Here is a 534,855-nt window from a genome sequence, read left to right as displayed (position 1 = left end):
GTGGGGCAGATGTGGACATTCCTGCAGTCTGCCCTGCTGTGGGAGAGCTGCATCCGGACCTGTTGCGGGAGGGTTGGCCTCCTGCTGAATTCACGGGGCATGGAACGCTAGTCTCCCTGGTTGCCACCAGGATTGCTTGGAGGGGAAGGGACCCCGCGGAGCAGGGCTGAGTGTGCCCCTGAGGAGGCTCCTGGGACCTTTGTACGTTGCTCCCTGGGGCTACTCGAGACTGGTAATCACATGATGGCTTTTGGTCTGTTCTGTTTACAGCCGCTGACCAGGATGACGGGTGATGATCCCGCCTGCGGGGAACTCCCTTGAAGGTCGAGGGCTCCCCCCAGGATTCAGGTATGTCAGTTTGAGCTGGGGCCTGGTTCAGCTGGGTGCGTAGAGGTCTTGGGTGCACATGACTTGAGGAGCTCCTGCCTGCTGTTTTTGTGACCCCTGGTGGCCCCATCCCTATCTCCTGGAATGGTACAGGCCTGACCTGGGTGTCCTGCAGCCCTGAGTCCTCAGGCTGGGCCATGGCCCTTAGTGGAGGTGGACCACCGCATCTGATACTACTGGTGCACATACATACTTCTATAAGCTTGGACACTAACAAGACTGCCCCAGTGCCAATTCAACTGTGCCCGCCAAGTGCATATCTTTTAATGTGAAGAAACCCCCAAAGGCTTGTTCTGCAGTGACCCTCTCTCTTTTGAGTCTGCCTGGTGTGGCTTTAAATTGCTGTACATTTTGACTGTTTCCACTAGTCCGTGGGCCCCTGCCACCTGCCTGCGGCTAAAAAACAACAATTGGTATGAGTACCTACACCGGTCACCGGGCCCCTAAGGCATGGAGGACCCCAGAGGCAGTTCTTTTGAACACTGCTGTATGTCCATGGGGCCAACAGCATGTCTGTTGCGGCTGACTAAGTCACCCCTTGAAGCCACCTTGGGCACTTTCCTCCCTGACCTCTCCCATCCTTATTGATTCCCGTCATCTGCTTAATATATTACATATGGCCGGAGGGGAGTAGGGTGTGACTGGCTATGCAACCTGAATGAATGAATGAAATACTTGTAAAGCGCCTGGTTACCCAAAGGCATTCCAGTGCTTAGAACACTAAATCAGAATCATAACATATCATATCTGGGGAAAGGAAAGGTTTTCAGCTGTTTGCGAAAACACTGGTGGTTAGATTGGGAACGAATATGAAGGGGAAGACGATTCCACAGTTTGTCAGCAGAATATGAGAACAAACGGTCTCCACTTCTTGTGCGTTCTACTCTTGGAACTATAAGAAGGTGTTTACCCTCTGATCTTAGGACTCTTTTGGGGTGGCAGGGGAGGTGTCGTGTCGTTATGCCTGACTGTCCAGTGAGACAGGTCAGGAAATGAGGAGGAGGAAAGAAGGACAGGAAAAGGAGGAGCATTTAGGTTGTGAGCCAGTAACTTCCTGGCAGGGAATAAAGAAGGTTGCCCCTGTCAGAGCTCCGTGTCCTGTGATCATTTGGGCGGGTAAAGGTGTGACAATGGCGACGAGGGTGGGATGAGCCAAACCCCACACACAACGTCACGCAGCCCAGCCGAGTACTGGCCCCAACGATCAGCCAGCAGCTTCGGAAAGAGCGTGCAGAAGAGCGACGCCTGCGGCGGATCCTGGCTCACGGACGAGCGGAGCAAGCAAGAGCACGCGAGGGCGTACCTGCGTGATAGTGCCTAGCTGCGGAGAAGTGGAGAGCCTGCCAAGCGGCGCTGAGGTGCGCTAGTACCTGCCCCTCCGAGGCCTGTGGACCGCAAGAAGTGGAGAGCCCAGTCGAGCGGCGCCGAGGTGAGCGCGATGTCCCTGCACCCCTTCGAGGCTTGAAGACGGCGAGGGTGAGTCCCCAGCACACGCGACCGCTAGACAAGCCAGAGCGGGTCCACACGTGCGCCTGAGACTGCCGAGAGCCAGGGAACATGGCGGCCATGTTGAAGTCAGGCGCCGGCCCTCAATAGACCCACGCGTCTCACACGGCGGCCATTTTAAAGTCAGGCAAGCCCTCAATAGACTCACGCGTCCCACACGGCGGCCATTTTAAAGTCAGGCAAGTGACCCGAGCACCTAAAAAGGCGGGAACAAAGCCAAATACATCACGCAGGAGCAGCAGAAGACAATTATAAGCTGAAACACTCACAAGCACTACTAAAGAGTACCAGAACAATCAAATACTGCTGACAATAAGTGCAAATACCTACTATACAGAACCACCATGTCTGATACCGATGCCCAAAGTACGTCCTCGACCGGAGGTGCACCCACGCAACCCACCACAACGGCGGTGCCTCAAGTAGCGTCCATAGGAGCACCTTTCATGCGACAACCACAGCCGCTGGTGCTGACGCCTGGCAACACCATGGGCCCTGCATGGAAAACCTGGAGCGAGGACTTTGAAGATTACATGGAAGGGTCTCTTGTACAAGACTCTAAGCGCAAGCTGGTTGCGTTACGAAATCTTGCTGGCCAAGAAATAGCACAAATAATCAAAGAAATGCCCAACGTTGCCACAGCCACTTATGACGAAGTGAAGGCTGCCCTTGATCGGCGATTCCTGCACAAGCGCAATGTCGATTACGAACGCTATGTGTTCAACCTAGCGTCTCAGGAGAAAGGAGAGTGCATGGGTGATTTCATCACACGCATCAAAAGGATGACGCGTCACTGTGACTTCGAAAACTTCAAGACGGAAGACGCATTCCGGCTCCGAATCATCGATGGTTGCCGCTCAGAATCGCTACGAAGACGCCTCCTAAAGAAGTCCTACACACTAGAACAAATCGAAGAACTTACAAGGATTAACGACCAAGCAGAAGACCATGCTAAGAGGATGGAAACACACAAGCCTGAACACAAAGACAAAGACCACAAAGAGCAGGTTTTCCGAATACAGTCGCGCACAAACATCCGCCCAGGGTCGAGTGCGCATAGGACAAGCAAGCATCACCGCAGCTCTCGGAAATCACCACCCCGCCGAGACTCACGACATACCAAACACACCAAACCTGCACCTGCCTGTTATCGATGCGGTCAAGACTACCCCCACTCAGGGCAGTGTCCGGCCATCGGCCAACGATGCCACCGATGCGGAAAAGACAATCACTTTGAGATAGCCTGCCAGGCCAGACAATCTGCCCGAAGGTCACCCACTCCACGATCTGACACCCGGCACCATGCCCGTGCTGTAACGAGAAGAGAGAGCCACTCGTCAGACTCCTCAGGTTCTAGTACCCGCTCGACATATTCCCACCAACGACACAGCCGATCCACAAGTGCGCCTCGTTCTCGTCATCACTCCACGAGGTCACGGGCTCACCGCTTTGTGGAAATAAGGGTGGCACTACCAACCAGAATATAAGATCCTTAAGTGTTGCCCGGCGGTGTCGCCTCTTGAACCCACAAAGAAATTAAAGTATTGAAGAGGCAGGCGCTGGAGACTGGAAGGCAGGAAACAAGGTTTTTATTCTCTCCGGAGGAGAACACAACAAAACGGGCAGAGGGTATCGTTCTGAGGTGCTCTAACTGCATCCCTGAGGCCTGGCCTCTTATACACAAGTTTATCTCTTTATTACATGTAACACATTCTCGTCGATACTTTGATGTACGGAAAGACATCCTCAGAATCCCCCCTTCCCAGCCCGTTCCCACGCAAGGTTACAGTGGAAGTCCCCGCCCCGTTCACAACAGGTGATGATCATCGCGCAGCTGGATATTCCGCCGACTCACGGAGTGTGTGGGGTTCGATCGGATCTCGTAGGGCGGGGGCTTTGATCAACCCGGGGATCCCTTGCTGGGGGGGAAACTTTCTATTGTACGGGGAGGGGCAAGGAACAGTATCGGCAGAGCTGGGTGTCGGCCTGGGAACGAGGAAGACGAACGGGCACACGGGGAAAAGGGGGTTTGCATCAAAGGGCCGGGGATCATAAATGGGAAGAAGGGAGGTGTCGCGCTGGGAACAGGACGAGGGCCTGGGGCAGAGCAGCGCTGAAGAGGGGTTTTATGATTCGCGGCAGGTGCAGGCAGGGGGGTTGTCAGTATGCGGGGGATGCCGGCGAAGCTAGGAGGGGGAGAGCGGCGCACTGGCTCTCGGCGGGAGCAGGGAAGCCATGGTGTTCAAAATGGCGGCTGTTTTACGCGCACAAAAAGGTTAAGGAGAGCAAGAGGGCGCCGATAATGTTGACGGTCTCAGTCCAGCTTTCAACAGTCCCCCCTTTTCAACATATCTAGCCACCTTGCTTTACTCAATGTCAATTTTCATCAAATTTCTAACTTCGGTATCATACAATGCTCTCATATGTTCGCTTCCAATGTCCACAGTTTTGGGAAAAATGCAACTCGCACATAAAGAACACATAGGTGGCAGACATTGAATTCCTAAGCATAGGCCACATATTACAACTACGGGAATCATGATAATGGTGAGCAGTCTCCAGCCCCAGCTTTTGATGGTGTCCCAGAACCAACCACCAAGCGACCATTCTTCTTGCTCTTAGTGAACTTCCGAAGAGAGTCTGTGAAGATGTTCGATGGCTTTGTACACTGAGGGTGAGTTGTCCGGTATGTATGTGCAACAGCTGGACCCAATTATGCGGCATGCTCCTCCGCGGTCCGCCAGAACCACATCTAGAACGAGGCGGTTCTGAAGAGCCACCAAACGGACCGCTTGGAGCTCGGCAGTGTTGTTGGCAAAGATGCCCGCTGTGATGTTCATGGTCGTCTCGACTGCCTGAGTCAAATGTCGGATGGCACGGCTGTTTGCCATCGGGCCCCAGAGGGGGACGAGTCCTTTCATAGCATCGAGGAACTGCGCCCCTGTCGAGTCGGCTTGTTCAAGGTCTTTGGCTCGTTTTTGCCTGTGGTGGTTCGCTGGGGCTACATAAGTCGGAGGAAGGACGAAGGAGATGTAGCAAGTGCCCCCCCAGCCTTTGGGGAGCCAGGTGTAGGCCTTCGTGCCGCAGATGAAATACATGTTTGGGGATGACACAAAGGAAGGTGGATCCGCGGAATCCAATGTTCTGGTAAAGCGGCAAGCGCTGCGGCCCACCAGCTGTGTCCCAAGTCCTTCTACACACATGTGGCCTGTGACGTTGATGACCGACAGGGCCACAGTCAAGGTGGCAGCCGTTCGTTTCCGCAAGTAGGAGAAGGTGGGTCTGGTTGGATTGTTGAACACCTGCATTTCGATTCGTTCTTTAGCCGGGATGTCCATTTGGATCGAGTCGCTGGGGGTCAGCGGGCAGAAGTGTGTCTTTGTCTTGTTTCGCCCGGCCCCGTGAGAAGAATGCGCTGCAGTTCTGCTGGAGGTGGCATTGCCCGTATAGCTTTCTTGCAGGAGGATCAGCCAAGCAAGGCAGGAGCCATGGACAGAGAAGGGTGAAGGGATGAATGGTATTGAGTGTCCAGTGGCATGGGGTAGCAACCCACAGATCCAGCAGTTGGTGGTATTGGTGGCAAGATTGTGCTGGTGAAGTAGCTGCACGAAAGAGTTGTTCCAAAACTCCTTTCGCCTCTCTCTTAGTTGAGGAGAGAGCGAAATTAGATAATGGTCCTTCATGGTGGTAGGCTGAGCAGTGGTTAGGAATGTTTCGTGAGCAGGTGCATGTTCTTCCAAAATCCAGAGCGTGGTCATGAGGAGAAAGCAGAGGAGGATTACGATGAAGAGCGCAATTGTCTTTGAGCTATGGAGTCTGTCTGTTCTCGGATTTCTGTAGTGGGTATTTCCTGCTGTCTCCGTCGGCTTCTTATTTGGCGCTTCCATCATCTTCTTATCTGGCGCTTCCATCATCTTCGTCTTCAAGGTGCTCGGTAGTGGGCAGGACCACAGACTTAGTTTTAGCTTCTCTCCAGGTAACCCTTGGTAGTTTGGGTCACCGTTCTGAGATCCTTTAACCTAGTCCGTGGCCTACTTAGCCGAAGCTCCCTCCTTTCGACGCAGGAAATACCCTTCTCGAGATGGCACAGTGGGGTCAGGGTGTTTTGAAAGTTCAAGTGTCTCAGTATCAGGATAGCAGTTCAACGATGGTCGGTCCTGGTTCAGGAGCTCTTCTTGGGTGTTGACTGTGTCTGTCGAGGCCAGGGCTGGAGAGACCTTTTTGCAGTGATGAGCGTGCAGCCAGTGTTTCTTCCCCTCCACTCGAAGTGCGGTCCGAGTGGTGATCAGCACTTGCCAGGGGCCCGTCCACCGGGGTTCCAAACTCTTCGATCGCTGGAAATTTCGGATCAGCACGAAGTCCCCCGGCTGGATGGCGTGACCCGGACCCCTGGAAGCATCGGGGATGGCCTGCTGCACCTGCTGATGAAGGACAGACAAAGTTTCAGTCAATTTGTACAGATAATCAGACATTAGGACGTCCGGAACGTCATGAATGGAAGTTGGTTTCGGGGCAGACCAGACGCTCATGGGTCGACCGAAGACGACTTCATAAGGAGTTAAGTGATGTCGGGTGGGGGTAGAGCGCATCGATAGCAATGCCAGTGGGAGGGCGTCTGGCCATTTCAGGCCCGTGGTAGCCACTATTTTGGCTAGTTTAAGTTTTAGTGTGGCATTGTGTCGTTCGACAAGCCCAGCAGATTGAGGGTGGAAGACTGCGTGGAATTTCTGTTTAATACCCAGCCCATTTAGGATGAGCTGGATAACTTTGGCTACGAAGTGGGGGCCATTATCACTCCATAAAACACGACAGAGGCCATAACGGGGGAAAAACTCCTTTAACAGAACCTTTGCAGTGGCCATAGCGGTGTTGTCACGGGTTGGATATGCTTCCACCCACTTGCTAAATGCGCACACCACAACAAGTACATATTTTAGGCCTTGGCATCTGTCTAGCTGGATGTAGTCCATCTGCAGGACTTCAAATGGGTGGTTTGGGACCCCAAATCCCCCCCGGGGTACTACAGTTCCTTTCCCGGGGTTGTGTTGCAGGCATATTAAGCATTGTTGGACCAGGCGTTTGGCGGAATCTGGGATCTTGTCATTGTGCCAAACCCTGGAGACAAGTTCGATCATGGGGGCTGATCCTATGTGGGCAGGGGAGTGTGCCATGGTTAATATGGGAATCAAGTATGAATCAGGTAACAACCATCTGTTCGTGTCCTTTGTCCGCCAGCAGCCTTCATCGTCTTTCAATCCCACCCGTGTCCATTCAGTCAATTCGTGGTGTGTGCTAGCCGTTTGTATGTCTCTAATTGTGTCCTTGGCGTCAGTCCAGTTTTCTGCTTGTGACCTGGTCACGTACATACGTGTTGTCGTTCTATTTTCAGCTGTCGTTCGGGCGGTGATGTCGGCTAGTGCATTTCCCTGTCCAATAATGTCTGTCACCTTCTTGTGTGCCTGGCATTTGATAACGGCGAGCTTGTTGGGGAGGAGGACAGCTTCGATTAAGGCGGAGACTAAATCCCCGTGCAAAATGGGTGTGCCGTGTGAGGTCAAGAATCCTCTCTCCCTCCAGAGGAGCCCGAAATGGTGAACCACCCCGAAGGCATACTGGCTGTCGGTGTAAATGTTCGCTGTGGTTCCTGTTGCCAGGATGCAGGCTCGCGTTAAGGCAATCAGTTCCGCTGCCTGGGCAGATCGCTGGGTGATGCGGGCTGTTTCTACTACAGTTCGAGCCGTGGTGACTGCATAGGCAGCGGAAGTGGTACCATCGGGGAGTTTGATGCAAGAACCGTCCACCCACAGCTCCCCGTCGGGGTTAGGGAAAGCCGTGTCTCTGAGATCGACCCTACTCCTGGTCTGTTCGTCCGTAAGAGTCACGCAGTCATGTACGGGGTGCACATTGGGATCGTTCTCTGGCAAGGGTAACAGAGTTGCTGGGTTCAGTGTGGTGCATCTTTTCAGGGTGATATGGGGGGCAAGCAAGGTCAGTTCGTATCCAGTCAGTCGTGCACTCGTCAGATGTTGCGTCTTGGTTTGGCTCAGGAGGGTGTCGACTGCATGGGGTACCAGTACCGTGAGGGAATTCGAGAGTACAATCCCCTCACTTTGTCGGATAGAGATTGCAGCAGCAGCTACAGCTCGAAGGCAGGCAGGCAAGGCTCTGGCGACAGAGTCAAGAGTGGCAGAGAAGTAAGCGCACGGTCGTTGCCTAGGGCCGATGGCCTGGGTCAGGACAGATAAAGCGCACCCCTCCCTTTCGTGAGTGTAAAGGGAGAAGGGCTTTTTGTAATCAGGGGTACCTAGGACAGGGGCTGAGCAAAGGGCATCTCGCAGTTCTGTGAAGGAAGTTTGACACTCAGGGGTCCAAGGGAGTGGGAAAGGGACGTCTTTGTTTAGCAGAGAAAGCAGTGGTTTTACAACGAGGCTAAAGTTTGGTAACCATTGTCGGCAGAAGGAGGTGAGGCCTAATAGGGAGCGAACCTGCTTCTGGGTCTTAGGGACAGGGGTATCTAGAATGGTTTGGATTCGATCAGGGGTGAGTCTTCTTCCATCTTTGGACAAAAGGTGGCCTAGGTAAGTGACCTGGGGTAGGCAGAATTGCAACTTCTTCTTGGAGACCTTGTGGCCATTTTCCGCGAGGAAGTGCAAGAGTTGAATGGTGGCGGTAACCGCTAGAGGGGTGGTGTCGGCTGCCAAAAGGATGTCATCGACATATTGTACCAACACCACTCCGTCGGGTAACTGGACTTGGTCTAGTTGTCTTTTGAGGGCCTGGCTGTAAATGCTAGGGCTTTCCGTGTAGCCTTGCTCGGCAAAACCTATATGAGCGGGCTTTTAGGGTAAAGCCGAAGAGATATCGGCTGTCTGGGTGGATGGGGATGGAGAAGAATGCGTTCTTGAGGTCGATGACGGAGAAGGTGGTGGCAGTGGATGGAATCAAAGTCAGGATGGTGGTGATGTCTGAGACCACAGGGTACTGGGGTACCACCACTTTGTTGATCTCTCGGAGGTCGATGATAAAACGGTATGCTTTCTCATCTCCCTCTCCCTGCTTCTTGATAATGGGCAAGATAGGGCTGTTGCAAACGTTGCTAACCACTTCCTCTACCACTCCTGCGTCAATCAGTGACTGGATAATCATTACCAATGCCTTCTCGCCCTCTGGCGATATCCGATATTGTGGGAGTTTTGGGAGTGTTGCGTCTGGTCGGACAGTAATGTGCACTGGGTCAATTAACATACGCACCTACGTCCGAATCCGCTTTGGCCCACAGATACGGAGGTAGAGTGTCAAGCGGGGACGCGTCAACGTCGGTGATGGAAAACATGTGTCGGGGAGAGCAATGTCTAAGCAAAACGGGGTTGTCGTAAAGAAACACTCGAACTCCATCTTGGGAACACCTGATCGTCGCTCGGAAGTGTTTCAGTAAGTCAAGTCCCATAATGGCGTCAGGGCTATTGGAGGAAAGCAAGAACGTGGTGTCGGTGGTGTTGTTTTCTACGTCAAAGAGAATCGGGGCAGACAAAGGGTTGGTGGAGGGCGTTCCATCGAAACCTGTCGATGTTATGAGTGAGCCAGACAAGGGTGCCCTTGGAATCAGTCGTTTAGATAACGCACTACGTGTTGCGCCAGTGTCTACCAGAAATGGAGACTTGGTACCCAGGACCTTAGCAGTGACATAAGGGCCCTGCTGGTCAACATAGAGCTCGACTGGATCCCTCCCTCGCCCTTGGCTGTCCTATGCAAAGGTGTGAGTGTCGTCATAGTCAGATTGTTGATATTGGTTCTGCCTGGGTCGATCGAATGTATTTGGTCTGCTTGATCTGTCATTAGTCGCGTCATTTGGGGGCCCTCGTTGTTGTCCCTTAGGTCTCGGTCCGTTTGCTACATCCCTGGGGTCTTTGTTTCTGATCATTTCCAGAAGAACTGGGCACTGGGATTTCCAATGGCCAGTCCCTTTGCAGAAAGCGCACTGGTTTTCTCTAAGGTCTGTGCGTCCACTGTAGGAAGTCAGAGTGCGGTCCTGGGGAAATGTAGTCTTAGGGACGTTTGTCTGGTAGTTTCCCCGGTATTGGTCTCGTCCTACAGTCACCCCTTGCAGTTTGGCAATCATCACCCTCTCTTTTAAGTCCTTCTTCTTTTTCTCTGTCGCCCTATCGTTTTCATTTTTCTGATGCTCATAATATTGGGCCATTTGGAGAATCGCGGTAGGTTTGGAGGCTGCCCAACTACTCTCGCTGGCCTGTAGTTTCTGGGAGATTTCCGATGATAGGCCCTTAACATAATTCTGGACAAACAGATGGTGCCCGGTTGCAGTGGTCATGTCCTGGCCGCTGTAATCGGAGAACACCGTTTCAAACCGGGAGAAGTATTCCGATACATCCTCCTGGGGTTTTTGGCGACAGGCTGTTACTATCGACCAGTCCACTTTCTTTTCTGGGATTAGGGTTTTTAATTTCTCTACGATTTTATCTGGGAGGTCTAGAATGGATTTCAAAGGTTTTTGTCCTGGTCCCCGTTGTTTATCCAGGTCATCGAGTTGTGACCAGGTATGTCCAAACAGCTCAAGGTGGTCGACTTTCCGGATTTGCTTCCACACATCAGCTGGTAGACATAACCCGAAGAACAAGTCGATGTCAGCCAGGGTCATAATCGTTGAGCCCAGGGCTGTACCCAATTCAGTATAGAAGGCAGTGGGGTTTTTACGTAGGCCGGGTAGAGATTTCCGGAATGTCAGTATCTCTTGCCGGTCCCATGGCTGGTAGACCCAGTTGTACACTACCCTTCCCTTCGCATCTTGGTTGTCTGCATCATCGTGAGTCCCTGTACCCCGAGGAGGAACCCAGTAAGGGGCAGCCTCTCGTATCGGCATCATGGTGTTAGATTGCTCGGTTGGTGGTTCGGTCACTACAGAGGCTGCGGATTTAGTTCCCGGCTTTCGTTCAGTGAGGTGGCGGAAAACCTCAAGCGTACGCGTAAGGAGGTCCGACACATCACACTCGCCCTCATCCCCGATATCGACCTTCCGGTACAGAGTCCTTAGGCTCTCGGGACCTTTGTCTCGATATCGGTCCTCGTATGCATTCAAGACATGATAACACAGTCGTACGGTAAAATGTCGTCTGTGACTCCCTGTATACGAGCTGAACACATCCGTGATGTACTCTTCATCCTCCTTCCTTTCTACCAGTGTCCTTGCTATTTTGTCGATCCCCGCTCGCTCATCTTTGTCTAGTCTGTTTGTTCTTGCAGGGCCAGCCCCTCGAGCCTCATGGTCGTCTAACGTTGTTGTGGATGCGGGTTTTAATACAAGGGGTTCGGCTGGCACAGGGGCCATTGGGGCCGACGCTGTGGCGGTACCTTCGTTTGTACCTGGGGGTGGCGCGTGCTGCGCCAAGGGTTGAGAAGGGGCATATGGAGGGGGCATGTAGATGATAGGAGGACCTAACAGCAGGTCCTCATTGGCTCGTTGTTTTGAGGGTAAATCAGGGTAGAGCATGGAGGGGGTTCTAACCGGACACTGGCTTGGCGTTTCCATTTCTAGTTTCTGCTTAGCTTTCTCTCTTTCCTTTATCTCTTTTTCTAGTTTCTGGGCAGCTAGGTGGGCTGCTTTTCGCAGCTCTTTTTCCAACCTACTCTCAGTTTTCTTTTTACGTTGTTCAGTTTCTTTTCGCCACATGCCGAAGCTGTCAAGCATAGTGGGTGTTGTCTTGTTTTTACCCAGGGCAGTTTCTAGCGTTTTTATTTTATCATCATCGAAGGATCCTATCAGGGGCCACTGACTTTCTTGACCCTTTTTCGTATATTTATGCCATAGTTTACTATAGGCTATAGCGGTCAATCCATGCTTCATGAACATGTCCTTATTAGGGGTGCCTTCCAGTGGGGCTGGATGGTCCATCTCTAATAAGCGGTCCGGGCTAAACAGGCTACTAATCAGTGGGGAGAAGACAGACATGACGGCTCGTAACGAGGGACTAAAAAGTCAGCACTGCCTATCTTATCACTAGGTGCAAAGACTGGACAGAATATTTCTATTCTACGTTGTTTGCAGGCAGTGAATACCTCATGGATCAAAATAACAAAAGACCAATAAATAACAATGGGGAGAATGAGTAGGTCCGCAAAGATCTGTGTTACCTACCCTTTTCACTGTCTGCAAAAAGGGTGGTCTCTTCCCTGTTTGCAGACAGGGAATCTCCAGGAAACAATAGTTTTGCGAACAACAGTTCAGTTTCAAGTGATTATTGAGTGGGGGAGAAAAATGAGCACGGCTGCTGCCCTACCTATCCTCCACTGCTTGCAAAGAGAGAGCCCGTTGTTTCTCCGTTTGCAGACAGTGAATCTCCAAATAAATAAAAAGAGCAATACTAGTATTTTTTAAACAATCAAGCAATCAAGCAATCATTTCGCAACTTGTCGTGATTACACGACCTTACCCGGACCGCATGGACAGTTTCTTGTCTTCCGAATCCAGCGCCCGATCGTCCTCTCTTCTCCGTTATCCTCGCGGCACTCCTTATGGTTCCCAGTCAGGACCGTAGATCACTCGAGAGAGGTCTGTTCGGAACCAGTGAAGTTCGGATGATCGGCTGTCAGACGAGGGTCTATCGGACAGACGCGTTCCCGATCGTTGCAGTCGTTCACTTTGTCGTCAGGACCTCTCCCACTGGATCCATGGGTCGCTGATGGGCCCCACGCTTGGGACGCCAATTGTGGAAATAAGGGTGGCACTACCAACCAGAATATAAGATCCTTAAGTGTTGCCCGGCGGTGTCGCCTCTTGAACCCACAAAGAAATTAAAGTATTGAAGAGGCAGGCGCTGGAGACTGGAAGGCAGGAAACAAGGTTTTTATTCTCTCCGGAGGAGAACACAACAAAACGGGCAGAGGGTATCGTTCTGAGGTGCTCTAACTACATCCCTGAGGCCTGGCCTCTTATACACAAGTTTATCTCTTTATTACATGTAACACATTCTCGTCGATACTTTGATGTACGGAAAGACATCCTCAGAATCCCCCCTTCCCAGCCCGTTCCCACGCAAGGTTACAGTGGAAGTCCCCGCCCCGTTCACAACAGGTGATGATCATCGCGCAGCTGGATATTCCGCCGACTCACGGAGTGTGTGGGGTTCGATCGGATCTCGTAGGGCGGGGGCTTTGATCAACCCGGGGATCCCTTGCTGGGGGGGAAACTTTCTATTGTACGGGGAGGGGCAAGGAACAGTATCGGCAGAGCTGGGTGTCGGCCTGGGAACGAGGAAGACGAACGGGCACACGGGGAAAAGGGGGTTTGCATCAAAGGGCCGGGGATCATAAATGGGAAGAAGGGAGGTGTCGCGCTGGGAACAGGACGAGGGCCTGGGGCAGAGCAGCGCTGAAGAGGGGTTTTATGATTCGCGGCAGGTGCAGGCAGGGGGGTTGTCAGTATGCGGGGGATGCCGGCGAAGCTAGGAGGGGGAGAGCGGCGCACTGGCTCTCGGCGGGAGCAGGGAAGCCATGGTGTTCAAAATGGCGGCTGTTTTACGCGCACAAAAAGGTTAAGGAGAGCAAGAGGGCGCCGATAATGTTGACGGTCTCAGTCCAGCTTTCAACAGCTCTTCATCCAACAGCTCATCGGCACTCACCACAGTGTCACAACACAGTGACGAATATGTCTGTAGAGTGTTTGACTCATCAACAACAATGCAGGACAGTGACGAATACATATGCATGGTGGCTGACCCAGATCGGCTCAAACGATATCCAAAACTAGACATCCTGATAGGAGACCATCCAGCGAAATTTGTCTTGGACTCAGGTGCTTCGTTGAATTATATATGCGCGCTAGAATACCAGAAGATGAAGAACCATTTCAAAGTAAAGCTCCACATCAACGAAAACATCACACCTGTTGCCCAGCATCACAGGAAGGTGCCCTTCCACCTGCAACAAGCCGTTGATGACGAGCTACAAGACCTTTTACAATCAGACATCATAGAACGCACGTCTGGACCCACCCCTTGGGTATCACCGGTCGTGGTGGTCCCGAACAAAGGACAAGACAACAAAGTCCGGCTATGCGTGGACATGAGAGCGCCCAACACCGCCATCGAACGGGAGCGACACCCAGGGCCTCATATCAGTGATATGATCACGAAACTGAATGGTGCTACCATTTTCTCCAAACTTGACCTGAACAAAGGTTACCACCAACTGGAGCTCCATGAACAATCGCGCTATATCACGACATTTACCACGCATCAAGGCTTATTCCGATACAAGCGCCTGAACTTCAGCATTTCATCAGCCGCCGAAATCTTCCAGGAAACGATCCGAAAGGTCATACAAGGGATCCCGAACTCCTTCAACTACAGCGACGACCTGCTGGTCTTCGGCAAAGATCAAGTTGAACATGACACCGCGCTGGATAGAGTGTGCCACGCGCTACTGCAGGCAAACCTGACACTGAATGCCCAGAAGTGCGAATTCCACAAAAGCACCCTCAAATTCTATGGCCATACCTTTTCAAGTGAAGGCATGACACCAGACCCCGACAAGGTAGCCGCACTTGCTGACACTCCGACACCCAATGATGTAAGTGACCTCCGCTCCTTCCTGGGAATGGCGAGCTACTGCGCGCGATACATCCGCGACTACGCTACCATCAGCTACCCGCTCCGAGAACTGACACGTCAAGGACAACCCTTTGAGTGGGCACGAGCGTGTGCCAAAGCCTTCACAGAAATAAAACAAGCTGTTGGGTCTGCCACTAACCTAGCATACTTTGACACAAACAAAAGGACAGAGATCACTGTTGACGCCAGTCCGGTGGGTCTGGGGGCCATTCTCGCCCAATACCGTGAACATTCTGATCAACGGCACATCATCGCCTATGCGAGTCGCAGCCTCACGGACACGGAAAGAGCATACTCCCAACCGGAGAAGGAAAGCTTGGCTGTGGTGTGGGCGTGCGAACACTTTCACTTGTTTGTATATGGAAAACATTTTACCATCATTACTGATCATCAAGCCCTCCTCACAATCTTTGGCAATCCCAACGCTAAGATGCCACCCCGCATCGAACGATGGGGTCTGAGACTCCAAGACTATGTGTACACGATCGTTCACAAACCAGGAAAAGCTGAAAACCCTGCGGACTATATGTCCCGCCACCCGTTGCCGAGTGCCACGAAAACTGTATCTCTTGCAGACGATTACATCCATTTCGTCATTGATGCAGCGTGTCCTCCTGCAGTTCCCCTGGAAACCATCCAAAATGCATCTGCTTCTGACCCGCTGATTCAAACTGTCATGTCCCACGTGCGCAACAACTCCTGGCGCAACGCACTGAACACCGCGCCTGGATCGGATCCTCCCCTGCACGACCTCACAGCGTTCCACCGTGTTCGTGAGGAATTGTCCATCAGTGACAACGGCCTTCTCTTGCGAGGGGGAAGGATCGTGATTCCTCACAACCTGCGCCAAGGCATCATTAATCTAGCCCACGAAGGACACAGAGGCCTGAACGCCACAAAGAAGACTTTGAGAGAACGAGTCTGGTTCCCCTCTCTCGACTCCATGGTAGAGACAACTCTAAAAGACTGCATGACGTGCCAACTAGTGAGTCGTGAAGAATCACCAGCACCTCTTCAAATGTCCGAACTGCCAGATGAGGTGTGGAAGCAAGTAGCGGTCGACTTCTTTGGACCGCTCCAGTCTGGACAATACATCATGGTTGTCATGGATGAATATTCAAGATTTCCCTTCGCGCACATGATAGCATCCACCAGAGCAACTGCTGTCATTCCCGTACTGGACGACATCTTTGCAGCATGGGGTGTCCCCGCAAGAGTCAAGTCCGACAACGGGCCTCCGTTCAATGGCCATGAGTTCGCGGATTTTGCGAAGCATCTCGACTTCAAACATCACAAAATAACTCCACTGTGGCCGCAAGCCAATGGCATGGTAGAGAGATTTATGGGTACATTAAAGAAAGCCATCCAACAAGCAGAGATAACACGCCGCGATGTCCAACAAACTTTGAACGAAGTACTAAGGGCCTACCGGACCACTCCCCACAACACCACGAATCAGTGCCCAGCCACAATAATGTTGGGAAGGACACCGAGAACAAGAGTGCCCATGGTAAACGCCACGCCTCAATCAAGGACCGTCACTGTGGACCACGAAACACTAGTCGACATTGACAAGGAAAGGAAACAGAAAATGAAGATCTATGCAGACAGTCGCCGGCACGCCAAAGAAGCTGACATCCGCGAAGGCGACTGGGTCATAGTGAGAGGAGACCGGCGAACGAAAGCAGACAGCCGATACCTGAACCTTCCCTTACAAGTCCACAAGAGGAAAGGAACCATGATTACAGCCAAAGCTGATCACAAGCAAATAACGAGAAATATATCTCACTTCAAAAGACACTATCCAGTGAACAGACATGAATCATCCTCAGGCCACACATCCAGTGACTCTACCAGTCAGAACGACAACGCCGAGATCCACCATTATCAACAGCCGCGAATGGCTAATAGTCCTGAGCGACGCCGACACACGCCAGAGAGAGAGACTCGCCCCAAACGCCTGGTGAGGAAACCACGGCGACTCGTCGAAGAAATGTAGCACCACTTCTTTGAACAAAAGGGGGAGATGTCGTGTCGTTATGCCTGACTGTCCAGTGAGACAGGTCAGGCAATGAGGAGGAGGAAAGAAGGACAGGAAAAGGAGGAGCATTTAGGTTGTGAGCCAGTAACTTCCTGGCAGGGAATAAAGAAGGTTGCCCCTGTCAGAGCTCCGTGTCCTGTGATCATTTGGGCGGGTAAAGGTGTGACAGGAGGGTCATAGCATGAACCAACCTAGATCCCTTTCCTTCCAGTGACGTATGTGCGATACACATAGCCTTAAATTGAATCCTTTCATGGATGGGAAGCCAATGAAGTGAGGCCAAAGCGGGTTTAGCTGAAGAGCATTTGAGAACATTTAAAAGAAGCCGTGCTGCACAGTTTTAAACAATTTACAGTATTTTAGTGGTGGATGCAGTAGCTCCAAAATAAATCGTATTTGCATAGTCCAACCTAGATAGGATCAATGCTTGTATTACATCACAGCAAAGCAAAGCAACTGGCACTCCCTGGGGCTTTGGTGCCACTCACTGTGGGTTTCCAGTCACGTTCCTGATGGCCCCCAACTTCCTCACCTGGTGCCTCACCATTGGGAATGCACTGGCCAGTGGTGCTGTGTCCTGAGGCCTAGCTGCTCATGCTGCTGCGTAAGCGGCAAATGGGCTGGGCCACTCTGAATATACATTCTTACTTTATGCAGCAGTGCGGAAAGACAAGCCCACTCGTCAGGCTGCCTCCCAAATTAGAATGGACCATTGTCCATGGAAGGGGATCTGGCCACAATCCTCCAAGCCATCCATACCTTCCAATCAGCAGTGGAAACGAAGTTTGGCGAACTCTGCAACAAGCTCTGCGCAACACCACAAGTAGGCTTAACAAAGCAGAGTCACTTGTCCACACTGGAAGATGACATTACAGATCTGTAACAATGGTCACCCGCCTCTTCTCATACATAGACAACCTAAGCTTAGTGGGAATACACAAGGGTGCGGAGCCACATCGAGAAGCATAATTCATTGGAGATTGGATAAAGTCATAGATGAAGCCGACCAACTATGCCCCTGGTTCGCCGTCTAAATGGTGCATAGGGCCCTGACACCTAAGCCACCTTCAGGAGGTCTGCACAGGCCCATGATTGCTCGCATCTTGAACTTCAAAGATAGAGATTTTATCTTGAGAGAGGCCCGATCCCACCACGACCTCAGATGCCATGATGCAAAGGTTCTCATCTTTTCAGACTAGAGAGGTACAACTGCAGCGCCTCTATTTTGCGGCAGTCAAACAGAAACTTCAAGTGCTCAACCTCTCCTACAGACTGTTGTTCCCAGTCCACCTCAGAGTAACAAATGCAGGCAAAATCCATTTCTTGCGATAATCTGGAGGTGGCTTGGACATGGCTCCCTCAAGAGCGACCTCTCCGCAGGCCGGGAAGCTTTACTTCATCCTACCCCCCTCCAGCTAACTCTGCCTTAGAGAGTTCCCTAGGCCGAAGCAAGTTGATGTTGCCCCAAGAAAGAATATTTATCCCACCCCCCTCCTGCTTACTGGGTGGCAGACCCTGACCTGTCCCGGAGCCCCACACTGTGACCTGCCTCCTCTCTCTGGGGTCGTGATGATGACTAGGGACTACACTTTGCAACTTACTGTGTGCTACATTTTCTGAAGGATGCATTTGATCCTATTTTACTCCACTACTGGTTACACATTGTTTTGTGCTTTTGTTCTTAATTTGTGGGCAATAGATGCTTTGGGGTGGAAGTATGGGATTGAGGGGTTGTTGGGGGTAGAGATTGAATATTGTTAAGTGTCCTGTTTTCTTTGTGTTTTCTTGTTTGTTTCTGTATATACGTTTGTTCTACACCACACGTAGATGGGCAATTATGTGGCAACTCCTACAACTAACCCTGGGTACATTGTCACTCTTCACACATCCTGGGTGAATGCTATGGCAGACCTTATACATAAGGGTCAGTTGCCCCCTGCTCCCTTTGTCCCTATGAAATTATACATTCCTTGATGTTATTGTTAATTCCATGCAAGTGCTGTCCTGGAACAGGGCTGCAGCACCTGGTGAAATGCACTGAGGTCCTGAGATATACACACTGATTTCTCCCTGCTGCCCTGATGTGACAGGAGACTCATCTGCTGGGGAACCACTGTCCGTTTCTCATGCACCAGGCATATGACAGGGTCTTCCACTCTGGCTACGCCTGCAGCTCCTGGGGAGTGGCGATCCTACTTTGTCGCTCCTTCCCCATGACTGTTATACAAGAAATGAGGGAACCCCTGGGCTGCTTCCTTGACTTACTGGTATGGTTGAAGGACAAGCCATTAACCTTATTTGTGCCTATGCACCCCTTGCTGCCTTAGGTGGCCTACTCAGAGACGTCTCTATGATGTTACGGGGCCTTCCTGAGGGGCTGACGGTGATAGGAGACAAATTCAATGCAGACCCGGCTCCGGACCTGAATGCCACGGGTGCTTCGACCACCTTGCGTCGGACTGGTGCTCGGCGCATCTCGAACTGGACCTCCACTCTCGTCTCTGTGATGTGTGGAGGGTATGCAACCCTCAATGACGTCAATACACCCATACCTCCGCCGTGCACCATACCTATTCGCGCATAGACCTTATATTTACGCCTGCTTCAGACTGTCAAGAGGTGTCTGAGGTACAGATCATTTCACATGGTATATCTGATCACACACCTCTTTTCCTCTGGTTTGGATCATCTACAGTCATTCCTAGCCCCACGAGGCATCTTAATACTTGGTATCTCCAAGACGAGTCCTAATACACAGGCTCTGGACGACGAAGTCAAAGCCTATTTTCAGACCAATGAGGGCACAGTCCGTTCAATAGGCACATTATGGGCAGTCAGCAAAGCCACTATTGAGGGTTAAGGCAGGGGCTGAATCAGAAAGAAGGAGGGAGCTCGCTCCCAGCACTTCACTCAGCTGGAGGCTCATTCCCTTCGGCTAGAACAATATCTCACCTCTGGCTTCTGATTTCCAAAGCGATATATCCCAGCAACTAGGTCTGGTGCGTGAGGAGATCTGCCTCTTGTTGCTTGAGGCTGCAAAGCAGCTGTGGTGAGGCTCGCCAGCCAGGGTTTATGGATTGGGAGAAAAGAATGGCAAGTTACTGTACTGTCTGGCCTCCCACCCACTAGAGGGATCACTGACATAATATCGATAACAATAATATAGAATTACACAAATATCGAAGGTAAAATATCGAATACAAAAATATCAACTTCCTATCTATAAACAGGTAAGTACAAAAATATAGAATAACAAATATCGTTTAAAAAAATACAGTTAGTCAAAATATCGAATTTTTTAAATATCTTAAAAATAATTTAAAATTAATAAAATATTAAACATGATTAACTAAAATATACTTAAAAATACTTAAATAACCTTATAATTATTAACTAATTAATTTAGGTTATAAAAAATACAATTTTATTTTTTAAAACATATATATATATATATATATATATATATGCAGACAGAACACGACAACTGCAATCTGGAGCCCCAGAAACAGAAGGCGACACGAGTCCCAAAGTCTAGGCAAGTTCTTATTTATTTAGGCAAAGGCAGCAAACAAGACTGTATATATATATATTAACATAATATTAAGAAAAAAATATACAATATCTTTACCGTAGGATAGCGTAGGGGTAAAAATTACTATTCCCACTCCAGAGAGTGCAACAGTAGGGAAAGCGTTGGATAGCGTAGGGGTAAAAATTACTATTCCCACTCCAGTGAGTGCAACAGTAGGGAAAGCGTTGGATAGCGTAGGGGCAAACATTACTATTACCAATCCAGTGAGTGCAACAGTAGGGAAAGCATTGGATAGCGTAGGGGTAAAAATTACTATTCTCACTCCAGAGACTGCAACAGTAGGGAAAGCATTGGATAGCATAGGGGTAAAAATTACTATTCCCACTCCAGTGAGTGCAACAGTAGGGAAAGCGTTGGATAGCGTAGGGGTAAAAATTACTATTCCCATTCCAGTGAGTGCAACAGTAGGGAAAGCGTTGGATAGCGTAGGGGCAAACATTACTATTACCACTCCAGTGAGTGCAACAGTAGGGAAAGCATTGGATAGCGTAGGGGTAAAAATTACTATTCCCACTCCAGAGAGTGCAACAGTAGGGAAAGCGTTGGATAGCGTAGAGGTAAAAATTACTATTCCCACTCCAGTGAGTGCAACAGTAGGGAAAGTAAATAATTCATATATTAAAAAATATATATATTAATACCAATTACAAATTAATTAAAAATAATTAAAAATGTAATAAAATTTAATATAATAATTAATCAATTAACAATACAAATAAAAATTAATTATTAAAATGATTACCTAATAATACAAATGAATTACCAATTACCAATTAATTAATTAGCAATTTGAAAAATATTTAACAATTAATGCAAAATAAATAACAATAAATAAATTAAAACATTTAATCAATTATAATTAAATTACTTCCCACCCTATTCCCCTATGAACCCTATTCCCCTATAAACCCACAACCCGCTACAGAATTAAATTACGCAAAAAGTAAATACCATAAAATTCATTACTTAAAATAAATTATAAAATAAATATACACTTTTCACACATATACTAACATAAAAAACACTTAAAAAAATTAGAAATTATTAAAAAATCAATACATTTAATATCTCTATTATATACTTCGATATTTTGACTTTCTATATTTATGTAAATCGATATTAACTTACTTACCTCAAATTCGATATTTTTGTTGTCTATATTCTGTCCATTCGATATTTTGTCCATTCTATATTTTAACTTTGCTATTACTGCAATTCTATATTTTTGACTCGATATTTTGACTGTATACCCCACTAGAGAATAGGATAATACCAGAAATCATAGATAAACATGGTTGCACCCATCACACTCTTCGAGGTATTGCAACCTACATGGCAACCTCTCTTCCTGCAAGAGGTGCCCCTTCCTCTATTGTCCCACTCTGAGATCCATTTGTTGGAGCAACCGTTGTCAGTTGAAAAGGTGGGAGCAGCCATGTCGGCCACATCCTCTGGGAAGACACCCGGACCAAACAGGTTTCCCAGAGAATATTATACTGTTGCAGGGATTCTGCACAAACACAGAACTATGCACAGGAATATGGGACCTTGGTGTATAGGGACTGCGTCTTCCTATCACCTTAGTACCTACAAACCCAGGACCCACTAGCTACAGTGCCTTACTTGCTCTCCTACTCACTCACAGAGAAACAAATGATAAGACACCACAGAACACAACACTCCCAGATCTCTCAGGAATCGCGGAAACAAGACACACCCTTTCGCCCACTCTCCACAGTAAGATCTGACAGAGACACGAAACAGTACAAAACATTTATTTTAACTAATGTGCCTTAAAAATCAGAATACAAGCCACAACAAGCAAATGCATAGTACAAATATAGTCAGCATAGCAGCTAGTTCATATATAATGAAGGGAGATGTCATCATAGAAAGAGAATGGAGAAAAGACTATGGGGCAGATTTACAAGCCCCTTGCGCCACTTTTGCGTCATTTTTCCCATGTTAAAAATGATGCAAAAGTGGCGCAGGGGGCTTGCAAATCTGCCCCATAGTGCCTAACCTCCCTCCCCTTGCTAAGAAGAAGTATTATAATATACTAGAAGATCTCTGGGCTTTGTCAGCAGACCCCATACCTTAGCCTATAGATGGTAGATCTACACCATAGGTGCTGTCTCGCTCTTCTCCCTGGAAAGGTCCCTTTTCAAGTGTGTTCTACCTATTTGTGTACCCCACTAAAAAACCCAAGTACGCTGTCCAAACAACAGCTGCATCGTTATGTTTTGTCTGAAGGCTAAGGTCTGGCCAGAACAAAGTAACAAAGGACATTGTTGTTTGACCTTGCACATAATGTTCAGTCAAAATCCCAGGAACATGCAGAGTGAACACAGCGATGAGTTCTCATGTGAAAGCATTCATGGCAATATTTACAAAAATAAAGATGTGTAGTAACATGCGCAAAAGCAGCAGGTAAGCTGCGATGTGCTCATGCTAACTTAGTGAAAAACAACAATGTCCCTATGGGCCATGTGACAATACCACATTCAGGGACACCTTGACACCCCAGCTCCTTGCTCTCTATGAAGAGGAGTCAAAGGCTGGGCCTTCCCACCTGAAACAGATATGGCCACCATTATGGTCATCACAAAGACACAACTCCCCTCGACCTTGATCCCCGACTACAGTCTGATCTCCCTCCTCAATGGTTAGGTCAAGATCGATGCCATGATGCTAGCCATCCAACTAAGGCAAGTTCTCTGCACCCTCATACACCCCGACCAATTAGGTTTTATGGCAACCAGGAGTGTGAGGCACTGGCTCTGGCATCTCCATGTTTCCCTGGCCCACTGTCACCTGCTTCTACCCTGTTTAGACTTGCTTCTTATTGACTTTGAGAAGGTCTTTGATATGTGGACTGCAGCTTTCTGGAATATGTGCTCTTGAGGGAGGTCTTTGGACCCTGCTTTTGAGAGCTCGTCTGTATGCTCCACTCTAACCCCACCACATGGGTTCAGCTCAAAAGTGTGCTCTCTTATGCTTTCTCTCTTTTCCTCTGCGCCCTGGTGATTGGGCCGCTTGCACGTCTCCTATGCTGTGACGTGGTGGGAAGGGGGTCACAAAAACCGAATCCGAATCACATGCAACACCGATGATGTCCTTCTCTTCCTTGAGGACCCTGTGGTGAGTAGCCCCCGGTGCCTTCAGATCTTTTGGCTCTTCGGGGAAGCTCCAAGCTTACAGTGAACCCTGCTAAATCAGTTTTAGTGCCCCAGGCCCTGAGTCGGGCTTGTATAGCCCGGCAGACTGACATCCCTGTGCGCCGTCTTAGCATCCGCTATCTGGGTAAGACTCCACCCTGAAATCACTTGGTCTCCTAATCTTTAACCCTGATGCAAAAAGCCAAAAAGGATCTAAATAAACGTCAATACCCCCGGTTGAACGTGATGGGCAGAATCACCCTCTACAAAACAATGATACTGCCAAGGTTCATCTATCTTTTTCAGAATCTTACGTTATGTTATGTTATGTTATGTTATGTTATGTTATGTTATTTAGGCTTTTAAATCACACAGTTACCCAAGGGTGTCCGGTGTTGAGCACTGTCCCACTAACGTCCATCTGCAGCTGAGCTTATTCTGTGATCAACCACGTTTTCAGCCCCTTCCTAAATGACAGGAGTTCCTTAGATGAAATGGAAGCTTGTTCCAGGCATTCGTGGCACCAACAATAAAACTCCTGCCCCCCCAATTGACAATACTCTTGCCTTGTCAATGGTTCTGCAAATGAGACAGACTGGCATCGTCGTTCCTCTGACATAATTCTAGTCCTTGCCTAGCCCTTATCCACTGCCATTGCACTCCCTATGATGGAGGACTGGGGATGTTCAGCCTTTATCTCTACTAACTCGCATCCCAACTCCTGGTGATCAATGACTGGTTAAGTGGAGGATGTTTTGACCCTGAGTACCAGCGGGAACTAACATCTCTGGGGTTTCCTCGAGTGATAGCCATGCTGGACGGTTCCTCGGTCCCTGCCACCATTCCGGTGGTGCCCCGGGTGTTTTCTCTCGCCTGGAGGGCTGCACTACAACATACTAAATGGGGCACTAAAATCACACTCCAGAAGCCTTCATGGCATGGCACATGGCTGCAAGAGGTGGATGCTCTGGAAGGCTTTGGGAGATGGGACCTCAATGGTGTAACGCAAATCAGCAACATATGATCTGGGTCCCACATACGCTTCTTCCAGGATCTTCAAGAAACCTATGCACTCACGGAATTCAACCCTCTAGAGGGCAAACACCTCATGGGCGCGTTGGGAAACGGAGGTATATGACAGATCTACTGTACTTTAATCATCAGTGACCCTGCTACACTGGACCACCTTAGGACACATTAGGAGGGATGGCTGGTCCCCATGAAGATGACAACTGGGGCAATGCTATGTTGGCCCCTTTAATCCAGGTTATGCCTGACCCAGACCTACTATCTCGGCTGTGCCTACTTCACCCCAGCTAGGTAACACCAAGGAGGACTTCTCCCTGACCCAACCTGCCCCCGCTGCCCTAGCATCCTTGCTAACTTCTACCACATGGTATGGACGTGTCTGGTGATTCAAAGATACTGGACTGCTGTTACGAGGGAATCTTCAGATGTGTTGGGCTAGGAGGAACAATTCTTCCCCTTTCTCAGCTGTTGGGGATCACGGAGGGATACAGGGGTAAGGAGTGGACTGGTGTGCACAGCAGGAGAGACCTGTATATGAGACCAGAGGCTGCCCATCAAAGCATGAAAGCATATAGGGGAAATGGTTGGGTCAACTTGGATGAACCTCTGATCGCAATGTGTCTTCTGCTTTTGCATCCTGACTGCTATTTGGCAATTTGCCTCATTCTGCTGTGTAATTTTGTGCACTTGTAATGTGATCTGTATGTGCACCCTCTTCTGCCATCTTAGTGGTTTACATTATTGGTGATAAAATCCAATATAATTGATTATTAAAAGAAAATAGACATATTCCTAAGATAAACTACGACTTTTCAGCTTAATATGTACACACACACACACACACACACACAACCATGCACACATACTAACCAATACCTGACGCTTATCCTGCATGATTTTCAAAGGCTCCATACACCATAACAGTGCTTGGAGGTACCACTGATAGTAGCGTGGTGCCATATAACTTCCAATTACAAGGTGAAGAGGCTGAAGGATATGATGAATGTGATCAAATATTGATTTATTGTCATGGACAAAGAAGCGGTCTCTTACTGTCAGCAAATTTGAACGTCATATCAAAGAAAATATTTTGGATACCCAGACAGAGAGAACTTACTGAAATGAATACGAAGTCTTAATCATGGGAAAAGTAACAGATGATGGGTGACATGAACTGAAGTAGTGAAGAGTAGTTACTGACTTATTATTTTATTTTATTCATAAAGTTTTATATAGCGCAAACTTGACCCAAGACTGTATAAGACCACTTTACATTTAGAATTGTTGGGTTACAAGTTATATCAGATAGAAGTGCATAGTAAGGTACAGTGCACATAAACAATGTTTCAATAATTCGAAGGAGGGAGGGGAGGAAGGAGTTATAGCGAGGAGACGAGGAAGAACAATGCCCAATGCCCGGTTGGGTAGGTGACCGTCAAGGGGGAAACCAGGGCCCATCTCCTCATTAGCTGTCAAGCAGCTCCCCCGGTCATCAACCATGTTGCTCAGGTCTCAGCGTTCAGGAAAAAACAGTTTTAGTGTATTCGATTTGCGAAGGTTTTAGAGCGATATCTAGACCCGGAGTTATCAGAGCGCAAAACCAGGGGAACGTTTCATTAGAAGGTACATCAAAAGGATTATAAAGCACTGGCTCTACCCTTAGGTATCAGGGTGCTAGAACAGAGGAAACATTGCGTTATAAATAGCAACCGTTAAAATAGTGTAGTAAGGTAAAGTAAAACAAACAATGAGGTTGAGAGAATTTACAGGAAAGGAAGGGAGGAAGGAGCCGTAGCAGGAGACTGTGTCCAATGCCCGGCGAAGTAGGTGACGGTCGAGGGGGAAACCAGGGCCAATCTCCTCATTAGTTGTCTAGCAACTCCATCGGGCATCAGCCATGTTGCTCAGGTCTCAACGTTTGAGGAAAAAAGTTTAGAGTAGAAACATAGGCTACGAGGATAGAAGTAAAAGAAGAAGGTGGGGGGAGGGCGCAGGCACAAGCCAGAGAGGGCGCTGGGGCTACCATGTCGGCTGATGCAAAATGAAGGAAAAACCAGCTTTCCTGTAGTTGTGTTAATTTTTCCCTCGGATGTCGGCGGGTGGATTTTGACTCAGACTACCACTTGCAGCGGGCCTCTCATGTTTCCTGATCATGTGCACACCCCTTGTGCCCCCCAGGGCGCTTCTGTGAATCTCAGCACCGCCAACAGCCCCTAGGCCCGTGCAACCCAGGCCCTGGAAGGCGTGGAGAAGCTCAGGGACCAGCCATTTAATTCCTGCATTAGAGCAAGAAGGCAAGAGGGGGAGCCATGGACCGAAAAGAAATGTAGAGGTCCTCTTGAGGTCAGGCATAGTACTGGAAGGGTTGAGAAATCAAAAGTCAAACAGGGAGGTAGAGGTCATCATTGTCAGCCATGTTGGGGTCAGGCATCTTGGGACTCCTTTCCTGACCTATTGGTAGTGCTGGGGGCTGCTTTGAAATGCACCAGGCAGGGCAAAGGGGTCAGGCCCCTACCGCCTCCCGTCCGCCGCCGCGCTTTGAGGTCAGTTCTGCTTTTTGCGCCATCAGTATGTGTCTTGTCCTTCCTTAGGCGCCATTTATGTTGTGTACAAGTAGCAGTGCTGGGGAGGGCCGCTTGAAACGTACACATGCAGTTCTGAATTCTGTCTGTGAGTAGTCATTACCCAGAGTTAAATGTGGGATAAAATCTCACTATATATGATTCACCCATTAGCACTGAATTACTGAGCATAAGCAATATAGGTAGCAATGTCTTTAAATGATCAGTTCAGGCATGAAATGCCATACTTTCCTCCTCGTAGTATAGGAGTATAATCCAAATGCAAACCTTATATGGGAGCAAATGTAGAATTAATGTGGATATAACTAAGCACTTGTAGCTTTATAGAATTCTAGGTTTACATATAGCTATTCTGCACATATGCCATAGATAAGGTCAAGGCCCATCCAGCTGCCAAGGTAGGGAATTTAAATTAGAAGAACACAAATAGGAAAAATGGCAGACTAGAAAGGCTGCACCTCAATCATAGTTTGTATACTATATAATGTCCTGTGCTCAATTCTTCCGGCACCTGCCACTGTTTAGTACCACTGTCCAGCAGATCAGAGATTATAACAGATAGGAAGGTGCACCCGAAAAAAGTCACGCTCCAATATATATTCAAAATGTATCCTTCATTATATTCCTTCAATACAAAGAGGTTAAAATCCAGCCAACGTGTTTTGTTCCAAACAACATACAGTAAACAACATAAAAGAATATAATAAACGTATAATATATAGACATACAAACTACAACCATTATTCTAATAACACATACAAAATGTAAATAAATTGCACATGACATACAAAACTTTGGTTCTATGAGCAGAGATCCTATAATACAGCCACCTCAAGTGACATAACCTGGCACATACATAAATAATATACCAACACTTATTTAAAGGCAAATGACCTCAATCACAAAACTTTGTATGTGACAGCACCATGACTAAATATCACGATAAACAATCCATAGTTAGAACAGATAGGCGAATGGAAGATTTGACCACAACAGACATGGACCTCAAAGAAATATACCTGAACCAAATAAATATCCATGACCGACTACAAACGGATACAGGACACACAAACAAAATATAAACAAATGTAGTATTATGACCCTAAACATTATATGATGATTAGTTCACCAAAAATGATTGTTTCTTTTTATATACAATTATACCTGTATTATTTTAAAATTTCCTGTATCAAGTGTTTTATCAAATATTTTTGTTTTTATCAGGAGTATACAGTGCCCAAGTTCATGTTTTTATACTTCTTGATGATTCTCTCACCTTAGAATGGTATCAGGCGAGTATTTTCTTACATCATATAACATGACCGCCCATCCACAAAATATAAACTGAAAGTCCTCCACATTGAATCATCAGTCAATTGGTAGCTTTTAGTTAGTACCAGGGAAGTTCATAGAACACTATGGGGCATATTACCAACAACTAGCGATAATTATCGCTATGTTGGCTTAGCGGCAATATTTTTATCGCCGAGCTGCGGCGATTTTTATCGCTTAGGAACCTTGCTATTATCAAGGTATATCTCTTAAGCGATAAAAATCGGCCGAAATGCATGAATATCGCTGAAAAGTCAGCAATATACATGCATTACCGAGCTAATGCTCTTAGCCATGTTATCCACCTACCATTGGATAACATGGCTAAGAACTGCTCAGGGGCAGGTGTTAGCTTTTGGAGATATTCGCGCTTAGCGCGAATATCTCAAAAAGTTGGTAATAGGAGATAGCGATGTTAACGACTGTTTCCAGTCGCTAACATCTTGGCACGCCCACTTTGCATGTCATTAGTGATAAATTTCACTGACATGCAAAGCGGGGCCCAAGATGGTCGCTATCTCCTACTAGCTGTCGCTAACTGGTGTTACCGACTGCTAGGTAATAGGGAGATAATTTTATCTCCGCTTTCTTGGCTTTTAAAGCCAAAAAAGTGGAGATAAACCCCCTTGATAATATGCCCCATATTTGTTACCTGTATAGATAATGTGATATAATAAATTTCTATTGCATTTCATTAACCATTCTTTAAAAAAGGGATTCCACACCGCTAAAATGTGCCCTCATACGAAGTACTAAGGCCGCCATCCCATCGGAAAAAGGGACCGACCGCCATAAGGGCAGGGGTCCTGATGGTGGCATTAGGATGCGCCCGCCACAGTGGCGGGCGCATCCTGTATTTTTACCATTGCGGCGGGCGGTGCTGAAAGCGCCGTCCGCCGCAATGGTAAAAATGCACGTTGTGCATTTCAAAGCACAACATGACAGGCACCGCACGGTGCCTGCCATGTTGCACTTTGAAATGCAGGGGGGTACCATAGGTATGGTACCCCCCATCCCCATGTGCACCCCCCACCCCCGGAGTCCCTGGGGGCCCGCAACGGGCCCCCATAGGGATTCTTCGCATGCCTTTCCGTGACGGCATTGCCGCCACGGAAAGGCATTCACATTCGCCCATCATAATATGGCTGGCGGTGTCTCATAGACACCGCCACCATATTATACCTTTTCCGCCCCGGTCTGAAAAAGCAACGGACGGTCTTACCATCCGCCGAGGTCCCCCTCCGCCATCCTAGTATGGTTTTCAGAGCAGGGATGGCGGGCGGATAGCCCCCGCCAGGTCAGCTGTGGCTACCGCCAGCCTGGCGGGGGCGATCCGCCCGCCATCCTAATGGGCCCCTAAGTCCCCCTTCTTACAGGGGCTATGGTATCCATTCATGTACCTCACAATGCTCATAAATGTTTATGGAAAGTATCAACTGTTTACACCACTAAGAAGCCACATCATCCTTTGGTGTACCAAGGGTCACCTTACAATCCCTCAGCCGCCCATGCACCATAAATCAAGAAGGAGAGAGCCTGCAATGATTTCCATTGTCAAGAGTCATGTCCATACAATGACACAACAAGTTTGTCAAAAACAAAGTTGACCAGCACAAACGGCTGGTCTCCCAGTTTTCATATTTGTGGATTATTTTTAATTCTTCTAACTCCTGGAGTCATTTGTTTATTAGGAGCCAAATACTCAGACAGTCTGTGGGTGCTTTGTTTAACTTATCCTCTGTGATTGGCAGTAAGCCGCTTGCTCCACTACTAGAAATGTATAATAGGCAATGTATGCCAGTTGCACTATATGGCACTAGAGTCTGAGGATATGCAAATTAGTGACTTGTTTAGTTGGAAGAGAGTCATTGTGGTGACGGGAAACATGGCGGCCGTGAGGTAAATGGTCGCGGACCGCCGGAGAGGAGATGTTGCCATAGACTTAGTGCCCCCCTCCTGCCCCCGCCTCTCACCCCTCCAACTAAAAAGTACCTGTTTTTGAAGTTTTGGAGCTGCTGTGTCCGTGTTTCTGTGCCTCGCGAAGGGGGAGAGAAGCCGTGAAAGACGAGAAGCCGAGGACCGAAGGGTATGGTGGAGCTTCCGGGTATTGCAGGACAGGCGGAACGGAGCGTGCTGAGGACGAAGTTGTGCGAGGCTGGAGCGGCAGTACGGAGGTTGAGAGGGGCACGTGTACAGTGCAGGAGAGGAAATACAAGTCTGAATGCTGCGCTTGACTCATACTGCTATTATTGGAATACCGGCTCCTTAAGGATAAGGGATTTCGTAGAGAACTGTGGCCAGCGCTGGAAGAGGGACGGGGTAAGTGGAGTCCCACCCTTCATGGAGAAGGTGATTCTGCTCCCACCTGAAGGTAAGAACCGGGGGAGGCCTCCGGTGGCGCGTTCTGAGTCAATTACGAGGTATACCCTCCGTACCCGCGCCCCTGGAGCTGTGGACAGCCTTAAAGGCGTAAATTTAAGTTTCACTACTACTCCTAGCACCGCAGAAGAGCACATTCCTGTTAGTAAACCCTTCACTAAAACAATAAAAGTTGGGAAAGGAAAAAAGAACGCGGGAAAGAGCGAGAGGGGTGGGGAATAAAAAAGTTTCACCCCCCTTAATGAAGATAACCCCCTCTTTAAAAGCGTATTACAGGGTGTTGTCGCAGGATATGGTGTCTCAGGGTTCTCGACAGAATGGGCAGAGTGGGGAGAACGCAGTGGACATGGCGAGCTCTGGTAAATCCCTGAAGGGTGGAGAGATACAATGAAATAAAGAAGCACAAGATTGGGGTACCATCGCATCGCACTTCCAAATCGTAACTCACAACAGGTTTGAAGCCCTACAAGGGAAGGACCCTGGAGAAGGAGATCAGCTATGCCGAGTAGGAGAGGTTGAGCTGAAAGTAGACCCAGGGATTTCATCACAGACAGGCACAGTGGAGCCACAGATATTTCTCCCAGAAAACTCAGGGGGAACATTTACTTCAAATCTTAATGGAAATGAAAAAGGAGTTGAGAGGGCGTTTTGAGGTGTCTAAAGTGAATCAGGCCGACATACAGGCATCATGTTCAGCACTTGCCCAAAAACTGGATGATGTGGATCTTCGTACAGGTAATTTGGAAGAATAAATTGGTGCCTTGAAGAGTGAGGCGCTAAAGAATACCAAGGGAGTAGAAGCCCTGACAAAAGAGAATACGAGCCTCAGGGACGACCTGGAGAGATTAGAAAATCACTCCCGTAAAAATAATTTGAGGATCCTGAATATACCGGAGGCAGTTGAAGACCCAAACCTTAAAGAATATATGATAAAGATGTTATCTGATACAGTCTTGAAGGGCAGATCGAATATAGACCTAAATAAAGAAATACAAAGGGTTCACAGAGACCCCTTTAAGAGAAATCCTCTGCTCCTTAAGCCAAGGAAGATCCTCATAAATTTCCTCTCCTATACGGTTAAAGAGGCTATCTTGACTTCTGCATTAAAAAATGTCCCATATGTATATCGAGATACTCAGTTCACCATCAGATCAGACATATGCCATACTACTGCCCAGAGACAGTGGGAGCTGGGGAACAGAATAGGGGAACTGAATAAACTAGGAGCCAAAGCTCAGCTAAAATTCCCGGCCACATTGAAGGTAATGTGGAATAATCAAATGAGCAATATATGAACAGTAGAGGAAGCAGATAGACTAATAAACACCATTAGGGGAGGAGAGTCATCAAAATAATAAGCCTGTCAATCTTATGGGTCTCATTGGATGAGACGTAGATATGTATAAAATATCACAGCAGAGAATGAAAAGGTCAAGAAGAGAGCAGATTAGATTTTGTAAGTGAGTTTCATAGTACACATGCACAAAAAACACACTCAAATATGAGAGAATATAATTAACACGCACATTTTGGGGGTTGGAGGGTGGGGGGTAGGGAGGAGGCACAATGTATTTTATTTCTTTTGACTGAGCGTCTCCCTCCGTCGGTTCGAATGAAGGGCTCTAAGCCTAGAAGTATGGGGAGGGTTCCCAGGGGGGGAGCAAGGTTGCACGGGGTGGGTTGCAGTGGGATAAAATAAATAATAAGTCCTCATTAGACAGATTAGAGATAATATATAGCCTATATGGGTCCAACTGGTTGCCGAGAAATAAAAAAAAACTTTTTTTATAACAGGCACTGTTATGAAGAATAATGGTTAGAGGAGATCAGGAAATAAAAATTATAACACGGAATGTGAACGGACTAAGATCAAAAAGAAGACAACGGAGAGTAATGGGCCACTTAGAAGCCTCAAAAGCTCAAATAAGTATTATACAGGAAACACACATAACAGCAGATGAGAGTAGAGGGGAGTTTTCTAAATGTAATTGGATAGGAAGTTATATAACATCTAATCAACCTGACTATACAAAGGGTGTCGCTATATTAGCAAGGAAGGGATGGATGGGTGGAGTTAAAAGCCTCAAGTACGGACGATTCAGGGAGATGGGTAATGGCAACGCTCGATTGTTCAGGCATAGCGTTTATATGTGTTGGTTTTTATGGTCTAATTTTGGACGACCCCCAATATTTAGTGGATTTGCATATGAGGTTAGCTGACAAATCATTGCCTATAGTGATAGGAGGAGATCTTAATACATTGTTGAATTACAACTCAGCTCCAATAAGTATTATTTGGGACGCCTACAAGGCATATCTCTGGGGGACATTGCAAAACCAGGCTGCATATAAAAACAAAGAAGAACGAGTAGAAATACAAGAATTGGAAAAGGAAATAGAGTCCCTGGAAAGGATAGTGCAGCAGGATGCATTTTTAGATGATGAGATAGTAAAAAAGAACAGATGAAGCTTGAATAAGCTATAGGTTGAAATTAGAGACTAAGAGTAGGGAAAGGTGGAAGGCAAGTTGTAAGCAACACTTTGAATATGGGGAAAAAGCGGGGGCCCTTTTAGCCTGGAAGGCAAGGTCAGAAAGAGAAATAAATCAAATTAGAGAGTTGGTTATAACTTCTGAGGGGGAAATATCCAATAATTAGGAGCTAATGCAGGAAAGAATGTTAACATTAAGGGTCCGTAGGTCGCACGCTACTCCACCATTCCAGCGTGTATACCCCAAGACCATCATGGTTAATGCAGTTTTCTTAAAAGCGGGTGCGCTTTTCAAAAGAATCAAAGTTTAATTGCAAGGTTGCAGGCCAACTCTGGACACCGGTGTTTCAGGATTATTGTCCATCATCAGCAGAGTGTAGGGCGGTTTTCAGGGGTTGCTGTGCAGGCTGCCAAAGTGTTCTCAGGTATGGTACCTCTCCAGGCGCGTAGGGCATTACCTCAGCTCGTCAGCTGAAAGGCTCAAGGGAGCCGTGTTAAATAAAGGGTCCGAAGGTCGCACGCTACTCCACCATTCCAGCGTGTATACCCCAAGAGCATCATGGTTAATGCAGTTTTCTTAAAAGCGGGTGCGCTTTTCAAAAGAATCCAAGTGTAATTGCAAGGTTGCAGGCCAACTCTGGACACCGGTGTTTCAGGATTATTGTCCATCATCAGCAGAGTGTAGGGCGGTTTTCAGGGGTTGCTGTGCAGGCTGCCAAAGTGTTCTCAGGTATGGTACCTCTCCAGGCGCGTAGGGCGTTACCTCAGCTCGTCAGCTGAAAGGCTCAAGGGAGCCGTGTTAAATAAAGGGTCCGTAGGTCGCACGCTACTCCACCATTCCAGCGTGTATACCCCAAGAGCATCATGGTTAATACAGTTTTCTTAAAAGCGGGTGAGCTTTTCAAAAGAATCAAAGTGTAATTGCAAGGTTGCAGGCCATCTCTGGACACCGGTGTTTCAGGATTATTGTCCATCATCAGCAGAGTGTAGGGCGGTTTTCAGGGGTTGCTGTGCAGGCTGCCAAAGTGTTCTCAGGTATGGTACCTCTCCAGGCGCGTAGGGCGTTACCTCAGCTCGTCAGCTGAAAGGCTCAAGGGAGCCGTGTTAAATAAAGGGTCCGTAGGTTGCACGCTACTCCACCATTCCAGCGTGTATACCCCAGGAGCATCATGGTTAATGCAGTTTTCTTAAAAGCGGGTGCGCTTTTCAAAAGAATCAATGTGTAATTGCAAGGTTGCAGGCCAACTCTGGACACCGGTGTTTCAGGATTATTGTCCATCATCAGCATAGTGTAGGGCGGTTTTCAGGGGTTGCTTTGCAGGCTGCCAAAGTGTTCTCAGGTATGGTACCTCTCCAGGCACGTAGGGCGTTACCTCAGCTCGTCAGCTGAAAGGCTCAAGGGAGCCGTGTTAAATAAAGGGTCCGAAGGTCGCACGCTACTCCACCATTCCAGCGTGTATACCCCAAGAGCATCATGGTTAATGCAGTTTTCTTAAAAGCGGGTGCGCTTTTCAAAAGAATCAAAGTGTAATTGCAAGGTTGCAGGCCAACTCTGGACACCGGTGTTTCAGGATTATTGTCCATCATCAGCAGAGTGTAGGGCGGTTTTCAGGGGTTGCTGTGCAGGCTGCCAAAGTGTTCTCAGGTATGGTACCTCTCCAGGCACGTAGGGCGTTACCTCAGCTCGTCAGCTGAAAGGCTCAAGGGAGCCGTGTTAAATAAAGGGTCCTTAGGTCGCACGCTACTCCACCATTCCAGCGTGTATACCCCAAGAGCATCATGGTTAATGCAGTTTTCTTAAAAGCGGGTGCACTTTTCAAAAGAATCAAAGTGTAATTGCAAGGTTGCAGGCCAACTCTGGACACCGGTGTTTCAGGATTATTGTCCATCATCAGCAGAGTGTAGGGCGGTTTTCAGGGGTTGCTGTGCAGGCTGCCAAAGTGTTCTCAGGTATGGTACCTCTCCAGGCGCGTAGGGCGTTACCTCAGCTCGTCAGCTGAAAGGCTCAAGGGAGCCGTGTTAAATAAAGGGTCCGTAGGTCGCACGCTACTCCACTATTCCAGCGTGTATACCCCAAGAGCATCATGGTTAATGCAGTTTTCTTAAAAGCGGGTGCGCTTTTCAAAAGAATCAAAGTGTAATTGCAAGGTTGCAGGCCAACTCTGGACACCGGTGTTTCAGGATTATTGTCCATCATCAGCAGAGTGTAGGGCGGTTTTCAGGGGTTGCTGTGCAGGCTGCCAAAGTGTTCTCAGGTATGGTACCTCTCCAGGCGCGTAGGGCGTTACCTCAGCTCGTCAGCTGAAAGGCTCAAGGGAGCCGTGTTAAATAAAGGGTCCGTAGGTCGCACGCTACTCCACTATTCCAGCGTGTATACCCCAAGAGCATCATGGTTAATGCAGTTTTCTTAAAAGCGGGTGCCCTTTTCAAAAGAATCAAAGTGTAATTGCAAGGTTGCAGGCCCACTCTGGACACCGGTGTTTCAGGATTATTGTCCATCATCAGCAGAGTGTAGGGCGGTTTTCAGGGGTTGCTGTGCAGGCTGCCAAAGTGTTCTCAGGTATGGTACCTCTCCAGGCGCGTAGGGCGTTACCTCAGCTCGTCAGCTGAAAGGCTCAAGGGAGCCGTGTTAAATAAAGGGTCCGTAGGTCGCACGCTACTCCACCATTCCAGCGTGTATACCCCAAGAGCATCATGATTAATGCAGTTTTCTTAAAAGCGGGTGCGCTTTTCAAAAGAATCAAAGTGTAATTGCAAGGTTGCAGGCCAACTCTGGACACCGGTGTTTCAGGATTATTGTCCATCATCAGCAGAGTGTAGGGCGGTTTTCAGGGGTTGCTGTGCAGGCTGCCAAAGTGTTCTCAGGTATGGTACCTCTCCAGGCGCGTAGGGCGTTACCTCAGCTCGTCAGCTGAAAGGCTCAAGGGAGCCGTGTTAAATAAAGGGTCCGTAGGTCGCACGCTACTCCACCATTCCAGCGTGTATACCCCAAGAGCATCATGGTTAATGCAGTTTTCTTAAAAGCGGGTGCGCTTTTCAAAAGAATCAAAGTGTAATTGCAAGGTTGCAGGCCAACTCTGGACACCGGTGTTTCAGGATTATTGTCCATCATCAGCAGAGTGTAGGGCGGTTTTCAGGGGTTGCTGTGCAGGCTGCCAAAGTGTTCTCAGGTATGGTACCTCTCCAGGCGCGTAGGGCGTTACCTCAGCTCGTCAGCTGAAAGGCTCAAGGGAGCCGGGTTAAATAAAGGGTCCGTAGGTCGCACGCTACTCCACCATTCCAGCGTGTATACCCCAAGAGCATCATGGTTAATTCAGTTTTCTTAAAAGCGGGTGCGCTTTTCAAAAGAATCAAAGTGTAATTGCAAGGTTGCAGGCCAACTCTGGACATCGGTGTTTCAGGATTATTGTCCATTATCAGCAGAGAGTAGGGCGGTTTTCAGGGGTTGCTGTGCAGGCTGCCAAAGTGTTCTCAGGTATGGTACCTCTCCAGGCGCGTTGGGCGTTACCTCAGCTCGTCAGCTGAAAGGCTCAAGGGAGCCGTGTTAAATAATGGGTCCGTAGGTCGCACGCTACTCCACCATTCCAGCGTGTATACCCCAAGAGCATCATGGTTAATGCAGTTTTCTTAAAAGCGGGTGCGCTTTTCAAAAGAATCAAAGTGTAATTGCAAGGTTGCAGGCCAACTCTGGACACCGGTGTTTCAGGATTATTGTCCATCATCAGCAGAGTGTAGGGCGGTTTTCAGGGTTGCCGTGCAGGCTGCCAAAGTGTTCTCAGGTATGGTACCTCTCCAGGCGCGTAGGGCGTTACCTCAGCTCGTCAGCTGAAAGGCTCAAGGGAGCCGTGTTAAATAAAGGGTCCGTAGGTCGCACGCTACTCCACCATTCCAGCGTGTATACCCCAAGAGCATCATGGTTAATGCAGTTTTCTTAAAAGCAGGTGCGCTTTTCAAAAGAATCAAAGTGTAATTGCAAGGTTGCAGGCCAACTCTGGACACCGGTGTTTCAGGATTATTGTCCATCATCAGCAGAGTGTAGGGCGGTTTTCAGGGGTTGCTGTGCAGGCTGCCAAAGTGTTCTCAGGTATGGTACCTCTCCAGGCGCGTAGGGCGTTACCTCAGCTCGTCAGCTGAAAGGCTCAAGGGAGCCGTGTTAAATAAAGAGTCCGTAGGTCGCACGCTACTCCACCATTCCAGCGTGTATACCCCAAGAGCATCATGGTTAATGCAGTTTTCTTAAAAGCGGGTGCGCTTTTCAAAAGAATCAAAGTATAATTGCAAGGTTGCAGGCTAACTCTGGACACCGGTGTTTCAGGATTATTGTCCATCATCAGCAGAGTGTAGGGTGGTTTTCAGGGGTTGCTGTGCAGGCTGCCAAAGTGTTCTCAGGTATGGTACCTCTCCAGGCGCGTAGGGCGTTACCTCAGCTTGTCAGCTGAAAGGCTCAAGGGAGCCGTGTTAAATAAAGGGTCCGTAGGTCGCACGCTACTCCACCATTCCAGCGTGTATACCCAAGAGCATCATGGTTAATGCAGTTTTCTTAAAAGCGGGTGTGCTTTTCAAAAGAATCAAAGTGTAATTGCAAGGTTGCAGGCAAACTCTGGACACCGGTGTTTCAGGATTATTGTCCATCATCAGCAGAGTGTAGGGCGGTTTTCAGGGCTTGCTGTGCAGGCTGCCAAAGTGTTCTCAGGTATGGTACCTCTCCAGGCGCGTAGGGCGTTACCTCAGCTCGTCAGCTGAAAGGCTCAAGGGAGCCGTGTTAAATAAAGGGTCCGTAGGTCGCACGCTACTCCACCATTCCAGCGTGTATACCCCAAGAGCATCATGGTTAATGCAGTTTTCTTAAAAGCGGGTGCACTTTTCAAAAGAATCAAAGTGTAATTGCAAGGTTGCAGGCCAACTCTGGAAACCGGTGTTTCAGGATTATTGTCCATCATCAGCAGAGTGTAGGGCGGTTATCAGGGGTTGCTGTGCAGGCTGCCAAAGTGTTCTCCGGTATGGTACCTCTCCAGGCGCGTAGGGCGTTTCCTCAGCTCGTCAGCTGAAAGGCTCAAGGGAGCCGTGTTAAATAAAGGGTCCGTAGGTCACACGCTACTCCACCATTCCAGCGTGTATACCCCAAGAGCATCATGGTTAATGCAGTTTTCTTAAAAGCGGGTGCGCTTTTCAAAAGAATCAAAGTGTAATTGCAAGGTTGCAGGCCAACTCTGGACACCGGTGTTTCAGGATTATTGTCCATCATCAGCAGAGTGTAGGGCGGTTTTCAGGGGTTGCTGTGCAGGCTGCCAAAGTGTTCTCAGGTATGGTACCTCTCCAGGCGCGTAGGGCGTTACCTCAGCTCGTCAGCTGAAAGGCTCAAGGGAGCCGTGTTAAATAAAGGGTCCGTAGGTCGCACGCTACTCCACCATTCCAGCGTGTATACCCCAAGAGCATCATGGTTAATGCAGTTTTCTTAAAAGCGGGTGCGCTTTTCAAAAGAATCAAAGTATAATTGCAAGGTTGCAGGCTAACTCTGGACACCGGTGTTTCAGGATTATTGTCCATCATCAGCAGAGTGTAGGGTCGTTTTCAGGGGTTGCTGTGCAGGCTGCCAAAGTGTTCTCAGGTATGGTACCTCTCCAGGCGCGTAGGGCGTTACCTCAGCTTGTCAGCTGAAAGGCTCAAGGGAGCCGTGTTAAATAAAGGGTCCGTAGGTCGCACGCTACTCCACCATTCCAGCGTGTATACCCAAGAGCATCATGGTTAATGCAGTTTTCTTAAAAGCGGGTGTGCTTTTCAAAAGAATCAAAGTGTAATTGCAAGGTTGCAGGCAAACTCTGGACACCGGTGTTTCAGGATTATTGTCCATCATCAGCAGAGTGTAGGGCGGTTTTCAGGGCTTGCTGTGCAGGCTGCCAAAGTGTTCTCAGGTATGGTACCTCTCCAGGCGCGTAGGGCGTTACCTCAGCTCGTCAGCTGAAAGGCTCAAGGGAGCCGTGTTAAATAAAGGGTCCGTAGGTCGCACGCTACTCCACCATTCCAGCGTGTATACCCCAAGAGCATCATGGTTAATGCAGTTTTCTTAAAAGCGGGTGCGCTTTTCAAAAGAATCAAAGTGTAATTGCAAGGTTGCAGGCCAACTCTGGAAACCGGTGTTTCAGGATTATTGTCCATCATCAGCAGAGTGTAGGGCGGTTATCAGGGGTTGCTGTGCAGGCTGCCAAAGTGTTCTCCGGTATGGTACCTCTCCAGGCGCGTAGGGCGTTTCCTCAGCTCGTCAGCTGAAAGGCTCAAGGGAGCCGTGTTAAATAAAGGGTCCGTAGGTCACACGCTACTCCACCATTCCAGCGTGTATACCCCAAGAGCATCATGGTTAATGCAGTTTTCTTAAAAGCGGGTGCGCTTTTCAAAAGAATCAAAGTGTAATTGCAAGGTTGCAGGCCAACTCTGGACACCGGTGTTTCAGGATTATTGTCCATCATCAGCAGAGTGTAGGGCAGTTTTCAGGGGTTGCTGTGCAGGCTGCCAAAGTGTTCTCAGGTATGGTACCTCTCCAGGCGCGTAGGGCGTTACCTCAGCTCGTCAGCTGAAAGGCTCAAGGGAGCCGTGTTAAATAAAGGGTCCGTAGGTCGCACGCTACTCCACCATTCCAGCGTGTATACCCCAAGAGCATCATGGTTAATGCAGTTTTCTTAAAAGCGGGTGCTCTTTTCAAAAGAAACAAAGTGTAATGGCAAGGTTGCAGGCCAACTCTGGACACCGGTGTTTCAGGATTATTGTCCATCATCAGCAGAGTGTAGGGCGGTTTTCAGGGGTTGCTGTGCAGGCTGCCAAAGTGTTCTCAGGTATGGTACCTCTCCAGGCGCGTAGGGCGTTACCTCAGCTCGTCAGCTGAAAGGCTCAAGGGAGCCGTGTTAAATAAAGGGTCCGTAGGTCGCACGCTACTCCACCATTCCAGCGTGTATACCCCAAGAGCATCATGGTTAATGCAGTTTTCTTAAAAGCGGGTGCGCTTTTCAAAAGAATCAAAGTGTAATTAAAGGTTGCAGGTCAACTCTGGACACCGGTGTTTCAGGATTATTGTCCATCATCAGCAGAGTGTGACGAGCTGAGGTAACGCCCTACGCGCCTGGAGAGGTACCATACCTGAGAACACTTTGGCAGCCTGCACAGCAACCCCTGAAAACCGCCCTACACTCTGCTGATGATGGACAATAATCCTGAAACACCGGTGTCCAGAGTTGGCCTGCAACCTTGCAATTACACTTTGATTCTTTTGAAAAGCGCACCCGCTTTTAAGAAAACTGCATTAACCATGATGCTCTTGGGTTATACACGCTGGAATGGTGGAGTAGCGTGCGACCTACGGACCCTTTATTTAACACGGCTCCCTTGAGCCTTTCAGCTGACGAGCTGAGGTAACGCCCTACGCGTCTGGAGAGGTACCATACCTGAGAACACTTTGGCAGCCTGCACAGCAACCCCTGAAAACCACCCTACACTCTGCTGATGATGGACAATAATCCTGAAACACCGGTGTCCAGAGTTGGCCTGCAACCTTGCAATTACACTTTGATTCTTTTGAAAAGCGCACCCGCTTTTAAGAAAACTGCATTAACCATGATGCTCTTGGGGTATACACGCTGGAATGGTGGAGTAGCGTGCGACCTACGGACCCTTTATTTAACACGGCTCCCTTGAGCCTTTAAGCTCACGAGCTGAGGTAACGCCCTACGCGCCTGGAGAGGTACCATACCTGAGAACACTTTGGCAGCCTGCATAGCAACCCCTGAAAAAACTCCCTACACTCTGCTGATGATGGACAATAATCCTGAAACACCGGTGTCCAGAGTTGGCCTGCAACCTTGCAATCACACTTTGATTCTTTTGAAAAGCGCACCCGCTTTTAAGAAAACTGCATTAACCATGATGCTCTTGGAGTATACACGCTGGAATGGTGGAGTAGCGTGCGACTTACGGACCCTTTATTTAACACGGCTCCCTTGAGACTTTCAGCTGACGAGCTGAGGTAACGCCCTACGCGCCTGGAGAGGTACCATACATGAGAACACTTTGGCAGCCTGCACAGCAACCCCTGAAAACCGCCCTACACTCTGCTGATGATGGACAATAATCCTGAAACACCGGTGTCCAGAGTTGGCCTGCAACCTTGCAATTACACTTTGATTCTTTTGAAAAGCGCACCCGCTTTTAAGAAAACTGCATTAACCATGATGCTCTTGGGGTATACACGCTGGAATGGTGGAGTAGCGTGCGACCTACGGCTCTTTATTTAACACGGCTCCCTTGAGCCTTTCAGCTGACGAGCTAAGGTAACGCCCTACGCGCCTGGAGAGGTACCATACCTGAGAACACTTTGGCAGCCTGCACAGCAACCCCTGAAAACCGCCCTACACTCTGCTGATGATGGACAATAATCCTGAAACACCGGTGTCCAGAGTTGGCCTGCAACCTTGCAATTACACTTTGATTCTTTTGAAAAGCGCACCCACTTTTAAGAAAACTGCATTAACCATGATGCTCTTGGGGTATACACGCTGGAATGGTGGAGTAGCGTGCGACCTACGGACCCTTTAAGAATGTTAACATTGTTTGCAGAACTCTATTCTGAGCCAGGAAGACCAGATTCGGAGGCTTTAAAGAGCTGGTTGAGGAACATCGGGCTGCTAGCTTTGACAGCAGAAGGGAGGAACGGGTTGGATTCCCCGTTCTCTGAGGTAGAAATAAGAGATCAAATAAAGCATATGAAGAACGGAAAAGCGGCAGGCACGGATTCAGTCCCGGCTGAGGTCTATAAGGTACTAATAGAAGAGATAGTCACAGAATTGATGCTTTTTTTAAACACTATATATAGGGAGGGGGAAAAAATACCAAATTCTTGGAATGAGGCTATTATTATGCTAATCTTAAAACCTGCTAAGGACCCGAAAAACCCTGATTCGTATTGCCCAATATCTTTATTAAATGTGGATTTGAAAATATATACAGGGATACTGGCAAGGTGATTAGCAAATGTGGCACCACAACTGATACACCCTGACCAGAAGGGTTTTGACCCTAAGAGACAGATACAAGATCTGACTCTTACATTAATTGGAACAATAGACTTTGCGGTCAAAAGATCAATTCCTTTGGCGGCGATCACAATAGATGCCGCCAAATCCTTTGATCAGGTTCGCTGGTCATTTCTGTGGGCCGCGTTGGATACAATGGGTTTTATTTCCAACTTTATTGGTGCAGTACAGAAACTATACGAACAGCCCACGGCGAAAATCCTGCTGAATGGGGTATTAACAAGAGGATTTGAAATTAGGAGGGGGACGAGACAGGGTTGCCCCCTGTTCCCCCTTCTTGTTGATATATATATGGAACCTCTGGCACATAAATTAAGGTTGGACGATAAGATCATTCCCATATACCAACTCCCGACCCACAGTAAAATAGCATTGCATGCGGATGACCTGGTAGTATATACATCAGACCCAACACGAACACTGGCAAGATTAGAACAACTGACTGCAGAATTTGGCTTACTCTCAGGGTATCAAGTAAACCTAGAAAAAACTGAAGTAATGTGTTGGAATATGGATGGATGGGGGGCAGAGTTTCCTCAGAGATAACATATTTAGGGATATTAATTGTACAGAAGATTGAAGAGATCCCCCAGGTTAATCCAAAGTGAGGTATTAAGGGAATAAACAGGGATTTGACCAGATGGAAAAATCTACCACTTACTATATATGGTAGGGTTAATTTGATTAAAATGTCAGTTCTGCCAAAATTAACCTACCTTTTTAATGTTATTCCACTTACCTTCCCAAAAAATGAAATTACAAAAATCCAAGGGAAGATCTCTAGATTCATATGGGCTGCACAGGGAATACGGTTGTCCTGGAAAAAACTTAGAAGATCTCTATAAAAAGGGGGATTGGCACTACCAGATATCAGGTTATTTTGTATGGCGTTTCAATGGAAGAACTTTCGGATGTTGACCGGAGAACCTGAGACTACCACGTGGGGCTTCATCTTGAGCGAAATGACCAAAGAAACGGGGGGAGCTTTTCTATATAAATTTGGAGCACAGAAATAAAAAAAAAAAGTAAGACTGAAAGTATTGAGAACTGCTTTAAGTCTATGGGTGGCAATAAAACGAACCCTCAAGATAGGGTACTTCTCAGAATTTGCCCCCATATTGGCACTCCCTGGGGACACCGGAATGTCTTAAGGATGCTCTGAGTCTACCTCTACAACAAGCAGGAGTGGAAAAATGGGGCGACAACATCAGAACACACAATGGTCCCATGGGAAGTCCTAAATATTAGGACAGGTAATAGGCTCTTGAGATTTAAGTATTTACAGTTTACTTCATGGACTATGATCACAGGGCAGGAAATTGGAGGTAATTGGGAATTCAGGATGTTAAATCAGGACCCTGTACAGAAATCAAAAGAAGTAGCAACGTGGTACAGAACCTTTCTGGAGGCAGAGGAGGAAAAAGCTCAAGATCCATCGGAGGTTTGGACTGAGGTGTTGCAGGAAGGATGGAAGGATATGTGGGCCACTTCAGTTAAATTCTTATATGACATGGTAACTCCAGTAAATCTTAAAAGACACCATTTCTTTGTCATAGGATATAATGGAGGAGTGTGGCTCAATGGTTAGAGCGGCAGACCCTGATGCAGAGTTCTGGCCAGGGGACCAGGGTTCGAGTCCCGCCTCGGCGGGATCTCGGGCACAATTTCCTCGGACCTGTTAATTCTAGCCTAGGTGTCTATTCTAATCACGGGCCCCATGCTGCAACTCTGGGCAATAGCTTGCTTAGCCTCCACACCGGCCCCAACAGCGCTAAGGAAGCCTGGCTTCACCCTGGGGGTGCCCAGGAGTGGACACTTCACAGGGAAAGCCAGGAGGGGTTCCACAGCGGTATGAGTATCAGCGCCAGGAAGCCGAATAGGCGACACCGCAAGGTGCCCGTCTGGTGACAGTGCGCTCTATAAATACCATGACATTTACATAAGGACACAGCATAGACTGTCAACATTTGTACAACAGCCGGTGCCAAGGTGTAAAAGGTGCAACCACCTGAAGGCGAATGATATACATGTCTTTTTTACATGCCCAGGGATAAAGGGCTATTGGAACGCAGTGGAAAAAGATATAAGTGACATTTTGGGGGTAGATATAATCTTTACTGAAATACTGGTTCTCCTAGGAATAGATTTCGCAACTCAACAGGGGCTAAGATCTAAACAGAGGGGGTTATTGTTTTATTTAATCCTCTGGGAAGAAGGGAAATTTGTAAATTATGGCTAGATCCTCAAACCCCTAAAGTAATCGCCTGGATGAATGCGGTTAAATGGTCATGCAGTCTGGATATTAAAAGTGGAAGGCAGAGCCCGGCAGAAGTGTGGGCCCCCTTCCTGAACTGGCTGAACTGAAATGGTAATCCAGTTCGGAACCATGTCAATGATTACATCAACCCATGGATTGGGGGGGTAAGCGGAGTATCCCTTTTTCCTCCGTGTCCTATTAAGAAGGACAATGTGGTGCCGTGGAAGGTACTGGTGGCAACTGCTTGGACCCTAGAAGGATTAAGGGTTCCTCGGTTTCTGAATTGGCCCAGTGTGCAGTAACCATGGTGTAATGAGGACAAACAAAAAAAATAAGGAAGAGAGTCATTGTCTCTGTTGTCTTTTGAGCATTCCTCCCTCTTGCTCTAGTTTTATTTGTCATGAGGAGCTACACCTTCCTTTTCTAGATGATCTAGGGCCAGATGTAGGTATCCAAATACCGGTCGGTAACGGTCGAAAATACCGATTTTCGGCCGTTACCGACCGGTATTTGGATACTGAGATGTAGGGCATGAAAAAATACAGATTCGGTATATTTACCGAATCGGTAATTTAACCGAATTGGTAAATTTACTGCATCGATAAATTTACCGATTCGGGAAATTTACCGATTTGGTAAAATTACAGAATCTGTATTTTGAAATGTAGGTAGCACTATAAACAGTGCTACAGGGCTTTAAGGATTCGTTAGTTACCACCAACTATTAGTTGGTGGTAAATAACGAATTCCTATGTAAATGCCAATATGTGCATTTACACCTGTGCCATGTGGCACACATACATGCCCTAAGGGCATGTATGTATGCCACATGGCACAGGTGTAAATGCACATATTGGCATTTACATAGGAATTCGTTATTTACCACCAACTAATAGTATGTATGCCACATGGCACACAATCACTAATCAGGGGTGCAACAGGGTGTCAAAGTGACACCCTGCCACCCTTGACTATTTCACAATTTTACCAAGTCGGTATTTACCGATTCAGTAATTGACAAATGAATGGCAATTACCGAATCAGTAAATACCGATTCGGTAATTACCGAATCTTAATGATTCGGTAAAAAATACCGAATAATTACCTACATAGGTTTTGCCGATTCTAAAATACCGAATCGGTAAAATTCGGTATTTTAGAATCGGTAAAACCTTTTTACCTACATCTAGCCCCTAATGATCAAACTTGCTCTGCGTTTACGTTGGCTTTCTGGTTGGTCTACCTTTAATCAACTTGTTATTAGTGATTGTCTAAGTTGTGAAAAGTTTATTATAGTTCCTTGACTGTCACATCTTAGAAAGCCTTGGAGATCCTACGGATATATAATCTGTTTGCAATTTGGAAGCTGGACAGATTGAATGTCAAGCACCTGTTCTTAAGTAAAAGATACATGGCTAGGGAATACAAATTACTGCTTAAAACCCTATGTTAGGAGAAATGCTGCTTTACAGACAAGTTTGGGAGTTGAACCTTTTATATTAAAAGTAGTTGGGCATTGTGATAGAACACTTTTAACTAGTTTCCATACATTCTCAAATATGCTTTCTCTTGGGCTAATATGGCCGCTGTGAAATATGTGTCTGTTGTGGTGATGGTCACTCTGACCAGATACTTCTGTATTTTGTTTTCTTTTATACATTTTACTGTATTTATTCTAAATGTTTTGTTAATTCCTCTGCTGAAAAGTGTAAAGAGGTGAATGGTTATCCAGGAAAGACGAATCTCAGGCGTAGGTGATAATCCAAATGAGTATTTAATCCAAGTTAATACAGCATTACACGGGAGCGCCACCAGCTCTCAATAAGTATAACAGTTGAATGAATCTTACAACAACAGTAAAGCAAAGGAGGAGTTAAACTGAAATAGCACCCTCGAGAGATGCACCTTCAAACATAAACATGTTTGAAGGAACACTCTCTCTCGAGGATGTGGGAGATGGAACGTGGAAGGTTTAGAACACATTACCTACCAAAGCACTAAGCATTATTGGAAACAGAAGAAAGACAATACCTTACATCATCTCCCTTCTTTCAATAAACAAAAATGCAAAACAAAAACAAAAAACGAAAACTAAGACATATAAAAATCCTTAAACCTTGTGGGAATGGAACAATTACGATTTGGCCTAACAGGTTCATATATTTCACTTGAAGTAGAAGACATTTGAGAAGACATTGGTGAAGATTGTAAAACCATACCTGCAGATGAAGTGGAAGGTACAACAGAAAAACAAGCATTGTTATGAAGATAATCAGAGGGAGTACCTAAGGGAAAATGTGAACATTCAACATCATTGGAATCAGTTTTATATACAGGAATTCTTTTAGCCTGATCACTGGAAACTTTCACAAGAGCTCTTTTACTCCACCACCCCTTTTCCTCAAGAAAAACTGACCCCTTTGAAGTTTTTACAATCTGAAAAGAAGAAGAAAATTTTGACATTCCTTTTTTACATTTCTTCGGGTTCCTAAACAAAACCCAATCACCCACCTGAAAATCTTTCATAACAAAATGGGAAGAAGCATCAGAGTACTTCTTTTGCAAAGTTTGCTTTTAATAACCTTCTCCTTAAAAATACTCTTATCGTGGCAGGAAACACAAAAAGAAGTGTCCTTCCTTAAATCCTTCAACCAATTTGGACAAATCACACCATTCGGATTTCTTTTCTTCAATAGTCTGAACGGAGAAATCCCAGTTGTCGAATGTGGAGTGAATAAATAAGACCAAATTTTCTTCTTCAAAAAATCTTTAACTGGGAAATTACTAGCAAGAGCTGTTTGCACACCCTCTTTTAAAAATCTATTAAATCTTTCAATTAGACCATTAGCAGCAGGGGAATAAAGTGCTACCTTTAAATGTTTAATGTCATGTGCATTACAATATTCTTGCATAGCCAGGGAACAAAAATGTGAACCATTATCTGTCACAATTTCTTTTGGATAACCCTCTGTATAAAAACTCTTTCTAAAAATTTGATAACAGAAGACAAAGATGGAGATTCACAAAAATCTATTTCCACCCACTTGGAATGGTAATCAATTAAAGCTATTATAAAGCGATCACTGGCTGGCAATAAATCAAAAGGACCAGAAAAGTCCAGGGCAATTTTAAACCATGCCTCATCTGGAGTAGACACAGGATGAAGAGGCAATTTACTGACTCTCCAGTGTTTATCCGATAAGAGACAAGAATCACATTTATCTATAAATAAGGCAACATCCTTGTCTAATGCAGGCCACCAGAAAAACTCTTTACGTTTTCTGGAAGTGCTTCCAATGCCTAAATGCCCCTCATGCGCACATTCCACCAACTTCATACGTGTAGAAAAAGGTGGAATGCATTGATCTCCACGCATCAAAATCCCATTTACAATCGAAAGATCTTCAGAAACCTGAGCAAATGATTTAAGGGAAGCGGGTAAAGAACGTTCCCTTGGCCAACCATTAATAACCATGTTCTTCACAGCCTGTAAAACTTTGTCATCACTGTAGGCCTTGAACCATAAATCCTGAGTTAAAAATGGAAAAACCTCGCTTGAATCAGAAATAGATGCTACTACACATTCCACATCACTAAATTTCGTTTCTACATAATCCTCCTGGAGCGGAAGTCTTGAGAGACAATCCGCTCTGACATTGAGACCACCAGACAAATGACGAATTGTAAAATTAAATTCATGTAACCTAGAAAGTAAACGCACTAAACGTGCTGAAGCCTTCCCAGTACTATTACCATTCAATAAATTGAGTAACGGTTTGTGGTCACTTAGTAACACAAAGTGTGTGCCCCAAATAAAACTTTTAAACTTCTCTACAGCCCACGAACAAGCCAATGCTTCCCTCTCAATTGTCGAATAATTCCTCTCTGCTGTGGACAAAGACCTTGAAGCAAAACCTACTGTACGCTCAAGAGAACCTGTGTGTTGACATAAAACTGCGCCTAGACCTAACTGGCTGGCATCAACTGAAATCGTACACCAAATTCCTGGGGTCAAAGATGACAAAGCTGGAGAATTTAAGATTGCTTCCTTAATTGTAACAAATGACTTATTTACACTATCAGACCACTCAAACTTAATATTCTTCTAAAGCAGATCCCGTAGAGGTTGAACAACCTGTGAGTAACTTGAAACAAATCTAGAGTAATACTCTGTTATGCCAAGAAACGACCTCAAAGAATCCTTGTTATCAGGAGCTGGGACATCTGAAATGGCCTTTGTGAGCGAGAATTTTGGTTTTATGCCCTCTGAACTAATGCAGTGACCTAGGTAATCGACTTCTGATTTTAAAAATGTACATTTATCCCTTCCTAAAGTAATGCCAACATTCTTGAAACATAACAGCACCTCCTTTAAAGTGCTAACATGGTCCTCAATACTTTTAGAAAAAATAAGAACGTCGTCCTGATATGCCTGAACATTTTAAATTTTGCCTAGCAAAGAATCCATAAACTTTTGAAAGACGCTAGCGGCTGAAGCCCGGCCAAAGGGCAATCTCAAATACTTATAAGCACCAAACGGTGTAATAAATGTGGTCAAATCAGTCGACTTTGAGGATAAAGGGATTTGATGGTAAGTACTGCGCAAGTCTAAAAGCGTAAAAAACGTACATCCTTCAATACCAGTAAGGAGATCCTGAATTCTAGGAATGGGATGACAATCAATCAATATATTTTTGTTTAAAGACCGAAGGTCTGCACACAAACGGATACTAGAATCCTTTTTACGAACAATAACAATTGGACTGACCCATTGCGATGAGTTTGTAGGCTCAATAATTTTGTCAGTAACCATGTCATCTAATATTTTTTTTAAATCATCCCTAACACTGAGGGGAGTTGCCCTAAGTTTGTGCACAACTGGAATTGCACCAGGTTTCAACTTAATAAGATGTTCAAATTTTTCAACTTTACCCACATTTGAATTAAACACTTCTGGAAATTGTTTTATAATATCATTAATAAAGGACTCATTAATTCCCTCCACCAGAGAAATTTCAACATCATTCAATTGAACTGGATTCTTAGACCCAGGGACAAGTTTTAAGCTCATCTTAGCTAAATCCTGCCAACCAACTATACTTTTTCCTTTAATGGCTACATAAACTTTAGTGTAAGTTTTCCTACCCAAACATGTTATCTCAGACATGAAGAAACCAAGCATATCAATATCCTTGTCTCCGTATGCTTTTGGTATAATGTCAACTTTACATAAAACAGTTGAAGGAGCCCATAACTTGTTAAAAATGACATCAGAAACAATTGTGACCGGTGCACCAGAATCAGCCATCATGTCAAGCGAGTGTTTACCAATAAGCACCTGACAAGTAGGATCAGGAACACGTTCACCATCAATTAAATGTCCACATGAGTCAAACGCCAACATTTCTTTGACCTCACTTGACATTGTTGGTAATTCTATAGTATTGATGTTTAAACGTTGCATATCAGACTCTAATGGAACAACATCAAAACCTGATAAACCATCAAACTGATCAGGTTCATGTGTTTCAACAGTTCTAACATGCACAGTACGTCTAGCTTTACATACACTATTAAAATGACCAAACTTATGACAGTTTGTACACTTCTTACCAAGAGCATTACATATTGGACTATTGCTAAGATGTGTTCTTGAACCGCACCTGAAACAAAATGTGTTAGATCGAGCTTGTTGATGTTTGCTAAGTTTGTTTTTAACTGCCAAAGCATTAATTGATAAATCATTTTGAACAAAATTAACAGGCACACTGTTTTCAGCCAAAATACTTTTCGAAGAAACTATACTTCTTTCAATGCTCTTAGCCATATCTATCACTTCAGCCAACGTGGGATCCATACAACTCAAAATCCTTTCTTGAATCTTTTTATGGCAACAACCATAAACGAATTGATCTCTGATGTAAATGTCTAAATCAGCTCCAAAGTTGCACTCAGCTGACATGTTCCTTAACACAGAAATGAAGTCTTCAACACTTTCCTCCATGTTTTGCTTTCTTTTCCTAAAATAATAGCGCTCCAAAATAACATTTGGCTGTACCAAAAATTTTATGTTTAGTCTATGAACTGCATCCCTGTAAATATTCCATCCATCACCTCTTCCTGGAGGTGGAACCGCAGGAGGTAAGTTATCAAAGATTTCTCTTCGAGCTCTCCCCAAATGACTGTAAAGAATGGCTAATTTTCTTTTAGCCTTGTATTCTTCGGCATCTATTGCTACTAAATAATTTTCGAAACTTCTAAACCATATTTTCCAAGGTTCAACTGGTTTTCCATTAACCGGTAAAAATTTATTCAAAATAATCACTTGTTGATTATTTTCCATGTTTAAATACTTCCTTGCAGTTAATATTAATTATGCTGAAGTACCTTCAAAGTATTTAAATTAGACTTGTGCTCTTCCGGTCTTTAAATGATACAAATTTCAGTCTTTTTTTTTATAAACAAAGAAGTAATCCCAATGTGCTAATAAAATATAATATTTTCGAGAAATGTCAATAAAATGCACATACCATTTCCATGAGGATTTCCTTTTGAAATTAAACACTTGCGCGAGGGTTTTGAAAAGAGAAATTCATGCGCGTAGTGTTTACTTTAAGAAATAGGCTTCAGAAATGAAATACCGCCGTTGCGCGATGACGTCATCGCGGTCTCCTCTCGCGTGATTTGAGCTCCGTCTAAAATCCCAGATTTACACAAAAATCCATGAAATGATGAAATCACCTCCTTCAAGAGCCGTTCAAAAAGGTAAGTGAGGAAACACGCGTTTCTTTTAAGATTAGGCACAGTGGAACAAATACATTCTTGGGGTTTTATCGTTACCAGGTAAAATAACGATCCAAGAAATTAGTAAAAATGCCGAAAATGGATAAATTTTCCCAAATCCTGTCGCCAAATGTAAAGAGGTGAATGGTTATCCAGGAAAGACGAATCTCAGGCGTAGGTGATAATCCAAATGAGTATTCAATCCAAATTAATACAGCATTACACGGGAGCGCCACCGGCTCTCAATAAGTATAACAGTTGAATGAATCTTACAACAACAGTAAAGCAAAGGAGGAGTTAAACTGAAAGAGCACCCTCGAGAGATGCACCTTCAAACATAAACATGTTTGAAGGAACACTCTCTCGAGGATGTGGGAGATGGAACGTGGAAGGTTTAGAACACATTACCTACCAAAGCACTAAGCATTAATGGAAACAGAAGAAAGACAATACCTTACAAAAAGGTATAATTTTTATCTAATGAAGACCCCCTTTGTGCCTTTTATATTGCAAAATGGGGATGATGTTTGCTTTGTATTGTGCTTCTTTTTCAAATCTAACATAAAATGCAGGGAGACAATGCTTTTTTAAATGTATGTTATTGTAATATCTTGTACTTTTATGATTATGTATTGCCTCCTACTACTACTAAATGTAATAACCCGAATGTAACTATGACATATTTTTCATAGGGTCACTTGCTCTATATTTAGATTAGTAGGAATTAAATACAGATTAAAAAAAGTTTTGAAAGTACGAAGCTCACCTTACTGAAACATTTCCAGGTAGCATATTTCCATCTATGGAATTCTTTCTGGAGAGCACATCTAAGAAGAAATGCCATTATTCTTTCTGACTTAGATGGAGTCAGAAAAATCATTTTGAAAAACCGCAGTCTATTCTCCATGAACACATATGCACATAAGAATGTAACTACATCACAATATGTACAACATTAGTAACATAACAAGTAGATTGTGCAGACTCCCATCTTCCTCTTTTGTTCGCTGCTCTGACACAGCTAAGTATACTTCTTCATTCCTAGTATTACTTCGTTGTTTATATTGATCTATTATACCATATTGTATAATATTTTACATTTATTGAATTTATATTACTAAGTATTAGAGAACTGTATAACCATTACTGCTATGATCTTTGTATATTCAAACTAACCTTTCTGTTACAGCTCAGCTCGCCGCCTTCCTTGTCCAATTTATGGCGGGGAATGGCTTTATTTTGCCTTCCGATCACTCTCCGTAATTTGGAAAGTAATTAAACACTCCGTAGGTAGGGAATTAAGCACTCCGGGTGCGCGTTATGCCCTAAACACGCCTCGAGGCTCTTTCCCCTGTTTATCTACTCCTCGGAAGCAGCACAGCGCATTTCATAAAAACAGAAATAATACTAATAAAAAGAAGGGGAAGTTTACAACCGGAGCCTGCCTACATTCAATCTGCTTCCCCTAGCAACCTGCAAGGAGATGCGAGGATGCGCTCCTTCATGCGATCAGGAAATCGCGTTGCTCCACTCTGGGTCGACGTCGGGTCACCATGATTACGCTACCTCTTCTCGAGCGTGTAACGGTGCCTGACGGAGCCGGAGCCTCTCTCCCTTAATAGTGATTAAGAAATAACAACATTTTACAAGATCCCCACCTGGTGGCCTTTTTTCACGCTGCAGTCTGCCTACATCTTCTAGAAAACAAGGAATCTACCTTTATCAGGTCTGATATTGTTTCTTGGAGTGCCTCATCTTCACAACTATGAGTAAGCCTTATCAAGGTTCATTATTTATTAATTCACATATTACCTTGACTACATTGATTTTTTCAATGGATCCCGATGCAAATACCCCACTTCAGCCCCCTAAGGAGCTTTTGGGGGATAACTTGAAAAGGCTGATTGGCCAAGAGGTCAAATCTTCTGTCAGGGAAGCAGTTGATGCTGCTCTACTTAAGAGGAAGAAGATCTCCCCTCCCGAAGAAATCTACTTTTCACTTTCGGATGGGGACTCCCTCTCTACCAGTGGACCTAAAATAAGGGTACAGTACCCCAGAAAAGAAGAAACACCTGAAGGAGGCATTCACCCATGCATTAGAGATCGGTAGCCTTTGCGCTACAAGAGATGTTGGTGCTCGTAGCAGCACAATAGAGAGATCCCAGTTCCCTGAGCAGAGAGAAGAGGTGCACAAAGCGGCATTATAGATGGTATCCTATACGGTACAAATGATTTAAGTGATGATTCCTTACAATTTTTTCATGACCATGAGGAGGACGAGTTCATCTTTGATCCCCAAGATAGTGATACCCCATAGGACCTTGAAGAGGACTTAGATCATCCTTCAACCTCATCATTTACAGTTAAAGACCCCCTCGGTGGGGAGATGTTCAATCCCACTACCATTTGTCACCCTCGCAGCACCGAATGGTGGCCAATGGACCATGTGGGTAAATATTTATCCCAGTGGGTCAGGAAGCCCCTGGACAGAGACACACACAATTTAGTGCGTAATGAGTGCCCTCGCCCCTCTTCGGAGGACAAGATATGAAATACCCCCAACCATGACCCTGAATTGATCACCTTCCTTTTTAAATCAGGGAGGGACCCAAGAAAAGGAATTGAAAAATGCCTGAAGCTAACGCCATCCTAATCACCGAATGAAGGAATGCAGTCCTCCTCAGAATGAACCCCAAACTCGCGGACCTATCCGCTACAGAGGACACGTGCGACGCCAAAGGCCTGTTGTTAGGTGATAACTTTGTAAAATCCTTGGGAAAATACGTGTCCAACTTCAACACCTTCAGTAAGGCACAATCTAAGATGCAAAGAGTTTTTGGGGGACAACCACTTTTTGGAAGGGCTGACAGGAGGGGACAACCTATCAGCCGTGGTTACTTCAGGTCCCAATTTTATCCACAAGAGGGAAGAGACACACGTCCTTATAGAGGCTCCCGCTCAAACTTCTAACCCAGAGAGGAATGGCTCAAGAGCCCGTGGTGGCAGATCAAGGCTCCCCAACCAATCATTCCAAGGTAAGTCCGAAACCCTCCTTTCCCTCCAAGGTGGCAGGAAGACTGAAGCATTTTACAAACAATTGGTTACATATCACTCAAGACCTGTGGGTCTTAGAAACTGTAGCGGGTTTCAAGATAGACTTTTGGGAAGAACCGTCCCAAGAAAAGATCCCAAACGAGATTACTCTAGACAAAGAGAACTCAAAACTAATAGAACTGGATATCTCCCAAATGTTAGAAAAAGGAGCCATTATAAAAATTCCCCTTTCAGAATTCTCAAAGAGTTTCCTAAGTACTATTTTCCTAGTTAAAAAGAAAGACAAGGGTTGGCGACCCGTCATAAATCTCAGATATTTAAACAAATTTGTAACATACAGACACTTCAAGATGGAGGGTATCCATCTTTTGAGGGACATCTTGCAAACCAGGGATTGACTGGTAAAATTGGATCTGAAAGATGCCTATTTTACCATACCCATGGACGAGGGTTGCCGCAAGTACCTTCGTTTTACTTGGAATAGGAACTCTTTACCAGTTACAGTGTCTTCCCTTCAGCCTGTCATCAGCCCCTTGGTGCTTCACCAAGGTCCTACGTCCAGTAGTCAGCTATCTCAGAGAGAGAGGGATTTGTCTAATAATTTACCTAGACGATATCCTCATCATGTCTCAAGACAAGTTAGAAACTATGAAACATTTAGAAATGACCATGGACCTTCTTCGAGACTTGGGCTTCATCAAAAACATGGAGAAATCTATTTTGACCCCGTCACAAGAACTAGAATTCCTTGGTTTTCAAGTAAACACTATTCTGTCCAACCTAATCCTTCCCCATAAGAAGATTACCAAAATGAAAAAAACATGTTTCTCTTATCCTTTCCAAAGAATGTATCCGTCTAAAAGATCTGGCCAGAGTTTTAGTTTCTCCTCTCCTCCTCCATTCAGGCCATTTCACCAGGTCCTCTTCATTACAGGGGTCTGCAAAGATGAAAAGCACTGGGCCTGAGGAAAGGCCTCTGGTGCGAAGACTCTCTACCTCTTTCGGAAGGCACTTGAGAGGATCTTCATTGGTGGTTGAAAAACCTCCAAGCCATGAACGAGAAAGCTATTTTTGGGAATGTTCCAGATTTTACTTTAGAATCAGATGCGAGCAACCACGGCTGGGGTGCTCGCCTAAACAATTTAGGGACCGGGGGGAGGTGTCCTTAGAAGAACAATCCTTCACATAAATGCGCTGGAGATGCTAGCTGCTTTGAATGCGATTATGAGCTTCAAAGAGCTTTTAAAGAACTCAAATACCCTCATCCGTTTGGACAACTTCTCAGCTGCCTCTTATATAAATCGCCTTGGGGGCGCGAGATCCAAAAATTTCTCTGATATTGCCAAGCGTATATAGTATTTTTGTTGGAACCAAAAGATCACCCTCAGAGCAGAATTCATCCCGGGAACACAGAATTCGAGGGCAGACTGGAATTCACGTTTCCTCCACGATTACAGTGACTAGAAATTGAATCCCGAGACCTTTTCTCTGATCCAAGAGCTTTGGGGCCCAATCCAATTAGACCTGTTTGTTAGCAGATTAACTCACCAAGCCCAGAGATACTTCAGTGGGAGACCAGACCGGAATGCGTCAGGAGTATACACCTTTCTCCAGTCTTGGGAAGCGATCAAGGCTTACGCCTTTCCCCCCTTCTCAACGATTCAGAGATTATTGTGGAAGGTGAGAGTCGAGTCCTGCTCCATCATTCTGGTAACTCCGTTTTGGAAATCCCAGGTTTGGTTTCCTGGAGCAATGGAGTTAACAGTGAACTTTCCACGACTGATCCCATTATCCTTAGGCCTACTTCAGAGTCCGGATGGAGACGAACACCCTTTGGTCATAGAAGGGAGGAGGAACTTTCTTGTTTGGTGGATATCAGGGATTCCGGCAGATATTCTGACCTTTCGGGAGAAGCTAAGAGCCTATTAGAAGATTCATTGGCACCAGGAACCAGGAAAAGATACAAGGGTGTTTGGAGAAAATGGTCTTGTTGGTGCCTGGAAAGTGATTTAGATCCAGTTCAGTGTCCTCTACAACAGGTAGCTAATTATCTTGCTCATCTCTTTGAATCAGGTCTTTCTTTTAGAACCATCAACTGCTACAGATCAGCAATTTCTTCGGGCCATGCTCTGAATATTAACCTTGCTATTGGCAGCAACCCCCTAATCAAAAGAGTTATGAAGGGTATTAGGTTAAGGAGACCTCCCAGGGCTCGCTACGAATCCCTTTGGGATGTTAACCTTCTCTTTAATCTCTTCATCTCTTGGCCAGTCAACGATTCACTCTCCCTTAAAAGAATCTCCATGAAACTGGTGACTCTTCTGTGTCTGATCTCCTTTAGAAGGGTGTCCGACATTAAACCTTAGAACTTTCGCATACATTTTACTCCTCTGAAGGTGTTCACCTCGATATTTGGAAAAGAACTAAAACAATGTCAGAGTCTATCTTCTACCCTTTCTTCCATGAATGTGAAAAACTGTGTTTTGTGAATTGTATGAAGTGTTATGAAAATAAGATTTCAACCTTTAGATGCGTTGGTTGTGATCAGCTTCTCTTATCATATGTTACACCCTTTAGGCCTGTTTCCTCAGCCACCTTAGCCAGATGGATCCGTTTGATTATGCATGAGGCTGGAGTGGATCTCTCTAGATTTGAAGCTCACTCTTCTAAGGGTGCAATGGCTAGCAACGTTTTTTGGGCAGGAGGTTCTCTGCCTGAAATACTTAAAGCAGCAGATCCGTCTAACGCAAGTACTTTCTCTAAGTTTTACTTGAGACCAATAGAACATGTCAACAGTGTAACTCTACATGGTTTTACATATGCATAACGGTAGCCTCCGGTCTTGTAATGAAATGACGATTCTCCAAATATTATGCAGAGAGAATCTTGATTTCATTTAAGACATACGGAGGCTAACATTATCCCACCCTCCTCTCCCAGAGAGGTTTGGGTTCAATACTGTTTATGTTTAATAAGCTGATATTGTACATTATTGCTTTCATCTTTTCAGCTTTTGGCTGTCTCTATACCTTTCACTATCAGTGTTCTATGATATATTCTCAGATAACAATGTTAAGGACTAACTGGATTTACTGGAACATCACGTTGTACCCCTGGGCCATCGCAGCCCACAAGGAAGATGGGAGTCTGCACAGTCTACTTGTTATGTTACAAATGTTCTATTTATTGTGATGTAGTTACATTCTTTAAAGGGCTGCATGTTTGGGCAGAAAATAAAAGTATTTGCATAATGTTAGCCTCCGTATGTCTTAAATGAAATCAAGATTCTCTCTGCATAATATTTGGAGAATCGTTATTGTCCATGAACACATATGCACGTAAGAAAAGATATTGCATTGTTAAATGTTCTGCTTCAAATCACCTTTGAGTGCCCTTGGATAATCAGGAACTTTGGGCCCCACTCCTTACTAATGTTTTAATGTTTTAGCACAGGGAGGTGTATTACCCTCTTGGAAAAAGACAGTCATAATACCTATTTTTAAAAAGGGGACAAGGCTAATCCAAAAAACTACAGACCGATCTTTTTATTGGATGGCCAAATTAATGGGCCGCCTACTTTTAAATAGATTGGAGGAATGGGCCACTGAAAGGAATATTATAATCCCCTCGCAATATGGCTTTAGAAAAGGAAAAGGGACAATCAATCAGTGTTTTAATTTAAATTTGATTATTGCAAAATACACAGTGGCTAAGGTCAGCCACTTGTACTTGGCCTTTATGGACCTGTCGGCCGCATTCAATTGTGTAGTCCATTCCAAGCTGTGGAGAATTATGGAAGAAATGGGAGCGGACATTACCATTATGAATTTTATCCATGGGTTGTATGCTGAGAGGACAAGTGTATGAGTCATTTTAACATCACCCGTGGAGTGAGACAGGGATGCGTTTTCGCCCTTTTTTTATTTGCCCTATATACTAATGCTATAGAGCAGGCATGGAGGGATCTACTAACGACGTTCCCTCTGTTAATTCCTCTCCTATTTCCATCCTGCTCTATGCAGACAATGCAGTGCTGCTGGCACGTACAAGGAATGCACTCCAAAGACTCATAGGGGAGTACACACATTTTATGGGGAACCTTGCCCTGAAAGTTAATGAATGAAAGTCCTTTGTTCTTGTGGCAGGTAAAAAGCTTAAGAAATATTCTAAAATGCAGTTAGAAGGGGGTACACTTGAGGTTGTGAAAGCTTTTTTTTAAACTTTATTTTCTGGTTTTTATACAGAGACAAAGCAGCAGTGATACAATGCAGTCTGTATGAACAGCAATGATGAAGAGTCGAGGCAGATCAAGCATAACACATGTACATATTATAACAGCAGTAGCAATGCAGTGTAGTCCAGCAGTAAAGGTATACAATATACACAAACGCACCATAACACAATAGTTAAAGAATGAAGATGAAGCACCAAAACTCCAAAGAGAGGGACCGTGCCAACCAACCGGAAGTATAGGATTACCATGAGTACCCCAAATGGAGACCTCCACTCATATATAGAAAGAGCCTCAACCCACCCCCTCAGGGGTAATGCCAGCCACCACTTGTGAATCTTGTGTCGTCCTACACCGGGCTATGTATTCTTTGTATGGACCCCAGATGTCCACTGGCCTGGATGAACTGGGAAGCAAAGTACAGAATTCCTCACAGTTGACATTACAAAAAGCCAAGCTTCTGAGCCAGGCTTGAAGAGTGGGGGTACGCCTACTACCCCATAATAATGCAATCTCGCGTTCAGCCAAAAGGAACCCCAGGGTGGCCAGTTTACGAACCTTCCGAGGGAAGTTAACAACATAACCCAGTAGTGCAATCTCTGGAGTGGGCAAAAGCTGCATGGACAATATGTCCCCTAACGTAGAGTGAACACTCGTCCAGTACTGATGAATTTGAGGACACGTCCAGGCAAGGTGGGCAAAGTCTGCAAAGGGTGATAAGCATTTTTGACAGTGGTGTGGTCTGGAATTGTCTATTCTATGGGAGTGGGCGGGAGTAAAGTACATCGTGCGGAGAAACTTAAAATGGAGTCAATTGTGTCTGCTATTCAAAGAGATTTCACAGATGGCCCTGCAGCACTGCTCCCATTGATTGTCAGAGATAGGCTTGCCCAAGTCAACCTCCCAGGCCGCCCGCACAGGTTGTGAAAGCTTTTAACTACCAGGGGGTCACATTTGATAGGGAGGGTAACTGGCAAAACATGGTGGCCAATACAGGGCTGCAAATAGAAAAGGCCATTGGAGGGCTCTTTAGTTTTGTAAAAAAACTTGGTTCAAAACCAATTGACACTATAAAAAATATCTATCGGGCAAAGGTAGTGTCAGTTGCAACGTATGGGGCAGCTATATGGGGTTTGACTGACAAATCGAGACGCCAAATTTTAGAGGACGTTTTTTCGAGGATGTTAGGTTCTCTTCTGCAAACCTGTTCCTCTTATAATTGTCACTGCGAATTTAACCTCCCCTACATCACGGATCAGATCTGCATTGTACCAATTTTATTGTGGCATTCAATCTGGAAAATGGAAACACTCAATTTACCTAGGGATATTGTAAAAGACTGCCTGAAATTAGACGGGGCACCTAAAATATGTTGGTTAAAGTATACGGAGTCCAATTCATATCTGATTGGAGTGATTCATTGTTCATCTTTTGTACGATTTTAATATCTTTGTATGTGTCTTGGTATTTTTTAATGATTTAAGAATGTAATTGATTGATTGTTCTAGAATACTTTTTATGCCATATGTAGTGGTGAAATAAAGTTAATATGATTGACTGACTATTACCTGCCATTCAAGCCATTCTTATAGCTTTGGGGGGCTGAAATCGACTGAATTGTCACACTTGTAGGAGTGTAATAGTTATTGGTTGTGTTGTTACTATCCTTGGCAGCATAACAGGGGCAATATGTGGTTCAAGCTGCAGTAGCCTCCAGAGGAGGGCCCTCAACACGTTTTTGTTTACAAATTAAGCACTGACTCCAACCCTAGCGTCCATTAAACTAGGTATCCTCCCACCTGACATAAAAAAAGGGTTTGAACAAAGACAAATACAATTCTATGGGACATTTTGGTTGCAGTCAGCCTCAAAGCCACCCTCTCGGAATGGAAAGACTTATCCAAACTCTCCTTCTACTCCTGGTGAGAATAGGTTCAATTCACCAGAGGTGCAAGTAACTCGCAAAATACACACCTTAATACTCCACCAATGAAAAGTGGAAGAATCTGGCTCAAAATAAATACTTTTGTATCAAACAAGTCCCTACAGTTACACCATTGATCACCCCCATTCATCACTCCCTCCACTCCACCTCTGCATCCCCCACCCCTACCCAACTGCTCCTCCCCATACTTTCCCTCCACTATTACTCTTACTGCCCTCTCCTGTCCTTTCTTCCCCCCTCTCTTTCCTCTTCTATTCTTTCATCTTTCTTTCTCTTTCGCTCAACACCCATCTGCACACAATGGTACCAAACTTATCTCCTTCATTAAGCAATTTCACCCCCTCATCATACTAACACTAGAGAACTCTTCCTTATTATCACTTTTACAAATGGTTATACGTACATATCCATCTCTATAATTGCATAAAAGTCACGGACTATGAGATATACTGAGGTTGTCCACATAGCTTGTCGGAACCATCCAACCACGGGTTTGCTTTAGCTGTACTCTATCAGCTGTATTTTCTTATTTGTATAAAAACCTAATAAAAACTGTCTGAAATTAAAAAAATACATATGTACATATAAAATGCTTTAAGTGGGTTGAAAAAGTGGGGTGGTCTTTAAAAACTAATTGCCAATAAAGTGTCATTAGGAAACCTTTCAAAGAAGTGTGGCCTATAAGATTAAGAGTGTTCCTTAAAACGTATGATCTAGAATCATATGCTTGAAACTGACCAGTTTTGGGGTGCCTCTCTGTAATTTGTTTGTTACTGCATCCAGATGTACAGCATGAAAAACACATTCACCAAAAACAAGCCAGATCTATTGACTTTGGTAGTGCTTTTTAGCAGTATAAGACAAAGGAATACCAAAAATTAGATTGTGGAAAATTAAACTTTTAAAGTTTTAATTTTGAATAAATGATACTAAATTAAACATTACTAAGATCTGTGAAATGGGGGAATCATTTGAGTATCTCAAGTACTCCTGTTCTCCTCTTCACACCATTTGTTTCAACATCTCTCTGTATTACACACTTTAAAAAAAATATATTTATTGACATTTATATCCTAATAAATATTTCAGTTCATGCTGAGTTCGTTTCTTATTCTCATTTTCAACATGTGAGATCCTTAGTTGTAGCGTTATTTAAATTAACTTGATTATATTCATATTTAGTTCTGTGCAGTCTCACTTTATTGTTTTACAAATTATTGCTACTATGCGCTTTTCATATTTGTTCATTAACATTGGCATTATTCAAGCACCTAAGCAATCTAAGAAAAACTGTATTTATCTTTCAGTGGTCAAGAATTACAATGGATTGATTAAATGACTAGTACTCAATTGTCTGTCTTGAGTCTGAGTTTGTAAAGCTGATTCTTATAGCGTCTCAGATTGATGAGGGGGCAGGTAAGATGGGGATACCAAGGGATATCAGCCTATCTCTAGTAAGTGAGATTCCTAAGTTAAGAATCACCCTGATATTCTTCTTGTCTTTGGGGGTGGACTGAGGAGAATGAATGCAGATCCCATATCTGTTCTGCATATAGCTCTTACTAGAGGTTTCAAGCCTATCCTTCAAGATTGTGAAGTTCTATTGTTGTGCACACCTACCTGGGTCAATCTGTGGGAGTGTGGAATTTTTCTGTTAGAAACGTGCGCCTCTTTTCTTCCCACATTTTTCAGAAATGACTCCATCTGCATATCTCACACATCATTCTCTTCATTACTGTATTTATACTCTGCCTTTCTGTAATTCATTGTCTCACCTCATCTTCACCAGTCTCTCTTTTACACACCCGCTCTCTCCATTTACTTTAACTTTTGCAATGTCAATATTTCAACAGTTGGGTATACTTCCTTCACATAAAATTATCATTACATTTGGCATATGTGTGACCATCGCTCTGTAGAGAGGCCAAGAAGTGGATGAACATGGCATCAGGACTCCCTTTCACCCAGGGTCAGGCACAGTGACAAACTCACAATGTATTCTGCTTCAACTCTATATATTTTGATGCTGCACAATTTCCTATACCTACAGGCTGTGATGTAGTCATCAAACAGATTGTGCCACTGGTGTTATAGACCTTTCGATATCGAACAGAATGTTTATTCCTGGAGCTAACATCAGTACAGCAAGTCAAATTACAGTGAACCCATGTAGCTCCATAAGAACAAAATAAAGGATGGTTTCAAAGCCATGAAGGTTTATTATCAGATTAGTCACAGTTTTAGACTCTATTAATTTAGTAATTCAATGAATCAAGGAAGTATAGAATGCAATATTGTTAATCTATCCCCCAATATATATTAGATAGATTACTTAGCAAATCATAATACCATGCAAAAGGCAGAACAAAGAAAGTATTGGTTCCATAAAGAACTTCTCTAAATTAGATGAAGCATCACAAGATGGGACGGGTAGGCGTTGAAGACAACATAGAAATAGGTGAAATCAGTAGCATTGAGAAAGGTCTTCCCTCAGCGAAGTCAGGAGAGGATCACCCTAACTCTTCTAAGACACAGATAGAATTACATTGGATTCTCCATCAGAACTTCTTCCTACCTACTCCTGACATGTGGACCAATCAGGTTAAGCCATCTTCCTGGAACAAGTAAGCTTGACTTGTTTTTATCACTGAACAAAGGCATACACAGCTGCATGGCCTCCAATGATTTACCGGTCAGGACTGCATGGTATAGAAGGATCTTTGCAAAAAGAACGGTTAATCGACAGAATGCAGAACAATGTCATACATTCACCCAGTAGAGAGATCCGGGCCTAAATCCATCGTTTTTTTGCTCTCCATGCCATTCCAGTTTGGACCCAAGAAGGATCTTTCTCATCCCCAAGCATGGTAGGAATCACAACAAACGGCCAACTAGCCCTATGTGATCTAACATTTCTAAACGCAAACAATGAGCTACTCTTCTAACTAGCGTAGGTTATCTAGAACCTGAAATGAGAAGGCAAATGTAAAAGCACATTTCGAAATGAACATCATGTTCAACAGAGAGAGATCTTTGAGCAGATGCAGTCTAATAGCATCTAGGTCAACTTTAAGGAAGCACATTTAGACAAACTCAAGTATACTATGAGCTAATATTTATACATTGAGTACACAAAGTGTGGCTTGTTTATACGCATATGGCCACGGATTAACAGACAAATTAACATATGATTAGTAAAGTTTTAAGCATAAAAGTTTACATTGAACTACTCTCAATGGCTCCATGTCACAAACACCTACCCAAAATCTGAACTCACACCTCAATTCACATTATTCACTATGCAAGAGTCATATGTTGCATGGATAATCTACAAAAAACAAAAAAGCAAACACTCTAAGAGAATTGTTACTAAAGTGAAACGTGAAGTGTAAACAGGGACTGCACCAATAACATGGATTACATTAAGGGTATTTACAGTCACTTTTGAAACAACGACGTTCTTCTACCTGTAATGATAAAAATATGAAAATAAGGCCTGGTATGAAGCAGTTTCAAAGTCTGATTCTGTCAATATTTTCACATAAATTAGGCATGTGGGGTCGCTTAATCCATAAGGGATGAAATGGCCCACTGGTTGGCCTCTACCGAAGGCCTGTCCACCTGCCTATCCAACCCAGCCTAAACTATAAAGGTTTGAATTAAGAGGCATCCAGTTTTTTATACGATCAAGTTCTTTGTTATATCCTCAGGAGAGGGCTTCATTTTATGCTACCTGCATTTGAAGCTATTCTGGGACATCTGAAGTGACAGAGATATTTGAGCCATTGTCACTCAGTTCATTGTTTATTTGGCAAGTGTTTAGGAGTCTAATTTGCTCTTTATGTTTGAACTAGCAGCCCGTCCCGACCTTGTCCGGGAGCATTCAGGCTTCCCCTACCCCCGCCTGCCCCGACATTGCCCAGCAGCCCGTGCCCCCGCCCGCCCCGTCCCCCGCCTGCCCCGACCCCCGGCTGCCCAAGTGTAAGGTGCGTTCACCGGTCTTCGTGGTGGGGTCTACTACCAAGTAGATTCTGACAGTGAATGGGAAGACAGATGAGGTGGTGATTGTTATGCCCTCGAGACTCTGACTTTCGCCTCTGTGCTCCATAAAGACACACATGCATTTATTCATTATTAAAGCGTGTTGCAGTAACCCCAAACGGTAGCAGGAGTATCTGTGCATCCCAACATCTCGTCCCCCGCCTTCATTATTAAAGCGTTTTGCAGTAACCCCAAATGGTAGCAGGAGTATCTGTGCTCAGCCGATCCCCGTCCCCCGCCTGGCCCGACACCCGCCTGCCCCGACATTGTCCCCGGAGGCTTACCTGATCCGCCGCTCCTCAGTTTACCGCTCCTCGCCTCTCTCCTCCTCACCGCGGCCCGACACCCGCCTGCCCGGACATTGTTCCCGGAGGCTTACCTGATCCGCCGCTCCTCAGTTTACCGTTCCTCGCCTCTCTGCTCCTCACCGCCTGTCCGCCGCCGCTCCTCCGCCGCGCCATGTCCGCCTCTCCGCTGCTTGCACCGCCGCTGGCCTGTCCGCTGCTCCTCCGGTCACCGCTCCTCCCCCGCGCCATGTCCACCGCTCATCGGACGCCGCTCCTCCCAGTGCTCCTGACGTGAGCACACACGTCGCGGCCGGCGCTACTTTGAAGGGACTACTTTTTTTTAATATAAATTTTCCAAATTACGTTTATTTTTTTAATTTATATAGCCTATCAGCCTGATTCATCAACGGGCCGTTTTGCGAGCCCCTAATAGCGATTCATAGCGAATCGCTATTGAGGACTCGCAAAACGGTATTCATGTAGGAATTGCTAAATAAATAGCAATTCCTACACATTCCTTATTTGCGAGTAACAATTTGCTACTCGCAAATAAGGAATAACTCCCCATTCATTCCTATGGGCCAAAAGGCCCATAGGAATGAATGGGGGATATCCCTTATTTGCGAGTAGCAATTTGCTACTCGCAAATAAGATAGCGATTTTAAGGGTGCCAGGGGTGTCCAAAGGACACCCTGTAGCACCCCTTAAATGCACATTTGAACAGGTGTTGCGCACACACATGTCCAAAGGACATGTGTGTGTGTAACATGCGAAAGAAAAAAATGCACTAAAGTGCTTTTTACACTATTTTCGCAATTTACCACCAAGTCAGACTTGGTGGTAAATTGAGACCAAATATTGTGATTTCGCTATTTCTAATTGGTTGATGAATTGCATTTAAGGAATCTCTATTAGAGATTCCTTAAATCCAATTCCTCGCAAATATGCGATTTCGGTAATAGTGATTTTTGCATTTGGGATGATGAGTCCCAAATGCAAAAATCGCACTCGCAAAGGGCCAGATTCTCAGAATCTGGCCCTTTGCGAGCGCAAATCAGCTTGATGAATCAGGCTGTATGTCCTTCTGCTTGCCCTGACGTTTTCAAACATGTATTGGGTGTTTGGTTTGGTGGTGTACTTTTCGAGTTTACCTGGCTCAAAGGACACAGTTCTATCTTTATAATAGTAGTATAGATATAGGATGAAATTGTGTTGGATCAACAGTTAACACACCTGGAAGAGTGCAGAGTATTTTCTGAAAACACACACACTGACAAGAATGTCCTATAATTGAGGGTTTGTTCCAGTGGCGGCTGCTGTCAGCGAAAAGTGGTAAGCAGCGTGGGGGACAAGAACAAAAAATAAATAAAAGATAACTTACCTGCAGCCAGGCCCGGACTGGCCGTTGTGGGCACCGGGCAATCCCCCGGTCGGCCGCAAGGGTGGGGGCCGGTTTTGGGCTCTGGGGGCCGTTTTTGTTGCAGAGCCGTTTTTGCAGCATAGCTGCAAAATCGGCCCTGTAACAAAATCGGCTGAAAAGCGGCCCTGGAAAAGCGCTCGCCCCCCTCCCGCTCAGGGGGCGGGGGGGCCGGCCGAGCACTTTGCCAGGGCCGGTTTTGGTTCCCAGTCCGGCCCTGCCTGCAGCCTGCCGCTTCACCGCCTTGGTGCTCTTCTGCTCCACTGCTGCTGGTGCACATGCTCCCAGACTCCCCTAAGCCAATCCAGACACTGTTCTCATGCTTGTAATACCATTACCCAGCATGAGAGAAGTGCCGGGATTGGTCTGAGCGGGCTCATTTTGACATCCCCTAGAGGGACAGGGAGCCTGTGCCTGCTGTTCTCCACTCAACTATGCTACACACCTGGGGTTGGAGAAATCTAAGTGCACATGTCGGTTTGCCCATCCTAAGACAGCCGGCCAAACTGACCCTTGCAGTGCCCACCACTCCTCCTTCATGCTTGCTGCGGTGGTCAAAATGACCCCGCCCTGATGCTCGCCTCCATGATGAAAAAGAAAATGAAAATAAAATTGTTTTATTATCATTTTGTTTTTCGTGTTTCCATCTGCTGGCTCCTGGCAGTGGGGCGACCCTCCTCTGCTCTAACCAGGGCCGGACTGGGAACCAAATCTGGCCCTGGCAAAGTCCTCGGCCGGCCCCCCTCCGGGGGGGGGGGGGGGGGGGGGGGGATGCCGCCGAGCTCTTTGCCAGGGCTGGTTTCCGGACGATTTTGTTACATGGCCGATTTGGCAGCTATGCTGCAACAACAGCCCTGTAACAAAAAGTCTCGATCCGGCCCTCACCCGTGCGGCGCACCGGGGGATTGCCCGGTGCCTGCTACGGCCAGTCCGGGCCTGGCTCTAACGGAGGAGCCAACTCTGCTTGGTTCCAAGTGGTACAGCAGGGAGCAGCTAAAAATATATTTTTGCATGTCAAATATTTTTATTAAGAGTAGTCCAAATTCCATTTTTGGTGCTGTGTGTCAGCTCGTACAGTGTCCAATATTTCAGTGTTTTGAATTAATGATGGTGGAAATGTGCCCAACTGCAGTGAACATATAAGCCCATATCACAGAAAGTGAGCACTGGGTATGTTTATTTAAGAACAGTCTCTGCCATAGTGTTTGGACTGACAAGTGCCTGGAATGAAGCTTTACAGGAATGTGCTGCTTTTAGATAGAAATGTAGCAGCATTTGTTAACTTTTCTAAATAAAAACACATAACCTTATAATATAACAAAAGGAAAATAGCAACGTAACTAACACAACACAACAAAATAAAAAAACTCATATATCTGCCTTCATAACACTGTGACAAAAGCACTCAGACATACAGTTGGGGCAAGGTGAATGAGAGTGGTTCAAGAATACGGTGAAGGGGCTCTTGAGCACTCTTAGGGGCCGAGAAGTACACCACGAGAGACACTGACACGGGAAAGAGCACTGTGAGAGACACTGGGACAGGATAAAGCTCTTAGAGAACTATGAGGGACACTGTGACAGAAAAAAAACCTATGCGCGCTACTGGGACAGGAGAGATCACTATGAGAGACACAGTGACAGAAAAGAGCACTGTGAGTGACAGGAATGGGCATTGGGGGAGACACCGGGACAGGATAAAGCACTATGAGTGACACTGTGACAGAAAAGAGCACTGTGAGCGATACTGACAGGAAAGAGCAATGTGAGGGACACTGAGACAGGATAGAGCAATGTGAGAGTCACTGTGAAATGAAACAACATTGTGAGAGACACTGAGACAGGAAAACGCTTAATGAGAGACACTGGGACAGGACTGAGCTCTGTGAGTGATACTGGGACAGGATAGAACACTGTGATGGACACCGGAACAGGATTGAACACTGTGAGGGACACTGGGATGGGATCAAACATTGTGAGAGATACTGGGACAGGAAATAGCTCTGCAAGAGTAACTGGAACAGGATATAGCACAATCAGAGACACTGTCACAGGAAAGAGCACAGTGAGAGACACTGGTACAGGAAAGAGCACAGTGAGGGACACTGGTACAGGAAAGAGTAATGCGAGAGACACTGGGGCAGGAAAGAGCACCGTGTAAGATACCGTGAAATGAAGAGCACCGTGAGAGAGACCAGGACAGGATAGAGCACTGTGAGAGACACTGGGACGAGATCAAACACTGTGAGAGACACTGGGACAGGACTGAGCACTGTGAGATACACTGGGACAGGTTAGAGTAATGTGAGAGATACTGGGACTGTGTAGAGCACAGTGAAAGACACTGGTACAGGAAAGAGTAATGTGAGAGACACTGGGGCAGGAAAGAGCACCATGAGAGACACCGTGACAGAAAGAGCACTGTGGAGACACTGGAACAGGTTAGAGTACTGTGAGAGATACTAGGACTGTATAGAGCACTTTGAGAGGCACTGGGACAGGTAAGAGTACTGTGAGAGACACTGGGGCAAGAAAGAGCCTTGTGAGCGACACTGGGACAGGATAAAGCTCTGAGAGCACTGTAGAGACAGGATAGAGCACTATGAGAGACACTGGAATGAGATCAAACACTGTGAAAGACACTGGGACAGGAAAGAGGACTGCAAGAGTAACTGAAACAAGATATAGCACCGTCAGAGAAAATGTTACGGGAAAGAGCACCATGAGAGACACTGTGACACGAAGAGCACTGTTAGAGATACTGGGACAGGATTGAGCACTGTGAGTGACACTGGGACAGAAACGAGTAATGTGAGAGACACTGGGGTAGGAAAGAGCCCCGTGAGAGACACTGTGACATGAAGAGCACTGTGGAGACACTGGGACAGGAGAGAGCACTGTTAGAGACACTGTGACAGGAAAGAGCACTGTGGGAGATACTGGAACAGGTTAGAGCACCGTCAGAGACACTGTCACAGGAAAGAGCACCGTGAGAGACACTGGTACAGGAAAGAGTAATGTGAGAGACACTGGGGCAGGAAAGAGCACCGTGTGAGATACCGTGACACGAAGATCACTGTGAGAGATACTGGGACAGGTTAGAGTACAGTGAGAGATACTGGGACGCTTTGCTGAACTTGAATTCAATCGTCTGGGACTGACCTGCATTTTAACTTACTTCTCGTGGAACCCGCTCCGCGGGTCCCGCATCGTTTGGGATACTTTGTTGCAGCCGCCTGAAGGTTTGAGAAGGGAACGCCGAGGACAGTTTCTTCACGGGGCTGCGAGCGAGTGCGTGTGCTCAACTTGGACTGCATTTCCCAGGAGCGCCCGCCTGCCCTGATTAGTAACACCTGGGCCGCTCTCCCCGAACCCTCCTACCCTTCCACCGAGCACTTAAATTCATTACCCTTTGTGAAGGCGAGTGGGACGCTTTGCTGAACTTGAATTCAATCGTCTGGGACTGACCTGCATTTTAACTTACTTCTCGCGGAACCCGCTCCGCGGGTCCCGCATCGTTTGGGATACTTTGTTGCAGCCGCCTGAAGGTTTGAGAAGGGAACGCCGAGGACAGTTTCTTCACGGGGCTGCGAGCGAGTGCGTGTGCTCAACTGGGACTGCATTTCCCAGGAGCGCCCGCCTGCCCTGATTAGTAACACCTGGGCCGCTCTCCCCGAACCCTTCTACCCTTCCACCGAGCACTTAAATTCATTACCCTTTGTGAAGGCGAGTGGGACGCTTTGCTGAACTTGAATTCAATCGTCTGGGACTGACCTGCATTTTAACTTACTTCTCGCGGAACCCGCTCCGCGGGTCCCGCATCGTTTGGGATACTTTGTTGCAGCCGCCTGAAGGTTTGAGAAGGGAACGCCGAGGACAGTTTCTTCACGGGGCTGCGAGCGAGTGCGTGTGCTCAACTGGGACTGCATTTCCCAGGAGCGCCCGCCTGCCCTGATTAGTAACACCTGGGCCGCTCTCCCCGAACCCTCCTACCCCTCCCACCTCTTGTGTGCATAAGCTATATAGGTCATTAGCACTCCCGCAGCGCGGGAGAAGCCCGGGTCAAGGGCGGGGCCGTCTGCGGCCGATTGAGGCCGGGCAGGGCTATTCCCTTTTCGTTTTATTTAAAAAAAAAATTTTATGGCTGGTTTTTGAGGTCGCTATTCGATTTGTAAAGTATTCCGTAGTGATTGTGGTATTACTGTGATATTTTAATTATTTATGGTATTATTCAGTATTTGTTTATAATCTAATTGCCCCCACGATTTTATTATGCCCCTTCGTTCTGGCAAAGTCAGGCAAGTGCAGATGTCTACTTCCAATGGGGTCTTCACTGGAACGATAGATCAATTTTTCCAGCGCACTACTCGTGTACTGGAGAATGAAATCGCCCTGGTAGAAAAGCGCCTATCATTGGATTTGGTGACTGGTATGCGCTCTTCACTAGGACCGCTCCGTAATGTCCGTTCCCCGGTCCCATTGACTGAGCAGACAGATACTGTTCTGATCGATAATGATGCTACTTCGATTCCTGTTAACCAGGATGTAGTATTGGTGGAAGATAATGGTGACTCAGATTCTGATTCTGACGATATGTTGGAAGGTAGCTCCATTACACATTCTCCTGTGAATAAGGATAGCAACTTTGTAAAGCTGCCCTCTATTAATATACTTGGTCCTGCTAATAATTCTCACCCCATGTCTTTGGAGAACCCGCCCGCTTGTAAAACGAGCAAAAGGAAAAGAGAGGATTCAATCCATAGTGAGGGTAATCAGCTAACGGCAAGTCCAACTTCTGCCGTTACCTCCCAGCCCATTATGTCATCTAGGTTCTTGGAACCCTCAGGGACTACCAATGCTATAGATGGCGGAATAGATGTCACTTTACTGGGGAAAATTGAGCTCTTGATCAAATCGCTTTTATTACCTATTTTTGAAAGAACAAGGCTCTTGAACGATAAAATGGACCTAATGGAAACATTAATTAAAGAAAATATGTCCATATCTCACAACCTTTTACAACGTACAGTCCTGGTGGCGCCACAAGTAATCCCCCCTGAGCAATTGAGGGACACAAGTGAAGGGGATATAAGAAAACTGTCCGGGCCGCCAAACGTTCCATGTGCTGCCGATCAGGCAACTACCTCTGGACGTACTCAGGTCCCCGTAGCAAACAGAAATAGTAAAATCGCCACTGCTAATAATATCCATCCCATCCCTAGCAATATACCTAAAACCCCCAGGCCTGTGCCTAAAACTAACCCAGCTAAAAGAAACCCTCCCATGGTTAACAAAAAACGTAATGTGAACCTCCCACCGGAATCACTACCCTATACTGTCATTTTAACTGGTGTGGTCCCTTTGGAAGTGGGCAAACAGGAATCTTATAATGAATTACGTAATAAAGTTAACTATTGGCTAAATAAGAATCGACCCCTCCCACCGCCCTCGAAGGCAGTTATACTCAACGTTAGAAGAGTAGAGTGGGTAGGATATAGTAAAAAAGATTTAGAGGGTGACTGCATAGTCATTAGCTTTAGAGAACCCTGGGTTGCTGAACATATTTGTAGAGAGCCTAGATTTGGCAGAATTGGTGATGTACAGACCCTCTCACTAAAATATTTCTACCCAAAAATTAATACTTTTCAGAGCTACAATCATCTCTCAGGTGGTAATAGTCCAAGAGAACGATCTTTTCCTGATGTGTCCATCCATCCTTTGTTTCGGCCACAACTCTCAAATCGATTTGCTCCACTTAGTTGGTTGGATGGAGTAGATTGACATGATAGTGGCATAATGGTTCATGGCCAGGGAAACTTAGGTTTGACAAATGTTATCATACCCCCACATCCTAACTGTATTCGGGAACCAGTGGATGTAGTTATCTCCCGAGGAACTGATGTAGTAGAAATCTTGGACGACCCCTTGAGTAATAATCCTCCTGCTGATTTGGTGGTGGTAGATCACACAGAGAGCTTGTGTTCTACTCTGGTCTGCGAAGGTGCAGTTGAACTATTAGACCCACCAAACCTATCATTGTGTGAACCCCTATGTGAGCCTGTAAATTGTTTAAAGGTATTATCATGGAATATTGCAGGGCTTAGGGGTAAACTGGCTGAGAGTGATTGGGGGGTCTTTGTTGAGCAATACGATGTTATTGTCTTCCAAGAATCTTGGTCAACGGATGCACTTTTTAGGCTGGGCTATTTGAATTTTTTTAAACCAGCTCACAAAGGTCCAAGGGGACGCCCATCTGGGGGGCTTGTAATTTGGGTACGCCAATCGTTAAATGTCAGGGTGTATGAGTTACCAACATTGAATGATGATCTCTTGGGCCTGAAATTGACTAGGGCTCAAACTCGGGATTTATTCATGATCAATGTATATGCAAGGGGAAGACCTGGGGGAAAATGTCCTGAAGTGATGAAAGATCTCGAACTCTTGTTAAATGACATTGGTATTGACAACTGTGTAATGTTAATGGGCGACTTGAATTGTACATTTGAGCCCATATTGACTATGGATGATGGTTGCTATGAGGAAGCAGACCAGCTTTGGAACATTCCCAGTCTAACTATACCACCAATCATTAAAGCAACAGAGGCAGTACTACAATGGCTTGGGCTATGTCTGGAGTGGAACCTGAGGGCAGCCAATGGGAGGTCCAAGTCAGATCTTGCAGGAAACCCCACTTTTGATAATGGCTATAGCAACAGCCGCATTGATTACTGTTTATTTAAAATAGAGTACTGGAACCTCTTGGTAGACATGGAAGTAATTACACGATCCGAAAGTGACCATAACCCTTTGTCAATTACACTAAAAATGGAAATGGGTATAGATAAAAATTACAATGTTGATATCTACACATCAGCAAGAGTAGTTCTTACTAATGATTCTCGCAGGGTTCGCTGGGATAAGGTTATGGAAGACCCGAGTGTCTTGACCAAGATTTCCCAAGATGTCTTATTGGCTACAGAGAAGCTGAAGCTAATACTGGCAAATAAGGGCACTCTTGACCAGGTAGGTTCAATACATGAATCATTATTTACCTCACTGAAAACCCACTTTACGCATAAAGGGGGCCGAAATTCAAATAACAAAGGTAATTTGGGTGCAAAATGGTATGATGCAAGCTGCAGGAAGGCACATAGTCGCCTTATATCTGTTATTAAAACTAGGGATACTCAGGAAATCAAAATAGCGAGGGCAAAGTATAGAAAAACCCTGAAACAAGCCAAAATTGTATGGGATGACAATCGTTGGCAGGACCTCTATGAGGCCAGCTTATTAGGGAACCAACTGAAGTTCTGGCAGGTAGTGAAATGGGGAGGTTGCAGCGATCTGCAAACCCCGACCAACCATGTCTCGGCGGAAACGTGGGTTGAGTTTTTCTCTGCTCAGTTTTGTGGCAAGCAAATAAGTGGTAATTCTAGCGAAGAGGGTATGCTGACTCTTTCAGAGTCGTCGAATTGTCAGATTGTGGTTTTTAGTGAACGTGAGACGGAGATTGCGTTACAATTAGCTAAAAATGGCAAAGCACCCGGTATGGACCGTGTTCCAGCAGATCTTTTCAAATATGATATGGGAAATTGGGTTCCATATATCACCGCCCTGGCCAATGCCATTGCTAAGGGCGCAGAAATTCCGGACTCTTGGAGAGGGGCGGAGATCCTTCCGGTGCATAAAAAAGGGGATAAGTCTAGTGCGGCGAACTATCGCCCCATTAGCCTTATCGACGCACTCCAAAAAGTAATGGCCAGATTGTTGTTAGGCACAATACAGACATGGGCGAGGGAAGAAAACATCTTGTCCCCACTACAGGCAGGCTTTAGAGCCAATACAAGTACTATCGACCAGGTAGTCAGATTCACCATGATCTACTGGAAGATAGTCCATCTAGGGGGAGGATCATTATACGCTGCGTTCGTAGACCTAAAATCTGCGTTCGACCTGGTCCCCAGAGACAAGATGTGGTTGGCACTAAGAAAAATGGGAATGCCTCTGGATTTATTAGACTTAACTATTAGGTTACATAATCACAATTTTGCGAGAGTAAGATGGGGTTCTCAAAACCAGGTAACCGACTCATTCCCTGTTACGCGGGGAGTTAGACAAGGGTGTGTCTTGGCACCATCCCTTTTTCTTCTTTTTATTAATCAGGTAGTGCAGTTCCTTTCGTCTGTTCCAACTGATGCCCCTGTATTGGGAGGGACTAAATTCCCACTCTTAATATTTGCCGACGACACCCTGATTCTGGCTAAAACCCAGGTAGGGTTGCAAATGGCCATTAATAAATTCACTGAGTTTTGTAATCTAAATGACCTGGAGATTAACGTCTCGAAAACCAAGTTTATGGTTTTTTCAAAATGTAAACCACATAGGGGTCATGTTACCATGAATGAAGTGGCACTGGAGCAAGTATGGGTAATGACCTACCTAGGTGTATCTATTGACTATAGACTGCGGTGGAGAGAACAGATTGAGGCCTTGTGCCTCAAATTAGCTAGGTTATCTGGGTGTCTCGTAAAGGAACAGCGTTGCTCCCTCACGAAACGTGTACTCCCTGCCATAAAAATTTATAAAGCTAAAATTAGTTCAGCCATTCTTTATGGTTCTGATCTATGGGGTCATGTGGATCTCGCACCACTGGACAAAATTCAGAACAAATTTTTGCGTAGCTTGGTAGGTTTACCGCTCTCAACCCCCACAATTCCCCTAATGTTGGATATGGGCTGCCAATCACTCAAAAATCAAGCTCTATTTAGAATGGTTGCTTTATGGAGAAGAATTTGGTCTACCCCAGAACTGATAATGTTTGCTAATGAGCTTCGGGAGATTCAATTGTCTTTTGGTTCAGGGTATATACCCTGGTTCAAAACCATTAAAGCTACCCTCTTTAAAATGGGTCTACCTTTACACTGGTCAGATCCAGGCAACCAAACCTTTCCCTCAAAGAATGATTTTAAAAAATTGTTTCGGACAGTTGTTAAAGATGATATGGTTTTACTTTCAGCTGGTTCTTCACTTACTAGTTCCTTCTTGCTTTATAAAGTTATTTCCCAACTCGAGACATATTGGGATAACATCACCAAAGGCCTAGATAGAAAACTCTATCATCAATTTAGAGTAGGCACCTTACCAATAAGGGAATTTACTAACAAATGGCAGAATAGTTTGAAAATGCATTGTCCCTTTTGTTTAGGACTTAATGAAACTGAGAGTCATTTCCTATTCGAATGTCCTGCTTATCATGCACCCCGCCTGAAGTGGCTTAAACCAGTCTGTCGGCGAACTAATGTACGGGTGTGTAAAGTAGCAATACACATCCTAAAAACAAATACAGCTGAGTGGGTGTCTATTGGTATGGCGAAATATCTTGGATGGGCCTGGGTCATTCGAGCAAGGTATATCAAAGGAGTGAACGAGTAGCGTCCATCATTAAATTAACGAGTTTATCTTGAAATTGACTGAATACGAACTGGGACATAATGACTGTTATATTTGTTGGTTTAGTCATTGTGTAATTTGTTAATTGTTCTTGATATTGTTAGTATAGTCTCTGCTGATAAACTGTCTACAAAAATGTACTTTGTGGTTATTAACAATTATTAAGGATTTTCATTATATGTTTTAAGTAAATTTTGAATAATATATATATTTTTTTTTTCTTCAATTGTTGTTGAAATGCTTTTGTGTATGCGATGTCTTTTATGAAGGAAATCTTCGAAATAAAGACTATAAAAACTGAAAACTGATACTGGGACTGTATAGAGCACTGTGAGAGACACTGGGGCAGGAAAGAGCACCATGAGGCCTAGTTGGTAAATACTTCGGCCTCCTTGAAATGCTAAGGAAATTTCTTCCTCTGCTTTCTCAGGCCCATAGAAAAATCACCGTGCAGGCATTAATTGGCTCTCGTTTGGACTATGCCAACGTGCTCTATCTCGGACTCCCTGAGTATCTTCTATCACGTTTGCAAATAGTCCAAAATTCGGCCGCGCGAGCCATTTTTGGCTTTCATCAGAGAGCCAGTGCAAAAGTCCTTTTGAAAACTCTACACTGGCTTCCAATTCGAAAACGTATTGTTTTCAAGGCGCTCACTTTGGCCTTTAACCGCATCGATGCTCGCAGATTTACAACCATGCGCTGGGATTTTCAAAAACCCATTATTCATGACGAGCTGGGCTCGTCATGAGCGTGTGAGCAGGCTACTGCATGACGAGCCCAGCTCGTCATGAGCGTGGAAAGGGTTAAGGCTCTCCATGACACTGGCGCCAAATATATCAGAAAACGGCTGGCTTTCTACCAGCCATCGAGATCGCTCAGGTCAGCCTCGCTGGCCTTGGCTTCTGTCCCTGGTATAAGGCATACCCGCATGGGAGGCCGCTCTTTTAGACGCTTGGCACCTCAGTTGTGGAATACTTTACCGGTCTCTCTGAGAAAGATTGTCAACCTGTTAGCCTTTAGAAAAGATCTTAAGTCCTGGCTTTTTGTTCAGTAGTGTGTGGCATCTTTTGCCTGCTCTTGGTCTGCATTGGGTTCGAAGCGCCGGGACACTCTTTGGAGTAGCTGAGCGCTATACAAAACACGTTATAACATAACGTAACATAACATGAGAGACACTGTGACACGAAAAGCACTGTGAGAGATACTGGGACAGGTTAGAGTACTGGGACAGGATAGAGCACTGTGAGGGACACCAGGACAGGATAGAGCACTGTGAGAGACACTGGGACGGGATCAAACACTGTGAGAGACACTGGGACAGGAAAGAGCACTGCGAGAGTAACGGGAACAGGATATAGCACTGTCAGAGACACAGTCAGGGGAAATAGCACAGTGAGAGACACTGGTACAGGAAAGAGCACATGTGAGATACCGTGCCACGAAGAGCACTGTGAGAGATACTGGGACAAGTTAGAGTACGGTGAGAGGTACTGGGACTGTATAGAGCACTGTGAGAGACACTGGTACAGGAAAGAGTAATGTGAGAGACACTGTAACAGGAAGAGCACTGTGGAGACACTGGGACAGGAGAGAGCACTGTTAGAGGCACTGTGACAGTAAAGAGCACTGTGGGAGATACTGGAACAGGTTAGAGCACTGTGAGCGACACTTGGGCAGAATAAAGCTCTTAGATCACTGTGGAGACAAGATAGATCACTATGAGAGACACTGAGATAGAAAAGAGCACGGTGATCGATACTGGGACAGGACTGAGCACTGTGAGTGATACTGGGACAGGACAGAGCACTGTGAGGGACACCAGGACAGGATAGGGCACTGTGAGAGACACTGGGACGGGATCAAACACTGTGAGAGACACTGTGACAGGAAAGAGCACTGCAAGAGTAACTGGAACAGGATATAGCACTGTCAGAGACACAGTCAGGGGAAATAGCACCGTGAGAGACACTGGTACAGGAAAGAGTAATGCGAGAGACACTGGGGCAGGAAAGAGCACCGTGTGAGATACTGGGACAGGAAAGAGCACTGCGAGAGTAACGGGAACAGGATATAGCACTGTCAGAGACACAGTCAGGGGAAATAGCACAGTGAGAGACACTGGTACAGGAAAGAGCACATGTGAGATACCGTGCCACGAAGAGCACTGTGAGAGATACTGGGACAAGTTAGAGTACGGTGAGAGGTACTGGGACTGTATAGAGCACTGTGAGAGACACTGGTACAGGAAAGAGTAATGTGAGAGACACTGTAACAGGAAGAGCACTGTGGAGACACTGGGACAGGAGAGAGCACTGTGAGCGACACATGGGCAGTATAAAGCTCTTAGATCACTGTGGAGACAGGATAGATCACTATGAGAGACACTGAGATAGAAAAGAGCACGGTGATCGATACTGGGACAGGACTGAGCACTGTGAGGGACACTAGAATGGGATCAAACAATGTGAGAGACACTGTGACAGGAAAGAGCACTACAAGAGTAACTGGAACAGGATATAGCACCGTCAGAGACACTGTCACAGGAAAGAGTAATGTGAGAGACACTGGGGCAGGAAAGAGCCCCGTGAGAGACACCGTGACATGAAGAGCACTGTGGAGACACTGGGACAGGAGAGAGCACTGTTAGAGACATTGTGACAGGAAAAAGCACTGTGAGAGATACTGGAACAGGGTGAATGTTGGTGTCAGTTTTCAGTTCAAATGTGCACTTGGCTCAGGCGATCTGAAATTTTGATTCTGTCTCCTTCATCCTTGCCATGATTAGGCAGGACGAAGCCGACTGTTCTCAGTCATCTACTCACTTACACTATTTTCTACTCATGTCACAAAGAATTACCCTGACTTCAGTCTACATATTAAACAAATCATTGTACCCCTGGCACTTGGAGTATGGCATACTATGAAAATTCCACTCTGCTGGCAATAGAGCCAGGCGTATGGAGAAGTTCTCTGCAGTGGGGCCACTGCTGAGAGTGTTAGGCATGAGGTGACTGATGCAGAAGAGGGAGGTGTGCGACAAGGTACAGAGGATAGCTATGTCCCCAAGAAGAACTTGACAGCTCTTAAAGCTGCATGCATAGTGTTGGAAAAATATGGGCTAGTATGTGTGGAAGACAAGGCAGGACAGGACATTAGATACCTCTCAGTAGGGCTTTTGTATTGTTTTCACCTCTGGGGAGGGGGTCATGCTTATGCTTTTATCAGTTTACTTTTCTGTTCATGAACAGTACTCAAGGCTACACTCTGGTTATCACGAATCAGGAAGCCTAGGATGAGGCAAGATTGTGAAGAGAGGGCTATTTTTCGGGGAAAGCATCCTGTCTCTGTGATTGCCAAAAGGACGTGTGTGACTTTCATGACACATTTGAATGTTATTAGTGGATTGAGTTGGTGTATAGAGAACTTCTGCATAATTTGAGCCGGTGTTTGCGGGTGGGGCCCTTAGAAATTAATTTTAAGGTCAAAATCTAATCGAGAAACATATTGGGGGCATGCTGTAATCTTACCTAGAAATGCATTCTGTCCATGGCTTACCCTTGTTTTTGACTTTTGTCACTCACATTTGCTGGCTTTCTATTCACTGGCTTAATTTGTTTTAGGCGGTCCAGTTCGTGTACGTTCCTCTAGTGGAGCATAGCCTGTTTGCCTGCTTCTATTCTTCCCCAACTACTTGCTTTTTGGGAACTCTTTTTCTTTTTCGCCAAGTACTCTATGAGAGTGCATGTTTTACAGTAGTGTTTCCTTCTGTGCTGGTCTTCCACTGCCCCCTCCCCTCCTCTCAGTATTCCTCTCCATTTGTGGCTTCTGTTTACCTAAAATGTGGCATTGTTTCTACGAGCTTTTACCCTACCGATATAATTACTTCCAACTGCTTATTATTCATGGCTTCTGTAACACGCTCTGTAGATTCTGCGGTCACTTTTACCAGTAACTGTTTTTATGCTCAGTTTCTAAGGGACATTTTTATTCTTGAAAGTTGTGTTTTGTTTAGCTTGCTATCCAGCTTTGACTGCTATTTTCGAAGGAGCCGGTTGTCAAAGAACTTGCTCCTAAAACGCCTCGTTTTACTGCTTACCACAACATGCCTTTCACTGAGATGCCAGGAATAGTTATTTTGTTTTTGCAACAGCTAAGATTTATAGGCCGTTTGGCCCATGACGTCAGCATAGTGTTATCTTAATAGCATGCCAGCAAATTATCACAGGCCCATTTCCTGCGTGTCCAGTGGCCTGGACATACAGCAAAATAAATAAATTGTCCAAATATTTTCTGTATCTACTTCTGTCTGCTTTGAAAGTTCTTAACACTGATAATGAAATTTGTTCTAAAAACCTGCATACTTTGTGCCAAACATCCCAGGCCGCTCTAAGAGGCTTAAATCGTTTTTTTGTTTTTTTTAGTAACTGCCCTCTAACTGCCTTTATAAAACTCCTGGGGCCTCATTTATGAGGCCTTGCGTCAGTTTTGCGCTTCCAATGCGTCACTTTTTGTGACGCATCGGCGGCGTAAAACATGCCTCCTGTTGCGCACTATTTACAAAGTGACGCATCTAAGCAGATGCGTCACTTTGTAAACCCCTGCGCTACATTATACCTGCGTCAGGTATATTGTATGCAGAGGGGGCGTTCCCCCGCAAAAAGCCTCGTAATAGTGACGCAGTGAAATCTATGAGATTTCACTGCGTCACTTTTAGGATGCTGTTGTGTCAAAATCTTGCGCCTGCCTCACAGCAGGCGTAAGACTGACGCAAGCCCTTTCACATGGGGCTTTCCCCATGTGAAAGGACGCATTGCTGGAGTTGCGTCACTTTTGTGACACACCCCAGCAATGCGTGACTTTTGCGCTTACAGATACGTCAGAAATACTGACGTATCTGTAACTTCTTGCGACATGATGCGTCATACTGTAAATATGACGCATCAATCATGTCGCAAGGAGTGTGCACTGAGAAGTGACGCATCGCTGCTTTCACGCAGCGATGCGTCATTTCTCATAAATGAGGCCCCTGGTGCTGCACCCCATATAGCCAGCTCATAGATTAAAGGGGGAGTTTCACTTTCCGGACCTCTCAAATCTGTCTCATCCTCAGTATTGGATTTGAACAATACACCATATGTTGTAATGTTATAGCCCAATAATAATAAAGTATGTTGGGGACCACCAGCCCCCCCCCCCCCAATCTTGAGAAAGAGTCAAAAATGTCAGAACTACCTAGGTACTTACTCTTATGACGTTGACTCTTATTTCCGGCTACCCTTTATGATCGAATAGGAAAACTCTGGGAACAGGAAGGAACTACCAGGATAGGTGATGTTATTGATATGAACGGAATCATTTCTTTTGTAGAGCTTCAGGAGTGGTAAAGCCTTGACGATAGATCATTTTTTAAGTTTCTCCAAAATAGGGAGACGATTAGACTTTTTTTATCTCAAATTCTTAGCACAGGTCTGATTCCGCTGCTAGAAACCATGCTGTATAAACAACCACGAGCAAAGGATATATATTCCATTTTAATAAATGCCAATCCAGATGACCTAGTAAAGACCGAGACCGTATGGGCAGGCAAGCTAGGAAACCAGGATGTGGACCAAGAAAGTGTTTCTTTCTTCTAACTTAAATGCCCAACACTTCAAAACGGTGTATAATCTATACTTTACCCTGGCTTAATTGTTTGCTTGGGGGAAAAGGGAAAATGATCACTGCCCAAGATGTGGTCAAGGCTCTGCTGATTTGGTCCATATGTTCTGGGACTGTAAGAAACTGGGGGGCATATTACCAAGCTATAGCAATAATTATCGCTAAGCTTGGTTAGCGGGCATTTAAATATTGCCGCGCTCCGACGATTTTGATCGCTTAGGAGCCTTGATATTATCAAGGTTCATCTCCTAAGCGATAAAAATCGGCCGAAATGCATAAATATCGCTGAAAAGTAAGCGATATTCATGCATTAGCTAGCAAATGCTCTTAGCCATGTTATCCACCTACCATTGGATAACATGGCTAAGAATTGCTCTGGGCAGGCGTTAGCTTTTGGAGATAATTGCGCTTAGCGCGATTATTTCCAAAAGTTGGTAATAGGGGATAGCGATGTTAGCGACTGGTTCCAGTCGCTAACATCTTGGCACGCCCACTCTGCATGTCATAAGCGATAATCATTGCTGACATGCAGAGTGGGCCCCTAAATGCCCGCTATCGCCTATTAGCTGTCGCTAACTGGTGTTAGCGACAGCTAGGTAATAGGGCGATAAAATTATCGCCGCTTTAGCGGGAAAAATTCCCGCTAAAGCGGCGATAATGACTGGACAGCCTCGCCACCGAAGACACACTGAAGACAATGAAGTCAATCCACTCAGGGGCCCCCACGGACCCCTGCCCCCACCACATCTTCAACAGAGCCCCGACACTATCGCACCCATGCTCCGCCACACCATCAACCGCTCCCTGGCAACCGCCTCGTTCCCCGACGACTGGAAACACGCCGAGGTCAACCCCCTCCTAAAGAAACCCTCAGCGGACCCCACCGACCTCAAAAACTACAGACCCATCTCCCTGCTCCCTTTCCCAGTGAAAGTCATCGAGAAAGCCATCAACAGCCAACTCGCCACATTCATTGAAGAACACAACATCCTCGACTCCTCCCAATCCAGCTTCAGAAAAAAACACAGTACGGAAACCGCCCTCCTCGCCGCAACAGACGACATCCGCACCCTACTGGACAAAGGAGAAACAGTAGCCCTCATCCTCCTAGACCTATCAGCGGCATTCGACACAGTCTCCCACCGCACCCTAATACGCAGACTCTACGACGCAGGAATCCAGGACAAGGCCCTCGACTGGATCTGCTCCTTCCTCTCCGGCAGGATGCTATGGGTCAGACTCCCCCCGTTCCTCTCAGACCCAACACCTACCACCTGCGGAGTCCCCCAGGGCTCCTCCCTCAGCCCGACGCTCTTCAACGTCTACATGGCTCCACTTGCCCCCATCGTCAGAACCTACGGACTCAACATCGTGTCATACGCAGACGACACCCAGCACATCCTCTCCCTATCCAACGAGCCCAACACCGCCAGACGCAACTTTAGAGAAGGCATGGAAGCCGTCGCCAAATGGATGAAAAACAGCTGCCTACAACTCAACACCAACAAAACAGAAGTACTCATCATGGGCCCAAACCCCGACGCCTGGAGCGACACCTGGTGGCCCACCGCCCTCGGAAACCCGCCAACCCCCACAGACCACGCACGCAACCTGGGAATCATCCTGGACTCCGAGCTCAAAATGACCGCCAGATCAACTCTGTCTTATCTTCCTGCTTCCACACCCTCCGCCTCCTTCGTAAGACCTTCAAATGGATCCCCCTCGAACACTGAAAGACAGTCACTCACGCCCTGGTAACCAGCAGACTCGACTACGGCAACGCACTCTACGCCGGAATAAACAAAAACCTAATCCGCAAGCTACAGAACATCCAGAACGCCGCCGCAAGACTGGTCCTCAACCTGCCAAAACACTGCCACATCTCCCAGCACCTGCGCACACTCCACTGGCTCCCCGTCGAGGCGAGAATCACCTTTAAGATGCTCACCCACGCACACAAGGCCCTCCACGGCACCGGACCAGCATACCTGAACAGCCGGCTCAAATTCCACGCACCCCAAAGGACCCTACGATCAGCCCAGCTCTCCTACGCCATGGTCCCCCGCACCAGAAAGACCAGATCGGGAGGCCGCTCCTTCTCCTTCCTCGCGGCCAAAGCATGGAACGCCCTTCCGCTCCACCTCAGACAGACAACATCGCTCCCCATCTTCGCAAGAAACCTCAAAACCTGGCTCTTCGACAGACCCCCTCCTTGATGGAATGGAACCTGCACCCCCCCACCCCTAGCGCCTTGAGACCCTTACGGGTGAGTAGTTGCGCTTTAACAAACTCCTGATTGATTGATTGATTGATTGATTGGTAATATGCCCCTAAATCTGCTGAAAAAGGGAATTGAAACCTTCGTGTGTAAAATATTGAATCAGAATATGTTTATTTCACCAACTATGATGTTACTAGGATGTGATAAGAATGCACAACTAGGTCCTACACAGGTATATTTCTGCTTCATGCTAACCGCAGTAGTCCGTTTATTGATTGCAATGAAATGGAAGGATGCTGACCCCCCAACGTATCAAGCTTGGTATGCCAGATTGTTCCATATATACAACTTAGAGACAGCATTGTGTAAATGTAAAGGCCGGAGGGCTAGGAGAAGGGGTAGGCAAATATGGGGCCCTCTGATGGATCTGACTGATTAGGTAGAGAATACTTTCTCTTTTTCTTTACCAATGGTTAATGTACCCATTTGTTAATGTTATTTGTTTTGTTATTGTTTATCTCAGCCAAGCGCGTATGTTGATGCACTCCAGCTACGGGGCAAAAAGGTCGCCTATCTTCTCTTTTTCTTACTTTTTTTGGGATATACATGTATACGTAGCTCTGGAAGGATGGATGTAAGAGCTCTCTCATTTGATCTTTTTTCCCTTTTATTTTTTGTTGCTCTTTAAGATTGTTCTCTACAATTGCCTATACATATACACTTCTTTTTATTTTGGTTGGTTTATGTAATTACTGTTTTTTGTGTATGGTTCTTTTTTGCTTTTTTCTGGGTCAAAATTAAAAAAAAAAGATAATGAAATTTGTTTGTCTAACACAAATGTAAGCCCCTGGACATGCATGTTTATTTGGCAAATCTCCCAATACTGTGCAGTGATTAAAAGTTCACTATAGTACCTTTCTGTTGGGTGCTTACCTACTGTGGAGCAAACTCTCATTTGTTCTCTTGGGACGTGCTTTCCACTATGCACAATACTTTAAAACAATCTGGATAAATCAGTTAGATTAATGTATTGCTTAGCAATCAGTATGCTGATCCTTGCCCTTCCGCATGTTATACAATAATGGCATAAACACATATTATTTCCTTTTCATAATTCTAGCTTCTTTCCCAATGCACACAGCATTGCATGTGTGCTTTAATGTAATAAAAACACACATCTGTCTTTCCTAGTTGGCTTTGGACCACTCATGTAAGAGGGACCATGTATGAGTTTTTGGTTCTAAACTTCTTCTTAAGAAACCACACTTAATTGGTTTCTTAGGAACCCTAATTAAAATAGTAAATGTTGCTGCCTGCTCGTGATGGAGCCTACAGTAAACTGCATCTCCAGTGTCACATCTGCCTCTTGTCTCTGTGCCTATTTTTTTTTTTTTTTTAAATGGCCCTTTTTGGCACAGATTTGCAGCCTTGATAAGATTTTGTAGTCATGGTCACAAAACACTGTAAGTTCAAAATAATTTTTTCCCTGGCTGTTTTTGGTGAATAAATGCATACTCTGTTAATAACACTAATTAAGTGAGAGCTTTATCTTACAATTGCTATATTGCATATGAAAGTGCTGTAGCAATTGCTTCATTTGTTGATATGTATTTATTTTTCATATTTTATTTTTAGTAAACTGAACTCTCTCCAAACTTGTTTTCCGCTTCAACCAGAGCCTCAAACGACGGCGGGCCGTGGCGGGTTAGCGAAACCCATTAAATCCAAGTTCTATTATTTCCATATACAAAACACAACAGTCCATGGCGCCCACTTGCTTCAAGCTGATTTATTCAGCAAATGCTCCCATATATCTATATATATATATATATATATATGTTCACTGAAAAAACCATAGGTTTGACACCAGTTATAGTTAGCTGGAAGTTTTACTCGCATAAAACCATTGAAATTCCCACGTTATAGTTAGTTGGACTCACTATAACTTGCGCGTGCAATGCACTGCTGATTACGTCACATATTACATCACTCATGACATGGTCAGTGACATCACTCATGACATCACTGATGACACCATCCAGTGAATGTGTGTCTATCCGAGAAATAAATATGTGGTATATATGTATATGTAAAAGTTGATGGAAGAATAAATTAGTGTTTAGATGTTTTTGTTTTTTTAATTGATTGGTTAACTGGCTTAATAAGTGTATCTTAGGCAATACATATATTAGTGAGTAATGTTTAAATATTTAAATATAAGGATTAGTGTTTCACTTTCTGTATAAGTGGCTGCATGGGTTGGTGAGTAGCTACATGTGTATGTATATGGGTTATTAGATGTTTGATTTAGTATCAGTATGAGTGTTTGTATGGTTTGGTGGGGGTATTACTTAGCACATAGATGCATGAATAACTGACTCTCTGTATGTGTTTTGAAGACAGCATATGTGCAGGACTGTATGGGTGGATGACTGTGTATATGTGTGTGTTACTGACTGAATGACTGTCTCACTAGTGTCTTTATCAGTAACTACATATGTTTTAATGTAGTATATGTGAATATTGATGTATATAAGTGAGTATATGTGAGAGTAAGGGATTGTAAGAGTTCCTGTTTAAATAAGTATGTGTTTCTATAAGTGATTGTTTAAGAGAGTAAGTATGTGTAAGGTTCTTTAGAAGTAAGGTGGTAGTGTGTGTATAGCTGTATATGCACATAAATGGATGTTCAATAGTTTATTTGCATGTGTGAGTATGTGTGAGAGTATCTTTTGGATGACTGTCGGTGTGTAACAGGATGTATATGTGTATCATTATATTTTATGAGTGAGTATACGTATGAGTGATTATATAGAACTCTTGGTGAATGAGTGGATGTGTATATAGATGGTGGAATTATTGAATTGGTTGTTGTAACTGGTATGGGTATCTCCATTTTTTTTTAAATTTTAGTTTCTATTTTTGAATATGTGTTTCAAGGGTTACATTACAGTAAAAGGTGGTCTGTCACTGTGTCACAAGGATGGTGTCATCAGTGATGTCATGAGTGATGTCACTGACCATGTCATGAGTGATGTAATATGTGACGTCATCAGCAGTGCATTGCACGCGCAAGTTATAGTGAGTCGAACTAACTATAACGTGGGAATTTCAATGGTTTTATGCGAGTAAAACTTCCAGCTAACTATAACAGGTGTCAAACCTATGGTTTTTTCAGTGAATTTAATAGGTTTTTTAAATGCTAATTCCTAACTATAACTGGTGTGAAACCTATGGTTTTTTCAGTGAATTTCATAGGTTTATTAATAGCAAATCTCTATAGGTATGAAATGTAATATTTTTTATAACGAATTTTATATTGTATAATTATGTAATATTTTTTTATTTTTTTGCCCCGGAGCGCTCACGGGGCGTGTACCAATGCGCTCACCGGTAAGCGTAGTGCAACGGCGCGCCTCGGGGCGCGTACCGGTGAGCGTCCCATTAGCGCTATTCCCGCGAACGAAAACACCATCGTGACGTATCGCGTAGCCGCGTGATGCGTCATATGACGCACAGCGTAAGAGCATGCGAGCGCATACGATTGCGAAACGTCCTGACGCGCTTATGCAACGCGCCTCAGGGCACGCCCCGGGGCGCGTAGCGTAAGCGCGTCGGGTCATGTGACCTGAAAATAACACTTTTTATTGGTTCACAACACTTTTGGTTTCCAAATGATGAAAGCCCTGATCATGTGACTTGAAAATAACACTTTTCATTAGTTCACAACACTTTTGGTTTCCAAATGATGAAAGCCCTGGTCATGTGACTTGAAAATAACACTTTTCATTGGTTCACAACACTTTTGGTTTCCAAATGATGAAAGCCCTGGTCATGTGACTTGAAAATAACACTTTTCATTGGTTCAGAACAGTTTTGTTTTCCAAAAGATGAAAGCCCCCACCTTTTTTCCTTATTCTGACTTTGTCCTTTGACTGAGAAAGACCTGTTTGGAGATCTGTCTCTAATATTTTCTACTTTAAAATGGCTACAGTAGCAGCAGCAGCTGGAGCATCTGCCCCACCACCACCACCACCACCACCATCAAAAAGACCACCAGAAGATTACATTGGTGGTCAAGAAGAAGAGGAGGAGGATGATGAAGAGGAGGGACAGACAAGGCATTTCCTGCCTGAAGATAATCAGCCTTACAAACCAAAAGAGCACTTCGTATGGCAGTTCTACAAAATCCCAAGGGGTTTAAAAAAAGTCAACGCTGCGAAGGTGACTTGTCTGATTTGTGATGCTGAGCTGTCCAGGGGGAACCCTAACAACAAATATTCCTTTGGGAATCATACCATGATTCGGCACATGATCCGTTGGCACCCAATCAACTATTCTGCTGCAGAGGTAAGGGACCTCTGCAGTAAGCTACCCCCATCAACATCTAGACCCTCAACATCGAAAGAACCAACTCCATCGGGTTCAGAGGCAACAGAGACAATGCCTATCATACAATCAAAATTTAACGATTTTAAAATCATGTGCAAATATTGTGGAAAGTTACTTTGCTATGGTGAGCAAAGTATAAAACTTATCATCTGTGCTGGGGATAACCATAAGTGCCCGAAAAAACCCTAATTTTTTCTGTTTTTTTTTGCTCCAGTTGAGCCATTTACAATTCCCTGTTTTTTGTTTCTCCCCATAAAAACTACAAAAAAATATAAAACTGTTCAGAAAACCCCAAAAAGTAAAAAAATTTCAAAAAAAATATAAAACAACAAAAAGAATAAAAAAACTGTTCTTTTTAGAACTATCTTTAATTTATAAAAATAAACCTATATTTTTAAAGAATCTCTGTCAATCTTTTTTCTGCAGGGTACGCGTACCGGTACGTGCACCGGGGCGCGCAACCAAAAAAAATAATAAAAAATAAATAAAGAAAGAGTGAGCATGAGGGAAGAACACAGAGAGAGTAATGTTAATAGAAAAAGAGCTAGAGGGAGCAACACAGATTACATAGTAAAAACAGAGAAGGTGTAATAGGGTGTAAGTGAGAAAAGGAAAATGAATAAGGGAGCGAAAGAAGGGAAGAGAGAAAAAGAAGACTAAAGTAGAGGTACTGGTAGAATGTGAGTGGGTGTTGAAAGTAAAAGGAAGGACAGTAAAGAATGGGGAATGAGGGGTAGTGACGGAACCGGAATAAATGAACAATGGTGAGGGAGGGTGAGAAAAGAGCAGTGAGTGTAAGTAAAGAGGGGTGAAAGAGGGTGGATAAAAGTGAATAAGGTTAAGACATGGGGAGTGACAGAGAGAAAAGAGAGAGAGAGTAAAGGAAGGAGTGACTGAAAGAGTCTGAGTGAAACAGGAAAGAAAGGTAAGTAAGGCAGTGTGGGTGACTTATAGGGAGTCAGTGAGTGTAGGTGTGGGTGTGGGTTTGTAAGGTGTATGTGTGGGTGTGGGTGTGTGGGGTGTTTGGGTGTGGGTGGAGGTGTGGGTATGTGAGGTGTGTGTAGGTGTGTGTGTGGGGTGTGTGCATGTGGATGTGTGTGGGATGTACTTATAGGTACCTTTTCTCAGCTACCCTACCTCTGAACACTCAAAATAATTATTTTACATTAACTTTTTCACTATTTTTCACCAAAGTACGCTCCCCGGTACACTCCCCGGTGCGCGTACCGGGCACTCCCCCCGCGAAAATCGAATTTTTTAAAATTATTTTTTGCCCCGCGGGGCCCTTTTATGGCCCCCACATCAAACCTAGGGGGTCAGGAGGGATCTACCCTGCCCCCTTATGGTCATTTCCCCCTTTGTTTTTGCCACCTCTTGTGTCTTGATCCTACCGAGACACAAGATGGCGGCCGCTCCAGACTGTTTCGAATGTTGACAGACACCCGAGAGCCAATCAGCTTTCCGCGCGCGAACTCGCGTTACGCGCCGGGTGCGCTCCCCGGTATGCGTACCGGGGCGCCCTTACAGATATATATATTTTTTTGAACCTAAATTACTCAAAATCCACTGGAGCACATATCTTGAGACATAGCAAAGGCACATTGGGCTACCAGTCCCTACAATTTTGCCAAGTTTCGTGGGAATCCATTCAGCCGTTCGGGCTAAAAGTGAGTCCAACCGCCCTATGGAAATTAACATGGGGAAAACACGTTTTGGGACCCCCTTTTATCTCGGCCCCCGCTTGACGAATCCCCCTCAAACTTTCAGGGAAGAAGCGGAGCGCCGCGAGGCAAATTTGAGGAAAATTACAGGCAGATCCCTCAATCTGCGCCAAAGTTATTCCCAATAGAATGTTGCGGATTCCCTATGGAAAACAATCCTAACTATAACTACCTACTGGCGACCGCCAGTAGGTAATATATATATACATATATATATCATATAGTTAGGATCAACGTTTCCCATAGATGAAACATTTTTTGTCTTGCTAATAACTTCTGTGCAGTTTGGTAAATCTTCACAAAAGATTAGAAACCAGTACCCAAATTAGTTCAGCTGCTCTCTGGAAAGTTTCAGGGTGATTTGGCAAGAGGGGGCCAAGAAAAAGGGAGGTCCCAAAATGCTTTTTCCCCATTCAATGTCTATGGGGATTTCGCTTTTTTTAATGTAACTACAGCCTGAACCGCTAAATGGATTTACACCAAATTTGGCAGAAAGCGTTCTCTTGGTCCAAAAAGATCTCATCTCTTTTTCTATTTTAATGGCAATCGGTTCAGTAGTTTGGCAGTTATTAAAGAAAGAAATGTATAGATATCTAAGGATGCTGATCCTCCACATTTCAGAACCGAAAGCCAATTGGGAAACAACTCAAACACCCCCCCCGTCGCACACGGCCAAAGGATGTGTGAAGCATGGGGCTGGGTGCCTGGGGGTGGGCTTGCCGCCAGGACCTCTGGCCAACCTACGCCGTGCTGGACCAAACACAGTGCATGGCAGTGGCTCAATTAACGTACAGTAATTATATATATCTTTACATTAAAAAAACAGAGAAATTGCCTGAAAAAAACAAGGGTTACAGGGACACTATATGTAGGTTTACCTTTTACCACCACAAAACCATGCAAATTCAGCAGTTATAGTTATACTTATCGAATTAATCTATAACATGTACGTTAAGTAACTTTAGGCCACAAGTTTTAGTGTCTTAATATAAGAATCACTATAATTATAACTATAATTGCCAAATTTGTCTGGTTAGGTATGAGTAAAATGTGAATTTAACTATAATGTTCCTGTAATCTTTGTTTTTTTCAGGGAATATTACATATACATATATATTTTCGAAGAAAACGTTTTTCAGAAAACTTGCTCCTATAACGCCTTGTTTTACTGCTTGCCCCAACATGCCATTCACTGAGATGCCAGGAATAGTCATTTTGTTTTTACCATGACTCAGAGTTTGCATAGGTAGAGTGTTGTTTCTTTTGCTAATAATTTTAGTGCCCTTTAAGGAATCGTCACACAACATTAAAAAAAATAATCCTGGAAAGTTTCAGGGTGAGCTGAGAGAAAGGGGTCCTTTTTTGTAATTTGGTGTACATCGTTCACCTGTTTTTTGGGAAATGAAGGTTTAAAAAATACCATTATCTAGTGCCACAGGACTCCTGCTGAAAAAAATAGAGAAAAAAAAAGAATTTTGACTGAGTGGTCTCGCAAGATTTTGTGGGACAGAGCCATGTGATTGGTTACAACATGAAGAAGTCCCCCAGAACTGAAAAGTAAAATACAAAATGAAATACTAGGCAGTGGAGGGATACCCAGAACCCCTAGCCTTTGTGGCGTGTCAGAGAGGGACCTTCATGTGACAGAATGAAAAAATAGTTGGGGGTATATTGAGGTCCCCCCATGTCATCCAGAGAGTTTTTGCAGGAGTGCGAGTGTGTGTTGTTGGATGACCACTTGTGGGGGTGTCTACCGCCCATGAGCTGGTTGCCCATTTCTGGGTCATTGGGCTCAGGAATTGGCTGCAGATGCGCGGTCATAAGTAGTGCACTGTTAAGATGCGCTGCTTATGACTGCACGTATTACAGCACTGATGGGCCGGGGAGCGTGTTGTAAGACATCACGGCAAAATAATATCTAAAGACAAACACGCTCCCTTCCATGAGCATAGACGAGCCCACCATTCGATAATCTGGCAAAAGGGTCTTGGTCACATGGTACATAATACAAGGTCAGCTGCTTCTGCTTTTAAAACATGAAAATAATACATAGACAGTGAGAGAGGACTCCGTTAACTTAATCACATAAAACCAAAGTGGTGATAACTGTACTTAATGATATAGGGCCACATGTATCAAAACTGGAAATTGCGATTACCGAATCGTGATTTTCGGAGAATCGCAATTAGGTGATCGCAATTTCCAATGTATGAAACTCCAAGAGATTCATATTCTGATTCCTAGGGGGTCGCAAATCCACCTACCTAATTAATATTAATGAGGTATATCGCAATTTTCAACCCCCTAGGAATCGCTAAATTCACGGGGATGGTGGCCTGCTGGGGTCAGCAGACCACCATGTCCGTGATTTCTTTTAAATAAAGCAGTCTATTGTTTTTTTTAAATGCAGCTCATTTTTCTTAAAGGACAACAGGTTGCGTTTAAAAAAAAAAAAGAAAAGTTTTCTTTTCATAAAAAATGTTTTTACAACCATTCCCAAAGGGGAAGGGGTCAGTGGGGACACCTTCTCATTTGCGAATGCGTTACCACCTTCTTGAAGTAGGTGGTAAAAAGCAAATGTTTTGTGACCGCATTCACGGTCGCAAAACATTCATACATACCATTCAGATTCGCTATTTGGAAGGGACGCCCTAAACACGCCCCTTCCAAATACCGAATCGCAAACCTATTTTGCGATTCGGTAACAGGTTACCTAATCGCAAAATGGGTTTTGATACATGTAAGGAGCCTTTTTTGCATTTGCAAACAGACTGTTTGCGAACGCAAATTTGGTTGATACATTTGGCCTATAGTTCTTATGAGAAATGAGGAAGACGTTTAATGCTTGTAACATCAGTGTCCCGAATAGTTCTCATAATAAAGGATTATATGCAGATTACTGGTCAAATTATTTCCAAGTACCACAAGGTTTTCAAACCACTTCCATACGGTGACTACATTGACCAGAATTCCTCACTCATTTGCAGGTCCATCACTCACAGTATTGTCATTCTACTCGATTTTAAATATCTCATCAGAGTTGTTTCAAACAGAGAATCACCTTATAGCCTCTAGAAATAAGTTTCATGTTGTACTTGGAGATCCAAGTGTTCTATGTAACTGATAATAAATGAAACATTGACTTTGTAAAACAGACCTCTGCTGAATATTTTGCACTTCAGCCAACCAATTCGGCAACATGCTGGGGTTATCTTCCCCTGCAAACCCTGGCTGCATACCAGCCTCCGAAATTCAATAAATCCTGGGTGATGTCACCCTTCACCGGTAACTTTGTCTTGATTTAGTCCTTTCAAATAGAATGATGCAGTTGGCGGGCAGTCTCATACATAATGCTTCACATTGCATGTGGCATCCATAAGAAGGCCCTTCCTTATAGGCCGGGGCTTGTGTTGCGCGACGTCACAGTAACATATATCCACAGACAAACACTCTCACTCTGAGAGCTCTTCAACCAGGAAGTGTTTGCAGCCATCTTGAGACTCCTGAAAAAACGTTAAAAAAAGAAAAGGGGGCAGGGTAGGAATACCCTGCCCCCCTAGCCTGGAACCCCGTAAGGGCTAAAAATCGTTTTTTTAAATTTCTGAAGCAAAATAGTGACAGTCACAAATTTGCCGCAAGAATTGAAAACAAAATTAAGTGACCCAGGTTCCAGGGGCATTCATTAATTAACCAAAAAAGAGTTTGTGGGAGAAAGTTGATAAGTATTACACTCTGGGGTGAGCGGACTTACTTCAAAGGACGGTTGGACTTTTACATTATCTAAAACCAGGTGCATATAAATGCGTTGCAAAACAGTCACTCATGAAAACCAATTAAAGTGCATGTGAGCTAAGGAGAGTCTGTAGCACTTTAAAACTTCATTTTACAGCCCTGGGAGAATGGGGTCAGTAATTCTGGGAAAAGAAAGGAACCCTGTGCTACCATGTGTGACAATAGGACTATGTGTAAACAAAGAGAGGAACCAAAAAAGGGCAATTTTTAACGGGGTCCAGTGTATAAGCCCCTAACGTCTCAAGACAAGAAAAAGTACACAGTTCCCCAGGGAATTATAAAAATGAACCAAGCAAAGGGAAGTGAAAAGGGCAGAAGGGGGAGTGCCCCTTTCGGAACTAAAACCCTCACACACCCAGCGAGCTAGGTGTCATGCTTCATCATCTGGGTTCTGCTCCTCATCAGACTGGCGCTGCAATGTCTGACGGGCACCCGCGAAGGGGCTCTTTATCGGAGATCTTTTGTTCCAGCCATTTGTTGTATGCGGGTATGAGGGCACTAATATTGGTGTAGACGTGAGAAGTGTGTGCAAAAGTAAAAAAGGTTAGGTAATCCACAATCAAACTTTAATAGTGTGGTTGCCTGCCTTAGTAAAAACAGTGAAGGAGGGATATCCACTGGAGTTATGATCCAGTCCCGTATCCACTACCTATGTAAATGGTCGACATGTTTCATGCTACCTAAAGCAATTCATCAGGACCTAAGTGTCGTTCTACACTGAGGAAAGGGCTATACTACCTTCCTTGGGATAATGCGAGGCAGGCCAGCCGGTCCTGCTCCGGAGGTGAAACCTAGAGGGGGAAACAAAGAACATAAGGAAACATGATATCTCTGATCCCTCTGAAGGATATACACGTGCTTGGACAAAAGAAACCCTTTAAAAACACCGGACCCAATGGGGGTGGTACTTATTCAAGGGACTCGGTGTGATAAAAGCCACAACTATGTGGAAGGTAAAATATCAAATAAAGAGATAATGACAACCAGGTGCATGCACTCCCACGCATGCCAAGGTGAAATCATGAGGCAGGCAATGCTTACCCAGTAGGGTTGGCTACTCGCTTCAACAGTCTGTCCCGTGTATAGGCACCGATAGTAAAGGTACCTTACAGGAGAAAAACAGGACATTATCAGAGTAATCGAGTTGGTGGAATAATTGCAGCTGATGGTCCACTGCGGGTGGAAAAAAGAGAGGACCACCGTGGTGTGCACACATGGCGCTAGCACGGTGAGCCTCTGGTCACACAATGAACAGCAAGCCCGGTTAACAACGTACTCCACATGTCAAATGCCCAAATGTATCAACGGGAGCCGCCATGCGTGTTGTCAAATCCCTATGATCAAAAGGGCATGGCATTGACCCTGTCAAGTATGCTGTCGGCAAAAAATTCGTAGTTGTCCATCAGGTCACGGCAGGCAGCCGTGTACACACACACTTGCACATCCCCATTATGCGACACCCGCTGAAATGCATGAACGCTGCACACAATGTACACAAAATGGGGAAAACCACCGCGATCCAACAGTAGTGGCAACGGAGCGCGGTGGAGTACAAGGGATCAGCGTGCTTACCTTAATGCTTCCTAGCACAGGGCCGTAGTCACCTACCCACACGAGGAGTCCTGCGGGAGACTCAAGGCAGACTGGAGCGGCGAGGAAGCGGTGTTTCTCTGAATATAACAGGAAGCCTCAATGTCTCCCACACCACTGTCACGTGAAGTAGGACTATGCCACAGGCTGTGCTGTGTCCCAGGGCTTTACATCAGCCTCTGCAGTAGGATTCCCAGGCCCAATCTGTGCACCCCTTTCACCCTCCCAGCCACTATGGCCCTTCTCAGTGTGACTGGGAGTGCATGGGCTTTGATTAGCAGGCGTCACTCAGAGAAATAAAGGCCTGAAGCAAGCCGAGGTGTGCCCTCCAAACCGCAAACCTGCTTCCGAACAAACATATGCATAATGTGCCCCTGAAGAAGGGCTGGGTCTGAGATTACCTTAGAATTTTTCTTGTAGGTCCAGACATATGTAAACAGAGTGTGCTCTGCATATTAATGTAATGGAGTTAAGTTAGAGCTTTCTCAAGGTGCTGTGCATGAAAGCAAGAACTCCATTACACCTTACACGTAGAAGAGAGACCGATTACAAGTGGAAAAGGTGTGCAGTGGGCATGCATTTCAGGGTCTTCGAACACAGACTGTGAGCTTAGCATATTTAGGTGTTGAAATTTGTACCCCACAAGTAGCTTTTTTAACAGACATATAAATGACTAATTGGCATTCAGAATTGGTCATTCGGATATGTAGGATAGGGACATTATAATCTTCGTTGTAGTATAAAGAGCATTAATACCACTGGTGCAATTATTAAATCCATTTGCACATTTAACACTGAGCTCATTGTTTATGTGCATTATCGTATTATCATCAGGCATTAGTATAGACAAATGTATACCGGATAAAAGACAGCCCATTTTCCAGAAACTCACTTCTCTAACCTTTATTATAGATACGCAACTACTGCAATCACACAAACACATCATACACACATACGCACAAAGCTTGCATTTGGACATATTTTCAACTACGTTCCTTTAAAATGTGCCTAGCTCTCAAAAGAGCAGCTACTGGAGGTTATTCGAGATGTCATCAGTGATGTCACGAGTGATGTCACTGACAATGTCATGACTGATGTAATATATGAGGTTATAAGCAGTGCATTGCAGGAGCATAAGTTATAGTTAGCTCAGCTAACTTTAACTGCTGAATGTCACTGGTTTGTTACGAGTGAAATCTGAGCCTAACTATAAAGTCCCTGTAACCTTTATCTTTTTCAGTGAATATATGTGGTATACCCTGCACCATTCTCCCAGGCAGGAAACACGACTTTGCTCCTGCCTGGGCAGAGCAAAGAATAGAGTTGCTCCCTCCCCAGTTGGGAGCAAGAGAAAGGCTATTGCTCCCGCTAACCCAACTGGTTGCTGGCTGGGGACCTGGCTTGGACTATGGGGGCATTGGGCTTGACCTGAAGCCAGCCCGACTTATCAACATGTTGTGGGCACCCCGAGTGGGCAAAGGGCAAAAACAGTTAAAGAATATTGCCGGCTCATGCCAGCAGGGAGCCACAAGTGCTGAAGGGGCTACTAGAGCTTTGGGGCTCAGCCCGCAGCCCTCAACATTAAAAATAAAAAGGCAACCAAAAACAAATAACAAAATAAAAAACAATACGTAATGAATAATAATAAATGAATGGCAGGAGCAACTCATTTAATATTTACTGCTCAATACAAGGAGCTCCCAATAATGCCATGTGAGGGCTTTTTGGCTATATTGTTGGATCCCTATAATGCCCCAAAATGGGAAGAGGCCCCTTCAAGCACAGTTTTAATGTTGTGGGGGCCCGCTGGGAGTGCAGTATCCTCCCAGCAACATAAAAAAACAGTAAGTCTCCTGGGTCATTGAAAGCACTCCCAGCTGAAACTGTATGCCCTTCAGCAGCAGTGTGGGGACCTCTTGTGGATGGTTCTCTGGGTTGCACATTGTGCCCTGAAAAATGTTAAAAGAAAGACTCAAAGACGTTGATTATTTTGTGAGCTGCATATTGTGGCCTTACCATTAACAAAGAGGCATTTGAAGGCAGCCTATTGTCTACCATTGACTAGCTTACCCATTGCTCTCACTTACCCGCTTCTTACTGCATTTTTTGTCAATCTTGTATTTATCACTCCCACGGAGGTCAGCCTCTTTAGCCTTGTCTTTGTTTGGCTGGTTTCTGTGCTTCTTCTTCTTGCTTTTATGAAAGTATTTTTTTCTTTTTCAATAAACACTCCATGAGAATGCATGGCTTTTTCAGCTGTCTCCCTCATATTCTTTTATACCCACTCTCACTCTGAGCCCATGTGCTGCTCTAACCACACCCACACTTGTGTTGTTCTCTCTGTCTCACCTGTCTGCTTTCTACCTCAGCACACCATGTTGCTCCCTTTCACATCTGCTTCTAGCTCCGCACACTTCATGTTATTCTCTTAAGTCTGTGTTCTCACCCTTTTGTTGATTCTCTCACCCGCCATTTGGCTTCACCCTCCACCCACTCCAGCAACCTGCTCATCCATTACTTTATTTTCTTTAAGTGCTTTCAATCTCCGTTTTAAAATAGTACTTTTGCGCTTCTTTTTTTATTTACTAATCCATTTTGGATCTGGTGAAAAGGTGTTGAACAAATGCACCTGCCTACAAAATGACAGAAAGGTCACTCCCGCATATCTTTTTTTTGTAGCCATGGTGCACAGCAGTTGCGGTGCTGTACTGCATGGCTAAAAGATTAGCAAAGCCAATATGTCTTCTTGGGTACTGGCACTTATTCATCATCCGACAATGACCAGAACAAGAGATAAAAAGAAACAGAAGAGAGAAAGAAGTAAGAGGTGAAAGCTGGGAAAAGAGTGTCAAAGCAGGAAAATAGAGATACAATGATTCTCCAAGAATGAAATAAGGAGGCAGGGAGTCAATGGTGGTGGATGAAAGAAGCATAATGTGGAAATAAGACAGAACAACCTTGGTATCTGGCGACCCCGGAAGTCCTGGCGGTGGGCTTTTGAACAAAGATTATGTCCCTGGCAATTATGGTTTTAAAAATGAAGTACTGCCTAGAGCCATAAAGGTAAATATATTATGATCAGAAGGATAAGCATTATCAGAGGGGGTCCTTAATTGCTCATTTGATACTATGCTACAGACACAGGAACACAGCTTCATTCCAAAAGCAATAACACTAAGAATGGAAAGAGCTCTGTAGATGCTGGTGCGCAGTTCTGAGAGGAGGCTATTCCTAGCGGTGCACAGACATAATATCGACTCCAAAATATCGTTTGGACAGAATATCGAGTTTTAAATATCGTTTGGACAAAATATCGACAGGACAGAATATCGACAGTCAAAATATCGTTTTTAAGGTAAGTGAAGTAATATCGACTGTAAATAATATAGAAAGTGAAAATATCCAAGTATATAATCTAGATAGTAAAAAATATCGTTTTTTAAATAATATTTAATTATTTATAGTGTTTTTATGTTATAATATGTGTGAAAAGTGTCATTTTATGTTATAATTATTTTTAATATAATGCTTTTTTTTAAATTATTGTGTAATTTTATTCTGTAGCGGGTTGTGGGTTTATAGGGGAATAGGGTGGGAAGTAATTTAATTATAATTAATTAAATATGTAAATTTATTAATTGGTAGTAATAATTAATTATTTGGTAATTAAATAATATTTGTTAATTATTTAAAATTTAATTGATAATTAATTTAATTTAATTGATTAATTGCTAATTATGTAAATTAACATAATTTATTTCCTGTAGCGGGTTGTGTGTTTATAGGGGAATAGGGTGGGAAGTAATTTAATTATAATTAATTAAATATGTAAATTTAATAATTGGTAGTAATATTTAATTAATTGTTAATTAAAAAGTATTTGTTAATTAATTAAAATGTAATTGGTAATTAATTTAATTTAATTGATTAATTGCTAATTATGTTAAATTAAAGGGGTATTTTTAGGGTTCAGGGTCAGTTTTTGGTTTTTGGGTGAAGGGGTATTTTTAGGGTTCAGGGTCAGATTTTAGTTTTTGGGTAAAGGGGTATTTTTTGGGTTCAGGGTCAGTTTTTAGTTTTTGGGTAAAGGGGTATTTTTAGGGTTCAGGGTCAGTTTTTAGTTTTTGGGTAAAGGGGTATTTTTAGGGTTCAGGGTCAGTTTTTAGTTTTTGGGTAAAGGGGTATTTTTAGGGTTCAGGGTCAGTTTTGGGTTTTTGGGTAAAGGGGTATTTTTAGGGTTCAGGGTCAGTTTTTAGTTTTTGGGTAAAGGGGTATTTTTAGGGTTTAGGGTCAGTTTTGGGTTTTTGGGTAAAGGGTTTTTTTAGGGTTCAGGGTCAGTTTTGGGTTTTTGGGTCAGTTTTGGGTTTTTGGGGTACAGGGGTACAGTGTAAAAATAAAGTAAAATTAAATTTACATTAATTTAATTTAATGAAATTAAATTAAATTAAATTATATTACATTAATTTTAAATAATTTAAATTATAAAAATTATTATATACTTACCAATACTTACGTTGTAATGGTAGTGCGTTGTAAAAGTTGCGTTGTAACGTCATATATCCACTGTTGCACTCTTTGGAGTGGGAATAGTAATTTTAACCCCTACGCTATCCAACGCTTTCCCTACTGTTGCACCCACTGGAGTGGGAATAGTAATTTTTACTCTTTTGTATTTGTACGTTAATAATATTGGCTATTATTTAATAAAATTTTGTTACTATATATATATATGTTTTAAGAAATATGATTAAAAAAATATTATGTTTTTACTTTCATTAATTATTTAATTATTAAAAGTTATTTTAAGTATTGTTAAGTATATTTTAGTAATTAATTTTTTATATTAATGTAATTAAACATTGTTTTTATTAAAGTCGATATTTTTTACAACTATATTTTTGTAAACGATATTTTTAACTCGATATTTTTGTACTTACCTGTTTGTAGATAGAAACTCGATATTTTTAACTCGATATTTTGTCAACGATATTTTTGTTGGTCGATATTCTGTCCCTCGATATTATTTCAGTGATCCATTCCTAGCCTAATGACAATGTTACCAAGTTAGAGAGGGCCATCCAACTATAAGTAGATCATGACTCAAACTTCTTAGAATGAGTATATTGTCAGTTAAAGAGAGTTTTGTGAGTTGAAAGATGAGTACAGGTTCGAGGGTATGGATCTTGAAGCGCATAATTGCTATGAAGGACCTAAGGGGGCCAGCTTGGAGAATGAAGGCTCGGTTCGACTTTATGGGACTATAGTCTGGTCAGGAAAGTACAGAGGAAAGAGTGGGATTCACAGAGACTTATTCGATGATGGTGCCTAGAAGCATGAGTGGGAAGATTGTCTAGTTATAGGACAGCTGAAAGTTGGGAATCCTGTATTGACAGACTACTACTGAACACAGAGATTCAACATGGAGTTATAATGGCTGAAGTAGAAACGAAGGAACACCATATGTAATTTGTATTTAAAATATTCGATAAAATTGTTATTTGGCCTTCAAGTGTATTGTAAGGTTTTCCTTACAAAGACCAGAGTGATGGTACTCACTGATTGGAATCCTCTGTGGAAGTAATGCTCTTACAAAAGGGTTGCACTTGCAGGACTAAAAACTAGCATGTTGATACTAAACCATAGTTAGATGCTCCAACCTTGGCTGGCAACATAGTGCAGTGAGCCTTTTTGAAAATGTGAACTTCATATTTGCCAAACAGAAAATAGAGACTCACAGGGTGAAGCTCCAGGAAAATATAAAACAAGCATTTACAAAGCCAGCAGGTTCTCACTTTCATGTGCTAACCTGTCCACACATAGGCATGCAAAAATGTACGCACACCAAGACACACAGAGGGCTGGTCTCACGGCTGGGTCGCCGTACAAACTATGCACACCAAGTAGAACATGGCTCTATAGGTGGTGGCCATATTCACTTTTTTAATATACGCAACCAGCATAAAAGAACAAGAATAAAGTTATCTGTTCGTGCTGTATGCGTGGGTTTATGTTGTATGTTATATGTTGTGTGACATCACTTTATGGGTTACTTGTATTGTTTCCACTGCACTTATCACTGACAACACAGTCGTTTTCACTTGGACACTTTTCTTTAAGCTCAATGGCACCAATGATGATAACAGGGCCGTCCTGGTGAGTACCTACCAGGGGTCCCATTGGTGGTGCGCCCGTGAGGTGCTATCTTGTTTTTGCACATTTGTTTCTAACCACATGTTGGTGTGGGTTTCTCCTCTGTCTAGATAAGGGGACGGGCATTTTAAAGGTGGGCTACTGACTGGCGTATACCTACCCTACATTCATAAGGATTGGGTGGTTGTTTGTAATGGATTACGACATGTGATACCCCAGCTCGATTGAAATTGAATGCCCTAGACCTAGGTCATTATTGTAGTTGTGATGCAAAAATGTACACCAACTGTCCTATGTCTCTGTGAAAATTTCCTCTGTCAGTGTCTAACATCTTTGTGCACTGTTTCTTTTTTTCCCAAGGCAGTTGTTTTGAATGACTCCAGCCCTTCAGGGTTAAGAAATAAAAAAGAACAGCAACACATGTTTAGGCAGTAAATTCAAGCACAGAAATCGGCGCCAAAGGAGTGCTACCATCATCATATATTTTCTCATCCAATTATATATGTTCATTTATTCAGTTGTCAGTTTCAAATGTAAATGCACTATTGTTAATGTTATATTTGCAGCATGCTAATTCAGCTTGTTTGAATAAACATTCATGCTTTTTTCTGCGTACGGTTTTGAATTGCCTTTCCACTGAATGATTTTAAATGGAAACAAGGTGTCATAGAAATTGATAGCTTTACTTATGACTTATTGTGTTTAAACCATAACCAAGGTTTCACAGAATGAAAGTAAGTAAAAGATTAGAAGGGATTTACTAATAATTGATTATTTCGAAAACGTCTGAAAATGTTCAGAAAGAAAATATAAACTAGAACATATAGAGAGGAACTTCGTACCAGGAATTCAAGACTACGGGTCAAACAGAGCTGCTCTCATTCTTCCAGAAGACCACAGTGAAGGCACACCAGCCTTCACTCAGCTTACCTGCTGATTTTCAGATGGAGATACAGCTGTTGTTTCTTTGCAGGTCATCAGTTCTGTTGTTCAGAAAAGGTATGCAGCTGTGAACCATCTATGAAACTTGGAGTAGGCCTCTTTTAGTGCTACATTTAGCCTAGTTAGCAGAGGGGAAATCGGGGGTGGGGGGGGGGGATATTGATGTAACAAAGCTTTATGATGCCATCATAATGTTACTGTGAGAAATGTGGTTCTTGGGTGGGGGTAAGGGTGAGACCTTCTCAAGCAACAGCCACAGTCCTTGTCAGGGTGAACCACAAAAAGTGACTAAATTAGCCTGTGCTTAACCCTCTGGTAGCTCGGCATAAAGGCAGTCTGGCTTCACCTAGAGGCAATGTGTAGAGTGTTTATGCTGAACACAAACACTAATAAAGTAAAAACACAACGCAAGAAAAATTCTAAAACAATTTAGAAAAATAAAGTACAATTTAATACATTATTTGACACCACAAACACAAATCTCCAATCAGTAGAACTGGAGATATGCCATTTCAGAGTTACAGGAAGCATAGCGCCTAAAAGGATATAGAGGCACTCGCGGTTAACTAGTCATGCGAGATCGGGTGAAAGTCACAAGTTCAGGTTGACCACGATGGAGCACGGGTCGAATACAAGGCCCAGGTTAGTCCTGCTGAAAAAGTTACCTGCTCAAGTCCAGCGCGCTGAGTCTAGTACATGGTGAAGCAGGCAGTAGGGAGCAGGGAGAGCGGCGTAGATAGTCGCTGCTGTAGCATGAAGATCCTGTTGGGCATCAAGAATGGTCGTTGCTGAAGCTATGTGTTGATGCTGTAGTGTGAAGTGTAGACCTCACTTTGCCGGTTGTCGCTGGTGGTCAGGGCTTTGCTTGGCTGCAACACCTTCAGTTAAACTGGTCCGATCACGGGCCCAAATAGGCCAGTTTGCGTTCGTGAAGAACCCAAAACATGAGGATTTCTCTTTTTATGCCAGGAGTAACTCAACTGATGCCACACCAAGGATCCAGGACCTGGGAGGCATCACTAGGGTATCAGGAACTCACTCCTGCAGAGGCCAGCAGGCCTCAGGCAGGTCCAGTTGCAGGATCAGGCAGGTCCAGGGAAGCAGTTAACTGGGCAGTTGCAGAGAGGCCTCTGGAGCTCGCTATGTCTCTGGAGTTCAGAATAGGAGGTCAGCTAACTAGCCCTTGGAATGACTCTGGTATTCTGGAACGTAGGGAGCAGGTACAGTTTTCCTTCTTAGATAGCAGGGCATGCCTCAAGTAGAAGGGCTTTCCTTTTCAGTGAAGTCTACAGGTCAGAAGTGTACTGAAGAGTAAGTCTGAGGGTTCTAGTTTTATACCTGGTGCTAGCTTTGAAGTAGAAGAAACTTCTGGAGTTTTCTCCACAGAAGGAATTTTCTTCCTCCATGGCCTAGTCCCAGGATGGCTTGGGGTAACAATAGGATAGTGTGAAGTTCTTTGTGTTTGTGCTGGGGCAATGCCTTTAAAGTGCAAGTGTTATAGGTGACAAGTCCGTCCCTCCAATCAAGTTGGGATGGCCCATCCTGCCAACACATAGACGCTCGTTAATTGTTTATTTTTCTCCTTAAACTCAAGCATAAGCATCGTACAGTAGAGGCCAAAATAATAACATAAATGGGGAAACTAAAAAAGTGATAACAGGAGGAAATTGAGATAGATTCTGAAATTACCACCATCCATAATAAGAAAACCATAAGTCAACCCATAAAATGTGACTTGAAAAAAAAATCCTTGATGTAAAAATAAGAGAACAGCAAGGAGTCTGCAATATAATGAAATTTCAACAGACATCTTTTAGAACACATGCAACAATCAGAAACATCTTTGTGATTACTTTAAGGGATATTCAAGATATTACATAGATCTAACATCTGCTTTTGATAGGGTTGAAAAAGCTTTAGTATAAGTAATGTCCAGGGGGATTTACTCAATATTGCTTGGTACTGTTTTTGTGCCTGCTAAAGGAAGAATTGTAAACCCCCAATCAACCCCGTGCAGAAAGATTTGGGCTTGTTCTTGTGTGGGTGAACACCCCAATGCCTGTGCCGCCCTTCCAACCTTTCTTTTTTAGACCATTTCCATGGTGTCTACTGGGCATTCTACCCACTAAGGGAAGATTAGGGGGAACTACCAATCGGGGCAAACTATCGGTCCTCTTTAGGGAGAAAAAAATACTCTATGCCCCTTATGGTATTAGGGCATTGCCCCATGTCAGGAACTCCTCAAATATTTTCTTTTGGAACCATTTTGAAATCCTGGGTGTCTAGTGGGCCTTCTGCCTTGCCCCCACCACCAACAGGGGTACAAATTGGGATGAACACCTGGGGGCAGCAAATCCTGTTCTTTTGGTGCAAGACTGTGGCCAAATGCCAGGGTGGGAAACCCTCTTCCCTTTTTCATGCCCCACTGTAAACTTCCTGGTACTAGTGGTCTTTCTAATACCACCAGGAAAGGGGGGCAGAATATTGGTGAACCCTCAATCAGGGCAAACATCATATATGGCCCCTGGAGGGTCAGCAGAAAGGCTCCATTCCCAATCTGGGGTGGGGGCATGGCTATTTGTATTTTCACCATTTACAAATCCCTGGTATATAGTGGACTTTCTGCACCAGGGAATATATTTTATTTGGGACCGCTTTTGAGGTAGGGTATGGCCTGGCTCCATTGTGGGCCACCCACTTCCTTCTAAAAAATGTGTCCTACAATAACGTGTTGTCTAGCGGCTTTGCAGCCCCCACCCCGGAGGACAGAGTGCTGACTTAGTGTGGTGATGCCAATATTATGGTTTAAAAGCACCTGCTGCTGTGCCCCTGGTCCCCAGTAAATTTCAGCCAACAATAAAATGGCAAAATAACTGCATTGATTAATGTACTTCCTATAGAGAGAGAGAGAGAGAGAGAGAGAGAGAGAGATCGGAGATTTGTATAATGGAATTTTTTACTCATGGTAAGGTAGAGTAGAGGGTTAATATGCCTGTTGCAAAGAACGTGTAGATCACAAAGTGCATATAATGTAATGTAAATAGGTCAGTGGGTTACTACTTTTGTCAGAGAGACCTTATTGTTGCTCGCTCTTTATGAGTTAAAATCCTATTGTAGAACAGTGAGCAAGTAACTGTTATCATGGAGCTACATGAAAACTGCAAGGTGCAGGCTAGACCAATATAACCCCCCCTCCCCCTCCCCCAGATTTGCTTTATCCTAATGTTGCAGAATAGGTTAATTGGGGTAGAAATCAATTCTTATTATTAAAGAGAACCCCCCAACCCTGGTGTTAGGTGTTACATTCTCTGTTTCTGCCTCTCCTGACCAAGCACTCCTGAACTATCCTACCTACCATGACCTGTGAATCCTATTCCTTCTTGTCCTCTGTCTTATGTAACATTTCCTATACACTGATTTACAAATGTATGATTGATTGTCTCTGTGTAATCTGTGTGATATTAAGTGTTGTGTTACATTACACTGGTATGTGTGGTGCTATGAAACGAATTTAATGCATCTGGGAGAGAGTGGATATGTTAATTGGTCTTCTGGACATGTCTAGAAATGAGGTATAATGTGCCAATTGGGAATGTGTCTCTGCTTGGTATTTCTTTTTCTCATGTGTGTAAACAATAACAATTATAAAAACATTTTTTTTAAATGAGAGAGAGTGGTTATGGATGCTTGAGGGGCACTGTGAAAGGATGGTTAGGAAGGAATCCGTAGCGGAGGTGGTCACTGGGGGGCGCCACCAAGCATTGTCACACTGGGCACCACCAGCGCTAAAGCCGACCCCGCTGCAAACCCTCTTCTGTTATTTAGGGGACTGTTTGAAAGCGTCAGTTATTCATATCCTAATGAAAATGCATGCAAACTCTTAAGTACATAGCACGTTTCGTTTGATGTATCCTTATATATTTCTTCTTTACACTTACTATAAGTATTCTTAAGCAGGATATACAATGTGGTCATAGTGCAGACAACACAGTGTTCAAGTAGAAACACATATAAACAATGTGAAATTAAACAAGGACACTGTATAAAACTCTGTAGTTGTCATATCACTGTCAGAAACTCAACATAGGGTTTGTATTTTGTCATGTACAATATCTCATATGTAATTTTAATACAACGATCAGACCGGGGAGGGGTTTCAATGTTTGGAACTGTGATTACTGTTCAGGTCTCATCAGGACCAAAGTCATCTGATTATCATATCACACAGAGCATGTGGGAGACTCCATCCATTCATTTGTATAGGCTCCTAAACATGTCTTGAATGGTAAGAAATGTATTTGTATGTCAAGATTGGAGAAATTGCAGCATGTCTCAATGAATAATTGAATGAATATTTGGATGGTAAACAACCTTTACAACGAAACTTTTACAACGCACTACCATTACAACGCGGTCATTACAACGCAAACCATTACAACGCATTGCGCTGGGGGGCGCTCTAGGATAGGGAATAAGTTTAATTTACTATCCAACACCTTCCCTAGTGTCCACGGGGACTGGAGTTGGAATAGTAAATTAAACTAATCACTATCCAACACCCAAAAGCACTATGCATTGTAATGGATTGCGATGTAAAAACCGCGTTGTAAAGGCAGGCGTTGGAATAGCCTGCGTTGTAACGTCATACATCCTATTTGGATGGATGAGGAGTGGGTGGAGGAATTAATTCAAGAATGGATGATAATGAATAAATACTTAGCTACTTGGAGCAAACTTCCTCACTGCACTGTCCAAAGGTGTGTGTTCTTTTTTTCATTTTACCTTCTGAATTAATATACCACCCTTCCCAAGCTCTAAAACCACCAATCCTTGTGAAATATGCCTAGCTTGGATGTATTTTCTGAGCCACACAATAGCAGACCCCTCACCTCCTTCCCAATAAAGTCCTGAAAGTCAGTGCTGCTCGTGACGACCCTTCAGGAGTCAGAAACCAAACACATTCAAAAACAATTCGTTTTTAACCAAGCAGAATTTGACTGGCATGCTTTAAATCCATTTGTTTCTCCTTGTTTGTTTGTAAAACGCTGAAGCACTTCAGGCAAGAAATGCTGCAGGTGCCCAGCAACAAAACTGGCCCTCACCAGCACTACAATCAGCACCACTCTTCTAGCTCACTGGGAACACAGTTGGGAGGTTTGATGTTAATGGCATTGGATGAGAATGAGAGGCAATTCCAAATGTACACATTTTTAGGTCTAAGCCTACCTTAAGGCAACTTCTGTCTGTCCAGCTTGAGCTCCTCCCTCCCAAGAGCATCCCTTGTTTACGGTATCCTTCTGAGTACTTGTTTTCTGTAACCAGACCTTTAAATATTGTGGCATTTGCTGTGCATTGAAAGACAGAGGTCAAATGCCAGGCTCTGTCTTCTGAGTGAGCTTGGTGTTTATTTTTCTTTCTCTGATTTTAAAGTGGGATAATCAATCTACCATGCTCCACTCCAATCTACCTCAATCTATCCCACTCCAGTCTACCCCAATCCACTCCAATCTACCCCACTGCACTTCATTACAATCTACTCCACTCCAATCTACCCACTCCACTCCACCCAATCTGCCCTATGCCATTTCAATCTATCCCACTCTAATCAATCTACCCAACTATATTCAATCTACCTCAATGTACCCAACCCTTAAATCTACCCTACTCCACTCCAGTGCAATCTAAACCATTCTACCCCAATCTACCCATAGCCACCCCTTTCCAATCCACCCCAATTGACCCCAACCCTCTCCACCCCAACCCACCCCACTCCAATCTACCCCACCTCAGTCCACCCCAATCTACCCCATCCCACCACAATCTACTGCACCCCACTACAATCTACCACACTCCACTTCAATATACCTCACTTCACTCTATCCCAATCTACTCTACTCAACCCAATCTACCACACTCCACTCCAATCTACCCCACTCCACTTCAATATAACCCCAAATACCCCACGCCACTCTACCCCAATCTACCACACTCCTCTCAAATCTAGCCCACTCTGCTAAAATCTGCCACACTCCAGTCCACTGTAGTCTAGCCCACTGTACTCTAGTCTACCCCACTGCACACCAATCAACCCCAGTCAAACCCACTGTACCCCAATCTACCCCCTGCACTCAACTCCTGCCCACCCCAATCTGCTACAGTCCAATCTACCCTACTCCATTGCAATTTACCCCACTCCAATCTGTTCCACTCCACTCCAATCTACCCTACTTTAACCCACTCCAACCTACCTCAATCTACTCCACTCCAATCTACCACAATCTACTTCACTCCAATCTACCAGTCTACTCCACTCCAATCTATCCCACTTCAATCCACCCTACTCCAGTCTACCCCAATCTACCACACTCCACTCTACCCCAATCTAACCCACTCTACTTCACTCCAATCTACCCCACTCCAATCTACCACACTCCACTAAAATCTACCCACACCACTCTAGTCTAACCAACTCCACCCACATCCACTCCGACCCACTCCAATCTGCCCCACTCCACTTCACCCCAATCTACCCAACTCCAGTCTTCTCCACTCCAATCTACCCCACTACATCCTACCCACTCCATTCCAATTTACCCCACTTCAAACCACCCACTCCAATCTATCCCACTCCACTCTGTCCCACCCCACACCACCATATTCTTCCCTGTTCCATCTGCCTCCAATCTGCCCCACTCCAATCAACCTCACTCCGCTCAACTCTACCCCAATCTACCCCACTCTACTCTACCACAATCTACCCCACTCCAATCCAATCTACCCCAAACTACCCCACTCCAACCTAGCCCAATCTAGCCCACTTCAACATACCCCACTCCAATCTACACCACTCAACTCTAATCTACCCCACTACCCCAATCTACCCCACTCTGCTCTTCAACAATCTACCCGACTCCACTCCAATCTCCACTCCAATCTAACCAACCAACACTCCTACCTACCTCACTCCAATCTAACTCACCAATCTTCTCCACTCTACTCTTCTCCTATCTACTCCACTTCACCCCAATCTACCCCACTCTACTTCACTCAAATCTACCTCATTTCAATCTACCCCACTCCTTCCCAATCTACCCCACTCCACCTCACCCCAGACTTCCCCACCTGAATACATTCCAATCTACTCTACTCCAGTCTTCCCCAATCTCCCCCACTCCACTCCACCCCACTTTACCCACTCCAATCTACACCACTCCATTCAAATCTACCTCATTCCAATCTACCCCACTCCAATCTACCCCATCCCACTCTAACCCCCTCTAGTCCACTCTACCCCACCTCACTCCACCATAATCTACCCTACTTCACCATAATCTACCCTACTCTACCATAATCTACCCAAATCTACCCCACTCAGCTCTACCACAATCGATCCCACTCCACCCTACCAAAATCTGCACCACACCACTCTGCCACGATCTACCCCACTACAATTCACTCTACCCCAAACTACCCTACTCCATTCTATCCCACTTCAATCTACCCCACTGTACTCCAATCTATACCACTCCACTCCAGTCTACCCCACTCCAAGCTACCCAACTCCACCCACTTCACTCTTCAACAATATACCCCACTCCGCTCCAATTTGCACTCCAATTTATTCAACTCCATTCCAATCTACCCTACTACACTCTATCCCAAAGTAACCCACTCCAATCCACCCAATATGCCACACTCTAATCTACCCACTCCAGTCTCCCACACTCCACTCCAATCTAGCCCACCCCACTCCAATCCAATCTGCACCAATCTAACCCATGCAACTCTAATATACTCCACTCCTCTACAGTTTAACCTAATCCACCTCAATCTACCTCACCCCAATCTACCCCACTCTAAATTAGTCCAATCTCCTCCACTAAAAGCTACCCCACTGCACTCCAATCCACTACACTCCACTCTTCCCCAATCTACCCCACTCCAATCTTCTCCAATCTACCCCACTCCGCTTCACCCCAATCTATCCCACTCTACTTCACTCCAATCTACCCCACTCCAATCTACAACACACCACACTACTCCAATCTACCCACCCCACTCCCCTCCTCTCTACCCTAGTCTACTCTACGCCAATCCACTCCAACACAATCTCCCTCAGTCCACTCCACAACAATCCACTCCACACCACTCTACCACAATCTACCCAACTCTCCTCCAATCTAGCCCACCCCACTCCAATCCAATCTACACCATTCTACCCCATGCAACTCTAATATACTCCACTCCTCTACAGTTTAACCTAATCCACCTCAATCTACCTCAAGTTAATCTACCCCACTCCAATCTACCCCATTCTACCTCACTCCACTCTAATCTAATCCACTCAGTCCCAATCTTCCCCACTCTACTCCACTACAATCTATCCCAATTTACCCCACTAAAGTCTACCTCACTCTACTCCTAACTACCACACTACAATCTACCCCATTCAACTCGGCTCTACTCCCATTCTACTCTACTACAATGTACCCCAGTCCACTCTATCTCAATCGACCTCACTCCAATCTACCCCACACCACTAACTTTTAGCCCTACTGAACAGCAGCCACACTGGTGATAAACATGGCTAAAACACTCTGCCAAAGACTATGGGGTCCATTAGGATATCAGGCGGATTGCCTCCGCCAGGGTGGCGGTGGCAACCGCCACCCTGGCGGAGGCAATCCGCCCGACAACCACTCTCATTGTCCCCTCCGCCAGATTAGGATGGCGGAGGGGACAGTGGCGGACGGAAAGATCATCCGCCGCTTTACCGCCGCGTTCCAATGGACACCGCCAGCCATATTACGATGGCAAAATGTGTGGGCCTTTCCGCGGCGGAAATGCCGCCACGGAAAGGCAGGCGGTGATTGCTGCGGGGGCCCCCTGCAGGGCCCCCGGGTTGGTGCCACTGTCGGGGGGCACATGGGGGGTACCTATGGTACCCTCCCCACACATTTACATATGCAAAGCGGCAGGCACCACGCGGTGCCTGCCGCTTTGCATGTGTGAATGCGTCAACTTATGTTTTACATTGTGGCGGGCGGTGCAGAGAGCACCACCCGCCACAATGTAAAACATATAGGATGTGCCCGCCACTGTGGTGGGCACATCCTAATACCCCCAACGGGACCCCCGACCTTATGGCGGGCGTTCCCGATCTCTGCCCGCCATCCTAATGGACCCCTATGGCTCTCCCATATGCGAGTCCTATTTGCTTTGCCAATGCTAGATAGATAGGTTGTTGAATCCATTATCAGTTGGGGAGGAGGGGGGGATTTGTGTGATTGGAGATACAGCTTTGCACTCTGACATCCTGGGGATATATGTGATATTGCAGACCTGTTTCATTCCAGTGAAGAATGGTCATATAATTACGCACCGTTCATGGCAAATATTTAGCACATGTAAAGGAAAATAATGCGACTGGCCAGCGAACGTCTGTTAGTAGTGGATATTTCTTTGCAGTGTTATTGACGCAAAATATTTCCTTGCATTCCAAAATGGATGCAAACAATCAGTTTGCTCTTCCGTTAAATGTCACTCATGCATTTCAAATAATTGCTCATAATTTCACATAATTTTCCCAAAACTTTGGATAATTACTCAAAAGCGAATTAATAAAATTCCGCAAACCCCTAGTTTTTATTAGGTGAGAAATTGTTTTGCTGTTTGAAGCCTATTCCTGCAAATGATGTGAAAACTTTGAGATTCCTTTTGAGCTCTGTGCCACTTGTCTAAATCTGTTTCGATTTATCTTGAAGGATAACTCTGCTTCATGAGTCCGGAGTTTTACTGTTAATGAAAGTGAAACCAGTGTTCTATAGTTTCTCAGAAGTGTGGGTAAACTAAGTACAGCTTTTCCTCTAAAAGTATTTACGATTAAAATAAAAAATAAACAAAAACTAACGTCATGAAGTTGCTCTAGCTTTCCATTTCTACAAACTGAAATATAACTGCAGTTCTGGTAAGACAATCAACCAGCGTCATTCTCATGAGAATCATGGGCGAAGAAAAGACTCCCTGGAATGCCTTTTAAAATATCCTTCTATGTGCAATATGTTTTTCCTTGAAAAGAAAAGCAGAACAAGAAAAGATATTTTGAAATTGCCTTAAAGCATTGATGGCAGTGTGGGAAAGTGAAGATATGGGTATTCTAAAGTTAAGGGCAAAATTTTTCTTAACTAACCACACATATTAGGGAAATGAAAATAGGGTATAGATAGGTAAACGAACCTATACAAATGCAAAAACAAAACTGCTTTTGTGTAATCACTCCAAACATTTATAGCAAAGCTGGAAGTTGTGACTACTTGCTAAAGGCTATATAATGACAAAAGTTACAAGTAGAGACTTTAAGTTATCTCATTATGTGTCTTCTTTTTAATCTATGGTACACAATACAGTGACAATTGGACAAAGTTGTAGGAAGCTGGCTCTGTATATACTATACCAAAATGAGGTATAGTGTGCACAGAGTCCAGTGGAATCCCAAAGGTAGGCAGAGGTAAAGTTAGATAGCACCTCACTCTCTATTTGGTAGTGAGGTCGAGCAGTAGGGCAGTATCAGAGGACAGTGTTAAGCATTTGTTGTACACACTAAGGGGCAGATGTATCAACCGTTTTGCGACTCGCAAATGGTCATTTTGCATGATTTTGAATGTATCAAAAATTCGCAAATTAAGAAATCGCAAAGATTTGCGATTCCTTAATTTGCCATAGCATTTAAGGAATCGCAAATTTTGCGATTCCTTAAATGCTATGTATGAAGCATTTTTCTTTTGCGAATTTTGGTTAAGGAATCGCAAATTACCACCAACTTGTAGTTGATAGTAATTTGCGAAGTCCTCAACAAATGCACAATTTTGCATTTTTTAAGGTGGCATGTGACGCGCACACATGCCCATGGGGCATGTATGTGCGCCATATGCACACATATGTACATTTCCGGGGTGCAGCAGGGTGTCTTTCAGACACCCCTGCACCCTTGAAATAATTCTCAAATTGCGATTAGCAAATTGCGAATTCGCAATTTGAGAATTAGTTTAAAATCATTCCTATGGGCCTCCTGGCCCATAGGAATGCATGGGAAATTTTTCCTTATTTGCGAATTCGCAAAATGCGATTTCGCAAATAAGGAAGTGTAAGGAATCGCAAAAAAATAGCGATTTTTTCATACATTCCATTTTGCTATTTCTAAATAGCGATTCCTTAAAAATCGCTATTTAGGAATCGCAAAATGGAATCTTGATACATCTGCCCCTAAGTCATCAAATGAATTCACACACTCAAAGACAACTTCAGACCATTTGTTTTTGTATGAAAATATTCTTTTAGTTATTTTATTTTCCAAAACCAAGCAAGCCTTGCACAGGTAAGAAATAAATACTTTACAGTAGTAATGCAGTTTGTAAACAGTTTGAATTGAAAGTGTACATGCACTTTGTTTTGACTTACAGTATGGTTTCAGAGAAATGCAATACTTTGTAAATACAGTACATAGACTTGAATGGGCTTTTCAGTAAAATTACCGGTAAGTTACTTTTGAGATTACTTTTCTTACTCAGAGTAGTATACCTGGAAACTACTCTGGGACATTTCCTGTAAACAGGTAAGTAAAATCGTTTATGTTAGTGCAATTTTAAAGAATTTCTTAAGGTATTCAAACCCCACACTAAGAAACTTTTCCAAGAAAACCAGTCATGTTATCCTATGGAGGAAAATAGTGTTATCGGTTTTGAGGTAAGTATTTGGTATTGGGAGTTGAGGTTCTGGGGGTAGACTCAGAGGTACCCCATGGTCAAGGGTGCACTATAGTTACACCATCAGCGGCACTAGGGCAGCCGGGTGCAAAGTGTTGAGGCCCAATGTTATCCAGTGGGGAATAGGGGGATTACGGTTGGTGGCTGCTGGCAAGCAAGCCACTTGGTTGTGGGATCAAAGCTCCTGGAATTTAGCTCAGGGCAAATGGGGAAACAAAGTAGCACCAAAGGTGCATCCTCAACGGCACTAGGGCGGCCGGGTACAGGATGCTATTTCGACGTCGGGCGCCCTGTTGTTTTTAAAGGAAAACCTCCTGTTTGAAAAGGCACTGCAGGCTTGGGGTCAAAGGTCTTCTGGGTGCGACCACCTCTTCGAGAGGTAAGTTGGGAAGTTAGGGGTTGGTTAGGCCCCGCGATTTGGGCACCCAAGGCTGTGGGGCATCGGGTGCAGGGGTGCCTGCACCCATCCTCCAACCACGACCAGCTCCTGGTTGGGGGGACCTTTTGGAATTAGGCTGCAGGTGTCGGCTTGAGGCTTGAGGCAGGTCAGGGGTCGCCGGATCTCGGGTCAGGATCGCCAAGGTGACCTCCTCGTGGTGTTTGTCCACTCGAGCTTGGGCTTTGGACGGCGGGTACAGAGTGGGCGGATTCGCTGTGTCCAGCCGGAGCCAGAGGTTGCAGATGAACAAATCTGGTGTTCACGGGAGACAAAGTCTTTGGGGTTGGAGGCAGGCAAGTCCTCCAGGGTTTTCGAGGTTGCTGGCTGCAGGACACACCTGGATTTCATAGGAGCAGGTTCGAGGTGGAGACAGGCCGGTAGGGCTGGGGCCAAAACAGTGGGTATCTTCCTCTTGATAGCAGATGCACGGCTGTACGGTACTTCTTCTTCTCCTTGTAGTTTCTTCTTGTCTGAGGAAGCAAGGATCAGGGGAGCCCTTAAATACTTGATTTAGGGGTGTTACTGGTGGGCAAAATGCAGGGACCAACGGGTCCCTTCCCTGTGGTCGGTACACCCTCTATTATGCCATCCTCCAGTGGGAGGGGGGCATGAGCCTGTCCCTGGTTGGCTGAGTCCCCCATCTGCGAGATGGCGGGGACTGAGAGTTGTGCTTCACCTCACCTCCCCCACAAAGGGGGGGGGGAGTTGGCAGAGGTGGGCACACCTCGCTACCTCACTTGTTTTTCCAGCCGACTCTCCTGCCCAAAGTGGGGGTCAGAACCAGTGGGGACCAGTTGCTGAAAGCAGCAACTGGCCTGGTGAAGCTCACAAAGGCAGCAAGCCTTTGAAGCTTTCCCTTCATGAACCCTGCCCATTCTGGGGGAGGAGGCTTGGCACCTCGTCCCAGGCTGTGCATTGTTTCAGAGAGCAGCAGGCTCTCGACCCAGGGGTCCAGAAACATGTCTGGTGGTGGCAGCTGAAAGCAGCCACGCACCCTGGACACTAGTGGTAGGTAAGGTTTCAGGAGGCATCTCCAAGATGCCCTTTGTGTGCATTTTTCATTAAGACTTCTCAGTTTTTGGTGTAGCCATTATGGTGCTGTGGAATTCGTAATGACAAACTCCCAGCACCATATATTCTTAATGGCAGTACTACACTTACAATGTCTAAGAATGGCCTTAGACAATGTAGGGGTACAGTGCTCATGCACCTGTACCATCACCACTGGTATAGTGAACCAAGCTAGAGGGGTGACTGATCTATGTCAGGGTAGTGGGTTGGAGGCACAGCACACAGAGATCTGTGCCATGTCAACTCTTCACTTTGTTCTGTACCAAAACATGCAACCTGCAAAGGCAGTGTGTAAGTGTAAGGGTACAGGACCTCTAAGGGTGGCAAAATAAGTGCTGCAGCCCTTAGAGGCCTTCCCAGGTCACAGTGCCCAGGGTACCTGTGGTACCATTTACCAGGGGCTGACCTGTGGCCAGAGATGCCAATTGGGTTTAGGCTTCAATGCAGTTTTAGGGAAAGCACATAGGCCCTGGGTACCTGGTTAGAAGGAGCCTAGGGCACACTCAGTCAAATCACATCAGCAATTCAGCAAAAAAGTGCGGGCAAACATGCAGAAAGAGGGCACTTTCTCACACAACCCCCTCCCTCCCAAACGAAAGAGGATTACTCTAACCTTTCCCTAGAGAGTCTTCATTTTCTAAGTGGAAGAACCTGTAAAGTCCATCTGCATTGGCATGGGCAGTCCCAGGTCTGTGTTCCACTACAAAGTCCATTCCCTGTAGGTGACATAAGGACAGTATTAAAGTTACCCCACTGGAGGAGGGTAGTAACGCCAATATTAAAATCATGATCTTTCGATTGGACCTCCTATCACAATTTAGTTGGAAAGGGGCCTTAGTCTATCGGCCCCCTGGCCCCTTAGCCGATTTCTCACTCCAACTTACTGAATTAATAGCTCCTCATGTGATCTCAGCAACACATTTTTACTGCTGGGAGACTTCAACTTCCACAGTGAATGTAGCTCCAACACCGACGCACAGACACTCCTAGCAGACCTCACTCTCCTGGGCTTACATAAGCTCAATGAAGGCCCTACCCACTTAGCAGGCCACACACTGGATATAATTTTCTCTAAATCCACCGGCATTCTGTGTGAACCCCCCAAACCTTTGATGTGGTCAGACCATGCACTAATTGAATTCTCAATCCAGTGTCCAAGAGAGACCCCATTCACCCTGTCTGCATACAGACAATGAAAGAAAATTACACCAGAGTGCTTCCAAGCCTCCTTCCTGAAACCTTGGAACGCCGCACCTGTCAATATAGAGGAGGCTCTTGCTAAATACATCTATGCCATCAAGTGTGCCTTAGACCAGCATGCACCTTGGAAATCTCTCCCTAACGCCCCTAAGTGCCCTCAGACTGTTTGGTTTTCCCCTCAGCTGTGCACTGAAAAACAATTATGCAGAAAACTTGAAAGACACTGGCATTACTCTCTTGATGAGGGGGACAAAGACAGATGCAAAGCCGCCCTGTCTGACTATTACATAAACATCAAAGCCACTAGGAAAGCCCATATTGTGTCTCAATTAGCCCAGGCGGACAACACCCCCAAAGCCCTTTATCGAATACTCCAGTCAATTTAATTCAATTCAATATCTTTATTCGAGTACAGATATATATCCATAAAAGTACAGACAGGCAACAACATATACAATAAGAATTAACCAGTAACAGAGGGTACATTAAAAAATCCAATTAAAACTGGTCCTCCAACAATTAATCAAAGTGTTAATTAAGCAAAAAGTTAAAATTAGTGGTTAAAAAAGTAGAGTGACTCCAGTCTTTGATCAACCTCTCAGCATGTGATAAATTAGAGGCCCCATCACAGTCACTTTGCAATGACATTGCACAATATTTCTTCCATTAAACTAGAGATTATATACAACAAAATCATCTTATCTGGGAGCCAGACTCCAGACACCATGACCGATGACCTGCCAGCACAGGCAAAAGTCCAACTGCTAGCGATTTTTCCCTTGGTCACCCACGAAGATGTCAAAGCACTGATATGCATCGTAAAATCAGGCTCTCCTTCAGATCTCATTCTGGCCAAAGTCGCAGCCTCCTTGCACGATCAACTATCCCCTTCCATAGAATTCCTCCTCAATCTCTGAAAGAGAGTCATGTCCCTCTGGAATGGAAAGCCACTCAGGTTATGCCCATTCGCAAGAACTCCAAGGCCCCTACGACCGAACTCTCCAATCTCCGCCCCATCTCGCTCCTCCCTCTCCTGAGCAAATTACTAGAGAAACACATCAACAAACATCTATCCAACCATGTGGAACTCATTGGAAGTCTTGACTCTTCTCAGTCCGGTTTCAGGCGCAAACACAGCACCGAATCAGCCCTGCTCGCGGTCACAGATAACATCAGGATGAACCTTGACAGGGGTCAATCGATGATTCTGGTGCTGTTGGACCTCTCTGCCGTATTCGACATGGTCTTACATGAGATATTGCTCAGGAGATTGGAGGAGATAGGACTAAGAGGCTCCGCCCTCCTATGGATGTCGAGCTTTCTCTCCTCCAGGACCCTGCCCGTAATCTTGGTCCTTATCGCACGGCGCCTGTGAAGCTGACTATAAGGGAGTGCCACAGGGATCATGCCTGAGCCCTACCCTGTTTAATATCTATGTAGCTCCCTTGGCCAACCTTCTCAGAACTTGCGGTTTTATTACCATCTCCTACGCAGATGAGACACAGCTGTTATTTCCCTTCAATAAACTCACCTCTTCAATACAGGTGACCTTGTTTTCGGGTATGAAGGCTATCTCCAACTGGATGAGAGGTAATTTCCTTCAATTTAATGTGGGAAAGACTGAAATCATGCTCTTCAGAGACGCACCATTACTCTGGACACCCGATTGGTGGCCTGTGGACCTAGGCACTCCCCCCATCCCTAAATCCACTGTAAAGAACATAGGCATTCGCTTGGACCAGGCGCTCACCCTGAAAGAGCACGTCACTCAGACAGCTGGTTCCTGCTTCCATATGCTGGGCCTTTTACGACAAGTATTTCCCCTGCTCCCCAACTCCACCCGGAAGACCCTGACACAGGCACTGATACTGAGCCGCCTGGACTACTGCAACGGCCTCCTGGCCTCAGCCAATGACTCCTCACTGTGTAGATTGCTGGTAGTCCAGAATACGGCGGCACAGCTGGTACTAAATGCCCCCCTCCCGGACTGCCTCTCGCCCTCTCCTCCTTCAGCTGCACTGGCTCCCGATACGTGAGCAGGTTAAATTTAAGGTATGCTGCATGGTCCATAAGCAGTTATAAAGGAAATCTACAAGGAATTTACTTCAAAATTTCTAACTCAACTAAATATTCTGAGTGAAATCAACGAGTTAGTCCTAGGATCAAACTCAAATGTGTCCACAGGACAACCACAACAAATGTTGAAAGAAAATCATATAAGGCACTCGGACAATCCTTGTTTGTATTGAAAAAACTGTATTTTGAATTTTAATATGTTGAAACAAATTGATGGGGAGATATTTCAACAGAAAAATAAATCAAATGCAATAGGTCATGAACAGATGTTGGAATCAATTAAACAAAACAGTTCATAACAGTCATCAGCTCCTAAAATGAGGAAAAGCAACTATACACATAAGTGAATAAGTTACTAAAAGAAAAATACGTTTCTTAAGGAGATGATGTAGCGGTCGACGTTTCGGTCTTGACTGCATACGTCTATAAGACCATCCTCAGGACATTTGTTTTATTGCAGGAAAAGCCCCATTTCTATATATGGTCGCTACAACTGAGACCAAAGAATCCAGATGATTGGCTTAGTCAGTCAAAGAATTCACGACTGGTGAAAGTTTAAAATGTTCACCGGAATCACAATAATGCACGGTAACCTGGATGAATGACGACTGTCTGATAATACACGAATTTCCAACGGGCAAAAAGTGGCGGGGTCCGAACCGAGTAGGACAGGTTCCTGATCGGTTCGGACCCCGCCACAGATCAAAAATATAACATAGGGTGCCACATTAATATGAAATAAAAATGTGAAAAGAACCTATAACAATATGATAACGATATGATCTGTTTTTTGTAGCACAAGCATCTTAATTGATCACCAGCACTACATGTGTTTAGCACTCATACTGAGGACCAATTGTATCAATTTTATGTAAATGTCCACGTTTTTTTGTGATATATAGATTGTATGTACTTTTCTGTTATTGATAAATTTTATCAATTCCGTTGTTTTCTATGTATTTTGAATGTCCATATGTCACTATTTTATCATCACTGTATGCATCTACGGATTTAATTGTTGTTTAAGGGATAACCATGTACATTTTCCTGATTCTTCATCTTAACATTTTCTTACCTTTCTTCTCTGACACACATTTGGTGCATGTCACCTTTTCATCATTTTTTTTTTTTTATAGGTTATTTTCACATTTTTATTTCATATTAATGTGGCACCCTATGTTATATTTTTGATCTGCGCGTTTTTCATTAGTTATAACCTTTTTTCCGGTCTGTTTTGCACCAACCATCACCTTATTGACTTGCAGTTTACTTCATCATCCTCCTAAGCAGCTCCCTTAGGTCCGCCGCGCATTTGGTTCTTTCCGCATACGCGGTTTCTTTCTCTTTTGCATCCCAGTATCTTTTTCCCATTTAGAATTTTTTTCCCTCTGTGTACACACCATTCCAAGATGGCGCTGCCTCATTTTTGGCACTAGTCCTATTTCCATCTCCAAACACCATTCCAAGATGGCGTTGCCTCATTTTTGGCACTGGTCCTATTTCCATCTCCAAACACCGTGTGGAACGCTGGTTAAGTATTGTGGAAGGTGGAAACCAGCAGCGTTTCTCTTTCAGAAGACCCCCAGACTGTTGTTTCTTCTCGCGGTTAGAACCGGTAAGTTTACTGGCCCCCTAGTAAACCCTCCTTTGAAACCATAGCCCGCCATTAAAGCCTTCGAGTACTGAAGGCCTAATAATTACTATTATTTCCTTTTTTTAGGGAGTCTGATTTCAACAAAAGACTTTGAATCAAAGTGGTGACTGTTCGTGTTTTTCTCACTTGGTGAGTGTTTTATTTTGACCCTAGTAGTAACCATTGGTTATTAATCTTGCAATACAGCTTTAGTTTTATGGTGATCCATATATTTCATGCCCCCCACAGCATCACCTGAAAATTGCCGGTATCCGTTATAGATTTTGAAGACTCCACTGTCTACCTTATCCGAGGTTATTCAGGAGTGTAGCCATTAGATAACATTGAAGGTGTGCAGTAGTGTTGAGCCACTACATTTCACTGGTTTCCTTTATTGAATGGTATCCCCATTTGTGTTACAGAAGGCCTCCCCACAGGACAGACAGGTATTTTTATAGTACAGGGGTCTCTTTACAGTTATTATAAGGTTTACTTCCACACCCGTTGTTTTCTCCAAACCACATACTTTAGGTGAAGGGTTCTATCCAAATTTTTTTTTCACGTGTTCCTTTACTATCATTATTTTTATTATCATTACGTTTTTGGATATGTGGAGTATATTGGTTCCTTCTATATGTTCTATACATGGCTGTTTTATAATATTGGTAATTTCTGATCACAATAACATCATTTAACCACGGACATTTATGTACTTACGTGCAACTTTCTGCTGTTTTTTCCTCTCGCTGCGTATTCACGCAATTATGTTAAGTGATATATGCTCATTGTTTTCTTTGTAGATTGGCCCCTGAAGAAGGGACTCTCAGGTCCCGAAATGCATCGGGCCCACGTTAAAAAATGTTTTTTCGTAAACAATTGATTATCTGTCTCTTTGTAAATGTTCTCAAGATACATGTATAAGGAATTCATGCTTTTGATTTCTATGTGAATGCAACTAAAAAATGATATGAATATAAAAAATAAAAAAATAAAAAATATATAAATTTGGGGATTTCAACAATTACCTGTAAAGGTTTACATTTACAAGTATATTTGCTATTCTTGTGATTCATTTTTAATATAGGGTTGTTAAATTGTATTCAATGACCTAGAGGGTCACTTTGTGACCATTTGTGGATAGTGCGCAGTGTTGCGACCGTCTTGGAAGCATTTTTCCACTTTTGTCTATTGACCCCTGTTAGACAGCGAGAGTTACACTGCTGCACCAATTGTGTTAAGATTGTTTACTTGTTATCAATATTTGATTACCTTTGAGTACCTTTAATTGGTGTGCGCTTCCAACCCCACTTCTTTTCCATGGACTCAGCCATTCTGGACCTTGGGCCAAGCACATAGACCACAATATCTTGTGTGGGTTCTTGGAGAGGCTTCTCCCAAACCTCTTTTACAAAATCATATTCTCTTCTGTTGCACCTCTCTGTAAGCAAAAAGCAGGCATGGTAAGAGGACATCCCATCTCCTTTTGAGTTTTTAAAGGAGCCCCATAATCATGCCTTTCAATGTCTTGTTGAATCTCTCAACAAGGCCATTGGTTTGGCGGTGATAGAGTGTAGTAAACTTGTAATGCACTCCACACTCTTTCCAAATGTGTTTTAGGTAAGCAGACATGAAGTTGGGACCTCTGTCTGGAACCACCTCCTTAGGAAACCCTACCCTGGTGAAGACACCAGTGAGGGCCTTGGCTACTGCAGGAGCTGTAGTAGCCCTAAGGGGAATTGCCTTAGGGTACCTAGTGGCGTGATCCACTACTAGTCAAGTCAAGTCAAAGTCCACTTTATTTGATTATTTTAAAATCATAAAAGTATGCTATTCAATCACAGGATAAAATCAAAAGTACAAAAATACATTAAAATTATTTTACAAAAATTTACATTTCATATATGCAAAACACAGTGGTGTTCCATTGATTATTATACAATATAGCTTGCAAATTATACAAGATCGACACTGATTCAATACATGTTTTAAAAGCTACAAATTTAGCGTCATGTATAATCTCAATTAATTGGTGGGAATAATTTCAATTTGGGATATTAGATATTCCGAGGATGTTTGCCCCAATGATCTTAGTTTCTTGTTACGGATAGATGCTACTAAGAAGTTTACTACCCCAAACATGACAGCGGAGGATTCCATTAATTGGAGATAGAGTAATGCAGGTTTAACCTGCAGGAACCCCTATGTTTTAATAATGGGGTGATAAACTTTTTCCTGCCTCCCATATAAAATGGGCAGAAGAACACAAAGTGCATCGTATCCTGATATGAATGATCGTCACATTTGCAAGGAGCAGCATCCTCTGGTTTACACCACTCGCTAAAAGATCCCAATAGTAAATGCGACTGATTAAAACGGAATTTAGTAAGCAACCACCGGTGGAAGGGTTTAGTGACAATTGACAGATATGGTTGAGAAGGCATAGATAGTAACAACATGCAATGGGCCCTCACAGTTGGTTTAGTTATTTCTGTAGCTTCACGATCCGTTTCTCTTGATCTTATAAAGTTTATTTTTACCCAGTTGATATCAGCTTTTGTTAGACCTTCTGGGTTAGTATAAATCTCTGGACGCCCTAGGATAATAGATGTAGATTTAATGAAGGACAGCCATTGAATTTCCGTTACTTTATCGAGTAGCATACAGTCCCTGATGATCTTATGGTTCAGTGTGAGATTGGGGTTCAGCCAGGTTCTGATCCATAGTAGGATAGGGGCCATGTTTAATAGGTCTGTAATATATCCCATCCCAAGCTCCAAGTGTACTGCATATGTGGCAGTTTATTGAGGGAGCCCTAATAGGACGCGCAGGAATTTATTTTCTTCTCTCTGGATGAGAGTTGTATCTTTATATCCCCTTATTGCTGCCCCATATCTTGCAATGGCCAGAGTTTTAGCTTTATTGATGGACAATATTGTCTCAGCTGGTTTGCCACCCAGTCTCTTCGCAAAACCTAAAATAGCAGCCGAAGATCTTTTTACGGCAGCTACTTTATTCAGGATTTGGGGGGCCCATGAGCCTACATCGTCAAACACGGCCCCAAGGTATGTGAAGACTTTTACTTTAGATATTACTGAGTGGTTGCATGAAACAGTTTTAAAACACTTCCTCTTGTTCCCCAATGACATAACATGCGGCTTCTCAGTAGTAATGACTAGGTCCAGTTTTTTCATAAACTCCCCAAAGGAGTTAAGAAGACGTTGTAACGCATTTGGCGTCCTAGCCAATAGCACTGTATCGTCCGCGTATAGGAGTACAGGGATGGACGTTCCTCCCATACGCGGAATATCAGTTGTTGTTTTTCTCAAAACATCTTCCAGGGAGTTTATGTATAATGTAAATAGCATTGGAGCCAGGATACACCCCCCCGCCCGATTTAAACCCAGCTGTGCACCTTCCCTCTTGTGACATCCTGATAGACGCAGACAGGTCTCTATGCAATTCTGCCAAAAAATTTACCAAGGCCTGGTCAAGACCTAGCTCCAGTAACATCATCCACAGCTTTGACCTATTAACTAGGTCAAAAGCTGTGGATAGGTCCATGAATGCCAAAAAGATTGAGCCCTTAGCCGCAACCGTATATTTGTTAATTATAAGATGTAAATTTAGGCACTGATCTTCTGTGCCTCTCCCGGCTCTAAAGCCATATTGGGCATTGCTTAAGATGGAGTTTTCTGTGGCCCAGGCTGTTATCCTGGCTAAAATTACTTTCCCCAGAATTTTTACTGAGGAATCAATCGAAGATATTGGCCGGTAGCATCTTGGATCCCCCCTTTGGCCCTTTTGGAAAACTGGAATTATGATAGAGCGGGACCAAGAGGTGGGGAAGGTGACAGGGGTGGAGCAGGCTGCTATATTGAAAACATTTGTAAGAATTATAGACCAAAAAAACGGATTTGCCTTATACATGTCAGATGGTACCCCATCCGGGCCCGGGGCTTTTTGTCCAGCCGTATCTACTATTGCTTTATGGACTTCTTTTATAGTAAAGCTCGGGGAAAACCTCATTGACTCTCTAGCATGTGGCACGCAAATATCGAGCTCTAGGTTGCTTCCATAGATATTCTCAAAATGGTTTAGCCATTCCCTTTCTGTGATATTGACTTCTAGTGGGGCATTATCTTCACCGCTGAACAAAGGGGAATTAATAATTGACCAAAATTTGGAGCTATTCTTCAAGGTGGCTTTCTCATGTAATGAGTCCCAGGCCTCTTTCTTAATTTCATTTTTACGTGTTTGGAGGGTGGTTTTATATTTCTTCCTTATACGAGCTACTTCAATCTTATCTCTAGGTTTCTTATTAAGTGCTCTTAGAAGCTCACTGTGAGTTTTTGTGCAGGTATGGTCAAACCATCCGTGCACCATTTTTTTGTTATGTTGTACCTTCACTGTGAGATCCCTTGACACCTGTTGACAGATTACTTAGTTTGAGGATATAACATCCCCTCCATATCTAAGCGGGTCGCTGCAGGTGTTGAGTTCTTTCTGGACCTTAGATTTGATTGTATTAAAGAAGTCCTCAGGGGTGATTTTATTCCATTTCAATCTCCTGCCCTGGTCCTGTGTTACAACCTCTACAACAGCTTCTGGGAACTCGATTTTGTTAAAGCAAACTAAATTATTTTCGAGTTCCAGCACCACTGGATTATGATCACTAAAAGTGGATTGGATAGCATTATAAAATATAACGGAACTTAACAAGCCAGGAGATAAGAACATGTAATCTATGATAGTTTCGCTATCCCTGGCACTATAGGTGGGAATCCGATCCTTCTTATCAGCAAACCCTGGCTCAAACAAATCTATGTCTGAGAGCAGATCTTCCAGGGCAGCTCCCTTATCGCTATGTTCAAAATGCTGATAGGATGAATGAACCGGGTGATTATAATCTCTGTATTGGCAGTTTGAGTCACATAAATAAATATTTAAAATCACCCATCAAAATAACATAGAAAAAAGTGGTTTGAGCTTCCTTATAAGTAGTTAAAAAGTTAGCTAATGATTTGAGGTGCTCATTTGGGCGCACTCCCTGCGTTGCATTATAAAAATTAATATATAAGATTTTATGGTTATTTGGCAGGGTAACTTCGAGTACTAAGTAATTAGGAGAAGTGGAGTTAAGCACCTTCACTATGCCCTGAATATTAACCGAAATTAAAAACATAAGTCCTCCTCTATTTCTTACTGACGTGGACATAAGGGCAGCTACAGAATATGAAGTGAACCCATCCACCCAAAAATTGCAGTCCCTATCCCAAGTCTCTTGGATTGCCACGACATCATATTGCCTCACGAGTTCTATCCATGCTTCATCATCCCTCTTGGAGCGTAAACCAGCGATGTTCCAGCTCAACAATTTTACATGTTTCCCCCTCCCTTCTAGATTTATTGGATTACATTTGGGTTGGTATAATGGACTATCTTGGGTCAGTCAATCAATATCACCCAGGTGTGATAAGGGTGAAAACCTATTTGACAGTGCCAATCCCACCCTAGTCTCTGCCGTAATATGATTTTGTGGTTTGGGTAATAATCCCGATTTTTTAGTAGCCCAACTAGTTAGGCAAACCGGGTGTCTTGGTGGATGTCTGGCTGGTGCTGGAGGGCAGCTCAACCCTATATATCTCCTGGGTGGCTGTGGCCGAGAGTAAAAAAAGCCTAATGGTAAGGCTCGTATCTCGTCCTCCTTGTCATTCGTTTCCGTAGCATTCCAGAATAAACGAGACACCTCATAAGGTCTGTTGAAATTCACAATGAGGCAGTCTCCCTTTAGGGTTTTTTTTGTCTCCCCCAGCCATCCTACTCGTCTTCCCATGTTTTCACTAGCCGAGAGATTTTTCCCCCCTGTGCAGTTCTCATCACACCATGTCTTGATGTTAGCTAACAGAGATTCCTGAGTCTCAATCTCCCCAGGTTTCAGAGGGGGCACATTAACTAGTATGGCTACATACGGAGTGGCCTCCGGGGGAAGATTGATAATGTGTTTGCGGTCCATACCCCTGCCCTTATTTTGAGCCCTCACTGTTGTAAAAGTGTCTTGGGGGGGGGAACTATGATGAACTATACTCGTCACCTGGCTCATAGGGCCCTTGTCCAAGTTTGTAGGTGCTAGACCACTATGCAGCATCGGTGAAGAGGGAGAGATCAGGGGAATAGATGGTAAACTTTCTCCTGACACCACCGAGGGGAGTAGTAGCTGGGCTCGTGTTTTGTTTGTCAAGTGGGCCTTAGGTAAGGGAGGGAAGCAATCTTTAGAGGCTATAAAAGCATTTATGCGCTCACATTTGTTCAGGATTTCTGTTACACATTCCTTTAAGGTCTCTATAATGTCACTTGATATCTGGGTCAGAGTCGTTTTCAGTTTCTCTGTGAGTATACTCTCCACCATGTCTCTCATAGAGCTTTTAAAAAGTCTAGAAACAGAATATCCTTTTTTCTGCCTTTTAAGCTGTCTCGTGCCACGTTTCTTAACTGCTTTTATGAGCACCCCTGGAGGATCTTGTTCTGTTGGAATATTGGCAGGAAGTTCGTCCTCGGGGCATACAATACTGGTCACGGGTAAGATAGTTTTACTGGGGTTAATAAGGATCTTAGGCTCCAGTGGGATCTGTCTGTCACTCAAAGGAGACCCCGATATTTCTCCAGAGGAATCATCCAAGCCCAGTTCCCGTTCAGTAATGGCAATTTCTTTGTTTAGCTTACCCACGGCGGAATTAAGGTAGGACAAAATGTTAGCTGAAGTAGAGGAATGTCGTGGGACTTTAGCTTTAACACCTCCTCCATTAGTGGAGGTTTGTAGTTTGCGCTTACCCATGGTAGAAGGAACTTCGCAGAGGGGTGGCCCGTCCCGTCCCTTGTCGTCCCCGGACGGCCACAGACGGCCCGCCCTCTGCCCGGGCTCCGCCCGGCGCCGCACACGCGCGTCCGCGACGCGGAGGGAACAAGCGATCTTTGAGCGCCTCCGGGCGCGCTCCACCAGGAAGTGGGCAGTTCAAGCCGCTATGCCCGCTGGGAGCTGTAGTCTTCCCCTGCTGCGGCCGTGCGATGTTACGAGCAACGGCGGCGGGGAAGAACAAACAGCGTCAGGGCCCCAGCGGTGATGTTGCCGGCAGTGTTTCAGGTGAGTCTCTCCTCCCTGGTGGTATGCACGATGTCCCCGCTCCACCGAGGGAGCAAGCGATCTTTGAGCGCCTCCGGGCGCACTCCACCAGGAAGTGGGCGGTTCAAGCCGCTATGCCCGCTGGGAGCTGTAGTCTTCCCCCGCTGCGGCCGTGCGATGTCATGAGCAATGGCGGCGGGGAAGAAGAAACAGCGTCAGGGCCCCAGCGGTGATGTTGCCGGCAGTGTTTCAGGTGAGTCTGGCTTCCCTGGCCGTATGCACGATGTCCCCGCCCCACCGAGGGAGCAAGCGATCTTTGAGCGCCTCCGGGCGCGCTCCACCAGGAAGTGGGCGGTTCAAGCCGCTTTGCCCGCTGGGAGCTGTAGTCTTCCCCCGCTGCGGCCGTGCGATGTTACGAGCAACGGCGGCGGGGAAGAACAAACAGCATCAGGGCCCCAGCGGTGATGTTGCCGGCAGTGTTTCAGGTGAGTCTGGCCTCCCTGGCCGTATGCACAATGTCCCCCTACTACTAGAATGAATTTGTTCCCTGAGGCTGTGGGAGGTTCAAGTGGACCCATTATGTCCACACCTACCCTTTCAAAGGGAACCCCCAACACAGGTAGTGGTATCAGGGGGGCCTTTGAAGGGCCTCCAGTCTTGCCACTGGCCTGACAGGTGACAAAGGAGCTGAAAAACTCCTTCACTTTTTGGAGCATCCGGCCAGTAAAAGTTGCTAACTAGCCTTTCCCAAGTCTTGGTTTGGCCCAGATGTCTAGCTAGGGGGGGTGTCATGAGCTAAAATTAGGAGAAACTCCCTATACTTCTGAGGCACTACCACTCTCCTAGTGTCTCACGGTTTGGGGTTTCTGGACTCAGTGTACAGTATTCCCTCTTCCTAAAATATTCTGTGGGTACCACTGACATCTCCCTTTTCCTGTGCAGCAGCTTGCTACCTCAGGCTTTCAAGAGTTGGACAGTCCTGCTGTCCAAGGCACATCTCTTCCCTAGAGGGTCTCCCTGGGCCCAAGAGTTCAACCTAGTAAGGGTCAAGCTCCATGGGCTCAGTTCTCTCTGGGGTGACCAAGTCCTCTCCCTGAGGAAAGGGGTCCTGATCCTATTGCTGTAACCAAAGTTGGTTCCCTAGTCTTCTTTCCTTTTCTCTTGGAAGGTTGGGCCATACTTTTCAGACTCCAACACTTCTTTTTCACAGTGTTTTCTGCTCTGTGCTCCTGTTTTTACAAACACCAATTCAGGCATATCCAGCACTGCTGCATGGGCTTTTAGTTCAACCTCAGCCCAGGCTGAGGTATCCAGGTCTTTGCCAAGCAGACAAGCAGCTGGTAGCTTTGGAGAGACCACCACCTGTTTCATGCAAGTAACCCCCAATCTAATGTCACCATAGCCATTGCATGGTTAGTGGTAACACTGTCAGAATTGGTGACTGGCTAAGTTCTCCCAATCAAGTATTGCTCAGCAGAAACCAGTGTGTCTCTCACCATAGTGACACTGGCACCTGTATCCCTCAGAGCTTCTATCCTAGTTCCATTAATCCAAGTGTATTGTAAGTACTTTTTTAAGTTGAGTGGCCACACAGCTACAGTGGCAAACTCAACTTCCCCTTCTGAAACTAGAACTGCTTCAGTGTGCAGCCCGATTTGCTCTTGGCACACTGTTGATCCCACCTGGAGACTTGCTACCCCAGGAGTAACTGTTGTAGGACTGGGGGGTCATCATCATCTCCAGTTAAGTTTCCCAACATCTCACAGTTATTACACCAGGCCTTTAAAGGATCAAAGTTCTTTCCTGTGTTCCTAATATTGGACTGGGAAGAGTTTTGGGTTCCACCACCCCCTGTGCATTAGTGCAATTACTTAAAATGTGTTCTTTCATAAACAGATTGTAGGTCCATTGAATCATGCACATTGTGTCCAGTTAACCAACGATCTAGTGTTTTAACTGAGTAGTCTACAAAGTCAAACCAGGATTGGCTTTGGGTTTTGTGAGTCCCACTGAATCTAATTCTATATTCCTCAGTTGTGAGTCCAAATCCCTTAATCAAAGTTCTCTTCATGATGTCATAGGACCCAGCATCTGCCACAGAAAGGGTCATGAGTCTTTCTCTGCAGTTATTGGAGAACAGTTCCCAAAGGAGGGCCCCCCAATGTGACTTCTTTACTTTTCTCATTTCACAAGCCCTCTCAAAGGTGGTGAACCATTTTGTGATATCATCACTCTCTTCATATTTAGGGACAATCCCTTTGGGGATTTTAGGATCATAAGATTGCTCTTTATACTTATTAATTAAACTGCTGCCACCATGGATGGGTGCCAGGCCCATCTCTCATCTCTCTCTCGTTCTAAAGCCAGCAACCTGGTCTCTAGATCCAGTCTTTTGGTCAGCCTTGCTAAAAGGCTGTCCTCCTCATTGAGGCTTTCTTCAATGTCCTCAGTGGTTCCTTATCCACCTGTGTGGGATCTAGGTACTGAAAGGCTGATTCTTGGAGGCAGGGCCACTGGGGCCCTTTTCTCCCTAAGAAGTGGGGGAGGTTGCTCTACCTGGTCATCCTCCTCCTCTTCTTCCTCATCTGTCTGGTCTTCACCAGTTTCAGATGAGTGGTCATTAGCATACCCAGCCAATAGCTCATGGAGCTTTTGTTTGGTGGGATGAGACACCATGGGTATGTTTTTAATTTTGCATAGGGACCTTACATCCTTGAAAGACAAGTGAAGGTAGGGGTGAGGTCCAACCAAGGCCCTAACAAGACTTTTAGTAATTTTGCACACAAAAAATTGGCAATTTGAAAAGTCAGAATTCTAAAGACAATTTAAGAGTTCTGTTGTGTGACCAGGTGGTAACCAAGTAGTCTAACAAATGCAAAGTTGTATATCCCACCGCTGATCCACCAATGTAGGAAGCTGGCTCTGTATATACTGTACCAAAAAGATGTGTAGTGTACACACAGTCCAGTGGAACCCCAAAGGTTGGCAGAGGTAAAGTTAGATAGCACCTCACTCTCTATTTGTGGTAGTGTGGTCGAGCAGTAAGGCAGTTTCAGAGGACAGTGTTAAGCATTTGTTGTACACACTCAGTTAGCAAATGAATTCACACACTCAAAGACTGAACTTCAGACCAATAGTTTTTGTATGAAAATATTCTTTTAGTTATTTTATTTTCTAGAACCAAGCAAGCATGGCACAGGTAAGCAATACATACTTTACAGTAGTAATACAGTTTGTAAACAGTTTGAATTGAAAATGTATATGCACTCTGTGGTTTAAGAGAAATGCAATACTTTGTAAATACAGTACATATACTTGAATGGACTTTTCAGTAAAATTACAGGTAAATTAATTTTGAGATTACTTTTCTTACTCAGAGTCGTGTACCTGGATACTACTCTGGGACATTTCCTGTAAACAGGTAAGTAACATCGTTTTTGTTAGATAGTACAATTTTAAATGACTTCTTAAGGTTTTCAAACTCCACACTTAGAAACTTTTCCAAGAAAAACAGTCAATGTTATCCTTCGGAGGAAAATAGTGTTATCGGTTTCTGGAAAAGTAGACAGCAGGGTTCTGATCCTTCTCTGGACAATGCACAATGGTATACTGGTAATCTTGTAACTGTGCTGCCCATTGTTTAATGTGGGGATGCATTTTAGCCTTTGGATTATCAAGAGTAGTCAGTAAAGCGTGATGATCAGTTACCAGTGTAAAAGCTTTTATATACAAAAATACATGGAAATGTTCACAAGCCCATACCATGGCTAAACTTGCTTGTCCTGGTTGTGAGTAAGTACATTCTGTTTGGGACAAACTTCTTCTTGCGTATGCCACAATATTTCCTCTAGCATTCAGGTGTCCGCTGTGCTGTGCAAGGATAGCACCTAACCCAACTGGGCTAGTGGCAACAACTTCTGTATGAAGCTTTGGATTGATGTATTCCATTACTGTAGTGTTCTCATTGGCTTGTTTGATTCTTTTAAAACTTTCCTCACGTTCAGGTGCCCAATGAAATGAAACATACTTTTTCTTCAAGTCTCACAATGGAACCCTTACAGAGGCAAAGTCTTTTATGCATCTGGAACAGTAAATGGCCATGCCAAGGAATGAACGCCTCATATAAACATCTTGTGGGGGATCAACATGTGACAGCATTTGTACTTTAGCAGGAACTGGTGTCATACCCGCAACAGAAAAGATATGAATAAAGAACTTTAGCTTGGTCTTATGAAACTCACACTTGTCTGCATTCAAAGTCATACATGCTTCGGCAAGTAAACAAAATACTTGTGAAAGAGCTTCATCATGGTCTTTTTGTGTACCTCCGAAAACAAATATGTCATCTCTGTAATTGAAAGCATTCATGACCGGCTGTATGATACAACAAATGATGTCTTGAAACAGTTCTGCAGCAGATGATGCACCAAAACACAGTCTTTTGTATCAAAACAGACCAACATCTGTTGAAAACGTTGTACGGTACCTGCAATTTTCTTTGAATTCCAATTGATGATAACCTTTATTAAAATCAAGAAGAGAGAGAAGAACTTTGCACCATTTAGTTGAGTTATCATGTCAGCAATGTGTGGACTTGGATGTTGTTCTCGTTCGATTGACTTGTTTGCCTGACACATGTCAGAGCATACGAGTGCAGCTCCTTCACTGTCCTTTTTAGGCACTACTACTATGGGAGAAACCCATGGCATTGCACCAGTAGAGCCCTCAATATTATCATGCTTAAGTAATGATTCGTCTTCTTGCAGATAAAAAGCAATTTGTCTATGACTCTGAGCAACAGGATGGATATCCTCATTAAATATGTAACTTTACTTTCATAGTCTTAAGCTTTCCCAAACCATGAAATAATGAAGAGAACTGATTTACTATTTCGTGGGCATTCATGTTGTATTTCACTGAAATCAGTCCCATATCTGCGGCTGTGCTGTACCTGAGTAGACAGGCACTTAATGCTCTACCTTGAAGCACATGGATACATGCTTGCACCTTCGTTTTCTTATGTTTCATTGTTGCTACAAATGAACCTTGATTTTTTAAGGACATTGATGCAGCCCGTGTATACACTTTGGTTTTTAATGGCTTAAGTTGCGGCAATGGAGATAAATAGTTGTATTTCTCCTCAGGCATAATGTTTATTGATGCACCACTGTTGATAATGAAAGGTATTGAACAACCCATTTACTTTCAGTGTGATCTTTGGACAATGTTTGAATGAATTTGGTGTTTTTGCATGTCCATCTTTCTTTGACTGATATTTTTCTTCACAAGTGGCCAAACAAACATGCTCATGCCTTTTTGATGTAAACATTGACAAGGCACAATCATTTTCTACACTTTCACTTGATATCAGCAGCGGTGCGTCCATTGGGGCGTAGGGGCGTAGCCCCACTAAGCTGCTCTGGACGCACCTAAACATTTTTTGTGAATTGCCTGCAAACAAACAATATTATAAAGTTCGCAGCGCAGCGCTTCAATCCGGGATACACCCGATTGAATCCGGAGACAGCGGAGAGTGCGCATGGGCAGGGGGTGGGGCTGTGAGAGTCTTCAGGCCAGCAGCAGCAGTACTGCGCATGAGGATTCCAGGCTTGCACCTGGCCTGAGCATGCGCGCTGCTAACCTGACAGTAGAGGGTCCAAGGGGGTGCTGCTTTTACAGCCCCGGGGTTTCAAAGGCAGCCCAGGGCGAGCAGCAGCGTGCCCCCCTAGCCGCCAGGATTGGCTGGTCCCACCGTGGCAATCCATTAATATGTAAATTGATGCAATTATTCCTTTCATCTATTTAAAATAAATATACACATCTAAGGATCAACTACCTTAGTGTGGTACTCTGCTCTAAATAAAAAAGAAGCAGATGTTAAATCAGTAACTGGGTCCTTCTCTTCTTTCCGCAGGTGGGTGGTGGCACACTGCCTCACTGCACTGCATATGGCCAATCACTGTGACATCAGCATGTGAAGTCATGCAGTGATTGGCCATTCGATTCGGGACGTGCGCCATGACGTTTGTTTGTGTACTGTGGGCCATGGCCGTCATTTGTGTAGCGTCTCAGGAGCGGCATGAATTTATACTTAACCACAGGTGCGTGATTCGTTGGTGAAAGCTTTGGGGTGAAGATGTGGTAGCATAATTAACAGTTGTAGAGAATAAAGGGGAGGTGTGGAGCAGAAAAACAACTTCTAAAAGGCGGTTTCCTGGGTGGCGGTTTTGCAGGATGCTTTACATTGCATTATGAGGTGGGCGAAGCAGCTGTGAGTGGGGGCGGGGGTTAAAAAGAGTTGGCAAAGTTGGCATTTTAGCCACCAGAAAGTTAAAGAGTTAGATTTTAAAGAATTTGGATTAACTTTATAGATGCAGGGAATGGGGAGGTGAGATGCACTTAGCTGTTTTTTTTTGGGGTGGTCTTTAAGGGAATGAAGTAGGGTAGGTTGCAGATTACAGTAATGGATAGTGAGGCATTCATGTAATGAGTATGGCTATGCGCCAGGGTTTGACTGGTTGTCATGTGGACCTGTTTCATCATAGCAGCCTTTTTGCACGCACATGTTATTCGCTGGACAGAGCAGTATTTCGGAGTGCACCATCCCGCCAAATCATGCGGAAACATGCTCAATGTAAAATAAGACCCTGTGAACTTGGGCAAATCGCGTCATCTGGCTGTGCCTAAAAGCAAAGAAGTGTAATGCAATCTGGTTCTGTTGTGAAGCATTCCAGGGCCCTGTGGCCTGATATGTGCTATCATTTTTTTTTCAAAAACAAAAAAGATTACCCGCGATTAGAGGTAGCAATGGCAGTGCCAGAGATACCGAAGTGCAAGACAGTAGCGACTGCTACCTGTGGCTATCCCTAATTGCCTTTAATGGCAATCTACCCACAAGTTCAGTGGTGGTGGGTGTCGGTCGAAGGTCCCAGCTTCCTAACCTCTTCCATTTCTCGGGGTGCTGGCAGCATTTTCAGCCTGCAGAACCGCGTGGTGCCACCCACCCAGGCAGCACTGAAGTCACTGCTGAAAACAGCACTGGAGTTGTTTTCAAATAGGACTCAAACAAAGCATACAAAATGTCAAATAGAAGGTGGGTCCTGCATGAGTCACACTCTTTCGTAAAAGTTTCCAGGTTATCAGGCTGCTCTGCGTCGTCTCTGTATAGTAGAACATAAGACGTCCGATTCCTTGAAACAAATATAATATTCTTTCCATTAATTAGTCCTGTCACGTAAGACTCGAATGAGGCATTGTTTTGTTAATTTTTGTCTTTCTGTCTTTAACACTGTGCTTTCATATGTACGCTAGGCTTTACTTCAGATATACGGACCTAAACAGAATTTGCAGGAAAATATCAGGCTTGGCTATCCTTTCGGGAGGGCCTCGTTTGTGGGCCAAGTCAGCTTTTTAAATAGGTTTTGTGCCTTTGAGACAGGAGGTCCTGTGGACTGAGGAAGTGTCCTGCTCACGAGACAGCACACTGAATGTCTGTGCATAGTTGGCCGCAGTGTGCCTAGCATGGTTGTGCTTGAGCATATGATGGTTACTCCTCGGCAGTAGAGGCTTGAACCTTCTCATAGCAATGTTGAGAACGGCAAGTAAAGTTTATGTCTGGTCCAATGATGGTGGAGCCTGTGTTATGATGGTCATGGCTAGGCGTGTAATGATTGAGCCTGCCTCATCCTCACTGGGTCTGGGCTTTTGATGTTTCATCCTGGATATAAGAGTTTAAGCAAGGCTTAGGATGGTTGCAACTGGGTGTATAATGATTGAGCCGTCCTATAGGATGGTTAAGTCTGAGCATGTGATGTCACTTCCTCCACACCTTGCACTTTGGAATCTCATTGTCCAAGACAGACCTCTATGCAGTTATGCTCAAACCTCTGAAAGGAAGATGAGCGATTGTCCAGCCCAACCTGTCTCAGCCACCCCAGCCCCACCCTTCTGTTCCAGTCCAACACTCTTATTACCTGTTTTTTGCGCAAAGATCTTTATTGCACTTTTTAACTCCGGCATGTGACTGGGGTCATTACCCACCGCAAATGCATTCCGCATCTTGCCACTGTGCCAGCGACTGTCAGTCAAAAATATGAACCTGCTGAAGTTGCTCATTCTGATTTTTAGAGCAATTTATAAGACTCTCTCCTTCAAACTTCATCTAGAGAATCTCTAACCTAAGCTTTTCCCTGTCAACCATAACCTCATGCTCATACTCAAACCACCATGTGCTTCCTCTCGCTTTTTTTCCTTCACCCAACTGGACATGTCACACTGGAAAATACTCCCCCTTCACCTACTCACACCTTTCCCCATACCAGTATTTAAGTCGATATTCACCTCAAAACCCATCCCATTTAGCTTCAAGGTGTATCCCGGATTGAAGCGCTGCGCTGCGGCGCTTTATAATATTGTTTGCAGGCAATTAACAAAAAATGTTTAGGTGCGTCCAGGGCAGCTTAGTGGGGCTACGGCGCTAGGCCCCTACGCCCCAATGGACGCACCGCTGCTGGCGGCAAGCCAAGGACTGGTCGGTGCCCGATCGTGCAGCCTGCTTCTTTCTGTTGCGGAGGTTCTTAAGGTGCCAGTGTATTAACTTAAGGTAGGATTAATTTAATTTCCAAAATGTCTGTAGTGTTCCCTGTGTTAATTAATGTAGTTTCCGAAATGTCTGTAGTGTTCCCTGTGAATGTGTCCTGTTGAAAACCATGCTGAGCAAATTCATTCATGCGTTCCATTTGAAACGGGTCTGTGTATGTTGACCAACACAAACATCCTTGTGCATGTAGTGTGAGTACATGACAAACGCCTGTAGGTAAACTATGTTCAAGAGGGCATACAAACTCAACAGCACCTTGTACATTCAGCATTTAGTCTAGTCTTCATTATGACACAGATGAGGCTAATTAATATTTTGTTAAAAGTGCATTAAGGTCTAATTAGCAGGTGCAGGTCGCTTGTGGGCATGGGCTGGGCAGGCCAGCATATGAGGGCGGACGGAGCAGAGTCCGAGTGAAGGAGTGGGGAGGCCGCGGAGGGGCCCTGACTTAATCTTTGACTTTGATTTTGAACATTATGTCGAATAGTAGGTGCAGCCAGGTCGCTTCTGGGCATGGGCAGGGCAGGCATATGAGGGCGGACGGAGCAGAGTCCGAGACGAGTGAAGGATGGGGGAGGCCATGGAGGGGCCCTGCCTTAATCTTTGAGTTTGATTTTGAACATGATGTCTGGACTGGTACAGATCATATAAAGGCAGGCTTCACACACTGCTGTTCCTGCGGTCCCTCTCAATTTTCCTCCCTGCCTTGTTTGTTTGTGGAAGGATGTGGGCCTGAGAGGAGTGGTCATGCCCTTAATGTCCTCTGAAGCTGCTCCCATATCCCCCTCGCTTTCTTAATGAACGTCATATCTGTTCCCATAGATAAAGCTAGAAATAATTAGCACTTAACAAGCTGTGCCAGAGTCTGTGGGATGCTGCATTCTCCCCCGATATTTATGGTAATGATTTTTAATGCATGGCCACGAACAGAACACATTAATTTGCAAAACGAATGTAGATAACTCCCAAAAATAAACTGCATTGCCAGGAAATCCCTTCATGATACCTGCTTAGCAGTCTGTCCCCCTGGCTCTGTCGCTGCGGTTGTTGGTGTTATTATATTAATAATTCTGCTTTTACATTTACCCACTGCATATGCTAATAGGCCTTTTCCATGTGGCATAAGAAGCTAGTAGCTTCTTATGCCACATGGAAAAAAGCTAGTGTGTCAAAGATTGGTGGCTTGAGGTTTACCGTCCGAATCACGAGATGCCCTTGGAGTTTTAGAACGCAGCCCTGGATCACGGTTTTATGGTCGCTGTATTCAGTCTGTACAGTTCTAGAGGTCTTTGAGGCCTGCTTTAACTCTTCCCATCGAGTGAGAACATACAACAGGATGTCCCTTTGTTTGCCTTTTATTTTCCTTTTCAGCGAATTCTCTTGCCATTACTTAGCTTTCTTGGTGTTTTTTTCTGCTATTTCCATGAAAGTCTTATAGTCTGAATTCAGCACCTGAGCATATTAGGACGGAATGTATGAAGCTCTGTGGTTATACTGAATAAGCAGCTACCTATGTTATGCCATCTATTAATGTAATAACTGCACTTTCACAATTGCTTTATTAACCTTCCTGCTTTCTCAAATTTGCTTGAAAATGCACGATTTTTCTTCTTCTTTTTCAAAATTTTCTAGGGGGGGGTAATCCCCCCAAACCCCCCTTTTGGGGTTCGGTCTCGCTCGCTACGCTCGCTCGCTACGGTGCTGTATGCAAATCACTTTGCGCCCCACCGCTTTCAAATGTCACCCACTGCTACTGCTGATACAGAAAAACTGTTTGACGATGATTTAAAAGATGGTCGACTTCATTTGGTATTGAATTTTCTTAACTGATGTCGCCAATTGGCCTTTTGGGTGTGCATCGAATGTTGCTTCTGGAACCTTCTGAATGACATTTTGTCTGTGCGCCGTGACGCAGTTACTTTTTCCTTTGCTTTGCAAACCATCACAAAATGGTTCTCCTTCCTACAGTTTTTACATATCTATCCGTTTTGCTGGCTATGTAGGAGACTGCAAGTACCCGACTCCCAAGACACCAGGAGACACCGACATCCTTGTGGTGGCAGTACTTTCATCCCGCTATAAAGTGCTGCACTGATTCCCATGGCATGGGATACCTTTTTGCTGGCTGTGTTAGGGACTGCAAATCCCAGGCTTCTTTGTACCATGAGGCGCAAACATCCTTGCATTTTCATTGTGCTATAAAGTGTAGCTATATTTCCCTGTAACGCCCAGGAACACATCCTGGCAAAGCCCTGCCCAAGGTCAGGCCCATCCTGAGCCCATCAGGGATTGACAGAGGCTGAGCTGGGCCACTCCTCTATTGTCCATCAACCGATTCCAGGCATGGGTAAGCGCAACTCCACCTGTAATCCTGAACATGATAAATAAAAGGCCCCACGTAATTGCGCATCAGTCCTTTCTCATCTCACATCTGCTGTGGGAGCCTTGTCTGAGGAAATCCAAAATGCAGAGTAGAAGCTGGGACTGGGGACAGGAAGGGCCATTAGTGGAAGCCAAACAACATGATGGTCAGTGAGTCCTCACCAAGCACATTATCTATAGTGGAAGACAACCACATGGTGAACTTTTCATCTCCAGACAGGGCAGCACCAGCTAAAAAATGTAAGAAATGGGCTTCTAAAAGAGCATCTTATTCAGGGGACCAGGTTGTGCAAACAATTAAGGGCAAGATGTACAAAGTATTTATGCATGTGTAAACGGGTTTGTGACCCCTTTGCGCATTCAAAAATACCTAAGGGCCATGTACAAACCCTAACTAGCGATTTGCTAATTAGGATTTGTGAATCGCTATTAGGAAGGGGTGTTTCAAGGTTGTCCCATCCTAATAGCGAGTCTGGTCCCAGGGACCACTTCCTGCCCTGAAAAAATGAAACAAAAACATTTTATTAAACAAAAAATTGCATCCTAGATTGTCTTGGTATGCCGAATGGGAGGTTGTTGATTGGGGCCGATTTTAATTCCATTGTCTCTGACTCCCTGGACCACTGGTCCCAGAGGGACTTGCCACCCTTCCACAAGCAGATCCATAGTTTTCTGGGCGCGATGGGTCTCGTGGGTGTTTGGAGGCACCTGCATCCCGGTGAGCTCAAGTACACCTATTTTTCTGGACCTCACCATAGTATGTCCCGCATAGACTACGTGTTGACACTAACACACCAACTTCACACCATCAAAGACATACAACATTTGGCTAGGGGATCTTTGACCACTCACCTGTTCAGTGTAGTTTGGAAGAGGGCGAACCCACAATTGGCCAGTGGCGCCGATTGACTCCTGGTATCTCACAACCCCCACTATCAGGGATAAGGTCTTGAGCGAGTCAGATCTTTATTTTCAGGAAAACTCAATATCGGTTAGCTCATCCAACGTACTCTGGGAGGCTTACAAGGCTGTCATTCGGGGGGTTGTGTTAGGTCAAGTTGCTGGACAGCGTAGAGAGAGAGAAGGAGACAAGGTGCGCTTAGAGGGAGAAATTCGACATTTAGAGAATGCAGTTCGTATACAAGACTCGGAGGAGATGCGTCAGAAGCTCCGTATCAAAACAAAAGAGTTCTCTGACCTGGCAACGGAAGCAGCCAATATACATTACAGGGCCAGGCTCAGCAGGCTCTATGACGTGGGCGATAAGGCAGGCAAGTTACTGGCCTGGTTGGATCGCAGGGATAGGGCGCAGCGTGTTGTGGTTAAGATTGCAACCGACTAACAGCCTTGCATTACTGCACCACATGACATTACAGACGCATTTGGCCGGTACTACCAATCACTCTTTACTTCCCACACGACACACATGGAGGAGGAGGCTTCCTCTCTCCTACGCGATATTAAGCTGCTGATAGAGCGCGCAGGGACCAACTAGCTCAAATTTACCACACTCACCTTGGGCCCATATAACATTCACACTTTGAACTAGCAGTTCTGCCTAACCAATAACTAATTTTGTCACCCTATCAGTTTGCCCAGATGTCCATTTAGGACTTATACTTGTAAACCATGTCTTACCAATCCTTGTCATTTATTCATAATTCCTGTGAATCAGAGGGAGTGAGCATAAACAGGCAATATTTAACCACATTTACTTTTCTTATAATAACCACAGACTCGGGGAAAGTTTTAAAACCTTTATCCATGAGAGATTTTCTGAGTCAAAATGAAAAGGGCCATAATCTCGTGACCATAAATTTTACAAAGAGGAATATAACCAGTAGGACATAAAGTTTGAAAGAAATCACAGTAACTCATTTAGACATTGGTACCTGGGAAGGGTGAGATAGGGAAATAGCACAAGGACATACCACATAGATTATTTTTACCTAGAATGGTGCAATGACCAATCCTGGCCACGAACTGGGGTAAAAATATGACCAGGACCAGGCTCCCGACTAATCAGGTGCCCCCGGTACAAGACAGGTGCAGATCAGGAAAGGTGACCTCAGGTAAGTGCAACGCCTGCGTCACACCCCTCTCTTTAAGAAAGCCAATTAGTACCCCGATTGGGTAATCGATTCTTCTGAAAGAGTGCTCAGTCAGCACCTCTGCTCTCGATTGCCTATTGAGTGCATTGGGTCAGTGACAGGTCAGCTATTCGGACAAGTCGGACAATTTCTCTATCTGAGCCTACCTTAGTTATACCATTTCGAGGGCAATGTACCACCCCTAAATGTTGCAAATCTATGTGTTCCCCTTCAGTGATTGGTTGGAAAGACGCGGAGAGGTCATCACACCATATTAAGATGATATAATTTCAATTTGAATCATATTGATTGAATCCCACCCACAATTTACTTTTCCATGATTTTATTCCGCCCAACAATATTGGTACACATTTTGAATACATTGTATTTGGTAGCTTCCTTTCTAGAGGTCAGATGATCAGGTTCCCAGGTACATCGTGGGTAAGAAGTGGGCTGGCGGGAGTTCAATGCCTGTGCTTCAGCAAATTCAGAGTCAGAGTGCGCATGTGCAGAATCATCCAAGATGAAAGATGTGTCAATGGTCAGCCCAAAGTACGAGCTAGTAGCATAGTCAAAAAGAAACATATTAGAATATAGAAATAAATGAATGCACTGTATACCACTTATCTCTACTCTATTCCCATTACTTTATTTTAACTTGTGCATAATGATTAAGCAGAATGAACAAGTTTAGTACAAGCTGCAGCACAAGCATTAGCATGTGAAATTTAAAGCAGCCATTTCTGGCACTAGTGCGCAGAAGCAAAGATTTTCCACCAAGACGAGAGATACGTCATGCCACGTAGATGTGACAGACGCATGTGCAGAAGGTTTCCCGCGTTTTTGGCTGCCATTTTAATGCATTAGAGTTACTGTTAGTAAAAGCACATAGGCAAGCTTACCCTAGATACTAGAAATGTCGTGTAATGCAAATATTAGTAAACAAAATATGTTGGTTAATATATTACAAGTTATTTAGAGAGGGCTGAATACAAGCAAGTTTCGGAACATATGAAACCTTGCTCTATCAATCCCCTCTTTGATGATATTTTATATCATCGCTAATTAAAGAACCAGATGGCAACATCAACATTCTCCCAGTTCAATCTCTTCAATTACTTTGGGAGTGTTCTTTTTACCATTATTGTGATAAACTTCATTCTCTTATATATGTCTCCCTTTAACTCTTCCATTTGAATTTCATCAAGTTTGCGGTTCTTTGTTTTTTCATTAATAGTGTACCTTTTTCTATTTCTGCAGCATTTGCACCAAATCATTATCACTATTAATATTACTGATACTCCCATTATTGGCATCAGTACTTTACCTACAATACTTCTACCTACATTAGATATCCAAGTACCAATAGAAGAGACACCATCAGTAAGTCTCTTCCATGCACTATCAACTTCCAGTGGTTTCAGTTCTTCTTCCAAATGAGTAATGTTCCTTACATACCTTCCGATTTCAACGCTTTTATCAGGTTTGTAAGTGCAACAATATTGCGCTTTCAACATTCTACAGACTCCACCCTCTTTTGCTAATAATATGTCATGAGCAAGTCGATTTTGTAAAACCATTGATCTGATCGCAACCAATTCCGCATTGATCAATAAAAATCCTCCAGCAGTGTCAGTTGATAAGCGATCCACCACTGTAGACAATTTGCAAAATATTTGAGTATTTAGAACCACTCCCACTGAAGGTATCAATGCACTAAATATATCACCTACAATTTCTGCAAAACTAGCTCTTTTATAACGTGTTAGTTCATTTTCGTGTTCATTGTTTCCAGTGATTCTTTTTACATGGTATACTTTTGGGAATACTATTCCAAAATAGCAACTCCCATACCAATGATCAGGCAGCTTAAAGTAAGTTTTATTCCCACAGATATAATAAACTCCAGGAAATACTGGATCATTTCCCTCTTTTAGTTCCCAACCCCCAATTATGAGGAAATTGTGTTCACATTCACTGGAACCAATGCATACATTGTTATATTCAGTTTTCTTTCTATGGAGACAGATTTTCCCCATCTTTTCAAAGTCCAAAGACATAGCAGCATGAGGTTTGCGAGTTGCCATAAATTCCTCCCTTTCGGCCCATTTGGGTCTCTGGGGTTTCGTTACAGTGGCTTTTCTATGCAAATCCTGTCTCCATTTCTCTACTAAATTTAAAAATCCCTTTTCTTCTTAATGTAAGCTAAATGTTAGATTGTTTTTGTGTGCATTAGCTATATTTATTTATATCATTGTTAGGAAAAATTCACCAACGATTTGGGCATCTTTAGCACTAAGGACGGGATTCATTCTTCTACGTATAGGAATCTCAGGAAAAATAACATCTATGTTAGAATAATAATACTGCAAACTTCCAGTTTTATTAAAGAAACTAGTTAATATGCTACAGGAAATTCCATAAGTCAGGGGTAAATGATGGCAGGTAACACCTTCAGCTACAGAAGTAGGCAATTTCATACAAACATAACAATCTCAAATTTGCATAGTCTCTACATAATGTACTAATAGACTAGCAAATACATTCATTTCAGTTTCATTTCTATTTCTAATGTGATGTAATTCTATCTCATCTGGTGCTTCTAAATCTATTCTATCTTGTTTGTGGTGCGCTATCTTTCCGTGTATACTAGTGTCATTTTGCTTAGCAGCCATCAAGTACGGTATTGCTATCTTCAGTCCTAGCCATACTATAAGTACTATCAATACACTACATATGCATATCCTACATCATGTCTTTATACGACTTAATTTCGAGTTTCCAGTTACTCTTTTATCAGCCATTTTTGTCTAAGGAGGCTTAACCTGTCTTTGAGAATTTTCATAGAATATTCCTGTGTTTTATCTCAAGTTGGCCTCACTTCTTCAATATCTTGATCAGCAATCAATTATTCATCATTGTCATCACTTATTTCTAGATTTTCAAAATCTTCAAGGATGATGTATGTCCATTCAGGGCCTTCGAATTTATTGTTCAGCTTTTTCAGGCATGGACTTCTCCTTCTTTGATTGCTGGTGGATGGTTCAGTTTGACTTGTCACTTTGTTCACCTGTTCAGGTTCTTCATCTATTGTCACTAGGCGATATTTCAGTCTTTTAACAAAACCAGGCTATTTATCACCTTTCCTGAGTCTTTTGGCTGGCACTGTTCTTTCTGATTCTTCAAGTGTTCTTTTGTTTTCTTTAAGTTGTGGCACAACTTGATTTTCATCCACTTCAGGTTTCCTCTCTAACTCACTTACCCCAGGGCTTATTGCAGTTGACTCTTCTGCCTGTACTGATCCTTCTATCCTAAACTGACCTGATTCAGGATATGACTGTGTTGGGCCTGGAATTTCTTCTTCGTTCTGAATATTCTTTTGACTAATCATGTCTGATCCTGCACAGGTCATGCAGATTCTTGATTGTCTTCCACCTGTGCATTTTGACTAGTACCTATCTGTCCCTGTCTATCTAAGCATGTTTGGCTTCTTGTTCTCACTCAGATTTCAGGTATGTCAACCACTGGGATCCATTCATCCTGACTGGTGCTCGGTTACTCTTCGTCAACTACTTCAGGATCAACTTCTTGAGACCCTTCAGCTGTACAACCTTCAGCCTCAACTTTGTCAGGTTCTGGTATCCGCTTGGTATGGCTTGCATGGATCCAGTTTGGGATTTCCTTGCACTTTACAGCTGTGGTGGTAACCAATATCACTTGCTCTGGCTTTTCCCACCTTGGTGCTAGGCAAGATTCCCGAGGATGATACTTTATCACAACCCAATCTCCAGGGTTCAAGTCATGTGCTGGAGTTGAATGTCTGGCTTCTGCGTCTTCCCCAACCTGGTGAGAGATAGAACGCACTTGGTCAGCCAACTCTTTGCAGTACTCCAACACTAAATCATCAGATATAGTTAACAGCGGATGTCCTGGCACACATGCTTGCCTCATTGCCCTTCCCATGAGTATCTCATGTGGAACTCAAGCCTTTTTTCTAGTCTGGAATGCTTCTGAGTCCCATTAGAACAAGAGGTAAAGCACAGGCCATTCCAAATGGGTAGATTCACACACCTTTCCCAATCTTGCCTTAATTGTGCTATTCAATTGTTCTACCACTCCAGAAGCCTCTGGGCAATATGCAAAGTGCAGTTTTTGCTCAAATTTGAATGCTTCACAAATTAGGCTGATAATTTCATTATTAAAGTGCCTTCCTCGGTCTGACTCAATCGTTACTGGAAAACCGAACCTTGGGATGAGATCCCGCAAGAAAAGTTTCGCTACTGTTATGCTATCGTTCCTGCGAGTAGGGTATGCTTCTACCCATTTTGAAAATAGGCAGACAATGACCAAAATATACTTCAATCCTCGACAAGCAGGTAACTGAATGACATCAATTTGTAGTCTAATGAAAGGGTCTTCTGCTTTCCCAATTTTCCCAGGGCACACTACAGTTTTCTTACCAGGATTTAATTGTTGACATGTAAGGCATCTCTGGCAAAGACTCTCTGCTATGTTCCTGAACTTCGCAGTGAACCAGTCATCTGTTATATCACCATAAACAACCTCACCAGTGCATCTCTCCGTATGTGTGTGTCCCTATGGTACATTCTGGCCATTGGTGCAAGCATACAGTCAGGTAACACTGGTCTCCCATCTAGGTAGACTATTATGCCATTTTCAGGTCTCACTCAACACCCTATTTTCTGCCAGTCTTCTTTTTCTTTGGGCTCTGCCTCACCTTGTAAATCTCTCACTTACTCCCATGTATTCACAGCACACAAAAGCATAAGTTGGCAGCTGTTTCAACATGCTTCAAGTTTCTTGTTTATTGCCATTTTATACTTGCCACAATGTTGAGCCACTATTCAGCATAATGATTACCGGCTGTCACTCTGTCAGTTCCAGATTGGCGAGCAGCACATTTGACCAAGGCCAATTCTTTAGGTAATTGAATTGCTTCAAGTAATTCCTTCACATATTGTCTATTTTTGACAGGAGTTCCTGAAGAAGTCATGAACTCCCTTTGCATCCAGAGCTGTCCAAAGTCGTGCACAACCCCGTAACCATACCGGCTAACAGTGTAAATGGTTACTCTCCAATTTCTCCCAATTTTGCATGCTTTAATTAAAGCAATCAATTCGGCTACTTGTGCAGACTTGACTCCTGGTAAATAGGATGCTTCAACTATGTTTGATAGAGTGCATACAGCAAAAGCAGCGCTTAGTCCTCCTTCCTCATGGAGCATACAAAAGCCATCTACAAACAACTCATGGTCTGGGTCTTTTAAAGGTTCTTCCTGTATGTCTGCTCGAGGTTTAGTACTGAATTCAGTTAAGTCGATACAATCATGTTTGACTTCCTCTCTAACTTCTTCAAAGTGAGAATTGGGCAACAAGGTTGCTGGGTTTAGAATAGTGCATCTCACTATTGTCACATTCTCTAAGTGAAGGATAATTCTTTCATACTTGGTCATCCGACTAGGTGTTAGGTGCTGAGTGCCTATTCTGGTTAACAGAATCACGACTCTAATGTGGAACATACACTGCTACAGGATTTCCCATGACAATAGATTCACTTTGCTCAAGACTCATGCATGTTGCAGCTACTGCTTTCAGATAACCTGGCAGTGCAGCTGCCACTGGGTCCAATGTTGCAGAAAAATATGCCACAAGTCGTCCCATTAAACCATGGGTCTGGGTTAGAACTGAAAGTGCACAATTATCTCTCGTGTCACAAAATAGTGCAAACTCTTTTGAATAGTCAGGCATCCCTAATGCTGGAGCTTCACATAAACTGTTACGCAATTTTAAAAAGGCAGTCATGCTTTCATCATCCAACTCGACCTGATCTTTTGCTCATTTCTTTGTCATTTGAATCATTGGCTTTGCAAGTACTGCAAATCCCACAATCCACTGCCTGCAGTAACCTACAACTCCGAGAAACATTCTGATTTCTTTCTGAGTTTGGGGTAATTTCATGTTCTGAATTATTTTGATTAGTTCAGATGTCACTCTCCTGACCCCTCTTTCTATCTGGTGTCCCAGATACTTTACTGAGGTGGTACAGTATTGCAATTTCTCTGGAGATACCTTATGTCCACCTTTTGCTAAATGGTTCAGCAATGCAATAGAATCAATCACACAGTCATTTCTTGTTCTCGATGCCAACAATAGGTCATCGATATACTGCACCGAACAGATTTTCCGGGCAGCACCAGTGATTCAAGGCACTTTTTCAGGATTCTGATTAAAGATGGATGGACTTTCCGTGTACCCCTGAGGGACACGATTCCAAACGTAAACATGGTCGTCAAATTTGAACGAAAATAAAAATTTTATTTTCTGGATGCAGTGGGTTGGAAAAGAAAGCATGGCATAAATCAATTACAGTGAACCATCCTGCTCCCCATGGTATTTGAAACAGAATCACAGCTGGATTTGGTACTACTGGGCAACATGGGATGACAATTTTTTTAATTTTTCGGCGGTCTTGGACCACCCTGTACTTCCCGTTTAGTTTCTTTATGCCAATTATAGGTGAATTACATGGACTGCTCATTATTTCTCCCAAAATGCCTTGTTCAACCAAACACCCTATTTCTAGTGCAACTCCTGCTTTTATTTCGGGACTCATTTTGTACTGTCAAATGTTTGGTTAAACTGCACCTTCTTTCACTGTCACTTTTATGGGATCGACATTTGCCATTAGGCCTACCTCCTTCCCAGTAAAATCCCACACATCAGGATCTACAAAAGTCTTTAGTTCTCCTGGTAAATCTTCTGAAGACATCTTTTTTAACTTCTGTTTCTTGTCTTGCTAGCATAATTTTATACACTCCGTCTTCATCTGGAGTTTGAATTTCAACTGAGAAAAATAAGGGTTAGACTGGGGGTCTAGGGGTAATATTTATCGACCATGGCACCTCCGTACCCCGGATATATGACAACAACAAATATAGGAGGTGTCCGGTCAAGAGGAAAAATGTGCGTGTCCTATCCTGAAGACCGATAAAATGCAGGCCATCAAGCAGCAACAAAGGCAACACTTGACTGAGAAATTCCCATTAGGCCACCCTTGCGGCGGAGCATCATCATGTGGGATTCATATGGTATATCCACAGATCGCCCCACTCATCAAAATTGATGGTGCGAAACTGGATGCCAAAGATGAACTCTAGCCCAATTGTATCTTAATGGTACTGATGGGGTGCAGTGTTATAGTGTAAACAGGTGAGTGAGAATAAAAATGACTGCTAGGACAAAAATTATGTTTAATCCGTATTGTCTTAGCGCCAAGATTTAAAAAAAACCTGAACGACTAAACCATGGCGATGTGCACATCGCCATGGTTTAGTCATACTTTCAGACTATCAGGCGTTTTTCCAACAAAAAGGTAGCATCATTTCCCTCCACTTTCCCTTCAATGTAAGGACCCGACAGATCTACCGGTAAGGATGCGCCAAGTACACAATCCTCCCCCCCCCTCTCAGGCACTGTCAATCTTCTCCAAATTCAAAAAATGCATCCTGCAAAAGAAACTGTGGTGTTACTGTATTTTTCTTACCACTTTCCTCCAGAAATCCGGTGTCCACACTGTATTTTGGTTGACTCACAAAATCTGGCATAGAGGCTTGAGGCAATTGATTCTGTATTACCTGTTGCGGCTGTCTCATTGACACCTCATTCTGCGTCTGTGGATTTACATTTTGAGTTTAGACATTATTATTCTGTATTAATTTACACTCATTTCTCCAATGCCTTAATTTTCCGCACCCATGACAAGGAAACTTTTTCTTTGCCTCTTCTTTACTAATTTTCCCTCTGGGTTTGCCCCCACTTCCTCCACTTTGGTGTTCTCCTCTTTTCTGATTATTTGCCTGCTGACTTAAATGCAGTTCCTGTTGCTCTGCCATTTTAACTTGAGCCCACATTACTTTTTCTTCTAATTTCATTTGTTTATTGTCAATTTCATCCTCACAGTATTTTGCATACTTGAGAATTTCATCGACTGGCTTTGCTTGCCAACACAATTTATTCTCCCTAATCGTTTGGGAAATTTCAGATTTTAGTCCAGACACAAAACGATAAATAAAATGTGTCATGTCCTTATTAGCAATGTTTTGTAAACCACTGTACTGTTTAAATACCTGCAAGAGGCGTTCATAATATGCACGTACAGATTTATCTTTATTTTGGGTAGTTCTGTCTATTTTAGTCCAATCAGTTTCTTTAGGAGGAATCTTTCCCTTCAAGTAAGTTATCACCTGATTATATTTCTTCATCACCTCCCCAGAAAGAGCTCCTGTCTTTTGGGCTCTAGGGTATTCCTCACTATGCCAGTCTACAGTGATCTTGCACTCAGACCACAAATCAGCTGGAACAACAACGTCAAATAAACCATCTAAATCCTTTAGCAATACTTTCGACACTTTCGCAAACCTTTCGACTTGTCGATACCATTCTACAGGTTTTTCTCTAAGCTATGGGAAATCATTAGTAAATGATAAAATATCCTGGCAGGACCATGGGACATGTACATAACCTCCTCCGGGCACTTCTCCCATCGGACACAACCTTTTGACATTTTCTGCTTCTTTTAATAAGTATTCAGAAGACGTTTTATTTGCCTGTGCGTCTTCCCTTTTCTTTGACCATCTAACTTTCCATTTTTGGAAATCTTCCCATTTTTGCAACAATTACAACAATTCCTTGATCTGCAATTTACGACCTGGCACATTCATGTCTTCCAAATCTTTGTCAGAAAATTCAGCTCTATATGGTTTCTGCAATACTTTTGATTTACCAATGTCAATTCCCTTTTCCAAAGCCAAATTCATTAGTTTTTCATGATATATTTTTGTAATACTTCTGCATATAAACAACAATTCATCTTCATCAAATGAGTTCAGTCTGTCAGTTTGAATATGTCCAATATCTTTGTCTGCGATTTAGGCTTCTCTATATTTCGAGTCCATCTATCTAATTCTTCTGGACTTACTACAGTTGCATGCCTCGTTCCTGAGGATGTTTCAATCTGTACCTCTTTTGAACATGGGGGTGTAACTTTCCTGATTGAGTCACTTACTGGTTCTTGTATAGGTAAATCCATTAAGGAAATTACCGACTAGCATTCACTTGCTTGATCATCAACTATTAGGGTTTCTTTTCTTGCCTGAACTATGGGTGTAGCCAGAGCGGGAGTTTTAGGATTAACTGGCTTATCTCCCTACAAAGGAACTATGGAACCTATTGTTGCAGGTATTGTCAGGGCTTCAGGACTTGTATTTAATTGGGAAATTTTCTGAATTAATTCACTATACTGTTTATTTAATGCTTCCTTATCTCTCTCTTGAAGTCCCTTTTCTAATGAGGTATAATTTGCGGAACTAAAGGTGGTTGTAAAAACGGAGCACTACGTGTAACTCTCTGAGTTTCTTCTTGATAAGGTAGTGGATTTTTCATTAACAAGTCATCTAATACCTCATCATCCGAATCCCCACTAGTCATTACATTTTTCATTTTACCTGTATTTTTACTTCCTGATGAGTTCTCTGTGGTAAAAACAGGATATTATCCTTCCACTAGCATGGACTGTCTCCACCTTTTCATTTGCTTATCTCGTGTTTCTTTTGGGAATCTGGGATAAAACTTACTCCAATTATTGTCACTTCTGGACCTGTCTCGCTCAAACGCCTTTGTCTCCCACTCTTCTAGAGCTTCATATTGCGTCTGGGATCTAACTTATTCATACGATTTCTTAAGTTGTACAATATTCTACCATTAAAGGTATCATGTTCCGGAAATGCCAAAATACCGTCTTCCTTGATGTACTCTATCCAATTTTCTAACCCCACACATGTGTGATAGCCTCTTTCTACCATCATGTATGACGTGGGCGTATTTGGTGGTGGAATAATAATCCCTTCTCCAGTTTTAATAACTTGATCTTTTTGAAAATAATTCTTTATTCTCTCAAAAAGCGTCATCTTTCTTTTTTCTCTGTACATGATATAAGGTCTTCCTCTAATTTGTTGTTCTCTTGCAAATCCTAAATATTTCCTATCAGGACGGTTTCCTATAACTGCTGGATCTAAATTCCACATATCCCGCTATTTAAATTTTGTACGAAATGTCAATGAATTTAATTAACTCAGTTCTCCAATACCAGCGCGTTTCCTAATTTTAACGACCAATGAGGTTTAGACTTACAAGCAGCATTAACCAATAATTGCACAGCTTTTCTGTGACGTGAATCTCACTCCCTGCACTCACGCCTCCTTTACAATTTTCTCACGGCTACACACCCGCTGTTTTTACGAATCCCAGCGCGGCTCTCTGTGACGTTAGTGCAGCACCTGGGACTGACTCCCTCCTTTGCAAGGTAATACGACAATTCAATTTATTTCAAATTCAATTATACATTTCATTAGTTGACAACATGAAAACATTTGCTACTGTGCCTGATTGACTAAAAAGGAAAGATAATTTTCTTTCACAACGAGTAAACCTAATTCTGCCTACTCTTCAGACACTGCGAGTAAAAAAAAAAACTTTCCGTTTTACTCTTCACTTAAGCAAAAAGACCTGCCACTCCTTTAGAATTACCCTTTCTAGGTGATATGAGACCAAACCAGCGAACTTCTTTGCTATCAATCACTCTAACAATTATACTTAGGAAAAAATAAATCCTAACTAGTGCTTCAAGTTTCACCTAACTTTACGCACCAATCCCTCAAGGCAAGTAATCACACTGCAGTGTGGCTTCTATTTACCACCCGCTTCCTTTATCCCGGGATATTCCAGAAAACATTTAACAACACACAAAGAATTTTGAGTTAATACATAAATCAACAAACAACCAATACTCAGTAATTAATAATCAAAACAACTAACTACCCTATTATTAGCTAATCCCTAACCATACTACTGCTACCAAGAAAAGTATACTGATAGAGTGTGCAGGGCCCAACTAGCTCAAATTTACCATTCTCACCATGGGCCCATATAACATTCACACTTTGAACTAGCAGTTCGTCCTAACCAATAACTAATTTTGTCACCCTATCAGTTTGCCCTGAGGTCCGTTTAGGACTTATACCTGTAAACCAGGACTTACCAATCCTCGTCACCTATTTATAAATCCTGTGAATCAGAGGGAGTTAGCATAAACAGGCAATATTTAACCACATTTACTTTTCTTATAATAACCATAGACTCTGGGAAAGTTTTAAAACCTTTATCTATGAGAGATTTTCTGAGTCAAAATGAAAAGGGCCACAATCTCGTGACCATACATTTTACAAACAGGAATATAACCAGTAGGACATAAAGTTTGAAAGAAATCACAGTAACTCCTTTAGACATTGATAGTGTACCTGGGAAAGGTGAGAAAGGGAAATAGCACAAGGACATACCACATAGATTATATTTACCTATAATGGTGCAATGACCAATCCTGGCCATGGGCTGGGGCACAAATATGGACCAGGACCAGACTCCCGACTAATCAGTTGCCCACGGGACAAGACAGGTGCAGATCAGGACAGGTGACCTCAGCTAAGTGCAACACCAGCGTCACACCCCTCTCTCTAGGAAAGCCAATTAGTACCCCGATTGGGTAATCGATTCTTCTGACAGTGCTCCGCCAGCACCTCTGCTCTCGATCGCATATTGAGTGCATTGGGTCAGTGACAGGTCAGCTATTCAGACAAGACGGACAATTTCTCTATCTGAGCCCACCTTAGTTATACCATTTCGAGGGCAATGTACCACCCCTAAATGTTGCAAATCTATGTGTTCCCCTTCAGTGATTGGTTGGAAAGATGAGGAGAAGTCATCACACCATACTAAGATGATGTAATTTCAATTCGAATCATATTGATTGAATCCCCACCCACAATTTACTTTCCCATGATTTTATTCCGCCCAACAATATTGATACACATTTTGAATACATTGTATTTGGTAGCTTCCTTTCTAGAGGTCAGATGATCAGGTTCCCAGGCACGTCGTGCAGAATTGTCCAAGATGGAAGATGTGTTAATGGTCAGGCCCAAAGTACGAGCTAGTAGCAAAGTCAAAAAGAAACATTAGAATACAGAAATAAATGAATGCACTGTATACCACTTATCTCTACTCTATACCCATTACTTTATTTTAACTTGTGCATTAATGATGAAGCAGAACAAACAAGTTTAGTACCAGATGCAGCATAAGCATTAGCATGTGAAATTTAAAGCAGCCATTTCTAGCACTAGTGTGCAGAAGCAAAGATTTCCCACCAAGCAGAGAGATACGTCACGCCACGTAGATGTGACAGACACATGTGCAGAAGGTTTCCCGTGTTTTTCGACGGCCATTTTAATGCATTGGAGTTACTGTTAGTAAAAGCACATAGGCAAGCTTCCCCTAGATACTAGAAATGTCGTGTAATGCAAATATTAGTAAACAAAACATGTTGGTTAATATATTACAAGTTATTTAGAGAGGGCTGAATACAAGTAAGTTACAGAATATGTGAAACCTTGCTCCATCAATGCCATTCCTCACTGAGGAAGAGTGCTCCGACCTTGATCTCGATATCACAGTGGCTGAAGTTGAGAAAGCCGTACATGATTTGCACGGGGGGAAGCGTCGGCCCAATGGGATCTCTAAGAATTATTCAAACTTACGGCAAGCACGACTGCACCCTTTCTCACTGATATGTACTGAGAAAGTAAGAAGGGAGGCCTCCTTCCTGAGGATCAAAGACTGGCTAACATTGTTGTCATTCCTAAAGTGGGCAAACCTGCTAACCAGTGTTAGTATTATGTTGTGTGTCGATTTAGGTTTTCGATTTACGCCCTTATATAGGCACAATTCGCATTGCCCTTATATAGGCATAGAAATCCTACCCTTATTTAGGCATTATCCATGCTAACCAAATACAGGCATGGCCACCTATATCCGTCCATCCACGTCACAACGAGTTCTTTGAAGATCAGACTCTTAAGCCTTTAGGACTTCCCCTTGCTTGGATTAGTGATTTATCCAAGAACTCCTTTATTATGCATGAACATCTATTCCTTAGGGGTTCATTCAATACGTTCCTCTGCCCGACTTTTACGTCAATACTGGCATTCCTAAACACCTTCAAGGTATAAATATACCTTCACTTGCCATAGGAAACCACGTTCGACTGCATACTTGCACAGCACAGCTCGCCAAGGCAAGTCCGGAAGGAAGTCGAGTCACCGCCTGATACACTGACCAGACACTGCATCCTCCTTGTAGAGAATCCAGCTCCAGTGTTTCTGACTCCACTTGCGGGGTGTTAGAGATCGAGACCCGGAAAGAGATTCCAACCTCTCTCTTTCTAAGGTATGGAGCAGACTAGAACCTAGAGGGACTTTTGGCAAATCTTGGCAACATCAATCTAAACTATAGCCCACCTAGACTATAGGAAAAACAGCACCAACTTCTTACCTCGTACTACACTTAGGTTAGGTACACTGGGGTAGAACTAGCTAGAAGCACCAAATGAGTATTCACATTTTAGCCTGTTTTATATATGTATGTATTTTTATGAATATATGTCATAGCTACAAACTATGCTATTGCTGTATTATTACTGCTAACGCTGTACATATAATGCTTTGCATTCTGTCTTGCGATTGTAGCAGTTCATATGTCTTGCACGAGAATAGACTGTTCAATAAACCCTTTTTATTACAACGCCCGTCCACATATTTCTGTGTAAACTCTGTAGAAACTAAGCATGCACGATTGCCTGAGTGAAACTGTTATCTATTGTTTCCATGATTCTGAGACTGTTCCGATTCTAAGGGAAACAAAGTTGTCATGTTTATGCAGTTGTCAGAAACTAATCCCTTCTTGTTTATTCGAGAAGTTTCTACTGACCTCTGAGTTAGCTGGCACACACAAGTAATTAAGTTTAATGTACTTGATAGAGGCATACTGACCTCAATCCTATGCCAAAACTATAGTGTATATTATTTCAATTCGCAGAGCCTATCAGGGATATAGGAACTACACTACACTTATAGGCCAGTTTCATTGCTCAATTGTGAAGCCAAAATCCTCGCGAAGGTCCATGCCACAAGTTTGCTCCGGGCTCTCACCCACCTGGTGCACCCAGACCAGTCAGGGTTTATGCCTGTGAGAAACACCTCCCTCAACCTGTGCAGGCCCCACGGAGTACTGTGCTGGGTGGATACAATCGGAGAGGATGCTGTTGTGGATCCCTGGATGGTGCATCAGCATTCAACACCATAGAATGGCCCTACATTTACTTGGAAGTTTCAAAGGGTACTCAATCAATTGGTCTAAATCAGTGCTCTTTGCCCCATATGGACAGCGGCCTTTGCTTCCTCTGGGTTGCCAATTGACGGAGGCTGCTGACGGCTTCAAATACCTGGGGATCTGGGTTTCTAAAGATTTATCTAGCGTTCATGTTAATAACTTCCTACCGCCGCTAATGCATCCTAAATCTGATGTCCAACACCAGAAGTTGCTCCCGTTCACTCTTCTGGGACGCGCGGCCCTATTTAAGATGATGACCCTTCCCAGACTTTTATATGCGCTGCAAAACACCCAACTCCCAGTCGCCGCTTTGTATTTCAAAGAACTTGATGGCACTGTTCGAGATCTGCTGTGGTAGGGCAAATTGCCCCGTATCGCTACACACAAACTTACGTTAGGATGGTTTGACGGGGGCATCGGGCTCCCGGACATTAAGAGGTATTACTGGGCCTAGCAGCTCGCAGCAATCAACCAATGCATTTACAGACCGTAAGACAACCCGGCCTTTCAGATCAACAGGTGGCTCCTTCCGGGGGGTAGTTTCGAGGGCGCGTTACATACACGATCTTTGAAGCCTGCCTTTTCCGGCCCGACCGAGCATGCTGTGCAAGTGTGGACAGAGGCGAATAAGAGCTTGGGCTGAGAGGGTAAGCTCACAGAAGCCAGGCCACTCTGGCACTGTAAACAGTTGGGCAGACTATTTTGCTCAAAGTGCTTTGATAAATGGGACCTTATTGGTATCTCCAAGGTGGGGGACCTAAGGAAATCGGGCGAAGTGGCTCCTTTTCCCCGACTACAGCAGGATTATGAACTGGCCAAACCAAAATATTTTCGATATCTTCAAATCAGGATTGCCCTTCTCGCAGGTCTACCTAGGGGTGGCGTCCTCCACACTTGAAGATAGGATCCTAGACGGCGACCTACCCAAAAAGCCATATCCCTTATCTACAAAAAGCTTATTAACAATATGGCATATCTAAAGAACCTTGGGGGGTCCCAAAAGTTCAACTCTTGAAAGAATCCTATAATGAATAGCCTTAGCAGCTCAGAGTACCAAAAATAGATAAATGTACACTACTCCACAGTATTAATCACATCATGAAAAAAGATTAAAAAAACAAGATACAGTATTAAAATTCAGCAATTTATTACAGATTATTAAAATTGATAAACAAAACATCAATGTAGTGCCAAGTTTTAAAATAACATCATAAGTTAAAAACCATTTAGTACAATGAAATGTGCAAAAAGCAGGGTTGTTACAGTTGTCAGACAACTGTAACAACCCTGCTTTTTGCACATTTCATTGATGTTTTGTTTATCAATTTTAATAATCTGTAATAAATTGCTGAATTTTAATACTGTATCTTGTTTTTTTAATCTTTTTTCATGGTGTGATTAATACTGTGGAGTAGTGTACATTTATCTATTTTTGGTACTCTGAGCTGCTAAGGCTATTCATTATAGGATTCTTTCAAGAGTTGAACTTTTGGGACCCCCCAAGGTTCTTTATCTCTACTCTCCTTGTCCCGAATTGTATATTCTAGGAGACCTCCCTTTCCTGTTTTACCTATATGGCATATCCCCTGACCCATTGAGAAGTAAATGGGATCACGATGTCGCAAGCTTAGATAACGAGGAGTGGCAGGTGGCGGTGGCCTCCCCTCGTGAAGTGGCCATTTCCTCCTGGCTCTGACTGGTCCAGCAAAAGCTGCTTCATAGATCATACCTGTCAGGGCCCTTGCTAGTCCATAAGGGTTACACTCAAGATAGCGGCTGTGTGTAACAATGTGGGCAAGAGGGGACCTGATTCATGTTCTCTGCGAGTGTGCAGCAATCCAGGGGTATTGGGAAAGGGGGGTCCGTAGGATGGAGGAGGCACTGGGGCAACAGATTCAATGTAACAGTAAACTGGCATTGTTGAATATTTGGAGACCTACAGACTTGAACACCAAGGAGAGACTATGGGTTACACTGGGTCTCACGATTGCTAAAAGTAATATTGCATGGTTGTGGAGAGCTCAGAGCCCACTGAAGATTGTTGATTGGGCCAATGATATGGACTGGTGCATGGTAACGGAAAAGTCTATTTATGAATCCAGGTATGCCCGAAAAAATGGATGCAAATATGGGGGCCGTGGAATATATACAGGGGGGAAATTTACGAACCACCCAGAGTCAGAGACGATGTCACTGCAGGGATTTGAAAGTGCGTTTTAAATGCTATCAACCTTATGTTATGATGTATACACTCTGAGGTGCAATTTCTTGAATGACCACAGCTGGTCATCTGCCCACTACTGCATTATACATGTAACATGTCGTATTTATCAATACAAAGAGTTTAAAAAAGAATAATCAGTCATTAAATAAGTTAAAAATGTTTATTTTGACTATAGCGATTCATAAAACAGTATGCTACCATGACCAGCAGCAATTTGCATTAAGCTAGCATCATTAGCATTGTTACAATACCATAGAATACAAAAGGAGTCATCATTTTATAAAGAATGTGAAAAAGGCAAAACAACTAGGCCTAATCACCCTCCCTTTGACAGTAAGAAGTTATTTTTAATCACAGAATATCTCGAGGCGTTGTTAGCAGAACCCCTACCTGAAAGCCTAAAGGCAAAGGTTTATATCATAGGAACATCAGAACTCAGCTCCATGGAACGGCTTTCTTCGAGTGTGTTTTAAAAACATGCAACAACGCTATATCAACGCACGATTCTTCCATATTGCAGCTGTTGGTAGCATGTTTTGTCAAGGTAAGAGGGACTGACCAGAACAGAATAACAAGAGACATTGTTGATCGAACTTGCACTTTATGTTCAGACAGAATTGAAGGGAAAGCTGAGAACGTGAAAAACAATCTGTTATCATGTATAGGGCAGAGGCAAAGTGTAGTGAAAACAAACTCTTAGCAGAGGCGTGCGCAAAAGCAGCAGCATAGTGCAAGCAAAACTCATGCTAATTTAGCAATGTCGACAATGTATCTAAGAGCCACATAACACCATATAACACTGTAGGATATAAACATACAGGCAGTCTCTCTTTTACCATAATGGTACATAGGGGTGCTAGATAGGGGTGCATATCAGCTCCACTGCTGTTCACTCTATGTATAAATAATTTGGGCAGGTTTTATGTTCAGCCAGCAAATACATCCTCCGGGCAGATACTCAATTAACACCTGCGTTACATTATGCAGATAATGCAGTGTTATTAGTGAGAACGCCCACAGGGCTACAGAGTCTCCTTAATTCTTTTGTAAACTTCATGGCATCATTAGACTAAAACACTAATCTGGTTAAGTCTCACACAATGATTATGGATCAGAGAACTAAGAGAGCCCACTATGGGGAAGCTCATGAAATTGCGCTTACTACCTCCTCCTATTTGGTGGTCTTGTTTGACAAAGAGGGCACTTGGGACCCACAAAGAAAATTAAAGAAGAATTTGATATCAAGAGCTACAGTTACAGTTCTTGACTTTGCCAACAGATTGGGGGCCAAATCAGTGCAAGCCATGTTAAATGTTTACAGTGCAAAATATATCGCCATTGCATGTTATGAGTCGGCTATCTGGGGATATAAGGAGTCGAGAGATCTTCAAATAGTGGAGAATACATTTTTGAGCAATCTGCTTTCTGTCCCTCAATCTGTATCATCCTACATTGTCCAGCAGGAATTGGGGGTAGGGTATGTCTCTGACCTGATGACATTGGCTCCATTATTACGCTGTTTAAGGATGTGGAAGAATTGAATCAAAAAGTAGCCAAAAATTGCCTGATCTTGGAGAGGGCAAATAGTATTCTTTCACTCTGCTATATTAAGACTCTAGCAGAGAAACTGGGGCATCCTGATCTGTTTGAATCCTCCAATAGCTGAGTTAAAAAAGATCTGATCCAAGCAAAAAAACAATATTTGTCATTCATGAATTTCGAAAGGAAGCAAGGATGCTTCTTAAACCTACTGTACGGCCTATATCTTATTAAAAATGTCTCCATTATTAGAGCTCTATTTAACTGTAATTACAATTCCCTACCATTGCTTTCTCTTAGCCAGGTTTTGATTAAACTGTTTCCACTACTTACTTGCAGAACACCAGGGGTGCATAAGGTTGATGAATTTGGCCCATGTCCTTGTGACATTTTTCTACTCAGGATACACTGCATGTCATGATGTTCTGCGATCATTACGGCTCTCTCCGCCAATGTTTTATATTACCACTAGCAGCCCGTCCCGACGTTGTCCGGGAGCATTCAGGCTTCTGGGCCCCCGCCCGCCCCGACGTTGTCTCAGGCTTCAGGGCCCCCGCCCGCCCCGACGTTGTCCGTGGGTCCCCCGGAGCGCACCCGCCACTTTCAAGGCCCCCAATGAGCCGCACACGGGCCGCTTCACCTACCTCAGCCGCCGCTCCTCCCCACCTGTCCGCCACTCCTCACCGCCTGTCCGCCGCTCCTCACCGCTCCTCCCTGCCTGTCCGCCTCTCCTCCCCGCTCTCATGTCCGCCGCTCCTCCTCGTGCTCATGTACGCCGCTCCTCCCCACGCTCCTGATGTCAGCACGCACGTCGCGGCCGGCGCTACTTCCAAGGGACTACTTTTTTTTAATCGTAAATATTTTAAAGAACGTATATTTTATTTTTTTATATAGCCTATGTCCATATGGAGACCCTGACAATTACAACGATGTATCGGGTGTTTGGCTTGGTGCTGTGGTTCCTGAGTTTACCCGCCTCAAAGGTTCAAAGTTCTCTCTTTATAATATTAGTATATATATATACAGGAAGCCCCAAATTAAAGCAAAGCCACACGAAGTTCAGATCAGCACGTTTATTTGCATCCATTTCACTGCTCACTCCTTGACAGCTTTCAGAGCAATCTTTGAACATGTAAAGCCTGACACGTTTCAGGAAATAATCCTTTCTTCAGAGGCATTGTTCACGAAGGGCTGGAAGAGCAGTTTTTGGCCGCGTCTGCTCATATAATCACTGGCACCTGCCAAAGTGGGCGTGGCTAAATCGCAAAGCCTTCTGTGCCTTGTAATACGCTGGCCCTCTTCCCACAGTGGGGCCACTCAACAGTCCCTGCAATTTGAACCAAGTATTCACCAAGTGGAGTAAAGTAAAGCGCTGTAAGCCCTCAGATTGCGCTTTGCAGCAGTGATTTCGTGCTCAAGGCAGCACCACCTGCATTGGAGCTGCTCTTGTCTTCGTTCCGTCTTTGCAAGCCCCTTCTCAGAGCCTGCACGAACCCATCGTAAGGTGGGCCTCGCTTCTCGACTGGGCATAAAGCCAATATCCATAAAGTCTAAACAGGAAGCCCCAAATTAAAGCAAAGCCACACGAAGTTTAGATCAGCACGTTTATTTGCATCCATTTCACTGCTCGCTCCTTGACAGCTTTCAGAGTAATCTTTGAACATGTAAAGCCTGACGCGTTTCAGGAAATAATCCTTTCTTCAGAGGCATTGTTCACGAAGGGCTGGAAGAGCAGTTTTTGGCCGCGTCTGCTCATATAATCACTGGCACCTGCCACAGTGGGCGTGGCTAAATCGCAAAGCCTTCTGTGCCTTGTAGTACGCTGGCCCTCTTCCCACAGTGGGGCCACTCAACAGTCCTTGCAATTTGAACCAAGTATTCACCAAGTGGAGTAAAGTAAAGCGATGTAAGCCCTCAGATTGCGCTTTGCAGCAGTGAATTCGTGCTCAAGGCAGCACCACCTGCATTGAAGCTGCTCTTGTCTTTGTTCCATCTTTGCAAGCCCCTTCTCAGAGCCTGCACGAACCCTTCGTAAGGTGGGCCTCGCTTCTCGACCGGGCAAACAGCCGATATCCATATAGTCTAAACAGGTAGCCCCAAATTAAAGCAAAGCCACACGAAGTTCAGATCAGCACGTTAATTTGCATCCATTTCACTGCTCGCTCCTTGGCAGCTTTCAGAGCAATCTGCGGCCGGCGCTACTTCCAAGGGACTACTTTTTTTTTAATCGTAAATATTTTAAAGAACGTATATTTTATTTTTGTATATAGCCTATGTCCATCTGCAGACCCTGACAATTACAACGATGTATCGGGTGTTTGGTTTGGTGCTGTGGTTCCTGAGTTTACCCGCCTCAAAGGTTCAAAGTTCTCTCTTTATAATAGTAGTATAGATTATTACAAGACTAGCAGCCCATCCCGACGTTGTCCGGGAGCAATCAGGCTTCTGGGCCCCTGCCTGCCCCGACGTTGTCTCAGGCTTCAGGGCCCCCGCCCGCCCCGACGTTGTCCATGGGTCCCCCGGAGCGCACCCGCCACTTTCAAGGCCCCCAATGAGCCGCACACGGGCCGCTTCACCTACCTCAGCCGCCGCTCCTCCCCGCCTGTCCGCCGCTCCTCACCGCCTGTCCGCCGCTCCTCACCGCTCCTCCCCGCCTGTCCGCCGCTCCTCCCCGCTCTCATGTCCGCCGCTCTTCCTAGCACTCCTGTACGCCGCTCCTCCCCGCGCTCCTGATGTCAGCACGCACGTCGCGGCCGGTGCCACTTCCAAGGGACTACTTTTTTTTTAATCGTAAATATTTTAAAGAATGTATATTTTTTTTTTTATATAGCCTATGTCCATCTGCAGACCCTGACAATTACAACGATGTATCGGGTGTTTGGATTGGTGCTGTGGTTCCTGAGTTTACCCGCCTCAAAGGTTCAAAGCTCTCTCTTTATAATAGTAGTATATATATATATATATATATATATATATATATATATATATATATATATATATATATATATATATATATATATATATATATATATATATATATATATTGTACTCCGTCGCCTCGCTCCGGGATAACACCAGCCAGGGCAAAAAAGCTCTCAGACACGGACCAGTGAAGTTTCCTTTTCTGTTTATTTCAGTGCAGGTAAGTCAATGACGTTTCGGCTCCACGAGCCTTGTTCACATGACAATGTTTCATAAACGGGTGCAACCTTTTAAAGTGCCAGTGAAGATTGTTAAGACGTCACGTGTGTAAATTACAAAAATGACATAGAAAACATACTATGGTATGACTTGCAATAGTGATTAGATGACATTTCAACTGTATATAACTGTGTAATACTTTGGCATCAGGGTAGCCCAGTAGGATTTGATTTTTTTCATAATAGTATAATACTCGAAAAAGAGTTTCAAAATGAAATATTTACATTATTGGAATCATCTATATACATACACATATAAAATATATACAAGGACTATGTTTTCTTCACACATCTAATTAAATTCACAATTAAATATTTGAGGACCGAGAGGTTACATAATGTCCCTATATTGCTCGGCTAGTCGGGTAAATTTCTCTGGTGCCTCACTACTTAAGGATCTAAATAACCGTACCTATAGTATTAGGTTCTAATGGTAGCGACACAGTAATTTTAAAATAAAGCGCAAATGCATGATCTACCAATGAAGATAGTGCAAATAGACCCATTGTTATGTGCAGATTCCGCAATAAATGTGCAAATTAGCAATTCAATGTGCAAATTCCGCAATTTGTGCAAAATCCTTGAAACTGGCTATCTTCATGAACCGATAACCAGGTATCTGTGTCACTGATGATCAATAAGTAGGATGGACCGGAAATAAGATAACATATGTGTAAAGATATATCATGTCCTTGGTACTTTATCTGGGGGGATATTCAACTATACTCGACCCCATATGATCCAATAATAATATCACTACCCTTAACACAAGAAACCGTACACATTTCTAAAAATCCTTGTAAAAAATCATAAGTGAATTAATATTGTGAATAATATTACTAGACTGACTAGGTGTAAGGACCTAACACAGTCAAAATATTAAAAACGTGTGTTCAAAACAATAACTTCTCATAAGTAGCAGCACATTCAAATTGCAAATCTCTCCCTTCTGAAATGACAATTCTCATCCCCCCTCCACACATTACTAAGTTCCCATCTCGTAATCCCCAGCCGGGTGATCACTGCAGATGAGGCTCAATGTGGGACGGCCCTGCGTTGTTAATAGGTAAGTATAATTTTAAGGCAAACATGTATATAAATCTTCCGTGACATTTAGGCCCGAAGGTGACTTGGTATTCAACAACAAAATATATTTGGTCTCCAACTTCCTCAGTTTCGCATCCCTGTCACCCCCTCTCTTGCTATTCAGAACGGAATCAATCACCCAATATTTCAAGTCAGTGTTATTACTTTGATGAAATTCCCTGAAATGACGGGCCACCGGATAGGTATTGTCGCCATTAGAGATGGCCCGTAGATGCTGAAGAATACGTATGTGGACAGCATTTTTTGTGCTGCCAACATATTTCAATAGGCAGGGACATTCCAAAATATACACAGCATATTCGGTTTTGCATGTTAAAACCTGAGAAATGCTGTATTCAGTATCGGTGAAGCCATCTTTGTAAGTTTTTGTGTTTCGACCGTGGAGACAGGCTTTACAGATCTTGCATCTGTAAAAGCCTTTGTTCTCTTGCCACCAGGTCGATTTGACAAAAGGTTCGGGGTTGGTGACTACCAAATGGTCACGTAACGAGGGGGCCCTACTGAAAGTAAGGGAAACCTGTTTAGGGAGACTATTGCCTATGGTAGTATCATGAATAACCAAAGGCCAGTGTTTGTTTAGGATTTTACGTATCTGTTGGTGTTGCCTATTGTATCCCGTGATTACTCTGAAACAGCTATCATCCCCTGAGACCTCATTTGATGTATTGTGGGGTGTGTCTTTTTGTTTCCTACTGATTTTGGTGAGTAAATCATCACGGGAGAACCCCATAGATTTGTCCTTTGCCTTACGTAACATATGGTTTGAATAACCACGTTCCAAAAAGCGAGTTGTACACTGGTCCTGAGCCATTTTCAAATCAATGGGGTTGCTACAGATACGTCTTAATCGCAGCATCTCCCCATACGGAATACTTGATATCAGATGTGAAGGGTGTGCACTAGCTGCGTGTAATATACTATTCCCCGCAGTGGCTTTACGAAAAATCCTGGATTCAAGCTGGCCATCTCTAATATACAATTCAGTGTCAAGAAAAGTTACACTCTCCTGACTTAAAGTTGCCGTGAATCTCAGATTTAATTCATTGTCATTGATCTCCTCAATGAATTTAAGTGCATCATCCTCACTGCCACGCCAAATCACCAGAAGGTCGTCAATAAAACGAAACCACGCTACCAAGTTATTGCGGATGTTATGGCGATATTCATGACCTAGGACCAGCTCCTCCCAAGCTCCCATGTGTAAACACGCGAAGCTCGGGGAGAAGCTGGCCCCCATTGCGACACCCTGTAACTGGCGATACAACTGATGATTGAAAAGAAATACATTGTTGGCAAGACAAAATCTCAGCATGTCAAGAAGCATAGCATTATGTTCAGAAGCATCAGGTCCCCTTCTAGAGAGGTAATGATCTACAGCTCTAATACCATCCTCATGTGTGATGCTTGTGTAGAGGGATGATACATCTAAAGCAATCAGCCAATCATCTGAAACCCATTCCACATCCTTAATTTTCAACAAAAAATCCCCAGTATCCTGGACATAAGATCCCAACTGTTGCACATAACCCTGTAAATAATGATCAATAAAAACAGAGGTGTGTTCTAATAAACTTCCCCTGGCAGAGATGATTGGCCTGCCAGGCGGGTGTACAGGGTTCCTATGTAGCTTGGGGATAAAATACAACACGGGTGTGATTGGGTTGTCTGTATTCAAGTATCTATATTCAGATTCAGATAATAATTTGGACGACTTCCACCTGGAAAGTTTGCGATGGTATTCCAATTTCATAGTCGTTAATGAATTCATTTGTATACGTTCATAGCATGTACGATCATTTAATTGAGCATATGCTTCTTTGTCATATTCAACTTTGGTCATCAAAACCACATTGCCCCCCTTGTCACTGTTCCTTACAATGAGATCTTTCTTCTTGGTTAGTCTGGTGGTGAGTGCTATATATTGTTGCAACCTATTGTCAATCTACCTTTTGACTTTTCCAGTTCGTGTCTGTAAATCCTTTAGGTCAGCCACCACGTTTTCATGGAACATATCAAGATTGTCACGAGGCAATATCGGACAAAAAGTTGATGGTGGTTTAAAGCGGGTGTCAGTCATAATCCTATTGCCACGGTCATCAAATTCATCAGGGTTTTTTGTATCCACCTTGGTATTGTCATATCCGGCCCCATCTGTCAGCCATAATTCCGTTATAATCCTAGTGCCTTCTGATGTGTTTGTCATTTCACTTTCCAGTTCCGGTGCCTGTAACCGAGTGTTTCTGGATTTGTCTTTCAATGCAAAGAACTTACGGAGTTTTAATTTCCTTACAGCTTTGTATATGTCGCATCTTGTTGCTGGGTAATTGAAATTACATGGTGCAGCATAGGTTAGTCCTAATTTAAGTATTTCCTCTTCTTTGTTTGACAAGACTAACGTAGTTAGGTTGATAATGGTTCGATTACTCATTTCATTTGTTACTGTGGGGCGGCAGGTCCCTGCCCCCTTCCACCTCTTTTCCATTTCCTTTGAAATCCTCCTCTTTGACGCCCACCGCCTCGGGCGCCTCTGGTAGTTGAAGTATTTTCTCCTCTCCCGGCCCGTGAATGTGATCTTAGAGTTTTTAGTCTTTCCTGACATAAAAAATCGATCTCCTGGCCTGGGGTGGGTTTTGAGATGCCAGCTGCCTGTTCTGATCTGTGACGATCTGTGTCAGATTCAGTTTCAGGGTCCGAGCTGAGTGTTGTTAATGAGGACTCACTCAGCGTAGTGTTGCCTGCTTGCAATTGACGGTTTCTTGTTTTAGGTGGAGGTTTCGCTGTGCCTTTGCGTGCAGCATCATATTTGCGCGCGAAAGTAAAAATCTGGCCCATTTCATAATCGTTGCGATCTCTTTGGAATTTGTAAGCCTTTCGGTCAACGATTTTTACTTCCTCCTTTTTTAGGCGTTCATTCATTGCCTTAAGTAATTTATCTCGTTCATCATCCTCTCCCAATGCATTTATTTCATCGTGAATCGCTGCTATTTCACCCAGCAATACAGTTCTGTCAATATCGACATATTTGATTAAGACCTGTACCTGTCGTCGTGAGGCATCAAGATTAATTTCAGCCCACTCTTTCATCAGGTTGGGGTTAGGTTCATCGTATGTTGGGGCCGTTAAAATCCTTAGTCCACGTGGTATACGGTTTACCTCAATGTAACGTTGCAGGGATTTAGCTTCCCCCCACTTAGCCTGTTCTTGGCGGGATTTCTTTTCTAAGGTTTTAAATAAATCCCTGATTTTGGATGTGCTGCTACTACTTGCGTCAGTAGTGACCCTCCCCCGGATATCTGTGGGAAGGGGGGCATCATCGGAAAATGTAGATGCTGCTAACATTTCCCTGTCCCGAACATTGTCACTCGACATTATCCTGCAATATTGTTAATCTAATACAGGCGGCTACTAAACTCCCGATTCAAATTCCCCGGGGTAAAGAGCTCCACCTGTTTACTTCTGCCGCTCGCCCACCAGCTAACTATCTGAGCTTACTTGGTCTTGCGCTGTGTTTCACCGGGATTAAAAATGTTGCCGGTTCACCACTCGAGCCCGAGCAGCGATGCACTCCGACCAGGTATTCCGCTCGCTTCTGCGGTTTCTCTTCCGGTTGGTGAGGGTCAGACGTCCTACTCCTTCCGGAGTTACAGCAAAACTCCCAGACAACGTCCGGGAGGAAAATTCGATTTTGGTCGTCGACCTAAATTGAGCAGGGTCCCGTGTTTAAGCCGGTTCGAATCCCACACGGCTATATATTTTGTACTCCGTCGCCTCGCCTCGCTCCGAGATAACACCAGCCAGGGCAAAAAAGCTCTCGGACACGGACCAGTGAAGTTTCCTTTTCTGTTTATTTCAGTGCAGGTAAGTCAATGACGTTTCGGCTCCACGAGCCTTGTTCACATGACAATGTTTCATAAACGGGTGCAACCTTTTAAAGTGCCAGTGAAGATTGTTAAGACGTCACATGTGTAAATTACAACAAGGACATAGAAAACATACTATGGTATGACTTGCAATAGTGATTAGATGACATTTCAACTGTATATAACTGTGTAATACTTTGGCATCAGGGTAGCCCAGTAGGATTTGATTTTTTTCCATAAATATATATATATAAAGTCTAAACAGGAAGCCCCAAATTAAAGCAAAGACACACGAAGTTCAGATCAGCACGTTTATTTGCATCCATTTCACTGCTCGCTCCTTGACAGCTTTCAGAGCAAACTTTGAACATGTAAAGCCTGACGCGTTTCAGGAAATAATCCTTTCTTCAGAGGCATTGTTCACGAAGGGCTGGAAGAGCAGATTTTGGCCGCGTCTGCTCATATAATCACTGGCACCTGCCACAGTGGGTGTGGCTAAATAGCAAAGCCTTGCAATTTGAACCAAGTATTCACCAAGTGGAGTAAAGTAAAGCGCTGTAAGCCCTCAGATTGCGCTTTGCAGCAGTGAATTCGTGCTCAATGCAGCACCACCTGCATTGGAGCTGCTCTTGTCTTCGTTCCGTCTTTGCAAGCCCCTTCTCAGAGCCTGCACGAACCCTTCGTAAGGTGGGCCTCATTTCTCGACTGGGCAAACAGCCGATATCCATATAGTCTAAACAGGAAGCCCCAAATTAAAGCAAAGCCACACGAAGTTCAGATCAGCACGTTTATTTGCATCTATTTCACTGGCACCTGCCACAGTGGGCGTGGCTAAATCGCAAAGCCTTCTGTGCCTTGTAGTATGCTGGCCCTCTTCCCACAGTGGGGCCACACAACAGTCCTTGCAATTTGAACCAAGTATTCACCAAGTGGAGTAAAGTAAAGCGCTGTAAGCCCTCAGATTGCGCTTTGCAGCAGTGAACTTTATGGCCATTAGTACCATGGAGCATCATTTCGGCCTGCGATAACTCTGATGCGGTTCTTAATGGGAGTTTCCACCTGCATCAGGATTTCCATGTCAGAAGGAAAACTGAAAAAAACTGTGTTATGACCTGAATATCGCATCAGAGAAAAGCTGGAGAATCGTATGGGTGTAAAATGAAATTAAAATGAGAAATTACAGTGGGAGTTACGGCTGAAAACGACGATGTCCACGATCATTCCCAATTTCGCAGGGTACAAACTGGAATACACACTCCTGAGGAATAGATCATTCTGGGTGTAGGGATACTGCACAGGTATTCCTACACCTACAATTGGTGGTCTCAACCATCTAGTCATTCAGCTCTTGCTTATTTAGAAGGTAAGCTATTAAGTCAGGCAAGTCACCTAAGCTTGCAAAAGCATGGTCATCCACAAGTCAATGTTTAGACAGTTTGGTTAAGCCCATGGCCACTCTACCTGTAATATGGTTAATGAGATCAGATAATTGATTAAAGATTATACCAAGATACATGAATCCTCCTTCAACTTTTCTACCTATGACGATTGCTATGATACATATTACGATGCTGGAATCTGTAAACTATTAGTTTTTTCTCAGCTAAGATATGATTCAATTTGCAGGACAAGACATCCAATGTGAATCTGAGAAATGATTACAGATCATTCAGTGAACATGACTCCTCATTCTAATTTTCTAACATTGATGATTATTATGGAATACACTGCAAGGTGGCATCTGTAAAACTTGTTTTTTATGAAGTTTTTTTATTTTTCATCTTTGATAGGATTACATATATAGCACAAGACACCCAATGTAAACCTGAGAACTTTGTTATTTGCACTCAAAACTGCTCTCTCGAAACACAGTTGAAGATTTCTTATTAATTGTTTTATAGAACCAGTTGATTCGGTGTTTCTCTTTCCTTTAGGTATAATGAACATTTGCTCCAAACAAGAGGAAATTCTGGAAAAGGAGAAGAACATGGTCAGCAAGGAGAGGCAAATGACAAAGATCTTACCAAGTACAACAAGTTAACTTCATGGATCTAGTTATCTTACAGATTAAAGGGGTTTCACCTACCTGTCGTCCATTTGACTGACACAGGGGTCAGGACGGACTGGGTATCTCCTCAACTGGGGGTAATGGAGACCCCCACGCCCCAATGCCATTTTAACGGGTCAGCATATCAGTATTATAGTGTGCTTGGAGAACTACAAAATGGGATGGACACAATGGGTCCGATTCACTATCAATTCATAGACATCATTCCCTCTTGGAAAAGGTCACAATTCAAAGGTCTTGGGTAAACCATGCATCAATTGTAAAGTTTGAATGAATTGTGTAGTGTATTCTTTGTGCTCCTATAGTAGGCAATTCAATTTCACAATAAGAACTGGAAATTTGCACTTAGATCACAATAATCAACTTTCAATGGTAGAGTCAGGGAATCCATCAGAGTAATGTTACGCAAATAAGCCAATGGCCTTCCCTGTAAAACCTTTATGATATTGACAATCATTAGTGTATGTGCTTCCCCACCTTGATTTGAGCATCTCATTTTCACTCGAATGGGATGTGTGCAAGTGCTGCTTGTTGTGCAAGATGGTTTAGCCATCAAACTACTTACCACAGTAGGACTCACTTATCACTTTAAGGAAAGGCCTCTTGTTCAGCAAAGAATATTCACAGCAAAGAAAAATGCAGTAACAAGTATTCTTCTAACGTTAATCATACAGCGCCTTTTTATGAGAGGCTTGCATCACATTTGCACCATACAACGTGATACATGCGTGACGCAAACCTTTAAGTTATCTGGAGTAACGCAGCGCAGTCTAAAACACTGTGTTGCATTACTCTGCCCAGGGTAGGCGTTCCATGGGAGTTGCATGGGTGTCCTTGTGCAACTCCCATGGATATTGAGGCATCCCCAGATCTACAAGATCTTGTAACCCTGGAGATGCGCTAAAGATTTACACCTTCCAATGAGAACACTTACAAAAAATACCAGCTTTGAGAAGGCTGGATGTAAGTTAGCAATTTATCTAATATATCTGGAAAGACTGGTATCTGTAAGAGATGGAAGGAAGCCCAGGTGCCTACAAGCTCTGAAAGGCCTCTCTGTTGGGGTTTTAGAGTTGATAATCTTGTTAGAGGGCTCTAGTTAGAATTTGAAGGCAAGTGGAAGGCAAGTGGATGCTTTTGCCAGAATGACGCAGTACCCTGTCCTCCATGCTCCCGGCAGGGCCAGACTGGCTGTAGTGGGCACTGGGCGTTTCCCTATAGCTGCAATATCGGCCCCCTGTAACAAAAGCAGCTGCACAGTGTTTTCCATCCCTCCCCCCTCCCCCCCCCCCCCCCAGCAGGCCCGACTCAATTGCCAGGGCCAGTTTGCATTTCCAGTCCGGCCCAGACTCCCGGTCTCTCCACTTAGTTTTAAGGCAGATGGACCACCATGTTTATGGGGAGAGTAAAATTTACTTTTTCGGCGTAAACCTTCCACTGAAGGCCCATTGATAAAAATCCATCTGACCATCCCCACAATTAAGAGTGGATGGTGAATATTCTTTTTTTTACTGTCTGTCACTGCAAGAAATATAATGGTGGTGAGGGAGAGTCAGAACAAAAAAGTGACCATCACACCATGGAAGAAAAACTCTCAAGGTGCAGGAGCCATTCGTTTTTCCTTATCCAAAAACGAACTCCCGGTTTGGGAGTTTGTTTTTGGATAGGAAAAATCTTTTAAAAGTTTGGTGTAAGAGTCTGTTTCCAATGGTGGAAGCACTCCAAACTTTTGAAATGCTTTATATTAACTGCCCTGACACCAGTTCTTACAAACAGCTTACAGTTCCCCACACGGTCTGCAATGAACTTTAAATTTGGGGGGTGGAGTAAAGGCAGGGTGGTTGTAGTAAAGTCCTCAACCACCCTGACTGACTTTACTCCACCCGCGAAACTCTAAATCGGGCCTGTAATGCATAATGCTGGCATTCATATTTGGCTCCCACTGTTTCACTATTTTCAGCAGCTGTGAGTCTCATGAATAGACATGTCGAATGGGTTAGCACCTATAGTAGGCCACTAAAGGCCGTGCTGTCTAGAGTGCTATCTACAAAACAAACAGACGTCTCTGTTGAAACGTAAGACTGTTACAGGTGACTAGTTGGTACATTTTCACTCATGGAATAAAAAAAATAAAATAAAAAATATACCATACATCAATGCATGGAAAAGTGACTTTTTTAACTAAGGCAAATGACAGAATTTAATTATATTATAATTGCTTATTTATAAAGAACGTTCAATTATTCCAGCAGAGGTCTCTTGATGCGATGGGTTTCATGTGTGTGAATTCATGAACAGCCTTAATCCACGCTAACATGCAAATTTAGGATCTTTGTACCAAAGACTGTGGGCCCGATTCACAGAACTAACTTAAGACAAAATCCTAAACTTACTACTTTTGGTATTCACAGAAGTTAGGATTTTGTTTTAAGTTTGTCTTAAGACAAACTTAAGACAAAATCCTAACTTCTGTGAATACCAAAAGTAGTAAGTTTAGGATTTTGTCTTAAGTTAGTTCTGTGAATCGGGCCCTCTCTTTTTAGCGGTCTCTGTCCTCTGCATTCTGCATCCCCTTGTGTTCTTCTGCACCCCTGACAGGGCCTTACTTGCTTGACAGCCAAGCTCACTAGCTGCAGATCCTTCTTATTCTATGCCGCCTCCCATATTGCTGCGATTTGAGCCATAGGTTTGATGTTCCTTGCTGCATGGATACCCTGTGGCACCAGACAGGCAATACGCATCTGTATATGTGTCCCTGGCCCTATCCTTGGTCAGCATGGCCTAAGTACAGTTGCTGTTACCCTGCACCCTGGTACTGCACATAGGTGGCTGTCTTGCTCAACTATTTCTAAAAAATACAGTAACCCATCAGTTGACTTTAGCCAAACATGAATTGCGAAATTTACTAAAGTCATTTTCCCTTAGACCTTCCTATGCCCCCTCCTACATCTACCATGTCCTAATATTTTTCCTGTCTTATATCCACTACTTAAGGGCAAAGTATCAATCTTGCTTGTATGCAATTCAAATTTTACCTCTAGTCACCAGTAGCAGTTTCCCTAAAGTTTTGTTTGACTCCTGTTAGAAACCGACAGGGGCAAAATTCAAATTATGCCTGCATAATTCATGTACGTTTGGGAATTTTGCGTTATAATTGTTTTAGGTATTGGAGCAAATGATGGCACTTCGCGTAATTATCTCGCTATTCGCAACACGAGCTCAACCAGAATGAAAGCAGCTGCTGCTCTCAACAATTGTTTCACTAAAATATGGCACTAAATGATGGATTTGTATTTCACACAATAATGTGTAATGTTTCGGGATTTTCTCAGATTTACGCAAAAGCAAGTTACGTGAATTTTGTACACAACCCTTTGTTGTATATCTCATAGGTAAATTGCTACTAGAGTCTAACGTCAAACATAGCCATTCTGTCCTGCCCTTAAAAATTGTCTTTCTTTATTTTCAACGATCACCGTCAGCAGTCCATTGATTTAACATAATTGGCAAGTAAATGAGTGGCATGCTAGTCTAATGCATCCAAAGGCGGCTTAATCAAGAGCTCCTTAACGAGTCCTACTTCCAGTTTGGTTAGTGTTTTGCTAGTCTAATTTTTTGTGAATCCCAAGGACACATAAGTCATCAGTGACAAACTATCTGCTTCAACTTCATACAAAGTTTTCATCCACCATGCTTAGTGGCGGCTGGTACAGGGGTGGCGTGAGGGGGAGAGGGGGTAGGGTCTGGGGGGAAAAAATCACTAACCTGATTGCAGCATCTCTCCTCTGTCTCTCCCACTCGTGTCTCCTCCACGCATCTTCCAGGAAGCACCCAGGCTCCACTGAGCCAATCACAATTGTGCAATGCAGCATTGTGATTGGTAAGCACCCATACTCGCCATAGTCAATCACAACGCTACAATCAGCATTGTGATTGGTCGGAGCACTGTGGTTTGACGCTCAGACGGGGACGGGGAGCCTGGGCATGTTCTCCACCCAGGGTATAAAGCAGCCTATGTGGAGAACATGCAAGGTGCTCATGAGGGTTTGCCCTAGGCCAAGACAGACAGCCAAATCGTCATGTGCACTTTAGAGTGCAGCTACCACTCCTCCTCCCTGATGTCAAGGAGCTAAGCCCCGCCCTGCCCTAACCTGAAGATACTAAAAATAAAATGATAATAAGTTATTATCATTTTATCTTTTCTTGAGCAGTGAGGCGACGCTCCTCTGCCTTAGCAGAGAAGCCGCCACTGACCATGCTGGGTATTGTGCTTGTACGGAAATCCATCTTCACATGTTACCAAACAGCAGACACACATTCACGTGTCATTCAGTTATTTTACTTTGGTCAGATTTCCTCTCACAGAAACATGAATGCTCTGCTGTCAACTGTTTTCTCCCATCTTCAGTGTGAGAAGTTGGCCTGGTAGGGGATGTTTCCAATTCTGGAACCACCTACTACCTGACCAAACAATCCCCTTATGGTGTCTGGTTGTAAGTCAACCTTATTAGACAAGCTATCCTAGTGGTAGCATGGACTAAGCAGCCTAAAGGCTTAACTTAAGAGGTCGTGTTAAGCGAGCTGTTTTACCACATACAATCCTGTAATACCAAATGAAAGGACACCACACAAGTATATATTATAAAAATATATGTGTTTATTACTAAAAACAATCCCCAGTATTCTTTATGAATAAAGGGGCACAAGCGTTAAATCAAAAGCACTGTTTAAACATACAAAGTTGCACAATTATGGATGAGGGCAGGGGGCCACTCAAACCATATACTAAACAAGTGGTATAAGAAAGGCCACTCGAGCAGTGGTTAGGCCTAGGGCCTAGGGAATCGCTGGGAGCAGTCAGGACAAGCAATGCTGAAGTCGGGAATGGCCCTCGGGATTCGGGAGATGTGCGGAAAGCGCACGCATGCACCAATGTTAACCAATGGTGCGTAAAAGTCAAATAGTTAAAGTTTAAGGACACTTCCGCTGAACCTAGAGGAACAAAACTTAACACACAGACCCTAGAGGTGTGCACCAGTGTGGGAACACCGGCGGAGCAAAGTTACCTCACCCACAGGAAGTGGGTGCACAGGGTCGAAGTGGCGTCGGGTTTTGACACGCAGGCTCTTGGTGCTTGAAGCTGAAAGGGCTGCAGGCAGGGTGAAAGACGAAGTGTCCGGTGGAGTCCAAGGGTGGACTCAAGTTGTAGAGTACCTGAAAGCAGAGGGGACAGAGTCTGGGTCACTCAGCAGTGACCAGGGTGGAACCAGGACGGAACCAGGCAATGTCGGGCGCAATCAGGTGGTCGTCGAGGCGCTTCTCTTCGCTGTCACGTGGGCTCTGGGGCATCTGCGACGTCCAGGAGCAGGTCACGATCTGTCCCACGCAGGCTCTCACCGTCGGTGCAGTCGGCTTCCGGTTTGGAGCAAACAAGCCTTGGTAAGAGCAATCCACGCGGGATTGGAAGATGGCGTCTCACTCGGACCAGGAAGGTCAGAGTCGGGGCTCCCTTTCAGGGGAGCTGGTGTGGATCTGGAGCAACCAGAATCACGAGTCTTCTTTTGTAGTTCGTCGGCACAGGGACCACGAGCCAGCTGGCAAGTGACCGGGCCAACGCGTTGAGCCAAATCGTGCCAAAGGGCCCCACGCAGCACTCGTCGAGTGTGGAGGGCTGAACTTCGGCTCAGGAGTAGCTCAGGGTGGGGGCTTCTCAAACCCCGGTGTACAGCTTCGAGGGTCACTCGTGGGCTGCACGGTCAGCGTCTCGTGGTCACTTCAAGATGGCGTGCCCCACGCTTCCGGTCGCCTCCACGGGTCTCAGCTTTGCAGGGACTGTGGATCGGGCTGTTAGAAGCTGGGCAGGCTTGATCTCGTCGATCTCAGTCGCTCGAGTTCCGGCGGGAACTGCAACTAAGTAGACGTCGAGGGCTGGATGGTGCCTGCTGCTGCAGGGTGGTCACTCCTTGACCACAAGGGAGATTCTTCGGGCTTCCACGTTGAGATGGAGGGCGAAGGGTCCAGAATATCGTTTCAAATGTTTCTTCCAGGAAATCTGATGTGCATTGGCACTGCTCCCACTCTTATTCGAATCTGGTGGGCGTGATTACCTGCTAGGTCCCCTCCTATGGGTGGGACCCAGGAAGTGGGTGGATACACCCCCTTCCTTTGCTCCAGGCCGCCCTGGCACGAGGGCTGGAGTGCCCCAGAACCGGTTTGGCCGGATTATGCAAGGGGCAGCCTTGTGCGCCCCAGGCAGTGTCTGGTTTCTTTCAAACCTCCCTGCTACAATACACTATCTCCTGTCTGGAGGGCGGTGACACCCTCCTGTGACAGGAAACCCTTTGTCCAGGACCCCCTTGACTGGGTTTCGGTCAGCTCCAGGGGTCCAGACATTTGTCTGTGGCAGAGGCATCCATTTTGGGGATCTTAAGGTCTTTGGAGAAATCAACCGCATTAAAGTAAAGTAACATGTCTTACCCCTCTAGAGGGGTGGAATGCCATCCCCGTCGCCAGAACTGGCGAGGGGATGGTATTCCAAAGCGTATGACACCTTACACGACATGTTTTGATAAAGCCAAACCAGAGTTGCTAAATAACCGCGAGGATTATAAGGCACTTAATAGTATATGGTATGGCATTATCCTGAAACAGCTTAGGGATTTGTTCCCGACGGCTGCAGACAGGCTCAGCTCATGCTAGAGCTCCATCTCACATAAAAACCATGCACCCAGCCTCCAGGATTGGTGAGGCCTGTCTATAGGAGTGGCTCACAGGTTTACATGTGTCCAGATATAGGTTTAGACATAGGTATACTATATCTAAGCAAGGGGTGTGTACACCACCTTACCCCAGCTGAGTGATCAGCCAGTTGTGTCAATTTAAGAACCAGCCAGGGGTGGCAAAAGATATGCTGCAGCCCCTGGTAGGCCTTAGTGGCTCCTGTGCCCTGTGCACCTATAGTGCATTCTACAGGGGCTGACAAGGAGTCCATTTCCAATTGGTATGTACCTAGGGTACATGGAATCCATTTTACAGAGAGAGCAGATGGCCTGGGGCCCTGATTAGCAGGGAACCAGGTCAACTAACTCAAAAAACCAGCTAAACACAGGCAAAAAATCTGGGGTAACCATAGTCAGGTAGCCACCTTCCTACATAACCCCCCCCCAAACGAAAGGAGATAAGGCTATCCTTGGCCAGGTAAGCCTATATTGCCTGAGTGGCCATATAAGGAAGTACCTGCACTAGCATGGGTACCCCCTGTCTCATGGTCCACTAAGCAGTCCCTCACCCTTTGGGTATTAGAGGGTCTCCACCATAGGGAATCACTACCTTGGGTGTGTTTATGCAAAGTTAAAGGCTGGTTTGGATATGGAGTATTGAAGTGAGGCTCTACTAATTTAGGGCTTAGCTTCCTCCAATTATCTTCCACCATGTGTGCCTTTCTTTCTTTAACTGAGTTGCACTGTGCTCTCAGGGTCAACCTCTGGCTACCTAAAGCTGGAGGCTGGGCCCCTCTGTTTGGCTTGCTGGAGGGACAGTTCAGGTTTGGGCCCTTTGGGTCCCAGGTTCGGCTGTGCCCAACAGAATCCATCTGGGGGAGGTCCCTAACTGTTTTTAAGGGGGCTCCCTCAGGAGTTTTTAAAGTTTTCACCTTACTAGGGCTACTAGTTTTGGTGCACCTAATCTTTTGATGGGGGTGCTTTATTTGACAGGGGGCCCTCTGGGTCTCACTGTCCTTCTTGTCCTCTGCAGCCCTGGGCTGGCTAAGGCAAGGGAGAGAGGGGCAGGTTACCTGCTCCAGACTGGGTCCCACCTGAGAAGGGTCCACTGACATCAGAGGTTCTGTCAGGCTACGCCCAACCACCTCTGGGGCAGTTCCTTCATCAGGGGTAAGATCAGTTCCCTGAGGAGGCTGATCCTGTCCTAAAGTCTGGTGAGGGGGAGATTTCTCTTCCTCCTCCATGCTCTCAGTTTGTGTGGAGTTATCCATCATTTCAGGTTTCACAACACACGTGTCAGTTTGAGTTTGGGCTGTGGCCATCACAGCCCCACCAACCTTTTCAGGAGGAGACTCAGTTTGGGTTTCTGCTGTTATCATAACAGCTTTGCTATTCTGTTCAGGAAGAGCTTTTGCTAAAGATGGGGCAGGGAGTATCTCCGCCCTACCAACCTTTTCAGGAAGGACATCTTGAATTGGGGCTGTAGCCATTACAGCCCCACTAACCTTTCCATTGGAATTTACCATTCTAGAATGGATTTCCTGTTCAACCCCAGCCCAGGCTGAGATTTCTAAATCATTACCCAGTAGACAGTCTACAGGCAAGTTTGGGGACACTGCCACTCTCTTTGGGCCAGTGACACCTCCCCAGCTGAGACTTACTACTGCCATGGGATGATTTGTTTGGATGCCATCAATGTTTATTACCTGGTATGTGGCACCAGGTAAAAGTTGCTTAGAGGGGACTATGCCATCAGCCACCATGGTGATGCTAGCCCCTGTGTCTCTAAAAGCTTCAACTCTTAAACCATTGATGATGGGTTCTTGTCTATACTTGCTCAAAGTATTTGGGCAAGCAGAGAAGTTGGCAAACCCCATGCCAGCCTCATAAACAAGATCATTGGGTGATGGGGACCTGGATAGGCCAGGGTCCACCGGATTTCCAAAAGTAAACCCACCCAGATTCCTGGGTGTGCTTCCACTTCCTGGGGGATTACTGCTGACAGTAACAGGAGGTGTTGAAGCTGGCTTTGGAGGTATATTTTCTTTATTGTTATTCTTGGGACAACAGCTGTCTGTTTTGTAATGCCCCACCTGTTTACAGGGATAACAATAGGGTTTTTTCTCAGTTGAAGAAGTGTCTTGGGACCCACCCCCATCCTTGGAGTTTTGGGGCCCTGGGGAAGTCTTTTCTTTACTTTTATCCCCACCCTTATCTTGAGGCTTGGTAGACTCCTTCTTCTGGTTACTGTCCTGATTCTTAGGCCTAATCCTGGTTCTGACCCATTTGTCTGCCTTCTTTCCCAATTCTTGGGGAGAGGTCAGATCAGAGTCTACCAGGTGCTGGTGTAAGAGCTGGTTCTGACAATTACTTAGGATCTGCTCCCTCATAATCAAATTATACAATCCTGTAAAGTCATGTACTTTGCTGCCATGTAGCCAACCCTCCAGAGCCTTAGTAGCACAATCTACAAAATCAGTCCAGTCCTGAGTCTGTGTCTTCTGGGTGTCTCTGAACTTGAACCTGTACTGTTCAGTGGTTAAGCCAAACCCATCTATCAGAACACTTTTCAGGACTTTGTAATTGTTTGCATCCTCATGTCTGACAGTGAGGAGCTTGTCTCTCCCTTTCTCTGAAAAGGAGTACCATAAGATTGCTGCCCACTGTTCCTCAGGAACCTGCTGTACCATGCAGGCTCTCTCAAGAGCAGTCATCCACTTGTGGATGTCATCCCCTTCCTTGTAGGGGGGCACAATCTTTGTCAGGTTTCTACTATCATAGGACCTGGGTTTCTCTTTAGGAATATTGCTGCCACCAGTGGCATCTAAGCCACACAATTTCTGCTCTCTTGCCAAGGCAAGTCTAGCTTGAGCCAAGGCTACCTCCTCCCTCTCTATCTGGAGTTTGACAGCCCTCATTCTGGCCCTATGTTCTAGCTTTTGAGAAGCACCCATGCTTCTCTGTGATTCTCTGGAGGCACTAGAAAGATGAGAGTCTCCTGAGGGAGATCTCACTCTTCTGTTGCCTGGGAGAATCATTTGTTGGGATCTGGGGAGGTGCTGGCCCTCTCCATTTCCCAGTAGGTCCAAGTTGGCCTGGCTAAGCCTACCAACTGGAACCTGGCTACCCTGATCCTGTACTTCTAAGTCCCCAGCATCTGAGTCCTCATCCAAGTCATCATCATCCTCCTCTTCAGGGGGATCAACTGCAGGGGGGTTCCCTCCAGTTCCTGTATCTAGGGAAGCTGCTTTTGCCCTCTCTAAGTCATCCTGTTCTAGGAGTTCTATCAGGGTCAGGCAGGTGGGGCTTCTGCCCCTTTTTAACCCTCTTGCTTTGCACAAGACAATCAAGTCTCTGCGGGTTAGTTTGTCATATCCAGAAGTTGCCTGGGTAGGGTCAACTGTCACAGGACTAGACCCTGAGGCCTTTCCTGTGTCGGACATGGTTACTAGTGAGGTGTAAGTGGTGCACTTACCTACACTAAGTGTTTTCCTACTGGACCTTGCTAGTGAGTTGTAGTCAGGGGTGTGCTACTCCCTTCAACCTACAACTACTAAGTTCAGTAGAACTTAATATGCTAAGCTTTTGATTTTATATGTACCTAGAGGTACTTGATGTGATCTTTCAATTTGATATAAAGATTGCAATGGTAAAACAACAGCAAGCTCAAATCCCACCGCTGCTCACCAATGTGAGAAGTTGGCCTGGTAGGGGATGTTTCCAATTCTGGAACCACCTACTACCTGACCAAACAATCCCCTTATGGTGTCTGGTTGTAAGTCAACCTTATTAGACAAGCTATCCTAGTGGTAGCATGGACTAAGCAGCCTAAAGGCTTAACTTAAGAGGTCGTGTTAAGCGAGCTGTTTTACCACATACAATCCTGTAATACCAAATGAAAGGACACCACACAAGTATATATTATAAAAATATATGTGTTTATTACTAAAAACAATCCCCAGTATTCTTTATGAATAAAGGGGCACAAGCGTTAAATCAAAAGCACTGTTTAAACATACAAAGTTGCACAATTATGGATGAGGGCAGGGGGCCACTCAAACCATATACTAAACAAGTGGTATAAGAAAGGCCACTCGAGCAGTGGTTAGGCCTAGGGCCTAGGGAATCGCTGGGAGCAGTCAGGACAAGCAATGCTGAAGTCGGGAATGGCCCTCGGGATTCGGGAGATGTGCGGAAAGCGCACGCATGCACCAATGTTAACCAATGGTGCGTAAAAGTCAAATAGTTAAAGTTTAAGGACACTTCCGCTGAACCTAGAGGAACAAAACTTAACACACAGACCCTAGAGGTGTGCACCAGTGTGGGAACACCGGCGGAGCAAAGTTACCTCACCCACAGGAAGTGGGTGCACAGGGTCGAAGTGGCGTCGGGTTTTGACACGCAGGCTCTTGGTGCTTGAAGCTGAAAGGGCTGCAGGCAGGGTGAAAGACGAAGTGTCCGGTGGAGTCCAAGGGTGGACTCAAGTTGTAGAGTACCTGAAAGCAGAGGGGACAGAGTCTGGGTCACTCAGCAGTGACCAGGGTGGAACCAGGACGGAACCAGGCAATGTCGGGCGCAATCAGGTGGTCGTCGAGGCGCTTCTCTTCGCTGTCACGTGGGCTCTGGGGCATCTGCGACGTCCAGGAGCAGGTCACGATCTGTCCCACGCAGGCTCTCACCGTCGGTGCAGTCGGCTTCCGGTTTGGAGCAAACAAGCCTTGGTAAGAGCAATCCACGCGGGATTGGAAGATGGCGTCTCACTCGGACCAGGAAGGTCAGAGTCGGGGCTCCCTTTCAGGGGAGCTGGTGTGGATCTGGAGCAACCAGAATCACGAGTCTTCTTTTGTAGTTCGTCGGCACAGGGACCACGAGCCAGCTGGCAAGTGACCGGGCCAACGCGTTGAGCCAAATCGTGCCAAAGGGCCCCACGCAGCACTCGTCGAGTGTGGAGGGCTGAACTTCGGCTCAGGAGTAGCTCAGGGTGGGGGCTTCTCAAACCCCGGTGTACAGCTTCGAGGGTCACTCGTGGGCTGCACGGTCAGCGTCTCGTGGTCACTTCAAGATGGCGTGCCCCACGCTTCCGGTCGCCTCCACGGGTCTCAGCTTTGCAGGGACTGTGGATCGGGCTGTTAGAAGCTGGGCAGGCTTGATCTCGTCGATCTCAGTCGCTCGAGTTCCGGCGGGAACTGCAACTAAGTAGACGTCGAGGGCTGGATGGTGCCTGCTGCTGCAGGGTGGTCACTCCTTGACCACAAGGGAGATTCTTCGGGCTTCCACGTTGAGATGGAGGGCGAAGGGTCCAGAATATCGTTTCAAATGTTTCTTCCAGGAAATCTGATGTGCATTGGCACTGCTCCCACTCTTATTCGAATCTGGTGGGCGTGATTACCTGCTAGGTCCCCTCCTATGGGTGGGACCCAGGAAGTGGGTGGATACACCCCCTTCCTTTGCTCCAGGCCGCCCTGGCACGAGGGCTGGAGTGCCCCAGAACCGGTTTGGCCGGATTATGCAAGGGGCAGCCTTGTGCGCCCCAGGCAGTGTCTGGTTTCTTTCAAACCTCCCTGCTACAATACACTATCTCCTGTCTGGAGGGCGGTGACACCCTCCTGTGACAGGAAACCCTTTGTCCAGGACCCCCTTGACTGGGTTTCGGTCAGCTCCAGGGGTCCAGACATTTGTCTGTGGCAGAGGCATCCATTTTGGGGATCTTAAGGTCTTTGGAGAAATCAACCGCATTAAAGTAAAGTAACATGTCTTACCCCTCTAGAGGGGTGGAATGCCATCCCCGTCGCCAGAACTGGCGAGGGGATGGTATTCCAAAGCGTATGACACCTTACACGACATGTTTTGATAAAGCCAAACCAGAGTTGCTAAATAACCGCGAGGATTATAAGGCACTTAATAGTATATGGTATGGCATTATCCTGAAACAGCTTAGGGATTTGTTCCCGACGGCTGCAGACAGGCTCAGCTCATGCTAGAGCTCCATCTCACATAAAAACCATGCACCCAGCCTCCAGGATTGGTGAGGCCTGTCTATAGGAGTGGCTCACAGGTTTACATGTGTCCAGATATAGGTTTAGACATAGGTATACTATATCTAAGCAAGGGGTGTGTACACCACCTTACCCCAGCTGAGTGATCAGCCAGTTGTGTCAATTTAAGAACCAGCCAGGGGTGGCAAAAGATATGCTGCAGCCCCTGGTAGGCCTTAGTGGCTCCTGTGCCCTGTGCACCTATAGTGCATTCTACAGGGGCTGACAAGGAGTCCATTTCCAATTGGTATGTACCTAGGGTACATGGAATCCATTTTACAGAGAGAGCAGATGGCCTGGGGCCCTGATTAGCAGGGAACCAGGTCAACTAACTCAAAAAACCAGCTAAACACAGGCAAAAAATCTGGGGTAACCATAGTCAGGTAGCCACCTTCCTACATTCAGCCATCCCATAACTAGTGATTACTAAATTAACTTTCCAGTGGTCACTTTTGTGTCCTCTGTTGATCCAAATAAAAGAATCAAAACGTCAGCTGAGTACTTGTTCCAGACACTAATGGCAAATGAGACAGGTCAATTTTCTAACTGGTACTAAGCCCTATGAGATTTTATTCCACACAGTTTTCCCAAACTTTATTCTGTGCCACAAAAAACAGTTGTTCATTAGGCAATACAGATGATATGCTTTCTGTTAGGCAGTGGGATTTCAGAGCTAACCGGGGTGAACTAGGACCCATATATATTAACACATTTACCCATAGACACAGAATGGGTAAACCTATTAGGTAACTCAGGCCATATGTTTTGAGTACAACAGAGCAACAATGCTCACAGGTAGACATCTGTACACAACATTAACAGGACAACAGCTTGATTTGAGTGTCCTGGGATGTATGCAAAGCGGGCTTTCAGAAAAGCTTCCATTACAGTTGCATAAATTGCATAATTTACGCATTCACCATCCTAAATTTATGCAAAATGTTGGGAACTGCACCAAAGTGAAATTTAGCATATTTGCTGTTGCACTGGACTGCTTCGGAGCAGTAAACGTCTAATGGAAGGCAGGTTACAGCAGAAAATGTATCCCTAGAGACATTTCTCCTTAAACCAGACCTCTTACAGGTATTTTAAGTGACATTTGAAAGAGATATATGCCAGTATTTTCAATGTTCATTCGAGATGCACTAAAGTGTATTTCACATCATTTAAGTGTACTTTCTCGCACTTTTCCTGACATTTTGCATAATTTTGGAAAACGCCACACCCTTTTTGCAAAAGTGGTGGGGTGGATGGCCTTTTTGCCTCTGGATTTTAAAACATCTGCCCACCAGTGGAAATCTGCTTTATAAAAGCCACATGCTGGGTCAATTTTGTGGTACCTCGGTCTGCATAACTTATACTGTAGAAGCTTAATCAATACTCAAACATGTGACGCCCTTTTGCTTCAAGATTGACCAATACAAGAATACCTGCTTTCTTGTTTTAACGCACAAACATTCCATACTTGCTTTCAAGCTTACCTGCTAATTGGGTTACCTGCTAATTGGGTTACCTGCTAATTGGCAAGAATTGGAAATTGTATTATCTCTGTGTAGCAGCTGCAACTCAAACCAAAGATATACCTGGATACCCCTTGTCAGATCCCGGTCAGGGCCACAGGGCATATTTAGTGTACTGGGCCACACCATTGGGTTTGAAGTGACTTGCCACTACTGTCCTGGGATCCGTCCTACTATGTCATTGCCAACTGGGCCAAGTACAGCCTTTGTGCACTTGACTCTGGGAAACAGCATTTACAACACTGTTGGTACAACGCAGTGCCTTTACAATGTGGTCAGTACAACGACCGAGTAGTTACCACGCATACCATTACAACGCAAGTCATTACAACAACTTGCTGTAGGGGGCTTTTGGTGTTAGGTGTTGGATTTTAAATCCAATCCCTTTCCTACTGTTGCACAGACTGCAGTTCGAATAGTAAATTATATGATTCCAAACTCCAGGGCTCCCCTACAGCAAGTCGTTGTAATGACTTGAGTTGTAATTGTACGCGTGGTAACAATGTGGTCGTTGTACTGACTGCGTTGTAAAGGCATGAGTTGTAAACGCATGCGTTGTAACGTCATATATTCTTGACTTTCAGTGCAGCACGGAGCCTTTGTCAAAAGCTTCTTAGGGAGGTAGTGTGAGGAGCAAGGGCTCAGAACTCAGCAGTCAAACAATAGACACAATAACACAATTTCCAGTCGAGCCATATTTTTGAAGAGGCCCTCCTGCTTGGACGAATACATTAGTCTCTTCTTTGTTTCACTCAAGTTGTAGGGTGTGGCTAAGGGATGACTTCTTTCAAATGATCCAGCAATGTGTGACACTGTATGGTAGTTTATTTCTAAACATTCTGTAACATCTTTTTCGTCTGTATGATGTAAATAAGACACTAAGCGCAGCCAATGTGGAAAAGTCGAAAAATAATTTGAGTTTAGGGCTCCGGATCCCTTCCAATGAACAGGAAGTGGCTTCTAGACCGAAAACAAAAAATAGATAGAGATGTACCTCAGATTTTCAAGCCAGTTGTTTACCCTCTAAATAAATAATCAACTCGTAAATAATATAACTCCACAGGGAAAAAAAGTATATGGGCTTTCATCTGGGTATTTCCACCTCCATGGATCCATTAAGTCCAACCCATCTATCAGTGTACTTATTGCCTGACAAACGTGAGTCCTTTAACCGCGCCCTCTCTTATCAGTAGTATCCCTTTGTGGGCAAAGCATTTCATTAAAATCAATTACTATAACGTATGGGTCATTAAATACATTTAGACTGAGCACAAAGTGCTGGTAAGGATCCGGGGATATTCCCATTAGTACTTTATATGGATCAATACTATATTTAATCTTCTTTAGATGTGTCTGGCTGCATGTTTCAGTGGCAGCACTGTTTGCAGGATGTGTTTACTACTTGCAGCTTCCTGCAATAGATATCGCTGGACTGCGTGGAAGGGATGACAGGAGTCATGGCGTCAAAGATTGGCAATGCTTTCAGTACCATAGATGAGTCAAAGGCCTCGAGGGTCATTGGCAGTATTGTGAGTCAGATATTACAATAGTGTTGATTATATAGTCATCTCCTTTCCCTCTCTGAAATCTCCCTTTAACACTTCTCCCATTCACTTTCTTCAGTGCATCTTTATCCTAATGACATATTTCCTTTTTTATATCTTACCCATCTTTCATAGGTTCTGTTCTCCTTTTTCCACTCCTCTTTTCTTTATATTCACCTCAGATTCAATGTTCTAACCTCCTCTTCTCTCCACAATTGAATTCATATCTCTGTCATTTCCATCAGCACCTTCAACTGCAAACTTTGGCAGTCATAGGCTTATTTCACGCTTGTTCTCTGTTTTTTTAAGGTTACCTGTGTAACCCCCCCCCCACCCAATTTTCACATATATGCGCAAATCAGGGATGTGTAATTTGCATACTTAATGGTTTGCACATTGGTGTGTAATTTGTGAGGCTAAATGATACTTTTGGAGGGGGTAGCAAAGCGACATGCTTAATGAATATCAACTAAGCAGGTTTCATTTTGCAAATGTGATTGGAGGTAAAAACAGGGAAGTAAGCCTGCATGGGACACCAGACCTCTGATCCTAAGAGTCACCTAAAAAATAGGGAATTACCATGACACCATTCCCCATCCGTAGGTGTTTCCTACCTGGAAATTTCACCAGCTTTTAGATGATGAAGTGTCAGGGTGGGAATTACCAGAAACTCAGCATTCGTCCATCTCTTTTAATTCTCAATTTGCCCAGAAACACTGTTTCCTGTGAATTGGCAATGAGTCAGACCCCATGATGAGGGCCTTAGAAGAGGGTAGCTGCTGGAGAATGCTGGATAGTGATCTCTCCACCCAGTTAGACTTCAACTACCATGTTCCATTCATCTTGCATTGTGTGCTACTCTGAAGTAAACACAAGGTCACAGTGCACTGCTGTAAAAATACATAGAATAAGCAAATAAACCCTAATCTAGGAAATGTGCCTTATCTTGTCACATCCTGCAGGGCATCACTAAAGACAACTGTCATGACATTCTAGTCACATCAGAAATGAGGGCTTCCTTGTTAGAGTAAGGAATGATTGCACAAGATGGTGTCATCTTAATTTATTGCTATGGGATAAGGCAAATATTAGTAGAAAGGAGATTTTGCCAAATATATGTATCAGGTTGGTTGCATCCCTTGTTGGCTGTCTAAAATAAATATTAGCTTACTACTCGGCTCCTTCAAGAATGTCTTTGGGATCTCAAAGAGTCAGGACTTCATGGGGGTTTTAAAAAGTAGCATTCCCACATAGATCTTTGTTTGAGGAAGTGTTTGGATATCTACAACAGTGAAGGAAAATATTTCAACAGAAAAGGAGGAGACCTTGAGCAATGGCTTCAATGTAGAATTCTTACACACAAACCTTCTGCATTTAGTGGATCGGGGTTATATGTTATCCTGCAAATGAAACTACATAGTATTGCACAGTTGTATATTTCAATATCAAGGTCTGTAATGTTGACTTGCACATTGACTCCACAATATTGACTCTCACTGTATTATCAAGATTATCATATATAATGAAGTCTGGGTTTACTATGCTAAATCCACATCTACTTACCAGGACAACATAACGCACATAGATATTGTGAAGTCAATAAATATGCCGGTCAATATTAAAACTTCAATATTGTTACTCCCCACCATTTTGGAGAGAGGTATGGGTGTAATCTAATTGACCATTGGAGATAGGACATAGGTTCCAGTGAAGTTTTTATTGTAGGCCTCATGAGGTACATATTTTACTGGCACTGGCATGCTTCTATGTGTTTTCTATTTACTGTTATTAAAAAAAAAAATGTTAAACAAGTGGAAAACACAAGTAGGGAAAGGCATAAAGGGGCAATCGAAGTACTGAGAAGGTTTCAGTACAGAGGATGAGAAGAGAGTGAGAAGACTGAAAAAGTGAATGAGCAATTGGCAAAAGAGGGATGAAAAGAAAGGGAATAACTGGATAATGTAAGAAGATAGTGTGGAATCAACAGTGGAAAAATGGTGAAAAGGGGGAGGTTAATCTAAGAAAACAGACGACAAGTACAAAATGAGGACTATGAATGCCAACATCTACATTAGAAGATGCTGATGAATTTACATGGGGCGAAGCGAGGAGGTGAGAAGATTAAAAGTGAAATGAATATAAGTAAAAGAGGATTGAAAAAATAGTTCATAACCTATGAATGATGGGTAAATAATACAAAAGGAAAAAACAATAATGACAAAGGGACACTAAATAAAGCGAAGGAGCAAAGGGATAAGGGGAAGATGACAGAGAGAAAGGCGAGGACTATATATTACACACTATGGTGATTGCCACATTCTAATATGATCATTAATGATTGTCATTTTTGTGGCAAAATTCTGAAGAGATAGGGCTACTGACAGGGATATATATATGACAGAGAAATAGAGAAACAGAGAGTGAGCACGAAAGTGAGTTACACAGGGTTACGTAAACAGAGAGAGCAAAGAAGATTGGAGAAAGGTAAGGAAAGAGAAGAGTAATGACAGAGCTAGATAAAGATTTCAGTATTTGAATACAGATATGTATGCATGCCACAAATGACACAAAATAGCTGGGTGAAAAGCAAAATTATTTACAAACCTGGTGTTGCTGAAGAACAACATCAGAGATCTCTATATGATCAAGCATTGGAAGTGGGAATCCTTTCCCTAAGATATCTGAAAAAAGAAAATAAATTACTTTTTAATAAACTGTTTCAGGTTTTTTCCACCCAACTTATTTTCTTCATTCCTTCTCTTATTTCTTGTATCCTTCTTCTGTTATTTCTACTTTTGATTTTCTTTTTGTTCTAACAAACAAACATTTTACAACATACAATAAGAAAAACAACCCATAATAAAATACATTTGAGAAATTCACCCAGTGTTACACATCTGTGTCACTACCTCTACTTAATAAGGCATTACATTCAGTTCTCACCTGAAATAGAAAATTATGCAACAGAAAATAACGTTGAAATAAATTGCAAGTCATGTTTCTGGCCCAGTGATCTGATGATTCTATACAAAGTTGTACATCTTCAGGTTTCTGACTTTTAGGAACTCACAAATGCTATCAGAAATATGTCTGTAAACATGTCCTAGCTGCAGACTGCCTGGTGTACTTCAATCATTAAAGGCTGCTGTTTCTGCCTTTCTGGTGATAAATACCAGGTGGTTTCTGGTCATTCAGTCGAACATGACAGAGAGGCAGAAACTGAGTACGAAGTAGTCGTTGTGTGAACGAGGCTCCAGTTACGAGAGGACCTAAATCTTGTCTGCATAGCTGTAGCTCGATAGGCAAAAGCATTTGATAAGATGAGGCAGTGCCAGGAGTAAGTAGAGCCATGCGGTCACCTAATCGTGTATGATCGGTAAGATCTCCATAATTCACATACAAGTTCCATAAATGCTTATAAATCATACAGCCATGAATGCATTTGTTTGCGTTCCCATGCTACCACCCATACCTTTTGATGCAAAACCCATCTACCAAAATTTGTAGTCAGGGCTTAGCACCAAACGTTAATGCCACTTCGAAGTAGGTAGTAACAGGAGAAACGTTTTGATTTGTCCTGTCTGTGCAGCACACATTTAAAGTTGGAAAAGTGTTTGAACTTGTCTAGGCATAGTATATTGTACAGCAAGGGTACCCTGCCTGTATAAAACCTATGCTAGACTCAGGCACGCACAGTAGCGATATGGCGCTAAGGTGTGTGCCTGGCTCACAGAAGCTAAAATCGGCGCTATGTAAAGGGGAGAAGAAGAGGAGAGGTTGGGGAGAGGAGTTGGCCCAACGGCGAGGGCGACATCGAATCTGGGGAACTGGGTTTGAGTCTCTGCAAAGACGCTGAACATCCTGTGATTCTGGGCAAATCACTTAATCTCCTTGTGCATAACAAAAATGAATGTGTCCCCATGTAATGCAACTGGTGCTATGTAAAGCGCTCTGATACCCGATTCAGGTCAAGTTCGCGCTATATAAAACTCTGTCAAACAAAAGAGCCATATTTCTGTAGATATGGCGCTATCCTGCCCCCTCCATGTCATGAAAAGTTGTGCTGCCTCTTTGGGTGCTGTGATGCATTGCGTACCTTGTTTGAAAATCTGGCCCTAAAAGTATTAACTCAAAAGAGCCTAGAGGAAGAAGAACAGCAGTCAATAAAGGTATTCCGCAACATCCCCAGTTTTAATAAATGCAAAGCAAATGTAATCATCACCAAATAAAAGCCCACAATAGGAAGCTCAACCAAAAAAGGTAGCAACCTGCCAATTCTAATCATCAATAATAAACCTAGTTTAGTGATCCCCTTCAACCCACAGGGCCAGAAGCAATAGCTGCATACATATTAGGCTCAAGTACCCACTATGGCGCAACTCATTGTGGGGAATCCTTTAGCAAACATCCACTCTTCCTCTCCCGGATGCTTTATCATATTTTCATCTTCTCAGCACACACACTCTATTTACCTAGCCCACTTCGGCCATTTACAGAGAGACAGCAAAAGCCTCCTCTTATTGTCAGGTCACTTAAGAAGCACCACCATCTTCAACAAAGTGTGAACTACATTTGCACAATTGTATGTGCTAGCAACTTACCATTAACATGAGGAAGAAGGATGTGAGAGATGTAGTAGTTCACAGTAATATCCAACAACGCTACCTAGGGAAAAGGACACATTAATCTAACAGTGGAAATGCAGTGACAATGCTGTTAATGCCAATCATCATCAATCATATGTACTATTTAAATCATCTGGGCACATCTGCAAACATGCTCCTACAACACCATACACTATGGAAAAGAGTGGTATGGGCAAGGGTGGAACTGTTCCTGAAATGTTGATTCTCCATTTCTTGAGAATTAAACCTTTCTGCAAGGTAACAGAGACCTTTCAGGTTCTCGGTCAGCTGTCATGGTCCTCCATCAGTTACCCTTTCTATGATCTGGCAGACAGGGCAGCTGTCACTAGACAAAGATGTGAGCATCACCACAAGGGGTTTTGGCTCCGCCCATATGTTGGGATGCAGGAGCACTCGATTTTATTGGGCAGCTGATTTGGGATTCCTTGAAAGAGTGCTTGTATTGCACTCCTATTGGCTGGTAGAGGATTTCCTTCACCTAATATGGACGCCATGTTAAAACGCGATGATGAGGTGCCAAGTAAGTTCCATTATTTAGGTTGAAGCCTACTAGAGGTGCAGCTGTCTACTTTTGTAAAGACATCTTGGGGACATTCAGAAAGATGGCCTAGGAATGCATTCCACCTGTTGCTTGCCATTAGCTTGTGGTTTGTAACGCACATTTTCTCACTTCCTATGCTGGCTTTCTTTGCTTTAGGCTGTTCTGCTTAGATTTGTCCCTCCTGTTGCCCAAACAGTGTTTACTGTATGCTTCCGCGAACTCACTTTCTGTAAACAGGCCTTTAAATCTTGTTCTAATCTTGTCACAATTACTTTGCATTTAAAGGTAGAGGTCAAATGTCAAGCTCTCTCTTCGATGGAGCTTTGTGTTTGCTTTTCTTTCTCTTACTTGAAAGTGGGAAAATGTAAGTGATAATCCTGTTGAGTGTTCATGTAAGAGAAGAAGGTGTAGGATATTTTTTTCTAGCACACAAAAAAATGAACTGTGCTAACCCACTCCACCCCAATCCACCCCACTCCATTACACTCCAATTTAACCTACCCCACTTCACCCCAAAGTACCCTACACCAATCTACCCATCTAATCTGCTTCACTCCAATGTACCCCACTTCAATCTTTCCTAGCCAATCTACTCCACTCCAAACTACCCCACTCTTATATATCACACTCCAATGTACCCCACTCCACTACAATCAACCCCACTTCACTTCAATCTATCCTACCATAATTCATCCAATCTATCCCACTGCAACCTACTTGACTCCACTCTACCCTAATCTACTCCACTCCTATCTACCCTTGTCCACACCAATCTACATCACTCCACTCCAATCTACCCCAATACACCGCTCTCCACTCTTTCATAATCTATCCCACTCCACTCAATCTACCCCAATATATCCCACTTCGATACACCCCACTCCAATCTACTCTATTCTCTGCATCCTACCCCACTCCACCACAATCTACTCAACTTCACCCCAATCTACCCCAAGTCAATCCGACTCACTCCCATTCCAGTCTACCCCACGGCCTTCTACCCCAATATACTCCAGTCCAGTGTAATTCACTTCACTACGATCTACTCCACTATACCCCAGTCTGCCACAATATACCTCAATCTATCCCACTCCACCCCACTCTAATATACCACACCTCAGCCCGGTCTGCCCCACACCACTCCAATCTACCCAACTCCCCAATCTACCCCACTCCACTCTATCCCAATATACCCAACTCCAATCCATCCTATCCTTCTATAATCTACCTCACTCCTTTCCAATGTACCCAAATACACCCCACGCCATGCTTTCTCAATCTACCCCTAACCACTCAATCCCAATCTACCCCACTCTACCATACTCCCATCTACCCCACTACAATTAACCCCACACTGATCTACCCCAATCTACTCTACTCCACTCCACACCAATCTACCCCAATTAATTCTACCCCACTCCAATCTACCACACTAATTTACCCAACTCCCCCACTCTAATATACCCCAATCCACCCCACTCTACCCCCTACTCCACTCTATGCCAATCTACCCCACTTCAGTCTGCCTCAAACTACCCCATTTCACTCTACCCCAATCCACCCCACTCCAATCTATTGCACCCCATTCTAAAACAAGAACGTTTAGCCATGCTGAACAGCATCCATACTGGTGTACAAAATGGCTAAAAGACATTTTCAAAACCAATGGCTGTTGCAAAGGAGATACATATTGGCTTTGTTAATGCTTGTTATCCTTGGGCAAGTTGCTTCTTTCAGACCAAAGGTACTGGAGCGCTTACATTAACACAAATTACATTACACAAAGTCACATTATTATTTTGAGGTGGGGGGAGATTAAGTGACTCATTTGTCCAGAATCACAGGGTGCTAAGCCGACGCCAATATTCACACCTGCTTGCACCATTTTAAAGTCACAACTCTGGCCCTGACACCGCCCTGTCATGAGCGTCAACTAAGGGGTATATTCACAAGAACGTGTGATAACTACGGCAAGAGTAGCGTAACGCAACTTTCAACTTCGCAGCCCATCGCGTGAAAATAACCCTGTGTCAACGTGAAATTCACAACAATGCGGTAGCATGAGATAGCCACCAGATAACGGGGCAAATGTCCATGTGAAAAGCAAAGCCACGCCGCAAAATGCAGTACACAAACACAAAAAAACATGCGATGAGGCCAACCGTGGGACAAAAAGTAGAGAAAACCAGCCACAGGCCTGCAAATCCCACGCGTCTGGCGGAACAATGAACCATAAAAACCCTGTGGAATATACACCAGAAACAAGCCAAAGAACGTAGCAACATAGATGCGGCCTGACCCAGCGCAGAGGCCTACTCGAACCCCACAATCCCCACAGACCACCAGCAAGGAACAAGGGGGTCCGGGAAGGCCAAGGAGAAGAGGGAGAGGAAGACGGGGTGCAGATTGCAGGAAAACAAGACCAGCGTCACGGAGGTGGCAGAATACTATCAGCAACTGACCCACTAGCAGAGGAATCCAACACCCCACAAACACTCACAGTGTACACTGCCATACAGTCTGCATGCAAAGTAGCAAATGCGCCAACATATATGCCATCACCAAGGCAACATGCACCTCCCTTTCACATCGCAGAGGGGCACACAACACCTGCAGCAGAGCACATAACCCAACGCATCAGTAATGCCGGAGAGGGCCACCACACCGTCAACACCGACGCCCCACAACAGCCCATGGACATCCCACGCACCCCCCCCAGGACCCAGACAGCCAAGCTACTCAGAGGAGAACACCAAGCCTGCAACAGACCACACAGCAGGAAGCACCCGCAGGCACAGCTGGCTCACGACACATCACCCAACCACACATGGCACCCCAAAGGCATGTGTCAGCACACCAAAATGAGGTGGCCCAACAGGTGTGGGTCGCGGCCGAACCCATGGAATGCAAACCAGAACACATACGTAGGGGTCAATCACCCTACAGGGCCCACCCAAACCCCACTAAGGAGACCCACGCTGCCATAGAAACACATGCAGATGCACATGCACAGCACAGAACCACGCCCAGAGGCGCACAATTAGCAGTCACACACACATGTTGGCTGTGCGTATGATGGCCCTGGCTGCTCCCCTCACAATTGGAGTGGGTGATGACAAAGCTACATGTCCAATACCCAACCCGCTGCCTCCAGTGACATGTCTGCATCGGTGATACACCGCACAATGTAAAGTCGTAGAGCCCAGAGACCACATGCAGATTACAAGACCAGAAGGACACACGCAGAGACCATGTTGAACTGGCTACGGGCACATGCGCCCGGCCCCTTTATTGGCAGGGCCACATGTACAGTGACGCCTGTGCTGGATGTGTGTGGGGTGAGTGGAAGCCAACCCGCACGGAATGTCTGGTGTTTGGCAACCACTTGGAGATTGGACACCAATGCAACGCAAACAGAAAACACATTGAATACAGAGTCAACTGATGAGCAACATGGGGTGAGCCAGATAAAGTCCAGAGGACAGCCAACATGGAAACAGAAGAGTCCGTGAGTTGCAGTGCACTGGGCTGTGGACACTAGAGATGAGTGTGCTCATGTGCAGAAAATGTCTTGCACTGTGTCCCTTCGATACATTCCTGATGCAGATGCAGTGGGGTGAGTCAGACCTACACCATCTTCACCATCAAGGTCTCAGGGCCCCCACACTGTCTGAGGTGACATACCTGCGCAACCGCTCCACAGCACAAAGCACAATCAGCTATGGACAATGACCAGCGGTGCACTGAGTCACTGGCACCTGGAGTGATGAGCAGGGTAACAGGCCGAAGATGGTATCCATGACAGGCCTGAGCAACCACGAAGTCTGTCTGGACCACCGCTTCAACTCTGGCAGATGGCGTTTGGAGGTGGTCCTTGCGGTGGTGGCGTGTCCCTCCTGCGGTGATGTGTCGTCCGAGCTGGTCTGGACTTGGTTTGGTGTGTGAGCCCTGGTTGAACGCATTTGGGCCAGGAGGCTGCGTACAGCGCAAGGCCACAGAGTCATGGCATTGATGAGCCCAAGGGCCACGCCTCAGGGGCCAGCCTATGGCCCCGGAGTAGGGGTCCTGGACTTGACCAGCACAGAGTTAGTGGCCCTGGATGCACTGCGGCCGGCACAGGCACCCAGCCTATGGGACAGTGACTTGCGAAGCAGTCAGATAGGCCATGCGACCTGAGCGGGTGACCATCATTGTCCGAGGTGTATGTTTCGGAGTATTTCGTGGGACAGTAGAAGGTGTCCTCCAGGGCAAGACGCTGAAAGGTTTTATCAGGAAGCAGCAAATGGAGGAGTGGAATGCGACAGCCCGTTGCCACCACCAAGTCTGTATCAGCTACATGGGGGTGTAAACTGCCCCCTAGTCCATAGGCCCAGATATTACCACTGTCCGACTAGAGAGTGTCCTTGAATGGCTGGAAACAGACTTAGTGGCACCGGGGCTGAGTGGGGATGCAGACTGCGATTCTTGGATGTAGAGGTCTACCCAACAGAAGAGGGGTTAGTCACCACCCTCTTTAAAAAGAAGACTGATCGGAATAAAGCGTTACACTTCCAAAGCAACCATCCGAGAAACCTTAGAGAAAACTTGCCGTTTGGGCAATATCTTCGAATAAAAAGAAATTGCCATTTCAAAGATGAGTATATTCTACATGCTAACAACCTCACGGAGAACCTTCTAGCTAGAGGGTACCCAAAAAAACTCTTAAAAAGGACCATGAAGAGAGCTTGGTGGGTCCCAAGAGAGACACTTTTGGAAAAAAGAGACAAACCCACACTCAATAGGGTGGTCTGTGCATCCACTTTTTGTCCCAACTCTAATCAGCTGAAAAAAACTATCCTGCAGAACTGGCACCTAGTTGAAAAGGTTGACCAGTCCCTCAAAGAGAAACCACTTTTTGCGTTTAAAAAGGACCAAAATGTAGCAAATCATTTAGTACGGGCAGCAATACAGAAGAAAAAACAACCAACAGTTGGCTCACTATTGGGACTACCACCGATCTTGGGACACCACAAATGTGGGTCTTGTACATGTTGCCCACATACAGAAGAAGGGTCACTTTTTCAACATAATCAAGTGTTTTGGAAACACGAGAATTTTTCAAACTGCAAATCCAGATATGTGATCTATGGTATAAAATGCCCGTGCGACAAGCTATATATTGGGAAGACCAACCAGGAAGTGAGATGCCGGATAACGCAGCACAAGTCGCGGATAAAAAACAACGTGATGACTGCACCACTGGTAAATCCTTGGTGCATGAATAACCACACTTTGGATGACCTGAAGTGGACCGTTATCCTTAAGATTGAGAAGGACCCCCGAGGTGGAGATATTGAAGAAAAACTCGCTCGAAGCGAGGCGATGTTAATTATAAAATTTAACACTGCAATAGACGGTCTAAATGAAATGTCGGAAATATACCGTCTTTAAAGTTGGTAACCCATTGGACCCAGACTGTGCTAATTTACTGTTACAACCGAGGCTTCGGCGTATGCTGGTTTCTGTGGCAACCATAACATAGCAAACAACTTGGGCGGGTAGGTCGCATCCAGTTTTTAACTAAGTCCATCCTCTACCTCTTGTCCGGGTTCGTGTTTTTTTTTAACAGAACTACGCTTCCCAGACTCCCTCCACATAGAATGGGAGATTGCACGCAGCGTTAAATACTATCACGCCGCTGATGGCGTCAGCCTTTCGCAACCAACCCGGAAGGGAGCAAAACAGGATACAATGGAGATCGCGAGTGCTTGACTGACACGGGTAAGATCTTCCGCGAATACAGCGTTTAGAACTGGGATGCGCTGCACGATGTTGAGCTAATGCTCACTCCTCTTGATTTCCACAGGAGTTTTCAAGCCTGGCTGGCTACATTAATTGTTGGAGCGGCTTCTACGTAATTTACATGTAAGAAGACCCCATATTTGTGAATGTTTAACTTTGCCAGAGTTATGGGATGGCTTGATTAATATCACATCTTCTACTACACAGATTATACACTCCACTGCCCACGAGACAAACGCAGGGTGAAAGCGGCGATTGTGATAACGCCTGTTTTTTGGTTTTTATAGAGGTTGTTTCAAATGGAGTTTTCCTTTAGAGAAATCAGTACATTAAGTTGGGGTGTTCTTGTTTCTTCTGTCTGTTTCAGAGCCCACGGCATAAAAGAGACCGAGCATCTTGAGGTAGGATTAGGTTCCTTTTCACATCATGTAGGGTGACATGGCTGGTCTTCTATCTAGACTGACTGATGCCTGTTCTTCTCATTTATAGCTACGTGGTCCTGAAGAGAATTCCCTTGAGTAAAGGGGATTCGAAACGCGTAGCCCATTTTTGCAGCATTAGGAGTGGTGTTTTTAACAAAAACTGCTGAAAAAATTGAATATATCTCCAATGCTGTGTTGAAAAATCTTTGGTTGTAAATAAGTGTATTATTATAACTGATGTAAATTGATATGTAGTGTTGTTTAGTGTGCATGGATGATTGATTGTTTTGAATGTAGGAATGATTTTTTTGATTAATTGTGGAGTGAATTTAAGCAATGTTTCTAATTATGTGAAATTTTTCTAAATATTTTGTGTTAAAAAATATGATATTAAAAAATTGATTTATTCAGGACTAAAAATTTGTTCCAAGACTTACTGTTTGAACTCAGTAGGTTAGTGGTCAACACAGACGGAAGTAGCGATTAGGTTGGCAATATTGGTGCTCGTTTTGGTTGTTGTTATAAGTGAGGCTTGTCCTTATTGCCCGTGAGCCCAGACCCAGTTTTGGTTACGGCACTCTATCATCCCTTCAGTAGGTCTCATAAATATACCTGCGCATTGTTGGGTGATGAATCTGTGAACAAGAGAGCATTCAGGAACCAGGGGCTGGTAAGTGTCTGATTGGGCTATTATTCCAGCTAGCCGTCGGTCTCACTACAAACGGAGCTGCAGTTTCAGAGCATTCTGACATTATCAGCAGAACATTGCATCCTGGGATTTGCAGTCCCCCTACATTAATTGTCCCAGCAGGCACAGTGGTTTTATTTGTTTCCTCTGGCTTGTCTCTTTGAATTGGGCATTTTCTGTGCCTGAGAGTAGGTGCAAGCTTCAGCTTGCGTTTCCTGTAGTTTTAATGATATTTTTTTTCCAGTGCTTTTCTTGTCTGACGGCTAGCTTCATGCCGCTCAAGTCGGAAAAAAGGAACCCCACATAAAATGAGATTATTTGTGGACAGAATGGAAAGAGGTAAGGACCCGTTGACCATGTGCCCATTTTGAAACTTTGTGGGTTCAGGCTTACCCGGTCCTATCCTTAACTTTAGACACCCAGCTGCCCCAGGACTGGGCTCTCCTCCACAATGCCAGACTGGGCACGGAGGGCGGCTACTGTTCTGCTGCCCAGGTAGTGGGCACATTCTGTGTGCTTTGGCAGGTACATGTGCGCTCACAGGCACAAGTCCAATAAAAAGAAGTGGGGGGACTGACTAATTTAGGGAGCCTGCAAGTGACATCATGACACATTCCATAACAGCACATGACGTCACGACACTTGTGATTCCGCGCGCCATCACAGTAAGTGACCTCACTAGAAGTGACATCAGATACTAAGATCTCACACGTGTTTATCTGGTGTATCATGAGTAAATTTAAGTGCATTATGATATTTAACAAATGAGATTTGGAGTCAGGGTTGTGCCAAAAAATTGGCGCAATCCTGAAGCAAAATCTGGGCCTCAACTAATCTTTTTTTTTCAACCCTGCCGCAAAGAAATTGGCAACAGGGAAACACATGGTAGTAGATCTGTTCTGCTTAATTGGTTGCAAAGTCTGCATTTTAATGTTATGGGGTTAAGGCATCTGCTGCAGAGCTGCCTAGTAAATCTCAGGGAATAATAATAATGGTGAGATAGCTCTGGAGGTTAACACATTTGTTGTAGAGATCTGTGTTTTATTTAGTACCAACATTGAATCAAAATAGTATAGAAGATTATGTTGGCTCTTGCAAAACATAATTCTTGGGTCTGATGGCCCCTTAACTTCTGCCTTTATCTTTAGCACACCAGGGGGTGAACCCAACCCCTCCAAGCCCCCCCACTACCTGGCACTGGGACAAGTTCAACATATTTCTGTGGGGCCCAACATCTCGGCAGGGTGGACGACGTCACCCTGTGAAAATAGTTGGTGGACGGCGTGTACCCCTGACTCGTGCCTTGTGCGCTCATTGCTTTATTTGCAAAATGTTTTCGTCAGAGTGATCGGCCACTGGCTCCCACAGCGCTGAAACCTTGGTGAAGTTGCTTCTGTGAGATGGGCTAGGAATTGTACTGATAAATCCTTGAGTAATTAGGGTATTCTTGAGTGAAGTTTTCCGGAGATAAAAACCAATAACATATAGTAGAGGGGATAGTAAAATAACTGAAGCCGCCGTATCCTTGGGAAAAACAGAAACACTTTAAAAGTAACAGCGCTTGGTGTGTGTTATGAAGGATGAACAGCGTGGCGTAGGTAAACTTGAGGGACGTTTTCAAAACATTATAATGATAGATTATTCTAAACGATCAAATACAGGTGGTAGCAAAGTGCCACAAAGAAAGAAACCAAGCGCGAAACGGTTGCTCCTTAAGACACAGTAGATAACCGCATTGCAAGCCAAATAAATCAAAACTAATGGAAACGGTGAGCAAAGCCCTAACCTGCCACTCTTGGGTGAAGAGAAGAAAGGGGGGGGCGCATCTCCTCTCCGATTGGTGTAGGGCACCCAGTTGACCCGGAAGCGATTGTTTCGCTTCCGGGTCAAATCAATCAATCAATCAGGTCATTTGTAGAGCGCACTACTCACCCGTAGGGTCTCAAGGCGCTGGGAGGAGGGGGGGGGGGTGCTGCTACTGCTCGAACAGCCAGGTCTTGAGCTTCTTCCTGAAGGAGAGGTGGTCTTGGGTCAGGCGCAGATTGGTCGGAAGTGAGTTCCAGGTCTTGGCGGCCAGGTAGGAGAAGGATCTTCCTCCTGTTGTCGCTCTTCGGATGCGGGGGACGGCGGCGAGGGCGTGGTTGGTTGATCTGAGGAGGCGCTTGGGAGTGTAGAAGTTGATCCGGTTGTTGAGGTAGCTCGGGCCTTGGTCGTGTAGGGCTTTGTGCGCGTGGGTGAGGAGCCGGAAGGTGATTCTCTTGTTGACCGGGAGCCAGTGCAGGTCTCTCAGGTGTCCGGAGATGTGGCTGCGTCGGGGGATGTCGAGGATGAGTCTCGCCGAGGCGTTCTGGATCCGCTGGAGTCTCTTCTGGAGTTTGGCAGTGGTTCCGGCGTAGAGGGCGTTGCCGTAGTCCAGTCGGCTGGTGACGAGGGCTTGGGTGACCGTCTTCCTCGTCTCGGTGGGGATCCACCGGAAGATCTTACGTAGCATGCGCAGGATGTTGAAGCATGACGAGGAGACGGCGTTGACTTGTCTGGTCATGGAGAGGGAGGAGTCCAGGATGAAGCCCAGGTTGCGTGCGTGGTCTGTCGGTTTGGGTGCGGTGCCCAGGGCGGGGGGCCACCAGGAGTCGTCCCAGGCGGAGGGCGTGGAGCCCAGGATGAGGACCTCCGTCTTGTCTGAGTTTAGTTTCAGGCGGCTGGTCGTCATCCATTCGGCTACGTCTCTCATCCCTTCGTGCAGGTTGGCTCTGGCGGTGGCGGGGTCGTTGGTCAGGGAGAGGATCAGCTGGGTGTCGTCGGCGTAGGAGATGATGTTCAGGTTGTGTTGGCGTGCGATGGCCGCGAGGGGGCTCATGTAGATGTTGAAGAGGGTTGGGCTCAGCGAGGATCCTTGGGGTACGCCGCAGATGACTTTGGTGGCCTCTGACTTGTACGGTGGTAGGCGGACTCTTTGTGTTCTTCCGTCGAGGAAGGAGGTGATCCAGTCCAGTGCCTTCTCCTGGATTCCGATGTTGCTGAGGCGCTGTACTAGGGTGCGGTGGCAGACAGTGTCGAAAGCCGCGGAGAGGTCCAGGAGGATGAGGGCCGCTGTTTCTCCGTTGTCCATCAGAGTTCGAAGGTCGTCGGTGGCGGCGATGAGGGCGGTCTCGGTGCTGTGGTTCGCCCGGAAGCCGGACTGTGATGGGTCGAGGGATCCATTCGTCTCGAGGAAGGCGGCTAGCTGTTTGTTGACGGTCTTCTCGATGACTTTGGCCGGGAACGGGAGGAGCGAGATGGGACGGTAGTTCTTGAGGTCGGTGGGGTCTGCTGTGGGTTTCTTGAGGAGAGCGCTGAGTTCGGCGTGCTTCCAGCTCTCAGGGAAGGTGGCGGAGTCGAAGGAGGTGTTGATGATGTCCCGCAGGTGGGGTGCGAGGACAGCGTCGGCTTTGCTGAAGACGTGGTGAGGGCAGGGGTCAGTCGGAGATCCGGAATGGATGGAGTTCATGGTGCGGATGGTGTCTTCGGTGCTGATCGGGGTCCAGGTGCGGAGGGTGGTGGTGGGTGGCGTCGTTGCGGTTGTGGCTTGCGTTGGTTGGTTGCTGAAGCTGTTGTGTATGTCCGTGATCTTGTTGTGGAAGTAGGACGCGAGGGAGTTGCAGAGGTCTTGCGACGGGGTGATGTCGTTGTTTCCGGCGCTGGGGTTGGAGAGCTCTTTCACGATGTTGAAGAGTTCCTTGCAGTTGTGTGCGTTGTTGTCCAGCCGGTCCTTGTATTCATTTTTCTTGGTGGCGCGGATCAGTTGGTGGTGTTTCCGGGTGGCGAGCTTGAGGGTGGTCATGTTGTCCGTCGTTGGTTCCCTTCTCCAGGCTTTCTCGAGGGCTCGACAGTTCTTCTTGGAGCACTTGAGTTCGTCGGTGAACCATGGTGTTTTTCTGCTGCAGGATCTGCTGGGCGGGGTCCTCAGAGGGGCGAGTTCGTCCGCGCAGTTGCTGATCCACTTCGTGAAGTTGTCGGCGGCCTGGCTGGGGTTCGCTGAGTTGGCGGGAGGGTGCTGGCTCAGGGAGGCGGTGAGCTGGTCGGCTGTGATCTTGTTCCAGCTTCTGCGAGCAACCTGTTGCTGGAGGTGGTGGATCGTCGTTCTTCTGAAGGTGAAGTGGACGCAGCTGTGGTCCGTCCAGTGGAGTCCTGTTGCGTGGCTGAAGGTGACGTCTTTGCTGGATGAGAAGACGGCGTCGAGTGTGTGTCCGGCGAGGTGGGTGGGGGTGGTCACCAGTTGCTTGAGTCCGAGGTTGTCGAGGTTGTCGAGCAGGGTGATGGTGTTGCGGTCGTTGTTGTTCTCCAGGTGGAAGTTGAGGTCCCCCAGGAGGATGTAGTCGGCGGAGGGGAGAGCGTGCGGGCTGACGAAGTCGGCGATGTCCTCGCTGAATCGTCAAAGGGGGAGCTAGGGGTCATGCCAGTTAGAACTGGTCTGACCACCTTAGGGGTTTAAAAGGCAGAGGAGCGCGTCTCTTGTTCCCCCGCTCCTCGAGCCTACACCTTGCCCCCCAGCCTTCTAGTAGGCTGTAATCTTTTTCTCGTTTTGTCTCTACAGGTTAACGCGGAGGGGCGTCATCAGCAGCAGAGCGGGGTGCGAGAGTGATTGCATTCGGCAGAACATTGCGCCGAGAGTGTGGAGCAGGGATTCAGCGCGCTGCCTAGCCGGCGCGAGCAACGCCTCTTTGTTCCTTTTTGTTTTGACTGCAGGTAGCGTCGGCGCCTGCAGAGATCGGGAGCGCCTGGGTCCCTTCTATTAAGGAGAAGTGTAGGGGAGGCGGCTCTGTCTGCGGGCATCAGGTAGCATCGGCGCCAACGAAGCTTGAGCGCCCGCGTCCATCTATTGTGGTGCGGGAGACAGTGTCAGCTCGGTCAGCGGGCATTGTGGTTTGTTGCGCTACTGGGCGCTGCAGATACCGGGGGGGGGGGGGGTATTTTGGGCATCGGAAGCGTGGCCAGGTCAGGGTGGCGAGGCTCGAATTAACTGAAGGCTTATTGTCGTCCGGCCACATATCGGGTGTGCGTGCCCCTTTTGATAGATCCGGTCGGCAACAGCTGGTTGTTTAAAGCAATTGAAGGGCGAGGTGTGAGCTGCGGTGCGAGTTCCTTTAGAAGAGCCGGGACCACTCGAGAATTTTTAAGGGTGAAGGAAGCAGTTCCGGGAGCATTTTAAACGGTTGATTTTAGTGCACGTGGGAGCCATTTGATCGCAATCTTAGCACCGGTACATGTGGTATGAAAGGGGCTCTGCGCAGAGAAAGAAGTTTGTTGTCAAATAGCCTAGCCTTTTCACTTTTGGATGGTTTCAATGATTGGGTGGGCTTACTAATAGTCATGTAAAGGGCTCTGATACCCATCCAGGTGTTGTTTGCTTGCTACTCACGAATAGTAGATTCAATTTGGTTTCATGCTGCTCTGTTGTTGATAGTGCTCAGGCAAAGTGCTTTGGTACTTATCTATGGTCTGCTATCATTATTGCTCATGTGAAGTGTTCTGATGCAACACCAGTTTTAAATAAGTTAGCACTAGGGTTGTCCACAGTATAAGCTAATATCTTTTCTCTCCGCAGGATCACATTAAAGGTGCCTTCTGTTTGCAGGGACGCCAGGGAGCGGAGCGGTGGATAAAGCTAACAGAGGACACAGGCAGGCCTGCACTTCACTGCTTCTGGAGGGCCGCCCGGCTAGAGTACGCTCGCCCAACACCCAGGCTAGCTGGTGTGTCGCGGTCACAGTTGCGTGGTGCTTACGGCCAGTCTGTGTGCCTCTAACTTCAGCAGGTGAAAGAAGTGTGGGGTTTGTGTGGAGAGTGCAGTTGCAGGTCAGGGCGTAGTATCCTTGGCTGTGTAATTATAAGGGGGATGGCTAGTAGACGTGGCGCAAAGCGGTCCCGCGTGGAACATATGTTGGAAGGGATGAAGCATAGTATGGCAACGATAAATAGGAGATGGGGAAGGGTGGACCAGCTGCGGAAAAGTGTAGCGGAGCTCCAGCAACGGTTGGAGGAACAGTCTGGGCCAACAGGCAGGCCTAAGCGAACAATAGTGCCCCCGAAACCTAGGGGGGAATTGGACCCACTCCCGAAGCGGGCTAGAGCACGGAAGGGGAAAAGTCACGCCCCAAAGCCTCTTGGGGAGGGTCCTTCAGAGGGGGCCCTCAGGGAGCATAGTGCCACCGATGTCCCCCCCGCCTATTCCTCAGATTCCGTCAACCCCGGCACCAGTAGTGCCAGTGCCTACACCAGTTCCAGTACTTCCACCGGTCCCGGTCGTGATCCCGGTAGTGCCCACGCCCAGCACCACCCCATCTCCGGGGATTCCTGTCCCAGTCATACCGACCCCTACCACAGTACCGCCACCAGGGGTGGATAGTCAGGTCCCGCCCGAATTAGCGGCTCAGATAGCGGCAGTATTCCCGTGGCTGGAAAAAGGGGGGATGTTATCATCTGCGGTGGGCACCAAAGAAATAGGGGAGGATCCGTTAGCAGAGGCACATAAGATGGTGGCAAAGATTATGGCTACCACAAATGGCGTCGGGCTGAATACTCCTAATACAGCCCAAGCGGCAACACCAGAGGTCAACACCGGAAATGAAAAGATTGTAGAGCCAGCGGGTGCTGGGGGAATTGGTAAGGAAATACCATTACCGTTGCTAGGCACAGGTACGTTACCTTCTAGAAGGGAGCATTTAGCAAGGCATGTGTTACAAGAAGTAAAGGAATTAATTTGGGCTGGTGCATATGTCAATATTTTTCTCTGCTTGTTGATAAAAAGGAAATGGAATATGCTAGGAAGTAAAAAGATTGGATGTCGCCTGGTGAATGGCGGGTGGAAATGGGGAGATTCAGAGTGGAGGAAAATATGACCAATTGGATCAGGGCCTTTTCTGTATTTATGGCTATTATAGCTGAGCGTTCCCCTAACTTGCAGGCTGAAATGGCGTGCTTCCAGAGCAGGGTGACAATGTTGCATGATAATTATGGGGGCACGGCTTGGAAAGATTATGACATGAATTTTAGTAAGGCTAAAGAATTTGACTCATCACTTACCGGGGACCAGGTTGACTCGATATCATGGTTTAATCACTTTACTGCAACCCAGCAGAATACTTCAAGCCAAGGCTGGAACAAAGGTTACACCCCCAAATCTTCGCAGCCCTTCCGTCCAGCGCAGGCTGGGGGCTCAGCCCCTGGAGCAGGGAACAGCAGGGGGTGAAAAGGAGTCTGCTGGGATTTTAATAAAATATCATGCACCAGGCCACAGGACACGTGTAAATTTAGCCACGCATGCACCATTTGTAATCACCCTTCCTACCCTGAAACATAATGCCGCAAAAGAGGTAACGCATCCTCTGGAGATAAAGGAAAAAAGAAACAGGACTGATGAGAATATGCGGATGATGTCACGTTCTCCCATTGATGTGCAGGCTATGACCCCTTGGCTAAACAAATACCCAGAACACACAACTGCTAGGATGTTACAAGAAGGTTTTTTGTACGGTTTTAGGATACTAGCAGAGGATTACAAAGGGACCTCTGAGTGTAGAAATCAGCTGTCAGTCCGAACCAATCAGGGGGTGGCAACGGCCAAGATTAGTAAGGAATTGCATTTGGGCAGAATAGCAGGTCCATTTGATCACATCCCTGTCCAGGATTTTGTTTGCTCACCCCTGGGCGTTGTTCCAAAGAAGGAAGAGGGCGAGTTCAAGTTGATTCATAATTTGTCAGCACCTAGGGGTGAATCACTGAATGACGCCATCAATGAAGATACCTGTAGCGTGAGGTATGCCTCCTTTGACCAAGCAGTGGATATGTTAAGGGCTCTAGGACCTGGGGCCTTGCTGGCAAAGTCAGGCATTGAATCCGCATTCCGGCTGCTGCCAGTTCATCCTCTAGATCATCACTTGCTAGGTTTTTCATTTCAGGAGAAATTCTATGTGTGTATGCCCATGGGTTGTTCTGTCTCCTGCGCCTATTTTGAGAAATTCAGTTCCTTTTTGGAGTGGATCTTTAGATGGGTGACGGGGCACCAGCATGTCATGCACTATCTGGATGACTTTCTTTTTCTCGGGTCGGCGGATTCTCGGGAGTGTGCGTGGGTATTGCAGGAATTTTGCGTGCTCATGCGGACTTTCGGGGTCCCGCTGGCAGCGGGAAAGACGGTGGGTCCAGCAACAACAATAGAATTCTTGGGCATCAAATTAGACTCCATGGAGGGTTGTTTTAGGTTACCTACAGACAAGATCAGGAAATTTAGAGCAGCATTACAACAGTGTTTAGCCAAAGACAAAGTGACCCTTCATCAACTACAACAAACGGTGGGGCAGCTGAACTTCGCATTGAGGGTCATTCCCATGGCGCGGCCATTTTCCCGCTCAATCTCACAGACCATGACTGGCCTGCGGGAAAACCACCACCACACGCGACTGCCGGCAGAGGTCCGCCAGGACATGCACATTTGGATCGCATTTCTGGAGGGTTTCAACGGCAGGGTAGTGTGGCCCGGGCCTCCCACCACGTCTGCTGAGTTAGGTTTATGGACTGACGCTGCAGGCAGTGTGGGATTTGGCGCCATACTTGGAAGCAAGTGGGTGGCACACCGGTGGCCGATATGGTGGGAGGAGAGTGGTCTGACAGAAAATGTAGGCTTCCTGGAGCTATTCCCAATCTGGGTTGCATTGACTGTTTGGCCTCAGCAATTATGTAATCAATCTGTAATCTTCTGGTCAGATAACATGACGGTGGTGGAATGTATCAATCAGCAGGCGGCCGTGTAAGATGATACTTCGCCTATTAAAAAAGATACTGCTGGTGTGCATGAAATTGAACGTACAGGTTAGGGCCAAACATGTTCCAGGGGTATTAAATAATGCAGCTGATGCACTCTCTCGCTCCAAGATGCAGGTTTTCAGGGAACATCTACCATCCGAAGAGGCGACGCCAACTCACTTCCCGGAAACACTCTGGCAGATTGGTGCCCCCAGCTACAGAACCTCGTGGCCGCTAGCCTAGCACCCAGGAAAAGAACAGCTTATGAAGGGGCGTTTCTGTCTTACTGCGTATTTTTGGGGCAAGGTTGGGAGGAGAGATGGAATGATTCAGGGAACTTCATCCAATACTTAGAAGCGCTGCATAGGGAGGGGCGCTCTGAGGCGACAGGAAGCCGACACTTGGCAGCTGTATCTTTCTTTGCACAGATCAAAAGTACCAAAGACCCCACAAATAGCTTCCTTGTGAGCAAGGCTTTGAAGGGGTGGCGGCGTCTTCAGGGGACTGCCCCTGACACTAGACAACCGATTTAGAGCGGCTGGCATCGCTTTTAAATGTTCTGGTTGGCGTTTGCAGTTCACCAGGAGAAGTGCTATTGTTTAGAGCTGCCTTTGCACTGGCCTTTTATGGGGCATTCAGGATAGGGGAGCTTGTGGCTAGCAATAAGCAAGATATCCTAGGTGGACTCCAACTAGGTCACGCTCGGATATTAGGTGATGCACTGTTAATTACCATTAAGAAGTCAAAAACTGTTCAGGAAGCACATGGTGAGGGGCTGGTGCTTCATCGGGCAAGGGCGAACCCATGTTGCCGGTGAAGTACGTAGAGGCCTTCCTCCGCCAGAGGGTAGGTGCAGTGGGGGGGACGCTGTTAATGCATGCAGATGGTACCCCACATACCAAGTTCCAATTCAAAAGGGTGTTGGCTATGACAATTGACAGAGCTGGTTTGAATCCAAAACACTTCAGGACACATTCGTTCCGAATAAGTGCTGCCACTGAAGCGATGGCGAGGGGGATGCAGAATAGCAATGTGAAAAGGATTGGGAGATGGTCTTCTAATTGTTACAAGCATTATGTGCGGCTGCACATGTTGTAAGGGTGGCAACAATTGGACTGATGCCTGTCTTGTCTGTTTGCTTATATTTCAGTTTCTTGAACCTGTTATGCAGGGTGGAAACTACCACCAACTCTCCAGCAAGTATCTTCACCATGGCGGAAAAAAGCAAGGGACAAGGACACACATATTGTATGGATGATTGGTCACTCTTATGTAAGACGTGTTAAATCTGTTTTCATGGCAGGTAGTTACAGACAAAGGGCGGAGCAAGGAGGTTCCAGGGTGTCCCTCCATTGGAGAAGGGGTCTCTGCCTCAGGCAATTTAGGGGGTTTGTTACAGAGCTGCTGAACAGACACACCCCGCCGCCCACGGTGGTTATCTTGCACTGAGGTGGAAACGATCTTGTAAAATTGGGAAGGAGGAGATAATCTCTGAGGTAAGTTGGTTGACCAAGACATTCCAGGGCTGCACCATAGTTTGGTTCCAAAAGATACCCAGATCCAAATGGAGGGGGGGGGGAGTCGGTCAAAGAGTTGAATCACTCGGTAAAGAGGATCAACAATAAAGTAGAGAGGCTATTTAGGTCACCTCAGTTGCAAAACAGCACATGGGTGTGCCTGGGAGGAACGGTGCTTCTTAAAAGACGGGGTTCACCTGACAGATGTGGGCAATGACTTATTTTTAGAGAACATCATAGCTTGGCTAAGGGGATTTAGGTCTGAGCATGACCTTTCAGTGCAGGAGGTTAGGGGGAGCCAGATAGTCGGGCAACTACGCTGAACTGTGGCGGTAAGGTCATGATTGGTGAGCAGTCAATTTAAGGTCCTTAGGGGGCGACGCCATTCATGAATGGGGTGCCCAGGGGGAGGGAAAAAGGGTCTTTCCAGGAACTCCTGGGGCGGTACATCCAGATGGATAGCTAGGTGCGGGGGAGGAGGGAGTCACGCTTTCTTTAGGCTGGTTGGCCACCCCGCATGTGCACCATGACGTCAGTAAACAGCGCAGAGTGCAAGGGCCCCCCTTTTTTTAATATAATGGAGTCCAGGGAGCGTACGGGGGTAACCGGGGGGGAGGAAGTTCCCTCTCGGTAAACGGGCCCTCTGCGCATGCGCACTCATACGTGAGGGTGTGGCTGATTTGATAAGGATCTGACACCAGTTAGTGACCTTGTCGTAGGCCCAAATAGGATATGCAGAATTTAATAACATATTATTATGATTCAATGTTTTAGTTAAGATAGGAATACGCTGTATTAGAACTATGTTAAGGTTAGCCTGTCTACATGAATTGTATTCTAATGTCAATTAAGTGTTCTGCATAAATATTTGTGTAAAAATTGTTTATTTAAAACAATTGTACTTGCTTTTATGTTTTAATAAATATGGCTGGGGGGTTATATGATCCCCCGCCTTCCAAAGAAAACTTTCATGCCCATTGTTAATAAAGGTGTTGAAACACGGGGCAGTGGAAGGGATTGGGCGGTAGCCACTGACCATAAAGAAAGGCGGGGGCCGCATCAGCCCCTCCACAAGTATGGCGGGGCACCGACCCCCTCCCCCCTTTGTGTCGTCGGTCCTGGGTGGGCGCGCACCATCGCGTCGCAATGACACGGGAGGCACGCCTCCCCTCCAATTGACGTAGGGCACCCAGTTCACCCGGAAACCATTGGTTCGCTTCCGTGTCAAAGGGGGAGCTAGGGGTCAGGCCAGTTAGAACTGGTCTGACCACCTTAGGGGCTTAAAAGGCAGAGGAGCGCGGGAAGCGGTCTCTTGTTCCCGCGCTCCTCGAGCCTATACCTTGCCCCCCAGCCTTCTAGGAGGCTGTAATCTTTTTCACCACCCACCATCCCCTGAAGCGGATCACTGACTAAATATCGAGGGACAAAATGTAGACTACCCAAAATATAGATTCCAAAATATCGACAGACAAAATATCGAATTCCTATCTACAAACAGGTAAGTACCAAAATATCGACCCCAAAATATCGTTTATATATATATATATATATATATATATATATACATTATAAAAATATCGAATTTCTTAAAATTAATGTAAAATTAAAAAAATATTAAAAATAAATAGCTAAAATATACTTAAAAATACTTAAATTAGCTTAAAATTATTAAATAACTAAATTAACTTATATAAAAAAATACAATCATATCTGTTAAAACATATATATATATATATATATTAACATAAGATTAATAAAAAATACACAATATTATTACCGTAGGATAGCGGAGATGTAAAAATTACTATTCCCACTCCTGGAAGTGCAACAGTAGGGAAAGCGTTGGATAGCGTAGGGGTAAAAATTACTATTCCCACTCCAAAGAGTGCAACAGTAGGGAAAGCGTTGGATAGCGTAGGAGTAAAAATTACTATTCCCACTCCAGAGAGTGCAACAGTAGGGAAAGCGTTGGATAGCGTAGGGGTAAAAATTATTATTCCCACTCCAGAGAGTGCAACAGTAGGGAAAGCGTTGGATAGCGCAGGGGTAAAAATTACTATTCCCACTCCAGAGAGTGCAACAGTAGGGAAAGCGTTGGATAGCGTAGGGTTAAAAATGACTATTCCCACTCCAGAGAGTGCAACAGTAGGGAAAGCGTTGGATAGCGTAGGGGTAAAAATTACTATTCCCATTCCAGAGAGTGCAACAGTAGGGAAGCGTTGGATAGCGCGGGGGTAAAAATTACTATTCCCACTCCAGAGAGTGCAACAGTAGGGAAAACGTTGGATAGCGTAGGGGTAAAAATTACTATTCCTTCTCCACAGAGTGCAACTGTGGGGAAAGCGTAGGGGTAACAATTACTATTCCCACTCCAGAGAGCGCAACAGTAGGGAAAGCGTTGGATAGCGTAGGGGTAAAAATTACTATTCCCACTCCGGAGAGTGCAACAGTAGGGAAACCGTTGGATAGCGTAGGGGTAAAATTTACTATTCCCACTCCAGAGAGTGCAACAGTAGGGAAAGTGTTGGATAGCGTAGGGGTAAAAATTACTATTCCCACTCCAGAGAGTGCAACAGTAGGGAAAGCGTTGGATAGCGTAGGGGTAAAAATTACTATTCCCACTCCAGAGAGTGCAACAGTAGGGAAAGCGTTGGATAGCGTTGGGGTAAAATTTACTATTCCCACTCCAGAGAGTGCAACAGTAGGGAAAGCATTGAATAGCATAGGGGTAAAAATTACTATTCCTACTCCAGAGAGTGCAACAGTAGGGAAAGCGTTGGATAGCATAGGGGTAAATTTTACTATTCCCACTCTAGTGAAAATAAATTAATATAATTAACATAATTATCAATTAATAAAAATTAATTATCAATTAAGAATTAATCAATTATCAATTAAAAATTAATTAAAAATGTGTTCAAAATAAATACCAATAAATTAATTAACATATTTAATTATTTATAATTAAATTCCTTCCCACCCTATTCCCCTATAAACCTACAACCCGCTACAGAAAATAAATTAATATTATTCACATAAGGATCAATTAATCAATTAATAAAAAATAATCATTTAAGAATTAATTAATTACCAATTAAAAATTAATTAACAATGTAATCAAAATAAATACCAAATAATTAATTAACATAATTAAATAATTATAATTAAATTACTTCCCACCCTATTCCCCTATAAACCCACAACCCGCTACAGAAAATAAATAATTTAATTCACATAATTATCAATTAATCAATTAATAAAAAATAATTATCAATTAAGAATTAATAATTAATTACCAATTAACAATTAATTAATTTATTCAAAATAAATACCAATTAATTAATTAACATATTTAATTAATTATAATTAAATTACTTCCCACCCTATTCCCCTATAAACCCACCCGCTACAGAATTAAATTACACCATAATTAAATAACATAAAATGAATTACTTAAAATAAATTACAAAAATATATACACTTTTCGCACATATACTAACATAAAAAACACTTTAAAAAAATCGATATTATTAAAAATTTGATATTTTTAATAAACTATATTATGTACTTCGATATTTTGACTGTCTATATTTTTAAAATCGATATTACATTACTTACCTTCAAAACGATATTTTTGATGTCTATATTCTGTCCATTCGATATTTTGTCCATTCTATATTTTGGACTCGATATTTTGGTTTGTCTATATTTTGGAATCGATATTTTGACCATTTACCCCTGAAGCAGATAGTCAACGGTGTGTGATAATATTGTTTGCATGTTGTTTGCATAATTTTGGTCTTCTTTCCCAAGCTAACTCGTTCTGGTGTGATTTTTTTTATCCTTAGGAATCTTTTCCCGTTTACAAGTTAACAATCGTAGTATTTATTGATGTTCTTGGTCAGGCGGTAAGGTCATGATTGGTGAGCAGTCAATTTAAGGTCCTTAGGGGGCGGCGCCATTCATGAATGTGGTCCCCCTGGAGGAGGGACAAGGGGTCTCTCCAGGAACTCCAGGGGCGGTACATCTGGATGGATAGCTGGGTGCTGTGGAGGAGGGAGTCACACTTTCTTTAGGCTGGTTGGCCACCCCACACGTGCACCATGTCAGTAAACGGCGCAGAGTGCAAGGGCCCCCCTTTTGTTAATATAATGGAGTCCAGGGAGCGTACAAGGGTAACCGGGGGGGAGGGAGGTTCCTCTCGGTAAACGGGGCCTCTGCGCATGCGCACTCATACGTGAGGGTGTGGCTGATTTGATAAGGATCGGACACCGGTTAGTGACCTTGCCGTAGGCCCAAATAGGATATGCAGAATTTATTAACGTATGATTCAATGTTTTAGTTAAGATAGGAATACGCTGTATTAGAACTATGTTAAGGTTAGCCTTTGACACCTGTCTACATGAATTGTAATCTAATGTCATTTAAGTGTTCTGCATAAATATTCGGGTAAAAATTGTTTATTTCAAAAAATTGTATTTGCTTTTATGTTTTAATAAATACGACCGGGGGTTGATTGACCCCCCGCCTTCCAAAGAAAACTTCTCATGTCCATTGTTAATAAAGGTGTGGAAACACTGGGCAGGGGAGGGGGTTGGGCGGTAGTCCCTGACCATATGATTTTCAGTCTGTTCCAGTGTCACTGTCGGTTGAAGCATGCACTTGCTAAGTCGCGACGCTGGGTGTTGAACACACTCGCCTGGGTGTGTTTGCAGAGATACATTTACATTCAGTGTCTCAGGACACACTGATTCTATCAGAATAATGGTGTCTGTTTTGTGCACCCGAAAAAACTGTCAACCTGTAATTTCACGGTGCGTCAATAAAAGCTTCGTCTGCAGGAGATGTGAGTTAGTGAGCTGGCAGCTCGGGGGTACTGGGTTCTGTAGTGCAGCCTCGGTCCGTGCAGGTAACAGTAATGTGGCCGGGTGGGGGGTGGGAGGGATTTCGAGGGCCGATGCTGAGGAAAAATGAATTATTTATTTATTCTTCCCTGGGCATCGTCACTCGAAATCCCCCACCCAGCCCCATTGCTGTTACCTGCACGGACCACGGCTGTAGTGTTGCAGGTACATTGGCACTGAGCTCAGATATCTGTGGGAACCACTGCACCACATTTATTGCTGGTTCTTGGTGCCAAACCTGGAAGAGCCAGGGATGCTTATGGCATGTATGGCACCCTTGGCATGCCAGGGCACTACTAGCTGGCTGTAGCTAGGGGCAACAGGCGCAGTTCTACACACTTCGTAAATTATGGACAGGGTGGGCTTGGTTCGGGACCTGCTCTAATATGCTGGGTAGAAAGCCAAGAGAACACCCAAAAACATACAATATCAAAGGTTGAAAAAGACCAGTGTTTGAAGGTAAAGCATGGTCGGTATGAGCGCCTGCTGTAGAGATCTGTGTGCAACTTATAGCCGCAGACGTAAGTGTCACTAGGAGAGTGCACAAGAAAAATGAGGCATGATCGACAAAACAGGCCACATGGGGTCGCGCAACCGATGAAGCCGCTCACCCCCACTAGAAGCTTATGTGTTGCAATTCACGCAGTAGGGGAACCACATGCCTTAGATGTAGGAAAGATTTCTGATGCTCTGCACTAGACAGTCCGGTCTACAGACACAAGTCCTAGGTCAACGCTCACACCACGCTTCCAGTTTGGATTTAGTAGCCGAGCGGGGCACTTGAGAGGGCACCACTCACAAGATGTCACAGGTGGATGGTGTAGGTCCCTCGGGGGAGATCTTTGATCTCCCTGAGATCTCCGGGCCGGGAGAACAAGAGTCCGACGGTCAGGGCTTGGAGAGCACACTTCAGGGGGCCACATTTAAGCATGTCCTCGCCCTAGGGCAGTCTCTATTCAGACAGTTATCCTCCATGCGCACAAAAGAGTACTCCTAAAATGTGCACCACGCAGTCTGGGTTCTCCGGTCCCACGTCCCCACAACCATATCACCGCTTGCTGAAGGATGGCACCTGTAATTATGCTGTTGTGTGTCTTTAAAGTTGGGGTGCTCTAGGGGGTTTCCCTTTGACCACAGATATCTCCCCTAAATTGTAGGTCTGTCAGCAATGGGACCCAGAGGTTCGAACACCGGGGATGTAGGTGTACGCTCATCAGCCCACGATGGCAGGCCGGGCTCCTCTCCTACATGCCATAGGTACCAGGGTGCATCCTCCGTCCAGCCACGGTAGGTGGGATCTATATCCGAAACAGTATTAGGGTCGGTGCGTTGGCAGACCAGCCCATGTTCTGGAACTGCGCATATGGGCCTCTTCCTAACCTGTGGAGAGAGCTGAACTCTAAGGCAGGGGAAGTTCCATTGTGGGTTCCTCACTACCTGGGCAGGGAACATCCATATGTGTCCACCTAGCCTTCTGCCTACCAGGGTTTCCCTGAGGGGGTGCCCCCATGATATGGGATGGACCACTACAGGTTGGCTGTGTGAGTGATGCCAACATAGACAGGGGCGGAATGGCACCCCACAGGCCTGCCATGGCAGACCTGATATAGACCTGATATAGGGTCGACAGCTATCTGGTGACTGTACCCGCCCTCGGTATATGGTGTATCTTTTTACAGGGCACACGGAGGTAAGGCACCAAAGTCCCATTGTATTTTCAACCTCAGGCCAATGCGTATCATCCCCCTGCCGTACAGGAGAAAGGTGTCTAGTTTCCTAAGGTAATGCAGAGACAGTCAGCAAAGACGAGGAGAAAAAAGTGAAATGTTTTCGGATAATTTCCCAGCAGGAGGGCATGTCCAACAGTGAGATATTTAATGCACCCTGTAATTATCAGACATGGTAATTACCACCCAACATGGAACTTTGATCCTGGCGTGAACATTTTCTCACACACTTGAAGCTTCTAATGATACAGAAGGCACAGTGGAAACGGGGCTCACTGAACCCTGATTATTGCTGTATTTCGCAGATGAAACAGCAACCAGGGGAGATATTTCCCTCCTTGCACTAGGATCCATGACAAACTGGTTGCCACTAAATGCTCATCAACTTAAATGAAATGCAAGCACCAAGCACCAAGCCTCACTGTAAAAGTGTGTAGGCTGAGAACATAATCAGATTTAGATAAAAGTCAGACACAGACTAGCTGCACAAAAGGCCCCTTTTTCTATGTACCTCCCTCACACAAAATACCTAATAAGAGTGGATCTTAGGTACTACACAGGCACAGAGACAAGTAGTGTAGAAGAGACAGAGATAGGAAGGAGAGGCAATTGTAGGGCAGTGCTAGGAAGATGGTCCCAGAAGCAGAAGCAGAAAGGGAAGTCGAAGTTTTGGGTAGGTGAGCTGGGGCAAAGGGAGAGGAAAGTGAGTAGGAACAGTGACCCGGAAGTGGTCTGTGGAAGTGAAGGTGCATATATTATGTATTTGAACTTTGCATAGCAGCAATATTTAGAAATAATTGAATAATATATCACCTAAAAGATTATAAACATGTATTGTGGTTGGCTTAGAGCAACTTAATTTAAATTTTGAGTATTATATAATTTACTTAACGTGAGAAATGGATTGAAAATTGGTCAGGTTTGTCCGTAATTACTATGATTCTTCCTATGTGCAATGCAATTTTTAGGTTGAAACCTATCGTACAGCACAGTTGTCTGGTTCCAAAGACATATTAAGGACATGTTCTAAGATGACTTAGGAATGCATACCACCCATTGCTTACCATTGGCTTTCTGATTTATCAATCACAGCTGCTTGTTTTCTTTTCGCTTGGCCTATTTGTCCCTCCAGCATTCCTTGGCTACTTCCCTTGGAACAAAGGGGCATATTTACAAGCCTTTTGCGCCGCCACTGCGTCACTTTTTCCCCATATAAAAAGTGATGCAACGGCGGCACAAGGGGCTTGTAAATAAGCCCCATAGTCTTTTTACCACCTCTCCGATTGACTCCTTCAGTTCTTTCATGAGTGCTTGCTTTTCGGGCACTCCTTATTTCTTTAAGCACTCAATAAAAGTGCAGGTTTTATACATCTGACTTCCGTGTATGCTTCTCTAGGAGTCCCCCCTCCCAAACCTATACCATCCCATGTTGCTCTCAAACACAGAGTGCTTCTGCTCAAACTCCACTCCACTACTGTCTCGCCTGTGTGCTTCTGTTTTTAGGTCTCGCCTGAGCCAGCGTGCATGTGCTTAGAATTTATCACTTGCTATTGGGCTTTGCATGCTGTCTTTCTAGGAAAGATAGCACGCAATTGGCCCAAGGGGGGGTGCATGTCCCACCTTCTCTGTTTTGTGGCCTAGGGTCCTCGGGAGCACGCATGACCACCATATGTTTCCAATTATCGCGTCACGTTAATTAGAAACTGATGGGCAAATGCGGAGCTTTCACTTTTGCCGCGGCGGGCACAAGCACGCTCGCACGCTCACCACTTCCAAGCTTGTTACTGTAGATGGAGGAATAACTGGCGTACAACCCACCCACTGTAGACGTGCATGCGCGTATCTGTGGTGCCTCTTCACCCCCTGGTGTTCTTGCACCGCTGGTGCATACCAGCTGCTGCTGCACCCGTGTTCTAGGGGCAGCTCCCCTGTTGTCTACGCCTCTACACCGCCTCTCTCTCCACCGTGCTGCACGTGCACTAGTGTCTCTGAAACAAAGGTGTCTTTGCCCCCCTGGCGTCCCTGCTCCTAATGTCTGTGCACCAGCTTTCTATGCACCGTTAGCTTCTCTGCACCCCTCTGCCGCTACACCCCACTGTATCTGCACCCACGCCTACTTTGCACCCCCACTGTCATTGCGCGCCCATGCTCCCACACTTCCAGTGTCACTGAATCCCTCTGCACTTTTAGTGTCTTTGTGGCCATCATGTCACAGCACCCCAACTGGTGTCTGCACTTTTCACCCACCTTATTTGCCAGAGCTTTGTTTCCTTTCCCTGCCTGTTCCTGCGGACCCGTCCCCTCTGCCGTCTGTCCCTCCCCTCCCCCGCTGCCTGTAGTCCCCACCGCTGCCCTGTGCACAGAGGGGCGGGCCGAGGAAGGGCTTAGGGTCTCCCCCAGTGCAGGGCGGGTAGTATCCCGCTGACTCTCTCCTGCAGAGGACAAGGTCAGGTCACTGTGGCTCTTGCAGGGGAAAGGAAGGAAGCACGAGGGAATCTGCCCGCTGCCAGGCTGGGTAAAGGAGAAGTGCTGAGGGTCTCTCGCTCTACCCCGGAAGGTGTGGCAGGCGAGGGGGAGGCTAGGAGCCTCCTCGCAGGCAACTGTTACTGTGACAAATGTGATACTGCATGTGCTGCCGATGGCGAGCCTACCCCTCCTCCCTCTGTAACCGAGGCACACACAGTAGTCCTCCTGCTGCTGGGTACCGGGCGCGGGCACAGTTTTAGATACTGTCCACGCTCCAAATATCACTACCCTCTCAGCCTCCTTGCACCCTATTAACTCACCACTCTCAGCGGCTTCCCACCAGCTCATTGCCCACGCGCCTTAACAGTTAAACTCTCAAAGTGTTCCTCCCTGTCCTCAGTAACCTGAGTCAAATGTTGCTGGACTCTTGCTACCGCATTTTCTCCCCTTTTCCAGTCATCTCCCCAATCTGCCCGCCTCATTTCCTCCAGCACCCCGCCAAGTCCCTTGCCCCCTACTCCTCCAGCCTCGCTGCTCACGCATAGCTGGCAAGCAACCTCCTGATGTTTGGCAGTCGGCCAGTCCTGGCTTTTTAACTAACAAGGCAGAACTACAAGTCCCATAATGTAACATGTTGGTGGGTAAAATCCAGGATTGACACAAGTTCGTGTTTGTATCCTCATGTAACGTACTTGGTTCTATTGTGAAGCGCTCTGACACCTTTGGGTAAAGTCGGCGCTATATAACAATGCATTAAATAAAACAATAAATAACAAGCATTGGCATAGCATATAGGTCTCGCCTTTGGGACCTTCTAAGTATTTAATTATATGGCACAATATCCTTGGTGAAACATCAACTGTTGCATGGCTAAACACATATAATGTCCCAAAGGTGATACCTCTTGGCTATGCAAATGCTTGTTTATGTATGGCGCAAACTCGGCTCAAGGGCATTGGAGCGCTTTCTATGAGCACCTGTTACTTTACAAGAGGTCAAAATCACTTATTCAGCAAAGGGAGAATACGTGATGTGCTCAAGATCACAGAATGTTTGAGCTGATGCCGCGACTTGAACCCGGTTCCCCAGTTCTAAAGTCGGCAGCCTGACAGAAACACCACCGGGCATATTTACAAGGACGGAGTTAAAATTATCGCCGCTTTAGCGGCAGAAAACTGCTGCTAAAGCGGCAATAATCGGCTTGATAATAGGCTCTTGAGAATTCCAGAGAATTACAATAGAAACCCATGTTCTGGAGCAAATTTGGGCTTCTATTGGAATTATCTGGAATTCTCAAGAGCCTATTATCAAGCCTATTATCGCCGCTTTAGCGGCAGTTTCCTGCCACTAAAGCGGTGATAATTTTAACTCCATCCTTGTAAATATGCCCCCACATGCTTTGCTTAGGCAGGTCAGCTCATGTTTATTCCCTATGAATAAAGATTATTTGCCGATCCCGTTTGTCTGTTTTTGTCACTGCCCGAATCCACTGCTCTGCTGTGAATCCCCAGATACATCAGTTCTCACCAAACGCTGAAAACCTTTAAAACCTTTAAATTCGAACTAATCGCCTGGGGGGCACGGGCAACGGCGAGCCAAGCAGCAGCTCTTGCTTAGTGTGGACTCTCAGTGGTCTCCAGGGGGCCAGAACTCATCCTGTCACACCCTGCGGATAAGCGTGCTCTGGGGAGGGGATGAATGTACATGTCTGGCTTGCTTTATTCACATGGGGTGATAATGGAATGATAACGTGGCTGTGAGAAGAGAACATTTATTTTCTTAAATTAGGATGGAGCGACCAAAGAATGCTAGGTCTGAGTTCACCCTGTGTATGAAACTGCACTCTGCCTCTCATAAATTTTTAAATATTATTTTTATCGGTATGTTTCGTTTAAAACTTAACATGGGCATTGTGCAGGTTGCAAGACATATTGCACATCAAAGATAACGTGGTTGCATAGCACAGTAGTATACAATATCTTGAACTGTATAGACTGCAGTGCTATAAATGGGAAAAAATAAGTGCAGGTACTCATTAAAATGAGCTAGAGTTGTAGTGAGTGGGTGGGGCTAGGGGCGGGGCCAAGGGCAAGACATGATGATACTTAACAACTTCCATATTAGTTGCAGCACACACCAAAGCACATGATAAACTTGTTTATATAAACAAAGCAGGTTAACTCATTACACAAAATGAAAGAGAAATGTGTTAATATGTTAACATTTCCTTTTTTTGCAATAGTTGCACCTTCTTAATGCCATACTGTTAATTGATGTTGTTTGGCACAATACTATATATTTTTGAGCACGTGAGTAGGAAGAAACTGAAAATACCCCCACATCAAACCGAAGTTCTTTTGGCAACAAGCAAATGAAGCAAATCATCATGACCCTCCCCAGAAGATCTCTATTGTCTCTTCCATTGATCTATCCGTTCATCCTTTCATCCTACCATTTACCTGCTGATGTCCACCATTTACCCTTTACATTCTGTTGTCTATTCAGTTTTTCATCCATCATTCAGTTTTTCACCATTTCGTCTGTCCACCCTTCATATCCAAACCTATCCATCCATCCATCTTTAAACCTATCCATTCATCCTTTCACTCATCCATCTCTTTATCCACCGTTTTACTCATCCATCAATCCTTTCGCTCATCTATCCATCAACCCTTTCACTCTTTTATACCATCCACCCTTTCATTCCATACACCCTTTCACTCAATCCCTCCTTTCACTCATCCATCATCCACTCTTTCATCCATCCTCCCTCCCTTTCATTCATCCATCCAATCTTTCACTTATCCACCCATCATCTGCCCTTTTATCCAATCATCCACCCTCTTTCACTCATACATCTAGTCACTCATCCATCCATCCACTCGCTCACCCACCAAACCTCCCTACTACGTTATTCATGAACCTTTGTCGCCACAGACATGTACACACAAAGTGCCACCCATTTTCTTTAAAATACCTCCTGAGAGTGTCTTGATTCTCTTTCTCTCGCTTTTTCATTAAAAAAAACAGGCATACAAATGCAAGCAAACACACAAACATAAGCAGACACACAAAAGACTCCGGTATGTTAAAAGCCATGTTATACTCTTCACCACAGCTTTTTTAATTGCCACTGCCAGGGGACTGCCATGATTCCTGTGTTTGCGCAAATGCAGAGGATAGCGTGAATGTGGTTGACAGCACAGGGCCTGAATGGACCCCAGAGCAGTCAAGGTTTCAGATTGCTTATGTGTGACATTTTCATAGATTCAGTGGATTTATGAGAGTCAGGCAACAACTAGATGTGTAACTAAGTATGGGCGAATTTTGCGAATTCGCGGTACGCAAATTTGTGCGAAAGCGTACTTGCGGTCCGCAAAATCTGCAAACTTTTGCGAACCTGTGGATTGTTTATTTTTGCAGGATTTTTTTCAGCGCGGCTACCGCGTAGTTACCCATGCAGTCGTACATGGGCGCGGCCATCTTGTTTTTCAGTGTTCGCGTTGCGTATTTCCGTTTCCGGGCGCTAGTTGCATGCTCGCGTTGTGCATTTCCTACGTGTGGGGCGCAATTGCGTGTTCGTGTCCGTTTTTGCGTGCTCGCGGGGGGAATATTGCGCGAATTTACCCACAATGGGCGCGGCCATCTTGTTTTTCATTCATTGCTATGGTTCTAGGCATGCTTTTTCAATCCTCCTTCAATCTTTGTAATCCTTTGTTTGTTTAAACTTTTTTTTAATCTTTTTTACTCATTATCTATCACTCTATTTTTGTACATCTATATTTTGTGTTTTTTTCTACTCTTCGTTACTTTAAAACTACTTTTTTTAACTCTCTTTTCTTTTATTCCTATATTATTTTCCTTTAACTGTCCAGGACAATGGCAAAGGGAGAAGGCAAAAACCTGAAGGGGAAGGGTCCCCTACCCCGTAGCCTGCTCCCTTGCGGGCGCTTAAGGGGGGAGGCTGTAAGTGCCAGGGAGATCTTCAGCGCGGTGGAGGTCTTCTTCGTGCAGCGCCACCTCCCCAAGACCGTCGCGGCAGGCGGCAGGCCCAGTACTGGGTACGGCCTCCGGGAGCGTCGTCAGCTATGGGGGAAGGTGTGCCGGGCCATGTATCGGGAGTCTGGGGTCCGGCACACCTACAACCAGTTGACGCACCGGTGGTCGGACATACTGGACCGGGAACACGACCTGCTTGACCTGCTTGGTGTGGGGATCCCTGGACTTGGTGAGTACTAGTAGCTATTTAATCACTACGTTGTTGTCTTCTGCTCTGTGTTATGATATTGCAAATATATATTTTTTTCGAAGACCAAGAATGCTGCCGATTACATTGTAGTTGCAAAAGCTTCTGTGATTGCAGGTGCTCGACTGCTCACTGGCGGTGCTACTATGCTTACTTGTTTTCAACTTTGTGCTCATTTGGCCTGAGTGATTATGTACGAGTGTACTTTACAGAACTGCGTAATGCTAGACACTAGAGACTCAAGTCTAGTCCTTCCTTTGTACTCCTGCCACTAAGAAGAGATAGTGGTGGTGGATTGATAATTTGAGTATATTATGACTGGTTATTTAGTAGGAAACTTTTTAGTGGTCTGCAATCATGACGGACTGTGTCTGTCACTTCGCGTGCTGCGGAGTGCTGCCTGCCAGTCCTAGTAGAACCTTTTTGTAGTTGGTTTAGTGAGTTTCATAACTTTCCAAGTAAACGGTCCGCGAATCCAGCAATACTAATATCCTAGTAGACCACATCAGATAGGTCAATAAATTTAGTGCAATTGTTGTCTATTTCGCCAAAATAATTTGTTATTGTTTTTTTGAAATGTTTGATTTGGTTGACAACAATCAAACATGTTTGTGTCTTTCTTTCATGTGCATCAGCTCCTCCCAGGGGCAAGAGGACAGAGGAGGTAGCGGCACCGGTGGAGCAGGAAGGCCAGGATCGGTCCGCCGAGGGCTCCTCTGCTGGCCCCAGTAAGTTTTCCTGTTAATATTAATAATTATACTTCCCTAACTTTTACAGCACCTATTTATTCCAAACGTCCACATAATTCTATTTTTTCCTAAATCGTCTTTGATCTTCTTGTAGACTGTTTCTAAATTCTTATCCTGCCTCTAGTATGACTCTTTTATTAGTCTGTCTGTGTAGCTAGCTAAGCTTGCAGAGTTGGAAAAAGGTGTTAAAACAAAACTCCTATTCAGCAATAGCTCTAGGCACTGAGTGCAGTCCTCTGGGTTGTCCATAATGTTTATTGAAGTCTTCTTAATGTTTATGCTTTGACAATTCCCAAAAATAAAATGTCAATGGCCACCAAGAATAAGATACTAGTTTACTTTTTGATTGGATAGGAGGACATACTACTACTGTTGCAGGGACTATTCTGCACAAACAGAACTATGGACAAGAAATAGGGCATTGGTGATAATAAGCGCAGTTAGACTTTCCACATAACTCAGTCATAACAGAAGTTGAACCCCCAATCTCCTTACTGACTAGCTAGTGTGTCAGAGTCATTATTTAGCTCCCGAATGCAGCGATGATCCCCAATGATTATACAACCCAGAACATAAGACTACGGAGTCAGAGTCCCGACCTCTCAGAGTCACGGACTCATGCTTGCAAATTGCAAACCCTTTCGCTCACTCACTCGAGACCAAAAACCACAGAGTCTATGCAAGTTTTAAAGCTTTATTAAAAGTAAAACAACTAGCTCTGTGTGTACTATATTAAATTTCAATTTTGCATTATATAAAAACATTTATTAAAATCAACTTCATATAAGATAAACGTGAACTCTTGAAAACTCAACAGTGGCTGATTTTACACTTTAATTGTGGGAGAGTCTTGGTGGTGATGATGACAACTCCGAGTAACATATTACTCTTGTTCGTAGAAGGGAAGCTTCTGTCTGTTATGAGAAAAATGGTGTGTGTTAAAAAGCAAGCATTCATTAGTTGTGCCAAAAAGTGCAGCATGTTGCATAAATAAAAAACACCATCCCCTTATGAAAGGGGAATTTTCAGTTTAGACTAGAGAGTCACAAATATTTAAATTTGTTTATTTAGTAACATATTTTTTCATTCCTAGACAAAATAGGGAGTGGTGTATATGGCACCTAAAAATATTAAACGTATTTTCAAGGCGTAACACCATCGGCACAGCCCACCACCAGTGCCGGGGCCAGCGCGGAGGTGGTCACTCCAGGAGCGGATGCGGTGCAAGCAGGAACTACTGTGGGGAATGCCATGGTAGTGGCGGGCAGTGGTAAGCTAATATATTCCTTACTTATTGAGATTGCAGAGTAGGCTGGCTGCAGGGGTGTATATGTTGTACAGTACAAGTACACTTTACTGTTAAGAAGACTTAAAAATTTACAACTAAGTTTTTGTCAACCAGGTAGAAGACAGTCACCCTTGACTTCGCATTACCAATAGCATTAGCGGCGGGAATTGACGAGTAACCAATGGCCTCCTCTAAATTTGACTTCAACTCAGCTGTGAAAGTTTCATCAAGAAGCCAAGTCAGATCAGAGATGAACTTGATGGATGGGATGAACGAAAAGGGAAAGAAGGGCGTAAGGAAGGACGAGCGAGTTAAATTAATGACTGGCAAAGAATGATACGTGTTTTTGAATGCAGGCACAGGTGGCTGGGAATCTGATGCATGGCCGGTTGAAGGCTGAAGCAAGGATGGGTGGAAGGAGAAAGAAAAGAGGACTGCCTGGGTGGGCGAAACATAAACTGTATGTGTGCCCAATATATCCTTTGGTTCAAATTCAAATGCAAGTCAAGCACGGATGCATGGCTGGCGGTTTACAAAATAAAATAAAAAGGGTTTTTTTCGGTGAGAAAAAGTAAGGTTTGTCCAGTTGAGACATTAAGAAGAATGATTGACATTTACTTTGAATGGATGGATGCCTGGATGGTATCTTCCTCATAGATAGCATAGGTGTATGTAGACAGAGTAGACGGTCACTGGATGAAGAGTGTTACTTTGAAGAGCATGTAACACCGCACGTCCATGCCAGAGTAGCAAAGCCGAGGAAAGTAGAAATTTTAATTTTTCAGAATACTCCCTTGACTAACAGTAGTTTGCAAGCACAGCATATATTGTGTATCTATATTGTATAGTTCACATTATCAAGTCAAGTCACAACTCACAAGTGCCTTCCTCCGGCGATTACAGGGACCACTCACTACCTCTGTTATTAATTTTTTTTCAACTGTCATTCATGTGTGGCCTATCGGTGTTCACTCAATCAATAAAAACAAAGCACCTAAAGTCATCCCTTATATAAGCAAATATCCTGTGAAGGGATAGATGATCATATTATTTATCTTCTTCATTTTCCTTTTGTAGTAGTCAAGGGCAGGGCAGGGTGAAAGTTAAATTAATTGAGCAGTAGCCCTTGTAACAGAGTATGGCCAGTGCCACCCGTAATAGAAAAGTAAGAGCTTCACCACCTGCATGTACTGGACTGGTAACAGTAACGCAAGTCTGCGTCATCATGGCTTGCATCTGTTTTTCTTGCGTGCAAGCTGACTGCGCTGGCATTATGCCGGCTTCCACAAGTTTACGTACTAATTTCGCTAAACAAGAGAGAAGAAGAAGACTGGTGTACTGTCTGAGTCTAATGTAGTGAGTCCATATAGTGCTAGTAGAATTCCTAAAACTCCCACCAATGTTAGAGCAGAGGCCGACAAAGTGGGAGGTTAGATAAATAGATGCCACAAATGTTATGTAACTTGTGCTTGCAAGTTGCTAGTGCTACTGTGACACAACTTTCTGTTGAATTATTTTGTGTTAATCTTAAAGAGTATTGGTTACAGTATGTTTTTCTTTCTTCATATAGATACTCCTTCTAAACTAACAAGGAAGGAGTTGGCTCTCCGGGCCCGGCAACGGAAGCTTGAGGCAATTGTCGCTGAATATCGGCGACTGGCGGCTCGGGGGGAGGAGGATGACTCGCAGTTGCAGTCAACATCCACGACGGCTGCATCCTCCTCCGCCTCCCCTGGGTCATACAGTCAGAGCAGTCCTCCAGCGGTACGGCGCCATGGTCCGGCAGCCGCCCGCCACCACCGAGCAGCGAAAACAACAGCTGCCCCCCATAGTACCTGCAAGGCGCATATGCACCGATTGACCCTGCGAGTGGCCTACCTTGAGCAGGAGGTGGCGAGGCAGAAAGCCCTGCTCAAGGACCTCCGGAGAGAGCTGCGTGACCACCTGGCCACAGGAGGACACCGCCGGCGAAAGTAGAGAGACTGTCCCTTGCCCCTTTTTTAAAGACTTTGGGGGGGTAATTGGGCGTTGGGGTTTTTGGACTTTTGGGGACATTTGATTTCATGGACATTGGTTGGGGTTAGGGAGGGGGGTGAGTCGGGTCTTGCAGGATAGTTTATTTTTGTTAGGGGTCAAAATAATTATTTATTTTCTACTTCAACATAGCATACGTGTTTTTACTGTTTTGTGGGGGAAGCAGGGGGGGTTAACTGTACGTTTGTTTTCCAGAAACTTAACTGGCTGCTTGATTCAAATTGTCTAAGTAATCACCCAAATTTGTACAAAAGTGCCACTAACAGAGTTAGTGAATTCAATTGTCCTACTACTTTACTAGTACTACCGTCAGTCTCTCCTCTCCTCCTACTCCATTATTCTTCCTCCCCCAAAATGCTTCTCTTACCTGTGATTTGTGTTTGAGAATAGGGCTAGGCACAGGGCTGGCTGCATGGCAAATGGCGATTAAGGTTGGCTATGGAATCCTGGGCAGATGAAATGTCATTGTTGTGGTGGTAGTAGTAGTGGTACACACTGGCAGTAGCAGCATATGAAAAAAAAGGAAATGAAACATTGAGTGGCCTGAGAGGAGCATTAGAAAAGTACGATAGATAGTACAGTACACAAGAACAGTGCCATAAATTGTAGCCTAAGCAATGCTAAAGTATTCCATCAAAAGTTAACTACTAGTTGCGTGGAGTATGGCTACTACAAGAAATAGTACTGAAGGACACAGCAGCGTAAGCATTCGTCATGTGTAGGAGGAGGATGTTGCTGATGATGAATCTACTCTATGGCGCACATGAAATTCTGATTTGATTTGCAAATACTCATGGGTGTGTGTCAAGCAGAATAAGAATATATCCTCGGATTCCTTGACCTGCCTTGAAATTGATTTTCTGTTGCTTTTGACCTTATCCTCCCCAGCAAGTGTGTGGAATTATTGTTGTCATTTAGTCACACCTCAATGAAAACCAGACAGCCAGGAGGAAGAGGGTTAGGGTTGGAAAATTGGATGGGAATGGGGGTTTTTGGGAAAGTTTTGTGGAGAGAGAAAAAAAACACAGCATGGACAAACAACAAACGAAGAAAAACAAATCTTTGGATACGAAGATATCCATAAATCTTTTAAGGGACATAAAGGAAGTGCATGCATGAAGTTGTTTGCTAAATGGATGGTTAGGTTACTGAAAAGTAGTACTTATAACTTACTAACTATGAATAAACAATTTGACAGTACAGGGCTGCAGTAATTACGCAATTTCACTTGCCTATCTGCTTTCAGAGAGAATAAACACTTATTAGTACATTAAATTAGTTTTAAAAATAGCAAAGAAACTTATCAACTAGCTGTAGGGATGAATTTGAAGCAGAGAGCAAACGCACAGAGTCGCACTCATAGAAGTTCACAACAATAACATTATTTAAAAGATAAGGAGAAGTGAAGAGGATACTGTAAATGTATGTTGTAGTTGTCCTGTTCAATTTGGGAAGTTGCATGCATCCAGCCATTCCTCTTATTCGCGGTACTCCTCCATTCCATCTGACGCTCCGTCGATCAATCTTGGTGACCACACTCTCCACTGCCTGCCTGGCGGATGCGGAATTACGGATTGCTATGGTAACCCTGAGTTAATGTTTTTCCCATCCCACAGGGTAAAAGCCGGCCGGTAATTTTCGATGGAAAAACAGGAAGGGATATTAAAACACTCCGGAGGAAAAATATAAGGTACGGTGTGTAGTGCAAAAATAACACTTTCACTTTCAGAGGCGACAGTATTACATACAAGCATAATTTCTAAAGTGCGAACTCTAAGTCTCATTTTCAAGGATAATAATTAGCACACAGTAGGCCAGGGCCATGCAGACGGTCAAGACAGGCACCACTGAGTGAACCAACCTCCATGTAGCATACCTCTTTGACACAGACAGACAAAGCAGATCTAATTTTATACAGCAAGCCACATAGCCGCAATTTTACATGAACTGCTGTCTGGACTCTGACATAACAACACTACACTGGCTCGACCACTCCATACCACGACTAGACAGACATGTAGTTCTGCAGTGGTTGTTGTTGACTTGTTTACCTGTTTGCCACTCACGAAATGGCCATAGTTCTTCTGTAAACAGACAATGATGATCCATCCATCCCAGTGAGTGACTGTAAAGATATTATGTAACTTTGATCAGATTTAAGACTCATCATCATCATCATGGTATTGGCAAACTCAATGTTGTTCATGCAGTCACAGTCTACACACAGTGAGTCCAAGGACATATTCCATATTAAAAAATGCAACGTAGTGGCCCCTGCAGTAGAAGTACAATTTGTATTAAACAAGGTAAAAACAGAGTAGACGAGTTAGATTTAGTGTAAAAGATTAAATAATAACAGAACACATAGGATTTATTTCATGCACAACAAACAAACAGCAATTGCTTTCATTAGAGCCAGACAGCCAGTGTTGTCCACTCTGCATGCCATCTCATCCTTCATTACCTGTTCCACTTTTTTTCAGCATCTTATTCTTAAGTGAAGGGCCACAGGGCAGCCTCTCGTGTCAATTTCAGAAGTAATAGTCAGCATAGCGACAGTTTCTTGATGATTCTGCGTAATCCGGCCATCTGCCATGAGGGAAACAAATAGATAGGGGGAGTCTGGAGGAGGAGGATAGAGGAGCATGACTGGGTTGTGAACTTGTGAACTTCAGGAATGCAGACAGCGTCACCTTCAATATGGAAATAAGATGAAGACAGTGTTGCTGATGGATTTGTTGTGATTAGAGTTTTGTTGTGCTAAAAGTTGCAAAACAAAGAAAGACACACAAAAATAAAAGTAAATAAGGATGAAAAAAAAAAGTAAGTTTCAAGCCTAGGTGTCAGGGAAGTAGAGCTTGTCCTCAAACTCTGTGAATTGAACCTGGAGTAGGTCTGCTAACAGAGAAGAACTTCCGTCACCTAAATCGGTGTCCTCTTCTTCCTGCGTGGATTCACGTATTTTGTAATCTGGTGGTATGAAGTGCTGATTCATCTTGATCAGTGTTAACCTCTCCACATTTTTGGGCAAGAGGCGGGTCCTTTTTGAAGTTACAATGGCACCAGCAGCACTGAAAACACGTTCAGAAGACACGCTTGCGAGTGGGCAAGCCAAATAATTTATAGCCAGCTTTGTGATCAGTGGCCATTGAGGCCTTTTCCCATACCAATACACCAATGGGTTCTGATCAAAGAAGACCTCTGTTGGGTCATCCAGATAGGCCTGACCATCCACTCAAGGTCCTCCATGGGTGCTCCACTTTGCGTACCATCTGTTGCCTTTGCATCAACACTGGAACGAGCAAACCCATGATGAGTTATCCAATCCGCTTCCGACAATATTATGGCTGGGCCTGGTGCAGGTGATGATGATGATACGGTTGCTGCTGTCGGTAACGGCTGTGAGGGAAAGTGACTGCCTTCGGCCACAGAAGTGGACCTTGAAAAACGGATGGCCTGCTGCTTCAGTAGTACTTGTGGTGGTTCCTTCAATTTCCTGCCGCTCTTTTTCGAACCTAGTGGCTGACAGAGCTAGCCAATGTTTGTACTTGGAAACATCTGCTTCATAAAAAGGAATGAAAGTATTGCTGGCCAGTGCCTTTTTGTACCGTGGATCCAGAATAGTGGCACAAATGTAATGTTGTTCTGCATGTATTGCTTTAAGCCTTTCATTGTCAACTAGGTGGCTTAATAAGCTCTCCACCAACTGATATGCGTCTTGTTTTTCAGCATCAACTCGGAACGTTGAAGACACCGCCTTCAGTTGGTGCTCTAGCACGCGCAACAATCGGATAGCTTTGCCCAAAGTACAGTCCTCCCTGCTGACTTCACACATGAACACCTCAAAAGGACAAAGCATGTCTGTCAGGCTTTTAACTAGGTCCCATTCATCCACCTCTAGCCTCATGTCTTTCATAGAAGCACCCTGTGCGTTAAAGACATACTCGTTGATTACCAAGTACAGCTCAAACAGACGCTCAAGCATGTAGAAGGTTGAGTTCCAACGTGTTGCCACCTCCTGGATGAGTCCTCTGACTGGCACTCTACGGTTACGTTGAATGATCCTCAGCTGCTTCCGGGCCTTAAAAGAATGGCTGAAATGTGTGCAGATTCTTCGGCAGGTGGTCAGTAACTTGCTGACTGTGTTTTCTTTTTTCAAGAAATCTTGAACAACAATGTAAATACTGTGCACCAAACACGGCACTCTGAAATAGCCACCATCAGACATGGCCTTAACTATATTACTGCCATTATCCGTGGAAACATAACCAATCATGCGCTTTCTTGGCTGCAGCCATTCAAAGACCTCACTGTTAAACTCCTCCAAAATGTTTACTGCAGTATGAGATTTCTCCATGGCAAACATGGCTACTGCTGCATGTTTCCCAGTAGCTTGAAAAAATGTGACACTGTCAACACTTGCAGCTATCTTGTCTCTAACGCCCGCAAAAGAGACCCAGTGTGCAGTGATGCACATGTAATCAACGGCTTGGCAACTGGTCCACATGTCTGTTGTCAGGTGGATAGTGTGAACAGCACTCTTCTGCACAGCTGCCCCAATCACCTCCAGCACATCGTGATGTAGTGCTGGAACCACAACTCTGGCAAAATAGGACCGGCTAGGAACCTTCCATTTAGGGCAGACTGTTGCCACAAATTCTAGAAAATCCAATGCCATCCATGCCCTAAATTATGCTTAAATTCAAGAGACCCCACAGAAAGATATGGCCCGTGCACCACTGAGTACCCCTGGGCATAAAGGATGAAAGCAAGGCAGAGTGGGTGCAGGCCTATGGCACAAAACACACTGCCTGGCTTCAAAATGGCCCCTAGACCCCCACCCATCTGGCCAGGCCCTGGACCAGGCCCCAACAACACCCAAAAAATCGAAATACACACAAAAATCACCCCAATCCAATGCCATCCATGCCCTAAATGATGTTTAAATTCAAGAGATCCCACAGAAAGACATGGCCCATGCACCACTGACTACCCCTGGGCCTACTGGCTAGTGTGGCTTTAACACGCACCCCAAAATTACAAAAAACTTCCACATAGATATAACAGTGAGCTATTCAATTCCATGCCATCCATGCCGTAAATGATATTTAAGTTCAACAAAACTCACAGAAATAGTTGTATCATGCACCCATGACGAACCCTGGGCCTACTAGATACTGTGGCTACCCACAATTGTTTTTGTTTTAAGTTTTGAAAAAGTTTATAAATTGTAGTTGCAGCAACTGCAATGCCCCAAACAAACAAAACCAACTTACTTGTGAAATCTCAACTCCAAAAGTGATCCAAACAAAAAGTCCACAAATATCCAGCAGCAGCCACAAAGAGTAATCCTTCCAGCTCCAGATCCAAATGAGAAGTGACCAGGACATGGACAAATCACTGGGAGGAGCCTGCTGGATAGGAACAGGAAGTTGGAGACTCTAGGGCACTTCTTTCCTCCCAACCCCCAAAAATGCACTCCTTGCACAAAAAAGTGCAGCCAAATGTCAATCTAAGGAGTTTTCTGATCCAATTCATCAATTTCAGAAAGTTTATGCTGCCAGCAATAGATTTCTCGGGCAGAATTGCAATTTTAGCGATTTCAGGAAAGTCAGGATGTTCAAATCTCCCGCCGGATGTCAGCAGCCCGGCGCATCTACGTGTTCACAATTGTTTACTCTCGCGATGCGTGATCGCGGGCCCTTATGACGTATTTGTGTTCTGAAAGTCTCGCATTGCAAGATGGCGGGACTCCATGACGTACTCCCGGTCGAATAGTCTCGCGAGATTACGCCATGACGTACTCGCGGTCGAAAACTCTAACGCAATCACGCAGCAAGATCGAAAATGGCGCAGCACACGCAAACCAGGAGGAAAACAACTCGGCGAACTCAGAATCACGGTAAGTCAACGCCGCACGCGCGAGATTGTATTTTTGAAGCGCGACCAAGCAAAAAATCCGCCAACTCGTAAATTGCGAATTCTTTGACAATTTTGCGATTCGCGGACCGCGAAATTGTCAAAACTCGTAAATTCCGTGAGCGGAACGGATTTTCAGCCCATACTTATGTGTAACACTTAGAGTGGCACATTGTTGCTTTCAAAATCATGGAATGAAGTCAATGGAAATAGACAAATATCAGAAATCACAATCATTTGAGCAACAAGAAAGTCAAACTCTGCAGCAGGTACTTTTGAAGCTATTATTTAATTTCTAAAAAAAATAGATCAGCACCCTCCCCCAAACCTCAGCTTCAGGAGCGGCCAAACCACATGTAACAAAGGGATCTCTGTGACAAAACAGCAACTCACTGAGTTATCCACATACAATACAGTACATACAATATGCTTATTTGAAGGAGGCATATTAACCCTCTACGCTACTTAATGGTGAGAGTGAAAACTGCCAGTAGAGAAAATTCTGACCTCTCTCCAGCGGGAACAATAATCACATGACTTATCTCTGACTTGGCAAGTCTAACTGCGCTGAGAAAATAAAGGGTGCTGCTTCGTAGTCACTGTCAAGCAGGGATGTGAAACACTTTGCACTACTAATAAATCAGCAAAACTGCTAGTTCAGACAAAACGGAGCGCATTTTCAGCACAGACGGACAACTCTAGTGTGCCCATTTGCAAGGCCCTCTGCCATGCTGAAGCCCCCTAATCATTTCTGTAACAAACATTTTAAATGTCGATCAGCAGCAGGACATTATTAAATGAATATCTCACTTAGTTGAATCTCTTTACAGCTGTCAGAACGATCCACCGAGAGGAGCTGCTGGCCTGGTACCGTGTGGATCGCTAGCCTGTCTCTTCTTCAGAGTCACACAGCGACCCTGCTGCGGTGTCTCATCAGAGAAAGCCTTCTATGTACAGACCGGGTAATTGAGGCATTTGACGAGAAAGTAGTTATAGTAGCGCTCAAGGAGCCTCTTCCATTGCATTGTCTGGACATTAACCCTCCGATCTAGAGAAATAACGGGAGTTGTGAGAATCCGCCTCCCTTCCCACTGATAAAATTTATCTTTAATGCATTACCCTGCACTGACTTTTCACTACCTGAAGTGCGGTGCTTTGAAAATCACACACGCACAGCACACTAGGAGGTAAAATGAATCTCCACCCCACTCTGTCAAGCACAGCTTGACGGTGAGCACCGCACATTATTCAAATGAGCCCTGCTGAATAGCTCAGCAGGGCTCAGATCGGGGCTACAGAAGTAGCGCCTTGGCTGCCAGACAGTTCCACTTCTGCTCATTAGCACTCTCAGCCAGTGAGCCGACCTTTTAATGAGTACCGGTACTCTCCTTGGGCAGTAGAGAAGTGCCGGTACTCAGAGTAACAAATCCAAGAAGTGCCGGTACTCCGTACCGGTGAGTACCGACCCATTTAAAGCACTGATAGACTGGGATTATATAAAAAAGTAAGATAATCCAAATTTCACTGACAGCAGTTGAGGATAGGTTAGGGAATGTGCTGGGATGCAGGTAATAACAATCAGTTTCAAATATAAAAGAATGCCATATAAAAAGACTGTGTAAAACTTCAGTTAACAACAAGCATTTGCAATGAAATAGGTCCCTCATTTACGAAAGTTTGAGCTATTGGCATTGTAAATGAAAATTAATTTTATTTAGGTTTTTTTTTTAAAACGGATAAATAAAGGGCATTGTGGCATTGTCATTTACAATGCCAATAGCTTGAGCTCTTGCAAATGTGAGACATATTGTATTTCAAATGCGGTAGGAGAGAGTTGTCCTGCCTTTTCCTGCCGGCAAGAGCAGGCAGGGCAAAGCTCTTTGAGAAAATAGCGCTCAGAGGCTGTATTTAAAGCCTACTAACCAACAACAGACGTAACAGGGGCTGTCCTCATGGGAGGTTACAAAATGGTAGTAGTCCCTCTTGGAGGGACTACTAAGCCTATTGACTAATGAAAAGCCACAGTTTACAATGGACAATGACACAAGCTAATGAAAAGAATTGGGCGTACAGTGGGCAGAGCTTCAAGTCCATACCTTAATACAGCATGCCTTGCAGAACAGCGCACGCAGTGCCAAGGCTCGACCTAAAAAGAAGAAGATCCTGCATTGGCTCAGTGTGGTGGAGGTAGTGGCGCGGGCACTGCAGCCAAGAAAGCACTGCTGGGGTTTTATATATAAATGATATACACTGGTAGGGTCTTTGTTTCCGACAGATGGATGTTTTGTAGTGGGGGTGAGGGGCACCAGAAGCATTAAGTGTGTTGGTCTGTGCTCTGTGGTTTACTTTCATTTGTACTGATCAAGTCTGAATTATAAATATATTCTTTACGCAACCCTGGATGTCGACCTTTAATATGTTTTCTGCATGGGCCCGGAAGGGACCCATTTCAATGTCCATTGCTTATATCCTTAAAAAAACGTAAGCAGAATGGTTAAAAAAGACCACATCCGTGAATACAGAACCCCGGTACACATTTTGTTTACCAATCCACCCATCAATCAGGCATTGCAGTACCTCCAGGAGTGGTGTATTTACCCACCTGGGGAAAGCAATGCTGTTCAGAGAAAGACAAGAAAACAAAAGCAGTCCTTCACTGGCAAACGCTGCAAAGTGACACTAATGTATAAAGTGACACTAATGTGTTTGGGTGTGAATAAAATCAATCTGGCAACTTTGGGACCACTCTGTCTTGCTTTATTTCGTTTTTTATTTATTTTTCAAGTTTTGAACCTTTTATTCCCGAGGCTGCACTGTGGAAAAGAAAAATGTCAGAAAAAGAAAACAAAAGTGTTTTCATTTTTTAAAGATTCATTTGGCAGGGAACAAATAAACAAAAGGAGGGAAGAGAGGGTGAGAACCGTTTCTTGAAGTCATGGTTTTCAGTAAGTGAGGAAGAGCTAGTCATATAGATAGGGAATAAGAGGAGGAAAGAGAGGGGGCAGCTGCCAGCGGCAGAACAGAAGTGGACGCTGTCTTTGTCTTTTCTGGGCAAGAAGGAAAAACCTTTCCCCTCTCTGCCCGCTACGCCCGTCCTGAACGTCCACGAACTCCAAGGCTTCTCTGCAGGCCTTGGCTATTTCTACTGTCCTGGGACGAATGTTTAAAATAAAAATTGTAGGGAAACATAATCTATTGAATAAAAGAATTAAGGGCACGCTGTGCAATGCCGATCCCGCCCACTTCGACCACTGCACTGATCAGCATAAGAAATAAGGTCCTGTGAAAGCATTGGCATGCAACCCATAGTATTAGCTCTCCTGGCAGTGGCGCACTTGCCAGAAGGTGAAAAATGTTAAGCACTCTTTCCAGGTCCCATTGGGGAGGAGGGTCGCTGTGTCTTCCAACTGACGGCCAATGAACCAGCACACCACCCACGAGCCCAGATAATAAATTACATGTGTATTTGTAAAGCACACGTTCACCACCACAGGTATCTTGGTACTGAATAACAGATGTTTGTTGTTACCCAACTCAATGGTACTCATGTTATCGACCTCAGATGGATGAAAGGCTGAGTTAACCCACAAGGATTTGAACCTGTGACCATGAGGTTGAACACTGGCCCCTGCAGTGGATGCATTAGTCCACTGAGGCACCAGGCCCGGCTCAAATATTTTTCGAAGTTAGGTACAATGAGCTCACTGCAGTCTACCAGGAAATAGAGCTTGGTAGGTGCTACTCTGCGATGCGTATTGTGGCATGTAAGGTTGCATATCAAGCATTCCAAGAAGCAAAAGAAGGACCTGTGCATATCTACACCCTGCCTCTCATGTTTTCATTTCCATCAATTACTTTTTTATCCTTTCCAATTCAGTATTCCAAAGTTATTTAGTGCAAAAGGAATGCTCGAAATAAATAAGTAAACACTTGTGTGTTTGAACCAAAGGAAGGTGTGGTCGCTGGAAAGAATACATTGTATTTATGAACTTTTTTGTGATTTACAAGCAGGATGGGAGAGGTTCAGGCAATACGTCCATCTGGTGTTTTTTTAACAAAAAAATATGAACATGCTGAAGTGCTCCAAAGTAAAAACTATTTTTATCTTCTCACAACTTCCCCCACAAGATTGCATCATTCATATATTCCTGCTTATTGCTACACCAGTTAAAGGTACAAAGAGATTCCAATATTATTCGCTCTTTAATGCAGGATTTGTTGGTTTATTTAGATTTTCATTCACAGCCCAAACTTTCATAATCTGTCTAGGTCTTTTTCTTTCATGTTTACTACCAGGGAGAACAAAAAAGGTGGTGGGAACAGTGGATGGAATTAAGTCAATGCCCATCTAAAGAAGCTTCCTAGGAATCGCAGGTTTCTAAGGGGATCATTCAATGCCATTGCCTCTTGGATTCTTTGTGCTAGTTCACCTACGATCCGACCACATAAATAAGGATAGAAAATTAAGTAAGAAGAATTCCTGATGCTTAAGAGAGTTGGGTCTTATGTGTGGTTTAGAGGTGTGCACTAAAATCATTTCCATAATTGTTAGGCCTGCCTGGGACAGTGCAGGCACTGCTGCTTGCAACGATCTGATGTTTCTAAAAAAAACTAAAAAACAAGCTAAGAAAATGAAAACAATATGGCTCAGCTAGCGTTGAACGTGCCATAGCACTTTTTCTTTTGTTTTACTTTAGCATGTTGCAGAGCATCTGCTCTACTGTACAACATGGGTAAAAAAAGAGGCTAGACCTTATGTTTTTGCCAATGCTTGTTATGAATAGAGTTTGACTTAGATGTTAATTAAGAATCTCACTGTGCAGAGCGCCCATGTTTCCCATTTTCATATGCTGTAGATGGTCGACTGCAGGATATTTTCTTTGCATTCTGGGACTTGCAGTCCTCTGTATGTTATTGTAGATAAGTGCTGAGATTCCTAGAATTCAAGGAAAAACAGGGACTGGACAAGCCACCTATGAATGGACTGCAGAAACATGAGAGCGCTTACTACAGGCTGATACAAAGATGTATGAGTTCTTCCACCTGTGGCTATGCGTCTGAAGCTTATCCCTTTTTAGGTTTCGCCTGCACAGTGACTGTCCTGTGCTTGAGAAATTCGTTGTTTTTATTATAAACTTAAAAGGTACTTACATCCCACCTCCCCTCTTTCCTGGCTTCTCATTGGTTCCTGTGCATGCCACTTACCTTTCCTCCATTTCTATTGGCTGCCACATATTTTTCTGCCAATGCTTGTTCCCGTCTGCTTCTCTTATCAGTTTCCCGCCACTGAAATACTGTTAACATCTGCCTTGGTGGAACTATATTTTCATAAAGTTTTGCCTTTTACTTTTGCGGCATATTTATGTAACAACTTATCACCCGGAAAGATTGTGTGATTTGGATAGAATCACAGGATGTTGCGCTACACCTCCGAGACTCGAACTGGGATCCCCGTTCTCGAGTCAGCAGCTCTGGCCACCCCTACACATCCTATCCACTCCTGAGTTATCTGTCAGGGAACTCTGTCCTTCTCCCGGACGATGATTGAGAAAACAGCTTTTTATCCATTACCTAGGCGAAACGGATGCATTACCAATGCTTTTTTAATGAGACGTATTTATATCATAAAAACGTTTTAAGGAGAACTCACCGAGAATGGGCCAACATCAGAATGTTTCAAGGTTAGCTCTATCCTGCAAGAAATGCATTGTGTTAAGTCCACATCAGGGATATCATGAGCAAATTTAAGTAGGAAGAGGGCAAAGAATATGTTAGTAATTTGCAATGGTCCCAAGGTTTAACGAAATTCCCCAAAGCAGAAAAGGATTGGGAACAGTGGCGGCTCGCGTAGGGCGTGATGCGGGGCGATGGGGCGGTGGGTAGTAAACTCGGACATACAACGGAACGGTGGAAAGTAATTATTACGTTCCTATGTTCCGTCGTATGTCAGAGTTTACTACCCCCTACCCCCACCCTGCCACTACCCCGCCCCGACTCACCACCCCGCAGCACGCTCTATGTGAGCCGCCACTGATTGGGAATCCTTCTCAAAGTCACATTTTGTAATCAAACATACTTTCAAAAAGGATAATAAATGACTCTCAAATGGAGTGCTGATCCTCACTCAAAATGATTCACAAAACAAGATTTATTTATGATATACCTCCTACCATGCTCAAACCTGCAAAGCTTAGTAAATGCAGCCCAGAGAGACTGCACCGTTGAATGCACACCTCATGCCTATCAGATATAGATATTCAGATTGGAGGGGGCTGGACATGGATGATAAATGTGTGTGGCAGAGGAGCAGGGCACCACAAGTGCTGGCACAGTTAGGCAGTCCAATAAACCTGCAGCACAAGTTGGAATCAACTTTGTTTTTCGTGTAAAATGGGTTGATTTTGTTTTAGAAATGTACTCACATTTGTATATGGTTAACATGTGTTTCCACTGGTGAAGTCTTAGGCTTGTCAATCTTTTGAGCAAAACTTTGTTGACATTAATGAAGGAGGAGGCATACTTTAAAAAAATATTTATTCATAACTTTACGAGATAAATCCATGTCAGCATGGACACAGAGCTCCACTTATGGACTGTACTTTAACAACCTAAGTACCACTAAGTAATTTCAGTTGATCCAATTGAACTAACACGCCCGAAATTAAGGATTTACAAAAGAAAAGCCCCAGACTGGAGGATTGTGGTCTTTGGGACGTGGAGAGATATGGGAACTGTAATGTAGGTACACAGGTATAAAGATGAAGCAATGTATTTGTACACAAGGTTGTGACGTCAATCTCTCTCTCTCTCTGTCTCTCTCTCTCTCTCTCTATCTCTCTCTCGCTCTCTCTCTCTACCTCCCCCTTTCCAAAATGCCTCACACCAAAATTTTCTTCCAGCTTCCTCTCATCATTCTAAACCGACTCACCAGGCACAGGAACATTCCATGTGACTAGGGAGGGGTGAGGGGGCATAATGAAACAGGAAGATACCACTAGCATATATAAAATTGCAACTGAAACATTATTTATTAATGGGAAGAGTTGTAAATAGACAATGCATAGGTGTATTGTCGGGCAACGGAAGGAACAAGACCTGGTACGGGCTTTTCGTTGAGGGGAGGTCAACATTTCCTTTATGGGGATAATTTTGGGGTGAGACGAGGGGCATGATTCATGTTTCGGTGCATAGTTTTTGAGGTGGAATAGAAGTACGCCACATATGCATGTTGGGGGACAGAGAGATAGGTATGGGGAATGTGAGAAAGAGAAATGTGCCCGGAAGCGAGGAATAACTCAGACAGGACGATGGGGTGCTGTATGTCTCCCTTGAGGTTGGAGGATTTGAAGGGCAGGACTCTATTATAATGCTTGAGGGGTGGGGAGCAGAACTCCAGTCTGGACCCGATATATTGATAATGTTTGGGTACGGTTTAGGTTATTAGGTAGCCATACGTCACAGTAACGTATATTTCCATTCTTCCCCTTTGGCCTAGGGAAGTATTGAATTGTATAAGTTGTAGTATTTGTTCATCATAGTGAAACCAAATGGACTAACAAACCAGTTGATTGTTGAAGTAATGCCCAGTACTGGACACTCAGTACCCAGGTGTATGCAGGGTGATACTGGAAACCCAGGGGTGATTGTGCACAGAGTGAGAGTACATAAAAGAGCACAAACAATGGTGCAAAAATGACACAAAAATGTATTTAGTGCAGCAAAATATGGTCTTTTATACAGGGAAAATGATATGAAAAAAAATATAAACTATTATTATAATGCTAAATTATGCAGTATACCATAGTAAATGGGGTTTATGACTTGCCAGGAGGGAAGAAGTAACAGGTGCAAGCAAGCAAGTGAGACAGTCAACAAATGATGAGGAGGACATTGAAGGAGTACAACAGTGGGAAGTGGTATAAGGGTGGAGTAGCACGGTGGAAGCTTATAGGAGTTTGTCCAAGTGACTACATTTTGCGCGCATAGAGCGCACAGTCACTTGTAGTTGACCATCCTGGTGCTATGCTGGAGATCAACAGGGATCCTTACATGGAGGGAATGCTAGGTTAGATAAGGGAGTGACACAGTGCATTGGGGGCAAGTAAGAGACATGACTTTAAGGATGTTGGGAATATTTCTTCAATTTCACTTAAACGGATGAACCTGGGGAGTAGGTTCCAGGCTTTAGACCTCCGCATTGTGAAGCTTTTACCCCCTCTGGATTTCAGTCTGAAAGAGGGGGGGCCTCAGGGGGTTGGCGTTGGAAGATCTCAAAATTCTTTCTGTCGTTTAGGTTCAGAACTGGCCGGTAAGATATCTGGGTCCGGTGCCCTTGAAGGCTCTGACGACCAGCAGTAGAATTTTGAATAGGATTCTTTTATGGATGGGTAACCAGTGAAGTTTTTTTACGCCTGCTGATGTGGAATTCTTTTTTGGAAGTTGAAACACTATTCTAGCTACTGCAAGCTGTACTACCTGGAGCTTATGGATTAGGTGTATAGACAGCAATCGTACAGACTGTTGTAGTAATCTAGTCTTGATGTTATTAGGGCGAAGTATAGCTATACAAAAATATAAAAAGAACAAGCAAGAACCCCCTCATATTAATTTATTTACTCATAATAAAATAACGATTTCAAACAATATAAATACCACATTTTTTCTTACGAAGTAATACTAACTGAAATTATCATGATTCATTCTTTCAATTTAGCAAGATAGTTGCAGCTGCATTGGTCAATACTATACCCTTAAAGTTACAATCTACTGCTGTGACCCATCCATATAATTTTGAATTAGGACTGTTTCGCCTACATGAACAGGTAAGAAAACAGACGTGTGTTATCAACATGGCCTTACTTGCTCAGCAGGAGGTTTCCTATGATCCTATTTGACCTTGCTGCAACCTTGACAGAAAGAGTTGTTGTCTGAAAATAAGAAGAGAAATAGATTAAACACCCTGTTACCCCATTTGAACTTCAATACTGGAGTTTATAAGCCATACAGTTTAATGTAATTGAAGTTAGCTTATAAAGAAAATTAAAATGTCCTCACTTTAGATTAAACATGTTCAGATACTTTATCAATGTTTTCAACGTGGATTAGGTAAAGAACAGCACCGCCTTAATTTTCATTGTACTGTATTGCAACATTTAGCTAGTGCTTACTACCCCTATGTGGGTCGCTGACGCGTTTGCCTACGTGGGTAGCTCACTACAGTGTGTAGGGTGAGGGGTTGGAATAGCATTGTCTTTGTTTTCGTCATATGTGGGAAGTGTTTCCATGTCATGCGTGATGACCAACAAGGTGCAGTTATCGTGCTATGGGATGCAGCGCTTAGCAGTGTGAGTATGAAAAAGTGTGAGATATAGGCACGCAGTGCATGGTTTTCAGTAAGCTGGCTGTTCGGAGTACTTCTGCAGGTCCCTGTATGATATTTCTTATTTTCATAGTCCACTTTGCTGGTTACTGCAATGGGTTGTCCATTATGAGATACCTTGTTTAAAGTTTATGGTCCTGAGCAGGCGTAGGTTGGAGAGAGACATGGTTCAGAGCTCTGCTAGGATAGACTTTGTGACTATCATTAAATATCTGAGTGCCATTGTGAGATGTCAAAAGCGGTTTTAGTATGCAGCTAGTTGAGACCCACAGTGTTCTCCCTTGGCCAGTGGCATGTGTCAGATCTCTTCAGTTATTCCATGCCTGTTCAATTGGTGATGGGTGGTTTATTGCAGTGGACTGGTACAGTACTAGATGATTGACATGCCAATAGCACTTTTGCGATATATGTGACTATGAGTGTCAAGTAGCTTAATGAAATTATTGTGCACTCTGAATGAACTACAATTGACTGCCCAACCGCAAAGTGTTATGGAACTAGTATTAGCATGAGGCAGGTGGGTTACATATTGTGTTGTATTTTAACTGAATTTATATAGCACGTACTATCCCTGAAGAGGTGTTAGAGCACCTTACACCGGGCAGCACTCTGCTTCTGAACCCCTGGTTAGCATTTTTGTGGCGTTATTGTATGTTGTCCGAATTAGACTTGTGCTCTCTGCTCTTCAAGAAAACATGCATGCATTTAGTTCAGTTTGTATGTGGTAGAATAATGAATAGGCGATAGATGTGATCCTTAGTGGGAGAGAGGGATATGTGAATTCATGCATTGGTTGATGGTAATAATAGATGAGCAACAAGAGATTGGGTATTGTTAGGTTGCAGGGGTCTGACTTTTAATGGAGAGGTTGTAGTCTTTGAAATAAAGCATGGACAATTTGCAGAGATGCCATACTAGGTATTAAGGAGACCAAGCGTGTGACTTAGAGTAGTCTGTGCTAAGAGAGAAGGCATGCAAGTGATGGAACGAAAGGAGAGAGTCATTCGAAAGGAGAAGGAGAGTCAAGAATTGGAAGTTTTGGGTCTAGGTCAGTTTCAATGTAGGGTTTTAAGAAAAATTGTGGAGTTTTTTTGAGACAACACGTAAACTTGTAGAAACAAATAATATTATTTGGTGGTGTTGCTATATCACTGAAGACCATGAGAACAGATCATCAGCCGTAGGTAAATAGAACTGAAATAAATATGATTTCATTTTCCTATAAAATCCTATGGAAGAACATGCAAAACAGGAATACTATACTTTAATGTTTGTGCTAGAGATTTGCCTCCCATTTCTCTTCCATGAACAGAGAGGGGTGGGGATGGGGTGCAATAGAACAGAGTCTGTTTATGTGAATGTGTGTAAAGTAATGTTTATCAAGACAGCCAGTACCAGGGCTGTATCTAATCACTGGCATAGAATCTCAGTAAAGGTAAGAAACTTTAAAATATATTTTGAAGTTCAAGTGCTTATAAAAACAGTACCAGCTTTAACTACAGAATCCTGTAAATTAACGTCAAAGCTGATTAAAGAGTTAAAACATATAGAACTGTTGATAGTAAAAAGTGAATTATGGGGATGCTTTCACCGAGGGGTTCTGAGTGATGTCAAATAGGTGAGAGCAAAGCTCAAGTTGTCTATGATGTCACTCAGATCCCCGAGCATCTTAGTGGGGATTTAGTATAGTGAAATAGGAAAGTACATTGAGCGGTGGATATGTTCATCAGTTATTTGAATTGAGAACGATAGTGGGGGGATAGAAGAGGGAAAAAGTTTTGCATGTATATAGTGCTTGCTACCGCTGATGGGGTGTTGAAAAGTTTTTTCGGCGAGTAAGACGCTATTCCGGAACCCATAAAGGATTAGTGGTGAATTAGTATAGTGAAATATGAAAGCAATTTGAGTGGTGAATATGTTCATCAGTTATTTGAATTGAGAAGGATAGTGGAGGGAGAAGAGGGAAAAAAGTGTACATTTATATAGCCTTTTAATCAGGTACAAGTAGTTTTTGAAACATGGACTTTCAGTGATATCTTCCAATACAGATGGGGTCACTTTGAGAATGTAGAACCTTTCAGTTACGGCCAATGCCCAACCATCATTGGTAAGTGAGGGTGGTGTGATACTGGAAGTCAATTTGTTTCATTTATATTGAGTATATAGACATACTAACCACACTGAGTAGAAAGAGGGGTGCCAAGGAGGCATTGGGTAGAATGGCAGATGCTTGGATATCCAGCACAGGAGTGAAGCTGATGTTGCTTGGAGTGAAAGTCAGGAATGGGGCAGAAGGTGCAGATACCCTCATCGTCATCAACATGTCTGGGTAAAGCTTCTCAACCTGTAGATAAAGTGAAACATTTCTAATTATTCTAGGCTATTCTCAAGACAGTATATTGACATTCAGGGGCCGGTTCCAAATAGCCCGGAGATTCCATAACTGAAACATACCACACTCTGGAGGGTGGTACTAAATGTGGGTGCAAAACATTCCAGACTGTGGAAAAACCACTAGTTTTTTATCTGTAATTTCAGGTTTGCCAGATGATTCATCATTTCAGGCACTACAATTCATTATTACTATAACATATAGGGGGAAATGTCCTGAAGTGTTCATTCCATATCTACTATCTCCCTATGGATTTTATAGCAAATTTAGGATTGGGCCTTCAATAGAGTCATTTTCTTCAAATCAGAGCTATTAGCTATGGATAAAGAGGGATTGGCACAATTCAATCTGTTTACACCTCATTTTTGGGTAGTTATTAAAGCTCCATCTCAGGATTTTCTTTTCAAACTGGTGTCATATGCGGTATTTGAAGCATATTTTCAGTGCGTACGGATTGGAAGGATATAGGTTTTATTTGCAGTAATTTTGTTGAATTCATGAAGTCTTTACACAGTCTTTACTTATCTGTATTAAGGTAAAGGCATGTTTGTATCGCAAAGAAACTGTGTATTGGAAATGGCCCTCTCTGTGGGGTGGCCCTCAAACATTTTGCCTTCCTCCTCTACTTTTTGCTGAATTCGTTTTTGTTATCTTTATGATTCTGTACACTTTACCAATGCTTAGCAGTGCTAAAGTGTTTGTTCCTTCTCTTTAAAAGATGGTAATATTGGCTTATGCCCAATTGTCATGTGCATTTTACTTATAAGCCCTAATAAAGTGCACTAAATGCGCCCAGCGTCTGTATATTAAATGCTACAAGTGGGCCTGTAGCACAGAATGTACCACTAATTTAAGAAGCCCTTTAAAAATGTCTCAGGCCTGCCATTTGCAGAGCATGTGTGTGCAGTGTAAACTGTTATGTTGACCTGGCAAGTCCAACCTCTTGCCAGGCCCACACCTTCCTTTTTAGTACATATAAGTCACCCCTAGGGGAAACCCAGGACAGCTGAGAGGGCAGAGTGCAATGTATTTACAAAGCAAGATAGGCACTTTTAAGTTTTCCATGTCTTGGTAGGGAAAAACTCTTACATTCATTTTTCACTAATGCAAGGCCTATATCTCCCATATTATCACATTGGGATTCCCTTATACATTTTATAAGTGAAATTACCAAATTGGAAAATATAACTGGTTTATGTTTGCTGTCTCTCGAACTCTAATTTAATATCCTAACTTATGGTGAATTGGATTTTAAATTACAGTTCTGAAAATTCCACTTTTAGAAAGTTAAATTCGTTTTTCAATACTGCAAGGCATATATCTCCCATATGATAACATTGTGTTTACCTTATACATTTTATCAGTGTAATTTATTTATTTATTTATTTATTTTTATTTATTTGAAAAGTTTTATAAAGCGCATACATGACCCGACAGGGTATCAGAGCGCTGAACATCGTCGCCCACTTGTTAGGCTAGAGCGGGAAGGTATGATTTAAATAAATGTAACAACAGTAAAAGCAGATTACAGACAAAGACTGATCGACATCAGTGTGTTGCGCAATAGGTAGCTTGCAATGAAGGTCAGGTAGGACATATGTTGTGAGGTCATTTCAAATAGTATGTGATGTTACAGAGCTATTGACTCACAAGTCTATTCATGATCGAACCTAAGATTACTGATCCGGCTGGTACCAGAGCAATGTACAACGACGTCTGCTGGTTGAACTTTAGCAGGCAGAAAACCATGGAAAACTATGCAAAAACATTAAAAGGCAAATGGAAATGAACATCAGCATTTTGAACAGTAAGCAGGTTGCATAAAGGTAGGAGAGGACAAGGGTGAAGGGCTTTTTCAAAAGTTTAAGAAGTTAGAGAACTATTGTCTCCAGCGGGAAACAACCTTTACAACGCAACTTTTACAATGCACTACCATTACAACAAAACTTTTACAACGCAAGATCCATTACATCGCATGCCATTACAACGCAGTCATTACAACGCATACCATTACAACGCATACCATCACAACGCATGTCATTACAACGCAGTCATTGCAACGCATACCATTACAACGCATACCATCACAACGCATAGTACCTTACACAATCCAAAACTTACCCTACTGTTGCACCCCCTGGAGTTAGAATAGTAATTTTTACCCTGACACTATCCAACACTTACCCTACTGTTGCACCCCCTGGAGTTAGAATAGTAATTTTTACCCCTACACTCTCCAACACTTACCCTACTGTTGCACCCCCTGGAGTTAGAATAGTAATTTTTACCCCTTTACTATCCTATACTTACCATACATGCAATGTAATGGTATGCGTTGTAATGGCATGCGTTGTAAAGGTAGTATGCGTTGTAATGGTAGTTTTTAGAAAATTCGTTGTAATGGCATGCGTTGTAATGAAATGTGTTGTTAAGGATTTTGCGTTGTAAAAAATGCGTTGTAAAGGCATGCGTTGTAAAAGTATGCGTTGTAACGTCATAGATCCGTCTCCAGTGGCTATTCATGAGTAGGCATTTGACTTCTTTCTAAAAGAGGAGGACGAAGGGATTGCTCGGATTTTCTGGTAGAAGAGTGTCCCATATTCTCAGAGCAAGACCGGAGAAAGCGCAGTTGTAAGTTCTCTTCTTTTTTAACTTTGGGGTTACAGCAGTAGAGTGATTGTACTTATTAGAGCCCAATTCCCACCCGATAGTTCTAGCTTATTTGCTAGGTAAGAGGGCGTGTTACGCTGCAGTGCATTGTGAGTCAAGCAAGCTATCTTATATTTGATTCTTGTGTCAATGGACAGCCAATTCAGTTGGCGGAGATCAGGTGTGATGTGGTCACACTTTCTTGAGCCGGTGATGAGTCTAGCAGCAGAGTTCAGAGTGGCTCTTAAAGGTGCCAGGTTGGATTTGGAGAGTTCAGCCAAGATCGTAATTCCGTATTCTAAGTGGGAGACAGCTTGTTGCAGGTCAGAAGGTGGCAGGAACCTTTTGATTTTCCTTAATGTGCAGAGTTGGTAATTACAAACAGGAAAATATAACTGGTTCATATTTGGTGTCTCATGAACTCTAATTTAATATCCTAATTTATGGTGAAGTTGGATTTTGGATTACAGTTCTGAAAATACCACTTTTAGAAAGTTGGCATTTTCCTGTCATGGCCATTTGGTGCCTGTAGCCTGTCACTGATCACATGACAGGGTATAGTTGGCAGTGGGCTTTGTGTATTCCACCTAGATAGCCATACAGAATGGGAGCTTAGGTATGACTGAGTGGGCTATCACTGGCAGGATTGGAGGGAGGACCTGGACCCAGCCTCACTTACACCGTGAATAGGCCGTGTCCTGTCCTCACACAAAGGGCTGCCTACCCCTGAAGTTAGTCTGTAGCCAAGGCACAACTGTATAAAAGAAGGACCTCCGACAACATCAGTTCAGTACACTTCTGTACCTGAGGGTAATCTGTCAGGAAGAAGGACTGCTGTGCTGCTGAAAGGACTGCCACTCTGCTGGACTGCTACTCTCCTGGACTCCTACTTTGCTATGATCAACTGCTGTCTACTGCCCTCTTGCCTGGGTGAGAAGGACTGGACCTGCATCACTCAAACGCAGAATCCAGCGAGAGTCCAAGGGCCAGTTGGCCAGCCTCCTGATCTAAAGCCTCAGGGACATAATAGGCTTCCAATAATCGTGCTTCTGCACCTGGTCTCTGCCATCTGTGAGTCCTGGAGCCTTGGAAATGGGCCCAAGGAGCAGAACCAATGCTTTTCTCTCCTGTGCAGTGCATCCGTGAGCAGAATTGGAATATCGTCGCTTCTGCGTTAATTGGGCCCGCACACGGTCTGCATCACCCTTGTAACTCTGGAAATGATGCATCTTAGACCCAGGTCCTCGCATCTCTAGTCGACAGCAGCTTGACAACGCTGGGCTCTTCATTACAGCCTCACAGCTCCTCTGAACCGACGCATGGCCAGCTGCATGCCGCATCCTCAACACTTCACATCACAAGCGCCGTAGATGGGATCCTCTACATCAACGCCACAGCACATCGCACCACACCCTCGCTGACTCTTGGAACTGATGCATCGCTTTGGCTGTGCGACACTTCTTCACTTTGAATCCATGCAACACTCCACAACCAGGATTTAAGGTACTTTGTTCAGCGGGCCTAATAGGCCCCTTGTAGCCAGCTCGTGCTCCATCGTGGTTGGTCTGAACTTGTGATTTTGTCCCAGTCTGGCATGACCAATTTCCCTTGTTCACTCTTTGTGCTCTTTGACGTTATTTTACCCTAAAACATCCCTGATTGGATTTTTGTCATGTTGGTCTTCGTTTATTTAATAAAATCTACTCTATTGTTCTAAACCAGGTGTAGGATCTTTTTGTGTGGTGTTTTTACTGTTTTAGTGTATGATATGTTGCACAAATACTTTACACATTGCTTCTAGTTTAAGCCTGACTGCTCTATGCCAAGCTACCAGAGGGTAAGCACAGGTTAATTGTGACTTTGCTCATGCCATACATGACTACGCTTGTGATTGCTGCTAGACCAGGGCTCCCACCCCAGTTAACCAGTAATCCAATTTCTAATGTTGGCAATCAGTTGGGAGGATAGAGCTTGTCTTTGTGCAGTGCAATACAGTAATTTGGTGTACGCTACTATCCCATATCTAAGGCCAATTTGATTAAATTCTCAATGATTTACTTTTTTGATTCTTCAAAACGTATTCTCTATCTACCTGACTGTTGTGTCTGTGACCTCACCTGGAACGATGGAGTTTGAGCTGGCCATCCTAGATAGTTACAACATGGCCCAATTGGAGCCCCAAACAGGCTGTGCTGCAAAAGGCCTTGAGGGCATGGGCAGAGGTCCACCAGACCCCAACAGATGATGACTCAGAAGAGTTGTATGAGGAAGAATTTGAGCAGGACCAACAGGAGGATCTTGAAAGGCAGTCTGTTTGGAGGGGGCCACCTACTTCCAGGGCTGGATATCTTTTCATGGACAGGGAGCAGTGTGTCTTGGAGTTGAAGGACAGGAGGAAAGAGAGTAGGGAAGAGAGGACGCTCAAGTCGGAGCTGGCCAAATTGAAACTAGAGAAAGAAAAGGCTGAGAGAGCCTTGGAGGAGAAGAAATTAGCACCATGGAGGAAAGGAGAATGGTCCATGAGCTAAGTCTCAAAGAGCTGGACCTCAAGGCAAGGCAAGTAAATCCAATAGTAATGGTGGCAGCATTTATTCAGTGCCCCTGGAGACAAGAGGGTTCAAATTCCCAAAGGTCCGGTGCCTGACTTTACTGTGGGAGACAATATTGATAAGTGGTCCGAGGTTTGGAAAATTGCCTTATGGATGCACAGGATCCCTGAGGAGGATTGGGGGCTAGTCTGTGGAGGCATATCCCTAGCGAGGGGAAGGACACCCTACTGACCCTAAGGGATGACAGAATGAGGTATACCCCATGAAGGAATCACTTATCAGGAAATATAGTCTAACCCCAAACAAGTGTAGGCCTAAGTTCAGGGACTGTCATAAACTGGCCGACAGGCCTGGGTGGATTGTGTTGATTTCTTTTGCAAGCACTGGGTGGTTGGGCAGAGGGCAGTGCAGTAAAGGATGATCAGGGGCTGTACAATTTGATTGCAAAGGAGCACATGTTCAGCCTTTGCTCTGCAAAGCTGTGCCAACACCTGATTGATCGTTAGCTCACTGACCCCAGGGAGCTTGCTAAGGAGGCAGGCCACTGGATCTCCACCAGGATCATTACGACGGTACCTGGGAGTGACCCCCAAGAAGGGGGTATCAGGTTCCCCTCAGCTGAGCAGCAGGGCAAGGAATACACAGACAAGTCCCAGAGTAAGGGGAGAGGAAAGGATTCCCATGCCTCTTCTGGCGGTGGCCCCTGCACCACATTTCCAACCCTACTGCCCTGATTGTTCTCAGCTAGGACACAAGCATCAGGACTCTGTCTGTCCTAAGAAACCACCCACTGTGGGACCTCTAAAGGGATGGCCAATGTGATCTTAGGGGTAAGTAGTGCCCAGGGGCAGGTCAAAGACCATACCATGATCTCCGTTAGCTGGAAGGTGGACTGAGAGGGAGAGTTGGTAATCTGTGACAGTGGGAATCATCACTTGCACCAGGTGAAAGTGTTTGGGGTACCAGTCACTTCTCCGAGGGCCACTGGGTCTAGCAAGACCATGGTAGTAGAAAGCCTAGTTTTCCCAGAGCAGTACACTGGGCAGGTGTGTAGGGTAACTCAGGCTCATGGGCAAGACTTATTTTGGCCCTGGGATCCCTGGAGTAGTGTGTGGAGGTGAAACAGAGGAGGGTCATGATTAGTCCCCAGATGCCCATAGACTGCATTCTGGGAAATGAATGCCACCAGTGTAAGGAGAACTGTGAGGGGGGCCGCCCAGGGCAACCTGATAGTTGAATTGCCTGGGGGTACCACAACCAATCAGAGGGGACAAGACCCCAGATGTAGGGTCGGGATCTGGAACCAGTGCACAGTGGGAGGACCAGTGGGTCAGAGGTTGCCAGCTAATAGAACAGAGCACCTCAAGACTGACCCTGGTGAGGCCGCTTCAGGCCAGGGTTGGCTCCATCTATGCACTGTCACAAGAACAGAGGGCTGGAAACCTGCACCCGGCAGACCAGGTGTGGTATATGTTTGTGTCTTGTTTTCACTGTTTTGCTGTTTGAAGTGTTGCAAAAATATTTTACACATTGCCTCTAAGTTAAGCCGGACTCTCTGTGCCAAGCTACCAGAGGGTGAGGATAGGTTAATTTGGGTTTTGTTTGTGCCTCATTCTGACTAGGATTGTGGTTGGTGCTTTGCCCTATCTCACATTCCAGTAACCCAATTGCTAACACTGTGGATCTGAAAGAACCATGGATTAATTGCAGCAGGGTTCACATTCTCTTTTGGAAACAATTATTGCCACCATACTCTCTCCCACAAAAAAGTGTCCATCATAGGCATACAAACAACCTAGTTCTTAAGTACTCCATCAGGAGATACAATGTCCTTTGTTTTGTGAATAGGATGCCTGGATCAATCCCAAATAGGATGCCTGGATAAATCCCAGTGTTTGTCGTCCTTAAAGAGACATGTCAAATAGAAAAGCAAGCATGGAGGACTGCTTTCCTCACAGGGGAGAAACTCAAATTCTGTGACAGTGTGTTCTATTTTCAATAGAAAATCGAATATTTGAAAAAAATCTGAAATAATTGCTGTTTTCTACACCTGTCTAATGACACTGGAAATACAGCCTTGTTTTTCTGTAAATTCATTGTAGGGATATCTACATGCTTAATGCTGCACTGCAGAATACCAACTGACAATTAATGTCTGAGAGTCTGTATTGCTAGCATATGGTATTGCAACAGCCTTTCATTTATTTCCAAAGCTCATATCAGAAAGAACATCATTTTTGACGTCACTGGTAACTTTAATTAGCACGTCACCAAATGTCATCATCAGTAACATCACTGAAGTCACAGACAGTTGCATTTTTATGTCTCTTCTTGCTGGGTGTGGAAACTAAGGGGCATATTAACGCTGGCTGTGCTTAGCGATAATTATATTACCGTATGATATCTCTGGTATTCACCGCCCTGGTAGCGCGTAATTAACAACGCATTACTCCAGGGCGATAAAAATTCGAGAGAAAGCGAGGTTATCTTCCTTTTGCAGGGAACATCACTGGTTTTCCAGCGCTGTTGCCTGCAAAAGCGCGATTACCTTGCTGATACAACCCACAGGGTCGTATCATCATAATCTACCCCCTATGTTAGGGATGGCTAAATCAGGATTTTAGCAGACGTTAGATTTTGGCGAAAACTGCAGTTTTTGCCAAAATCTAATGTGTGCTAAAATCATATGAGCAGCCTTGTAAATATCGCTATGTAAACATCAGCGATATTTGCAAGGTAGTCCATCAGGGGTACGCCCAGTAACGCCCCCTTTGCATCTCATTGGAGATGCAAAGGGAGGCGTTGGGAAGAAGGGTGCTAACATGCGATTATGCATGTTAGCACCCTTTTGTAAATAGGGCCCTGGTTTTATCTCTGCTTTTTTGGCTTTGTAAGCCAAAAATGCGGAGATAAAGCCCATGTAAATATGCCCCGTAGTTAGTATTATATCTATAGCTGGATTTTAAAGTAGAAAGGGCTCCTACACACATCCAACTACGATTAATGTTTAAGGTGATATACACTGCTAGTAAGGGAAATCCCAGCCACCCATCTACTTCCTGAGATGTGCCAAGATCCCTATCCAGTCAGCTCTCTCTGACTCAAAGAGCACCCGATGAAGTATACTGAAGAGCCAAAGTCACCATTTGCATATCACACATACACACTGCGCAGCACTACATCTTCAAGGTATTGCACCGTTCATAGGCACTTATACCCCGAGCACATGCATATGACATACACATGCCTGCACAGTACTGCATCTTCCATTTAGTGTAACATTCAGAGGCACAAATACACTCATATCATGCATACAACATACACTGCACAGCACTACAACTAACAGTATGTAGACCAAAGGTGTAGTAATCACACAGCAGCAGACTTTTACATGAGAGAGCCTGTAGGCTTCACACCATTGACACAAGGAAAAAGGCCTGTTCATTTCTATCGATCACTACACGGTATGCTGCCACCGCCACCACTGCTCTCATGCTACTTGAGTCGGGGCAAAGGCAGTAGCCTTTTTTCACAATGAGGGCAACCCTTTGGGTGCCCCTCCCACTCCAACATGGCCGCAATCAATAAAACACGCTAAAGTCATGGCACACACATATGATCCGTTTTTGCTGTGTATATCAAAAATAAGCACCGGGGATCCAGACATCATTGCAGTTGGTGCACTCGGGTCAGGGGGACACGTCCATCACCAAACAAGGGACTTTTCCATCCCAACAGTCTGGAAGTGAAGGAAGGCACTTGCATATCTGCATGTGAACCTAAAGTTGACTTTGGCAAAATGCAGCATTTGTTCGCTTAAAAAGTAACATTTTCTCCCACCCTGGGAATTATTACAGCACGTTCAGCCATCAAATGGCCCTGTGGTAATTTGTCACATTATTATTCTTTAAAAAATGTTTTTATTGAACATTCTTAACATTTTTACATTCCTAGACTGCAGGAGCATCACAACAATACATCCATTTCACTGCATTAAACAAAGTAAATTGTGTGTAAGAATGAACATCATGTTTGTTATGGTCCCCCAACTATTTCTTGTTTAGTTTTGCTAGTTTTCACTGTGCTATTCAGATGCTAAACAGTATCACAGTGCATGTGCTTTCCCGCTAAACACGGGGCGTATTCCTAAATTGCATTTTGTAGTGCATTTAGTAGTGCTACAATAATATGAATAACGTACTGCAAAATGCTATTCACAAACCTGTGAGTGCAGGTCTCTGCCTCCGTCTTTAAGATCTACGTCCTGTCTGCAAAGATCTCCACACCATTATGTTTATGTTTTAGCCGTAAATGAGAAGGCATTGGGTGAGTGGCTGGAGAATGATGATTATCACTAAATGCTAAGGGTAGAGTAAAGAGGGATTAAGGTTTAAGGGAGGTCTAGGGAAGGGTTTAGTGAGGCATATGTACTGACCCAAAAAAGAGTATGCCATTTGACAATCACAAACTGCCCTTCTATAGTTACCAAGCTATACCTGGCTGATGAGCTCTTATTAGGACGAGGCTGGTCCTAAGTTGCTTGTGTTACGGTTCGATAAAGACCTGGTCTGGCAGTTTGGTATGGGCAGTTTCCTATGAGGAGCAGGGTCAAGGCTGATCTGAATATGGTTGGGTCTAAACTGAGGTGGCATGCTGAGCAAAAGAACGAAGGCTTAAAATACTATAAAGATTGATTGTCAGTGCTTAGACAAATTGCAAGCATGCTAGTTATCACCTTTTGTGTGTTTGATGTTCCACCCTAAGTGGAAAGGGTATACCCAGACGTAGGTTTCATGCTCATTGTGCCACTGGAACCAAACTGTACCTGGCTGATGAACCCTTTTCAGAACAAAACCACTCCTAGGTTGCATGTGGTACAGTTCGGTGAGGACCTGGTCTGGTAGTTTCAACAGGACTGTTCCACAGTGGGGGTTACCAATGGAAAAATATGGTGAGGCGTGATGGTGCACAATTTACCATTAATGCTTCTCATATCTGGTGCCGCACTTCTCTCCTCGATACTGGTGTCCACGAGCAGTAAAGGGAAGGGCTTTGTTCCTGCCCTGTGGTACGTCAATCCAATCAATCCTGATGCTGTTCTCATGCTCTTTTCAGCATGAGAACAGCTCCAGGATTGGTTGGAGCAGGCTAACCCAGTGCTCATGTTGAGGCTGGTGGTCTGTGCCAGCAATCCTCAGTTGTTTCACAGTCCTGGGATTGCTGGGTCTACAGTGCGCGTGTAGGGCTGACCGTCGCAAGACAGCCAGCAAAATTGACATGCTCACTGTAGACCCGACAGTCATCCTGCAATCGCAGGATTCAGCCCTGCCCTCTGCCCTCACACTCACACAGTGCGAGCCAGTGGCGAATTAAAATGGCATTACTATGCCATTCTATTTTGTGTTTGTCTGCTGTGCTTGCAGCAGAAGGGGGCACTGCTCCTCTGCACATTAGGAGGAACTGCCCATGCTGATCCGATGAGGAGCAAGATCAAGTCTTATTTGCATATGGCTGGGTCCAAATTGAGGTGGCATGGTAAGCAAAAAACCGATGGGTTGGGATGCTTCACCAAGCGATTGCCAAAGGCTAGATTAGTTGTAAGCATTCCTCCCATCACTTCTTATGTGTTTGATGTACTGCGCTAAGTGGCAAGGGTATGCCCAGACGTGGGTCCCGTGCTCACTGTGCCACTGGAACCAAACTATAATTAGCTGATGAGCCCTTTTCAGGCCAAAACTTGTCCTAGGGTGCTTGTGTTCTGGTTCGGGGAGGACCTGGCCTGGCAGTTCGGGCTGGACTGTGCCCATGAGGAGTGGGGTCAAGGGTGATTTGCTTATGGTTGGGTCCAAACTGAGGTGGCATGGTTAGCAAAAGAATGATGGGTTGAGATTCTACCCCGAGTGATTGCCAGTGGTTAGATAGTTAGCAAGCATTTTTCCTATTACATTTTGTGTGTTTGTTCTCCCAGTTACTATGGCCAACAAGCATTCGCAATGCAATAGGTCTCGCATTAGGAAAGTTTGAGCTATTGGTATTGCAAATGACAATTTTTTTTATTTATGTGTTGTTTTTGAAAATTTCGAAATTAATAGCTTTGTCATTTACAATGCCAATAGTTTTAACTTTCGCAAATGTGACACCTATAACATTTGTAAAGCAATATGTGTTGAATTTACGTGACTTAGATGTTTTGATATTACAAATAACAAAGGCTTTTAATTTTTTTTATAATTAATACATAAATAAAAGTTATTGCAGTTTATAATGGCAATAGCTTAAACTTTTGTAAATAACTTTTGTTAAGATTATCATTGTATTTTATTGTGACGAAAATCCCAGAACTGAAGTGAAATATTAACATCTTTTTGTGACATTTGTAATAAAGCTTGAAACATTGAGAGAACATATTTGAACCAGTTGTTGAACGGTTGCACAGAATGATTCTGTGGTGACGCTGAGTGATGTTGTGGTGGCGACGAGTGATGCTGTCGCGTTCAGTGATGCGGTGGTAGCGCATAGTGATGTTGTGATGCCCCTGAGTGATGCTGTGGTGGTGTTGAGTGATGCTGTGGTGGTGCGATAGAGTGAGTGCGATAGATAGATTGAGTGAGGGCGATAGATAGATACAGGGAGGGCGATAGATAGATAGACAGAGTGAGTGCGATCGATAGATAGAGTGATGGCGATAGAGTGAGTGCGATAGACAGATAGAGTGAGGGTGATAGATAGTCAGATAGATATAGTGAGTGCGATAGATAGATATAGTGAGGGCGATAGATAGATAGAGTTTGGGCGATAGTTAGAGATTGGGCGATAGATAGGTATATAGAGTGATAGAGGGCGATAGATAGATAGAGTGAGGGCGATAGATAGATAGAGTGAGGTCGATAGTTAGATAGATAGATATATAGAGTTAGGGCGATAGATAGAGGGCGATAGATGGATAGAGTGAGGGCGATAGATAGATAGAGTGAGGGCGACAGATAGATAGAGTGAGGTCGATAGATAGTTAGATAGATAGATAGATAGATATATAGAGTTAGGGCGATAGATAGATAGAGTGAGGGCGATAGATAGATAGAGTGAGGTCGCTAGATAGTTAGATACATTGAGAGAACATATTTGAACCAGTTGTTGTTGAACAGTTGCACAGATTGATGCTGTGGTGCCCCTGAGTGATGCTGTGGTGGTGCTGAGTGATGCTGTGGTGGTGTGATAGAGTGAGTGCGATAGATAGATTGAGTGAGGGCGATAGATAGATATAGGGAGGGCGATAGATAGATAGACAGAGTGAATGTGATCAATAGGTATACTGATGGCGATAGAGTGGGTGCGATAGATAGACAGATAGAGTGAGGGTGATAGATAGACAGATAGATATAGTGAGTGCGATAGATAGATATAGTGAGGGCAATAGATAGATAGAGTTTGGGCGATAGTTAGAGTTTGGGCGATAGATAGGTACATAGAGTGATAGAGGGCGATAGATAGATAGAGTGAGGGCGATAGATAGATAGAGTGAAGTCGATAGTTAGATAGATAGATATATAGAGTTAGGGCGATAGATAGAGGGCGATAGATAGATAGAGTGAGGGCAATAGATAGATAGAGTGAGGGCGACAGATAGATAGAGTGAGGTCGATAGATAGTTAGATAGGTAGATAGATATATAGAGTTAGGGCGATACATAGAGGGCGATAGATAGATAGAGTGAGGGCGATAGATAGATAGAGTGAGGTCGATAGATAGTTAGATAGATAGATAGATAGATATATAGAGTTAGGGCGATAGATAGAGGAAGATAGATAGATAGAGTGAGGGCGATAGATAGAGTGAGGGCGAAAGATAGATAGAGTAAGGGCGACAGATAGATAGAGTGAGGTCGATAGATAGATAGATAGATCTATACATAGATAGAGAGTGAGGGCGATAGATAGATAGAGTGAGGGCAATAGATAGATAGAGTGAGGGCAATAGATGTAGTGAGTGCGATAGATAGATAGATAAGAGTGTGTGATAGATAGATAGATAGATAGATAGATAGATAGATAGATAGATAGATAGATAGATAGATAGATAGATAGATAGATAGATAGATAGATAGATAGATAGATAGATAGATAGATAGATAGATAGATAGATAGATAGATAGATAGATAGATAGATAGATAGATAGATAGATAGATAGATAGATAGATAGATAGATATATAGAGTGATGGCGATAGATAGATAGCTAGAGGGCGATAGATAGATAGAGGGCGATAGATGGAAGTAACATATTTGAATATTCTGAACTCGAGAACAAAGGTGCCTTAAACACTGCCCCAAATTCATAAAAACCCTTTCTTTTGCTAAGTATTCACACGAGAATGGTTGCTGTTCCTCATTTATCTAATGCTGTTAGGCACAGCTCCGTTGCTGTGTGATGTGTCTGGACGCAGCAACAAAACTCACAGCAAGGTACCACAATTATGGTTGGCTGACGCAGAGGGTTTTATAAAGGGGCGTTTGAAGCCACGGCCTTACTTATGCTGGCCTCTGTCTTTAGCAAGGAACCCCAGTCATGCTTTATAGGCCCCTCCCCTTTCTGTGCCCCCCTGCTCCGCAGACAAAATTTTTCACGCTACTTTAAACCCTGTGTAAGCCCTGGTCATTTCTTGGTAAGCCCAATAGGCCTTTAGCAGCCTGACAGCTCGTGTAGCGTGGAAGGCTCGAGCAAGGAAAAGGTCAAAGGGTATCGTCATCCTTGACTCGGGGAGGGATATTATGCACGCGCACCTTGAATCTCCAAAGTAACGAGAGTGTCAGTGATTGGGACCGAGTGGGTCATCGCATGGCCCCCGGCACCCTTGCAGCCTGCCCCCAGTAGCACATATTTCCTCCTGGCTCCTCTGGCGGCCTGCGGTCGTGGCCTCACATGGGACATGGGATTTGCAAACAGTTTCGTATACATGGATTGAAGGGCGCAGGGCCGGCGCCCTTCATGTTTGCGGCATTGCGAGGTGTGCTTCAAGAGATCGGTCCCTGCAGTGAATCTCTCCTGATGCCCCTTCTCTGCAGACAGAGTGCACCCCAACTGCAGGGCAACGCCCCTCCACGCTGCGAGGTTACACACAACAGTGCCCTGTGCGGTCCTGGCCCGACCCATGCAAACACACGTGTCAAACACACAGTCACTCACAAGGGAATCAACAGTGGGTGGAGAAAAACACACCCAAAGATGCCTCGGAGGGGATGCAGAGAGACGAGCCACCGGCCACATCCACAGGAAGTAACCCCTTCATTGCCAGCATGTGGATGCACGTGAACCCCAACATGCCGGGTAGCGGCCACAGCCCCGGATGCCCGTCCCCGCCCACGCTTCCTTGGTGCTGATGCGAGCGTCGCGTTTCTTAATCTGGGGACTATTTCTAACCCAAACACACCTGATAGAATGCGTCCATGTACTCCAAGGTCACTGGGTTGGAAAACAGTGACGTTGCCTACCCGTGTCCCTCTGCTATGGGCGCATAACGTGGCACTTCACCTAGTGAAGCTCCCCAGGCACCAGACCGGATGTGGAAAGTCTAGCTGCTGCTCACCAGAAGGCGGTGCCATCTGCCAATGTCACGACTCCGTCCCTCCTACAGACGCAACAACACAGAAATAAATCGGCGAATATAGCAGCACGACGAGCTTCTAAAAGTTTTGTTTTTTCTGTCTTCTACAGCGTTTCACTGCCTCCCCTGGGGCGGGATGTCCGCCTTCTGCGGGAAGCCCGCGCCCACAAAGTGACTGGACGAGAAGGGCAGAAGGCGGAAGTTCCGCCCCAGGGGAGGCTGAGAAACGCTGTAGGCACGTAGGAGGAGCAGAGGTCGCCGATGCAAGTGAGGGAAGCCCCGCGTAACGGAGCCTTTGCCTCAGTGAGTGGGGCGGGTGGGGCTTAGTTGTAGGGTGTGGGTGTGTGTGTGTGTAGGTGTGTGTGTGTGTGTTTGTGTGTGTGTGTGTGTGCACGCGTGTGTGCATGCGTGTGTGTGCATGCGTGTGTGTGTGTGTGTGCCTGTGTGTGTGCGTGCATACGCACTTGTGTGTCTGTGTGTTACTCACTTCCTGGGAATGTAGGACAGGAGATGTGCACGGCGTGTGGGTGAACATGCGCGCTCACATGGGGGATTCTCCTGCGTGTGCCCATCCCCTGTCTCACATTACCAGGAAGTGAGTAACAAAAGATGCTTCGCTGGACGCAGTGCTTCGCACTGCTTACACCAGCTCGACCTAAAAAGGAGCGAAAACCGCTGACCCCCCAAATAACACATATTCTTTATATACGTCAGTGTTAAGTGCTACTTTGTGCTACTCCTGAGGCGGAAAGCCGGGAGTTTTGTTCTGAGCTTCATTTTAATTTTGTGTATTGCTGTATTTTAAAAAACTGAAATTTGCACTCGCTCTACTTGCACTCACCCTGACTTCGCAGTGCAGCTGATAACTAGCTGACACTGCCTGTCCCCCACAACGCTGCTTCTGGGCGCCATTGGCACGCCGAGGGAGAGTGTAGCCACGCCCACATTTGTTGACCACGCCCCCCGCTATCGCATCGCATAAAGCGCGCTGAAAACGAGCGGCGCTTCACTATTGTGCTACTCCTGAGGCGGAAAGCCGGGAGTTTTGTTCTGAGCTTCATTTTAATTTTGTGTATTGCTGTATTTTAAAAAACTGAAATTTGCACTCGCTCTACTTGCACTCACCCTGACTTCGCAGTGCAGTTGATAACTAGCTGACACTGCCTGTCCCCCACAACGCTGCTTCTGGGCGCCATTGGCACGCCGAGGGAGAGTGTAGCCACGCCCACATTTGTTGACCACGCCCCCCGCTATCGCATCGCATAAAGCGCGCTGAAAACGAGCGGCGCTTCACTATTGTGCTACTCCTTAGGCGGAAAGTCGGGAGTTTTGTTCTGAGCTTCATTTTAATTTTGTGTATTGCTGTATTTTAAAAAACTGAAATTTGCACTCGCTCTACTTGCACTCACCCTGACTTCGCAGTGCAGCTGATAACTAGCTGACACTGCCTGTCCCCCACAACGCTGCTTCTGGGCGCCATTGGCACGCCGAGGGAGAGTGTAGCCACGCCCACATTTGTTGACCACGCCCCCCGCTATCGCATCGCATAAAGCGCGCTGAAAACGAGCGGCGCTTCACTATTGTGCTACTCCTGAGGCGGAAAGCCGGGAGTTTTGTTCTGAGCTTCATTTTAATTTTGTGTATTGCTGTATTTTAAAAAACTGAAATTTGCACTCGCTCTACTTGCACTCACCCTGACTTCGCAGTGCAGCTGATAACTAGCTGACACTGCCTGTCCCCCACAACGCTGCTTCTGGGCGCCATTGGCACGCCGAGGGAGAGTGTAGCCACGCCCACATTTGTTGACCACGCCCCCCGCTATCGCATCGCATAAAGCGCGCTGAAAACGAGCGGCGCTTCACTATTGTGCTACTCCTGAGGCGGAAAGCCAGGAGTTTTGTTCTGAGCTTCATTTTAATTTTGTGTATTGCTGTATTTTAAAAAACTGAAATTTGCACTCGCTCTACTTGCACTCACCCTGACTTCGCAGTGCAGCTGATAACTAGCTGACACTGCCTGTCCCCCACAACGCTGCTTCTGGGCGCCATTGGCACGCCGAGGGAGAGTGTAGCCACGCCCACATTTGTTGACAACGCCCCCTCCAACGTCATCAGCCGCCACTATAAGCCATGTGTCATCATCGGAAGCGCAGCGGACGAGCGCAGCGGGCGCGCCGGTTGCGCGCCGAAGGCGCGCTTAAGGCAAGCTCGTCTGCACTCGTCCGCGACGAGGACGCGCCTAGCGCCACAAATCCTGCCCGTTTCATCCTGCAATCCCCCTGCTACACCCGGGACACACTGCTCAATTTACGAGGGTATGCACACGAAGGTAAGCTCACCTTTGAAGAGACTGCTTCTCCCTTTACTGACTTCACCCACAAGGGCCTAATCGTAGGAGGCCTCCTGAACGTCAGATCTCTACCGAAGCATGCCACCGAAATTAATCTTCTTATAGAGTCACACCATTTAGATGTACTTTTTCTTACCGAGACCTGGACACACGCCAACTGTGAGACCGATTTAGCCTCTGCCTGCCCCTTAAACTTTAACATTCTTCATCTCCCCAGACCCAAAGGCCGCGGTGGCGGAGTTGGTGTCATCTTCCGAGCCTCGTGGCAAATGAACACCATTGACATAGATCCTGTACCCGGGTTCGAGCTCTTTGGTCTGACTATAAACTGCCACCTAGGAGGCACCTTTACGGTGATCATCTGCTATCGACCGCCTGGGGCCTTTTCCCTCTCGCAACAGCAAGTGCTCCTCACGACCATCACAAATATGGCAACCTCCCATAACAAACTTATTATTCTAGGAGATTTTAATCTCTGGCCAAACGGCAGCCTAGACACAGGTTTAGACAACCTTCTGTTGTCCTGTGATAGCGTGGGCCTTTACCAATTGATAAAGGACCCCACTCACTCCGCAGGCAACCGTCTTGACCTCATTTTTTCGAGTCCGGGCTTAACTCAAGTAGGCGACATTCTGCCTATGAGCTGGACAGATCACTCGCTCATTAAACTCTACATCAGCAACGCCACAATAAGAAAGCCCAAGAATCATGCGCCACCACAATTCTCTTATCGAAACTGGAAAGCTTTAGAAAAACTTAGCACCTCCACCAAAGTTTTCGAAGTACAGGATAGATTCTCTCCTACTAGCTCGGTGGAAAATAATTACAGATCCCTCAGCTCGAGAATTACCTCCATCGCGGACTCGGTTGCCCCTCTAAAATACTGTAAACCCAAAGGTAGAGCACCTGCTCCCTGGTACAATGAGTCCCTCAAAACCCTCAAATCAGCCTGTAAACAGGCTGAGAGAAAGTGGAGACAAGGTTACTGCAACAACAACAAAGCCCTCTGGAAAAAGTCATTCCATGATTATAAATCCGCTATTGCAGAGAGTAAGGCGAATTACTACTGCTCCACTATAGCCAACGCGGCCAACAGCCCTAAAAGTATATTTCAGATCCTGGATAATATCATGCATCCTGACTGTGTCAAAAACTCCATTCCCCCATCTCAGACCCTTTGTGATAATCTCGCTCAGTTTTTTACCGATAAAATTGAGACTATCATCAATAATCTGGCAACGCCCCCGTTACACCTCCACTCCACCCCTCCCGAAGTTGGCTCCACCAATTCTGACTCTCCAAGGTTAGCTTGCCTTCCTATGAATAAGCTCCTGGATTTCCCCCCTATCTCTCAAGTAGAATTTGAGAAAGTAGCATTGGGCATCACCTCGGGATCTCCCCTCGACCCTCTGCCTCCGAAAATCTGGAAAGCATGTGGGCACGAATTATTTCACACTCTACGGATGATTTGCAATCAATCTCTCAGCTGTGGTATCGTCCCCATTCCCTGGAAGCAAGCGCTCATCACTCCGCTACTAAAGAAACCCACGCTGAATCCAGAATGTTTGTCCAATTTCCGCCCCATATCACTTCTGCCATTCCCGGTGAAGGTACTCGAACGTTGGGTCAGCAACTGCCTCTCAAACCATCTCGAGCAGCACCACGTCTTGGACGAATTCCAATTTGGGTTTCGCCCAGCCCATGGCACTGAAACTGCTGTGCTCACTGCCATGGAGGAGCTTCGAATGCGTGCAGACAGAGGCCAAGCCGTGGCCTTGATTTTATTAGATCTGTCTGCCGCATTCGATACTGTCAATCATGGGACTTTGCTTGAGAGGTTGAGAGAGGCAGGGATCGACGGCACGGCCCTGCTCTGGTTTCATTCATATCTTAGTGACAGAAAACAGGCTGTATCCCTTCCCCCATTCCAATCGGTTTTCTCCCCTGTCCCTCACGGTGTTCCTCAGGGCTCCTCCATTAGTCCGATTCTTTTTAATGTTTACCTGAAACCACTGGTCACGTTAATCAAATCGCACAATATGACCACAGTTAACTATGCGGACGACACTCAGCTCTTGCTTTCTTGGGAGGGCGAAGACTCCATCCCCTTAGAAGCCTTCCACAACTGTCTAAGAGACACCGCAGGATGGTTGCACCGGAACTCCCTCCAGTTCAACTCCTCGAAAACCGAGGTTCTGTTCTGCCCTGCGAGTCGCATTCCCCGCCCTCTGCCAGCTGAGTTCTGGCCCCCGGAAAATTCTAACAACCCACCACCTGTCACCAGTGTTCGCAATTTGGGCGTCATGCTAAATCACCAACTGAGCATGGAAACACAGGTCTCAAGAACAGTTGCTACCTGCTCAGCCCTTATGCGCTCACTGCGCAAAGTTCTGCCTCTTCTACCACCTTCTGCCCGAGCATTGATAGTCAGGTGCACTATTCTTAGTCGCCTTGACTACTGTAATGCCCTCCTGTTTGAATCCCCGGCGACACTGCTGGACAGACTCCAACGAGTTCAGTCGGCAGCAGCCAAACTGGCGCTTGGTTGGACCAGGAGATCCTCTGCCACCGCTGCCTTGGCCGAGCTGCACTGGCTGCCGTTGAAGCAGCGTATTGCCTTCAAGGCCCTTTGCTTGGTCTTTAAGGCACTACACGGTGCAGGACCCAGACCTCCTCAACGTCTGTTCTCGTGGTACATCCCCACCAGAACACTTAGGTCTACAACCGCTCGCCTTGTGAAAGTCCCCAGATGTAAGAAGGCCAGGATCGGAGGTAGATCTTTCAGAGTAGCTGCAGCTAAGCTGTGGAACAGTCTGCCGGCCGATATCCGCCAAATCACTCATCTCCTACTGTCGTGTATTTCTATAGGTTCTGAATCGATCCCCCTATTCCTGACCCTATTCTGGTTAAACTACCTAGCTAGTTAACTAACAGTCAGCCCATGAGGCAAGAAAACCCCCATGATGCAGATACCGTTATCTGACGCAGTCACACTACGGCACAGGAACGTGTTATCTGATTAGGTCATAACGCTTGAGATCTAATTAGACAAGCGACATTCCTCCAGCCCCTGATAAGGCATACGACGTTCTCATAACAAATCAAACCTATGACAACCTGGATAATCCGTGCGGCCATTGTTTTGATTTCACAGAGAACTTTAGTAAAGAATGTGCTAACGAGCAAGTCGTATGACATCTTTATTGACGTACCTATGTCCATCCTTACGTCAATCCCGGCACCTTTAAGGTATAAATATTGCCGACCTTGCCCTATGCAAACACACGCGTGGTGACAAGACGGAGCAGCCATACTTGCCGAAGCCGAGAGCAGAAGCAGACCCCGCTGGCAGCAGCCCCGCCTTCCTGACGCGCTGAGAGACGCGCTGCTATCTCAAGCCGAGAGACCCAGCACCGGCGCTTCTGGGCAGCCCTCGCAGGCAGCCTGGAATATCGAGAGCAGAGAAAGAGATACCATTCCTCATTCATCCTAACTTCCAGGTACAGAACTGAATAACCCCTCACAGAGAATTCTTTAGTTATTCACTTGGCAAAAACAAACTTAACTTAAACTGTAACTTTCTATTCCCGCCCACGCATTAGACTTAGGTCAGGTACACGGGGTAGGCGTATTTAGAAACACCAGTTGAGTACGTTTAGTCAAATGTATATGTGTATGTAAATATATTTTAATCATTTTAAACATCATATGGCTCAGAAACCATATCAATGTTTTTACAGTATTATTTTATACTATTGCTTCTAATGTATGCACTTTACTTAACTATAAGTATTGCAATAATATCGATCCATTTCTCTTGTACGAGAAAAGAGACTGATCAATAAATAACATCTTTTATTGAACACGCCCGTCTCTTCCTTTTCTCTACATTCTGATGAGACTAAGAATGCACGTACTGACTGAGTAAAATAATTGCCTTGTGCTCACACGACTCTCAAGATTGACTCTTGATTAGGGGAGAGCAAAGTTGTCATGTTCTATGGTTGTCAGAAACTAAATCCCTTCTTGTCTAATCAGGGAAGTTAATCCTTCCTTGAACATTCGAGAAAGTTTCTAGCGAACTCTGAGCTTAGCTGGCAAACCCAAAAATTAAGTCTAGTATCGACAGTAGTAGACCTAGTTAACGTCTGGCCTAGGCCTTTACTGCTGTAGGTACTATTCCAATGCGCAGAGCCTATTGGGAAAATAGGAGCTACACTACATGGCGCCCAACGCGTTTGGAAAGGGCGATAAAACTAACGTAAGACATTTAGAGTAACTCAGTCGTGCTTTCTCACTCAGACCCCTTTTCCCAAATACTCCAAAGACGTCTGGAGTGGGTGAAAGGTTATTATATCCTCCAAAACCTCGCAGGAGGGAACTCCTATGTGTGGTTCTTGGTCTAGTCAACGTTGAAGGATAAAACAGTTCCAGAATATTGTGCATCTAATCTCTGTTTCCATAAGAAACCTGATCTGCAAACAAACATAATACCATCCTTTCAGTAAAATGGGAGACAGTGATGGAGAAAGAGAGGCAATTAGATTAGCTACTGAAATAGCAGATGCTGATGCTACCATGCAAGCAGCAGACGCGGATATAATACTCATTCCGGTCATTAAAAGGAGATCTATAACCTTAAAACTTATAGAAAATGGACTGACACCTAGAGGTGGCACAGTCATATTCGTAATTGAGGCACACGAATATCGGCAGACAGAGGTATACTATACATGGATACATTTTCCAGCAGCAAATGCTGTAACAAAGTACTTCCACTATTACAAAGTAGAGGAACCTCCTGAAACGTACACTCCTTTCGAGGAGGTGGAAGTACCACTCAAATTCCAAGAGCATTTGCTCTTATTTGATGGCGCCCTAATACATAACAATCACATTACAAGGCTCGGTCCTTTAGGAAGACCAGGAGCAACGTGGCCGGTCTTAGCCGGATACACACCACATCCAGACATCGAAAGAATGCCTGCAGCAGAGCTATTAATACAGCTAAAACAACTACTAAAAATTCATAGACAATTAGTTCAGTATGTAATGCGGACTTCAACAATTCAGCCAGCGATTAAACTTTCACAGCTGACCCCTCACCAGGGGAACACAAATAAAATTACACCACAGAACATCCAATCCTGCCTAGGTAAAGTTCCAGCTAAACGGGAACAAATACCATTCTGGTTGGCACAGAAAATTACCCAAATAGAGGCGGTGTTTCCTGACACCACCCCGCTGGAAAAACACAGGATTCTGACTATATGTCTCCCAATGGGAATCGCACCACACATTGAGGACTGTGACACTTGGGGTACAGTCTTTGCTTCCATCTACACAAAAACGCACGGTGTTCCATCCATTTCGGTAATACCAGATGTGCTAAAACAAATTCAAGATGAATACGGTCCAGAACCTGCTTTAACTCTTGGTATGAAATTACTGAAAGACTTCAAGCAGGTCTCGGCTATATTATTAGCCAACATAAAAGGTGAAGCAGCAAACGTGGCGATCCGCCAGAGGTTAAAAGAGACAGATATAGCAGACCAACCAGCTGAAATTGCCAGAATCATAGAAAAATCCTATGAAGAACTAGGCAGAGATAGTCTAGGTGGAATACCAGTAAAACCGCAACTGACTACAAGTCCAGAAAAAATGTTTTTTAATAATAATAATAATTCACCAAAAAAGAACTGGGATGGAAATAAACAATCCAATCCTAAAGAAAAGAAATTCCAGTCCAGAGGAAGGTCTCCTAGGCGAAGAGAGAAATCTCCAAACCCGAGACAAAGGTCACCCCAGAGTGACCCCTCTGGGAATAGATATAACCTTAGAAATAGGGATAATATTAAAAAACCTGATAGATATCAAGACATTGATACACGTCCCTCTCAATCTTTTCAGAATTCCTCGCAGAAATCGGAAAGAAGAGGACGATCAGAAGAGCACGCCAAGTCCAAAGACAAGGAACCTGCTCAACTGAAAAAGAAATTACAATTTCCAAAAAAGAAGGTAGCCAGTATCAAGGTAGTTAACAATGCCGAGAATACTGAGGACACAACTGAAAAACGGAGAGTGGGCTCAGACAATCCTAGACAGCGCAGCAGAGGTGAGCATAGCTCGCAAAGTCCTTATGAATCATCTGGAGACAGTGGACACGAATGAATACCTTCAAGTGGAAACTGCAGATACCAGAGTTAGCAAGCCCCACAAAATATACGAGATAACATTACGTATAGAGGGAGATAAGACTAGGAAAATAAGGGGACTATTTTGGGATAACCTCTCCAAAGGCTATGACATCCTTCTAGCTGAAAAAGACTGGCCACCAGAGTTTGTCAGGGAGTGCCCTCATGGCGAAGAAGTAATTATGCCTGCCTTCTCGAATCAAATACCGATTCATAAAAAATATACACTTGCTAGAAAGTGGGCAGTGGCCTTAGCACCTGCTTTATATAAAAATCATGTAGGATGGGATGAGGATTCTCCTCCTCACAAAGTCCAGTTAAAATCACAACCAACTGCACAAAGGCAGTACCCAATTAAGCAAGAAGCTAAAAAACAAGTAAATGAAATACTAGATCAGCTAGAATACCAGGGGGTGATTGAAACCTGCACCTCACAAATGAACAATCCTTTGTTTCCGGTCGCCAAACCAGACAACTCATATCGTCTAGTTTTGGATTACCGACACCTTAACACATGTTGCAAAACCTTTGCAGTGCAAAACTCACACAGTGCTGCACTAATGAATAACATAGTGCGCAAAAAATACAAAACAACCTTGGACATCTCCAATGGATTCTTTTGTCAAAACATAGCACCAGAGAGCAGATATTTAACAGCTTTCTCAGTAAATGGCACTCAAAAACAATTCTGTCAGTTAGCCCAGGGGTACAAGAACAGCCCGGGGGTATTCTCAGCGAGAGTAACAGAATTACTACAACTATATGATGATGAAGCATTATCTTATGTCGATGACATTTACTTAACAGATGATGACTTGGAGACTCACTTGAAAAGAGTGAACACCATAATACTTGGTTTCGCTGCAGAGGGTTACAAATTCAACTTCAAAAAGTCCAGAATTGCCCATCTGACGGTCCTATTCTTAGGATATGAGTTATCAAGTGAAGGTAAAAGCCTGGCAGACAATTTCCTAGAGAAATGTGCCGTAATCCAAGCTCCTAAAACACTAAAAAACCTACAGTCAATTCTAGGCTTCCTAAATTTCGGAAGAACATATATTGCAAATTACGCAGAAAGGGTCAAACCCCTTTATGATCTAATTAAACCAGACTTTAAAAGATCCAGTTGGACTCAAGCACACACAGAAATTTTGAGATCCTTACAAACAGACATGCTAATTAAAACAAAATTAGAAACCCGTGATAATACACGCAACCTTGTGATCCGAGTCATCCCAGGGAGATGCGGATTCACATACCTAACCTCTAATGAGGGAGATAAGGTACCAATTGCATTCAAATCACACTTGTACACTAAGGCTGAAATGAAATTTAGCCCAACGGAAAAAATTCTTACAGCAACACAGACAGCTATAGCAAAAGAACGAGCCCTGGCACAAGGTAAACGAATAGTAATCGTGACACCAATACCAGCCTTAGAGGCGGTAACAAAGGCAAGCATTCCAAATGCTAAAGCACTCCATCCGAGATGGATACAATGGGCTAACTCTCTTGCTGCAACAGACGTGGTGTACGAATTTGATCCTTACTTAAAAACACAAGAATTTCTCCAATATGAATTTGAATGTCCTCCGCCAACCGAAATTCTGCCTCTAGAACACTACGGCTGTATAATATATACAGACGGATCAGCACAACCCGCAGTAGGGGGTAAACAAGCTTACAGTGCTGCGTGCGCGATTGTTAAAGGTCGTTGGCACGAAGGGAAATTTAAACCAACCCTCACTAAAACACAATCTCTAGGAGATTGCACAGCTCAGCGAGCTGAACTACTAGCATTCAAGATGGCGCTTGAAAATACCGATCGAGAATTCCCCACACTTATAGTGTGCGATTCGTATTATTGCGTTCAGTCTTATAATGAATACTTGCAGATCTGGCTTCAGAACGGTTTCAAGGATGCAAAGGGGGCACAATCAAGCATAAAATGCTCTGGGAACAAGTAGCTCTTTTACAAAAAGAACTACCAAAGACTCACGTGATACATACACTGAGTCATCAACGTGATGGCGTTCACGTTGCAGGGAATTCATTGGCTGATGAGGCCGCGAAAGCAGATGTGCAAACGGCTTCCGTAGCAGCCGTCACCCGGTCAAAAACAAAAATAGACAGCGAAATATTACAAGCTGTCAGCGCTTCAGAAAAGGATTCGATAGAACCACTCCCTAAAGGCTTTCCAGTAAAATACTCATACATAACTGATGAAAACAATGTTCCTTTTGCTCGAATCCCTGGAGTGGGGGATAGGGCAATTCCAAACATGGAACACAGATTAGGACTAATAATAGCGGCACACGAAGGGCTTGCTTCTACCCATGCTGGCGTCTCAGCCACAGTATCATTATTAAAACAGAGATACTGGTGGCCACAAATGAGAAGACAAACAAGGAACTATGTTCTAGCATGTGAAATATGTCAAAAAATGAAAGTATCAACTGTGAGACGTCCAGCACAGACGCCCCTTCTAATCTCGGATAAACCATTAGCATGTGTTTATCTAGACCACTGCGGTCCCTTACAAAGGGATGGTAACTATAAATATATCTTGGTCGCAGTGGACTCATGCACGAGATTCATATGGATGTGGCCCCAGCGAACGGCTGACGCCAGAACTGTTATAAAAGATTTGCGGGTCTTTATCGGCACATACGCAATTGGCATTCTGCATTCGGACAATGGTCCTGCTTTTAGCTCTCGGGCTTATAAGGAGGCCATGGTCAGCATGGGCGTGCAATTGCGGTACTCTTGTCCATTTCACCCTGAGGGGAACGGAATTGTTGAAAGAAAAAACCGTGACATAAAGCAATCTATAACGGCAAAGGTATTAGGTTCGGGAGCTGGGTGGGTCAAACATCTAATAAGTGTCCAACGTAGTCTAAATAACTTGCCAAGAAATTCTCTGAAGGGATTCAGTCCGTACGAATTATTATTCGGAACTAGGATGTTGATCTCTGACCTTGATAGTCAGACTTCAGTGGTAATAGAAAAAACCTTTGATGTCAAAGACCGTTTGGCTATTTTGCAGGACTTAAACAAAACAAGAAAAGACCTGAGCAACATACAGTTGAAACAACAGCCAACGACCACTGAAGATTCACCACCTGTCCCAGCAAGACCTGTCTGGATTCCAAAAGTCGGGGATCTAGTCAGGGAGAAGATCGCGGTAAAGAAGGAATTTGGGCCTTCTTACAGAAAAGCAGTTCCTGTCTTGTCTGTCAACGGGACAAGATCAGTTGTACTACCGCCACTTGCTGGAAAAAAGGAGAACCGAGTTGTATCCATCGACCTGGTAAAACCACAACATGTGGCCGATAACAAACAGTAGGCCAAGTGGACTCCCAATAAGTAGCAGAACACCAAGGTTTGCTACCAGTACAGAGGTCCTAACAAAGAGGCTCATCACATTCGAAACGCCTAAAGAAGAACAACAAGGACTATGCAACAATGCAATAGAACTCAGACCTCTGAAAACCCAAATAAAGACATTTAGCAGAGACACACCAATCTACAATGAAGTTCCAAGTGAAAATGCAAGAAACAAAAATCCTGAACCAATTGGAACAATTGACAGAACTGCATCTGGTTACTTCATCAACTTCGATGATTCCTCTGAAGGTTTCAGCGAACAAAAGACACAGCCATCATCAAAATCCTTTAAAGACAAAGCTAAGGAACTTTTGAAACAACTGAAAGAAACATATCTGGTTACTCCATGGATTGAATTTTGGGTGGGTTTTGGTGCATTTATCCTCATACTTTGGCTCATCATGGTATTTACCTTGGGACGCTTCATTGAGGGAAAATATGCTAAAATGGACACAGCAAGTCAGAACATCAACTTGGTCCTCAAACCACACACATCTTCACACGTCGAGAAACGAGAACTTTCTTCAGAACTTTCTTCAGCCAACTTCACAGCAATTCCAATACCTGGTGGGGTAGCCTGGGACAACACTGACTATGAAATTTATGGTCCGGTCGAGATCCTGAAATATCCACACCAAATCAAGATCTCCTTGAGTGATTTTGCAAAACCAAACTCATTTGCTGATGATTGGGACTTTGAAAGTATAAACAATATGATGTCTGACTTAGTAATGTCTGCTAAATTTACAAAACATGATTATTTGCAAGGTTCTACAAATTATGATAGTATGTATTGCTATAACCATTATGGTAACAGTTTTTTGCATAAATCTGCACAACCAAGAAATGTTTTAAATTATAATCAATGGGAACATTGTGCTACACCTCCAAAAGGGAGCTCTAGAACCGTGTATGACAAATATTCATACTTTCAAGGTTTTAACACTAGTAATGCTGAAACATTTTATTACAAATTGTCAAACAAGACAGGGATGAAAACCATGATAACCAACACAAAATTGATTTATTCTGATTCGTTCTTTGAAAAAATGAATACTTTTGGATTTGATTATTGGGACAAAAATGTTGATTTGAAAAGTGTTTGGGGTACAAAAGAATGGCAAGTACAGGGTTTAGAAGCTTTGTTTAGAGCCTGCATGATCCCAGAACAAATGATATTTTTAAATGACACTGTTCAACAAACCACCTGTCTTGGCTTAGCCAAAATCAAAGATTTAAAAAACCCGTCTATTCCAAAGCCAACAATGTTTAGCAATAGCTCTGAAACAGATGAAGAAATAGACATAAACCATATATTAAACCAAAACAGAACACATCCTGATTGGAAACAATGGTTGATCTGGCCCACAGATACAAATAACTGTCAAGATAGATTCCTGAATAAAACACAGGGTTTCAAAATGACCAGGCCAGACCCTAGATATCCCCAAAGACATCACCCAGGGATAATAACAACCTACAGTGTGGGCAAATTATGCCTTCAATGGCTACAAACTTCCACACTGCCTGAAATTAAGCAACACCTAACTTTACTTACTGATGGTGCTGACTTGCGTGATTTCATACTGGGACCACGCAAACAGCGTCAAAAGCGTTTCATAGCAGCCTCTGTATATGCAGCATACAATGAGGCCTGGAAGGTTACTCAAATTGAAACAGCAGAAAGAATACGGGAAATTGACCGTATTAATTTGGAAAAATCACTTTCTGTAGTGGACAATGGGTTAATGACTCTGTCCTCCAGAATTTTTTCATTGGACAGCATTGTGTCTTCAGCAATCGATATATTATCGCAAGACTTACTGTTATTACAACATGGACAGTCACAATTGCGTTCCATTGTACAGCTTGGCTGGACGTTACAAAATCTGCGTTCAGGCTATGTGCCTTGGCGTTTAATCAACACAACGTCACTATTCCAAATCTTTAACCTTACTGATAGACAAATCGGTATGGCGCAGAAGGGTGCTGATTATACAATCTTGAGCATTGAAAAACTAGAAAGATTACCAATGACAATGTCAGAACGACCTGTCAGTGAATGGATAATCCACGGAATCATAAATATTCCAATCTCAACCTTCAGGTTTCAATACTGCCAAAAATATATACAGGCTGGCATGTACGAGAAATTGGGAAAGGGGTACCTTAAAACAACTTGGAACCTGCCCTATTCACATGCATGTGTCAGTAACAAAGGACAGAAAGTGTTTCTTAGTGGCAACAATTGTGCTATGTCACTAAGCGGCACGCTTCTGTGTAACGGTATTAGTTTGCACGGAGCCTGTGAAGGGAATTCATACAACCTTTCATGTCACCAGCAAGGCGCACCTGCAACTGAAATAGAACCATTCTTTCAAAGACTCTATAATGGGAGTTACATTCTTATTGTAGACCGCAGATGTTGTAGTCTTATGCCCGGGACTCCTTATCTCGTCACTACGACGGCGAATGTCAAGTGCTGTGGACGTTCTTTATTCCCCAGCTCCTTTCCAGACAGGGAGGCAAGGGCATGGCCCGGTTTGAAAATTACTTCTATTCGAATAGATACTTTAAGCAGAATGAAAACAGTGCTTCTTCAGACGCCTACAAGGCTCACGTCATCTAAAGAAACGTATGATCTACAAGTCGCAAGGACGACTGCAGAGATACATACATTATTATCAACCAATTCCCCCGTACATTTCGCGGAAATCCTGAGCGAAATCTTAAATATTTCTGATACCACTGGGGTCTTAAAGGTATTTAAGACAGTATTTTCGATGGCATTAACACCATTCAAAGCCATACTGGGTATTTTTCCAGATTTCGTCCATTCGATTTTTGGCGGACTTCCCCTGATCCTGGGACTAATTGCAGGAATCCTATTCCTAGTCCTTATTTTTCGTTATGGCAACCCATGTCACAGATCAAACTCTCGCGACAATGGAAGATACGATCCTAGCCATTGGATACCGGGACCGGATATCAAAAATCCTGGGACTCTCCCGGCTTAGAGACCTAAACATGACTTGGTTTCTATCATTTCGACCAATGTGGCAAAGGTGTGTTTTACCTGTACTAAGGTGTCTGCTATGCGGAGAAGAATGCGTGTTAGACACCTGTCTGACGCTACAATCGGATGCGCCGGTGGATGCAGATACACTGTTGGTTCCTACCAAGGTTCACGCACTGTGCTGCCCTCAAAGGCTGCCAATTCTGATGACGGCATTCCTGGAATCTTCACCACTACGATTGAAGGGTAGTGAAGTTCGAGATGAAAGCAGCATCGAACAGGTACGACCTTCTGTCAGCAATGCAAATCAGAATGTCAATGGAGACAATCATGCACACGAATGCATGGTTACCCCTATTTCCGACTTAGTGGAACTTTCCCATGAAGCTGTTGACAGTTTTTTCGAAAGCCTGAATGATATGATGTTCTCTCCGGAACAGAAATAGAGACTTTTGAGTAAACTCGCACACGGCGTTCCCTGAATTCGGCCTTCAACTTTAAAAATAAAGTCACATGAACAATTACAATCCAGTTCACGGACAGCAACTTTTTTCAGCAAGCCCTTAAAAAAAATTTCTATATATTTTTTCCCCGGGACACTGATCTTCTGCTTAAAGTAAGAAACTATTCCTAGAGAACTAAGAGTTCTATTTTAGATACTTTATATAGACTTTAGCTGCCCGCTGGTATGTTCACAAATATTTTATTATGTGATGAAATGGTCTCGACCTTCCTTTCTGTATAGCTATATTAAGAGCCATTTCATGTGTATTTCTCATATACCAAAAAGCAATAATGCATAACAATGCGTGTTTAATTTTGCATTTAATTCATAGCTTAAGTGCATACAATATATATGACTGCAATTTTTCAGTATATTTGAAAATTTAAAAATGCATTTATGTATTTTGGGGTGGTAAGGTATACACTATACTCTATAGTATGTTGTACTATGTTATACTATGCATAGATTAGTAGATATGACCATAGTTAGCGTGGAGTGGGTGTCGTGTATTTCTATAGGTTCTGAATCGATCCCCCTATTCCTGACCCTATTCTGGTTAAACTACCTAGCTAGTTAACTAACAGTCAGCCCATGAGGCAAGAAAACCCCCATGATGCAGATACCGTTATCTGACGCAGTCACACTACGGCACAGGAACGTGTTATCTGATTAGGTCATAACGCTTGAGATCTAATTAGACAAGCGACATTCCTCCAGCCCCTGATAAGGCATACGACGTTCTCATAACAAATCAAACCTATGACAACCTGGATAATCCGTGCGGCCATTGTTTTGATTTCACAGAGAACTTTAGTAAAGAATGTGCTAACGAGCAAGTCGTATGACATCTTTATTGACTTACCTATGTCCATCCTTACGTCAATCCCGGCACCTTTAAGGTATAAATATTGCCGACCTTGCCCTATGCAAACACACGCGTGGTGACAAGACGGAGCAGCCATACTTGCCGAAGCCGAGAGCAGAAGCAGACCCCGCTGGCAGCAGCCCCGCCTTCCTGACGCGCTGAGAGACGCGCTGCTATCTCAAGCCGAGAGACCCAGCACCGGCGCTTCTGGGCAGCCCTCGCAGGCAGCCTGGAATATCGAGAGCAGAGAAAGAGATACCATTCCTCATTCATCCTAACTTCCAGGTACAGAACTGAATAACCCCTCACAGAGAATTCTTTAGTTATTCACTTGGCAAAAACAAACTTAACTTAAACTGTAACTTTCTATTCCCGCCCACGCATTAGACTTAGGTCAGGTACACGGGGTAGGCGTATTTAGAAACACCAGTTGAGTACGTTTAGTCAAATGTATATGTGTATGTAAATATATTTTAATCATTTTAAACATCATATGGCTCAGAAACCATATCAATGTTTTTACAGTATTATTTTATACTATTGCTTCTAATGTATGCACTTTACTTAACTATAAGTATTGCAATAATATCGATCCATTTCTCTTGTACGAGAAAAGAGACTGATCAATAAATAACATCTTTTATTGAACACGCCCGTCTCTTCCTTTTCTCTACATTCTGATGAGACTAAGAATGCACGTACTGACTGAGTAAAATAATTGCCTTGTGCTCACACGACTCTCGAGATTGACTCTTGATTAGGGGAGAGCAAAGTTGTCATGTTCTATGGTTGTCAGAAACTAAATCCCTTCTTGTCTAATCAGGGAAGTTAATCCTTCCTTGAACATTCGAGAAAGTTTCTAGCGAACTCTGAGCTTAGCTGGCAAACCCAAAAATTAAGTCTAGTATCGACAGTAGTAGACCTAGTTAACGTCTGGCCTAGGCCTTTACTGCTGTAGGTACTATTCCAATGCGCAGAGCCTATTGGGAAAATAGGAGCTACACTACACTACCCTTCAGGAAACGAATCAAAACCTGGCTCTTTCCTCCACCCCTTTAGCCTGCCAGCCATAGTTCAACCCCCCCGTCTATAAACCCAGGAGTAGCTACCAGCGCCAGGATACCTGCCAGGTGACAGCCGCGCTTTATAAATATTTTAAATAAATAAATAATTAAGTGTACGGCTGTGACCATAGATCAACTTCATGGTTCTAGGCTGTTTTCCATAAATAATAGAAGTCTTTTTTAGCAAAAACTACTGTCCTGAAGATGATTTCATGACCGTTTGCTGATTTATTTCATGTGTCTATACTCCCTTTTAATTGTTTCTATACATAAAAAAAATTATACTTTCATACAATTAGGATTTCTCGTGTTTTTTGTGCTTATAAACTGCATTGATTGGTGTTGTCTAATGACACTTTGGTGTTTGTTCCAGATGGACTAACCCTCAAAGTATTCTTATACCTACATAAGTTTGTTGCAAACAAACTCCATTGCAGGCATCTTTTACCTTTTATTGTATTTCCCAAGCCTCCAAGGGTCCATTGGGTCTCCCAATTTAATTATGTCATTACAATATGGTACCTTCTATAAATGAAATATGTGGTGACACTTTTTAGGCCAGGTAGTTTATTCAAAAGAAATAACAATACTTTTTTTAAGTTTGACATACGGCTCCGTCATTTCAATGTGATGGAGCCGCCTGTCAAACGTATTTTTTTAAATTGCATTCATTTAGCAGGATTTTCTTTTAGATAATAAATAAATGCCCCCCTCGCTATTGGAGCAAACGACACATAATTGATGGACGGAATACAGAACAAATCTAAACATTCACCCCCAGTCAAGAGATCTGGGTTAAATCCATCATTCTTTTGCTCACCATGCCACCCCAGTTTAGACCTGTTCATATGCAAATCAACCCTGTGCCTCATGGGAACAGTCCAGCCCGAACTGCCAAGCCCCCTGGCTATTGGAGTCATCTAATTGTTTACTGTCTCTCACCACCAGGGTTTGCCTGACATTGATTGGCAGTAAAACATGGCCATATGTCTGCCCATCTAAATTACGTGGGCGGACAAACAGGCAATTCTCTGACGGAGTAAAGGTCATAGGAGAAGTTTGGCTACGGTGGAGACAGAGTAATCTCCACTGTTGAGATTCAGTGGACAGACCATTATATTGGTAGTAAACATTCTCCGTCTCTGTCGCAATGGTGTCAAGATCAGAAATGGTATAACCGATTCCTGTGTATTTCCATAGACAAGGCTGAAAAAAACAAGAAAATAAGCCTTTCTTTTACAGGACTACTAGTGTCATGCTCCTTTTCCCTGATCTGGCGGGGTGTCTCCTGTGTATATGGTAGACACACCCAGGGGCATATTTACAAATGCTTTATCTCTGCTTTTTTGGCTTCAAAAGCCAAAAGAGCGGAGATAAAACTATCGCCCTATTTACAAGAGAGTGCTAACATGCATAATCGCATGTTAGCACCCTTTTTCCCAACGCCTCCCTTTGCATCTCTAATGAGATGCAAAGTGGGCGTCACTGGGCGTACCCCGGGTGAACTACCTTGCAAATATTGCTTATGTTCACATTGCGATATTTACAAGGCAGCCCACAGGATTTTGGCACACGTTAAATTTTGGCGAAAACTACGGTTTCCAACAAAAACTAATGTCTGCTAAAATTCTGACCTACCTATGCCTAACATAGGGGGTGGATTGTGCAGATACGACCACAGGGACGTATCAGCAAGGTTATCGCCGTTTTGCATGGCACAACGCTGGAAAACAAGCCATGTTCCCTGCAAACCTGCTATCGCTGGTAATTATATCGCCCTGGTAAAACGCGTTGTAAATAACGTACTAACAGGGCGATATATTACAGCAATAGACGGCAATAAATAAAGAAGGACTAGCGCGCTTTGCATTTATTTATCACTGTCCTTGTAAATATGCCCCCCAGTTACCAATGCTCACTATTCGGAAATCCCTCGCTGGATGGAGAGGAGGAATTCTCTCTCTGGCTTTGAGTTGACAAACTCTTGGAATCTTGGAAGAACAGTCTGTATGCTCCCAGCAATCAGAATCCTCATGGGCATCAGTTGCTCGTAAATCAGTCGAGTAAAGGGGACCTCTGCTCCACCTCTGAGATGTGCAGTAAGCAGCGCTGGGATAGCGCCTACAATTTCGTGATATCAAAGTAACATTTTAGGAAATCTGATTTTGTTTTCTGTTTAAGTGCGAGGACATTTAAATTTGTCTGTCTTGGCAGTGAACGCTGTTAAAAGACTTTTACCAAAAAATAACTCTCCTGAGAAAAATAAGGCTTACTTTGTTTATTAAGAATCTCAAAGAAAGTGCACTTGTTTTGCTTGGCAGTGAACTCTGTTAGCTGCATTCTGTTTTCAAAAGTTAAAAGACTTTTACCAACAATATACTCTTCCAAGAAAAATAAGGTTCACTTTGTTTTTCAAGAAGCTCCAAGAAAGACAGTGCAAATATTAATTGTCTATAAGTGTGACCTCCGTGAGCAACACATTTTCTTTGGCAAATACAAACTCAGATCAAAGTATAATTGGAATTGCTTTCAAACTAACATGCACTGAAGAAAGCACAATTCAGGTGAACTATGACAGTATTAATGAAGCATCAAATGCTGAGGAAAGCACAGTCGTTTGGAGACTCAAAAGCACAATTCATTAACAAGAGCTGATGTAAATGTGGCTGTGTGAAAAATCTAAGGCATAACAAATTGATAATGCTGAGGAAAGCACACTCAATTCTGAGAAGACCTTCACGAGACATAATCATAGCTAGAAAATGCAGAAAATGCTGTGTGCTATTTTTAGGTTGCAGCCTACCAGACAGGCAGCTATTTAGTTAGATAAAGACATCGTGGAGATTTTCAGAAAGTTGATCTAGGAATGCATTAAGCCCGTTGATTACCATTGGCTTTGTGGTTTGTAACGCACTAAACAAAAGAAGAGAGTGAAGGAAACAGTGCACTTCCTTCTCCCCATTGATAATTATAGCAAAGAACAAGCGAACTACCACATCATTCAACTAGCATCCAGTGTATGAATAGTAGGATCTCCGGTAAAAAAAAGTTAGATTTTTTTGATGAACCCTCACCCAGCAACCTAGTTGGTGGTATGCTTTATCACCGGGTTCCCATCTGGGGGGCGAGTGCCTGCTAGGTGTGCTGCAATGCCTTATTACTGTGAAGCTGAATTTTTTTGTGACAAATTTAATTTTGGGAATGTGATATATTAAAACTGCCTCTAGGATACTCTTCCTGATCAGGATAAATTTAATAATGAGTTCCGGTTGCAGGATTAAAAACAATAGTGGGTGAAACCCAGAAAAAATTATCTCACACATCCAGGAATGGTCTACATGTTTCAGCCAATTCATATGCGTAAGTCGGCTTTCATCAGGGCCAGTGCTGTCAAGTGACCCTGAACAGGTGCAATAAAAAGCACACTATCTAAGGTGTGTGTGGAGATGGGTGAATTCATAACTTACGATGTATCCTCTTAGTGGAATGTTATAGTCGTGATAAATTTTATGCAACAAGGATCCCAGTAGGAGGTGGTGCCTATTGTTACACTTTCATCATGGCACTCTGCCTGCTTTTTCATTTGCTACGGCCCTAAGCGGGATAAAGAGATTACTATGCATACATTTGTGGCTTTAACTTACATTTTCTGGCTTTCTATTTGCTGGCTTTGCTGGCTTTATTTGCTTCAGACTCCACAGGTTCAGTTTGTCCCGCCCATTGCCTAAAACATGTTTACTGTATACTTCAGCGAACTTGCTTTCTGTAAACAGGCCTTTAAATCTTATTCTTATCTTGTCACATTTGCTGTACATTCAAAGACAGAGGTCAATCCACTCCAAACTGCATCATTGCACTCTTCTCTGCAGTACTCCACTATATCACCTCTCTACTCCACACCACTCTACACCACTCCCAATCCATGCCAATGCACTCTACCCCACACTATTCTACTCCATACCACTGGACTCTTAAACACTGTACTCTACATAACTCTGCGCCACTCCAATGTATGCCACCCTACTCTGCAACACTACAACGCTGCACTCTATGCTACTTCCCTCTATGCCAATGCACTCTACATTGTACCTGTACACCAGTGCACTCTATGTCAATCCCCTCTATGCCACTCTTCTCTGCACCACTGCACTCTACTCTGAAACAATCTACTCTACGCCACTGCACACAGCGCCACTCCACGCTACTTTCCACCACTCTACGGATGGGTAGTTGGGAGCCGCGTTGCACTGCCGGTCACAGAATCTAGCTATTCAGCTCATGTCACCCCCAATTCGGCCATTGTGCCCCGGAGCACGCACATGCGGCTCCCAACTACCCATCCAGATGGAGGTATCCTGCCTCCGTTGCAGCCGCCGTTGTTGCTGCCCCCAACTCCCGCCTCCGGTCATTCCGTTTAACCGTCCGTAATACCGGTTAATAAGGCTCTACTGCACAGGCATAAATTCCATGTCCTGATGATGATCCACATATTACCCCAATGGATCGAAATGCCGTAGACACTTTAAAAACACCATATAGGTTCTATTTTTTTCATTTGAATATTGTAAAGGTGTTCAACGCGATTTGTTCTTTGAAAATATTGATTGTTTCTATGTAACAAACCACAAGCTTTGCCTGAGCCCCCTGTTTTGTTCTGTCTTGTACCTGTTAGTATAATAGGACACAGGCTTGTGTCCAACTTTATGTATCAATGTTTAAACCACTGTTTATTTGTTTATAAGTAAATAATTGACCTCTGCCCGGCTGGACAAGTCTACTTAATAAAGCACCGATTGAGTCTATATTCATTCCTTCAGTTCCCATTCCCCAACTTTCTAGGGACCTTGTTCAAAATAACTGCAATCAACCCTGCGCCCCTCTACGCTATACCACTGGGCTCTATGTCATTGCTCTATGCCACTTCACTCTACTCTGAAACACTCTTCCCTACTCTACACCACTCCACTCTACGCCACTGCACTCTACGCTGCACCACTGTACTCTATGATATGCACTCTACTCTAAACCACTGCAATCTATGTCAATTCTCTATACACCACTTTACTCAAAACCAATGCACAAACCACCACTGCACCTAAGCCAACTACTTTACACCACTGCACTTTATGACATTGTACTCTACAACATTGTACTCTTTGCCACTACATGCTACATCACTCTACACCATTGAGCTCTATGTCACTGCACTATACTTCACTCTATTCTATTCTGCACCACTGTACTCTACATCACTGCTCTTTGCACCACTCTACTCTGAACCACTCTTTGCTACTGCTCTCTAAACCACTGCACTCTATGCCACTGCACCACTCTACTCTATCCCACTGCACTCTACCCTGCACTACTCCACTCTGCACTACTCTACTCTATGCCACTTAACTCTACGGCACTCTACTCTGCAAAATTACTCTCTGCCGCTGAACTCTAGGCCACTATAGTCTGCATCACTCCACTCTATACCACTGCACTCTACCAAGCACTGCTCCACTCTGCATCACTCAACTCTATGCCACTTCACTCTACCTCACTCTACTCTGCAACACTGCTCTCAATGCCACTGAACTCTATATGCCACTTTACTCTGCATTGCTCCACTCTATGCCACAAACCTCTCCAAGCCACTTTAATCAACTCTGCACCACTGCACTCTATGTCACTCGATTCAACACTGCTGCACTCCACATCAATGGTCTCTACACCAATTTACTCAAAAACAATACACTCTGCACCACTACACTCTATGCCAATCTACTCTGCACCACTATACTCTATGCCATTTTACACCATTTCACTCTGTCACTTTACTCTTCACCACTTTAAGTTACTGCACTCTACACCACTGCACTCTGATACTCTACTCTAAAGCACTCTCTGCCACTGAACTAAATGCCACTCTACTCTATGTCACCCTACTCTGTGCCACTTTACTCTATGGCACTGCACTCTACTATGCACCACTCTACGCCACTCTACTGCACTCTACACCATTGCATTCTATGCCACTCTAATCTACTGTGCACCACTGCGCTCTAAGTCACTGCACACTAAACCACTTCACTGTATGCCTCTCACTCTACACTGCACCAATATATTCTACCAAATTCTACTATGCACCATTGAACTCTCCCCCACAGCACTCTACACCACTCCAGTATAGGCCCGCTACTCTGCACCACTCCACTCAATGTCATTCTAATCTGCAAAACGGTACTGTATGCCAATGCACTCTACGCCACTACTCTATACCACTCCAATCTACCCTTCTCCACTCCACTCTACACCATTTCACTCTACTTTGAAAAAATCTACTCTACGCCACTGCACAACACTCCACTCTATGCCATTGCAATCAGTGTTGCGCCACTCTACACCAACTTTCTCTATGCCACTGCGCTTTACCGTGCACCACTATGCTCTACATTCCACCACTCCATTCTACTCTGAAACAATCTATTCTACACCACTGCACTCTATACAACTACACTCTGCGCCACTGCACTGTACGCTGCATCACTCTATGCCTCTGCAGTCTACGTTATGGCACATACTTTAAACCACTGCACTCTTCGATAATCCACTCTACACCACTTTCCTTAAAACAATGCACCCTATGCCACTGCACTTATGCCAACTACTTTGCACCACTGCAGTTTACACCACTATACTCTACAACAATCTACTGTATGCCCTGCATGCTACTTTGCACCATTCTACCCCATGCTACTGCACTCAATGCGTTCTACCTCACTGCACTCTACACCAATGCAATCTACACCACTTTACTCAAAAACAATGCACTCTACACCACTGCACTATACACCAATTTACTCCACACCACTGTACTTTACACCACTTCACTCTAAGCTACTCTACTAGTCTGCACTCTATGACACTCAAACCACGATACTTCACTCTATGATGCTCTACTCCATTAAACTGTGCTCCACTGACACTACTCCACTCTATGCCACTCTGCTCTATAGCACTCTACTCCACTCTATGCCATTCTATAACACTACTCCACTCTATGATGCTCTACGCAACTCCCTCTATGCAACTCTATGCCACTGCACTATACTCTGCATCCTCATATGCCTCTGCAGTCTATGTTATGCCACTGTATTCCAAACCACTGCACTCTACCCCAATGTCCTCTACAGCACTTTACTCAAAATCAATGAACCCTATACAACTGCCCCTCTGCCAAGTACTTTGCACCACTGCACTTTACACGACTATCCTCTACAACATTCTGCTCTATGGCACGGAACTCTATGCCACTGCATGCTCACGCTACATCACTATACACTATTGCACTCTTCGTCACTGCACACTACGTCCATCTATTCTACTCTGCACCACTGTAGTCTAAGTCACTGCTCTCTGCACCACTCTACTCTGCACCACTCTACTCTATGTTACTGCACTCTATGCTACTCTATGTCACTGCACTCTACGCCAATCTACTCTACACTAATTTACTCAAAACCAATGCACTCCAAGCCTCTGCACACTATGTCAATTTACTTTGCACCGCTGTACTTTACGCCACTTCACTCTATCCCACTCTACTACACTTCATTGTACGACACTCCACTTCATGGTACTCCACTCTATAATGCTCTACTCCATTAAACTTCACTCCACTGACACTAAACTCCACTCTACAGCGCTCTACTTCACTCAATGCCATTCTACTACACTACTCCACTCTATAACATTCTACGCAACTCACTCTGTGACACTCCATGCCACTTTATTCTTTTCTAGCCTATGAGACAGTACTCCACACCTCTCCAATCTTTGACAATCTACTTCACTCTATGCCACTCTACTCTACAACACTCTACTCCAATCTATGCAACACCCTCTATCTACGCTACTTCACTGTGCTCTACACCACTCCACAACACTCTATGCCACTCTATTCAGCTCTGATACGGTACGCCACTCTAAAACTACTAAATTCTACACCCTTCCACTCTACGGCACTCTACTCCTTTCATGACATTCGACCCCACTGTACGTTACTCTCCACTTCGCTCCTCTCCACACCACACCACACCACTCAACTCTACTGTACGCCACTCCATGCCACATTACGACACTCCACATCACGCTCCTTTACCCCACTAACCTTTAGCCATGCTGAACATCAGTCATTCTGGTGCACAAAATTGATACAACATTTTGGCAAAACCAATAGCTCTTGCAGAGGCGAGGCCTATTTTTGCTTTTTGTTTATGAGAGAACATTGCGGAAAAAGAAAATTCATGTCAAGTCTTTCTTCTCTCTACATTTCCTGAAAATACATATAAGGATCACATATTAAGAAAGCAAATTCACCTATGGAAATGTAGATTTTCAAGATATTTATTGAAGGTGCCAGTAGTATAATAAGTGCATACATCATATGTGATTATAGAATTAGAGACATACACAAATTTATAATTTTTCTTACATTTGTTATTTCAGAACTCCTTCCCCGCAGTCCCTTTCCCTCATACTCCCCCTCACCTGGTATCTCAGGGGTCCTGTATTAGTTTCTTTCAGGAACCCAGTGATGCTTGGAGGTGGGTCCCTTTGAGCATAGTGCCATTTCTGAGAAGTGTCACATTCAGACCTGACACTTTCAATACATATATCAGCCCTATGATTTTTAAAATAAACATTTTAAAACTGTATGGTATGATTTCTTAGTGCAATGTTTGAGAGTAAGATGAAAAAAAATTGTATTTCGACTGTGTCCCGCAACTTGTTTAATGGGGCCGCTAATAGTAACCTAAAAAACACTGCCTGGGTGAAGACAGCTTAGCGTGTTAGTGTTGGTACTGCTGTTATCTAGGATTTTCTTAATCAGCATTGGTGCACTGATCCAAATCCTTGCACCTGAGAGTTATAAGGCCTATCCCTTGGAGAGACAGGGCAAGTAAAACCTGAAGTCCTAGAAATATCATCAGCACTGGAGTAGTCGAAAGGGGAATACAAGTCAACCCCCCGGATGAGAGACAGCGGCCCTCACCACGACCTGTCCCTCTCACAAAGTTTGTCAGCAATGTAGCCCTTTACTCTCAATCAAAGCTCATCCTTTTTGAGTCCGGGGGACAACACTCCCTTGGGGGAACAGATCTCCCACAACCTACTGGGCGTAACGAAACTCAGAATCCAATCCGGGTGTCCTCAACAAAATTCTCTTTTATTCTCAATAAATTCAACACTGACTAACGCAATCAATACCCTCACATGGCAAACGCAAACGCCTGAAATCCAAATGGACACCATGCAGGCAATAGCAACAGCTATAACGAATATAGCTGCCAAAATTGACAATTTAGAGGGGAACTTGGAACTGTTGAAGAAGCAGCACACTGCGAGGTGTTCCTGCCTTACAATTGTCAAGAAGCTCAGCTCTGTCCCAGAAGTTTTTAAATCATTAGTTGCTGCGAAATAAGCGAGTTTTTCAGAAAGATTTGGTCAAAACTTTCTTTGAAGGAAACCCCGACAGGAGAGGGATACAGGGTATACCCCTTTGCGACAAAAGTCAACCTTTTGCCCACCCTCTTCCCTTATGCCCCCTGAAGTCATTGCATTTGAGGAGGCAGTTACAAAGGAGATTGAGTCACTCCAACCTAAAAGGAACACTTACAACAACTTGAGCAGAAAAGAACGGGAGGCCCTGAACGCCTTAGGTAAACTAAGCAATCTGGTTATTAAACCGGCTAATAAGGGTGGAGCTATCGTGATACAGGAAGTCGATGCATACAGGACTGCATGCATCTCCCTCCTCTCGGATGAGAGGCATTACAAGAATTTACAGAATGACCCAACAGCACGATTACAAAACACTATAACCACCATCACCACTGAGGCAACTAGAGAGGAAGTGGATTATGAAAAATGAGACAGGCTTCCTCAACACGGAAGAACCCAGAACACCTCTCTTCTACACTATTTCTAAAATACACAAAGGAAAAACCACTCCCCCAGGCCCAATGTCTCTGGAATTATGTCTGTTTTGGAACCCCTCTCGAAGTACACAGATTGGTTTCTTCGTCCTATGGTTACAAAATCATCATATGTAAGAGACACAAAACACCTACTGAACATCCTAGCTGAGCTAGAATATGATCCCCTTAATGAAACAATGATATGCTTGGACGTGGAGGCCATGTATACAAGCATTCCACAAAAGGAGAATTTAAGGGTTATTGAAAATATACTGCGTGCACAAGAATGGCCCTGGGAGGCCCCGATCAAGTGGATTATGGAACTCATGCATATTTCCCTAATGGAGAATTTCTTTAGGTTTGACGACCAGCTCTACCTACAAGTACATGGGACTTCCATGGGCAGTACATTTGCCCCTAGCATAGCCTGCCTATACATGAGCCAGCTTGAGAACTAACATATCTGGTCCAACAACCCGTTCGGTGGCAACATCCGCAGCTGGCTGAGGTATATTGATGACATCATTGTCATATGGCATGGAGACCAAAACAGCACAACGGAATTTAGAAAATGGTTAAATAACCTCAATCCATTCCTGAACTTCACGATGACTAATAATATGATGGTCTCATTTCTGGATATTACAATCATATCCAGGAATGGTAAATTGGAGAGCACACTGTACACCAAACCTACTGATCGCACCAGCCTACCGCATTTTGACAGTGCCCACCCCGTTATTTGAGAGAAAGCTTGCCCATTAGGCCATACCTGAGAATACGCAGGAATTGCTCTGACCTGAACAGTTACAATAATGAAGCGGAGAAACTCACTAGGAGACTAAGAGAAAAGTCATACCCCAAAAGAGGGATTGAACAGGCATGCAAAAGGTCCCGTAATACACCACGGGAGGCCTTATTAGAAGCAAACACTAAAAGAGACACAAAAGCTCTCATATGTGTCCCCTTCTACAATTTATAATCTAATGCCATAAGAAAATTATTAAGAACAAATGGCGCATCCTGACCTCTAACAAACTGACATTTGAGAAACCAATGTCCTCCTTCAAATGCAACCAGAGCATTAGGAACACCCTGATCCACACTGATAGTTGGAGACCAAAACAGAAAACACAACTCACACTATGGAGCCAACCGCAGGTTGATGGGCCATTACCCATGTGGCTCATGTGTGGTATGTCAGTTCACCACGCATACCACAAAGGTTGATTTGGGTTTGACATACGAGTGGGAACAAAGGGAACACACAAATTGCAATACCGCGTACTTAGTATACATGATTACTTGCCCAAGCAGAGCCAGATACATCAGCATGACCACTAGGAAGGTAAAAGTACGGATCAGTGAAAATAGGAGCACGATCAGACGTGCGATCACAGCTACTAAACTCACTGCTCAGTATGTTGAAAAGGTGCACACTGAAAATGATCTTCAATGGACAATCATGGAAAGAATTCAAGATGGGACAAATATGTCCAAGAGGCTGCTGGAAAAAGAGCGACGCTGGGTCTATAAACTTCAGACACTCACTCTAGGATTGAATGATTCAATTCCATGAAACCAACTGAATAGATAGAGAGACATTGAGACCCTTATCCATCACTCACAATATGGTTACAATCTACCACCGGATAGGAAGAGGGATCTTGGGTTGTTTTCCTATAAGGTAATAGGCATTTATTTGACATCAGACGGAGGCCCTATTGCATTGTACATATTCCAATATTGATAACCTATATGGAGTACAAAGATCCTGTTACTGTGCATTAAGAGGGCATTTTAATTTGTCCGATCCCATATAATAGTAGGGGGTGGACACATGTTTTCTAAGGGCTTCGCGTTCACCTGATAGAGGACCACAATTCCCATGAGTCTCTGGGTTTGTGGTAGTTCTGCAGAGGACCTGCAGGAAGAGACACGAGTTAGACGCGCCAGAGCCATGGCAATGCTCCCGTCTGGCACGTAATTGCTTGACAGGCAATTTTAAAAGACTCACTACCAGTAGTAAGAACTCCTAATGCCAGGAGATGAAGGACGCAAGTAGGTAGGAATACGGGGCAGGACCTTTGACAAAGTAAGTGAGCGTGATATCCTCCTCATGAGTAAAGAAGGGACCTAGTCCTTCACAACAGTGTAATGGGGGGACATAAGTTGCTAATCATGCAGGTTACTTCTTTTTTCTTTTACGACTTTACCTTGATAATCGTGCAGTGTTTGACTACAAGCTACCCTTTCTACTGCTCCCCTTGAGAAACAATTAATACTCCCAAATAGGGTAAGAAATGTACAATATGAGTACCACCACAAATGAGGTATAGCGCTATGAGCACCAGCCATAACCCCTTGGATGATAATGAGATGGATGTTTGTTGAGTATCGATGTGAGAACACAGTTTTGCGGGTGTAGTGGAGTGTTTTTAATTCACCGATTTGCACAAATCATGCAAGTAGTGACCTCACGCCGCAATTTGCGGACTTATGAGACAGTGTGACCCATTAGAAGCTCAATGTTCTGATCACAGATCACTGGATGAACAGAGTGAGAGCACATAACAACAGCCAACACGATGTGAGTGCATGGGTGAAAAAAGTATTTTTCATGTATAAAGTCTGTGTTTCTCTTTTCTCCTTGTGTCTTACAGGCGCATACAATTGATAAAGTCACTGGATGGGGAGATAAGTATCAACTCCATTCCATTCACGAGGGTGCAGATTTCTTCTCCCTCCACTTGAAAATATAGGAAAATCCCCTTTTAAGAACCAGGGAAGGAATCTCTGTTTGCCCTGAAGAAAGCCCTGGACCTAAGAGGCTTGTATACAGTAGCTGAAACATGTTGGCATGACACTAGGGTCATAGGACCATCACTTCCTTACGACCCCTTGTATATAATTGTTTTAATATCTATTACGTCTCCACTAATAAAGGGATACCTGGAGAGTGCAGTAGGATTTTTATCTCTAGACCCCCTGGCCTATTTGTCCTATGCGCTCCCTGAAATATGGTTGAACCTTCCCTGACCTTTAGGAGTCAGGGTGAACCCTGTGATGAAGCATGACACCAAAAGGGTGTGTGAGGGTTACCTAACAATAAGGAATTGCTTCCTTTCCCGAGCCTGAGCGGTTGATGCCTTGTGAGTCTAATTCTGAGCCTTTAGCGGTGGGGATATTTTAAGTTAGCAATCATTTGATTTGGGAGGACGTATCCACATCCTGAAATACCTCTCTTGCCCTTCCAGCCCTGGTATAGGTCCCTCTATCACTGCCTACAGTGTAATATGAGAACGATGATGACCATATGAAAGAGACAAAACCGGCACTCCCCGCCAAAGATGAAAAAGAGTCCATGCAACATTAGATCGGCCGTGACAACACCGATATAAGTATGTGGCCAATGCTTACAGGAGATGCAGGTCCAAGTGGGCAGCAGACATCTTTGGAGTAAGCCCCGCTATCAACATCAGTAAGGTCCACCACTGGTTATGATGCTGACGGCTTCCTGAAACCACCACTTCCATTCGATAATAGCAAAGAGCAGAATATTGCCGAAAGATTGACTGCATTGATTGACGTCTAGCAAAAGCAGATTATGAAAATATCATCAATTACTTGGCAGGTGACAGAGTAAAAGAAGTGATAAAGAAAATACCACAAGATGAATGAAATATCTTACAGTTAAATTAAGAAGGCATTAGACACAAAGTTGAATCCGATGCCGAATGTCAAATATGAAAGGTAGAGGCAAGACAGCAAGTTGGTGAAATGAAGGGTGAGTCTGTTGAAAGACTTGATACTCTCATGAAGCATTGTAACTTCAACAAATTCAATGATAAAGAAGTCATATCACTCAGAGTCATTGATGGTTGCAAGTCTGACTCATTTAGACCACATATGCTGAGAGAGACGCACAGTCAAAAGAATGTTCTCATGCCTGCGAGAGCAGAGGAACGTGTAGATCAACAAGCTGCTGATATGGAAGATGGAATAACCCAGAACGAATCAGCATTGAACATGAAAAGTGAGCAGAGACACAAGGTCAAGGCCATAAAGTGATGTATTTGAGGAAAAAGAAGTGGTGTTTGCGATATTGATTCTCCTTCCCACATGAAGGTAAATGCCCCACCATTAGACAAGTATGAAAAGGATGCAGTAAAGCTAAAGAGAAACCAACTGCATCACATCAAGAAGAGAGAATGAATGCCAGACATTTCCAGAAGCACTCTAGCCACACCCACAAGGCCTAACAATGACGTCAACTGAGGCAAGTGAAAACAAAACAAATTCAATCATCATCAAAGTCATCTTCTAAAGGTTCTTGCAAGTCATTGTTGAGTGACAGTGAAGCCGATGGCTGTGCAATGATGATGTCAACCACTAAACGACGTGCACATGTAGGTTTGGCTGCATGCTGAGAAGAACCGAAGTCCAAGAGAGATCGCCACGTGAAACATCCAAATTTTGGGTAGTCTGGGGTTTTGCAGTGTTTTCCCACATCATTGCCACTCTGCGTTTTGCCATAAGTAAAGCCACTCTTGTAAATGTACCTACTGCACCTTTCAAGAAAGGCACCAGGCCCAGCAAGCATATATGTGGAGAGCATTGTAGATTGACATTGATCATACTAGTGGGTTTACAAATCACTTCTGTCCAGTATGCGGGACAGGGAACCAGGCTAAATGCCAGAAGTCAGCCCATGCAACCCCACAGCGCCTGCAGGTATCAGTGTCCTGAAACCCATATTCAGGGCTTTAAGTGGGCCGGGTCTCAAGGGGTCTGAGCACTGGCAGTTTTTTTCAGGGGGCCTCGAAACGGGTCTCTATCGGGCTCTGTTTTGAGCCCTGGCACAGGCGGTCCGTTTTTTCCCCGGACTGTCACTGCAGTCTGGAAAAAAGTGCCAGGGTGCCAGAGCCCGATAGAGACCCGTTTCTAGACAACAGGCACACCGATGTGCGCTGCCCACACTGCTTACTTCTCAACTAGTGGAGAAGTTACAACATGACGTCATGCAAGGTGAGCTGTAGGGGGAAGGGAAATCCTTAAAGAGAGTCATTTTCTCTCTGGATTTTCCTTCTCTTTTTTAAACTGCAGGAGCAGCAACATTGTCGTGGTGTCACCATGGCTTTAAGTGGAAGTGTTTTCAATATTATATGTAACACGTCATAGTTGCAACTTATTTATCTTATGCAACTAATAACCATTGACAAAGCCAATAGTCATGGCTTGTTGTAGGTATGATGTTACTTGTTGTATCTTATATCTGGGTGCAATGACAGAAACAGCAAAATACATGTTGGGCGGCACACTATGCTGAACATAAGTGTTTTAAAGCCACTCCCCTAATTACACTGGCCACGCCCCTTTGGGAGACCCCCCAGTTTTTTCATCCCACTTGAAGCCCTGCCCATATTGAAATAACTTCTGTGAATGTATTTGAAGTGAATTATTCAGAGGTTCCCGTTGGACGTTAGGGTGTTGGTTAGCTGGCAACAACATTCCCAGTCTTGTTGCGTGAGCTGTGGGTTTAAGTGGTTATTCCGTCGCTCCAAACTCCGACTAGGAGTTATTAGTTTCTGAGCTCGGGCAGCCGGTAGAGCTTGGTAATAAGCTTGTGTCGCCTAGGGCTTATAAGCAACCTATGTAACGTTAGCCGAGTTGGGGGCTCCGTGGGAATGTAAGATAGTGTGCCTCCAGTGCCTTTGTCAGTCGGTGGAAGAGAAAATTAAATAGGGGTGTTTTGTTGTGTATGTAGCTAATACCATCATCTGTCACGAAGGTGCCATTTACATATAAATCTTGCATGTGAGTGATCCCAACTAGTTTCAGTGTGTGCATGGCTCCACTGTCGTGTGTAACCAACATTGCTGAATGAGGCCGGGGCGTCAGAGGAGAGTAGAGCGGTAGTTTCCCAGACAAGCGTCCCAGTGCCTGCCAAGCCTCCACGGTAGTATCAATGGTGTTGCTTTCAGTACGGGGGATGTGCCTGTGAACATGAGATAAAATGGAGCTCAGAAGAATAGGGTTCGTATCTCCGTCTTCGACGGCGACATGTGGTATAAAGTCATGAGTGCCAAACCAGTAGTGCGCATGTTGTGCGTGTGCGCAGAGAGTACAAATATAGATCAGGTACGCTAAAGCCTCCGTCATTGTAGTCCAAGGTGAGTGTCTGCCAATTTACCAGAGCCTGTTTGCCTCCCCAAATTAATCGGAGAAGCAAGGAGTGCAGGGACTTAAAATATTGCTGGGTTAATGGGATCGGTATGTTACAAAACAAGTATCAAAATTTAGGTAGGACAACAATTTTAATGAGGGCTAGATGATCTGCTAATGATAGTGGAAGTTTTAGCCATTGGTCAACCTGCTGTTCCAGTACCGTGTGTGCAACGCCTTAAATCTCACGGATGACTATGTCGGGGTCTCGGTGTACCCACACCCATAGATACTTTACTGGATCCTTCGCCCATGTAAGTGGGTATTCAAGATCATGGGATTGGGTGCGCGTTGTTAGCGGCGCCACCACCAACTTGGCCCAGTTGATTTGGAGTCCTGAGAAACTACCAAAACTAATATATTCCCACAAGAGCGATTGCCATATATGTGCGTGGTTCCCTAACAAAAAGTAGCATATCGTCTGCGTATGGAGAGATGTGAACTGGGCGATATGCAAATTGGAGGGCCGAGGTTATGTGTCGTTGCCTAATGATACTGGCCAAGGGTTCTAGTGTCAGTGCAAATAGGAGTGGGGAAAGGGGGCAGCCTTGTCTAGTACCTCTGGTGATGTGAATAAGGTCTGAGGTGCAACCCTCAACTCGGATTTGAGCTGCGGGATCATTGTAAAGCACACGTATCCAACTGATGAATTGAGGCGGGAACCCCATGCGTGTCAGGATTTGAAATATATACCCCCATTCAATAGAATCTAATGCTTTGGCCGCATCTAACATCACAGCTGCAGCTTCCAGGTCCGGATCAAGAATGTGGAACATGGCGAAGAGCGTGCGGAGGACGTGTGAAGTAGACCTAGCGGGGATGAATCTCGATTGGTCCGTGAGAACCAGTAGCGGCATAAGGGGCTGCAGTCGTGTTGCCAGGATTTTTGCTAGGATTTTTGTGTCCGTATTGATGAGTCACAGCGGTGTGTAAGAATCACATCGGGACGGTGACTTGTCTTTTTTTAGCAAGGTTATAATTAAGACTTCCCGTAAGCCTTAGCGTACATTTCCAAAAGGAATGGGGTCAGTTCCGTAGCATATTCTTTATAAAATTCACAGGGGAATCCGTTGGGTCCCGGGGCATTTTTATTAGGGAGGGTTTTTATCTCTGCACGTATGTCCTTTTCCATGATGGGTTGACTAAGGAATTCCCTTTGAGCGTCTATGAGCCACGCAATGGCCACGTCTGAGAGGTACACATCTAGTTCCTGAGTATCGGCCTCTCCCTGTGATGTGTATAAGGTGGCGTATACGTTCCTGAATTGTGTGACTATATCTAGGGTGTTGTAATGGTCAATGTCATTCTCGTCTGTGATCTTAGTAATGGTGTATCTCTTTATACGCGCTTTAATTTTTTCGGTTAGATGATGCCCTAGTCGCCCACCCTCGCCATATGGGCAGGCCACGTGACGCCTAGCAATGTAGCGTGTTTCTTTCTCAGCGAGCATGTTGTATTCCAGTACGGAGTCTTTGATGGATGCAAGCAGCTGAGCAGAAGGGAAATGTACATAGTCCCTCTCGAGGGATTGTCGGGTGGACTCGATCTTGGCCAGTTGCCCACGTAGGTCATGAAGTATTCGAGCTGTCGTGCTGATACAAGTACCACGAATGGTGGCCTTGAACGCTTGCCAGAGAGTCATGGCACTGTTAACAGAGCCTCTATTAGTGTTAAAATAGTTCACTATCGCTTCGCGAATGGTCACCGTATAGAGTGGGTCAAGGAGTGCCTCGGGGTGGAATCGCCATGTAAAGGAGCGAGGTGTGGTCAGCGGGACCTGCAAAGCAAGAAGCACAGGGTTGTGGTCTGACAATGTGCAGGGTATGCTTGGCACCTTAGATACCCACCCACCTACATGTTCGCTCAATAGCCAATAATCGAGTCGGGACCAGCTGTTATATGCAGTGGAAATATGTGTGCCCTCCAATGTACTTGTGTGGCGGTGGCGCCATATGTCCAGTAGCCCCACTTCCGCCATTCCTTCCCGGATAAACTGGGCTGCCCTGGGCGACTGGCCATCTCGGGTGCTTGACTTATCTTTGGTTGGGTCCAGATGTGTATTTAAGTCTCCACCCCAGATAATCACAGCTTCGGGCCACTCTTGCAATGTGAACACTATGCACTCGAATAGGGTCAGGATCGTCAATATTGGGACCATAGGTGTTAACAATGGTAATAAGCCTACCTTCCAATTTCCCATGAGCCATGGCATAGCGCCCGGCATAATCTACGCAGGATTGAATCACGGTGAAGGAGAGACCATGTTTAATAAGCGTGAGCACCCCACGAGCATATGAGGAGTAGGAGGAGGCCAAGCAGTAGCCAGCCCACCATGATCCAATGTGGATTTCTGTTTTCTTAGCTAGATGCATCTCTTGCAAGAGGGCTATTTTTACGTTGTGCCGGTCTAAATATGCCAGTACTTGGTGATTCTTCTTGGGTGAGTTGAGCCCCCTAACATTCCAAGTGAGACATGTTATCAGAGTGTTATCCTTGTGGGCTCCTCAAATGTGATGAAATGTAGCATGCTAGGATGTGCGTACCTAAACCTGAATGTGTACCTTCCATAGCCACCAACGTTACATATGTCAATAGAACATTTCCCTCCCAGCCCATCCTCCCACCAACACCCCCCACCCACTTTGGCATCCCCAACTTGCCAAAGCCAACCCAAACCACCCGTGAAGATTCCCTAGCGCAGTTCCGGGGAGATAAAAAAATATGGGGAACACCCATGTGGGGGACACTGGGGCACACTTAACCCAATACCGTGGGAGGTGACCAAGCAAAAAGGAGTAACTTCCTGCACATGTAATTTAGGAGCAATAAACAATAAAGAGGCCACCTAGGAGCCGGTAACAAACTAAAGCAAAAATAGGAAGCTTATCTGAGTTCTGCAGATTCACTGGAGAAGTCCACTCCACATCTGGCTCGATCATTTCCATCTAAATACAAAGTGATGGAGCAAACAAGGCTCGACAGGAGGCAGACCGGTGAGTATGATCAGGAAACCTTACCACCTGACCATGTCAGTGATCTGCTACTCCAGCACCCCCAGAGTTGTCGTCCTCCAAGGCAGGGAGTCACTGCTGTGACGCTTGAGAGTTTTTGCAAAGTCCATCGCTGATTTGGGGGTGGTGAATATTTTCGGTTTCCCATTGATTTCAATGCGCAATCTCGCCGGGTACAACATCGCATAAGGAATCCGCTCAGCGATGAAGAGGTTTTTAACATGCTGATACTCTCTACGTGCCTCTTGGATGGGGGCAGTAAAGTCTGGGTAGAAGGCGAGGGTATTGCCCTCATGGGTGATGGTGCTTTCTCCCGTGCCATGCGGAGTATTGCGTCGCAGTCTCGATAATTCAGCAGGCGCGCTATGAGGGGGCGCGGAGGGGCACCCAGAGGAGGTCGAGGTGCAAGAGATCTGTGAGCTCTCTCAACTATTAAAATGGAGGATAGATTTTCTGCTCCGAAGATTGCCTGTAGAAGTTTTTCTAAGTAATTTTCAAGACAGCCAGTGTTTGTAGACTCTGGCAGACCAGTGACGCGCCCATTGTTGCATCGGGATCTGGCCTCCAAATCCTCGTTGCGAGCCTGGATTACCGCCAGAACCTTTTCCATCGAATGAGCCTGAGCTGTCATCTGTTGTAGGACGTCTTCTGTAGTTGAGAGACGAGTCTCCGCTACTCTCAGTCTCAGCGCGTGCTTATCCAGTTTCATGGACATGTGGTCCATCCGTAGGTTTAGATTGTCGATCTTCCCATCAATGGATTGTAGGCTGGCCTGCACCGCCATCAACATTATATCGATATTAGTCAGGTGATCAGCAGGTGCGTCAGCTTCAGAATACAAAGCAGCTTGTTGAGGCGTCTTCCCACCACGGCGTGGCTCGAAGTTGAGATGTGATTGGCTGCGCTCGGATTTCCCCATTTTGCGCCACTGAGCCAAAGCACAATTTTGTATACTTGTTTGAGGGCAGAGAGCGAGGGCGGTGCAATGTTACGTGGCCACCAGGGTGTCTTAAGAGTGCAATGTAGGCGCCCACCTGGCCTGCCGAGCCTCGCCCTCAGTGCTCCTACCACCCCTCGTAGAGTCATGAGTGTAGGCAGCAGAAGTGCATAGTGGATGCTGTTTGATGAATGATCATGCCAGACCGCCCAGTATATCAGGCTGCTTAAGCAAACTAAGGTGAGCGTTAGTCCAGTTGAAAAAGGTGGCGTAGCTGAGGATGCACCGTCCCAGGTAACACAAGGCCCATGGGTGTGTGCTGCAGCAGAAATGATTAAGGCTGACGTGTTAAAATGGGCCCAATGTAATGCAATCCTTATGTATGTGTGGGGCTCAGGGGACACAAATTTGCCAGAGGTGGTCACTACCAGTAGTTGGCCTAGCCTGATAGATGGTGATTGTGGCGGGATGCGGGATCCAGGCGGTGCAGGTCGTAGTTCCAGACGCAACGAGAGTCGGCACTCCAGTGGCGGTAAGTCAAGCGGGGGTTCAGCTCTGATGAGGGAGTGCACCTCTAGTGTTATCACAGCACCGCACTCACCGCAATTGCGAGTCCGGCCTCAGGTAAGCCCGCAGAGGGCTGGGGGCGTCCCACGATGTTGACGCAGGGTGAGAGAAAATGGCCCAGCAGCTCCGGGTGGCTGCGCCAGTCCTGTCCGAGCGGGCCCGAAAGGGGAGATGGCCACCCAGTGATGAGGCACCACACAGCGGGCGGCGCACCGATCTCTGCCCAGCACCCGAGTGTCGCCACAGGCGCCGGAAAAGCAGCGTTAGCCCTCAGCTGTGATCTGCTCCACTTGGCCTCCGATGCAGCACCTCCCACAGTTTGCGGCTCAGTCCGCCATGATGGCGTGCGCGGAGCCGGCAAGCCCTCAGTCGTTTTACCACCAGGTAGCCCAGCAGAAGCAAGTTGTGAGTGTCGCCGGTTGCTCAGCGTGTTCCGTCGCACAGCAGTTGCATTTGGAGGCGATAATCACCGGCAGGAAGACAGGATAATGGCCGGATTGCTAGCTTGGTCAATGGAGCTGCTCTACAGAGCGGCCATTACTTTGTGCGCCCTTTAGCGCTCCCAAGTATGCCATTTACTTACTGACACAGGTCTCACTTTGAACACATAACATGGGTAGTTTCACAGAGTAACATTCAGATTCTTCTGGCATTTTTACTCTGGAAAGGATATGACACCAGATCTGACTATAGCGCAACCCTTATCATCCACTTGTCTCCTACAGGATGTGACCATGCTGCGATCTTTCTTCCACATGTTCAGTTACTGGTTCAGGTACATTTATGACCTTGCCACAGTCAGAGCCCCATTGAGAGATTTAAAAAAACAAAAACGGAATGCTCTGTTCAAGTGGTCACATGAATGTGATCTATCATTAAGAAAATTATATATAAAAAAAGGGGGGTCTAGGGGTGCTTGTAAGTCCAGCATACACGCCCCAGAATAATCAGACTATCAATCTCAGTATGCAGTTCCTTGAGGAAAAGTAGAGGTAGAGGCCTGGTCGGTATGGCGAAATTTCCCAGGAGTGGAGACAAGGTGTCTCTCACTTTGGGAATTAGTGCCCTCACACACCCGGCTGGGTGTCATGCTTCATCATAGGGCATGCTCCTCATCAGACCAGTGCTGCAATGCCTGACGGGCACCCTATGAGGGGCTCTTTCTCTGAGATCCTTTAGTCCCAAGCCTTAAAGGGTTGAGTGGGTAACGGGTCTTGTAGTGTAGACGTGAGTGGGGAATGTGAGTGAATTTTGAGAGAGATTCTAAAATGGGGCACAGTGGTGCTCCAAATCAATTTTCATCAGTGAGTCCACTGGTCCCAGTTAAAATGAAAGGTGTATCACAACTGAGATAATGTACAGAGGTGGCTACAATGTGTGGTTTAACATGTTTTTTTCCTCATGTGTGAGGATGATCACATGGCAATTCTTCAGGACCAAATGTAAAGGATAACTATCTACACAGTGGATGGGGGGCGGATCTAGCCAGCAACAGAGATGGCCGCCTAGTCCGTCGGCTCCTCCGCTGGCCTAACTATCCGCAACACTATCCTGAAGGTGGAAGGGCCCTTCGTACTCAAATTTGCCAGAATCTGAAACCGGAGCAGTAGGGGCAGATACTGGGAAAGTTGCGGCGCTGAAGATTGCCGGCCAGTGCCGTTTCTGGAGTGAGCTGTGATCGGGGGAGAGCGGCCTGCGCTCTGGAACGGTCGGCGCCGCCCCTGCGGCCGACTGACGACCTCGGAAACCATAACTGATTATACTTGCCACACATGGTTGAACGGCTGCAGGAGAGGGGCACTAGTGACACGTAAGGCTGCGGGGAGCGGAGGCGCTGAGACGGACACGCTCTGAGATCGCCGGGACCGGGAACGGCTCTGATCTCCTACGCGAGACCGCGGCTTTGGCGGGAACCCCGGGCCTTGCGCCCCTGAGGCGAAAGTCAGTGAGGCGACGCTGGGGCTGGAACGGTCTACGGTTGACCCCGCCGTGGAGGGGGCCCACTCCCTGCATTGCTCATGGTAGGAGGCGGACGGAGCATACAACCGGCGAACTGTTGAGGAGGAGCGCAGGCTGGGCGCGATTCGGCGGCCGCGGCCTTGCGGCGCGAGCAGGGCAGAGGAACTGCCGATCTCGGCAGAGGCGACTGGAGGCGGGCGAGCCCTGAAGCACACCACGGCGGAGGAGAAGCCTCTGTCTCTATGAACGAGACTGGACAGCGGTGAGGCTTATCTTGTGTGGAGAAGCGGCAACCCCGGTGAGACTGTAGAGGGCCCTACCGGAGAGGAATCTACACCGGTTTGAGGGCAACGGACCGACCCAGCATTGTGCTGAGTACTGCCATTTCTCTATGCCCCTTCCCAGTGGACCATCAACCAGGGGGATATTGTGCACAAGTGGCGACAGGCAGCTGGACACTTGCGTGTACTATGCTCGGGAAAGTCTGAGAGGGGCTTTGTACACTATTTGAGCTGGTTGCTCGGCTGAGCTTGGCCCAACGGAGTGCACCGCCTGCAAAGTGAGTAGCGCCTTTCCTTGGACGCAGAGACATCGCCTGGAGTAGAGCCCAGCATTGGACTGCTCTGCTCGGTGCAATCCTGTTCTGAATAGGGGGTGCAGAGAGGGACCCTGGTACGCTCCCGCCCTTGGGAAGGGGCTGACCTGCGACACCATGGGCCGCCCGGACCGCACTCAGCCCAAACTGACTTTTGATAATGCTAGGAAAACAAAGACCACGGACCCCCCCACAAATGTAATGGCGGATGGAGCCGGAACCCTAGGAGATGGGGAGGCGACAGAGACGGATATCAGAGGCAGTCAGTCAGTCAGTCAAGTACACTTTATTCGATTTGTTAAAAATCATAAAAGACATAAAACATTTATATACAAATTTACAAATTTACAAATTTCATAGGTTTACAAAATCCGGGCAAAGACATTATATGCAGCGATAGGACACAAATGCAATACAGATCAGTAATTAAGAGGGGGTTCTTCAGAGCTATACAATATCCCTCGATGTCACCAATTTTGTTTTTGCTCTGTCAGCCGCCACCAAAAACTAGCTACACCAAATATGTATGATGGGGGTACTGCCCAAGGACTGTAGGTAATCTAGAGCCGGTCTGACTTTAACAAAGCCGGCTTCTCTTAAAATTGGTACCAAGTATTTTTTCCTAGAGTCCGAATATAAACTGCAAAACATGATAAAATGCATAGTGTCCTGTTGGGAAAATTCATCACATTTGCACGGGGGCCCCCTTCTGGTTTGCTCCAGGATTGGTAACTACCTAAAAAATAATGAATTAAATTAAATCTGAATTTGGTTAACAGGTATCTATGGAAGGGCTTGGTTACGATTCTGAGGTAGGGCTCGAGGGAAGGGGAAATCAATAACATATAATGTGATCTGACAGTTGGTTTGATCAGTTCTAGCTCCTCTCGAGCCAGTCTAGCCTTGTCCATAAAATGCATTTTGGTCCAGTTAATATACTCCCTCCTGATACAAGAAAGGGAATTAAATAATTCCGGACGTCCTAGCTGTAGAAAAGTGTGTCTCACATACTTCAGCCAGGATATTCTCTTTGCGTGGTCCGGAGACATGACATTGTGCAAAATAGCGTGGTTAAGAGTTAGTTCGTCCTTTAGCCATGTCTTCAACCAGAATATTAAGGGAGCCAATCTAAGTTTGTCAGTAACATAATCTAAGCCCACCTCCCCATGGATCGAAAAGGTAGGGGTAGACTGGGGTACAGAAAGAAGAAGTCTCAGGAACTTATTTTCCACTGTTTGTATTTTATCCTGTGACACGTACCCCCATAGTGAAGACCCATACATAACTATTGAGATGCACTTGGAGTTATACATTTTTAGAAAACCTCCATGGGCCTGACCACTAACCTGTTTGCGAACCCTATAAGGGCTGAAGAGCCTCTCGCCAATGATAAGCTCTTGATCTTGATTTGAGGTCCCCACGAGCCCTTGTCATCAAAGGTAACCCCGAGGTAGGGGAAGACTGTCACCCTAGACACTGCCTGAACCTTACAGAAAAAGGGAGTGAGCTTACCCTTGTTTCTATGGCGGCCCACCACCATCGTATGCGATTTCTTCGCGTTGATTTTTAAATCCAGTTGGTCCATGAAGGCGCCAAATGATTCCAATAAACGCTGAAGACCCAGCCCAGTACGTGCTATCAGGACTGCATCGTCCGGGTATAGGAGAGCCGGGATTTTGATTTCTCCTACACGCGGAACGTCCCCCTCCACTGCCTCAAGATGTTTACCCAAGCCGTTTATGTAGATGGTAAAGAGGAGGGGGGCCAGGATACAGCCCTGGCGGACTCCTCTCTCCGACTTAAAACGGCTGGTGCACCTACCCTCCTAGAAAACCCCCACTGTGGCAAACAGTTCCTGATGAAGGGATGCCATGAAATTCACAAGTGGTTTGTCAACTCCAGACTCCAGTAAGACTTCCCATAGTTTCGACCTGTTCACTAAGTCGAATGCCGAGGAGAGGTCCATGAAAGCCAGAAACAAGGACCCCTCCTTGGCAACCGTATACTTAGATATTAACAAGAGTAGGTTGGAACACTGGTCCAGGGTGCCTCTTTTTACCCTAAAGCCGTACTGGATGTTTGATAAGCCCCCACTCCTCTCGAAGTTACCTCTGAGTTTATATAGCAAGACTCTGCCTAAGATCTTAATTGCGGAGTCTAGGAGGGAATTGGGCCTATAGCACCCTGGATCGTCACGTTGGCCCTTTTTAAAGATTGGCACGATGATTGAAGAGGACCAACTACTAGGGAAGACATTGCCATTTGCAGCTGTGAAAACATGGGTTAGAACCCCTGGCCAAAGTTTTGGGGAGTGCCTATAAAAATCAGCCGGAACCCCGTCCGGCCCAGGGGCTTTCTTCTTGGAAGTCTCCAAGATTGCTCTCTCCACCTCTACTAAGTTAAAGGATAAGGGTGCACACTCGAAGGCCGTCCACGGCTTCTTGGGGGCGCCAGATTCCTTGTCACCATACACCTCTCTAAAGTGACTAAGCCACTTTTCATCTGGGACAACACAATCCAAGACCGTGTTGTCCACATCTGAAAAGAAGGGTTGGTTGACTATGACCCACAACTGAGAGCTGTCGCAAAGTACATCAGTAGATAGTAATTTTTCCCAAGCCTTATTCTTTATGTCCTTTTTCCTCCCATTGATTGTGGCCTTATATTCCTTTCTTAGGGAGGCCACCACTGTCCTATCTCTCTGGGAAGTTTTTAGGGCTGCCATTAACGCCTTATGGGCTTTTGAGCACTTTATGTCAAACCATCTATGTTTCTTATTCCTCACCTGGGATGATTTGGCCCTCAAGGCTCACGAAATTTGGGCAAAAATACATTCAAAAGCCCCAATGACCTCCTGAGCTGTTGCACAGTAATCCTGGCAAATCGCCATATACCCCTTAATGGTAGGGAGTAAGTCATCCATGAAGTTCCCCGGTACTACGTTGGCCCATTTAAGCCTTCTCCCTTGATCTATAGGGCATAAGGCAGGCCCCGGAATGCCAGGGCGGGGCTTAGTTTCCATATGGTCTCCCCAGAGTAACTTAAGCAAAACCGGGTTGTGATCACTATAAGTTGAAACTATAGCATTATAGAACGCAACCCTGTGTAAGATACCCGGGGTCGTGAAGATATAATCCAATATGGAACCGGGGTCAGATCCTTTATATGTGACAGTCCTTGTCCCTACCTCAGAAATGCAGGCTTCATACAGGTTATGGTTAGCAAGCAACTCCTCAAGGGCCTCCCCTGACTTAGTATGCTCGAATTGGGGGGTCCCTATGCCCAACGGGCCCACCTGTTCTCCTAAAGAGCACAAATCACTACATGGATGAACATTAAAATCTCCTAATAAAATAAGCTCGAAATTAGTGTGATGATTATTTTGACTGAACATAGTAAGGAAGGGATCCAAAGCACCTATGTGATCATTCCCCTTATCCCTATCCCAGGAATTATAAAAATTTTATAAAACAATTTTACAACTGGGTGAGACTACCCACTCGACAATTAAAAGGTTCGGCGAACCACTTAGAACCATCTTAAAGGTGCCCTTAAGATTGAGAGAGAGGCATTCTACTGGCCATGTAGAAGAACTTGCAGGGCGGTATCACCTCTCTAGGAGCCAAGATAGATGCGCTCACGTACCGAATGGACCGGATGGCGGAAAGGCTTGATAAACATGCTGAGCGCATAGACATGTCGGAAAGAAGGCTGGTCGAGGTCGAGGAGGCGCAGACGACTCTAGACTTGGATCCTGCAAGATTGATCCAAATCTTGCAGGATAAGTCAGAGGATTTGGAGGCGCGTTCACGAAGATGCAATATACGCATCACTGATTTGCCAGAGACTACACACACCAGAAATATGGAGTTGTTTGTCGAATCCTTACTGAAAAAGCTACTGGGGGATAACGCATTCTCCGAACTGTTTGTCATTGAAAGAGCCCACCGTTCTCTTGGACCTCCACCAAAGTCAGGAGCCCCTCCACGCCCTATCGTGGCCAAGCTCCTCAATTATAGGGATCGCGACACTGCATTGAGGCTGGCCCGGGAGAAGCAACCACTAAACTATGAGGGTTCCACCTTGTCATTGTTTCCGGATTTCACGGCGAGGGTAAAGGAAGCGAGGCGCCGATTTGTCCCAATGAAACACCAACTTCGGGATAGGGGGATAGATTATGCGATGCTGTACTCTGCAAAGCTGAGGGTCAACAGGCAGGGAAGATCCACCATCTTCACGGATCCGAAGGCACTTCAGAAAGCCATGAAGGACTGGCGTAAGACTAGTCGGAATGCCCCGGCTGAAGAAGAGGATGGATACGCCGCTAGCAGCCCTATGGAGAAACAGGATTAAGGACGCGGTCGGCTGCTAAGGGAAGTATACGTGCTACTGTGCCTTTTGCTAAGTGGGACTATTGGATATGTCGTGACAAGGGGACAGCGCTGCTCTGAGCGGAGCCCTGTGAGAGTTCTGCACCCTAATGACGTTAACCGAATTGTTAGAGAGGAATAGATACACAGAGTACAGGGGGACGAGGGGGATACCCACTATCACAACTTCTTTTGCGGGCCGCTCTGATTGTATTTTCTCACACGGTAAAACGATTGCAATTGAGTCTATTCCCAGGGATTATACTATGATATGACAGCTTAGTTGGGAATAGGTAACTAATATGCACTATACACAATGAGAGGCTGGCTGCCTATTGATCGTAGTGATTAACAGGGGGGGTGGCAAGGAGATTGAATGCCACTGAGATAGAATGCTTTACCCCCTACTGCGGCAGGGACTGCTATGTCGGATCGGAGGGCACTTCTTACCCACCTATTTTCACTATTAATGACGGAGGCGGAGGGGCGGGACACGGAGGCAGACTTGGAGATTGGACATTGCTATAGACTCATAATGAGCGAGCTACCTACGCCCCTGTGTGTGACCCACGCCTTTCCTAATGACCCATCTTTAAGGGTGATCTGTTTATGTTATATGTTATGTTGTTTTTCATTAACAGTTTGGGGGAACCAGAGAGGGGAGGGGGGAAGAGGAGTAAGGTTACTAGCTGGCTTACAGGGGAGGGAGTGGAGCTGGGACTGGGGCGGGAAGGGACGCGGCCATGTTTGGGTTGGGCAAGCGTGGGAGGGGGATGGGGCAGAATCACTGGGTTCTATTAATATGTCGAATTTGAATGGCAGCCGATGTTTTCTAGGTGTAAGTTTTGGCACAGAGCTCTGGACAAGAGCATGCACGATGAGGGTGTCACTACTCGCGTTACGCGCACACGATGACACCTGACATTACACAGACGACACATAATAGGGACACCATTACACTGCTGACATGGAATGTACGCGGCCTAAACGACCACAGGAAAGTCAGGCGTGTTCTGCAGTATTTAATGAGACACTCTATTGACCTAGCACTCCTTCAAGAAACTCATTTAAGACCTGACAGCCCAACATTGTCGTATAGAGGACTGCATAAGCACATACATGCTGCTGGGTTCACATCACATGCTAGAGGGGTACTCACTTGGGTTAATTCCAAGGCGAACATGACGCTGACTCCAGTGTATACGGATCCGGATGGGAGGTATGTCATTTCAAAGTGTATAGGAAAGGGTATGGCTTTCCATGTGGTCAACTCCTATGGTCCGAATTATGACTGCCCTTCTTTTTATCTAAACTTAGCCACCACTATAAGGGACAAGTGTGGAGACAAGGTCCTCTGGGGTGGGGATTTTAATATGGTGCGACAACCTGATTTGGATAGATCGGAAGGACCGATGAGACGGCCGTCGCACTCTGCCCGGGTGCTGGAAGCAGAGATGATTAGACTGGGGCTGCATGATGTCTGGAGGGCTCGATGTCCGTCGCAAGGAAGATATACCCGCTACTCTGCGCAGCATGATATCCACACCCGGATAGATTATTGGTTATTACCTACTTCTTATCTCTCGGCGGTGTTGACATGTCAGATCTTACCCCGCACGTACTCCGATCACTCACCAGTTCTCGTCAAGATCCGGGCTCTGACGATTAGACCGCCCCCTTTCAGTTGGCGTTTGCCACCTTTCTCGTTGCAAGACGCTGCATTCAGAGAAGAACTGGCGTCCGCTGCCGAAGAATTTTTCCAAAACAATGTGGGCTCGGTGGACTCCTTCCTCACAGTGTGGGAGGCTTTTAAGGCATACATGCGCGGGATAGTGATCTCCAAACATGGTGGTGTTCTGAGGTCGATCAGGGCTAGGCTCACTTTACTAGAAACTAAGCTGAAGGACATAGAAGCGAGGCAATTACTTAATTGTGAATGACTGTGAATTTAGTAGCGCTGGCGCTTGGTAGCAAGCAGGACTGCTACAAGCGTTTCTCCTTGTATTCCTGCTAGCCATTGTTCTTAGACTGATGTAAAAACGATTTTAAAGTGTACTGATTTTAAAAGTGTACTTTGTGAAATTTACTTACCTGTTGTGTGCTCGCTCACTCCCCGGTCCACCGCAGCTACCAGTGCTGTTTGTTGTGGAGGGAGGCAAGCGGCACAACTTCCTGGTTGCTCCATCGGAGGCGGCCATATTTGGTGGGTTGACGCGCTAGTCTCCCACTCCGCCTAACCTATTTAGTTTTCAATCACTCGCGCAGCGGTGACGCTCAGCGGTAGCGCCGGAGAGGCGCCAGAGAGAAGCCAGTCTGCGCCAGTCCGCGTCCAGACGCTCCGGCGGACCGGTGGGTAGATTGGTTTGCTATGGCTCAACCTCTGCTTTCTTACGATGTCCCTTCGTTGCTTGCCCTTCGCCCTCCTACATGTCCTCATTGTGCCCATTCGTTCTACCCATCTGATACCAATTACTTCTGTAACAACTGTAACTGGAGCCCATCCTTGTCGAATATAGGCACGTTACACCCTTCCCCTGCCCTGGAATGGAGATTGTATCTCTTAAATTGCAGGTCCGTTTGTAAACATCACACGGAAATACATATACTGATTGAAGAGCTCAATCCTCACGCCCTCTTCCTAACGGAAACGTGGCTTCACACAGATAATGATCCAGCTATTGGGTGGGCCACTCCCCAGGGCTTTACACTAAAGAGACTAGATCGTCAGACCGGGAGGGGCGGAGGACTGGCCATTGTCTACCGAGACAATTATAAATGCCGCATTACCCCCACCACCTCACCAACCTGCGAAAGTGTTCACTTTTCGTTAGAATTTTCTCCTACCACCACCTTCTCAGGTATATTAGCCTATCGTCCTCCTGGTGCTCTAAAAAACTCCATTGCTCAAATAACGGATCTCGCCGCAAGTGTTGTGTTGTCCTCACCCAATTTTACTTTATTGGGGGACCTCAATCTGCACCTTGATGATCCACACGACACAGCAGCCAATATTCTCCGTTCTAATCTTTCAGCACTGGATCTTCATCAAAAGGGTTTTCATATAACCCACAATAGAGGCCATCTTCTGGACCATATTTACAGTAACAGTGATGATCTTACGGTGCTACCCCCGATTCCACTACCTTGGACCGATCACTTTTTAGTACCTTTTATTTGGCACACATATTCTTTTATCCCCACTCACCATCCTGCTAAACAGCGAGGCAGGAAGTGGTCTTCACTCCCCATCCCTGAATGGGAAGCTGCCCTGGTTAGAGATCCCCCGATGAAGGTATTGAATGTCAATACAGCAGCCAACAATTTCGATGGTTGGATCTCCTCTACACTTGACATGGTCCTCCCCGTGCGAGCCACCAATGTCATAAAAAGACATAAACCTGCTCCATGGTTCACTCCTAACCTTAAATCTAGGAAACTAATCTGTCGTAAATATGAAAGAGCTTGGAGACAAGATTATTCCCAAGACAGGAAGGTTAATTATAGAGCGGCTATCAGGCTCTATAAACAGGAGCTAAAAACAGCACAAGCCTCCTATTACGGCAGCAAAATTGAGGCTGCCGCTAATGCTCCAAGGGAAATTTTTAAAATTGTTAAATCCCTTATCTCACCTCCAACGGAATGCCCCTCCGCTGAGGGTGCCCAGAATCGCTGTAACAACCTGGCTAATTTTTTCTCCCAAAAAATTCAGACCATATACTCTTCTTTTGGAGGGGTTAACAGCGCTCTGGACCCCTCTGCCCCTCCAACCCCGGCTACCGTTATTCCTTGTCTGCTCAATACAATCCCTCTCTTGGATATGCCGGCTCTGGACAGACTTATCCCACAAATCACCTCTGGCTCACCTAGTGACGCGGCACCCCCCCAGACCCTCCTTAAGGTAATGGACATAATTCGCCCGGTCATACTGGACGTCCTCAACACCTCTATCACCACAAAATCCGTACCTCCTCCCTGGAAGTGCGCAATGGTGAGGGCTCTGTTGAAGAAGCCCAACTTGGACCAGAACAACTTGGCGAATTATCGCCCCATTTCTTTGCTCCCCTGGCTGAGCAAACTACTAGAGAGGCACGTAAATAACACCTTGATGAGCCATTTGGAATCAAATGGCCTTCTGCGTGCCTCTCAAACAGGGTTCCGCCCTCGACATGGAACAGAAACCGCTCTTCTAGCGGTAACGGAGGAAGCAAGAACTGTGTTGGACCAGGGTGGAAAGGTTGCCATCATTCTATTAGATCTAAGCGCTGCGTTCGACAGAGTCAACCATGTCACGCTTTTACAACGCCTGGCGGACATGGGTGTGTCGGACGCAGCCCTAGAATGGCTGACATCCTTCCTGGCTGACCGTTTCTTTCAGGTCTTCGAGGGCGAGGTGGCATCTCCTAAACACCCTCTCAGATGTGGGGTTCCTCAGGGCTCCTCCCTGAGCCCCACTCTGTTTAACGCCTACATGGAACCCCTAGACAGGATAGTCCATCCCTTCGGTGTGCGTATCGTCACCTACGCAGACGATACCCAACTGGTGGTCTCCTTAGACCACCAGGAGGGATCGTCTAGCACCCTAGGTTCCTGTCTGGAGGCTGTCTCCAGATGGATGCAATCTTCATGCCTAAAACTTAACGGGGAGAAGACAGATGTCATCCTGTTGGGTAATCCCTCCCCCTCGGGGCTTTGCATCCTCCTGGCCCCCATGTTTAGGCCCGCCCCCTATTCCCAAATCCCAAATAAAAAGCTTAGGGATCTGGCTTGACACCGACCTGAATTTCTCGGTCCAAGCTACGAAGACCGCGGCTACCTGTTTGGGCTGATGAGGATGCTAAGGAGGGTACTTCCTCTGCTCCCGTTTCAGGCAAGGAGGATCCTGGTCCAGGCTCTTATACTATCTCGCCTGGACTATGGGAATGTCCTCTACATGGGAGCCCCTGCTTACACCATTCAGAGGCTCCAAGTCACCCAAAACAGTGCGGCCCGTCTACTTTACAACCTTCCCCGATGGCAGTCAGCAAGGAATGCTTTAAGGGAACTTCATTGGCTTCCTATAGCTGCAAGAATACAATTTAAGGCCATGTGTATATTACACAAGGCCTTCCATCGCACTGGCCCCGCAATTCTTCAGTCCCTGGTCACTCCCTATGTTCCATCTCGTTCCCTTCGTTCCTGTTCCCTCCAGCTGGCTACTCCCATCAGAGTCAGGAAAGCACGCTGGGGTGGCCGCTCCTTTTCACATACTGCGGCAAAACTCTGGAACATTCTCCCTTTGCCCCTCCGGGAAACTGTAAACCATCTTTCCTTCAGGAAAACCCTGAAAACACACTTGTATGCTACACTCTGCTGACCTGCCTTGAGCCCTCGCTAATTAAGTTCCTGTCATAAGCGCTACGAGGCCTCCGGGTAGTTAGCGCTATACAAGTGCTGTTTCATTTCATTTTTCATTTAATCCGGATGTTGATGTTCATGGTGAACTGGCTCCAACACTCCGTGAATACCATGAGGAGGCGGACTCGGAAGTTAAGCACTTAGGGAAATACGGTATAGCTAGATCATATGGGGAGGGAGAACGCCCGGGTGCAGTCCTAGCGCATATGGCGAAACAACATAGACAGGGAGCTGCGGTGCCTACGATGAATGATGAACACTCGGGAGAGGTTTTTTCAGAGGATCAGGTAGCGAAACGTTTCAGGGACTTTTATGCAATGCTTTACAAATCAAGAGGTCAGGCCTCGGAGGAACACATTTTAGACTACTTGCAACACATCCAACTACCAGGTTTGACAAACACACACAGAGAGTTTCTGCTTAGACCATTTGAACGAGAGGAGGTAATATGAGCGCTGTCTTCCATGAAAGTTGGGAGCGCCCCTGGTAGTGATGGATTTCCGGCCTTGTTCTATAAGACGTTTTCGGAGCTCCTGATCCCTAAATTGTTAACACTCGTGGAGGAGATGGCGAGGCGGCGGAAATGCCACCAACGATGAGAGAAGCCATTATTGTGGCTATCCTTAAGCCGGGAAAACCCCCGGGCGACTGTGCCTCCTATAGGCCAATATCATTGCTTAATGTGGATACAAAGATATTTGCTAAGATAATAGCCAACCACCTCAGCTTGCTGATCCCGAAATTAGTTGCCCCTGAACAGGCAGGTTTTGTCCCCAATCGCAATTTGACGTACAACATCCGGACTGTGTTTGCGGCCCTTCAGCACACAAGACAGGACGTTCCAGCGGTAGCCGTCATTTTTGGACATGGAAAAGGCCTTCGACTCGGTAGAGTGGCCTTTCCTCAGATTAGTGTTGCGTCGTATGGGTGTGGGGGACCTCTTTATTCAGCTATTGGACACATTGTACACTGCCCCAGTTGCCAGGGTGCGAATAGGTTCTCTCACAACTGCACCCTTTGCAATAGAACGCAGTACCCATCAGGGATGCCCGCTATCACCGCTTTTGTACGCCTTGGTGGTGAAGCCTTTGGCGTGTGCGCTGAGGGAGTACCATAGCCATCGTGGTCTTGGTTTTTCTAAGTACAGACTAATTGTGTCTACATATGCAGACGACACCTTACTGTATGTAAGACATCCCAAGGATAATCTGGCGACTGTGCTTAGGGAAGTAGTCCTATTCGGCTCGTTATCGGGGATACATGTGAATTGGGGCAAAATCATTACGTTTCCCCTCACCCCCGCGACGAAGAGGGTGGATGCGGAATACCCGATACAGTGGACTACTGATCCGGTTCGCTACTTGGGCATTCAATTGCACACGGACTCAGATATAGTCCTTAGGGAAAACTATGGGGTGGCGGTCTCCAAATTAGAGGAAGATATAGAGAAATGGGTAGCACTGCCCCTGTCTCTCATGGGATGGATTTCGTTGCTGAAAATGGTTGTACTACCTCGCTTTTTATTCTTTTTTAATAACATTCCTATTGTGTTGTCGACCGCATTTTTTCGACAGTTACATTCATTAGTACTGCGGTTAGTATGGGCTGGGAAACAGCCCAGGGTCGCCTGGAACATCCTTATTCGAGCATATGAATATGGAGGACTTAATGCCCCGGATTTCGAACTTTATTACCGGGTAGCGCAAGGGGTACATGTGTACGGTTGGATACATGGCCCCGTAGACGCTCCTCATTTGAGAATTGAGTCGTTGGTGGCTGCTCCAACGCCGCTGCCGGCCTTATTGTCTCAGCCTAGAGACAGACGCACGGGCATTATGGACTCACTGAACGTCGTTACGCATGCATGGCATCACCTTATGGACGCCCAGGCATGCTCGTTGCTGTATGCTCCGGAGGCAAGGACGGAGTGGTGTTCATGGCTTGCCCCAGTAGAGACAGGGCTGTGACAACAGCACTTTTGGCATTAAACGTAATCACTATGGGAGACGTTTTTGTGTCCGAGAGAGCTTGTGAGTGGGAAGATCTTAACCCAAAGGAAGGCGCCGGGAATCAGATGCTCCTGCGATTCCAATTTCACAGAGTTCGTCATGCGTTGAGAGAATTACTAGGTGAGGAAATGACGGAACCCCAAACTCTACTAGCATATAAATATATAGCGACGGCCAAAACCTCCGCCAAACTGATCACTAACCTATATCGTATTACTCTTGCTGAGAGGACGGCGGATTACACTAAGCCGCGACTGGCTTGGCAGGCAGATTTAGATATTGAGTTACCGGAAGATACATGGAAATATTGCTGTGCTAGTGTCCGTAGGGTCTCCCTTAATGGCAGACATAGATTGTTACATTTTAAATTTTTGAATAGGGTTTATTATATTTAAATATGGCTTGCGTGACAACCCGGGTTGCGAAAGATGCAGTGCTCTGATGGCCGATTTCATGCATCTGGCCTGGCTGTGCCAGAGAGTAGCGGACTTTTGGTGTGAAGTACGGCGAAATTAATAGGGTAACTAATCTGTTATTGTCCCCATCTCCACTGCTGGCCCTATTAGGATATTCTAGAGATGTATCCCCTGCAGCACGCCGTCTGGTCGATATAGCTTTTGTAGTAGCAAAAAGGTGCGTAGCACTCACTTGGATGCGGGGTGCCCCCCCCACGGTTGCCGTCTGGTCTAACGATATGTTATATTGCTGCACACAATCTGAACACTATAGCGAATTACTACCACCTCGCAATAGACCTAAAAACTACTGGGCGCTGTATCTTGAAAACAGACGCACGCTGGGAGCGGGCGAACAGGGAGAGTCACACTCTCCACTGGGCATAGGGAACACGCGGGAGGATGGGCCGCCACACACAGGATAGGATTCTAAAGCCGAGAGAGTTGAGGGTGTCCAGATTGCGCACTTAGGCTGCGTCTGTAGTGTTGTATGGGTGGAGGGAGGGTTGTAAGGTTTTATCACACTGTCACGTCCACAATTCTCGATTTTTGTAATGCGAATGTCCTGAATTTGCTTGTACCGTGCCTTAAGATTGTATGCTGTGCATATACCAATAAACAAATTACTAAAAAAAAAAAAACTATCTACACAGTGGATCGTTCCATAGTTAGTATACAGTGTAAACCACCCCAATAAAATGCCCTAACACTGAGCTACCTTATTTTTAGACCAACCTAAAACATAAAATGATAATGAAAATGCATCAATCATTAGACACAACATTAAAAGCAATGTCTGGAGAGGTATCACGCAAGCGACATGCAAGAGACTCAATGGTCAGGCTGTTAGTAAAAAACAAATGTGACAGGCACTGTGGAAAGGTAGAAAGTATGTGGCAACCGTGTGGCACATCTCAGAACTCAAGCAAGTGAGGTGGTTAAACAACTACCGAGATTTGTATGGTAATTACAACTCACCTAACTAGGGTGGCTCACCAGCTCCTTTGAATCACTGGTGGAGGGTACTTTAAAACTTGTAATGACCTGAATAGACAACAATAGTGAGGTGAGAATGTTAAGAGAGACCAAGTAATGCAGGCATCAGCGTTTGCACAAGCCAAAGAATTAAGGAAAATGGGTGCGCAAGATAGCTACCCTGTGGGAAAAGCATTCTCGGGTTACCCACAGTTGTGTAGCGGCGCGATTGCCGGATGACCTACTCTCTGTCTCCACCAGCTCGATAGAGTACGTAGAGAGGGGAGCAGCCATATTAAGTATTCTTCTCTGCTAACAGCTAGCGTACAGCCACAGGTGTGGGAAATGCTGGCCGCGCTGAAGGAGAGGTGGGTCTGGCATAGTGCGGAAAAGCAGAGGCAGTGCCTCGTAAAGAAAATCAAGCATATAAGAAAAAACGGGCGCCATCTTTGCGCTGTGGCTGGACTAAACTTGCATGCTTTAGTGGATGATGGAATGAGCGCAGGTAGCACTCAGAACATTTTAAAATCGCTAAGCGCTCAGGTATAAAAAAAAGAAAAAGAATGATTTATAGAAACAAGGAGCCCTGAACAATGGTAGATCATGAGTACCCAGAGGATGTAGGGCAAGTGTGTACTCTGTCACTCCAAGTCATGTAAATACATTTAACGAGATGGTATACAGTATAGAAATATTCAGATAACGTCCTGAAGTCAAAAGAGGGACCAGACCAAGACAAAGATGACAGTGTCTTTTTTACAGTCACCTGATAATGGGAAAGTTAATGTGTGCCAACTGCAAGAGGAAACCTGAGTCTCTGGAACTGATGTAAAAATGTGGATACATGTGAATAAAGGGCCCCTGCCCTAACTACAAGTGTAAAACAGGATGGTGGGAGGGGTGAGGTGGGCCCTTCTCATGGGACCCATACCAGGAACCGGGAATAGGCTTCGCGATTAGGTGAAGTATTTTCTGCCTAATTCACTCAAGGGCGTGTCCTCATTCAGACCCTGTTTATCACAGGAGAGGCGGAAAATCCAATATTGTCCTCTCCTGAAATCAATGAAAATGACCTATTTTGATCAAAAACTTCATACTGAAATTGTGGCGGATGTAAGCCTGGTGGGGCTGGGTGCAATCCTTGCCCAGCACAATTGACACGACAAAGCTCTGGGTCACATTGTGGCTTATGCAAGCAGGAGTCTGTCACAGATAGAATGTGCTTATTCCCACCTGAGAAAGAAAGCCTAGCTGTAGTGTGGGCTTGTGAATACTATCATGTGTTTCTATATGGGAAGCACATCACCCTTGCCACCAGGCATTGCTCACCATATTTGGAAATCTGAAAGCCAAGATGCCATCTTGCATCGAGAGGTGGGGGTTGCAACTCCAAGAGTATGATTACACTATTGTTCATAGGCCAGGGAAAGATCATGATCCTGCTGACTTTATTTCACAAGTGCCATTGCAGTGTCACAGTACAACGTCTAAGCAGCTGAGGTATATATTAACTTCATTGTCAAGTCAAGCATACCTGCTGTAAACAAATTCTTGCTGCTACGAACACCGATCAAGATATGCTTGCACTGAAGGATATTATTTCATAGCAATCCTGGAGGAAACAGATTCGACCTCTTACAGAAGACTTTGAATATCAAAAGTTCAGAAATGTGAGAGAGGAACTTTCTGTTACTCAATAAGATATTATATTACGATGTTCAAATATTGTCATTCCTGAGAGTCTGAGACAACAAGTCATTGGCCTAGCATTTGAGGGTTATCATGGCATTGCCACCACTAAGACAGCTCTCCAAGACCAAGAGTGGTTTCCTCGCCGTGATGAAAGAGAACTTAACGCCTTTCATATGTGTAACTGCTTATCTTCCCAAAACAACACAGCATCCACTAGTTATGTCTGATCTTCCGAAGCAAGTGTGGGATAGGATTGCAGTTGATTTCTTTGAACCCCTCAACAATGGACATCATCTCATGATAGTTATCGATTAGTTCAACATGCTGAGCTACAAGGAAACAAACTCAAGTCAGCTTTATGTTCAGCCCTTCGAGCTTACAGGTCAACTCCCCATTCCACGACAGGTGAAAGCCCCGCCACCTTGATGTTTGGCAGAGCCATGAGAACAAAATTGACACAATGGACCACTAACCGATTGACAGATGCTGACGAGATCCATACAACGGATTTCTTTCACAAGTTCAGAATGGAGACCTATACTGACAAATTCAGAGAGGGGGTTGCCCATCTATCTTTGGTTGATTGATAATGTGAACTCGGCTACCCATGAAGTGTATGTTATAGGGTCAATGCTGCACATAAAACATGCTTGCAATACCTAAAGAAGTTGTATCTGTGATGGCATTAATCATGCTTCATGTTATTCTGAGCTATTATGTACTTAATTTCAGACCTCTAATGCCATGCGAGTTTATTAACTAATGTCTACAAAAGAAGCTTGGATGATGTCATTAATTATGTCATAGAACATGTCTTGACTGATGTAATATGTATGGTTATAAGCAGTGCCTGGCAGAGGCGCAAGTTAAGTTATGGTAAGCTATGCTAACTATAACTGGTGATTTTTGTGTTCTTTTTAGATCAAAATATTGATGTTGTCACCTAATTATAATGTTACTTTAACCTTTGGCCTTTTCAGTGAAATTTGACTTTTTGAAAGTCAAAAACAGATCTTTTTATCACCTTTGGAAAGGGGGCAGAGTGATTCCTTTCACTCAATTACAGCTAGAGTAAGACTTGGCTAAAAAAAGAGTACTACAGGTACCTGCAGATCAGACACGCTCTACTTGCGGTGATACGGCAGGGAGAGACACCACCTGCCTCCTCCCGCTGGAAAATAGGGTCTTGGACAGGAATCTCCCAGAAAAAACAATATTGCTAATATATAAGAAATTAATTAACCATATGGCTGTCCCTCTACTTCGACTTCGAACAAAATGGGAATACGACGTCGCTGGTTTGGATGACAAGGAATGCCTCGAGGCCCTAGCCTCTCCTAGAGAAACTGCATTTTCTGCTAGGCTCAGACTTCTGCAGTTAAACATACTCCACAGAATATACATAGCGGGACCGACGCTGGTAAAGATAGGTTTCAGTAATGAAACCGACTGCCTTAGGAGATGTGGGCAAGAGGGTACATTTGTACATATACTCTGAGAATGCACAGTCATCCAGAGATATTGGTCCGCGGTAATGCAATGTATGGAACGAGTAATGGGGTATAAAATTGACTGCAACATCATATTAGGTCTCCTGAATATCTGGGGCCCAACGGATCTGAGTTCTAAAGAGAGAATATGGGTAACACTTGGAATGATGATAGCTAAAAGGAACATTGCACGAAAATGGAGGGCGCAGGATCCACCAACACTGAACGAGTGGGGGAATGACATGGTTTGGTGCATGGTGTCAGAAAGGACGGTATATGAATCTGGGGGTGTCCCACCAAATGGACGCATATCCGGGGGAAATGGAACGATTATAGGGGGGGCCTCTGCATTCCCCCGCAGCCTAAACGCTACACTGAGCCAGATAACCTGCCATATGAAAGTTTACTGTGAATGTGTATGTAAGTATATGTGAATTTGGAATTGTTGTCCGCCTTTTGTCAAGTGTGTAACTCCATGTGTACCTTATTGTATGCTCTGGCATCCACAGAGCAGGCAGAAGATTCTTCTCTCACATTGCAGCTAAGACCTGGAAGGAGCTCCCGGCAGACATCAGAGGTGCCCCCTCCCTAAACACCTTCAGAGAGACCCTCAAGACCTGGCTCTTTGGCTAAACAGATCTGCGAACTGCCCCCCCCACACACACAGCGCCTTGAGACCCTCCCGGGTGAGTAGCGTGCTTACAATTCCCTGATTGATTGATTGATCGATTGTATGATGTCTATCATGTCTAATTTTGTCCTTAATAAAAAATTTATGATATTTTTTTAATAAAAAACATCAAATAAGATTAACTTGGAGATGTTAACTCGCCAGAACACTGCTGATGCTTCAGTGAACACTGAATTTTCAAATATTGCAAGTGGAATGTTTCCGAATGAGGAGTTGGTGCCTGCAGAGATATATTCAACAGGTATGGGCTATATTGTTCAAGAACTTAACAGCAAACTGGAGGAAGCTGGCCTGAGTGTTGTGTCACATGTTGAGTGTGCTGCTTGGAATGGTTCCAATCAATTTATTGTACAGTGAAATGACACAGATGTTATTATTGTGCTACTTAGATTTGTTGCAATGTTCATAAGTCAAGAATTGTCAGAGTTATTGATACGTTATGGATCAGGCAAGACACTACATTTAATCCCGCTTCATATTCTGTAGAAGAATCTTGACCCAGAGATGCCCAGTTTTCTTATCAAGGCACATATTCTTAGGGGTGATGACACTATGAGCAAAATTGGAACAAAGCTTGGAGCTTTAACTGCTGAACCCGTGAAGATTCTAAAAATATTTACTGCGACAGAAGTAGCATGTGACTTCAAAGATGTAGAAAGATACCTTGCACGTGTGCGGGAAATGAGTTCTGACTGTCACACATTTGACGATCTTTTGTACAGTGAGTTCAAGAGATCAGTACCGCTAAGTGACCTTTCACACTTCATATTCTGTGCGTGGACACATTAAAAGAGCAGGCTACTTGATCAGTATATGTGTAAATGTTTTGGATCATGCTTATGTAGAGAAAGATCTGTGGGATTTTGGTTGGAAATATATTGATGTGGTGCTAAACCTACGGAATTATTAAAGCCTCTACCCACAGAACTGACAAGTACATGTACTTGCAAAACCTGTGCTACAAAAAGATCTCCCTGTGGATATGCTCTTCTTAAATGATCAACATTCTGCAAATGTACCACAAGCAATTGCTGAAATAAATTATTAAAGTGAACCATGAAAATATGTCTAAAACAGGAGTGATAAACATTATTGTTTTTTCATATTCTGATCAAAACATTGTTTGGTGTATACATAAAAGGATTAAAAACCATTATCATTTGTTTAATTTCTATATGTCTTTTCTTCCTCTATTATAGCTCCCATTTTGGAAACTGGCGGAAGGGTTGCTCTGAGGAGTTATTTATTTTCTGTCTCTATAAGACTACTTGACCCCCAAAACCTATGTTTTGACACCAAAATTAAGTATATATGTCTCATGGTTCCTGAAATATCACATAATCACTGCAACACATCTGCCAATATTAAAAATGTCATCCAGAAAAATTCGGCCCGATCTGCAATGTTTACCCACGCTAAATTACTTCTCTAATGATCCAAAAACAAATCAAAAATGTAAATCTTGGGTAAACTATTTTTTACGGAGGTATATCAGGTGGCCGGGATTACTTTGCAAGTATTCGGCTCCTCAACATTGTTCGGGTCTGCAATATAATTACTATGTTCCAATTTGATTTTTTTCTCTTTCTGAATGTGTTGATGGCTGTTATAAGCACATCTCATGATTATGTGCTAGATTAGAATTTAGGGTGTATTAGAAATTGGATTTTTGGTAGGCTAGGGCATGAGCCAAAGCAAGGCAGAAACCACCACTCTAGTCAGGATAAGGGAGTTACACTCCTAAAATAACCCCTGCTCACCCCCTTGGTAGCTTGGCACGAGCAGTCAGGCTTATCTTAGAGGCAGTGTGTAAAGCATTTGCACATAACCAACAGTAATACAGTGAAAGCACTACAAAAGGATGCAACACCAGTTTAGAAAAATATCCAATATTGTTATATACTTAAGACAAGAACAAAAACGATACAAATCCACAATACAGTTCTTAAAAATCTTCAGTTATCAAAATATTCTTGAAAAACAGTTCCCTGATGTTGAAAGCTCCATCTGGGGCTATCACGGCATCATGAGCAAACAAATCCAAACAGTTATGGCTCACCGCAGCGTCGTGGGCCAGCTACGGTGTCGGGAAGACCCACAAACAGTACCTTTTAAAAATGCAGGGCGTCGGCGACCTCTCATTGTCACATGCATTGCAGATCAACCTTCTCTCTGTTGAAGTCAGGAGTGCTGGCATCGGCAGGCGTCGGGTGCTGCTGCGGGGCGAAGTGCAGTGGTGCGACGTGCGGTGCCCTCAGGTTGCAGTGCGGGCTGCGGCTCAGTGGCGGCGTCAGATGGTGTCATCGCTGAGACCAGGGTCGCGGTGCGAAGTGAATGCGGTGCTAATCGCGGTGCTGGCAGGTCGCGGTGCAAGCAGCGGCGGCGGCGTTGCTGAAGCGCTGTCATCGGCTGATGAACTGTAGTCGATGGCGCCAGAGTCGGTAGGTCAAGGCTGCGGTGTGGGATGAGAGCGGTGCGTCTTGTAACTGTGCAAGCTGTGCCCTCGTACCACGGTGCAAGCAACTGCATTGATTTTGGCGTGGAGTGGTGTCTTCGGCGATACCAGGGAGTTGTCATGAAGCGAGGCGGTACCAAGTGCAGGGCTTAGAGGTCACGATGCAAGCAGCGACTCGATTGCAGCATTAGCAGGCGTCATCGGTGAGACCAGTGTCGCAGTGTGGCGTTGCGACGGTACCCTCTGCGGTGCCTTCAGGACACAGAGTCGGCAGCGGCGCCGTATATGGCGTTCGGTTGCTTTTTCTTCTGTTGCAGCACAACACACACAGCCCCCAGTACTGAGGGCAAAAGAGTTTGAAGTCTCTGCTGTTCCTGATACTTCTTGAACAGGGGGCAAGGTCTACCTCAAGCCCTTGGAGAAACTCACGAAAGTAGATTGCAGAAAGTTCAGTTCAGTCCTTTCACTGCCCAAGACAGAAGCAGCCACTGCAGGCCAACACAGCAAAGCACACAGCAATGAGGTAATTCCTCCTCACAACTTCTCCAGCTCTTCTTCTTGGCAGTCTTCTTGGTCCAAAAGAGTTCTAAAATTCAGGGGTCTGGGCCCCAATATTTATATCCCAAAATCCTTTGATCTCTTAGTTTAATCAGAGAGTGTCTGTGCCCAGCCAGAACCAGTTCTGCCTTCTCTGGTGTGTTTTCCTAGCAGGAGGTGGAGACGGCATGGCCAGAGGCAGACCAGGCCATTTGAGGTGCAAGGAAATCTCCGCCCCCTTCCCCAATTGCAGCGCAAGTCTATTCCATTTCCTGAGCTATTCCTGCTCCCAAGCCTTCTGTCATCCAAAACCCAGACAGGCAATCCACATTCCAGCAGAGGCACACTGGATGACGGAGCAAGGAAATATCTACTTTCCAAAAGTGGTATTTTCAAACACAGAATGTAAAAATCATCTTCACTTAAAGATGCATCTTTAGATTCTGAGTTCAGGCATACTAAAATGTATTTTCCTACCTAATTCCTCAGGCCAGTTATGTTTATAAGATGTTATAAATAAACTCCCCATTCTGACCTATGGAGAACAGGTAGACTTGCAATAGCGAAAAACGAACTTGGCCATAATTCGCTATCAGGACATGGCACACACCAGGCATTGTCCTACCTTTCACATACACTGCACCCGGCCGACAGGGGTACCTTGGGCCTACATTAAGGGTGGCTGACATGTCAGAAAAGGGAAGGTGAGGGACTGGCAAGTGTGTGAACTGGCCAAGTCAATATGGCAGTTACAAACTGCGCGCACACTCCGTAAAGGCAGGTCTGAGTTACCTTTTCAGGGCTCACGTGGGTGGCACACTCAGTGCTGCAGGCCCAATAGTAGCATTTGATTCACAGGCCCTGGCACACTCAGTGCACTTTACTAGGGACTAACAAGTAAATCAACTATCCAATCATTGAAACACCAATCCATAACACAATTTACCACAGGAGCACTTGCACTTTACCACTGATCAGCAGTGAGAAATGAGTGCAGAAACGCTACGCCAGCAAAAATAGAGTCAAAACAAGGAGGTCAGAAAGCAAAAACTCAGGGGAAAGACATCAAAAGATGCCAAGTCTAACAAGGTGCATAAAAAAAGGAAAGGGCAATTAAGAGCTTGTAATGCCCAATAGCATAAGCACTTATTCCTTGAACTTCACTATCCACTAATGAAGACACACATAGCCATTTCTCCTGCTTCTAGGCTACTTCTACACCGCCCTGTTAATGCAGTCAGGAAGGCTTGGAATGCAGAACGACAACTATAGTCCTCATTATGAGTCACCCATAAATTCAGGGACTTACTGGGTGCAACGGAATTCTATGTCTGGGTTTTCAAATGGATATTCTTGCTCCTGTAAGCAGGCAAAAGCTGTATGTGAAACAACAGGGAAAAAGCATGCAGAAACACATATTTCTGGGTGGCACCCAGAATTACAAGGTTTCTGATAATGGTAATTCCAGGCAGGGGAAATAACAGGAATTTGAAAAGGCCACTTTTATCGAAGGTCATAATATGTTTCTGCGTTCCATACCTTATGACTAACTAGGTCAGTGTCAAGATATCACAAAGGGTTCTGATATATGTAGCAATTTGCTAAATATTTATCATGGAGTGACACAGAACCATCTGGTCGGTTGAGAAATCTGCCTGAATTTTTCAGCAACTTTGCCTCGCGGCGCTCCGGTCCTTCCCTGAAAGTTTGGGGGGGATTCGTCAAGCAGGGGCCGAGATAAAAGGGGGGTCCCAAAACGTGTTTTCCCCATGTTAATTTCCATAGGGCGGTCTGTCGCACTTTTAGCTCGAACGGCTGAATGGATTTTCACCAAACTTGGCAAAACTGTAGGGACTGGTACCCCGATGTGCCTTTGCTATGTCTCAAGATATATGCTCCAGTGGTTTTTACGAAAATTAACTTTGAAAAAATATATATTGGGCTACATTGGGCTATATATATGTTAGAGCCCAAATGTAGCCCAATGTAGCCCAATGTAGCCCAATGTAGCCCAATGTAGCCCAAAGATGGCCACCAGAGACAAAAAAACAAATGTAGCCCAAATATCAGCCAGATGTAGCCCAACTATAGCCCAATGACAGAATGTCCCAGAGTGTTCTAAAGAACAACTAGAGCGCTAACAGTCTTACTTATGACAAAAGTATGGCACACCTGAAGTCATCTTGATTGGAATAAAGTGTTAACACTTAAAACATTTAATTTGCAAAGGAACAAAATGAGGGGGTTCATTTTGCCATAGAAATTATGATTAGTGCTGAAGAAAGAAAAATTAGGGCACATTTTGAGTGACTTCTCAAATCCTCTTATATTTCATTAAAAAAATTCTGATATGCAGTCTCCCAAGATGGCCACCAGAGACAAAAGAGCCCAAATGTAGCCCAAATATCAGCCAGATGTAGCCCAACTATAGCCCAATGACAGAATGTCCCAGAGTGTTCTAAAGAACAACTAGAGCGCTAACAGTCTTACTTATGACAAAAGTATGGCACACCTGAAGTCATCTTGATTGGAATAAAGTGTTAACACTTAAAACATTTAATTTGCAAAGGAACAAAATGAGGGGGTTCATTTTGCCATAGAAATTATGATTAGTGCTGAAGAAAGAAAAATTAGGGCACATTTTGAGTGACTTCTCAAATCCTCTTATATTTCATTAAAAAAATTCTGATATGCAGTCTCCCAAGATGGCCACCAGAGACAAAAGAGCCCAAATGTAGCCCAAATATCAGCCAGATGTAGCCCAACTATAGCCCAATGACAGAATGTCCCAGAGTGTTCTAAAGAACAACTAGAACGCTAACAGTCTTACTTATGACAAAAGTATGGCACACCTGAAGTCATCTTGATTGGAATAAAGTGGTAACACTTAATACATTTAATTTGAAAAGGAACAAAATGAGGGGTTTCATTTTGCCATAGAAATTTTATATATATATATATATATATATATATATATATATATATATATATATATATATATATTACCTACTGGCGGTCGCCAGTAGGTATATATAGTTAGGATTGATTTCCATAGGGAAATCGCAACATTCTATTGGGAATAACTTTGGCGCCGGTTGAGGAATCTGCCTGAAATTTTCAGCAACTTTGCCTCGCGGTGCTCCGGTCCTTCCCTGAAAGTTTGGGGGGGATTCGTCAAGCGGGGGCCGAGATAAAAGGGGGGTCCCAAAACGTGTTTTCCCCATGTTAATTTCCATAGGGCGGTCTGTCGCACTTTTAGCTCGAACAGCTGAATGGATTTTCACCAAACGTAGGCAAAATTGTAGGGACTGGAAGCCCGATGTGCCTTTGCTATGTCTCAAGATATGTGCTCCAGAGGATTTTGAGTAATTTAGGTTCAAAAAAATGTATATATCTATGGCCGCGCCCCGGTACGCGCACCGGGGAGCGCTCCAGGCGCGCCACGCGACTTGCGCACGGGAAGCTGATTGGTTCTCGGGTGTCTGTAAACATTCGAAACAGTCCGCAGCGGCCGCCATCTTGTGTCTCGGTAGGATTGAGACACAAGAGGTGGCAAAAATCAAAGGGGGAAATGACCAAAAGGGGGCAGGGTAGACCCCCCCTGACCCCCTAGGTTTGATGTGGGGGCCATTAAAGGGACCCGCGGGGCAAAAAAAATATTATTTTTTTTCGTTTTTCGCGGGGGGAGCGCCCGGTGCGTGCACCGGGGAGCGTACCGGGGAGCGTACCATGGGGAAAAATAGTGAAAAAAAATATATAATCAAAATAATAAATAATAAAATAATCATTTTGAGTGATTACAGGTAGGGTAGCTCTGAAAAGAGCTTTTGGTTCAGTGGCTGTTTTAGGTACCTACAAGTACGTCCCATGCACACCCACACGCACACAACCCCACACCTCCACACCCACACACTCCCCACACACACCTCACACACGCACACCTCCACCCACACCCAAACACCCCACACCCCCACACCGACAGCTTACACATCCACACCCACACCCACACATCCCACACACACTCACTCACACACACACCTCACCCCCCCAACACACACACACGCACACACAGATACCTCACAGACACACCTCACACATCTCACACACACACCTCCCCCCCCACACACACACGCACACCTCACAGACACACCCACACATCCCACACATACACACACATCCTACACACATACCCCCCACACCCACACACACCCACACCCCCACCTACACCCAAACACCCCACACACCCACACCCACACACACACCTTACACATCCACATCCCCACCCACATACCCCACACACCTACACACACCTATACACCTCATCCCCCCTCAGACACACACACACACACCTCACAGACACACCCCACACATCCCCCACACACACCTCACCCCTTCCCCACACACACACACCTCTGACACACACCACACACACACACACACACACCACACACACCTCACACACACACACACACACACACACTCCTCTCACACACACACCCACACACCCCACCCACACACACACCCCACACACACACCCACACATCCTACACAAACACACCCCACACACATACCCCCCCACACACACACCCCACACCCACCCCCCCCACACACACCACACACACACTCATTATTGTTTTTATTTTTTTGAGGGGGTGCCCCACACACATACCCCGACACACACACACCCCACACCCACCCCCCCCCACACACCCCCCCACCATACCTCATACACCCACACCTCCACCCACACCCAAACACCCCACACACCCACACACACACCAAACACCCCCACACCCCCACCTACACCCACACACCCCACACACCCCCACCCACACACACCTCACTCCCTCCCACACACACACACATCTCACAGACACACCCCACACATCCCCCACACACACCTCACCCCTCCCCACACACACACACCTCTGACACACACCCCACACACACACACACACCCCACACACACACCTCACACACACACACACCCACACACACATTCCTCACCCCCACACACACCCACACACACCCCCCACACACACACCCACACACACACACCCCACACACACACCCGCACATCCTACACACACACACCCCACACACATACCCCCCCACACACACACCCCACACCCACCCCCCCACACACACACCACTCGCACACACACTCATTATTTTTTTATTATTTTTTTAGGGGGTGCGCGCCCCTGTACACGTATCGGTACACGTACCGGTACGCGTACCCTGGAGAAAAAAAGAAAGAGAGTTTTTTAAAAATGTAGCATTTTTATATAAATTGGAGGTAGTTCTGAAAATAACTGTTTTTTTATTCTTATTGTTGTTTTATATTATTTTATTGTTTTTTTGTACCCAGCGACTTTAAAAAAATATATATATTATTTTGTTTGCCTTGGGGGTCCTTGTGGGACCCCCTGAGCAGGCCTAGGGGGTCAGGGTGTTTCTACTCTGGCCCCTTTGCGAGTTTCACACCTTTGTTTCACTGCTTTCTTGTGCCTTGATTCGAACAAGGCACAAGATGGCTGCCAGGGACACCCAGTATGCAAGGGGAATTAGTTCCCCCTCTTCAAACATGCACGGGGGCTGTGTTGCAGAGAGGTGTAAAAAAGGGTGTGGCCTCATTACACCTCTAGGCAATGCAGCCATCTGGCGCATACTGGAGGCTCCTGGTGGGCTAGTTGGCCCCCAGGGACTCCCATTATGCAAGGGGAATTAGTTCCCCCTCTGCAAACGCGCCAGGCGGCTGCGTTGCAGATAGGTGTAACAAGGAGCATAGCCTCATTACACCTCTGCAATGCAGCCCCCTGGCGCATACTGGAGGTTCCAGGTGGGCTAGTTGGCCCCCCGGGGCCCCCAGTATGCAGGGGGAATGAGTTCCCCCTCTTCAAACATGCACGGGGCTGCGTTGCAGAGAGGTGTAAAAAGGGCCGTGGCTTAATTACACCTCTCTGCAATGCAGTCCCCTGGTGCATTCTGGAGATTCCTGGTGGGCTTTCAGGTCTTATATAGTTAGGAATTAGCATTAAAAAAAACTTTGAAATTCACTGAAAAAAACATAGGTTTCAGGCCTTATATAGTTAGGAATTAGCATTTAAAAAACCTTTGAAATTCATTGAAAAAACCATAGGTTTCAGGCCTTATATAGTTAGGAATTAGCATTTAAAAAAACCTTGCAAATTCACTGAAAAAACCATAGGTTTCAGGCCTTATGTAGTTAGGAATTAGCATTTAAAAAACCTTGCAAATTCAATGAAAAAACCATAGGTTTCAGGCCTTATATAGTTAGGAATTAGCATTTAAAAAACCTTGCAAATTCATTGAAAAAAACATAGGTTTCAGGCCTTATAAAGTTAGGAATTAGCATTTAAAAAACCTTGCAAATTCACTGAAAAAAACATAGGTTTCAGGCCTTATATAGTTAGGAATTAGGCACAAGAAAGCAGAAAAACAAACGTGTAGAACACAAAAAGGGGGCAGGGTAGGAACACCCTGACCCCCTAGGGCTGCTCAGGTGGTCCCACTAGGATATTAATATATTTAAACGTTATCCGCTAATAGAATTAGCATTTAAAAAACCTTTGAAATTCACTGAAAAAAATATAGGTTTCAGGCCTTATATAGTTAGGAATTAGCATTTAAAAAACCTTTGAAATTCACTGAAAAAACATAGGTTTCAGACCTTATATAGTTAGGAATTAGCATTTAAAAAAACCTTTGAAATTCACTGAAAAAACCATAGGTTTCAGGCCTTATATAGTTAGGAATTAGCATTTAAAAAAACCTTTGAAATTCACTGAAAAAAACATAGGTTTCAGGAGTTATATAGTTAGGAATTAGCTTTTACAAAACCTTTGAAATTCACTCAAAAAACTATAAGTTTTAGTGGTGTTATAGTTAGCTGGACATTTTACTCATACAAAACCATTGAAATTGCTCCTATATAGTTAGTTGTACTAAGTATATATCGTGCACCCGCAATCCACTGCTGATGATGTCACATATTACATCATTCATGACATGGTCAGTGACATCACTGATGACATCTCAAATGACATCACTGATGACATCACTGATGACATCATCCACGTGACAATCACATACACCTTTTCATACACTATTACAATTTTTCATCACTCTTTGTAAAATACAGAGTATCATATTTTAATCCATTGTCACAGCAATACAAGTATCTAAAAATCCACTCAGTGATTCATACATGTATACACACATCTAATCCCTTACCTATGGATTCACTCATACATGCTGTCAATGAACAATAGAACACTATCAAAAATACTTATACATCTATATCGACATTAAACAACAGCACGCATCCTATTCACATATGAAGTCATCCTACTCACTTATGCAAACAATGGATCATACTTACATATTTACTTAGCAAAACACTTATACAAACACCACTTCTTCTATTCATTTAGATAGTAAGTCAAACTTAGTGAATTATAAAATCATTATTACAAGTATACAGTTATCCATACAGTCACTCACACAATCATTGTGTGTTATGTATACTTATTTATATACAACAACTGACACATACACTGCATTTTATTTTTCTAGTTTGTTGGACCTGTACCTTTGAGAAATATATTTGCTCATCACCACACCCATAAAGAGATTCCCTCACCCAAACTGTTAGAACATGTAGTTTTAACTTCATATATCTACTGAATAAACTATTCACACATCTTTGGACAGTCACACACCCTCCACCGAACCACACACACTTTCACACTCCCATACAAATACTCAGTTAACTAATCAATAACTAATATAGACTTTCACATCGCTAGTAACAAACTGTAGAATCCGTTTACACAACAACTGACAAAGTGATACAGATATTCACACAGTTTAGTCACTATCCACTATATTTAGTGAGACATTATAAATTGGTCAAGTAAACAGTCAATTACACTGCTACTAAATCTTCCATCCAAATATTTATTTATATATCCACTCATTCTTCAATGCAAATTGCTATATATATAATGCATATTTAAATAACGAAGCAAACCACATTTACTGGATGATGTCATCAGTGATGTCATCAGTGATGTCATTTGAGATGTCATCAGTGATGTCACTGACCATGTCATGAATGATGTAATATGTGACATCATCAGCAGTGGATTGCGGGTGCGCGATATATACTTAGTACAACTAACTATATAGGAGCAATTTCAATGGTTTTGTATGAGTACAATGTCCAGCTAACTATAACACCACTAAAACTTATAGTTTTTTGAGTGAATTTCAAAGGTTTTGTAAAAGCTAATTCCTAACTATATAACTCCTGAAACCTATGGTTTTTTCATTGAATTTCAAAGGTTTTTTTAAATGCTAATTCCTAACTATATAAGGCCTGAAACCTATGGTTTTTTCAGTGAATATATATATATATATATATATATATATATATATATATATATATATATATATATATGTGTATATATATATATATATATACTGAAAGTAAGACATAAAAAAACAATAAAAGCTGTGTGGATCTGACCCATAACAATAAGTAAACAACCAGATCACCATAGAAACTGAACCCGCACGACTGGAATGTGATGATCATTTATTGTAGACACTGTAGTAATTAATTTACGTCTTACTGCCCTTGTACATTGATGCAAAATTGTTTGTCCCCTCCCCCCATCCATACCACCACTTTCCTGAGGGATTAGCGTTCCAATGGATGAAGTGTTCAATCGGATGTTGAAATCCTTTGGAATCTGCAGTGGGGCAAACAAGATAAACACGTATGATTATGATCAATACTTGTTAAACACCAGCAAATACAATCTACTTAATGCAACTGCAAGATTATCGTGAAATACTACTACCTGCATAAACCTAAGCGGACAGTAATAGTTAATCTATTTACGGTTATAATTTATGGTAGGACAAGTTCTTTAAAGTTTTGTAATGAAAAATATAGATTACTCAAAGATCACTAAAGGGATTTATTTACATTGTTGTCATCTCACATCATTCCATTTTAGAACTTGGGGAAATCTGTAAATGTCACTCAGCCGGTCTCTTATGGACTCTCTTTCAATGACCCAAAAAGTAGGCGAGGGCGAAATTTGTGTTATGCTTGCATAGTTAGTGTAATTTCGGGAATTTTGCATTAGTCTTGTTATACAAAATTCCTGAAATTTTGCAAGTATGCCACATCATATAATTGTGTGCTGTTTGTGTTATGAATTAACCTAAATGCGATGTTGGATAACTCAGGAACCACGCAAGCTACAGAAAGTGAGTGCCTGCTATTTGTGTTGCTTTTGATTTTTTCCCATTGCGTAAAATTAATCCTTGTGTACAAAGTGGATGTGAAAGTACATTTAATGTTAAACACAGCACCTAATGCAAATTTGCATTTTGCGTAATTACACATCATTTTGAGTAATTGTTTCTAAAATTTCACTTAATTACACAAAAGCAAATTGTGCAAATTTCACACAGACCTACTAAAAGGACTCAAGTTTTGGGATCATTCTCTAACAGATATGATGAAAAAGCAAGCCCTTAAACCTTGTCTTCGGGAACCAGGTTTCAAGTAAATATTTATTTTTTATCACATTATTGCACAAGGTGAGAATCCGTGAAGTTTACATTGGCTCCCAAGTCTGAAGTTTAACCCACTTGGTTTATCTAAACAAAATTGCCTGATTGTGCATTATGGATCTTGATGAGGTTGTAACTAATCCAAGTTCCCAATAGGTTTTCACAGGTAGGAATTTTCAATTTTTTTTTCGAACCGAGTTAACATAGGTGGTCTATAGTGGAAGACGCCTCGTAATGCTGTGATTAACAGGCAGCCAAGTCTAATGGTCTATGACAGGAACGGTCTGTGCCATCAACTACCAACATCAATCAGAGAGCAGGTTGTAAAGTTAAATCCCAAGGCCATCACGCCTATTTGGAAGCATCCCTATTAGTTAAGGTTTGAAATATGTTCTTTTCAGGCAGAATGTATGATGTCACTTTTTCAGGCCTCTGGAAGCTGACGTCATTGGCTGTCCAATTTTGCACACTTTTTTGCCACCTTTTCTATGTCACTTGCATTGACTTTTCATTGTGTTTTTGCTGTTTCCCTTAGTAATTAAGGGCTAGATGTAGGTAAATGTTATTTACCGATTCATAAATACCGAATTTTACCGATTCGGTATTTATGAATCGGTAAATATGAAGGGGGGAGATGTAGGTATTTCCAGATGTTGAAATACCGAATCGTTAATATTCGGTATTTACCGATTCGGTAAATACCGAATCGTATTTCCTATTGATTCCTATGGGCTGTGAAGCCCATAGGAATCAATGGGAAATACCGATTCGGTAATTACCGAATCGGTAAATACCGATTCCAGCAAGGGTGCAGGGGGTGTCACTTTGACACCCTCTGGCACCCCAAAAATAGGCATGTGCGCCATGTGGCACACAGACATGCCCTAAGGGCATGTCTGTCTGTCACATGGCTAGGTGTGCATACACACATGTGCATGCACACCTGGATTCGGTATTTTAACACCCAATTGGATTGGGTGGTAAAATACCGAATTTGTAGGGCCTTTGGGACTCAGAAGAGTCCCACCTACATCTGGGATTTACCGAATCGGTAAAAATACCGATTCGGTATTTTACAGAATCGGTAAATTTACCGATTCGGTAAATTTAACGATTCTGTAAAATTATGCCCCCACATGCCAATTCTTAAATACCGGTCGGTAACGACCGAAATCGTCCGTTACCGACCGGTATTTTGGCTCCTACATCTGGCCCTAAATCTATTTGCACTGAATTAAAAACTGAGTTCAGAATGAAAGTCCTGTAGTAACTGAAGAAGGGGCAGTTGTGGCACAAGAATTTAAGCTGACACCTAAAAAGTTGGGGGAGTCCTTACTCAGGAGGCAGGTAGAGGTACAAGCATAAATAGGCAGATCACACCAGGAGCAGACGTTAAATAGCTGTCAATTGTGTGCAAGGTGAAGAAATCTTAGGTAATCCGGTTTCCTACATTTTATCCCCTCCGTGGAACTACAAACATTTCCATTACTCTCAGTTCTACTTCCTCAACCAACCATTATACCTCAATTAAGGGGTGTGTCACAGGTGAAGGTTAGAAGGCAAGGAAAGATATATTTTAAAGAAAGTCTGTCTCCCTAGGTCAAGATAGATAAATCAACGAGCAAGTACTAGGGTGAGGAATGAGTACTAGAAGGTAATATCGGGCAAACCATGTCCAATATATTTACTTGGTGTTTGACAATGGGGCCAAACCCTATACACACAGATTACAGTCTCCTAAACCGGTACACCTGGGTGATTAATTTTGCCTGACTCACATGCATCATTTCTGTCTAGTGCTTTGTACAGCCCCACAAACCCCCTCACTGCTCACTCATTCACTCCTTTCAACCGACATAAATATAAACGAAAATTGGTGTATTTAAAGGAAATAAAGTTTAAATGGAGAAACTCCACATTGAAAATAATTCAACTAAATCAGCCATTTCTCGAAGCTAAAGCGTGCCAGACTCAACCCTCCGTGTTTGTTTCAGAGACTGCTTGGTAACCGAATGTGTCTCCAGCTGTGTGTTATTTTTATATCACGCTAATACCTGATGACGAGTAGGTTACACGCTGCAGATGTTTCTTCATGGCTGAAGGCTGGGAAAGTTCGAGCTTATCCAAAGAACTAAGTTGAGTCGTTTCTCATAATTATTTATGATAAATGTATGTTTATATACTAAACACTGCGAACATGCTGTTGGACTTAAAGGCACACCATGCAACAAATGGGGCGAGAACAGAAATGCAGCGAGTACATTTTGCACTTCAATTTGATAAAATGTATCTCTATGCCGACCATGTCTGTATGTGTGTGTTGTATAGCACAACTTTCGCTGGACAGCAACAGAATGATGTGTAGGAAGAAAGCCTCGGGGGCTAGGAGGGAGGGGGATACAATGAGCGACTTGAGACCCTCACGGGTGAGTATTGCGCTTTACAAATGTTCTGATTGATTGATTGATTGAAGGGTAACAAGGTGGGGATGTTGGAGGCAACATCCTTTTAAGAGACACGTTTTCATATTTTTACTGAAGTTGGTGCCGTTCTACTGTAGAAGGGATGCTGTGCCACATCCTGGGTGTGTGACTAGAAAAGGCACCTTTTTTTTCCTTCTTGCAGTATTGTGTTCAGGGTTGGTTTGGGCATGCGGGCACTTTGGAAATGGCCAAAGGGCCGGTAGCCGAGTTCTAGCTGTGGGCTGCTTTTTTGGGGCAGCCTGGGGGCTGTCTGTGCTGTTAGGATGCCACCAGCGGCCCAGTGGGTGCCTGAGTGGCCTTTCTAGAGGTAGATGGGCGGAGGTGTCACTCCCTTTCTCTCGCCGGGCTGGCCCATTAATGTACGCTGATTGAGAGGGGGTAGGGGGCCTGAGCAGAAGTGGTCTCACTTGCATTCACGTGTGGCTCTTTTAAAAAACCTTCGCTGAAGCAGTGTTTTGCAGAAAGGCAATATGCTAATCTGGGCCACTTTTTTGTGTAGTGTGCTTGGGCTGATTTCTTATCCCAATCCAACCCTGATTGGGTTTCCTGTCTGGCACTGTCGGTGCCCCTAGTCTAATGCTGCTCTTCAGACATTGTTAGCTTACTTGCTAGGAAGCCCGGGGCTCTTGGGATAGTGCCCTGTATGAATTGGTTTTGACAATGATCCGGGCTTGCAAAGGAAGCCATCGTAGATCCTTTAGTATCAAGTGATACAATTGAATTTCTTAAGACTCTTTATGAAGCATGGCGCCGCTGTTTATGGGAGCAAGGATGGTATCTGAACGACCCTTGAACAAGTCGTTACCTCCACCGGGGGGTAAGAGGACTAGCGTTTGTACTGCTATTCTGAAGTCGTATTTAGGGAGAAAAAGTTTCACTTTCTTCAGGAGGGTGAGTTGGAAACAGCGGCAGCTGCTTTAATTTTGGGGTGGTGAGGCAACACAAAAGCGGGGGATGAGGAGGGGGAAATAATAAATAAAAACACTTACCTGCACCGGTGCTTCTTTCCCGATGCTGGTCATGCTAAACAGGCTCCCAGGGGGCAATCACGGCGCTGCTCTCATGCTGGTAATACTATTTACCAGGACGAGAGCAGGGCCGTTATTGGCCTCATCGATCAGACTTGATGCTTGCTCAGGCACAGGGAGCCTGTGGCTTTTCTCCAACGGGCTGGGTTGGAGAAACATAAGTGCACATGTCTTTGTGGCCAGCCTAAGAAGGCCAACCAAAATGACATGGAAACTTACAAGTGCCCAACACTCCTCCCTACTGTGATGTGACGCTTGTTAGGATGGCCCCGCCCCCAACCTAACCTCGGATGGCAATAAGAAAAAAAAAAGATAAAATAGTTTTATTATTTTATTTTTCAGTGGGTTGACACGCCTCTGCCATAACAGAGGGAGCCGCCCCTCGTTGGAACCAAGCCAACTTAATATTCCTGGCAGTGTGTTCTTTGGATGAGGGATCGGTGGTTAGGGCGAATCAGAAAGATCTGGCCTGAGCAGTCATTGAGGTGGAAAGCATGTTAAGCTTAAGTTGGAAAGCCAAGTTTGAATCTCAGACTGTTTGGTGCTTTTGGCAAATGGGAGCAATTCAATTCTCATCAGTTTGAGCATCAGGAAGTTGGTTGACATCCTTGATTGGATGAGTTTGAGGCAGGATTTGAGTCTTCTTATGTTGTTGGTGAGGATATTTTAAGGCAGAACTGAGTGGTGTTAGATTACTGGTGGATCTTGAGGTTGCCATCTGCAAGAATTGATCCAAGGGTTTAATCATACTGAGGTTAAAGCTGATGGGTGAAAGGATAGAGTCCGAGGTACTCTGCAGGAGACTGGGAGAGTCTGAGATGTTGCGGATCCAATTTGTATGATTTGCTGTTAATTGTTGAGACAGGATGCGCCTTGTTGCAGGACAGTGCCCGAAAGCCCATGTGTGTTTTCAGGGAATGGATTAATTCTGGATGGTAAACTGTTTCAAATACTAAGGAGACATCTAGGAGGCATGGGTAATTTTTATCATGGATGGGGAGGGCATCATTAACCACGTGGAGCTTGACTCTTTCAGTGCTGCAGTGAAGTCTAAGGCCTGATTGGAAGTCTTTGATTCTGCTTAGAATTTCTGAGGTTGTTATCGGTTTTAATTGCGGGCCTCGCAATTGTTGGCTACACGCAAAGGTGCATAACAATGAGACAGGGAAATATACATCTGGTATCATCTGTCAGTATTTGGGCACTAGGGGCCAGATGTAGATGGCCATTTACCGACCGGTAACGGCCGATTTCGGCCGTTACCGACCGGTAAATGGGTATTTGGGATGTAGGGGGCCAATTTTACCGATTCGGTAAATTTACCGAATCGGTAAATTTACCGAATCTGTAAAATACAGAATCGGTATTTTTACCGATTCGGTAACTTCGAAATGTAGGTGGGACTCTTCTGAGTCCCAAAGGCCTTTCAGATTCGGTATTTTACCACCCAATCCAATTGGGTGGTAAAATACCGAATCCAGGTGTGCATGCACACCTATGCCATGTGACAGACAGACATGCCCTTAGGGCATGTCTGTGTGCCACATGGCACACATGCCTGTATTTGTGGTGCTAGAGGGTGTCAAAGTGACACCCCCTGCACCCTTGCTTGAATCGGTATTTACCGAATCGGTAAATACTGATTCGGTAATGCCCATTGATTCCTATGGACTTCAATGCCCATAGGAATCAATGGGCATTACCGAATCGGTATTTACCGATTCGGTAAATACCGATTTTTACAGATTCGGTAATTCAATTACCGAATTTACCTACATCTCCCTCCTTCTATTTTACCGATTCATAAATACCGAATCGGTAAAATTCGGTATTTATGAGTCGGTAAAATAGAATTACCTACATCTGGCCCTAGGGCTATTGGCACTTATCCTTCTAAATTGGCCCAACACATGCACACGTGCATGCCTAGTGTCCACGTCTGCTTCATTTCCGTGCTCCCTACAGTCACTGAACCTAACAAGCAGATTGGAAATAAAAGTAAGGATAGACATTTTGATTTTTAGAGCCAATCTCACAAATATATCCTGGATGCTAATATAGCATTAGCTACACCCTGGCTAGGCATTATCATGAGACTCTTGCCCACTGCCTGGTACTGAGCTGGCGGTAATAAAGAAGAACCCTAAAAAGTGACACGGCAGTGCTGACTCGCTGCGCCTATAACACCAGTGTCATGAGGGTCTGTTTCCAACCCCAAGGAGTATGCTTGGCGTTACTCCTGCCTTCCACAGCTCTCGCCATGGCACTCTGACCATTTGAGGGGGAGCCACGGATGCCGGTGTACATGCCACGGGTTCACTTTTTGTTTGCAGTGGAAGGAGCACGAGACTGGGCAGGCAGCATGAGTTGCTTTTCTTTTATTTGTTTTCAATGGAGCTTCCAACAGTCACATCTTTCCAGTACATCAGAAGCAGTCTTCAAAGAGAAGCAGCCTTCAAGAACCTTCTTCCTGTTGTGCTCAAGGACACGAGCCAACTGCAGCTCAACTGTCACTTGGCAGCTGACTTCCTGTGACTATCATTCAGCAGCCAGTGTCTGATACAGTCTGCTGATAAAGGTACCTTGTGCCAAGCAGATGGAAACTGCTAAGAGCTTTTACATCTCAAAGCCTACTGCCTTCCTATTTTAAAAGGTGCCTTCAATAGCCGTTTTTAAAGAACTATGGGGCATATTACCAAGGGCACGTATCGCCGCTTTCTCGGCGAATTGTGCCGAGAAAGCGGCGATACTGCTAGAGCCCTATTAACAAGGGCATTTTAAAGCCTGCCCCAAGCCCACTTTGCATGTCGGCGATAAACATCGCTAATGACATGCAAAGTGGGCGTTCCCATGTCCAACCACATGAAAAATGTGGTTGGAGGTGGGAACACCCTATTAACAAGGAAGGCGATGGGAGGAAAAGACCTGCGATAAACTAATTTATCGCAGGTCTCCCAACGCCTGCTCTGACCAGGCGTTAGGCATTGATTACATGGGGGTGTGGATCATAAAGCTGAATCCACCCCCCCATATTATCAAGGCCCACATTAGCGCGTGAAAACAACGTTTGTTTTCATGCGCTAATGTGCCATATTGCCGACTATCGCCGGATTTCTGTTCGCCTGCCTGAAGCGCATTGATAATTGCGTGCTAACAAGGCGATGAAATCCGGCGATAGCCGGCGATACGGGAATGTGCATTGTGCGTTTTCCAACGCACTCCTTGGTAATATGCCCCTATATTTATAACTATTTCTAGTCCACATCTTTAATCGTCCTGAGACCCTGGCTCCTCCATGTTGCCTTCAATTAAATATGGCGCATGATGTTAAACTCACAGGACCTATCCTTCTTGGGTCTACCGCCTCTGTGAGATCGCTCTTTACGTGGCCGTGAGGAGGGAAGTGCCAGTCTGCCAGTAACAAATGTATGAGGGTTGAAGGAAAACAATATGCACCCTAGGCAGCTTCCCCTCGAGGCTGACACAGAAGAGCGGTTATATATCACAATGTCAAGTACAGAAATATCGTAGCCTAAATATCGACCACCAATATATCATGAAGGTAGTAAGTGTGCACAGTTAACTTTAAACTTACTATTATTAGCTCCACCCACGTCTGTGTACGTTGAAGATATGTAAACTGTGAAGGTTCATATATTTGGAGCAGTATAGCAAATCTATACTTAACCATAAATACTTACCTTCATGATAATATAGCCGTCGATATTCTGGCTACAATATTTTGGTAGCCCAAACTTCAACACTTGTAAGTAAGTAATATTTAATTGTTTGATTAATTAAAATCATGCAATTTTCAATCATAAAAAGTCAACATTTAAAAAAAAAAAAAACTAAATGTTTATACCAACACATTAAGCACGTAGAAATGCTTTCAAATTACCAATTCAAGAATCTACATTAAAATACCTAGGGTGGCCACCTCTGGTTTCTGTAACTATACAGATTACTCCAATGCTTATGTTTTCTACTGCAGTCGTCTAATGCAAATGAGCTTTTCTGTGCAATTCAGGCCTTCTTTCCTTATAGTTCTATGAGTACAAGTGACAAATGTGTACTAAAATCAAAATTCGAGAGCCTAGTTTCCTGCTTGTCTGTTTAAAAGTTTTAAAAAGTGCTTATATTTCCTAGTGCAAGTCTTATTGTGCAAATTAGCTTTTAAGTATTGACAGATTGGGCGCTTTGTAACAGTAGTTTTGCAAGTGCAATCAACAAGATTTTACTGGAGTCGGTTCACAAAAGTCTAGTTTCCTTTTTGTCAGTATCCGAAATTTTGAGAAAGCAGATATCAGAACTGTATCTGTTGATTTAAAACATAAAATATCTCGAATATTAAAACGCTTCTTCAATAGCCTCCTTCTTTCTCTTATCAGTTCTGGGCATACACAGACTAAGTGGGTAATGTTTTCTTCTCCGTTTTTGCATAGTCGGCAATGCATGTGTTTTGTTGTGCACAATCTTTAACGTTTGATATTAAGGTAGTATTTCAAGAGGGCGGGGGAGCTTGTTGAGATAGAATTTTGGGGACAGACACAAGTCCAGATGAACGTGAAGATTTCAGCATGGCAAACACACTACTGCACAACATTTGCAGTTTCAAAATATACAGTGGCAGATTTAGGTATCCTGGCACATCCCTGCAAATCAGCAGGGATGCGCCAGTAAAGATGCGTGATGCAAGTTTACCCTTGCGTCACCACAGATGTGCCGCATTTACAATACGGCGCATCATGGCGCAAGAATAAACAGATGCGTGTCGCATCAGATGGCGTAAGGTTGGCACAGTGCTGGAGTTGTGTCGCTGGCGCGACGCAACTCCAGCACTGGCCTATCCTCAACTTGGTGCGTCACGCCTTACGCCTGCTTCAAGCAGGCCCTTGCAGATTTCACTCAGGCACTTTTCCGAGGCGTTCCTGTGACGGAACGCCCCCCCCCCGGAATGCCCACATGAAACCTGACGCAGGTTTCATGTGGCGCAGGGCTTTACAACGTGAAGCAGCTCCCTAGATGCGTCACATTGTAAACAGAAGTGACGCAACGGCAGCGCAAATGAGGCACACGGGGCTCGTAAATCTGCCCCACATTTGTGATGGGCCACTGCAGCTTCCTGCATGTCCAGGTGGGCCAATCCAGTCTAGTGTTAGACCAGTATAAGGAACTGAGGGAACTCTTTAAAGAGTGTGAGATGACGCATTGCAGACAGTCAATGAGGGGCGTCCTGCCATCTTAATTTTCAATGCATATTGATGCAGCAGCTGGATTTGATTACAGGACTGTAGTGGAAGGGGGATCTATGGGACATCAAGCTTTGACGATGGGTGCTGACTACAGGCTACTGACCTAGAATTTCAAAGCATTAGGCTGCTACATGAAACGGTAGAGGGTACTTACCTTCCTGAAACGCCATTGCATCAGTATTGCCTGTCTGCAGGAGACACAATTGAATGATGCCGGAACCTCGCACCTGGCCAGGAAGTGGAGGGGGCAGGTATTCCACTCCTCATATACCATGTACTCCGGGGGGAGACTGATCAGTGTGGCCCGGGAATGCCATTCTCTTTATCCTATGTTGAGGTAGATGTAGAGGTAGTGTTGCTGCATGGCACTCTGGATGGGAACCAGAAACAGGTGACTGTACTGAACACATATGCCCAGAATTTAGATGACCCTCACTTTTTCCAGGCAATGCAGGATCTGCTTGCACAAGAGGTGCACATGCACGCCTTTGGTTGGGGGACTTTAATTGCATAGTGGATGGGGCTCTTGACAGGATGCCCCCCAAGGATGGCACTAAACCGTATATGAGAGCAACACTTGTGGGGCTCATGGATAATTTAGGTCTGACATATGTTTGCTGCACACTTCACCCCATGCAGCGGATATACATGTGTCACTCCCTGAGCCATAATGCTTATAGTAGGTTCGACAGGGTCCTGGTGGGTGGAATCTCAACAACTGTTGACATGACTTAACACATTTAGCTCGGTTCCTTTCAGACCACGCATGGTCCCCCCCACTCTGCGCACTGAATTGGGGACACCCTGCATAGAGAGGGGGGCTTTGAGACTACCCGGGGATGTAGCATTATCTCAGGCCCTTTAAGGATTACTTAGAAACCAACTGGGGCAGCATGTCCCACAGGGCCATGGAGTGGGAAGCACTTAAGGCAGCCCTGTGTGAAATCTGTACGGGACTGACGTGCGAGGTGCGGTGACAGGTTCAGGTGGATCTTGGAGCAGGGGAGACAGAATTGACCGTGCCTCAGGCTGGGACCTGACAGACCCTGACTCCTGTACAGCTGAAATGAAGCAGTGACGGTGTATATTTGATATCTGGGACCGTCTAGACAAGTACACTTTGAAGCAATTTAGACAGCGGCGGCATAGGGAAGGCGACAAGTCAGGCAGGCTGCTGGCTTGGGTCCTGCACTGAGAGAATTCACTGTCTCTAACGGCGCAACTGGTTACCCCTTTCGGCATCAGTATGATCACCAAAGTGGGCATTGTGTCTGCATTTCAGAGACATCTAGAGCGGGTATACAGAGCAGACCCTCGGATCACTCCAGATAGGTATAGGGATTTTCTAGATGGGCTGGGTCTACCCATACTCAAAGAAATGGCAGCTGAGGACCTGGACCCTGCAATAGAATTGGAGAGGTTGCAGGTGCCTCTGCAAGTGTCGCTAGGGGCCAAGGCTCCGGGGAGGGGGGGTTGGATTCCCTGTTGAGATTTTCCAGGAGTTCTCCAACATGGTCACGCAGGACTTACTTGAGGTGTTCCTTGAGGCAAGGGAGACAGGGGTGTTGCCTCCCTCTATGAGAGAAGGGGACATCTGTATGTTGCTAAAGCCTGGTGGTGAAAAGTTGGATCCCTCAGCATATAGGCACGATAAACTCTGACGTGAAGATCCTGCGCAAGTTGTTGGCTCCTCATTTAAATTCCTTTATGTCCTCTCTGGTCCATGAAGATCAATGCAGGTTTAACCCTGGTTGGCACACTGGGATGAGCCTCCGACATTTGTCACATCATGCACGAGGTCGAGTATGGTGAAAGGGATATTGCTCTGTTCTCCATTGACCTGGAGAAAGCCTTTGACATTGTTGACTGGGCTATCTGCTTGCGGTTCAGAGAGTCATGGGGTTTGGTCCTCAATTCAGGGGCTGGATACGGCTCCTTTACACCAAGCCTACTGCTGGAGTGTGGGTGGGGGAGTGCCGCTCAGAAATCTGGGCTTTGGGTTGGGGGACACACCAAGGCTGCCCTCTGTCCCCACGCGACTTGGGCACACAGCTGGGTGATACTAGACATATTATATCCTTATATGTGGATGATGCACTGTTTTACCTCGCCACCGCTCAGGAATCCCTCGGGATCCTATTGCAGCTCCTGAATGACTTGGTGCTATATTAGGCGGCAGATTGATCATAGTAAGACCCTGTGGTTACCCCTGGCAGCGTCAGTCAGGACCACAGTGGAGACTCTACATGATGCTGGCTTGCACTGGGAGTTATCACATTTTAGTTACTTAGGGGTAATGGTCGCAAAAACTACGGTGCAGCAACAGAATCTTAATCTGGGGAGGGTTCTGGACTAATTGAGGACCTCGGTAGCTTTTTGGAACACACTCCAGCTGTTAGTGATTGGCTGCTTGCCATCTCTAAGATGGTACTCCTGCCACATTGTTTATGTTATTCAGAACTCCCCTTGATCTCTGCTTGCCAGAGTAGTCAAAGAGATAGCCTTGATTCTTGTTTCTCTCCTCTGGGCTGGAAGGCATAGCAGGTTGGCTCTGTCCACCCTGTCATGATGTTACGAAGCCGGTGGTCTGGAGGTGCGTCAGCTTGACCTGTACTACTATGCCGCTCTTTTGCAGCATGCTGCTAGATGGCTGGAACCTGGGGACGACTGGGAGAAATGCCTACTGGCCGGGATGGTGGATGTAGGTCAGCTACCAGCGATTTTGATGAACAGGGCTGGTGCCTCTGGTGTCTTCCCCTTCGTGGTGCGCCAGATGGCTCAAATTTGTAAACAATTTGTCATGGTGGTGTTGAGGCACCGTCTCTTCCATATGGAATTGCCGGTGTGGATACTGAAGTCTGTGCAATAAATAGCTGCAAATAGGTCTTTCCAGGTCTGGAGGGAGGGGGGCTGTGAACAGTTGGGGGACCTATATTCCAATTAACACTTCTTTTCCCTAGAAGATGCCCAGGCAGAGTTTGCTCTCAGATAGGACACTTTTTGCACTATGCTGGCCTGGAAGAAATAACCAGCAGACATAGACCACAGTCCATGCGGCGCCATTTGGGCAATTTGGGGGCCCAATTGGCCTGCGGATCAGACAGACTCTTGATTTCACTGTTGTATAAAGTCCTTAGAGTGGATGCTGTGGGTGGTTGGGTATGAGATAGGGCGGCTTGGGAGCGGGAGCTGGGCGTGCCTTTAGAGACTGTCAATTGGGCTTGTGTCGGCTCACTTACACAGATGGTGTTGTGCAATGCCCGCTTTAAGTTGGTTCATTATAGTTTTCTGCAGTGCACTTACCTGACCACTGTAACTCTCATTCGGATAACACAGACCCGCTCAGATGGTTTCCCCAGGTGTGGGTCCAAAGTGCTAATTTTCTTGATTTGGCATGGGGCTGTAGTGCATGATTTCTGGAACCAGGTGGTGACTGACCACACATGCCTAACCTTGATACGGTTGTTAGGGACCCCACGTGTTGTCTTTTGGGGATTGTTCAGTGTGCGAAAGGTCACAAGATTGCCTATAAATTCTTACAGCAACCGCTGGTTCTAGCCAGACGCAGGGTGGCCATCACCTGGATGGGACAGTGGGCCCCAGAGATGGCCCATTGGCATGGGGATGTAGCTGAGTGGATGTTAGCTGAAGAGGTCCACTTGAAGCTTAGTAGGAGGGATGAAAAATATAAGATTATATTAGTGTGCAGCGGGTGCGTAGATCGGCTCCTATCACCTAGGCCTGCACCGAGCAGTGAGGATAGTGAAGGCCCTGAGAGATGGCTCACATTTGGGGTGGTCCCAGGGTGTTATGTGGGTGAGTGTTTATCACCGACTAATGTGATCAATCGTTTTTCTCCATGGGTTAGACCTGTGTTGTATCCTCATACACTGGGGTGATGCCCTTCATGTCTGCTTCTTGTATTCTGTGACTGGTGTCTATTCCGCTGCTATGTTCACTGTTTATAAAACTAAAAACTAAAGTTTAAAACAAAAGTTTCCAGGCATCTCGTCACAAATTTTTGAAATTCACTTTTGAATTATTTTTGCCTGTGACACAGCCATATCATATTAGACAATTTGAATGTGCGGAACACATAACACATTGTTGTGAAATATTCGGGTTTCTGCTGTGCAGAAAAGTCTGAGTATACTATGCCACCCATTGAGCATATGGTTACATCCTCAGGAACATTAGCACCTCGTAGATCTGTTTTTTAATACTCCAAGGGTTCACACCAAGAGTTACGGTTAATTTGGGATAATGTTGCTTTTTCCCATTTCTAAAAAAAAATGCTTTCTTAGATCACTCTTGAGTTACTCTTTAAAGGGGTTATATAGGGGGCCCAATAGCCTAATCTTGGCTGAATTAAGCAATCGTTTTACGAATGCTTGACTAATTCTCTTGTATTCTCATTTTTACAGAGCTATAGATTTGCATGTACGAGAACTGATACCAACCCTATTTAATGTTCGTTTTTCACTAATCCCCAGCCATATAATCAATTCTCCATTAGTAACCGATTCCACCACCTTCCCTAAAACTATTGTTTTTCAGCGATTAAACTCACTTGAAGTAATTTCCGTCAGAATATTGGCTAGGGTGGTTTAAGCATGAATGCTGATTAATGCTAGAAAACGAAAAAGTTGTTCTTGCCCTTTTCTATACATCGATATAAGTAGAAAATTTACGAGTTTGGGATTATTTATATGTTTTTTTAGAGCAGGATATGTCAAAAATTCCCCTCTTATCAGATGTGCGGAAACATTGTCGACAGTCTGGTAATGGAGATTATCATGTAATTGAGGGAGCATCAACATATGTACAGCATGATAATAATTCTTGAAATCAGATAATGAAACCCCCCTTCTTCCTTTAGAAGTTGCAATTTCTTAAAACAGATTCATGGGGAATGTTCTTTCCAGATATAACTGCTAATTAACCATTCTATTTTAATCAAGAAGCTTTTCTCGAAAAGTATACATGGCATTATTGCAATTTGTTGGTTCTCCCATTTCTCTAATACCTTTTCAACCTACGAAATAATGTAGGTCATATAATGTATTATTTGTATTTATGACATGTATAATACAGTTATATTAATATTCATAATTTATAATGAGGTTTACAGTTTAGTTCATACAGTTCTTATAAATGTTCAGGTCCGCGTATATTTTATTGGTGTTTTCACATAGTTATTAGCAAGAAAGAAAAGCAATATCTGGGGAGTTGCATTAAACTGAAGTATCTCTGTCTTACTTTTATTCACTGCGTACCCTTCTACTTTCTACTTTCGAGAATTTCTAAATAGCTAAAAATAATGAGTTGATTGATGGCTGTTTGGGGTATAAATACAGAACTCTGTCATCTGCGTATAGTTTCAATTTGACACCACCCTGAACTGCTGATTTAATATCTTTGCGGATCTTATAGCCAATGGTAGAGATTAAATGACCATTGCAAAAAGCAATTGAGAGTGGACAACCCTGTTGGGTTACTCGTAAGGTAGTAATTTCCCTTGTTTCAATTCCATTCACCATTAATGTCTCTGTTGCCCCTTCATATAGAGCTGCTAAAACTCTAAGGGCCAGATGTAGGTAATCCCAGTTTACCTACTCTTAAATACCGAATCATACCGATTCGGTATTTAAGAACAGGTAAATGGGATGTAGGTAATTTTTCTGTAAAAATTACCGAATCGGTAAGTTTCGGTAATTATCGAATCGGTATTTACCGATTCGGTAATTGCCATTCATTAAGATGGGCCTGGAGGCCCATAGGAATGAATGGCAATTACCGAATCGGTAAATACCGATTCGGTAAAAAGGGGAAACATTGAAGGGTGGCAGGGTGTCACTTTGACACCCTGTTGCACCCCTCAATTGTGTATGGGTGCACATGTTGCAGACATACATGCCCTAAGGGCATGTATGTCTGCAACATGGCACTGTTGGAAAAGCAAAAAAAATGCTTTTTCAAAGGTTTTCATTATTTACCATTAACCTCTAGTTGGTGTAAATAACGAATCCTTAACTGAGGAATGCACTAAGGGCCAGATGTAGGTAATTAGTTTTTTCCGATTCTTAAATACCGACTCATACTAAATCGGTATTTTAGATTCGGAAAATGGTATGTAGGTAAAAAATCGGAAAAATGTACCGAATCGGTAATTTCCGATTCGGTAAATTCCGAAATTACCGATTCGGTAAATACCGAATCGGTAAATACCGATTCGGAAGTTTGAAAATCGACATGTGAGCCTGCCAACCAATCAGGGACACCCTACACATCCCACAACCAAGGCCCAGAGAATCCAACCAATCAGAATGAAGCACCCCTCCCCAGTACCTGGGAGTGGCCACATCCATGCAGGTGCACAGCAACTGAACAAACAAAGGAGCTGAGGTGAGAGGAGCTGAGCATCCAGATCCAAGCTGTGCAACAGAATGGAGTCTCAGGAAGGGCAGAAGGATGGTGGAGAGCGCAAAAGAAAGATCAAGTTCATCCCAGCAGAACTGCAGGTGGTTGTAGAAGAAATTGTGAGTCACTACAACCAAATTTTTGGAAAACAGTCTCTGCATGTTGCAGAGTCTGTGAAGAGGAACATATGGCTTGGCATACAGGGCAAAGTCAATGCCATTGGTGTGACGCACAGGGACATCGATGACATTAAAAAACGATGGTATGACCTGCGCATCATTACAAAAAAGAAGATTGCTGCACAAAAAGGATGCTGGTGTGACAGGAGGTGGCAGGAGCAAAGCACCAAAACTGACTGAGATGGAGGAGCTTGTTGAAACAACCCTGGAGCCAGAATGCATCCATGGGATTGGAGACCTGAACAGTACAGCAAAAGCAACAAAGAAACAAGGTAAGATGCATGTACCCTAATCCACAACCATTACCCTGAACCCGTACCCCACTGTGTGTAATCATTACACTGCAGAACAGCTCATACTTGGGGCCAGCAATGCATCATGGTAGACGTAGTCATGAGTACATACATGCAATGCATACACCACAAGACTCAGCAAGGCATGCCACACACATCTCCAAACACACAATGTACACTGTGCAAAGGTGTGTAAACAATTTATTAAAGAACTACACACAGGTGAACAACAACATTGACCCTATGTCAATTTGATTCCACAGGAGAGTCCTCACGCAGTACTGCACCAGCAAGGGAGGAGAGGGCACCAGCAACTAACAGAAGAGAAAAAGAGAAACAAAGCACAGGTCATAGCGCTGTAGAAGGAGGCAACAACACAACCCATGAAGCCTCAACACCAGAGCGAGCCCCAACACCTGTCCCGCTATCACCTCTATTGTTTGGATCTCCTGAAGTGGAAAGCACACCGCCTACACCAAAACCAACGTCAAGGTCGTCCATGCATGGAAGGGCAAGTAGGCCTGATGTGCCCCCTCAGAGGATCCTGCAATCCTCAGATGAGGAGGATGAGGATGTGGAAAATCAAACAATAGCACCTGTGGCTGACAAGGCCAGACCACAGATTTCAGCAGGCGCTGCGCGAACCAGTGTCCTTGGCAGGAGGGCACGTGAGGCTGGCGATGGGCAGGAAGATGGGAGCGTATTCTGTGGCCTGGAGGCCACAATGGTCAAAGTACAGCGCATGCAGGCCAAGGCACTGATGGCCGTGCATAGGCAGGTGCGCAGCATGAACAATAAAATGACAAACATAGACAAGGGAATAGGCCACATTACTTGTAGTTTAGAGGCAATTTCCAAGGGGATGTCAGACATTTCTACATACATGGGTGTACTGTCTGATAAGTTGGACAGGGATCAACTAGAGCGTCGTAGGGAGCGGCAGAACATGCAGCAGCAGTCCAAGGCACTGAACAGATTTGCTACAGCTACATCACTACTGTGCCGCCGCTCAATATCCATGCAGGATGCAATTGTGCACTGCTGCACAGACTTGACACGGGGCATGGGAAGAGTGACCTCTGCGATGGAGCAGATGCTCACCACTCAAACAGGCAATGCTGGTGACACGGGTGTGGAGGAGACAGAGGGGTCCACCAGCAGGAGTGGCTCCAGCACACCTGTACCAGAGGTGCGCAGGAGCATCAGGCGCAGCAATGCTGAGTCAGGCCCCAGCCGAGATATGGAAACCCAGGCACATAAATCCCGCAATGTAGTGCGTGGGCGTAAGCATTGAACATTGCCTTAAATCCACAGGACTGCACACAGTGACGGCAACTGAGCACACGCAGTCTTGGACATGGACATTGATGGACAATGGCTTTTCCAATGTAATCATGATGTAGTGAATATTAAACTACACTCGTCAAACACTATACCTGTCTGTGTGTCATACATTACCTAGAAATATCGACGTGTAATCTCTGTCCATCTCAATCTTCCATCTGTTGCTGCTGCTCCTGTTGCTTGGGTGTCTGCATGTTCTTGGTCATCATCAATGTCCTATTGATGTGTCACCTCCACCTCTGTGCCTTCTTTGGTGGTAAGATTGTGCAACATGGCACAGGTCACTATCATCTTGAAACACAGGATGGGGGTGTACTGTCGTGCACCTCCACTCTTGTGGAGGCAGCGGAACCTGCTCTTGAGGAGTCCAAATGTGCGCTCCACTACGTTGCGAGTTGACCTGTGTGCCACGTTATAATGCTTTTCGCCTCAGTTAGTTGGATTGAGGTACGGTGTGAGCACAAAGGAACGCAGGGCATATGCACTATCGCCTAGGAGGGAATGAGAGGTCCATGAGTGACATACACATGACACATACATCTTCCATTCATATCAAGGTGTGTTAGACTTATTTACCTAGCAGATATCCATCACCAAAATCTCCAGCAACAAGCCGTGTGTATATTCCGCTGTTCTGGAAAATGTAGGAGTCGTGTGTGCTCCCAGGAAATTTGGCCACTATGTCTGTGATGATGTTGCCAGCATTGCATATCACCTGAACATTGATGGAGTGCGTTGACTTACGATTTCTTTAGATGTGTTCAGTGGCTGCAGGTGGGCATAGTGGAATGTGGGTGCCATCTATGTAGCCTATCACATGCGGGAAGTGTGCCAGTTCATAGAAGTCAGTTTTTGTTTTTGCAAGTTCCGCAGGTGTGTCAGGGAACCGGATGTAATGTTCCATTCTCTGCGTCATGGCATCCAGGAACTTCCTGAAAAAACGGGACAGACAGCTCTGGGACACACCACCTACTGCAGCAATCACACTCTGGTAGGTCCCAGAGGCAAGCAGGTGTAGGCTACACAGCACCTGCACATGGGGTGGGATGGTGTGGGCCCTGGGTGTTGGGTAATCCAGGTATGGGTGGAGGTCCCTAATTAAGTCCAGGATGGTTCTGGGGTGTAGCCTGTACCTCTGCAGCATCTCAGGCTCAGTCAGTTGGAACAGGGTGATCCTCTGCCTGTACACCTGCTCCTCCCTTCTCCATACCCTCTCTCCTGCTGCAGGTAGCCTTTGCCGCCTCGCAATCACATAAAATGCCGCCATTCTTGCAACACTGTTGCATTCTGGGCCCTTTTTTATAGCCTGCACCTGGTTACCACCTGCTTTCACTCCATGGTAAATACAGACTCTTAAATACCGAATTTCATGGAATTCGGTATTTTTGGCCTTTCCTACATCTCGATGGCCATTTTTTGCAATTTCTTATTTACCGAATCGGTAAATAAGAACTCGGTAAATAAGGAATCGGTAAATACCGATTCAGGAAATAGGGAATCGGTAAATACCGATTCGGATTTTTACCGCTTCATATTTGCCGATTCGGTAAATTTTTAACACCTACATCTCATTTTTCAAATACCGGTCGGTAACGGCCAAAATTACCGAATTTCGGCCGTTACCGACCCGTATTTGCCTACCTACATCGGGCCCTAATGTAAGTGCTCTCTACATCCTGGATTCGGTAATTTACCGAATCGGTATGTTAAGAATTCGGTATTTTTCCGAATCCTTAAATTACCGATTCGGTAAAATACCGAATCCTACAAAAAATGCCACCTACATCTGGAAAGCCCAATACCGGTCGGTAAGGGCCGAAATTCAGTAATTTCGGCCGTTACCAACCGGTATCGAGCGACCTACATCTGGCCCTAAGAGGCTGAGCAGAAGCCCCATTGCCTGAAGTACTCCGGATAGAAACTTCCAGCACACATAGTCAAATGTGTTTGGGGCAACTAGAAAAATTGTAGATCCTTTACATTTTGAGGAGACAAACCAATCAATACCTTCTGTTAAAAAATAAGAATGGGCATATAGTTGACGTTTGAGTTACCGTGTTCGCAATCAAGCAAGCTTTAGTTTCGCAGGCTAAAGGATAACCTGCATATTCCCATCCTCATAAACCTGCTGCCTTATGTTATGTGAACTCAGTAGTCCTCCTAAAACAATAGGACTTCGTTTTTTTCTTTGGCTTCTTTTCATCTAACAAAATTACTTTGACTGTTGCTTAAATTCAAATTGTGTTCTGCTGTTACAAGATTGTGTTGTAGTGCAACAAATTCGTATTCCTGAATGTCATTCATGTATGAAGATAAGGCAATATCTCCTCCTCTTAATGAGGCCTTATCTGCCTCATAGATATTCCCCCAAAGCGCTGTCCTAGTAGTTTCTACAAAAAAAAGTTTTGTTCCATCTTTTATTTGATTTGTAAATTGTAAATTTTACACAGGGTCATATTCAATTTTCAGTTTCTTGAAATATTAGTTGTAGCCTTGAAACAGAAGATTTTCTGAACAGCAGAATAATTTGGAGCACTATATAAAAAAGTGAAGGTAAAAACAAAGCTGAAGACTAGGAGGGCCTGTGGTGGTATTCAGTCAGACACTGGGTACAGGGGTGAGACGTGGTTTTGTGTCTGCTCTCCAAGGGCCAGATGTACGTCGGATATTTGCAAATGGGTTTTAGACCCGGTCGCGCATGCAAAGAAAATGGTGGGCCATATTAACCCTTTTTTGCGAGTCACTAATTAAATAGTCACTCGCAAAATAGGGTTAGCGACTCACTATTAGGAAAGGGCGTTCTGAGGGCGTGCCTTCCTAATAGTCAGTGCTTTAAATGGGGGAAAAATAGTGCAGGTACTCATTTAAATGTGGCGCGTGGGAGGGGCTTAGAAGCATGCCATTACTTCTTGACTTCTATACTACTTGCAGCACATACCAAAACACATGAGAAATTTCTTTCAATAAACAAAGCAGGTTTGTCTACTCATTACTCAATGAAAGCCAAACGCAGTGATATTTTAACATTTCCTTGTTTTTAATATTTTCAACATCAATACTGTTAATTGCTGTTGCTTGGCACAATACTATATATTCTCGAGGTGAGGGACACTGAAACAAGCAGACGTGCACACACAAACATTCCACACATTTCCTTTAATACACCTTCCAAGAGCATCTCTATTCTCTCCCCCTTTCGCTCGTATTTCTCTCACACAAACAAACACAGGCATGCAGGCAAACATAAGCAGACACTTACACAAAAGAATGAGGTGGGATTAAATACATTTTGAAGCTGGTTACCTCCTATGGCTTTCTTAATAGCGCTGTCACAGGGCTGCCTCAATTTATGTGTTTGCAACACAGCATGATGATGAACACCCCGACGGTATGCAGGTGAGCCCAAGCTGAATAGTTCAGCAGGGGCTCGGCTCAGGTCTACTGAAGTGCCTTGGCTGTCAGAGACAGGCAGCCAGCACTAGCGTTTAATGAGTACCGGTACTCTCCTCGGCAGCTGAGAAGTGCCGGTACTCACGGAGATAAAACTGAGAAGTGCCGGTACTCAGTACCTGTGAGTACCGGCCCATTTAAAGCACTGCTAATAGTGAGTCTGAACCTCATGTAATAATATTTTGCGACCGCAATTGCGGTCGCAAAACACTCGCAGTTTACCACCCTCTTCAAGAGGGAGGTAAACCATTTGCAAATGGGAAGGGGTCCCGAGGGGACCCCTTTCCCTTGGTGAATGGGTGCGCAAACATTTTTTCAGAGCAGGCAGTGGTCCCATGGAATTTGTCTTGTTTTTCTTTAAGGAAAACGGGCTGCATTTTATTTTTAACTGCTTTATTTAAAAGCAGTCCCAGACACTTAGGTCGGCTGACCCCAGCAGGCCACCATCCCAGGGAGTGCCAGCCATTCCCAATGGGGTCGCATATTGCTACAGCCTAATTATTATGCATGAGGCATGCAATGTACGACCCCCATTGGGAATCCAAACAGTGTTTCAGACACTGTTGTACATTGGCAATTGTGACTCGCAAATTGCGACACACAATTCGCGAGTCGCAATTGCCAATGGCCGTACATCTGGCCCTTAGTCTGCAATTGTGTGAAGTGTCAGACGTGTTCTGAGGTTTTCTTTACATAAACATGCCACTCAAGTGTGAAAGTTTCATTTAATGCAACTTGTTGGTGTGAGTGTGAAGTAGGGTTTTGCTGGCTGTTGTTTTTTCAATGAGAAAATCCTATTTCAGCTTGGACTTCTTCCTGTAGTTATCGCTATTTACAGCAAGCATTTGCAAAGCCGATGAGTCTTGCCTATGCGAGAGCTATTGGCGTTGTAAATGTCTTTTAGTCGTGTTGTAGAAAAATTTAGCTGCTGTGCAGCAAGGCTGAAAGTAAAGAAAAAAAGCTTATGATGCAGTCAATGCTGGCTGCATCATAGCTTTTTTTTACTTTCAGCCTTGCTGCACAGCAGCTGCACAGTTGTACAACATTGGTAAAAGACATTAACAAAGCTAATATCTCTCGTATAGGCAAGACTTATTGGCTTTGCCAGTGCTTGTTATCTCTGCTCCCTTGATGGATCTGCATGAAACTTGTCATACTCACAGAAAACTAAATATGCTAAATGTGGTCAAATTTCATGTGGATTTGCCAAATGATTCTCCACCTATTAGCAAACAAACACTTTCTGACCCCCCTCCTGTAACTGTAACACCTTGAGAAATCTGCAGGTATTAAAATAAACCAACAGTAAGGAAAACATGTTAAGTATCAGTCAAATTTCAAGCAAATTTGTCAAACAGTGGTAAAGTTATAGACATATCAACAATACACATTTCTAACTTTCTAACTGTCAATGTATCTTTATGATTCAACCTCTTTACATTTTTTTCTTATTTCTCCAAAACTACTGAACAGAATTACACCAACCAAAGTAAAGGCACTTCCTTGTATAAAGTTCTACTTTGATTCCTTGTTTTGTGATATTCCATTCAGGGCCATATGTAGGTGGCAAATACCGGTCGGTAACGGCCGATTTCGGCGTTACTGACCGGTATTTGTAGTTTCAGATGTAGGGGGCCAGATAATTACAGATTCTGTAAATTTACCGAATCTGTAAATTACCAAATCAGTAAATGTACAGAATCTGTAATATGGGATGTAGGTGGCACTGGAAACAGTGCCACAGGCCCTTAGGAATTCGTTATTTACCATGAAATACTATTGCATGTTAAATAACGAATTCCTGTGTACATGCACATCTGTGCATGTACACCTGTGCCATGTGACACACATACATGCCCTTAGGGCATGTATGTGTGCCACATGGCACACAAGCCAGATTCAGGGGTGCAACAGGGTGTCAAAGTGACACCCTGTCCCCCTTGACAAATCGGTAATTTTACTGAATCGGTATTTACCGATTCGGTAATTACCGAATCTTAACGATTCAGTAATTGTTACCGAATAATTACCTACACGGCATTTACCGATTTGTGAATACCGAATCGGTAAAATTCGGTATTTACGATTCGGTAAATGCCATTTACCTACATATGGCCCTGAGTCATTTATTTCTATATCGAGAAGCAAAGAATCTTACCAAGAATCTTACCGGGAGTAAAAGTGAAATGGCTCTCCGGTCCTGCTTTTTGTTTGCCCACTGCTTCATGGTTATGCAAGCCATTCAAAGTGGATGAACGTTAGTATTGAAAAGTTTCATATAGATTTGTCAAGCAGTACCAAAGGTCATGGCAAAACAAAAATGCCTTTTCAATGGAAACAACCCATAACTGCACAGCCCTTACGGCCGCTGGTTTTTGCATATCCATACATTCCATAAATCAGAGCTCCACGGATACCAAACATATATCAGCAGATTGAGTGAGTGAGGTATAATTGCCAGTTAAAATGTACAAAACTGGGATTGACAGTTGATAAAATCAAAGCCCTCTGACTGAATATACTTTTTTTGGGAATCAAATTGAAAAGAGAGCATTCTTCTTTCCTCTATCTTAAATAATATATATTAGGACATGCCATATTTTAATACAGGTAATAATAATACCTACTAATGTGCTTTTCTCAAATGTTTTCAATAGAGAAAGTAAATGTCCATTCACACAGAGTTAAGTTAATGGTATGACAGTTGTTGGAGACTAAGGATGCTAAATAGACCTGGAGCGCAACCGCTCCTCACAGGGTCTGAGAGAAATGGGCACCAGGTAGCAATGTTATGGGTATTTAAAAAAAAAATGTGCATGCTGTCCCCTTACCATGTCATCGGTGAGCGTGAAGACCAGGATGCCCGCCTGCTGGTACACAAAGCTGGCTGTATTGAAGAGGTAATCTGAAATCCCAAAGTAAACCATAAGGTTGTTGTCCACAGGGAAGGCCAGAGCCGGTGGAGGAAAAGGAATCTCAGAGTGATGCGAGAGATCGAAAAACTCCCCCTAGAAGCAGAAAAGTTAAGTGTGAGACTGGTTGATTTTCTTGACCGCTTATTTTCTTTCATCGTTCTCTAAGATTCGTACACAACATGTAGCAAATGTACGGTACTTCGTGTACTATTTTGAGCAATAGCTAATCAGAACAGTCACATCACCTTGGTGTAGTTCTGTTTACTTGATTGACAAGTTAATTAGCTATCTTTGTATGCCTTTCTACAGAATGCACATCCCTGCAAATTTTACCATGTCCTTCAATATAACTCTCCTTCCTGTTGAATGTGGTGTGTCCTCTCCTTGCTCATAAGTCATGTCCTTGTGATTTTGGGTTGTCCTTGTCTTTCTGAGCTTCTATCCCCATGACAGCCTGTTGTAGCGTGCTTAAGCTGCACTAGTTAAGCATGACGCTCAGGTGTTCTATGAGGTCATCAGAGCTCCGCGTTCTGGTGTCGACAGTTGGTGGCTGTAGGAAGCTGGGTTTCTGTTGCATTAACCCCCCCCCACACACACACACACACACACTCTGCCTGATTTCTGATGCACTTTGACTTGATGTGTCCTCGGTCCCTGCCAATCAGGTTCCCAGGGCCTGTGTTCTTTCCCCAAACTGTACCTCTGTACCCCAAATTGGCACCTCTCAGCCACATATAAGCCCTTGGTAAAATGTCCCATGGGTACTAAGGGCACTGTGACCAGTGAAGGCCTCTAAGGGCTGCAGCACATATTGTGCCACCCTTAGAGGCCCTGTACCTTAACACACACACAGTGTCATTGCATTCTGCGTGTTTTGGTGCAGAGACAAGTGAAAAGTCAACATGGCACGCATTCCTGTGTGCCATGCCTGCAACCCACTGCCTACGGTATAGGTAAGACACTCCTCTAGCTGGGTGCACTATACCACTGGTGAGGGTACAGTTGCATGAGCACTGTACCCCTACAGCGTCTCAGTTCATTCTTAGACAGTATAAGTGCAGTAAAGCCATAAAGAGTATATTGTTGGGAGTTTGTCAATACAAACTCCACAGCACCAAAATGGCTTTACTGAATTCTGGGAAGCTTGGTTGCAAACTTCTCAGCATAATTAATCCACACAATGCCAGCGTGGGATTTATTATACAATGCACTTAGAGGGCATTTTAGAGATGCCCCCTCAAAAACAACCAGCCTCTGCTGGGTTCCCTGACTGGTAAACATGTTTCTAGACCCCTGGGGTGGGAGCTTTCGCTCCCTGAGCCCAGAAGAAAAGCCTTTCCTGGGCGGAGGTGTTCACACCTCTCCCAGGTCAGGAAGAGCCATCTGTGACAGGGGAGCTTCAAAAGCCTAGCAGCCTTTGTAACGTGACCCCCAGCATCTCCTGCTATCAGGACCTGGCCCCCTTCCTGCCTCTTCCCCTTTTCGGTGGGAAGACAGGCAGGTAAAATTAGAGCAGCCTAGAAGATGTGCCCACCTCTCCCAACCCCACCCCTCAGGTGGGGGAGGCGAGGTGAAGGCCACTTTTCAGTGCCCACCATCTTGCAGATGGCAGACACTCTCCAATCAGGATTAGGGATTGTGTCCGCTCCCCCACATGGGGTGAACACACCAAGGGTGTAGTCACCCTAAGGTCAGTAGCCCATTTGCTACTGACCTCGAGGCCCCTAAAACAACCCCTAAATACAGTATTTAGGGGGCAGCCCTGAACCAAGAAGAAAGAGTCCTGCAACCTATGAAGAAGGACGAAAGAAGACACCCTCAGAGGAGACTACAGAGAAAAACTGACTTAGCCCAAGTCCCTACCGGCTCATCTGCAGTTGCCAGAGATTCTGTGCCAAATGTCACCTTGTCTTGCCACCAGTGACCTCCAGAACCCCTGGGAGGACTGACTGCCTTCCACAAAGACTGGACCTTCTGTGAACAGCATCTCTGTTCAAAATAATTTTCAAAGCAAGACTCTGAGCCTGCTGAAGACAAAGAAACCTGACGCCTGGAACTACCACTGCACGTGTGGCCTACGGCCTAAGTTTGAGTGGCCCATTGGTCCCATCGAGGTCCCCTAGCACTCCGGAGTCTGAGCCCACTCTGGGTTTCCCCCTTCAGGACTCTCCGACGTCGCCAGTAGCCTCTGCACAGACACGCCCCCAACCGCGAGTGGCCTCGTAGGGTAACATTCGACCTCAAAAGACACCCCTGCCTCCAGCTGCCCTGTGCCCTGGAAAAGAGAACCTGAGGTGCACCTACGTACCTGAGCCCTCCAACTTACCTGCCCAGCTGTTGGTTCCTCCTGGAAGTCTTCTTGGACCGAGCCTGGCAACTCTCATTGAAAACAACAGGGCACCCAACGCCAAATCAGCATTGTGTACTCAGCCGCCCATGTGCCGCTGTGGGTGCATCTTGTGTGCCAACTTGGATCCCCTTTGCCTTGAGCTTTACTCCCACAACCTTGTGAGCTGCTTGTGAGCCGCCACCAACCAGAGACCCTCTAACCCCCATTGGATAACATTGGGCCTCAGCACTCTGCACCCGGGCACCCTAGTGCTGCGAGGGTGCTTTGAGAGTGTATCCTTGACCCTGGGGGAACCCCTGTTCTAACCCCAGAAAACCAACTCCCACGCCTAAGTACTTTCTGTTAAACCGATAGCCTGGTTTTCTCCCATAGGACTGCATTGACTACTTTCTTGTGAAAATTGTGTGGAGTTGGTTTGAATGAAACCTTAAGAAACAGCATATGTACAAAAACTGACTTACTTGCCTTTTAACTAGGAAATGTTCCAGTGTGATATCTAGGCATATCACTCTGAGTAGAAAAAGTAACTTAAAAAGTCATGTGAAAAGTACCGTACAAAGTAATCTCAATAGTAACCGAAAAGTAATTCCAACTGTTTTATGAACAAGTGACTTACCTGTAACCTACTCAATTGTATTCAGCTGCATTCAAACTGTATTTAACAGCATTATTCTTGCAAAGTACTATTACTCTTACCTGTACCGGCCTGGCTTGTTTCTAGAAAATAAAATACAACTAAATAATATTTTTATACAAAACCAATTGGTCTGAGTTCAGTCTTTGAATGTGTGACATCATTTCCTGCCTGTGTGTGTACAATAAATCCTTAACGCTACCCTCTGCTGAAGCCTTACTGCTTGCCCACACTACCACAAATAGAGAGTAAGGTATTATCTACTTTTACCTCTGCCTACCTTTGGGGATCCACTGGACTCTGTGCACACTATACCTTACTTTGGTATAGTATATACAGATCCACCTTCCTACAGTTGTTATCTGCGTCTGGCACGACTGTGTTTTATGGTTTCTCTCATGCTAAATAAATTACTTACACCTAAAGGAGAGTGTCTTCGAATCACTACAATTTTGGCAACGATTGGAGTGGTATGCGCCAGGCATCAGAAGTGCTGTAAGAGACATACCCCCCGACAAACCCATGTCGTGCTAAGAGGAAAGCTGCACTTAGAAGAGAACTGAGATGAAAGCTGAGCGTGAGATCGAGGTACTGTTCGGTTACTGTCGAGTAACTGGTCAAACAATTCCAGGCCCAAAAAAACAAATATGGGACTCAATGGGAATGACAAGTATTGAGTCGTAAGGTGAGCCTACATTTCTTGAAATTTGGTCTACGCTGTTGAATCAACGCAATTGTCAATGTGCGTGGTGCCTGTTTGTGTGGTGATTCACTGACTACTGCCTGGTAAGGATTTCCTAATAAGCCACTCTCGGTGAGTCATCAGTCTGCTCCAAGGAAGTCCACATTTATGGTGGGCGGTTTCCTGAAGACATAGAGCGTCACTCTTAACTCCACCTGCCATCTTCATTGGCTCTTCTTCACCAAACCAAGCGTGTACTCTCAGTCAGACTTGCCAGCTGGTGTGGTAACCTTCGTTGGGCAGCTCTCCGGTCCACCGCAATCGGATGTCCGATTGTTTGAGTGGAGAGAGCTCGCTCATTAGCTCTTCAAACCTGCGGGGCGCCATTCTAGCGGTTAGCGCTCTAGTGGGCAGCTCTCCCAGGAGATGCTGCCCGTTTTCCCACAGGGACCTCTGGCCCCCAGGCTGGTATACCCTAAGGAAAGGTTGGTGGAATTTGGGCAGGCCTCAGCCTGCCCAGGGGGAAGAACCAACCTGCAAGTCGTAGATGATGTCCCGTTAGAGAGGTGCTCTAATTGTGGATTGACATTGGGTGAAGTCAAGCATACACCCCTTAGTCCACTATTATATTCCATCCCTAGTCCCACAGGCAAGGGGCAGGATGTTGGAAGTGAGAGACAGACCAGGGGGTCCAAGCAGTACCCTTTAAGGGGTTGTATCTTAATGTGAGATCCATCCCAAAACAAGTGGCAGAAATTTGGGACCTATTAGACGAGACCAAGCCAGACATCTGTCTTTTCATGAAAACCTGGCTGAATAATGAAGCGACGCCAGTTTTGGCAATGGCTTTTCCAGCAGACTATGCTGTGGTTCATCTGGCTAGAGCAGGAAAACGGAGCGGAGGTCTGGCTATCGCCACTCGTTCCCCTTATCATATTAAGACCCTTGATACACTATCTTCCCCCAATATAGAGCTATTGATCTTTAGAGTGCATCGGGGCCAAGAGATTGAGTGGGGTGGAGCTCCAGCCTACCACCCTCATGTAAATAGTAAGAAAGAGTTTTGTTCAATATTGTTAGAACGGCTGGCCCCTTATACGTTACAGACCAGCAGGTTTTTGCTGGTAGGGGACTTCAACCATCATCTGGAGGTTCTCTCCAACACAGAATCGGTTTGTCTGATGGCAGCGATGGAAACCCTTGAACTATCCCCTAGAATCACTAGCCTCACACATGTGGCAGGACATGTGTTGGACATGATCTTCACGAACATTCCTGAGTTATTTTCTGAACCTCCCCAAAAGTTAGGCTGGACTGATCACTCTGCGCTTAATTTTTCTTGGGTATCGATGAAATCACCCAGCCCCCTACACACCCGCAAGGAGTTGCACAGGTCCTGGCGAAAGGTGACTCTGGCTGCTTCGGGTTTATATCCCTCCCGTACTTAAGAACTGTGACGACTGTGATACTGCCTTAGTAAGGTTCAAGGCCTCTATAATCGATGGCCTTGACTCTATTACATCATTAAAGAGGGTAAATAGCCAGGTGAGGCCAGCTCCTGCCACCTGGTATTCAGACAGTCTTAAGAGAGAAAAGGCTTCATGCAGGGTGTTAGAAAGAAAATGGAGGAAATCCCAATCGGAGCATGAGGAATCCCGCTACCGAGTGGCTCATAGAGCCTACTTAAACAGCTGTAACATAGCTAAGTGAACCTACCTAGGCTCTCGCATTACGGAAGCTAGGATCTCCTCTAGGGAACTCTTTTCCATCCTAAAGGAGTTCACGAATCCGAGGTCCAACAATCCACTCCCGCCATCCACCCAAGAATTATGTGAGGATCTAAGGAGCCACTTTACTAATAAAATCAACATGATCTATCGTGCCTTTGGGCCTGAAGAGGCAGTCCTTGAGAAGGTCCCGTGATGGAAAACCACTGTTCTTCGAGCCTAGAATTTTTTCCTAACATCTCGGGGGAACAAGTAAGCCTTTTATTAACTCAGGTCAAATCCGGTTCCCCTCTTGACCCGGTGCCGCCTGCTGTTATGTCTGACCTAACTCCAGTTTTAGCTGATGTGCTTCATGAAGTTTGCAACATCTTGCTAGGCACAGCAATGGTGCCACGAAAATGGAAATGCGCTCGCATCAAACCTCTGCTTAAAAAGGCATTAGCTGACCCCACCGATTTACAGAATTTTAGACCAATCTCTTTTCTTCCTTGCTGCTCAAAAATTATGGAGACACTAGTCAACCGGCACCTTTCCGGTTACTTGGAACAGAATGACATACTAGACATATCCCAGTCGGGCTTCTGTGCCTCTTATAGGATGGAGACTGCTCTGTTGGAAGTCACTGACATTTTAAGAATGTCTCTGGACAAGGATATCCCTGTTATGTTAGTACTGCTTGACCTATTGGCTGCCTTTGGCACAGTCTCTGTTGGACAGGCTCTGAGAGATTGGACTCTTTTGGGTCACAAACCACTTTGGTAGATAAAGGAGTTCCACAAGGCTTTATTTTGAGCCCTACCTTGTTTAATATATATATATGGCCCCCTTAGCCGCAATTATTAGGAATTGTGAATTTGAAACTATATCTTATGCAGACGGCACGCAGGTGATAGTCCCCTTTGAGGTTAACCCTTCAGTAACCAAACTTAAGTTTATAAACTGCATGTCCAGTATAGCAAGGTGGATGAAGAAGAATTTCATCCAACTCAACTCCTTTAAAACAGAGATTTTACTGCTTGCCAAGGCGAAGGAGCTATGGACCCTTGTTTGGTGGCCAGCAGAATTAGGAGAATCTCCTTCCCCCAGAGGATGGGCTAAGCATCTGGGCATCAAAATTGACAGCAAATTATCCATGAAAAGACCAGGTGAAGACCGTGTCAGCCATGTGTTTTGGTACCATGCAGATACTCAGAAAAATCTTTCTGTGGATCCCGCTAAATGCCAGAAAGACTCTTATCCAGTCACTCTTAGTTAGTCGACTAGATTATGGCAGCCCTTTGTTGGTGGGAGTAAGAGAGGACCTGGCGGCCAAACTTCAAGTGGTTCAAAATACGGCAGCCCGTCTTGCCCTCAACAAGCCAGCACGAACCCCCTCTCTACCTCTCCTGCGCCAATTGCACTGGCTCCCTATTAGAAAACAAGCCATCTTTAAACTGTTATGTATGGTTTTCAAGGCCCTCCAGGGTACGGGGCCAGCATACTTGCCGAAAAAAATTGAACGCTATCAACCTATTCGACAGCTTCAATTCAGCAACTGGAATTTGCTCTGTATCCGGAGAATAAGGAAGGCCAACATGGGTGGGCGAGCATTCTCTTATCTGGCACCTAGTCACTGGAACTCCCTCCCGTGGAGGTCCGCGCCTGTTCCAATTTCTTTCAATTTAAGAAACTGCTTAAAACCTGGCCTTTCTAATCTCGTTCCTACTGCTGATAGGTTGCTTTCCTCTCAGGCACCGAGAGATCCCCTTGGGGATGATTCGTTGCGCCCTACAAATGACTAAATAAATAAATAAACTGGGGAAACATTAATGATTTTGAGCAGGGGCGAAAAAGTGTCTCCAAGGAGGGCTTGATTGAAGATTGATTGTAGGACATACTCAAACTAAGATCATAGCATCCCCTCTGATTACAATTTTTAATGCGTCAATAAATTATATTGCTTTCAATTCTATCCTAATAAAATGTTAGCAACAGCTCACTTACATCCTCTTCCATATAAGAAAGGGAGTTAATATTTATGCATCTGGTCTCATTTTCGTCATTTTCGTCATGGATTTTAATGTATAATATATATTGTATTCTTGTGTAGTTGTTTGAGGAAAGTCCAACTTGAAGGAAGTTCAGCATTCATAGTTTGTCTGAAGAGCTCATATCTTTTGTCCTTGCAAAACTGAATTAAAAAGTTTGTTGGTGAGCTGAGTTGAGACATACATAAAAATAACCTAAAGAACTATTTTGAAACAAATGGTGAAGTAGTCGATTGCACAATCAAAATGACCCACTGAAGTAGATCAAGTGGTTTTCGATGTATTCTTGTCCAAAATGCTGCAAGCATGTACAGTGCCTTGGAGACAAAAAATATGGATTAAATGAGAGTGCTTGGCTATAAAAAGGCAATGGCAACGAAAAAAGTGGTAGAAAGTGTGGAGCATCTACTAAAAGTGGAATTAGGATCGCTATAAATCTTGAAACCCATGGATGGGGTGGCTTTGAGCAATACGTTTATGAATGAATAAGGGGATATGAGTAATATGGATATGGTCAGTGTGGCAAATTCAATTAATATTTGGGGTCGGTGACTGCTCACCTCAAGGAACAATCCCAACTTTTGCCAGGATCAGCCACCAAAGTCGCTACATTACCTTAAGCTCTACCCCAGTAGCTATGGCACAGAGCAGGGAAGATTCTCTTTGGCAAATAAAGTCGAACCACAGATGAATAAAAATCCCAATCTGAATTAGAAATATACAGAGAAAATTGAATGAACAAAATTGAATAATAATCACAAATATCCAATAAGCGGAACAAGAGACATTAATTTGTAAAGATGTAAGTGAAAATAGTGCCAAGAAAACACAATTCCCAAGTGGCAATCAGTGGTCATGGTTGAACTAGGTGTAATGTGAGGCTCACCACCAGACAGCCTTGGTCGGATACACCAAGTGGATTGGTCCCAACATAAGTCTGGCAGTCAAAATGTTCAAAAAAAGTTTCAAAGTCCTAATCCAAAAAGGGACTTTGTCTTTTTTTTATTTATTTATTTTAAGAAAAACTGATTTTTCAAGGGACAAATCAGAATTTGTAACCACCGCCACCATGAAACTGCTGGTTGGATACCTGCCACAGGTAGGTCTCCATAAGGCGCTGAAGCTTTTGAGGTTTGCTAAGTCCCAAAACAGAAAGCGACTTTGTATTTTTCAGTGTTGCTGGAGTCTTTAAGGAGGATGAAACTGATATTCAATTTGATGCCTGGAACTGCCGGTCACGTCCTATTCACAGTTGGGTCCTTTGGCTCTGGAGCAAAATTTTTCAAAAGTGTCCAAACTTTTTTCTGGTGCCCAGGCAACCACAGGAATGTGCTTCTAAGTCAACTGGGATGACAGGCGGCACTACCAGACTCTAGGGTTGCCAGGCAGGGGCCAACATCAAAGTCCAGTTCAAATTTCAGTTACCAGTGGTAGTTGGGAATTGCACTGAAAAAAACTCTTGCAACTTTTTGTGTTCCTATAGGCACACAGGAAGTAAGCCAATTGACCCTTGGAGTCCACCTCTTTCGCCTGGGTACAAGGGAAAGGAGGTCCGGTCCTTAAGAGCTATTCAAAGGTCACAGACCACTACACTTCTGTTCTTTCAAAAGTCCAGAAAGTGTACTGTCCAGGTTCCTTCGGGTGCTGAATTAATGCTGGGCACCAGCTAATGATGTGAATGACTACTTGGCACTCCCCAAGTAATGGGGTAAAAGTTCCCAGGAGCAACCCTATCAACATTTTTCATTAGTTCATGTTTGCCTTACTACAAACTAGATCAAAATGTCATGTGTCAGGACATTTTCAAGATGGCAAAGATTTTCAGCCACACTAAGGGATCCATTAGGACGTACGCCATCCTGTCGGGGGCCGGTACCGTCCGCCACAAGGGCGGAGGAACCGTGCCCCCAATTAGGATGCATGCGCCACAGTGGCGGGTGCATCCCGTAGTTTTTACATTGCGGCGGACGGTGCTTGAAGCACCGGCCGCCGCAATGCAAAAAATGCATGTTGTACATTTCAATGCACAACATGACAGGCACCGCTCGGTGCCTGTTATGGTGTACATTGAAATGCTGGGGGGTACCATAGGTACCCCCCATGTGCACCCCCCACACCCCCCCTTCACCCTGGGGGCCCGCAACGGGCCCCCAAAGCAAAGACCGTATGCCTTTCCGTGGCGGCATTGCCGCCACGGAAAGGCATTCCTCACCGGCCATCCTAATATGGCTGGCGGTGTCTGATAGACACCGCCACCATATCAGGCCTTTTCCGCCGCGGTCGCAAGCCGACCGCGGCGGACGGTCTTCCCCTCCGCCACGGTCCCCCCCGCCATCGTAATATGGTGGGGGGAAGAAAGGTGGCGGACGGGCAGGGATGGCGGACGGATCGCCATCGCCTGCATGGCGGTGGCGATCCGTCCGCCATCCTAATGGACCCCTAAATTAGGATTCTTAATTGTGAAGGTGTGTAGGGGAGTGTACTCTGAAAAAAACCAGTGTCATATCACAGCTGATCGCTAAAATCCAATTTTATGAAGGAACTATACCCACAAAAACCCAAAGACTGAAATCTGGTAGAACAAAAGCAGGAGCCTTCAGCAAGCCGAGTGGACACCCACAAACTATCCTGTTATCCTCTTTCTCCCTTTCACGTGCACCAAAGTGTTAAATGTGGCTCATCAAGCCTGTCATGCAGAGTCGGACACTGTGGTGTTAACAGAATGTTCTTCTGGGACTGATTTTTACCAGGAAATACTCGCTACATGGTATTGCTCAGTGGGTTGTGTATGGTGTGAAGCACAACTGGATTTCTAATTCTTGTTGGCAGTTTGTCTGAGTGCTTGCACCTGGGTGTTACAATTCTGAGACATGTGCCTATGTGGCGGGTAATCCCAGAGAACACATCACCACAGTGGAAACTTTTTTGGGACTTTGTCACTGTAGGGACATGGTAACATTAATTTTCTTTCGATCGCACTTTTAAATACCATGCACCATGGCTTGTGGGCTACCATGCCTGCATAGGGATGATTTGCTAACATTTAAAAGGGAGGTCTTTACCTGTTAAATAGGGTTATTTTAACAGGTTGCACTGCAGGTTTTACACTGCAGAAGTCAGGCTACACAGGCTAAGCATCAAGCCATGTTCTGCACTGCCATTATAGAGGATGGTACAATAGGTGCTGCAATCCTCAAGTGGGATTTAACTTCAAGACCCTGGGTGCACATATTACAGCATATACTAGGGGTTTACAGGCAAAGTTAAATGTGCTAACTAGGATAAAGCCAATGTAACAATGTTTACAGAGGATCACAGGCTTTATACTCCTGTTTAGCAGGGATAAAGTGCACAAAGTTTTAAAACCAGCACATACAGGGTCCAGCAAAATGTAAAATATCTGGAGCGGCAACACAGAAAAGGCAGCTTTCCTAATGTCATTAATATAACGAGCAATTGCAAAGCCTATAAGTTCCGCCTTTGACCTATTGGCTTTGCCAATACCATTGGCAACTTTATACACTATCTCCAATGCTATGCAGCATGGATAAATGAGAAAAAAAAGCAGAGTGCATCATTTTGTGGGCATACGCACCACAAATGTGTGTGGTTGCAAAATAACATGTCCGCTTTTTTTGTATTTATTTGCCAATCCAACTCAGATTGACAAATAAAAAGAAAAAAAGTGAGGATTTTTGGGATATCGGATCAGGGGAAGCATCACAGGTGAAAAAGTGCAGAAGCAACACAGCGGCAGACTCGGCAGGGAGGAAGGAACACAGGGATGGTGCAGAACCAACGTAGGTGGCTGGTGGTAACATAGAGGCGGGAGCAACATGGGGGGTGCACTTGGAGCCAATGGGTGAGAAGGAGATCAATACAGAGCGCATACGGCAGGGGAGAATAACAAACTGGTGGGAGAGAGTAGACAATGTGGAGCTGGGAGAGTGCAGAAGCACACTGGCAAAAATGAAGTAAATAATGGTGCGTGCATCATGGAGCGGCACACAGAAGTATCACACTGGTGAGAGAGGAGCACATAGCGGAAGAGAAGTACACTAGGGAGACAGCTGGAAAACGTATGGCCTTTTGTGGAGTACATAAACAAAAATAAAGAAATAGCTTCTGAAAAGGCAAGCAGTAATACATCTAAGCATCAGGGTAGTGAAAACACAAGAAATGGAAGGAAAGGCCACACCCACTAATGAATAAGTAATAAGCAAATGAAAGTGACAATGGAGCCAACCAATGGTAAGTAATGGGTGGGCTCTAAGCCCACTGTAAGCTAACGATACGTCTTGCAACAGATTGCACATGTACTGTTTGGAAGGAAAGACTTAGAAAGGAGTAGGAGGGCAAAGTACCAGGGACACTAACTTCCCTAAAGACAATGGATCTACACTATAAGCCTAGGTGGTGTGTAGTGAATGTTTATATTTCACTGTGGTTGTGTCTTGTTTGTGGTGAAAATCTTTTCTGCAGCACGATTGGTTCAACAGTCCAATATGTTCTGATACAGAAGCTACCCTATTATGAACAGCGTCAAAAACAAGGCAAACACGCCCACTATCAGTAATACATTCAGGTCTTCCATCTTGTCTCTATTTTATATTACCTTCAGATCCACATCAACTGACTCTGCTGTAACATCTGGTGGACCAATTAGCGAATAGTCAATTCCAGCCGTGTGGTCTAGTTTTACTGTGACTGAAAAATATAAGTTAGTTATTTAGAGAAGGAGGGCTGGGAAAGAAAGAAAGAAAGAAAAAGAAAGAAAGAAAGAAAGAAAGAGCAAAATAGAGAGAAAGATGAAAGCAAGAAAAGGAAAGAAAGAAAGAAAGAAAGAAAGAAAGAAAGAAAGAAAGAAAGAAAGAAAGAGCAAAATAGAGAGAAAGATGAAAGCAAGAAAAAGAAAGCAACAAAATTAGAAAGAAAGAGTAAAATAGTGAAATAGAGAGAAAGAAAGAGATGAAAGAAAGAGAAAGAAAGCAACAAAAAGAGAAAGAGAGGGAGAGAGAGATAGAAAGAGAAAGAGAAAGAGCCAGAACAAATGAAGGTAAGTAAGTAAGAGTGCATGAATGCCGAAGCATCTTAGTGCTACCATGCTGCCACTGATCAGGAAGATGAGGAGACTTATTTAATACTGGGGAAAGAGAAATTGGTCTTTAGAATTTTCTGAAACAAAGCCAGTTCGTTTGAGACCTAAGGGAGAAAGGCAGGGAATTCCATAGCTTACCTGCCAAGTAGGAGAAACATCTTCCACTCCACAGTCTTCTTTACACTAGGGATGGCCACCAACTGAGCATTGGAAGAGCTTAGATCACATCGAGGAAAATGGCGAGCAAAGATTTTCTTTAAGCCCTGGGGTCGGTGTCCATGCAGTGCCTTGTGCACAATGCCTTGAATGTTACCATGTTTTGAACAGAAACCAGTGGAGGCCCCTAATGTTGTTTGATATGGAGCCAAATGTTTGCATTTTTAAAAGCAGACAAGCTGCAGCGTTCTGCAGAGAATAAATCTTCAATTGAAGTTGTTTGTCTATTCCTAAATAGAGAGCATTACATTAGTCTATTTTGGACAAAATCAAGGCATCTATTACCATTTTTGCATATCAACTGGAATGAATGGTAAAACCTTTTTTGGTACACTAAAAAGATAAAAACACAAAGATGTGATGCAGTTGATCTGTTCACAGAAACAGAGCAGGTTATTAAATATGACCCCAAGATGTTTTACTTTACGGCCAGGAGATCTACAAGGACTGGAATCAGCAGAAGGAATCGTTCCAGAAAGATATGTTGTTTCTAAAAAGTATCACCTCAGTTTTCTCTGTATTTAACTTTAGATAGTTCTCCTTGAGCCAGCTAGTGATGCGCGATTGACAGTTGTTAAACTGTCTAGCCACAGTACTTACATCAGATTTAATTGCTATCACTATCTGCATGTCATCAGCATTAAAGAAAGAAACCGAGATAGAAAATGAAAGAGAGAGGCAGATAAACAGAAAGAATAAGAAATAGAAAATACGTGAGAGAGGGAGACAAAACAGGAAAGAGAGAATAAGGAAGAGAAAAACAATGAAGGAAGAAAAAGGAAGAAAGAAGTAAAAACAGAAAAAAAGAATGAAAGATAGGAAGATCTATGTGGGAACAAGAGAATAGAAAAGTATAGAAAAATATGGTAAAAGGAAAAAGGAACATGAAAGAGAACAGAAAAGGAGCACAAAATAAGTATGAAAGAGAAAACTTTACACATTTACACATTCATCATACCATCCAGAGTCTCCAGGAAAGGCTGCAGTTTGGTTTTGATGGAGTCAGAAACAACAGGGCATATCTGTTGAAAAAATAAGAAATACATTGTCAAAACCAGAAGTCTATTACCCCTGCTGTTCAGCTTATTGAAAAATGAAGTATCACTCACTGACAAACTTCCTATACAATAAGGTAGCAGTCTAATAAAATTAAATACAAAGAAAATGGTCATCAGATAAACTGAAATTTGACAGAAGGCCATCATTATGCTCACCAATGGCCTAGATGGAAATTAATTGCTTGAGCTGAAACACGTTTGAAGTGAGGGAATCATAATGGACCATTACAAAGTGAGCTGTAGCACAAATCTGAATTTTAATATTGCTCTGTGCCTAATAGCCAATTGGAAAGGTTTCCTCCAGCGGAGGACCCTCCATTAGGGCGGAGGAGCACCGCTCCACCCCCGCTAATAAAAATAACATTTTTAACCCTTTTTTATCATTTTATTTGAATCCCCCTGGACCCGGGAGCCAAAAGTCCCAGCACTCAAGCCAATCCTAATGCTGCTTTCATGCAGGGTCATGATTGACCGCATTGCAGTCTGGGACCCTGTCCCAGAAGTAGGAAGGGCGTGATGGGGTGGACAGTGGAGACGGACGAGATTAGGTGTGTTTCTTTGTTTTTTAAATGCTATTTGTATTTTGTCCCCTGAGACAAGCTCCCTCCTCTGACCCGCCGTCCAACTTTGGCAGGAATGGGCCACTGCTGGTTTCCTCTCTTCCAAAGTGTTAGAGCTGGCACCTTTGGCGTGTTTTAATTGATTTCCTTCAGACCACCTATTTTTGCTGAAATCATTTTTGCTGGGCGTAGGACTCTGCACACTTTACCACTGCTAACCAGTGCTAAAGTGCTTTTGCTCCTTCCCTAAAACCTGGTAACATTGGTTTACACCCAATTGGAATAGTTATTGTTTCTTGTAAGTCCCTAGTAAAATGGCCCTTTCTGTGCCCAAGGCCTTTAAATTAAATGCTACTAGTAGGCCTGGAGCACCGGCTGTGCCACCCACATAAGTAGCACTTTAAACATGCCTCAGGCCAGCCATTGCAGAGTCTCTGTGTGCAGTTTTTAAACTACCATTTCAACTTGGCCAAGTAAACCCATTGTATGGCTTAAACCATCCTTTTTAATAAATTTACGTCACCCCCTAGGTTAGGCTCTGGACAGCCCTGAGGGCAGGATGCAATGTATTTAAAAACGTTGGACATGTACCTTTATGTTTTGCATGTCCTGGTATTGAAAAACTCTTAAAGTAGTTTTTTCACTACTGCAAGGCCTACCGCTCCCATAGGATGATATGGGAGTTACCTTATTTACATTTTATGAGTGTAATTCCCAAATAGGAAGAGGTAACCCCTTCATGTTTGGTATCTCTGGAATTGCAATTTCAAACCCTAACTCAGGGTGGAGTTGATTTTAGATTTAATTTTGAAAATGCAACTCTTAAAAAGTTGGTATTTTCTTTCCTTTGCCATATGGTGCCTGCAGTCTGACTCTGGGTCACATGACTGGGCAAGGGTGACAGTTGGCCTTTGAATATTCCTCCTAGTCCGTCATACACAATGGGGAGCTTAGGTGTGAGTGAAAAAGCCATCACTGACAGGTTGGGAGGGAGGAGCTGGGCCCAGCTCAACTTGCACTTGATTTGCCTGTGTACTGTCTCCATACAAAGAGCTATAAATGGGGTCCCTACTTTACCCAAAGATTGGAAGAAACAATATGATACAGAAAGAAGGTATCACTGCCCTTTGGATGCCACAACCACACATGCAATAAATCACAATATTAGAGGAAAATTGATGAATAAAAAACACTATTAAAATGATATGTAGAAAATTGTACAATTTATTCAAACAGTAATATATTCATAAAAACTTTATAGTGCCATAAAAACAAGTTTAAAAAAGTGCAAATACGCATACAGGATACATTTAAAGATTGTAAACAAGGTTGTCAATTAGGACTGTGCAATTACACAAAAAATACATTCAAACGTTAAAAACAAAGTTGTCGACGCAGCGTTTCGGTGTTAGGATGCGACCTTCGTCAGGACAAATTTCTATTTCAAAAAGAGATATTCAGTTAGACAAATTAGTAAGAAGAAATACCATCTTATTCTTTTTTACACAGTACAACAAAGGATTCTCATAAGGGTCCATTAAATACAGTTCAAGTTTTTCTATGGCACATTTATATCCTCTTTTGTTTATTATACATGTGGTATGGGCTTAGATGTATAGATAGAAGGGGGAGTTTTGGGTGACAGAGGTTTTTTTATTTTATTACCTAAGGATAGCTGATATGCTACCGTTTTACTCGAATCTACTTTCTAATGTGCACTATATACATAGTTCTATAGGGTTTTGATAAAGAAGACCTCCTTAAATTAGTAATAGTACCTTAGAGGTTGCTGTATCATATTGTTTCTTCCAATCTTTGGGTAAAGTAGGGACCCCATTTATTTCTTTTGTACTACTCCTCGTCCCTTATCGGATTCTGAAGGAGACCTCCCTCATATTTGTTTACTTCCATTCAAAGAGCTGCATATACCTTGTAGTTAGTCTGGAGCCAAGGTCAGGAAGGGAGGGCATCTGTGCACTCACTTTAAAGGCACACCTCTAGAAGTTTCAGACAAGTTTAAAGGCACAACTAGACCTCAGATACCAACTCTTCAGTATACTTCTGGACCTGTGGATACTCTGCCAGGAAGAAGGGCTGCTGTTATGCTGAAAAGGACTACCACTCTGGCACACTGCTACTATGAAGAAACTGCTTCCCTGCTGTGCAAACCAGCTGCATGCTGCCCTCTTGCCTGGGGAGAAAGAACGGGACTCACAACTTCATCTTGAACCTGGGACACCAGAGTGACTCCAAGGGCTAATCTGCTAGCCTCATGATCTGAGCCTCAGGGACATAAAATGCTCCCCAACATCCTGCCCCAGCCCCTGGACCCAGCTGCAACAGGTTCTTGACTCCCAAGTAGATCCCCTCATGTCCTGAACCCTTGGTGTGGCTCACAGTAGCTGAATTCAAGCTTTTGGGCTCTTCACTACTGTCAACAGGTCTGTTTGCACTGTGACCTCAGCATTCACACTGCGATTGAGCGCGAAGCTCCGTCGGACCTGCCTTCACGCTCCTGCTTCAACTGCTGCGTTCTCTGCCAACTTGAAGCTCGAGCCAGACCCACCCATGACATCTGTCCTGCTCTTTGTGCTATATCAACAGCAGCCCACAACGCGTTCCTTGCTCCTCACTGCCCCCTCCAAAGTGAATGGCACACTTGACATGGATTGTGAGAAGGTAAACTTCAGCAGGCCTAACCTCGTGACTGTATCCGACCTGAGCTCTGTAGATGTCTGCCTGAAAGTGTGACTTTGACGCGGTCCAGTGCAAACAGATATGCAACCTGGTTGACGTTTTATGCTTTCTGGCTCTATAGTAACATAGAACTCCAGTTCCACTTATTGGATTTTTGACATTTTGATCTTGTTTCATTTATTCAATTTTACCCTATTTTTCGAACTTGGTCTGGGATCCTTTTGTGTAGAGGTTTTGACTTATTTGCTGTTTGAAGTGTTTCGCAAATACTTACACATTGTCGCTAAGTTAAGCCTGACCGCTCGGTGCTAAACTATCAGAGGATTGAGCATAGCTTAATTTAGGGTTGGCTTGTGCCTCACCCTGACAAGGATTTATGGTTGCTGCTTGACCTGGGCTCTTACCCTAGTCAACCAACAACCCAACTTCTCACACAATGTCAATAATAACAAAAATGTCAGGTGCCTTCAGACAGAAGCAATACAATCTGGTTCAATAATATTTCTTACACATCAATCAATAAAATAGTTTTTCTTATGCCATGAACTTTCATTTTACCTATGCGACTTGACATCACTGCTTCTATAGTCAATGATTATCAGTGTGAATCACAAGCATTATATTACGATGGCTCAATTTCAAAATAGAGGATCAAATGGGGAAAGTTCTGAAATGTCTTTATTATGCCTCAATTTAAATACCTAAATCTATGGATGTATATTAAGGTAAAAGAACAGAAGGGACATTGTAGTATAAACAGCCAAAGGAGGAAGACCCGTTGAACTAAACATTACACAATCTATTTTACTAATCATAATGTTACATCCCCATAAACTTAAATTCATATGTCAGTAAATAATTGTAGATTAAGAAATAAGAAGATATCATTAAACTTATTTAAAAAACTAACGCATAATCAGGTGTATGTATATGCATATTGTAAAAACCTTAGGAAACCCTCCTAAAATTTGCAATGCATTGCTCACCCGAAAATATTCTTTGAATTAATAATTAAAAGCCAGCCTGACTTGCACAAACAATAGAAACGGTTTCAACCAATGCTATTGACAAAGCATTGCAACTGTGTCATTTTAGTTTTAGTTTCTAGGGGAAAAAATAACTTGCACAAATGTCAAACTGGGAGTCAGACTACACAGTATCCCCCAGTGGGATATTACTTTTGCCTGTTAGCAAATGGCTTGTTGTTCCCACATCAGGACCGTATTTAGCAGTCAGAATGTCTGGCCAGAAGAATCCATTGCAGATCAAGCAACATTCAAATGTAATCCCCAGTCCGTAGATCCCACATCACTCCCTAATAGGGAACGGGGGTTCTTGGCTGCAGCCCCCCCCCCCCACCATGGGAACTGGAAGTCGTGCTCCCCCTGCTCCTAAAATAACCATGCTGGAGTTTGGAAAAGTGACTGCGCAATAAATAAGGCTTTTGCATTTTGCTTTTATCTTGTCACAGAAGTCAAATGTTGGGCTCTGTGTCCAGGAAAATTCTTCTTATTCTGCTAAATTAGAGATTGATGTTTACTTGTATTCCTCTTACTGGTAAGCAGATGCTTTTGTAATGTAAATTATGTGACAATCTTGATGAGTGAAAGAGGAAAGGATGGTGGATTTTTTTTTCTTTAACAACAAAACTTGAACTGCAATAATAAAACATGTTGGCACTTGCACAAATGAAGCAAGCTCTTTATTTTGCAATTCTGAAGCGTAATGAAAATAAATGCTTTAATAGGATTAAAACAAATCAAGAAAATTAAATTGGTGATGAGTCCATAAAAAAGCAATAGCAAAGCCAATAGGTCTAGCCTAAGCAGGAGCTATTGGCATTGTCAATGTTTTGTTAAGATATGTTGGGCAGCATGGGCGAGATCTGTTGATTTGCTAATGCATGTTTTATTTTATTATTCCAAGAAATCTCCACAATTTGCACAGTTGGACAAGGTGTGATGCAATATTCAGATTTACTTGAAAGCTATTTCGGATGACTACCTAAGTGATCATTAATGGTCCTTTCAATTTCCTTGACTGGAGCACTAAATATGCCTGAATTCAGCTCGCATTACTACACTGTTATTCCACGAGCCTTTTTATAATTTTTTTTAACTAAAGGCTTACAAAGGTTGGGATTTTCAAAAGTTTTGTTTAGCACTTTTTATAGATCTCACTATATATTTGAACTTGGAGCCAACAGGATGAGGCGGCATATGGGTGTATGGGCCAGTACGAGGGATGAAAGAGTCTTAATCAGGGCACATGATCTTCCTCTTTAGGGCTCAGGAGGTTGTCCTTGTGAGGCTGTACTCAGGCTTGTGAGGAACAGGTGGGATATCCTCCTAGCCGGTGTAGTTCTAGGCTTTTATTTTCTTCTAACTAAGAGGAATATTTACAACAGAATGGCGAAGCCTTGTTTTAAGCAAAAATTGCTAAAGCCATGCTTCGCCATTCTGAAAACTCAGGGATGCACCGTATTCACAAGAATGTGGCGCATCACTGCATTTTCCCCTAGCTCTGTTGCTAAATCCAGCTGCCTAGCGCAAAAAGAGGCACCCTTGCACCATAGTGCAAGGGTGTCTGCAATGGAGGAAAAGATTGTGTATGTACAGGAAGGTGCCCCTTCCTGCACATCAACATTCCAGAATGCCGATTTGAAACTCCTATGTGTGCTGCATTGTTCAGTAAAGATGATATGTGTGAGAAGTTGGCCTGGCATATGATGTCCGCTATTCTAGTGGGCACCTTGCACCAGTCCAAAGGACCCTTATTGATGGTAGGTTTAAAGTCAACCTTTTTAGAAAGCTATCCTAGTGGTAGCTGTGGAGAGCAGTCTTCAGGCTAAGACTAGTTAAGCAAGTTGTTTTACCATTTATATAATCTCTTGAATGATCAAATGAAAGCACACCACACAAGGTATATATCAAATATATATGTATTTATTCTAAACACAACCCCTCTGGACTCTTTATGAGCTCAGAGGTAAAAGTACAATACAAGGAACTTAATTAGCATACGATAAGTTGCGCAGTATACGTTATGCCCCAGGGGCCTCACAAACCATATACTAAAATAGTGGTATAAGACCCACGAGAGGGTTAGAAAGCAGGCCTAGGGTCTGTAGTACCGCTGGGGCTACCAGAAACCACCCAAGGTAGGGACACAGGAGGCCCACGGGGGACGCGTGCAGTGTATAAACACAGCCGCGGATCACCATTGACTTTCTATGGAGAACGAACAAGTTACAATTTTACAGATTAAGGGCACTTAGAGGTGAACTACGATGGAACCCTTTTAGACTAGGACACTTCGAGAATCAAGACCCACGGGAGCACCGGAGTACTCGTGTAACCCCACCGAGGGAAGCCGGGTGCATAGGTACCTTTTGGTGTCGGGTTTCGTCGTCGATTCCTATGGAGAGCTGCGAAGAAATGCTGCAGGTGACCAGAGGAAAAGTGTCCGGGTGGATGCAAGGGTGGATCGGAGATGTGTTTTCAGGTGAAAGAGGTGAAGCTTGACTCTTCAGCCACGAGGACCAGGAGGTGTCGACGACAACTAGGAGCTGGATTCAAGCTGTCCCACAAAGGAGGTCGAGTGCTGCAGCATCAGAATCCGGATTGGAGCCAACAAGCCTTGGCAACAGCAACCTATGCAAGATGACAAGATTGGCTTCGGTTCAGACCAGAAAGGCCTGGGGGACTCCTCCTTTATAGGGAAGTCAGAGCAGGTCTGGGGCAACCTGGAAAGCTCAAGAAATCAAGGATTGGCCTCGGTGGGGGCTCTCTAGCCAACGGACTAGGAACCGTGAAGGGGCCTAAAGTTGCGGTGAAGAAAGGGGCCTCAAGGGTCACTCGTGGAGTGCTGGCCTCTGTACTTTGGTGCAAAAGGTGCACATGGCAGGAGCTTCAAATACCCCAATGCATAACTTCGGGATACCTCGAGAAGTAGGTGCAGTTGCAAAAATGCAGGATGTCCAGGAGTTCCGGTCCCATGTCTCTCATGTCAGCTACGGGTCTCAGCTTTTAGAGATGTCTGGAAGTCCATGTCCTGTGTCACAGATTCTTTGGGATCCGGCGGGAGCCTCGAAAATGCAGACGGGCAAAGATGCTTTTGTTGCCTGTTTGAACAGGGTGGTCATTCCTTGACCACAAGGGAGATTTCTTCCATCTTCCAGTCGATATGGAATGTCGAAGGTCCAAGATATATGTTTCAGAGTTTCGTCCAAGGTAATCTAAAGTCCTAGGTAATGGGATCCTATTCTTATAGCAAGTTTAGGGGTTGGACTAACTCAAAGTTCCCACATATGGGTGGACCAGGGGAGGGGGTTGTTACACCCCTTCCAATTCGTCCAGTTTCGCACCAGAGCTGGGGCTGAGTGCCCCAGCAACCAGTTTGAACTAGGAAATACATGGAGTATCTTGTGTGCCCCAGGCAGTGTCTGAAAAGCATTCACTGATAGCAACCCACCCTGCCACCATACACTAAAGCCTGTCTGGGGAGGAGCTAGCACCTCCCTTGACAGGAACCCTATTGGCCAGGCCTCCCCTGCCAGAGTTGTATCCCAAAGCAGGAGGGCAGACTCATGTCTGTGGCAGCAGCATCCAATTTTGTGATGCTGGGGCTCTGTTTAAGCTTAACTGGGCATACCAGTGTGTACATGTATTATCACTCTAGAAGTGTGGAATGCTACCCCCACCACCAGAACTGGTGGGGGGGGGGGGGCGGGTAGTATTCCAAAGTGTTTTAAACCAAATACGACATGTTTTGATAAAGCCAAACCAAAGTTAGCATTAACCGCGAGGATTATAATGCACTAAAGAGTATAGGGAATGGCTATATCATAGAACCGTTATAAGGAGATATTTATGAAAGCTGCAGAGGGGCTCAGCTCATGCTAAGGCACCCTCTCACACAAAACCAAGAACTCTGCCTTCAGTATTGTCAAGGCCTGCCATAGGAGTGACTTATAGGTTACTATGTGTCAATATGTAAAGGTAGATATAGGTATACTATATCTAAGTAAGGGGTGCATACAACACCTTACCCAGGCTGCAAGTGCAGGCCTGTGGTGTCAGTTTGGAAGGCTAACCAGTGGTGGCACAATACATGCTTCAGCCCCTGGTAGGGCTCTGGGGTACCAATGCCCTGGGTACCTAAGGTACTATATTCAGGGACTCACAAGGGTGACCCAGTAACCAATCTGGTATGTACCTAAAGTACATGGTATCAATTTAGAGAGAGAACAGCTAGGCTGTGGGCCTGATTAGCAGGGTCACAGCCATACTAAAGTTAAAAAAACAGCGAAACACAGCAAAAAGTGGGGGTAACGATAGGAAGCAGACCCTACTCTCCTACACCCCCCCCCCCCCACGTAGGGACATTAAACTAACCTTGACCAGTTGAATCTTCATGTTCTAAGTGGACATATCTGGAGAGTCCATCTGCATTGGCATGGTTACTCCCATGTCTATGTCCCACTGTATAGGCCATCCCCTGTAGGGAAATGGACCACCTGAGTAGTTGGGGATTTTCACCCTTCATCTGTTTTAGCCATAAGAGGGGCTTATGGTCTGTCTGACCTGTGAAGTGAATACCAAACAAGTATGGCCTCAGCTTCTTCAGAGTCCAAACCACAGCAAAGACCTCCCTCTCAATAGTTGACCAACGTTTCTCTCTAGGGGTCAGCCTTCTGCTAATAAAAGCTACTGGCTTGTCCTGACCTCATCATTAAATTGTGATAGCACAGCCCCTACCACCAACTCAGAAGCATCTGTTTGTACGATGAATTCTTTGGAGTAGTTAGGACTTTGCAGAATTGGTGCAGTGCACATGGCCTGCTTCAGGTCATCAAATGTCTTTTGACAGTTGACTGTCCACTGAAGTTTCTTAGACATTCTTTTAGAAGTTAAGTTATTCAGGGGTGTCACTATGGAACCATACCCCTTGACAAATCTCCTATAGTACTGAGTCAGGTCCAAGAAAGCTCTGGCCTGAGTCTGGGTGGTTGGAGCAACCCAGTCCATTATGGTCTGGATTTTGCTCTGCAATGGTTGAACCTGGCCTCCACCTACAAGGTGGCTCAGGTACACAGCCTGACTCTGCCCTATGTGGCACTTAGTAGCCTTGATAGTTAGGCCTGCTTTTTGCAGGGCCTCCAAAACATTTTTCAGGTGGATCAGGCGATCTTACCAGGTGGAACTAAAGACAGCAATATCATCAAGATAAGCGACACAGCAGTCTTCCAGGCATGTGAGGACTTTATTCACCAACCTTTGAAATGTGGCAGGTGCATTTTTCAGACCAAATGGCATCACCACAAATTGATAATGCCCACTAGGGGATGAACATGATGTTTTGGCTTTGCATCATCAGCTCGTCTGATCTGCCAGTAGCCAGCTGTTAGATCAAATGTGCTCAGAAATTTGGCAGATGCCAACTTATCTATGGGCTCATCTACTCTGGGTATTGGATGGGCATCAGTCTTAGTAACTGCATTGAGACCTCTGTAGTCTACACAAAACCTCATCTCTCCCTTACTGGCTGTGATATTTAGGTACTAGGACTACTGGACTAGCCCAAGGGCTATCTGAAGGTTCAATCACTCCCAATTTCAACATTTTCTGGACTTCAGTCCTGATACAGTCCCTGATATGATCAGGTTGCCTGTAAATCTCATTTTTAACAGGCAGACTGCCCCCAGTGTCCACTTCATGAGTGCACCAGGTAGTCTGACTTGGAGTCAGTGAAAACATATGTCTGTACTGCTGTAGAACCTGTCTGCAGTCAGTCTGCTGCTGATCAGTGAGGCTGCCTGCCAAGGCTACTCCATGAACTGATCCACCATCAGGGTTCTGAGAGCAGGTCTGGGAGAGGGTCACTCTGTTCCTCCTCTCCTTCATCAGTAGCCATGAGCAAGCCTGTGTCTGCACTGTCAACATATGGTTTCAGTCTGTTGACACGATGCACCATATGGGGGCTCCTGAGAGTTCCAGGTTCTACCAAATAGGTAACCTCTCCATTTTGTTCAACAACAGTGTGGGGTCCACTCCACTTTTCTTGGAGAGCTGCTGGGGCCACAGGCTCCAACACCCACACGTTCTGTCCTGGCTGGTAAACAGTCAGTACAGCCTTTTGGTCATGCCAGTCTTTTTGTAATTCTTGGCCAGCCTCAAGGTTTTCGGTTGCCTTTTTCATGTACTCTGCCATCCTGGAGCGGACACCAAGTACATAGTCCACAATATCCTGTTTGGGGGGTTTGAGAGGTAACTCCCATCTCTCCTTCACCAGACAAAGTGGTCCTCTAACAGGATGTCCCAACACATTTTCAAATGGGCTGTAGCCAACCCCCTTCTGTGGAACCTCCCTGTATGCAAACAAAAGGCAGGGTAGCAGGATATCCCATCTCCGCATGAGCTTTTCCGGGAGACCCTTGATCATACCCTTTAAGATCTTGTTATATCTTTCAACTAGACCATTGCATTGTGGATGACAGGGTGTGGTGAACTTGTAGTTCACTCCACACTCCTTCCCCATTGCAGTTAAGTAACTTGACATAAAGTTTGCACCTCTGTCAGAAACTACCTCCTTAGGGAAACCCACTCCTGAGAAAACTCCCAAGAGGGCTCTTGCCGCAACAGGTGCTGTAGTGGTTCTAAGAGGAATTGCCTCTGGGTACCCGGTGGCATGATGCACTATCACCAGGGTAAACCTGTGCCCAGATGCAGTTTGGGGATGCATTGATCCATCAATGTCAATCACTACACGTTCAATGGGAACCCCCACCACAGGTAGTGGTATAAGGGGGGCCTTTGTAGTGCCACCTGATTTGCCACTGGATTGGCAGGTGACACATAAGCGACAAAACTCCTTGGTGTTTTCAGACATGTGGGGCCAGTGAAAGTGAGGGACAATTCTGTCCCAAGTCTTGGCCTGACCCAGGTGTCCTACTAGGGGAATATCATCGGCTAGTGACAGAGGGAAGCCCCTGAATGCCAAAGGTATGACCAACCTCCTGGAAGCACCAGGCTTGTGGTTTCTACTCTCTGAATACAGGAGCCCTTCATCCCAATAGATTCTATGGATGCCACTAGCATTCCCAGCAGCCTCAGCAGCAGCTTGCTGTCTGAGGGGTTCAAGAGAAGGGCAGTCCAACTCCGCTTGACTCAGATCTGCCCTGGAAGGGCCCCCTGTCCCTAAGAACTAAACCTGATCAGGTTCAAGCTCCTCTGGGACAGTTCCTTCTTTAGGCTCACAATCAGCTTCCTTAGAAGGCTGATCCTCACTCTGAGTCAGGGGGAAGGCACTGCTCCTTTTCTTGGTAGGAAACTGGTACATTATTTCAGAATCTAGTGCCTGTTCAGTGCTAGACTTTTTGACCTGTGACCTAGTCATTGCAAGGACATGTGCTGATATTCCTAACATTTCTGCATGAGTCCTGAACTCCACTTCAGACCAGGCGGAATTCTCTAGGTCATTGCCAAGCAAACATTCTACAGGGAGGTCTGCACTAATCACAACTTTCTTAAGGCCAGTTACCCCTCCCTAGAAGAAATTAACAACTGCCATACTATGGGTAGTACTGACATTGCTGGCATTGGTCACTTGGTAAGTTTCACCAAGTATCACGTGTCCAGGGTCCACAAAGTCAGGTATCACCATTGTGACACTGGCACATGTATCCCTATAGTCCTGGGCCACATTGATTAAAGGAGTTTGTCTGTACTTGCCTAGGTTACTGGGACTCACAGAGGAGGTCATATCCATGCCTCCATCACAGATCAAAACAGCTTGAGTTGGCACTCTGACTAGGCCAGAGTCCATCTCAGTTCCCAGGGTTAACCCTACTACACCCTTCTGTTGAGAACCACCACTTGGAGCTGAACTAGGGGAAACAGTTTCCTTAGAGACAATGGTGGCTGGAGCTGTCTCCTTCTTGGTGCACTCAGTAGTCCAGTGAGTATTATTCTTACAATTCTTGCACCATGGTTTTCTTGGGCCTTCTTTCTTTTTAGATTGGGGACCCCCAACATTAGAAGCTTTTTGGGGACCGTGTGAAGACTTCTGGTCTTTAGTTTTCTCCCCACACTGTTGGTCTTGCTTGTTCATGTCACCACCTTGGTTCTGTACCTTCTGCTTCACCCTGGTTCTGACCCATATGTCTGCCTTCTTTCCCAATTCTTGGGGAGAGGTCAGATCAGAGTCAACCAAGTGCTGATGCAACAACTGGTTCTGACAGTTATTAAAAATCTGTTCTCTCATGATTAGATTATACAATCCTGTATAGCCACACACTTTACTGCCCAGCAACAAGCCCTCCAGAGCCTTAGTAGCACAATCTACAAAGTCAGTCCAGTCCTAAGTCTGTGTCTTCTGGGCATCTCTGAACTGCAGCCTATACTGTTCAGTGGTTAGGCCAAACCCATCTATCAGAGCACTCTTCAGGACATTGTAATTGTCTGCATCCTCTTCTCTTACAGTGAGGGGCTTGTCTCTACCTTTGTCTGCAAAGGAGAGCCACAAGATTGCTGCCCACTGCCCTGGTGGTACCTGCTGTACTTTGCAGGCCCTTTCCAGTGCTGTTATCCATTTGCGGATGTCATCCCCTGTCTGATAGGGAGGGACAATCTTGCTTAGGGTTCTATCAATCAATCAATCAAGCCATTTATAGAGTGCGCTACTCACCCGTGAGGGTCTCAAGGCGCTGAAGGGGGGGGGGGGGTGCTACTACTGCTCGAAAAGCCAGGTCTTGAGGTTTTTCCTGAAGGAGAGATGGTCCTGTGTCGTTCGTAGTTGTGTGGGGAGGGAGTTCCATGCTTTGGCCGCCAGGTAGGAGAACGACCTTCCTCCGGTGGTGGTTCTGCGAATCCGTGGAACGGTGGCGAGGGCGAGGCTGGCGGCGCGGAGCTGGTGGGTGGGAGTGTAGAACGAGAGGCGGCTATTGAGGTATTCGGGTCCTATGTCATGGAGTGCTTTGTGTGCGTGGGTGAGGAGCCTGAATGTGATCCTCTTGTTGACGGGGAGCCAGTGCAGGTTTCTCAGGTGGGCGGATATGTGGCTGTGGCGAGCGATTTCGAGGATTAGTCGTGCGGAGGCGTTCTGTATGCGTTGTAGTCGTTTCTGAAGTTTGGCGGTGGTTCCTGCGTATAGGGCGTTTCCGTAGTCCAGTCGGCTAGTGACGAGGGCCTGGGTGACCCCTTTCTGGTTTCGGTGGGGATCCACCGGAAGATCTTTCGGAACATGCGTAGGGTGTTGAAGCATGATGACGAGACGGTCTTGACTTGCTTGGTCATCATGAGGGACGAGTCCAGGATGAATCCCAGGTTGCGTGCGTGATCCGATCCGAGGGTGTTGGTGCGGTTCCCAGCGCTGTGGGCCACCAGGAGTCATCCCAGGCGGAAGAGGATTGTCCGAGGATGAGGACCTCTGTCTTGTCTGAGTTCAGCTTCAGGCGGCTGAGCTTCATCCATTCTGCGACGTCTTTCATTCCTTCCTGTAGGTTGGTTTTGCCGGTGGCTGGGTCTTTGGTGAGGGAGAGTATCAGCTGGGTGTCGTCAGCGTAGGAGATGATGTTGATGTTGTGTTTGCGTGCGATGGCGGCGAGGGGGCTCATTTAGATATTGAAGAGGGTTGGGCTGAGCGAGGATCCCTGGGGTACGCCGCAGATGATCTCAGTAGCTTCTGAGCGGAGGGGCGGGCGGCGGACTCTCTGGGTTCTGTTGGAGAGGAACGAGGTGATCCAGTCTAGGGCCTTTCCTTAGATCCCAGTGGTGAAGAGGCGGGTTATTAGGGTGTGATGGCATACGGTATCGAAGGCTGCCGAGAGGTCCAGGAGGATGAGGGTGGTTGTTTCTCCGTTGTCCATCAGGGTCCTGATGTCATCGGTGACTGCGATGAGGGCGGTTTCGGTGCTGTGGTTGGCTCGGAATCCGGACTAGGATGGGTCGAGTGCATTGTTTGCCTCGAGGAAAGCAGTCAGCTGTTTATTGACGGTTTTCTTGATGACTTTGGCCGGGAAGGGAAGAAGCAAAATGGGGCGGAAGTTCTTCAGGTCTTTGGGGTCTGCTGTGGGTTTCTTCAGAAGGGCGGCGATTTCTGAGTGCTTCCAGCTCTCTGGGAAGGTGGCTGATGTGAACGAGCTGTTTATGATGTTCCGGAGATGGCGTGCGATGATGGTGTCTGCTTTGTTGAAGATGTGATGGGGCAAGGGTCCGAGGGGGAGCCGGAGTGGATGGAGTTCATGATGTTGGTGGTGTCTTCAGAGCTGATGGGGGTCCAGGCGCTGAGGGTGGTGGTGGGGGTCGCTGGTTCGGTGACTGGAGGCGGAGTCTGGGGTCCGAAGCTGTCGTGTATATCTGCGATCAATTGGTGGAGGAATGTGGCAAAGGGAGTTGCAGAGTTCCTGTGAAGGTGTGATGTTGTTGTTGCTGGCGCTGTGTTTGGAGAGCTCTTTGACGATGTTGAAGAGTTCCTTGCTGTTGTGGGTGTTGTTGTCTAGTCGTTCTTTGAATGATGTCCTTTTGGTGGCGCGGATCAGCTGGTGGTGTTCGCGGGTGGCGATCTTGAGGGCTGTCATGTTTTCTGTAGTTCGTTCGTGGCGCCAGGTTTTTTCGAGGGTTCGGCAGGATTTCTTTGATCCTTTGAGGGCGTCTGTGAACCATGAGGTTTTCCTGTTGCTGGTCACGCCTGGGGGGTTCGTTAGTGGTGCGAGGTTGTCGGCACAGTTGGTGATCCACTGTGTGAGGTTGTGGGCTGCGTTGTTTCTGTCAGCGGAGTTGGCTGGTGGGTTCTGGCTCAGCGATGAGAGGAGCTGGTCTGTGGTGATTTTGCTCCAGCATCTGCGGGGGATTTGCTGCGTGCGATGGTGGGTAGTATTCTTTTTGAAGGTGAAGTGGATGCATCTGTGGTTGGTTCAGTGTAGTCCGGAGGAGTGGCTGAAGGAGATGTGGTTGCCGGCGGAGAAGATGGGGTCGAGTGTGTGGCCAGAGATGTGGGTGGGGGTGCTCACCAGTTGCTTGAGTCCGAGGTTGGTGAGGTTGTCGAGCAGGGTGGTGGTGTTGTTGTCGCTGTTTTTCTCCAGGTGGAAGTTCAAGTCCCCGAGGAGAATGTATTCTGGTGAGGCTAGGGCGTGCGGGCTGATGAAGTCGGTGATGGTTTCGCTGAATTGTGTGCGTGGGCCCGGGGGTCTGTAGATGAGCGTTCCTCTAAGGGTGGTCTTGGGGTCGGTGAGAATCTGGAAGTGTAGGTGTTCGGCGGCGGAGAGTGTGTCTTCGGTGATGGTCGTGATGTTGATGGTGTTCCTGTGGACGATGGCGATTTGGTTGACGCGGTCTTTCCGGATGATCTTGTAGCCGTCCGGGATGGCTATGGCGATGTCTGGGGCTGAGGAAGCGTTCATCCAGGTTTCCGTAAGGAAGCCGACATCTGGTGCTGTTGTGTCCAGGAGGTCCCACAGTTTGACGGCGTGCTTGTGGACGGAGCGTGTGTTGAGGAGGATGCACTTGAGGTGGTTGTTGTTGTTGCGAGGTCCGGTGGGTCGTCTGCAGGTTCGGAGGCATGTGTATTTGCAGGCTTGACAGGAGAAGGGTCTCTGGGTTCGCTTCGGGGTGGCTAGGTAGCATGCGGTTGTTTGTCCGGTGTTGAGTGCGTTGAGGGCGGCGGAGTCGTATCTCAGTCGGGTGCTTTGGGAGCAGCGGGGGCCAAGGGTTCTGGCGCTAGGCGCGGTACAGGCGCGGACGGGCGCAGACGGGCTTGCCAGTGGCGCGCCCGCTGCGCGCGTCCGATGCGCTTCCGCGCGGCTTCCTCCATAAGAGGCTAAGTGGGAGGGAGGAGCAGCTGGGAGGCGGGAGCGGGGCGGCCAATGGGTGGGAAGGCTTGCAGAAGGCAAAAAGTGGGCGGGGCCGCAGGGGAGCAGCGGCGGAAAGCGTGGGGCTGGGGTGGTCAAGGGGCGCAAGGAGAAGCCAAGGGAATCAGGGGGAGAACAACAGTGAACAGCACGATGAACCAGACAGAATACCAAACAAAATAATGCCACAACAGCTACAGGAATACCAGTCCCAGGGGCACACCAGCGGAGGGCTCCAGGCAGCAGGAGGGAGACACGGGCGCACAGGGGGAGCCGTGCGGCATGTGGGGTGACCTATTCCTATCACTAGGGATATTGCTGCCACCATGGGACTCTAGTCCCATCTTTTTTCTCTCTCTCTCTCAAGAGCTAGGGTCCCTTTTTCTAAGGCTACTTTTGTCTCCTTATCCTAAGCTTGGCTTCTCTCATCCTAGCTTCCTGTTCCTTCTTCGCAGGAGAAGTTCTCCTCCTATGAGCAGAGGCAGAGGACCTTACAGATGAGCCAGAATGGTTGGATTCCACTGAAGGTGATCTTTCCCTTCTAGGCACACCTACAGGTCTACATGGGGGGATGGAGGGAGGTCCATTTTGGCCCACTTCATCCCCTGGTAGCCCTGTGGTTCCCAGGTTGAGTCTACTGACATCATCCTGGTCTGCATCCTCATCATCAGAGTTCTGGTGGGTCACCCCACTAGAATCCTCTTCTGATGATGGCTGCACCCCCATCTCCATTACCCAGTCTATCAGGATCTGATGCTTTTTCCAAGTCATCTAACACAAATATTTCTATGAGGTGTTGGGTGGTGGGACTTTGTCCTTGCTTTAATTTCCTTATGGCACACAATCCTCTTAACTCTTGAAAGGTGAATGTGTCATATTTAGATGTCTGCCCATGGCTGACATCTGGCATTGACCCACTAGGTCCCGCCTTTAAAGCCATGACTAGTGAGGTGTGGTGTGAGCACCTACCTACACTACTTGGTTTCCTACTAAACCTCTCTAGTAGTTGTAGTCAGGGTGTGCTAGGCCCTTAACACCTACAACTGCTAAATTCAGTAGAACTTATGTATTTTAAGCTTGATTTATATGTACCTACTGGTACCTTAATGTGATTTTTCAAATCCTCAAGATTATTTGGTAAAACAATGGTAGCTCTAATCCCACACGCTGCACACCAATGTGGGAAGTTGGCCTGGCAGATGATGTCCACTATTTTAGTGGGCACCTTGCACCCATCCAAAGAACCCTTATTGATGGTAGGTTTAAAGTCAACCTTTATAGAAAGCTATCCTTGGGGTAGCTGTGGAGAACAGCCTTCAGGCTAAGACTTAGAGGCGAGTTAAGCAAGTTGTTTTATTAATTATAATCTCTTGAATGATCAAATGAAAGCACACCACACAAGGTATATATCAAATATATATGTATTTATTCTAAACACAACCCCGCTGGACTCTTTATGAGAGGTAAAAGTACAATACAAGGAACTTAATTAGCGTACGAAAGCTGCATAGTATACATTATGCCCTAGGGGCCTCACAAAACATATACTACAATAGTAGCATAAGAACCACATAAGGGTTAGAAAGCAGGCCTAGGGCCTGTAGAACGCTGGGGCTACCAGGAACCACCCAAGGTAGGGATGCAGGAGGCCCATGAGGGACGCGTGCAGTGTCTAAACACAGCCGCGAATCAATATTGATTTTCTATGGAGAACAAACAAGTTACAATTTTACAGATTAAGGGCACTTAGAGGTGAACTTCGATGGAACCCTTTTAGACTAGGACACTTCGAGAGTCAAGACCCACGAGACCACCGGAGTACTCGTGTTACCTCACCCAGGGAAGACGGGTGCATAGGTGTCTTTTGGTGTCGGGATTCGTCGTCGATTCCTATGGAGAGCTGCGAAGAAATGCTGCAGGAAACCAGAGGAAAAGTGTTCTGTTGGATCCAAGGGTGGATCGAAGATGTGAAGAACCTGAAAGCAGAGGGGACAGTGTCTGGGGTCACTAGCCAGTGACCAGGATGGCGATGGGAAGATGACAACCAATGTCGGGTGTTTTCAGGTGAAAGAGGTGAAGCTTGACTCTTCAGCCACGAGGACCAGGAGGTATCGATGACAACCAGGAGCTGGATTCGAGCCTTCCCACGAAGGATGTCAAGTGCTGTAGCATCAGAATCCGGATTGGACCCAACAAGCCTTGGCAACAGCAACCCACACAAGATAACAAGATTGGCTTTGGTTCAGACCAGCAAGATCTGGAGGACTCCTCCTCTAGAGGGGAGTCAGAGCACATTTGGAGCAACCAGGAAAGCTCAAGAAATCAAGGATTGGCCTTTGTGGGGCCTCACTAGCCAATGGACTAGGAACCCCAAAGGGGCCTTGAGCTGCGGTGAAGAAAGGAGACTCACAAGTCACTCGTGGAGTGCTGGTCTCTGTACTTTGGTGCAACAGGTGCTCGGGGTAGGGGCTTCAAATACCCCAATGATCAACTTCAGAATACCTTGGAAAGTAGGTGCAGTTGTAAAACTGCAGGATGTCCAGGAGTTCTGGTCCCATCTCTCTTGTGTCAGCTACGGGTCTCAGCTTTGCTGGGATTTTGGGTCAGCTTCAGAGTTTTCTGGAAGTCCATGTCCTGTGTCACAGATTCTTCGGCATCCGGCAGGAGCCTCAAAAATGCCGACCGGCAAAGATGCAATTGTTGCCTGTTTGAACAGGGTGGTCACTCCTTGACCACAAGGGAGATTTCTTCTGTTTTCCAGTCGATATGGAATGTTGAAGGTTCAAGATATATGTTGCAGAGTTTTGTCCAGGGTAATCTAAAGTCCTAGGGACTGGGATCCTATTCTTATAGCAAGTTTAGGGGTTGGACTAACTCTAAGGTCCCACCAATGGGTGGACCTGGGGAGGGGGTGGTTCCACCCCTTCCCCTTTGTCCAGTTTCACGCCAGAGCTGGGGCTGAGTGCCCAGCAACCGGTTTAAACTGGGAAATGCATGGAGAACCTTTGTTGCCCCAGGCAGTGTCTGAAAAGCATTCACTGAATGCAACCCACCCTGCCCAATACACTAAAGCCTGTCTCGGGAGGTGCTAGCACCTCCCTGGACAGGAAACCTATTGTCCAGGCCTGCAGCAGGAGGGCAGACTCGTGTCTGTGGCAGCAGCATCTATTTTGTGATGCTGGGGCTCTGTTTAACTTTAACCGGATATACCAGTGTGTACATTTCTTCTCCCTCTAGAAGGGTGGAATGCTAGCCCCACCACCACAACTGGTGGGGGGTAGTATTCCAAAGTGTTTGACACCAAACACTGCATGTTTTGATAAAGCCAAACCAAAGTTAGCATTAACCGTGAGGATTATAATGCACTTAAGAGTATATGGTATGGCTATATCATAGAACAGCAATAAGGAGATATTTCCAGAAGCTGCAGAGGGGCTCAGCTCATGCTAGGGCACCCTAACACACAAAACCAAGCACTCTGCTTCCAGGATTGTCAAGGCCTGCCATAGGAGTGACTTATAGGTTACTATGTGTCAATATGTAAAGGTAGATATAGGTATACTATATCTAAGTAAGGGGTGCTTACACCACCTTACCCAGTCTGCAAGTGCAGACCTGTGGTGTCAGTTTGGAAAGCTAACCAGGGCAGGCACAATATATGTTTCAGCCCCTGGTAGGCTTCTGGGGTACCTATGCCCTGGGTACCTAAGGTACCATATACAGGGACTCACAATGGTGACCCAGTAACCAATCTGGTATGTACCTAAAGTACATGGTATCAATTTAGAGAGAGAACAGCTAGGCTGTGGTCCTGATCAGCAGGGCCACAGCCATACTAAAGTCAACAAACCAGTGAAATACAGCTAAAAGTGGGGATAACCATAAGAAGCAGACCCTACTCTTCTACAATATGTGTACCATTTCACAGGTACAAAACAGCATTGTTCCTAAGCATACTATGTACTTACATGGTCATGCCTAGATGTGCCAAGGTGTTGCAATGGCATTGTGCAACAATTGCCATGTCTTTGTACTTTGGCCTTAGTAAATCTGAAAGGATAGAATATAGGCTTGTGTATGCTCACTCTAAGCTGCCTGCAAGAGGAGTTTAGGCTGTAGTGGCTGCTACCTTTGATGTTGTGAAAATAATATTGTTTCATTATGTTTGTACCTGTTTCGAGTCCCCCTTTGACTGAAAGTTTTCCTTTTTGCTCAAACAGAAAACATGACCCCAGAGCAGTTGAAGAAGCACAACTTCAGATAGGAGCGCTACTTCCACATAGGACAAGTTGCTAAGGCGATGTGCGATGAGGAAGCGACATGACGAGGAGAAGGCTCAGGGCAAGTGGAAATTCTTTCCTCTGGGACCAACGACATTGGACAAGACAAGCAAAGGAAAAGATGGTCGAGCTGACCAAGGTAACCCAAAGGCACCGGTACCCAGCACCTCCATCAGCATACCCTCACATCAATCAGTTCCTACACGTCAGCCCACAGGAGAAGATAGCTCATTTGAGCAAAACATAAAAAAGGACCTGTTGAACCTAAGGTTGAGAGTGGCATTGTTGAGCACAAGATAGACTGGGCTATTACACTGCTCCAGGAAGTGAAGAAGGCACTGTCAAGACCCTAGCCATATTCCAGACACATGGAGCCTGTATGTCCTTCCCCCTGTACATAGCTTTAATCTAGTTTAGTTTTTTAGTTTAGGTTAGTTAGTGTAGTTATACTGTAGGGGTAGTAGTGTTGGGGTTATTTTAGAGGTTAGAACAATTTTGATGGCAAGGGGTCACTTGTGTTTTTGGGGTGGAGGTTGATGTGTTATACATGAGTTATTAAAAAAAAAAAACAGCAATATTTTTAAACAAATCTAAAAAATACATGATTGTTTAGGATTCAATGTGTAGTTAGTTGATGTTTAGGTGTCGTTTCTGGTGTCTCTGTGTGACGACGTGTCTTATGGTGGGTTTTGGGTTTAAGTTCATCATGTCATGCTAAATGTGTACAGTAAGCTAGGTTACGATAAGGTAGGTTTAGATAGTATGTAGGATAAGGTACTGTAGGTTAGGTTGGATTACTTAGTGTAGGTTACGTTGTTTTAGTGATTTTAATTTTTCTGTTGACATTAAATGTCATTGTTTGCTACATACAGGTATACATCATGATCTACTATGTGTGATTTAGCATGCGTGCTCAGGTAATGTTATGCACTTGCATTTGTCTTTGCTAGCTGTATTTGACAGCATGTGTGAGTAGGTGCTTTCCCTATGGACATCGATCTTTCAGGTTGGCCATGGCGTTACATGATCTATCTACAAACATTGTTGAGCAGCACATGTGGAAATTATAATGGAAATGGTACACAGTGCAACACACATATTCACATATGATATCTCTGTATGGGTACGTCATGTGACATGCTTTGGAAGGATGTTGTGGTCAAAACATTCACCCAAACTGAAGGCTTTTGGACTCATACACTGATGGATGCCTCGTACACACTCACACTTGCAGAGTTTACTTGTCAGCCCAGTGTAATTTGTTTGTTAGGCCGCCAGTGGGAAGATGGCATGCTGAAACGTCGGCATCGAGCGGCAAGGAGTTTTGTCCCAGAATTTCTGTTGCATTGTCATCTTTACTTAAGGGAACTCACACACAGGAAGTTCCATGTACCGAATCAAATACATTGAGGAACAAGGCTACAATTCTAATCCCTTGTACATTTGTTGGCTAGCCATCTTTCCCATTACCACAAAGTCTGGAGTCCGGTGTTGATGTTCCATGTGCTCCGTACATTGAGAACGGACACCAATTTATGGGCATATTTGCCACAAGGCCTAAATCAAATGTTTTTTCATCTGGGCGAACAAGGACTGTTGTATTAGAACATATCCAGTGTTTTATGATCCCCACCACTCACCTAAAAAGCAAAAAACTTGTGGTCCTGATGAAGGTGGATACAAGTTGTTATTTCCACTGAAACGTGCATTGATCTGGCTACAGTGAAATCCCAGCAGGCAACATAATCACAGACAGTTATAAATTGTTAGCTCTGTGATCCTATCAGTGTATGCTGAGCGACCTTGACCATGTTTACAGGTTAGGCCGCTCCCCACGCCGCACAGCACCACCTGTGTGTCGTGCCCCCAAGCCCTGCTGCTGCTGCTGCTAGCAGTTCGAGGCCCCGCTGCTCACTGCGCTCGTTCTGCCGTCTGTATCTGAGCCCTGCCTGGTATTGTTTATTATTTGTATTTCCCCACTGTCCTGTTTCCTGTATGTTCTTGCACTGTTTTTTTCCTGTTTTCCTGATTGCATCCCTTTTTTTTGCCTTCTGTATCCCGCTTCCACCCGTTTCCCGCCGCAGCGTCCCCTGCGGCCCCGCCCCCTGCTCGCCCGTTTGCCGCACGTAGCGGGCAAGCCACTGGTGCGCCAAAGACGCGCCTAGGGAAAGCCCGTCTGTGCCCGTCCGCGCCTGGACCACACCCAGAGCAAGAACCCCAGGCCCCTGCGAACGCCACAACGTCCATCACAGCTACGATGCCAGCACCCTCCACGCACTCAACACCGGACGATCTAACACCTGCTTTCTGACCACCCCGAAATGCACCCAAAGACCCTTCTCCTGCCGGAACTGCAGCTTCACCAGCATCAGATCCACCAATCCACCCATCGTGAAAGAACGCAACTACCTCCGATGCATTCTACTCAACACCCGCTCCGCCCACAAACATGCCGTCGAACTCTGGTACCTACTCGACTCTTCCTCCCCAGACGGAGACCTGGATGAAACCCTCCTCAGCACCCTACATCGACATAGCCATCCCAGACGGCTACAAGATCATCCGTAGGGACCGCACCAATGGAACAGGAGGAGGAATCGCCATCGTCCACAGGAAAACTCTCAGAGTCTCTACCAGCACTGACGACACCCTCAGCACCGCTGAACACCTGCACTTTCAGATCCACACCGATACCAACACCGCCCTCAGAGGAACCCTTGTCTACAGACCCCCTGGACCACGGCCACAGTTCAGCGACTCCATCGCCGACTTCATCAGCACACACGCCTCAACAGACTACCTCCTCCTCGGGGACCTGAACTTCCACCTCGAGAACAACAACACCACCAACTCCACCACCTCGACTGACAACCTCGCCAACCTCGGACTCAGACAGCTCGTCACAACACCCACCAACACTGCTGGCCACACACTTGACCCCATCTTCTCCGCAAGCTCCCACGTATCTTCAGCCACACCACCGAACTCTACTGAACCGTCCATCGCTGCATCCACTTCACCTTCCGGAAACCTACCACGCACCATCGCACCTAACAGATCCCCTGCCGCTGCTGGAGTAAAATCACCAAAGACCAGCTAAACACCACCCTCGCCCGGAGCCCATCCGCCGACCCCACCGACACCACAACCTCAGACAGTGGATCGATGACTGCGCCAACACTCTCGCCCCGATCAAAGAACCCTCCAGCAGACATACCAACAATAAAGTCAGCTGGTTCACAGAGGACCTCCAGGCCTCCAAGCAAACCTGCCAAAAACTAGAGAAGAAATGGCACCGTGAACAGACACCGGACAGTTACGCAGACCACAAGAACACCACCCGCAGACACCATCACCTCACACAACAGCAAAGAGCTCTTCAACATTGTGAAGGAACTCTCCAACCCCAGCTCCAACACCAACGACATCCCACCTTCGCAAGACCTGTGTGACTCCCTTGCCACCTTCTTTCATCGCAAGATCGCAAACATCAACGACAGCTTCAACGCCATGACCGCCCCGACAGCCATTGAGACCTCCGACCCCACGGCCACCATCTGCACCGATCCCGTGCTCTCCTGGAGCAACATAAACGACGACAACACCATCAAAATCATGGACACCATCCACTCCGGCTCTCCGTCAGACCCATGCCCACACCACATCTTCAACAAAGCTAGTGCCACCATCGCACCCCATCTCCGCAAAGCCATTAACATCTCCTTTGAGACAGCGACCTTCCCGGAGAGCTGGAAGCACTCCGAGATCTACGCCTTACTCAAAAAACCCAAGGCCGACTCTAAGGATCTCAAGAACTTCCGACCCATCTCCCTGCTCCTGTTCCGGCGAAGGTCATCGAGAAGACCGTCAACAGACAGCTGACCAGCTACCTCGAAGAGAACTACATCCTGGACACATCCCAGTCTGGGTTGCACAGCAACCACAGCACCGAAGCTGTGGTTGCTCATCGCCGCCAACGATGACATCAGGGCCCTGCTGGACAACGGCGAAGACGCGGCCCTCATCCTCCTGGACCTGTCAGCCGCCTTCGACACTGTCTGCCACCGCACCCTAAGAACACTCCTCCACGACGCTGGAATCTGAGACAAGGCTCTGGAATGGACCACCTCCTTCCTCTCCGGCAGAACCTAGAGCCACCGCATCCCCCCTTTCCGAAGCCACCAAGATCATCTGCGGCGTACCCCAGGACTCATCCCTCAGCCCGACACTATTAAACATCTACATGGCACCGCTCGCCCACGTCGCCCAACTGCAGGACCTCAACATCATCTCCGATGCCGACGACACCTAGTTGATCCTCTCCCTCACCAAGGACCCCCTCACTGCCAAAACCAACCTCGATGAAGGAATGAAAGCTGTCGCCGAGTGGATGAAGAACAGACGTCTGAAGCTGAACTCTGACAAGACAGAAGTCCTCATCCTCGGTTCCACCACCTCAGCCTGGGACGACTCCTGGTGGCCAACCCCACTGGGAACAGCACCAACACCCACCGACCACGCACGCAACCTGGGGTTCATTCTCGACTTTACTCTCTCCATGACAAAGTAGGTCAAAGCCGTCTTGTTCTCCTGCTTCAACACCCTCCGCATGCTCCGCAAGATCTACAGGTGGATCCCCACAGAAACAAGAAGAACGGTCACCCAGGCCCTCGTCAGCAGCAGGTTGGACTACGGAAATGCCCTCTATGCAGGAGCCTCGGCCAAACTCCTGAAACGACTACAAAGCATACAGAACGCCTGGCCTGATTGATCCTCGACATCCATCCCTGCAGCCACATCACAGCCCACCTGAGAGACCTGCACTGGGTTCCCGTCAACAAGATGATCACCTTCACCCACGCACACAAGGCACTCCACAACACCGGACCGGCATACCTCAACAGAAGAATCACCTTCTACACCCCCAACCGCCAGCTCCGCTCCGCTCCGCCGACCTCGCCCTTGCCACCGTCCCCCGCATACGAAGAGCGACCTCCGGCGGCAGATCGTCATCCCACCTCGCCGCCAAGGCCTGGAACACCGTTCCCATCCTCCTACAGCAGACCCAGGACTAGCTAACATTCAGGAGACTACTCAAGACCTGGCTATTCGAGCAGTAGCAGCATCCCCCCTCCCCCCCTGCGCCTTGAGACCCTCACGGGTGAGTAGTGTGCTTTACAAATGCTCTGATTGATTGATTAATTGATTGATGTTGGCTGGGGAGTGTATGTATGTGAATTGTATGCGCTAGTGTGATGTTGAGTGATAGGTCAGCATGTGAGTGTGGTAGAATTATGGGGAATCATTAACCCCTTGGTCGCGGCGGTAATTCCGCAGCGGCGCTAGGGGGCAGGGTGGGCTGGGCGGCGCCGCCATGCTCCTGATGGAACCACTCCGTCACGAGCCGCGGTGGCGCTGTGCTTGTGACGGAATGGTTCCGTCACGGCCCCGCCCGCTCAATAGAACGATCAGCGCAGGCGCGAAATCACGGCGGCCGGGCCGTGACGGAACCATTCCGTCACCAGCACAGCCCCACCGTGGCTCGTGACGAAATGGTTCCGTCACGAGCACGCAAGGGCTTAATGATTTCAATGTGCATGTAAATACTAACTATGATAACGGTTCTAGATGAACATGGCATATATTGGAATTGTTTTACACTTTAAGTTTTTTGTATCTTTTTAATTTTTGAACAAAGTAAATATTAGAAAAAGTGTTTGCTGTATTGTACATATGATTCAAACATGGCGTTGGAATCTGTCGTACCGAGGCTGTAATTCTTCGGGTGCACCGCTGCGGCAAAACAGTTCATGTTACTATATCCCCAGGTTCGAGCCTTGGCGTTCGGCTGAACTGCCTGTGATTTCAGGTAAATCATTTAATCTTCCTATGCACAAAAATAATAATAATGTGACCTCGTGAAATGTAACTTGGTGCTCGTTTAAGGCGGGCCAGAACCTTTGGGTCGATTTCAGGGTATATAAAAACTACAAAAAAAATATACTTTCATGGAATTTCAAGTAACAGAAATCTCGTGAAGTTACCGACATTACGCTAATATCGTTTGTCCCCGGATTCCATAACTGAAGACATTCTCCCGCTATGTGAGTGAGAACCTCTCAATTCCATTTCAAGGCGTTTATTGACATCTGCTGGCGGAAAATGTCTTAACAGTTACATGAAAATACTTATCTTAATCACAGAGCTATACTGATGAACAGCACTACGCATTTTTCACACACATTTAATGTGATCTGAAAGTGACGTAGTTGCAGCTGATTAGTAATCCAAGTTAGAAGACACGTATGAAATATGTCACAGATCACCATCAACAAAGGCAATATGGAACGAGGTGAACAATTGGGTTAGAGTTTCATAGCCAACACATGAAACAAACAAATGTAAAATGGACCGATGAACTTAACAAGTAATCAAGCAGGTACTCAAGAATAAGAGCGCCACCCAGAATTCGCCCCAAAAATAATGTGAGGCTTTGACTGCCCGTTAATGCCACATTCAATTGGCAGCAGTCACACTTGTAGGCAATTTATACAATCAAGTAAATAGGACATCTCTCCTCCTCTAAGAAAGAACGCCCGGTTGTGCGTTCTTTTATCGTACTGGCAGCTAGGGAATGAAACAGCTTCCCTCGTTATCTTACACAAAATTCTATTTGTGAATTTTTCAAAGCCCTGAAAAACAGCAGCTTATTTACAAGGAAAGAACGCATCCTTGCGTTAGAGCAGAGATGCGTCAGTTTCCTTGTGCCGTGCAAAGAAACCCTTGCGCCACCATGAATGCATAGAGGCAGATTTAAAAGCCCCTTGCGCCACTTTTGCATCACTTTTGTCATGTTAAAAGTGACGCAAAAGTGGCACAAGCGGCTTTTAAATCTGCCCCAGAGTATTAACAATATGGTGCACCAATGCGCAAGGATTGACAGATGTGTCAGATATTCTGATGCATATGTTGGCGTAAAAGCAACATGTGCAAGCATGACGCAACTCCAGCAATGCTTGGGTGATGCCTATACTTAATACACTGCATCACTCCGTACTCCTGCTCCAAGCAGGCGTAGGTTTTTGATGCAGTAGCTTCCTAGAAGTGTCGCAGTGAAATCTTGTAGATTTCACTGTGTCACTTCTATGAGGCTTTCCTGCGTGGGAACACCCACCCTGCATACATTATACCTGGTGCAGGTATAATGTGGCGAGGGCTTTACAGCATGACACATCTCCCTATAAGCGTCACGTTGTAAATTGGCCGCAACCTGGTGCATTGTTTAGACCTCTGATGCGCCACAATAAGTGACGCAACAGCGGCGCAAAAGTGTCACAAGGGACTTGTAAATCTGCCCTACAGTTTTTTCAACAATGGACCTTTTCTGTTGGGTACATCATTTTATCCGTCCACAATGCACTTTGCGCCAGGACACCCTTCTGAGTAACTTTATAAAACACTTAACATAACATGACCACAGGAAATCAGACACGCCATTCCCCAACAGGTGACAAAGGATATTTATTGTAGACATGTTCGAGGACTTCACACAACTATCTTCCCTCCAGGAAACAAAGGAGAGGCACAATTACTGGCTTTTAAACAGAAGACACCTTTTAAGAATGTCAATGGGCTGAAATAAGACACGTGCACCTGCATGACATGGTACTGGCACCAAGTACATTCAGAGCAGGGTAAAGATCTGCCTCTTCCTTGAAAATATGGCGATCCAGGTAATTAGCCATTATGATAAACACTTTGCGCCCAGAATGACAGAAAGGGAGCAGAGACATAGTACTCTATTCATAGGTCATTTGGTCAGTCCAGCTACAAAGGCGACAAAGAGTTCCTATCGCCCATATTGATTCATGCTAATAGGTGGGTGATACATTTTTTCTTATGTCATGGAGCGAATTAAACATATGAAATTGGGACACTAGAATGACTGCATAGTATGGTCTCTGTGGACTACTCCATTTTTAAAACAAAAATCCAGGAATGAGTTGCCCTTCAGTGAGTCATTGCCCCCGGGTGGAAAGATTGGGCTCATGATGTTATTTTATGAGCCCTTTTTGTAGAAGTGAGAAATGCTCAAAATTCCATGGTGGTAACTACTTATTATTGTTTTGATTCTTTTACAAATCTCAGATGATGACATAAAGAATGGTGATCCAGTTGCACAAAATGATTTTACATTCACAAACATAGATTCAAACCTTTATGGTAGTAAAACTATTTTAGGAGTCGATAATGTATTACATATTTCTAAAACAAGTTAGGGGCATATTATCAAGAAACGGAGTTAAGATTGTCGTCGCTTTAGCGGCAGGAAACTGCCGCTAAAGCGGCGATAATGGGCTTGATAATATGCCCTTGTGAATTCCCATAGAAGCCCATGTTCTGGTGTGAACATGGGCTTCTATTGGAATTCTCCACGGCATATTATCAAGCCAATTATCGACGCTTTAGCAGCAGTTTCCTGACACTAAAGCGACGATAATCTTAACTCCGCTCTTGATAATATGTCCCGAAGTAACTCCATTACAAATCGCTTTTTGGATAGAGCACGTTGTAGGTGTCCATTCTAAACAGCAATTCCATACCAGTTTATCAATGTTTTGTGACTGAAAGATGGTCCCAAAACATTAGGGGCCCGATGTAGGTGGCTCATTACCGGTCGGTTAACCCGAAATTCGGTAAATTTCAGGCTTACCGACCGGTATTGCCATGTAGGTGTTGATTTGGTAAATACCGAATCGGTATTTACCGATTCTGTATTTACCGAATCAGTAAATGGCATGTAGGAAGCACATTTGTGAGTGCTCATGTGCTTTAAGGATTCGTTATTTACCACCAACTACAAGTTGGTGGTAAATAACGAATACCCTTGAAAATGCAAATCTGTGCATTTTCAACTGTGCCATGTGGCAGACATACATGCCCTTAGGGCATGTATGTGTGCCACATGTGCACACAAGCACGATTCAGGGGTGTAACAGGGTGTCAAAGTGACACCCTGGCACCCTTGAATATGTTCCCCATTTTACCGAATCGTTATTCACCGATTTGGTAATTGCCATTCGGTAAATACCGATTCTTACGGATTCGGTAATAATTACCGAATATTTAGCTACATAGCATTTACTGATTCTAGAATGCCAAATAGGTAAAATTCGGTATTCTAGAATCGGTAGATGTACTTTACCTACAACTGGCCCTAAAAGTTTACTGAGTCTTGAGTTCAGATGGTAAGCCATTCCCCAAAGCGAAGAGGTGCTTGATGGAACTCCTTCCCTCTGAGAATTATTAAAGAAAAATGTTTGTTGGAGATTAGGCTGTGGTCCAGGGTCCCGTTACGTTTTTTAAACTTTTGTATTAATCTTTTCTTTTTTAAACATAGACCCATATCCTTTAAGGAAAATTGGCTGCAACTAAAAATAGCACTTTATTTAAATGTGAGTGTAATAGCTACGTTTCATAGTGAAGTAATCTTATTTCTTGACTTGTGCTACTTAATTATAGACCTTCATACATTTGGAGTAATTACCTTTGAGGCCTCAATTAATGTGGAGTCATTTTTACCTTTTTCTACATTATTTTTTCCACATTTTGTTTTGGTGACTGATCTGTTGATACTGCACCTAGAAGTGTTGAAATTCTAGACTTTGAAAGAGACTCCTATGTGTTTCTTACTGGATTATGAAATATTGAACCTGCAGCAATTCATGAGGCCACTACATTAGTTTACTTTACTTATTTTCCTCTGCTTTTCTGTTCCTCTTATCTGGCTCCCCTCTTTTATGGGGCTCTGATGAATGAAACACTGGAAGGTCTCAGGCAATATCTGACAGGGGCTTTAGAAGAAGCAATATATTAGATGGGATATTTGTGATACATGATACCCTGTCACACATTATAAGGAAATAAGGATACTGCAAGTCACTGGTAGAATATACAGGAACGAGGCCAAAGGCTGAGGTCCTTTATAAGGTGAAGGATGTCGAAGGTCACTCGCAATATCCTTTTAACATAAAATAGAGGTATGCGTTATTCCTTATAATACATCTGTCAAGCCATCATCCTTCCTGCAACCTGCTTTAATCCTTCGTGTTTTTTTTCTTTCATGTGAAAGAAATAGCAGGTTTTCAGATATGTAGAATACAAGTAAAATATGTAGTGCAAAATTAAAGGCACAAAAAGGAGTTAGTAGGTTTTGTACAAATATATTACAATCAGAAAGTGTAGAAATATGTAGCAATTCTATATTTCCTATAATGACCTAGAACACAGAAACATAAACATGTCACCATAAATATCTTGTTTCTGCTGATCATTGTGCATTTTAGAAAAGTAGGTCCAAAGAAGGAAGAGCTAGCCATCCTTTTAATTCTTTAAACTGCAGCTGTAATTATGCTCTTTGACCTGTCTTTCACCTTGGCTGCTGGTTCTGGCAGCAGACATTATGATGTTACAATTCATCTGAAATAACTTATTACAGCTAAGCTCTTATGTCATTTTCTTTATTACCGGTGACTAGACACAACAACTAGATAGTAAGAAATATGCTACCTCCCCTGTAAGCATCTGCTCATTGCATGTAGGGCTGTAGATTCACATGCTCTTCATACTCCTGTTATCTAGTGTTGGGCTCATGCAAGTCTTTTGAGTCATGAGGTATAGTGACTCCCCCTATGACTGGTAATGCACATGGGCATCAGGTTTATAGCTTGAATGTTTACAACACAGTGGGTGAGGATGAGTTTAGAAAAATAAAGAAAAGAAAACTACCATACAAAAGAGAAAAAAGAAAGAAAAGGCATCTGCATTAACCTGCTGCTTCCGGGAAGGCGAGTGGGCGTATGTAAATCTACAGCTCTACATGCCTCCAACTGAATCTTACAGGATAAGCCATAGATACACATGATCTGCATAGACTCTAAAGCAGTTCTCTGGTAAGCGGTGGCTAGCCAGAGGATGTTGCAGAGGATTAAAAAAGGATACTTAAGACAACCTGATCAACATTTGCTTGTTATCATTCTATGAAATCCACAAAGTAGTGTTTGGTAAATGTGTATACAGTAGACCAAGAAGCTACTTTACACATATCAGCTATGGGAATGTTATCAAGGAAGGCCATAGAAGCCACTTATTTGCGGGTAGAATGGGGCGTGTGTGGGACAGGCAGTTGCCGTTTGACTTTGTTGTAGCAAGTTTGAATACACTTGACCAGTCATCTGGCTATGCCGGCTTTGGAAAGAGCGCTTCCTTTGTGTGGTTTAGTGAAGGTGACAAAAAGTTGGTGTGTCCTGTGAAAGTCTTTGGTCTATCAATGTAGTACATTAGGGCCTTTTTGACATCTTTTGTGTGTAGGGCCCTCTCTGCCACCAAGTTTAAGTGTGGGAAGAACACCAGCAGCTCAGTAGTCTTAATAAGGTGGAAGGGCAATACCAGATTAGGCAGAAACTTAGGGTTGGTCCTGAGGATGACTTTGTCATTCCTCTAGGGTAAGAGGTTGCAGCTTGCTCCCTCTCCTGAGTGATGTTATGGCAACTAAGAAGACAACCTTCCAAAAGAAAAACTGTAGAGGTCATTAGTCAAGGGGTTAGAGAGAAGGGCCCATGAGTCGAGTTAGGGCCACATTGAGGTTCTAGACATGGGCGGAGGCACCCATGGCAAGATAACTCATTTAAGTCCTTCCACGAAGGCTTTGATGATTAGGACTTTGAATAAAGAAGAGTGTTCTTTTTTTTGTTAATAAGGTGCAGCTGTATCCAAGTGCAAGTGTAAGCGCGGTTTGACATTTGTAGGTGAAATAGGTAACATACTATTTCCTGGACCGCTGGTTTTAATTGGTCACTATGTTTGGGAAGGTAGTAATGAATGCACCCTTTCCATTTAGCTGCATATGCAGCCGTGTAGTAGATATACAGGCTTCTTTATTGCGTTATTTTATGATTTCTTTTCATATCTTCCTCACCCAGGTCAGTGATTTTACATTCTGCAGGTAAAATTATAGGGGACTTAGTCTTTGGACACTACTTGTTGCAACCTTGGTCCCAGACACTGTGTAGATTAGTTATACATTTTACAGTCTTGAAGAATTGACATCAATCACATCTTGACTAATTGACGGCATGAAACATGTTGATGTTATACTTCAGGCATACTCATGGATTAAAATGTGGCTTGAGACATGCCTAGCCTTTTTAAAGTCACTAATCACTACATCAGCACCTACGTTTCCTCAATCTACACAAAGGGCCCTTAAATTGCACTTCACATCACAGCTATGGCAAAAGATCCCTGATAAAGAGCCCCCTTGAGAGTGTCCATCAGGGTTTGCAGCGCTGGCCCGAATAGGAGCAAACCCGATGGTGAAGCATGACACCCGGGTGTGTGAGTGCCCTATTTCCAAAAAGGAACTACTGCCCTTATAGTGGCTCCTTTTCTTTCCGACTCCCCTTTGTCCTTTGGCCCCTTAAGGAACAGCATACCTTTTACTTTTGAGAATTAAAAGTGGATCATGTATGCTGGACCTTTATGCGCTCTAGGTCCCCAATATTTTGTGATGGATTCTTTAAGGATGGGCATGCATTCTAGGGGCAGATTTAGGTAGCCATACTCTAAGGCCTCAGGAGCCAAATTGCAAGACTGAGATGCTTGGGTATTTGGTGCCTGGTTGTACCCTGGTTCTGCATTAGGTCTGGACGATTGGACCATTTCTCATAAGGGAAAGTTAAGAAGGTTTGTAAACCAGGGTTGTCGAGTCCACGTGGGAGCCACCAGGCTAAGGGATGTTTGCTGAAGCTTCAGAACCATATATGGAAGTGTAGTGTAGTTCCTATATTCCCAATAGGCTCTGCACATTGGACTAATATATCCTATAGATTAGACTTAGGACTGAGGTCAACTAGGTCTCTATCGAATATACTAAACTTAACTGTGTGTGTGCCAGCTAACTCGGAGGTCACTAGAAACTTTCTCGAATACACAAGAAGGGATTAGTTTCTGACAACTGCATAAACATGACAACTTTATTTCCCAAGAATAAGAGTTTATCTCTCAGAGTCGGTGGAAACAATAGATAAGTATTTCACTCAGTCAATCGTGCATGCTTCGTTTCTACAGAGTTCCAGAGAAATAGAGAGACGGGCATTTTCAATAAAAAGGTTTATTGAACAGTCTTCTTTCTCATGCAAGAGAAGTCAGCTGCTACAATCGTTATGCAGACTGCAAAGTATAATGCGTACAGCGTAAACAGTAATATGAAATATTACTGTAAGAGCATTGTATGGTTTCTAAGCCATATAAAGATACATACATAAATAACATTGACTAAAAATACTCAACTGGTGCTTCTAAAATATGCCTACCCCAATGTACCTAACCTAAGTCTAGTACGAGGGAATAAGTAAGTATTGTGTAGCATAGGTTTAGTTCTTGCCAAGAATCTATTGAAGGTTTCTCTAGGTTCTATTCAGCTCCATACCTTGTTAGAATGAAGGAGGTCTGGTATCTCTGTCTCGGGACTCGATTTCCCAACACCCCACAAGGGGAGCCAGAAACACTGGAACTGGATTCTCAGCAGGAGAAAGGCAGCTTCTTGATCAGTGCGTCAGCTGGAGAGTCGGCTTCCTTCGGCACTTGCTGTCGCGAGCTGCGTCGGGCAAGTAGGTCTTCGAACTGCTCGGAACCACCGTCTCTTGCTAGAGCAAGTGAAGGTATATTTATACCTTGAAGGTGTTTAGGAATGCCATAGTTTGACGTAAAGTCAGGCGTATGAATGTCAGGAAATAACTCCTGGGGAATAGTTGTTCTTTGTAAAGTAACTGAGTTCTTGGACAAATCAATATTCAAGCAAGGGGAAGTTCGCTAACTGCTTAAGCTGGTTTTCCAAGAAATCGTTGTGACGTTTGGTACCGGTGGAAGTAGCCATGCCTGTATTTGGGTAGCGTTGAGTTTTTACAGGGTTATGCCCAAGTAAAAACAACCCGGCCTGGGACGTCAATACAGTATGTTTAAATAATTGGTCAGGGTAGTCTTGAATATATAAACAAAAGAATTTGCAAAAAAGAAAACAAAACAGTTCACCACTCGAAAGTAATTCCAAATACAAAATATGGAAATGTTTAATTCACAAAAATAATACCAGCATTAAATGCGATTCAAAATCAAGGCATTAATGAGTCTGAGTTTGTTAGCTTTCAAACAAAACTGCTTTCAGTGCTCTTGTGAAGTAGGGAAGGAAGAGGATTGGGGAAGTGGCAGTGAATTGGTTGGTGAGGGACAAGGTAAAGGTGTTCATGACATAGATATAATACACAATATGTACAGATAATCCTTTCTGGGCTTTCAAAGGTCACTAAGTTCTCGTTTATACATTGCTCATAAGTATTTTCAACTGTCAATAGTTCTGTCATATGAGCATGTAGGTGTTCAGACAGGAAGGTCTACGTTTCGACCCCAGTAGGTTGGAGGGTGAGTAAGGTCCTCACGTCGGGGTCTTCATCAGGACAGATGAGCACTTGGGTAAGGAGGGACATGCTGTGTTTGCTCCTTAATGGGCTCACAGGGCTCCCGGAATTTTCTACAAACGGATGGGGAATCAATCTCCCGGTATGTGTCGAATTAATCCAAACTTCTGCTCCTGCGTGTGGCTCGGGCGCTCGAACACCTACATGACCCATTAATGCCTTGATTTTGAATCACATTTAATGCTGGTATTATTTCTGTGACTTAAACATTTCCATATTTTGTATGTGGAATTACTTTCGAGTGGTGAATTGTTTTGTTTTCTTTTTTGCAAATTCTATTGTTTATATATCCAAGACTACCCTGATTAATTTTTTAAACATACTGTATTTGGATAGCATGGGCTATGCCTAAACAAGGGATTGTTTCTATGCCTATATAAGGGCAATGTGAATTGTACCTATATAGGGCATGAATCGGGAATATTCACTCGGAGCTTAAAACGCCACACAACAGAAGGAGTAAAAGAGAGAAGGAAAAGTGTAGGCAAATATATCCTGACCAGTTCATATATATATTGCATTGGCCTTGGGTAATGGGTGTGAGAACCTAGAGATGAGGCTTTGGCATTTTGTGTTGTCTGCGGTTTCGAAAAGGTCTATGATGGGGAACCCCCAACAATGAACATACGTAACTATGACTTGCTGATGGAGTTTCCAGTCGTGGACTCTTTGCTGCTCCTGGTAAGCAGATCAGCAGAGTCGGCAAATCGTGGTAGGCACTCTGCTGATAGATGCATCTTATGGTGAAGTGCCCAACTCCACATTCCCTGCGCTAGTGCTAACAGCCACTGAGAGTGCATACCTCCTTGTTTCTGAAGGTACTACATTGCGTCCATATTGTCTGTTCTGATGAGGACTAACTTGTGTTGTACCAGGCAGAAGAAAACCTTGAGAATTGCCTTAGTCACTAGCAGCTCCAAGTATATGATGCATAAGCCCAGTTGGTGGGGTATCCACATGCCCTGAAAGGACATACCGTGGAGATGTGCCTCTCATCCCATGTTGTGATGGTCCCCTGTGGGACTGGGTCAAGAAAGGATCGACCCTGCAACAGATTTTTGCTATGCCACCACTGCAGAGAGCTATTGGTGCTGGCCCAGATGAACACTAGATCTTCCCACTGACACGCCACCTGTACCCATTCTGTTGATAGGCACTCTTGTATTGTACTTGTGTAACCTTGCACAGGAAAATATTGCAATACAAAAGACCATCATGCTGATGAAACATGTAATGGATCTGACCATTAAATGGTGAGATGACTGAAAGAGAGGCAGTAACAACTGAAAAGCTTGAACCATGCTAGACTGATGTAGGTTTTCCCAGTGACAATGTTGAGAACTGCACCCAGAAACAGTTGTATCCGAAGAAGCTCATGGTGGAATTGACTGTATTGATGGTGAACCCTAGATCGCGCAAGAGGTCTATGGTGGCCTGAGTGGGTGCTAGGCACTGTTGTCTGTTTTCACTTTTGATCAGCCAGTCGTCTAAATAAAGGAACATGTGGATGCGTCTCCTCCTGAGATGAGTGGCTACCATGTCAAGACATTTTGTGAACACCCTGGGGGATGTATTGACCCCGGAGAGCTGCAATTTGAACTGAAAATGCCAACCAATTACCACAAATTGCAGGTAGTTGCAGTGAGCAGTGTAAATTGGGATGTGGAATAGACACCCTTCAGGTCCAGAGTGGTCATGAAGTCACCTTACTGCAGCAGGGAGATGACAGCTTGAAGTACTCTGACAGGATGTACTTCGTGAGGAGCTTGAAGTTGAGTATATGCCTGAGTTTCCCATCCTTCTTGCTTATAAGGAAGTGCTGGGAGCACATGCATTTGCCTTACTGAAGTGGTGGCATGAGCTCTAACACTCTTTTGATGATGAGCGCCTATACCTCATGCCAAAGGAGGTGCTGGCGTTCTGGGAGAAGGTGTGTTTGCGGAGAGGGCTGTTTGATTAGATTGGAGTGAGTTCTAAGTAGGTCTCGTAGGGTGCAGATGTTTTGGGGGAGGTATCTTTGGCACCTCCTCTGAACAAGGCCGTACGAAAGAAAACTCTGGGAAAATGTGTCTTAAGATCCCCATAGCCTTGGCCATATTAGTGTCCGTTTTAATCTTTTCCAGCATCTGATCAACCTGCGGGTCAAAGAAGTGCACCCTGTTGATGGGCAGGTTGATCAGAACCTGTTGGACCTCTTGCTTGAAGATGCCCAGCCAAGCATGGCGTCTCATGAAGACACTAGAGTTAATGCCCCCGACTGCAATATCAGCTCCATCAAGGGTGCCCCTGGAGGTGGCGTTTGAAATGAGTTTGCCCCTGGGTGCTGTATTTATATTGCTCTGAGAGATACTGGAGGAGTTCCTCCATCTCATCTCAGTGGGCCAGGTCATAACGAGACAGTAACTTGGTTGAGTTGGTTATTTTTCAGTGAGCCGCTGGTTGCACAGTGACCCTCTTGCCTTCAGTGTCAATCTTCTTACCTTCTTTATCTTGCTGGGGGCATCAACAGTTCCCTGGGCATTAGCGTGCTTATGCATAGTGTGATTTACCAAAAACTCAGGTAGATGTTGGCCCCAGACTTATGGTGGGTCAAAGGGTGATGTTTTATATTTATTATCTACCCTTAGTGTCACCACTCTGGACTTTATGGGCTTTTTGAAAGTGGCAGGTGCGGTCTTGAGCTGCCCTTGAGCATGGGCAGGAACTGGACCATTTATTGAATGGTGGTCAACATTTCATTGAGGAAGTCCTCATCTTCCTGCACGCTGGGTAGCCCAACTTTATGCTTTGTGGCAGCTCTATGGATGACATTATGGTAAAAGATGGTGTCATCAGGAGGGGAAGGTTTGGTGGGTAGAGATCTGGATCTGTGTCCCTCGAGGGATCAACATTATAGTCATCCCACAGGTCATCTCTATCTCCGGGATCGTATAGGGTCTCATACGGGTCTAGAGGTTGAGGGACTGCCCACCCACATAGGAGGAATGTGCAGAAACCTCTGGCAAATAAGGCGGCGGCGGTCCATGTGGTGGTGGTGGTGTTGAAGAAGGCCAAGGCAGAGGAAACAAAGGAGGATGAGGAGGAGCAGGGGGACAAAGTGGTAGTGGGCCAGCGACCCTGTCTGTTCAGCTTAAGTAGAGGTGAAGGCTCGAATGCAAATTCCTCTTCAAAGGTTCACATCCTCTTGTGGGAAAGAGTGTCCTGCCCTTTAGGTTTTTTGATGATACTCCCAGTCTGTGGGTGGATACAAAGTCCCAGCTGTGTATCATTGAGCTCCACCTGGAGACACTTGAAGTTAAGCTGCTTTAGATCCTCGAACCCCGTGGACATTGGGGTTTTAGGGTTTTGAGCACCAGTCAACTCAACACCATGGCAGTCTTGTAGTAGTGGGCACTGAAGTGGCAATTGGCACCGAGTGATGCTTTGTAGCTGACGTGGTCTTCAAAGGTGCTTTTGGCGCCGGAGTCAAATGAGCTGTCAGTACCAGAGGAGGCCTGGCCTTATGAGGCTGTTTTGGCACCAGGGGCTGGCTCAGAATCGCTCCAAGGCCTTCTGTCAGTGCTGGCCATGGCCTGAAGGCAGTGGCGGTGGGGAAGCTTGTTGCTGGGCTTTGTTGCTCGATGCCTGACCATGACTGGGGAAGTGCTCGACCTGAGTATGGTTTTGGGGTGCAGCAAATGGGAGGGAGTGTGCACTTGCAGTCAAAGTTTTGCCACTTTGATGTCCCTGCTGGCTTTGCTGTTCCTCTACTCCAACTCTGAGTAAGAGCTCAGCTCGGGCTGAACTGGAGGAACTGTTCTACTGAAGGACTAGGATCTGGCTCCTACTCTAGGCAGCTATCCCTGAAGATATTGGGGGTGTCGTCCTCCTGTCAGTGCTCAATGGTGCGTCAAGCAAGGTGCCGATCACTTCGATATCTCAAGGTCTTCGACCGGAACATGAGGTAGGCAGAGCAGGTGGTCTCATCTTGCTCCAGTGAAAGATAAAGGTTGCAGACCTGGTGGTGGTCAGTCCAAGGGTATTTGGAAAAACACTAAGGACAATACTGAAATCTAGTTCTTTCCATCAAGGAGTCTGCATTGTTTGGGGAAGAGGGGAAATCTGGTTGCTGAGCAAAGATAACAGTGACGGGGAAACTGAATGCAATTGATAATTGTTTGTGCCAACAGAAGTGAATGAACCGAAATTGTCTGAAGACAAACATCATGAGGAGTCGATTTGGAGCTCAAGTGATACATGTCCAAACCCAACAGCGAAAGAAAAGCAATCAATGCTCATGTGCACTACAAATCGTAGGTGGAGTCACGATAACTTGTGGCTCGAAAGACTTCTGCGAAGAAAAATGAGTTGCTCACTTCTGAGCTCCACACTAGATGGTAGGATTATGCAGAGCATGTGTATCTACAGCCACACATGCCATGAGCTAAGGAAACTGGAGAACAGGTATTAAACAGTGATTGCAGACTTCCAAGTATTATATTGAAATAGGGGTAACTAGAGGAAAACAAGGCATTGCCTCAAGCAAGACAGAATATACTTTGCTCTCACATGATTTCTTTTATACATTTTCTTAAATTGGGAGCATGTCTCAGGAGGCATCCAGAAAAATTCTATGACCATGGATTAGCTCACTGCATACTCACCATGAAGAACTTGGTAAATTAAAGCAAAAATCTAAAGCAGAGGAAAATGCTAGCAAAGGATGATGCTGAATGAGAGGTCTTTGGATCGACTTAGTGGTTGCTCTTGTTACATCCTTTGTGAGTGTTGGTAAAGTCTGTGAATAGGATGGCTGTAGGCGGATTGGTGTCACTACATCGCGTTTTTTTACAACGCATTCCGTTACATCGGAATTTTTACAACGCAGGATCCATTACATCGGATGCCATTACAACGCATGGCATTACATAGCAGATGCTATTACAACGCATGGCATTACATCGTAAGTATAGGTAAGTATAAAAAATGTAGTTAAGTTAAGTTAATTTAATTAATTTAATTAATTGAATTAAAATACATTTTAAAATAGTAATTAATTTTATTTAATAAATTTAAATCTATTTATTTAAATTAATTTTAATAAAAAATGTAATTAATTTTATTTAATTAATATAATGAAATTAATTTAATTTAAATATTTTTTTAATTGTAATTAAATTAAATTAATTTAAATAATTTATTTAATTTAATTATTTTAATTAAGAAATGTAATTAATATAATATAATTCATTTAATTCAACCTAAAAACATCCCTGTACCCCAAAACCCAAACCCTGCCCTGAAACCTAAAAACACCCCTGTACCCCAAAACCCAAACCCTACCCTGAAACCAAAAAACACCCCTGTACCCCAAAACCCAAACCCTACCCTGAAACCAAAAAACACCCCTGTACCCCAAAACCCAAACCCTACCTAAAAACACCCCTGTACCCCAAAACCCAAACCCTACCCTGAAACCTAAAAACACCCCTGTACCCCAAAACCCAAACCCTACCCTGAAACCTAAAAACACCCCTGTACCCCAAAACCCAAACCCTACCCTGAAACCTAAAAACACCCCTGTACACCTGTACTTATTTTAAAAATTACTTTAATTAATATAATAAATTAATAATATTAAAAAACATAAATAAATATATTTAATTATAATTAATATTAATAACATTAAAAAAATTTAAATACTTACCTATACTTACGATGTAATGCCATGCGTTGTAATAGCATCTGCTATGTAATGCCATGCGTTGTAATGGCATCCGATGTAATGGATCCTGCGTTGTAAAAGTTCCGTTGTAAAAGACTCCCGTTGTAAAAGTTGCGATGTAACGGTGCATCACCCTGTAGGCAGCTACCAACAAGTTCCAGATAATCTTCATTAGGATGGAATATTTGCTTTTGTTTGTGCTTGCAGATGTCCTAGGTTTTAGACAGTTTTTTGAAGAACTATTGGCCTGGTTTATACCTTTGCAAATGGCCCACCGCTCGTCAGGGTGACAGAGGTCTTTCCTCCATCACCTTGGCTGGCCTACTATCCACCATATTTTGAGATCTCACCTGGCCCTGCGGAGACCTTTGTGTTTTCAGAGGAGCTGCTGTCACTGAAGGCACTAGAAGCTGGTGAGCAGCTGCCATGTTTCAGACAGCCACTCACCAAACTTTTTTGTTTTCCTAACACAAACTCCCAATTGAGAGTTTTAAAAAAGAAAAACGAGAACCAAATTACCCTGAAACTCTGGGTATTTTTTCCCATCATGGGAGGGTCTTTTTTTTCTTTATTCTGTTCGGGGCTGCCAGATTTCCCTGGCTGTCCATGACAAAAAAAGTACATTATATTGTCCACTCAAAATAAGGTAGATGGTGTAATGTCTGCACACGATAGCCCTACGGATTTGGGGCTGAGGGTTAAGAGTTTCTGATGGAATTGCTAGCGAATGAACATCTGTCAGAAACACGATGATCCGTATGACTACATAGGACTGGCAGACCATCAATTTGCCAGACAGTGTCCACCAAACTCAAGATCAGGTCTAATGACACTAAATAAGAAAATATAGCAGAATGCTTCTTCTAGTAACAATGTAGTTGGTTTCAACTAACATCTCCCACTGTTTTCAGGGCTCAGACCATAAAAACAACGATGATTCAAGGGTTCTTGTAGCTCTTTTGTTAATCACTCCTTGGAACACTCGGGTTAAGCTGGAAATTATTCCCTCTTGTAGACGTAAAAGGGCTGGAATACCACAGAAATCTTTCACAGCACAAAAAGACTTCTGGGCACTTGCTTTCCATCGACAGAATTGCTAAATAATCCCCAAAATAAGGATCCTGAAGACCCTAGGGATAAGTTACGGTATAGGCATTCCTCACCCAGATAGTTCGTTCTGACAAGCATTGGGCTCAGCAGCTGGCAATGTCCCTATGTTCCCCATATATGATTCATATCTCAAAACCGTAAAGTGAAATCCTTATGCCTTTTAGGTGAAATTGCCTGAAATGGACCACTCTCCTACTTGTAAGGCAGAGGAAGGTGTGGTATCCCTCATGATATTTGACTTCCTTCCCAATGAACACCAAGTCCCATTTCCTGTCAATTTCCTGGGACAATGTTGCACAAAAGATTTGCCTGCATTTCTGAGAAGAAAGGCTACTAACACTTATATGTCAGGCTTGGGTCAGAGGACTCACTTGAATTTCTCTGTCAAATGTAATATTTCCTTAATATCAGAAGAACTCATACGGTTCCCCCGTTTAGGCATACAAATGTAGACATTACTCTTGTGTGGAGAAATCTGACAAATAAATCCACAAATTGATAGTTCAGCTGGAAAAAAAGCTAAGGTGCCATTTACAAGTTAGGTGGAACAGGGTGAGGTATTGAGCACACGTGGTAATACCTTTAGCCAGGGCAAGGTATTTACCACGTGCATTAAAAACATCCTGGTTCAAGTTTTTAACTTGCAAATGAGGCGTAACGTGAAGAGTCAGGGGCAGATTTACAAGCCCCTTCCGCCACTGGTGTGTCACTTTTTGTGTCGTACCGGTGGCGCATTTCACTGTTCCATATTTAGAGGGACAGGAAAAGCCACCCTTCGTGACTTTTCCTAGCCTTGTAAAAAATATGGCCCCTTTGCATGCATTACTTTGCATCAAAAGGGTGTTTCATTGGTGTTGCTGTGGGTGTTCCCACGCAACACCCATGGAACCAGACACATTTCCAGATTTGAGGAATTGTATATCTGGAAATGCATGTGAATGCTACGCCTCACCAGGGGAGGGGTAGGGAGGAGCAACAAGGAGAAATGTATTAATTTCTCCTCGTTTTTTTCCCTCTTTCTATGCGTGCTGCATTATGCAGCACACATGGAAAGAGAAATCACATCTAATGATTGTTTTTGTTCAGGAAGGGTTCCCTTCCTGCACATAAACAATCATTTAAACAATGACGTTTTTCAACTTCTATGTGTGCTAATGCAGCACACATAGAAGTTAAAAAACAGCATTTTCCAGATCTTCCACCCTTCCTGAACAAAAACAATTCCCCACGACCCAGGCATCCTTGCACCATGGTGCAAGGATGCTTGTGCCGGCGCATGGCAGCCGTTTGTGCGCCAGCGCAGTGGGAAGCACAGAAATGTGACATTTTGTTGCACATATATCGCTTCCCTGTGCTTTGAAAGTGACTCAGTGAGGCGCAGCCAAATGGCTTCAATCAATCAATCAATTATTTGTAAAGCGCACTACATACCCGCGAGGGTCTCAAGGCGCTGGGGGGGGGGGGGCTACTGATCGAACAGCCAGGTCTTGAGTATCCTCCTGAAGGTCAGCAGGTCTTAGGTCTGTCATAGGCTCAGTGGGATGGTGTTCCATGTCTTGGCGGCGAGGTGGGAGAAGGATCTCCCACCGGTGGTTGTTTTTCGGATGCGCGGGATGGTGGCGAGTGAGAGTTAGGCGTAGCTGGCGGTTAGGGATGTAGAAGGAGAGCCGTCTGTTGAGGTAGGCTGGGCCGGTCTTGTGGAGTGCCTTGTGTGCGTGGGTGAGGAGCTTGAAGGATATTCTCTTGTTGACGGGAGCCAGTGCAGGTTTCTCAGGCGGAGGGTGATGTAGGCGTGGCGTGGTACGTCGAGGATCAGTCGTGCCGAGGCGTTTTGGATGCTTTGTAGTTTTTTAATGAGCATCGTCGGGGATCCCGCGTAGAGGGCGTTTCTGTAGTCGAGTCTGCTGCTGATGAGGGCCTGGGTGACTGTCTTTCTTGTATCTGTCGGGATCCATCTGTATATCTTGCGGAGCATGCGGAGGGTGTTGAAGCAGGAGGAGGAGACGGCTTTGACTTGCTTGGTCACTGAGAGCGTTGAGTCGAGGATGATTCCCAGGTTGCGTGCGTGGTCGGGGGTGTCGGGGCTGCCCCCAGTGCCGTCGGATACCAGGAGTCGTCCCAGGCTGAAGGGTTGGAGCCGAGGATGAGGACCTCCGTCTTGTTTGAGTTCAGCTTCAGACGGCTGGTCTTCATCCAGTTGGCGACAGCCTTCATTGCTTCGTGGAGGTTGGCTTTGGCAGTGATGGGGTCCTTGGTGAGGGAGAGGATCAGCTGAGTGTCGTCGGCGTAGGAGATTATGTTGAGGTCGTGCTGTCTGGCTACGTGTGCGAACGGGGCCATGTAAATGTTGAACAGCGTCGGGCTGAGGGAGGATCCCTGGGGTATGCCGCAGATGATCTCGGAGGCTTTGGAACGGAATGGGGGAGGCGGACGCTCTGGGTTCTGCCAGAGAAGAAGGAGGTGGTCCAATCCAGAGCCTTGTCTCGGATCCCTGCAGCGTGGAGGTGTGCGCATAGTGTTCGGTGGCAGACGGTGTCGAAGGCGGCAGAGAGGTCTAGGAGGATGAGTGCTGCAGTCTCACCGTTGTCCAGCAGGGTCCTGATGCCATCGGTGGCGGCGATGAGGGCAGTCTTGGTGCTGTGGGTGCTGTAGAACCCTGACTGGGAAGGGCCCAGGATTCTGTTTTCTTCGAGGTATCGGGTTTGCTGTCTGTTGACGGTTTTCTCGATGACCTTGGCCGGGAAGGAGAGCAGAGATATGGGCCGGACGTTCTTGAGGTCTCTTGGGTCTGCCTTAGGTTTTTTGAGTAGGGCATTGATCTCAGCATGTTTCCAGATCTCTGGGAAGGTCGCGGTCTCGAGGGAGAGATTGATGACGTTGCGCAGGTAGGGTGCGATGGAGCTGCTTGCTCTGTTCAAGACGTGGTGCGGGAATGGGTCTGACGGAGAGCCTGAGTGGATTGTGCGCATGGTCTTAATGGTGTCATCGATGCTCATGATGGCCCAGGCTAGCAGGGGGTCGTGGTCGATGGTGTGCGGAGGGTCTGTTGTGTTGCTGTCTCTTGAGGCTGTCTGGGTGTTGAAGCTGTCGTGGATGTCTGCTATCTTGCGGTGGAAGAATATGGCGAGGGAGTCGCACAGGGCTTGCGACGACAGGATGTCGTTGGTGTTGGAGAGTTCAGTCACAATGTTGAAGAGCTCCTTGCTATTGTGTGCGTTGTTGTTGAGGCGGTGTTTGAAGGAGGTCCTCTTGGCCGCCCTGATGAGGTGGTGGTGGTTGCGGATGGCGTCCTGGTGTGCTGCGCGGCTGTCCAGAGTTTGTTCACTGTGCCAATTCTTCTCTAGTTTCCGTCAGGCTTGCTTGGAGGCTAGGAGTTCTGGGGTGAACCAGCTGGTCTTCTTGCTGGTGTCTCTGTAGGGGGGTTTCTTCAGTGGGGTGAGGGTGTTGGCGCAGTCCTCGATCCAGCGTCTGAGGCTGTGGGCAGCGTCGTCGGTGTTGGAGGGTTCGGTGGGTGGGCTGAGAGTGAGGTTTGGGTGTAGTTGGTCTTCGGTGATTTTGCTCCAGCAGCGGTGGGGGATCTGTTGGGTGCGGTGGTGTGTGGTGGGCTTCTGGAAGGCGAAGTGGATGCAGTGGTAGTCGCTCCAGAGGAGTTCGGTGGTGTGGCTGATGGAGACATGCGGGCTTGAGGAGAAGACGGCGTCGAGTGTGTGGCCAGCGGAGTGAGTGGGCGTTGTGAAGAGTTGCTTCAGTCCGAGGTTGGCGAGGTTATCGATCAGGGTTGTGGAGTTGTTGTCGTTGTTGTTCTCAAGGTGAAAGTTCAGATCTCCGAGGAGGATGTAGTCGGTGGAGGTCAGGGCGTGCGTGCTGATCAAGTCGGCGATGGAGTCGCTGAACTGGGGGCAAGGTCCGGGGGGTTGGTAGACGAGGGTGCCTCTGAGGGTGGAGTTAGTTCAAGTTCAAGTTCAGGCATTTGTATAGCGCGCTACTCACCCAGAGGGTCTCAAGGCGCTTGGGGAAGGGGTTAATTATTTGTCGAATAGCCAGGTTTTCAGTTCTTTTCTGAAGGAGATGTGGTTTTGAGTAAGGCGGAGGTGTGTTGGGAGTGAGTTCCAGGTCTTGGCAGCCAGGAAGGAGAAGGACCTGCCACCCATGGTGGATTTCCGGATGCGTGGGACTGTGGCGAGGGCTCGATTGGACGATCTTAGTTGGCGGTTGGGTTTGTAGAAGGATAGTCGAGTGTTGAGGCATTCGGGTCCTATATTGTGGAGGGCTTTGTGTGCGTGGGTGAGAAGGCGGAAAGTAATTCCTTTGTTGACGGGGAGCCAATGAAGGTCTTTTAGATGTCCGGAGATATGATCTTGGCGCGGGATGTCTAGTATGAGTCTCGCTGATGCGTTTTGAATACGCTGGAGTTTTTTCTGTAATTTTGTTGTGATTCCGGCGTAAAGTGTGTTACCATAGTCCAGTCGGCTCGTGACCAGAGCATGGGTGACAGTCTTTCTTGTCTCGAGTGGGATCCAGCGGAAGATCTTTTTGAGGATGCGAAGGATGTTGAAGCAGGAGGACGAGACGGCGTTGACTTGTCTGGACATCGAGAGAGAGGAGTCCAAGATGAAGCCTAAGTTGCGTGCGTGGTCTGTGGGTGTAGGTGCTGTGCCCAGAGCGGAAGGCCACCAAGAGTCGTCCCAAGCTGAGGGTGAGGATCCTAGGATGAGCACCTCGGTTTTGTCTGAGTTGAGTTTTAGGCGGCTCTGTTTCATCCATTCGGCTACTTCTTTCATGCCTTCGTGAAGGTTGGATTTGGCTGTGTTGGGGTCATTGGTGAGGGAAAGGATTAGCTGGGTGTCGTCGGCGTAAGAGATGATGTTGAGGTTGTGTTGACGCGCGATGGAGGCGAGAGGACTCATGTAGACGTTGAAGAGGGTGGGACTGAGTGAGGAACCTTGAGGTACGCCGCAGATGACTTCGGTGGCCTCTGAGTAGAATGGGGGAAGTCGAACTCTTTGAGTTCTCCCAGCGAGGAATGAGGTGATCCAGTCCAAGGCTTTTCCTTGAATGCCGATGTTGCTGAGTCGTTGTATAAGGGTGCTGTGGCAGACTGTGTCGAAAGCGGCGGAAAGGTCGAGTAGGATTAGGGCCACTGTTTCACCGCTGTCCAGGAGTGATCGGATGTCGTCGGTCGCTGCAATGAGGGCTGTTTCGGTGCTGTGTTTGGCTCGAAACCCGGATTGAGATGGATCAAGGGAGTTGTTGGATTCAAGGAAGGCAGCGAGTTGGCTGTTGACGGCTTTCTCGATGACTTTGGCCGGGAATGGGAGCAGGGATATGGGTCGGTAGTTTTTCAGTTCTGAGGGGTCTGCTGTGGGTTTTTTCAGAAGGGCGCTGAGATCGGCGTGTTTCCAGCTTTCTGGAAAGGTGGCAGAGTTGAAAGAGCAGTTGATGACATCGCGGAGTTGGGGTGCGATGATGGAGTCAGCTTTGTTGAAGATGTGGTGGGGACAGGGGTCAGAAGGCGAGCCAGAGTGTATTGAGTTCATGAGGCGGATGGTGTCTTCAGTGGTGATTGTGTTCCAGGCACTGAGGTTGTTAGGAGGGGGAGTATGGTCTGGAGGGGGTGGGGCGTGATGATCGCTGGGAGAGTTCTTGAAGCTGTTGTGGATGTCGGCAATTTTGTTGTAGAAGAAGGAGGATAGCGCGTCGCAGAGGTCTTGGGAGGGAGTGATGTCGTTGGAAGCTGCGGTGGGGTTGGTGAATTCTTTGACGATATTGAAGAGTTCCCTGCTGTTATGGGTGTTGTTGTCGAGACGATCCTTGAATGCTGATTTCTTGGCAGAACGAATCAGTTGGTGGTGTTTGCGGGTGGCTGCCTTGAGGGTGGACATGTTGTCGGTGGTTTGGTTATTTCTCCAAGTTTTCTCCAGGGTGCGGCATAGCTTCTTTGAATTTTTAAGGTCATCATTGAACCAGGGAGCCTTTTTGCTGGTTGATTTGATCTGGTGCTTTTTTAAGGGAGCTAATTCGTCAGCGCTGTGGGTGATCCATTGCTTGAGATTGGTTGCCGCTTGGTTTGGGTCCGATGAGAGGGAGGGGGGGTTTTGGTTGAGTGATGTTAGGAGCTGTTCGGAGGTGATTTTGTTCCAGTTTCTTCGGGGAATTGGTTGTGGGCTGATGTGGGTCAGGGTGGATTTGTAGCTGAAATGAACACAACTGTGGTCCGTCCAGTGGAGAGCTGTGGTGCGATCGAAGGAGATGTGTTTGCTGGAGGTGAAGATAGGGTCGAGTGTGTGTCCGGCTACATGGGTGGGGGTGTCAACAAGTTGTTTGAGTCCGAGATTGGCCAGGTTTTCCAGAAGGGTGATGGTGTTGCTGTCGAGTATGTTTTCAAGGTGATAGTTGAGGTCTCCTAGAAGAATGTAGTTTTCGGAGGCGAGGGCGTGCGGGCATACGAAGTCCAAGATGTAATCGCTGAATTGGGTGCGGGATCCTGGAGGCCTGTAAATGAGGGTGCCTCTAAGGGTGGTCGTGGGGTCGGTGTGGATCTGAAAGTGGAGATGTTCGGCTATTGTGAGATTGTCGTCGAGACTGGTTGTGATTTTGATGGTGTTTTTGTGGACGATGGCGAGGCCTCCTCCTGTTTGATCGGTGCGGTCTTTTCGAATAATCTTGTAAGCGTCCGGTATGGCTATGGCGATGTCGGGAGCAGAAGATGTGTTCATCCATGTTTCAGTAAGGAAGGCGATGTCAGGTGACGCAGAGTCCAATAGGTCCCAGAGTTCTGTTGCATGTCTGTGGATCGAGCGGGTGTTCAGTAGGATGCACTTCAGGCCGTTGGGTTCGGAGCTGTGTGTGGAGGACGTGGGTTTGGTGAAGGTCCTGGAACAGTTGAGCTTGCAGGAGAGGCAGGCGAATGGGCCGTGGGTGCGTCCTGGGGATGCTTTGCAGCAGTGTGGTGCGCGTCCGGGGTTGAGGGCGAGGAGAGTAGCAGCATCGTATGTGATTCTAGGGGGTTGGGTGAGGCGAGGGCCAGGGGTCTGGCGCTGGGCGCGGTCCAGGCGCGGACGGGCGTAGACGGGCTCACCTTTGGCGCACCTTCGGCGTGGCCGTAGCGCGTGGACGCTGCGCGTACGTTCATTCGTCATAAATGGAGTATGGTGGGGGTGGGGCGTGTCAGCAGGGAGGCGGGAGCGGGGTGGAGAGGGGTGCTGGGAGGCAACAACAATCAACAAAATGGCAGCGACCCCAAAGCCAAACAGGACGAGGCTGGGATAATAATATTTGGACAGAGAGGAAGCGTCGCAATAGGCAGCAAAAAAACAATTTACACAGCAAAAACAATTTACACAGTTACAGGCAGCAATGCACAGGCAAAATCAATCACAGTTAATTGGTGCGCCGCTCAGCTTCTAAAATCGCGCTACGATGCAGTACTAATGAGGCACAATGAATGAATGAATGCAGGGGTCAGTGCGAGCAAAGGGCAGTACTTTAAAATGCTTTTTCAGTCTGGCAATGTGGCGAAACGATACCAGCTTGGGAGCGAGGGAGCGACCGCTTCTGAAGAGGTTCAGGACGGTCACAGCGCTAGTGGCCGAGGGAAGAGGCTATCCTTTCTGTGGGAGGGGGGTGTCAGCAGGGAGGCGGGAGCGGGGTGGAGAGGGGTGCTGGGAGGCAACAACAATCAACAAAATGGCAGCGACCCCAAAGCCAAACAGGACGAGGCTGGGATAATAATATTTGGACAGAGAGGAAGCGTCGCAATAGGCAGCAAAAAAACAATTTACACAGCAAAAACAATTTACACAGTTACAGGCAGCAATGCACAGGCAAAATCAATCACAGTTAATTGACGCGCCGCTCAGCTTCTAAAATCGCGCTACGATGCAGTACTAATGAGGCACAATGAATGAATGAATGCAGGGGTCAGTGCGAGCAAAGGGCAGTACTTTAAAATGCTTTTTCAGTCTGGCAATGTGGCGAAACGATACCAGCTTGGGAGCGAGGCAGCGACCGCTTCTGAAGAGGTTCAGGACGGTCACAGCGCTAGTGGCCGAGGGAAGAGGCAATCCTTTCTGTGGGAGGGGGGTGTCAGCAGGGAGGCGGGAGCGGGGTGGAGAGGGGTGCTGGGAGGCAACAACAATCAACAAAATGGCAGCGACCCCAAAGCCAAACAGGACGAGGCTGGGATAATAATATTTGGACAGAGAGGAAGCGTCGCAATAGGCAGCAAAAAAACAATTTACACAGCAAAAACAATTTACACAGTTACAGGCAGCAATGCGCAGGCAAAATCAATCACAGTTAATTGGTGCGCCGCTCAGCTTCTAAAATTGCGCTACGATGCAGTACTAATGAGGCACAATGAATGAATGAATGCAGGGGTCAGTGCGAGCAAAGGGCAGTACTTTAAAATGCTTTTTCAGTCTGGCAATGTGGCGAAACGATACCAGCTTGGGAGCGAGGGAGCGACCGCTTCTGAAGAGGTTCAGGACGGTCACAGCGCTAGTGGCCGAGGGAAGAGGCTATCCTTTCTGTGGGAGGGGGGTGTCAGCAGGGAGGCGGGAGCGGGGTGGAGAGGGGTGCTGGGAGGCAACAACAATCAACAAAATGGCAGCGACCCCAAAGCCAAACAGGACGAGGCTGGGATAATAATATTTGGACAGAGAGGAAGCGTAGCAATAGGCAGCAAAAAAACAATTTACACAGCAAAAACAATTTACACAGTTACAGGCAGCAATGCACAGGCAAAATCAATCACAGTTAATTGGTGCGCCGCTCAGCTTCTAAAATCGCGCTACGATGCAGTACTAATGAGGCACAATGAATGAATGAATGCAGGGGTCAGTGCGAGCAAAGGGCAGTACTTTAAAATGCTTTTTCAGTCTGGCAATGTGGCGAAACGATACCAGCTTGGGAGCGAGGGAGCGACCGCTTCTGAAGAGGTTCAGGACGGTCACAGCGCTAGTGGCCGAGGGAAGAGGCTATCCTTTCTGTGGGAGGGGGGTGTCAGCAGGGAGGCGGGAGCGGGGTGGAGAGGGGTGCTGGGAGGCAACAACAATCAACAAAATGGCAGCGACCCCAAAGCCAAACAGGACGAGGCTGGGATAATAATATTTGGACAGAGAGGAAGCGTCGCAATAGGCAGCAAAAAAACAATTTACACAGCAAAAACAATTTACACAGTTACAGGCAGCAATGCACAGGCAAAATCAATCACAGTTAATTGGTGCGCCGCTCAGCTTCTAAAATCGCGCTACGATGCAGTACTAATGAGGCACAATGAATGAATGAATGCAGGGGTCAGTGCGAGCAAAGGGCAGTACTTTAAAATGCTTTTTCAGTCTGGCAATGTGGTGAAACGATACCAGCTTGGGAGCGAGGGAGCGACCGCTTCTGAAGAGGTTCAGGACGGTCACAGCGCTAGTGGCCGAGGGAAGAGGCTATCCTTTCTGTGGGAGGGGGGTGTCAGCAGGGAGGCAGGAGCGGGGTGGAGAGGGGTGCTGGGAGGGTCTTAGGGTCTGTGTGGATCTGGAAATGCATATGTTCGGCAGTGCTGAGCGCGTTGTTGGTGCTAGTCGAGACCCTGATGCTGTTCTTGTGGACGATGGCGATTCATCCTCCGAATCCGTTGGTGCGGTCTCTGCGGGTGATCCTGTAGCTGTCTGGGATGGCTATGGCGATGTCGGGTGGGGAGGCGTTGTTAAACCGGGTCTCTGTCTGGAAGGCGACATCCGGGGATGTTGTGTCGAGCAGGTCCCAGAGCTCAAAGGCATGCTTGCGTGCGGAGCGGCTCTGAGGCTGGTGTAGCTGCATATCCGGCAGGTGAAGGGGCCGTGTGTGCGTTTCGGGGCGGCCTTGAAGCAGGTGTAGCTCCGTCTGGAGTTGAGAGCATGCAGAGTTCTGGCATCGTAGTGGCAGTACAAAAGGGGGTGGTGATGGACGGAGCATCTGCATCAATCAAACACTCACACCCAGTCAAAAGATCTGGGCTTAATCCATCACCGTTCTTTAGCCCACTCTGCCACCCCAGTTCAGACAGGCTATATGCAAATCAGTTAACCCTGTGCCTCATGGGAACAGTCCAGCCCGAACTGCCAAGCTATGTCTTCCCTGGACCGGAAACAAGCTTCCGAGGACCGGTTTCTGGCATTATAGCCGTCTTCAGCCCGGCTTGCTTGAATCCAGTGGCAAAGTGAGCAAGGGACTCACGTCTGAGCATACCCTGCCACACTTATGGCGGCCAAAAGCGGTACAAAAGGGGGTGGTGATGGACGGAGCATCTGAATCAATCAAACGCTCACACCCAGTCAAAAGATCTGGGCTTAATCCATCACCGTTCTTTAGCCCACTCTGCCACCCCAGTTCAGACATGGCTATATGCAAATCAGTCTGACGGCGGCGGTCGTCGTGGCGGGTGCGGGGGCCAGGGGTTCTGGTGCAGGGCGCGGTCCAGGCGCGGACGGGTGGATATGGGCTTGCCTTGGCGCGCCTTCGGCGCGCCAGCGGCGCAGCTGAGCAGAAGCCAGCATATATGGGGGGCGGGAGAGAGGAGCAGCTGGGAGGCGGGGGCAGCGAATGTGCAGTGGGCCGTCAGGGGGGCGGGGCCGCAGGGGACGCAGCGGCGAGGGCGGTGAAGGACAACGGGTGTAACAGAAGGAAAAAGGGGCACAAAACTGAGGGAAAAACGAGTGGCACAGAAGGCAAAAGGGCACAAAAAACGAGTGGAACAGAAGGCAAAAGGTGCACAGAAACTAGGGAAAAACGAGTGGCACAGAGGGTAGAAGGGCACAAAAAATGAGTGGAACAGAAGGCAAAAGAGGCACAAAAACAAGGGAAAAAGATTGGCACAGAGGGCAGAAGGGCACAAAAAACGAGCGGAACTGAGGGCAGCAGTGCACAAAAAAACGAGTGGAACAGAAGGCAAAAGGGGCACAAAAACAAGGGATAAACAAGTGACAGAATTCAGAAGGGCACAAAAATATGAGTGGAACAAAGGGCAGAAGGGCACAAAAAACGAGTGGAACAGAGGGCAGAAGGGCACAAAAAACGAGTGGAACAGAAGGCAAAAGGGGCACAAAATGAGGGAAAAAGCGAGTGGCACAGAAGGCAGACAGGCACATAAAACAAGTGGAACAGAAAGCAAAAGGGGCACAAAAACGAGGGAAAAACGAGTGGCACAGAAGGCAAAAGGGCACAGAAATACCGGAAAAACAAGTGGCACAGAGGCAACATACAGAACACAGAAATACAGGGGCAGCTAAGAACAGAAGGCAGAATGGGCATAGAGGCACGGGGGCAGCGAGGGGAACAGAAGGGAAAACAGGGTAGAGACATGGGGGCAGCGAGGGGAACAGAAGGGAAAACCGGGCAGAGACACGGGGGCAGCGAGGGGTACAGAAGGAAAGACCGGGCAGAGAGAGCACGGGGACAGCGAGGGGAACAGAGGGAAGAAAAAGGGGCACTGACCACGTACAGGCAGTGGGGAAAGACAGACAACAGAAGTCACAGACACAACAATGAAAATACAGGCAATACAATAAAAGCAATAAAGCGGAGGATGAACAAACCTACCTACGGCCTACCACTGGCCACCAGGGATGAGGCGCAGGTGGTAGCCTGCGGGTGGTGAAGGGCCTCGAACTTCCTCAGCAGCGGTAGCTGGGGCAGGTAGACATAGGCGGTGCTGTGCGGAGGGGGAGCGACCTACCTGGTGGGGTCAGGGGTCGCGGAATGCACTGAGTCACTTTCTTGTAAATTAGACCCTCAGTATTTAGCACACTGACTCATGCATTTTTTGTATTTTCTACAGGGTTTCCCTATCGCCCCCCCAACGGATGATTTTCAGCAGGTTTGATCTGGCAGAATTTATGGGGGCATATTCTCAAGACCATGTGATAACCATCGCTATAATAACTTAACGCAGCTTCCAACATTGCAGTCTATCTAAGGAAAATTATGCTGTGTTAACGAAGCATTCTCAACACGGCGGCATCATGCGATATTCTCCAGATAAAGCGTAAACTGACCACGTTAAAATCAACACCACGCCGCAAAAATGCAAAATGTGAATGCAAAAAAAGCTGCGATGAGGCCAATTGCGATACCAAAATCAGCCAAAACTGCTAAAGGCCTGCAATTCACATGCGTCAGGTGGGAAAAATCACCATAAAAGTAGAAAAAACACTGACAAATAAATGCCGGACAACAGCGAAGCACAATGGATGTTGCCGGAGCAAGTACGGAGGAGCAACAGAACCCCACAAGTCCCCCGGAGGGCCTGCCTGGGACCTCGGGGTTAGGGAAGGCCAAGGAGAAGAAGAGTAGGAAGAAGCGCTTCAGTCCGCAGGAAACCAGGATCCTGATAATGGAGGTGGTCGAACATCATCAACAACTGTTCGTCACCTCCACTGTGTCATTGGCAACAAAAAATGGACTATTGCAGTCCATCGTGAACAAGGTGAATGCAGTGGGAGTGCTGAAGAAGACAATGGAAGAGGTCAAGAGGTGCTGGAATGAAGCGCAAAACCAATCTGAAACTCGCCAACAACCGGAAGGCAGCAATGCAGACTGGAGGTGGGAGTCCTGTGCCACAGGAGGAGCAGGACACCCCACCCCCTGCACAGACCACACAGCAGGCAGCACCCACCACCATGGCTGTCTCCCAGGACCCCCACAAAGAACACATGGCCTTCCAACGCCGTGTGTTGGGATGCCAGGAGCAACTGGCTAAACAGGTGCCGGTGGGCTTCGACCACATGGCAGCCAAACTAGATGCCATACATGGGTGTCTAAGTCCCATCACGGACCACTCACAGTCCCTAACAGACAACCACAGTCCACTCCATGCTCTCCAAAGGATCATGGCTGACATTGCTGGAGCTCTAACTCAGAGAATAGAACAAATGTCCAGTCAGAGTGTCTCTAGCGGTGTCACCCAGGAGTTGGGACATGTGCGGAGGTTAATGGAGACCATGGAGCAGGCCAATGCGGAAAGAGCGGCTGCCACGGCTGCACACCAGCGAGTGGTAGCTGAGTTCCTTAATGACCTCAAAACCATCCTAATTGCATTGCTGCCACAAGACCTGGCACTGATGTATGCTGCTGCTACCACTACATCCACATCTCTGCACCCTGAAGTGTCAGTGCCACACAGTGCGGCAGATATTCCACCTCCAGCTCCTGAGGTGTCACTGCCACACAGTGCTGGAGAAAGGCCAGCACCACCCACACGTGAGGCACATGGAACAGCAGAGGATGAAGATGCAGATGAAACCGTCTTCATGGTAAGAAGGACGCAGTAGCATTCATCTCCGCCATATCGCCGGTTTCAGCTTGGTCTGCACTCTGCATCATCACCTTCCACTGTCCCCCGATGAACTCTGCCACACTCACCTTAGACCTCGCAATGGACTGCCATATTCTGTTTGATCGCCAATGACACAGCAAACAGACTGCGGACTTAACTCTTCCTCTTCCTTTGGACTTGTCATTCCCTGAAGGACTCTGGCTGTCCTCCACGGGCCAACATTGTAAAGTGGGTTTGCATGGCCTGTACTGCTCCAGATGCAACACTCCACTGAATGTGCTTTAAACATTCCGAATCACTCAGATGTGTTGTGTCTATGGTCTTTCAAGTGTGGTAAAATGGATGAATGTAGGGTCAGTGAATTCCTCTTACGTCCATGTGGCTCATGTTGTTGGACTTGGGTCACAGGGTGACACATTGCCGAATGTAGTCTGGGTGGCACCGATGCGACAACAGCATTACCCGCATTTGTTACTTCCTTGTCCAGCCCCGTACGGAACAACGCCCAGAGCCCCAGGGTCATTGTTCAAACCCTTATGCTGGACTGGCATATGCCAGGCCAGCCCACTACGCTTACGCACACAGAGAACGCCGACAAGGCTACATGTGTCAGGACTTCCCTGTAGTGATCGGTTGACCACAGGTCTAGTTGTCAGCATGCCACAGCCACTCCCTCATGGCTGGTTTACACCCACACCACACCTATCCAGCACACGCATCAAAGGACATGTGACCCTGCCAATAAAAAGGGCCATGCTCGATGCCATTTCCAACCTCTCTCCGGGTGCATCCGTGTGGTGTGCATGTAGGCATGAGGGCCCAAGGGCCTGGGACATCATATTCCACTAGACCAGAGGTGACATGATGGCATATGCACCACGATACCCAATCATAGAGGGTCCATGACGTGTGTTGCACAGAGTTGGTGGCACAGGATACACTGCGGCCAGCACGGACCTACTTCCATGGGACGGAGACTTTCGGGTCACCGAGTTAGTGGCACCTCAAGGGCTGAGCGGATGTGCAGCCTGCAATGATGCCCTGTGCACTGGTATGTCCTCTGCCATGGTGAAATCAAGACCAAGTATCAAAAGTGAGACCTGGTGGCCTGCGGAGCGGGGCTGCATGATGTGGAGGGTGCCATGTGCGCGGGCCCGGGCTTGTGGCTTGCAGCAGCACGTGGTGGGCCCTCTTTTCTACATGCCGGTGGCGGAAGGTGAGCAGTTAGGCCTGGGTGCGCAGGGGCGGGAATGCACCGCTGGGCGGCGGAAGGGGCTGGGGTGCAGATGCCTGGGTGTGCAGGGGCGGGCATGCACCGCTGGGCGGCGGGAGGGACTGGGGTGCAGCTGCCTGGGTGCACAGGGGCAGACAGGCGATGATGTTGTGTGCAATTGTATGTACTGTGCCATTCATGTATCTGGACTCTGTTTCAGAGCACGGGTTTGTCTCAGATGTGGGACCTGGTGAACTGCACCACATACCGGCACGTGGTTGGAGACCCACCAGTGGCAGCAGGTGAGCGGTGTGGCCTGGGTCCGCAGTGTCGGTGCTGTCTCTCCCTGTCCCTCTCTTCTTTTCTCTATCTCTCGCTGCCCCTCTCTGTCCGTCTATCTCTCGCTCCCCCTCTCTGTGAATCTATCCCTCTCTCCCCCTCTCTGTCCATCTATCTCTTGCTCCCCCTCTCTTTCCTTCTATCTCTCTCTCCCCTCTCTGTCGGTCTATCTCTCGATCCCCCTCTCTGTATGTCTATCTCTCTCTCTCCATCTCTGTCCGTCTATCTCTCGCTCCCCCTCTCTGTCCGCCTATCTCTCTCTCCCTCTCTCTCACCTTCGCTCTCTCTCTGTCCCTTGATGTGCGCAGGACACACCTTCTCATCATGATTTTTGTCTTACAGGCTGTGCCCTACGGATTGTCCTGAGGGGAGCCGCCATGTATCTTCATTTCTGTTCTGTGCTTATTTGAATACATTTTCATTTGTTGATTTGAAGGTGAATATGTCATGCTCATTTTTGTGATGACACATGCATGTCACCAGATGTGATTGTGCAACATCAGGCAGATTATTTGGTACATGATTCCATGTAGTTGATGTGGCATGTCTTTGGCCGGGGGGGGCCCGGGGCGGGGTGGACCTGAGGGTGGTGGCGGTGGGTGTTGTGGCCATCTTGGGTGTCCGGCCTGCATGATCAGTGGCTCCATGGCATCTGTTGCCCTTCAGGTGCGGCTCTGGGCTGGGCTCCGTTTTCTGGAGCAGGCTGTAGTCCGACTTTACACCAGGTCAGAGCAGGTGTTAGTTTCCTGCTGCTAACGCGCCTTATCGCATGTTTTGTGGTCATGTCGCCGAACTGGCTGCTCATTGAGAATGTTGCGGAGTGGTGTTGTCACGGCTTTTTGCACAGGAACGCCTACTCTGCATCTCATTAGCGATAGTTGCTGGGGTCATCTGTGGCGATGTTTTTTGCAGCTGCTATCACAGGTCAACTGGTGCTATTGGCTCTTAGCACCAGCTTCTGAATGGGGTGATACATTCATCGCGACTTTGGCTGCGATAAAGTGCCCGTTAACTCAGTGATACCTCCTTGAGAATATGCCCCAATGTGTCAAAAACTGCGAGGGTGTGAAAATTATCACACAACGTTTAAGTCTGATCCCTGTAGAAATAGGAGTGCATAGGGAAAATAATGTAGCTTTGCACTTGCAATGAGGGTGTGAAAGTGCAAAATATCATCCTTTTTTCTTTTAGTTAATATGATATTTATCAGAATAATTAACTATGCTTGTTGTACTTATTTCTTTATTTTGCAAGTTTAGAGGTAGCCGGGTATGATTTGTACTTATGTATCATTCGAGTTTTCACTAAGCATGGGCGGATCTAGCGGATCTCGCGTACGCGAACTTGCGGATTTACGGATTCGCAATCCGCGAAGATCCGCGAACTCTAGCGGATTTGCGGATTTTCCCGTTTTTTGTGTTGGCGCGCGTTCGCGCCGATTTTGGGACAAGTTCGCAATTGCGAACTTACTTTTCGGCTCGCAACGGCCGCGACTATGTTGTTTCTACGTCTGGTTTATCATCACAGGTTCACAGTACCCTCTGTTTCACCACTGCCACCCTCTGGGACACCCATGCCACCCTCTGGTACATCCTCACTGCCACCCATTAGGTTTATTTATCACTGTAGATTATGGTGGTTGAAAAAAGCAAGCACACCTGCCCTTCTTCAACTGCCATCAATTAATTTGTGTTTCATTAATGTGTCAGTAATTTTGAAAGTTCCAGTCTGGCTGGCACCTGCTTCCTTCCTTATCTGTAATTTGCTTTTTGTTGCAGTGAAATTTTTTTTTCACAGGACCTTTATGGTGTACTTGTAGCTATTCTATGAGCCTGCTGTTTGGGTCATAGCAGGGTCATAGAATAGTTGCAAACTCTGGAGGGGCCCATCAGGAAGCACTACCTTGAATGTTACTAATGTTAAGTTTGAACTTTTGCACCTGCTCATTGCTTTCAGTTTAGCTAAAATCGTTTTTTTCTGCAATTTCGCGCGTTTTTTGGGGCGCGAATCCGTGCGAGATCGATTTCGGAAGCCGCGAATACGTGCGAATACAAAATTGTTTTTTTTCCGACGTGTATGTTCGCGTGATCTTGCGCGTGTTCGCGAGGCGCTTCTAGCTATACGTTTGCCAAGTTACCCTATCGGTCGTACACGGGCGCGGCCATCTTGTTGGCGTGACGTAATTCCGTTTCCGCCCGCTATGTGTAATCTCGCAAAGTGTGCTGCTCGCTAGTACAATTTCGCGCGTACTCGCAAGGAAAATCTCGCGCGAACTTACCCACGCGGTCGTGAACGGGCGCGGCCATCTTGTTTCTCATTCATTGCTATGGTTCTGGGCATGCTTTCTCTATCCTCTCTCAATCTCTGCCATCCTTTGCTTGTTTGAAGTTTTTTTGATCTAATTTTACTTATTATCTATCCCTCTATTTTTCTAGCTCTATATTTTTGTGTTTTCTGCAGCTTTTAGTTACTTTTAAACTACTTTTTTAAACTCTTTTCTTTTCTTCTTCACTATTCTATTTCTTGTTTATCATTTAACTCTATTTCTGCCCAGACCATGGTAAAGGGAGCCGGGAAGCACCCTGAGAAGGGGAAGGGTCCCGCACCCCGTGCCCGGCTCCCGTGCGGGCGTTTAAGGGGGGAGCAAGTGGTCCCGAGGGAGATCTTCAGCGCGGAGGAAGTGGCGGCACTGATCTTCCACGTCCAGCGCCGCCTCCCCAAGACGATCCTGGGAGGCGGCAAGATCGCGACTGGCTATGGCATCCGGGAGCGTCGCAAGCGGTGGGAGAAGGTGTGCCGGGCCATGTACAAGATCTCAGGGGTCCGGCGCACATATAACCAGGCCACCCACCGCTGGACCGATGTCATGGACCGGGAGCGGGACTTGCTGGACGCGCTCGGCGTAGAGGTCCCCGGGCTTGGTGAGTAGTAGTAGTAGTACATTTACTACTCTGTTTTATCCTGCTCTGTTATTTGCAAATCTTTGTTCTTTACCAAGAGCAATAATGCTGCCGATTACATTGAGGTAAATTATATTTCAAAATCTTCTATGCATTTCAGGTGCACTGCTCTCCTTCTCAGTAGCCTTGCTTGCTACTATGCTTCTTTGTTTTGTATGTTGTGTTCAGAAGCATTTCATTGGCCTGAGAAATTATGTATGAGTGTAGTGTAAAGAAAAGAACTGCGTAATGCTAGACAGTAAGGGTCATATTTTCAATTACCGGCGCATCCCTGCAAAGTAGCAGGGATGCGGCAGTAATTGTGTGCCATGCCACCACCACCCATTGGCCCAAAACGTCACAGAAGCCTTACGCATCTGTGCCGTAAAGGCAGCGCATTGCTGGAGTTGCGTGCCAACGATGGCGCAGCTCCAGCAATGCTCTGGGGTACCCTATCTCCCCAATGCTGCATCAAGCCGTACGTCGGCTTCAAGCGCGCAGGGTTTGAGTCATGCATCATTTTTATTTATTTATTTATTTACAAGCTTATATAGCGCTTGAATCGACTCCAGCTGGAGTATCTCTGCGCTTTTGGGCCAGTTTAACAAATACAGATGAGAATACTGATATGGATTAAATCTCATTTTTAAATAGAACAGTTTTAAGGAGTTTTCTAAATTGTAAATGAGAGGTACAGAGTCTGAGAGTTAAAGGAAGTTTATTCCATAGTTTTGGTCCTGCTACGGACAGTGCTCTGCCTCCGTGTCTGATTTTTTTGACACGAGGTACCACCAGTAGATGACTTGTGCTGGATCTGAGTGGCCTGGACGGGATGTAGGGGATGAATTTCTGTTGCAGATAGGTAGGACCTTGGGCATTTATGTTTTTATGTATTATACAACAAATTTTAAATTTTATTCTTTGTCGTATGGAGAGCCAATGAAGTTGATGTAGGAGAGGTTTGGATGCTGTTCTTGGAGGGGCATTCAGGACTAGGCGCGCCGCTGTGTTCTGGACTACCTGAAGTCTGGCCAACACTCCCTCGTTGGCAGATAGGAGCAAGCCATTACAGTAGTCGATACGACTCAGAACAAGGGTTTGCACTAAGGTCTTCCTAAACGTGTCTGGCAACAAAGGAAATTTTTTTCGCAACATGCTGATGACATGAAAACACGAACCTGCGACAAGGTTGGTATGTTGCTTAAAAGACAGTTCCTGATCGAGGCGGATCCCCAGGTTTTTCACGACCAGTTTGGGTTCTGGGACCACACCAAGATCGGAAGGCCACCAGTCCGGAGCCCATAGAAGTTTGGCTTCGCCAAATAGCATAACTTCTGTTTTGGTAACGTTGCACTGTAGAAAGTTAGTAGACATCCACTGTGCAACGGCTTTCATACCAGCGGAGAAGGAGTTCTTTATCTCAGCGGTGAGAGTTTCAAAAGGGAAGAGGAGCTGCGTATCATCCGCGTAAGATACGGGGATGAAACCAAATTTTCGCATCACTCTTGCCAGGGGTGCCACATAGATGTTAAAAAGTGTTGGGCTCAAACGAGAGCCCTGTGGCACCCCTTTGGAAATCTCCACCTCTGCTGACCGATGGGCACCCATGGTGACAGTCTGGGTGCGCTCGGTTAAAAAACTCCTTATCCAATCAAGGGCTCTGTTCTTAACTCCTACGTTCGACAACCGGTCAATAAGGATGTTGTGTGACACGTTGTCGAACGCTGCCGACAGATCTAATAACACTAGAATCACGGAGTAGCCTTTGTCTTGAAACATATGTAAATCATCGGAGACAGACAAGAGGGCAGATTCCGTGCTGTGTTTCGGCCTAAACCCAGATTGGGAACAGTCTAGGCCGCCAGTGTCTTCAACATAGTGGGAAAGATGTTGATTCACATATTTTTCCGTCAGCTTACCCAAAAATGGGAGCAGAGAGATGGGCCTAAGATTAGTTAATTCAGTCCAAGGAATGGCGGTATTCTTTCTAATAGGCCTAACTAACGCTTGTTTCCATTGTCTTGGGACAGAGCCTGTTCTAAGTGAGAGATTAATGAGTTTTTCCATTGTGGGGCATAGTACCTCCAGCAAAGAGGGCATAAGTCTGGCAGGAATTATATCATTGGGACTACCACTTTTGATTTGCATGGTGAGTGCTGACAACTCCTTTGGGGTAATGGGGGGAAAAATATCCAAAGTGTGTTCATTATGGTTACTCTCAATTTCGTATGAGGCAAGACCTTCTTCACAGGTCATGGTTTTGTTAGAGTGCATGATTTTTTCATAGATCAGGTCTATCTTGTTAGAAAAGAATTGGGATATCTCATCACAAAGCTTTTGTGACGAAATGTCCTAAAAGTGACTGATTGACATCTTGTAGATTTCCCTCAGCCACTTTTAGGATTCGTTCCTGCGCAGGTACGCCCTCCCTTGCGCCGGAACGCCCCCTGATGGCGCAGGGCTTTACAACGTGATGCATCGCCCATATGCCCATATGTGTTTTTTTTTAATATATACGCCGCACCAACACCATGGCGAGTCTTTTGTTCTGCCGCTGCGTCACAAAAGGCACGCAACAATGGAGGAAAATGAGCCGCAACTTCCGCAAGGGACTTCTAAATCAGCCCCAACAGACTGAAGTCCAGTCCTTCCTTTAGACACATGGCTATAAGAAGAAATAGTGGCGGTGGTGGCGGGTGGATTGATAGTTTGAGTATTCACTGATCTGCAAGCAGGATGGACTTTGTCTGTCACTTTGCGTGCTGCGCACTGCTGCCTGCAGTGCCAGGCCTAGGCAAACCTCTTTAGTAGTCTGTTTATTGAGTTACATAGGAACTTTCTAAGTCAACGTTCCGCAAATCAGGCAATACGAATAACGTAGTATACCACATGAGATAGATCCCGTGGAATAGTGGTCTATCTATTTGCTATTTTTCCAAAATATTTTGTTATTGTTCTTTTGAAATGTTTGATTTGGTTGAAAAATCTCATCCATGTTTTCTGGTTTTTCTTTCTTTCATGTTGTACATCAGCTCCCCCCAAGGGCAAGAGGACACAGGAGGAGGGTGCTGAGGATGCAGGCCAGGATCGGGCAGGCGAGGGCTCCTTTGCTGGCCCCAGTAAGTTTACATTTTAATAAACAGTACCTATTTTTTCCTAGCGTTCCTCATTCGATTTTTTCTAAATCGTCTTTGATCTTCTTGTAGACTGGATATAAATTCTTATCCTGCCTCGAATATGACTCCCTGTGGTATTACTAGACTATTCTTATTAGTCTGTCTGTGTAGCTAACTAAGATTGGACATTTGGCAATTCCATTGGACTCCCATTATATTCAGCAATACCTCTATGCACTGTCTCCTTACTGACTAGATAGTGTGGCAGAGTCATTCAGCTCCCGAAGTCACCGATTATAGATCCCCAATGATCTCTAGATTATCGTACGCAGGACAAGAGAGTAGTACGGAGTCACAGCACAGTCAAGAAGTGTCAGAGGCACTCATGCTTGCAAAAATTCCAAAACCTTTAGCTCATCCACTCTAGTCTAGAGGAACAAAAACCACAGAGTCTATTTAAGTTTAAAAGCTTTATTAAAAGTAAACACATTTATTAAAATCTACTTTGTCATAAAACTATTTAACTGAAAACGGAAAAGTGGTTAGTGCTGACGATTAATTGGACACATTTCTTGTGGTCGAGCCGAGCTCTCACCTTGTTTGAACTTGATCCTGGTCGTGTTCTTAGGAGTCAAGCTTCTGTCTGTTAGGAGAAAAAGTGGTGCGTGTTAAAAATCAAAAGCAAGCATTCATCAGTTGTGCATAAAAGTGCAGCAAGACAACAGCCTTCCCTGGAAAATGGGACATTTTTACTATGGAGTAGACAGTCACAAATTATTACATTGTATTCTGTTTTTTTAACATTTCTCCTAGACCAAATATTATATAGTAGTGAGTGGTGTATTCTAACATTCTTAAATGTACTTTGTAGGTGTAACATCTGGTGACGGGGCCAGCGCGGAGGTGGCTGTGTTGGGCGAGGACTCGGAGGCCTCTGGGGAGGAGGCGGTGCAAGAGCCGGCGGACGGTCCTGTGGGGGATCAAACGGTGATGGCGGAAACAGGTAAGCTATATATTCCTTACTTATTGAGATTGAAGACTGCATAGTGTGCTTTCTGCACGGGTGTATTACAAATCAACCAGGTAGTAGCCTCCTCGAAATGTACTCCGACTTAGCTGTGAAGTTTTTGGTGAGAAGAATCCCAATAAGTTCTTAGACGAACGTGATGGATGGGATGAACGAAAAGCGAAAGAAGGGTGTAAGTAAGTGGGACGCGAACTTGTATGATGGCTGGCAAAGAAGAACGATATGTGTTTGCTTGGCCCCCGAGGTGGCTGGGAAGGAAAGAATATGGTATGGTGCATGGCTGGGTCAATGATGAAGCAAGGATGGGTGGAAGGACAGCAGCCTGGGTGGGTGAAACAGAAACTGTATGTGTGCGTATACTTTGACTGAATGGATGCCTGGAGCATGGTATTCTCTGACTCTTAGATAGCACATGTGTATCTAGAGAGAGTAGATGGTCGCCAGGTGAAGTAAGTGTTACCTTGAAGAGCATGTACCACCGCACCCGCACGTCCGTTCCAGTGCAGGGAAGGCAAGGAAAAGAAATTGTAAATGTGTCCAATACTACCATGAATAGTAGCAGTACTTTGTATTGCGTTTGCAATCACAGCATATATCTGGTTATTACGGTGGACACTCCGTACCTCTCTTAATAACTTTAGTTTACTTGTAGTACGTCATTCATGTGTGGGTGTATCACTGTTCACTCAATATTAAGCAAAGCACCTAAAGTCATCTCATCTGTCATTAAATACGTCCCATGTGAAGTGATAGATAATCAAATTAGTTAGCTTCTTCATTTTCCTTTTCTAGTACTCATTTGCACTGTAGGGTGAAAGGTAAATTAATTAAGCAGTAGCCCTTGTAACAGAGTATTCTCAGTGCCACCCGTAATAGAAAAGTAATAGCTTCACCACCTGCATGTACTGGACCGGTACAGTAACGCAAGTCTGTCTCACTCATCATGGTGTGCAACTTTTTTTCTCGGGTGCAAGTTCACTGTGCTGTCCATGTCATTCTGCCGGCTTGCATAAGATAACGTACCAATTTCCCTAAACAAGAGAGAAGAATAAGAATAAGACTGGTGTACTGTCATAGTCGACTGTAATGGAAGTCCATAGTGGTCGTAGAATTTGTTCATTAAACTACCACTAATGTTAGAGCAAGGATGCAGAAGTGGGAGGTTACATAGATACTGTCCTCAATAGTTATGTACTGTGCTTTCAATTTGCTACTTGTACTCTGTGACCCAACTTTCGGCTCAATCACTTTGTGTTATTAATAAGGAGCATTGGTTACAGACTATGTCTTTCTTTCTTCATATAGTTGCTCCTCCCAAATCAACAACAAGGAGGGAGCAGGCTAGATTGGCCCGGCAACGGAGGCTGGAGGCCACTGTCGCCGAATATCAGCGGCTGGTGGCCCTGGAGGAGGAGGAGGACACGCAGTCGAGCGGGGCAACAACGACATCCTCGACTGTGACCACTGCATCCTCCTCCATGACTAAGCCAGCGGGACCGAGCCGGGCTAAGAAAGACGACCGCCACCGCCAAGCAACCGAAATACCAGCTGCCCCCCACAGGAGCTGCAAGGACCGCCAACGCCGCCTACGAGTCCGCATGTCCAACCTGGAGCAGGAGGTCCTGAGGTATAAGAACTTGGTTAAGGGCCTCCGCTCCGAGCTTGCCACCCTCCGCAAGGAGTATGATGCCCATGCCGCATCATGCACCAGCACCAGCACCCTCCAGTAGTGGAGTGTCCCTTGCCCTTTTTTTATAGACTTTTGGGGGGTGGGATTTGGGAGTTGGGATCGTTTTGGGACGTTTCAAAGACAATCGTTGGGGTTAGGGTGGGTGAGGGAGATTATTTTGTTAGGGCTAAATAAATATATTTTTAAACTTTATCTGACCATACCTGTTTTTTACTGCTTTTCAGTCTGGTGGGTGGGGGGCGGGGGTGTAACAGTAACTTTGTTTTCCTGAACAGTCGTAGGACTTTAGTAGTACAACCGTCAATCTCTTGTCTACTCCGAAATAATACTCCATTATACTACCTCCCACCAAACGCTTATCTTACCTGTAATTTGTGTTAGAAATTAGGGCTAGGCCCAGGGCTGGCTCCAGGTGAAATGGGGATTAACGTTGTCAATCCTGGGCGGGTGACATTTCCTCATTGCGGTGGTACTAGTGGTGTGACACAGTGGCAGTTGCATGCCTATGGAAAAAAAGAAAACGAAACCTTGTTTGTCCTCCTTACTGTAGCATTACAACGGTTACGGTACGATCGAGAAAATAGCAGGTGACAGTACACTAGAACAGTGCCATAATGTAGCCTAACAAATGGTAAAGTATTTGCTTGCAAGTATAACTAGTACTTGCGTTGAATTTATTTGACATTGGCTACTACTACTAGAAGATATAGTACTGAAGCTGAGTAAGTCTAGAAGATATCCTCGTATTCCTTCACCAGCCTGTTGCTATGACCTTATCCTCCCCAGCAAGTGTGTGGAATTATTGATGTCATTTTAGTCAGACATCAAGCAAAACAACACAGCCCGGGGGAAGAGGGTTAGGGTTTGTAAAATGGATGGGAATGGGGGTTTCTTTTTGGGTAGGTTTTGTTGAGAGAAGAAAAAAAAAGCAGAGCATGGACAAACAATAATTGAAGATACAGACAATCTTTGGTTACAAACTAAAGGTAAGCACATGCAGTCACACTCATAGAATAAAAGACAACAATGGATACTGTATCTGTATTGCGTATGTTGTTGGAGTTGTCCTGTTGAATTTGGTAAGTAAGTTGCATGCAGCAAACAATTCCTCTTATTGGCGGCACTCCTCCATTCCAGCTGACGCTTCGTCCATCAATGTGGTGACCACTGACAGAAGACACCCTGTCCACTGCCTGCCTGGCGGATGTTGACTGAAACCCGGCCTGTAATTATTGAACGGAAAACAGGAAGTGCTATTACAATACCACTGATAAATAAATAAACGGTATGTACGCTGTTAGGTTCAAAAAGTGACACTTTGATTTCCCTAATAGACAGTACAATATTTTTGAAATTGCGTGCTCTGTCTGAGTCACCTTTTTAAGGATCAATAAGTATGGCCAAAATATTATAGCGGATCTTTCCCCTCAAGGTAGGTGTACTACTGTGTTTTAGAACAAAATTTGACCTTCCCAGCAATGCTCCCACCAAGACCCTTACTAAAGCCAGTCGCAAAAATGTAGAAGAACCCCAATCATATCTCCAAAAACGATGCCTAGCAGAAAAATGGTTACAAAACGTACTTTGAAAGTAACAGTAGGCCCAAATACAGACCGTGGATTGTATTCAAACCACTTGCAAGCAAGCAAAAGTATCCATAGCCAGCATCGCTCCAACAGTGCTCTACAACAACAGAACTGCGTTGCAATAGAACCCCCCGAAACACATGCAATCCTGCTGCTAGGGCTAACCCTAACGAACCCTAACTTACAAAACGTGCCAAAACTGGTGTTTCCTTATGGATTTTGTCCAACAAACTTCTAGCCGGTATTAGACCTTCCCAGGAATGCCCCAGGCAAGACCCGCCAACCCACCCGCAAAAAAACACCCGACACAACACCCCCAAACAGCGAAAAAGCTAAATCTCATACTTACAATGTCTCTCGGCCTTCGGTCCAAACGCGGCGCTGTGCAGCTAGGTCATCATCATCATCAATCATCATAACTCCTGTTTTCCACCACGGATTTCCTGAAAAGCAAATGCAATCAAGATTAGACTGTCGCAGCAGTGCTTCGACAGAGACCCCGGCCACAACCCACCCACGAACAGCAGGAAGCCCCCCAAAACGCTACATTGAGCAAGATGTCAGAAGAAATAGCAAAAAAAAGGCTGTTCCTTATGGATTTTGTCCAAAACACTTCTATCCGGTATTAGACCTTCCCAGGAATGCCCCAGGCAAGACCCGCCAACCCACCCGCAAAAAAACACCCGACAACACCCCCAAACAGCGAAAAAGCTAAATCTCATACTTACAATGTCTCTCGGCCTTCGGTCCAAACGCGGCGCTGTGCAGCTAGGTCATCATCATCATCAATCATCATAACTCCTGTTTTCCACCACGGATTTCCTGAAAAGCAAATGCAATCAAGATTAGACTGTCGCAGCAGTGCTTCGACAGAGACCCCGGCCGCAACCCACCCACGAACAGCAGGAAGCCCCCCAAAACGCTACATTGAGCAAGATGTCAGAAGAAATAGCAGAAAAAAGGCTGTTCCTTATGGATTTTGTCCAAAACACTTCTATCCGGTATTAGACCTTCCCAGGAATGCCCCAGGCAAGACCCGCCAACCCACCCGCAAAAAACGACCCGACAACACCCCCAAACAGCGAAAAAGCTAAATCTCATACTTACAATATCTCTCGGCCTTCGTTCCAAATGCGGCGCTGTTCAGCTAGGTCATCATCATCAATTATCATAACTCCTGTTTTCCACCACGGATTTCCTGAAAAGCAAATGCAATCAAGATTAGACTGTCGCAGCAGTGCTTCGACAGACACCAAAAATTACCCACAAACACCCGGAACCCCGCCAAAGAGCACCTCAAAGGCAAGCAAGTCAGCAAAAACGGCAAGAAATTTCCACCTCATATTTGGTCCAAAACACTTTTGTCCATTATTAGAGCTTCACAGCAATGGGCCCAAATCCGTCAACTCACCCGCAAAGAAGTACAACACCCCCACAAGTGCTGAGTCTTTCTTCATTGGGCGTAATCCAGCACTCTGCTTGGAGGGAAATCGCAGTCTGGAGGAGGAGGATAGAGGAGCATGTTCTTCAGAACTTGTGAACCTGAGGAATGTAGACTGCGGCACCTTCAAATCAATAAGCAAACAAGTGAAGACAGTTCTGATGATGGTCTTGTTTTTGGGATTAGGTGATTAAAGTTTGAATTAAATTAACTGTGCAAAACAAAGAAAGAGAGACACAAAGCACACAGGAATAAAAGTGAATAAGGACGAAAAAGAAAGTTCTTGATTGATTGTCTCATTTTCAGGGCTCGGTGTCAGGGAATAAGAACAAGATTTCGTCATCATACTCTGCGAATTCAGGCTGGATGAGGTCAGTGCCACCGAACAGAGAAAAAATCCCCTCATCTACGTTGCTGTCCTCCTCGTCTTCATGCGGCGTGCTTTCTCGTACTTTGTAATCTGGTGGTATGAGGTGCTGATTCATCTTGATCATTGTCAGCCGCTCCACATTTTTGGGCGAGAGGCGGCTCCGTTTGGGAGTTACAATGCCACCAGCAGCACTGAAAACACGTTCAGAAGACACACTTGCGAGTGGGCAAGACAAATAGTTTATAGCCAGGTTGAAGAGCTGTGGCCACAATTGTTTTTTGCCATGCCAATACTGCAATGGCTCATCATTAAGGAAGACCTCTGTTGAGTCATTCAGATAGTCCTGCACCATCGACTCAAGGTCATCAACTGTTCCTCCACTTTGCTTACTTTTTGCTGTGCCTGTGACATTTTTTCGAGAACCATACCCCATCAAACTTAGCCAATCCTCCTCCGCAGCCACTGTTAGTGTTGTCATTGTGTGTGGTGCAGATGATCCAGTTGCCGGTGTCTTTAACGGCTGAGAGGTCACTTGTGCCCCAGCCACAGGTGCAGAAGTGGATTCTTGTGACTGCGGATGGCCTGCTGATGCTGATGCTGATGTACTGGCTTCTCCTTCAATAACCTGCCGTTCTTTTTCAAACCTCTTGGCTGACCAGGCTAACCAATGTTTGTACTTTTGAACATCTGCATCAGCAAAAGGAAAGAATGCTTCGCCTGCCAGCGCCTTTTTGTAGCGTGGATCCAGAATAGTAGCACAAATGTAATGCTGATCTGACTTGATGTTTTGAAGACGTTCATCACCACGTAGGCGATCTAATAATTTCTCAGACAAAATGAAATGTTTTTTTTTTTTCATCTTTTTCAAACTCAGAAGACACCGCCATCAGTTGGTGCTCCAGCATGCACAACAATGGGATAGCTTTTCCCAAATTACAGTCCTCCTGGCTGACTGCACGCGTGAAGAACTCAAAAGGACGAAGCATGTCTGTCAGGCTTTTAACTATGTCCCATTGCGCCGCACTCATCCGCAGGTCCTCCTTCTGAGATGTAGCCTCTGTGAAGAAATAGTGATCGAGTACCGTATACTGCTCATACAGACGCTCAAGCATGTAGAAGGTTGAGTTCCAACGTGTTGCCACCTCCTGGATGAGTGCTTTCACTGGCATTCTACGTTGAAGTAGCAGTCTCCGCAGATGCTTCCGGGCCTTAAAAGAATGGCTGAAATGGTTGCACATTTTGCGGCAGGTGGCCATTACCTCGAACGCTGGACTCTGTTTATCACTCAAGAATTTTTGAACTACCAGGTTGATACAGTGCGCCAAACACGGCACTCTAACATGGTCACCCATGAACATGGCCTTAACTACATTGGCGCCATTATCCGTGGAAACATAACCAATCTTGCGTTTTAGGGGGGATAGCATTGTCAAGACCTTTTTGTTAAACTCTTCCAAAAGGTTTTCTGCTGTGTGACTTTTCTCCAAGCCAAACATGGCTAGTGTTGCATGTTTCCGAGCAGCTTTGAAAACTTGGTCCGGGTCAACACCTGCGTTTAGCTTTGCTTTAACACCTGAAAAAGAGACCCAGTGTGCAGTGATGCACATGTAATCATCGCCTGGGCCACTGGTCCACATGTCTGTTGTCAGATGTATTGTGTGAACAGCACTCTTCTGCAAAGCTGCCCCAATCGCCTGCAGCACATCTTCATGTAGTGCTGGAACCGCAACTCTGGCAAAATAGAACCGGCTCGGAACCTTCCATTTAGGGCAGAGCGTTGCCACTAATTCAAGAAAACCTACCGCTTCTACAAAAGAAAAAGGTAGAAGGTCCACAGCTAGCATTTTAGCCAGCTTAGTGTTATACAGACGCGTCAGTGGGTGGTTGCGTTCATATGGCACGTCTGAAGTAAGCATTGTTCTAATGTTGCCCTGGACCAAGCATTTACGGGCTGATAATGACTTCGTTGACCCAATTTTGCTCGCTGGTGAACTTTTGTGCGTTGGTGTCTCACTCGCTCCAACACTCTTAGTGTGCCTCACATTGGGTGTGCTGCTGACAGGGGTACTGGGTGTAAGGGAAGTCTTTGACACGTCTTTTTCCTCCTCGTCATCATCAGATGAAACATCAACGTTTCCTTGAATTTGCCCTTTCTTGATCGCATCTAGGTGCGCAAACCATCTGACAGTGTGCTTTCTCTCAAGATGACCTCTCTGGCCGCCGGTACCATAGTTGGTACCTGACTTACCACGACTAACTGCAAGCTTACAAAGGGTACAAATGGCAAACTTTGGATTTTTTGGACAAACAGTAAAGAAGTCCCAAACTGGGGACTTGAAGTGTCTGTGGGACCTGGAGGAGGCGGCGATACTGGTGGTGGTGGTCATGAAGCTAATGCCAGATGAAGTGGAGGATCTGGATTGCCCAACTTTTGTACGTTTTGCACTTTCACCGCCACTAATTAAGGTCGAGGTTGACGGAGGTCTCTTCTTGCCAGAAAGAAATATGGAAGCGGGACGAGTTGGTGTACTACTTAACTCCAATGATTGTGGTGTTTCCACTGCCTCCTCATCGACAACATCATCATCATCATCACGCTGAGCAGCTCTTCGGGCTAGGGTCAAAATGTCTGTTTGCTGCATGCCCGCTGGGGCTGCAGTGACCTTTATGATGACTGGGTCGTCGTTGGCAGAGTCTTCATCAGCAGCAGTATCCGCCACTTCTTGTTGAGCCTCATCACACTCCATAACTCTGAGACTTTGGACGAGCTTCCTTTTACGCTTAACTACCTTTGTTGGATCATGGTGTGCCTCACTCTCAGACGGCTGTGGTGCTGGTTCCCAAGTTTGATCCGTATCATCAGAAGGAGGTGTGCTTGAAGAGGATGTAGACACCACCCTTGATCTCTTCCTTGCTAGGGGTGCGGAAGACAATGAAGGATCATCAGGAGGAGTGGCTTCCTCAAATGATGCCTCGCCTTGATTGTCGATTTCCTGATGTGCCCCTACTTCGGGAGGAACAACTATTGTGGGCACTTGTGACCCTCCATGCACCTCTGCTTGCGCATCTCCTTGCGCTGCCTCTCCTTCCACATGTACTTGGGCTTGTACTTGCACATGTGATTGTTGTTGCGGCTGTGGTTGTTCAACACTCGTCAGATGAGCTACAACAACCTGTGTTGATTGAGGGACATTGCTGCTGCTTTCTTGCGATGAGCCAACATCACTGGTCGATGGTGATTGAAGAACTATAGTGGCTGCCTCTGCAGCACTCAAGGGCTTGGACTTAAGTTGGCGTGGTGGTGGTGGTGGCACTGAGCCCAATGGAGCGGGGGTGCTGCTGCCAGCTTGGTCCCCAGCAGATCCCGCTGCTGCTGCTGCAGGCATACTTTTTTTTTTACTCCCAAAAAAAGGGGCGGGCGGCACACCAGTGTCCTTGGTAACTTGCTTCTTCTGCTCCTTACTGGCACCTTTCTTGCTAGAGGAGCTACGGGTTACTTTTTTTGGGGCCATCTTCTTCAGAGCAGGTCAGCAGGCAGCAGTTGCACGAGTTGCAGAGGGTTCTGTGTCCAGACGTGACGTCGCGTGACGTTATGCTGCACACACCGCTGCAGGACTTCTTCCTGGCACTGGTGGTTCTCTTGAGTCTTCTTGTGCACCTAAAAGCAATGGAAGACAGAGGAACATCAGTTCAGTTATACACCCCAAAAAATCGACAAAACACAGAAAAATGAGCACAATCCCATGCCATCCATGATGTTTACATTGAAGACACCCCACAGAAAGACTAGGGACATGCAAGTATGCAACACTCACTACCCCTGGGCATAATGGATGAAAAGTAGGCAAAATAAGTGCAGGCCTCAGACACTGCCTCTCCTCAAAATGGCCCCTTACACCCCAAGCACATGTTGCCTGTTCCAGCCAGCACTCAAGGTGGCCACCACCACCACCCACATGGCCAGTCCACATCAACAGTACACCCCCAAAAAACAGAAAAACAGCCAGAAATCACCACAATCCAATGCCATCCATGATGTTTACATTAAAGAGAGTGAGACCACACCACAGGCACACTCAGTCCATGCACCACCACCCCTGGGCAAAAGGCCACACCAGCAGCCCCCAAAAACGACAAAAAACAATACAATAAGCACAATCCCAGCCCATCCATGGCCTCAATTATGTTTAAATTCAAGAAGACACCCCACAGAAAGACTAGGCCCATGCAACACTCACCACCCCTGGGCAAAGGGCCCCACCAGCAGGCTCAAAAAAACGACAAAAAACAATAAAATCAGCACAATCCCAGGCCATCCATGGCCTCAATGGTGTTTAAATTCAAGAAGACACCCCTCAGAAACACTAGGCCCATGCAACACTCACTACCCCTGGGCATAATGGATGAAAAGTAGGCAAAATAAGTGCAGGCCTCAGACACTGCCTCTCCTCAAAATGGCCCCTTACACCCCAAGCACATGTTGCCTGTACCAGCCAGCACTCAAGATGGCCACCACCACCACCCACATGGCCAGTCCACATCAACAGAACACCCCCAAAAAACAGAAAAACAGCCAGAAATCACCACAATCCAATGCCATCCATGATGTTTACATCAAAGAGAGTGAGACCACACCACAGGCACACTCAGTCCATGCACCACCACCACCCCTGGGCAAGCAAAAGGCCACACCAGCAGCCCCCCAAAAACGACAAAAAACAATAAAATAAGCACAATCCCAGCCCATCCATGGCCTCAATTATGTTTAAATTCAAGAAGACACCCCACAGAAAGACTAGGCCCATGCAACACTCACCACCCCTGGGCAAAGGGCCCCACCAGCAGGCCCAAAAAAACGACAAAAAACAATAAAATCTGCACAATCCCAGCCCATCCATGGCCTCAATGGTGTTTAAATTCAAGAAGACACCCCTCAGAAACACTAGGCCCATGCAACACTCACTACCCCTGGGCATAAGGGATGAAAAGTAGGCAAAATAAGTGCAGGCCTCAGACACTGCCTCTCCTCAAAATGGCCCCCTTACACCCCAAGCACATGTTGCCTGTACCAGCCAGCACTCAAGATGGCCACCACCACCACCCACATGGCCAGTCCACATCAACAGTACACCCCCAAAAAACAGAAAAACAGCCAGAAATCACCACAATCCAATGCCATCCATGATGTTTACATCAAAGAGAGTGAGACCACACCACAGGCACACTCAGTCCATGCACCACCACCACCCCTGGGCAAGCAAAAGGCCACACCAGCAGCCCCCCAAAAACGACAAAAAACAATAAAATAAGCACGATCCCAGCCCATCCATGGCCTCAATTATGTTTAAATTCAAGAAGACACCCCACAGAAAGACTAGGCCCATGCAACACTCACCACCCCTGGGCAAAGGGCCCCACCAGCAGGCCCAAAAAAACGACAAAAAACAATAAAATCAGCACAATCCCAGCCCATCCATGGCCTCAATGGTGTTTAAATTCAAGAAGACACCCCTCAGAAACACTAGGCCCATGCAACACTCACTACCCCTGGGCATAAGGGATGAAAAGTAGGCAAAATAAGTGCAGGCCTCAGACACTGCCTCTCCTCAAAATGGCCCCCTTACACCCCAGGCACATGTTGCCTGTACCAGCCAGCACTCAAGATGGCCACCACCACCACCCACATGGCCAGTCCACATCAACAGTACACCCACAAAAAACAGAAAAACAGCCAGAAATCACCACAATCCAATGCCATCCATGATGTTTACATCAAAGAGAGTGAAACCACACCACAGGCACACTCAGTCCATGCACCACCACCACCCCTGGGCAAGCAAAAGGCCACACCAGCAGCCCCCCAAAAACGACAAAAAACAATAAAATAAGCACAATCCCAGCCCATCCATGGCCTCAATTATGTTTAAATTCAAGAAGACACCCCACAGAAAGACTAGGCCCATGCAACACTCACCACCCCTGGGCAAAGGGCCACACCAGCAGGCCCAAAAAAACGACAAAAAACAATAAAATCTGCACAATCCCAGCCCATCCATGGCCTCAATGGTGTTTAAATTCAAGAAGACACCCCTCAGAAACACTAGGCCCATGCAACACTCACTACCCCTGGGCATAAGGGATGAAAAGTAGGCAAAATAAGTGCAGGCCTCAGACACTGCCTCTCCTCAAAATGGCCCCCTTACACCCCAAGCACATGTTGCCTGTACCAGCCAGCACTCAAGATGACCACCACCACCACCCACATGGCCAGTCCACATCAACAGTACACCCCCAAAAAACAGAAAAACAGCCAGAAATCACCACAATCCAATGCCATCCATGATGTTTACATCAAAGAGAGTGAGACCACACCACAGGCACACTCAGTCCATGCACCACCACCACCCCTGGGCAAGCAAAAGGCCACACCAGCAGCCCCCCAAAAACGACAAAAAACAATAAAATAAGCACAATCCCAGCCCATCCATGGCCTCAATTATGTTTAAATTCAAGAAGACACCCCACAGAAAGACTAGGCCCATGCAACACTCACCACCCCTGGGCAAAGGGCCACACCAGCAGGCCCAAAAAACCGACAAAAAACAATAAAATCTGCACAATCCCAGCCCATCCATGGCCTCAATGGTGTTTAAATTCAAGAAGACACCCCTCAGAAACACTAGGCCCATGCAACACTCACTACCCCTGGGCATAAGGGATGAAAAGTAGGCAAAATAAGTGCAGGCCTCAGACACTGCCTCTCCTCAAAATGGCCCCCTTACACCCCAAGCACATGTTGCCTGTACCAGCCAGCACTCAAGATGGCCACCACCACCACCCACATGGCCAGTCCACATCAACAGTACACCCACAAAAAGCAGAAAAACAGCCAGAAATCACCACAATCCAATGCCATCCATGATGTTTACATCAAAGAGAGTGAGACCACACCACAGGCACACTCAGTCCATGCACCACCACCACCCCTGGGCAAGCAAAAGGCCACACCAGCAGCCCCCCAAAAACGACAAAAAACAATAAAATAAGCACAATCCCAGCCCATCCATGGCCTCAATTATGTTTACATTCAAGAAGACACCCCACAGAAAGACTAGGCCCATGCAACACTCACCACCCCTGGGCAAAGGGCCACACCAGCAGGCCCAAAAAAACGACAAAAAACAATAAAATCTGCACAATCCCAGCCCATCCATGGCCTCAATGGTGTTTAAATTCAACAAAACAGTTGTATCATGCACCCCTAACCAACCCTGGTCCTACTGGATACTGTGGCTACCCACAATATAATTTATTTAATTTTCTGAAAAAGTTCAAAAATTGTACTTGCAGCAACTGTAATGCCCCAAACAAACTTACTTGTGAAAGTTGATTTCTAATCCAAAAGTGATCCAAAGACAGTCAAAAAGGCCTCAAATCCAAATATCCAGCAGCACCCACAAAAAGTAATCCTTCCAGCTCCAGATCCAAATGAAAGTAACCAGGAGATGGACAAAGCACTGGGAGGAGCCTGCTGGACAGGAACAGGAAGTTGGAGACTGTGGGGCACTTCCTTCCCCCCCCCCCCAAAATGGACTCCTTGCAAAAAAAAAGGCCATGCAAATGTCAACCTGAGGAGTGATTCTGATAAAAATCATAATTTTCTGAAGGTTTATCCTGTTTGCTGGTGATTTTCTTGTGCGAAATTGCAAAATCTCTATTTCGCAAGTGCGAGATTGTTCCTTTCCGCCGCAACTACGTGTTCTCAATTGCGAACTCTCGCGAGGTGTGCTGTGCAAGGTGGCAATCCGCGAGTACGTATTCGCGGGCGACAAACTCCCGCGGGAACACGCAGCAAGATCTAAAATGGCGCGTCACTCGCAAAGAAAAACAACTCGGCAAACGCTAAAATGACGGAAAGTGAACGCTGTGCACCACGCCGCGCGCCGCAACCAAGCAAAAAATCCGCCGCGAGCGGATTCACGGATTTTCGACAAATTCGCGAGCGTTCGCGGATTGCGAATTTGCCGAAAATCCGAAAAATCCGCGAGCGGAGAGGATTTTACGCCCATGCTTAGTTTTCACATGTGTTTGAGCTACTATTGTTTTAAGATGTTGCCCTATGAACCCAACCGATAGGATTCTGGAAGCAGTCAAACAAATTGTTTACTGACCTCAAAATGGAGAAAACAAATCCTAACTATCGGTGATAATTGGATCCAAGTTTGGATGCCACCTTTACCGTCGTCAATTCTATATGTACTTCACACGTTTACCTCTGACCTTTGATGAGTAAGGAAATGGTTTGCTCTCCATAGGCACAACCATAAGAAAGCAGCCTAGGTGAGATTAAGCATGGTGTGAACTTACATTTTTTAAAACTGAACACTAAACGTTAAATCCTTGAAGTCTGATGCACACACTAGCTATCCTAGATAGATAAAGAAATGACGACACCAGAAATGCGTGCGACTACAGAAGTCAGATTTTTAGTCAATCTTATGGTATTTTAAAAATGAAAAAAATGCTAGTTTGTTTTGTTGTTCTTCTCTATTTCATTCATCAGAATACCTTTATGTGTAGCAGTGTGAGGTTCCCAGTATTGTTTAAAACAATTTCTAAGTGCAATGATGCAACGCACGTGCCATTTGACTTTCTATAATGTCATCAGACTCAAAAGCCATAAAATGTACTTCTACTACCCTTATGATTATGGTGAATTAATGCCTCATGTATAAGTAGTAGAAGTCAAGGATGACTAAGCATCATTCCTGAAAATATTTAGAAATAATTTAATCTGAGTTGCAGCTGTGAGGTAAGAAAGGGAGACATATAGTGAACCAATAAAAGAAGAGAGACATGAGACAGAGAGTGGGAGAGGGAGAGAGGCGAGAGGATAGGTGGAGTACTACAAAGTGAGAGAAAAAAAAGGAATTGAAGAAATTGAAGATTGATCGCAGAACTGCCCACATCACTTGACATGAGATTAGATGTTTGACTGATCCCATCGAGTCGAAACAGAATTGAAAGTATTGCAATGTAATTTTAGAATATAAGTTCATCACAATAACCTACTTCAAGGTCTTTATGCAAGAAATGAAAAGATTTCACCCACTTTCAAGAGAGTACTTTTGGGGATAGAGAATCTGTAGAAAATTGCCCTATGCTATTTAATAAACTGCCACTCACTTTAAAAGACATTGGCCTTTTACTTAAACCTGACTTCTCTAAAGCTTAACTGGCAGTGAAGGAGTGATGTGTGTAACTGACTTACCAGTTCTACTCCCATCTGTAAGCTTTTCAGAACTTCAGGCCCTTCAAGGTTTAGATCATTTTGGGATCAAGTTACACTTGCAGTCCTGAATTACTCTACACAATTGAGAATGCATCTCTAAACCAATGTCTAAATGTAAGACACCTACCTTGCCCTCCATTGTCTTCCTGAATGCAGAGTCTATTTTCTCATGGAAGAGCTTTAGTATCCAACTGGAGAAAGAAAGGGCACAGGAAAACACTTCAGCAAATTTATAGACCATATAGTTATAAATGCACTACAGCAACGACACTATATGTATCAATTCAGAATGTAATACAAATTAGATATTTTACTCTGTCAGTTTTATACTATTGAATTGTCAATTATTTTTTAAATGTTGTCTTTGGTTGAATATAATAGTAAAATTCATGTTATACAGTACACAAAATCTTTTGCGTATTGTCAAAAAAATGTGAACATGAAGCCCTTGGTCCTCTCTCTGTTTTATTAGCAAGAGACATACCAACAGTTGTGCTGGTGGGCATTATGAACCTGCCTTCATGCAACCAGCATAGCCCACTCTATTTGACTCACTTCCCAAAACTGAACAAATAAGGGGCGAAAGGATTGTCAATTGTTTTGTCCTTCAAGATATTTCTCTGCTTGGCTACTGCTTGTGAATGTATTTTTTCCTTACTCTGAATTCAGCCAACACATTATTTGCTTAGCAGCAATATAGAAAATACCAAGAAATCGTGGATTTTTGATTGTATGAAATGTCAGCTAATGTCAGAACAGTAGCTGTGATTTAGATGTGGTGGTGCACATGCTGGTAGTTTATAAACTTGGCAGCCCTGTGCTGGTGGGGACCTGCTCATATGCAGATGTGAATGAACAACTGCTGTAATTCCTGGGGTGACAGATATCGGTGCATGTGAGTGAGGCTCAAATGAGCTGCACATATGTATTTCAAAGGACTACTGAATCCCTTAAATGAATGGATTAGAACCACATGGATTAACCAAAAAATTGAAAGGAAATATTTATATGTTGAGCAGCACAAATTGACCTGATTGCCTTTTTTTACATCAAAATACTCCCTTGAAACGGAACAATCAAGAAATTGTTTTTAAAATGTTAAAACATTTTTGAAAAGAGATGCAGAACTGATACTTTCAAAGACAAACTATTGTTTGCTTACAAACGCGTGCTCAACTTAAGATCCCTTATATTAAAATTGAGAATTAACTGATTGACAAAAACCACGTATTACAAAACCTTGACTTTGCTCCAGTTCATGCCTCAACTATATCAATTTTAATAGCATACTCATCGTCTGCATTTAAAGCAATTTATAAAACTCTGCAACTTTACAGCATTACTAAGCATTCTGTCTATCCGACTAAAAGGTTCATGCTGACTTTTATAGATAGGAAAAACTAATCAAGAAACCAAAAAAAGGATTTATGAATGTAGTAAGATTAGAATGGAGACTGTGAAATATTTTGAAGCTAGACCATTTCATGAGCAGATCATATTTTAAGTCAGTAACAATGTCAGGTTCTTGAAGTGGTTTTTACAGAACAAAAGACACTATTCATTATTCATTTGAAATACATTCAATGAAATGCAATTGAACACAGTTTATCTTCCATGAATGTCTCTGCTTATTGATGTTTTTTATTAGCTTATTTATTCATATCTGTGCTCATAGATTTTAAAAAGTTTTGCAGAAGTAGTGGGGCCCCAATCCATAGGGACCCCTCCACCTTCAGATCTTGCACTTCTCAGAGACACTCCTAGTGTGCCCTGGGAATAAAATGGACTGCAATTAGTCTTGCCCCCGTATAGTGTGCATGGTTTAGCCACCTAACCAGCAGTGGCTCCTCATCTGGGTCTAAGGGGCATAGCCCTTCTTCCTGTAAGGCACCACATTCTGTCCTTTGCCTCTTCTGTTAAAGATTTAACAGAGCAGCATCATGAAAATAAGACTTTTGTGTTTTCATGAACAATGCCAATGCACACTGGTCAGCCAGTTCAGTCTCCACTCCAGCTCCTGATGACAGGAGGAGGGGACTGAGGTGGCTGAGCGATGATCTATTTACATAGTGCCGAAAAAGCGGGAAACAGCATTTACAACGCAACTTTTACCACGCACTACCTTTACCACGCAACTTTTACAACGCAAATCATTACAACGATTTGCGCTGGGGGCGCTATAGGATAGGGAATAGTTTAATTTACTATCCAAAACCTTCCCTACTATCCACGGGGACTGGAGTTGGAGTAGTAAATTAAACTATTCACTATCCAGCGCCCCCCAACGCAAGTCGTTGTAACGACTTGCGTTGTAAAAGTTGCGTGGTAAAGGCATGCGTTGTAAAAGCATGCGTAGTAACGACATACATCCGAAAAAGCGCTTCAATGCCTCGTCAGGGGTGGTAAGCGCTATATAAATGCAATTACAATACAATAGTGTTCTTTCAAAATATAGCACTCTGTAGCTGGAGCACATCTGAGGGGGGTGTAGTTAAACTACAATCCCCTCACAGTCACTATTCATTTCATTTAGCAGATGTTCTGGGTTTTCCTCAGGCAGCACAGTGTATCTGCTAAAATCTAGCTGTCAGGAGCACCCAGAGGCCAATGAGGAGCCATACAGATCAACAGGGGCAGAATCCCCAGCTCTGTCCCAGCTTCTTACAGGGCTGGGCTTCCAGTCCTATCAAGAAGTTGGGAGAGGGACTGAGGTGGGGATTCCCCTTTTCAAACTGCCCCTGCTGATCTGCCTGATTCCTCGTTGGGAATCATGGCTTCCTAGTTCTAACGCCCAGTTCCAAATTCCTGCTCTGCTGCTGCTATGAAGCCTCTGAGTTGCCATCTAAAGAAGCAAGGTTCTCTGTGAATGTGTGTGTATATGTGAGTGTCTTTATGAGTGATTGACAGTGACTGAGAATGAGTTAGAGTACATGTGAATGTGTTAGAGTGTCAATGAGAGTGAAAGTGAGTGGGAATCTGAGTTTGAGAAAGTGGATGAATAAGTATTAGTGGATGCGAGGGAGTGGGTGAAGGAGTGTGAGTGCATCATAAGGATTGACTGATTGGAGATTGTGAGAGGGTCTGGAATGGCGTTAGGTGTGTAGCTAGCAATGTAGCAGCCGGTACAGTTGCTCCAGGGACCAGAGTCAGTGAGTGTGAGAGTTTGTAAGTGAGAGTAAGAACCAGTGAATATGTTTGTGTATGAGTAAAAATGAGTGGAAGTGAGCATGAGTGAGGAATGTGAGTTACAGTGAGAGAAGTGGAAGAGAATGATTGTGAGAGGGTTAGAGTAGGAGTGAGAGAGTGTGAGTGAGGAAGATTTGTTTTGGGATGTGTTTATGATTATGAGTCAATATAAATGTGGGCCTATAGCAGCACCCAAGAAACTGTGCTGCTGGCATACTGGAGCAAATTTTTGCCAGAAGAAAGGGCACTAATGGCAAAATGCAGGCCTGACATACTTGAAATAATTCTTGGTATAGCTCCGGTGGAAAAATGCTTCATCTTGAATGACTGAGGACATTTTTGGCCTGGGGGGGCACCTAGGGCAAAAGGCTTTTGCTGTGACGCTGAAGGTAATTTTTGCCATAAGGGAATGCATACACGCCAAAATGCATACTAAGACATACTAGAAGAAATTCTTGACATGGCCGTGTGGAAAAATGCTGGTGTTTGCATGCTGGGGGGAAATTCCTGGCATGGGGACACCCATAGCATAATGATTTCACTTGGACATTGCAGATAATTCTTGGTATAAGGGAGGGCAGCCAAGGCAAAATACAGACCCTGAAATACTGGAAGGAATACTTGACATAAATGGACACCTATGGCAAAAGTCTGGTGCTGGCATAAGGGAGACAATTATTTTACCTTATGGATGGCAGCTATGTTGTATTATGTTATGTTATGCTATGTTATGTTATGCTATGCTATGCATTGTATGCTGTGCTATGTTATGCTATGTTATGTTGATTTGTATAGTGCACTAATAACAGGTGAGGGTATCTAGGTGCTTGGCCCATGACATATTGGGGCTGAGGGTGCAGGTTGGGGGAAGTAAATCATGATAAATTGCTGCCTCTGAAATACTAGAGGTAATTTTTGACATACGGGACATCCATGGTATATGGGCAATACCAGTAGCAAAATTCTTGTACTGCAATAGTCTGTTATTTTATTATATTTTGTAAACACATTTTGATTTTAAATTTTAAATTTCATACAATGGAAAAACTAAAAGAAAAGAAATATATGAAAAAGCAAATGCCTACACACTTGTTTCCGTATGACCCCCACGCACATTCTAACAACGAAAATCAAAATAAGTTCAAGTATTACATCACTTGTCCCCCAACCTCCTAATCCTCTCACATCCCATGAATGCACTAACTTCATTGTGGTTCACTTGATGCAATGAATAGACAGGTTTTGTTTCAATGCCCCGATATTCTGCCCATAGTTGCCACACCGTGGGATTTTTCTGTGAGCAGCCTTGAACTTTGTAAACCACACCTCTAAGTCCATATAGTGGGCAATCCCTCTCTTCCACACTGCTATAGACGGGGGTTGTGGCCTTCCACACTAGTACTATATCTTGTTTTGCCAGAGTCAGACCCAGAAACAATAGCGATACTTTGAATGTATTGCCGGCGATATGTAGAAGAGTACGTTTCGGGTCCATCGGAACAGACCAGGACAGAACTTTGCCCAAACTGGTTGTCACCCCATGCAAGAAATAGACAAATGCAGGACAGTCCATACCGTATGTAAAAACATCTCAGCCGTAGTGCTACATCTAAGACAGGTCGGGAGGCAATCATTACCATCCGCGAAAGTCAGTGGTGTGTAAAATACGCCCTGTGGAGGTATTTGAGCTGAATCAATTTATTTCTGGCAGCAATAGCCGCCTCTCAAGGCAATCCTAGTGACTCAGTCCAACCCTCGTTCTCCAGAGTACCCACATCAGCCTCCCAAGCCACCCAAAGATGACCAAACGCATTGGGACAGTTGGAGATAAGTCTTTATTATATCTTCGCAATCTTGTGGTCGCTCAGGTCACCCATAATAAGTTTGCCCTTCAATGGATTAAATTCTGGAAGGTTGGTCAAGGATGCAATGTAAGGGGTCAGTGCATGGCGGAGCTGAAGGTACCAATGGACCTGACTACGATGGAGCCGATACTCCTCCTGTAGGGTCTGGAAAGACTAAAGGACTGTGCCGCTCATAACATCTCTCAAACTAGAGCTACTGATTAGGTTCCATTTCCGAAAGCCCTCCTGCACGGCCACCTGCGATAGCAGATGGCCCTGCCAAAGCTATGTCCACTCTGTCTGTCTCCCCCACCGTTCCATCTGTCGGAGAGAATATTGCCACTGATTAACACCCACCCAAGTCGTCAGAGGAAGTTCACCACCATCACTCCCGTTATATAAGTAGGAGACAAGAGGGGTGTCCCCCATCATCCACTTCGTGGTCACCCTAGACGTTGTATCACCAGTAATTGATGATCAGTAAATGAGGCGCATGATAATATGCTTTCATACCTGCTGTAGCGACACCCCTACAATAAGTGGATAGAAAACATTTGCTGAGGGCAATTTGAGGTGTGCTTAGATCAATAAGAGAGAGAGGACTAGATAGGCTAGACCGTATCCCCTGGATTATATATGTACATATCAATAAGGGCTAGCTAGTTTAAGAAGGGTATAGGAAACTCAGGTAGGTACGTCAAGAAACAACAACAGATGGATAAGGAAAAGCACTGTCTTCCTTATAAAGCCCTCACCCACCGACCTAGTCGGTGGCATGCTTCATCATCGGGCCCACCACAGTGGCACCGAATGTGCCCCGGGTGTGCTTCAACGCCAGGTGACTGCGGAGCTGGTATGTTGCTGAGTGTGCAGTGAAAAGGGTGAGAGAAGTGAAGTTTTAAAAGCTATACAGAAGGTCCCAGCACCCGAGGGTTACTTATCTTTAATGAACTGGGCCTCTGTTAGCGGATAAAAAGGCAAGAAGACGTAGATTGGAGTGCTGATTATGACCTCCAACGTCTAGTGCGGTCTACATGTTTCAGCCAGTGCCTTGTGAATTTTAAGCTGGCTTTCCTCAGGACCAATGGAAATGTGAAAAAGTGCAAATTAAATAACAATAAACTTAAATTTTAGGTGATTGTGTGGTCTTTTAGCTATGTGTGGCGCACGCTAAGGCGCTATAGCTGTTAGAGGGGGATTCCCTCAAGCTTGATCTGTTTTATCTTGTAAAAAGCTTCTAGGGTCGTCTGGCAGAGAAAGAGACCGAGTATTTCGGTCTGGTTCCTCCTTGGACCTATTCGTCCTTCCGCCGCGCCCGATATGTTTTTTATCCGCTAACAGAGGCCCAGTTCATTAACCACTTGGATGCTAAGGCTATTTTAGATCTTTAATGCAATTTCCATTGAAACCAATGGAAACTCCATGACGAGCTGGGCTCGTCATGAGCGTCGAAGGGGTTAAAGATAAGTAACCCTCGGGTGCTGGGACCTTCTGTATGGCTTTTAAAACTTCACTTCTCTCACCCTTTTCACTGCACACTCAGCAACATACCAGCTCCGCAGTCACCTGGCGTTGAAGCACACCCGGGGCACATTCGGTGCCACTGTGGTGGGCCCGATGATGAAGCATGCCACCGACTAGGTCGGTGGGTGAGGGCTTTATAAGGAAGACAGTGCTTTTCCTTATCCAATTTGAGGTGTCCCATCTTCCCAACGAAAGGCAGTGAGAATAGAATTCAATTTACGGACCCAGTGCTGCGGAATATCGTATGGGAAATTCCACAGTTGATAAAGGAATCGGGGTAACAACACCATTTGTAAAATGGCAGACCTACTAGTCAGGGCAAAGGCAAGACTGACCAGACCCGAACATCCTGCCACAGGTAAGTCAACACAGGCACCAAATTACTTGTCCACACCAGCATCACATCAGAGGAATCAAAGACACCCTAATATTTGAACCCACCCAAGGAAATCCGCAATTGCCATGCCCAACTAAAGTCCTGTGGTCAGGCACCAGTCAAAAACACAGTAGATTTAGATACATTAATATAAAGGCCCGAAGCTTCCTCAAAAATAAGCATAATTTCTATGATTCAGGCCCCTGAGTTATCCTGTGAGGAAGAAACAAATATCGTCAGCGTACAAAACTATTCTGTCAGCGAGTTCGTAAGAGAACCCATTGGGCCCCCGGGCCTGCCCAGGATGCAGTCATGCCAGGGCTGACAAAACCTCCTCCCTGGTGAGCGCCCTTTCCAGCAAGTCACAGTCTACAGACGAGAAGGTCTTAAAGGGAAGAGCATGTAAAGTCCACTATTGGTTCCTGTGACAACACCTTCTTACGAGTATGTATGTCTTTGAAATGGGCAGCAAAACTACCAGCTATAGCCCTGGGATTGGTGAGTAACGAGACAGATGGATCTCAGATAAGAGGAATGGAGGATGAATGATAAGTACCTTGGCATAGACTATGCAACATTTTAATCGATTTGTCTCCCCATTGATATATGCAGCTTTGGGCTACCTGCCAGGACTACTTGTCCTCGTCCAGCAGATGTTTCTGATATTGTTGCTATAGGAGACCCAATTGTCTATGTGCTGTCTGCCCATCATACCGATAACTCCACATATCTAGATCTGTCACTCGGCAGTCAAGGTCCAGCAAATCTTTCGCCCATCGCTATTGCTCCACTGTAGAATAGCTGAGATGATCCCCCGAAGTGTGGGTTTCAAAGCTTTTCATAGTGTTGCGTGGGATGTTCACTGAACCTGCATTAGGTGTAAAATATTCCTCAATGAGGTGCTCCATGTGTACTCTATATTCTTGATTTTGTAGATTCCAATTTTAAATACACCAGCAAAGAGCTGGGCGCTGACAGCCCATACAGAGTCAAAAGATCCCCGTAGAATGATCTGAAAGTCCCCGCATCAGAACAGTGGCATCTGAGACTCTATGTAGGGAGGGCTGCGGGACAAAAAAGTAATCAAGGTGGGAAAAGAAACCCTGGGCAGCAAGAAAGAATGTATAGCCCCTTCTAGAGGTATGGTATGTCTTCCAGACATCCACCAGACCTAAAGCAGATATGAATGATGACAGGTGGGTTTTGCCAGACTCCAGGGGTACTCCATGTTGGAGCCAGCAGTCCGCAGTGGTCCATGACACCATTCCAGTCTCCATCCAACACCATGAGCCCCCCGGGGGAGCTTCACCCATAAACCTGTTAACAGGTTTAGAAAGGACTGGCTAAGGGGAAGGGGTGTAGACACAAAGAAATGTAAGAGATTCCCCATATAACATTCTTGTCACAGCCGTGTATCTACACTGTAGATCCATCCACGTCTTAGAATGAAAGACAAGAGTGTAGCAAATCAAGTCAACTATGGGACTTTGTTACCAAGGAGGTGGGTCTCCTGAAGTAATAAAACATCCGCCACTACCCTCCTAGAACATTTCAGAGCCATCCCCACTTGCTCTTATCAAGTAGACCATTAAAATTCCATGTCTTCACATGTGGTTGGTCTGTGGAACTGTCCACCAGTAGATCAGTATTGGTGAACAGTCAAAATATCGACTACAAAATATCGACTGGACACAATATCGAGTTTTAAATATCAAATGGACAAAATATCGACTGGACAGAATATAGACATCAAAAATATCGTTTATAAGGTAAGTAATGTAATATCGAATGTTAAAAATATAGACATTTAAAATATCGAAGTATATAATATAGGTTAATAAAATTATCTATTTTTTGATAATATTGAATTTTTATAGTGTTTTTTATGTTATTATATGTGTTAAAAGTGTGTATTTATGGTATAAATAATTTTAATTAATGAAATTTTAATTTTTTAATTTTTGCGTAATATAATTCTGTAGCGGGTTGTGGGTTTATAGGGGAATAGGGTGGGAAGTAATTTAATTATAATTAATCAAAGATGTAAATTTATTTATTGTTATTCATTGTTAATTATTTGTTAATTAATTTATATTTGGTAATTAATTAACTTTTAATTGGCAATTCATTTTAATTAATTGATTAATTGCTAATTATGTTAATTTCAGTAATTTATTTTCTGTAGCGGGTTGTGGGTTTATAGGGGAATAGGGTGGGAAGTAATTTAATTATAATTAATTAAATATGTACATTTATTTATTGTTATTCATTTTTAATTAATTGTTAATTAATTTATATTTGGCAATTAATTAGCTTTTAAATGCTAATTAATTTTATTTAATTGATTAATTGCTAATTATGTTAATTTAATAATTTATTTTCTGTAGTGGGTTGTGGGTTTATAGGGGAATAGGATGGGAAGTAATTTATTTATAATTAATTAAATAAACAATTTTTTTAATTGTATTTAATTTGAATTTATTGTAAATTAATTTTTAAATGTTAAATTATTAATTGTTAATTTGTAATTAATTTGTATTAATAGTTAAATAATTTTAATAATTAAATTTAATTTGTAATTTTAATTGATTAATTATTATATTATTTTAAATTCGTAATTACTTTTAATTAATTTTGATAGATATTAATTTATATTTATTGAAATAATATATGAAGTATTTAATTTCCCTACTGTTGCACTCTCTGGAGTGGGAATAGTAATTTTTACCTCTACCCTATCCAACGCTTTCCCTACTGTTGCACTCACTGGAGTGAGAATAGTAATTTTTACCCCTACGCTATCCAACGCTTTCCTCACTGTTGCACCCACTGGAGTGGGAATAGTAATTTTTACTGCTACGCTATCCAACGCTTTCCCTACTGTTGCACTCTTTGGAGTTTGAATAGTAATTTTTACCCCTAAGCTATCCAACGCTTTCCTACTGTTGCACCTACTGGAGTGGGAATAGTAATTTTTACCCCTACGTTATCCAACGCTTTCCCTACTGTTGCACTTACTGGAGTGGGAATAGTAATTTTTACCCCTACGCTATCCAACGCTTTCCCTACTGTTGCACCCACTGGAGTGGGAATAGTAATTTTTACCTCTACGCTATGCAACGCTTTCCCTACTGTTGCACTCCTTGGAGTGGAAATAGTAATTTAAACCCCTACGCTATCCAACGCTTTCCCTACTGTTGCACTCTTTGGAGTGGGAATAGTAATTTTTACCCCTACGCTATCCAACGCTTTCCCTACTGTTGCACTCTTTGGAGTGGGAATAGTAATTTTAACCCCTACGCTATCCAACGCTTTCCCTACTGTTGCACTATTTGGAGTGGGAATAGTAATTTTTACCCCTACGCTATCCAACGCTTTCCCTACTGTTGCAACCACTGGAGTGGGAATAGTAATTTTTACCTGTACGCTATCCAACGCTTTCTCTACTGTTGCACTCTTTGGAGTGGGAATAGTAATTTTTACCCCTACGCTATCCAACGCTTTCCCTACTGTTGCACCCACTGGAGTGGGAATAGTATTTTTTACCCCTACGCTATCCAACACTTTCCCTACTGTTGCACCCACTGGAGTGGGAATAGTAATTTTTACCCCTACGCTATCCAACACTTTCCCTACTGTTGCACTCACTGGAGTGGGAATAGTAATTTTAACCCCTACGCTATCCAACGCTTTCCCTACTGTTGCACCCACTGGAGTGGAAATAGTAATTTTTACCCCTACGCTATCCAACGCTTTCCTCACTGCTGCACCCATTGGAGTGGGAATAGTCATTTTTACCCCTACGCTATCCAACGCTTTCCCTACAGTTGCACTCTGTGAAGTGGGAATAGTATTTTTTACACTTATGCTATCGTACGGTAATAATATTGGATATTATTTAATTATATTATGTTAATATATATATATGTTTTAACAAATATGATTGTAAATTTTTTTTTATAACTTTCATTAATTATGTAATTATTATACATTAATTTAAGTAATTTTAAGTATATTTTAGTAATTAATTTTTTATTTTAATTTAATTTAACACTGTTTTTAATAAAGTCGATATTTTTTAAAACTATATTTTTTTAAACGATATTTTGTACTCGATATTTTTGTACTGACCTGTTTGTAGATACAAACTCGATATTTTGTGTGTAGATATTTTTTCCTCGATATTTTTGCTAGTCGATATTCTGTCAGTCGATAATATGTCAGTGATCCATCAGTATTGATGTATTAAGGCATTAATCCCAGCAGGTGAAGTGTGTAATGAGAGAAGTGTGCAGCAGGTATGTCTAATAAAAATAATAAATATGATAATAATAACAACACTAACAAGCCCCCTCCACTCCCCCCCATAATTCGAGAACAGGAGGTATCTTTTGCAAGGCAGACCATCGCACAACAGGGAGCCCTGGCAGGCCAGTCCCAATAGATCCACATATCCAAAATGAATAAGCAACTGGGGAAGTCAAATATACCATCCTCAAAGTCTTATGGTCACAAATAGTATGAAGCACATCAAAGTTCGTGGGAAAACCACAAGGATCAAGTTCTCCCATCAACATTACTTAGGAGGTTGAGTCACTGACAGCTGCAATTTCGCGGGTTTGCCACCTGCAGACAGGGCACATTGTCTTGCCAGGAGTTCCTCCATGTGGAATGATACATATTGCTTCACTTTGCTGGGGTTTGCAGAGGTCGGTTATGTCTGTCCCCTAGGGATCAGTCGGAAGGTATGCACGGCAGAGTGTGTGACTTTCAGTGAACTTTCTCATCAGTCCATTGATAAACTTCCTCAGACTTTTAAAAGAAAAGTGACTTTGACTGATATATGACCCCAACTTAGCTGTATAGAGTAGCATGTATTGGATATTGAGTTCACAGAGTCGCTGTTTAGCTGCCAAGTAAGACTGCCATTGTTACTGCACCATCTTGGTATAATCTGGGAACATCATGATAGTTTGAGACAGTTACATAATTTTGGCTTGGAGACGGGAATATTTGAGGATGGTGTCTCTAGCCATCTAATTTAAGAGCTTTGCAATAGCAGGTCTGGGCCGAGCCCAGGGAGGGGGGGCTGTACCAAAGCTCTGTTAGCCCATTTGACAGCAAAGCTGGAAGACGGGGCATCTGAGGGCATCAGAGAGCAAAGCCATTGATTAAAAACACTCCATAGAGGGGCCCTCACGCCCCTCGTGGAAGTCAACTAACCTCAAGATGTTGTGGCGGGCCCTGCCCTCCGCGTCTTCCACTCTTGCCACCAGCTCCCTAGTCACAGCTGTAAGTTTGGTCACTGTCTGTTGCAAGGTGTTAACATAGTCTTTCACACCAGAGACTCTGGTTTCCATTTCAGTAATCCACTTGTTGGCTTTTCTTAGATCCTTGGGGAGCAGTGTGACATCAGTGCCAACCACACTAATTTTGGCATCAGGCATGGCTTATGATTGTGTGATAGCAGCCGGGAGCACTGCATTGTCTGGAATCAAGTGATGTTGTCTGCATGCCCCAGTTAGAGTGGAGGGCATCCCAGTTTGGGTGTACTTATCAAGGGTGCTTTGTATGGAGCAGGAGGGAGCCTTTTTTACCCATGATGGTGAAGGCAGCAAGGAAAATAGCAGTCTTGTCAACACACTTCTTGCCACTACAAGTGACCCGCTAACCCCCCACCACAACCTAGCGTGGGAGGCGGTACGAGCACTCAGGGTCTATGGCCCCTTTGTCTGCAGAAATATGGTGCCCTCCACGAAAGCCCAGAGAGGAGGCTGAGAGGTTCAAGAGTAGAACCACGGGTGTGTACTGCTGCAAACCGCACCGCGACTTGGCTTGGCCATCTCCACCATGACAAGTCCTCCCCTCAGCACGACCCCCTAATGAGGCAACACACCAGCACAACAGATGGGCCCAATGAGAGGAAACGGCAAAATTCACAGTGAACCCTAGGCACCAGGCCACACAACCAGCAATGTAAAACAGGGACCTCAGAGGCGCACCGCTTGAACCATCTGAACTCCTGAACACCACAGGGACTACCTCCTCATCAACCACAGATGTTGCCAGAGAACTGCGTGAAATAATGGGCCTGTGCGGGGCAACTTTTGTCTCCCTCATTGCACACACCAAGGCCACGAAGTGTCAGAAAGTCCTAGGTTGTGCTGTAAGCTCAGAAGAAATTATCAATCCCAACAGTGGATGTTGTAGTATTCTCTATGTTCGGGAGGGAGCAAGGATCACCACACAACTTATAATAGTGGCAGTCGTAAATGGCCTCCGCTTGAGGTCTTCATACCAAACAACATTCTGGGGCCTGCTGCCTCCTTACTAATAGCCACCTCTCTCACCATGTGGGAGGTAATGGGTTTGGTGCAGGTGCCGCACCTCACCCCCCCCCCCCCCAAAGCATATGGAAGGTGGCCCCGGGGCAGTTGTCATTCCCAGGCCACACCATGGGACTGAACGAAGCAGCCATCCAAGGCAGATGGACCACAACAGCACCTGTGTTCAGGAGGGGTGGTGGACTTTGTGTCCCTGTAGCAACGGAGGTGGAGGGGCCAAACAATGTGCTCTGAGACTGCACCTCATATATCCGCTGTGCAATATCACTGAACTGTGGTCCGCTCTATCTGCTATGGCCCGAGCCACGCTGCTGCGTCCTCCAGCCCACAAAGGCCACACCTGCCAATCCAGAAGCCGTGGGGGACCCAAGCCCAGCAATATCATGCCCCAACCACTACAGCCATCGGGCAGGACCGCAACAATCAGGTTAGCTAGGTTGTCTATCCAATGTGTGCCAGGAGGATGACGGATTATTAGTAACCGTATGGAGTGGGGTTACAACATGCCCGCCAATACAATATCGACATTCAAGCCACCCCTGTATATGAATATTGCATAAGGGTTCTCCATTGCACCTACTCCCCAAATCCACAGCCAAATTTGAGTTTTCGATGTGCATTATGTCACTTAGGTGAGTTGCCTATCTCTCTCATCGTGTAAGTTAAATCCAGAAGTTTGGGACAGGCCCCTTCATGCTTATGTTTTGACAGAATGTCATGTTCACAAACATTGTGGACAGAGTTTTCTACCATACCCCTTTATAAAACCTTTACAAATAGTCTGTTACAGTAACGTGGATTTGCAACCATTACAGTACACCTATCATTAGGTTTACCCAGAGCTGTTTCCTCACATATAAGTTAATGAATGAATGGAATTTGTAAGATAAAGGATGAGTTATGACCACTGAGGACATTCCCATCACTGTACTTATTGTTTGAGCTTGTATTTTGTCAGGCCTGACAAGAGAATCTATATGCCGCTGAAATGTATACCTTGACATCTGCAATAGCCAGATGCCATTTAGGCCTTCATTATGGGTTGCCTCTCAATTCCTAAGGGCCAGTAACAGCAGTTTCTGATACCATCAGAATCATAAGGTCTGCCGGAATACTGTGGGTCTTTTTACTTTCAACCAGACGGTTCAGGTGCCAGAGTCACCCAACATCTCTGTGTGAATACATGAAGGAACATTAAGAATTACCAGGGGAATCAGACCTGGTAATTCCCCATTTTCCTCCAGCAATTTCTCATTTGTTAGTGGACTCTCAGGGTCCAACTTGTGATGGGTGGGAGTCTTTCTTCCCCACCCCACCCAGAGTTACCAATATCCCCATATTGTTAAGTCTGGGAGTGGGGTACATCAGACCTACTTATAATGTGGGAAATGATCTTCCCAGATTGCTCTCTGAAGAGTGGAAGACTATCCAGCCTGACTGGCTCAATTTTTCAACTAAAAGGATGCACTGCTCACTGAATGGCAGTGGGCATCTGTCCTTCTGCCTGCCTTTGGGACTATAAACCACTCGTCAAACATCTTTAGGACTTGGATGGTTGTCAGCTGTTGGTGTACCCAGGATGTAGAGCTGCAGGAGACCCACGTCGTCCTCGCTAGGAATGAGGAGAATTATCCTACTTAAGCTCTGCTGAATTTACCTGGGGTTGGTGCCTTGTGCTGTGTCAAAGACAGAAGCAATCCCATGGAGATTAAAGAAATGATGCAACACTTTAAAGGTTTTACTACCCCTCATCATGAGACCAGAGTTAAACTGCTGAAGAACCATGCTTAATGACTGATGTTGCTCCCAAACATCTGCTGAACCATTTGAAACCCTCATCTCAGATGGGAGACTGACTATGAAGTTGACTGCTACATGTGCATCAAAACTGTCACTATTCTGCCTTCCCTGCACTGACCTGCTATTTATTAATGTTGTTGATCATCTGACTTTGCAAAGTGTGGTGCTCCAATACCCAGTTTTCTAGTCAATCCGGAGATGCGTTGTGGTCTGTTCTGAGTCTCTCAATGCCTTGTGGTTGGCATATCTCCACAATTCCCATAGTTAAAAAACCCACACTCTGGAAAAGTGTACTCTTTCTGTGTAGTTAACATTGACATTAGTCTAACATTTTTGTTTGCCAGGTCTGTGCTGTCTAATATTCGCAGTTCTTTAGCGTCATTAACCTTACTCAGTACTGAAGAGATACAAAGTAACCCATTGCGACAGGATTGCGATCCCAACATTTGGATAATGAATTTGTTTACAGCATTGGGAACAATAGCCATTTGTGAACCTTGTGTATTCCCGTCTGTACTGGTTTGGTGTGTTGCCATTCCAGGTATGGTTAGAGCTCCACAACAATTACAGCATAACAAGCATTATAGCTTCATGAGTAATACATGTAGTACTTACTCATAGCTCTATAGTGTGATTATCATCTGCCTTAGTGGATTACTAATTTCCACATGGAATTACCATTCTCAATGTGAGATTACAGGCTAATTATATCATATTATGTTAAATTGTGTAATCTGTTTTGTTAAATTTCTATTTTCTGGTTACTCTCTACATTGTAAATATATTTCATATACATGAGATGTTAACTTTGTTGTGAAACTCAACATTGCCTATACATTCATTCTCTATAGCAACTGTGAAAACTGTGTTGTACTTTACCTTGACTTGCCCAAACATATCACTTATGTCCTTTCTGCGCATCCACCTTACTTGTAGGGTCAAAGGGGGGTTATAGCTATGGGCCAGTTTGTGTGGAAGACTTGTATATTTGAACTTGGGGGCCCCAGACCCCAGACGTCTCTCTTAGGAAAGTTCAGTGACCTCCTAAGACTATGTGCTTGGAGAAACTGGTTTGACAACTGAGAAGAAGGAAAAACAGGGGGGTGGTTAGACAGAGATATGTTGTGAAACAAAGATGAAAGTTGAAGAGGACTCAAGGTAAAAAGAAAAGACTCAAGGGTGCTGTAAGAGTAGAGAACAGCATGGGATGCAACAAATGAAAGTGCCGTAGACAGGATCAGAAACTGGCATGGGGGCATCAAGAAGGGATCAGAGGTTCCTCTTGCTAATATACAATGTTAGACAGTGGCATAAGGGTGCCATAAAACCTAAAGCATGCAAAGAAGATTTGCCCTGAATTCTACGGTTTGGAAGTAAAACAACAGCTATAATTGGGGTGCAATGTTTCATTACTCTCCAGTGCCACTACACCTGATGAACTATTAATAGCTGCATGGCGGAATTCAGAATCTAACCAGCCTACAATTGTTATAGGGAACAGTACTTGCAGAAAAAGGCAAAAAGTAATTGGTAATACTTGAATCAGTCTTAACCACTAGAAAGAGCTGTGGACACATTCCACACCATCCTTTTATGCTCACATTGCAATCATAGTGATCAACCATAAGCAAATCAGACTTGGCCCACTTGAAACAGGACAATCCAGCATGAACTGCTCAGCCATAAATGGGTGGAAATACAAGAGAGCCCAGACTTAGTATATTTCTGCTTGCTTGCACTATAGTGTCTACATCAATAATAATGGATCTAATAAACCCACATTGCAATGCGACTGATAATTAGCATAGAAAAAAATGACTTCGGAAGCAGTGTTCCAAAGTTCTAGGTTACAATTGTACACTGGCTGATAACACCTCAGTCAATTTATAGCTGACTAGCAGCCCGTCCCGACGTTGTCCGAGTATGAAATAGAATGTGTGTAATGTATGTATTTGGCAAGGGCAATTTATTTGAAAATGTCGCAGTAGACAAAAAATTTTGTTTTATTAGAATAGGGACGGAGAAGGCCCAGCTTCAGCCCTGGTTGATGTTAGCAGGCGTGTGTAATTGGTGTAGTGATCCTCTGCCTGTAGTGATCCTCTGCCTGAGCCCGGCTACAGCCCTGGTTGATGTTAGCAGGCGCGTGTAATGTCGTTGGATGAGAGAGTTATCAGCCGCGGGTAAATCCGTTTAATGAGAGAGTTGAAGGACAGCAAGGAGAGGCTGCAGTAATTGTCCCCGCAGACACGCTCATTTGCGTGTTCCCCCGCTTGAGGCCCAAATGCAGGCCTGTTTGATGTTAGCAGGCGCGTGTTCCACCGCTTGAGGCCCAGCTGCAGCCCTGGTTGATGTTATCAGGCGCGTGTAATTTCGTTGAATGAGAGAGTTCAGTAACAGCGCGCAGGAGAGGCTGCAGTAACGTTACTTACCAGGCCTCCAGGTGAACGCGTTTGTCACGCCCCCAGCACACGGCTACAGCAGACGATCTTCTGATTAATGTACGACCCACATGGCATGAAGGGTGGAACGTAGCACACGCCCCAGTGTTTCTCACGCCCCCATCGTGCCCCTTGATGCGGTGCAATTGCGTTCACATGGCATGAAGGCCGAACACACGCCCCCAGCGTTTCTCACACCCCCAGCGTTTCTCACACCCCCAGCGTGCCCCTTGATGCTGCGCAGCAACGTAATTGTCGCTTGTATGTACGACTCACATGGCATGAAGGGCAGACACACGCCCCCAGTGTTTGTCACGCCCCCAGCGTTTGTCATGCCCCCAGTCCACGCCCACAGCACAACGCAGACACGCCCACAAGGGACTACTTTGCTGGCACGGTTCTTTTACCTTTTAAATGTATAGAGGAGTTGGCCTAACGGCTAAGGCGCTCGACTTCGGACCTGAGGATCTGGGTTCGAGTCTTGGTAACGATGCCAAACATCCTGTGATTCTGGGCAAATCACTTAATCTCCCCGTGCCTAACAAAAATGAATGTGTGTCCTCATGTAACGTAACTGGTGCTATAAGCGCTCTGATACCTGATTCAGTTCGTGTCAAGTTCGCGCTATATAAAACTCTGCAAAAAAAAAAAAATAATGTGGTGGCCGTCTGCATAGCCTATATCCTTCTGCTGCAACTGCCCTTTCCAATGCTGTATTGGGTGTTGTGATTGGTGCTGTGGTTACTGAGAGTACCCGCCTCAAAGGTTTGGGCTCTCTCTTTATAATATTAGTTTGGATTGGTAGAATGCACGGTATTGATGCCTCAAACGTCTTTAATTTTTAATAGTTGTATTTCTTTATTGCCTTTACCTAGCCCTCTAATATAGAAATCTGCAATTGTAATACCATGAAAACATAAGAAATCAATGTGATCTTAAATTACGAAATATATTTTGTATAGATGTCGACCCATTTGCAGCTTTTCAACGCACACCTTCCCTCCAGCCATGAAAGGCTGGACAAATCATTGAACTTTGAATACCCAAAAATATGCACCTTCTGTTTTTGGTATGGTCCCAGGATATTGTGGTCAAAATATCGTCTGATATAAGTATAATGTCTTAAATTTTGTTTGCAGATATTGCTCATTAGAATTAATATAAGAAAATTTACACGAAATCGAATTTTTGTAAACGGTTTTTAGTGTACAATATTTTTGTCAGATGATTCTTTTAACAATGATAGTCTGACATACAACTATCTCTATCCTCTCCTTCGAAAGTGAAGAAACAACATTCATTGAAAACTTCCACATTTTGGATGCAATGCATTCAAAAGTGATCTGAATTCGAACTAGTAAGTAGAATCACAAATGAATAGTATTAGATGAATAGAGAAATCTTCTATTAAATATTCAAAGGCTAGAGAGGAATGTAACAAAATTTCCAGCAAATCCCTGAGCTGTGATTGTATATGGAATAATTTACGTTAATTCTTCTTACAAACACAAGTGTGAAGGTGAAGCTTGGAAAAATCCATGAATACACCATGGTTGAGGGATATGTCTGGAATTACCTACTCTTACACATTTAATCAATAAATGTTCTACTAATCAAGGTTTGTTGACGTATGTCATTGATACTCCACATTGTCTCTTCCCCTTTACTTGTCTAGTACATAAATTATCAATATCTCAATATATGACAGCTATATTGTTGACATACGTAACATTGTACTATTTATAGCTAGAAATATATATTAGCTGTCCTTACTAATGTTACTGAATTTATGGTTACCTTTGTTTCTGAGCAAATTGTATTCACTACTATCAGAAAATAATACATTTTTAAAAATGAATATCTACACATTGCAGTTCAAGACATTCCAATGTTCCGATCCAATACAGCTTGAGACGCAATTTATAAAATATAGATTTTTAACTATTAGATTTGTGAATGCGAGGCTTGCGAATCCCCATCAAGTCTCCTGGTTTCTCGGATCGTGCGGAAGGAGGCCTGCGGGAACAAGAATAGGGACCAGTATCGGCTCCCGCTCCCTTATAGTTGACTTTCAGCTGTGGCTAATGCCGTGACATTATAGTTTGCAAGTATTTGGTCCTTTCGGGGGTGGGTGGGGGGGGAGTGAGTCCTTCTCCTTCTGGGTTTCTTTTCGTAGACTAGTTGGGTGGTAGGGCGACAGGCACACTGCAAGTTTATGGGGCTTTTTAGTCTTCCGCAGGGGTGCGGGGTGGGGGGTGAGACGGATAGGGCATGTTTGGGGAAAGGGGGGTTTTGGTTTGAGTTTTATTGTTGTTATTTGCAAGGTGAAGACAATACGAACTCCTGTTTTTGGATGTTGCTTAGGATGTGGAGCGGGGGTGGGGCTGGATGCGGGGATGGGGGGTAGAGGACTTCGAATATTGTGTTGGAATGTAAACGGGTTGGGGGACGGGATCAAGAGGGGTGTAGTGTTGCAGTTGTTGAAACAGTTGTCTCCTGATGTCGTTTTATTACAGGAGACGCATTTGCTCGGCAACAAGTGCTATGCTCTAAATAGGCGTGGCTATCGTCTTGTGGCGCACTCCGGCTTCACTTCGGGCTCCAGAGGGGCGGGTATTGTAGTCCGGACTTCCCTCCCCCTGGCCATTGATGATGTCATGCTTGACGATAGGGGAAGATATGCCGCCATTGTTGGGCGTTGGGAGGGGAAGGTTGTTGTTTTGCTTTCTGTATACGTGCCCCCGGGCCTCCAAGCCACCACGTTTGCCGATCTGAGTGGGGTTATCCTGGGACTTCCCGAGGGCTTACTTGTAGTTGGTGGTGACTTCAATTCCGTGGTTTCTGGGTTGTGTGATCGCTACCCTCCCCGGGACCTTCCGAGGGCCCAGTCTTGGTTGAGTGGCTTTCTGGAGACCCTGGGGCTAACTGATTGCTGGCGCTTGCTCCACCCGGGGCAGTCGCAGTATACTTTCCACTCTGGTGCCCACGGCAGTCTCTCGAGACTGGACCATATTCTTATTCCCTCTTCCCAAGCCTCCGCCATACAGGAAGTAAAGCATCTTGCACGAGGCATTTCGGACCACTCTCCGATTTGGTTAGTTGTGGATGCACAACGGGGTTCGGCGGGCCGCGTGGCTCCGATCAACCCCTGGTATCTCCGGGATCCCAAGGTCAGGGCCGAACTGATTAAAACACACGATCACTATTTTGCTGAGAATGTGGGTTCTGTTTCCTCCCCAGTTTCTCTGTGGGAGGCTTACAAAACTGTCATTCGTGGCCAAGCTCTTTCTTTGATCGGCAGCGTCAAGTGGGCCAACCGTGCTGAAGTGGTTCGTGTCGAGGGTGAAATCACTGCTCTGGAGGGAGACTTGGAATCTGGGGTCACCACGGAGGGGCTGCATCTGCTGGAGTTGAAGCAGTATGAATACAGGGCTCTGGTCACGGATGCTGCTAAGGAAATGGGTAGGGAGCAACAGGGACGTCTGTATGATATGGGTGACAAAGCTGGTAAGCTGCTTGCTTGGCTGGATAAAAGGGAGAATGCGAGCCGGGTTGTTCCTGTGATTGTTGCCGCGAATGGGGAAAGTTACACTGACCCTGTTGATATTGTTACATGCTTTGCCGAATACTTCCAGGAAGTGTACTCCCCAGTGCCTGATAGATCCGAACAGGACTCCCACTTGCTTTTACGAGATATTGCACTTCCCCGTTTGTCTGATATTGACAGGGGCGCTTTGGATGTGCTGCCTACTGTGGAGGAGATTGCTGCTGCCGTCCGTTCGGTCCGATCTGGCAAGGCGTCGGGCCCAAATGGACTTCCCATTGAGCTCTACAAACTTCGCCCAGATACGCTAGCCCCGCACTTGCGCTTGATGTTCCTCGAATCTTTGAAGGTGGGTTCCCTCCCCCATGACCAAAGACTGGCCTCTATAGTCGTTATTCACAAGGAAGGAAAACCACGAGATCGCTGTGCCTCTTTTAGACCTATCTCGTTGATTAACGCCGAACCTAAGATCCTGGCCAAAATGCTAGCTACGCGTTTGGCTACTGTCATGGGGGACTTGGTTCACCCGGATCAATCCGGTTTTATACCGCATCGCAATATGGCGCTTAATCTTCGACGTTTGCATGGCGTCCCAGCGCGAGCTGGGACGTTGCGTGAGCCCGCCATTTTGGTGTCTTTGGACGCCACTATGGCATTTGATACAATAGAATGGCCGTACTTGTGGGCGGTTCTTGTAAAGTTTGGTTTCGGTCCGGAGTTCATTAAGTGGGTAAAACTGCTATACACTGATCCCTTGGCTCAAGTAGTTGTTAATGGACATGTCTCCGCTCCCTTTACACTTGGCAGGGGTACACGACAGGGCTGTCCTTTGTCCCCGCTTTTGTTTGCTCTCGCCTTGGAACCACTGGCGGCCTGGTTGAGGTGGGAACCGTCTCTGAGGGGCATTGGATGGAATTCGGAGCTTGAGGACCGTGTGTCTCTCTATGCGGATGATATTCTGCTATATCTAACGTCACCTCGAAAATCCCTCATTGTTTTGTTTGATGTCTTGTCATCTTTTCGCAAGAACTCGGGTCTCGTCATTAACTGGTCGAAGTCCTGTATATATGTCCTATCGGGAGACACTCCCCTTCTGCCGCGAGGCTGCCCCATCGCGGTCGTGCAAGACGGATTTACCTATCTAGGCATCTTTATCACTCTGCAGCCTGCTCTGCGTTTTGACCGAAATCTGCTGCCCCCTCTCCAACGCCTCCGGGCAGATGTTATTGCTTGGGGTAAACTGCCTCTCTCCCCTCTGGGAAGGGCAGCATTGTTTAAAATGATGTCACTGCCCCGTTTCCTCTACGTACTGCAGAATACACTTGACATAGTGCCAACTAAATATTTTCGTGAGATTGAGAGCTTGCAGAGGCAATTGGTGTGGGGGGGAAGATCTCGTATTGCTATTGCTAAATTGACAGTCCCGTGGTACGATGGTGGTATTGCTCTACCTGATATCCGTCGTTACTATTGGGCGTCCCAATTGGGGGCGATAAATCATTGTATGTACGGCCCTTCACTGACTCCAGCTTTCGCACTGGACAAATGGCTTTTGCCTGGGGGTGATTACTATAGAGCTCTTTACTCCAGACCTGTTCCCGGAATGTAACGGGTCCCACCAGGACAGCTGTCCAAGTATGGCGCCATGCCTCAATGGCGTTAGGCTGGACTGATAAATTGACTCGCGCCACTCCACTGTATGCCTCCGATAGGCTCTGGTCTCTTTGGCAATCGAAGGGATTTGATAGATGGGATTTGATAGGTATCAGCAAGGTGAACGACGTATGGGCTGGAGGGAGAATGAAGACGTTTGACGAACTGAAAACTGAATACGGTCTGAATGATCGCAAATTTTTTCGCTATGCCCAGGTCCGTCACGCGGTCCTATCTGTTTTCCCCTCGGGCACGGACATACCGGAAGCGTCCCCACTTGAGGACAGAATACTGGACGGGCACGTCCCGGACAGTACGATTTCGCTCATTTATAAAAAATTGATTAATTCCAGGTCCGATCTCTTGTGTCACCTTAGAGAGAGTTGGACTAGCGACGGACTAGAGCTCGACGATGAAGATTGGCAGGCGGCGATCTCCTCCCCCAAAGAGGTGGCCATCCCGGCGCGCCTCAGATTTGTACAGCTCAAAATCCTCCATAGAGTGTACGTGACTGGTCCCCGCTTGGTACACATGGGCTTTTCTGTTGATGGCCTGTGCCGGCGTGGCTGTGGTCTCGTGGGCACATTCCTACATATAATATGGGAGTGTCCCGAGATAGTGCGATTTTGGTCTCGTGTGCATGAAGTGATGAGTGAGGTTACGGGTGTGCGGTCGGTGCCGGAGGCTAGGAGATGCTTGCTGAATGTATGGGAGCCGAATGACTACAATGTACCGCAGCTCCGATGGGTGACCCTGGGTAATATGATCGCCAAGAGGGATATTGCCCAATTATGGGGTGCTCAGGGACCGCCCAGGGTTCGGCAATGGAAACAAAACATGGATTGGTGCATGTTCAGGGAAAAAACTGTGTATATTTCTCGAGGTACGCCCCGTAAATGGGGGAAGATATGGACTCAATGGAACTCTTACCGTGGCGATATATGTACCCCCCCTCTCCCGGAATTGGATATCGACCTGACGTCCCCACAACCCAATGATTCCTCCACTTGATGCTATATATTGAACCGTTGAACTGCTGTTGCTCCCACTGCCCCCCCCCGAAATTCCTTACTGAGATATTGTATGACCACTTGTACACTCTCCCCACTCCTCCCACATGATGCAACCCTGTAAAGAAATGTTGTTGTCTTATTTCTCTTTGTTCCTTGCAAAGTTGTCTGTGTTCTTTAAAATTAATAAAATGTTTTTATAAAAAAAAAAAAGTCTCCTGGTTTCAAAAATAACCAGCTCATGTGACAGGAGATCCTGCTGCAACATCAGGAACCAAAATAATTTTAGGATAAACTGAGAATTTGTGATGAGTAAGTAAAATTCACAGTGACTCATGATGAGCTGTCAAAACCTAGACTCATCAAAGTCTAAAATTTCAATACAATACAATACATTATATTAGGCTAAAAAGGACACGGGTTGACTGTCTTCAGCCATGGAGAAGACTTTCTTGGGGCAAATCACTAAACTGAATCTTGACCAGAGTACACTTGATTTTGAAGGTCACATACATCTTAACATTTTGCCATGATTTAGTACAAGCTGAACATGTTCTTCAGTGACATCTGGCACAGTTACATACCTCAGCTTTCCCGATATATGGACCCGGATATTGGAGATGTGACTACTACAACCAGATGTAGAGATAGTGGGCCTTCCAGAGCCATCACTGCCCAAGGCTAAGTCTACTGTGATGGAGAGGCCCTCCACCTTGAGGTCGAAAGAACCATGGTCTTTTCTAGTAAAGGAAGACAAAAGGCAAACCTTAAATCCTCAAATAAACTAGTAAACTGTCCAGTGATAGTTAATGATTGAACTTTGAGGCATACTTCAACAAACAATGCCAGCACGTGTTGAGTAGTTGAACACATTTTCATCTATACTAAATCATATTAAGCAGCAGATTTAAAATCTTTATTGCAAACATTGTTCAGTATGATTGGTGTGCATCAGTACCTGGATTTACTTGAGGTGTCCAATCATTGTTTGGTGCTCTTGTGTGCTTTGAAGCAGCAGGAACCTTGCTATCATTTTAAAACGATATTTTTTTAATGTATATGCTATTTTTACAGATCGGTGTAATGACTTTCAAAAAGACAAAAAAACTCATTGTTTAATTGGTTATTTCATACCTCCTGTTTCTTTCCATTTTATTTTTCTGCAAATTGTGCTCTCTAGCAGTTATTCACCTGGGAGCCCTTTATCTTGTTAAGTACCTCATATAATGGGCCATATGCATCAACACATTTTCCCATAGACACAGAATGGGCAAAACCCTTTGATGCATCTGGCCCTATAGTGCCTGATCATAAATGGGCCGGGAAACAAGGGACTATTAATTGTATCTCATTATTAATGATACCCCTAGGGTATGTTATTTATCTGGTGTGCTACATAGTGCCTATTATGGGTTACATGGGAATAACATGTGGATATTGTCGTTTAATGCACCAAAATCTGCATGGTACAGTAAATACCCTACACATTGCCCTAGTTAAATTTCGGCAGGTTTGACAAATAAAATATTTCATACATCCAATAATTATTGGATGTGATAAATACCTCCCAACTCATAATTCCAACCTGTGCTCAAACAGGGTTTTACATACGAGTCGGATTACACCGACCCACCCGTAATCAGGCCCATGGATTCTTTGACTATCAAACATGTTTTGTATTTTTTTTGTAACATCTCTGAACTCAACATGAGGCAGAAATACTTAACTGTACAAATACAGGAAATTAAGAAAAGCCTTTAATGAAATTGCAAAAAGAAAATAAGGGTGCGTATACAGCCCGTGGACTGTTGAATACAACCCTCGACAAAAGATCAGTCACAAGACAACAAATAGCAAACCACCAGCTGGTAAAGCTCAGTCATTCGTTAGGGCTATATGGAAAATAGTGAGTTGAAATGTACTAAAGGTAGTCTGTGTGTCAAATAAATGTTTCCAACAGGCAAAGTGCATTGTGCAATTCATATTACATTGCACATAGGAGTGTCGGGAATAAAACCAAGCACCATTCTCATAAATTTGATTCAGATGGCAATGTATCAATGGTTTGCAACTGCAAATCTTGTCGCAAGCAATTAAACACATACCAACATCTGACTTAGGGTGCTATTCCATTCAATGGAAGTTGCCCAATGGGATAGCTTCCAATTGTGAATGTTTGCAGGTGGCCTTGAGAAGAATTGGCAGGAGGAATGACAGAGAGAGGTTACTAGACAGGCAGTGCACCAGACCTCTCCTGACATGTTGTCTTAGTGTCTGAACCCAGTGCACTGAGGGGAGCGGGTGAGGCAGTGCTCTGCTTTTTGCGCTGAGGAACAAGCTGAGAGTCCTGACAGGTAGCAGTGGAGGAACGGCTCATGCGAGCCTCGGGATCAAGGCAGGAGAACTGCGGGCTTCGGATGTGGTTCCACTGTCGCATTACAAGGGCGGAACTGTCTGCATCGTGAGCCAAGTCAACAGCTCGATTGAATGGAGCGATGCTGCAACAACTTGGTCCCAGGCCCTGGAAATCCCTGGTGGGTGGCAGAGTGGGCAGAGGTCTTATGGTCTTTTGGCCTCTGGACGCTTTGAAGTGTTCATATGCGTAACCGCTGGTGCGCTCAGACTATAGCAGTATGGTGTGGGACGGTCTTTCCCCTCGTAGAGATCCCATCAAGGTTTCCCCTCTCAAGTGAGGAGCTAGTTCAACAGTAAAGACTCCAAGACTCTTGGTGTGCTTGTGATTGTTTAAATTGTTTAAATGATAAAAGCTCTGGCTCCCCAATTTGCTGTGCTCTTGCACCTGTCAAAACCCCCACAACAGCAAGAAAAGGAGTCAGAGGAGACATGGGGGATATAGGAAATATCTATGACTCTGACGGTCTTTTGGATGATTTATGGTGACAGTAGATACCATTCCAGTGGTGCTCGTTTTGCTGGATGCCGAGAAGGGCTTTGATCTTGTAAACTGGAGGTGTTTATTTTGAATTTTCCATCCCAGTTTTCCAGATCTATTCAGTTACTATATCAAGTGGCGACCGCACAGTTAATAATTCCTTGCAGTGGCAAATCACCCTAAATCGAGGTCCCTGTCAAGGCTGCCCTCTTTACCCCTTATTATTAGCCCGTTTTATTGAGCCTTTGGCCCAATCCATCTACCAAGACATCAATATTGTATTCCCCCATCCCACGGGCACAAAAATAAGGTTATGTGCAGATGATATAGCCCTATTTTTAACCTGACAGCTTTTCATTATTAATGGGGCCTTGCAGTCACTTTAAACCTCCACGATTATAGGGGGATATAAAATTATATAAAATGAATGAAGCAAAAACTGAATGTTTGCTGTTTAATGCCTCTCCAGATGTCCTGCCTACAGTTCCGAAAGTTCTGAAGGAAAACTATAGAGTAGATCCAAAAAGGTATTTCTTTGGGGGGTGTTTTATTCAGAGGAGCCAGAGGAAGTTTTAGCAACAATTTTAAACCGTTAATGAGAAAGATTATTAACTTGTTAGAAATAGGGTGAAGATTTCCATTATCACCTATCAGTCGGATTGACTTGATTAAAATGTCAAACCTACCGCTGTTTTTATTCCTATCTATTCCTTGTAAATTAGAAGCTCACTTTTTTTTTTTAAACGGAGCAAAGCATCTCATCTTTCATTTGGTCCCAGAAACTACCACTACTAAAGATAAAGGCGCTACAGCTGCCCAAGCAGGGAGGGAGGCTGGGTACCCCTCAATCTCCAGAAATATTATATGGCATCTTTTATTTTACAACTGCACCATTTTTCGATGGCTTCCTCTAATTTTGATAATTCCATTCTCTAACTCTTGCTGGAGAAATTGCGGGTGCCCGATTTTAGGTGGGGTATTTTAATCCCTAAATCGCCCCAAGAAGTCATGCATAAGCTATCGAACTCATTTGGTTGTTGTAAAACAAAGTTCTTATAAAATATAAGATCCATCAGATCAATGCAGAGACTCCACTGTGTTATTGTCAGTCTCTCTCCCCTGCCTTGACTGAGGAAACAATAGACTGTATTGCCCCCTATTAAAGTCTTTATGGATAATGGTAGAGGCTTAGGTGTGTCTGAAATGTTTATGCACTGACACTTTCATGTTAATTTGAATGTTTTGCTATATTAATGTTGAGATTGGCCTGCTGTATTGCATGGAAGTTATTGTGGGATGAATTGTTTTATCTTAGAATAATTGCACTTAAAAGGGAGCACGGGTACTTGAGGAAATATAATGAACTGGGATTCAGATGATGTGATCATCTTTTTTTAGAATAATTGCACTTTAAATGGAGCGCAGGCTCTATAGGTAGTATAACAAATTGGGGTTGAGCTGAAGCATCACCCTCAGAAGGGTGGGGAGAAGAAAGAGAGAAAAGGATTTGTATTTTGTGTCTGTATTAATGTGATGGCTTGGGTGGGAAAAAGGTTGTTGTACTTTGCCATTTTGATATGTATCACTGGGGGTGGTTGAATATTTTATTATTAGCCCTATGTGTTTGGATTGATGTCTTGTGTCATGAATTTACCTTCCTTAGAGTAATTGCATGAAAGTTAATACAAAGAATGTAAAGCAGAAAGAGAGAATAGTCAATAGTCCAGGGGACCACAACAGGATCTACCTAGTGTAATTCAATGGATATACACACTTGCAGGGTTTCTTTGAAAAACAAATGTCATAGGCAAGAAATGCAAACGGAGGAAAGGAAGTCCCTCACAGGCCTCCATCCCCGCATTCAAAGCCATTAATGGGGGGTGGGGCGGTGTTTTGGGGGCCTCATAATGCTGCTGTCCTCAGAAATATTAATGAGTCAGAAAATTTTGCGAGCTCCTGCGAATGTACATTTTGCAATGCAACTTAGTAGGACCTGAGTTAAAGCCCATAATGGAGCCCAGCTTAAGACCTACGCCAGGCTTTCGATACCCTTAGCTGAGAATGCATGCAAGCAGCCCTTGCAAGATTTGGGTTCCCTCAAGGATTTCTCTGATGAGTCAAACTATTGTATACTTCTCCAACGGCACGGGTTCACAGGGGCATACATCTCAGGTACCTACAAGATCCAGTGGGGAACTTGGCTGGGGTGCCCGCTATCCCCTATCCTTTTCGTGCTGGCTGTAGAGCCCCCTGCTGATAAGCTCTGCTGCGATGTGATACATTGGGGCATCCAAATAGGGCAGAGGATTCATGCTCTGTCACTATATGCTAACAATATTATACTATACACCAAGGACCTTTGCTGCAGTTTCTAAGGACCTTTGGTGCAGTTTCCAGACTGTGACCCAGATATTCTCCCAGTTTCACTCAATCTCGGGGCTTGCCATTAACTTCGAAAAAATCACTTGCATACTCATTTGGGGAGGGTTTCTCACCAAGAGTGATCCCCTTCGGGTCGGCTGAGATAGTGGTTGCCCCCACCACATTCAAATGCCTGGGAGTCCAAGTGTATAGAACCCTACGGGATTTACTAGATGGAAACATACAGAGATTGATCACATCCCTGCGATCCCCTTTTTGGACAATGCTCCCACTCTCAGTGGCTTGGCGTTTAGCCATTGCAAAAATGGTCATGGTATTGCACGTGCTATACTGTTTCACAAATTTACTGATAGTGATCTCATCTACTACTTTTCAAAATACTGCATACTCTATTGATCGACTTTATATGGGGCATGGACAGGCGCTGGGTCAGCCTGGCAAAATTGCAACTGCCAACGGATGCTGGTGGCATGGGATCAGGATTTCGGGCCTACTGCATGATGAGCCAATTGCAGTGGCTCTTTTACTGGCTAGCGGGCCGGGAGATAGCTTACACTCCTGGTATGGTCGCACGAGGTGCGCTACATACACTGATATGCCCCGGGTGTAATGTCCCGATTGCAACCCCACTACTATTGAAAGTGGCGCTGACTTACTGGAAGCAAGCCCTGAAATACACTGCACCCACCACACCATATCCACCAAACATTCTGCTCCTGGGACTCTGCCAGGATACTGACACATCGAAAACTCTCCAGTTGGAAGCGGGTTGGGGTGTCCACTGTTGGTGCACTATTCGGAGATGGCACTCTACTCACCCATGCTGATTTTATGCACGAGCAGGGACTCCCTATCAAGCTATTTTTACTGTATGCTAGTCTAATATGATATATGAAGCAGCGCTGGACTCCTGACGGGGCGGAACCATCAACACACAAACTGGTGCATATGGTACACCTGAAGGGCACGGGTAGGCAATTGACTCGGTTGATGTACTGAGGTATACGGGCACACATACCCTCACCTCTAACTACTTTACGGGTTAAGTGGGACACGGACATGGGCAGGGTTCTGACTGACAATGAATGTGCCTCCCTTCTCACTTATCCAAGGGCAGTCTCCCGCAATACCACGCTCAAATGTATTGAATATAGGAAAACTCAAAGAGTCTACCTCACACCACATCGACTACACACAATGTTTCCAGTGGTGGCAGCAAACTGCCCAAGATGTACTGAACAAGACCTCTTGCACATAATATGGTCATGTCCTGTCCTGTCCACCTACTGGACACATATAGCGGTCACACTGCAGGAGGTGGTTGGGGGACACTCATGGACCACAGCAGAGGGCTGTCTACTGGGCCTGTATTCACGTCCTAAGGGTTACAAAGCGCAGGCAACATTTGCTGATCTGTCCATCATACAGGCGAAACACCTTATAACTAGGCGCTGTAAGTCAGTTCTTCTGCCTGCATTACAGGCCTGGAGGGAGGAGATGGAGCAGTGGGGAGTCACTGAAAGCAGGGCGCTATGCAGAGAGAAATGCCACGAACTGTGAAAGGTGCCCAGTGTGGGATTTAGTACTAGTGTCTTTCAACGAGCTGGACGCAGACTCATTCCACCTGCACATAGATTTCCCACAGGGAGACATGCCTGGGCGTTAACGCTGTCCCGGGCTACATACAGAACTAGGCCTGGATGAACTATGGTACTAGGGCTGTGAGGGGGCAATAATACCTGAACACACCTGCCCATCTCCCAGACATTTCACACAAGAGTTTACACACAATGACAGCTACCATTGTCCCACAATGTAGTCAGATAGAAATTCCCCCTCTTCTCTCCTCTGTTACTGTCTGCTACTGGGAGCGCACCCATTGGTTGGTGGATGGGAGGGGGGGTATTTGTTGATATATGTATGCAATAGATACACACATTTTATGATTAGGGCACTGTTGCCTTAACCATCAGCAGCGCCGGGCCAGATTTTTCTACCACGGTATTTCATGATGTCTTCCTCTATATGTAAAAGGATTTCCACTCTTGCATACCTTATAATAATGTATCTGGTATGCCTAACTCTGGAATCGGATTGCATTTAGATGCTGCATTGTCCATGTGCCTTTTTTCTTTAGTTTCTTCCTTTGCTTCCTTTAGAAAATCTAATAAAAATTGTTTAAAAATAAATAAATGAAGCCCAGTTTATTTTTTTTAATGCAATGCTCTAGTCTTTGCTTTGCAATCTATCTTGTAGGTCCCTGAAGTTCCATTAAATCATCTGGATTAACCACAGGGTCAGTAAATCTGTTAAACCAAAATAAGGCCTCAATTGTTTCAAAAGCACATATACTTGAATGGTTATATGAAGGCCACTGGAAATATGTGTTTGTACTGCCTTGGCGATTTTCACATAATTATAGATTTGGCACATTTGCCACATAATTTATTATCTGATGCATAATTTGCAGATTTTAACAAAAAAAAATTTCTAGCTCAAATGGTTCTAAAGTTACAAAAACGCAGCAACACGTGATGCTGCGCAGTGGAATGCCCTTTGCAAAGACTGACTAATCATCTTTCTGCAGTTTATTGCAATATTTTGGTGTTAAACAGGCGTTACAAAGATACAACTAATGACCAGACAGTGTTCAGTTTAAAAATGACAAATTAATGATTTAGGGCCATATGTATCAAGCTAATTAGCATTCGCAAAGGGCGAAATTCTGCGAATTTCGGCCTTTGCGAATGCTAATTAGATAAATGGTACGTATCAAACATGTTTGATGCAAAATAAGGAATTGCAAAATTTGCTATTCCTTATTTTGCGATTGCACTTAAGGAATCGCAAATTTTGCGATTCCTTAAATGCAATGTATCAAACAAAAAATATTCAAAAATTGCCATTAAGGATTCGCAAATTACCACCAACTTCTAGTTGGTGGTAAGTTGCGAATTCTTTTCAAAAAGCCTTTTTACAAAAAAAAAAGGTGCCATATGACGCCCAAACATGCCCTTAGGGCATGTATGTGCACCATATGCCCCTAAATGTCTTTTTCAGGGGTGCAGCAGGGTGTTCTTGAGAAACCCCTGCACCCTTGAAAAAATTCCTAATTTGCGATTAGCAAATTGCTAATCGCAAATTGCACTTTCATTCCTATGGGCCTCCTGGCCCATGGAAATGAATGTGTAATTTGCGATTAGCAATTTGCTAATCGCAAATTAGGAATGCTAAGGAATTGCTATTAAATAGTGATTTTGTACATACATACCGTTTTGCGAATTCCAAATAGCGATTCCTTAAAATTCGCTATTTGGAATTCGCAAAACGGAAGTATGATACATATGGCCCTTAATACTATCACAAAATGTGCCGCATAATGTTGCGTAATTTAACTTTTCTTGCCGCATAATTTACTCAACCATGCCTAATAATTTGGCCCCCGCTCCAGCATAAATCCAGCGGCCCTGGTTATATATTAAAGTGTTATGAGGGTGTGTTAGGAAGAGGTCTGGAATGACCAACAAGACTGTATGAGTAACTGAATTAACCAGTGGGCAAAAAGTGGCACTGGTGTCTGGGCAAACAAAACAAACTAGGATGGACTCCAACTGCAACTTACACGATTCCCTTGTGCACATGCCACTTCCCGTCCAGCTGGATGAAGGCATCGGTGATGGAGAACTTCAGACCCACCTTTGGAATGGGCACAACCTGGGAGTTCGGCAACTGGAAGTTACGGATTACCAGACTGCAAGAGAGAAAGAAAAAGGCCTCCTCAGAAGTGCTTCCAAGCCATGGCTGCAGCTAGGTAGCCGTAGGAATGCTTCCAATAACTAAACGTGAGGATACACACAGGCACGCCAAAACGTACACACATACGCATAATCACGATCACACACACACAAACTTATCACCAATGTTATGTCATGTTATGTTATGTTATGTTATGATATGTTATGTTATGTTATGTTATGTTATGTTATGTTATGTTATGTTATGTTATGTTATGTTATGTTATAGGTGCTTATAAAGCGCACGTACACCGGGCGGTTTCATGTCGCTGAGGTCAGTGGTGGTAATGTACTGAGCCTAGTAGAAACATAATTTGCAAAGTGTCACCAAGTATTTGTACAAGTGTTTTATGAGACCACTGCTTGAATACTGAAGGGCATGCAAATGAGAAATTGATCCAAGGGATTTAATAGACTGGAAAATGGCTTGTGATGACACCCTCTTAAGAGGTGTCTTCAGAGCTGAGTGTGCTGAATAGTTGCTGCTGATGAATGAAGCATTCATGGAAATCATAGGTTCAAACTCCCACAGAGCAGACACTGTATTCCATCTCTCCACGGTCATCAAATGGAAGTAGCATTTGTTATTTATAACATGTAGGAGGGCAGACGTGCAGCATGAGGTGCTCTCAGTATAGATATGCATAATTGTTTGACCAAACAACCTATAGATTCTTGGTTGGAGGCAGTATCTGCTAAAATGGCTTACATAATTTGAAATTTGGTTACTGAATGTTTTGTAAGAGTAGATATTATCATTCTGATAGTCTGATGTACCAGAGAAAAGGCGCGCAACACCCATTGGGCTCAGCGGGCTTCAGCCCCCCCGTCGTGTGTGTCAGCCCGGGCGGGCTGAGACAGCTTCGCAGGCTGACGATCCTCTAATTGCAGCCTCACCCGAGTACTTCACAGGTTTTTAAAAGACCATTTACTTGTTAATGAGGCTTTGGTTGTGTTTTCACCCCTTCTTAGAGCCACGCTGCCTATGGCTGGAAGAATTAGCCCCCCCCCCCGAAATCTTTTTCAGCCTCCACCCCCAAAATGTGTCTCTAGTCGCCCGCCTGCCAGAAAACTGCATAAATTCCACTCCTCAGTGACACTAACCCTATGGGAATAATGCTCTGCCCAATCATGATAGATGTGGATTTCCAGTACCTGGGATTACTGGATGCAGCAATCCAAGGTCCACTTTTAAGGAAGGGAACCCTCATGTGGTACAGATCGCATGTGGGTCAGGCAGAAGGCAAAAGGACAACCTGCACCACCCCCCAACTCACATCCTCCTCCGGAACGAGGTAGTGACCTGCATTATTCCCCAGCTGTGGCTGGGACTGCAGCGCCCATGACCACCTCTCCATCGCCATACCTCGCCCTGTGGCCTGCCTTGCCCTGGGCCTTTAGAACGCAGAAGGGTCCTTCTTCTTCAGGCCTCACGCGTTTTGGAAGAGCCTTTCGCTTGTGCTGCAACAAATTTATTTACAGATTTTAAAAAACAAAGTTTATCTATTATTAACCGGTTTGGTGCAGCAGTTGGCCATTGACTGACACTGGGGAGGCAGATAAAGGCCTCTCTGGTATCCTTCGATATTTTTTTTAACTCAGCTGCCCAGAGCTTCCCGAGCAGTCAGTCTTTTTTTTATATTGTAATGATCATTGCGCAGGGTGCACTGATGTCATTAAAGTAAAACGAGCTGATGGGCTAATTTAATTTTTATTGCATCAGTGCTCAGGGCATATCTCAGCCCGAGCACTGATTGTAGTGGGAGAGGTATAGTTGGAAAACGGAGAATATCTTCCAGTGATATCTCCCCAATGGATACCTGCTTTTGGTTTGCCATAGGAGAGTTGATCACCAAGTAGGGATTCACCCAACTGGACACCAGGGATTTTGGGGGGCAGACCCTTGGGCAAGGACTTGTTCTCCTCCCACCAGCATACCTGATCAGTTTTCCTGCCCCACTTCAGGTCAATTTTTTAAATAAATATAAGGAGTGGAGTCTGCCGATTATGGGCATGCTATGTTCCCACCCACCCACCCCCAAAAACTATACTGACAGTCTTTCTGGCCCCTGGAGGTGATTAAACTCAATCGACTGCCGTGGGGGGGGGGGGGCCCAGAATACCCACTAAATACCAGGGATTTTTTTTTATTTAGGGGTGGGGACTACCCCACCTCAACAAGAGCTATAGTTTTTCTGCCCCGGGGCGGATCATGGATGTAATGCCCCCTGATCTGCACCCCTGTTAGGGCAAAATGCCCAGTAGACACCAGGGTATTTAAAAAAAATATTTTTAGGGAGGGGGTGCTGCTCATTGGGAGTTGTTTTTACATACGAGAACAAGAGAGTTTGGCTAACTCCCAATATCGTCACACTCGCAATGGTGAACGTCTGCACTTTTTAGGCTTAGTTAGGCTGCCATCTAGAAAAACCTACCAGACCAACACAGTTCTGAAAACTCGACATCTGAGGGGAGTCTGGGGCGGTTTGCTTTGCATGTATCCCACACCTGTTTCGTAACCAAAATAACCTCAAATGTTGAGTAAAAACAAACATTTCCCTCACATTTCTGTGATGAATACTTCTGAAATCTGTGTGGATTCCACATAGCATTCCCCGAGACGCCTGATAAAAATAGTACCTCACTTGTGCGGGTGGACCAAGAGCCCATGACACAAAAGGCTCTAAAGTGTTACGTGGAAAAATCAGCGATAGGGGTAGCTGCGGGATTTGGGGTTGTGCTCGACCACCACCCTTAGCGACCTACCAACCACTGAAATTTTTGAAAAGTAACCAAACATGGGATTCTAGGGTAGTGTGCATTGTATGAATACCACAAGGCTTTTTACCTATAATGCCCGGCAAACCACAAACTTTGCCTGAAATCATACATTTTCCTTACACTTCTGTGATGGAAACTTCCGGAGTCTGCAGGAATCCACGAAATTTCTAACACCCCGCAGTGCCCCACTTGTGCAGATAAAAATCCTGCACCACTTGTGTAGTCGCGCCTAGTGCCCCCAACAGGAACGGATCAAAAGGGCAAAAGGATTCCCCACGCTAGGGCTCCCATTGACCTTGGTTTGATCCGTTTCTGTCACAGGCACTAGTTTTAGCCAGGCAAGTGGAGCAGCATTTTTATCAGCTCAAGTGGAGTAATGCTAGGTGGTAAGAATTATGTGGATTCCTGCAGATTCTGAAAGTTCCATCAAAGAAATGTAAGGAAACCCAACTTTGCAAAAAAACTTATCAGTTTGGAGTGGAAAAATGTAACGTATCCATGTTGCATTTTGAGATGTTTCCTGTTGTGGGCACTAAGCCTACCCACACAAGTGAGGTACCATTGTTTTTGGAGGTATGCAGACAAAATATCGAAATTTAAATATCGATATACACTAATATCGATGTTTAAATATCGAAGGGACATAATATAGAAGGTAAGTAATATCGATAGATTTTAATATCAATATTAGTAATATCGATGTGTCAAATATCGATGTTAGTAATATCGATGTTAATAATTTCGATCTTACTAATATCGATTTTTATATTATTTTTAGTATATTATTATGTGTTTATTATGTTTTTAATTTATTTTCATGTAATTTAATTAATTTTTGTATTTTAGTACTGTAGCGGGTTGTGGGTTAATAGAGGAATAGGGTGGGAAGTAATTTAATTATACTAAATTAATTATTAATTAGTAGGAATTATGAATTGATTTTAATTAATTGGTAATGAATTTTAATTAATTGGTAATTAATTTATATTAATTGATTAACTGATAAATATGTTTTGTAGCGGGTTGTGGGTTTATAGGGGAATAGGGTGGGAAGTAATTTAATTATACTAAATTAATTATTAATTATTAGGAAATATAAATTAATTTGAATTAATTGGTAATTAATTTGAATTAATTGGTAATTAATTTTTATTAATTGATTAATTGATAAATATGTTCTGTAGCGGGTTGTGGGTTTATAGGGGAATAGGGTGGGAAATAATTTAAATGTAATTAAGTAATAATGTTTTTAATTAATTATTTTGTTAATTATATAATTGTTAATTAATTATTAATTGGTAATTAAATATTATTAAATGGTATTTTTTATTAATTTTTTAGGTAAATATTTATTGCTAATCATGTTTTTAATAATTATGTATTGGTATTTGTAAATGGTTTATATTTATTTAATTGTTACGTTTTTTTTATTTAAACATTTGTTATTTATTTATAAGTATGTTATTTTTACCTCTACGCTATCTAACACTTTCCCTACTGTTGCACTCTTTGGAGTGGGAATAGTAATTTTTACCCCTACGCTATCCAACACTTTTCCTACTGTTGCACTCTCTGTAGTGGGAATAGCAATTTTTACCCCTACGCTATCCAACACTTTCCCTACTGTTGCACTCTCTGGAGTGGGAATAGTAATTTTTACCCCTACGCTATCCAACACTTTCCCTGCTGTTGCACTCTCTGGAGTGGGAATAGTAATTTTTACCCCTACGCTATCCAACACTTTCCCTACCGTTGCACTCTCTGGAGTGGGAATAGTAATTGTTATCCCTATGCTATCCAACACTTTCCCTACTGTTGCACTCTCTGGAGTGGGAAGAGAAATTGTTACCCCTACGCTATCCAACTCTTTCCCTACTGTTGCACTCTCTGGAGTGGGAATAGTAATTTTTACCCCTACGCTATCCAACACTTTCCCTACTGTTGCACTCTCTGGAGTGTGAATAGTAATTGTTACCCCTAAGCTATCCAACACTTTCCCTACTGTTGCACTCTCTGGAGTGGGAATAGTAATTGTTACAGTTTTATGGAAAATAAATGGCAAAGTTCAAACTTTGGTGATGCTCTAATTTTTAATCATATGTTCTTCATGCATCTCGTTGTATTCACAAGTATACATTTCATGATGTCATCACGGTTCAATAAATGCACTCAAACTATCCCAATGCATTTCGGCATTTAAATCATGCCTTCTTCTGGGGACATGTTCGTAACGTGCAGAAAAGTTCTTAACCGTAGGTACAATAGTTCTCGACCGGGTTAAAATTAGAGCATCACCAACGTTTGAACTTTGCCATTTATTTTCCATAAAACTGTGAAAGAAACCTTTATATAAGGACATTTGAGGAGCCCGGAGGACATTTCTCAATACTGAGAGTGCTACCCCCTCATATTTACCACGCCTCTAGCCAGAAGGCGATTCTCTGGAGCACCTTACAAAAAACAAAACTCAATTAAACAGCTGTGCGCCCAGTAACAACCCTCTTCAATAGTAATTGTTATCCATAAGCTATCCAACACTTTCCCTACTGTTGCAGTCTTTGGAGTGGGAATAGTAATTTTTACCCCTACACTATCCAACATTTACTTCCTTTTTTAAATTTGTTTTACATTTTAATTAAGTGTTATTTGTATTATTATTTTATGTATATAAATTTATTTGTAATTTATTATATTTTCATTTATTTATGAGTTATTAAAAGAATGTTTTAGAGTTATTATTAATGAAGAATATACTATTTATTTATTTTGGCAGTTTTGTATAGCTTGAACAAGACCCTTGCGGGTATCAGAGCGCTTTACAGATCAAGTATAGGTAATGGTATAAAAACACATATAAATATAGGTACAGTGGCATATATGAATACTGTAAGCAATGGGAACAATTAAAGATTAGTACATAGCTACAGTAATGTATAAGACAAGTTCAAGTGAATTTGGCCATGAGAATTGATGTCATTTCTTTTTTGAAATAGGCCATAGATGGGTTAAGTCTCGTTTCTGGGGGTAGAGCGTTCCAAATCCTGGGTGCCATTCCTGAAAAGGTACGATTGTATGTTTTTTTCTTGGAGAAGCGATGAGGTTTCAGAAGAAGATTGTTAGAGCTCCTGGTAGACCTGTTGCCGCCTGAGAGAACAAGTTTCTCCGCTAGGTATCTCGGGGTTTTGTGATGAAGTGCCTTATGTGTCATACAGGCGATTTTTAACTGGATCCTGGCCTCAAAAGGTAGCCAGTTGAGGGCCTGAAGGTCAGGGGAGATGTGGCAGTTGCGTTTGGTGCCTGTGACGAGTCTAGCGGCTGTATTGATAGAGGCTCTGAGAGGAGCGGTTGTTGATTTGGGTGGACCACAGAGTGCGACACTCCCATAGTCAATTCTGGGAATTACTAGAGATTGGACTGCCTGTTTGAAGTCATTAGTGGGAATGAAGGGTTTCAGTTTTCTTAGTGTGTTAATCTGAAAATGTGCACCCTTTGTTGCAGCGCTGATGTGTTTCAGCATATTTAGTTTTTCATCTAGGGTTATTCCCAGAGATTTAGCGGAATCAATGATGAGGGGTTGACCGTCTAGTGCCGTTAGGTGTTGCATCCACTCGCGGATGATCGTTGATTGGTTGGGAGGTGCGATCAAGAGGAATTCAGTTTTTTGTGTGTTCAGTTTTAAATGGTTCTTGGCTAGCCAGATCTGTGTATCTTTGAGCGTCGAGTTAAGGGACTTGATGTCTTCAAGAGATTTGACCTTAATGTAGAGTTGCGTATCGTCTGCGTACATGTGATATTGGATATTTGCGGAGTTGAGAAGCTCTATGTATTATATCTTTATTGTTAGTTGTTTTATTACATAATTTATTAATTTTAAATATTACAATATATTTTTAACTATGTTTATTACATGTATAAGTATTATTTTATTAATATTACATTTTTTTTAAATAAAAAAAACGATATTTTTTTTAAACAATATTCTTGGCATCTATATTGTTTTTGATATTTTTGTACTTACCTTGTTAGAGATAGGATGTCGATATTGTTGTAATCTATATTTTTGTTGCGATATTTTTGTATGTAGATATTTTTGTATTCAATATTTTGTCATAGATTCGTTTTTGGAAGACCTAGGGGAATGCTGGGTGGAAGGAAGTGTGTGACTCCCCACAGATTCCACTACCTTCCATCACAGAAATGTGAGGAATAAGTGTTTTTTTAGTCAAGGTTTCAGGTTTGCAAGGGATTCTTGGTAAAACAACCTGGTCAGAGCCACGCAATTCATCCCATCTTGTATGGCTCTAGGTGTTTAGTTTTAAAACATTTGCAGGTTTGCAGGGTTTCCCTTGGTGCCCTCTGATGTCGGGCTTAAAATCCACAGCAACCCACTTTGCAAACAAATGGTCAGGTTTGAGTGGAAAAATATGATGTAATCACGTTGCGTCTTGGAACGTTTCCTGTTGCGGGCAGTAGGCTTACCTACTCAAGTGAGGCACCATTTTTATCGGAAGACTTAGGGGAATGCTAGGTGGGAGGAAGTTTGTGACTCCCCAGAGATTCCAGACCTTTCCATCACAGAAATGTGAGGAAAATGTTTTTCTTTAGTCAAAGTTTGAGATTTACAAAACATTCTGGGTAAAACAAGCTGGTGGAAGCAACCCAAGACTCCCCATCCTGGATTCCCCTTGGTGTCTAGTTTTTCAAAATGTACAGGTTTGCTAGCTTTCCCTGGGTTCTAGCTTAGCTAGGGCCCAAATTCCACAGCTACCCACTTTGCAAAAAAGTGGTCTGGTCAGTTTTGAGTGGAAAAATGTGATGTATCCATGTTGTTTTCTGGTCCATTTCTTGTTGCACGCACTAGGCCTACCCACGAAAGTGAGGTATTTTTTTTATCGGAAGACTTAAGGGAATGCTGAATGGAAGTAAGTTTGGGGCTCCCTGCAAATTCCAGAGCTTTCCATCACAGGAATGTGAGGATAATTTGTTTTCAGTCTAAGTTTGAGGCTTGCAAGGGATTCTGAGGAAAACAACCTGGTGAGAGCCAAGCAAGTCCCCCATCCTGGATTTCCCTAGGTGTCTAGTTTTTTAAAATGTAGACATTTGCTAAGTTTACCTAGGCGCCAGCTGAGCTAGGGCTCAAAATCCACAGCAACCCACTTTTTCAAAAACGGGTCCGTTTTGAGTTGAAAAATGTGATGTATTCATGTTGTGTTGTGGGTCATTTTCTGTGTCGGGGACTATGCCCACGCGCACAAGAGAGGTTTAATTTTTATCAGTAGACATGTGGAAGCTGACAATAGTAGGATAGTTGTTATTACCAATTGGATTTCACTGCATATGTATCTTCCAAATGTAAGCAAGTGTGTAGGAAAGAAGACATTGAGAAAAATACTCTATAAATGATATGCTAATATGGTTACCCCCAAATTCAGAGATGTAGAAATAACCACTGCTCCTAAACTCCATATCTTGTGCCCATTTCAGAAATACATAGATTGTCTTGATACCCATTTTTCACTCTACATATTTCACCATATGAATTGGTGTATACTCAGTACACATGGAAATCCAGTGTATGGTACAGCTTGGTTGTTGGCTCTAGGTACCTTGAGTTCTTAGCAAACTACAACCCCTGTATATCCCCACAATCAGAAGGGTCTAGTGGACGTAATGGTATATTGCTTTTGTAAATCAACCGTTGTGACAAAAAGTTACAGATGAAAATAATGTCACAAATGGATGTTTTGCCCTACTCGTTTTCACATTTTTCTTTATTTTAACAGATTGGGCAAGATGTAGTTGGCTAAATACCGGTCGGTAAAGGTGAAATTCTGTAAATTTCACCGTTACCGACCGATATTCAGCCATTCCTGATGTAGGTAAGGAATCGGTAATAAGGAATCAGTAAATACTGATTCCTTAATACCCATTCCTTATTGCCCTTGCGTTTAAGGAATCGGTAATACCGATTCTTTAAATGCAATGTAGAAAGCACAAAAAATAGTGCTTTTGGGCCTTAAGTAATCGGTAATTACCACCAACTTGTGGAGAAGTGTGGCTCAATGGTTAGACCGGCAGACTCTGATGCAGAGGTCTGGCCCGGGACCAGGGTTCAATACCCGCCTCGACCCCAACAGTGCTGGATGCCTGGCTTCACCTTGGGGGTGCCCAGGAGTGGCCATTTCACAGGGAAAAGCCAGCAAGGGTTCCATAGTGGTATACGGACAGCGCCGGGACACTTCCGTTGGAGATAGCTGTGCACTTTACAAAATGCTGACATTTACTTCAAGTTGGTGGTAATTACCGAATTCCTTTAAAAATGCACTTTCTTGCTTTTTTTGAAGTGCCATGTGGAACACATCCATGCTCTTAGGGCATGTATGTGTGCCACATGTGCACACATGCACATTTCAGGGGTGCAACAGGGTGTCCTTTGGACTCCCTGGCACCCATGAAATTCCTCCGAGGATTACCGATTCGGTAATACCGAATCGGTAATACTGAATGTGTTCACATTTATTCCTATGGCCCTCCAAGCCCATAGGAATGAATTGGTAGGTATTCCTTATTACCGAATCTCAATTACCGATTCGGTAATAAGGAATATTAACGATTCGGTATTTTTAACCGAATTTATACCAACATCTGAAATACCGATTTCTTAATACCGAATCGGTAAAATTCGGTATTAAGAATTCGGTATTTCACACTTATCTACATCGGGCCCACAGTTTCTTGGAGCAGCTAAGGGGTTGATGGCGGCAGTGAGAAAGCAGTGGCATGCAACATATTCCTCAAAACCTGAATTACAAATCTACCTCATAAAACAATGCTTCCTACGGATATAATCAAAGAGGCATGAATCAATTCAACTCAATTCTTTCTTTCTTCGGTTTAAACATTTGAAACCATAAAAGTGCATGATAAAAGTCCATGATAAAAACAACACAATATACATAAATCGCTTAAAAGTCAAGGCTACCGTCGCAATAAAACAGGCTAATAAAAAATTTGAGTTCATGTCAAATATAAGACAACAATTTAAAATACAGATATAAAAACTCTAAAAACAGACTAAAATTCTAGTGCAGACATTGACTTGAGTGCTGGCACTGTAACTTTCACAAACAAGGTGGCACAGTTAATAATGACCTCATCATCCAATTGGAGTAATGCATTATTGGCTTCTCTAAAATCACTAATGTGTAGCTTTTTAATCACAGGAAGTAAGATGGTTTTGGTATATATAGAATAAAAAGTACAGAAAAATAAAAAGTGCAGCTTAGATTGTCCAAATTTCCCATCACAAAGGCAAGGACGGGTGTCAAAGTTAACTTTAAAGCCTAATGGGAAGTTCAATGAGGATTTTATTGTACCTTCCCTAAAACTGAACAGTAAGCTACGTTCCCAATGATTCCTAAGGCTGGTCAAGCAGCTTTGGGATGAACCAATCCGTCCCTGATTTCTGCTTAAGTAGGCCGATGCACTCGGTTTTCCTTACTCCATCTTTATTCTCTCTGCCTGCACAAGTTGGTACCAGCAGGAATCATTTCAAAGGAAGAAATTGGAATAACCTCCCCCCCCAAAAGTCATTGTCCTATCAATCAAGAATAAGGAGAAACGGAGTTCGCTCATTGAGGAGTTGGTTAATTATAAAGCAGTCAAAAGATGCAAACATTGTATGCTAAATAAATGGCATTCAATGAGCAGTTCATAGGAACAACTGCATAGTTGAGACGCAGTGTTTGTTATGTAGTGAAAAGGTGAAATATGAAAGATCAAATTTGGCTCAGATACACTTGAGATCACAAATTGATGCCTATGTAATTAATAGTTGTAAGGACACAGGCTTTTTGCAGGATTCCCCCCAGTTTTTTTCCCCATTTGGACTACTAGCTGCTGGTATTTCGACTCTGAGAGTGCACTAAGTCCTGCTAACCAGATCTCACTGCCAGTGTTCTAAACCATTACAAAAGTATGTGTGAACTGTATGCACCCAACTGGCAAGAACACCTTCCTGCACAAAAACAATCATTATTCCATTAACTGCGGCCGTTTTTTCGCGGCAGTGTGGCCGTTTTAAAGAACATGCGAGGCTGCGTCGACAGAGAGCGTGCGCAGCACCAGCTAGGTAGTGCTCCGAACGTTCAACGGCCGACAGCAGTACTTAAGGGGTTATGGTGTTTTGCTCCATCTATGTGTGCTCTAGAACGCAGCACACATAGAAAGAGCAAACAAAGAGGAGAAATAAAAGTATTTCTCCTCATTGCGCCACTCTAACCCCTGATTTTCACTTGCGTTAGTTTTTGGTGCTGCCTCAAATTTACAGATAAATCAGGGGCAGAGTCAAAATGCAGTGAGGGTTGCATAGAAATGCCCACAGCAACACCCTCTGCATGCCCCTTCCACGCAAAGTGATGCGTGAAAAGGGGCTGTATTTTCAAGGCAGCTTTAAATCACACTAAGTGGCTTAGTGCTGCTTTGTAAATATGAAGTGGGGCAATACACCACTGGAGCGTTGGTAAAAGTGATGCCCAGGTGGCGCTATGCCCCTGTAGATATGCCCCTATGTTCCTTTTCCAGCCTTACAGCTTGCAGCTACCCAGGGTTGAGTGTAAGGTTAAGTAAAGGAGCCTGACTGGGCCCAAGATGCTATTTGCGAGTGTACTCCATGATAAGGCCTCACAGGTATATCATATAGTACACCCAAATCCTCAAAATAGTAAAACAGAACAGATTTTTTATATGAAATAGCACCCTAAAGGTTTTTTAACTCAAACAGTTGGCAATCCAATCATCAAATATTGTTGGCGTTTTGACTCCTTAGTGATGGTTGACTTTAATGGGGTCTTCATCAGGATGGTGGCATTGATGCACCTTAGTCTGCAAAAATATGTGACAGCATTTGCAAAACAAAAAGACACCGTCATACGAAGTTTGGTCAACAAGCTTTCAAGCTAGGTCTCTGTAGAAAGACTATGAGATAGTGCTTCAATGGGACAAAATACCCTGGTAACCCATAATATGGGTGTCAATGTGTAGCAACGGAAAAAAATTTGAAATCAGGAGTCTGATACTCAGCTTCTATACTTATTTTAAGTTTTTCCCGAAAAAGAAATTTGTACCAATGGCAAACATGACAGTATTTCTGGCTTAAATGCCCAGAAAGGCTGAATTATAAAATATCTTATGGGGTGAAGGAACCTACTGCAGAGATCTTTGTGTACCCAGCAAATCTAAGGGGATTTTGATAAAGGCAAGAAAACTCTGGTGGTAATGCATTTCCTGGAGAGATCTGTGGTTTGTCTATTCATAGTTCTGACTCACAAAGTGGCAGCGAGGATTAATGTGTCTCCTGCATAGCACATTGGTAGACACAGCTCTTTGTGTTTCTCCTGATCATACTCTCCTAACATATAATTCTTCCCGTTAGGATGATATGTGACCCCTACACATTGCAACCCTCTTTGTCTTTTGTAGCACATCCTGTACATTGATTTTACACATGTATGATTTATTTTCAAAGTATAATGTGTGTGTGTTATAAAGCACTCAGACACTCTACTTTAGGATAGGTACTGCTATAAAGAATAAAACAAGAAAAATGTGAAAGTACTATTCAAATTGTTGTTTGTGTAATTCCACAAACATATACACCTGCCATTCTAGAACAAAGCCAAAAACTTGTCTCCCGTCTTAATTTCCCTTAAATTAGGGTGACCAGACGTCCCGGTTTTCCCCTGACGGTCCCTGTTTTTGGTGAAGTGTCCCTGTGTCCCGACACTTTTCTCCAAGTGAGTCAGATGTCCCTATTTTAGAATAGTGTCCGAGTTAAACACAGAAATGTCCCATTTTTTCACTGTTACGGTTGCGCGTATGCTCTGTTTGCACTGCGTGTGACGTCACTGAGGTGAGCGTTTTAGCAGGAAAGGAAATCCTTCGAAGAGAGACATTTTCTCTCGGGATTTCCCTTCTCTTTGTCCACGCAGCGCCACCTACGTCATTGTAGCAGCCATTGTCACAACAGCTGGTTAGAACCACCTGTGACCGGCATGACCCTGATTTTACGTCCTGCAGCAAGGTTCCAGTGTGACCCTGCTCTGCCTTAAAGCGAGCAAGGGTCGGACAGTCTCAGACTACAACAGAATCCAGCAGCAGCTTTGTGACGCTTCCCCAGCCCTACCAGCACAGTTGGGACCCTGTCTCCTCATCAGAGCTGCCTCTGCCAGGATCCTCTGAAGCCACACAAGACTTGCCCTCCCAGCCTGCAAGGCCGCAACGTAAGTATTTCAATGGCCGTTTTTTTTATCCGCTTTGCGGATTAGGTAGGAATTGTGATCATTGCCTCCATCAGTCTGGCCTGACACCTTATCAAGAGAACACCTTCAGCCCTGCAGTTATCTTTGTTGCTCAAAAAGTTTGGTGCATGCCCGCCATGTTTTGATGACCATGCTCTAAACGTATTTGTTTATTCAAAACAAACTTCTAAAGTGGAAGATTATTCTAAACAATACAAAAATGCCCCCACACCCTGAGAGTTTTGTATCTTATATATTCTAAACGGATGTATGACGTTACAACGCATACTTTTACAACGCCTACCTTTACATCGCAAGTTTTACAACGCATACCATTACAACGCATAATGCTTTTGGGCACTGGATAGTGAATAGTTTAATTTACTATTCCAACTCCAGTCCCCGTGGAGACTAGGGAAGGTTATTGGATAGTAAATTAACCTATTCCCTATCCTAGAGCGCCCCCAAGCGCTATTCGTTGTAATAGTTTGTGTTGTAAAAGTTGCGTCGTAATGGTAGTGCGTTGTAAAAGTTTTGTTGTAAAGGATGTTTCCCATTCTAAACTATTTACTATGCTAATGTGGGTATATGTTTCCACGTAAAAGTGAGCCCCATTATTTAAATAGTAGTTCAATTGATAATATTGTTTAAAACATTACATTTAATTCTACCAGGCATGAAATACCAACGCGGCAATACTCCATACACAGGCACATGCAATGTATCCCATTGGCATTTCTGATTCAGATACATCGCATATATTTTTGTACACTATGTAAGTAAACCCTTGAGCCAGAAGCAAAGCAAATAGCAAAAAATAATGGAAAAGCACTTCTTTATATAGCTCTTTTGCAGTTTCTAGGTGCTGCAACAAATAGTTTTGGTACTGTGTAATGTCACACAGTTTGCCGACACAGGAATCATGGAAGGCAGAGTATGTCTTATTGGGATTCAAACTCCTAAGAAGCAGATAACCGAAGGCACGAGTGGTGAGCGCTACAGATTTAGTAGTATTCAAATTAGTCTCAAGTCCAAATTTATAAGGCGTTTCATACGGGATGCCCCAGGCACCGCAAGGGCCCACTTACAAAACTATTAGAATCTCCCAAAAATGATTATGGTCTTTAGTACCTGGCTTTTTCAGACACTATAGAATAATGCGCCAATGCATACATAGGAATATGCTTTGCAAGTGAACTGAGAATAAGACAGAAATTTCTTGGGTGATTTTGGGTAATATAAAACACAAATCCCACCACAAAGTTCGCTACTGATATCCACTGAGTTGCATACTACAGCTCAAAAGTTTTGGTGTGAGGGCTCATATCTGAACCCCACTTCCTGTACTGGTAAAGCTAAAATCTCGAATCCTGCCAGAATACTTTTAGAAATGATCTACATTGTGTTTGGTCTATTGGGTACAGGCTCCTCGTTCTGTTCGCATTTGAACTTTGTTTGGCAGTTGACGTCTGGCACCCACCCTTTAGGAGACACTATGGGGCCCATTAGGATGTAGGGCGGATCGCCACCGCCTGCATTAGCGGTGGCGATCAGCCCTACATCCTAGCCCGCCCGCCACCCATTTCCCCTCCGCCACATTAGCATGGCATGGGGGACCGCGGCGGACGAGAAGACCGTCCGCCGCTTTTCCGCCCGGTCAATGAGTTGACCGGTCGGAAAAGGGTTTCATATGGTGGCGGTGTCTGCTAGACACCTCCATCCATATCAGGATGCAGGCGGGAGGGTGCCTTTCCGTGGCTGCATTGCTGCCACGGAAAGGCATGCAGTGTTTGTGTTTGGGGGCCCGTTGCGGGCCCCCAGGATGTTGGGGGGTGGCACATGGGGGTACCTATGGTACCCCCAGCAGTTCCATGCACAACATGGCAGGCACCGCGCGGTGCCTGCCATGTTGTGCATGGAAGTGCACAACATGCCTTCCTGGTATTATAGCAGTTGGTGCAGAGTGCACCACCCACCACAATGCCAGGAATGCAGGATGGGCCCGCCACTGTGGCGGGCGCATCCTAATTGGCCACACGGGAACCCCGCCCTTATGGCGGGCAGTCCCAATTCTCGAAAGGATGGCGGGCGGACAAAGTCCGCCCGCCATCCTAATGACCCCCTATATATTTTACCACATTTAAATAATGGCGGCCAAGGTGTCAGACACGCAATTACACCGCATCATAGAGCGCTGGTGATACCGCAGGCTATTTACATTTTCCCATTCCATTTTCTACAATCCAGAGGTAATGCTCAGAGGTAACATAAATACCGCCACCAATATTACCTCCAGATCTTGCTCTGAGGTCCAAATGAGGCGCATCTAACGTATGACGTCATTGTACAATTCTGTCACATAATTATACATTCGAAAGCAGGTTTCTTGAAACCTCAAAGCTCTAAAATAAAACCCCCTAAGTTTGTAACCTATCCATATAATTGGTATGGTAGATTACTAATTTTTGGTCTAGCATACAGCCAACTTTTAACTTTCTGCTGTTGAATTGTGTACTATACCAATACTTAGAGTGGGCTCGGCAGTTGCAGGCTGCGCCTTTCTAAATGATGCTCATTTGTGCGCTTTTTTAAAGCTTTTAATTTTACCACTCCAAGATGAGCATCTGCCATCTTGGAATGGTACATTAAAAAGAACAAGCATTGGCATAGCCAATAGGTCTCGCCTTTGGGACCATATAAGTGTTTAGCCAGAGCTATTGGTTTTGCCAATGTCTTTAAGCTATGTTGTAGAGCATTTTGGCTGCTGTGAAGCATGTTGAAAAGGTATATTAAAAAGGTGCTATAAGCATTTTTGTTACCTTATATATAACCAAGAACACATTATGTAGAACTGAACGACCATATTAAAAAATATATGCTTGTTTGTCGAGGGGAAATCGACCAATGTCTAGTCAAACCTGTTAATACACTGCTCAGCCATTGTCCATTTTTCTTTTTGAAGTAGGATGGCAAATGTCAACTAGGTGCACTTCAGAATACAGTGTTATCCCTTTATTTCATACATAACCATAGAACTGGAAATAAAGTCTACATCAGGCCTTGAAATAAAATCTTAAGGGACTGGCAATAAATGTCAAAACCAATCTTTCTCCAGACCTCATTCGCATATTCTCTCATGGACAGCTTCCTTTTTGTGGATCACTGACATAATGTCGATGTCAAAAATATCGAGATACCAAAATATCGAGGATAAAATATCGAGGGACAAAATATCGACTGCCTATCTTCAAACAGGTAAGTACTAAAATATCGACTCCAAAATATCGACTTACAAAAATATAGACTGTCAAAATATCGATTTTTTTAAATGTCTTAAAATTAAGTTAAAAATAATATATATAAATATATTTAATATAAACTTAGAAATAATTATTAAATAAATGTAATATTAATAAATAATTAATATAAATTAAAAAATTATATCACCAAAAATAATACATATATATATATATATATATATATATATATATATATATATATATATATATATATATATATATTATTAAATAAACATATTAATATAATATAATTTATTTTAATTTAATTTCATTAAATTAATTTATGTTAAATTTAATTTTACTTTATTTTTACACTGTACCCCTGTACCCCAAAAACCCAAAACTGACCCTGAACCCTAAAAATACCCCTTTACCCAAAAACTAAAAACTGACCCTGAACCCTAAAAATACCCCTTTACCCAAAAACTAAAAACTGACCCTGAACCCTAAAAATACCCCTTTACCCAAAAACTGAAAACTGACTCTGAACATAAAAAATACCCCTTTACCCAAAAACTAAAAACTGACCCTGAACCCTAAAAATACCCCTTTACCAAAAAACTGAAAACTGACCCTGAACCCTAAAAATACCCCTTTACCCAAAAACTAAAAACTGACCCTGAACCCTAAAAATACCCCTTTACCAAAAAACTGAAAACTGACCCTGAACCCTAAAAATACCCCTTTACCCAAAAACTAAAAACTGACCCTGAACCCTAAAAATACCCCTTTACCCAAAAACTAAAAACTGACCCTGAACCCTAAAAATACCCCTTGCCCCAAAAACTAAAAACTGACCCTGAACATAAAAAATACCCCTTTACCCAAAAACTAAAAACTGACGCTGAACCCTAAAAATACCCCTTTACCCAAAAACCCAAAACTGACCCTGAACCCTAAAAATACCCCTTTACCCAAAAACCCAAAACTGACCCTTTACCCAAAAACCCAAAACTGACCCTGAACCCTAAAAATACCCCTCTACCCAAAAACCCAAAACTTAAATTTAATTTCCAAAACCAATTACTTTTATTTACGAAGTTAATTTTATTTAATGGTCAATTATTAATTAATTAACAAATGTAATTAATTTACATATTTAATTAGTTATTATTAAATTACTCCCCACCCTATCCCCCTATAAACTCACAACCCACTACAGAAATTAATTTACTAATTATTATTTATTTATTCTTTAAATATTTATAATTACCAATTATATTTTAATTATTTACAAACTAATAATTAATTAACAATTATTATTAATTTACATATTTAATTAATTAAATTTAAATTACTTCCCACCCTATTCCCCTATAAACCCACAACCCGCTACAGAAAATATTTTACGAAAATATAATTATTGATCAATTAATCAATTATTATTAATTACCAATTATATTTTAATTAATTAACAATGAATAATTAATTAACAATTACTATTATATTACAGATTTAATTAATTATATTTAAATTACTTCCCACCCTATTCCCCTATAAACCCACAACCCACTACCGAAAATATTTTACTAAAATATAATTATTGATCAATTAATCAATTATTATTAATTACCAATTATATTTTAATTAATTAACAATTAATAATTATTTAACAATTACTATTATATTACAGATTTAATTAATTATATTTAAATTACTTCCCACCCTATTCCCCTATAAACCCACAACCCGCTACAGAAAATATTTTACGAAAATATAATTATTGATCAATTAATCAATTATTATTAATTACCAATTATATTTTAATTAATTAACAATTAATAATTAATTAACAATTACTATTATATTACAGATTTAATTAATTATATTTAAATTACTTCCCACCCTATTCCCCTATAAACCCACAACCCGCTACAGAATAATATTACACAAAAAATTAAAAATATTATTAACTTACCTTAAATTCGATATTTTTGTTGTCTATATTATGTCTAGTCGATATTATGTCCATTCTATATTTTTGATTCGATATTATGTCCATTTTAGTCGATATTTTTGTTGTCTATATTATGTCTAGTCGATATTATGTCCATTCTATATTTTTTACTCGATATTCTGTCCAGTCGAAAAAAACAACTCGATATTATGACTGCACACCCCTTTTTGTGTATGAGTTTAAAACAGTTGGTCACTAAAGAGAAAGCCATCCACTGATAGCGTGATTTTGAAAGCTGTAGAGAAGGTTTGCCTCCCCCTTCATCTTTATTTCACTGGACTCCCAGCATGTGCAGTTTGATGCATTTGTATTCTTTTAACCTCACTAAGCCTGTCACTACTCCCGACACAGGCTCTGTGAGGAGGACAACTCATTATACAAAAGGCCCGGTGATGACCTTGGCAAACTCCTGCATAAATTTGAAGTTTTTTTTAATGGGTTCTTTATAATAATGGGGGATTATTTAAGGGTTTGAATTTCTATAGCCAGTTTCCCACACAGAATGTAAAAACAATGTAGCTAGAATAATCAGTGTTCCTATTTTGGTCACTCTCTGAGGCAGACTGAATTGAGTGAGAATGATTTCCTACGTAGCCATAACTACAATATTGATGTTTCTGAAATACTAATTTGTTCAGAAGGAAACAGATTTTATGATCTAAAAACTTCCCTATTTTAAAGGTCATATTGCTGTGTATCTTGAGTCAAGTTGTATTTTTATTTGCCTAACAAAAAAATGAATGTATCCTCATGTAATGCAACTGCTCATTGGTAATGCTGTTCTGCACTTCTTTCATGTTAGTGCTGTGCTTGGAGTGGTGCATTGGCAGGAGAGGCAGACTGGCACACAGGCAAATAGAGTGATTTGGGAGGTCTGTGCCTGTACGGTGGTCACATCAATCACTGTCAGGGTCTTTCTTGGGGCAACTTGGTGCATTCTGGGTGTTGTAATCTTGCTTTGCTTCCATTGAACTCCTCAGATGAGCAAACCTGATAGCAATGAATTATCTGAAAAGCCCAGGTCTATGTCAATGTGTTCTCGGTGCCATTGTGTGGCATGTCTGGTTACATGTCCCTGTGCCATCTTATGGACTTTTGGAACTCAGGGTAAGACATATTTTGGGGTCTCCTGTTCAGGAAATCCTTCCACCCAACGTCAGCTATTTCAAGCCTTCATGATGCCAAACAATATTGAATCACGTTACGCTTTTTTAAAATTTGGTTACTCAAAACACCCAAAGGTTCAAGAAGCATGGCGTTCCTCAGCCTAAAAGAAAGCTTCAACATGCCCTTTCATTTTGTACTTGGTCTTCAATATTTTTCTCATGTAACACCAATATATAAGGTGGAAATCAATTGTCTGATTTGACTGCTTCTCCTTAAACCGTCAAATTAATCGCTGATACCTCAACTAATTAACAAATTGAACAATAGTAACATCCCAAAATGCTTTTTACAATCATAAATTGAGTTTCTAAGTGGGCAACACTTTACTACACTGTGGCATTTGATAGCAGAATCTCCAATTGGCAAGGATGATCATACAACTGGCAAAATGGGAAAAATTACTTCTTGGACATTTTTCAACTGATTTTTATCTTCAGAGTTCAAGAAATTGCTGCAAGTATTTTTCAACAATGCTGATGAATGCTCCCTTCTGAAACGTTTTAAACTTATGGGCACTATTTTGTCCTTGGAGCTTCATTATGGAAATTTTGAAAAGAAGAATGTGTTTGCTATGTGCGTAAACGTAACTTTTTTTATATGAAACTTGGTTACAGTATTTTGTCGGTAGGCGTCATAGTTACATCACTTTTTTTCTTCCCCAAATTAAAACACAGTAAGGATAGCTAGCTACCTACCTACTGGAGAGATGCCTAAGCGACAGTGTTCCGTCAGGGAGGAGATGCAAAGAGCTTTCCCCTTTCTGAGCAAGGTCGGTAACAGTAATGCCAACGTGTTCTGCAAGATCTGCAAATCTACATTCTCCATTGGCCATGGTGGAAAGGCTAATATAAAGGAGCACATACAGACAAAACACACACAAGTTCTGGGCCAAATCTTCAAGCAGCACCAGCAACATTACCACTTTTTTGGGTAAGGCCACCCCTGGACAAGCTGAACTCAGTAGGGCTGCTGCTGAAGGTACATTAGCATATAATCTTGCTAAACATTACCACACTTTTCGGTTAATGGAATGTACATCAGCATTGATTGGGAAACTGCATGATGAAAAGTTTTGCTGTGCTCGCACCAAGACTGAAGCCGTGATTACAAAAGTACTGGCTCCTCTCGCAATGATGGACCTTAATTCTGACTTGAGTAGTATTGCTTGTATATCTGTGTCTATTGATGCTTCCAATAGGAAAGAAATTAAATTGATACCAATTGTGATTAGGTATTTCAAGTATTTTGAGGGTGTTAAGGTGAACATTTTAGAGTTTACCTCCGTTCCTGGTGAAACATCTGCAATACTCTTTGAACAACTGTACCATGCACTTCAAAGGTGTAATTTGCTTGAAAAAGTAGTTGGGTTTTGTGCAGATAATACTAATACAAACTTTGGGGGAAAGGTTAGAGCCGGAAAGAACAATGTTTTCTGTAAGCTTAAGGGAGCTAATCCTCATACTAAATTACTTGGGATAGGTTGTGCAGCACACATTGTCCATAATGCAGTGCAAACCGCTGCTGATGGGCTGCCAATGGACATCGAATCTTTTGTGTTAAAATTGTACAAATATTTCCACATTTACACTGTCCGAACTGAACAACTGAAAGAATTTTGTGTTTGTTGATATAGATTATCAACGACTCCTAAGTACAAGCAACACTCGCTGGCTTTCCCTACTGCCTGCAGTTGACAGGGTGCTAAAACTGTTCCCAGTCCTACGTTCGTAATTGTTGTCCCAAGCAAATCCCCCAACAGCAATTGTCAAGTTTTTTGTAAACCCTGTTGCTGAAATCTGGCTCTGGTTTTTGCGCAACCAACTGGCTATTTTTAGTGACACAATAAAGGAGATGGAAAAGCAGCATGCACATGCCATAGATGTTGCAAGACAAATTACACAATTGAAAGGGAATTTGAAGGAAAGGAGAGATGCCTGCTTCATGGGCCTTAGGGTGAAGGAGCTTATTAAATCCCTGAAAGAACAAGGACTCTCACCAGAAACAAAAAATCTGTAACTCTGTATGTGCTTCCTACAATTGCAGTATTGATTACTTGGAAGAGTGGGGGGCATTTTTTCTGACTTGAACTCTTTTTCCTGGATCCTTCTTGATGCTGTTCCTGTTGGGGGTAATGTTGAAATGTCTCTGTTATTTGTACAATCTGTATCCAGCACACTTTAGATCGATGAAATGGAGCTTTTTGATGAAATCACCTGTGTACGAAAATACACAGCAGATAATCTTGTTGCATGGAATGACCAGAAGAAGACTGCAGAGGATAGGTGGGTGGAAATATTTACCCATTTCCAAACTCATAATATGACATTTAAGAACATTGGCATGATGGTCCAGTTTGCATTATGTCTGCCAGGAACTAATGTTCCAGTAGAAAGAATTTTTTCCATTATGAATAACCCGTGGACTGATGAAAGAAACCGAATGGAACTGGAGACTCTAAAAGCCTTGTTGATAACAAGGGTCAACTCTGAACAAAGCTGCAGTGAGTTCCATAATCGGTTAATGCAAGACAAAATGGTGCTGCAGCAAATCCATTCTTCAGATAAGTACAGTGCAATGCAACAATAGGCCTTGTACATCTAACAGCATTTTTAGCTGTCTTTCAGTTTGGTCCTACTTTATGGATTTTTACCCTGTGTATATAATTCTTCAATCAAGAATGTCTTTAAATGTGAAAGTTTTTTTTAAGAAAGCAAATATTATTTATGTTTCAGTCGACAGCGCTGAATGTAGGGGGAGTGCTTTACAGGAAGGAGTATGCTACAAACAGCAGTATCTGATTTTGATGACGAAAGTGTGTGTATATATATATAATATATCGAACTCGATAGCGATGCACTCGTTCACTTCCTCGTGGCAAAAACAAGAGCACAAACTCCTCTTCGAATGTGCAATTTTCTTTATTGTTCACAGTTAACAATCATAATATATATACTTATCTAATTAGAAAACATATTCGGAATTACAAAGCAAGATTGGTCACCAACTATAGCAAATGTTGAGGCGAAGTCTATTTAAATGGAATTAATGGTTACTGCAGATAAAAGACCTCTGATTTGTCTTCTGTGATGCTTCATCTCGGTTTGTGGAGGGAGCTGTCATGGTAGTCCTTTTTCTATGTCTATGACAGCTGTCAAATAATCCTACTTTTTTGTCGATGGTTACTGCACACCTTAGTCCTACTGCTATGTCTATGACATGACCCGGTTTTTTGTTTTGAGAATCTGGTCACCCTATCTTAAGTACTTGTGAAGTAGTAACAAACAAGGCACCTCTGTTTCTCTTTATTGAATTGGCATCTAGGTGATAGGCTCCAGATAAGTACCAGACAGGATCATAATCGAACAAAAGTAGGGCTGAAGGGACTTCCCTTAAATTATACCTTTTTTTTTGGCCCCAAATAGAATTGGAAATGAGAAACCTCCCTCACCGCCAACAAATTGCTTCACCGAATAGAAAGCAGTCAACATGTAGGCACTATTAAATGTGCTTCGGTATTGCAAATTACACCAGGACGAATACAGCATATTTCACTGAATCCGCCTCAGTAATAGTTGGCAGATTCCAGATGAGCTGGATCCCCCTCATTTCCACCACTGATATGAGACCTGTCCAGAATAAATGAGGATCTTTTATGTTGATATCTGATTTATTTCACAAGCAATGGGGGGAGAGAGAGATAAGACTGGATTCGTCCTCCCTGGGTATACATAAATAAACAATTAGAATCCACTCCTTGGGAACAAGGGGGTCACTTCCACAGTGGGGAATCACCCTGTGTTTTTTGTGTCCCCTCACACACCAACAGGCCCCTTGGTGTCATGCTTCATCATCGGGGCCATCGTACCCCTCTACGGGGTACGGAGTGCTGCGACCTACGGAGACGCGGGAGCACTAGTATGAATCTATGTGTGGTGTTGGTGTAAGTGTTTTTTTTTTTTAATTAATGTGAGTGTTACGTGGGGTTTGGGGAATAGTGAAAGTTAAAAAGAACCTGGCTCGTGGGGTAACCAAAAACTATTTAATAAGCCCCCGGGCTGGTGCTGTTAAAAATAGAGAAGATAGGAGGTTTGTACGCTAACAATGTGCGTTACCTCCTTTTTGTGTGCGTCAACATGTTTCGGTGCCCGAGGAACCTTCTTCAGGACGGGGTGCACAAATCCCCACCTTACTCACGTTTCTCTAACTCTTACCAGACAATTTCTAATAAAAGTGAGGACATTTTTTTTTAATAGTGCTGATTATGTGCCTATCAAAAAGAAGAGCGTTGTCTTTCCATCAACTGTTTTGGACTCTTCGTAAAACCTCATGAGCGCCTCCGGAGCCGCGGAGGGGTCGATCAGGAGGTATTTCCTCGTAGAAATCGTGCTATTTAGCACACCAGACCCTGACGCATGGGCTCATGAGGTTTTACGAAGAGTCCAAAACAGTTGATGGAAAGACAACGCTCTTCTTTTTGATAGGCACATAATCAGCACTATTAAAAAAAAAAAATCCTCACTTTTATTAGAAATTGTCTGGTAAGAGTTAGAGAAACGTGAGTAAGGTGGGGATTTGTGCACCCCGTCCTGAAGAAGGTGCCTCGGGCACCGAAACATGTTGACGCACACAAAAAGGAGGTAACGCACATTGTTAGCGTACAAACATCCTATCTTCTCTATTTTTAACAGCACCAGCCCGGGGGCTTATTAAATAGTTTTTGGTTACCCCACGAGCCAGGTTCTTTTTAACTTTCACTATTCCCCAAACCCCACGTAACACTCACATTAATTAAAAAAAAAAACACTTACACCAACACCACACATAGATTCATACTAGTGCTCCCGCGTCTCCGTAGGTCGCAGCACGCCGTACCCCGTAGAGGGGTACGATGGCCCCGATGATGAAGCATGACACCAAGGGGCCTGTTGGTGTGTGAGGGGATATCTGATTTAGCCACATTCAGGTGTAAGATTAAATTATTTATAGTCTACAGTAGGTCTAGTGCATGTAATCTAGGATAATAGCTAAACAGGTAATGATTAGTCATACACCGAATGCAAAGCGTAGGCTCCTGCAGATGTATGGAATAGTACACTACATAATATTCAGGCTTGATTTATAGTTTGACAGAGGGGTTACTCCATTGCAACATGACAGATGACCTTTGTGCCTTATTACAGTGCATTATATACTATGGCATTTGGAATAAGGCAGAAGGGATATCTGTCATGTTGTGATGGACTAAACTCTAAAGCCGTCCCTTAGTTCTTGAATGTTTCATACAAATTAATAAGACACTTAATGGATGTCTTTAATTTTTTTATTCAACTTGAAACAGACGTCTTCTTTCTGGGGTTTGTACTAAAACCAACGTTTCAAAGTAGGGACTGGAAAATGTATGTACAGTTGATAAACAGAACATCTGTACAAGCCGAAACTGTTTTAGGCAACATTTGACTTTCTTAGGAAGGTTTGTTCTTAGGGATTCTTTCCCCATGAGTGATGTACAAAACATAGTATTTGAGTTGTGGCAACCTATAAAAGACATCTGCAAGCACTAAAATAACTAATGTGGACCTGACACCTGATTATTTCCCCCCTCTGTCAGGGTCACTAAGGAGTCAACTATTGGCTCATTCTCTCCTCCACGTTGTGGGTGTACATGGGCAAAATGGGCAGGTGTGTAAACAGTACAAGAATGTGATCATCCCTGTAGGCCAATCACATCGCTCTTTCACAACCAGTACCAATAAATCACATTGGCCACCCTATGCAGTGTATTATGCTTACTTCCCCATGGCGCCCTGTTAATGAGTTGCCAGTCCACTTTCGTTTTCCCATGTGCCGCTGGTCTTTGAACCAGTTCACGCTATTTGCAAATGGATGCAGACAGGTTGCACAAGGGATACATAATAACCATATATGTTTAGTGTTATTGCGTGAGGAAGGAGTGGTCACCTTTCTTCCTCTTTGTGCAAGGGCTGAGTTTGTCGGGCTATTCATCAATGTAATCCTGTCAAGTTTTCAGAATATTCACAATGAATATGCGTAAAGCTTATTCATGTCTGATCATCTTTCTTAGACATATTTTGAATTTTTTGCTATTTAAAAAATCCATTTGGAATTTCAGATTATGTAGAATAATATTACCAGCCCAAGATTCTGCTACAGCTATTCTCTTCCCGCACTTTTTTTTCAGACTTTCCTTCTTCATCATTTTATTCTACCTTTTAACTCTACCTTCATACTGCCTGTGGCCTAGTCTAACTCTTGCTTTGTCTTCTTTCTATGCACGCCATCTATTTCCTCGACAGTCAATCTATTTCTAGTTTGCTCCTTCACCCACCCAATAAAGGTCTCAGGGGCATATTTATAAGCCCCTTTCGCCACCACAATGTCCCTTTTATAGACGTTGTGTTGGCGATAGGGGTTTGCCTTATTTACAAGGCAGCGTTAAGCCACTTACTGTGGCTAAACGCTGCCTGGTAAATAAGGCCCCCTTTCTCGCTATGCTTAGCGTGAAAGGGGTGGGCAGTGGGTGATGCTGTGTGCATTCCACCGCTACACCGATTGAGTTTGACACTGCCCCCCATTTACAAGGGAGGCGTAAATAGGAGGCAGCGCCAGAATTAAGACCAGGGAAAACCTGGTCTTAACCTGGCAAAACGAGAAACATATTTAATTTCTGCTTGCCTTCTCCCAAATCATTCTTTCCTTGCTTTCTCTAAACAGCTTCACGAGTTCATGCAGAATATGTTGGGCAGATGTTGAGCCACAGAAGAATCATGAGACCAATCTGACTTTGTTGCTATTAGGGTAGACAGCTTTTTTTGTGTGTCAATCACAAACAAAATGGACATCCAGAACGGGCAATAAGACAGTCTGCCACAGAAACCAAAAGACCATTCCCACTAAAATAAAAACATAGTTATAGAGGTGTTTCTAAAAATATAATTGTTACTGATGCATTTCAGTTAGCGTGGTACAAATGGGCCACCGGTACTGAACATAGCCGGACTTCCATTCTTCTCCTTTTAAGCCTAGCTCTTGGTGACAGGTAGGTTGCAGAACCCCTCGATGAGGCACAAGGACAGAAACATGTAACTCTCCATGTGCTTAGTCGAAGGGCCACAGTAGTTTTGAGAGTCTGCAAACTACCCAATTTAGGCATAACTATAACACATGCCACATAATTCCACAACTCCTGCAAAATAAGCAGATTTCAACAACAAAACAATTTTGTTTCTAGACAAACAGAACAAATGTCAAAGTCACAACAAGTAGTACCATGCAGGGGCAGACCCTTTGCCTGATTCACCAGTCACCCTTCAGGTAAGGATTGCTGTATTTATGTTTTTAATTGGTACTAAAGAAGCGAATACTTTGCCCAGGCAGTATTACATGCTGTTAAAATGACAAAATTATCTAATCATACTGGCACAGAATGAGGCTCCTTATATCACATATTATTCAATTTCTTCACAAATAATGTAGTTAACTCTTCTACTGTTGCATAACTCCAGAGGCTCTGCATAACTTCCTTGAGCCCTAGGTTTACACTCGGTTTCCCATGCTATTGACTTCCGGTTTCCTTTCCTGGCAAAAATGTGGCCAATTTTGTTCTCTATGGTCATGTGTTCCCTGCTGGACTGGGGATTAAAAAGGTGGTAAAGGCATATCATGTCTGCTGTGTCTCACTTGAGTCACCTATGCCGACTCCAAGACCATGATCTAAATGTCTGACTACGGTTAATGGACAGGCAAAAACCGAGGACAACACTTTCTACTTGTACGCATAAGGACCGAATACAGACAAAAAATCAAACTGCCGCCTTCGTCGTGAATGAGTAGTGTTTTTGTGATTTTTAACTCATTGGTCTCGGCCTCTTTAATGCCGCTACCATTGTCCTTCAAATACTCGGGCCGATGATAGAGGTTACGCATAAAGGCCAGCTTTAGCGTTGGTGGCGCCCAGATTGACAATGATTGTTGGTACCCACTCCTTCCATGACCTTCTCCTCAGATTCCCTCTCTACCACCCGGCAAAAGTGCCCCTCATCTCTCCATAGACCCTCGCTAGTATACATTTCATTTGTTTTAAAGCACTGGTAAAGTTTGGTATTACTGATAAAAATGTATATCTACCCAAATAAACCCTTTTTAGCAACATGAAAAGACTAGGGGAAAAACATAACTTACTAACATATTTTATACAGTTTGCATGCAGCTCTTTGATGACAGTTTGTAACAGTCACTGTTCAGTATTCGAGTTGTATCTTATGAACTGTGGTGATAAGAGGATCTCTGTGACTCAGTAATCCACTCAGCTAATCCACATAAAATGCAGTTATGTAATCTGCCAGGTACTTGTTCTTTGCAGCAGCCATATCAACCCTCTGCCTACTTTATGGCGAGTCAAACTTCCACTAGGCAGAACTCTGATCTCTCTCTAGCAGGAACATTAATCACCTATCTTGACATTTTTAAAGCTGCCTGAAAAATGGACGTACAAAGAACTCTGCCAGTTGTTTTCATAACCATAAGTTTTTTTAAAACATACTTTATTGATTGCCAAGATAGCATTGCAATGTGATACATATAATACAAATGGCCTTGTATATCTTTTTGACGTTCTCCCAATCGTATACAATACAAAGTGGTATGCTGAACAGGTAATTCAATTGCAGTTGTTCCTGGTTATATATCCGCCACTGCGCTATAAGGTGGTTTTGTGTACTCTGGAAATGCAATATTTCTCCTAGAGTAGTTTAACATAGTATGCTTCAACATCTTAAATCGTAAATTATTGCTAAACACAACGGGCCATATTATCAAGAAAGGGCGATACATTATCGCCGCTTTTATCGGCAGGAAACTGCCGCTAAAGCAGAGATAATGGGCTTGATAATATGCCCTTGTGAATTCCCATAGAAGCCCAGGTTAATACCAGAACCTGGGCTTCTATGGGGATAATGCATCGCCCTTCCTTGATATTATGGTCCTACATCCCCTTCTGAGGCCATCGCGCCCTTCCCCAGGTCAATGCTCAGTACAGTCGCACCGGTCTCACCGCCCTAAAGCCATACCCACTCACCTATTGAAGCTGTAGTGCACATTTCCCAAATGTTTCACATGAAAGGTCCCCGAGAAGTCTGGCAGTGTGATCTTTGAGAGTGCTTGCTGCAATGCCGACACTCCTTCCTGACGAGCTGAAGGAACACAGAAAAACATATGAAACCAGAAAGGTGCCTGGAAAGGTGTAGAATCATTACACTTGGTAATTGCCTGGTATCTAGTAGTCCAGAAATATGTGTAGAGACTCCATGGTTGAACAAGAGTAAAGGGTTCCTTCGTTGTTGAACCTGTAAGGCATGCAAAAATGGGGTCAGCAGGAAAGATTATGCTACGCCTTTTAATAAGATTCCGACTACCATCAGGCATAAGCTGACCTGTCGCACCGAGTACGCAGTGTATGTGCTGGAGTGTCCCTGCGGCCTCCGCTATGTTGATAGCACGAGGCCGCATGTTTACAAGCGTATACTCCAGCACCTAAGAGCCATAACCAACGGGGACACTGCGTACCCGGTAGCTAGGCACTTCGGCTTAGTACACAACAAAAAGGCCTCTGAATTGCGCTATTTTGTAATAGACACTGTTCCTCTTCAAAGAAGGGGCGGTGACCGTGATCTTTTGCTGCGCAGATTAGAAACTCGGCACATTATCCTGCTTGATACAAAGAGCCCCAATGGATTAAATGCGAGGGAAGACTGCCATACTTATCTTTGAATAATTCATATATTGCGGTACAATCTTGAATGAACATAGCAACTGCCTCATCCCAATATCACATTTTAAATTTATATTATATTTTTTCACATATTCGCACTGGGTTGCACGTAACAGCTCAAGAACCAAATGTCAGTCAATCACTAGTCACTTATAGGTTAAGTGGGCACACAAGTATACTTTACTTAGGGATTCATACCTAGGATATATGGTTATTCCACTGTGGTAGGAATCTAAAAGTTAGGGAGTCCTATATGAATTACATCATAAATTCAACAGAATTTTTATAGGTGTAAATACTTCATGATTTTCATATTTAAATGGGTCTTTTTTATATGTACATAGGTATACATTAATTTATATATTTATATATTTATACAAACAATGCCTGTTGTTTATATGACATATAGCAAATTCCCCTATGTTGCACTTTAGTTTTTTTACATTGCGTAATGTTGCACAAAGTTTTTAAATTCTACTTGTTGCTGCTAGTGATGTTAATTGATGAATTTGAAATAAGCCTGTATAATATGAATGTTTATTTATCTATTCAACTCCAAACTTAGTGCAGAAGTAAGATCTTGACAAAAAACAACCATTGTACAATATCCAAATATTGTTTAAATTGTATAAACAAAAGCCACGACTATGCCCACGTGTGATAACACTATGATTATGCATTTATGCAATTACCTTTTGTGATAGTATATTTTCTATATCTATGCAACTAGCAACTGGCTATTGGTTCTGAGCCTTTGAAATAGAGCACGCCCGCCTTGTATCGGTGTCATGTGATCAAGGTGCTGTTTGCACCGAAACGCGTCATGGCGGTATGGTGATGAGTAATTAAATCACTACTCACAAAATATTGGGTTTGCCTCGTCTGTTCTGCTGCTGCATGCTGCTGCTGGACGTCTTTATGCCGAAAATCATTTATAATACCTCATGATAAACAAACCACACTCATTCTGGTGAGTGCACACACTCATTCTCTGCAGCATTCAATATTGATCTCTGCAATATCCTCCGGGGTGACTTTCCTACAGTTACTCCTAATCACATGATAGACACGCCGGCGTCTCTTGTAGGGTCTAAACTGGGATCTTAGTCGCCTTGAACTAATATATGACGTTTTTGGGTTGCCAGTATGTAATATAAACACTGCAGTGGTGGCCGCTATTATTGATTAGTGGTGGGGCGGGGGGACATTTACAACCAAAAACGAAACACATAAAATAAATAAAATCCCACTTACCTGCCGATTGGACGGTAGACGACTTTCTTCTCTCCTCTGATCCTGGACTCCAACTGCGCAAGCTCCTAGATGCAAAATCCCAGCCCTTCTCTCATGCTCAGCCAAGGGCGGCTGGCCAAACACACATATGAACTTAAAAGTGCTCTCCACTCCTCCCCCTGCCATGTGTTAGGAATCGGGTCAGTCCTCTTTCTACTACCATGTTGCATCGTCACATGACCTACCTGATATGGTTAAAAGTAGTGTGCTCCCATGACTCCATGCTTGGTTTCTTTTCCTTGTTGGGTTTTTGCTCCAGGTCTTGGCTCCTGCCCCCAGGTTGGGAAGTCTCCTTTGGCTTAAGTCCATTGCTCACGGGCTCGTGGGTATTGTTTCTGGGCTGCCTTGCGTTTCTACATTCTGTTTCCTGTTTCCTGGGTTTTTTTCACGTTTTTTCCTGTGCACGGGTATTTGGACATTACGGGGGTTACTGGGCCCAGTAACCTCTGTGTTGGATTGCCGCCGCTGTTCGGAGTGTGATTCAACGCTTGTACACACCCCGCGGCTCTGTTGTCTTTTTTCTTTACACGTGGATGCGTGTGAACCGGCAATACTGTCTTCTGCATTACGTGTACCGCTCCACATCGTTGTAGGTGGTTTTTGGGTCGCTTCACGAGCCTGGGCTTGAACGGCGTAAGCGGCTGCTGCGCCAACACGCGAGGGAGACCCTTCATTGTTTTCTCGTCAGTACTCAACAGTCTTGGCAACGAACTGGACATCACGGGGGTTTTTTATGTCATTGACTTTTCCCCCCTTTAATGCATACCGAAAACGGGTGGGAGAGCGTTTTGGATTATTTTTGGTTCCGGTGATTTGGAGACAGCATCGCTTCCATTCCGTGTTTACAACAGCCAGCCCTCTTCGGGGAGTCACGCGCCACAACCTATGGTAAGGGGCTTGTCCCTTTGAGTATTCTTTTGTCTTGTGTATGATGCAGCATGGTTTTAGTGTGACAGAAGGGGTTTTTCTAGTTAATGATTGTACTCCTTTAGTAATCCTGTGTCCTTTTTCATAGGTGCTGTTTCGAGAGTGCTATCTAGGCTCCTTGGTGGTTCTACGGATGATACGGTGTTTTCCTCTCCATTTATCCTTGTTTTGTTTATCCCACCCCCTCCCGGTGCTCCCCTGTTCGCTCATTGTGTTATTCCTGTGAGCGGCATTGGGGCAGTGGTAGAGGTTTGGGCCATACTTCGTTCCTGCAGTGTTACTGGCATAGAGGTGGGTAAAACCTAACAGAAAACCAAGCCCACGAATTTTCATACACTGCCTGGATGAGTATGGACGAACACTTGAGTCCTTCGGGGGGGCAGCAAGTCCGCCTACTATGCAGGACGTAATGGGGGCTATAGCCTCCTTGTAATCCCAGGTACAAGATCTACGGCAGGAGAATATCGGGTTAAGACAGGAGTTGGGTTCTGTAAAGGCAAGAGAGCAGGCCCGGGGTCAAGGTCCTGTTTTGCAGCCTGCAACGTTTCAGTATGAGAGAGGGGCGGGTTCTAGTGGTAGTGGGGGGTCCCCAATTGCTGTGACTGTCACTACGCCTGTTCCTCTGCCCCTGGCTGCCCCTGAGAGGTTTTCAGGGGATAGTGATAAGTATAGCACTTTTATGAACCAGTGCCATTTACACTTTATGTGCAGGCCTAGTGCCTTCCCAGATGACTCAGCAAAGGTCGCCTTTATTAACTTGTATTTGGCTGGTACAGCTGCGTTATGGGCTATACCCCTTGTAGACAACAATGATCGTGTTTTGTACAGTTATCCGGCTTTCAAGGAGTTAATGAGGGGGCTGTTTGCCAAGCATGCATTTATGCTGGCAAGTGATGCTGAGCTACTGAAGTCACGGCAGGGCAGGCAGGATCTCCTAACTTATATTTCTACTTTCAATAGGCTGGTGTCTGAGACTCAGTGGCCCATGGCCAAACGGACGTCTTTGTTTTATCAGGGCTTGAATGAAGACCTTAAGGACGTTGTGTCCCAGGTGGTTGATCCCCCCGATGATTGTGCGGCATTCATTGATCTGGTGGTCAAATTGAATCATAGGTTGTCCGAAAGAAGGTGGGAATGTACTCGGTTTCAGAATGCACATGGGGTATGTAAGGCCTGAGGTGAAACCAGTGGTGGAGCACAAGGCACTCCATGAGCCAATGGAGATAGGGGGGTACGGGGCTCCTTGACCCCTGAAGAGAAAAGAAGGAGAAGAGAAAAGAACTTGTGTCTGTATTGTGGACAGGGTGGTCATTTCGCAAGGGAATGTCCAGTAAAGCCATCTAGTGTTCCTCATGGTAAGGGAGTGGCATGTGTTCAGGAAGGTGGTCCCTTGTTTATGGAGGAGTCCAGAGTCTCATATGAGGTGCTGGGGGTAGTAGAGAGGGTCCCTAGGCATTTCATAATCTCCGCTTGTCTGTTGCTGTCAAATTGTAACAGGGTGACAGTATCCGTCTTACTGGATTCAGGTGCCACTGGCAATTTTATTGATATCTCCTTGGCGGATAAGTTACAGATACCCTGTGTGCATAAGGAGCAGCCAGAGCCAGTCCATGCCATTGATGGGACAGAACTGTCTTCTGGGTCGATTACGCGACGGACGGAGCCGTTGTGTTTGTTGTGTGAGAATGGACACTCCGAATCCGTCTGTTTTGATTTAATTGACGCCCCTTCTTTTGGACTGGTGTTGGGTGTACCTTGGCTGCAAAAGCACAACCCCAAGATAGACTGGGTGCGCCGTTCTGTGACCCTTGATTCTGCGCATTGTTTGAAGGCCTGTTATCAAGTGGCTATGGATGGGTAGTACCTTTGACTTGTGCTACGGGTGAGGTAGTGTAATTACCCCCCCCGTATAGGGGTTTTCAGAAGGTCTTTGATGAAGGCCATGCTCAGGGCCTCCCCCCGCATTGCTCATTTGACTGCAAGATAGATCTGGTGCCGGGTGCTATTTTACCTAGTAGTCGCGTATATGCACTGTCGGAACCAGAAGAGTTGCATTTGAGGGACTATCTTGACGAAATGTTGAGAAAGGGTTTTATCCGTCCATCCTGTTTGCCGGTATCCTCGGCTATCTTCTTCATTCCTAAGAAAGAGGGTACGTTGAGGGCATGTGTGGATTATAGGGCCCTTAACAAGGTCACAATTAAAAACAAGTACCCCCTTCCTCTTATTCCAGTGCTACTGGATCAATTGAAAAAAGCTACTGTGTTTACCAAACTGGATTTACGGGGCGCATACCATCTTATCCGAATACGCCCTGGGGACGAGTGGAAGACTGCATTTAAAACTAAGTTTGGGCTGTTCGAGTATTGCGTGATGCCATTTGGCTTGTGCAATGCTCCTGCAGCCTTTCAGTTTTTCATTAATGAAGTCCTCAGGGAATATCTCGATGTAAACGTTATAGTCTATATCGATGATATATTGATTTTTTCGGAGAATGATGGTGAGCATCAGAGACATGTGATTCAAGTGCTGCAGAAGTTGCAAGAATACATCTGCTTGTTAAGTTGGAGAAGTGTCAGTTTAGTGCCTCTTCAGTGGAATTATTGGGTTTCATTGTATCGGCTGGAGGCATTCAGATGGACCCCAGAAAGAGTGAGTCTATTGTTACCTGGCCTATACCAACTACGGCCAAAGACATACAGGTCCTTCTGGGGTTCGCCAACTTTTACAGGCGCTTTATCTTCCATTTTTCTGATGTTATAGCGCCCATGACACGATTGCTTAGAAAAGGGGGTCCCGTTTGTATGGTCATCTGAGGCACAGGCAGCTTTCCAGCAGTTGATTCAGAGATTCACAACAGCACCCGTGTTGGTGCATCCCGATCCTGCTCTGCCGTTTTTTGTTGAGACAGATGCCTCGTTGTGTGCGGTTGGAGGGGTGCTGTCGCAGAGGGATGTGGAGACGGGTCATTTGCACCCCATTGCCTTCTTCTCAAAAACATTGTTGCCTGCTGAATGTAACTACACTGTAGCTGAACGGGAGCTACTGGCTGTTAAACTATCGTTCGAGGAATGGAGGCATTATTTGTGGGGTACGCGACATACCATCACCATTTATACTGACCATAAAAATATGGAGTTCTTTAGGTATGCCCGTGCATTGACCCCACGTCAGATGAGGTGGGTTCTGTTCTTCAATGAATATGATTTTGTTATTACTTATCGGCCCGCAGCTCAGCAGGTTAAATCAGATGCTCTGTCCCGTATACATGTGGGGCAAATGGGGGTAGTGCCTGTGAAGGAGATGAGATCCATGATCCCTGGAGAGCGTATTATTGGGGTAACATCAGCAGACAAGTTTACGTCTTCAGTAAGGAACAGGATAAGGCAGATTGATTCGGCCCCTTGGTTGTCTCAACCCCAGTTCTCTGTTCAGGATGGGATGTTGTACCATGATGGTCGACTATTTGTTCCTCCTGCCTTGAGAGAAGAGGTTATGAAGTGGTGTCATTCGTCTGCCTTGGTGGCGCATCCTGGCGTTCAGAAGACAAAGGACATGTATTCACGGTGGTTTTGGTGGGACTCAGTGGCCCGAGACATCCAGGGATATGTAACTGCCTGTCCTGTTTGTGCCATGAGTAAACCTTCACATTGCAAACCGGTTGGTTTGCTGCATCCCCTGGTGGTACCTCCTTCTCCCTGGCATACTGTTAGTATGGACTTTGTGACAGACCTTCCACTTATGTCAGGGTATACTACCATTCTCGTGGTGGTGGATTTATTCACCAAGATGGCGCATTTCATCCCCCTTTCTAAGCTCCCCACGGCGAAGGAGATGGCAACAGTGTTCATGAGTTCGGTAGTGAGATTGCATGGTTTACCATCCGCGGTGGTTACAGACAGGGGTGCGCAGTTTGTGTCTCGTTTTTGGACGGAGCTCTGTTCTGTGCTGAAGGTGGAGATAAGGTTGTCTTCAGCTTACCACCCACAATCTGACGGGCAGACAGAGCGGACCAATCAGACGATGGAGCAATACCTTAGGTGCCTGGTGTCTTCTCTTTCATGTGACTGGGTAACGGCGTTACCCATGGCAGAGTTTTCCTACAATAACAGCTTGCATTCTGCCTTGAGGATGACTCCTTTCTTTTGCTCTATGGGCTATCATCCTAAAGCACTAGCCATTCAACCTACGGGACATGTGCCAGCCATAGACGAGATGTGTAAGACCTTGAGTAACATCTGGGGAGTTGCACGAAACAAGTTGCAGGAGGCTAAGGAAGCAATGAAGGTACAGGCCGATAAACATAGAACCCCTGCTCCGGCATATAAGGTGGGACAGCAAGTTTGGTTAGCCACCCGAAACCTTAGAATTCAGGGTTCTCGTAAACTGCAGCCCAGGTATGGTGGCCCTTTTTCCATCATCCAGGGCATCAATCCTGTGGCTATGAAGCTTGAGTTGCCTGGGGAATACCGGGTTCATCCAGTGTTTCACACGTCCCTTTTGAAGCCCTATGTACAGTCCCAGCAGGTAGTGCCACCCCCTGCTACTTTGATAATCAATGGGCAGGAGAAATTTGAGGTCCACGCTATTTTGGATTCCAGAAGAAGGAGGGGCCGGTTGTACTACCTTGTGGACTGGAAGGGTTATACCCCAGAAGATCGTACATGGGAACCGGCCGGTGGGGTGCATGCACCGAGGTTGGTTCGGTTGTTCCATCTACATCATCCTTCAGAGCCCCGTCTGGTAGGTAGGGTCTTGGGGGGGAGGTACTGTTAGGAATCGGGTCAGTCCTCTTTCTACTACCATGTTGCATCGTCACATGACCTACCTGATATGGTTAAAAGTAGTGTGCTCCCATGACTCCCTGCTTGGTTTCTTTTCCTTGTTGGGTTTTTGCTCCAGGTCTTGGCTCCTACCCCCAGGTTGGCAAGTCTCCTTTGGCTTAAGTCCATTGCTCACGGGCTCATGAGCATTGTTTCTGGGCTGCCTTGCGTTTCTACATTCTGTTTCCTGGGTTTTTTTTCACGTTTTTTCCTGTGCACGGGTATTTGGACATTACGGGGGTTACTGGGCCCAGTAACCTCTGTGTTGGATTGCCGCCGCTGTTCGGAGTGTGATTCAACGCTTGTACACACCCCGCGGCTCCGTTGTCTTTTTTCTTTACACGTGGATGCGTGTGAACCGGCAATACTGTCTTCCGCATTACGTGTACCGCTCCACATCATTGTAGGTGGTTTTTGGGTCGCTTCACAAGCCTGGGCTTGAACGGCGTTAGCGGCTGCTGGGCCAACAAGCGAGGGAGACCCTTCATCGTTTTCTCGTCAGTACTCAACAGTCTTGGCAACGAACTGGACATCACGGGGGTTTTTTATGTCATTGACTTTTTCCCCCCTTTAATGCATACCGAAAACGGGTGGGAGAGCGTTTTGGATTATTTTTGGTTCCGGTGATTTGGAGACAGCGTCGCTTCCATTTCGTGTTTACAACAGCCAGCCCTCTTCGGGGAATCACATGCCACAATCTATGGTAAGGGGCTTGTCCCTTTGAGTATTCTTTTGTCTTGTGTATGATGCAGCATGGTTTTAGTGTGACAGAAGGGGTTTTTCTAGTTAATGATTGTACCCCTTTAGTAATCCAGTGTCCTTTTCTATAGGTGCTGTTTCGAGAGTGCAATCTAGGCTCCTTGGTGGTTCTATGGATGACACAGTGTTTTCCTCTCCATTTATCCTCGTTTTGTTTCTCCCACCCCCTCCAGGTGCTCCCCTGTTCGCTCATTGTGTTATTCCTGTGAGAGGCACTGGGGCAGTGGTAGAGGTTTGGGCCATACTTCGTTCCTGCAGTGTTACTGGCAAAGAGGTGGGTAAAACCTAACATCATGCCTCTATGACAAGATTGCCTGGCTCGCCAGCTAAACTGAAGACTCCATCGTCAGCAGTTAGGTTAAAATAAAATGATAATAAAATGCTTTTATTATCATTTTATTTTTCCCCGTTTAGCAGGGGGCGGCGCTCCTCTGCCTTTACAGAGGAGACACCCTTGAATCACTGAATCGCAACCTCAAGCTCACTTACGCAATTGTTAGAACAACTATTGTGCGTGGTCATTCTCTTTTGGACCTTTCAGATGCTGGGATATATTTTCCCTCTGACAGGCTACAAATAGGGATTAGTCAGTCATTTTGTGTGGCAAATGTATATGAGAAAGTCAGTTTCAAGTCCCTTTAAAACATACCTGCTCACTCCCCTCAGTATGTGTGTGGAACTTAGGTCTTCACCATTCTGAGGTCAATATTTTGGGCACTGCCCATTTCAGTGATAAGGACACGTATATTCTGAGTGCATACAGACAGGTAAGCATGTAGTGTGCAATCACTAAAGAGTTGTTCCTATTATATGTAAATACGTATTACAATGTTATATTTTTCTGATGAAGCTCACTGTGCAAATTGAAACAATACATATTTTTGATACATCTGGTCAGCATGTTCTAGGTGGCATTCTTACAGGGGCGGCTCCTCCGATTGAGTGGAAGAACCTTGCCCCATTTAATTGCCCCAGAGATGAAAAATAAAATGTTAATGAAGTTAGCTCATTACCATTTTATTTTCCGTCAACCAGTCCTGAACCAAGCGTAAGGACGGGGTAGGGCCTGTTGAGTGAGAGCAATGGCGGGCTGCCTGACTGTGCAGTAGTTTATAGTGCACATGTCCCTTTGGCTGGCCGTCTTGCAAGGCCAGCCTGACATGCTCACTGTAAAACTCTCAACCCAACTTGAGAGCCTACAGAACAAAGCTCCAGTGTCCTCAGGAGGGGTGAGAACGGCCACTTCCTCCATTCCTGGGACTTCTCTCATGAAGCACCAGGATTGGTTAAGCTGAGTTGGACGTGACATCAGGAGAAGAAGACGACCGGAGCAAGGAGGATGTGTATCCGGAAAACATTGTAATTACCTTTTGTTTGTTTTGTGTATTTATTTGTAGTAATGTACTTTTAAAAAAAATGTATTAAATCTTGTTCTCGCCCCTCTAATGGTGGACTCTCTAGCCGTCACATTCTGCATATATTTTCTACAGACTGTGGATACTAATGGATAGTAAGAGTCAGTAAGAAATATTATAAATCAATCAAGAGATAAATACAATGGGGCATATATACAAGTCCCTTGCGCTGCCGGTCTGTCACTTTTTGTGATGCACTGGCAGTGCAGTGTGGTGCTCCATATTTAAAAGGCCACATAAAGCCATCCTTCGTGGCTTTTCGTGTGCTTGTAAATACGGCCCCTTTTCAAGCAGCACTTTGCGTGAAAGGGGCATTCCATGGGTGTTGCTTTGGTTGTTCCCAAGCAACTTCCATGGATACTGCTGCATTTCTAGACTTACATTTCGTAAACCTGGGAACGCGTTCGAATCCTACGCCTCCCCAGGGGAGGCGTAAGAAGGCACAGCAAGGAGAAATACTTTTATTTCTCCTCTTTTATCCTCTTTCTATGCATGCTGCCTGCTGCATCACACTTAGAAAGAGGAAAACACCTTGTGATTGTTTTTGTGCAGGAAGGTGTGCCTTCCTGCACAAAGACAATGATCCCAGCAACGCAGGCACCCTTGCAGCATGGTGCAAGGGTGCCTACATTGGCGCATGATATCCAATTGTGCACCAGTGCAGGGTAGAGCTCACAGATACGTCATATTGTTGTAAATATGACACATCCCTTTGCTTTGAGAGTAACGCAGCGCTGTGCAGCTAAATGGGTTGCAGCACCGCGCTGTGTCACTTTCTTGAAATAAGACCCAGAAAGACCAGCAACCTTGATATCTACCGCAGTTGTTCACAAAAGTTTGTCACTGAATGATGTGAAATGAGTTGCATACATGCTGATGGGAAATCTTATAGAAGGGGTAGACTGTAGATTTTAATGGCCACTGGTAAAGGGAGAAGGCATTTTGGCAACAGGATGGTGACAGATGTTGCAGGTGGATATTGATATGAGCAGTGGGTGACTGTGGTATGCATAGTGAGCAAAATCAGGAAATATTGACACTGGATTGGATTTCGATATGTTATGTGAGCAATCCATGCAGATCCTACATATCGGATGTTAACAAAGAAAATAGAAGAGGATGTTGCCCGTGGATATTGAATTTCCAGTGTATGCAAGGGCCACCAGTGGCAGAAATCTCTCATTACCTTGGGTGATAGATGTCTGGGTGCACATCGGGGCGGAGAATACCGATTTACAATAATATTACATTCACTATATAGAACTAACAATGCATCATCATGGTAACTACAGAATTAATATTCTTACCTCCACATTTACTTACATAGACTTTGGCTAGTCTAGCACATATCTAGAAACATATATAGCAACAACATGATCCAGCAGAAACCAACTTGTAAAGGAGGAGCTGGAATTTGCACCGGGGGGGGGGGGGGGGGGCAACATTCTCTCATTTTACAGTGATAAACCCCTGACACCTCGACTCTGAACTCACCAAAATAAGATAGCGCCTCTTTTTTTGTTTTAAATCGTTTACTGTACATTATTACGATATTGCAACTGATGCAATTTGTAATGCAATGTTCCTCTGTTATAGCGCTCTGATACCTACGGGTCTAACCAGCGCTTTATAATCATTTTGATGTACCTCCTAATGCAACGTTCCCCTGGTTAAGTGCTCTGATACCTCCGGGTCTAGATAGCGCTATATAACCGTCGCTAATCAAATAAACTAAAAACTGGTTTTCCTGAACACTGTGACTTGAGCAACGCACTGTACCTTACTATGCTCTTGTATCTGATGTAACTTGTAATTCAACGTTCCTAAATGTAAAGCGCTCTGATACCCTCTTGGGTCAAGTTTGCGTTATAGAAAACTTTATAAATAAAATAAATAAATAAATGAATTAGAAGAGAAGCACCCTGAAAATTATATATCTAGAAAAAAACGGTAACATACTTTTCAAAACATCTCGGACGCGAAATACAGAAATGGTACAACAATTAGAATTCTGTCCCGTTTCCCTTAACCCTAGTGATTTTAAATGGACATGTACTCTCAGTGCCTGCGCTTATTTACATTGAGAGGGAGAGTACCTGCATTTCTCAACAGACATAAAAGACGTTGGGAAAGTATCGGCACATCTCCGCAGCAAACTCTGGGATAAGAATACCAGAACTTCTAGACTTCCATTCCAACCACTGCCTAATCCTGTGCTTTTATGTTGTCGAAAACGGGTAATAAAACACACACACACATACCGTAGTCCAGACCCTTCTCCGTGATTCTGGCCACAAACCCAGGGTTAGTAGCCCACGCTAGCGCCGCAGACAGCGCCAACAAAAGGAACGTCAGCATCGCAGCGCGCGCCATCGTCCACCTGCAGACTCTGGCAGTTGTGGGCACCAGTGTGCTGGCTTCGAGGCCGGCGGGCCCGTAAAGTTATTGGTTTAAGGAAGGACCCGAAACTGAGACTGCAGCGGAATCCGGAAGTTGCAGATAAAACTCGCTTCAGGGATTGTCCCATGTTGCAACATTTTCTGTGGTTAAAAGGGTTACTTTATTACACAAACGTGCGAGGCTCGCAGTGGACCTCAGAGCACTGATTTAGGGTCTGTGGCAAGTCAAGAAACGAGACAAACAAAGAGACAGCCGGAAACTCAAGTACAGGACAATGTATGTTGGCTGTCTGGGCTCAGGTATTACACAAGTTTAAATGCGGTTTTTGTAGTATGACTAATATCAAACAATTTTCTGCAGAGGTAGGGTGACCAGATTTTGAGAAGCAAAAACGGAGACAGGCCAGACATAAAGCAGGACTAAAGCCTTTAGACCTACATCTATATCTGGCCTGGCCTAGTTTTCGCATGGCTTTGTAACTATGTGGAGAAACATACATATGAGTATGTGTATTTCTATCTATCTATTCTATCTATCTATCTATCTATCTATCTATCTATCTATCTATCTATCTATCTATCTATCTATCTATCTATCTATCTATCTATCTATCAATCTATCTAGATAGATAGATAGATACAATTAGCTCATGTAACTATAATTGCCGAATTTCACTGGTTTTGTAGGAGAAATCTGAGCCTAACTATAACGTCCACGTAACCTTTATTTATTTATTTTTTGTGTGAAAATCAGAGGTTTTTTAAATTGTATCTCCTACCTATAACTAGGGCCCGCGGTTTATGGTATTTATTTTTTAAACATTTCTGTCTGTATTTATCCATATTTCATTTTTACCTATCTTATTGGTATTTATCAATGTTTGTTTTGTGTTGTGAGAACAGAAGAGGTAAAAACTCGTATATTTCCACATTTATTTAAAGGATAAATGTGCATCCAAACATTGAGGCCTGTCAGGTTTTAGCACTTCACACATGCAAAATATGATAAACTCACATGAAAAAAATGGCATAATAGCACACATACATGGTGAAATAATTTAGACAAATCTCACTCAGCCTTCTAACTCCCCAAGCTGGCAATATGTACAGTTATTGGCCTAATCTTGGCATTGAGAGTCACTTAAAAGAAGCCAAATTATCTGTATTTTTGTACTTTTAAAAATAAATATAGACAGGAAACACAATGTTTTCTCTTTGTATTTATCTGTGAAAATAAGTAAACATGGCAAACAGGGAGCCCTAACTATAACGTCCCTGTAACCTTTGTTTTTCACAGAGGGTGGGATTTGTTTTGTGTCACGAGACTGCAATAACCATCATGCACTGTTATCCACTTGGGGTTGTATTGTAATTAATGAGCACATGAGTAACTGTGACGTTTCGCTTGTTTCCAGACCTTGTCCAAAGAACAAGGGCGAGGAAGCCCAAAATGCATCTGGCCTCATTTTTCCTGTGTATCTTTCGTGTTTGCTGCAAAATAAATGGAAATATTGCTTGCGAAGAGCGCATCTCTATTTGAGGACAATTCCTTTTTTGCAATTGAAATGGCCAGTCCAGCCGTGGAGAGTGCACCACTGTATCACAGGCCCGTTGGGACAAAGATAAAGCCACTGACAGAGCACCAGTTGTAAGGTTGGCTTTAAGGTGAACTGCAGTAAGAGAAACTGGTAAGCCCACTGGGGCGAATTATGAATATAATAAAGGCTTGGCACAGCGAACACACGTTAGGAGAGATTTGTTTTTTGTCACGGGACTGCAATAACCATCATGCACTTTTACCCACTTGGGGCGGAATTGTACTTAATAAACACATGAGTAACTGTGACGTTTTGTTGTTACTAGACCAAGGACAGTGAACAAGGGCGAGGAAGCCCGAAACGCATTTGGCGTCATGCTTTCTGTGTGTCTTTCGTGTTTTCAGCAAAATCAATGGCAATATTGCCTGGGGAAGAGTGCGTCTCTAATAAAGGACAACTCCTTTTTTGCAATATATATATATATATACATATATATATACATGAGAGGTGAAAGCGTTACCTGGAGAACATTGCTTGGATATGCAGGTTTGCAAACTTTAAAGCGCAAAAACAGTATGATTGAACACTGGGGCTGCAGCAATGTGACACTGGCATGATTTATGCTGCTTTCCGTTAATTATTGAACACTTCTGTTTGAAAGTGCGCTTTCAGTGAGAGAATGTGACCTGCGTCTTTAAATCACGTGGTCATTTCAAAAAACACATTTTTCCCGTGACCAAGGCTCAATGGAGTTGAAACATGTTGGGATTTGCAGTACCTGTGCGCTCTTTCTCTGTGTGGAATAAAGCGCTTGAAACCTCTTTCAGCAGGCGTTGGTGTGCCTCTTTTCAGTAGAGAAGTTGGTAATTGCTGGATTTATTAATGGGTGGCTCCATCCCCATTTACACCGACCCGCCCTGCCAGGGTCTCATGGCTCGTGTTTGAAGGAGCAAGTTGTGGCTGGATTTAAAGTACGTGAGCCTGACCCGCCGACCTTTACTGAGGCAAGACAGGAAAATTCCTAATGAAACCTGCAGTCATGTCGGAAAGGGAGACGAGAGGAAACATTTCCTTTTGCCAGCTGTGAGAGGTGAAAGCGTTACCTGGAGAACATTGCTTGGATATGCAGGTTTGCAAACTTTAAAGCGCAAAAACAGTATGATTGAACACTGGGACTGCAGCAATGTGACACTGGCATGATTTATGCTGCTTTCCGTTAATTATTGAACACTTCTGTTTGAAAGTGCGCTTTCAGTGAGAGAATGTGACCTGCGTCTTTAAATCACGTGGTCATTTCAAAAAACACATTTTTCCCGTGACCAAGGCTCAATGGAGTTGAAACATGTTGGGATTTGCAGTACCTGTGCGCTCTTTCTCTGTGTGGAATAAAGCGCTTGAAACCTCTTTCAGCAGGCGTCGGTGTGCCTCTTTTCAGTAGAGAAGTTGGTAATTGCTGGATATATATATATATATTCACTGAAAAAACCATAGGTTATAGACCATATATAGTTAGGAATTAGCATTTAAAAAACCTTATTTTACTCACACAAAACCATTGAAATTCCATATATAGTTAGTTGCACTAACTATATATCGCGCACCCGCAATCCACTGCTGATGATGTCACATATTACATCATTCATGACATGGTCAGTGACATCACTGATGACATCACTGATGACATCTCAAATGACATCACTGATGACATCACTGATGACATCATCCAGTGACTGTGTGTTTCTGTAAAGTTTAAATATGTTTTACATATTGAAGAATGAGTAGATGTAGAAGTGTCTGGATGAAGGATTTAGTAGGTGCGTGACTGACTGTATGAGTGAGTGATTAAATGTGTCTCACTGAGTGCATGGGTTAGTGACTAAACTGTCTTAATTTGTGCATCATTATGTCTGTTGTTCTGTAAACTGCTGCATGTGTTGATCAGTAGCTATATGAGTAACTATATGGGTTATTGATTGATTGCCCAAATATTTGTATGGGAGACTGAGTGTGTGTGTGGCTGGCTGGGAGGTGTGTGACTCTGTGCAGATCAATGTGTACTTGTATCAATGATTGTATAAGAGAGTAATTATGTGTTAGTATATGTTTCAAAATGTAAGGTGCTCTATGTTTAACTGTATAGATTAGAAAATGGAAGTGTGATTGATTCTTTACAGGACTGACTAGGTGTGTGAGTAACTCCATGGATGAGTGACAGAGTGTGAGAGTCTGTATAGGTGTATGAGTGCATATGATAGTGTTGTAAAGATGAGTGATTGTATGTATGAATGATTGTATGGGTAAATGAGTGAATGTGTGTGTAAACATAGGAATCACTGAGTGCGTATGTAGTAACTAGTATTGGTGTGTCAATGGTTTCAAAAATTATACTCTGTATTTAACACTGGGTGTAACAGAGGTTATATTAAAGTGTGAAGAGATGCATTGTATTGTCACATGAATGATATCATCAGTGATGTGGTCATTGATGTCAAATGAGATGTCATCAGTGATGTCATCAGTGATGTCATTTGAGATGTCATCAGTGATGTCATCAGTGATGTCACTGACCATGTCATGAATGATGTAATATGTGACATCATCAGCAGTGGATTGCGGGTGCGCGATATATAGTTAGTGCAACTAACTATATATGGAATTTCAATGGTTTTGTGTGAGTAAAATAAGGTTTTTTAAATGCTAATTCCTAACTATATATGGTCTATAACCTATGGTTTTTTCAGTGAATTTTCAAGGTTTTGTAAATGCTAATTCCTAACTATATATGGTCTATAACCTATGGTTTTTTCAGTGAATTTTCAAGGTTTTGTAAATGCTAATTCCTAACTATATATGGTCTATAACCTATGGTTTTTTCAGTGAATTTCAATGGTTTTTTAATAGCAAATATCATAAGCTGTCGAATGTCAAGTACGTGGTAAGAATTTTTTTTTTCGTGTTTATGCACACTGATCTGCTTTGATTGCTGCCCCCCACCCCTCATTTCTATTAGGAGTACTCTCTCTTTGCAGATAGTGAAGGGTAGTTAACGCAGCCCTTTCCCCCTTTGTAATCCGTCGTGCCTGCTTCTCTCTCCATTTGATTGATTGTTCTCTTTGGTTCATTCTCTATTTACAAACAAGCACAGAGTCGCAATACTCTGTTTAGTCTTTGCAGATAGCGAAAAATCGTGTAAAAAAACAAAAGGAATCGAGCAAAATCAGTAGGCCACTAATGGGATCTCTTTTGACCTCGCTAAAATAGAAACATTAGGAACAACCTGTTGAAAATAGCAATGCGTATGTATATAAGCGGCGTTCATTTGTGTTCACAGTACCCCTTGTTGATTGTTTCAATCGAGCATTGAATTGTTCGAAGTTAATTCTCTTAACGATCTTCTCTACCTGCAAACGAGGAAGAATAGGAATATTCTATCTCCCTTTGCAGATAGTGAAGGGTAGGTAACGCAAGCCTTTAACACGTCGTACCTATTTCATTCCTCATTGATTGATTGATTGTCCGAACATTGACTGTTTGGGAATTAGTTCTTTTTGGAGGTATTCCCTGTTTGCAAATAAACGTAGGAAAATCTTTGCAAGTAGTGAAAGGGTACGTAATGCGGACCGTTCTCCCCCGTTGTAATCTGTCATGCCTATCTACTCCCCACTGATTGATGCACCTTTTTCACCCGGACCATTTACTAGAGATACGTCATCTGGCCCGACCAGAGAGCACCCCTAGTGAAAAGGACATATGCAATAATAACGAAGTGATCACTGTATCCTGTTAACAGAAACTTTACCATGAAACAACCTGGAAAGAAAAAAATAGGAAAACGAAAATCAGTAGGCCACTGATGAACATGAACTTTTATTAAACAACGAACAAAGAAACGATAACATAACGTAATGATAAAACCTATTAATGTCCTAGAAACAAGAAAACGTTAAAATATGCCAGTGGTGAGAGACCAGAAAAACAGTAAGAGAAACCAAATCACCCCTCGCTGTCCCACCGCCTGCCACGCCAAAAAAATCGATAGACTAGGGAAAATGCAAGTCAGTAGAACATCCACCCCCACTCTGGAAACTTCCAAGGTGGGGCAGGGTTCCGGCTACGCCCAGCCGGGAGCAGCCCATATAAGGCAGGTCCTGCTGCCACGCCTCGGCCAGGAGATCCTAACGTAGGGTGTAGCCGAAGGAGAGGCCGAGGCCAGCGGGACCCGGCCAGGGGATTGCCTTTACAACGCTGAACAGTTGCAGGGGGGGGGAATGTCTCCTCGACCCTCCCCTCTCTCTCCCAGTCCGGCCGCGGTGGCCCTTGAGAGTTGCAGGTAGTCCCGCCACATGCTCTTCCGGTCCGACCACCAACGGTCGGGGGGCCGAGGCCGACGGGATCCGGCTGCAGCCGATAAACCAAGAAACCCGTTCATGGGGCCAGAGCCAGGGGCGTCCGGCCGACATCCACCGGAAGCCCGGCCCGAAGACGGACGGGACACTTCTTTCTTTTATAATGGCTGCGACAACACTGGGGGGGGGATGTCTTGCACATGCCTCCGACCCCCCCCTCGTCCTCATCGCCTGGTCCGGCCATAACAAATCTCAAGCGAGACGCCGTGGGGTGCACTGGGAGGGAGAGACGGTGCGAACAGGCCTCTCCCGCCTCCCCAGGTGGAGACTTCCCAGCTGCACCCTCAGCGCTCCAGGCGGTGGCATCCTAACAACTACAGTGCTGCACAGTTTCGGAACGACCTAGATAACGGTTCTTCCACTGTGGCCATGCTGCAACGTCTCGCCCGGCAGGGTGGAGCCCGTCCGCTCATGTGACCCCGCGATCGCCGGTAGCTGCCGAACTCTCAAAATGGCGGTCGACCTGGCAAGAGCGGGCCCAACATAAAGAAATGGCCCGGTCACTGGTTGACTCCACCACCGTAGTCCTCCACGACCTTGAAGATTCTAGAGGGGCCGCGGGAGTCTCCGACCCCCGATGGGGAATGACTGCCATGATCGCCCGTGGAGTGACGAAACTGTATCCGCGGGACGTCGGCGCTCCCATGCTGGCGCCAGCCTCACTTTGAATTACTACAATCCTGCAGACCTCACTTCCGGTGAAAGCACAGTGTGACCCGGTAGGAAAAATTATTGCACCCCCTCCCCTTTTTGACTGATAGTTCAAACCACCGATCCTTTCCTTTGCCCTTTTAACGGAACTTTGGACTGCCTCCCCCTCTTTTACATTTTCTAGAGAAAACAAAACATTAACCACTACATTAGCATAGCAGTTGACACCAGAACTGTTTTCAAATTGAAAACCAACAACATCTTCAACAGAATCCTTTTTGTTTCTGCTGTGACCCTGCTACAGCACAGGCATTGTCCCCAGCAGTAATTCTGCAATGCCGGTAAGAATAGCTGTGGTGCCTACTGGACTCACTCACCCCCGCGGCGCCCCACGCCGTTTTTTGCTGGGCGGCAACTTACTAGACATCACTTTCGTGCCATCTAGATTTCAGCGCGTTCTGCTGCCTTGGAACTATTCGCACAACAGACCGCTACTGACAAGAATATTTCATTATTGGTGCTGTCAATTTCAATATATCTATTGGATAATTAAAAAGAAATTGCCACGGTCTCTTCGTTGTTTAAATGTTTTTACTGTTTTTGTTTTGTTGTATATATTTATATATTATTAAAGTTTTATATTCCTACTACTTTGTTGGAGTGCTATATATTTTTAATGTGACACATAATTGTAAAAACTTTGATGTACAAAGAGTCATTCCTGGAATCTTCCGCTTCAGGCTCGGTCCCCTCCCCAATCACAATACAGGATGGTTTTCAGATAGTAGGAACACGTGTGGTGTGACGGATCTCATCGAGTGTGGGCCTTGATCTACTATAACTCCTTTGAAGAGGGGTGATTCTTTACAGCTGGGGCCATAAACTACATCTGCAGGGCTAGCTGATAGCCTGGACAATCGGACACAGAGAAAGAGGAGTGTCAGAGGGTGCGGTAGTGAATAGGGCGAAAGGGAGGTGTCGGGCGGGCACAGAGTGTGATTCTCAGGGAAGAGCAGCGCAGATGGGGGGAGGTTTATTGCCCATGCATAAGACAGAGAGCGGTGGTGACCAGTGCCTGGGGGAGATGCTTACGAGGGTGAGGAGCCATGCTACGAATCGACAGCGTGCAGAGAGTGGGTCTGGTCAAGACATCTAAAATGGCTGCCGTGCACGACAAAAGTGTGGCATTTCAAAAAAGGCAAGATGGCGCAGACAATGTTTTTCAACACTTCCTCATTTCCTTCGAATCGAACGTTAACAGACGTTGGGGCATATTACCAAAGTTAAGCGATATTTATCGCTAACGATGCTTACCAACCAATTTTTTACCACTAAGCATCGTCAGAAATTATCGAAGATAAACCTTACTATTATCAAGGTTTATCGCAAATGCGATAATAAACGGCCGCAATGCATGAATATCGCTAAAAACTCAGCGATATTCATGCATTACCGAGCTAATACTCTTAGCCATGTTATCCACCTCCCATTGGATAACATGGCTAAGAACTGCTCAGGGCAGGTGTTACTTTTTGGAGATATTCGCGCTTAGCGCGAATATCTCCAAAAGTTGGTAATAGGAGATAGATATCTTGCATGTTGTAATGCAAGTTATTGTGGTATATGGAACTCATACCATAATCTCTCAGGAAAGCAGAAACTGATCCTTTTGGGACCGCCTAAAAAGGCCTAGGGGGTGAGGAGTACTCTACTTTGCCCCCTTTTCACGTTCCGAACTAATTTATTTTACTCTCTTCTGTAATTACACAAAATAGCAGCAATAAGATGCATCGGAGACACACAGTGAGAGAAAGGAGGCCGGAGATGAAGAAGAGATGTCAAATACACATTGGAGATAATATAGTGGCAGAAGGGAAGTAAATATGAGTAAACTTACCATGTAACATAAAAATGTTGCACTCTATACTATAAGTCTCATTTTATACTACAATCACTTTGCTACAACCTCATAAATTAAAAATAAAAATGAATAATGTCTCAAACAATTTTTGATTTCTAAATATAAATTTATTCTTCAGAATTTTCTAAATTTGAAAGAACTAGTAACATGTCCTCATCAGGAATTTCCTCTTCAATCATCTCATCTGGAATCTCCTCATGAAAAGTCTGCAATGATGATTCTTGTAACTCTATGGTCTCCAAACATTCGATAAATTCGCCATCAAGAGATTGATCAAAAAAATCATTCAAGTCATCTCCTCCTTGTGAGAATATTTCATTATTGGTGCTGTCAATTTCAATAAATGTAGTGGATAATTCAAAAGAAATTACCACGGTCTCTTCATTGTTTAAATGTTTTTACTGTTTTTGTTTTGTTGTATATATTTATAAGTTATTAAAGTTTTATATTCCTACTACTTTGTTGGAGTGCTATATATTTTTAATGTGACACATAATTGTAAAAACTTTGATGTACAAAGAGTCATCCCTGGAATCTTCCGCTTCAGGCTCGGTCCCCTCCCCAATCACAATACAGGATGGTTTTCAGATAATAGCAACGCTTCTGCTGTGACGGATCTCATCGAGTGTGGGCCTTGATCTACTATAACTCCTTTGAAGAGGGGTGATTCTTTACAGCTGTGGCCATAAACTACATCTGCAGGGCTAGCTAATACCCTAGGACCAGCCTGGACAATCGGACACAGAGGAAAAGGAGTGTCAGAGGGTGCGGTAGTGAATAGGGCGAAAGGGAGGGCTTGTAATATGTGACATCATCAGCAGTGGATTGCGGGTACACGATATATAGTTAGTGCAACTAACTATATATGGAATTTCAATGGTTTTGTGTGAGTAAAATAAGGTTTTCTAAATGCTAATTCCTAACTATATATGGTCTATAACCTGTGGTTTTTTCAGTGAATTTTCAAGGTTTTGTAAATGCTAATTCCTAACTATATATGGTCTATAACCTATGGTTTTTTCTGTGAATTTCATTGGTTTTTTAACAGCTAATATCTATAGCTGTAAAATGTATTCTTCTTTAAATCCAAAAATATATTTTATATGTTTATGAATAATTTTTTTTTTTAAATATTTTTTTTTCTTCGTTCCCGCTTCGCGAATCGGGAAGCTTCCCGTTAGCTGACCTTGATGCCGCGAAATAGACCGCGAGCCGGTAAACGTTTCTTTACCGCAACTGCCGCGTTAGAAAACAACATCGTGACGCCTCCCGTCCGCATGACGTTTCGCGTTGTCGCGTGATACGTCATATGACGTGCTACGTTAGCGAACTCGTACGCTTACCGAGTCGCAAAGCACAGGTTTCTGGAAGCAAACCGGGAGGCCCTGCAAAGCGCGTAACGTAAACACAGCAGGTCATGTGACTTGGTAATAACACTTTTCATTGGTTCATTTCACTTTCGGTTTCCTAATGATGTAAGACTAGATCATATGATCTAAAATGAACACTTTTCATTGGTTGAGAACTATTTTTTTTCCCAAATGGTGAAAATCCCTCCTTCTTTCCTCACTCTGACTTTCATCATTGTGAGAGAAAGACCCTTTGTTACCAGTGAGCAATGGCTTCTTTACTAGCTTCAGCTGGTGCTTCCCCACCACCTCCACCACATCCAAGGAAGAGTGGACCACCTGCTAAAGTTATAATTCAGCAAGAAGAGGAAGAAGAGGAACAGGACGACCTAGATAATCTCCCTATTATGGCCAGAAGATCTGTTGTACCGGAAGTAACGGGACCAGAGGGCAGGGAGATGGTGCCAAATATACAAACGAGATTTCGTGAAGTAAAACAAGTCTGCGTACATTGCAGTGGAATCATTTGCTACGCAGAAAGTAGCATCACTCTGATCAACAGAGCTATTAACAATCATGCTCATGTTTGTCCGAAACTCCCCAAACAATAAATTCTTTTTTTTGTTTTCTTCCTCCTGTTGAGCCCTTTACAATGAATCGTTTTCGTTGCCCCCTCCGAAAAAAAACCAAAAAAAATATAAAACTGTTCAGAAAAATTCAAAAAAAGTAAAAAAATGTTCAGAAAAATAATAAAAAAAATATAAAACAACAAAAACAATTTAAAAAAAAGTTCTTTTCAGAACTACCTCCCCGTTATAAAAAAATTGGTACAATATTTGCAACTGTGCCAACCTCTATTTCTCTTAGTTCGCTTCCCAGTTCGCTCCCCGGTACGCGAACCGGAAGCGAACCAAAAAATTTTTTTTTTTAAAAAGAACAGTAAGTATAAGGGAAGGAAACAGACAGTTATGTTAAAAGAAAGACAGCTATAGGGGAGTAAACTAGAGATACTATTACCCGTAATCCACTGCTGATGATGTCACATATTACATCATTCATGACATGCTCAGTGACATCATCAGCAGAGGATTGCGGGTAACAGTATCCCTAGTTTATTCCCTATAGCTGTGTTTCTTTTAACATAACTGTCTGTTTCCTTCCCTTATACTTACTGTTCTTTTAAAAAAAATTTTTTTAGATCTGTCAGAAACAGTGAAAGTAATGAAATATAAAAGACTACGTAGAATATGAGCACTGTATGCAACAACTTTGACACTGACAGAAGCCTCACCTTCTCCATGCCTCCTACACAGTTCTACATGTACATCATAAATGCAAACAGAACAGAATTAATTATACATGTTAAATGGTTTATTTTTGCTGTTCTCAGAATGTATCAAATTTCACTAAAACAGTGACTTGAAGGTATTCATCATATAACAGCGGGGGAAAAAAAACACAATCAAAATGATTGTGTTTAAAAAACCCATACATTACAAATCAGAATTCAGAACTCCTTAAAGTTAACTTACTTTCCATGACGGCCAAGGATGTCCTATGAACAGCTTACACTCTGTTGTGCTGTTATTACTTTCAACCCGCCACTTTCTGAAAGAAAACCTCCATCGTTTTCAAAAACATGTTACATACAATAAATGACTTCTCGCTCTCTACCACACGATTCCACAAGGCCAAATCGTGTCAGAGCCATGTATAACTCTTGGATTTCTTGTAAGCCAATCCCGTCTTTTCGCATTTCCGCAACTTTCAGAATTAAAATGTTGAAGATCATTTACACAATCCTGGACTAGTAATATCTTCCCCTTCTTGCTCAATCATGTTCTACATTTCCTATCACACTGATACTGCTTACTATGAAGCAGACTTACACTACCTTTATGACTAGTACAATTATTTAATTCTCTACATCACTTTTAATCACAAAGCAATGTAAAACAGTAGACAGCATTGCAGACTTACATTCCCTCTACTCCATGTTTTGATTCGCTGCTTCAATTAGCTTATAAAAAGAAATAGTTTTTCTGAACTCATTCAAAGTGCACGTATTTCTCAATAACGTCCAGTGTTATGGTAAAAAGTTATGTCTCTGTACTACACTTATCCTCAAGGCCAAATAGTGTAGGAGCCATGAGAACTTCTTGAAATTCCTCAGAGCACATCCCGAGATTCTTTCCCTAAAATTTTGGTTTTAAAAACACCAGGTAAGAGTTTTTAAGGTCATATGGCAATTTTTTTTTGAAAATTAAAACAGAATCATTGCAGAATGACCAGCCATTTCTACACTTTAAATAAGCTGTATAATGTCCTGATGTTATTGAAGGACCATCATGATATATAATTGCTACAGTTACAAAAGTCCTTCCTGATATTGACAACTGTGAAGCCACAAAATTTTTAATTAAAGTTGTCAATTTTGTTCCATCAGGCCTACATCGTTGGAACATTAAAATGACATACTGGCCATATGTTCGTATAAATAAAGTGGACATCATTTCAGATTTACATTGGCTACACTCCATGTTGTGATCAGCTGCTTTTACTAGCTTATTAAAAGAGACTGATTTACTGTCTGGCAAAGTTAAATATATAAATCTTTCTGAGTCTACACTAGTAGTAGCTGATACCCTACAGTTCTCGCAGTCATGCTGCCATTGATAAGAAAGCCCAAACAGGTGATCTACATCTACACCTTCATCATGCAATACATCAAGCATATACATTAAAAACTCCTGACAATCTTGCTGACTATTTTGAGAGAATTGTGTTTGGCCTGAACATCTGTCTAACAGATTTCGAATTTCAGACACACTTTCTATGTTTGTTCTATCAGTGCTACATTTCTCTAACACAGAATTTAACAAACTGCAAAATCTTTGATCCAAATTGACCACAATCTGTTCTTTTAAAGTTTCTAGAGAAAAGACAACATTAACCACTACATTAGCATAGCAGTTGACACCAGAACTGTTTTCAAATTGAAAACCAACAACATCTTCAACAGAATCCTTTTTGTTTCTGCTTATAATTTCAGGTTCATCAACTTTTCGTCTTTTTGCTACAACCTCCCCAGTATTGGTCACATTTCTTCGTTTCCGGCCTACCACACGTTTCTCAAACAAAGGATACTGAGGCAAATGTGGCGCATACTCTCTTCTCAACCTATTGTATTCCTTAACACAATCTAGATCCGCACAAATGTTTGTGACATCACACTCAATCAAGTACAATCCCGATAAAGTCCTAACTCGTGACAATGCCACATATGCCATACCCTCCTTGAACACAGAACTGCCAATATTCACCAATGCACAGTCTACACTTAAACCTTGCGATTTATGGATTGTCACCGCATATGCCAAGCAAACAGGAAACTGCTTACGACGAACATATAAGTCTTTTACAAGCAAAAATCTAGCAGAACAACGAGCAATTAGCTGTACTTCCTCAATGCCATCAAATTTAATTTTTAAAAATTCAATTCCATCTCTATTTCTGTATTTCACAAAATCAACAACATTACCCATTGATCCATTTACCAGACCTCTTTCAACATGTAAATTCCTTCTTAAAATTATACGGCAGTTCAAGCACACATTCAGAGTCTTTTCAAAACCCGCAGTTTTAGATATACTCTTCTCTAATGAATCCAATTTTGTTTTCAGATTCTCAGACAAAATAATTGTTGATCCCATATGCTCTACTCTGTCAATAGCTTCCAATTTCACAATCTCTTGCTTTTCTAAATGCAACATTTTGTTGTTGAATTTGGCACATTCTGCAAGAGTTGGCATCAAACATATTCCAGATTTTTTCTCAGTAACTTTCTGAAAAATATTCTCAGGCACAACATCTTCGTCTGGATATAAATTTGTCAGTAATCGTGCATGTAAAGCTTCTTTCCCATGCTCGGTCACTTTTCCAATTCTAACATCTTGTAGAATAGTCTTGTAAACTTCATCCTTTGCCTGACGCATATTTTCATGCAGTTCAGCATAATTGAAGTTTAACCATATATTGACGTTGCCAATACTCCCTAAGCACTTCCTGGTATCTTCATGCGTGAGCATTTTGAACACAGGTTGCCCTTTCACTGGTGTCAGCTGCAGAAGATCTCCAAAAACAATGATGTGTTTGCCACCAAATAACACATCATACTCTGTTTTGAGAACTTCTTGCATTCTCAAATGCACAAAGGCAAGCATGACATTGGAAACCATGCTTACTTCGTCAATGATAAGAAGTTTCATTTTCCTCAAGACTCTTGAAACTTCAAAACAAGCATCTCCAGATAGCTTGTGATATTCTAATTTGTTGTCATGCTCCACTGGCAGCATCAGTAAACGATGTAAAGTAATCCCTTTAATGTTATGTGCTGCCAGTCCAGTTGGAGCGGTGACAACACAAGACAGCGATGACTCTGTCCTTTCCTGCAAATAACATGAAATTGCTTTAATAAGGAAACTTTTTCCAGTTCCCGCTTCTCCACTCACGTACAGTCGGACAGGCTTCAACGACGTACATGAGCACTCTTTCTTGTCATGACTTAATCCATGATCAATTTGCATGGTAAGTTCGTCATATATTTTCCTCTGCTCAACGTTGAGTTGTCTTTCCAACTCTTCTAAGTTAACCGCATCCTCCTGAGCATGTGCCATGGCTCTTTCCACTTCATTCATAGCAGTGGCAGCTTCATTTTCGATAAGAGGTCCTCCTAGTGGATCCTGACTCAATGAAGCAGAACTCTGACTGTCCTGAGAACTGTCTCTGGCAATCTCGGCTGCAATCGTTGCTTCCTGCTCAATTTCCACATTCAACATTTCTACATATTTGGAAAAAGCAGGACATTCTATGGTCTCCTTGGCAGCATTGAAAGAGTCTTCGTAACAGAGGAAATCTCCAAGCAGTTCCTCTTCTGCACGCCAAGGCTTAAAAAGTTGCAAAAGTGCTAAATAGAAAAACTCCTTTTTTTCAGGAGATTCGCCACTCAATTTTCGATGGTTTATCAAGTGGCATTTTCTTTGCTTGACCAGACATCCCTCACTTCCTATTACAGCATACACTCCTTTCTCAGTATCTTCTTTGATGTTCCTCTTGAATATGTAATTTTGCAGAACCTCATACAGACAAACATTCTCGAGGTGACTGCTTCGATTTGGATAATATGTATCCAACATGTTGCTCTTCAAAATGTCGGTACTGTTTGGCTCCTTTTCCGCCAAATACTCAATTTCCCGCACAGGTTTCAGAACTCGATTACGCGTTGCAGCAAGACCAACACTCGCCCAAACGATACTCCTGGACTTGGCATAGAGACTTGCTGAAGACAACCGGTCAGAACATTCGTAAGCTCCGATTTCTCGATGCGACAACATCTTCAGACTGAAACTGTACAACTTCTTGCTGAGGCTCTTTTCATGGGAAATGTCCTCCCACATATCCTTCAATTCTGTCTTCTCTTTTTTGGTGATGTAAGATGTCACATACCTAGCCACAGCCATACAGTTATCAGCCACAAACTGTATATCCATGTTAGCATTCCACATGGACAAAATCACCGGGTTGTAGTCGTTGATGTACTTAGACTCTTCGTTCCTCTTCAAATTGTATGTGTTTTTAGGTGATTTCTTCATCACATTATGTCGCAGCGAAGACATCAAACTGTTCACTCTTCCTTTAGAAATCACCGATCGTGGAAAGCCGAAACGACATTTGGTGTAGAACTTGTCTTTGTTCCGGAATTTACGACGACAGTACTTTCCACATCGATGGCTTTGGAAACGTAGAACTTTTTCTCTTAGGCTTTTTTTCTCCTTTGCGTTTGGAACAGCACACGTAGAATACTGTTCTATGAAACTCATCACTGAGTCGTCTGCATCCGTTCCAAATTTAGGTGCATCCTTGATCCACAGCAACATATGTATATGAGGAGCACCTCTTGCTTGGTACTCCTTCCTCCAGAAGAAATCCAACACCTCTCCAAGAGGTGGATTCTTCTTATTCATGATGAAAGACATCATACCTTCAAATCTATGATTGAAGTACCTACATACATTGACTGGATCCAAAGAGCACAGTTCTCCGGGTGTCTTGAATTCGATGTTTTCTACGTTAGCATTTGCCTCTCGTAGAAATTCAAGTAAGTCTTCCCAGCCATACTCAGCACAGCTCAAAGTGAGGAACCATGTGGGAGTTCCTAAGTTCCTCAGCATACATTTTAAATCACCATGACGACGGTACCAGTACTCATTAGTACCACGCTGACACGCCATGAGATTAATCAGGTGAGAATCCAAAATACTGTCTTGGACATTGACTTTATCCATAAAGTCACTTGCCGAGATGTTTTGCATGTGTATACCACTTTTCAAGATGTGGTTCACTGCATATGACAGTCCAGACAGATCGCTTTCAAACAGGAGATGAAACAAATAAGGAATGCATTGTCGAAACCTAGGATCTCCTGCATACAATCGCAAAGTCCGGTATTCAGAAGCAGGAATTTGATGAGGTCGCTCATCATATCTTCCTCCCTGACCTGTTGGAAAAAGCTGTGGGAAACACCGAGCTTCCAAACTTTCCTCCCAAACACTAATGGGACTCCCTTTCGCTTGTTTCATTTGAAACAACTCAATAGCATTCCCCATGACTTCCTTGGAATGCAAAGGATGAACACTATAATGTTCATATATTTCTTCACTAGTACAGGGTTCTACTTTCTCAATTTGACCAGCACACAAATCGCTATCCTCTTCCTCACTTACTTCCTCTTCTGCAACATATACATTTTTATAGTATTTATTATATTTTTTCAAATACAATGTTGCCCTTTTGACTTTCCTAACATCTACTAAATCTTGCCATATTTTCTTATTCTTTGTCGGAACCCCATTAACTAAGATAACCAGAGGTTCCTCTTCCACTTTTTCTACTCCAATTGTGTTAATGTTTTTCTTCAAATCTAGAGGCAAATAAACAACTCTTCCCTTTAATCCTCTCTGTAAATCTGATGGAGGCAATTTCCCTGTCTTTGGCTCCATTCTTACAATAGCCTGAAAGGGATGGATACTTTGAATCAAAATAGATTCATAAGTATTTAAATCCTTCAATTCAGAAGGAATTTCAACCAATTCCAGATTATTATGAACTGCTCTAGCAGGCATCTGGTTTTGATTTAATTTGTTACAACAATAAGTACACACACGTTGATCCAATCCCAAATCAAAACAATTTTCTACCATCAAGTATGTTGTAAAATCCTTCCATTCACTATTATTTTCCCTTTCACTTTTTCCATATAAATCCACTAACTTAGTCTGATTCTTATAATAAGTGCGTCGACAACACACACAAGTGAAATTTGGCCTCTCACTTGATTTCACCTCAAACGTCGCAATTTCCCTCTGGAAATTATCTGTACTGGAAACCTGTACACTATCTTCCACATTACTCTCTTCTTCTTGGTCAATTTCAACATTCTCCTCTTTACTTCCAAAGTAACAAAACTCAATTTCTTCACATATATTCTTCACATCTATTTCAGAACCATGCAAAAGAGCAGCGCATAATTGTTTAAGCATAATTGCTGGACTCTTAGCATAATACAACATACTAACTAATTTCCTCACTTTATTATGATGCACTGCTAGCATCCTGAAATGATGAAAAACACTCTGGCATACTCTCCTGGAAAGACAAGCCAGTGAATGACCATGCAAACCTATCACTTCTCTCACTCTGCAAGGATCTAATTCTTGCAACAACTTCATTTTCTGCTTCAAACTTTTCTTACTAAATGACCGTATAAAATCACAAAGCAAATTGATGGAATCCTGTCGTACACTGCAAATACTACTACACTTCCAGGTGTACACAGGACCCTTAGGACGTCTCCCTAAAACCTCATTACCTAACACCTCTTCTATCTCTGTTCTCACAAGTTTTTCTTTTTCAACTGGACAACCATCTTTCACTTCATAAGCTCGACCACTGGTGTCAACTGCATGCACCAAATCATTATCCTGGAAATAACTCTCCTCATTAAAAAATGCCTCAGAGCTTGAACTATGCATCCATTCTCCAGAAAAAACTTCACAAAAATTACTACGATTAACTATTCTCTTCCATCTACTATTTCTTTTGAAATCATAAATTACCTTGTTTAGCTTCCTAATTCTATTGATTGTCAAAATAAATAACTTACGTTTAATTTCAAATGCCTGATCAATAACTTTCTCAACTATTTTTTTTCTCTTATAAAAAACCACTTTCTGCTGACCTTTCTTAATATTTTTTAACAAATTCCCAATTATCCTGTTGCGGAACATTCGTTTACGAATATCCCTAAACTGTTGTTTCCTTCTACTTTCATGCATAGAGTTATCTCTTACTCTAGCAGTAACATTTCTCATTGGCCTTTCCTTACCATTTGAATTCATTCTCCTTTTCTGGAGTGAAACATTTTCTGTAGTAATATTTTTTTTACTACACATATTTCTTATGACTGTTTTTCGACTCTTACCCGGTGCTTTCTTGGTGACTTGACAAATCTTTTTGTTAGAGGACTGCTGCAATATTCCATGCTCCTGCTGTCTTTGACGTTTTCCAGCCTTTCTTACTCTTTCTTTGCTAGGCATCCTAAAATCTTGAAATAATCTGCAGTTGAATCTGTGGTAAAATATAATAAAAAATGTTATTAACCACTATTACCCAACAGTAAATTAATAACAGTCATCAAAAACTTAACACACTACTTAAGTATATAATATACTGAAGCCTATCTCCAATTTTTCACTGAACAGGACTCATCTCTTCTTAACCTTGGATAAACCTCACCTACTCTGTGTCCCCTGCACAT

The 534,855-nt window shown here is 44.6% G+C and overlaps 1 protein-coding gene across 1 annotated transcript; it reads right to left on the bottom strand.

Annotated features, from left to right (window-relative positions):
• Positions 1–168,468: 168,468 nt before the first annotated feature.
• LOC144768456 (bactericidal permeability-increasing protein-like) lies at positions 168,469–516,180 on the bottom strand. Its single transcript, XM_078652124.1, has 15 exons — positions 515,978–516,180; positions 503,807–503,921; positions 475,039–475,167; positions 466,726–466,881; positions 442,550–442,613; positions 364,275–364,338; positions 362,618–362,709; positions 350,499–350,675; positions 326,325–326,380; positions 241,877–242,048; positions 239,181–239,248; positions 235,972–236,014; positions 189,214–189,277; positions 187,217–187,293; positions 168,469–168,695 (listed from the first exon to the last, which is right to left on the bottom strand). The coding sequence occupies exons 1-15, from the start codon at positions 516,087–516,089 to the stop codon at positions 168,657–168,659; spliced, it is 1,428 nt and encodes a 475-aa protein (XP_078508250.1). The 5' UTR covers positions 516,090–516,180; the 3' UTR covers positions 168,469–168,656.
• Positions 516,181–534,855: the final 18,675 nt, after the last annotated feature.

This window comes from Lissotriton helveticus, chromosome 7 (genome assembly GCF_964261635.1).
Source record: "Lissotriton helveticus chromosome 7, aLisHel1.1, whole genome shotgun sequence".
NCBI lineage: Eukaryota > Metazoa > Chordata > Amphibia > Caudata > Salamandridae > Lissotriton > Lissotriton helveticus.
This window is presented reverse-complemented; position numbering and strand designations above follow the sequence as displayed.

Bases quoted from the DNA above. Each gene is read 5' to 3' on its own strand.
- LOC144768456 (XM_078652124.1), bottom strand. From the start codon at position 516,089: ATGGCGCGCGCTGCGATGCTGACGTTCCTTTTGTTGGCGCTGTCTGCG. The intron at 475,168-503,806 runs GTGAGTGGGTAT...TCTCTCTTGCAG, and splicing joins GTGCACTACAGCTTCAATAG to TCTGGTAATCCGTAACTTCC. The intron at 466,882-475,038 runs GTAAGTTGCAGT...TTCCTTTACTAG, and splicing joins CATGTGCACAAGGGAATCGT to AAAAGACCATGGTTCTTTCG.